This window comes from Culex pipiens, chromosome 3 (assembly GCF_016801865.2).
Source record: "Culex pipiens pallens isolate TS chromosome 3, TS_CPP_V2, whole genome shotgun sequence".
Classification (NCBI taxonomy): Eukaryota; Metazoa; Arthropoda; class Insecta; order Diptera; family Culicidae; genus Culex; species Culex pipiens.
In genome coordinates this window covers 40,080,758-40,547,335 of record NC_068939.1, presented here as the reverse complement: position 1 = coordinate 40,547,335, position 466,578 = coordinate 40,080,758, and the positions used below count along the sequence as shown (strand labels likewise).

At 37.3% G+C, this 466,578-nt stretch overlaps 41 protein-coding genes, 1 long non-coding RNA gene and 2 pseudogenes across 64 annotated transcripts; 17 read left to right on the top strand and 27 right to left on the bottom strand.

The window, feature by feature from the left end:
• The first annotated feature begins 21,433 nt into the window (after positions 1-21,433).
• Positions 21,434-23,393, top strand: LOC120424866 (cytochrome P450 4c21-like). The gene is made up of 5 exons (XM_039589121.2): positions 21,434-21,991; positions 22,047-22,317; positions 22,377-22,503; positions 22,565-22,744; positions 22,809-23,393. Exons 1-5 carry the CDS (start codon positions 21,634-21,636, stop codon positions 23,391-23,393), a joined length of 1,521 nt encoding a protein of 506 aa, XP_039445055.1. The 5' UTR covers positions 21,434-21,633.
• A 4,139-nt stretch (positions 23,394-27,532) lies between these two features.
• LOC120424836 (cytochrome P450 4c21-like) lies at positions 27,533-139,707 on the bottom strand. Its single transcript, XM_039589065.2, has 6 exons — positions 139,573-139,707; positions 28,959-29,351; positions 28,624-28,894; positions 28,435-28,561; positions 28,187-28,369; positions 27,533-28,130 (listed from the first exon to the last, which is right to left on the bottom strand). Exons 2-6 carry the CDS (start codon positions 29,314-29,316, stop codon positions 27,546-27,548), a joined length of 1,524 nt encoding a protein of 507 aa, XP_039444999.1. The 5' UTR covers positions 29,317-29,351; positions 139,573-139,707; the 3' UTR covers positions 27,533-27,545.
• On the top strand, positions 32,271-34,370 carry LOC120424837 (cytochrome P450 4c21-like). The gene is made up of 4 exons (XM_039589067.2): positions 32,271-32,881; positions 32,942-33,197; positions 33,254-33,380; positions 33,437-34,370. The coding sequence occupies exons 1-4, from the start codon at positions 32,530-32,532 to the stop codon at positions 34,262-34,264; spliced, it is 1,563 nt and encodes a 520-aa protein (XP_039445001.1). The 5' UTR covers positions 32,271-32,529; the 3' UTR covers positions 34,265-34,370.
• Positions 34,736-35,372, bottom strand: LOC120424835 (uncharacterized). Its single transcript, XM_039589064.2, has 2 exons — positions 35,217-35,372; positions 34,736-35,091 (listed from the first exon to the last, which is right to left on the bottom strand). The coding sequence occupies exons 1-2, from the start codon at positions 35,226-35,228 to the stop codon at positions 34,816-34,818; spliced, it is 288 nt and encodes a 95-aa protein (XP_039444998.1). The 5' UTR covers positions 35,229-35,372; the 3' UTR covers positions 34,736-34,815.
• LOC120424832 (uncharacterized) lies at positions 61,089-62,707 on the bottom strand. Its single transcript, XM_039589060.2, has one exon. It carries the CDS (start codon positions 62,591-62,593, stop codon positions 61,799-61,801), a length of 795 nt encoding a protein of 264 aa, XP_039444994.1. The 5' UTR covers positions 62,594-62,707; the 3' UTR covers positions 61,089-61,798.
• On the bottom strand, positions 74,867-76,175 carry LOC120424834 (translocon-associated protein subunit beta). Its single transcript, XM_039589063.2, has 3 exons — positions 76,017-76,175; positions 75,690-75,890; positions 74,867-75,606 (listed from the first exon to the last, which is right to left on the bottom strand). Exons 2-3 carry the CDS (start codon positions 75,883-75,885, stop codon positions 75,218-75,220), a joined length of 585 nt encoding a protein of 194 aa, XP_039444997.1. The 5' UTR covers positions 75,886-75,890; positions 76,017-76,175; the 3' UTR covers positions 74,867-75,217.
• On the top strand, positions 81,937-84,153 carry LOC120424830 (phosphoglucomutase). The gene is made up of 2 exons (XM_039589058.2): positions 81,937-82,186; positions 82,251-84,153. The coding sequence occupies exons 1-2, from the start codon at positions 82,109-82,111 to the stop codon at positions 83,856-83,858; spliced, it is 1,686 nt and encodes a 561-aa protein (XP_039444992.1). The 5' UTR covers positions 81,937-82,108; the 3' UTR covers positions 83,859-84,153.
• LOC120424833 (NF-kappa-B essential modulator-like) lies at positions 89,109-90,399 on the top strand. The gene is made up of 3 exons (XM_039589061.2): positions 89,109-89,495; positions 89,550-89,902; positions 89,971-90,399. The coding sequence occupies exons 1-3, from the start codon at positions 89,391-89,393 to the stop codon at positions 90,161-90,163; spliced, it is 651 nt and encodes a 216-aa protein (XP_039444995.1). The 5' UTR covers positions 89,109-89,390; the 3' UTR covers positions 90,164-90,399.
• Positions 99,260-128,053, top strand: LOC120424831 (SEC14-like protein 2). Its single transcript, XM_039589059.2, has 5 exons — positions 99,260-99,977; positions 122,050-122,119; positions 126,559-127,363; positions 127,601-127,755; positions 127,826-128,053. The coding sequence occupies exons 1-5, from the start codon at positions 99,924-99,926 to the stop codon at positions 127,975-127,977; spliced, it is 1,236 nt and encodes a 411-aa protein (XP_039444993.1). The 5' UTR covers positions 99,260-99,923; the 3' UTR covers positions 127,978-128,053.
• Positions 139,375-148,001, bottom strand: LOC120424829 (mediator of RNA polymerase II transcription subunit 14). 2 transcript variants are annotated; one of them, XM_039589057.2, is made up of 5 exons: positions 147,495-148,000; positions 140,925-144,370; positions 140,639-140,853; positions 139,836-140,573; positions 139,375-139,775 (listed from the first exon to the last, which is right to left on the bottom strand). In XM_039589057.2, exons 1-5 carry the CDS (start codon positions 147,647-147,649, stop codon positions 139,587-139,589), a joined length of 4,743 nt encoding a protein of 1,580 aa, XP_039444991.1. In that variant the 5' UTR covers positions 147,650-148,000; the 3' UTR covers positions 139,375-139,586. The 2 variants fall into 2 exon arrangements, with proteins under 2 accessions (XP_039444991.1, XP_039444990.1); XM_039589056.1 differs by having other exon boundaries at positions 139,375-140,570; positions 147,495-148,001.
• A 338-nt stretch (positions 148,002-148,339) lies between these two features.
• LOC120424845 (surfeit locus protein 6 homolog) lies at positions 148,340-149,483 on the top strand. 2 transcript variants are annotated; one of them, XM_039589087.2, is made up of 2 exons: positions 148,340-148,498; positions 148,560-149,483. In XM_039589087.2, the coding sequence occupies exon 2, from the start codon at positions 148,568-148,570 to the stop codon at positions 149,429-149,431; it is 864 nt and encodes a 287-aa protein (XP_039445021.1). In that variant the 5' UTR covers positions 148,340-148,498; positions 148,560-148,567; the 3' UTR covers positions 149,432-149,483. The 2 variants fall into 2 exon arrangements, with proteins under 2 accessions (XP_039445021.1, XP_039445022.1); XM_039589088.2 differs by having other exon boundaries at positions 148,365-148,502.
• Positions 149,484-151,659: 2,176 nt separating this feature from the next.
• On the top strand, positions 151,660-185,578 carry LOC120424863 (cold shock domain-containing protein E1). Of its 2 annotated transcripts, none has more exons than XM_052709278.1 (14): positions 151,660-151,777; positions 152,368-153,165; positions 159,891-160,052; positions 161,959-162,230; positions 178,298-178,749; positions 178,819-179,210; positions 179,274-179,481; positions 179,558-180,004; positions 180,068-180,391; positions 180,455-180,739; positions 180,803-181,225; positions 181,297-181,473; positions 181,567-181,762; positions 182,090-185,578. In XM_052709278.1, exons 4-14 carry the CDS (start codon positions 162,194-162,196, stop codon positions 182,104-182,106), a joined length of 2,958 nt encoding a protein of 985 aa, XP_052565238.1. In that variant the 5' UTR covers positions 151,660-151,777; positions 152,368-153,165; positions 159,891-160,052; positions 161,959-162,193; the 3' UTR covers positions 182,107-185,578. The 2 variants fall into 2 exon arrangements, with proteins under 2 accessions (XP_052565238.1, XP_052565237.1); XM_052709277.1 differs by having other exon boundaries at positions 179,555-180,004.
• Positions 185,579-189,505: 3,927 nt separating this feature from the next.
• Positions 189,506-195,505, bottom strand: LOC120424867 (sushi, nidogen and EGF-like domain-containing protein 1). The gene is made up of 4 exons (XM_039589122.2): positions 195,059-195,505; positions 190,260-190,402; positions 190,068-190,197; positions 189,506-190,002 (listed from the first exon to the last, which is right to left on the bottom strand). Exons 1-4 carry the CDS (start codon positions 195,108-195,110, stop codon positions 189,938-189,940), a joined length of 390 nt encoding a protein of 129 aa, XP_039445056.1. The 5' UTR covers positions 195,111-195,505; the 3' UTR covers positions 189,506-189,937.
• A 1,565-nt stretch (positions 195,506-197,070) lies between these two features.
• Positions 197,071-198,325, top strand: LOC120424825 (uncharacterized). Of its 2 annotated transcripts, none has more exons than XM_039589045.2 (2): positions 197,071-197,233; positions 197,297-198,325. In XM_039589045.2, the coding sequence occupies exon 2, from the start codon at positions 197,540-197,542 to the stop codon at positions 198,086-198,088; it is 549 nt and encodes a 182-aa protein (XP_039444979.1). In that variant the 5' UTR covers positions 197,071-197,233; positions 197,297-197,539; the 3' UTR covers positions 198,089-198,325. The 2 variants fall into 2 exon arrangements, with proteins under 2 accessions (XP_039444979.1, XP_039444978.1); XM_039589044.2 differs by having other exon boundaries at positions 197,277-198,325.
• A 185-nt stretch (positions 198,326-198,510) lies between these two features.
• LOC120424826 (40S ribosomal protein S8-like) lies at positions 198,511-199,912 on the bottom strand (annotated as a pseudogene).
• Positions 199,913-201,496: 1,584 nt separating this feature from the next.
• LOC120424848 (transcription initiation factor TFIID subunit 11) lies at positions 201,497-202,470 on the bottom strand. Its single transcript, XM_039589096.2, has 2 exons — positions 202,051-202,470; positions 201,497-201,988 (listed from the first exon to the last, which is right to left on the bottom strand). The coding sequence occupies exons 1-2, from the start codon at positions 202,395-202,397 to the stop codon at positions 201,667-201,669; spliced, it is 669 nt and encodes a 222-aa protein (XP_039445030.1). The 5' UTR covers positions 202,398-202,470; the 3' UTR covers positions 201,497-201,666.
• A 4,085-nt stretch (positions 202,471-206,555) lies between these two features.
• LOC120424827 (serine/threonine-protein kinase tricornered) lies at positions 206,556-229,338 on the top strand. The gene is made up of 6 exons (XM_039589048.2): positions 206,556-206,714; positions 207,760-208,067; positions 219,610-220,193; positions 220,257-220,894; positions 227,421-227,584; positions 227,647-229,338. The coding sequence occupies exons 3-6, from the start codon at positions 219,729-219,731 to the stop codon at positions 227,763-227,765; spliced, it is 1,386 nt and encodes a 461-aa protein (XP_039444982.1). The 5' UTR covers positions 206,556-206,714; positions 207,760-208,067; positions 219,610-219,728; the 3' UTR covers positions 227,766-229,338.
• Positions 229,339-233,306: 3,968 nt separating this feature from the next.
• On the bottom strand, positions 233,307-234,633 carry LOC120424850 (uncharacterized). The gene is made up of 3 exons (XM_039589099.2): positions 234,253-234,633; positions 233,585-234,199; positions 233,307-233,526 (listed from the first exon to the last, which is right to left on the bottom strand). Exons 1-3 carry the CDS (start codon positions 234,259-234,261, stop codon positions 233,491-233,493), a joined length of 660 nt encoding a protein of 219 aa, XP_039445033.1. The 5' UTR covers positions 234,262-234,633; the 3' UTR covers positions 233,307-233,490.
• Positions 234,634-237,326: 2,693 nt separating this feature from the next.
• On the bottom strand, positions 237,327-238,494 carry LOC120424868 (uncharacterized). The gene is made up of 2 exons (XM_039589123.2): positions 237,586-238,494; positions 237,327-237,526 (listed from the first exon to the last, which is right to left on the bottom strand). The coding sequence occupies exons 1-2, from the start codon at positions 237,913-237,915 to the stop codon at positions 237,491-237,493; spliced, it is 366 nt and encodes a 121-aa protein (XP_039445057.1). The 5' UTR covers positions 237,916-238,494; the 3' UTR covers positions 237,327-237,490.
• Positions 238,495-239,268: 774 nt separating this feature from the next.
• LOC120424857 (uncharacterized) lies at positions 239,269-240,052 on the top strand. Its single transcript, XM_039589110.1, has 2 exons — positions 239,269-239,756; positions 239,817-240,052. The coding sequence occupies exons 1-2, from the start codon at positions 239,269-239,271 to the stop codon at positions 239,944-239,946; spliced, it is 618 nt and encodes a 205-aa protein (XP_039445044.1). The 3' UTR covers positions 239,947-240,052.
• A 4,066-nt stretch (positions 240,053-244,118) lies between these two features.
• On the bottom strand, positions 244,119-244,668 carry LOC120424864 (uncharacterized). Its single transcript, XM_039589118.2, has 3 exons — positions 244,575-244,668; positions 244,338-244,514; positions 244,119-244,279 (listed from the first exon to the last, which is right to left on the bottom strand). The coding sequence occupies exons 1-3, from the start codon at positions 244,593-244,595 to the stop codon at positions 244,160-244,162; spliced, it is 318 nt and encodes a 105-aa protein (XP_039445052.1). The 5' UTR covers positions 244,596-244,668; the 3' UTR covers positions 244,119-244,159.
• A 3-nt stretch (positions 244,669-244,671) lies between these two features.
• On the bottom strand, positions 244,672-245,283 carry LOC120424858 (uncharacterized). The gene has a single exon (XM_039589111.1). It carries the CDS (start codon positions 245,281-245,283, stop codon positions 244,672-244,674), a length of 612 nt encoding a protein of 203 aa, XP_039445045.1.
• A 130-nt stretch (positions 245,284-245,413) lies between these two features.
• Positions 245,414-246,131, bottom strand: LOC120424859 (uncharacterized). The gene is made up of 2 exons (XM_039589112.1): positions 245,650-246,131; positions 245,414-245,552 (listed from the first exon to the last, which is right to left on the bottom strand). Exons 1-2 carry the CDS (start codon positions 246,129-246,131, stop codon positions 245,414-245,416), a joined length of 621 nt encoding a protein of 206 aa, XP_039445046.1.
• A 4,227-nt stretch (positions 246,132-250,358) lies between these two features.
• Positions 250,359-282,186, top strand: LOC120424828 (voltage-dependent calcium channel subunit alpha-2/delta-3). 6 transcript variants are annotated; one of them, XM_039589049.2, is made up of 23 exons: positions 250,359-250,838; positions 250,920-251,001; positions 251,170-251,274; positions 254,164-254,431; positions 254,502-255,343; positions 255,399-255,539; positions 258,707-258,790; positions 259,186-259,242; positions 260,359-260,439; positions 260,710-260,784; positions 264,673-264,777; positions 264,844-264,915; positions 264,974-265,176; positions 265,249-265,397; positions 265,980-266,021; positions 272,505-272,607; positions 272,973-273,011; positions 273,199-273,309; positions 278,866-279,421; positions 279,478-279,577; positions 279,634-279,841; positions 279,902-280,103; positions 280,163-282,186. In XM_039589049.2, exons 1-23 carry the CDS (start codon positions 250,729-250,731, stop codon positions 280,271-280,273), a joined length of 3,846 nt encoding a protein of 1,281 aa, XP_039444983.1. In that variant the 5' UTR covers positions 250,359-250,728; the 3' UTR covers positions 280,274-282,186. The 6 variants fall into 6 exon arrangements, with proteins under 6 accessions (XP_039444983.1, XP_039444986.1, XP_039444985.1 ...); XM_039589052.2 differs by lacking the exon at positions 259,186-259,242; XM_039589051.2 differs by lacking the exon at positions 265,980-266,021.
• Positions 282,187-287,757: 5,571 nt separating this feature from the next.
• On the top strand, positions 287,758-288,749 carry LOC120424849 (uncharacterized). Its single transcript, XM_039589097.2, has 3 exons — positions 287,758-287,872; positions 287,928-288,563; positions 288,616-288,749. The coding sequence occupies exons 1-3, from the start codon at positions 287,864-287,866 to the stop codon at positions 288,640-288,642; spliced, it is 672 nt and encodes a 223-aa protein (XP_039445031.1). The 5' UTR covers positions 287,758-287,863; the 3' UTR covers positions 288,643-288,749.
• Positions 288,750-291,181: 2,432 nt separating this feature from the next.
• LOC120424851 (integrator complex subunit 9) lies at positions 291,182-293,492 on the bottom strand. Its single transcript, XM_039589100.1, has 3 exons — positions 293,343-293,492; positions 293,089-293,280; positions 291,182-293,023 (listed from the first exon to the last, which is right to left on the bottom strand). The coding sequence occupies exons 1-3, from the start codon at positions 293,349-293,351 to the stop codon at positions 291,218-291,220; spliced, it is 2,007 nt and encodes a 668-aa protein (XP_039445034.1). The 5' UTR covers positions 293,352-293,492; the 3' UTR covers positions 291,182-291,217.
• Positions 293,493-293,646: 154 nt separating this feature from the next.
• On the bottom strand, positions 293,647-297,742 carry LOC120424852 (odorant receptor 63a-like). Its single transcript, XM_052710436.1, has 9 exons — positions 297,582-297,742; positions 297,447-297,522; positions 296,859-296,997; positions 296,617-296,799; positions 296,283-296,553; positions 296,118-296,223; positions 295,809-295,910; positions 295,397-295,552; positions 293,647-293,769 (listed from the first exon to the last, which is right to left on the bottom strand). Exons 1-9 carry the CDS (start codon positions 297,740-297,742, stop codon positions 293,713-293,715), a joined length of 1,251 nt encoding a protein of 416 aa, XP_052566396.1. The 3' UTR covers positions 293,647-293,712.
• A 14,569-nt stretch (positions 297,743-312,311) lies between these two features.
• Positions 312,312-314,006, top strand: LOC120424865 (uncharacterized). The gene is made up of 2 exons (XM_039589120.2): positions 312,312-312,508; positions 312,569-314,006. Exons 1-2 carry the CDS (start codon positions 312,495-312,497, stop codon positions 313,932-313,934), a joined length of 1,380 nt encoding a protein of 459 aa, XP_039445054.1. The 5' UTR covers positions 312,312-312,494; the 3' UTR covers positions 313,935-314,006.
• An 8,715-nt stretch (positions 314,007-322,721) lies between these two features.
• LOC120424847 (phospholipid scramblase 2-like) lies at positions 322,722-324,425 on the bottom strand. Its single transcript, XM_039589095.2, has 3 exons — positions 324,259-324,425; positions 323,039-323,773; positions 322,722-322,980 (listed from the first exon to the last, which is right to left on the bottom strand). Exons 1-3 carry the CDS (start codon positions 324,283-324,285, stop codon positions 322,882-322,884), a joined length of 861 nt encoding a protein of 286 aa, XP_039445029.1. The 5' UTR covers positions 324,286-324,425; the 3' UTR covers positions 322,722-322,881.
• A 1,810-nt stretch (positions 324,426-326,235) lies between these two features.
• LOC120424853 (phospholipid scramblase 2-like) lies at positions 326,236-327,544 on the bottom strand. The gene is made up of 3 exons (XM_039589102.1): positions 327,237-327,544; positions 326,439-327,179; positions 326,236-326,372 (listed from the first exon to the last, which is right to left on the bottom strand). Exons 1-3 carry the CDS (start codon positions 327,264-327,266, stop codon positions 326,256-326,258), a joined length of 888 nt encoding a protein of 295 aa, XP_039445036.1. The 5' UTR covers positions 327,267-327,544; the 3' UTR covers positions 326,236-326,255.
• An 8,890-nt stretch (positions 327,545-336,434) lies between these two features.
• LOC120424840 (phospholipid scramblase 1-like) lies at positions 336,435-370,556 on the bottom strand. Of its 9 annotated transcripts, none has more exons than XM_052710959.1 (7): positions 370,404-370,556; positions 367,363-367,696; positions 350,087-350,258; positions 337,638-338,128; positions 337,411-337,569; positions 337,305-337,350; positions 336,435-336,990 (listed from the first exon to the last, which is right to left on the bottom strand). In XM_052710959.1, exons 2-7 carry the CDS (start codon positions 367,585-367,587, stop codon positions 336,947-336,949), a joined length of 1,137 nt encoding a protein of 378 aa, XP_052566919.1. In that variant the 5' UTR covers positions 367,588-367,696; positions 370,404-370,556; the 3' UTR covers positions 336,435-336,946. The 9 variants fall into 9 exon arrangements, with proteins under 9 accessions (XP_052566919.1, XP_052566921.1, XP_039445010.1 ...); XM_052710961.1 differs by lacking the exons at positions 367,363-367,696; positions 370,404-370,556 and adding exons at positions 350,696-350,715; positions 350,882-350,899 and having other exon boundaries at positions 350,087-350,246; XM_039589076.2 differs by lacking the exon at positions 370,404-370,556 and having other exon boundaries at positions 337,263-337,350.
• On the top strand, positions 366,874-375,223 carry LOC120424841 (farnesol dehydrogenase-like). The gene is made up of 3 exons (XM_039589084.2): positions 366,874-367,274; positions 374,272-374,892; positions 374,963-375,223. Exons 2-3 carry the CDS (start codon positions 374,329-374,331, stop codon positions 375,155-375,157), a joined length of 759 nt encoding a protein of 252 aa, XP_039445018.1. The 5' UTR covers positions 366,874-367,274; positions 374,272-374,328; the 3' UTR covers positions 375,158-375,223.
• Positions 375,224-377,395: 2,172 nt separating this feature from the next.
• LOC120424842 (farnesol dehydrogenase-like) lies at positions 377,396-378,834 on the bottom strand. Its single transcript, XM_039589085.2, has 2 exons — positions 378,229-378,834; positions 377,396-378,168 (listed from the first exon to the last, which is right to left on the bottom strand). Exons 1-2 carry the CDS (start codon positions 378,799-378,801, stop codon positions 377,995-377,997), a joined length of 747 nt encoding a protein of 248 aa, XP_039445019.1. The 5' UTR covers positions 378,802-378,834; the 3' UTR covers positions 377,396-377,994.
• Positions 378,835-392,792: 13,958 nt separating this feature from the next.
• On the bottom strand, positions 392,793-396,700 carry LOC120424838 (DNA topoisomerase 1-like). Its single transcript, XM_039589068.2, has 2 exons — positions 396,197-396,700; positions 392,793-396,102 (listed from the first exon to the last, which is right to left on the bottom strand). Exon 2 carries the CDS (start codon positions 394,702-394,704, stop codon positions 392,794-392,796), a length of 1,911 nt encoding a protein of 636 aa, XP_039445002.1. The 5' UTR covers positions 394,705-396,102; positions 396,197-396,700; the 3' UTR covers position 392,793.
• A 424-nt stretch (positions 396,701-397,124) lies between these two features.
• Positions 397,125-398,104, top strand: LOC120424843 (farnesol dehydrogenase-like). The gene is made up of 2 exons (XM_039589086.2): positions 397,125-397,841; positions 397,902-398,104. Exons 1-2 carry the CDS (start codon positions 397,278-397,280, stop codon positions 398,073-398,075), a joined length of 738 nt encoding a protein of 245 aa, XP_039445020.1. The 5' UTR covers positions 397,125-397,277; the 3' UTR covers positions 398,076-398,104.
• Positions 398,105-398,411: 307 nt separating this feature from the next.
• On the bottom strand, positions 398,412-398,990 carry LOC128093579 (uncharacterized). The gene is made up of 2 exons (XR_008212608.1): positions 398,715-398,990; positions 398,412-398,647 (listed from the first exon to the last, which is right to left on the bottom strand). It is a non-coding gene; the product is annotated as an uncharacterized LOC128093579 (long non-coding RNA).
• A 3,843-nt stretch (positions 398,991-402,833) lies between these two features.
• Positions 402,834-415,533, bottom strand: LOC120424839 (RNA-binding protein 45). Of its 2 annotated transcripts, none has more exons than XM_039589069.2 (6): positions 414,951-415,533; positions 409,546-410,221; positions 409,317-409,484; positions 408,966-409,255; positions 408,700-408,902; positions 402,834-405,053 (listed from the first exon to the last, which is right to left on the bottom strand). In XM_039589069.2, exons 1-5 carry the CDS (start codon positions 415,248-415,250, stop codon positions 408,828-408,830), a joined length of 1,509 nt encoding a protein of 502 aa, XP_039445003.1. In that variant the 5' UTR covers positions 415,251-415,533; the 3' UTR covers positions 402,834-405,053; positions 408,700-408,827. The 2 variants fall into 2 exon arrangements, with proteins under 2 accessions (XP_039445003.1, XP_039445004.1); XM_039589070.2 differs by lacking the exon at positions 402,834-405,053 and adding an exon at positions 408,458-408,612.
• A 4,686-nt stretch (positions 415,534-420,219) lies between these two features.
• LOC120424862 (40S ribosomal protein S27) lies at positions 420,220-420,999 on the bottom strand. Its single transcript, XM_039589115.2, has 2 exons — positions 420,841-420,999; positions 420,220-420,742 (listed from the first exon to the last, which is right to left on the bottom strand). The coding sequence occupies exon 2, from the start codon at positions 420,735-420,737 to the stop codon at positions 420,483-420,485; it is 255 nt and encodes an 84-aa protein (XP_039445049.1). The 5' UTR covers positions 420,738-420,742; positions 420,841-420,999; the 3' UTR covers positions 420,220-420,482.
• Positions 421,000-425,132: 4,133 nt separating this feature from the next.
• LOC120424860 (malate dehydrogenase, mitochondrial-like) lies at positions 425,133-425,504 on the bottom strand (the record flags this gene model as incomplete). Its single annotated transcript, XM_039589114.2, has 1 exon — positions 425,133-425,504. A coding segment is annotated over one exon (216 nt), but the record flags the coding sequence as incomplete, so codon positions are not given.
• A 2,873-nt stretch (positions 425,505-428,377) lies between these two features.
• Positions 428,378-449,025, top strand: LOC120424846 (protein lethal(2)essential for life-like). 4 transcript variants are annotated; one of them, XM_039589094.2, is made up of 4 exons: positions 428,378-428,607; positions 428,973-429,361; positions 447,960-448,107; positions 448,425-449,025. In XM_039589094.2, the coding sequence occupies exons 2-4, from the start codon at positions 428,983-428,985 to the stop codon at positions 448,450-448,452; spliced, it is 555 nt and encodes a 184-aa protein (XP_039445028.1). In that variant the 5' UTR covers positions 428,378-428,607; positions 428,973-428,982; the 3' UTR covers positions 448,453-449,025. The 4 variants fall into 4 exon arrangements, with proteins under 4 accessions (XP_039445028.1, XP_039445027.1, XP_039445026.1 ...); XM_039589093.2 differs by having other exon boundaries at positions 428,378-428,612; XM_039589092.2 differs by having other exon boundaries at positions 428,378-428,612; positions 428,877-429,361.
• A 6,419-nt stretch (positions 449,026-455,444) lies between these two features.
• LOC120424855 (protein lethal(2)essential for life-like) lies at positions 455,445-456,122 on the bottom strand. Its single transcript, XM_039589107.2, has one exon. The coding sequence runs from the start codon at positions 455,984-455,986 to the stop codon at positions 455,462-455,464; it is 525 nt and encodes a 174-aa protein (XP_039445041.1). The 5' UTR covers positions 455,987-456,122; the 3' UTR covers positions 455,445-455,461.
• A 5,312-nt stretch (positions 456,123-461,434) lies between these two features.
• LOC120424861 (uncharacterized) lies at positions 461,435-463,613 on the bottom strand (annotated as a pseudogene).
• Positions 462,940-464,542, top strand: LOC120424856 (uncharacterized). Of its 2 annotated transcripts, none has more exons than XM_039589109.2 (3): positions 462,940-463,390; positions 463,454-464,039; positions 464,100-464,542. In XM_039589109.2, the coding sequence occupies exons 2-3, from the start codon at positions 463,915-463,917 to the stop codon at positions 464,452-464,454; spliced, it is 480 nt and encodes a 159-aa protein (XP_039445043.1). In that variant the 5' UTR covers positions 462,940-463,390; positions 463,454-463,914; the 3' UTR covers positions 464,455-464,542. The 2 variants fall into 2 exon arrangements, with proteins under 2 accessions (XP_039445043.1, XP_039445042.1); XM_039589108.2 differs by having other exon boundaries at positions 462,940-463,394.
• On the bottom strand, positions 464,163-466,019 carry LOC120424854 (uncharacterized). The gene is made up of 3 exons (XM_039589104.2): positions 465,286-466,019; positions 464,552-465,226; positions 464,163-464,292 (listed from the first exon to the last, which is right to left on the bottom strand). The coding sequence occupies exons 1-2, from the start codon at positions 465,529-465,531 to the stop codon at positions 464,900-464,902; spliced, it is 573 nt and encodes a 190-aa protein (XP_039445038.1). The 5' UTR covers positions 465,532-466,019; the 3' UTR covers positions 464,163-464,292; positions 464,552-464,899.
• Between the last annotated feature and the right edge of the window lie 559 nt (positions 466,020-466,578).

Here is a 466,578-nt window from a genome sequence, read left to right as displayed (position 1 = left end):
TCCCGGGAATTCCCGGGATTCCAAATATATTTTTCCCGTTTCCCGGGAAATTCAAAACCCGGGAAAATTGGACGCCCTAGAAGGAATCATGAAGGAATAACAAGATTTGTTATTTTGTGAGTAGAGGTGGAGCAGCATAATAACAAAAATTGTTATTGAACTGGTATGTCTCCATAACAAAAAAGTTAATGTTTTGGTTTATTTGTAATTAGCAAATAAACCTACAGTTGCCAAAACTCCTCTGTGCTAGTCAGGGCTGCAGAGTCGGGTCTCTCCAAGCGACTTTGAGTCCATACTTTGAAGACAACTCCTACTCTGGATGCATCATTTGACGTCAACGTTTAGCTCTCCAAAAATACCCGACTTAACAGATTCCGACTCCAAGTAAAAGTTGTTGAAAACTGGCTGAATTCGATGACGTCTCCGAGGTCTCACTCCAGCTCGAATTTCAACGTCAGCTCCGACTTCCTGGCTCTGTGAATATAATAACAGCTTTTGTTATTCACATTTCAAAAATTATCAATAAATAAATCAATTCCCTTAGGGAATATAACGAAATTAAAAAAAATGAACTCTCAAAAGTTAATTTTATCGAATTAATTTTAGCTTAAGGACCCCATTTCATTATCAAATAAATGACCACGATGAAATTGGTCAAAATTGACCATAGTTCTAGCCAATTTTAGCAAAGTCTCTTAGGGGGATCAACTTTCAAAATTTTAACTTTTTAGAATAATTTAAGCTTAAGGACCCTTTCATGGCCACAATAATGACCCCGACGAAATTGGTCAAAATTATCCCAAAGATCTAAACATAGAGCAATTCCAGCTCAAATCAGGAATTTTTCTGATACTTTTGTACCCGACCCTCTCCGATTCAATGAAACTTTGTAGACATGTTATCCTAGGCAGACATGCATCCGCTCTAACTCCTCTTTTAGAAGAACTTAGTTGGCTTTTCACGTAGATGATACCCAGCATGTTGTGCCAGTGATTAGAGTATGCTAATTACGCTTGTCTTTAAGCCTCCCGAAGACCCTGAGAGCTTACTTTGAAACCCAATTGAGATACAGGGTAAGAACCCTTACTTGCACTCAAAGAGCTTTTAAGAAGTTCTTCTAGAGAGCTTAAGAGAACATTTTCATGAAAATAAAGTTAAAATCAGTTTTTCCAATGAACCAATGATTTCTACACATTATTTAAGCCAAAAACAAGAGGTTTTTACCTGGCGATAAGCAAAACACATCAAAATGACATCTAGAACAAGCTGAGTGACGTTAAAAAGAGCTCTTAGTGCCGATGCATGTCTGGTCCTAGGCCTATATAAGCCATTTTTGTGCATATGGAGCAAATAGTACTCGAGAATAACATTTGAGAAGGGCGTAAGGTATTTAAATATTTTTGTATTCTGTAATATAAAAATTACTGTATCTCGAAGCCGTTGCGTCGTATCAAAAAGTGGTCAAAGACAAACTTGTAGGAAATTGGACGGGCTTTCTGAAAAAAATACACTGAAACAAAAATACACGCCACATCTATGAGATTTTTTGATTTTTAGGTCTAAAACTTAAATTTGAAGGCGATGTCACTCAAATTTTTTGAGGAAATAGCCTAAAATGTTACTAAAAGACTGACGAAAAATGCAGGATGGTATGTCTCTCCTAAAAAAAATACAAAAATCATTTAATAAAACTGTTTTTTTGAAAAGTGGTCTAAACGTCAAAATTTTTAAAAACCGGTAGTGGGAATCTATTCTCCAGACAATTTTACATAAAAGTCTCCGTATTGACCATTGTTCTATGTCCAATCCTTGGGAAGATACAGCGGTTTTAAAAATAAAAATGTTGAAAAAACGGTATTTGTGGGGGTTTTTGACAATTTCTATATGACAGACTTGGTTTTTCAGTCCCGTAAATATTTTTAACGGAAAGCTCGTCCAATTTCCCATAAATTTGCTTTTGACAGCATTTCAATTGGATGTAAGGGCTTACAGATATAAGCCTAATTACATTGCTTATAACTGAAAATAGAATATTTTTTTCAGTGTGGTAGAAACCAGGATAGTAAATTTGATAACGTAAATATAAAAACGATATAAATCAAAAAGCTGTCAAAGGCAAACTTATGGGAAATTGGACGAGTTTTCCGGTAAAAATATTTACGAGACTGAAAAACCAAGTCTGTCATATAGAAAATGCCAAAAACCACAAAAAATCCCGTTTTTTCAACATTTTTATTTTTAAAACCGCTGTATCTTCCCAAGGATTGGACATAGGACAATGGTCAATATGGAGACTTTTATGTAAAATTACTGGGAAATCGATTCCCATTACCGGTTTTTAAAACATTTTGACGTTTAGACCACTTTTCAAAAAAACAGTTTTAGTAAATGATTTTTATATTTTTTTAGGAGAGACATACCATCCTGCATTTTTCGTCAGTCTTTTGGTAACATCTTAGGCTATTTCCTCAAAAATTTTGAACGAAAAAAAATCGTGAAAACACCTTTAAATTTAAGTTTTAGACCTAAAAATCAAAAAATCTCATAGATGTGGCGTGTATTTTTGTTTCAGTGTATTTTTTTCAGAAAGCCCGTCCAATTTCCTACAAGTTTGTCTTTGACCACTTTTTGATACGACGCAACGGCTTCGAGATACAGTAATTTTTAAATTACAGAATACAAAAATATTTAAATACCTTACGTCCTTCTCAAATGTTATTCTCGAGTATTTTTGGCTCCATATACACAAAAATGACTTATATAGACCTAGGATAACATGTCTACAAATAACATGTCTACAAAGTACAAAAGTACCAGAAAAATCCTGATTTGAGCTGGATTTGCTCCATATTTAACAAATTAAAATAACAGATTGTGTTAGGAACACTAAGAAACTTTTCCATTTGTGCGATTTATAGTAATTTTATTTCTAAGTCAGAATACCAAACGAATAACAAATCTTGTTATCAGGAGAGTTTTTGAAATGTATAACATTTCCTCTTATTAGTGTGTTATTAAAAATTTTCAATATAATATCTCTTCAATACCAAATCTTGTTATTTTATCAGAAACTGTTATTATTTTTTCTTCTTGAAGTTGAAGTTCAGGATAATAGAATAACACTTTTTGTTATTTCAACAGGATTTGTTATTGAAATATTATTAATTTTGTTATAACCGTCTGCCCGGGAGGCTGTTTGCCAAGAGAGGGAAACAACGAACTGACCTCCGTGGGTTGTTTCCCGCACAGCATTCATTGATGTTTGGAGAGGCGCGGGCTTTCATTGATGACAAGTTTCAATTCATCAGACCAAATTTTAGGCAGTTAGGCAGAGGCAAACAATTTACCCAAGGTTTTGTATAAAGGCAATAAACCCTGAATTCCAGGATGCAAGCCATTATTATGTTGTTGTTTTTCATCAGTGTCAGTTAACCCTCAAATGCCCATTTTTCGGAAATTAATATTTTTCCCGTGTTCAGGGGTCATTTTGGGCAACTTTTGTTCTACGGAAACCTATTTTTTAATGTTTTTCTTGATTCCTTTTCACTATTTGTATTTTCATTTAGGTACTGTGTTGTGCTTATGTTTGTCTCTGATAGTATTTGGCTTATTCTACAACCTCTTTACAATTTGCCTTTTAAGTTTTTTTTTCATATTTTTACAGTTACTTATTTTATTTTTTGCTTGTTTTTCTACATTTTCTACTAAAAAATGATCATAATCATTTAAATTATATAAAATTCAAAGAGGCATAGTCTGCGTGAGATATTACAAAAATTACTGCATTTTTTTTACATCAAACAGATAATGTTAATGAAAATACACAGCCTTAGTTGCCCCTAGAAAATATATAAATGTATACATTTTTTTAAATACTGGCAAAATCTTATAAAACTAGTCAAACCTCCAATAGTAACATTCAGAGCTGAAAATGTCAGGGGTCCTGACGCGAAAATCGGCGACGCATACACGATTTTTTCAGATCCGCAAAACCGTGACATAAACAAACCCAACTCAGTCGTGAGTGCCCTAGCTCACTGAGCAACTGCAATGCGAGGTAGTAGTCGACCAACGCTCATTCGACGTTGCACGCACACCCATAAAGAAACAAGTTTTTACACAAAAAGTTGATATTTATGCGTGAAAATGTAATTTTGAATATAAGTTATGGTTGTTTAAAGTGTTTTGCACAGTCTAGAACCGTTCAATTGTTTAAAAATGGTCAAAATAGTGTTTAGAGAGGATTTTACGAGTCAGTCATACGACACGAATTGAGTGAGTGTAGCAATTTTTTTCACGTCTCTCATTCTCCAGCAGCCGACCGGCACGAGTCAGGCGGCAGTGGTTGAACGGACACAGTAGGCTTACAGTCACATGCTAGCAGTGAACTGACATTTTGGTTTGCTTCATGTGTACGCTGGGTTCTAAACATTTTGCAGGCCTGGTAACATTATCTTAAATTTTAAACGTATTTCTATCTGATGCATTTTAAAGATCTAAAACAATTTTTTGGCGAATTTTCAAAGTCCATCTAAAGGCAAGATTGAGCTGTAGAGTGATAATTTGGCTTGCATACAGATTCGAGAAGACATTTCCAATTAATTGGCATCCTTGGGACCTGCTGATGCAAAGAAAATTTCAAATCTCGTACAATTTGTTGCAAAAGCCAATGATTTGTTAGAAGTAAATTACAAAAACAAAAAAAAATAAAAATAAGAGAAAAAATAACTCTAATTATACATGAACGATATCTGAAATCATAAAAAATAAAACTTTTGTCAAATTTTCGGCACCAGTCTTAATTAACACTGACCTATAAAAATTGGCAATAATGACTGCGCAGGCTCAACTCGAGGGGAAGCATGAATTATGAGATCCCCAGAAACACCGCACTAATTCTCTGTACAAACTTTGGAGAAAAGCCATTCGGCTCTGACTAAATATTTTTGAAAAATTCAAAATGCACGTGTTTCTGGGGACCTCAAAGTTCATGCTTCCCTTCGAGTTGAACCTGCGCAGAAATTTTGTTGGTCGGTGTAATAATACTTACAAGCCAAACATTTCAAATTGGCAAATACAATTTCTGTAAAAAAAATCAAAAATACATTTTTTCCACATTGAACAAAAGGGTAGTTATATAACACATAGAAAACATTAATCTAGTTGGTTGTATCTTAGAAACATGAAGTTTGAACATTCACATTTTTTAATGATGTTCAAACGGATAATATGAGTACAGCAATTCGGAAAAATATGATTAGGTGGATACAGAAAAAGACAATAATAAACAAGTTAAATTTAGATCAGATAATCCGATTTTATGATGAATGTCTGAAAATGTTATTCAAAAGGTCCAGTAATTTTCATTAAAGAATTTTCATCTTTGCAATATAGCCATAAATCTACCTTTTATTCTGATAGTGTTTCCTCTGCTACTAAATTTACTCGCAGAGCTTCCGATAAAAACGTAACAAGCGTTAAATTCAATCAGTATCACGCCCCATGAATTTCACTGAAACCATAATTGTTCAACTTCTTCCAATTGTTCGCCCCGTTTTCACGGAAGAAAAACATATCACAACTCAAGTTAATCACTTTATTCTAGCAAATTTTCCTCGCCCATGGCGACGACAGAGTTCACCATTTTTCTTTGAGATGAAAGCACTTTTCTCGGCATGGTTCCTTCCATCGTCGTCTTTGACAATTCCTGGAATTCCTGGTGAAGTTGGCTTCGACGAAAGTGGCCCCGCGGCGGGCAAGGCAGACTAGTTATGGCGCGAAATTAATCCGTTACGTCGTCGGTCGTAAGAATCGCAACATCTGATATCAGATGATGAGTGTGTGATATGGTGGAAGCAGAACGCTTATAAATAGCAGCGAAATGATTATTGCTATACAGATATTGGTTGATGTACGCAGACGATGCCAATGAGAGACTCAAAAGAGAAATCAAACTAAATATGTTTTGGAGGAAAAAGGGACAACATTAATCAAACTATTTTTTTTTTTAATTAAAAAAATCATTTTAGGAAACAAATTGTTCAAAACTAAATTTGTACAAAACCCAAAAGCAAGAAAACAAATAGAACCCATCAGCTTCAACGTCCTATGTTACCCAAATCTCCCAAACCAACAAAAGTTAACCTAAGGCACCAAATGTTTCTTCGAAGGAATCGTCTCGCCAATCAAAAGTACTGCGAAAATCAGTTTTATTTCGCACTACAATCGCCAAACGAGTTCTGCGAAGGGTAAGTTGGCAAACAAAAGGCCAGAGAGAGAAAGGAAAAACGTCACCAGTTTCGTGACAGATGAACATTGTCCATGCTATTATTCTCATTCTGTTACGGGAGGGAGTGATATGTGATCCCGAAGATAAATTGGAAGATGTCTCTTGGCAAAGTATGACGTGCGACATTAATTTCGAGACTGTTCTGGCGTGACCTAATTGTGGTGATAAATGAGCAAAGTGTTGACAAATCGTTGTTTAATTTGCAACTCAAAAAATAATTCTGAAAATTTTGACTTACTTTTCATCATAAAATACGAAATCATTTGAATATCCTTATACCGTCAGTGGGGTGACTATGAGTAAAAACCTCTCGTAATTTCTTAATAAAAAACAATTTAAATTACATCGAAAATCGGAAAAAAACGGAAGAGATTTGATCGGCTAAATCTGTCCTAAAAATAAGCAATTCTCTCATGAACCAGCCAATGTTTTGCAAGTTTTTTTTTGGTAAGCAGATATTTTGCACCATAAAAATAGGAAAAAAAAACTATTTTTTCCGAGAGGTGTTGTTAATATTGTGGAAATTTTGTCTAAAGTGTAATCCTAATAATGCTCAACAATGAATGTGAAGAGTGCAAAGCGATCCGTGTTGATCCTGAAAAGTTATTAGCGATCTAAAAAAGGCGCTTTTGTATAAGAGATTTTTTTCACAAACTTCCTTAGCGACACCTGAACCTCGACTTGATCATTAAAAAGCATTGGAAAGAAGAATTCTCGGATTAGTTTTCAAAAAGCCGTAAGAGCCAATGGTAAACAAAGCCTCTTTTGCATCGGTATCCGACCTACTTACGAAAAACAAATTTCAAAAATGCTTAAGATTGTTCATCTATACGTCTCTCAAGTGCCCCAAACTAAAAATTAATGAAATTTTGTTACAATTGGGAGAAAAACGAATATTAGTGTCCGAGGTCACGGTGGCTCTTACGGCTTTTTGAAAACTCACCCAAGAACTCTTTAAATTTTAGAAAATGTATGGGTTGGAAGCTTTACTGTGACTTTGCCAATGTTTAAAAAAATGTCATATTTAAATGTGTTTTTACGTGGGTGCTGAAAAGACAGAATGCGTAACGTGATTTCCGAATGATCCCTGTCGTGATCGGGGACTTTCTTTTATAATAAAAACACAGATATTTTGCAATTAACACAAAACTGATTTGACAATCTTCATTCTCTCTTTCGCCGGCCGCGCGCATCTCGTTGTTTTCTCGTTCGTTGTTCTCTCTCGCAGCTCGCTAGCGCGCTCTCGCACTCAATCCGCAATCTGTCTGCTAACAAGGCAATATTCATGAAGGTGCGCACTTTTTGTTGCGCTCTAAACTCTTATTTATGAATTATATCAATCTTATAATAAATACTCATTTAATAATTTATTACATATTCAATCCTGCAACCCATAATCCCTACAATCCCCACTGCTCCTCACTAATACAACTGCACTACAGCTGTAAACATGAACAAGGCTACGTTCAAGCTCAAGCGTGACATATTTTTTGCTGCTGAAGTGACTTGTTTTGAAACATTTTGGATCTGTTTATTTTAAAGTTTTCGCTGAAAATTCGTATACTAAACGATGGGCGGCCAAAAGAGTCCTTCTTTGTTTTCCACGAGACGAACAATTGCGTCAGAAGTGGGTAGAATTTTATGAATCTGAAGAGCAATTGAATGGAAGTTCCGTGATTTTGTAGCATTGAAGCGCAGTGATAATATCGGAGTAAGTTTATTTAATATTATTTAGCTGGTGCCATTCATAGTTATTGATAATTCATCGCTAACATTTAAAAAAAACGTCATAAACATAGGTTTTGCGTGAGACATAGCGCTTTTTTTAATGTTAGAGACAAATTATGCCAATCTCGATTCCAACCCTCTTCATAAACTGTGTTGACTTCGAATACCTCAAAGGCTCGACGCTCTCGACTTTTTTATTCCTGACAAAATAAATCATAGATCGATTACAATACTTGCCACTTCTTGGTATCATTTTTCAAACAGTAAATTGGTTCCGCTTTGACAGTTCTAAATTGAGGCCGCTTTGCGGACCACTGTTCTGCACCCAGGTTTTTACTAACATTTCCTATATTTTAAGTAAAAAGAAGTATGCAGTATTTTTTCTTGTGTCCCAGACAATGCCTCTACGCATTTTTTACAATTTAAATGATAACGATTTCATTTTAAAGCAGAAATTGTGAAAAACAAGCAAAAAAATAAAAAAAAAGACTGTAAAAACATGCAAAAATTAGATAGGCAAAATATAATGACAGGAGGTGGAGAATAGGTCAAATACTACCGAAAACAAACATAAACTAAACAAGATAAGTACAAATTAAAATACTAAAAATAATACAAGAAAAACATAACTCAAGAGAAGTAAAGTTTTTCGTAGAACAAAAGTTGCTCAAGTTAATTTTTGTTGGAAATAAAAAATGTACAAAAAACTATAAAAATAATAGCATGACAAAATCTCAAAAAAAGTAAACTTGAACTTTTGCCTACAGCTTGCCCTAAATACAAGCATAATTAGGTCCCTCATACCAAACTTCCACCGGAAGTTGACCGTTACGGTTCATCGATTACGATGACAGCGCGCGTTGGCGTAAAGGTCAAGTGTGAGTGTTTACCTCGGACAAAACAAAAAAAAACATACCGTAAATGCGTAACTTCTCTGTCACTATCGCAAGGAACAAAAACCCGAACGCACATCCTCACGTGAAAAAGTATTTCTCTTCTCTGCACGTGACCTTTTCAATTAACCTATTATGCGCCACTTTGTCAATGCAACGGGTCACACGGTGTGAATTATTAAAAAAAAAGGTGCAGGTGGTTATGTTACACATGACCAGTATGACAAAGAACTTTGCAAGATGGTTGTTGAAATTTTCGATTACATTGTCTGGTCCAAATTTCCCAAGATTCACTAGATTCATAATTACCATAAAAATTGATACCCATTTTGCCCCTACTCTTATGGTTCGGCAAATGTCCCCCCATCGGAAAATCACCGTGGCCTCCGGCCACTTCGGATTGTGGCCACTTCTGCTGAAATGTCAAATTTCATATCTAGTATCAAAAATCATAAAGTTTGATACCCATATTGCCTCAACTCTTATGGTTCGGCAAATGTCCTCCCATCGGAACATCCCCGGGGCCTCCGGCCACTTCGGTTTGTGGCCACTGCTGCTGAAATGTCAAATTTCATATCCAGTATCAAAAATCATAAAGTTTGATACCCATATTGCCCCTACTTTTATGGTTCGGCAAATGTCCCCCCGCCCCTCGGAACATCCCCGGGCCTCCGGCCACTCCTGATTGTGGCCACTACTGCCGAAATGTCAAATTTCATATCCAGTATCAAAAACCATAAAGTTTGATACCCATATTGCCTCTACTCTTATGGTTCGGCAAATGTCCCCCCATCGGAACATCCGCGGGGCCTCCGGCCACTCCGGATTGTGGCCACTACTGCCGAAATGTCAAATTTCATATCCAGTATCAAAAACCATAAAGTTTGATACCCATATTGCCCCTACTCTTTTGGTTCGGCATATGTCCTCCCATCGGAACATCCGCGGGGCCTCCGGCCACTCCGGATTGTGGCCACTACTGCCGAAATGTCAAATTTCATGTCCAATATCAAAAACCATAAAGTTTGATACCCATATTGTCCCAACTCTTACGGTCCGGCAAATGTCCCCCCATCGGAACATCCCCGGGGCCTCCGGCCACTCCGGATTGTGGCCACTACTGCCGAAATGTCAAATTTCATGTCCAGTATCAAAAACCATAAAGTTTGATACCCATATTGCCCCAACTCTTACGGTCCGGAAAATGTCCCCCCCATCGGAACATCCCCGGGGCCTCCGGCACTCCGGATTGTGGCCACTACTGCCGAAATGTCAAATTTCATGTCCAGTATCAAAAACCATAATGTTTGATACCCATATTACCCCAACTCTTATAGTCCGCCAAATGTCCCCCCATCGGAACATCCCCGGGGCCTCCGGCCACTCCGGATTGTGACCACTACTGCCGAAATGTCAAATTTCACATTCAGTATCAAAAACCATATAGTTTGATACCCATATTGCCCCAACTCTTACGGTCTGGAAAATGTCCCCCAATCGGAACATCCGCGGGGCCTCCGGCCACTCCGGATTGTGGGCACTACTGCCGAAATGTCAAATTTCATATCCAGTATCAAAAACCATAATGTTTGATACCCATATTGCCCCTACTCTGATGGTTCGGCAAATGTCCCCCCATCGGAACATCCCCGGGGCCTCCGGCCACTCCGGTTTATGGCCACTACTGCCGAAATGGCAAATTACATATTCAGTATCAAAAACCATAAAGTTTGATACCCATATTGCCCCTACTCTTATGGTTCGGCATATGTCCTCCCATCAGAACATCCTCGGGGCCTCCGGCCACTCCAGATTGTGACCACTACTGCCGAAATGTCAAATTTCATATCCAGTATCAAAAACCATAATGTTTGACACCCATATTGCCCCAACTCTTACGGTCCGGAAAATGTCCCCCCATCGGAACATCCGAGGGGCCTCCGGCCACTCCGGATTGTGGCCACTACTGCCGAAATGTCAAATTTCATATCCAGTATCAAATACCATAATGTTTGATACCCATATTGCCCCTACTCTGATGGTTCGGCAAATGTCCCCCCATCGGAACATCCCCGGGGCCTCCGGCCACTCCGGTTTATGGCCACTACTGCCGAAATGGCAAATTACATATTCAGTATCAAAAACCATAAAGTTTGATACCCATATTGCCCCTACTCTTATGGTTCGGCATATGTCCTCCCATCAGAACATCCTCGGGGCCTCCGGCCACTCCGGATTGTGGCCACTACTGCCGAAATGTCAAATTTCATATCCAGTATCAAAAACCATAAAGTTTGATACCCATATTGCCCCTACTCTTATGGTTCGGCATATGTCCTCCCATCGGAACATCCGCGGGGCCTCCGGCCACTCCGGATTGTGGCCACTACTGCCGAAATGTCAAATTTCATGTCCAATATCAAAAACCATAAAGTTTGATACCCATATTGCCCCTACTCTTATGGTTCGGCATATGTCCTCCCATCAGAACATCCTCGGGGCCTCCGGCCACTCCAGATTGTGACCACTACTGCCGAAATGTCAAATTTCATATCCAGTATCAAAAACCATAAAGTTTGACACCCATATTGCCCCAACTCTTACGGTCCGGAAAATGTCCCCCCATCGGAACATCCGCGGGGCCTCCGGCCACTCCGGATTGTGGCCACTACTGCCGAAATGTCAAATTTCATATCCAGTATCAAATACCATAATGTTTGATACCCATATTGCCCCTACTCTTATGGTCCGGAAAATGTCCCCCCATCGGAACATCCCCGGGGCCTCCGGCCACTCCGGTTTATGGCCACTACTGCCGAAATGGCAAATTACATATTCAGTATCAAAAACCATAAAGTTTGATACCCATATTGCCCCTACTCTTATGGTTCGGCATATGTCCTCCCATCAGAACATCCTCGGGGCCTCCGGCCACTCCGGATTGTGGCCACTACTGCCGAAATGTCAAATTTCATATCCAGTATCAAAAACCATAAAGTTTGATACCCATATTGCCCCTACTCTTATGGTTCGGCATATGTCCTCCCATCGGAACATCCGCGGGGCCTCCGGCCACTCCGGATTGTGGCCACTACTGCCGAAATGTCAAATTTCATGTCCAATATCAAAAACCATAATGTTTGATACCCATATTGTCCCAACTCTTACGGTCCGGCAAATGTCCCCCCATCGGAACATCCCCGGGGCCTCCGGCCACTCCGGATTGTGGCCACTACTGCCGAAATGTCAAATTTCATGTCCAGTATCAAAAACCATAAAGTTTGATACCCATATTGCCCCAACTCTTACGGTCCGGAAAATGTCCCCCCCATCGGAACATCCCCGGGGCCTCCGGCACTCCGGATTGTGGCCACTACTGCCGAAATGTCAAATTTCATGTCCAGTATCAAAAACCATAATGTTTGATACCCATATTACCCCAACTCTTATAGTCCGCCAAATGTCCCCCCATCGGAACATCCCCGGGGCCTCCGGCCACTCCGGATTGTGACCACTACTGCCGAAATGTCAAATTTCACATTCAGTATCAAAAACCATATAGTTTGATACCCATATTGCCCCAACTCTTACGGTCTGGAAAATGTCCCCCAATCGGAACATCCGCGGGGCCTCCGGCCACTCCGGATTGTGGGCACTACTGCCGAAATGTCAAATTTCATATCCAGTATCAAAAACCATAATGTTTGATACCCATATTGCCCCTACTCTGATGGTTCGGCAAATGTCCCCCCATCGGAACATCCCCGGGGCCTCCGGCCACTCCGGTTTATGGCCACTACTGCCGAAATGGCAAATTACATATTCAGTATCAAAAACCATAAAGTTTGATACCCATATTGCCCCTACTCTTATGGTTCGGCATATGTCCTCCCATCAGAACATCCTCGGGGCCTCCGGCCACTCCAGATTGTGACCACTACTGCCGAAATGTCAAATTTCATATCCAGTATCAAAAACCATAATGTTTGACACCCATATTGCCCCAACTCTTACGGTCCGGAAAATGTCCCCCCATCGGAACATCCGAGGGGCCTCCGGCCACTCCGGATTGTGGCCACTACTGCCGAAATGTCAAATTTCATATCCAGTATCAAATACCATAATGTTTGATACCCATATTGCCCCTACTCTGATGGTTCGGCAAATGTCCCCCCATCGGAACATCCCCGGGGCCTCCGGCCACTCCGGTTTATGGCCACTACTGCCGAAATGGCAAATTTCATGTCCAGTATCAAAAACCATAAAGTTTGATACCCATATTGCCCCAACTCTTAAGGTCCGACAAATGTCCCCCCATCGGAACATCCGCGGGGCTTCCGGCCACTCCGGATTGTGGCCACTACTGCCGAAATGTCAAATTTCATGTCCAGTAGCAAAAACCATAAAGTTTGATACCCATATTGCCCCAACTCTTACGGTCTGGAAAATGTCCCCCCATCGGAACATCCCTGGGGCCTCCGGCCACTCGAGTCCAGGTGGTGGCCAGTTCCAATGATCGACTCCCGCGACTACCATGTCTTAGCTGGTCCTTGCCTCCAAGCCTTCTGCTCCCAGACCTCCAGGCCGTCGCTACCGGGCCACCAGGCCATCTGCTTCTGATGTGTTCTCGTCGACATCCAGCAATAGAATGACTTTTCAGGACCGACCGAGCCGAGTTTTGTTGGCTCGTCGACGATCCGAAAATTATGTATGTGTGAGCATTTAAACAACCAACGCGAGGTCCGCTTCGGATGAAACCTCGGTAGGCACTGAATTTGTCTGAGGCTAAGTGCTAACTTAAATAGTATCGCACGGCATGTTGCAACCATGGTGCTACATTCTCGCGTGACAGTTCCACGGAAGGAGGAGGCAAGGCAAAATTTGCTAAGTGCTAGATACTTGAATCTGATTAATGTGTTCGGGAAAGGTTGCGCTTGACCAATCAGCGTTCGCTATTCTTTAGTAGTTTTATGTTAACTTTTAAGTACTTAAATAAATAAGTACTGTAATAAACATGTTTTAAGATCATTAAGTAAGTCTTCCCCTTTCGTTTGGTGGGTAAAACGTTCAAATTGGTCGAGAGGGAAAAAAGATACAATCGTTTGAAATCTTGCACTTTTTTCGAAAATTTGCTTCTACGCGTTACATTTCGCTTCGCGAAAAATCTGGATTGCTACCCTTGTATAGAGCCCTAAGACAAAGTTCTTTGTCAAAAAATTGTATTTATTGGTAAATTTAGCAAATAATGATTCGATTTTTAAACTATTTTCCTGAATCTCAAATTTACATGTACCAAAACTTACACTAACTAACTAATTAAGATAAACATCGCCGGGAAAAACTCACCCCCTATGTCGTCGTCGTAACTTCTGCAAACGTTCTCGTGACTCCAGCTCAACCTAGATAATGCTGAACGTGAAGCAACAACATGTAAATTGTGAGGGAAAAATACTACAGCCCCTCCAACGTCATCACGTCCGTCAACAACAGAAAAACTGCGACGACACTTATTTTGCGGTCTCTCTCTCTCTCTCTCTCCTCATTTAGGGCCCCTCTTCAACGGTTGTGTGCGATGACCTCTACCCAAGTGATGTCAGCAGCGCCAGAGTTTAGGTCGCTCGTTGTTTTTGCCCATGAACCAGAGCAAACGGAGCGCTGATTTACATCTGGGTTAGATGTACTGGTTGGGGATTTTCATGGAAAGAAAAGAGTGGAAATTTTCCGGTTTCCTGTATATTACTGGGGTTTTTGCAGAATTTTTCAACATAAAAAGAGTATAAATAACTTTTCTTAATAATAGGATTCTAATTAGCATTGAAAATATAATTTCAATAAATTCAACATGTCTCATCATACTTTTTACATATCGCAGACCTTTGATTTAAAATAATAATCATGGAGTATTATATACAACAAAAAACCTTATTATTTTGTTTGTTCAGTGAATTGTTCTAAAATTGTACTGTGCATTGTTACAAAAAAAAACGATTTTATTTGCCCTTCTCCATTAATGAATACCCGCTATGCAATATTTCTAATCACTGCAAATAGCTGATTCCTCACATGAATGACGAAATCGATCGTATTATCGTCGATAATGGTCTTCGCTATCGTCGGGACGGTATGGTAAGTTTCAAAATATAAATACTAAAAAAAATCACAAAATACCGTATTTTTTAAAGTACTCAAATTTTTATAATTTGAAATATGGCTATCAAACGATTCGAAATTTTGCATGCATTTCCACTAATATAGATTATTGTTGATTGAAATACTCAAATTTTCACAAAATACCGTGTTTCTCGAAAATACTCAAATTTTTATAACTCGGGGGTATGGGGGTATGGGTATCAAACTATTCAAAATTTTGCATGTTTAATAAATGTTTTTGAGTTTTTCGAATGAAACACTAACATTTTCACAAAATACCATATTTTCTCGAAAATACTCAAATTTTTATAATTAGCAAATAATTCGAAATTTTGCATGTAGGGGTAAGTGGGGCAAGTGTAACAAAGCTAAGGAAATGCTCGTTATAACCCATTAAAAACGTAAAAAAATCTGTCGGATTTTTTTATAATCATCTTATTCCAGGTCTTGACTAAGACTTAGATAGAACAAGTTTTTAAAAAATCCTCTTTTAAATGTAAAAAAATAATTTTAAAAATATTTATTTTCCGAACGTTCTTCTCAACTTGTGGGGCAAGAGGAACAATGCATGAAACAACATGTTAATTTGCTAGCAATTGCACTGTTATCACTTAGATAGATCAGATTAGAATGTATTTGAAGCGATTCTTTAATTTTTAGATTAAATAATAATATTTTACTAAGAATTTGATCATTTTTACGAAAAAAAATTATTACTTAGATGAATAAAAGGAAATTTTCATAATATCATTGTATTTTACATGGACAATTTTTTTTAACAATTGTTTATCAGATTTTAAGTACTTTTATGTATTTTTTTCCCAATAAAATATGTTGTTGGAGCAATTCGCAGTTTTTCCATACTAAAAATCTATATGGTACACTTGCCCCACCTGAACAAGATTTTCATAATGCTCTCAACAAAAATAACTTAAAGTTAAATCATACCTAATAAGCAACAAATCCTCATACTGGAAATAATCAAAATTAAAAAAAATTCTGCCGTACCAGCGATTGTTCCTCTTGCCCCATATGGTCGTCTTGCCCCACCTTCCCCTATTTTTATTGTGTTAAAGTTTTCGGATAGAATACTAAAATTATCACAAAATACCGTATTTTCTAGAAAATACTCATTTTTTTTTAATTCGCAATATGGGTATCAAACGATTCAAAATTTTGCATGTATTTTAACTATTTCGAAAAAATACGCTATTTTGTGAAAATTTTAGTACAGTCCAGACTCGATTATCCGAAGTCCTCGGGAAAATTTCACTTCAGATAATCAAAACTTTGGAAAAACGAAAAAAAATATATGTCTAATTTGTGATTGTCAAGATTAAGTATGACCTCTAACCTACGCTAAAGTGACTTACAAATATTTAAAAAAAGATGGCAGCCAATATGGCGATGATGAAATATTGAAAAATGCATTTCATTTTTTAATATGTAGATTTTTTTTTTTTAATATATAATCAATTATTTAATTTTGACTAAAATGGGGTCGCCTGACTCGAAATTGTAGATTGATAAAAGAAAAAGAAAAATAAAACAAAAAAAATTTTTGTTCGTGATTTGATAATCCGAAGTTCCATACATGCCTTCGGATAATCGAAACTTCAGATAATCGAGTCTGAATTTTATGTCATTTAAAAAACTCTAAAACAGTTCAAATACATGAAAAATTTCAAACCGTTTGATACTCATATTGTGAATTATAAAAACTTTAGTATTTTCGAGAAAACACGGTATTTTGTGATAATTTTTGAATTTTATTCGATAAACTTTACCAACTGTTAAAATACATGCAAATTTTCGAATTGTTTGATACCCATATTGCGAGTTATAAAAATTTGAGTATTTTTGAGAAAATACGGCATTTTGTGAAAATTTGAGTTGTGGTTTGGTTGAGCGTTTAAGCAGAATGTATTCACAAAATTTGAGTATTTCATTCAAAAACTCTAAAACATTTAAAAGACATGCAAAATTTTTAATGTTTTGATACCTATATAGCGACTTATATTGAGTTTTTTCGAGAACATGCGATATTTTGTGAAAATTTCATGCAAAAAACTCTAAAACAGTTAAAATGCATGTAAAATTTCAAATCGTTTGATACCCATATTGCAAGTGATAAAAATTTGAGTATTTGAGAGAAAATACGGTAAATTTCATACAAAAAACTCTAAAACAGTTGAAAGGCATGTAAAATTTCGAATCGTTTGATACCCATTTTGCAAATTATGAAAATTTGAGTACTTTAGAAAAAAATACGGTATTTTATGATTATTTTAAGTATTTATACAGTCGACTCTCTGGCTGTCGATCTTCTCGATATCAATATTGCTCCATGTACCGATGAATTCTTCAGTCCCTTCAAACTGCATAGGGTAGAGTAGTCATCAATGAGACACGGGGAACAATGATAAAATGGCTCTCACAAGTCGTAGTTTCAACCAATCAGGCTCATATTTGGTGGAAAGGTGTGTCTACTGGATACACGTCTGCCATATAAGTGGCTTTGGTTATGGACGCTCCCTTGAAAAGTAATTCATAAATGTTTGATTCTGGGGTGTAAAAGTAAATCATGGACAAAAAATACTTTTTCGCTCGTAGGCTGCCGTTTACACCAAAACTAATATTTCTTCAAATGTCTCTCGACGTTCCATAGGGATTAAGTTGGGCTACAATGTCATTTCATTAGATTTGGCCAAAATTTAGAATACACCCAGAATCCAGGACTGTCTCATTGTTCCCCACTCATTTCAGCCCATGGGTAACAATGAGACACTTTGATTTTTCTTCAATAAACTTTTCAAAATCGATGGAAATCTTTCAAAACATGAATTAAAAGTGATTTTTGGCATATTTATAGAGTTTAAACTTCATTTAACCAAAAATACAAAGTTAATATATGGATTTAACAAAATTTAAATATAATATAATATATGGATTTAACAAAATTTAAATATAATATAATATATGGATTTAACAAAATTTAAATATAATATAATATATGGATTTAACAAAATTTAAATACTTTTTAGTGTAACTTTTGTTATTAAAAGTTTCATGTTGGCAAAATTGCTCTAAAATGTTCAAGGCATGTCACCTGCAATGGAACAATACAAAAACATGATGTTTTGCTAGAAAAATGTTGATTTTCGTAGAGTGTCTCATTGTTCCCCAGCTGTCTCATTGTTCCTGCCAAGTGTGTCTACAATGAGACAGTTGAATAACTCTGGCTGTAGATGTCGGATCGATCTCATATTTTGGTCAATGATAGAACACATTAAAAGAAAGATAATGCAATTAAAAGCTCATTAAGACATGCTGATGAAAAAAATAGAGAAATCGTTGAAAGTTGAAAACCAAAAGTGTCTCATTGATGACTACCCTACCCTACTTCGATTGTCTTTATTCCTCGATATTTTCTCTTACTTGAAGGATCTCTTCCTCGACGGTCCGATGCATTCTATTTGCTCTAAAAATCTATTCCGGTTGTCAATAATTTCATTTTCTAATGGCTTGCATAGACATTTTTCTTTGAGAAACGAAGCTTTGAAGGGTGTTTGTTTTTGTTTGCTGGACGTTGCCATGATTCTGCTGGTTGGCAAGAAACAACCAATTTCAATCGAGTCTTCATTTTGCATCGTTCTATAAACTGATGCTTCTCTTCCTCGACGGTCCCTTGGATATTGACAACCAGAGAGTCGACTGTACTTCAAACTGACCAAATTATTAAAAAATATTTACCAAGAGGAAGCATGAAAATAAAACATAATTTGGTTGGTTTTAGTCAATTTTAGAAATATATTAAATATAAGTTAAAATTACCACGGGACCGTGGTGTAGGGATAAGCGTGATGGCCTCTCACCCAGTCGACCTGGGTTCGATCCCAGACGGTCCCGGTGGCATTTTTCGAGACGAGATTTGTCTGATCACGCCTTCCGTCGGACGGGAAGTAAATGTTTGCCCCGGACTAACCTAAAGGTTAGGTCGTTAGCTCAGTCCAGTCTCCCTGAGTCCTGTCACGGAAGAGTCGCTGGTAGGCAGTTGGACTAACAATCCAAAGGTCGTCAGTTCGAATCCCGCGATGGATGGAAGCTAAGGTGTAAAAAATGGTTTGCAATTGCCTCAACAATCAAGCCTTCGATCACCTAGTTTCGAGTAGGAATCTCGTAATCGAGAATGCCAAGGCAATGCTGTAGAGCGAATAATTTGATTTGAATTTGGTAAGTTAAAATTATCGTCCATAAAATTATCGCCGGTAGAATTATCGGAATAACGATAACGATAGATTATCAATTTTTCAATATTACAACATATTTCAACATGTCCTTTTTGGCCGCCATCTTAGATTGAAAAATTCTGAACAACTTTAGCGTAGTTTAGGTGCACTACTTTAAGTGGACAATCACAAATAAAACAACGAAATTAATCTTGAAGTTACAGTAAGGCCGTTGCAAATATTTTTGAGCGAACAAATTAATTTGATTCCCTGCCTTTTCAATGCCAACCAAATAACATTTACTCCAAATGCCAACGTGCGTTTGGCAGCATCCACACAATCCTGCCGAAAAAGTGGGTCAGGCACTAGCTATCCCGAAAATCAAACCAAGGAGAAAAAAGTGGGACACGCCAGCCTGTGTTCTCTGACGTCATCGTTTTTCCTTCCCAGTGCTCTCAATGCTATCCAACGCGTCATTCATGGCAATGAACTGACTGGGTTCGGTCCAGGAGCGAGCCAAGTTTGGAAGGTCGCACCTGGGAGGGGGGGGATTAGAACAGTCTGGAGCGGGCCTAGCGAAATCAGGTCAGCGCAGCAGAAGCTTAATCTTGCCACCCAAAAACCACAATGAAAAGGTTAAATATTTATCAATCCAGGCGGGGATGAACGGTAGGAAAAGAAAATTCCCGAAAGAAAAAGATCACCCCTCAACGAGCCCGCAGGTAAATTGTTGGAAAAGTTTTAATTGAGTCGGATTCGCTATTTTTGGATTGGTAATGGTGGATCAGAGAGAAAAAATGCTTTTTGGCACGTTTGCCAAAGAAAAAGGCACAAATAGGTTTCTCTTGATATTAACTTTTTTTTTGTTTTGGTCGACCTTGGGAAAGCTGATCAAGGTGTCAGACACCTTGTCCGCCAAAACCAAATTCATTTGGGAAAATTGAGACACTCATACAACACCAACTAGGGGAAATATACCCATTTTAATCACTCTATTCCGTTCGACCAATTCTCACCACTTTTGCCGTTTTCGGCTATTAAATCAACATTTTAAGATTTATCAACACTGGAGAGTTGCTTGATCAGCTATTTATTACTTTGGAACAGTCAAAAACACTTTATGAAAGCTGTAATTAATGATCAAGGTGCTGATAGGCCGATAATAGAAATAGGCTGAAAAAGGGTACAGTTCCCCTAAAAACTAGGAAAATCAAGGATCACAATTTCTTTTTAAACTCAAAAGGAAAGAGGCTTTTGTTACTTTCTTCTGGTTCATCAATCAAAAACAAACAAAAATCTCTAAAACCTTGCCCCCATATCTCGTCCATTAGCCCCGGAAGTATGACCACAACAAAGCCAGAGAGGTCACACCACCCAAGTGTACACTCGGCGGCCACACCACAAACATTTGTATTCCATTTCCGTTTTGTTGTAGAGTAACAATTGACTCGCATGCGGTACACCAACACCACAGATCTATCAGGTTCATTGTCTAGGCTGACCCAGTGACCTACTGGAGCCACCCCCACGTCCGCACTTATCTCTGGTGCGTCCAGGAGAAGCCCTCCGACACAGCATCCGACACGCTCCGATGGGTGCATCTTGTTTCGAAGGTCGGCCCGCAGTGCCCGGTGAAGCCTTCAAGTGATGCCATCCGGAAGGCCTGACTCGTGGGTCACGGAGTTCGCAGGCAGGAGAGCAGTGGCGTTGGAAAGTTCTTTTCCGGAAGGTCACATGCACGTAGGTAAAAGCATAAAACCCCCCCTTCGGTGGCCACGAGCACACGTTTGAAGGCCGCGTGTCGTTCTCGGTGAAACGTGGGACTTCCGTCACATATGCTGAAGGGGGGAAAATTGTATGCAAAAAGGTTGATGTGTTCAAACCGCAAAAATGCAATCATGTGCCACGTTGGTTAGATTTCAGAGCGATGGATTCACATGTTTTTGGAGGCCATGAGGATTTTGTCATATTATTCATGATTATAATCTGAGCAGCAGTTTAGTCTGTCTTTGTGATATTTATTTAAAAACATGACAAATGCAACTGTCCCGAATCATCCAAGATGAAGGAAATTCTCTTTAGCATAAAGTTCCGGATCGTAAATCATCGTTTTATTCACTTCCGTATTTCATCATCATTTGAAACTGCGACTTAGAATGACCCAATCTCGCCAACTTCCAGGAAAGCCCCACAGTGATTTGCAGAACGGTGAGAAAAAAAATATTATTACCATGACACAGTGCCATTCTAGTTCTAGAACCTATAACCTGTCTGTCGAGAGAGTTCCAACTTCCAGTCTTGCACAGATCCTGGGTTCGTTTGTGTCACCGCGTCGGAAGTCACCATGCTGTTCGCAGTGCTCCTGTCGATTGTAGGGGCTTTACTGTTGGTTCAATACCTAAAGTTTACCTGGACGACTCAGTACATTGAAAAGATTCCACCATGCATGCCCAAATCGCTGTACCCACTCGTAGGTCACATTCCCATGCTCGTTGGGCTTGATTCCGAAGGCATCTTCAACATGATGGCCAGCGCATGCCGCCAGGTAGACCGGCTGGGTCGTCTAATGATCGGGCCACTTCCGGTGATTCTGATCAACCATCCGGAAACGATGGAGGCCGTGATGACCAGTGAGCATATGCTGAGCAAGCCGTTCTTCTACGACTTTATGGAGGTGTCCGATGGAATTTTCGGAATGAGAGGTAGGAAGACATGAACTGGAACTCCAAATCCCTTAATATAACGTTTTTCTCCAAGATGGCGAACGGTGGTCCCACGTGCGGAAGCTTCTGAACCGGACCTTCAACCCGGCGATACTAAAAAGCTTTCTGCCGATCATGGAGTCGAAGGCAAACACGATGGTAGAACGACTACGACCGCTGGTTTCGGGGCAGGGCAAAACCGACTCCGGAATCGACATCCTGCCGTACTTTGCCGAGTGTACCCTCGAGATGATCTTCAACACCACGATGGGCTACAACGAGGGCAATGTGCCCGGGAAGAGTGAATACCTGCACCGATTGGAAGTGTGAGTTGAACTGTGTGGGCTGACTTTGTGCAGATTTTAAAAATGCAATCTTTTTACAGTGTCATGAAAATAGTGAGCGAACGGATGGCTAATGTTCACCAATATTTGGAAGTAATCTTCCAAATGACGGAAGCGTATCGGGAGAAGCAAGCCTGCCGAAACTGGGTAGATCAGTTTGCTGAAAAGGTCTTTTAATTGATATTTTGTAAATGTTACAAATCTTATTAAACTCTGCTTCTTCCGTAAGATCGTTAAACACAGAAGACAGCAGCTAAAAGAAGCTCAAATACAGGCGCCCGAAGAAGATGAGTTCCGAACCAAGTCAATGATCTTCCTGGACCAACTGTTGACCTATCGAGAGGGAGAAAAGGCAGTCAACTTCACCGATCAGGAGATTATGGCTCATCTGCTCACGATGATGATTGCGGTGAGTACTATTTCCAGTCCTTCGAAATACAACCAAAAAAACCGACAAATTCTTCCTCCAACAGGGTTCCGACACCTCCACCTTCGTAATGTCCACCGTTTGCCTGTTTCTGGCGATGCATCCAGAAGTTCAGGACAAAGTGGTGGCCGAAATGAACGCCGTATTTTCGAGCGATTCCATCGAGATCTGTCAGGACACGCTGCAGCAGCTGCGTTACACCGAACAGGTCATCAAGGAAACGCTTCGCTTGGCGCCAGTGGGCGTACTCATGGCGCGGGAAACCAGTGCCGAAGTGACGCTGAACGGAGTCCGAATCCCACCGAATCAGACCATCATGTACAATCTGTATGCGTACCACCGCCGGAAGGACATCTGGGGCCCGGATGCGGACCAGTTTGATCCGGACCGGTTTGAGCCGGAGAGGGCAGAAAAACGGCACCGTTATGCGTTTGTTCCGTTTCTCGCGGGTCAGCGGAACTGTATAGGGCATCGATATGCCATGTATTCTATGAAAATTGTACTGCTGCGGGTGCTGCAGGAGTATCGACTGTGGACGAGCTTGAAGCTTTCGGAATTGCGGTTCGAATTTAAAGTTTCACTGCATCTGGTTGGACCGCATTTGGTATGGTTGAGTAAGAGAAATAAATAAAATTTAAATAAAGAAAATGAGCTGTTTTTTGTTATTTTTATCCTATTGAAATGCAACATCTTTTGCAATCCTTCCAACATTTGAAGTTTTAGACTTTTTTTTTAATTAAATTTCATCACATCTTTGGTTATTGAGGAGACACATGGTACCTCTAATCTAATCTAATCTTATCTAATCAAACCATGGCTCAGCTAATCTTTCGAAGGGATCCTGGAGAAAGCATTAGGTTAGATCACGCCTAGCTTTCTTCTTGTCATTTATTTTGCATTTAGGTGAAGCCGTTGATCATTTTCGAAGAAAATTGATCATCACTATAAAATATTCTGTATTAAATTCAATTTAAAGAATTTCAGCACCAAAAGGAATCAGCATGTGCCGGTTGTTGCCTTCTTGAAGCCACTGAATGAATTTTTGATTTAAATCAAATGTGCTTCAAAATTTATATAATTTTGTGGCACAGTCATTGACGTCCTAGTTGGCAATAATTAATTAATGACGGTTTCCATAACTTTACAAGGAATGGGATAATCGTTACCAAAAGGAATCAGCATGTGTAAGGCATTATTCTAAACAACTTGTTGAAGGAATTTTGTTAAAATATTCAAAGCGACGCAAAATTTATAACTTTGAACGACTAATCATGACAATGATGGAAGTCTTCACGTTAAAATCCGTTTTAACATCACAAACGTATAAGCTGCCAGGCCTACTGCGTAAAGTTTACCGCAGAGATGATTCGTTGAAGTGGGTTGAGTTTGAGCATGGAGAAACATGCCCCAATAGGGTGTAATATGGTTGTATGGAAAAAATTAAAGTTGTCTAAATTTAGTGAGCACAGCACTTTTTCAGTTCCTTTTGGGGTCCCAAACGACTCCCCAAAGTTTGGGACCGATTGGTTTAGTCCTCACTTTGCGCAAAGCGATTCAATTTTCCATATAAATTTGTATGGAAAAAAACATTTTTTTGGATTTTGATATTTATTAAATCCACGTTTCATGCTATATCAAAACCGGACTCATATTCGGATGCTCTGGAATCTGCTCTACAACTTTCCAGAAGAGAGTATGGTGCTAGCTTGCCCCTAAAAAAAGATACAGCGTGTTCAAAACTCGTCTAAAACGTGTTTTTTGCTCGAAAATCACGTTTTAGACGAGTTTTGAGGGCTCTACACCCAGAACTGGGCATCGGCATACGAGAGGATAAAGAGCACGATTCGGTAGTAAAATGGCACTGTGTGCGGACGGAGAGGATAAATCCCGAAATTACCGAGAGTACTTTACTCATGGTTCATTTTCCAAAAAAGTTCATCTATCAAAAAAAAAAGTACCGGTACCGAGACTCGAACCCAAGACCTTCGGCATATTGAACCGTGCCTTTGCCGTATGGGCCACCAAGGTTCGGTGAATAAGTGGCGGTCGTTTGTTCATATAAGCCACTCGTAGGATGAACTGTTCCAATGAACGAATGAACACGCGAGAGGACTATACTCTCGCAATATAGCACTTTCCTCACGTTTCTTTTCGTGAGGACTATCCCCTCGTTCTTTAACTTTGGGTGTATATCTTCTTTCAGGAGCAAGTTAGCACCATACTCTCTTCGGCAAAATTGTAGAGCACCTTCCAGAGCATCCGAATATGAGCCCGGTTTTGATATGGCATGAAACGTCGAATTGTTAAATATCAAAATCCTAAAAAATGGTTTTCCCCATACAAATTTATATGGAAATTTGAATCGCTTTGCGCAAAGTGAGGACTATACCAATCGGTCCCAAACTTTGGGGAGTTGTTTGGGACCCCAAAAGGAACTGAAAAAGTGCTGTGCTGGAAAATCGATTTAGATATTACACCCTAAGTAGCATTTTTAAACCAACTAGCCACCACCTAGTTTTATTAAGGTTTTATGGTAGCATCTTGATTGCTTAATAGTTTTATTTGGGCATTCACCGCAACCAATAAGCAAGAGCTAATTAATAGGTTCTAACAGGGTTTTATGCCTCGGACATAAAACCTAGTGACAATAAAAGGCTTTCAATAAGGTTTTATGAAAGTTTTAAGAGAGTCTTGAAAACCTGATGGCAACGCCATGCCAAACGGTATAAGGCTTTCTAGTCAGAAATTTACCAACACCTTCAAAGTATGTATACATGACAGCTGGACGTTTGTTCCCAAGTAACCAGAAGCACTAAATCAAAACTCTAAATCCACTCTAAATAAACTTTCACGATGCTATGACACTTTAAATAGTCTTTCCCAATGTTTCGAAACATTTGTAGCTTGAAACATTATTATCTACTGTATAATGACATATAGAACAGCCAATTAAAGTTTCAAAGCATTTAGCTCAATAATGTTTCAAAGCATTAATGGTAAGCTTTATATATCAATGTAAAGTAAGCTTTTAAAGTTACATCACACTTTGACATTTCTTCAAATGTTTCAAAACACTAACTCAACATTAGTGAGAGCAAAGAAAGTTTGGCAGTATTTGGTGGTATTTTTGTTGATGCAGGAAAAATCGTTTGGAGGAGGTCCAGGTTTTACTCGGACGAGATCGTGTTCGGAGTGGCATACGTCTACGCCAGCTTCAACGATACCTTCGTCCACGTTACGGATCTTTTGGGCAAGTAACTATCTGGCGGAGCACCGGCGGCATGAAGGTCAAGGCTGATCGTGACGAGGCTCACCCTTCGCTGCTATGTGGCCGCTTTGTACGTAGGCGGAAAGTGCAAGTCCCTCGGAATCACCTCGATGCACATGAAGCTGCGTGCCGCCGGCGGAACTTGCAGCAAGACCCCGGGACCGGGTGTGCAATCGGTGCTCCGTGCCCTAGCCCGTTCGTCGATGAATATTGTGAAGATTATCAATATCTTGTAAAGGTTTGAAGTGTATTGATTAATAAATATGTACTTTGTTTCAACCTGGCTAGTGTATTCTTTTTTCATGCAACTAACTGAAGGAAGACTCTATCGACAAAAATCATACGTGTAAACATATTTCAGGACGGGCGAGACGGTTGGCGCAGGGCATCTAGGTGAAACATCTCTGAGCATCAAATCAACACGCAGTTTAGAATCTCGAATGAAGCACAACACAGCAAAAAAACGCAAACAAACATTCAAAAACCGTCATCCCAGCGTGAAAAGCACTCTCCCAAGAGAGAGAGAGAGAGCTGCGCGCAAAGCTTTTTTTCTATTTCAAATACTGTCGGTAAGGTAGTATTTTGACGTTTTACCGCGGTATAACTCTATATCAACTCTACCAGTCGCCACTCAATTTTACCTCCATGCGTATAAAGTGAATATAAAGTTTTGAGACTCTGTATTCATACTTTATATGTTGTTATAGAGGGGATTTAAAGCTACCATATACAGTCCCACGGTTACTTGGGAATATGGCACTAAACGCGTGTTCTGATTGAATGTGATTGACCGCCATCTTGGTTGAAAAAATAGAGAACTGAGAAATTTGATTTATATTTGACGAAAAAGCTCATTTATACTAAATTTCTGATATAATTAATATAGCGATTGATGTTTATAAATAATTTGAACTTTTTTTCAAAGAATTACAATAAAATATTTTTTAACATTTAAACTATGATTACAAAATAATGATTTTTTTATGAAGCGAGTTGATTTTTTTGGCTCTATCTCCCCTACATTTATCAATAAAATTTCAACCGCAGCTGAATTTGGCAAGACAGAGGACTTATTTTTTGCCAAAATAAAACCCATTTGGCATAAGACGTTTGAAGACGTATGAAATGTCATTTTTCCTTGACTCCTGACTAGATTTTACCAAGGCTTTGAGGATGTTGTTAGGATTCAGTTGTAAAGCCTTGAACTCCTATGTAGGTTTTAGAAATAGGCCGTGTTAACCTTTTGAGGAGGTCCTTTTGGGTTTTTACAGAGGTTTATCGGGGTTCTGGGGAGGCTGTTACGACTTAGTGGTTTTAATGTTGGTTTTGGCTGATAGGTTTTATAGCGGTTGTGACAGCTTTGATAAAGCCTAAAATGTTACTTGGGTGGAACCTCTGTTTAAGAACTATCATCAGATATTTACCCCAACGCGACTTCCAAAAGGTAAAAAAATTGGAAACTGTACTTGCCAAAATGGATTGGAATTCTGAAATAAAACTCATCATAAGTTAATTTTATTTATTTCTCTTAGTCAACCAAACTCGATGTGGCCCAACCAGTCTCATAGTAACTTCAAACTTGAACCGCAACTCCGAGTATTTAAGGTCAGTCCACAGCCGATACTCTTGCAGCACGCGCAACAGCAGAATCTTCATCGAAAGCATGGCGTATCGTTGTCCAATACAGGTACGCTGTCCGGCAACAAACGGAATATACGCAAATCGGTGCCGTTTAGCTGCCCGCTCTGGCTCAAACCGGTCCGGATCGAACTGGTCCGCGTCCGCACCCCAGATATCCTTCCGGCGATGATACGTATACAGATTGTACATGATGATCTGCTTCGGTGGGATACGAACTCCATGTAGCGTTTCTTCGAACTTCGTCTCCCGTGCCATGAGTACGCCAACCGGCACCAAGCGAAGGGTCTCCTTGATGACCTGCTCGGTGTAACGCAGCTGCTGCAGCGTGTCATGAGTGATCTGGACGGAGTCCGACGAGAAAACTGCACTCATTTCGGCTACCACTTTGTCCTGAACTTCTGGATACATGGCCAGGAAGAGACAAGTTGTAGACATGGCGCCGCCTGTCGTATCCGAACCCTGTTGATTGCAGAATTTAAGCCTTGCATTTTCAAAGAATTGACGAAAACGCTTACCGCAACCAACATCGTTAAACACTGATCTATAATCTCCTGATCGGTGAAGTTGACTGCCTTATCTCCCTCCCGGATGGTCAACAATTGGTCCAGGAAGATCAACGACTTGGTTCCAAATTCATCCTCGTCGGGAGCCTGCTGCATTTGAGCCTGTTTGAGCTGCTCTTGTCGTGCATGAACTGTCTAATTAGATAAATTGAACTTTATGATAAGTATTAGGAACTTTGCATAATCTTTAACTTATTTACTTGTGCAGAATATTTATTAACAAACATTTTGTGGGCTCGCTTTTCCCGGTAGGTATCAGTCATTTGAAAAAATATGTCAAAGTATTGTTGCACATTAGCCATTCGCTCGCTCATTATTTTTAAGAGCCTAAAAATGATGAAAAAATATTTATCGTTTATATCTCAGCTGAATTCAACATTCAGGCTTACACTTCCAGCCGATGTAAGTACTCATTTTTGCCCACTTCATCATTGTCGTTGCAGCCCATCGTAGTGTTGTAGATTGTATCGAGGTTACACTTCGAAATGTAGGTATGTATGTCGAACCCAAAGTTGGGATTATCTTCCTCAGAAACCAGGTTGCGTAGCTCTTCTATCAAGGCTTTTGCATTAGAGTCCATAATAGGCAGAAAACTTTTTAGTGTGACTGGGTTAAAAGTGCGATTCAGTAGCCTCCGAATCTTAGACCACCTTTCACCATCTGGAACCAAAATTTAAAATAACTTTTTCTATTGTAAACCCGTGATAAATGCATACAAACCTACCCCTCATTCCGAAAATTCCATCAGACACCTCCATAAAGTCGTAGAAATACGGTTTGTTCAACATTCGTTCGCTGGTCAGCACGGCCTCCAACGTTTCCGGATGGTTGATCAGAATCACCGGAAGTGGTCCGATCATCATTCGACCCAGATGATCCACGTGGCGGAATGCATTTGCCATCGCACTGAAAATGCCCTCGGAGTCCAGCCCACAAAGCATGGGAATGTGTCCCACGATTGGGTACAGCGCTTTTGGCAGGCATGGAGTGATCTTCTGGATGTATCTGGTCGCCCAGAGATATTTGAGGTACTGAACCAGTAACAATGCCCCCACAATCGATAGGAGCACTTCGAACAGCATGGTTTCGAAAGCAGGTGGATGCAGGTTTTGGAATTCTAAAATAAAAACCCGATTTAATATCACCAAAGGTGAAATAGAGCCTTTCTTACAAAATGATGAAACTCCGACAAATATATTGGTGCAATTTATTTTTCAAAAACAAAATGATACCACCCAATAAGAATTTGACCTGAAGCTTCAAAAATTTTTAGGCTAAACCTCGAATACCATTTTTTTTAAATTTCAGAGGTACATTATTAGAAAAATATAAAGGGTATTCAGTCTTTAATGTAAGTCTATGATTAACTTAAAAAGATATGTATCGCTATTGCACTTTGTCGATCTATTATGAGAAGCCAAAAAGAACACTTTCACGCGCAAGCGTAAATGTGCTGGCGTTTATGCTTCGACTTGACGACTTGTCGATCTTTCGAGCGAGAACGTGCCGGGACTTCGAATTTGATGTTCAGTATATGATTCTGTATAAAACCAAAAATTTAATGGGATAAAATAGGGTAAAAATAAGACGAAAAACACTAATATGGCTACATCTCTGGAAATATATTTTAGAAAAGCTTCAAATTTTGGGCCCAAGCAGTTAATGGCGTATGTTTTCGAATGGCTTTTTGTTTGAAACTGAATTCTTTTTTTTTATTTGATAGTGTTATCTGTAAAATAGTCCAAAAAATACCTCTAAAAATGACTTTGACCACATTTATTGGTCGAAAATTGTGAATCGAAAAATAAAATGTTCGTCTCCGACCCCATGGCTACAAATCTGAATCTAATCTAATCTAACACAATCGCAGCCAGTCCGATGAAAGCATGCTGGAAAGTCTTGTGATTAGATTACGCCCCAAGCACTTTTCTTGTCAATATTAATAATTGCAATACATCCGAGATCACCCAAAAATGTAATACAAAAATTAAAGCGGCCAGCCCTACTGCGTTGTGTTTACCGCAGAGAGGATTCTGTGAACGGATCACATTCCACAGAATCTACAGGGGAGAAAGGATGCGTGGACATACCGTACCAAACGCTCCGGATCAGTTAGGTGTGGTGTGTTAGTGTAAATTTGGCAGATAATTATATTTTTATGGGGAAGTGGAATTGGGCAAAATGGGATTAAGGAATGGGAAAGTGAGGAAGGGGTAGGAGGGCTTTTGAATTTATAGTATAATAATTAGGGTGTTTCATCCAAACAAAAAAGTTCTCAGAATCAGGCAAACCGAGGTTCCCCTAGTAGAGGATACCCATAGGGACTCTCATGCCAAATATCAGCCCATTTGGTTGAGAATTGGCCTGTCCCCAGCGGTTCAAAGTTTACATGTAAATTACTATGGGATTTTTGTGCTTTTCGTTCAATCGTTCCTACAGGTCTGGGGACAACATGGATTCACTCGGAATAAAGACAGGTGTGTAGGGGATGGTCCAATAAACAAATTCCAGAAGGAATTAGGGTTGTCCATTCTGTCCCCAAGGTGCGCATTGGATCGACGTCCGGTGTCTCCAGAATCAACGATTCACCCTTCAAATGTACGTATTGTCCTTAGTATGCTATGATGGCTAGCTGAAAATTACGACGCCCCATGTCAGACGGTGAACACGTGGCAGAGCATTCACTCAAGTTTTGGCTCAGAAACATACTTTAAAGTAATAAAATTATAATTTTTGATGTTCCTGTAATAATTTGAACTATTCCAAATAACGTAACATGATGATTTTGTAATAATAATGCAATCGATGCTTCTCCACGTGTTCACCGTCTGACATGGGGCGTCGTAATTTTCAGCTAGCCGTCATAGCATACTAAGGACAATGCGTACATTTGAAGGGTGAATCGTTGATTCTGGAGACACCGGACGTCGATCCAATGCGCACCTTGGGGACAGAATGGACAACCCTAATTCCTTCTGGAATTTGTTCATTGGACCATCCCCTACACACCTGTCTTTATTCCGAGTGAATCCATGTTGTCCCCAGACCTGTAGGAACGATTGAACGAAAAGCACAAAAATCCCATAGTAATTTACATGTAAACTTTGAACCGCTGGGGACAGGCCAATTCTCAACCAAATGGGCTGATATTTGGCATGAGAGTCCCTATGGGTATCCTCTACTAGGGGAACCTTGGTTTGCCTGATTCTGAGAACTTTTTTGTTTGGATGAAACACCCTAATAATAATATCAGGGAATATAATCATTTAGCAAATAATGATGGAAAGCTCTAACCAAGAATCAGCAAATCTTAAAATCTTCGAAAGACACAGCCAGATTGTGTCCCAACCTGCAGCTCCTAAGTTCTTAGGAGCCGTCAATCCGGCCGCATCAAATCAGTCAAGATTTCCTCGTCATCTGCGCGATTGAGGCTCTATCCCAGGTCAGCGACGTCTTCCCGGACATGCAGCAACGCAACGCGAATCCCGGATATCTCCACCATCTCCACCTTGTCCACTGCCACTCACAAGTTCGTCTAGAACTAGCCGATAAGAATTTGACGGAAATCCTCAGAAGACGAAAAAACGCGGAGCGAAAAATCAAACAAACCGGACGCGACCATACGACCCCATGGCTACAAATCTGAAATATAAAAATTGTGGGTTTTACGAGCGGTTTTCCAATGATGGAAGACACAATTTTTTAAGAGTAGATACAGACATCGCTCAAGTATTTCAGAGCTCTCGAAAATCAGACTTTGAGTTCCGGGTTTCGGGCCAAAATTCAATCGAAAGAGCGCATTTAAACCTTCAATTTAGTAATAGGATTTTTTTCTGGGACGACTCCTCACCACGCTCGATTTTTTTAAGATTTCTAAGAAAAGTGTTTTTCCAAAAGTAAACCATAAACTTTCTTTTGTAAGAAAGGCAAAAAGAACAAATGTTTTAAAATATCAGTAACTTTCATGATAGTGAAAATTCAAAATATGGAAAATTCAAAAACTCTAGCAAAAATAGTTTCAAAAAACTGGTAGTTCCATGACTGAGTTAACAGTCGCGCAAAAACCTTAGTAACATGAAACCGACGTTATACGAACTTTTTTATGAAAAGTGGCAATATGAGCGCACTTGCTTCCTTCAAAAGTACGTGCATTAGTAGCAATTAAAATTAGTCCATCTCGTGGGAAAAAAAAGTTTGATACACCGAGTGCACGGTCCCTCAACCAGTTGGGTGGATGTTTCTCATTCCTCGGTCAACTTTGCTCTCGGATAGTGGTAACGGTAACAACAGTCGCCATGCTGTTTCTAGTGTTACTTTTCGTGATAGCAGCTCTGTTAACATTTCAATACACTCGATGGATCCGGATAAACAGCTACAGCAAGCGGATACCTTCCGTCGAACCAATTGTGCCTATTTTGGGACACATCCCGATGCTGTGCGGGATCAACACCCAGGAGATATTCGAATTTTTCGTCAAGAGCTTCCAGCAGGTCGACCGGATGGGCAAGATCATGCTCGGACCAGTTCCGATGGTGATGGTGAACCATCCGGATTTGATGGAACAAATCCTGACGAACGGCGATATGTACAATAAGCCATTTTTGTACGATTTTTTCGAGCTTGGAGTCGGATTGATCACGGAACGGAGTGAGTTTTGCGTAGATCTGATGAAAAGCAAGTGTTGATATGAATGTGATGAATTTTCAGACGGGGAAAAGTGGAAGCTGTCTCGAAAGGCTCTAAATCGAACATTCAACTCCCAGATACTTAGAGGTTTCCTCCCGTTGATGGATGCGCGAGTGAAAACATTGGTTCAAAAATTAGAGCCATATGCTGGGGGTGCAGAGATCGATCTTCTGGAACATATTGCCGAGTGTACCCTGGAGATGATCTTCACAACTACAATGGGGCGCTGTGAGGATAAATTACCAGGACAGACAAGGTTTCTACATCATGTAGATCTGTAAGTTCTATTTCATCTTGTGATTTGCAATCGTCATGGTATGGAAAACTTTGCAGGTTGATGAAGCTCATTGGAGAACGAATATTCAACGTGAACCAATTCTTGGACGTATTTTACCGCATGACAAAATCGTACCAAACGAGAAAGGTTTGCGAAGATGTTGTTAACGAGTTCACGGAAGCGGTCAGTACGATGGATTGGTTTCCCTAACAGAACAGAAAAACAGGTTTTCTTTGCAGATCATTCAAACCCGACGTGAGGAGCTTGAAAAGGAAAGACGACTAGCACCAGAGCAGGATGAGTTTCACTCGAAACTACTGATCTTTCTAGACCAGGTGCTTACAATACGGAAAGGTGAAGAAAACACTGGGTTTACAGATCGTGAGATTCTTGATCATCTCCTCACTATCATGGGAGCGGTAAGTATTGGCGAATCTCCAAAGGCGATCAAGTTGAAGATCATTTCAAAATTTCAGGGTCAGGACACTTCAGCCTATGCTGTAGCCTACACCTTGCTGCTTCTGGCTATGAACCCGAAAATTCAAGCAAAGGTTGTAGAAGAAATAGACTCCGTGTTCACCTCCAACTCGGTGGAAGTCACCGTAGACACCCTGCAACAACTCAAGTACACCGAACAAGTCATCAAAGAGTCGCTTCGGCTCCTTCCGGTGGCACCAATTTTGGGACGCGAAACTAGCAAGGAAATCGAGCTCGATGGTGTCCGGATTCCCCCGAACCAAATGATCATGTACAACCTGTACGCACTGCATCGGCGACCGGATGTTTGGGGACCGGACCCGGAACGGTTTGATCCGGATCGATTCGGACCGGAAGCAGTCACGAATCGGCATCCGTTTGCTTATTTGCCCTTTAGCGGTGGGCTGCGGAACTGCATCGGCTGGCGGTACGCGCTCAACTCAATGAGGATCATTCTGTTGCGGATCTTGCAGAACTATGAACTGAAAACCGATCTTAGGCAGTCGGAGATGCGTTTCAAGTTTGAGATCACGATGAAACTGATCGGTCCACATCGGGTGTGGCTGACGAAGAGACCGAAGCGAAGTTAGCGATGGCTTACATTTTTAATTGAAATATGTCATGCGATGCATACAGGGGTCACTTTTTTATTACCTGAAAATTATACAATTCATTTTGTCGACTTACTTAATTATGAATCTGCCTTTTTAGTATTGTCAAATTTTCCAAAAATAAATATTGCTCAAAAAATCAAAACTGGTGATATTAAAGCGTAATTAGAAAAATGCAAGAACTTTGAACTTTAAAATAATAAACAGCAATAGATTAGATATTGATGATCCACACCAAATAAATAATTTGATAATGCATACTGAGAGAGCATTTATAAACTTTAAAGACCTAAATTTTATCGATTTCACGTCCTCTGAGCCCTGTGATAATAACAAGTATTTAGCAATGCTTAAAAAATCGATTTTCAGGGTAAAACGTCCATTTAATTCACTTCAATTGTAAATACACTTCATTTGACTATTTTTTGAATAATCCTTTCGACACACATTCAGGCCAATAATCACAGCGTTAATTTAATTCCACACAGGTCACCCGCACAAAATGGTTCAGCTAATCCCGCATGCTCCAATTACTTCCGGAGCAGGATGGGAGCTGCGACGAGTGGGTCGTAGTAGGAGTACGAGTACGCCAACGGGGCGGTCAGAACCGGTGCCGAGTAGGCGGCCACTGGGGCCAGATTTCCATGGAACGACGTCTCGTACACGGTGGCAACCGGAACCTCTGCAGCTACCGGGGCCACTACCGCAGGTGCACTGTACGCGAACACCGTTGGCTTGGGGTCAGCTTTGGGTTCGGCCTTGGGTTCAGCCAGCACGACGGTGGCCACGATGGCAAAAACGAAGACCTGTTTGAGGAACGGGGGAGCGCAAAAACAAGGTGGTGTATTTTTACGATCGTAACTTATCTCGTTAGGAAGAAATCAAATCCGGAATAATTCGAGTGGTCACCGCCCAATAAACAGATACTTACAATCTTGAACATTTTGGATGGTTTTGTTGATTGTTTTTGTTTCACGAGTCGGAATGCGTACACTGCACTGATTGCAAGCGGCGAACGAATGATAACGAACCAGTCGAGCTGCTCAACTTTTTATACATACAGCAATTCATGCCGCTTCTTGAACGGAACTAATTGGAGTGGCATCAGGCCAGCCAAACAATGATTAATTAGGAAGGAGATTATTGTTTTGGGCGTGCACATTTATTAATCATCCTTCAATATGCTTAGCACGTACCACTTTGCGTAAAACCATTCAATAGTTGGTTGTTTTTGTTGTCGTTGGCTTAACCTTGGCCATGAATTGGGTTGCCCTTTCCGGCGAATTGTGCGGAACCGATTTTTGGAATTGTTGAGTTCACTGTTCTGTGAAAGTCATGTGATTCCACGTAAATAATTACTTTGACAACAAGGCTAAATTCAAAAACATCCCATCTATGACTACGACGGCAAAAGGTTAGAATGTTCTACAACTCTTGGTTTGTTGAAAACACGTAAACAATGAACAGTCGTACATTTTTGTACATTTCTGAAGAAGGCATTCAATATTTCACTCAAAACATCGGGAAGCAAAATAAACACCTAAAAATGTATATGAATCTAAAAATCTTACACAAAAAAATTAGAATAAATTTTCAGATTTAGGGTACGTTATCCATTAGTGGACCCCTTTCCTATAGTGGACCCAAAAATCAATAAAATCTCAATTTCAAGCGTGTTTTTGTCTGCAAATCTTTTAATTGGCATGTTCAGCATCATTTAAAACAATGTTGACTGGCATTGAATTGTCCTTTTTGCCAAAATAAGTGTTTTGAGTTCGACTTCTGAAATCAGCCATGGCCACTAGCATTTTCACAACAAAACAGCATTTCTATTTTATGATTGAATGAACTATCCAATTATTTTTTGACTGGTTATTTAACTTCAGTAGGTCGAAATAATGTAAGTTTTATTAACTTTACAAAAATAAAGCAAAGAACTGCTCATTTTCAAGCAAAAATTAGGGGGGTCCAATACAGGACAACGAAAATCTTAACTTTTCCAAAAGTGGACCGCTGTTAATTTAACCTTCAAAAATGAAGAAAACTGTGTAATTGCATTTTTTTTCAATTATGAGTATAAATATAGCTGTTTTCATGTTAAAAGTATCAAAAATGCTGAAGCCTAGTTCTAAATTCTAAAAGTTGTGATAAGCTAGACTTGGAAAAAAATATCAATAAGGAAATGTATAGTATGTCATGAACTCAACCAGCAGGAATTGGTAAAACACATAAAGTTTTTGTATACCTAAGATTTATAAACTACTTAATTACTTTTCACTACGATTAAAAACATTTTTTTTGTAGTCGTGTTTGTCATAAAAGCCAAAAAAAGATACTGTACTGTTTTACTTCAATATATGAATTTTAATAATATTTTCAGTTTATTGGAAGTCAAATACCATTAAAATATAGAAGTTGTTTGAAAAAAGGCCCCCTGATTTTTTGAGCCAAACATAAACTTTGACAAATATTTGCAGCGGCTCTTCTTGAAAATTGTGAAATTCATCAAAGTAACGTTAAGTTTTAAAATGTTTTTCAAACATTGGTTTGACATTACTTTGCATGTTATTTTTTCTCAAGCAAATTAAAAAAAAAATCTGTTACTGAAATACGGATAATGTGAAATATGACATTAACATTGGATTTAATTTCTGGAGCAACACGAGACAAGGGCGGATAAGCATTTTGACAGCTGAAACTATTTTACAAATTCCAAGCCAACATGTGACTTTTTCCCAAAAGTCTAAATGTAAAATGAAAGCTGGCTTTCTCAGCTACCTTTTAACTCTGCGGTTTTTGTAAAATAGATACCTGTTGGCTCGGAATTTGCAAAATAGTTCTGGCTGTTGAAATGCTTATCCGCCCTTTTCAAATGTTGCTCCAGATTTCTGCGTTTGAATATAAGTCCAATTTAATTTCAAAAAACTTTCTGAAACATTTGTCTCAGAAATATTTGAATTTTTTTTCGGGAAAATATCTTAGCTCTTAATAGAGAGATAATACAGGACTGTCAATTTCTGCAGATGATGTAAAAATATAAAAAAAAAAAACATATTTTTATTTTTATTGATTTCTAAATGGCTATCACATGAAAAATGTATTTTTATCAATGATAATTAAGAGCATTTTGGTTTTAAATATTAGATCCACATAAACTTCAAATTATTTTGACTGCCTATAAGAAGGAAAAGCATAAAAAAATAATCAAATCTAATGTAGTTCTTGCAAAAAAAAAAAAACATATTTTTATAATTACTTAATAAAAATGAATAGATTTTGGATTCACAAAACATTTTCCTCTGGGTAATATAACATGACGTTGCCTTTTGTTGTTATTCAGCTTCGATAAACAACATGATAAAAATAAATTTTAGGAGAGTTTTAGGAGAGAACTATGGTGAATAAGGTCTTCTACATACAGAATCAAACTTTTTTAATCTTTATGTTTCACTCTTATTTGAAATTAATAAAATTCTGTTATAATAGATTATATTTAAAAAGTAAATAAAAAATCAATTACTTTAATTATTCAAAAATTACTTTAATTACCAATTAATTACGTTATATTACCTAATTACCAGCTAAAAATCAAAGTAATTATTAATTGCCTTGCTGGAAACCCTTGATTTTCCCGACACTCCCCATATAAACTTCAACGATAAAAAGCGACCCCTTAACCTTAACCGATTGGGTCAAATATGGCACAGTTACTTATAGTTGCCTAGCCAGTGAGTATCTCTTAAGATTTTCTGAAATTTTATTTTTTTCTTGTCATCCTAATGCACAGTCACAATCCACTCTTGAAAAAATCTTGAAATGGAAATTGCCACACACTTGATAACTTGTTTAGTACAATATTCACTTTAAACTTATCATATCAAAACAAAGAACTCACAAATCAACTGCACTCAATCAACATCATGGACTCAATGAGATCAACACCATGCCAAGTTTAACTGGTAAGCTTGCAGCAGCTCACAGGATATATTTAAAAGAGTGAAAGGATTCTAGATTCGGCGTTGTCGTGCTATCTTATCGCACGTCGCTTTTTGGACGTTCCGAGAGAAACGCGCTTCAATGTTTGACCTTGAATAAACCAAAACGAAAGCACGCAATGTAAACAATAACAATCAGGTTTTGTTTGGTTGACCATTCTGTACAAATGTTTACGGCAGTCGGGCATGTACGTGTGTCAAACGCGTTCTGGCCTGAATGTCGCCCTTACAGCAATTTTCAGGGTGTTTCAAGATAGCACGACAAGATTGACAAGATTTGGTTTTTATTAAATACCTCAGGATCTGTGAAGGTCAAAAGGTGAGGCATTGTGGCAAAATGGTTTTCTCAACTCAATTTGGCCCAAAATGCATGTGCGACCAGAATGCACGACAACGACAAGTTGAGCTTAATGATCTTTGTATATAATAAACGTTAGCCCATTAACATTGGCATGTATCTGCACATTTTTTTTTCCTTCGTTCTCGCCTCAAACTTTATCTCGGATATACTTTACAAATCCAATACAATACCAGATATTACCGGGAACGGAATACTGATTTTCTGCGTTTCGCAGAAGTACGTGATTTCAATTACGAACCTAATTCTCTTTTCAAGGCCACTACCGAGCACTCCACTTTCACCTTGTTACATTTCAAATGGTAAATAAATATTCCATTTATGTTTCTTGGGCAGGTGTCGACCGATCCTTCCTGCATAGTCAGCTAATAACAGTGGTCTTCAAAAAAAAAGTTTTCATAATTTCGAGATTTAAATACATTTGAACATCTCTTCACAAAGTAAGCTCAGTTTTAAACATGTTGGCGATTAAAAAAAACAAATTTGAAGTTTTGATGATTTATTCATCGTCTAATATCTACAAAACTTGTCTTTCAACCAGTTTTATGTCCGGATCCTAATGACGCTAGAGTTAAGTGGTGATTAAACAAATAAATAAAATTGTTCTCTGTGTTCGTGGTCTCCAACCAGATTTTTCGTTTAGCAGTGTAGTTTTCGTCAATTCAAATTATCCAAGAATTTGAGCCTTCAAAAAGTTCCGAAGAAGCAAAGAGGGGGCTGCTTCATTAGCAAACAATTTGTGGTACGAGTGGAAATGGCCCAAGTAACAATTTAAGATTTATTGTAGTTTTGGAGAAGTTATGTAGAATTCCTGAGAAAATGAACGCGAGATGCCTTTTAGTCCCAAATGCCGTGTTAAATAAGTGTTAAATCAGCAATAAAGCTAAAATGGACTACTTTAGGAGGTTAGCCAGAGCAAAAATTAAAAGTATCATAAGACATTATAATTTTATTGTGTACCTAATAAATACTTTGTAAAGCTCTTCAATACTCGAATAAAACTTTCTAGTTTGGAAAAGATTTTTGTAGCAACCTGTAGGAACTCCTGAATGTTATAACAAAACATGAAGCATTTATGAATGTTCTCTCGAAGATAACCAAAAGACTGTACAAAAAGGGAACAGCATGCTGGTTTACTTGATTGAAGGCAAATATTCTTATGTGAAATGGAATTCTAAAAGGCTTATGGTAGTTGATAATTCATCTGATAATAATTGTATAAATATATTTAAGCACTTGCATTTTTCCAGTGAAATGTATCGTAACAATAGTGCCAAAAAAAAATAGCGAACATTTTTTCAAGATAGATCGAAAAAATGGAACGCGCCTTTAAAATTATCACAAAAAGACTAAACTTTTATCGAAAAAAAAACCTTTTTCGCCGGTTGTTGCTCCAAAATTCAAGATGGCTACGATTTTTAGCACCTCGATTTTTTGGCAAAATGGCGAAAATTTATAAATATTGATATTCTTTTTTAAGTCTATTTTAAATTCAATGCTTCTTCAAAAACTCTTTCCCAAAACTTGCTAGGAATAACTTGATTTAAAAAGGATTTATTAGGGTTTAAAACAGGCTCACAATGCTTTATCGTGGTCTTAACCAAGATTAAATTGCACACGCCTGGAAAGTAGCGCATGCGGGCTTCATCAACTGCAAATAGATCGACTTGGACAACGGATTTGAATTTGACAATAATTCAATAAAAGCAACACATTTTTGTTAGTTTGCATGGGATTTATTTATTACATGACAACTAAAAAAGCACAAACTCGGTCACTCAACATAGTTTAACGACCAAATTTTAACAGCGAAGGTGGGTCGCTATTTTTACCTTCTGTTGCTATACAATCTTCAACTCCACCACAATATAGACTGTACACCACAAACAATGATATTTTAAAACGATTATCACTTTCTTTTCAAATTAAACATATAAGTGAATAAAAAACCGCTGCAATCAGCATAAGCAAAACTGTAAATGACAGCGCGTAGCAATACACACAATCAAATCTTGATAGTTTTGAACAAGGTAACCCTAAGGATGAAAAGTTTTATCAACTACTTTTCGAACACCATATGTATTTAAAAAAAGTTCTAATCAAGACTGAAAGGCTTTGATAAAAGCGACAGGATGAAGAACACTAAATAGAAAACCATTTGATAAAATGCCTCGTTTAGTAACGATAAATTGCAAAATAACATGATGTATATCCTCTTTGACACGATAATGATAATGCACAGCACCAGTACATGCTAGAATTGCAAAGCAAACGAATTTCTGGTTCGGTGAAATGCTCCAATTTCTCACAATTCTATCACAATTCAAACACGATAAAAAACCACCAATTAAAACATATTTTATTATTATCAACATATAGTTATTAAGTCATTTGATATTTTGTAACTTTAACCGAAAATTCACTAGTAATTATGCCCGGAAGCGTTTTTCAAAAAATCAGCTCGCCTCTTAGTGAAAATACAAATCTAACAAGATTGATAAAATGCTTAACAGATTTAAAGCAGCATTTGTCAAGTTAATCAAGCTGCATCATGAATTCTTCAGGCGTACTTAAAGTGTAAAGGTGAAAGCTTAATTAAAACTTCTAAACAAATTTCTTTATGATATCTTGAAGAATTCTTTAAAATAAGTTTAAGTTTATGGAATGGTAAAACCTGTTGGATTTGGTGAAAGATGTAACAAAACTTTATTGCATTTGATAAAACTATTATAAAAATGCTTAAGAATCAAAGGCATTTGTCTTGCTACTTGGGGGTGTTGTATTTAATTAATCTGTAAATTCTCTATTTGATACCTTTTTTGGACGGATGCATCTCTTTAAACAATTTATTTTCAGAATAGAACATTCCAAACAGGTTTGCAAAAGGATGTTTCGCTTGAAGCTGAATCTTCTTCCAAAACAACATTTGTCATTTTTCAACAGGTCTTAATAAATTGATTCACAATCATCACAAGTCACAATCGTTGCGTAATTCAGGATTTTAAAAATAATCCTTCCTCCACCATCTCAATATAACCACGTTGCGTGCAGCGTGCTTCTGCTCCGCCAACAGTCTTCACGCATCGGCGTGCACATTCATTCATGAAATTCGATATTAGACGGTTTGTGTAACCGCACAACCGGGAAAACGTGCTCGACCAAGACAATCGTTGTCTCTTACCATGGGGATATTATTTCAGGAACACGCCCAAGTCAACGGGACCAATGTAACGCGGCGGCATCCTCCCAGCCACGGAAGATGAGCTCGAGTTGTGTGTTTCAATCTGATCTGCTGGTGCCTGTGTCTGTGAACACGTTGCCCACGGCGAGGAAGCTTCTTACGTGAAGTCCCCTCAGCAGGACGTCCTGCTGATTGAAATGGGGTTCGAAACCGAGATAAGTAGCGTCCATCAGCTGTTGACCTCGAGTTATGTGTTGAGAATGTGGAGTTTGCAATCAAGGGTCAGGGCCACACCGGACTCGCCAACAGAGTTAGAGAGAAATCATGACAACTTGAGCGTAATGAGTGGATTATCTTTGAACAATGTAGCTTGCAAATTGATTGGGGTTGAAAGAATGAATATCACAACTAAATTGTGGACATCTTTCACACACCTAAACGAGCTCTGACAAGTTTGTTGCTTAAAGGTGTTTATAGAAGAAAAGTGTTTTTTTAAATGATACATAGTCAATAATTGATTCCAATAAATAAAATATGGGAAAGTAAAATCATTCTGCAATGCTGTTTCACTTGAACCGCAGTTATCACAGTACACCAACGTACTTGAAAGAGCAACCTGACAAAAAGGAGCACATGTATCCTCACACGTGGCTTTAGTAGTGCATGCGCCTAGCACAATGCTTCCTTGTACAACACGTACAGTTTAGAGTGCAACAGAGTTTGCCACGAGGGCAGACATCGCGATTCACAGAAAAAAATATGTAAATTTACACAGCACGTAAATGTTGTTTCTTATGTAAACTCACTCAATGTAATGTTGAAATATGATGTAATGAGCAAAAAGTAATGGAAATTACTCCGATGTAAATCTAAATCTAATGTAAATCATGAATCTAATGGAAACGTTGAGCATGGAAACTCAAATCTGATGAATTTCTACCCGCGTTCGGCTTCCTGTAAATTCCTATTTAATGTAAATCATATATCCAATGTATTTCTGCCAAACGTTGACTTCAAAACTACCCGAACTAAAAATAGTTATGTTTGGTTCTCTTTCTATCGCTCTCATACTTCGCTGGCTCACTGCCTGTGCCTCGACCTGAACAAGTTGATGCTTTAGCCGCTCGTTTATAAAATGCGAAGATGGCTCAGTCGGCAGCGGGTAGCAGCAGTAACACCGAACATCCTACCCGTCGTCCGTTCGATTCCAGACCAGCATTATTCCACTTGACCGTCAGTAATGTAAATTCCAAAACTAATGTAAATTTTCAAAACTAATGTAAATTTCCAATGAATCTAATGTAAATTTCCAATGGACCTAATGGAAATATACATCATTTATCATGATACCTTTTGGTACATGATAAATAATGTAAATTTACAGAAATATTTTTTTCTGTGTTGTGAAAGCAATATGACTAATAAATTTACATTCTGTAACAAGTTTACGTAAAGATTTGTTTAAACATGAAAACGAAGATTTCAAAATTAGCCTAATTATCGAAATTTATCATACCAATTTCTCTTGCCATTGAAAACAATTGCGATTTTAACCAAAGTGTTGGAGTCACGTAGTGTAAATGAACCTACATCTTCTTCGTTGAAGGGTCAGCCTTCCATAGGGATGTAGGAGTGTCACATTCTTTGCTTCAACCACAAACGAATAACCTGGCAGACGGATACCTACCGCATGCCTGAAAATGCATGCACATTTTCATACATCGAGTAGAGACCCACATTCCGGACCTAACCGTGCTCAAAGGTGTTTCGAAGGGGAGAAAGCTCCCTCAACATAGGGTCACTCACCACCAAGCAAACTTGTTGCCATCGCAGACGACGAACAGAGGAATCCCTTGTTGACATAAAATGCTGCGGGGTTTTTCTTTTCATAAAAAAAAACACAAACAAACGAATTATACCAGCCAGCCAGCATCGCAGGAAATGTTTTGCTCGGCGGCTAAAAATAGCCCGAGTAGAATGCATAATTAACCAAAGTACAAGTGGGTGGAAAAATACGCCAAAAATTGTTTTGTTGTTTTTCCCAGAGCCTTTTGTGATAGATACTACGTAGCTTGTTTTTGATTCTTTTGCGTAGTCCTAATTGAACATGATACGCCATTTAAAAATACTCCAAACCCGGTAACAGACCTAACATTTCCATTGAACGAGGACAGTTTTTTGGTCCAAGGTGGCCCCGTCCATGTGGGTGGGTGTTGGTAACAGCCAAAGCTCTCCTATGAAGAACAATCATTAGCGTGATTGACATAATTTGGCGCAATCCTTAGAAAACGTAAACAAGATTCGCTCCACCCCCGTGACCCCAATCTAGCCACTAATCGGTACAGAATGGGTGCCCCAAAATAGTGGAGTAAATCTACTTCTAAAGGTTTACCTTCAAAGTCAAAATTTGAATACAGTTTCAAAATGAAGATGTAATAATAACAAAAATTTCAATCCAATATTTTTACGTCAAACCTTTTTACAGTGCTGCAGACTCCTTTCCGTGGAATCTTTTCTTAAGGTTTCTTAAAAATTTCGGAAAGGGTACGGCGTAGTTTCTTCTTGGTAGCGAGGCTCATTTCAAAGTGCGTTGTTATCATTTCGCCGTAATCGTGCTATCTTGACGAACGTGCATTTCGGGCCAAATTGTTAAACGAGAACGTCATTTCAATGTCTCACCGTTTGACCTGCACAGATCCAAAATTTCGAATTAATTCCTGAAATATTCAACAAAAATCGTAAAAAAAACAATTCCCGTGCAATGCTGTCACTCTTAGCAAAAGAATAATGTTAGTTCGAGGCCGTTTTGCCACTCTTGCACGACCGCAAATGATTTGAAATGGATTTTTAAATCAATTTAAGGGGTTACATACATGTAAATAGACAAAAAAAGTCAGAGGTTGGTGTCAGCATACACTCAATTTTATTTAAAATCTGTTTCCAGGGCATTACATCATCATTTCCGAGATATAGCTATTTGAAGATAGCAGTTTCAAAAACGGGTGTGTGTGTGTGTGTGTGTGTTCAACCAATCCAATATCCGTAGGCCGGCTACGAAATTATGGGAAAGTATAATTTGTATCAGTCTTGATTTATGCTGATACAGCTTATCGCAGTCCCGGACATTAGGTGGTGTTAGCCCTCGCGCTGCTTCCAATGACCCGTTTCAGAATGACAGAGCTCCTTGCGGTCCAATTCCGAGGTCATTGGGCATTGTCTGGCCCCGCCCAAACATAGACCAAGAACCAGAAGAGTCCTCGACCTATCTTTAGACTTCCAATCTCATAAGGCAAACATGAGATCAGCGCGTATTTAATGGTTAATAAGTAGGCAAAATGTCACAGTTTCAGTTTGGATAGATCTCACCAAGTTTCTGGAACTTCCGGTAGCCCCTTTTATCGGTTGCTTCAAAACATCCAAACGTTTTTCAGTCGCAGGGGTCCGGACGTCCAGCTGCGGGTCCTCAATCACGGACAACTTGATGTTCCTCATGCCGATCCGACACATATCCTGGCGAGCGTCTTGTGAAGATTTTCCTTAGCAGCCATGAACACGATCCTGCGGTTTTATCTTCAACAGGAAATCGGGATTTACGAAAACCCCCGAAAAGACCGACGAGCTCTTATGTTTGTTCACTCTTTAACACGATACAAGCTCACAAAAGTTCAAATAACTCTTTGATTAATATAATAAATTTTGACCGAAACATTTTCACAAAACAAAACTTCGCGTAAAAAAAAAACAATTCATTCCGCAACACTGTATCGAAACTGTCATAGCAGTTTCAAAAACGGGTGCCACGATATCTCAACACTGCCTTGACCAAATCGTCTCAAAATTTTGGTGAATACTCGTTAAAGTGGTCCTGTGTGCATGACGAAGGCCGATTTTCAAAAAAACTTTTTTTTAAAAAGATAATAATAAGGCTTCGTCATGCACAAATGAGATGTCTTGAGAGCCTTCATTCTGAATTTCAGCCAATTTGGTCCATCCCATCTCGAGATATCGTTGCACCCGTCAGTCAACTCGGTGTTTCGAGAAAAACGCATAGAAAGTTTGACAGTCCGCTTTGCGCACGGCAAAGTTTTGAGCTTTAATTCGTCTCTAACTCAGTTTTATCATGTACTATCTTCATGAAACTTTCAGGAGTGATTGAAAATCATCTTTTTAGTGGATTCAATAAGTTTTCTGTACACGCAGAAAAATAAGGAATATTTGAATCAACAAAACGTTTTGTTGATTTGAAAATCATTATTTTTGTTGAATCAACGCTAAATGTCAAAGCAGCTTTTTCGAAACAACAAAATACTTTTGTGGAATTGAGAAAATGAAGGTTTGTTTCAACGCAAAATCGGCGTTGATTATATTCAACAAAAATTTTGTTGATTCAAACCTCGTACGGGCTGATTCTACAAAACATTTTTCTGCGTGTAATACGAAATTTTGTGATTTTCTACATGTATGTAACGTAACCCCTTTAAAAAATACTTCGCGGCCCTTATTGACAGAAAAGTTCCTACTAGACAGCTCATTCTCAGGGGTCCATAGTTGATTTATCAAAACAAAATTGTTGTCTTGTCAATTGATTTTTTTTTTTGCATTAAAATTAAAAAAAGTATTCAGAAATGGTTTTTAGTCCTGGTTTTTTTACCGTTGTACATACAAATTTACATAAGGCTTTAGCTGGGTGATGAATAGAGAGAATGCGTTACGTTATTTTTGAATGATCCCACTTTGTTTACATCTACAAAGTAAGAGGCTGTTCAAGCACAAGCATGGCTTTTTTTCTTACTGGTAAATGAGCTGTTTTATAATCAGTAGTATGTGATTTATTTTGTCTAGCTTTGACAATTTTTGCTAGAAAATTGTCGCAATTCGATGTGTTGGAAGAGATTTTTATTTTTTACGGGCGACGAAGAAAGGACTGATTTTGGAATACTGCAGCCCTTCCTGGCAGGGATGCCACATTTGAAGATTTTCGAGCACAGGCTCAATGCTCAAACGTATTGTTTTGCCATGTTATTCGATGATTTTTAATTAAAATAATTACTCACGAAAAAGATAACTATGTTTTGCTTCTTTTGCCAAAAACAGATTTGTTAAATATTATTTTGCCATCAAGTTAAACTCATTTGCGTTTTTGTGATGTGCCCGAAAATCTTCAAAATCTGGCATGCCTGCTTCCTGGTCCAGCGAAAAAAACATAGCTAATTCTAGCGAAGCTGATCCAACAAACAGAGAAGATTTTCACTAAACCAGCTTTTCAAACAGAATCAAACAATAAAGACAGCTTCTGGATGGATACAACCACAAATTGGTTCCACTTTGACAGTTCAAAATTGAGGTCGTTTTGCGAACCACTATTTAGCACCCAGGAGGGCTTTAAGACTCTATTGGCCAAAGGGATTTCAGGTCGGAACGCGTTTGACACAGGAACGAGCTCGCCTACTGTAAACATTTCAGTTATAACTCGGGACTTCTCAGAGCCTCGGCCCGAAACTTCAAACACGAACCGAAGGACGGTTTGGAATTTTGACAGTTTCGAATGCGCAAATTACCCCATTATCGGTTTCCCGCACGAGTGAAGTAAAAATTGTTGCACATGGCTGAAGTTGGAAATTTAGCAACTTATCTTAATTTAAGCTAAATTTCATTTTTTCAAACAACAATCTACAGCAAACTGGTTTTAAAACTAAAGATAAACTAAAGGCACGATGATTTTTTTTACAAAATTTAGCTCAAAATCGTGATAAAAGCGGTTTTTGTTAAGAAATTTTAATTAAATCTATTATTTAAGATTTAAACATTACATTACGGTACAGATTTTCCGGTGCCTACTAAGATATTTTGATAAAATTTTATTGAAACATAAAAATTATAACAATTATGAAGAAATTCATGAAAATTATTCTATAGCATTCATTGCAAACTCAGTAACCAGTGCCCATCATGTGAAAGGTAATTAAATTAAGAAATTTTGGAGAAAGGCACTATTTATTTCAGGATATTGGCCATATCTCTGCTTATATTGAACCAAAACTGATACTTTTATATGGAACTTGTTTAGAAAACTGTTATCTACAATGTGGTTGATTCTAAATTTTTTTAAAATGTAACAGTGTGATGTGGCTGAGGATTGAAAAAATAATTTTCGGAACATTTTAGTTAAAAAACAGAGCTCTTATTAAATAAATAATCTATGTTTTGCATTGTTTAATGCTCAAATTTGTATCAGGGCAATGTGTTGCTGTTATTTCATGACAAATTGTACAAAGAAAAGATTTACTTTCGGTCGTATCGGTGTTTCCAGCTTGGATTTTGGGGTAATTTCAAAGGAAGCTAGAAAACAAGTAAATTTGGTTCAATTTTTTTTATTGGAGGTCAAATATTGGTCAAATATAGTTGGTTAGAGTCCCCGAGACATATTCATAAGAAATTTGAGTGATAGCAACATGAATGCATCGATTTTCTGTGATGTGTTCCCATAAAATAAAATAAAAACTTCAAAAAAACGTTGCTCTAGACCCCCTGACGAAATATTCCGATAAACCCCGCAAAATGTCGGGAAAGAGCCCTTTTTCACGGTGCCAAATATCAGACATGCCGATTTTTTTTATCTTTGAGGTCTCTAAAAAATGCACCGTGGTTGGAACGTTCTCTTCTATCCGACAACTTTTTAATCAACGTTCTAAAATGGCCACGCCCGATTAAAATTAAAGTACCTACATTAGCTCTAATTTTAGTAAGAGGATGACAAGAGAAAATTCAATATCAGGAAAGAGTCCATTTACGAGCTGCAAATGTATTCACGAGTCGCAAAAAAGGAAAATTAGAATTTGTATCTCCACAGGTTCTATTTTCATCCTCCCCGAGACGCAAAACCTTTCCGGACACTTTCTATCAGCAGGCAGACACACAGTCCGAAGTTCGGGGGGTCATTTGGAGAATCACACTCCCGAGAACCCTCGTCATAACCGTGAATCATCGCTTGACTTTTCTCACCCTGCTGATCGGAATCGGGATGGGCATATTAATTGAATTCTATCTTTAGACTCCACTCTCAGGCACTGTCTACTGTCGTAAATAAAGAACAAAATCAAAGGGGAAAAGACGCAAAACAAAAAAAAACGGCAATTTGGCTCAGGTATGGGACCAAGGGAGACTTGCTGTCTACCCTGGACGTAAACCACCCAAATCATTCCGGAAGCTGGAATGAAAGGGAATCCTAGAGTCGTGTTTGGAAAGGTTGTATTGAATAATGCACTGAATTTAAAAAAAAACCAATATCAGTTTAAAGATTCGCCCTTTTGAAACATTACCTCTATATTATATTTAAGCAAAATGAAACACAAGTTGAAAGAAAAGGAAAAGTTGAATTTTCCTTTGACGCGCAGCCATTTAAATCAATTAGAGCTTTTCGCGCTGAATAGAAGGTCCCCGTCCCAACCAACCGTCGTCTACCACAATAAATTAGGAGAGTGAGAAAAAGCGGTTATCTTTTGGTTCAGTTTAGTCTGCTGCCGAAGGCGCGGGGGAGCGGATTTCCGACACGATGTGAAACCTATTTTTAGTCGCACTTTATCAATTTTAGTTTGCGAAATCACTCGTAATATTAATTTATTGTGCGGGGGAGCGAAATCTGCGCGGGTAGGATTTTTCATTATGTCAAATATACTACGTTACATTGAGTAATGGACGAGTCTTCTGGAGCACACAGTAGCTGATAGCAGATGAGAATGTGGTGCGGTGCAGAAAGAAAGAATTTAATTATCGTCTTACGTAATCGAGTGTTACGGTACAACGAGGAGGTAGCCAAACTTTTGAGAAACTTTTGGGAAATTAGTTAGGATAGGTAGAGGCGTTTTTTTTCAGATTTATGATTAGATTAAAAAAACAATTTGAAGATTAATGGCTCAAAATGCGGTGCGATGATATTCCATAACTATGTTGACCGTAAACGAACTGAGGGTTTTAAGAAAAAAACATTGGCCTATCCTGCTGGCTTTGTCGCAAGCTTGAAAGTTAACCGATTTAAACTAAATTTAAAGTTGGTTAAAAAATTTCTGCATTTTTTTTTTCGTGTACCTATTTTTTCTTAATAGTCCTCAACAATACCTACAACTTTGCCGAAGACACCAAATTGATCAGAAAATTCACTCAAAAGTTACAGCTGTTTGAATATTTACGTACCATTTTTGTATGTACAGCAGCCAAAATTGTATGGAGACTTGTATGGGTAAATCAATGACACTAAATTCGTCAAAATGACACTAAAATCGTTGAAAGTTCATTTCTTGATGATACTTAAGTAATAGTAGAATGACCAACTTCAGTAAAATGTGCTAAAATTGAATTTGTTGGCAATTATATAAATGCCAAAATTTCTCCATCATCGTATCCGTAATATGTATGTTTAAGTATGCTGCCCATGTTCGCATAAAAGTCCCATGTAAAACAGCAAGCAAAATAAGGCTACGTGTTAAGTTTTCGTAAAAAGCTGGATTTCTTCCAAATTTCTAGTATAAAATACCGTAAACTGGGGTGACTTTGATAGCCCGGGGTGACTTTGATAGGTTTTTCAAATGCCCGTCAAATTAATATCTAAACATTTTTGAGAATTTTGAGTATGCAAGCATTAAGGGATAGCTTATTAGGGTCATTCCATCTGAAGCGGAACAGCATTTGAAAATTACCCTCTCCGATCCTGCTCAAATTTGGCAGGGCTGTTGATACTATCAAAACATGCAAGAATCCCGAATTTCATCCAAATCGGACCACCCCCTCCATTTTGGTACCTCCCCAAAAAATCGACTTTTTGGCGATTTTTGACCAAACCTCCTAGTTTCAAAAGACGATAACTCAGGAACCACAAATCTTAGAGGGTCGGTCTTAGACTCAATTTTGAAGGAAATTGGACGTAGAATCCATTTCCGTGATCAAAATGTCCATTAATTTATTTATTCTACCTGTATTGCGCAATTGAAAACTTTAAATGGCCGTATCTCAAAACACCCCAATATATTTTTTTGATTTGACCTCACCATCGTGTTCCCCGGCCAATTTTACATAAGAATCACTTATCGACAGAAATGAATATGTTTCGTTCCAGAGAAATTGAATTTTAAAGTTTTGTGTTTTCGAGATTACCTACATCAGCTTCATTCGCCGCATCTGCTAGAAGCACACAGGCGGGCCGATCAATAACTGCTACCTGGTCATTTATTGAAATAATATTTCATCATAAATAATCTTTACCAAATTGGGTAAAAAATAACTGTATAACACTGTAGGAAACTGAAGTTTAATCGCGAATAATCGCGAAATATCTGCTCAAAAAAATTAATGAAATGAATTTCTGTGCTAACCCACAGGACAGAGCAATAACGACACACATTAAAGGGCAGAATTGGATTCCGGCAAAGCGAGCAGGAAAACGCAATTAATCTTGTTAGTAACACTGAACAATAAGTGCACGATACATTATTGATTAAAAAATATGAATTAAAATGAATAAAATTTGTTGACACGTTGTACTCTAGTGAAGGACGATCACAAGGAGTAGGAAAAGGATTTCTGGAAAGTATAAAATTGAAAAATGTAAGCAAATCACAAAGTTTGATCTGCTTCAAAGCGGCTATTCCCCAAATTTAGTTGCGATGATTTCGACACCGTCCGAACAACAGTGTTTTTTTCTTCTATCACGGCTGCTGTCCTCACGTATTTTTAAACCATAAATCAGATTTGCCAAATTATGGTAAAGTGTCAATAGTACACGGAGAGACCGGCCGGGGCAAATCTAAGAAAATCTTGGTTAATTTAACTAAAAGTATGGGTTAATTTTTTACACAGCTTTCTTTCAACAATCGATTGTTGATTTTGTTAACCCGAAATTGCTGACCACCAGTTACTAAAATTAACTAAAAAAATAGTTGGAATTGCATTTTTTGTTGGTTAAATGGCCGAAAAAAATTCTAGCAGTCGACTGCTAGAATATTTTTTTCAGAAAATTAACTAAAAATTTCTTGTTTTCAGCTGAAATATTGTGGAATATTCTGTTAAAAACTGGCTGGAACATATTTTTCAACCATTTTTCAACAATTTTTTTCGTTGTATCAACCGAAATATTTTTGCATGGAGTAAATTATTAGTGGTTTGTAACAAAACATTTCTTAATTAGATATAATTTATGTAAGAGTTGATATATATTTTCTTTAATTATCTAACGATACAGGCTGGGCCGATTTTCTAGCTATATTTTAACTAATGCCTTACTTGAATACAAAAAAAATATTCGTACATGTAGTCAATAATTAGCTGTTGTTAGCAATATTCTTATTGAATTTGCAGTAAATTTATAATAATGCCTCACAAATTTATGCTGAGTTTTTTTATTTTCGCATTTATTCTGCCTAAAAATTTAACGTTTTGTACTAATTTGTTTTTTTTTTTGCATTAAGTTGTTAAATTACTGTTAAGAAGCATCAAAACGATTTTTTTTAACTGGTGTTATAAAACATGTGAAGTTTGAGTAAGGTTTAAAAAAATTACATTAAATTAATCTAAAAAAAAAATAAAAAAAAGCATATTACAAATTTCTCGTGAATTTCTTAAAAATAGAAACCGAGCAAAATTTTCACCAAATTTAAAGCTTATATTTGTATTATGTTGTATAAAATTAAGTGTTGTATTCACTTACCATGACTGTGAAATCATCCGATAAGTCATCATCATCTACAACGGTCTCAGGACACAGAATTTTCACCAAAGTGAACCTTTTGCTGCAAATAGACATTTGGAATTTATTAGTAATTTAATACAAAATTCTTAATTTCGGCTATAAACTGAAAAAAGGAACGTAAATAAATGTAATTATAATGAGGAAAGAAGAAATATCAATAATGCTACTTACCAAGCTTGCATTAATTTAACAATTACTTTTGGCAACACACTTTCACTGCATTTGATTCTATTTATACAACGTACTCCGAATCCTGAAAAAAATATTTTGAGTTTAACATACCAGTTTATTGAGCAGTCGTATTGCAACAAAACTTTCAAGATAATAATTATCTTCTTTTATATATTTTATATATTTTTATTTTTTGATATTTTACTTCATCTCTATTTTTTATGTTGTCATGTGTACGTATTTCTATGTATTTTATAATTGATGATTCTGAAAAAAAAAATAATGGTTCATTAAGATTTTATCCGTCGTAAGCGTGAAGCTTTTAAATGATTCAGTTTTCTTATAAGAATCACATTAGATAAATTATTGTGCAAAAATAAACCCATACTTACTTGGATTAACCAACATTTTGTTAAATTTGCCCGGGATGCTCCATCCGTTAAGAGTTGGCCCGCATCTCCCTTCTACTGCCCTCTCTTTCCATCAAACATTCTTATAACGTGTTTAACTCACTCCCATTAGAGGTCGTCATGGCGAAGGTTGTCCTCTTGCTCTTCATAGTTTATCACCTGCAAAGAAACCATCAACAAACCTACTCACCAATTCCACCTCCCCAGTTGCGACACTTTGATTTGCCACTTCAACATTAGCCAAATAGTGTAATTTTCACCTTTCACATCCTCTCACTTCATAATTAACAACACAAACTCAACAAATCGACCGCTCTCGTTCGAATCCTGACTTCAAATGACAGACGTAAACAAACCCAAGTTCATCTTTTAAATATTTAACCAATTGTTAATTATATTCAACAAAAAAAAATCTTGATTTTTCTAAAACCAAAACTAACAGTCGAGCACGTTCATTCGAGTTCGGGAAATCTGTTAGCTTTTTGCCTTTAGCATTTTCAACAAACAGGTTACTAAATTAATACTGAATTTTGGTTAATTTAACTGAAAATTGGCAGTGACAAGTACGTTTTTGTTAAAATTTACGAAAGTAAAATCAACAATTTTAATTGTTAAAATTTCTGGGCACAGTCTCTCCGTGTAAACTATAATAATGATAATAATAATAATAAAGCAGGTTTTGGGGTTTTTGCTGAATGGCACTATTTTGCTACCGCCCATGATAAAGGCCCTAGTCATGGCCTCGGAGGTACTCTTAAACGGTTAGCAACACGTAAAAAAACGGTGCATTCAAAATAACCCAATAAATATTCCTTAAGAAAATTTCACAATTTTTTGACAGGTGGGAGGCACGTGCAAACAATAATTACTTTAACTTAAATCAAAAGCACTGCTTAGTCGATTCAATGCCGTTTTTTGTAGAATCAACGCAATAATTTTGTTGTTAATTCATACAGTGTTTGACAAAAAACAACGAGTCGATTCAACGCAAAATTTTGAGTTGTTTCAATTGTTTTTTAGGGTTATTCCAACAAAAAATCATAAAGTTAAAACAACAAAAATATTTTTTGATTCAAGCAGGCCTGATTTTTTTGCGTGTTGTTTTGAATCATGAAATGAAATCTACATGAAACTTTCAAGAGTGTTTAGAAATCATTTTTTGAGTGGATTCAATAAATATTCTGTAATATGAAATTTCGAGATTTTCTACATTTTTGTATCCCCTCAATACGAGGTATGGAGGGTACACAAAAAGTCTTTTGTTTTTAGTCCTAACAGTTCGATTCGATATAAACTACTAAAGTTATCGACAACTTTTCAGAACGAACAAAATGCACACACAAAAATCTCACTAAATACCAAGAAACACTCACTCAACGGCAGCTCAACTTTATATCTCATCCCGCTGCTGATCGCTTTCGGCGAAACCCTAGGACCATCAAGCGTCTTCTTCGAAGGGTTGTTCGAAGAAAGCTTGCGAGTCCATTTTTCTTCAACCTGACACCTGACTCAAGACAAAACGGCATTCGAAGAAGAGAGGCGATTTATACTTCTGAAATTATTACCATGAAAAAAGAACAATCATTTTAATGTATTTTTCTGTATTGCTCGGTTGAGGATAAAAACTTTCCCGCTTTCCATTGAATCCTTTCAAATTGGATTCTATGAAATGGTTATTTAAATTAATTTTGCTGGTATCATCACAGTTCAACCACCTCAATCACGCTTAACTTTCGTGACGCACAAAAACGAGCTGAAATAAACATGCAAACAAGATGTGTTTTCGACAACTCTCGCTGGAACTATTTGCCAGACCCATCATAAACAACACCCCCCAAAAACTAATTGCACAGCTGTCCACCTCCTTAACTTCTTCCAGATGAAACCACAACAGGCAAAAGGGCAGCGACAACGGTAGAATTTTGCGGTTTTCCCGAGAGCATTTGAGAGGCTGCTGAAAAGGGGTGGGAAATCGTTTTATCAGCATTCCATGGCTCAATCGGCGTAACAATTGGCCTGTCCCACGCACTTAGCGCCGACAGGGTTTCAACGTGATGCCATAGACAATTAGATTAAGAATTTTGAACCCAGATTAATAAATTGCTAAATATCGATTGAAATTTATATAAATCATTGATTGAATTTAGCATGCATGTTTAAAATATGATAAGTTGTTAAAATGCTTGATCTATGATTCTGCAACCACTCAAGGTAAAAAAAATGACATAGCAAGGCCCCCGTTTGAGTACATTTCAGTGGAATGGAACATAATCCTGTGTGACAAAAATTCAGCAGCCTTTTCGCCGTTTGATCAGAAAATATCAAAAGCACATTCGGAAATGGCTTATGTCACCGCGGCAAGCTTAGCAGGTGGATGGTTTTGCTGGCGTTACTAAATATAGAAAATCAATTTCCATGTAAGGATTGCCAGTGATAAAGCGGTTTAGTGGTGCTATGTGGGCTCGGTATAGGATTGGTGGATTTGATTTTTAATCCAAATAGCCCTACTAATATGATACAAAAAAAAAATCTGAAAGATATCCACTCTAAACCTTTTCCATCGAGTAGTAAAGCCAATAGTCAAGTGAACAATAAATAAACAACTAACAAACAAGTTGCACAACTTTTGAAACTATTAAGATAGTTTAAATTCAACACAACTTTTTGATTTTGCAGTAAGGCCGTTGCAAATACTTTTCAAATTTTTCTGATTAATCTTTTGCAACGAAATTGTACACAACTTTAATGGCCAAAATGAGTGTGAGGATCAATTGAAGGCTTGACTGCTTGTAAAAAATCATGCAACTTTGAGAAAATATATAAACTTTCTAATTTTTAAATCATTCAAATCGTCTGAAATAAAAGAAAATATTATTAGTATTTTTGTTGAGAAGGATTTTTTAAATCAAAGTGTTTGGATAGTGAAAATCTATGCTCCACAACATAAAGTAATTTTAAATTTGTCTCAGTGCCCATAAAGTTAAAAAAAAAACAAAAAAAAAATCAACTTGTGAATAAATGAATAAGCATTGAATTCACCTTAAAAATCTAATTTCTAGCGCTTTTTAACTTGAAACATTATTTCATGAAATCACAACTCAAAGTTTTCAAATATTTGGAGCGAGTTTTTGAAATATAGATGCATTCTTTGGGTAAACTTTACATGATACGAAGTTGTATTTTAATGGTTTTTCATAGTTTTATGATATGATTTTAGTTATATGGTATTCGACCTAATAAATTAATTAGATTAAAATTTTGAGTATTTAAAAGTGGTTGTAATTCAACGATATTTTTTAATATATAACCCTTTTACGCCCTTGGTAGCTCACGTGCTTCATAAATTTATAACTTCAATCTGTAATTTCTCGAATACTTAGAAACAAATTCTTCTCACACAAACCTTTTTTAAAGATTTAATTATATCAGTTCAATTTCCATCCAACATGTTCAAGGTAAAAAAATTCAAACAAATCTCAATGTTGATCTTGGCCGGGAGATGTAAATATCTTATTTTCAAATGTTATTACAAAAAAAAACATTAAAAAAGGTTGTCAAAAATAAAATAGTTTATATTCATTCCATAACAGCGTATGTTTTGTGGTCCAACATATAAGCAAACAATATTCCTAGTGGTGAATGCTTCAGAAATAAATATTATCTGAATTAAACCTTGACATGAAATATATAGAAATAAATAAAATCAAATCAGGTTCTCCAATTACTATTTTTTGTATAATTTCAAAACATTGGTGCCAAAAAGGTAAGAAAATGTATACTTCTGCTTGTATTTCGGGAATTCCCGGGAAATTTACAAATTTCCCGGGAAACGGGAAATATTTTTTCCGGGAAATCCCGGGAATTCCCGGGAAATTTTTTCCCGGGACGGGAAATTGGACGCTCTAGTTTAGATTTTTTACGAAATTCCAATGTACAGCCCCGCAAAAAAAATATTTTTCGCAAAAAATAAAATTTTCGTCTATACTTAGATATTTTGGAAACGAATGATGACAAAACAGTTGGACAGGTGTATAATGCATTTTAAAACACTATTTTCATTAAAATGTTGAAACTATGCCTCGTAATTTCAATTTTTATACTTTACACCCAAAGGAAATATATAGCAGTGGATTTGCTACAGAAAATGTTACATTTTATTACAGTTTTTGCAGCAAGCTCATAGCTCAATTTATTTTCATAAAATATTTGCAACGGCCTAAAATTCCAAGGGTTTCCAGAAGCGTTTATTACTTGCCAGTCTGCCAATTAATTACTCAAATTACTGGTCCAAATTAATTAATTACATTAATTACTTTATTACTTTTCACTATGATGAAAAAATATATAATTTAATATTAAATAGAATTTATTTATTTATTTCAACGGTTCTAACCTTGAATATTTATCAATAGCTCATTCGATAGCTCTTTCAAAAATAAATTTAATGAAATAAAATAAAAACACTCAATATCAAGCAAAGTACAAACAGTATTGTTTTGTTCAAAGTCTTAAATTATGCTTTTTTATTTATTTATTTTTTTGTGCCAATCTGGATATTGTGATTTTTTTGTATAATTTTTATTGAAAATAGCAGAATATTTCACAATAGTTTCATGTTTACACATTGAAAATTTTCTCCCACTAGAGGGTGCTGAAACTTGGCAAGTCGAATGCCATTGAAATATTGTTGTTTAAAGTTGTTTGAAAAAAGGCCCCCAGATTTTCGAGCCAAACATAAACTTTGAAAAATATTTGCAGCGGCTCTTTATGAAAACTGTGAAATTCTTCAAAATAACGTTATGTTTTAAAATGTTTTTCGAACATTGGTTTGACATTATTTCGTTTGTTTTTTTTTTCTCAAGTATATTAAAAAAAATCCGTTACCAAAAATACGGATAATGTGTAATTTGTCATTTACATTGGATTTAATTTCGCCATCTGATTAGTCAATTCTAATTTCACTGAGTTTGATTTTTAACAATGAAACATTTGTCTCAGAAATATTTGGAAATGTTTCAAGAAAATAGTTCAGCTCTTAAAAAAGAGATATTACAGGACTGTCAACTGCTGTTGTTAGCTGAAAAATATATTAAAAAAACTTATTTTTATTTTAATTTATTTTTAAATGGCTTTCACTTGAAAACTTTGCTTTTATCAATGATAATTAAGTAAATTTTGGTTTTAAATATTTGATCCACATAAACTTCAAATAATTTTGACTGTCTATTAGAAGGAAAAGCATAAAAAAAACATACAAAAATATAAAACTAATTCTAATGTACTGCCGTTCTACGTATAATTGTCCCATGTCATTTTTGGACGATTCTGACTTTTTAACATTTTTCAGTTTAGTTTGACGTATACTTTCAGAAAAACACATAAAATCTAGTACTTTGTTCGGAAACTCATTGAAAACAACACCAAGTCTGTTTGTCCCATCGTTGTACTTCTACGCATAATTGTCCCACCAAGTATTTTCTTCCCCGGAATCAATAGTTTTACGAAGCATTATGTCGTGTTTACCTTTTGTATAGCAAGAGGATCATAAGTAAGAGTGATAAACTACTAACTGGGGCAATTAGGGACATATAGGGCGAATAGGGACCCAAGGGACAATTATGCGTAGAAACACAGAAATCGGTCGAAAAAATTCAATCGCGTTTTTCTCAGTTGCTCTTTTTTGAACATGGGACAATTATGCGTAGAACGGCAGTGTAGTTCTTGCAAAAAAAAAAATATTTCTCGACTTTTTTTATTGAGCCCAATAAACATATGAAAGACAATCCCTGCACAGTAAAAAAATTAGGTAAATTTGCAAGTTGTAATATTGGACTTTGGAATGAGGTAATATTTATTTTGTAATATTACAACAATTTAGACTGAAAAAGTGACATAACACAAGAAAAGTGGTGAAATTACACATTTTTTTCTGACATAAAAGATGTACCTCTTCCCAGATGTAATTTAACCATGATTTTTTTACTGTGTGTCTGTCATCGAAGTAGAAAATAAAACTGGGGTAAAAGTGCCAGACGCAACATTCTGCTATTTACCATTGAAGATCAGGGTTTAGGATGTGACGTTCTGTAACATGACGTTATGAAGTGGGAGATTTTTTTATTGAATATTTAATTAGATGGGTTGTGATTCTGATGTGAACCCACCTCCATCTCAATCTTAAAACCTAAGGAAATCAGCTTAAAAAAAATGGCGAGAGGAGCATTGGAATGAAAAGTTTTAATTGTTCAGTAAAAATAATAAAAAGGAAACTGTGAAAATATTACAGCTCGGGGGATTCAGAGAAGTTGCGCAGTTAAAAAAAAATAGAAATCTGACATGAACAAATTTGTTATTAAATGGAAATGGAAATGTTTAATTTTACCACTTTCCTGGTGGTAATATTCAACCTTCCAAATTTACACATTTTTTACTGTGTGCATACACCATTTATTGCAATTCTGGAGTTTTTTTAAGGTCTAATAAATATAATTTTCAGTTTTTGCTTTTTGGGTGTTTTTCAATACCGCTGACTCAAGGCGGTTTCAAAAACACCCAAAAAGCAAAAACTGAAAATTTGGTTTATAGAGTTATCTACGTGCGCATGTATTGCGTGTACGTACACGAAAAAGATTGAGGTTAAATTTTGTACCCGCCAGCAAAACAAATGGAGTGCTAGTGGGCGTGAGCTCGGGCTTAGATAACTCTATTGGACCTTTTCAAAAAAAACTCCAGAATTCCAGAAAACACCCTGCTTATCTGGTTCCGGGTTTTCCGTGGAACGTTTGATTTCCCGCTTGAATGCCGGCAAGATAAGTGTCAAACTTCTTAACAGTATTGAAAAGTAGAAGAACTTTTCGTTACAAGTACTGAAAAGTCAAACTTTTCAGCACTCAAATGGATCATCATCTTAATTTGATTTAAATATACAAATAAGAAATCATCTTTGGTCGATTTCAAAAATAACCAAAATTTAGATAAAAAAAAAAATTAAATTTCAAAACTTGATTTTCTTGACAAAAAAATCACTCCTGAAAAAATATATTTGAGGTTTGAAAAGGTCCAATAAACAAAGCTTGTACAGTAATCCCACAAATTCGGAACACTTTTATGATAATTTGTCAATAGCATGTCAAAAGTAGCTTTTCTGTCGATCTTACTATTTTTAGAACCTTCATTTGGATATTCTCTGGCTATTTCACTAGTAAAAGTAGTACTTTTTGAACAAAAAACTTCATTCCAAGACTATTTTATCCAGAGCAGCAAAACTCTGCCTCCAAATTGCCTGTTTCATAATTGTGGGATGTTATTGTGCCTCCCACAATTGTGGAACACCTGAATTTAACTGATATTTTCACCAAAAAAAAGTTATCAGACCATGTATAAAACATCACTAAGCTTGAGTTTCATTGGTTTCAGTGTGTGAAGTCATTATTTAATAATAAATATGTACTCCTGGAGAGATCCAAAGTTTGTTTACATTCGTAAGAAAAAAGTGTTCCGAAAAAACTTCATATAAAAGTTAAAATTTGTAGATGTTCGATACAGCATTCGAAAGATCGCAAGAAAAGCTTTCAAATGAAGGTAAAAGCGAGTCATTAAGTTCAATTATCGATTTGCTATGATTTTTTAACATTGGCCGATCTGGAAACCGTTCCGAATATGTGGGATGACTGTATTTCTCTTCACTGATGCTAGATTCTTACATACCAAAAAGCAAATAAAAATGGTTTATTGAACCTCTTCTAAGGAAACTCCAAGAATGTAATTTTCGGATAGTCATTTTATTTAAAAAGTCGCGCATTTCGTTTTAACAATTTAAGAAATAGTTTTTATTATAAATCGAAAATACTCTACATAAAGTACTTATTATCTACAAGAACGTACTAGGTATCATAAGTTATCCGTTGATAAGTTAGTTTTTGAGTCCATTCCTTTCTTGAATCCTACCTCTACTGATAAATGTAATAACGCAAACAAAGCAGAAAGCCTTCTCGCTAACCGAAGACCGCTAGTTTAGGAATAAAGTAACAAATGTGCTGCAGAAATACTTCAAACAACAATTCCGTTAAAACTCAGAACTTTAAATATTATTTTTTAGAATGTTTGGTGTTGCTCAGCATTTCGTTACGGTCCAAAATCAGGCTTCAAATCATAACTTGCCGCTCTTTTCCTGTATCAACTGTACATGCCCGGGTCCAATTGGTTACCAATAATTTTACTGTTTAGTTTAGGAGCGTTTAAGCATTTTTTGTTTTAGATCACTTAAGGTTTTCTTGTTCTCGAGTCTTGCGAAATAAGGGTCGGTCCGGCGGGGTTTGGGTTCGCTTAAACCACCGCCGGCTCGCTCAATCATATGGTTTTTGGTCAAATTGTTCTGCCCCAACTGGGGGGCATTTGAGAATAATTGCACTTTTTTCATAATCATCGTCTTTGCACTTGCACTTGCTTGCAATTACAAACTACTCAACACAGGTTTTATGCTATCGTCCAAAGGATGTCTCGCGCCAAAGGTACCGAATGCCAATCGTTGGTTTCCATGCTCAAGATCACACGTAACTTACTCGCACAATCAATCGCAATCGCAAATCAGTCGCTAAGTTCTAGGGTTTCTTCGCACGTTTTTTGATATGGTTTGCTGAGGATCCGGAGATGTTCCGCGCCTAGCGTCCGTAGTAGCTGCAGCTCGTCGAAGTTCTGGGCACGCGCTGCGTTGGTAGTCCGGAGATGCCCCGTAGGTACGTGTACGACACTGGCCGACGGAGAATCTTCTTTGGCGGAGGTTTGGTGGATGAACCGCTTCCGGCGGTGGCCGTTGCCGACGCACTGTTTGTGCTGAACAGCGACATCTTGGACTCGGCCTTCTGCTTCAGGATCTTGTGGTTCAGCAAGTTGACCGAGGTGCTGCTGCAGGATAGTGACCGGGACCGGTTGGTTCCACTGCTGCCGCCAGTTGCTGCAGGAGTCGTGATGGACAGATTGTCCAGAAGTTTTCGAACCGACGACCGTCGCGATTCACGTTGGGACTTGACATCTCCGCGCGAAGAATCGTCACTGGAAGCACTGGACAACTCGAGCGACAAGATCTGCTCGGCCGAAGACTTGACACACGGACTGGAGCGCCTCTTGGGGGCAATCTGAAGTCGGTCACTTAGCGAGGAACATGAATCCACCGAGGAACTACGCGAGTCCATGCGTTCTCCGCCGGATGAAGCCGAAGTCAGCTCGTCACTCGACTTCAAACTGATCTTGCGGTAGATGGTCTGGAAGAATCCGAAAGTTTTGTCCTTTCCGGGTGATGCCGACGACAGCGGAGATACACTTCGAGTCGTCGACGGCGTCGGAATGTCTATGTAAATGTTCTCGCTGCTGTTGTTGTTGTTTCCGGTTCCGCCGCTACTAATCCCAAGCAGGTTCGGCGATAGATTGTTATTATCCATTTTGGCACAGGTTAACATCCTTAACGTTCAGCACACTGAGTGAGCACTATAACCGTTAATCCACGTGTTTGGAGCAAACTTGAGCAAACTGGTAGGTGTACGTTTTGGTAATGAGTAGCATTGGGTGCTCGCGGCGAGCTTTTATAGCTTTCCGAACCAGAAACCAGAGCAAGGATGAATCTGCCGAAAGGATGCTGCGTGAGAAGGACACACTCTCAGCTAGAGGGGAAACGCTCTCTCGCGTTCAGTCTCTCTGGTCTTGTGAGTGAGTTTGTTTTGGTTTCAACGTGGAAAATACCTTCATATTTTTGTTTTTTGAAGTAGGATGAGAGATTTGCCACCGCTCAGGAGTCATATTCTATCGTTTGAAAATAAACCTTTGAGATGCTACCAAGTTCATGCATTTTAAACTCATCAACGGAAAACGAGATGGCGCTAAACGTGGCGCGCGAAATTCAAACTTATGACCACAGGTGATGAGTAATGGACATTTATTATGTAGATACGCCCACAGACTCGGCAGAACGCATCATAACTGCATTTTGTCCGTAATCAATTATTCTGTGTACTTGTAGGCTAGACCGAGCAACGGTTTTTTCGTCGAACGAGTCAGCCAATTAGTCTCATAACGAAACGCAAGTCCAACGCAATCTCATTTATATTTAGCCTCTATAACTATTCTGCGAACAAATCGCGTTTTATACTTGTCTGGGTGGACTTCCTGTTCCTATTCTGGAACGCCCTCAGATAGTAGATAGTAACATCCAAAGGATTGATATAACATTATTCGGGGAATTATTCTACTTTTATAACGATAAAGAATTGCTCTTCATAAGGCCCACTTTTTTCGCACTCAACTCAGCGTGTCCCAGTGATCAATCTCGGCATGCCGTATAATCATCGTGTCTGAACAACACACCTGATTCGCAAGAATGATAGTACTTAAGGGATAGATTATTTGCAAATATTCCTCCCAGCTGTTGCGCTGCAGTGCAAACGAGTCCTATCTTTATTCCATCACCGTATAACGCAATCATCAAAGCGTCGAGGTTCTTGCCTCCAGGGGACCTTGCTGTAACGTTGTTGGTTATGTAATGATGCAGTTCTGCCCCATGATCCGGTTCTGACAGCATCCCGTAAAGAAAGCAGTTCTGGAAGATGCGATGGCGTTCAACTGTCTTTCTTTCACCCTGGCCTCTATAAAAAGCCTCGACCTGGGCACTTCCAGCTGGTACTAGTTCAAAGACTTGCAAACTGTGAGTGCACAAACGGACGTGTTCAATAAAAATTATCAACCCTTGCTGGTGCTGTTACTGCTGGACTGAACCAAAGGAACATTTACATTAACAATGTCAAAGAACGTAAGTGCTACCGAGTTAGAATCGGGACCTTGAAATTCGAACGGGCTGTGAACCATGGCCGATGACATCGAGGGACATCTCGAAGGAAGTGCATTTCCTGTGTGTAATTAGTGCAGGGGTGGGTGCAACAATGCATATTATTTCAGTGTTTAAGTTGATAGTTGTGGCACAAACATTTTTTCTTTTCTTTTATGTTATTAAAATAAAAACATCTGAAATGCATTTTTCTGCATTGATAAGCATATTGAGCCTATTTGAAATCGTTTAAAAATATTTAGATTTTTTTTTAATGCCAGTATATAGCACCGCCAAAAAAAACCCACATAAAAAAACTCGTCAATACTTAGATATTTTGGAAATTTATTATTAGGGCTAGTGATTTTTCACGATTTCACGGAAGCCGCGTAATCCGTGAAATTTGCCCTTGGCCGTGATATGCCGCGAAATTCGAAAAATCACTTGAAAAATTGCTCCTCAGTGTTTTAAAAACTGATTTTTGAATTGAAACAAATCACAAGTAGAGCATTTCGGAAGCAGTTATTGAAATAAATTAAAAAATATTGCATGGTTAATTTAGATCTCATTTTTTAAAGATTGATTTTCACATGTAAATATACAGTAAAATAACCTTTGATTGTAACATGCTATGGTTTTTTTTTTAATTGAATATACTTTATTGAATCTTTCTCATAATAATTACATTTGATTTAGTTTGCTTTTCGTGATTTTAACACTGTTCATTTTCATAACATTAAAAGTATATGATTTATCATTTTTTCAAACTAGGCACAATGAGAAAAAAATGTAAAGAAAACATTACCTAACATAAAACTAACTTAAACTTACAATAATCTAAACCAATCTTTGAATCAAGGAACATGTCATGGACACAATGTGAAATTCACTAAAAGAAAACACCACACAGTTTGAACTATTTTATTTTTGATTCCAGTTAAATTTAGTAAAATAACGATGAATAAGTCGCATTGTATACCGTGAGTAAAAATTCATAATGATTTGAATATTTTAGATAGCATTATGTTTTTTATTCAATTTTAAAATAAATTACATGTTGATAAAAATTGCATTTTTAAAGTATTTTTGAATATTTTAATTTTCTTTGTTATTATCAATACCAAATTGGAAAAAATGAACTCATTTAAAAATTGCAATGATTATTTTGTTTTTTTTTTTAACTATTGTTAATTTTCAGTCATTTTCCTCTACAAAAAAATACTGAAATAAAATATTTTTTGCATTTTGTTCAAGCAGATTTTCGAGTACCGTGAAATTGTCGTGAAATTCCAATGTTTTGTAATTGGCATGCCGCGAAATTTCATTTTTCGAGCCGTGAAAAATCACTTGCCCTACTTATGGTTGCAAAACAACTGGACAGGTGTATTAAGCATTTTAAAACCCTTTTTCATTCAAATGTTAAAACCCTCACCTACAACAATTAAAAAAAATGTCATACAAAATTCAACTCTCAACAGCGACCTTACCCCATTTGGCCCAAAATTTGCACAGTTGCAGAAACCCCCGAGGATTTTACAAGATTTTTCAAATTTGCATGGTAAATATTCGACAATCGGTACCTCAGGAAAGAATTTTCTGCTCAACTAATTTAATCAACTTTTTCACATTCTTTTCAATTTTTATTATGTTTTACTGGACCAAAACGGCAACTTAAAATTTTTTAAAATATTAAATATTTTAAAAAGCAAAATCCAATTTGTAATCGGATATAACTCTAAATTTTATGGCAAAACATTCCGTTTCTAAGTAATTGTCATTTGATGATTAATTCTAGGTAGAAATAATGAATATTATCATTGCCTAAAATAGAATAGAGAGTAGAGCGTTCAATTCCCTAGATTTCCCAAAAAAAAATCCGTTTCCCGGGATTTTTTTGAATTTCCCGCCTATTCCCGAAATTCAACTGGAAGAAAACTTTTTTAACTTTTTTGCACTAATAAATATTTAAAAATAAACAAGAGAGAATACAATTTTATTTTATGTAATTTAATTTTAATAAAACTTAATCTACTGTTCATTTGAACCAATCACCTCGCCTGAAAATTTCATATCGAGGTTTATTTTGAATAATATTAATTTCTTAAGCTTTCACAACTGATACTAGATCTTGCCTATTTGTTTTGCAGGAGTAATTACAGTATTATAGAATGAAGATAAAACCTTTTAACATTTTTAATGAAACTTTGAATATAAAGTTTTAACCTCTTTCGGACAAGATCAAAATTGAGATTTTTTTACGTTTTTTTTTACCGTGACCAACTTGAAAATTGAATTGTTTCAATAACCGTTTCAAAGATGGTTGTGCAACAAAAAAAACAGTTATGATTTCAAGAAATTGAAGGTAGATTTTTAAGATAAATTCGACACGTTTTGGCTGATAAAAACGACACGTTTTGGCTGATAGGTCTTACATTTTAATTATTAATTCGTTGTTTTTTAGTCCAATCATCAATCGTGGCTGGATTAACAATAAGAAATGTTTAGAACAACAATTACATAACTAAAACTCCGTTGCAACGTCACGGAGTGATCGATGTAGTGAAGCATTCAAGCTTTTGATCGATCCTCAAACTCATTTTTACCATTAAAGTTGCTGTTCTAAACAATTCTGTTGCAAAATATTATTCAAATCAGTATCAGAATAATTATCGATGATTTTAAAATTTCCCGGGAAATTTATTGAAAATTTCCCGTTTCCCGGGAATTTTGTAACCCCGGGAAATTAGACGCTCTAGTAGAGAGAGCTTCTTAACACTGACTATCAAAACTTTTGGTCGATTTTCAATGTAAAAAAACAATCTCTATAAAGTATTTGAACCTCTCGAAGAAAAGTATTTCTAAAATTTCAATATTAAGCATAATTAAGGGTTGAACACATGCGTGTTGTTCGTAAAGTATGTCGATTTTTTTCTATTTGAATAGAAAGTTCGTTACAACTTTATTGAAAAAATGATTTAACAAAAATTAAAAATAATTTAAATTTTCGGCACCACAAATCGAAAAAAAGACTTGATATCTAGATTACTTTTTCAAAACAACCAATGCGCCGTGGGTTTCCTATGTACATAGAAACTTTTGAAAAAGTAAGCGAGGCGAGATATGTTGCAGACTTGTGACAGTACCACAGCTGTAATGATGTAGGCAGCATTAAATAGCTCAGTGGGTTGTGAGCAAGCAAGATTCTTTCAAAACTTCTGCAAAACAATTAGTTTAAATAGTGAAAATTTGCAAATTAGACGTTATTAGGACCGAGTCCCTAACCGGCGAAACATACGAGAGTATCTCCTGCTAATATTTTTTGAATATTAGACTTGGCATTTTTATATGAATGACAGTTTAAAATGAAGTAGCTTTTTCTAAATATTTTTTAAGTTTTTTTTGCCGTGTGAATTTATGATAAAAAGAAAGTTTGAAAAGCAAGGTGACAAAAACTTTGGAAAATAATCATTGTTTTTATTTGAAATTTCATGATTCAATAAAAACTATCCTAATAGATTTTTAACAGAAGCAAATTTACCATCATGACCATATCGTCGCCGTTGTGCTAACTTGTCGTACGTGCATTTTGAGCCAAATTGAGTTAAGAACGCCATTTTGGGCCAAATTGAGTTAAGAACGCCATTTTGTGCATCTCACAATGCCACATCTTTTGACCTTCACAGATCCCCAAAATTCGATTTCAATCCTAAGATATTCAATGAAAACCAAAAAAGCTCCGAAAATTTTTGTCACTTTTCATATAAAAGTAGTTTCAATCTTGTCGTGCTATCTTGTCACTCCCTGAAAATTGATGTAAGTGCGACAAAAGGCCAAAGGGATTTCAGGTCAGGGTGCGTTTGACGCACGTACAAGCTAGACTACCGTAAACATTTGTAATTATAACTCGGGACTCCAGCAACCAACTTCAACCAAACTTCGGGACAATGCACAGAATGGTCAGCCAAACAAAACGTGTTTGTTATTGTTTACATTGCGTGCTCTCGTTTTTGTTTATTCAAGGTCAAACATTAAAACGCGTTTTTCTCGGAACGTCAAAATGGCGGATGCGACAAGATAGCACGACGACGTCGATATGCAAGTTAGCAAAGCAGTAACAGGAAACTGTTTGTCACATCCAAAATCCTTTAGGTACACACACCATCTCCTGATAAAACAAACAAGAAACCAAATATCCCTGGGAATCCCAGCCATCCATTCTCTCCCAGCTTCATCAACATCATCGATATACTGCACAACAAATTATTTTCGCCGACGATACAACCCTTTTGTGCATCGAACAAAAGTGTGGCTATTTTTAGCCCGTTTCCAACTCCGAAAAGCTTCCTCGTACCACACTTCCGTTAATTGCTATCATCCTGGTGAATCTTTTCAGCTCTTCCTCCTCATCGTCACCTGCGCCAGTCTGCTGTGCGTCACTTCCGCCAAACCAGTCACCGTCTGGAACGAAATCCCAGCAACCGTTGACCGTTTCTACGTCGCCGAGCTGCCATCCCAGTTGGCCAGGCTCACCGAGTACCGGGCGACGGCACTGATTCCGGCAGCATCCGCAGTTGCCGTGGCGCCACCACCTGCCCTTGAGACGGCCTATTACGCGGCCTACTTTGCCTGAATCGGTTGAATCAATCTATTTCCCCTACTAGGCTTAAGACGGCGGCATCCGCGGTAGCCGTGGCGCCACCAGCTGCCCTTGGGACGGCCTATTACGCGGCCTACTTTGCCTGAATCGGTTGAATCTATCTATTTCCCCTACTAGGCTTAAGACTGACTTGCTGAATGAATGAATGAGAATGATTATGATTATCACTAACCTACGGTAAAGGTCGCAACGGCGAAACGTGAAAAGACTAATAAAGAAGCTCTGAAGTGAAGGTTTTCATGCTTTTTGGGGGTGGTTTTATTGGGACCATCACTTCTAATTATAGACCATTATCTCCGTAAAAGGGGACTAATTTGGTATGGAAGAAAATCTCTACAGGCTTTGCAGGTGTGTTTTAGTTGATTTTGCATAAAAGATGCCGATAAGTTTCAGATTTTGCCACAACCGAGACAGGGAAACAACATGTTATTCCATCGAGCACCTAATGTTGGCATATCAGCACTTTGACGTTCGAGTATAGCTTCTAGAGGGTAGTGCGCTGACCACGGGGACGCGCTGTCTTGTATTTGCATGCTCATTTTCATTTCTTTTGTGTCGCTGTTTGTGTGCTTGGGTGCGTGGTTATTATATATAGGTGAAGGGATTTTATTAAATGATCATTATATTGCATTATTATATTTAATTGATTATATAACCACACTATATTTTACACTTAACACATTATACAAAACACATATGAAACTGTAAACAGGAGCGTTTGGTACGGTATGTCCACGCATCTTTCCTCCCCTGTAGATTCTGTGAAATGTGCTCCGTTCACAGAATCTGTCTCTGCGGTTAATGCAACGCAGTAGGCCTGGCCGCTTTAATTTATGCAATACGTCTTCGGAGTTACTCAAGTGTACTGCAATAATTAATATTGACAAGAAAGAACTTGGGACGTAATCTAACCCCAAGTTCTTCCAGGATGCTTTCTTCGGACTGACTGCGCTTGTGTTCGATTAGATTAGATTAGATAAGATTATAGCTTCTAGAGGGCGTTCTCGACTCCGTAAATGTTTTGGAATAAATTTTCGCTTACTTTTTCAAAAGGTCCTTTTTACATAGGAAACCCATGGCGCATTTGTTGTTTTGAAAAAGTAATCTAGGATTTTACAATAAATTATTTCAACGCTTAAAAAGAACATGTGACTGAACCGAGCTATCTCGGCAAATGCTGCAGCAAATAAAAGGACATTTTTTATCATCAATCGCACCTACGTCAGGAACACCTGAGGTCCTTCTTTTCGAGCCACGAAGGTGTGAAATCGCACAAAGTTCACAGAATTTAGCAACAAATACTTTACCTCCACACACTAATTGCCGCTCTCGGTTCTGATGTTTGATGCCGTGTGTAGGCGCATCGCGATCACATTGCTCCCTTTCGAACGGACCACGTGAGCTGGGCAAGGATTCACGTGACGGCATAGCAAAAGAGGAAAAGTTAACGGCTCAATCTTAGCTGCAATCCAAACTATTGGCGTAATTCTTGACTCCAATTGGCATACCGTGTAGTGGAATTTGTTAAAATTACTAAAAAAAAAACATTTTATTTCTTTAAAACAGGCATCAAAAATCTTTTTTTTATAAATTTATTTTCTTGTGAAAATCTGATTTTGTACTCCCCACACCCAATCTCCCACTCCAATCGACGGTAAGTTGTTGCCTTGCTAGAACCCCCCCCCCCCCCATCCCCTTATATAAGGCTGCCGAGCAATTGAACCTGCTGGGAAAATAAACCGGTAATTTTCTCTTCGAAACTAATTTGCAACGACGCCTGGGTGGCGGTTGCATCGAGACCAAACATCATCACACCCGGAAAGTTGAATTGGTTGAAAAATTATGCGAGGCAAAAGTTCCCAATGACGTCCGCAGGAGTTGAGTAAGTTTTCCCGGTCACATGGCCGGCTCAGAGGCCAATTGAGGTGTACTCGCCGAAAAGGTCAGCACCTGCGATGCGATAGGTAATTAATAATTCATAAACAATTGGTAAAGGAGGAAATAAGGTTGGATTACGTTTTGAAGTGAAATTTTGCTGTTAGTTGTGTACATTGTACATGTATTATTATTATATTCCGGTGTTTTTCTCTTCATCAATAACCTAGCAGAACTTCTTGTTGTGAGCAAACACGACACGATGTACTATGATAGATGTAGGTAACATGGTACTCAAATTAAAATGCAGGTGATTGTTTTTTTAAATCGTCCGTTATAAATGTTCTGTTCTCGAGTCGATTAACAATCCTGCTCCTAACCCCTGAAAAAAGTTGTAATTCGCTGGTTTTCGGGCATAGCTCAACCAATCGGGACAATCATTTTTTTTTTCAATGAATTGTAAGGATGTCTAGATGATCCTAGATTTTACAGAACTCGATTTGATCACATCTGTAATTTTTGCGTTTTTTGCGAGTGTAAAAAATCGCCTATTGAAGTTTGGAGCACCGTGGAGCTCGGTATAGACCTTCATAGTTTGCATTTTTTTCGAAAATCAAATGGCGTCTCGGGCGTCGCGAGGTGCGACGCATATCTTTTTTGCCGGCGCCGATTTTTCGAAAAAATGCCAAACAATGAAGGTCTGTACCGAGATCCAGTGGTTGGAAAAGAAGAAACAAGTTTTTACTGAAATATTTCAGGACACCAAAGCGCTATCTCGTCATCCCGTCAAAATAAAAATGCTGAACCACCCTAAAATTTGGACCACCCTAATGTCCACCATATCAAAACATGCCCCTATTGACCAGGATCATTTGTCCCGAAGACACCAAAGCTCTAAATCTTAACGTGTGGCCGCTATCAATTTGGTCACGCTAGATTTCGGTTTCGGACCACTGTGCAGTGATGTTCAAAATAAACGCTTCAGTGGCCAAAATGCCTCAAAAAAAATGCCCAAGTGAAAAAATCTTTTTTATGGGTTAAATCCCATTTAAAAAAGCACCAGTTCCTGTTACGGCAAATCAAGCTCATATTTGGGATTTGGGCTCAGTGTGGGCCCACCGGAACAAACCCTTGAATGCCCGCCAAAAAGTTATTTTTGTTACACTCTAATCAAGATACACCGGCGATTATCAACCTTCTTCTAGGCTGGTTCCCTCCACCATGTATTTCATGTACCCGCGTTGAGAATCTCTGAGATACACGATGTGAGCGAATTCATAAAATCTACAGAGTTACTCTGAGTAAAATCCATGTTCAAAACCGTTTACAATTTTTTCTGATTTCTATGTAAATGTTTTCAAAATCGACTACGACGTTTATGATTTGGAGCGATGTCGTCAACATAGATTTTACCGGATTCGCTCACAAAATTGCTATAGGTGAATGGTTTCAAAATGGTGTTACAAAAACTAAACCAATGTACTTCTGCGAAAGCACCAATCAAGGTAGTGAAGAAACTGGCTTACAATTAACAAATTCCTTTCAAAAATTATCTAAAACATAGGGAGAAATTCAGCAAATGTATAAGTTTATTGGCGCCAAAAGATTTTCAAAAATAACAAAACAATGCAATTGTTTTAAAATCACAAATAATAACCCCAGCGCACCGATTTACTGTAACTTTGCAATTTTTGTAATTTTTGTAATTTTTGTAATTTCTGTAATTTTTGTAATTTTTGTAATTTTTGTAATTTTTGTAATTTTTTTAACTTTTGTAATTTTTGTATTTTTTGTAATTTTTGTATTTTTTGCAATTTTTGTAATTTTTGTAATTTTTGTATTTTTTGTAATTTTTGTAATTTTTGTAATTTTTGTAATTTTTGTAATTTTAGTAATTTTTGTAATTTTTGTAATTTTTGTAATTTTTGTAATTTTTGTAATTTTTGTAATTTTTGTAATTTTTGTAATTTTTGTAATTTTTGTAATTTTTGTAATTTTTGTAATTTTTGTAATTTTTGTAATTTTTGTAATTTTTGCAATTTTTGTAATTTTTGTAATTTTTGTAATTTTTGTAGTTTTTGTAATTTTTGTATTTTTTGTATTTTTTGTAATTTTTGTATTCACAATTCATTTAACAACATTTATTTTTTCACTTTAATGCTTTTTGCAAATTTGAATTTTTAAAACCACAAAAAACGGACAAAGAAAAGACGTACAACTTTACTAAGATTTTTTACATGAATTAATTTGAATTTCCCGATTTTTTTTGGGAGAAGCATTATGTTATGATAACTGTCACAAAAAATGGCACAACTTTTAGCAAGAATTGTGCATTATTTAAGTTTTTGAGAAATATTTTTTAACAGAAGAGTACTCGATGATTATAATTAACGTTTTAGTAATTATGCATATTCACACATTTTTCTCCCAAAATTTTTTATTATAAATTCAAGGAAACTTGCACATATTTCGGTAACTGAGCTTTGTTTAAGTGGGAGCTTTGTTTAAGTGGGCTGCTTTTCTGTGCGCACGATAACTGGGCAATAGCCCAGTTTAAAAGCAGACAAACGTCAAAAAACCAAATCAAACCGAAATGACCGATGGGTTAATGGATGCTATAATCATGTTGCTATAAACAAAAAAAACATTTTTGCAATTCCGTCGTGAAACTACTTACTTTTCCTGTCATTCATGAACGACGAAACAGCCTACTTTTCTGTACCAAAAATAACAGAATCGAATAGTAACCCTTTTCAAAACAAATGCTGAAAAGTTCTACTTTTCAGCACTGAAATGGATGCTGAAAAGTTGAACTTTTCAACACTTGTTAGGAAAAGTTATACTTTTCAACATTTTTTTGATTTGAACGATTCATTGACTCAATGCATGGACATTTGTCCTATAATTCTGTCCAAAGGGTGTTTTTCGGAATTGCAAAAAACGTTGTATGGAACTCGTTGCAAAACTTGATTTTTTCAGCACTCGTCGTATTTATCCAACTCGGTGAACCTCGTTGGATAAATGTACGACTCGTGCTGAAAAAATCCTCTTTTTGCAACTTGTTGCATAAACTACTATTTTCAAACTTTTATTTAATTTCAGGTCACAAGAAGTATGAAAAGTAACCGTTGTAAATAAATTTGATTAACTTTTATTTTTATCCCCTCGTTAGCGAGCAGCATTCGGTGACTGGGCTACGCTCTCAGCCCAGTTACCGAACAAGTACTGTATTTAATTCTCATAATTTTTGTCATTGCTCAATTCAAATAATTCAAAAAGAATGCAAAATTCAGCAAAATTGTAATTGTACAAAATTCTTCTACTTGAAAAAATGCAAAACCTCATAGTTATCATTTTATGAATAACCGATTATATTATATTGATCTTTCTTTAAAAAAAACTTTACCTAAGTTTAAAAAAAAATAAATGCTCAAAGATCCTATGAAAGGTAATTAAAGTAAAATTACAAAAAAATATGTGATTTTCATTTCTACTTAATTCATATCGGTTTGTCGATATTTGTCTGATTTGCACCCATATTTAAAGATATAGGAATAATTGGGTCCTAAAATGAAGCTTAGATTGCTGATATTATTGTTTACAGCGATAAAGCTTATTTTTCTGAGTACAATGACCCTTTGTACGACCACAAAGAGTTTAAAATGGATTTTTAAATCAATTTTCAAAAATTAACCTCGCGGTCCTTCTTGACAGAAAAGCTCCTACTTGACAGCTCGTTCCAAGGGGACCATAGTTGATCCATAGAAAAAATGTTGTCCTGTCAAAAAAAAATTTTGCATTAAAATGAAAAAAAGTGATTAGAAATGGTTTTTAATCGTGTTTTTTACCGTTGTACATAAAAATTTACATAGGGCTTTAGTACCCAATTACATCGGCCATCTAATGGTAGATTACATTTTTTTAAAAGCTTTTTAAACCAATATTAAATAATAAATACCTAGCCTAATGAGAAGTGAACAAGCACGTTTCTATCTAAACTTTTACAAAACAATGTTAGAGAGGCGAGAATTTTGAAAATTATACGGAATTCGAGTCTTTAAGAATGTCTTCAATTTACATTCTTTATTAATATCGTTTTTTTTTGCATAAACGTACAAATTTAAAAAAAAAGATAAAGAGAAACTTAAACATTTAAGCTCCACCCCTATCAGGCAATTTTGGGAATCAAACTGGTCAGAGGTTTACGAGACGTTTCCACAAACCACCAGCTAGGGCATATCGTGTAGTGATAATGGCGAAGTCAAGCCAACGTGGAGGTAAGAAAATAAGACACTTGCACGGAACCAGAGCTATACTGTCCAGATCAAGAACTCAAGTGGAAATTTCTTTCAAACATAAAAAAAATGCTTGAACGATAAAATACTCTTTTTCGATTTTTCCTACGATTTATTGGTTTGATGGTGTACGATTCAATGTAACAAAACAAAAAAAAAATAGCAGATGAGTAGTTTGCTTTTTGCTCTGCTCTCGGGAAAAATAATCAAAATGCACATTTCCAGCTCACACCCCCCTCTGATATTGTTGTTCATCATTTTCCGTTAAAGTCCAAACAGACTGGGTCCTCTTCGCGAGCGGTGACAAAATAGGAAACTGGAGCAAAAAGTCTCGGTTTGTTTTTTTCTCTTATCCATAATAAATTAGTCTTTCGTAAAGAAGATGTCCAGAGCAGTAAAAATCTGCCCCAGCCGCTGTGATTAGCTTCCCTCCAAGGTTTTACAGTGCCTTCTTGGCGGCGGGTTTCGCCAGCAGCTCGTACTTGGTCTTGGAGCTGTACCAGAGCGCGTACGGGATGGCCAGCGAGGGCAGCGTCATGATGGCGAACGCGAACCAGTCCAGGTAGTGCGACGAGAACTGCTTGTTGAACTGGGCCTCGGCCACGATGGCTCCCTCACCGGGCTCGGAACTGACGGCAAACTGCAGCACGGTGGCCTCCTCCGTGGGCTGGTAGTTGACCTCGGCGGCGGTGAAGTTAAAGTATCCGAAAGCCTTTGGCCGCACCACAGCGATATGCGTGACGTTCGTTTGCGGTGCGATGCGGTCGATGGTGGCCGTCAGCTGGCCGCCCACGACGGTGAACGCTTCCGGGTGGAAGCCGTTGTCGACTGTGGATACAAGAGACAAATAATTAGATCAAAATCACCAATCACTGCAAATTTAAAACTTTTTTAAGAAACTGAACACTTACCGAGCTGAACGTTGGTGGCCGCTCCGGTTCCCACATTGTACACGGTGTACTTGACCACAATGTCCCGGTTCTCGACGAGGTATTTGTTCAGAATCTGCTTCGAGACCAGCAACCGCGCGCTGCTGTCCTCGTTGGCCAGACCCAGGTGGCTCAGGGCGAACAGACCCAGCAAGACGGCGTACACGGCATTCCTCATTTTGTCTGCAAGAGCAAAAAAAAAGCTTCAGTGAAAGGTTGCGACGTGGATCCGGAAAGGATCCGTTTTTTCAACGAAATCATCTAAAATTCCAACTTTTTACAACGAACTTCACTTCACTCGTTACTTACGCGTATTAAATCGTAGAAAATCACCCAAAACAACCAGTAATTTTTACTTAAATCACGCCAAATTCACCGCACCAGCAGCCGAAACAGAACCACGTCCACCGAAGGAAAATGCTTGCAAGAGAAATGAAAGCTGCTGTCAACCGCAAGAGCAAAGGAAATTTCAATCCAACACCGCAAGCGAGTCAAAATACGTGTCAGCTAGCTGTCAAATGGAGTGAGAGTTTTGATTGTGTTGGCGCGGTGTCTGGCTGGAAGGCCCACCCGACGTTAGCGCCATCTGGGTTGGAAGCGTTTTTGACCCTTTCGGTCCTGATTAGATTTTTTGCCAAATTTAAAGAAAAATATTATTTTTTCATAGTATTTACAACATATTACCCGCGCACCACCAAACCGAAGTGCGCATCTCTTTTGTTGCCCGAAAAAATCTGTTGCGCCGTACAAAAATTGAGTGGATTGTCGTAAGCATGCCCAAGTAACCATCCAGCATTAAAAAAATCATAAATCAGTTGCTAAACAGCATTCACCAGCTAATCAGTCGTAAAACGGCAAAGATTAATGTAAATCAGCTCTAAAATAACTGCTCTGATAAAAGCCGTTTTGGTGCTTATTACCAACTGTCACTAGCAACACTGTTATATTATAGAGCTATCTAAGCCCGATCTCACGCACACTAGCTTACCATTTGTTTTTGCTGGCGGGTACAAATTTTAACCTAAAAATCCTTCATGTACGTACACGCAATACATGCGCACGTAGATAACTCTATTTCAACAAACCGACCGAGAAAGAAAACAAAAGGTCTATTCCCGTACTGCAGAATTCTGCAATTCTGCACAAAAACGGCAGCAGAGCGTTCCCGTACTTTTCTCACTTTTCTGGAACAAAAGTAACTTTTCTCTCAGGCAGAACTTCTGCAGTGAGAGAGGTAGAAGTTGTAGCAAAACCGTTCCCGTACTTTTCTGCAAGCTCTCTCTTCTCTTTCTTGTTGAAAAGATACTGCAATTTGGTGTGGTGGATGTTGACTACATAAAATCTGCAAGTTGGGTGAAATTTATCATTTTATTATAAGTTGTAATAATAAATGATTTTGGGGTAGTTTTGTTATGTCTGGTTTTATTGAGACCGATTTTTTTTTATGTTAACGATTTCAGGCTTAGTTCATTTATGTAAATGATATAGTGATTTTACATTTTGATCTTCGATTGTTTTCGAATATACCTCGGAATATACTAAATTTGTGTGTTAAATAACAGGTAAATATAATTGGTAAATAATTATTTATACCTTTAACGGTGCTACCAATTTGTATTCTTATATGAACAAAAAAAATAATATTTTGTCAAAATTAAAATTCTCGAATTGGGTACTAAAGTCCTATGTCAATTTTTATGTACAACGGTAAAAAACACGATTAAAAACCATTTCTGATCACTTTTTTTCATTTTAATGCAAAAAATTTTTTTGCAAGACAACATTTTTTCGATGGATCAACTATGGTCCCCTTGGAACGAGCTGTCAAGTAGGAGCTTTTCTGTCAAGAAGGACCGCGAGGTTAATTTTTGAAAATTGATTTAAAAATCCATTTTAAACTCTTTGTGCTCGTACAAAGGGTCATTGTACTCAGAAAAATAAGCTTTATCGCTGTAAACAATAATATCAGCAATCTAAGCTTTATTTTAGGACCCAATTCTTAAATTCTTAAATTCCTATTTTATTTATATTTGAGTTTTAAAAATTTTGATTTACAGAGTTTTTTTTTTAATTTTACTTGTATTTGAAATTATAATTTCTTTAAGTTTCTATCTTATTATTTTTAACTGTAGCTTTTGAATTTGTTGTGTTCTGAACTCATACATTTAAAAAAAACTTTTGTTATTATTGTTGAATTTTTTAAACCTTTTTTTTATTTTGATTTTTTTGAACTTTAATCATTTTGAAATATTCAGTTTTTAATTATTTGATTTTGTAAGTTTTGAATTTGTGATTTATTGTTTTTTTTTTTATTTTTCTGATATAATTATTTGCATTTTTAAATTTCTCAAATATCTGATTTAATTTTTTTAAAGTTTCTTGATGTGGAAATATAAGTTTTTTAAATATTTTTAATTATGGATTTCTTAATTTCCAGATTGCTTAATTTATGTGTATAATTTTTTTTAGTTTTTGATCATTTTTTTATGTGTCAATTTTTCTGCGTCACCGTTGTTCTTTCATGTGACATCCAGTCATAATTTATTTATAATATCTAATCTAATCTAATCTAATCTAATCGAACACAAGCGCAGCCAGTCCGAAGAAAGCATCCGGGAAGAACTTATGGTTAGATTACGCCTCAAGTTCCTTCTTTTCATTATTAATGATTGCAGTACTTTTGAGAACCCCCGAAGTGTATTACACTCATTAAAGCGGCCCGGCCTACTGCGTTGCATGAACCGCATGAGACAGATTCTATGAACGGATCCCACATTTCAGAGAACCATCAGGGGAAAAAGAAGAAGTCGGGGACATACCGTACCAACCGGTTCGAGTTATTTATAGATTATAATGGTGTGTGGTGTGTAGGGGAATCATTGGGGAAGGGATTGTTGTATTATATAGTAAATGACCTTGTGACATTATTTCACTACTACGGATTAATTCACCCAAAGAGTATTAATCCCTTGGTGGCCGAATGGCTAGAGCATCCGACTTCCAATCCAAAGGTGTGAGTTCGAATCCCACCTGATTCTATGCATTTTTTGTTCATATTCAATGTTCATTTACAGTCGAATAAATAATTTATTTATAATATCCTGAATAATCTTTCAAACATTCTGCTATTAAACATGTATTTATGGTCGCTTCTGTATAAAACCTTTGTTTGTCTTTTTTATCATATTTATTAAACGTATCTGCCACTCTCATTTGTAAAATTGTTTACCTAATGTAAATTTTTTAGGTTGTTTCTAATATATGATTTGTACCTAAGCATAATTGATTTCTAGTTACTTGATAAATACTACATCCTTGATTTTTTAAATAAAATGTTGTGCTGCATAAAACAATAATGTCCCAGTTCTAGAGGTAAACTTATTTCAATTACTTTTTTTGTCAACCATTTTTTTTTTTATATTTTGAAATAATTAAAAAAATTAATACACAGTTTGAGTAAATCCACTCAACTGTGTACAATGTTGCAGAAAAAGTACTGGAACGCGCTACCCAGGCAAAATTTTTGCCACTTCTCTGCTTGCAGAACTTCTGCAAAAGAGAGAGATGAAGAGAGCGAGCTGAAAAGTACGGGAACGTGCTGCAAAAAAGTGACTTATGCTGGCTGCAGAATTCTGCAGAAGCTGCAGAAATTCTGCAATTCTGCAAGTACGGGAATAGACCTAAACTCTCGCTTACTCGAATAACAACCAAATCAAAACAAACATGGCGGTGAAAATTTCGATTGGCGAAAATTGCAACTGGAGCCTGTTTTTAATCTATTTTTGTAAGTACATATAAGACAAGATTGTCACTTAAGAATTATCCTATAATGAACAAATATCTTTCAGGATGCATGGAACAAAGTATTTGCCTTCCGTGGGACTTATTCCAGAAAATAGTGGCCGTTCCGGAGACCTCCAGTATCGCAATTTGGCAGCTAAATTCCCGATTTCTAGTCTGTAAGATTGACCGGAATAGGACGCCAGGATGCAACAGACATTAAAGCCTTGCGGTGCTCCGGCTGCAGATTCAGGTTTGAAAGGACACACTCGCAAATTCGTTAAAGTGTAGTTCTAGCGCTCCAAAGTTCTGTTTAGTTCGGATTAGGTATATTGAAGAAATTTCAGTTAACAAATGATCTATGAAGTGCAATAAAATGTATTTAAGCCCAATCTAAGTGTTAGCATGTTTTTCTCTGAAATTTAAAGCTGTATCTGACTCTTGACTCCGAGGGAGGCAATTTAGAAAAAAGATTTTATTTCGAATGTTACATGAGAAAATGCAACAGTATTTGAAGATGATCAACCCCGTCAAAAAACATTTCCCAAACAGGCGTGAGGGTAAAGGCACAGGAACCACCAGTAAACATCGACGATCACTTCTTTAACAACCCAAAATTAAATCCCCAACAACGCAATATCAATAAAAAAATCGGATTCACCTTCAGTCAGCTGAGAGTCGGTAAAGTTGTATAGAATAGTGAACAAACCCGAAATAGAACGGACAGAGCGAGGAAAGGGAGAGAGAGAAAATATTTTTGCTCCTCCCATTTTTTTGACACTTACTTACAAGGTTGGATCAACAACAACAAGCTGTAAAACAGAAATATAAAGCCCAAAATCAGCTGCAAATCGGCTGTAAATGCACTTTTGGTGCAATTTTTAAAACTCCTTAGCTGTTATGCGTAACACTAAATGCGCTTTTAGTGCTGAATATTTTCCTGTTTTAGTGCTGATTGGTTACTTGGGTGTACATCAACCTGCAGCGCAACAGGCTTTGACGGCTTTGAGAGGTTGCGATGGTATTTTGATTTTTGTCTGACTTTACAATATTTAGTGATCAAAATAAATTTGCGCACAAGCCTAATTTAGTTAAAGCGCCATTTTTTCAATGGCTTATTTTGAGGTTAATCTTTTGACCTTCACAGATCCTCAACATTAAAGGGCCTCGTGGCGCGGTGGTTAGCGGCTTCGGCTGCCGATCCCTAAGTTGCTATGGGGCGCGGGTTCTTTTCCCGCCTTATCCTCCTGGCCTTCTATCGGATGGGGAAGTAACACGTCCATTTTCGTAAAAGAGGTTTTGGGTGACTCACCACACATAACCTTCGGACGCCTAGAAATGAGCAGAAACTGGCAACAGAGACCACAACCCGCATAGTGAACAATCATACAGTCACCATTTGTCGAATGATTTTTCCTAAATGATCTTGATAATACACCAAATAGGGTGCAACCGTACATTTTCCATTCCCCAAACAATCCTACAATTTATTAAATAGGTCGTTAGGTTATAAAAGACCCGGGGTCGTTAAAGTGGTTAGCTTTGCTTTTTTTTAAAAAAATATTTCTTAACAAAAATGTTACCACATAGAGTTATCTACGTGCGCATGTATTGCGTGAGCTCACACACATTGGCACACCATTTGTTTTGCTGGTCGGTACAAAATTTAACCTCAATCTTTTTCGTGTACGTACACGCAATACATGCGCACGTAGATAACTCTATAGAGTTATCTACGTGCGCATGTATTGCGTGTACGTACACGAAAAAGATTGAGGTTAAATTTTGTACCGGCCAGCAAAACAAATGTCGTGCTAGTATGCGTGAGAGCAAGCTTAGACAACTCTATAGAGCTATCTAAGGCCGATCTCACACACACTAGCAAACCATTTGTTTTGCTGGATGGTACAAAATTTAACCTCAATCTTTTTTGTGTACGTACACGCAATACATTCGCACGTAGATAACTCTATAGAGCTATCTAAGCCCGATCTCACACACACTAGCACACCATTTGTTTTGCTGGCCGGTACAAAATTTAACGTCACTTTTTTGCGTGTACGTACACGCAATACATGCGCACGTAGATAACTCTATTCTTCGTGTACCGCTACGCCCACCCAAATTTACCCGAGCATCCCGTGAGTGCGACCCTGTCTGACATTTCTCCGAACAACAAACATTGTGGGTCTTCAACAAATGATGACACAAAATAGTAATTGAGCAAATTTGTTGTATAAGGAAATTTGCATGGAACCAACATGAATTTTGATCGCACTTTGATATGTTTATTTTCATTTTATGAAACCTTGACAAATTTTAAGTGTTCCGTTCCTATTTTGCACACACAGAATAAGAAACAAACTATTGCCAAAAAATGCACGTAATCGCTAGAAGTCCCATTCCATTATCAGTCGTGAACTTTTCCGCGCGCCACCCAACAGCAACAACAAAAGCAAGCAAAAAGTGCACGACCTTCACGCGACATTCACGGCGCCCAATCGGTGTCCAACCGCGGCCATTGCAACGGCAGAATCCATTCGGAACAGAGGTGAGGTTGCTGCTATTGTGTGTTCCACTGCTAAATCGAAGCCAAAGAAAGAGTTTCGGAAGGTCCAGGGATGGCCATCACGCTTGCAACCGTCGCCACGACGCCCTACGAGGGCCAAAAGCCCGGCACCAGTGGACTTCGGAAGAAGGTGAGTTGTGTGGGAAGGTTGTTTCGAGATACATTTTTTTATTGACCTTATGCCTTTTTGTTAGGTCAAAGTTTTCACCCAGAAGAACTACACGGAGAACTTTGTCCAGTGCATTTTGGATGCGAATGGCGCGGCGCTGGCAGGTTCCACGCTGGTGGTCGGCGGTGACGGTCGGTTCTTCTGCCGGGAGGCTTGCGAGCTGATTGTACGGATTTGTGCCGCCAACGGGGTGTCGCGGATCTTGGCTGGTCAGAACGGTATTCTGTCGACGCCGGCCGTTTCGAGCCTGATTCGGCGCCACAAGGCCCTCGGAGGAATTGTGCTGACGGCGTCGCACAATCCGGGCGGTCCGGAGAATGACTTTGGAATCAAGTTCAACTGCGAGAACGGTGGACCGGCGCCGGATGCTTTCACGAACAAGATCTACGCCCTTTCGGGGGAGATTAAGGAGTACAAGATTGCGGAAGGATTGGCCATTGACGTGTCGAAGGTTGGCGTGAACAACTACGAGGTCGCTGGGAAGCCGTTTGTGGTTGAGGTGATCGATTCTGTGACGGATTATGTGCTCCTGATGAAGGAGATCTTCGACTTTGATAAGCTGAAAGATTTCGTCAGTGGAAAGTCACGCGGAGGACAACCGCTGAAGATGAGAATCGACGCCATGAATGGTGTAACGGGAAGTTATGTCCAGGAGATTTTTGTCAACTGCCTGGGAGCTTCCAAGGACGGTGTTGTTCACACGACTCCACTGCCAGACTTTGGAGGACTTCATCCGGATCCTAATCTAACCTACGCCAAAGATCTCGTTGATGCTGTTCGCTCCGGAGACTACGATATCGGAGCGGCTTTCGACGGAGACGGCGATCGTAACATGATCATTGGCCGCAACGCATTCTTCGTGACTCCAAGCGATTCCCTCGCTGTCATCGCACACTATCTGGAATGTATTCCGTATTTTAAGAAGAACGGTGTTACCGGATTGGCACGCTCCATGCCCACCGCCTCCGCAGTAGATTTAGTCGCCAAAGCCCTGAACAAAGAACTGTTTGAAGTCCCAACCGGATGGAAGTACTTTGGCAATCTGATGGACGCCGGCCGCTTGTGCCTGTGCGGCGAGGAAAGCTTCGGAACCGGCTCGGACCACATTCGTGAAAAGGACGGCATCTGGGCCGTGCTCGCCTGGTTCTCCGTCATGCAACACACCGGCAAGAGCGTCGAGGACATCTGCGTAGAACACTGGAAGCGCTACGGCCGCAACTACTTCACCCGTTACGATTACGAGGAGTGCGACCTTGCCCCGTGCAACGAAATGATGGACACTCTGGAGAAAACAATCACCAATGCCGCCTTCGTCGGCAAGGATTTCTCGGCCGGCGGTAAAACCTACAAGGTCAAACTGGGCGACAACTTCAGCTACAACGATCCGATCGACAAGAGCGTCTCCACCAAGCAGGGACTCCGCATTGTGTTCACCGACGGCAGTCGCGTCGTAATGCGTCTCAGCGGAACCGGAAGCTCCGGAGCGACCGTGCGTCTGTACATCGATTCGTACGAGCGGGAGAACGTCCTCGGCCAGGCGGCCGATATGCTCAAACCGTTGATCGACATCGCGCTGCAAATCAGCAAACTGCCACAGTACACCGGTCGGAACGCGCCAACCGTGATTACGTAAGCGCCAAACAGGCAAGTCAGAGAAAAGAAAAAAAGCAGATTCAGCGTGAGCGCACACAAAAAAGTGTCATTAATTGTTGTTGCTTCAATCTGATAGAGAAAGAGAGACAGAGATTAGAAAATTACTCGTTATCATCAACCTTTGTCGTTGCATTTTATGTTTTGTTTTTGTTTAGGCAAGATTGTGTTTTTGATTCCTGGTTAATCACGCGATAAGTTTGATTTGGTTTGCTTCGCATGCGCTGGAGCCCGCAAATAAAGTGCAATCCTGAAGCTAGAGGTCTTCGAAAATGGAACGAAGGGTGATGTCGATTGAATAGAAAAAAGTGATGACTGTCCCTGTGATAAGCTTTTCTTTTTATGTTCATTGACTGAACAAAGTGTTTTTATTCTATTTCAATCTTTATTAAATTCCGAGAAATTTAAATTTAGTAGTGGAATTGGTTAAATTGTAGATTTTGGTTTGTCCCTTGTAAATAATCATCCTAACCCAGTCACGATGTTCTAGCAGGATTCTAGCAGAGTTCTAACTGAGCTGGATATTCTTATAACGTTCTAGCAGAAATGTTCCACCGTTCAAGCAGGATTCCTGCACAACCACCTCTGTTAGAATATTTCGTGACTGGAAATAATTCGCAATTTTCAGTGTAAGAACGGGCCATGACCTATCTCTTATGCACCAGGTTCTCGATGAACACGCACTACCCCCTTACATCTCACCCTTACTCTGAGTCAGTACGAGCAACACGCTAGAACACGCTTTGAGTGTTCGTGCCAGGCATGTGCGTATCAAATTAAAAATAATTAAATAATAATAATAATTAATTTTAACTAATTAAACAGACAGAAAAGCTCCTACTTGACAGCTCGTTCCAAGGGGACCATAGTTGATCCATCCAAAAAATGTTGTCTTGTCAAAAAAAAAATTGGGTCCTAAAATGAAGCTTAGATTGCTGATATTATTGTTTACAGCGATAAAGCTTATTTTTCTGAGTACAATGACCCTTTGTACGACCACAAAGAGTTTAAAATGGATTTTTAAATCAATTTTGAAAAAATAACCTCGCGGTCCTTCTTGACAGAAAAGCTCCTACTTGACAGCTCGTTCCAAGGAGACCATAGTTGATCCAGCGAAAAAATGTTGTCTTGTCAAAAAAAATTGTTTGCATAAAAATGAAAAAAAGTGATCAGAATTGGTTTTTAATCGTTTTTTTATCGATGTACATAAAAATTTGCATAGGGCTTTAGTACCCAATTGCATTAAATTGAAAAAAAGTGATCAGAAATGGTTTTTAATCGTGTTTTACCGTTGTACATAAAAATTGACATAGGGCTTTAGTACCCAATTTTCTGAGGATTCCGAATATGTTAAAATTGAGACCAAAAAGTGCCGGTATGGAAGCCTACAAGGCAAAAACTAATTTTGTTAAATGTTTGTTAGGCCGTTGCAAATATTTTTCAAAGTTTATTTTTCAATGTTGATATCTCAGCAACTAATGGCCCGATTTACAATGTAAAAATATGAAACATTCGTAAAATTTTCCGATCTTTTCGAAAAAAATATCTTCAAATTTTTTAAACCAAGACTAACATTTGAAAAGGGCGTAATATTGAATATTTGGCCCTTTTGAAATGTTAGACTTCATTTAAAATTTTTGAAAATATTGTTTTCGAAAAGATAGTTGCTAAGATATCGACGTTAAAAAATGGTGGGTTGTTTGGGTGAGACTTGAAAATCATCAATTCAAGCAAAACAATGTAAAAGGACCGAATCCGAAGTGTAAACAAAGAATCTGTCCTGTTCACGTCAGTTGATGTTTACATTTGGAACGAGCAGGATAGACTCTTTGTTTACACTTAGGCTTCGGCCCTATTAAAATGTTTTGCTAGAATTTTCATGTTTTTAAACCTTTGCATGGCAATATCTCAGCAACTGAGGGTCGTATCAGCAAAGTTCAAAAAAATCAAAATAAAGAGAATTTTCTCAGTTTTTCAAAATATTTTTTCAAAAGTGGGCAAACATGTCACTTATTTAAAAAAAACAATTACCTTGAAAACGGTGCACTTTATCAAAATTTCACTAAAGTACTTTTTGATTGCAAATTTGATTTTACATCGAAAAATGAAGTTGAACATTTTTTGCGGCCAATATTTCGATTTGATGGAAAAATTTATAACTCGGTCAATGATTTTTTGCACAACCTGGAAATTTCTGAAAAGTTGGCATTTGATGTCCTCTAAAACATATCAAAAACTGAAAAAATAGTGTTTTTTGCAAATCAAGTTTCAGTGACAAAAAGTTGAATAAAAAAACACCAAATTCTTATTTACCCTGTGGAGATCGCAGTAATCCTTGGCCGTGATCGGTCGACCTAAATTTTCGCTCCGCGTTTTTTGGCCTCTCCTCGTTTAAAAAATTTCATCGTGGTGCTTTTCGGTTCGTTTTTTTCCGGCGGGACAGTTCCGTGGGTCAACTACCCGGTTTTAAGATACTGAGTTCTTCCCAAGTTTGAGGAATTGTGTGGTTGTGCTGAAGGAAATTTCGTTGAGTTGGGAAGAAAATTGTGTGGTTGCGGTTGCTGAAGATGAAGATTTTGCTCAATTTTGTCCACCGGCTTGTGGAATTCTTGCTATATCTGGCCTGATAAGATGTACAACCTATAGTTTTAACGAGTTTGAATGAAATTAGTGTGAAAAATGCGGATTGTTGAGCAAAGTGCCACGAAGATCTTATGTGTGTTCAACGTTTTCACTTTAATGCTTCGCATAATTTTGTTCTAGTAAACAAAAATCGACGACAGAAGGTGAAAGAAGCGAAGTGAAAATTTGTGAATATAAAAGTAGAATTACGAAACGGAAACTTGTGTGCGGAGCTGCGGAGGTGGACAACTATGGGATTATTTCGAAACATCGACAATCATACCACGCTCGGGGGCACAAGCCTTGGATGCCACTACTACAACTCCATCAGGAACCTGATAAGCGACAGCAACACCTTCAAATCCGGTGAGACCAAACCAATCAACCAAATTACCACACATGCCTTTTTGATCATTATATACACGCTGATCCCTTTTTGCCTTATGGGATTGGAAGTTTAAAGATAGATCGAGAACCCTTCTGGTTTTTGCTTCTATGTTTAGGCGGGGCCAGACAATGCCCAATGACCTCGGAATTGGACCGCAAGGAGCTCTGTCATTCTGAAACGGGTCATTGGAAGCAGCGCGAGGGCTAACACCACCTAATGTCCGGGACTGCGATAAGCTGTATCAGCATAAATCAAGTCTGATACAAATTATACTTTCCCATAATTTCGTAGCCGGCCTACGGATATTGGATTGGTTACACACACACACACACACCAAATTCTTATTTACCCTGTATCATTTTTTTCAGTGCAGTCCATTTCCATACCTACAACTATACCGTAGACACCAAATCGATCAGAAAATTCCTTCAAAAGATACAGATTTTTGCATTTTCATATTTCGTTTTTGTATGCACAGCTGAAAAATTTGTATGGAAAAACTAATGATGCAAAATGGCTTCTTTGGCCATACCGAAGGCACCAAAAATGTTTCAGTCGGATTAAAAAATACAAAAATTAAAACTCTAAAAAAAGACCGATTTCGTAGAGAATTGCTCATGTGTTTTTTTTAAAGTATTCGTAAGATTAAACTTAAAAATGACAACAACAAGAATCGATAAAAAATGACAAAAGACAATTATGGGTAGAACGGCAGTATAGTCCATGAAATTGCCTAACTTTTGACCTATGGGAAGATGGGTGTTGGAGGCTGTTGCAAAAAGATATTAGGGTTTAAAAAATCAATTTTTAACAGTAATTAATTTGCAAAAGCTATGAGAAGAAGTCAAACCAATCCTGGATGTCTATAGCATATTTTTAAGTGGTTCACAAGGCCTTTCGAATGCATCTAAGAGAGTTGGAATTGATGAAGTTTTAACGGAAATGCGAGCATTTTTAAGAATTTCTATGTTTTTGGACCTCAAATTTCAAAGACCGTTTTACCCCTCTTCCCTTTGTCGTAGAGGGCTCATATTTGGCATGAGTTCATCTCATGTATATACAAACAAACGCTGAAAGTTTCATCCAAATCGGAGCACCTCGATACGACCTCTAGAACAAACCGAACAATATTTACAAAAACTGCCTCTTAAGCAAAAACTGTTTTATTTCTAGTTTGAATTCAAAAACTAATTGCTGTTTCCTCCTGAAATCTTCCCTTACATAAACGAATTAGTGAAAAAAATGAGAATCAATAGAGCAAAATAAAAAATAGGAGATGTGTGATAATAGCTGAGAATGAAAAGAAAAGAAACCCCGTTCTGCGATGTTCAGGTACATCCACAACAGTTGACTCAACATTTTGCGAATCAAAACAATGGCGTCTACAATCACAAATTACTTCCTTTTCTCACAGGCCACCAGCGTTACACCTTCATGTCATCATGATGACTAAACCAAGCCAACGTGGAAGTAAGAAAATAGGACACTTGCAAGGAACCAGAGCCATGCTGTTTTGTCCAAATAGCACTACGAATGTAGTTGGGCCCTTCTGGGATGTTCCTCGCCTGGGCGTCAACCGAAGAGGTATCATCAGTATCATCCACTCTTGGCCTGCAAGGTCGCAGAGCTCGAATTTGATGTTAAAAGTAAGAAAAAAATACAAGATAAGATTTTTTTGAATGATTCTTTTATCCGAAATTCCATAAAATACAAGCTTTCGGATAATCGGATTTCAGTAAACTTTGAAACATCAGATAATCTACTCTGGACCGTGTTTTTAAACGAACTTAAATGCATTTTTAAATAGTTTTTGGTTGATTAGACTCCTTTTTTCCTTAAGCCTTTTTTTTTATTTGAAGAGGGGTGAAAAAAAAAACGTTGCCAGTGCCAAGATTTGTTATTTTAAAAATAATTGCAACGGTTTGTGCACAGAAAAACTAAAACCAGCTAAGAACGTGTTGTTTCAACTGTTTTTTTCTGTGACAATCTACATTATTTCCCTTTTAAATTGTGCAACGTATTAAACGTGCTCCCTGGCAACTGTAGATTCCCATTTTTGTTTTGAATAAAGTAACGATTTTACAACACGCTGGAGGGTTCTTCGAGCGAAACAAAATTATACATTCCACTGCATACAGTTAGATAAAAAAAAACTGAAGGATTGCTTTACCCTTTTGTCCTTACAATCTTAAATAGCACTTGTTAAATTTACTCAAACAATTTGGGAAATTTGAACTGCTTTATTATCAAGATTTGCCATAAATCCGGACCACCTACGTTTTGTCTCTTATCACAACCGCTTATCGCCTACCCCAAAAACAATATCTTATCTCAGGTCCATCGACCGCGGGACTTAAAACGGCATCGTCTTTCTTCGCAATGCGATTAACGCACGAACCGATGTCGATGCCTTTGTTTTGACCAAAATTTTCCCGATATCCCAGTCGACGGACTGGCACAGGGCTGATCAGGCGTTGGTTGTTCTAGGACTGCAAGTTATCAAACATGAAAATGGCCAACCAGAACCAGGGTGATCTTCGCGAGCAGGTCGAGCGCCTTCAGGAGCAGAACCGACTCCTGGAGGCCAAAGTTGCCGAGCACGAGAGACTGGTAAGATCTGAATATCCAAGATAACTCTTTGAAGACACTAATCTTTTTTCTTAGCAACAATCCTGCTCGAACAACCTGGAAAGCATGCGAACCACCCTGGATGCCCTGCAGGACCTGTTGGCCCGATGCCGGGCGGACATGGTGCTTCAACAGCAGAACCAACCAACGGCAGCGATCGGCCCGGAACAGCAGCCGCGTGGTAAGCTGCAACGTGCCAACTCGACACCGGCTGCGATGAAAAGTGAAATTGAACTGCTGAGGGCACAACTCGAGGTGTACAAGAACGATTTCGCCGGCGAACGGATTGCACGCCAGGTGTTGCAGCTGGAAAAGAACCAACTGGCCGGCGAGTTGCAGCAACTTCAGCAGCAGAACCGTACCCTGATCGTCGAAGCGTTGAACGGCAGGTTAGTAGTGCGTCGTTAAAGAGGGGTTAATTAGCAGCCAAGTGTACACCTCCTAATTGAATTTCCAGCCAAGCCGAGCAGCAGGACGTGAGGAGCTTCAGTCGGCGGAGCAGCCGGATGTCCCAGATCAGTGACGCCATCGGGGAGGACGATCAGCACGCGGACCACCTGCAGGAAGGATCGCACTGTCGGCACTGTGACCGCGCCTTTGGCGATATCCAATCGCTGGAGACCCACATCGACGAGTGCCCGGCGTATTGAGCGCTGTCTGCTTGGCTTTGGTTGGGGGGAGTTGAAGCTAATAAAGTGATTAGATTTTATGGTTTTGAACGCGCCAGAATTAGCTGGTTCTAAAGCCTGAGCGCGCGAGCGTTAGGTAATCGAAGCGAGAAGGGTACAGTACAGCAGTAATTGGTTTAAGTGAAATTGATCAGGTGTGAACAATTTCCCATTAATGAATGACAATCGACCATTTGTTTTTAAATGACGAACTTAAAAATAATTGTTGAGCAATAAATTGATACATTTTTAAATTATTTCTAATGTACAGCACCGTTAAAGGTTTTTTTTTTCAGCCGAAAAAAATGTCTCCATGTCATAGATTTTTTTTAAAGTTTACGATTGCAAACCAATACCAGTCTAACAGGTGTGTAAAGCATTTTCCAACACTTTTTTAGGTTGAAATGTTTGAATCCTGGCTTGGAATTTCAATTTTTATGCTTTTTTATTTGTATTAAATTTGTTTCTAAGAAATAAAAATGTAATTTCAAATATTACAACGTCTATAAATTTTTACCAAATTTGTCCAAATTAAAGATATGGTATTACCAAATCTATAATTTGGACAAATTTGGTAAAAATTTATAGACATTGTACGTTACCAAATTGGTAACCCTTTCTCGAGTTATGACCACTTAAGTGATATTTATGTACTTTTTTTATACCGGATCAAAACAAAACGGGTGTACCCGATTTGACATAATGGACATTTGGCATAACGGGTTTTCAGGAAGGACGTTTGGCATAATGGACATTTGGCATAATGGACGTTTGGCATAACTCGTTCAAAAACCATCAAGGACGTTTGGCATAATTATTGCTAGTTTTTTTTTTGTATTTATTTTTCATAAAGAATTTATTTTTTGTAAAGAATAATAATGTTAAGCTGTTTTTCCTATTTTCTAATTTTACTTAAAAATATGATTTTTTTTTTCAAGAAATCAAGTGTCTTTGTCGTTTTTCTCCCAATAGATGTAGATGAAAAAAAAGTTTTGAAAAAGTTACTTTTTGCGTTTCTCTTTGTTTCGTCGTCCGTGTCTGTCGCGGGTGACCATGAACGGCCATGATCGATGACGACCAACTTTTTCAAAACTTTTTTTCGTAAAATCGCGATAACTCGTGATGTTTATAAGCAAACCCCTTATGTCTATATACAGCAATTCCCCACGAAAACAGCATGGAAAAAAACAAAAGTGCTCGGATCGGGCTCAAAATTTTTCTGGGGGTTCCCTGGCCGAAATAATTAGACCCGTATTTTTTTGTTTGGCCATTAGGGAGACCTACGCCGTGTTAGGGTGGTCTGAAAAATGGCCATTTTCGTCGATTTTCGCAAAAACCACTTTTTTCGAAAAATCATAACTCCTCGCCATTTTAACCGATTTCAATTGTCTTATACGCAAATCGACGTCGTCGTGCTATCATGTCGCACCCGCCATTTTGACGTTCCGAGAAAAACGCGTTTTAATGTTTGACCTTGAATATTCAAAAACGAGAGCACGCAATGTAAACAATAACAAACACGTTTTGTTTGGCTCACCATTCTGTGCATTGTCCCAAAGTTTGGTTGAAGTTGGTTGCTGGAGTCCCGAGTTATAATTACAAATGTTTACGGTAGTCTAGCTTGTACGTGCGACAAACGCATCCTGACTTTCCTGGCGTGAAATCCCTTTGGCCTTTTGTCGCACTTACATCAATTTTCATGGAGTGACAAGATAGCACGACATGATTGAAACTACTTTCATATGTAAAGTGACAAAAATGCACGGAGTTTTTTCGGTTTTTGTTGAATATCTCAGGATTGAAATTGAATTTTGGGGATCTGTGAAGGTCAAAAGGTGAGGCATTGTGAGCTGCACAAAATGGCGTTCTTAACTCAATTTGGCCCAAAATGCACGTACGACAAGTTAGCACGATGGCGACGAAATGAAAGGTGATAAGTTGGCCTTTCAAAGAAAAATAATAAGAAGTTTCAAAAATCTAGCCTAACATATGAAAAGGGCGTATGAAACTTTAAAATGTCGTTTTGACAGTGTCTGGACCAAAGAGCCTATGTCTGGAAATATTTTTATCGGATTCTCCGGACATTTTTACATAATATACTAAAAAATGGGAGGAGTTCATTAACAGGATTCCGAGATATGATTTTTTGAAAAATAAAATCCGTGTTTTTTGACGCGCCGCGCGCAAAAACCGGAGGATGACGAAATTGGCAAAAAAACAACTTTTTCCACTAAAACAGCGATAACTTTAAAATTTCAGCGATGACCTATAGATGTCTGGGTACCAAAATTTTCGTAATTAAAAGACGCAACTTTTGGTACCCAGACATGTATAGGTCATCGCTGGAATTTTTAAGTTATCGCAGTTTTTGCGAAAAAAGTTGATTTTTTGCCAATTTCGTCATTCTCCGGTTTTTGCGCGCGGCGCGTCAGAAAACACGGATTTTATTTTCAAAAAATCATATCTCGGAATCCTGTTAATGAACTCCTCCCATTTTTTAGTATGTTATGTAAAAATGTCCGGGGAATCCGATAAAATTATTTCCAGACATAGGCTCTTTGGTCCAGACACCATCAAAACGGCATTTTAAAGTTGCATACGCCCTTTTCATATGTTAGGCTAGATTTTTGAAACTTCTTACTATTTTTCTTTGAAAGGCCAACTTATCACCTTTCATTTGCGTATAAGACAATTGAAATCGGTTGAAATGGCGAGGAGTTATGTTTTTTTGAAAAAAGTGGTTTTTGCGAAAATCGACGAAAATGGCCATTTTTCAGACCACCCTAAGACGGCGTAGGTCACCCTAATGGCCAAACAAAAAAATACTGGTCTAATTATTTCGGCCAGGGAACCCCCAGAAAAATTTTGAGCCCGATCCGAGCACTTTTGTTTTTTTCCATGCTGTTTTCGTGGGGAATTGCTGTATATCAAAATTTTTAATTGTAATTGTCTGTTCTACAACTTTGTAGAACATTGTAACACTCTAAAAAATAATCCTGCAGTTAGAAAAAAACACGCAATTTTAAAATGAAAAATTTTGTCAATGTAGATTCGAAAAGTACATTAAATTTCCCATAAAATGACATGTTCCAAAAAAATTTACAGTCGAGTAACGGAAAATGGGAGAATTTTTAAAACTTTTTTAGTGTTTTTTCGATGAAAAATACGTTTTTCGGAATTCTGAGTACGCCATCAAATCGGGCGTCTAATTTTACATAAAAGTCCCTTTGACACCAAATTTCTATCTCATCACCGCTTCAGGCTGCAAATTATTGAAAAACACCTCTTTTTTCGCATGTTCAAAAATGGAAGGGGTCGTACCGCCCCTCCGGCACGAGATATCAAAAAACGGACCTCGGATTCGTGATCAGGGACAAAAGCTACCCCCTAGAACAAAGTTTCACGCAAATCGAAGAGGGGTCGGGGCAACTGCTGTGTGAGTTGGCGGAGAATTACCCAAAATGCAATTTTTCATAAATTTATTATTTTAAGATTTTTCTCCTTTTCAAATACTTTGCTGCAATTTTTTTGTATTAAATTTTTCCTTCTTTTATTTCAAATTCAATCTTATAAAGTGATGTAAGTAATATTTTGCAAATAAGATTTTAAACTATTTTCCCTTTTCCCTAATTTTTAAATTCAACCTAAAGAATGTATGAGCATTTGCTCTTCTTTAAAGAAATGCAATAAGTTTTTTAAAGCAATTTTATCTTCTTTTATTTTAAAACTTAAAGAAGGCAAAATCATTCAAAAGCTGCGCAGTCTGTTTTTTTCCTTCAATATTTTGCAATTATTGTTTTTTATACAATTTTCTCTTCTTTAATATTCAACCTAATTGATGTACATTTTTTCTTTCTTTAAATATTTGATAAATGAATTGTTACGAAATTTTCCCTTCTTTTATTTTAATTTCAACTTTTAAGAGAAAATCTCTAAAAAATATGTTTTGATTATTTGAAAATTGAGTTTGTTTATGAAATTTTCCCTTCTTCTATATAAAATTCAACTTATAGAAGGAAAAGTCTCTTTAAAGATTAACATTGTGCCACTCCTTAAATGTTTGACAATCTCATTATTTTTATATTTTTCACCTACATCTATTCAACAAATCAATTTAATAAGCATTTTTTTTACAATTGTTCCGTCCTTAAGATTAGTTTTGAATAAATAAAAGAACTTGCATAAAAAAATTTATTGCAAAACATTAACCAACAGAGAAAAAAATTGCCGAAGTGATAGAAATGTTGAAAGAGACCATCTATAAGAGAATTTCCCTTCTTCAAGTTGAATATAAAAAAGATGGGGAAATTGCAAAAAAAAAACAAATTGCAAAATATAAAGAAAAGCAAAATTGTCTCCATTGTCGAAGATTTGAAGAGGTTTTTCTCATCTTTAAGTTGAAATTCATAAGAAAGGGAAGGAAAATTTCATAAAAAAACATTATTGCTAATTATATTGAAAGAGGAAAAATGTAAAGCTAACAAGATATATTTCCTTCTTTAAACTAAATTTTAAATAAAAACATCAAAACTTGATTAAAATGCTTTATTGTGAATTGAGCATGAGCATGGTTGACTGCCAATGAGCTGCTACTCCGTTATTGACAGATCAGCTGAAGTTAAACAATGAATCAAAAATGATCAGTGGGAGCCAACCATCCGTTCACTGTTTAACCTCTGAAGATCCCTACTTTATTAGTCAATACCGGCGCCCTCCCAAGAAGCCTGCAGTTCAACGAAAGGGAGGAATGTTAGTCCGATAGTTGAAGTTGCAGACTCATCAAGCACACAGTTTTTCGCTATATACTTGTTGATACCGCTTGAGACCGTTGATTCAACGGTCTCAAGCGGTATCAACAAGTATATAGGGAAAAACTGTGTGCTTGATGAGTCTGCATCTCCGTCAAGCATCACGTGATTATTTTTTTTTGGGTTAGTAGGATAAGGTATTGGCTTTTCGATGCCTCCCGAGCTACGACGCTATGGGGAGGACTTTCATAACAGACCCGTCGGCGAGCCTTCCGAGCAACGATGCTATGGGAAGGTCTTTTTGGTTAACACAAAAAGTCACTCACATACAATTATTTCACTCCACTATTAATTAATCCAAAATGTCAGTGCGTCTTTCGATCATTATATAGAAATGGCTTTTTCACCATAAAAAATAAAACCTTATTCAAAAAACTATACACAATTTACCCGACGCCGTGCCTTCCGATCAACGATGATATAGGAAGGGCTTTGAAAATCACAAAACAATTAATTAAGATCACCAAAAACAATCACAAAAAACACCAATTACTCAACTAAAATTACACTCAAGATACAAATAACTCAGTACGTCATGCTATTATTCGATTACCACAATCACTCACCCCATACGAACAGCGACACAAAAGCACACAAAAAAAATTAACCTGCATAATCACGACTTCGAGTCCCCCACTCGAACAGCGACACAAAAGAGACGGAAAATAACACGAAAAAACAGGACTGCGCGTCCACACAGGCACCGCACTACTCAAAACATCATTAAAATGCTTTATTGTGAATTATTCAAAAAGGAAACAATTAACTTTTGGTGAAAAAATATAGAGATTCCAAATATATATAAATAAATAATAATATAAAAATAATATAATATAAAAATGGTAAAATAAACAATACATTTACATTCGTAAAGATGAGAAATACTTAAAAAAAAACAAAAAACTAGTAATACTTATGCCAAACGTCCATTATGCCAAACGTCCCTGATGTCTTGGACAAATTATGCCAAACGTCCATTATGCAAAACGTCCTTCTTGAAAACCTGTTATGCCAAATGGGGTACACCCGGTAAACAAAGCCTTTTTTGCCTCGGTATTCGATCTAATTACGAAAAACCAATTTCAAACATTCTGAAAATTGTTCATCTCCACGTCTTCCAAGTGCCCCAAAATTAAAGTAAATTAAATTTACTTTAAAATAAAAGTAAATTAAATTTGGATAAATACGAATACTATTTAAAGCCTAACATTTCAAAAGGGCACATAATCCCTTTCACTCAAATGACAGTTTACATTAGATGTGAAAGGGACACACTCTTGTTTGAAAAAGTTATGTGCCCTAATGAAATGGCAAGCACGATTTGGAGCCTAACATTTCAAAAGGGCACATAGCTTTTGTAAACAATAGTGTATCCCATTCACTCAAATGACAGTTTAAATTAGGTGTGAAAGGGACACACTCTTGGTTAAAAAAGTTATGCCCTAATTAAATTGCAAGCACGATTTAGTGTCGGTGGTCACGGTGGCTCTTACGGCTTTTTGAAAACTCACCGGAGATATCTCCCATTGCACAGTGGTCCGAAACCGAACTCTAGCGTGACAAAATTGATAGCGGCCACACGTTAAGATTTAGAACTTTGGTGTCAGCTGTCAGTTGATCAGGGTCAATAGGGGCATCTTTAAGTATGGTGGACATTAGGGTGGTCCAAATTTTAGGGTGGCTCAGAATTTGTATTTTGGCGGGATGACGAGAAAAAGACTTTTCATATATTTTTTTTTAAAGTAGCAGCTCATTTTAATGAGCGAGCAAAAATGAGCGGCTCTGAAAAAGAAAATTTCTTTTCGTTAAATTCATTAATGCTTGATTCAGGTAAATAAGGGAGTTTTTCCGTAATATTGAATGATTGCAAATTTGATTTTGAGTAGTGCGGTGCTTGTGGGACGCGCAGTCCTGTTTTTTCGTGTTATTTTCCGTCTATTTTGTATCGCTGTTCGAGTGCAGAGTGCATAATTGGCAAAGGGAGCGCGTGGTCGTAAAAAATATGCGGAGTGAAAAGTGATTTCTTTTGTGATTTTCAAAGTCCTTCCTATATCATCGTTGATCGGAAGGTACGGCGTCGGGTGGATTGTGTTTAAATTTTTCGAATAAGGTTTAATTTTTTTGCGGTGAAAAGCCAATTCTATATAATGAACGAAAGACGCACTGACAATTTGGATCGTTGAGTTAATAGTGGAGCAACATAACTGTGTGTGAGTGATTTTGTGTGTTAACCAGAAAGACCTTCCCATAGCATCGTTGCTCGGAAGGCTCGCCGACGGGTCTGTTATGAAAGTCCTCCCCATAGCGTCGTAGCTCGGGAGGCATCGAAAAGCCAATACCTTATCCCACTAACCCAAAAAAAAATTAATTAATCACGTGCTGTGGATTCAACGGTCTCAAGCGGTATCAACAAGTATATAGCGAAAAACTATGTGCTTGATGAGTCTGCAACTTCAACTATCGGACTAACATTCCTCCCTTTCGTTGAACTGCAGGCTTCTTGGGAGGGCGCCGGTATTGACTAATAAAGTCGGGGTCTTCAGGGGTTAAACAGTGAACGGATGGCTCCCACTGATCATTTTTGATTCATTGTTTAACTTCAGCTGATCTGTCAATAACGGAGTAGCAGCTCATTGGCAGTCAACCATGCTCATGCTCATGCTCATGCTCAATATTGAATGATTGCAAATTTGATTTTACATCGAAAAGTGAAGTTGAAAAATGTTTGCGACCAATATTTTGATTGAAAAAATCAGTATTGATAAAAAAAATCATAACTCGGTCAAAGATTTTTTGCACAACCTGGAAATTTCTGAAAAGTTGGCATTTTATGTCCTCTAAACATATAAAAAATAGTGTTTTTTTGCAAATCAAGTTTTAGTGACAAAAAGTTAAATAAAAAATCACCAATTTTTTTTACCGTGTATAATTTTTTTCTGTGTAGTCCATATTCATACCTACAACTTTGCCGAAGACACCAAATCGATCAAAAAATTCCTTCAAAAGATACCGTAATCTGGGGCGAATCGGGACTACAGTCTGAATAGGGACAGCAGTTTTTAGAGCACTTAAAGCTTTGAAATATGGAAATGGATGTACACATTTTGTTGGTCTGAGTCTGTTCTAACCGAAACCAACCAGAAAAATCACACTATTGTGCTCCAACATGGTTAAAACTGCTGTCCCAATTCGCCCCATGTGTCCCGATTGACCCCAGTTTACGGTACAGATTTTTGAATTTTCATACATAATTTTTGTATGGACAGCTGCCAAATTTGTATGGAAAATTATATGGACAAACTAATGATGCAAAATGGCTTCTTTGGGCATATTGAAGGCACCAAAAAAGTTTCAGTCCAATTAAAAAATACAAAATTAAAATTAAAAAAAAGACCGATTTCATAGAGAATTGCTCAGTTATATTTTTGTTAGTTTTTTTTATTCTTAAAGGAATGGGCAGTTCTTTAAAAAAGTATTTATGAGAAAAAAACGAAGTTGACTTTATAGCTGTCGGCCACCATTGCTAGTACCAAGCACTAGTGTCTTCCTTTTAACTACAAGGACTTCGCCGCCCTGGGCTCCTAAGTGTTTGAGTACGGCACGGAGCGACGACGCCGGATACCCATATTTACACTTAGAATTTTGAGAGCGCCCGCCGCGGGATTCGAACCAGCAACCTCTGGATTGAAAGTCCAGTGCGCGGTCCGATTGATCCACACGGGCGGAGAAAAGGATGGGCTTAAAAATATTGAATAAAATTCCTCTGTCTAGATAATTCATTAGGCTCTTGCAATTATTTTTCAAAGTTTACCCTCCCTTTAATATTGGCTCAAAAAATCAGGGAACTAAAAAAATATGTTCAAAAAGCTCAAGGTTGAATAAAAAAAAGTATACAAATTTAAATAAAGAGCTATTGTTTCAACATTTCTATAAAAAAAAGGTTGTCCATTATTCGATTATCTGACGATCTTTGAATAGAAATTATGAGATTCGAAATATGAGTTTCAAATAAATAAGCAAAACATAAATTTAGCCGTCAGTCGTTCGGATTACCGAATTTGGTTTGTACTCGAAACAGACCCCAATAAACCTCAAATAGGCCCATCCACCCTTCTCATAAAAACAAAAAAAAACAATATTGGATCACCGCTCAATTCTCGAATCGCAAGCACAAAAAAAAACTCTCTCAACTCTCTCACAAACCAGCGACGCCGACGCCGCTCGACAATAACTTTGACGCAGGTCGGCACGGCCGACGCTAGTCTTGGGCTAGCGGCGGTAACGGAAGGCAGCAACAACCTGCGAGCGAGTTGAAGAACTAGAGAGGTATCCAGACCATCTGACGACGTAGTCAACCGTAACCACCCTCTTTGTGGTGCAATCTCGGAACTTGACCACCAGTTGGTACATCCGTGCTAAGCTCACCCCGAACTTCTGGAGGGGGTGGTTATCGGCGCGTTCGCGACTCGGACTTGGCGACTTACGAAAGGGTTTTTGCCTGGGATTTGGTGGTGATTTGCATATTGATCGTTAAAGGGGTTATTGATTCGCGGGTTCTTAAGTGAGTCACAACGTGACTAAGCAAAGTTCGCGCTGCTCCGGCGGGGGGTTTCAAAGTGCATCGCAAATACCGTCTTATCGTAGTCGCGAGTTCAAAGTGTCGACAAGTGGATCAACGACTTATCGCGGCGCGTTGGTTCGACTTAACCTAATGATAAATCACTTTCCAGGTTCTTCCAGATATTGTAAGGGTGACTTTTCTTGAAGTGGTTCGAGTGATTACTCTGGTGGGCGATCAACTGTCCGAAGAAGAGCCACCGCGTGGTGTTAATAGTGAAGAGTGAGAGTTATCTTGGCGGTTATTAGCGGCACTTTCGAACCAGCCAACCTCGAAGTCTGAAGTCAGGAAGGCAAAAAATAAATAAAAATCAGCGATGGCTTCGAAAACACTGGCGCTGCAGGATGATGAGCGGTTCGCGCTGATGAAGGTAAGTGCGCTCTTTATCGAATTATTATGAGCGGTCTTCTTATGTATACCTGGTACAAACTAAGCTGAGCCTGCATCTTGGCGTCTGTATTGGCGGTGATGACATGGTTGAAGTACGGCCGAACGTTGTTGGCTATACTGCTACAGCTCAACTTTTGTTGTTCAACCATGAAAGTTTTGCGTGGCACAGCAGAGCACATTTTATTGACAATAATTGTGGTTACACTTGGGGAACCGTTGACGTAACAGCAATTTTTTGGTGAAAATTTAGGGCGACGATAAAAAGTTGTAAAGCGCTTTCTTTTGGGTTTAGATTTTTAAACCAAAAAGCACAGAAACCAAGTGACAAAGTACGGAAAAACGTTAGTAATGTTTTGATTCTATTTAGAGATGGGTAACCACCATATCAATATAAATTTCCGTACAATGCTGATCGACTCCTGTCATCCTAAATTAATAAGGAGCGCATTTCCCCTAAATTGTTGCACGGTGTGTTTTTTTTTTCAATTGGACCTAAAAATTTTCGTGTTTGAAAAAACTTTTTCTATGATTCCCTATGACAAATGAAGCCATTTTAAAGCTTCAGTTTTTCTATACGAGTCTCCATATAATTTTGCGTGCTAGTCATACAAAATGGGCTTTTGAATATTCAAAAATCATTATTTTGAGAAGGGATTTTCTGATTGATTGTGGTGCCTTAGGCAAAGATTTATGTAATGATTTGTTCTTTTCAGAAAAAATGATGTGTGCATGTAAACAATGTTATACTGTTTGGCTTCACTTTTTGATCACTTCAAATTAAAATCTAAAAATACCTACACTTTGTATATATTTTTAAGGGGACTAAAAAATGCATCTTCTGCCCTTTCTAGTCCCCTTAAATATTTGCTTTATAATTTTTGAAAAATACGATTTTGAAAAAAAAATTAAAAATATGATTTTTGAAAAATATTGACCACACTGCAAAAAGATTCAATACTTTCATGACACGAAATTTAAAAAATGGCTCTAAATAGTTGACGCTACCTAGAAAAAAAAATATGGTGATTTTCATCAAGGAATGGTGACCGATTTTTTGGCAAAAAAATTGTTAATTTTACCCAAGAAAATGATGAATTTTCATCAGTTTTTGATGAAAATTCATCAGGTTTACATTTTTACACATTTTTTATTTAATATTACTCAAAAAAGATGTAATATTCAACCTACCAAATTTTCAACATTCCAAAATTCAACTTTTTTTTCTGTGTAAGAAAAATTTACACTCGTCCCCAGTGGTTGGTCACTTTTTCGTTTGTGCAGTTTGTACCCCGTTGACAAAGTCAAACTACACACAAAAAAATCTCCGAATGTTACATCATTTATGATGTAACACTTTTGCACGTCATTAAACATTTAAATTTAAATTGATGTAAATTTGCGACAATTTATTCGAAAAAAAACGTGATTTTACGTGTGATTCATCCGTTTACGTCGAATCTCAACATAACATCAAATGAGTTTGCATGTGATTCAATTTTCCCGTTACGAGTAAATTCACATTTTTTTTGTGTAAAAAGCGACGAACTGTCACTTTTTACACGAGACTCACATTTACTATCAAACCAAACGTTTGGCAGTAAGTGTGAGCTCTGTGTAAAGAGGGTTCGTTTGACAACAATTGGTGTCAAACCATCGAGGTTTCAGTGTATTTCACAAAGTTTTAAAATTCAGAGGTTATATATCTGTAACCAGCAGTCCGATCACATAATTCTATACACACAAGGCTTACTCGAAAAACTTCGTTCTGCCTTTTTTTCGTTTGTTGACGTTTTTAACTTTTCTGTTTATTCAGCCTCCTGTGATCAAAATTTGATTTTACGTAACTTTTCCCATACAATCTGCAGATTTTCCGGAAGCGGTTCTAGAGTGGCCAAAGTTGTAATTTTGTGGCGTAAGAACCTTCCCAGACGGAAAAGGGGGGCGCCTGGCGGGCGTTTTGTCTTGGGCGCTACACTTAGCTGCGCAAGACGTCTGGCAGATATCCCCCCCGACTGGCCCAAGAGTGTTGCCAGAATTCTGGCGAATATGCAACAAACCGGTCGTGCACGGTTCAACCGATTGAACCGATTGGTTTTTGTGCCAGACAGCTGTGAGTTATCCCGCCAGATTTTCGGCAGATTCGTCGGGCGTCACGCAAAACCTGGCTAAAAGAAATGTGCCAAGTGTGTCTGAACTGCACGACAAACGTCCGCCTGCGCCAGACACTCAAATTTACCAGATTTTTTTCCGACCGGGTTCCTTGGACTTATACGAACCCAACGCAACAAAGAGCACGTCGATCCAACACTCCGTGTTGAATTGATTCGCGTTCGAACAAAACCGTCGAAATTTTTTATATATATAGATAGAAGAAGATTATTACTGTACAGTCATCCCACATATTCGGAACACCCACAAATTCGGAACACTTTTGTGATAATTTGTCAATAGCATGCTTTTCTGTCCCCCTACTATTTTTAGGACCTTTATTTGGACATTCTAAAAGCAGTAATTTTTGAACAAAAAACTTCATTTCAAGATTATTTCATTCAGAGCAGCAAAACACTGGCTTCAAATTGCCTGTTCCATAATTGTGGGATACAATTGTGAAACACCTGAATTTAACTGATAATTTCACAAAAAAGTTATCAGACCATTCATAAAACATTACTAGGCATGAGTTTTACTGGTTTCAGAGTGTGAAGTCATTATTTTGTAAAAAAAAAACAAGTACTCCTGGAGAGAATAAAAGTTTGTTTACATCGTAAGAAAAAAGTGTTCCGAATTTGTGGATTTCAAGGGTCAATGTTTTTCTTTAAAAACATGATATAAAACGTAAAAATGTACAGCCGATCTATACATCAATCTAAAGATCGCAAGAAAAGCTTTCACATGAAGGTAAAAGCGAATCATGAGGGGTGACTGTACACAATTTACAAAAGTTTTCTTTTGTAGAGAAACAAATTATTCAAAATGTCTTCTTTTGGTATACGGACGAAAAAAGTTTAATCGGGTAAGGATTCTCAGGATGTTTTCATGAATCGTCAGTTTAAGTTAAACTGACGATTCATGAAAACATCCTGAGAATCCTTACCCATGACTACCAACTCTTGCTAAGCAAAAATCCACACACTTAGCTGATATGAACCGATTAACCCCACCCCAACACAAAAACTGTTAAGGAAATATTTAGATGCACTCAGAATTTTTAACATAAAAGATAAAACTGAGTTCATTTGATTGGCTCGTTTTGAAACATTTTAAAATAAACCTTATTTTTTTTGTGTTCTTCCTTATTTTTGTCTTTACGAATAATATCGCAGTGAGTGTTTTCACAAGAATACTTAATATTATCCAGATTTTCACAGTTTTCAGAAGCTTTTAATCAGCAGGGAAACCATTTCAACATATTGAATTTCAAAGAATCTCCCCTTGTTGCATCAAGTCAAATGTTGTATGTTTGTTTTGTAAAGAAAACATAAAACAAACCCGGAAAACTATCCAAAATATCCTCTAAAACTGTCAGTAAAATAAAAATGTCTGATTTGCCAAAGCCTTGGCCAAAGCAAAAGTACATTAAATTTTGAAATGTTATTATAATCATCGTTGACTGTTTATTTTACAAGTGCATTAACTCAGTTCAATATTTGAATACGTCATCAGGTTTATGCAGATTTTGAAATACTAATATAATCGAACAAACACAAAAAAAACTTTTGAAACGTTCAGAATTACTGTTCTTGACACTTGAATCAATTTCCTCAATTATCCGAGGGCCTAGGAAAAATTTCACCGCGGATAATCAAATTACGAAAAAAAAATATTTTTGCTGCCAAAATTGATCTAAAGTGAAACAAACGGGGAGGAAATCGACAATGTATGGTTTTGATCTGGGTGCTGAATAGTGGTTCGCAAAACCGTCTCAATTTTGAACTGTCAAAGTGGAACCAATTTACTGTTCGCCAAAAGTAGAGAGTATTGTTACCGATCATTAAACGTGAAGACTTCCATCATTGTCATGATTTTTCGCTCAAAGATATAAATTTTGCGTCGCTTTCAATATCTTGACAAAATTCTCTACACATACTGATTCCTTTTGGTAACGATTATCCCATTCCTTGTGAAGTTATGGAAATCGTCATTAATCACCGGCACATGCTGATTCCTTTTGGTGCTGAAATTCGTTAAATTGAATTTAATACAGAATATTTTATACTGATGATCAATTTTCTTTGAAAATGATCAACGGCTTCACCTTAAAGGCTAGTCTGCAGATCGGAAGGAAAGGGGTCAAGAAACAGCTTTACGAACGGTAGGACAAAAGAGAGGGAACGTTTTCTTGGGGCTTTTCTTCACCCTCTCTGGCTTGCTTTCGCTACCGCTGCTGCCCATTTGAATTTTTTCTTGACCGGTTTCTTCCGAAGTGCATACCTTACATAAAAGAGCTGAAGGATTTCAAAATCAGCCGGGAAATTTATCTGCGCCATCGCAGAATGACACGTTCTCCGCAGTTCTTCATCACTCGTAAAAAAATCTCTTCTATTTTCCAGCATAAAATGTCAAAAACTAGACAAAATAAAAAACATACCATTTATTATAAAACAGCTCATTTACCAGTTAGAAAAAGGTCATGCTTGTGCTTGAACAGCCTTCTACTTTGTAGATGTAAACAAAGTGGGATCATTCGAAAATCACGTAACGCATCTCTCTATTCATCACCCAGGTTTTGATTTCCTTAAATAATAAAAAAATTGTAAATAAAATATCGATTGTTTCGATGTTAACAGCTTATTTGAGACATAAAGTTTGCCATTCTTTAACATTTTAATCCAAATTTGTGCGATTCATAAGGAAAAAAAACGGGTGTCCAAAATTCGAAGCAGAAGTGTCCGGATTTCGAATGCTTTCATCAGTGTCCGGGATTCGAAGCACAACAAGTATTTCCAGCTTATTACATGATTTTTTGCCAGCTTTAACAAAAAATAAATGCTACTGTGTCCAGATTTCGAATCATGACGTAAGACTTTTTAAGAAAATTTTATTAGTTTTCAACAGTGCTGAAAATCCGACGACTATGATTATTTTTGCGATTAATCGCTGCTTGTTACACCTCTTCTTACCTTTCAATTGAAAAGCATGATTGAAATGATTAATAAGAAACTTTTTTTTGAAAATTAGGAAAAGTTTCCATGAAATTTCCATAAAATTTGATGTATGGAAATTAGGGTCCCATTTTAAAGAATTTTTTTATTGGGAGAAGTTATTTATTTATTAGATTTATTTTAAGCAACATACCGAGAAATATTTTGCCATCAACAGCTGTTAATTCTGAAAATCCCCACGCAACCCAGTCCGGTCATTTCAGTGTCAATGATCCTATAAAGCTCTCCTCAGATGGCCCGGTGTTACGTCTGATGGATAACCTTCATCATAACGCCAAACACTGGCTCACCAGATGCAGCAGCATGCCAGCAAAGTGTGGCCAATGACCATGTGGCCTGGCCTGGCCTGTCTCCAATCGCTGCTGCCTCTTCGGAAGCTGTCTTGAAGGCAACCAACTTTGCGAATGACTGCGTCATTCGACTAGGGACCTATATAGGGAAATGAAATGTTGTGGGAGAAATTTCAAACACCCAAAGTCATTCAAATTTAAGGTTGAAAAATTTGTGGTTTTACTTTGGTGCTGGCACGTTTCTTGTACCGAACAAGCACAAACATAACAAAAACTACTAGATTATTATAAACAACAGTTTTACAATGCTTGTGATTGTTAAAAATCTCGTGTTTTGGCCAAAATTATTTTAAATTCATTCCAACCTTGATCTTGTATGGCCTTGTTGCTCGATTGGAACCCCGATTTGACAGTTCGATTGGAACCCTGAGAGTGACATTTCGCCTCTCTATATAGGCTCTCTACATTCGACCAGCGCCGGTGGCGGCTCTGCGCTGCGCAACTGAACAAAAAAAAAAAAAAGAAGCCGAGTTCAAAACAAAACAATAATAACGAGACAAAACCGGAAAGAAGTGAAATGGAAATTACCGAGCGGAAGCGGAATTTTTGATCGTTGCCTATTTTGGAGGATTGATGTAGAATTATGAAATGTTACGATTAGTTGATGCGAGAACGATTTACTTCAAGTAACAATAATTGTGATTACAAAGTTTCAAGTTTTACAACGTACCGCAAAATTCACAGATCAAAGGGTCAACACGAAGCAGGTTAGACGAGCTCAACTTCCACCCGGGTCTGAGAACAAATCGCCAATGGGTTTAACCTTGGGTCTGACAGCTCCGTGGTGAGTTTACCGTCATGCAAGTAACTATGTTTAAAGTGTGTTTGCACTTTTTAGTTGGCAATTTTTCGCACATGCACATCGCCCGGCCTGCGTGGTCTCTTGGGAAATGCATTTGCAAAGCTCAAGCTAAAGGTTTTTTTTTCTAATGGTGCAACTTTTGTGTTTGGTAAACATTGCTGTTGTTTTTACTCGTATACCTACAACGCCGGACCCCGGGATGACCCTGAACTGGTTTGCGAGCTTTGTTTCCCTCTTTGAGACTTGCGTGAGAAATACCCTAATGGTCAATTGGTGTTTGTCGTTGAGATATCATTGTGTAATTTTGCAAAAACAAAAAAACAGATTTCTAAAAATGAAGTTGTTCATTTGTTGAAAAGATGACAAAAATTCAAATCATAATCTAGATATATCGATTAAAAACAACTAAAATGTATATCAATTCTGTAGCAACAGCCCAGTCACGAAATATTCTAACCGAGCTGGTTCTGTCAGAATCCTGCTAGAATGGTACAAAAACATCGAGCTCTTGTCAAATCCTGCTAGAACGTTGCACTGGGAGTGCCTTTTGGTGCCTTCGGTATGCCCAAAAAAGCCATATTGCATCAATACAAAAATTTGGCAGCTGTCCATACAAAAAATATTTATGAAAATTAAAAAAAAATTTAGGGGACATCAAATGCCAACTTTTCAGAAATTTATGTATTTATGTATTTTTGAATCAATACAAATTTTTCAAAAATATCTAAGTATTGGTCTCAAAATATGTGCAACTTATGTATTATGTATTTATGTATTTATGTATTTTTGAATCAATACAAATTTTTCAAAAATATCTAAGTATTGGTCTCAAAATATGTGCAACTTCGTTTTTCGATGTAAAATCGAATTGGCAATCAGGAAGTACTCAAGTGAAATTTTGATTAAGTGCACCGTTTTGAAGTTATAATCATTTTTAGGTAACTTTTTTTGATCATAGTCGCAGTTATTCTTTTTTTTAAATTAGTGGCCATGTTTACCAACTTTTGAAAAAAAAAACAAAACCCGTCCCCTAAAACATATCAGAAAATAAAAAAAATAAAAAAATGTGTTTTTTTGGAAACAAATTTGAGTGACAAAAAAGTGAAATTTAAAGTCGCCAATTTGTTTTACCCTATATAATTTCAGTGTAGTCCTTATCCATACCTACAACTTTACCGAAGACACTAAATCGATCAAAAAATCCTTCAAAAGACACAGATAGGGGAAATATACCCATTTTAATCACACTAAGCCGTTCGACCAATTCTCAACACTTTTGCTGTTTTCCGCTTTTAAATCAACATTTCAAGATGTATCAACAATGGAGAGTTGCTTGCTCACTTTTATTTGAGCTATTTATTACTTTAGAACAGTCAAAAACACTTTATGAAAGCTGCACTTCATGTTCAAAGTGCTGATAGGCCGATAATAGAAATAGGCTGAAAAAGGGTATAGTTCCCCTATTAGAATTTTCATATATCATTTTAATTATATGGACAAACTAATAACGCAAAATAGCTTCTTTGGTCATACCGAAGGCACCAAAAATGCTTTACCCGGATTACAAAATACAAAAAAAAAATCTGTGAATACAAAGAGACGAGTTGTTCCTTTTAATTCCGCTATATATTTTTAATATCTTGACAGATACGTATTTCGTCTACTACTTGCAGACTACATCAGTGGAGGTAGTACCTACAGTAACTACAAATATGGATACACCAGCGATGAACTTCAGTCGAGAACAGAACACTGATGAAGTCTGCAAGTAGTAGACGAAATACGTATCTGTCAAGATATTAAAAATATATAGCGGAATTAAAAGGAACAACTCGTCTCTTTGTATTCACAGTAATGCATTCTGCTAAAACGCTCAACCAAACCACAACAGAAAAATCGAATAACCGAAATCTCACAGAATTGCTCAAATTGGTTTTTTGCATAAAAAATCCTTTTAAAACAAACAGAAAATAATAGTTTTTGCAATTCCGTCGTGAAACTACTTACTTTTCCTGTCATTCTTGAACGACGAAATAGCCTACTTTTCTGTACCAAAAATAACAGAATCGAATAGCAACACTTTTCAAAATAAATGCTGAAAAGTTCTACTTTTCAGCACTCAAATGGGTGCTGAAAAGTTGAACTTTTCAGCACTTGTTTCGAAAAGTAACACTTTTCAACATTTTTTTGATTCAAACGATTTATTGACAAAAAAAATGAAAATTTGACATAAAATTTCACTCAGTGTGTGTTTTTTGGAATTGCAAAAAATGTTGTATGGAACTCGTTGCAAAACTTGATTTTTTCAGCACTCTACGTATTTATCCAACTCGGTGAACCTCGTTGGATAAATGTACGACTCGTGCTGAAAAAATCCTCTTTTTGCAACTTGTTGCATAAACTACTATTTTATCAGAAAGAAATTGATTCAACGAGGTTTACCAAGTTTGATAAATACAACGAGTGCTGAAAAAATCAAGTCAAACTTTTTTTTTTAATCACGAAAAAAACCTTTAAATAAGATTTTAAGCTAAACGTCCAAGACAATTTGCCGTTCAAATTAAGAAGATATTGTAAAGTATTACTTTACAATTCAGGTGTGAACAGAGCAATTTTGTACCAACGATTTGAGTGCCGAAAAGTAGGGTACTTTATCCATTAGTGGACCCCTTTCCTATAGTGGACCCTCTGAACGGTTTTTGATGAAAAATTCAATAAAATCATAATTTCAAGCGTGTTGTTGTCTACAAATCATTTATTTGGCATGTTCAGCATCATTTAGAACAATGTTGACTGACATTGAATTGTCCTTTTCACCAAAATAAGTGTTTTGAGTTCGACATCTGAAATCAGCCATGGCCACTAGCATTTTCACAACAAAACTGCATTTTTATTTTATGATTGAATTAACCATCCAATCATTTTTTGACTGATTATTTAACTTAAGCAAGTCGAAGTAATGTAAGTTTAAGAATCTTTGCTAAAATAAAGCGAAGATCTGCTCATTTTCAAGCAAAAATTAGGGGGGTCCAATATAGGACAACGAAAATCCAAACTTTTCCAAAAGTGGACCCCTGTTAATTAAACCTTCAAAAATGATGAAAACTGTGTATTCAAGCAAAAGTTTCTCTAAAACATACAATAAATGCTTGTTGTTATCAACCTAAACGCATATTTTTTCAATTACGAGTATAAATATAGCTGTTTTCATGTTAAAAGTATCAAAAATGCTGAAGCCGTAAGAATTTATAATTAATCAAAACTATAGTTAATTGTACTTAACTGAAGCATCCTAATTGCAGTTTGAAATGATATTTTATAATAATAAATCAATAACAAAACATTTTTTTCCAATAAACATACGTGGTTTTATCAGCAACTGTAAACAATTCTATTGTTTAGTTTCGGTCAACCATTTATGTAATTAATATGGAAAAATTTGCATCAAGATTACTTTTTTTAAATTAGTTTTATGTTAACAGTGGTTTTTGAAACGTTTTCTCTATTCTTTTTCGGAAATAAATGTGTTTAAATGTCTGTTTTTTGTTGTTTACAAAAAATATTTGTTTATGATGAAAAGTGAGCAAAATCCATCTTTTATTCATTATATCTATCATTAGACCTACACCGTGCATCAAAACATCAAATATCGGTTAAATTTGGTATAAAAATAACATTTTGCCTATAGTGGACCCGGGTCCACAATCGGATTATGGACCCGGGTCAACTATAGGAAAAGGGGGTCCATAACAGGCAAAAAAAACTTTTTTTTTCAATTGGCTATTTTCCTGCTCAAAAGCAAATAACTGATGAAACAAATAGTCGAAGTTGTTCAAAAGACTTCAGATTTCATTGTTTTATACAAAGGGTTATGAAAAAGTGCTTAAAATATTGAAAATTTGTGAAAAATGTGCTTCGGCTCTACTAGGGGGTCCACTAATGGTTAAAATACCCTAGAACCTTTAAGCCTTTTTATGAAAGAGTATTACTTTTCGATTCCTTTTTTTTTAGAAAAGTAGGCCGTTTCGTCATTCGACAATGACAGGCAAAGAATGTAGTTTTACAATGGAGTTGCTGAAATAAAGTTATTATGCAGAAGCCTGTTTCAGCAGTATGAAAACTGAACAAGTCAGAAACAGTTGGAGCATAAATAATATAAAAAATAAGGATACTAGCAAGACAAAAAAGTTTTAAAAGTGATTAATAGCCGAGATATCAAGGTAGAAGAAGCAATAAATAACAATCCATAACAAGATTCTTCAAGGTTTTTTTGTTAAAAAAACATCTTAACACAAATTGACAAAAAATTGAGTATATCTTATTACTGAATTCTTGTCAGTTTTGAAACATGATTGTTTATTTTTCTTTTTTTCTTATATTTTTCATGAATACTTTTTCCAAATATTTGAATCATTCAGTCAAAAATATTGATTGCTATTACACTAAAACCAAACGTAAGAAATATTTAGACATAGGTAAATTAAAATGATAAAAAATATGGTGGAATTCGGTGCAATTTACCTAAAATATTTTGTTTGTTGAACAGGATTAAGTTTCATTGATTGCATTCTGAGATATTTATTTAAAAAAGCACAATCTTTATCTACTGACTGGATGTATTTTTTCGGTAAATAAAAATAAATTGCAACATTTAAAAAAACTGTTTCAAGAAGGAAAACGACCCCTAAATTCCCCCTAAGCCATGCCTCAAGCCAAACTGATTCAATTACCCAGCGTGATGATCATTCCGGCAGATTTGAAAGTGCCGGCTCCAACCTTCATCAGCACAATAACAATAAATTTTCAACTGCGAACTGCTTCTGCATCCCACTGACTGTCATGTAATGAGAATATGCTAGAGTGGGCTACGGGTATAAAAAGCAATTATGCACACAGTGTACAGAGCTCGATCTACAGGCAGGCAGCCAAGACCAAACACCCTGACCTTGTGGAATGCACACAGCTGGACTTAACCCTCAACTATTCAACAGTTATTTTGGTAAATAAGTTTGGTTTTTTTCAATTTCTATGGTTTTGGAAAAAAATATCATGTTATTTTTATTTGAAAAAAAAACCAACAAATTTTCGTCTTTTCATGGTATGTCCACGCATCCTTCCTCCCCTCTAGATTATGTGAGCTGTGTACTGTTCACAGAATCATCACTGCGGTTAATGTAACGCAGTAGGCCTGGCCATTTTAATAAGGGCCAAACAATTCGAAAATTCTCGAGTGACAGGACAATAGACAGGAAAATCGTGACGTCAGAAATGAACTCAAATCAATCAAAGTTCATTTTGTGAGTGACTTTAACAGTTTGGCCTAGTTCGACAGCTACATTTTCCCCAGTTTTCTGTGGGAGTACTTTATGAAAATCATACCTGTCAAAATTCCTAGCCTCAAAATTTTGTCACGAGTTGATTTTCTCCTCTATATATTTACATTTAAAAATTACCGTCATAATTTAAACCTCTATGAAATGTGTAATTTTTGTATCTGTTTGTCTGTTTTAAACAATTAGGTACATTTTTCAACTGAATAGAATGACTAACTTCGTAGAACCTACCATCATTTACAGTATTTTAAGATTAAATCAAGTTTAATTTTCCGCCTAAACCGCATACCGGCACGGTTTCTTCGCGGTACCGGGCCCCGTTTGTCCCTGGAGGGAAGCGCGCGTGCTCAGCTCAACTGTGTGTGTTTTTTGTGCATGGTGTGTTTAGGTTATGATTAATCTTAGCCACACAAACAAAAAACCTGCTTAAGACGACGACCTCTGTATGAGAAATAATGTCCAAAATCTAGTCTGCACACGCTTGACGTGCGAAACCACGCGGTGGAACGTTCAAAGTCATGGCCAACTCGACTATAAACAACACGCAGAAAAATGTTTTGTAGAATCAGCCTGTACGAGGTTTGTTTCAACAAAATTTTTGTTGAATATAATCAACGCCGATTTTGCGTTGAAACAAACCTTGATTTTCTCAATTCCACAAAAATCATTTGTTGTTTTGAAAAAGTTGCTTTGACGTTTAGCGTTGATTCAACAAAAATCTAGATTTTCAAATCAACAAAATGTTTTGTTGATTCAAATATGCCTTATTTTTCTGCGTGAAGTTGTGTTTGAAATGAGGCAAGGGTTCTCTGGCCAAAGGGAGGTTATGTAAGTGTCCTACCAAACTGGTTTAGGCAGGGTTGTTTTGGCGGAGTTTTAGCTTCCTTTTTCCTACAGTTGAACATGACAAACTGGCGATGAGATTTTTGTAATCTCATGGCTAACTGAAATTTGTAAAATTTTGGAATAGTTCATTATTGACATTTTTTAAGTTGCTTTATGCCAATTAATTCCATGGGCTGCTTTGATTTATGACCCGGAACATAATATTGAAATTTTAAATAAAACCGTGACGTTCATCACGTTGCTCATCAGCTCAGCCTTGAAAGTTTGTTCTACATACTTATTCCTTCCCTATTTTTTCCTGTCATTTTATTATTAAACAGGTTGAAAAAATAATTAACACGCAAAAACGGAGGAAAGGCCTCCCTTCACTCCGCGGATTCCCTCGATTGTATATCGATACACATTTAATCAAATACATTTATTCATTTCCGGCACCCGTTCGAAGTTCGTGAGTAAAGCACATTCAACGACTGGTAATAAAAACAGACCCCGCATTTGATTCGATTAAGCCAGTTCGATAGTGTTTTAAAACAAGCACTAAAACAGCCCCTTTTTATTCAAGCAAATGTGCACTAAATAGAACCTTTTTTCGAGACCTTTCTGTTTTCTGAAAGTTGCCCAAGGCTACCCGATTTTGACCATGTTTGTCGTTGTCACCCTAAACGAAAACAAGTTTTTTTTGCGATTTTTAGTGGCATTGTAACAGCAACATTGCATCATCGCCGGCACGCGTGACTGTTGTTCCAAATCGAAAAATTAACATAAGGTTCGGAAAACAGGTTTAGCTAGAATGTGTACTCTCTACCCGCGGTGGTTGGTCACTTTTTCGTTTGACACTTTGGCTGGTCAAACTAAAAAATGATGAACTGTCACTTTTTACACGGTGCTTACGCGCACTATCAAAACAAACGTTTCGTAGTGTGTGTGAATTCCGTGTAAAAAGGATGTCAGACTAAAAAGTTCGTTTGACAACAGCTGGTGTCAAACCATCGGGGTATGAGTGTACTAGTAAGTATGGTTAAAGTCATTCTAGTTATAAAAAAACTACTTTTTATCAAGAAATACTAGAAATTTTATTGTTTGTTGATATCAAAAATAAACATTTTACGTCGATATTAGGTTGCTCAACCTTACCCTTCTGGTTCACTTTTTAAGTTTGTTTACGTTTTGCAAGTTAGTTGGCTCTTTCCGTTGTGCCACATTCCATACTCAAAAGAGACAACTGCTTGAGTGTTTCTCACTTCCCGGGCAGACGGTAATAACAAAATTAATAATATTTCAATAACAAATCCTGTTAAAATAACAAAAAGTGTTATTATTTTATCCTGAAGTTTAACTTCAAGAAGAAAAAATAATAACAGTTTCTGATAAAATAACAGAATTTGGTATTAAAGCGATATTATATTCAAAATATTTAATAACACGCTAATAAGTGGAAAAGTTATACATTTCAAAAACCCTCCTAATAACAAAATTTGTTATTCGTTCGGTATACTGACTTAGAAATAAAATTACAATAAATCGCACAAATGGAAAAGTTTCTAAGTGTCCATAACACAATCTGTTATTATTTTTTCTTTTGTTAAATATGTTTAGATCTTTGGGATAATTTTGTCTAATTTAATCAGGGTCATTATTTTGGCGATGAAATGGGGTCTATGGGGTCTATGGGATCTGGGAGCTAAAATTATTCTAAAAAGTTGAAATTTTGAAAGTTGATTTTTTTGATTATTTGATATACCCCCTAAAGGACTACGTTTAAAATGGTTAGAACTATGGGATAATTTTGAAAAATTTCGTCGGGGTCATTATTTTGGCCATACAATGGGGTCCTTAAGCTAAAATTATTCTAAAAAGTTGAAATTTTGAAGGTTGATATTTTAATTATTCGATATACCCCCTAAGGGATTTTACTAAAATTGGCTAGAACTATGAGATAATTTTGACCAATTTCATCGGGATCATTATTTTGGCCATGAAATGGGGTCCTTAAGCTAAAATTATTCTAAAAAGTTGAAATTTTGAAAGTTGATTTTTTAAATTATTTGATATATCCCCTAAGGGATTTTACTAAAATTGGCTAGAACTATGAAATAACTTTGACCAATTACATCGGGGTCATTTATTTCACCATGAAACGGGGTTTCAAGCTAAAATTAATCCGATAAAATTAACTTTTGAGAGTTAATTTTTTTTTAAATTTTGTTATATTCCCTAACGGAATCGATTTATTTATTGAGAATTTTTGAAGTGTGAATAACAAAAACTGTTATTATTTTCACAGAGCCAGGAAGTCGGAGCTGACGTTGAAGTTCGAGCTGGAGTGAGACCTCGGAGACTGCATCGGATTCAGCAAATTTTCAGCAACTTTTACTTGGAGTCGGAATCTGTGAAGTCGGGTATTTTTGGAGAGCTGAAGTCGTCGTTGACGTCATATCCTGCATCCAGAGTCGGAGTTGTCTTCAAAGTATGGATTCAAAGTCGCTTGGAGGTACCCGAATCTGCAGCCCTGACTACTACAGAGGAGTTATGGCAACTGCAGGTTTATTTGCAAATTACAAATAAACAAAAACAATAACTTTTTTTGTTATGGAGACATACCAGTTCAATAACATTTTTTGTTATTATGCTGCTCCACCTCTTCGCACAAAATAACAAATCTTGTTATTCCTTCATGATTCCTTCTGTGTTATTGGCTTGTTATTGCAATAACAACATAATAACAGTTTAAGTTATTCTTCGAACAAATCTTTGTTATTGATTTTTGTTATTTTAACAACTAATCCGATCATCCCAATAACATATTTCGATCTTCTCACAATATCAAAAACTGACCTTCCCAAGTTATTTCCGTCTGCTCGGGTTGAACAGTGCAATAACACATAACCGCAAAAGATGATCAATCACTTAGGTGTAGTGATTTTTCAAAAGATTTCATTTCCGCAACGCGACGAACCCTTTTTGTCCACAGTGAAAACAAATGAAGGGAGATTGTTACAAAGTTGCCCGAAGAAAGGGTATACGTTCGGTTTTGTGAAAGTGTGAATTTCATTATTGTTTGCGGGACCAATTTACGTGAATGGTCAGCGTTCCGTAGGTCCACTCGGCTCGGGTTATTAACAGACTGTAAAGTGAGAGTGTTAATGTTCAGTTTGCATTTTTTCAATTCATACCATAATAGATCTGATAAATGGTTTAATTTGTTTAGACCACAGGGGTTTATGTCTGTTTGTTGAATGATGAAGTTTTTTAGGCTCCATCCACGAATGACGTAACTTGAGAATTACTAAAATCAGTATTTCACAGAAATCATTATATAAAAATAATAAAAAAATTGTAAACATTGAAAACCTGCAACTTGATAACGAAACTCAATCTCTACCTTCTGATATTTACACCCAACGAATCGTTAACCTTTCAAACCGGAGCTTGGGTGTAATCCCAAGCCGATGTCCTCGTTCTAGAATGGCTAGGGTAAACCCACAAGTTCTAGTTTGCCGTTTAGGCACAACACTTTGGTGGTGGTTGCAATTATTCAAACAAACAACGTTCAACCTTGGTAATTGAAATTCTGCATGGAACAGCAGCGTCCAGCAGCATTCTTTGCCGGTCATGATGGCATAAATGTCCCATTTGAATTTTAAAATTGAATTGTATAATACTAAATAATTCATTTTTTTATGTTTTTTGTAAATTCGCCAAACATGCGATCATGGCCAACATACGGCTGTAAATCTCTTTTGCGACAAGAAATCGCTTGGCAAAAAACGAAACTGGTTTCTCAAATCCTTCAATGGCAAAAAATATGGTGTTCGCCGCAGTCACCACCGTTAATCAGTCAGTGGGTAAAGAGGTACTTGCCGTATTTGCATTGAAGTGCAATGCCATCGAATAGAGAGAGAGAAAGATGATAGACGGTCGTTATTTTGACAAACAAATAAAACTGCTTTTATGCTTCACGTAAATCACGCCGAAGTTACTGTCCATGACTCTTATGTACCAAAACAACCTACGATTATGTGTTGGATAGATTCAATTGAGCAGTATGGAACTACAACAAACCAGTTTTTCGAAAATGTTTACGACCACGTGGATTAGATGCACTTGAGTTCAAACCGGTATCAAGTGTGAAGATCACTTGAATCATATACTGCCAACAGTTACTGTAGCATAATGTTACCTTTGCCTTCCCGAGCAGACGGAAATAGCTTGGGAATAACATTTTTTGATATTTGAAAATACTAGGCCAATAACATTTTATGTTATTTATAACAAGATTTGTTATTCGGCGTTATGATTTTTTTTTGTTATTGGATTGTTATTGTAATAACAGACTAATAACATTTTTAGTATTTCTTCGAACAAATGTTTTTTATTGTGTTTTGTTATTTTAACAACTAATCCGATCATCCCAATAACAGTTGAAGGTATTCTTCCATAACAAAAAAAAATATTCCAAAGTTGTATCAGACCAATAACAAATTTTGTTATGATAACATAAACTGTTATTAAACTCTTATGCAAAAATGGATTTTTCAAGAAGATTCCATAACACTTTTTGTTATTTTAACAGCATTTGTTATTGAAATGGCATGAATTTTGTTTTATTACCGTCTGCCCGGGTTGTATTTTTATCATGTGAAAAGACTGTCTCATTATTCAAAAAAAAATGTTACTTTCAAAAAACTCCCCTTCGAATTAAAAAGTTGCTTGCTCAATAACCGTTTTCCTTGATTTACTTTTTTTTGCTGCTGTTATAATATCTTTCACTTGCAATCGAAAGTGTTTTGTATAACCCACTGAGAAATCGAAACAACAACAAAAAAGTTGTTCACCTTCAACCACTTGCCCATGTTTCTCCCCAATAATCGCTGGCTGGCTGACCGGCTGATCTTCCCAGGTGCACGGACGGTGTAACGGTGGACGACGACTCCAATCGGTAGTCTCTGCATGCACCTGGTGTTTCACGATTTGCAGCTTATTGCATCAGTTGGAATAATAATAACTACAGTGTATAGGAATTGTTCGTGGCATCGATTGCAGATTTTAGCGCTTCGGGTTGCATGTTTGTTCCGTAATAAGTCTGATGGATCCGGTTATATTGTATTAAATAAAAGTTTAAGCAACTCGGAGCAATTGAATTAGATTCTCATAAACTGAAAATTAACTTAAAATTAAACATTAGTTTTTTTTCCTAAATTATTATAAACCATACTTATTGATTTTTTTTTATTCTAATGTAACTTTGCTCATATACTTTCCTACATTTCAGGCTTGTGCATAGCCGGCAGTGAAATTATGGGAAAGTATAGTTTATCAGACTTTGATTGCTTTTTTAGGGTCCCGGGTATGGTGGTGTAAGCCCTCTTAGACTCGTGTCAGAATGCTGTTTTTCTTGTTCTTTTTGAAATTTAAATTGTTAATTTATAAAAATTAAATCGTGCGCTATTTAGTTTAAAAATACCTTCAAAACGATCCAAAGTAGATAACGTTGAATTTTAGGTGTTTTTGAGATAAATTTAAATGTTGGACCTATCGATCATATTTGACCCTTTCGACAGAAAGATTTCCGGATCGCATAAGTGTGGTTGATTTGACCGTCGAGGACACTTAGAAAAACTAATTTTAAAGAAAAAAATGTACTTTTGGTAGTCATATTACAGAGGGACGACTCAAATCCCATTTTCAAATTCCCCGACTTTTTACTAGAACCTCAAGTAATAGGCATTTCGTACCTTAAAAATGATTGCGAATCAAAATTAAAAAAAAAACAAAATCAATCAATTTTTTACTAAATTTTTGAAAAATACTTCAAAAAAGAAGGGACTTATTATTTCGATTCAGAGAAAAAACAATCAGTATTTAACTGAATGTGTAACTGAAAGCTTAACTTAACATTTAATTTTAATCTTCATTTTAAAATTCGACGCCAACATTTCAAAAAGCATCATGTACAAACCATGCGTTTTGAGAAAAACGCATTTGAATGTTGAGCATCCATTTTCAATTCCCATTTTAATATAATAGCAACATAAGATATTCTAATGATAACAAACGATGAAAAACGTTGCTTTTATTGATACTTGATCATCCAAATTCAATAAAACATTATTTCCGTAATTTTATTTGAGAAAAAAACAAACATAACTTCTTTTGAAATCACCAACGTCTATATCACCCTGCTGTCATTGAGGGGGACGCTTTGTTATGATTCGTGTTTCTTTGCCGAATGTACATGGCGCTTTGTTCATGTTGCTTTTATTTCGTCACGAGGTTCATGTAGTCTTTTGTTTGACAGGTTGACAGGCCTATATAAACAGGGACTGCTGATGGCAGAGATTTTGTTTATGTTACTTTATTTAAAATCATGATTTAACAGACTTTACTGAAGTAACTTTTGCTCATTTTTGGTGAAGAGGTAGCTTATTAGGAGTACTTTCAGAATATGCAATAACCCAGAAAGTGTCAAAATGTACATGATGCCTTTTGAAATGTTACCGTCGAATTGCCAAAAACCATATTGTTTCTGTAACTAAGTTTTACCTGGAAATTTTAAAGATGGGTTAAATTTTTCAATTTTATTCCTCATTTTACTATTTTTTTCATCAAAGTTAGTATTTGAGATGATTACTGGTTTTTTTTTTGGTTTTATCCGAACAGACGGTAATAACTAAATTCATGCCATTTCAATAACAGATACTGTTAAAATAACAAAAACTTTTATGGAATATTCTTACAAAATCCATTTTTGCTTAAGAGATCAATAACAGTTTATGTTATCACAACAAACTTTGTTATTGGGTTGATATTGGTTGAAAGCCAAAACAACTTAGGAATAAAGTTTTTTGTTATGGAAGAATACCGCCAACTGTTATTGGGATGATCGGATTAGTTGTTAAAATAACAAAAAATAATAACAAAGATTTGTTCGAAGAATAACTGAAAATGTTATTAGTCTGTTATTACAATAACAAACCAATAACAAAAAACCAATAACGACGAATAACAATTCTTGCTATAAATAACATAAAATGTTATTGGCCTGGTATTTTCTAATATCAAAAAATGTTATTCAAAAGTTATTTCCGTCTGCTCGGGTATAAATTTTGACTGTTATTGTTGATTTATCCAACTGTCAGAAACCCATGGGAATGGTTTAATAGACGCCATACAGTTTAATAGACACCATATTTTTAACAATTCATTTTATGCGAAATATTTCAAGGGACAATTGTTATAAAACAAATATTTGTAATAATGTTTTTATTGGCAATTTTATTACAGTCTAGACTCGATTATCCAAAAGCCTAGGAAAAAATTCACTTCGAATAGTCGAATCACGATAATTTTTATGTCGAGCTTAGGTACCTCGAAACTACTCTCAATTGATTTAGAATTTTCAGTTCCAAATTGACGTTAAAAAAGATTTTTTTTCCATTTTTTTTTTTTTTTTTTCATTCGGGACGAAAATCATATGGATTTTATCTGATATTAAAGTTTTTCCGATAAATGGAAATCAAGCTTAGTAATTTACCCACACTCACATTTCGAAAAAAAAAAATTACTGAATGAATTTAGTTTAACATTTTCATATAGGTATGTTGTTCGCTGTTTTTTTATTTAAAATTAAATGTTCCTATTTTCGATTAATCACGTGGTTTATGGATGGCCTCTTACAAGTTGTTCGAAAAACTAATTCCGAAACTTTGAAATTTTTTAGCTTTTTAAAAGTTATTTTTGTTGGGGAATGGGAATGCTTTTTTCATTATTAACCCTCTACAACCCAACCCCGCCTTTAAACGGGCTTCGATTTACAAAATCGGCAAAAAATCCATTTTTCAACCAATTTTTGATTTTTAAAAGCGTTAGAAAGAAGAACTCTTTAATTTTATGAAAATTTATAGGTTGGAAGTTTTACTTGTTTTATGTGACAATGCCACGGTTTAAATGATAATGGTGCCATTTTATAGCAAAAAATGTGAAAAACAATCAAAAAATTGAAAAAGTGACAGTGAAAACATGCAAAAACTAAACAAGATAAATGCAAACTAAAATACTAATAATGAAACAAGAAAAACATAAAACAAGAGAATTAAAGTATTTCGTAGAACAAAAGTTGCACAAAATGACCTCCTGAACACGGGAAAAATAAAAAAATCGAAAAAAAATCGTTTCTAATAGAGTTGTGGAAGTCCTTTCAGGTACGTTTTCTAGCTAGAGAAAAATAAAAAGTATTATTAAAATGCGACGAATATGTTTTCTTTATTCGAAAATTTGATTCTGAAGTGAAATGATGCGCTTTTCAGTATATCTAACGTAATTTTCAAAAGGTTCTAGGTGCATAGGAAACCCACTCTACATAAGAATTTTCCAAGTAATATATACTTTTTGATTGCTTTTTAGATTTTGCTTCGAATAATGAATCTAAAGAAAAGCTTGTTTTTCAAAAGTTCTAAATTGTTAACCTGACAATTGCAAGACAATTGTTTGAAATTTGAAATTAGTTTTTCTTTCTATTTTATTTTAAGCTGCATTTGGTCGCACCAAGTAAAAGTCGTAGAAGTATTTTTTAATTTTATATTTTTATAGTCGGCTATAAAGTATTAATAACAATGAAAAGATAATCACAATTTCACCTGATCAACGTTAAATCACGCTGAATCATTCGCACACGCAGCGACAGTTCAGCTAGATTACAACCTTTATATGAGAACTCTACCTATTCTTAGATTTGTTTAGAACTAAGATGAGGTAATCTGTATACTCCCTCGAATATACGGTTAAATGGAAATATTACTGTTGAACCCTTTTAAAGCGGTTCAAGAGCTCTTCGTCACCGCAGTCCTTAACTTTGCCATTTAGAAGCGGTTAAGCCCTATCCTGTATACTGTAAACGTCACACGACGTACCCAATGGGCTGCAAATGCGCACTGTCGAAAGACCCCCATGACATGCAATTACAAAACGACAGTAATAGAGGGCTAATCGAACATTAATTACGGGCTTGACACTAGACACTTGTAGGAGGGCGCTGTAAAACAAATTAACCCTAACCGCGAACTTGGCCGCCTCAAGGCAGCATTACCACCGGAATCAGCTCTTATCCGAAATCACTGGAGAATTGTCCCACACCCCCTTTGCGATACTAATGACCAGCGGACGCAGTGTGACGGAGATACATGGGAATGAGCGTTATACTGTATACTTAGAGAGATGATGCGCTGATTGACAGCTGCAGCGTTCTAAGCGAGATATTTGTCAAAGTTCTTCTGAGTTCTACTAAGTAACAGGCGGCAGGTGCTTAGAAGATGCGATATTTGTGCAATTAAACAAATCTCATCTCACTACACACAGGTACCTTTGCAGACTCACTTGAGAGTATGCGAATGATTTCATGGAAAAAAAAAATATTTTTGAATTGCTGTTTAATTTTAACAATTGAATACTTCCGATAAAAAAACTCCAGTGACTCTTCAATGAGAATAAAAGAACTCACGTGCAATTAATCATACTTCCCAGTAAATCAATTTTCTTCTTCCCTCTCATTTCACAATTACAGTTCCGCAGACAGGTCGCCGACGTGCTGAAGCCAGAACACGATGATTACTACTTGCTGCGGTGGCTGCGAGGTAAGAGCGATAGTCGTAAGCGATATTAGTACCCTAATCAATTTACAACGTAACAACCCCCAATGGAAGGGAGATGTTTATGAGAAAATATCCGCAAATTTCAGATATTATCTAAACCGAAATTTTGACTTCTGTTTGACAAAATAGCAATAATACCTGCTCTTAAAAACGTCAATACAACTGTTTTGCAATAAAGATTTATTTCACATTTGTTTGTTCAACTGTTGTTGTTTTCGTTGTTTTTTTTTTCTTTCAAGGTTCATTTTCTTTTGGTAAACAATTTATCAATTGCGTCAATGAAGAATGCTAAAGTAACGAATTGAAAAAAGCAGCTGATCAAATAAAGAACTGTTTTAGTTCAAGGATCAGTCAATTGTAGGGTACTGATCAGCTTTCACCTTGGCTTCACAGTTGTTTTTTTTCTACTTTGGAAAAAATAATTATACCATTCCCCAGAAATCATCATCATGAGACTAAAATGGAACGTCTATTTTCCTTGACGAACTATGTTTTGTTGAAAATACCTTTATTTGAGATCCATGTTTTAACAGCCGATGATGCTATGAGACGCGGGTTCGATTCCCGCCTTATCCACTGAGCTTCTATCGGATGGTGAAGTAAAACGTCGGTCCCGGTTTCTCCTGTCTCGTCAGAGGCGCTGGAGCAGAAATCCCACGTTAGAGGAAGGCCATGCCCCGGGGGGCGTAGTGCCAATAGTTTCGTTTTAACAGCCGTAGTCTAGACGCGATTCAAGTGCGATTTTTCCTTGAGATTTTTTCAAAAAAAAACTTGTTCAAAGTATTTTTTTGTCAATTGAATTGAATGGAAGAAAAACAAGATTATTTCAGAAAATTTGAAAAGATTCAGTAAAATTTTCTGATCTTCTACACAAGTCTTCTTGAAAAGTCTTTATATTCTTTTTGGAGCTATAAAACATAACCAGATTTTTTTTTAAGTGCGATCAACAAAAAAATTTTTTTGCTGTTTTTGTGTTTTTGAGTTTTTGGGTTTTCAAAAACAAGGAATGTTTATAAAAAGTTTTGGTCAGCTATCAATTCCAACTAACAAATGATGCAAAAGGTCTTCACACAAAAAAACTGCATAAAACAGTTCTAAACTTTGCTTCTAGAGGTCGGCAAAACCGCTCTTTTTAGGAGCCGCTCAATTTCGTGTCAAGATTTCTATTCGAACCTAAAAATCTAGGATGCTGGAAAAAGAATTGCTATCAATTTAAAAATTACGTTGCTGATATTTTATTTGGAGAAAATATTCTGTGAACTCTTTTCTACATTTTGATTTAATCGATAAAGTATATAAACGCTAAACTTTAATCGGACAAAAGGATTATTTTTTTCTAAAATCTGTTAACTATTCAGCAGATTTTTGGAAATATTTTAAAAATTATGCAATTTGAAATGCTCAAATTTGTCTTCCGGTAATTTTAATGTTGTGTACAGTGAAAAGTTTTTTTTTCATGTTGTTTAAAAAAATCATTTACTTTTGGGATTAATTTTAAAACGCATATTTGAAATTGCTTTTTCAACTCTCAAAAACAAATTTAATACTACTTTTTTTTTTAAACTCAATAAATAATATTTATAACAAAAATCATGCCATCTTGAAACGGTTCTTTACGACCGGTTCTTTTTTGTGAGCCACGGTTCTTTCGCTCGTTTCAGTGAACCGGCTCTTTGAACGGCTTGCTCTCTTTTTGCCCACCTCTACTTATGACATAATTACAGACAGCTTAGAGATCATTCAATGTTTAAACAATTGTGGAAGAACCAGAATTGAACTCTATTATTGGCATTTTAATTTATTTATTTATTTGGAAGCTTTTCACGCGATCTTTCGATTGCTTGAACAACAGCAAATGTTAACGTTTTATTTATGTTTATGTTGACCCTGAAAATTTGTAGGAACTTTTACTGCAGTGTTTCTCAACCTTATGCGTTCCATTCCCCCCTTGACTGATTTGCAAGAACTTCATTCCCCCCCTTATTTTTGACTTACTGGTATCAATGCACAAACATAATTATTTTTTTTAGGTTTGCAACAAGATTACAATTTTCATGACAAATTTAATTTACACTTAAACGTTAGTAGATATTTGAAAACGTTTTATTTTAATTTAAAATAAAAACTTACAGACAACGCAGGTTTGATTTTGATTGATTGTTTGTTTATTTGATCAATTTTCCTTGAACAAAAAAAAGCCACTATTCTAGGCTCCTTTTCGTGGTAATAACATAAAAAAATACAATTATAAAATATGTACAAATATTAAATAAAATTTATAATGATCTGCGGCATAAGACAGATTATTCTAAAAAATGTGAAGAATTCAAACAATCTTAAAAAATATTTAAAAGAAAAATTTTCAATTTCCAATTATTTTTCAAAAAAAAATCTTGTTAAAAAGTGTACAAAAATCTCACACAACCAGCAAAAAAATCTGCTTGTGTCAAAAAAAAAAAAACAAATAACTGAGAAATATAAAACAAAACATTTTATTGTTTCAAGAGCAATTCCAGCCCAAAACAGGAACTTTTTAGGTACTTTTTTCTCGACCCTCTCCAATCTCAATGATACTTTGTAGACATGTTATCCTAGGCCTATAAAAGCCATTTTTGTGTATATGGAGCCAGTTACACTCGATAATGACATTTGAGAAGGGCGTAAGTGTTTTAAATATTTTTGTGTTTCGTTTTTGCCAAAAACCATCAAAAAACTTATTTTTTCAACATTTTTATTTTTAGAACCGCTGTAACTTTACAAGGATTGGACTTAGGACAATGGTGAATATGGAGACTTTTATGAAAAATTATCTGGAAAATCGACTCTCGTGTTCGGTTTTTGAAAATTTTGACGTTTAGAGCACTTTTGAAAAAAACAGTTTCAGTAAATGATTTTTGTATTTTTTTTAGGTGAGTTGCTCCATCCTGCATTTTTCGTGAGTCTTTTTGTAACATCTTAGGCTATTTTCACAAAAATTTTGAACGAAAAAAAATCGTGGGCTCACCTTCAAATTTGACTTTTAAACTTAAAAATAAAAAATCTCATAAAAGTGCAGTGCTTTTTTCTTTCAGTGTATTTTTTTCGGAAAGCCCGTCAAATTTCCTACAAGTTTGTCTTTGACCACTTTTTGATACGATGCAACGGCTTCGAGATACAGCAATATTTAAATTACGAAACACAAAAATATTTAAAACACTTACGCCCTTCTCAAATGTCATTATCGAGTGTAACTGGCTCCATATACACAAAAATGGCTTTTATAGGCCTAGGATAACATGTCTACAAAGTTTCATTGAAATCGGAGAGGGTCGGGTACAAACGATTCCCTATTTGACATGGAATTGCTCTCAAGACATGTCAAAATTCACAGAAATTGAAACTGTTTTACTGTGACCAAAGAAGACATTTTTGTCGGTTCGTCCATACAGTTCTCCAGACAAACTTGACAGCTGTTCATACAAAAATTGCCAGTAAATATTCAAAAATCTGTATCTCGCGAAGAAATTTTTTGATTGATTTGGTGTCTTCAGTAAAGTTGTATGTTATACAAAATCATTGTGAAAAAAAATAGAAATTAACTTTTTGTCACTTTAAAGTTAATTATCCAGAAAAAACTATGTTTTTAATATGTTTTAGGAAACATAAAATCCCATCTTTTAAGGTGAAGCTTAGCAAGGGCAAACATTATTTGACCGAGTTATTATTTGCAATTTATTTGAAAATTTGCAATCGAAAAAATCTTCTGACATTCTTTGAAAAAGTGCACCGTTTTTGAGTTCAACCAAAGCAGTAATGTTAAACGCTGCTATCAATTTACACGAAATCACTTGCAAAGTGATTATTCTATTCATTGTTGGAATTCGAGCGAGAAGAAGGAAAGCATTTCTCGCTCGCGAACGAGGGAGAGAACTTGTAGTACATTTCTCTTCTCGCTCGCGCTCGCATTTTCGTTCGCGTTCTCGCTCTCGCCGCGAGCGCTCGCGAGCGCCTCGTGCTAGCCGTTTGCCCCAAGCTAGCAATTTGTTTATCAGGCTTATGAATACGAACCAGGCGATGGTATAGAGGTGTAACTTCAATCGCTGTGTTGTTTTTTTGTTCGTTTCTAAAACGTTCAACTTCTCGCGAACGGGCAATTCTGGCTCGCGAGAAAGCCCGTTCGCGAGCGGAGGAGAGCACGGGCAATTGGTGAGTTTCTCTCGGCAGCTCGAGACTCGCGGCGAGAACTCGAGAGAGAGAAAATTTTCTCGCGAGAGCTCGATAATACCAACACTGATTCTATTGTGCCACTGGGGAAAAATGTTCTCATTCACACCACTCCAATTAGTCACACCGGCTTGGCAGCCCTTGGCCCGTTGCGTGCACACTCGAATCACTTAACTAATGATCTGTCTATCTTTTCCCACACCCATCTTCAACAACAGCCCGCTCGTGGAACCCGGAGGCCGCCGAGAAGATGCTGCGCGACTCGATGAAGTTCCGCGAGCGCTGGAACGCCGACGAAATCGACCAGTGGCCAACGCCCCAGGTGCTGAAGGACCTGACGCCGCACGGGACGCCCGGATTCGACCGGGACGGTTCGCCGATCATCATCATTCCGTTCGCCGGGTTCGACATCTGGGGCCTGCTGCACACGGTTTCACGGGCGGACATTGTCCGCATGACGATGCAGGCCCTCGAGCGTTACATGAAGCTGGCCTTCGAGCAGAGCCAGAAGACGGGTAATCCGGCCTGTCGACAGGTCGTGGTGATCTTCGACATGGAGAACTTTAACCTGAAGCAGTACGTGTGGCGACCGGCTTCCGAGGTGGTCATTTCGCTGATCAAGATGTACGAAGCGAATTATCCGGAGATTCTCAAGTGCTGCTACATCATAAATGCGCCAAAGGTGTTTGCGTTTGCGTACAACATGGTTAAAAATTTCCTCGGCGAGTACACCATCACCAAGATCAAGATCTACAAATCGGACCAGTCCAAGTGGCTTCCGCCGATTCTGGAACGGTGCGACCCGTCGCAGCTGCCGGCCCACTTTGGTGGCACCCAAACCGATGACGACGGAAATCCCAAATGTGAAACGAAGGTCAAATACGGCGGAAAGGTCCCGAAAGAGCTGTACACCTCGAAGGAGGACAGCTTCAACAACAACGTGCCGTTCAACGAAACCGAGATCAAGAAGGGTGGGAAGTTGAAGTTGGCTTTCGATTGCGAGGATGCGGGATGTTTCTTGAAGTAAGTTTGTGTGGTGAGGTGTGGGGCTAATGGCGCCATAAATCAATCAGAGCTTATGAGACAAGACTGACTCGGTGTGCTGGGAAAGTCAAGGTTCAGGGTTTGACTAAATGCTAACAACCGCCGGTCACAGATTAATCATCAAGTGCAGCGGTGGGTGGGAAACAATCACTTGAGGCTACTTTTGAACGTTTAGAAAGCTATCTGTTTTACCTAATAGTCTCTATCTACTTCCAGGTGGGAATTCCGCACGTTCGAGCACGACATTCGGTTCGGCATCAAGTGCACCAACAAAAAGACCATGGAAAGCAACGAGGAGGTCCCCCTGCGGCGAGTAGCATCCCACCAGATTGACGAGTCCGGATTTATCCCCTGCCAGCCGGGATGCCACTGTGAGTTGCTTGCGTTTGAATTTGATAACCGTTTCATTCAAATCACTAACTTTTTTTTATTCTTTCGCAGATTCCGTCCTGTTCGACAACTCGTACAGTTACTTCAAAACCAAGAAGATCCGGTATTCGGTCGTGATGACGACTCCGCTGGCCGAGATTGAGCAAGCGGCCTGCGAAAACATTGCCCCACTCGCAACGGAGGATGCCGTAGAAGCGCTGTAACGACCGTAAAGCGTCACGAATGATAATCATTCTTCCTCCTGTACATAAATCTTTAAAGATACTAGCAAAAACAAAATTTATATAAAGAAGCATAAGAGTACTGAACGTAAAATGCATTAAACAAATTTGGGTGGAAGAATGGACAGTGTATTCTTAATAGATTTTGAATAATTAAATATTTTTTATCGTGCTATAAAACCTATCAAACAGAGAAGAAAAAAAAACTTTGAGGTTACACAAATAGATATCTTAGTTTCGACCAAAGATTCCGGCATCGTGATGAACTTACTAACAACACTACCTAACTCGCAACACATACTGCTGCAAGGTATCTCAAAGATTGAAGCCAGACTGGAATTGCTATAGCATTAAAAAAACGATTTCGGAGTCAGTTGAGGATCGAACGATGGAGGTAGCTATTTTCAGCGAATGATAAAAAAAAGTGTGATAATTTTAAATTAAACATTCAATATGCTGTTAAACACGATTTTATGTTTAGTTAAAGAAAGAAACTACGCCCAAATGCCTTAATATCATTGCTTGTGTGCTATCTTGTGACACGTGCTCTGTAAAAGGATAGGATGCATGCCAAAAGAAACCCCTTTTCGAATGTGTTATGTAAATTCACCGTTAAACAAATAAAAGAACAGGGTTGTTACGGAAAAGTCGAGAAAAAATCCGCGCCAGATCCGCGCCGACCCTAAAACCCAATCCGCGCCATATAAAAAACCGCGAAAAACTTAGAAGAGAGTAACATAATGAATGAAATTTTAAACGAAAAAAGAATAATACAGAAGGCATTTGGATCAGTACCGTTGATCTGTTATGGATTCACTGGACCTGTACCAAATGGAACCTTTTTTGCCATTTCTGAAACAATATGAGCTTTTTTGCAACTTTTTAAATATCATTGCTTTAAAAACAAAATCAGGAAAAATATTTAAATTCAAAAATAAAAAAAAATTAAAACCATAAAATAAATCACCAAATTATAAAATCTAGGGATTTTGTACTTGATAATTCTAGCCAAAATTTTACTCTGGAAAATCGAAACACGAAATTTCTATTATTTCTTCTCTAAATTTCTCTAAACTAGAATATGACTCCGAAAATGATTCAAACTAAGAAAATGGCAAAACAAAAAAAATAATTTAATAATTTAATAATTTAATAATTTAATACTTTAATAATTTAATAATTTAATAATTTAATAATTTAATAATTAAATAATTTAATAATTTAATAATTTAATAATTTAATAATTTAATAATTTAATAATTTTATAATTTTATAATTTAATAATTTAATAATTTAATAATTTAATAATTTAATAATTTAATAATTTAATAATTTAATAATTTAATAATTTAATAATTTAATAATTTAATAATTTAATAATTTAATAATTTAATAATTTAATAATTTAATAATTTAATAATTTAATAATTTAATAATTTAATAATTTAATAATTTAATAATTTAATAATTTAATAATTTAATAATTTAATAATTTAATAATTTAATAATTTAATAATTTAATAATTTAATAATTTAATAATTTAATAATTTAATAATTTAATAATTTAATAATTTAATAATTTAATAATTTAATAATTTAATAATTTAATAATTTAATAATTTAATAATTTAATAATTTAATAATTTAATAATTTAATAATTTAATAATTTAATAATTTAATAATTTAATAATTTAATAATTTAATAATTTAATAATTTAATAATTTATTAATTTAATAATTTAATAATTTAATAATTTAATAATTTAATAATTTAATAATTTAATAATTTAATAATTTAATAATTTAATAATTTAATAATTTAATAATTTAATAATTTAATAATTTAATAATTTAATAATTTAATAATTTAATTATTTAATAATTTAATAATTTAATAATTTAATAATTTAATAATTTAATAATTTAATAATTTAATAATTTAATAATTTAATAATTTAATAATTTAATAATTTAATAATTTAATAATTTAATAATTTAATATTTTAATAATTTAATAATTTAATAATTTAATAATTTAATAATTTAATAATTTAATAATTTAATAATTTAATAATTTAATAATTTAATAATTTAATAATTTAATAATTTAATAATTTAATAATTTAAAAATTTAATAATTTAATAATTTAATAATTTAATAATTTAATAATTTAATAATTTAATAATTTAATAATTTAATAATTTAATAATTTAATAATTTAATAATTTAATAATTTAATAATTTAATAATTTAATAATTTAATAATTTAATAATTTAATAATTTAATAATTTAATAATTTAATAATTTAATAATTTAATAATTTAATAATTTAATAATTTAATAATTTAATAATTTAATAATTTAATAATTTAATAATTTAATAATTTAATAATTTAATAATTTAATAATTTAATAATTTAATAATTTAATAATTTAATAATTTAATAATTTAATAATTTAATAATTTAATAATTTAATAATTTGATAACTTAAGAACTTTCTTAAAAAATTAAAAATTAACGAAAAAATCAATTATAATATTTTCGTGATTTTTCAATTTCATAATTCGTACTTTTTTACGTTTTTTGAGTCTGTAAGTTTTGACAATTTCAAATTATGAATTCTATTTTTTTTTATTATTTGAATATGTAAATTCTGAAATTTCAAATTGTTGAATTCCAGATTTCTATTTTTTTTAATTTTAACATTACATTTCGCTTTTAGACGGAGATTTTAGCAGATTTCTAAGTGGATTTCGTCATGTTGCGGTATTCGGGAGTAGAATCAATTCTACTTGAATCAGAGTGGCAACAGAATTTTTATTATTTTCAATAAACCAAAAATTTTGAAATTTAGATTTTTATATTGAAAAAACATAGAAAATCTAAAAAGTTTCATAGCTTCAAATTTTTAATATTCTGTAATTTTTCGAATTTTGTTATTTTGATTTTAATAAAATTGGTATTTATTTGAATTGTTAAGCAGATGTTTTAAAAATAATGAGTTGTAATGTTATGTTAAATTTATATAACAAATTTCAATACATTAAAAAAATCGCTCCTTGAAGAATATTTCAATGTTTCGTATTACGAAAAAAACAATCAATAATTTTTAGAAAATAATATTCTTTATTAACAACTTCTTAGAAATAGATGTTTTCGCACTCAACGAAAAAGATTGAATTTATTTAATTCCTAATAATATTTTCATTTGTAATTTGAGAGAAATTCTATCGTTCTCAATTATTTTGTTTATCAAAATTGCTATCCGCGTGAAATCCGCGCCTGAGCAAAATTAGCCAGCAAATCCGCGCCAGATCCGCGCGATACGCGCCATCCGCGCGATCCGCGCCGTCCGTAACAACCCTGTAAGAATGACTTTTCAGCATTGGTATTGAAAGGTATTAATTTTCCATTCTGTTATTTTTGGTAAAGAAAAGTAGGCCATTTCATCGTTCGAGAATGACAGGAAAAGTAAGTTGTTTCACGACGGATTCGCATAAAACTCCGAACAAACACGTTGAGTATGCTTTTTCAGTTAAATTGTCGTACTTGTGTCCCAGAAAAGTTTGTGATTATTGGAATAATTACCTGTAACAATTTTTCAAGACGCTTGACAACGTTGTTGAGCAATTCCAGCTCAAATCAGGAATTTTTCTGGTACTTTTGTACCCGACATGTTATCCTACGCCATTTTTGTGTATATGGAGCCAATTCTACCCGAAAAGAACATTTGAGAAGGGCGTAAGTTATTTAAATATTTTTGTATTTTGTAATTTGAAAATAAAATTACTGTAACTCAAAGCCTTTGCATCGCATCAAAAAGTGGTCAAAGACAAAAAATCAGTAACAACTTTTCAAAAGGGCGAAACCCTCAGATGTAAACAAACTGGATTTTCGTCAGAATCATGTAGCGAACAAAACTGATTCTGAAACACCCTCCAACATCTCAAAATTCCGAAAATAAGTAGTTTTACAAGCAAAAAACCAAAAGGGCTAATCAACAACATCAATCAAAACAAACCAAATTAAGTTTCCGCCCTTGTATTTTCCCCAATCACGAGGGGCGAATGTAGTGTTTTCTGCAAGTTCCGACGTATATTTAGAAACACTAAATTTTCGTTACAATTTAGTGAATTTTAACCTGACAATCCTCAAAATGGATCAAAATGTATGTTTCTGATGTCTCTGACCACAATTCCACAACAAAAACACATATTTGTATGATCCCAAATACATAACTTTTTTAATTTCAATTATTGTAGTATCGGATCTGGTCTGGTTTCACAATCTAGACATGAAGGTCGGTTCTTGGGACATCCGGGAATACCGTACAAAATCATCGCCTCCGTAACCATTGAAGCTATGCAAAGATTGAGAAGGCAGGATGGTGTCGCGGGGTGGCCTAGTCGTCAGCTGCCATGTCTCCCACTTCCGGCGGGGACACCCCAAGGAACGTCACTTCAATATAGACCACATCCTCAAACCAACTTGCTACTTACTGTGTATCATAGCCGTGATCCTTGCTCAACGATTCTTGGGCTGAATCGGACTCCTTCTGAAGGCTTTCTAGACCCATTTTTTGAGGTTGCAAATATCACTGTACTATCACTGACTGTAACGTTTCACAATGATAAAATAGTTGTTTAACCACTTTTTTCCTTAAAAACCCGAAAAATTAAAAAAAAAACACAAAAGGGCGAATCGGTTGTTTACTTCTGCTTTTTGGCGTAACCTGACGGGCGATACCGTTGTTTTGGTTGGGTGGGTGGCGAATACGGTGGGGCGAAAATGTAGGCACGCTCTTCAAAAAGGCGTAATTTCTTTTTCTCAATTTTTAATAGCAAAAACACCTTAATTAATTTCAAATTGCTCTCTATGATGAAATTATTGCTATTTTCTATTACGTTTTGACAAAATTGATGGTTTTCATGCTTTTTTGTGGAAATAGGAATTGATCGAAATTGCAAAATTTTGAATGTTGGTTTTCCCGAAACGGCAGGATTGTGGGTTTCACCCTTTTGAAATGTTGTTACTGAAATGTAGGATGGTATGTCTCTCCTAAAAAAATACAAAAATCATTTACTAAAATTGTTTTTTTTTTTTTTGAAAAGTTGTCTAAACATCAAAACTTTTAAAAACCGATAGTGGGAATTGATTCGCCAGACAATTTTACATAAAAGTCTCCATATTGACCATTGTCCTATGTCCAATCCTTGGAAAGATATAGCGGTTTAAAGAAATAAAATGTCGAATAAATAGGTTTTCGGTGGTTTTTGGCAATTTCGATACGACAGACTTGATTTTTCAGTCACGTAAATATTTTTACCGAAAAGCTCGTCCAATTTCCCATAAGCTTGCCATATTTAAATAACTTACACCCTTCTCAAATGTTATTTTCGAGTACAATTGGCTCCATATACACAAAAATGGCTTAAATAGGCCTAGGATAACATGTCTACAAAGTTTCATTGAAATCGGAAAGGGTCGGGTACAAAAGTACCGAAAAAATTCCTGATTTGAGCTGGAATTGCGCTATTAAAAATTAAACTTTTGGCATTTTCCAGACTTTTCCCCGACTTATCCAGAACCTTAAATAGACCTTAAATACCTTAAATACCTTACGCCCTTCTCAAATGTTATCCTCGAGTACTATTGGCTCCATATACACAAAAATGACTTATATAGGCCTAGGATAACATGTCTACAAAATTTCATTGAAATCGGAGAGGGTCGGGTACAAAAGTACCAGAAAAAATCCTGATTTGAGCTGGAATTGCTCTAGAACTATTAATAAAAAAAATCAATTCAACCATCGAACAAAATTTCAAAAAAAAAAATAAAAACAAATCATTGAACATTTTAGAAAAAGTGAGAAAATAAATTCCTGAAAAAAATTGAAAATGGAACCAATAATAATAATTTTATCTATAGTTAATAACTCTTAGTTTTTTTACAAAACTCACAAAAAAGTTTGAGAAAATTGAACATATGGAAAAATTATTTAAAATTGCCGACTTTTTTAGCATGAGCATGAGCATGAGAGACCACCCATGATTGTCCTTCTCCGTTGCTGAACATTACCGTAATAACCTATCAGCACAACCGATCATAAGTCCCAACATGATGTTTCTCTTATCTTGAGTTTTTTTTTTTTTTTTAAAGGTCCAATAAACCAAATTTCCAGTTTTTGCTTTTTGGGTGTTTTTGAAACCGCCTTAAGTCAGGGGTATTAAAAAACACCCAAAAAGCAAAAAACAGAAAATTTGGTGTATTGGACCTTAAAAAAAACTCCAGTTATCAACAACATGCATGAATGCAATGAAAAGATAAAACATCAAGATCATCAAAACTAGAACTGCTGCAGATAGGTAACAGTCGTTGGCCACCAACGGCGCCCACCATGTCAGTTTGTAGATCTCGAAGGGATGGGACGGGAATGTTAGTTAGCACAGGCTGCTACCAAGGGTGGGTTCTATACGATATCCACACCGCCGCGTGTGCCGAAAAACTACTTCTACTTGGATTTTTTTAGCAGGGAATGGTAATGGCCAGGATTCATCATAGAAGATGATGATGTGACCCAAATTATCGATAAGTTTTGTTTAATAGGGTGATGTCTTATTCACAAGGCAAGCAATCGGATGCTGCTGTTGAGACTATTCCCGTTTATTTGTGATTTATTTACGATTAGATTGATTATCTTAGACGGTCGGCTATGGAAAGATAAAACCACAAAGATTTTATTTATTATTTAAAATGGCCGACTTTTTCCCGAATTTCCCGATTTCCCGACTTGGTGGTCGTAAAAAATATTCGAAGTGAAAAGTGATTTTTTTTTGTGTGTGCCTTTCGTTTCGCATTTTTTGTCGTGTATTGTGCGCTGCGAGGAGACGAATGCCCTCTGAAAATGCAGCGTCATCAGGCATAATTGAACAAAGGAAGCGCGTGGTCGTAAAAAATATTCGGAGTGAAAAGTGATTTTTTTTTGTGTGTGCCTTTTGTTTCACATTTTTGTCGTGTATTTTTTGCTGCGAGGAGAAGATTGCCCTCTGAAAATGCAGCGTCATCAGGCATAATTGAACAAAGGAAGCGCGTGGTCGTAAAAAAATATTCGGAGTGAAAAGTGATTTTTTTTTGTGTGTGCCTTTCGTTTCGCATTTTTTGTCGTGTATTGTGCGCTGCGAGGAGAAGATTGTCCACTGAAAATGCAGCGTCATCAGGCATAATTGAACAAAGGAAGCGCGTGGTCGTAAAAAAAATATTCGGAGTGAAAAGTGATTTTTTTTGTGTGCCTTTTGTTTCGCATTTTTTGTCGTGTATTGTGCGCTGCGAGGAGACGAATGCCCTCTGAAAATGCAGCGTCATCAGGCATAATTGAACAAAGGAAGCGCGTGGTCGTAAAAAATATTCGGAGTGAAAAGTGATTTTTTTTTTGTGTGTGCCTTTTGTTTCACATTTTTGTCGTGTATTTTTTGCTGCGAGGAGAAGATTGCCCTCTGAAAATGCAGCGTCATCAGGCATAATTGAACAAAGGAAGCGCGTGGTCGTAAAAAAATATTCGGAGTGAAAAGTGATTTTTTTTTGTGTGTGCCTTTCGTTTCGCATTTTTTGTCGTGTATTGTGCGCTGCGAGGAGAAGATTGTCCACTGAAAATGCAGCGTCATCAGGCATAATTGAACAAAGGAAGCGCGTGGTCGTAAAAAATATTCGGAGTGAAAAGTGATTTTTTTTTGTGTGTGCCTTTTGTTTCACATTTTTGTCGTGTATTTTTTGCTGCGAGGAGAAGATTGCCCTCTGAAAATGCAGCGTCATCAGGCATAATTGAACAAAGGAAGCGCGTGGTCGTAAAAAAATATTCGGAGTGAAAAGTGATTTTTTTTTGTGTGTGCCTTTCGTTTCGCATTTTTTGTCGTGTATTGTGCGCTGCGAGGAGAAGATTGTCCACTGAAAATGCAGCGTCATCAGGCATAATTGAACAAAGGAAGCGCGTGGTCGTAAAAAATATTCGGAGTGAAAAGTGATTTTTTTTTGTGTGTGCCTTTTGTTTCACATTTTTGTCGTGTATTTTTTGCTGCGAGGAGAAGATTGCCCTCTGAAAATGCAGCGTCATCAGGCATAATTGAACAAAGGAAGCGCGTGGTCGTAAAAAAATATTCGGAGTGAAAAGTGATTTTTTTTTGTGTGTGCCTTTTGTTTCGCATTTTTTGTCGTGTATTGTGCGCTGCGAGGAGAAGATTGCCCTCTGAAAATGCAGCGTCATCAGGCATAATTGAACAAAGGAAGCGCGTGGTCGTAAAAAATATTCGAAGTGAAAAGTGATTTTTTTTTGTGTGTGCCTTTCGTTTCGCATTTTTTGTCGTGTATTGTGCGCTGCGAGGAGACGAATGCCCTCTGAAAATGCAGCGTCATCAGGCATAATTGAACAAAGGAAGCGCGTGGTCGTAAAAAATATTCGGAGTGAAAAGTGATTTTTTTTTGTGTGTGCCTTTTGTTTCACATTTTTGTCGTGTATTTTTTGCTGCGAGGAGAAGATTGCCCTCTGAAAATGCAGCGTCATCAGGCATAATTGAACAAAGGAAGCGCGTGGTCGTAAAAAAATATTCGGAGTGAAAAGTGATTTTTTTTTGTGTGTGCCTTTCGTTTCGCATTTTTTGTCGTGTATTGTGCGCTGCGAGGAGAAGATTGTCCACTGAAAATGCAGCGTCATCAGGCATAATTGAACAAAGGAAGCGCGTGGTCGTAAAAAAATATTCGGAGTGAAAAGTGATTTTTTTTGTGTGCCTTTTGTTTCGCATTTTTTGTCGTGTATTGTGCGCTGCGAGGAGACGAATGCCCTCTGAAAATGCAGCGTCATCAGGCATAATTGAACAAAGGAAGCGCGTGGTCGTAAAAAATATTCGGAGTGAAAAGTGATTTTTTTTGTGTGTGCCTTTTGTTTCGCATTTTTTGTCGTGTATTGTGCGCTGCGAGGAGACGAATGCCCTCTGAAAATGCAGCGTCATCAGGCATAATTGAACAAAGGAAGCGCGTGGTCGTAAAAAATATTCGGAGTGAAAAGTGATTTTTTTTGTGTGTGCCTTTTGTTTCGCATTTTTTTGTCGTGTATTGTGCGCTGCGAGGAGATGATTGCCCTCTGAAAATGCAGCGTCATCAGGCATAATTGAACAAAGGAAGCGCGTGGTCGTAAAAAATATTCGAAGTGAAAAGTGATTTCTGTTGTGATTTTCAAAGCCCTTCCTATATCATCGTTGATCGGAAGGCACGGCGTCGGGTGGATTGTGTTTAAATTTTTCGAATAAGGTTTTATTTTTTTGCGGTGAAAAAGCCATTTCTATATAATGATCGAAAGACGCACTGACAATTTGGATCGTTGAGTTAATAGTGGAGCAAAATAACTGTGTGTGAGTGATTTTGTGTGTTAACCAGAAAGACCTTCCCATAGCATCGTTGCTCGGAAGGCTCGCCGACGGGTCTGTTTGAAAGTCCTCCCCATAGCGTCGTAGCTCGGGAGGCATCGAAAAGCCAATACCTTATCCTACTAACCCAAAAAAAAAATTAATCACGTGATGCTTGAAGGAGATGCTGTGGATTCAACGGTCTCAAGCGGTATCAACAAGTATATAGCGAAAAACTATGTGCTTGATGAGTCTGCAACTTCAACTATCGGACTAACATTCCTCCCTTTCGTTGAACTGCAGGCTTCTTGGGAGGGCGCCGGTATTGACTAATAAAGTAGAGATCTTCAGAGGTTAAACAGTGAACGGATGGTTGGCTCCCACTGATCATTTTTGATTCATTGTTTAACTTCAGCTGATCTGTCGATAACGGAGTAGCAGCTCATTGGCAGTCAACCATGCTCATGCTCATGCTCATGCTCAATTTCCCGATTTCCCGACTTGAGTAACCATGCTCATGCTCATGCTCAATTTCCCGATTTCCCGACTTGAGTGGCCACTCAGGCATTTTTGATGCTTGTCAGCGTTTTGTTTATGTTTAAGTAAAGTAAATCTTTCCCAGTTCCTGAGGGGAACACCCTTGAAGAGTATCGGGGCCGGCATTTACAAAGCGGATTCAGTGGCAGTTTCTTTCTCAACTTAATGTTAACATGGTAAGGTTAATGTTAACATTCCATAGGTCGCCTCCCTAAGGTGTCGTGATAAGGTCCAGTTTGTGACGATACACTACCTTCCCTTTACTAAGCAATCGAATCCAGAAGGGAAAAAGATCACCAGTTGTGTTGGTCCGAGCCGGGATTTGATCCCCGATCTACCGCTTACGAGGCGGAAGCGTTACCACTAGGCTACGTGGCTCGGTAGGTTTGGTTTTGTTTATGTTTGCTTGACCTTTTTTTTATTATTTTTTTTTTTTGCTTGACTTTTTTTTGTAATGAAGACATGGCATCTCTGGGTTATTGCAGAGGTTTTAAACCCGTTTTTGTAATTTGTTTGGCCAAAAATATGTTATTTTGAAATGATACGCAAACAAATCGTGCGTTCAATTTTACAAGAAAGTTCATTTGACAACAATTTTCCAAATCATCACCATTTTAGGCTGTCTTTTTTCCAGTGTGTGTGTGTGCAACCGACCAAACGGGACCACGCGGTCGCTTCTTACAAATTGAGTTGTTTCCATGTATTTTTGGATCTACATTCTATACATGCAAATAACTCGCATAGGCAATTTGGAAGGTGTTAGCTCTGCCGAGCTTCGGTGACCCATTTCTACGCTGGCTAGCCGAGCGCGAGGTACTTCAGCTTTATCGACAAGCCCCGCCCTGAAGAACGTTTGGACCAATCGGATTCAAACGTTATTTAGAACTTCCGAACCCTTGTCAAATGGACAAGGACCCAGCGCGTATATAGTTGATAGTAACAGTATTCCTAATTCCAGTCATAGCTCACCAAGTCGCGAAGGCATAGTGGTTAGCATTTTTGCTTACCAATCCAAAGGACGGGGGATCGAACCCCGACTCGAGCGACTTTGATTTTTCGTTCATGTTCAGAGTTTTCAAGATTTATATTTCCTATACTTTCTCATTGGGAGCAGATGGGAATCGAACCCAGGACCATTCGCTTACAAAGCGAACACAGTGACCAGTAAGCCACGGCCGCTCCTTATTTAGGCTGTCTTTTTTCCAGTGTTCCAAAATTAAAGTGGTCGTACCGTCGTAAATTCGTAATTAGGGTCTTTAAGACAAAGTTTCACGCAAATCGGACAGGGATCGGGGCAACCTTTTCCAATTTCGTGTGAGTTGGCAGATAATGACCCAAATGTATCTCTTAAAAATGTTGTTGAACAATGCAAAGCAAATATTATCAAATCATAAAGGAAGGATTTCTCATTATTTTCACTTACAAAAATAAATCCTCTATATCAAGAAATTTGCTCTTCTTTAATGGTTTCTCACATTTTGATTATTCATGTTTAGTTTACTTAATTAAACTTGACCTTCTCGATCCGCTCAAACATCTCGGATTCTCGGAAGCAAAAAATAACCCCCTCGCAGGGACACAGAAACCAAGATCTTCAGCACAATCTGCACCCTCCATCATCAAAATAAATAACACTTACCCTGCCCCGCCCTCCTAATTCGGTCCTCCGGCTCCACCCTGGCCCGGTCCTCCCGGCCCAGCACCGGCCATTCCCGCGTATTGCTGCCCACCGGCTCCGCCCATCTGCATCGGCGAGTGCATCATCGGATTCGGGCTGGAACCGACGGGCGAGGGCGCTATCTGTCCGGGACCTCCCGGCGGCATCGCACCCATCGGGCCAATCTGAGGGAGATCAATTGAGTTAGTTTTTGCTGCACAAAAGTGGGTTGGCGTCCATCTTACCTGGTTGGGCATCTGCCCGGGCGGAGGTTGCTCGTTCGGCAGGGTCAGGTTCATGAGCAGGTCACGCACGGCCGGAAAGAGGGAACATTCGCCCGGTGGCAGAACGGTGCACTCGGCGAATCGTCGCAGGTGCGCACTCACGGCGCTCGTCAGCTGGGGGACGTTCTGTTCGCGTCGTTCCGCGAGCTGGGTGTGGTTGACGGTCATGTCGTACACCATCGGAAGCAGCATCGTAACGCAGTCCTTCCACTCCATGTTGGGCAGGTACGGGACGCGCGTGATTTGGATGAAGAAGAGGATCTTTTGGCGATGCGATAGGATGGTGGTGGTTCCGACGGGGACGATCGGAGTGGCGGACGGTGGCATCCGTAGGATGAATTGCACGTTCCACTTGTTGCCCTGGCCCATCTCCGGCATCAGGTCGAGCCGCATGATTTGCATCATGTCCTTCATGACCTGCGCCGACAGGTTCAACATGCGGGTAAAACTGGTCACGACGGCAGGGCGGTACGGAGGGGCGGCCACTCGCTGGTCGAAGAACTGCTCCAGAACCTGCAGGTCTTCCGGAGACCACTGGTACGGTGGCTTTCCGTCCATCGTCGGCGCCATCTGCGGCGCCTGGCTGACCTTCATGTGCAGCGACTGCATGTGGTTCGGGTTCAGGAACACCTGGTACTGCAGATTGTCCGCCTTGAACAGCACCACACCGGGCTCGTTCGACGTGATGGCCTGGAGCTGCTGAAGAAACAAAAACATCAAATTGAAAAATCACATTCTACCCCCATCACCCTCGGCAAACTCACATTCTCCTCCTGGTGGATGATCCGCTGCAGCTGGCGCCGCATAAACACCGACCCGAGGAACCGCTCCAGCGGGCTCAACTCCGGCCCCGGGATCTCCTTCTGGGGGTGGGCCGTTGCGCGGCACAACGTATCGAGAGCCTCGTGCGTCAGCAGCGTCGGGATGGCACCGGCCCAGGAGCGAGCCGGCAGAACGCGCGAAGTGTTGTGGTGTGGAGCTGGAAGAAGAAGAAGTTACGACCGTCACATCAATCTCTAATGAATAAAAAAAGCACTTGAGAATACTCACTCTGCGCCTTGTGGTCCGGGCTTTGGCCTGGTCGTGGCGATGGCCGCGGCATTCCCGGTGATCCGGGCCAGTTGGAAGCGGCTGGCGAGTGTGCCGCCGTGAAGGGGCTTCCGTCGGTGTGCGATTGGCCGCCCATGTACGGCATGTTGGACGGTCCGGGGGAGTGAGCCATCGGGCTGGGTTGGGGATTCAGCGGGGATGACGGCATCAGGCCACCACTCGGCGAGGGGTGTGGCATGTGCGGAGCGGGGGGTGAGGTCATGTTGAAGTTCGGGTGGTTCTGGGAGCCACCTCCGCCCATACCTTGCGGGTGAGGTGAGGCTGGAGTGTGCGGATTTGAACCGGAAGGTGGTGTGAGTGGGGCGGCAAAGCGAAGACCTGGATCGCGAGGACTTTGCGGACCTCGCATGTTTCCGCCACCGAGGAAGGTCGATCCGACCGAGGCTGGGCCACCGTGTGGATCTTCCATGGTGATGGGAGACGGTGGATTGTCGTCCTCGGATTGGGACCGTCTCCGGTAGACGGCCGTTTCGTCCACATATTTCGAGAGAAACCCTTTGAGACCTTGGGTGGGCGTGAATTCTTCCACGACGTGACTTCTATCGAAGCGACTGTAGGCACCGTCCCGGATCGAGCAGAGACCGGATCCTCGCAAACGGATCTCCAAGCAGTAAACGCCTTGGAAGGAAATGCGGAGCAGGGTCGGCGACTGGGGAATGATGCAGAACGAGAGCACGGGGATTTTCGGAGACTGCAGAATCGCCAGGTGTGGGATGATCGGGAGCTTTGCGATTGAGCTCAACGGTTGGTAGGTTTCGTGCAGCAGATGAACAATCTGGGCAAGATCGTAGTTGTGGTTCAGGTGCGCCTGGAGTTGATCTCGCATCATGGAGTGCGCGTTGATGGCGTTGTTTCCTCCGGTGAAGACCATTTTGAACTCCTTAGCTTCAATGTCCCAGTAGATGTTCACGTTGACCTCCTTGTTTGGACCGTAAGCCAGCAGCAGACTGGTGTAGCTGTACGACTTGATGGTCACGATGTTCTGCAGATTATACTTGTCGATCTGCTCGCGGAAGTCGTGCACCAACGTGTACAAATACACGATCTTGGACCAATCGTTGAGAATCATATCGACGATGCGATCAACCGCATCCACCGGAGACATGTCATACTGCAGGTAAACTGCCCGTCGCATGCCCTGCTCCTTGTGATGTGCACTTGTCAACGGACTGCCGTAAAATACCAACTCCGTGGTCCACAACCTCGTCTGATTACCCTTGTTGACCTGAGCCCGCACCGAAACCGATAGCAACCGCCGAAGCAACGCATTCCACACATCCTTCTCGATCCGCGGAACACTAACCAGCTTCGGTTCCGGCGGTTTCTGATCCGGGCCACCCTGTTGCCCTGCAGCAGCAGCCGCCGAAACCGGCATCAGCGGCGCCTTCGGCTGCGGCAACGTCAACAGCTTCAGCACCAACGAAGTGGCGTTCGCTTCCACCTGCAGACCACCGTGAGGAATCCGACGGCGCGTTAGTTCCTTCGCCAACGCCACAAACGGCAGCTTCTCGTCGCACATGGCCACGACGTGGGCCAACTCGGGGATGAAGTAAGCCGGATAAATGACCTTCTGCTGCTTCGAGGGACCTTCGCCGAGGGCGCTCAGTTTGCGCTTCGATCCGGCCAGCTCGTCCACGTACGTTCCGGGACCGTGCGTGGCCACGAACGTGTCAAACTCGATCAGCGATTGCACCTTGAGGTACATTTTGGGCATGCCGTCGTTTTCGGTGGCGCTTGACGAGGTCGAAGGATGTGCGGCGGACGAGGACAGTCCTGGAACGCTGGGTGGTCCTCCCGGGGGAACGGAGCCCGGTCCGGATTGACTGACCGAGGTCGTGGGTTCAGCGTCCTGTGATTGGCTGTCCTCGACGGAGGACGGCTTGACCAGCACCAGGTAGAACGTGTACGTCATCTCGTTCGGGCTGGAGTCCTTCTCCTTGAGTTCAACTATCAGGATAACATTCGAGTGCCGGTACAGCTGGATGTAAACCTTGTGCGGTCCAACCTTTTCGATTGCGTGCCCCGGCGGAAATACCAGCGGCAATCGTTCCTGCGTCGTGGCCGGCAAATGCTGCAGCGTCTTCTCGCACCTTCGTTGAGTGATCCAGTAGCGTAGTTCGGAAAAGAGATGCTGCAGTCGCGAGCGATCGTTGTTGAGCGCGTGCTGCATTTCGGCCATGATGGGACAATCCAGATGTTTGGGCACGTGACAACGTAGCATTCCAGTGTGCGTGTCCACGGTGATGTAGATTTGCTCGGCGCGCAGGCAAGGGTTCAGAATGGGAACCATTAGCATGGCTGGAGTGCCGAGGATGCTATAATCGACGTCTGGCAGGAAGAGCTGCAGTTCGGACTTGAGATCGGCTAGACGAGAGAGGGACCGCACGTAGACTGTGTGCACGAGCAGGCGCTCCATCGAGAGAAGGTCCGAGCGGACGGCACGGTCAGCGATGTCCACCTCTTTGTTGCCGATCGATGGGATGTGCAGAATTGCCAGCTGTTTGGCGGAATCGTTTTGATCGGTCTGAATCATGAGCCGATAGCCGAGTTCCGATTTGGGATCTTTGTTGGTGAGTTCGCGCCAGTAAGACACGGTCAGTTTCGTACCCGGGATGTACTCGTCTACGTGGATGTGATCGTCGAGGCGATCTCGCATCAATCGCAGCGTTTGAGTGTAAAGCACCTCCATTTGAAGCGATTGCGAAAAATAGTGCAAACAGTTGTACACCTCAGCCAACGCGTCCGGACTGTCCACGATGCGACCCTGAATCAGCTGATGGATGTAATTGACCTGCAGCGTGTGCACCAGAGCTTTCCCGTCCCCAGTTTCCTTATCCTCCACCAGTATGTCAATGTCCAGCAATCTCCACGGAATGTTCGGCCCGTCGCCCATCACCGTCAGCGACACCTCGAACTCGTGGTCCACCTTGAACGTAACGCGCCCATTCTCAATCTTAAACTTGCGCAACTGCGGCATCAGATTCCCCGTCACAAGCCGGTGCTGAATGACCTGATTGAGTCGCTGCAGCGTTTGGCGCTTCTCCGACGGCGTAATCGGATCCGGCGGAACAATTCGCTCGCGTATAATCGACGGCAACCGGGAGTACGTGCCCGACGTGAGGATCTCGACGGCGGCCGGAATGTGAAAGTTCGGCAGCCGGGCGTTGACCAGCGTTTCGCGGGCCATCCGCGACAGCATGTCGGCCGTGTCGATGAACAGCAGCGATTGCTTGTCCAGGAAGGCCATTATCTTGGCCGATTTGTCCACCTTGGAGGCCGAGTTGGCCCACTTGACGAGGGCCAGCAGCCGGATGAAGAGCTGCCGCGTGCTGGCGGAAAAGTTGTAGATCTCGATCTTGCGCTCCATGTCCGTCTTGCGCGGCAGGCTGCGGGGGGAAAATTTTGGATTTTTTATTTATTTATTTTTTTTTATTTTATTGAGGAAGGATAATGTTGCCCAACAATTGAAAGACATTAGTTCGAAAGGACAAAATGTCGATGATGGCAGTGATTTATTTTATAAATATTAACTTTTTCGTGCGTGAAACATCCTCTCAAGATGTGTGTAAGAAAAAGGTGAGAATCAAACATATTTGAATGAATTTTGAATGCAAAATGCATTCTTAAAAAAAACATAGGAGAAGGAGGGGCAAGACGACCATATGGGGCAAGAGGAACAATCGCTCGTACGGTCGTATTTTTTTACAATTTTGATTATTTCCAGTATGAGGATTTGTTGCTAGCAATGCAATTAGCTGATTCTACTAGCACATAACCGCCAAAACGACGTAAACGCCACGGGGCATAAGATTTAATGATGTTTTTTTCAAAACCTTTGTTTTCTTATAATATTTGGAAAGTACAAAATAAGGCCTAGGGTTCGTTTTAAGGCTCATTTTATCAAAATGCTATTTTCCTAGATCAGTAGTGTCCCTACCAATGACTTGCACCTATTACAAAGTATGATTTAACTTTTGGTTATTTTTGTTGAGAGCTTTTAAAAAATCTTGTTCAGGTGGGGCAAGTGTACCATATGGATTTTTAGTATGGAAAAAAAATACGAATTGCTGCAACAACATATTTTATTGAGAAATAAATACATAAAAGTACTTAAAAACTGATAAACAATTGTTTAAAAAAATTGTCCATACAAAATATAGTGATATTATGAAAATTTAGTATTTATCATCTAGGCAATAATTTTTTTCGTAAAAACGATCAACTTTTTAGTAATATATTATTATTTAATCTAAAAATTAAAGAAACGTTTCAAATACATTCTAATCTGATATATCTAAGTGATAACAGTTCAATTGTTAGCGAATTAACATGTTGTTTCATGCATTGTTCCTCTTGCCCCAACGGGTTGTTCGCCTTGACTCACTAGTTGAGTAGAACGTACAGAAAATCAAAAAAAATAAAATCAATTTTTACTTTAAAAAACAGGATTTTTTAAAAAACTTGTTCTATCAAAGTCTTAGTCAAGACCTGGAATAAGATGATTATACCAAAATCCGACAGATTTTTTTACGTTTCGAGCATTTCCTTAGCTTGTTACACTTGCCCCTTCTATATTCAAAATATATTGAAGTATTTTGTAATTTTCTAATTTTTTTAATAATTTAACTAGAAAAAGTCTTATTATTTATATTTGATCAAATTTTATGTTCTTTGAAAAATGCATTCATATTACAGAACTGTTTTGGTAAGTTTTGCAATTCCTTCAACCATGAACCATTGTTTAAATAGTTTTCTACCAAAAAGTAAAAAAATAAAAATTTTATTAATTTTACTTGTTTTGTAAATATATGTTTGCTTCTGTAATATTTTTGCTTAAAAGATATAGTTTAACTTTCAACATATTTAAATAAAATTGAAATTGTTCCAAAAATACATTTTTGTTTCGCTACTATCAGCGTTGTAAAAATATCAAACATTCACGCGACTTCAACAATCATTCCCGAAATGTCATCTCCCAGCTTTCATTGTCCTTATTTCCGTCGCGAGATTCTCAGCACCTAGACTTTGGCGATCTCTGCCGCTTATTATCACAATCCCTTTTGACATTCTTTTCGTCTCTCTCATTCCCACATTCACAACAATATTTTCCATATTTCCAAAAAAGTCTCCACGTGGTTTATGGATGGTTCCTTGGTAAGTTTAATTAGTTGATTTTTTTTGCAATATTTTTTACTTGTTTTCAAAACAAAAATAACTTTTTTCGATTTTTTCTTTCAGAACGAACAACGATTGGATTTTATTCGATATTTAAAATCAAGCTAAACTAAAATCAAGCTTTGTCTATAGTAATTTAGTTAATTTACCCATAATCACAGAAAGTTCAAGGGATACATTTGTAAAAAAAAATAAATATTGGAGAGTACTTAATGAATTCAGTTAAACAATTTAAAATATTTACCACAAAAAAAAACAAACTCCGAACTTTTCTTTAACTTTGTTGTTGTTTTAAGATAGATGTTACCTCTTGTTTGATATACAAAAATTATAAAAATCTTTCGTTGCATAAAAAATGTCATGAAAGTCTGTGTCAAATGCATCCAATATTTGTTAGGAATTTTAATGTCTTACATAATCGCTTCATTCTCAAATAGATTGAAATAGTGAAAGGAACCTTAAATTTAATTAAAGTTGTTAAGGTAGAATTGCGTGAATTTAAATTGAAAATTTTAAAAATATTTTGAAAAAGAGAAATTTCCGACTTTCCCGATTTCCCGACTTGAGTGAACACCCTGAAGATTTTTGTATCACTCATTTAAAAAGCATGATATTTTTTTGAATAATTTTACGAAAAAAAAAATTAACTAAAAGTAATTCAATAATGCTCTATACATAGAACATTATTACATTTCAAACATATCTATTCTTAGTAAAAAAAAAATCAGGGTTTGAAAGTTTTTAAAAATACTCTTTTTTTATTTTTTTTTTCCAATTCCATATGAAAGTCGAAATTTTAAAAATTATCCAAAATTGGTCAGGAGACAAGCCCACATTTTTGCACATTAGGGTAGTCCTTAAGGGGGTTCTAAAAATATAAATTCTAGAAAACGTAAACAAATATTTATTTCAAAAATCATAACTCTTTAAACTGATTTTATGTTTTTTGGACGCAAATCTAAGGTTTAGAAATTTCGAATAGATTTTATTTAAATTTTCAGTGAAAAAACTTAAATTTTATCGTGAAAGTATTAGGGTTTTTTTAATCAAAATCGCGCAAAATGATTTCCATAGAAAACAGGGAAATTTTTCCGCAGAGATTTTGAAAAGCCTGAAATTAATTATAGATTCTAATATCTTTTATTCCATTAAAAAACAACTAAAAAACAGGAAACATTTTCTGCAAGGATTAGAAAATTCTGAAATCTTTGCAAAAATATTAAAATTTATAATTTGCTTAAATTTTAATATCTTTTTCAAGAAATTTTCATTTATGGGGATTGATTATAATCTACAAGGTTGCAAAAGACACCACATTAATCGGAAAATACTTACAGTTCCGCCAGTACCGTTAGCTCGTGGTACGTCCTCTGGATGATAAAATCGATCAACCTGCCCAGCGGAATCAGATTCTGCCGCGGGGCCATCTCCTGGCCGGTCGGGATGAACGCCGTCACGGCGCCACCCTGCTCCAGCGGCTGCGGTGTCATTCTGCCACCGATTTCACTTTCACAACCGTCTGTCTAAATCTGGACCGTGTCCCCCGCACGACGAAGAAAAAAAATCACAAGAGAACCCTCCTCCTCCTCCTCCTCCCTCACTGCTTCCACACGACGACCCAAAAGGGAGTAAAAATTCCACTTGCAAAAACGTTCCAATTCCGTGCTGAAAAACACTTCCGCGGCGAAACTCTTTCGCGCACCCACTCAAGGGCACATGGCCGCACACTTTGCGGCACGATTCGGTCGGTTCGGAGCGAAAACTCTACGCGAAAATCCGGAAAAACGCGACGCACCAAACGAGGGCCATTAAGCCAGTGGCAGCACAGAAGACGGTTTGACAGGCCAACGGAGAGAGGTGGCTTCTTTTTCTTCGTTCCCTTTTGTTGTTGTCGTTCGCGAACGGCCGCGGGGGATCGCCCGCTTGCTTGTTTTGAGGCGGCTTCCTTTTGGGCTGACAGTTCGCGAGCGTTAGCGTGCGTGTGAAATTGAGCGTTAGTGGGTTTTATTTGTTTTTTTATTTGTTGAAATTTGCACTTTTACAAGTTTACACTTAATTTAATAAAGTGATAAAAAATATTTGTTTCATAAATAAAATTCAAATCAAGAAAAAAAAGTTTTTTTCTGCAGCAAAACGAATTTAAACGTTATAACGACAAATGCAGGCTCACCTCTCTTTCATTACATCATCTTGGCTGCTAGCAAAACAAACCGACAGAAACGTCACTTTGCACTCGCAACAAAAACACATGCGGAGAGCACGCGTGTTGAAGAAAAGTTAAAGTTTTGTTTAAAATTAAGAGATTTGCTTTAAAATTAAAGTTAATCGTGAATTTCCAAGTAGGTTTGGTGCCAGGTCATCCATTGAATCAATCTAATAATTTAAACAATTGAATTTCAGCCACCGCCATGAAGAAACAGCAGCAAACGGAACTGCTGGCCAGGCTGCAGCAAACCAGCAGCAAGTTTATGTACCTGCTGGAGGCCTTCCAGATTCCGAGCAAAGCCGACGACACCGCGATCGTCAGCGAGTACCTGCTGGACGATGTCACCGGAGTCAAGCGGCCCCTCCCAAAAGCACTCCCCGCCGACGAAGAGGAACGCCAGGCTCGGCTCGAGGTGATGCAGAACAAAATTACGGCCAAACATTTGAGCCGTCAGCGGCGGGTTCCGGCCGAGGGAAAAACCGCCCGGAAGCGGGAGCTGCTCAAGCGAAACCTGAAAAAATCGCTGCGCAAAGCAAACATGATCGAACACAAAACGCAACAGGTCAAACAGGAGGAAGCGGATTCCAAGGGCAAAATCGACAAACTGGACACGACAAAAACGTTCAACGCGGAAGGAAAGATCGTCTTTTCCAAGTTCCAACTCGATGAGCACGACGTCAAGAAAAAGGGCGTGGACACCGACGCGAAGAAGCTGCTGCGGAAGCACATCAACGACGAGAAAGAGCTGCGCGCGCTGAAGGAATCGGGCGAAACGGAAAAGTACGCTTCGATCAAGAACAAACGCGCCTGGGAACGGGCCACGGCCAAAACCGAGGGCCACAAGCTGCGCGACGATCCGGCCGCGTTGGCCAAGCGCATCAAGAAGCGCAAGACGCAGGTGAAAAAGTCCAAACAGGAGTGGGCCGATCGGAAGCAAAAGCTGGAGCACAAGAAGGGTCAGGCCCAGAAGAAGCGCGCGGAGAACATCAAGGGGCGGGTGGACCAGAAGAAGACCAAGAAGATGCAGAAGCTGGCCAAGAAGGGACGGATTATACCGGGTTTCTAGGGTTTAAGGGGGTTTCGGAGGCGGTAAGATTATGTGTAATAAAAGATTATTTGATTTAGAATAATACTATTCGCTGACCAAAATATCACATTTTCAAAAGTTTCATGATGTAGAAACGTCAACTTACCGTCGATTTTGAAATCTTCAAAATTTTACGTTAAGTTTGAAATTTACTTTGGGGGAAATATACAATTTCTCAGCCTATTTCTATTGGCCTATCAGCACTTTGATCATGAATTACAGCTTTCATGAAGTGTTTTTGACTGAACAAGCAACTCCCCATTGTTGATGTGATGTATCTGAAAATGATGATTTAAAAGCGGAAAACTGCTACGATAAGTAAAATAAGAATTAAAAAAAATAAAAGAACGGATTTTGTTTTTGCTCAGAAAAAAGTAAAACCAGAGGGAATAGCCAAAACAATAATCATGTAATTTTCCGGCTTATTTTTCGACACATAAAAAGAATTCAGAAACTCCGAAATATAAATAATGTAAAATTCGTTAATAAGAAATATAAAAAAAATACAAAAAGTATAAAAAAACTCAGAATATTTAAAAATCATGAAATTTAAAAATTCAAAACAGAAAAAAATCAAAATTCAAGGATTTGAAAAATTGAAATACCGTTCGTTTTCGATTATCCGAAGTCCTAGCCAAAAATTACACTCCGGAAATCGAACCAGATTTTCTGTAATTTTAGATCCAAAATGAAGTTTTTTTTATCAGGGCCAATACGCACCTCCCAAGAAAAGAAGTCAAGAAATGGCTTTACAAACGGCAGAACAAAGGAGAGGAAATGATTTCTGGGGGCTTTTCTTGACCCTCTCTGGCTTGCTTTCGCTGCCGCCGCTGCCCATTTGAAATTTTTCTTGACCGGTGCCTTCCGAAGTGCATATACCGCTTTAAGCTGGCCTTTTAAAGATGAAAATTTCAGCCAAAATCGTGCATAAATCTAACGGCATCCCGAGCTAAAAAATATTATACAGTCCAGACGGTCCAGACCAAGGTCCAACCTCGATTATCCGATGTTTCGATTATCCGAAGGTTTGTATGGGACTTCGAATAATCGAATCAAGAATTTAAAAAAAGAAATTCGTCTTTTTCTTTTAATTACTTTAAACATCAAATTCGAGTTCTATGACCCTATTTTAGTCAAATTTTAATTGATTGCATATATAAAATATGCATTTTATTATTTAATATATTAAATAATAAAATGCATTTTTTTTCAATATTTCGTCTCCGCTATCTTGGATTAACATTTTTTAAATCATTTTAGCGTAGTTTAGGGATCATACTTAAGCTCGGCAATCAAAAATTTGACAGCGAATTTTTGTTTTTCGTGATTCGATTATCTGAAGTTTTTATTATCCGAAGTGATTTTTTCCCGAGGCCTTCGGATAATCGAATCTGGACTGTATGACAATATCTGGAATTCCATTTCCGCGAATGAACGTTTCCCTGAATGGACTTTACAACTTTGCAATTTATCAAAGGTAATTTTTTTTTTTCAAATAGGGTGATTTTCGCCGATAGAATATTTTGATTTATACAGATTATGATGATTCAGACCGGTAAAACACAACTTTTTATGTTAAATCTCCGATGGGGTATTTATCTCGGTTTCTAATATTTTGCTCCAGCCAAGCCGTCCAAATTAATTTAAATGAAAACAAATATATAACAAACCTAGTAACAAATTCAAATTTGAGTAAAATTTATTCAATAATTGTTACCACAGTGAGCTAAATACTAGACTAAAATGATTAAATTTAGATCTTAATTAACTAAACATTTTACAAATACGAATGCATTCAAATCTTATTATGTTCAATTTTAAAATAATCAAGCGCAAATAAATCTTAAATAAATAATTAAATATTTACACCTTCTTAAATTTTAAAACCTTGGATGTTGGATATTCTCCACCATCTTGAATCAACCGTCGCAGCCGCAGCCAATCTGTCATTTGTTTGGCTGCGTCTGAATGTCGACTGGTGCAGTATTGTCAGTTTTATATTTTATGTTGCAGCATACTTTCGCAGACTTTTGTTAAAAGTGGAAACAATTTTTCTTCTACTAAGAGCCTTGCTGCTCGTTTATAAAATATGCTAAATCAATAAAAAATTGTCTATTTCCTCAAAACTGGTTTGATTTTTCAATCCCTCTTAATCATCTCACGCAAAGCTTAAATTTGACAAACGTTTGCAGACCTTTCACAACGCCCTGCTCTGCAAACTTTTTTCCTCGGCATCCCTGGTCGCTCCGTCGCTGTCAGTCGACATTCGCGGCCGACATATTAATGACATGGCTCAGTGTCGTAAATCGTGTGTGAGTGGTCTTGGTGAGTTTAAAAATCGAAAATTTTCGCTGAAATTGTGTTCCGTCCGGGCTGAAAAGAGGTCCCAGGTGTAGCCGGCCTCACGGTGCACCGATTTCGCGTAAAAGTTCCGCCGGGGCGCGTCGGTTGGGGCGCTTTTCAGCGCGGTGAAAAGAGACCAGATTTTTTTCTTCACTCCAATTTTCCATCCCGAAATCCGATGGCTCTTCCTTGTGCCGTTTGCCGTCCCCGGCCCGCTCCCCTTCTACCTGTTCCTCCTGCTTGCCTGCCTGCCCCTGGCGGCACTGATGGCAGTGGTTGCTTCGCTTTGTGATTCTGGTGCTGGGCAAAAGGAGGAGGAATGCAACGCCAACCACGATTTGACACGGGCTGGCGAAAAATAAAAAAAACGAAACGAAATAGGGGGATGCGCCAAGGGGAGCCAAAATGGAGAAATAATCGAAGCAACCGAGACACACCAACTAGTCTTTGTTATTTTTTTAGTTTTTTTTCTTTCGTGCAGCTCACTACTGTTATCTCGATCAATATTTTCCTCCGTGCCGTCTGTCACTAAATACTAAAATATGGTTTTCTTTTCTCCTTTCTTTCCACAGCTTGTGTAACTAAAAAACCGCTATTTTAGACTAAAAAAGCAGTATAATCGAATCTACACCTACAAAAAGCAACCAAAACAGAAAATCAAACCACAACTCATCCATATTGTTTCTTTAAAAAAAAATAAAAATCCACAATTTAAAAACGGAAATCAACACCGGGAAGTTAATACTCAAAAAATCTTAAAGATCATTCATCAAATAGTGTTATCGAAAAAAGCCTTAAAAAAGTAAAACAAAAAGAAAAATAATTCGTAATGCAATTGTGATCTCCAAGTTTATTTTTTCGCACTCTTTCTTTTTTTGTTTGTTTGAGAACCAACAGTTTAAACCCCCAAGAACATTATTGTGTTAACTCACACACCAGCCAGCAGCAAAAAGGAAAAATTAGAAAAGAAAAAAAAAACAAGTATTGAACGCGGTACGCGCAGTGACCCGGAAGTTATAACAAAACAACTCAGCACGCATTTACGACATTAATCGAGAGCGAAATTAACAAACAAACTAAAACAACAGTAACAAGTAAAAAAATAAATAAGATCAAGAAACAACCAAAAAACCACGAAAACCACCAGACACAAAACAGCCTGCCTGAACTAAAAAAAAACAACGTCAAACATCAACCAACATCAGCAACAAATTAAAAAACAAAAGTAAATACAAAAATTAGTAGTGAATCAAAAGTTAGCGCAACAAAACGGCCAATCGGGCAAAAACGCGCGCGTCGGTCGTCGTTCGGGGATCTCGGAAAGCCGGAGCAGCTGGCCAGCGGCCGCCGCGGAGCGGACCTGGGACAAGGTGAGTCAAATAAAAAAAAAACATGTGAGTTGGAAGTCAATGATTCGGGACCATCCATCCACCACGTGAATACTTATTTGGAAAAATCTTGAGTTCCCATCAATGTTGTATGCTTGGCTCATAAAAAAAAATTAAAACAATTTTTGATGCACTTAAAAAACGTGTTTTTTCGATTACTTTTCCAGGGTGCAGGGCAGAATAGACCACCTTAGAAATCAAGCCATTCAGTCTAATACAACGTTTAAGTGTGATAAGAAATGACTTAAGGGACCTTTCTAACATAGTTTCCATGAAGTTAGACCACTTTTATAAAAATAGTCACTTACTAAAACAAACATTTTCGAAAATAGTGTTAAAATGTTGAAATAAGACACTATTTTTACAAAAAAAAAGCATCAAAACAACAACAAAATCAATTTATGTTGCGTTAAACGTGATTTGTGAAGCTAGCAGGAGTGAAATAATCCATATAATTTAAATTTCATAACTTTTGAATGTTTTTATAAGGCGAGAAAAGGGTGGTCCATTCTGCCCCCAAGTGGATTTTTATTTAACACTTCCACCACCACCCTTCTAAATGATTTGAAAGTTCCGTTGTTGTTTGTTTATATCTTGAAAATGGCTTCTGGTAACATTCTGATCACTGTTCAAACTTTTTCAACCTATCTAACTTTCCAGAAAGCTTAATTAAGAATCTAAAAAAAAACAGGATTTGTGTGGTTATGTAAAAAAAATACATTTTTGCTCATAATTCGAAAAATTCATTGAATTCAAACGTTTTTTTCCGGTACGATGATGTTATTTGACAACTTTTATAAGATCCTTGCCTTATAGCTGGTCTAAATCCATTCTAAGGCCCAAAACCAAGGTTGGCTTATTTTGCCCCAATGGTCTATTCTGCCTTTATTAGAGTTTTTTTTTTGAAAATACAAAAAAGCACAAAAAACGTATTTTTGGAAAAAAAAACAGTTAAATTTTCAAAATTTGCGATCTGGATACAGTCATCCCACGTATTCGGAACACCCACAAATTCGGAACACTTTTGTGGTAATTTTTCAATAACATGCCAAATGCAGCTTTTCTGTCGACCCTACTATTTTTAGGACCTTCATTTGGACATTCTCTTGCTATTTCACTGGTAAAAGTAGTACTTTTTGAACAAAAAACCTCTTTTCAAGACTATTTTTTTCCAGAGCAGCAAAACACTGCCTCCAAATTGCCTTTTCCATAATTGTGGGATAGTATTGTGCCTCCCACAATTGTGGAACACCTGAATTTAACTGATATTCTTACAAAAAAAGTTATCAGACCATTCATAAAACATAACTATGCATGAGTTTCGTTGGTGTCAGTGCCTGAAGTCATTATTTTATAAAAAATATGTAATCATGGAGAGAACCAAAGTTTGTTTACATCCGTAAGAAAAAAGTGTTTCGAATTTGTGGATTTCAAGGGTCAAAGTTTTTCTTCAAAAACTTGATATAAAAGTTAAAATTTGCAGTTGTTCGATACATTGCAAAGAATCGAAAGATTGCAAGAAAAGCTTTCAAATGAAGGTAAAAGCGAATCATTAAGTTCAATAATTAATTTTCTATGATTTTTTGAACATTGGCCGATCTGTAAACTGTTCCGAATATGAGGGTGTGTTCTCATAACTCCTGAATTCACGTCGTTGAATTTACGTTACCGGTTCATCTCTAGACGTAAATAGTTTTTCACCAATTCACGCATATTTTTCATGCAAAATCTTTGTCAACATGCTTGCTTACTCAGAAAAAGATATTTGAAGCTGTTTTTGTAAAGATTTTCCCGGAAAATCTTGGAATTTTCCATCTCAAACTTTCCAGGTGGAAGAACCGGTTCGGGTCTAAACACGTCTTTCACTTGAATTGACGTCATGACGTGAATGATTTAACGTCGGACGTAAATTGCATGCAAGTCTCCATTATGGAAGTCGCAAATAGAGTTTGCCATAAAAAAAATACAAAAAAAAACGAGTTTAACGAAGTTTTAAGTAGGTGAGAATTGTGATTTGCATATAAAAACCACACTAGCAGGGGTGCCCAACCTTTGGCCCTGCGTTCGCATAGCAAAAATGCTTTTTATAAAAAAAAAACTTATTGATATTTGAAAATAAATAAAGATTTTCTGAATTTAGCTTCTTGATAAATTTCCTAAGGTCGTCGTGGACCGAACAAACCCGCTTGACCTGTGTTGGGCAACCCTGATCTAGGACTAATGATTTTGGAATGTATCAACCAAAACAAAGGGCCAAAGTGGATTTGTAAACAAACAGTCTATCTTGCTCATTCTTAATTTAAACATTTACTGACGTGAGCAGGATAGACTGTGTGTTAAAAATTTCCATTGGCCCATTTACATTGTTTTGCTTGATATATGTTATTTAATATCAAACAGAGAATCAAATGGGAATGATGAGAAGTATTTCGCTTTCAGTTAAATTATGATTTCAGCAATGTTTGAGCGGTGAAGTATTTAGGAAGTTCAACTTTCTGTATTGGATAGAGAAAAAATAAAAATTAGGTGGTGTTGGACATAAGAGTGAACCCAGATGTTGATCATTCGCATTATGTTGGAGTTCCCAAATGTTGCACCTTGAGTTAGAGTACTGTGAAGAAGATTTTGCAGTTACTTGGTTACTTTTTCCAACATTATGTTGAGCTGTAGATTGTTAACCTCAATGTTTGACACCAATATGTTAAATAGTTCCTTGATACTCACTAGCATCAGCTTGGCATAAACCACCCTTGCTCAAAATCAATCAAAACTTACACTAGAATTTTAAATCGTCGTTAGTCGATGATGCCTTGTCAGATAGAGCCATTCATGGTTATGTACAATCTAAACTTAAATTAAGCTGTCGTCGGAATAAAATCCTAAACACTCGGACCAGTGAAATTGTCAATTTTTATTTTTGGCTTTAAAAATATAAGTCATTTTCAAAATTTATTCCAGAGTTTCGCCGTTTTCAAAAGTTAAGCATTTACAGAAAATATGCTATCACTGCCATCTGGTGGAGTTTTCCGCTGTAAAAATGTTAGCGGTTTACTTTTTCCCAAGACACAAACCAATCGGTTCGACGTTAATTCAAAGACGTCTTTTGCGAATTAACGTCAATTCTGGAGTTATGAGAACACACCCTGAGAGATGACTGTATCAGACTAAAAACGAAGTTGACTTTATAGCTGTTGGCCACCATTGCTAGTACCAACCACTAGTGTCTTCCTTTTTATCTACAAGGACTTCGCCGCCATGGGCTCCTAAGTGTATGAAAGTATGGCACGGAGCGACGGCGCCGAATACCCATATTTACACAAAGAATTTTAGAGCGCCCGCCGCGGGATTCGAACCGGCGACCTCTGGATTGTGAGTCCAGTGCGCGGTCCAATTGATCCACACGGGCGGGACGACTAAGGGATTTTTTTTATCATTTTCACACTATTAAAGTTTTTTTTTATAATACTAAAACTTTCACAAAACACCTTATTTTTTGAAAGTACCATTTTTCCCAAATTTGCAATATTTGTATCCAACGAAGCGAAATTTTGTATGCTTTTTTCACTTTATTGGAGTTTTTGTGGAAAACACTAAAAAAAATCGAAAATTTTCAAAATATGCTATATATCAAATGATGCGAAATTTGCATGCTTCGAACATACAGTAAAATTTTGTATGCCTCACATAGAATTTTGCTTTTTTATACCCAAATTGCTAATTATGGAAATTAAAGTATTTCCAAACAAATACGATATCTTGTGAAAATTTTAGTGTTTCGACAAAAAAAAAAAACAAGGTCAAAATGCATTCAAAATATCGCTTCCTTTGCGAATTTGGAAAATTTTGGTCTTTTCGAAAAAACAGTATTTTGATGATTTGAGTATTTTCAGAAAAATACAGTATATTATGAATTTTGAAAATATGAATATTAACAAAAAATACGTTATTTTGTGAAAATGTTGTTTTTTTTTCAACAAAATAACAATTATATTTAAATTCAAGGCTTAATACAATTTTGCGGAATAATGGGCGTCTGAATATTCGAATCTGTATATGCGTCTCAATCCTGCACAAAAAAGTCTAAAATTTACACAAGAATCCGAGAATCATTTACACAAAAACAACTTTTTATCTCAATGTTTTTCTTTTAGTTCAAAGGATATTGAATTTTGATGGTCAGAATTTGATAATTGGATAAATGGAAATAAAATTCTCGAGTTTTTAAAAATCTTAAAATTCTTAAATTCGTAAATTCTTAAATTTTTAAATTCTTTAATTCTTAAATTCTTAAATTCTTAAATTCTTAAATTCTTAAATTCTTAAATTCTTAAATTCTTAAATTCTTAAATTCTTAAATTCTTAAATTCTTAAATTCTTAAATTCTTAAATTCTTAAATTCTTAAATTCTTAAATTCTTAAATTCTTAAATTCTTAAATTCTTAAATTCTTAAATTCTTAAATTCTTAAATTCTTAAATTCTTAAATTCTTAAATTCTTAAATTCTTAAATTCTTAAATTCTTAAATTCTTAAATTCTTAAATTCTTAAATTCTTAAATTCTTAAATTCTTAAATTCTTAAATTCTTAAATTCTTAAATTCTTAAATTCTTAAATTCTTAAATTCTTAAATTCTTAAATTCTTAAATTCTTAAATTCTTAAATTCTTAAATTCTTAAATTCTTAAATTCTTAAATTCTTAAATTCTTAAATTCTTAAATTTTTAAATTCTTAAATTCTTAAATTCTTAAATTCTTAAATTCTTAAATTCTTAAATTCTTAAATTCTTAAATTCTAAAATTCTTAAATTTTTAAATGTCACAATTTTGTAAGTCTTATTTTAGGATAGAGATTTTGAAATTATGAGAAGAAAATATTTTAAATATCGTAAATTAAATTTCTTTCGGAGTGAAATTTTAATACATTTTGGAACACAAACCGTATTTAAATTCATAAATTTTGAAATTTTTATTTTAATTATTTATTAAAATTTCAAATTTTGGATTATATGAGCTTATATTTTTGGAGTTAAATTTTTTTATTAGATTTGTAAAAAATATTTTTTTATGACCCTTTCCTTGATCGTCTCTTGAGCTATTTTTTTAAAACGATTTTTTGCTTTCCTTCCTTTGTAGCCTTTAAACATAAAACGAGTTTGTTTTTTATCAATTTCTTTCTTTATTAGTTTTTCTGCTTTAAAAAATAAAATTTCTTGAATGTTGGTGGCGATTTTTTGTATATGGTGCGGATTTCGCACTGATTTTTTTCCTACTTTCACGTATCAACCTAGACAGAGGTACTCCTAACAAAATTGTTGAAAATTACAAGTTATAATTGGATAATTGGATAAATGGAAATAAAATTCTCGAGTTTTTAAAAATCTTAAACTCTTAATTTCTTAATTTATTAAATTCTTAAATTCTTAAATTCTTAAATTCTTAAATTCTTAAATTCTTAAATTCTTAAATTCTTAAATTCTTAAATTCTTAAATTCTTAAATTCTTAAATTCTTAAATTCTTAAATTCTTAAATTCTTAAATTCTTAAATTCTTAAATTCTTAAATTCTTAAATTCTTAAATTCTTAAATTCTTAAATTCTTAAATTCTTGAATTCTTAAATTCTTAAATTCTTAAATTCTTAAATTCTTAAATTCTTAAATTCTTAAATTCTTAAATTCTTAAATTCTTAAATTCTTAAATTCTTAAATTCTTAAATTCTTAAATTCTTAAATTCTTAAATTCTTAAATTCTTAAATTCTTAAATTCTTAAATTCTTAAATTCTTAAATTCTTAAATTCTTAAATTCTTAAATTCTTAAATTCTTAAATTCTTAAATTCTTAAATTCTTAAGTTCTTAAATTCTTAAATTCTTAAATTCTTAAATTCTTAAATTCTTAAATTCTTAAATTCTTAAATTCTTAAATTCTTAAATTCTTAAATTCTTAAATTCTTAAATTCTTAAATTCTTAAATTCTTAAATTCTTAAATTCTTAAATTCTTAAATTCTTAAATTCTTAAATTCTTAAATTCTTAAATTCTTAAATTTTTAAATTCTTAAATTCTTAAATTCTTAAATTTTAAAATTCTTAAGATCTTAAATTTTTAAATGTCATAATTTTTTAAGTCATATTTAAGGTTAGAGATTTTGAAATTTTGAGAAGAAAATATTTTAAATATCGGAAGTGAAATTTCTTTCGGAGTGAAATTTTAATACATTTTGGAACACAAACCGTATTTAAATTCATAAATTTTGAAATTTTTAATTTAATTATTTCCTAAAATTTCAAATTTTGGATTATATGAGCTTATATTTTTGAAATTAAATTTTATTTTTTAGATTTTTAAAAATATTTTTTTATGACCCTTTCCTTGATCGTCTCTTGAGCTATTTTTTTAAAACGATTTTTTTGCTTTCCTTCCTTTGTAGCCTTTAAACATAAAACGAGTTTGTTTTTTTTTTATCAATTTCTTTCTGCATTAGTTTTTCTGCATTAAAAAATAAAATTTCTTGAATGTTGGTGGCGATTTTTTTTATATGGTGCGGATTTCGCACGGATTATTTTTTCTACTTTCACGTAACAACCTAGACAGAGGTACTCCTAACAAAATTGTTGAAAATTACAAGTTATGCTCAGTACGCTAGTGATCTCTTCAAAATCTTAACCTAATCCATATCTTTTCAATCTCGCCCCTTTCTCTATCTGCCACTAGGACCTGGTAATCACCGGAACAAGCCACTAGTCTCAGTGTTTGTGCGCGCGTGTGTGTGATTGTGTGTTTCCGTTCGACGCCCGTTGCTAGATTGTGGCTAGTAGCTAGAAGAAGCGGAAGAAGAACAAACAAACAAACAAAAAAACTAGAAAGACTCCAACAGTAAGTAGGGCGGGATTTAAAAGTGAATAAAAAACACCAAAACAACCTTTTTGAAAGCAAGCGAAAGAGCGACAGAGAGCGAGAAAGTGAAGAGCAAGTGTGTGAACAACGCGCGCGACTGTGTAAACACCGTAAAACTAAAGCCAAATAACGCAAAGCTACAAGTATTGTTCTAGATTGATTTTCGTCGAAGTCATTACTGCACTAAATATCAAACGCATATATGTAGGGTAGTGTGTGGTACTACAATTATTACTATTGCTACTACTCTCGCACGTTAGTTTCTTGCGTTTGTTCTGATTGAAAATAATAAAAATAAAATCTGGAAATCTGGACAGCAAACCAAACGGACACGATTGTTTAGTTTCGTTTCGGAAAATAGAAGAAAAAAGTTTCAACCATCGCCATCATAAAAAAAGAAAACTGAAGAAAAAGTGTCATCATCTTAACACAAGTCTGACGAACAGTTTTGACAACAACAGCAACAACAAAAACTACGAACCGGAAATCAACTCTAGTGGACAATAGTGATAACAAAAACAAACAGCAAAAATAATATCTCCCGAGAAAATAGAAGAAAAACTACAACCAAGTACAAAGTATCACATGAAACAAGAAAACCTTTCAAGGGAAAAGAAAACAACACATTTCGTTAAGTTAATTTATTAATTTTGTTTGTGACTAAAAAAAAAAACTATTAGTGCGCGTCTAAGTAAGAGGAAAAAAACTTCGACGAAAAAAAAAAACGGGAGTGGTTTAAGAAGAGGAAACAAAAAGACAACTGGAAGTTATTTTGGGAGCGTCGAAAGTGCGAAGAAAAGTGGCGAACCGTTTTATAGTAGCAAAACAAAAAAAAAAAACATCAACAACAAGGTGGACGAACATTATAGGAAATATTTAACAAATCTAAAAGTCTAAAGCGGAAAACAAAAGAGAAATTTAAAATTCTGAAGTAAAAAAAGAATACAAATAAAACCATTCTGTGATAAAATTTAAAAAATAAACAAGTAAACAAAAGTAAGCGTACCGTTTATTGAAGCAAAACTAAGTTTAAGAGCTAAGAAAGTAAGTGAAAAACCCCCGCGCCCTGCAAAGGGTGCACAACAAACAAACACACACACAGACGAAGAAGGAACGCAGAAGAAAGCAACAAACGAAACAAAAGAACACTTCCTACCGCAACCGGGTGTGAATTTGGAAACGCTAAAAGACTAAGCAACTTGCAAAGTGAACAACAATTAAACTGTGAACGCGCAGACAGTGATTCCTTGTTTTGCGAAACTCGTTTAGAAATTAGTTGCCGAAAACAACCCACACACACTTTGTGTTGTAGCTTTTATTTATCGAATTTCCTCTTGTTTTTACACCGCAAACGACGATAACTAGCTGTCTAAGTTGAGTTTTTAAGTTTATTTTCTTCGTGCAAGAAGAGGAAGAGCAAAAGTAAGGTAAACGAAGCTGTTTTATTCTTTAAAATAAAGTGAAAAAAATCGGGAGAGACGAACGTTCTTCAAAGAAGAAGTTAAACACATTTGATTATATTATTGAAATTATTAATAATCGGGACGGTAGTAAAACCATCAATAGAAAAAAATCCATCTAGTTAAGTGCGGAATCGAGCAAACGGAAAAAAATAAAATCAACTTTGGTGTGCTTTTTGTGGTAATCATTAAAATCGTTCTAAGAAAAATAGAGGAAAAAGTTCACGTCGAAACGAACTAGAACACTGCAAGTTTCATTTGACGGCGAAGAAGAAAACAAGTAAAGTATCCGATAAGGCTGATTTGTGAATATAGAAACCAAATTCAAATATTATTAATTAGTGAAAGAAAGGAAGCAAGTTAAGCAAAAAACAACAACAACAAACAAAAACTCATCAACTCTTTTTTTTCTGTTCGCGTAAAAGGCGATAAGCAATCGCTGAAGCTGAAAAACTCAAAAAATAACAAAACCAGTACCGGTAGTGTGAACACTTGAGGAAAAGCGCGAAAAAAGGAATACGACGAGACGACGAGATTCGTCAATTTGTTACCACACCAGCAACCGTGGACATCCTGTCGCGCTCCGCAAGACTTCCGGCTCGTGTAGTAGTTCCGGCACCGGAGACGCCTACGACGACGACGTCGCACTTTGCGCTAACCATGGGCAGCCAGACGAAGCCATTCCGCTCCGCTGACGGTGAGTTTTGTGCGGGTTTTCTTACGTTGTTGCGTTATTTTTAATGGCCGATTAATTCGGAGCTGTTGACCGGAGGAATCGGCTGGACCATGTGTTTTTTTTTTTTGGCATGGTATGATCGTTGAAAACAAGATATAAACTGCGTTGAGATGGTCCAAAAATTCCATGTAAAATATAGAGTGGCTTACCCTATTCTGGACCTTGTTTTGTTCTACATATCGTCGCTGTCGTGCTAACTTGTCGTACTTACATTTTAGGCCAAATTGAGTTAGAAACGCCATTTTTGTCGCATTTCTGTTACTTCATTTTGAAGAAGTTTCAATCTTGTCGTGCTATCTTGACACACCCTGAAAGTTGATGTAAATGCGACAATTGGCCAAAGGGATTTTAGGTCAGGACGCGTTTGACACAAGTAAGAGCCCGACTACCGTAAACATTTTTTTATAACTCGGGCTTCCAGCAACTAAATTAAACCAAACTTCAGGACAATGCACATAATGGTCAACCAAACAAAGTGTGTTTGTTATAGTTTACAATGCGTGCTCTCGTTTTTGTGTATTCAAGGTCAAACATTAACACGCGTTTTCCTCGGAACGTCAAAAAGTGACGTGCGACAGCTCTGTGAGGAAATTACGTCATTTATGGACACCCCCAGACCAAAATTAGAATAAATTTCTGAGGATGGCGGGGCAGATGCTTGACGGAATTGTAAAAAAATATATTTATTTTTTGAGAATCTTTTTCTATTCCCAATTATCAATTCATAGGCAGATTGGCGCATAAACATAATTAAATCCAGTATGCAACTTGCTTAAATCGTCTCCAAGCAAAGCGAATTTTAAGATTTAAGAGCGAGTTTTTCACCAATGTGTAACAGGTCGTATCGAGGTGCTCCGATTTGGATGAAACTTTCAGCGTTTGTTTGTCTATACATGAGATGAACTCATGCCAAATATGAGCCCTCTACGACAAAGGGAAGTGGGGTAAAACGGGCATTGAAGTTTGAGGTCCAAAAAACATGAAAAATCTTAAAATTGCTCGCATTTCCGTAAAACTTCATCAATTCCAACTCTCTTAGATGCATTCGAAAGGTCTTTTGAAGCACTTTAAAATGTGAGGATTGGTTCGACTTTTTCTCTTAACTTTTGCAAATTACTGTCAAAAATGGATTTTTTTAAAACCTTAATATCTTTTTGCAACAGCCTCCTACACCCATACTCCCATAGGTCAAAAAAAAGGTAATTACATGGAATATAAGCCTACGGTGTTAGCTTTTTGGCCATTCGTAGTTTTTCTCATAGTTTTTAGATTTTTCTATAACAAACATTTTACAACGTTAGTTTTTGCCCTGTAGGCCGCCATAGCGGCAAATTTTGGTCTCAATTTTGTCATATTCGGAATCCTCGGACAATTTCACGTAAGTAAGAAGTATTGGAGTTGTAAATTTGATTGGAAAAATTGCCATTTAGAATTAATTAAAATATTGTTTAACAATTTGTTGGATTAGGGGTAAAACAGGTTTTCGCCTACTTGATACAGCATTTGACGTATTGATCACAGGGTAAATAAGATCTATTTCTTTTTTCAAATATGTTTTATTTAATAATTTTTTAAATCAAATTTACAACTCAAATACTTCTTACTTACGTGAAATTGTCCGAGGATTCCGAATATGACAAAATTGAGATCGATAAGTGCCGTCTTCTTGGCCTACAGGGCAAAAACTAACGTTGTAAAATGTTTGTTCTAGAAAAATCGAAAAACTATGAGAAAAACTGCGATTGGCCAAAAAGTTAACACCGTAGGCTTATAGTCCATGTTATTACCTATCTTTTGACCTATGGGAGTATGGGTGTTGGAGGCTGTTGCAAAAAGATATTAAGGTTTTAAAAAAATCCATTTTTGACAGTAATTTGCAAAAGCTAAGAGAAAAAGTCGAACCAATCCTGGATGTCTATGGCTCATTTTGGAGTACTTTAAAAGACCTTTCGAATGCATCTAAGAGAGTTGGAATTGATGAAGTTTTACGGAAATGCGAGCGATTTTAAGATTTTTCATGTTTTTTGGACCTCAAACTTCAATGCCCGTTTTACCCCACTTCCCTTTGTCGTAGAGGGCTCATATTTGGCATGAGTTCATCTCATGTATAGACAAACAAACGCTGAAAGTTTCATCCAAATCGAAGCACCTCGATACGACCTCTAGAGCAAACCGAGCAATATTTACAAATACTGCCTCTTAAACATCCTGTCGATACAAAAATGTTTTTTGAAAATTTATATAGAATGTTAGCTTATAATCATTAAAATTTCATCCAATTTGGTCGATCCAGTTACGAATAATGGTAAAAAGGACCGGTTCATTGAAAAAAGCGAACGAACCACGGCTCACAAAAAAAGAGCCGCGGTTCTTTTTGAACCTCCAGTCTTTTGAAAGAATCAAGATGGAATGATTTTTTAACTTGAGTCTTTTTTTAAGTTTCTAAATATAATTCTTTAAATTTCTAACAAATTGTATAGAAATTGATTTATGAATGTTGAAAATTTAATTTCAAATATTTCAATAAAACGAAGTTGACTTTATAGCTGTCGGCCACCATTGCTAAGTACCAACCACTAGTGTCTTCCTTTTTATCTACAAGTACTTCGCCGCCCTGGGCTTCTAAGTGTATGAAAGTATGGCACGGAGCGACGGCGCCGAATACCCATGTTTACACAAAGAATTTTAGAGCGCCCGCCGCGGGATTCGAACCGGCGACCTCTGGATTGTGAGCCCAGTGCGCGGTCCGATTGAACCACACGGGCGGGTCGCGGGTCAAATATTTCAATGCTTATGAATTAATGCCAAATTTATAAAATTTGTCCCATGGTTTACTTTTTCAAGTGCTTTAAAAAAAGGCAGGTTAAAAAGGGCTATTTCCCGACTTTTTGATAGCTGGATAGACATTTTTCGATGGATTTCTATTGGAATATCGCATCAATATTCATAATATTTTGATCAATATTCATTGAAATACTTCTAATAGCATTTATGTCAATATTTGAACACCACTTAAAAGTTTTCAAACCCATATTTGGAGCCTAACATTTCAAAAGGGCACATAACTTTTGTAAACAATTGCGTATCCCTTTCACTCAAATGACAGTTTACATAAGGTGTGAAAGGGACACACTCTAGCCTAAAAAAGTTATGTGCCCTAATGAAATGGCAAGCACGATTTTCAGTAACCTAGTTTCCTGGTAATTACTTAAGCAAAACTGAATGATTAAAAAAACTTTCAAAATGAAAAAAAAACATTGCACAACTGACCGTAAATTTCAAAATGCTTAACTTGGAAAATCTTACTTAAAAACTATTAAAAAAAAACCCATAAGGTTTAAAAAATTCCTGTTGCCCGATTAAACTTTGGCATTTATTAACTTTAACGATTAAGTCAGAATGTGAAAAATAGTTCACAGAATACTTATTCAAAACATTTTTTTTTTGGTCCTATAAACATATGAAAGACAATAGTTTATTGGTCCTTTTCGAAAAAAAACTATGGATATATGCATTTGTTTAACTTTGGCCATTTCATAAAATTAAATGCTATTTTCTAAAAAATCCTAGATTTCAGTTTGTGTGCTCTCCCCATCCCATTATTCGAAATTTTATGTTCGAGTAGAAATTTTTTCACAGAGACCGCAAAGATCACATGATTTGCAAGCGAAACTTCTGATTTTCTTTAATTATATTTTAAAAGTCCAATGAAAAAAACATAAAAATCAAATCATTCTTTAAAATAGCCTTTTAATCGAAATTTTGAAAAACGAGCCGTTCAAAAGCTAGAGAAAAAGAGCGGCTCCTAAAAAAGAGTTTGTTTGCCCACCTCTAACAAGATTTTAGCACTCCACTCTCACTCTCAACGCAATAGTTAAATTTAATTAGTTTTACTGAGCAAAATTCAAAACGTGTTTTCATTTTTCCTGTCACTTTAATAATTCTGAATTGGCTCCAAATCAGAGGCATAAGTAACCCAACTGCTTTGCCATCTTGAGTGCCGCCTTTTGTCTCACTCGCACGACTGTTCAGAATGCAACTATCCAACTTACCTTCCACTAGCAAAAGGTTCCGCATAATAAAACTCATCGCTATATTTAGAATAGTAGCTAAACTAGTGATTTTAAAAGTTTAAAAAATATTAAACCCAACAATGTACCTTGCTTTTGGAGACCGCCTTTGGTCACCGCCTGGGTGCAGAAAAGACAGAATGCGTTACGTGATTTTCGAATGCTCCCAACTGCTCCTCACTACTACAACTACCCTGCAGATGTAAACATAAACAAAGTAGAAGCTTTTGTTCAAGCTCAAGCGTGGCATATTTTTTGCGACTGAAGTGACTTGTTTTGAAACATTTTGGTTTTGTTGATGTTAATGTTTTCGCTGAAAAATTAGGTGCTTCGCGCCTATTTTGTTCGTAGATAAACGATGGGCGGCCAAAAGAGACCTTTTTCATTTTCCACGTGACAAAAATTGAGTCAGAAGTTGATGGAATTTTGTGAATCAGAAGAACAACCGAATGGAAGTTCCAAGATTATGTACCTATATTTGAAGCGCATTGATAATATCGGAGTAAGATTATTCAATATTATTTGGCAGGTGTCAAATGCCAAATCTCGATTTTAACCCTCTTCTTACAATTTGTTGACTTCGAATACCTCAAAAGCTCGACTCATTTTTTTAATCCTGACAAAATAAATTATAGATCGATTACAATACCTGCCACTTCTTGGTATCATTTTGCAAACAGTTAATTGGTTCCGCTTTGACAGTTCTAAATTGAGGCCGTTTTGCGAACCACTATTCTGCACCCAGGTCACCGCCTACGATTTGGAAGTATTGCGGACGTTTGAACAAAAGCCTACATTTTTACAAAGGACTAAAAATCTGTGTTTTCTATGACTTGATTTTTTCATGTAGACTAAATTTTTTTCTCTAAATTAATTTCTAAATGAATAAACATGTTGTAACATTTATTTGTAATCGGAATCAAAGTTATCATTAAGGGGGTAGGCGTGGCTGAATGGTTACGCTGTTCGCTTTGTTAGCGCAAGGATCTGGGTTCGATTCCCATCTGCTCATATCGAGAAATTATGGAAAGAAAGAATTCTGAACACTTTGAATATGAACTCAAAATTCATTAGCTCGCGGCGGGGTTCAATCCCCCGTCCTTTGGGTCAGTAGACAAAAATGCTAAACACCAGACCGTCAGGGCAGAGTTGGTTAGAAGAATTAAGAAAGCTTTAAGAATCCAAGAAGCTTGATTGGAATCTGTAAATCTAAAGAACAGGACAATGCAATGTTGAATGCAGAGGCGTCGCGTCCACCTGTTCAACCTGTTCATAGGACAGGTGATCATTTTGATTTCTTTCTGAAGAAAGAATTAAAATATGTTCATCAAAATAATTGAACGAACACGCCAACTCTTCTTGGAATCATGAAACAGCCAAGCGCATTCGTATCATAGAGCGTCAATGAAAATCTAACGCGCACTGAAAATTCTCCCAAGCAGCCGCCAACCTGTTCGGATTTCTCCATGCACGAGTTCCCATACAACGCATCCAAAAATACACAGAAAGCCCCCCCTATTTGTACACGCTGGACGGTATGAATGTGGTAGTTCAGGGTGTGCATGAAAGCTTTTGGACAGTCGACATAAAAGCGCGCGAGCCGAGACACGAGCAGGGAGAGAGCAAAATATGGAGCTTTCTCTCTCTCTTTGAACTTTGCTCTCTCCCTGCTCGTGTCTCGGCTCGCGCGCTTTTATGTCGACTGTCCAAAAGCTTTCATGCACACCCTGAACTACCACATTCATACCGTCCAGCGTGTACAAATAGGGGGGGCTTTCTGTGTATTTTTGGATGCGTTGTATGGGAACTCGTGCATGGAGAAATCCGAACAGGTTGGCGGCTGCTTGGGAGAATTTTCAGTGCGCGTTAGATTTTCATTGACGCTCTATGATACGAATGCGCTTGGCTGTTTCATGATTCCAAGAAAAGTTGGCGTGTTCGTTCAAATATTTTTGTAAAACTTTTTTAATTGTTATAAATAATAAAACGGCATGTTGCTTCCAAAAAGCGTTTTTAACTGAAATAAAGTAATAAATAGCTCTGTTAAAAGTTAGCAAGCAAGTTCATCGACAGATTTGCAAAATAATTTGGAAGAAAATAGAACAAAATCTTTAACCTACCAAGCATACAATAATTTCCTTTACATGTTATTTGTACAAAAACAAAAATCAAAATAAAGCTTAAATAAGCTGTTCTTGAGTTTTGATCGTTTAATTTTTTCGGAAAATTTTATAAAGTGATGTTTTTTATTTTATTTTATGGATTTATATTGAGATATGAGATGCAGTAAAATAACAAAAAATCTCAGATTTTTTATACTTAACTATGGCAATTATTTTTTATTTGTGGCTATCAATTCAAAATTTGTTATATGCTTAAAAAGCCCATTTTGAAAATCAATGCAAAAATAAACGTTAAACGTCCAATCGATTGCACGAGTTTTTGTTAAATGAAAAATTTAATTTTCATCGATATTTTTTTTTTGAATTTTGAAGAGAAACGTAAAATACAATTTTTTATGGCCTAATTGTTTTGGTCAGGAAACTAGAGCACGTGATTTCAGGATTAGAATGGTCAACATCCGGAATGTTTGCTTAGTGAGATTTGAAAATAATGAATAATTTTTGCTCTAATCTAATCCAATGGAACATAAGAGAAGTCATTCTAAAGAAAACTCCAGGGAAAAACTTGTGGTTGGATTACGCCTAAACTTTTGATTTAGTATTTTTTTATTTACAAAACAAGCTAATTATAGAAAACTACAATGTAAAAAGCATTTCAATTTTACACTTCTTAAAGAATGATCATTGCTGTAATTTGAAAAAGTTACTATTTCAATAAAAATCATGTGATCAACAATTCTCACAACAATATTGCTAACATCATCTAATTTCTCTTTATTATGTATAAAAGATATTTTTTAAATATAATTGAGCTAAAAAACTTGAAAATTACTGAAAAGATTGTTTGAACAGGTAAACATTTTGGCCACGCGTCGCCTCCGGTTGAATGCAAGTTGAATTCAAGAACTTACTGGTTGCATACTTGTTAGGTGAATATTGAACTTTCAACACGACCAGAATTCACCACAAAAAGCTTGGTGAACCGAATGGGAAAGCTTTCAAGATGAGTACAAGAACATACGTACAATCACGGACTATAAATAACTTTGACCGGCCACATCACTTAACACGGTGAATCCTGGCTTCACACTCATCTTACTAACACCCTCAAACCTCACGTGATACTTTGTCAAAGACGCAGCCGATTTAGCGGCCCGTGATCTTACCACTGGTCGTTGCCGGCGCTGTGATTGACTAGCATTGAAAGTTGCAAAATGGTGATGATCGGTTCCTACTCTTCATCTGTGGTCCACGGAGCCATTCTTGGAGGTCCTGGTCAATAACAGAGTAGCAACAACGGGTAGACACCAATATTTATTTTTATTTATATTTAATCGCAATCATAGTTATCAATTATTCCCTCGTTTCGTTTCACAGTGTAAATTCTATGCTAACAAGCGAGCAGTGCAAACAGTCCTCCCATGCAACGGAAATAATGTGTCATCATTGCCAAAATCATACCCCGTGGAAAATATTTTTACACGGTTATGCACGAAGTGGTGGGAATAGGTATAAGTGAGCCCAGAAATGGTTTTGCGAAATGCTCTTTCCGATTTCATTATTGTGTGTAATTATTAGTTTTAACGTTCAATTACTACTGTTTTATGCTTGTTTGATGCATATAAATTCCAGCTGAAAATACAAAATGGAATATTAATTGTGGCTGTTAGTTATTTCTATGAATGTAAAACAATATTCAATTATATTTTAAATTTTTATATTATGGCTAAAGTAAATTAAAAATACACTCTGAAATTTAACTAAAAAAGAAATATTATAAAATGCCAAAGAGTGGATTCCGTAATTTCACACGCTTTGTTAAAAAAATATTCAGTTTTTTTTTAATTTAAAACTAAAGGCAGTAGGTCTTTATAGTTCGAGGGTTAGACAACGAATGAATAGTTTTATTGCTGCACTCCAAGTCATAGCCTATTCTAATTAATAATTAATTCAACGGTTGCTTCGCCAACATCCCCCCTCAACCGTGAATTCCGAGAGCCTTCCGTGCTTCAACAAATTTCGAAACAGCTACCGGCTTCGTGAACACGTCCGCCTTCTGCGCCTCCGTTGCGACGTGCTTCAGCTTGATCAGCTTCTCCTCGACGTTCTCGCGCACAAAGTGGTGCCGAATATCGATGTGCTTGCTTCGGGGCGAGTAGCCGATCTCCTTCTCCGCCAGGTGCACCGCGCTCATGTTGTCACAGTGGATCGTGACCGGTTGAGCGACACCAAACAGCTCCCTTAGCAGTCCGCGCCACCATAGTGCCTCTTGAGTAGCAGCTGAGACGGCCATGTACTCCGCTTCCATCGTCGACAGCGCCACCGTGGTTTGCTTCCTGCAGCTCCATGAGATCGAACCACCAGCCTCCATGTAGACGTAGCCAGTGATCGATCGACATCAGGTAACGGACGGTAGCGTACCGGACTACAGGTGAAAACGTCTCACTGTAGTCGACGCCCTTGATCTGCGAATAGCCCTTGATCACCAAGCGGGCTTTGTAGCGCTCAACAGATCCATCCGAGTTCGTCTTCAATTTGTAGACCCACTTGCAGCGTAGAGCTTTCCTCCCCTTCGGCAGATCGGTTAGTTCCCACGTCCGATTCTCCACCAGCGCTCCGAACTCCACATTGATCTTGGCCGACACACTCGATGGGTCCTGCAGGATCGCTTCATTCCGGCACATGTGGGTTGTCGCTCCGGAATCGATGATCCAGTCACCACCGGCTCCTGCCGGTGACTCCACCGCGTTGAACGCAGCAAAGAACGAAGTCGCGTTCCTTTTGTGGTTGCCAGACTTCTCCTTGCTCTTCGCGCTCGCCCCGTTCGTGCACTCCGACGCGTAGTGTCCCAACTTCTTGCAACGGAAACACTTGACGTCAGACTTCTCGACGGGTTTCTTGAACTTCTGCTGCCGCTGCTTGCTGTAGAAAGCGCCCTCGCTCTCGCTCGAGCCCGATCCAGCCTCGACCTTCACCTCCTGCATGATCGTGGCCTTCACCTTCTCCGCCGTCAGCTTGACCCCGGACGACTCCAGTCCGAGAATCATCGGCGCGTACTTCTTGGGCAGGCCTTTCAGCAGCAAACTTGACACCCAACCATCGTCGACCTTAAAGCCGACTTCCGCCAGCTGGTTGCAGGTCACCATGACCTCGCTCACATACTCCTGGCGACTGGCAGATGATCTCCTCCACCTTCTCAGCTCCCACCAACCGAATTCCGGTCAGTTTTCTCAGGAGACCGATCCTCCGGGTGGAACCGCTGTCCTCGAACGTGTTGCGTAAGATGTCCCAAGCTTCCCTCGCTGTTGCCGCATTCTGGACCATGCCGCGTAGGCCCCGGTCCATGCTGAGGCAGATAGTCGCCAGTGCTTGCTCCGAGGTATCCGCGTCCACTTCCGGTTCTCCTTCTACAGGATCCCGTAGGACGCGCCAGGTTCGTTCCTTGATCAGGACCATCTTCGTAGCAAACGCCCAGGAATTGTAGTTCTCCGAACCACGCAGCACCTCTTTCACCGGCAGCGAAACGGAACTTCCGGGTAGCCTTTGACCACCAGGTTGAACCGCCGCCACGCCTCGTCCAGCGCCAGGAACTCGGACTTCATCTTCAGCCATCGTTTCAGGACAAACTTCTTCCAAATTCTTCAGTTAACTTCTTGAGTGAAAATTTTCTTGACTTGTTACTTTCTCCAAACAGCCGTTGCTACGGAACTGTCTGGGCCCATAACCTAAAGGCAGTAGGTCTTTATAGTTCGAGGGTTAGACAACGAATGAATAGTTTTATTGCTGCACTCCAAGTCATAGCCTATTCTAATTAATAATTAATTCAACGGTTGCTTCGCCAACAAAAACCTTTTCAAATTTTATTCTAAAATTTGTCGCATTTAAGTCTGAATTGCTATTTTGGAACTGAAATACACACAGGCACTCACGAATAATCTAATCGATACCCCTGAGTGGGTACTAATGTGGGTGGTTGTTGTGAGGATGCCCTCTCCAACAAATTGATGGCAAAATAGAAGCTCTGCCCGGGATGTGGACATGGTGTCATAATCGAGAATGGGGCATTCGCGCGGGGGTTTCGTTTGGCAATTATGCCTAAATGATGTTAATGTGTTATGTCCCCTCATTTTCCACGGATAGGAAGGACAGTTTGATAATGGTATCGGGCTACTGGTAATCGGGGGAATTGTAAATGTTTTCTAACTTGATAAGCGAAATACCTGGTCGTATTATGTGGTTATGTCTAATTTTTATCGGATGATTAGTTTATGGTAATAACCCTAGCATATTTAATAACCGCAGCGCTCAATATGTTATACTTGGATTTTATTTGGTATAGCATAAACTATAAAGAAATGTAATTGTTGTAAAGTTAGGCAGTATTTCAATGTCGACTTTTAGTCGTAGATTGATTCACTAGAAAAGTACAAATTAATGTTTTGAATCAAAATGGCAAAATTCAATCAGATAAATTAAAATTAAATTAAACGTAGAGTTGAGCAGCTGCACTCCCGCCTGAATCTCAAACTGTGCAATCGAAAATGGTTGATTGATTGCAAATTAGAGAGCAATGGGTGAGTGACAGGCAGTATGCATAGGGGATGGATGAAAAGGTTTTATGTTTTGTGGTTTGTGAATGGAAAATATGGAAAACCATCGTTGTCGTTGCCGCAGTTATCGATTTTGCTAAGCGGTTTCGATTGGTGCTCAATTTTTCCAACTGATTGGACAGATCTAGGAGATTGAAGATATGCTGCTGTTTGATGCTTATTATAGCCAAGAATCGGAAAAAATGACAGTTGGATCAAATTAGTTTGGATGAGATGTCGGACGGAATTGATTAAATAATGCTGACTATAATCAAATTATTTTCATGAACCATTGTAAATGTTTGGTATTTTCCATCAATAATAACATTGAAATTCAAAGATTGCAATTTATCATGATTCCATTACAGTTGGTTTAGAATGTTTAAAATGCCATTCCCAGAATTGAGTATGTATAATTAAAATTTCATCCATAGATTAACCCGATAGAGCCAGAGTAACGCATGCTGATATGCTTATCTCATCATCGCCAATGTTTTGGCTTGCACGCTGCTTCCGCAGCATTTTGGTGGTTTTGAGGAGTACCGCCAGTCGCGGTGAGTGGGTTGATGTGACGACCAACTCTGGACAAACATTTGAATATGTTTAATAAGGTTTTTTTTTTATTCCACTAGAATGTTTTGCATTGCATTCCTGTAAAATAATACTCTATTCGCCACCCTTTATAGAATCGTATTGAAAAGTGGGTTGTGGGTGTCACGGTCTCTAATGCGTAGGAAGCATAAACACACGAGTGAGCATGATATGGTGTGTGTCATGGGATGATACCCGATCGCATCCATTCACCGCAACCCGGAGCTCGGAATTGTTGGAATTGTTAATTACCGCCCGGAAAAATCAATGGATTCAATCTGCCACCGCCCCCGCAGCACGGTGGCACAATTTTTTACCGATTTGTTCTACCCCTTTTAATTGTGTTATAATAATACTATGGGGGTGGACATTTGCAGGTGGAAAGGGTCAATTATGTCATTAATTCGAACTCCAGTGATTTAAAACTGAAATTATTTCGCCACTTAAATTAAAAACATAACTTGAACAGGTTGAAAATTCGAAAACTGAGAGACATCGTTAGGGCTATAAGTTTTTCACGGTAAAAAAAAAGTTTCATAGCAATTTCATTGTACTTCTAAATTTGCTTAAAATAAAGGCAAAAATTGGTTGTGCATGAATAGTTTTGAACATGAAAATTACTGAAAAAGTTAGCATCAGTTCAAGATGCAACCCTTTGATAAAAATTATACACTGCAAAAAGAAAAACTAGTTCGTTAGTTCCGAAAAAAAACGTTAGTTCCACCTATCTTTATTTTCCTGAGATCAAAAATAAAAAAAATGCTAAAATATGCAAAAGTCATAGTTCTGAGCAAAAGGTAAAGTTGAGTATTTAAAAAAAAAATAATGCGCCAAATAAGATTAACAAAATGAATGTAAAACCACAATATTTTAAGTGAATTTTAAAGCTTCGGCTAATTTGCATTTTAAATAACGTTCTTTTTCATTATTTTAAAAATTTTCATGTTCATGTTACCTAATACTAAATACTACTAAATACATGTTCGATCAAAGCTATTTTTATTGGAAATCTTTAATCAGCCATCTGCATTTCGTATTGGTATGAACAATATCTTCAAAAATGAGTTCTTAATTTGCCGTGATATTTTCTTACAACTGTTTGAAAAATGCCAGTTTGTTAATAATCTAGTGGAATGTTTCAAATACAAAAAAAAACCTAAACAGTAAAAAAAATCATGATAATATTACATCTGGAAAGGAGTACATCTTTTTTGTCAGAAAAAATCTTTAATATTACCTCTGAAAATGTGTAAATTTACCTCTGGCATATGCAATGCAAAAAAACTTGCGATTCCAAAAATAACATCAAACTGGGTATATTCATATTGAGCTTACTTAGGCTGGTACAAATATTTTTAAAAGTTTTTGTCACCCCCCCCTTCAAAATTGGCCCGAAAAATCAGGGGGCAAAAAAAATATTTTTACAATAAACTTCAAAATTTCAATGAAAATTCAAGCGCAACCAACTGAAATCAAATTAAAAAACATTCTCCTGCGTTTAAAATCATTTTAAGCATGTTTGGGTTTATTAAAAAATCTTAAGATTTTTTGAAAATTTTCGATGCAAAATCTTTTTTTTCGATACAATTTTTGTTTTTGTCAGATCTTAGATTTTTTGAAAACTAATGATTGCAAAACAACTGAACTAGTGTTAAATGCATTTTAAAACACTTTTTTCATTTAAATGTGAAGACTATGGCTTGTTATTTAGATTTTTATATATTTTTTTTTTTTTTGCCCCCCCCCCTTGACCTCGGCCAGGGCCGAGGGACAAAAACTTTTTTAAATATTTGCATCGACCTTATAAATAGCTAAAATTCGATTATTTATACATTTTTACCCAAAATGCTCAAACTTCAATAGCTTGTAACTTTTGAACCCCGGGGTTTAGAGAGTTGGGCCGGAAGACTTTTTTTTCATAACTCGGCGAGATCTTTAAAAAAATGTCGGTTCTGTTCGTGTACACCCTTGGACCAGCTCCCATACAAATTTGCCCATTCTCCTTTAATGAAGATCTTAGTTCCGAGAATTGAAAAGAGTTGGATGATTACTGCGCCTTCCAAGGGAATATTTCTATTTGAATTAGCTGCATTCTATTTGAATTAGTTGCCGTTACTTTTTGACGATTTTTTCCAAACAAACTTCACGGGCTTAGAGGAAGGGGTTCCCGTGGTCAGAATTTGCTCAAATTTGGAATTTAGCCTAGTGATGGGTCAATTTTTGATTTCAAGGGGTAGCCCCGAGTAAGCCCGGATTTGGACCACCCTAGTGTTCATTAACCTTCGGGAAGTCGCGTGTTTTGGCATTTCATACAAGTGCTATGACAAAGTGTGTACAAAGTACACGTATGCGACTCCCGGTCGTTTTCGATATATATCTCAATTTTTGAATCTTCAAAAAATATGTGTTTTCAATAATTTGCAAAAAAAAAATGCAAAAATAGTTTTTAAAAATCTATGGAGCAACTCTCTACGAAATCGGCCGATTTTGACCATTTTTATTTTTTGTATTTTTTGATTTGGCTCAAACTTTGGGGCATTCCCTATGACCAAAGAAGCTATTTTGTGTCATTGGTTCACCCATACAAGTCTCCATACAATTGTGGCTGCTGTCCATACAAAAATGGTACGTAAATATTCAAACAGCTGTCGTGGAATTTTGCGATCCTTTCGAAAAAATATTTTGAAATTTTTTAGGTCAAGACTAGCATTTTAAATGGGCGAAATATTTAATGTTTGGCCCTTTAAAAATGTTAGTTTTGATTTAAAAAATTTCAAAATATTTTTTCGAAAGGATCGCAAAATTCCACGACAGCTGTTTGAATATTTACGTACCATTTTTGTATGGACAGCAGCCACAATTGTATGGAGACTTGTATGGGTGAACCAATGACACAAAATAGCTTCTTTGGTCATAGGGAAGGCCCCCACAAAGTTTGAGCCAAATCAAAAAATACAAAAAATAAAAATGGTCAAAATCGGCCGATTTCGTAGAGAGTTGCTCCATAGATTTTTAAAAACTATTTTTGCATTTTTTTTGCTAATTATTGAAAACACATATTTTTTGAAGATTCATAAATTGAGATATATATCGAAAACGACCGGGAGTCGCATACGTGTACTTTGTACACACTTTGTCATGGCACTTGTATGAAATGCCAAAACACGCGACTTCCCGAAGGTTAATGAACACTAGGGTGGTCCAAATCCGGGCTTACTCGGGGCTACCCCTTGAAATCAAAAATTGACCCATCACTAGGCTAAATTCCAAATTTGAGCAAATTCTGACCACGGGAACCCCTTCCTCTAAGCCCGTGAAGTTTGTTTGGAAAAAATCGTCAAAAAGTAACGGCAACTAATTCAAATAGAATGCAGCTAATTCAAATAGAAATATTCCCTTGGAAGGCGCAGTAATCATCCAACTCTTTTTCTTTAAGCCGCTGTATCTCAGCAACCAGAGGTCCGTCCAGTCTTCAATGTCTCTTAGACAATTTCATAACAAATTTTCTGAACCACTCAAAAAAAAAAAAAAATAGAAACGGTCACTCATGGTCACTATTTAAAAAAAAAAAAAAAACGCAAAAAACTGCAAATATTTCGCTAAAATTAATCTTTCGATTGCTTTATCATGAAAACAGGGGCCTTTATCAAAAAATTAGTAAAGTTCTTTTCGATTGGAAATTAAATTTTACATTTAAAAAATACGTCAAATTTGTTTTGGCATGAAATTTCGATTTTTTCCAAAAATCACTTTTTTTTCAAAAATTCATGACTAGGCGGCAGATTTTTTGACCATTTTTCTCTATGGCTCAAAAGTTGCGGGTTTTTGTCCTCAAAACATATCAAAAAATTTCGAAAATCAAAAAAAATATTTATTTTGGGAAATTAAGTTTTTGTGAAAAAAATGTTGATTTTTCCGTGTACAACTTAGCCCAAGACACCAAAGTGATCAAAAAAATCACTTTGTATGAATATTTACGTACCATTTTGTATGGACAGCAGCCAAAATTGTATGGAGACTTGTATGGGTGAACCAATGACATAATAAAGCTTCTTTGGTCATAGAGAAGGCCCCCACAAAGTTTGGGCCAAATCAAAAAATACAAATAAAATCCATTTCCGGTTTTGGTAGATAATTTCTCTATGGCATTTTTCGTTACGAAGCTGGATTATCGAAAGTCTCTACAGAAATCTTGGGATAATCTAATTTTAGATAATCAATTCTTTGGAAAATCGGGGTATTGCAAAATCGCGTACAAAGAAAAAAAAAAGTTGAATTTTGGAAGGGGATCATCCATTAACCACGTGGACACATAAGAGGGGGTTGGGGGGTATGGCGATTGTCCACGCTCCATACAAAAAAGGTTTTTTTTTGTATGGACAATTGTCCACGAAAGGGGGGGGGGGGGGGGGGGGGGTTAAAAATTTGGTTGGCTTCATATTACCTCTTTTTGAGTAATATTATTACATAAAAAATGTGTAAAAATGTGAACCTAATGAAAATTCACCAAAAATTTATGAAAATTCATCAGTTTCTGATGCAAAATTAAACTTTTTTTGACACAAAATCTGTCATCATTCACTGATGAATAATTCCATCATACTTATTTTAAACCGCTACAATGTGATACTATTCTGTATTCTACCTATTAACAGCTCCTTTCCTGGACTACGCCGAGTACGGCCAGCGCGATATGTTCTTCAACGGTGGCGGCCAGCAGCAGCAGCAGGGCAACCCGCCGTCGGTGTCGCGTCCGCCAATGTCCGCCCCGTCGAACTCGTTCCCGCCGATCGGGACGTTTACGCTGGAATCGACCACGGGTGGCTCCGGCCAGCAGGGAGGTGCTGGCGGCGCCGGCAACAACGTCTTTGGCGGCGGCGGTGACTCGATGGGGAGTGGCCCGATCGGTGTGTTTAACGCCAGCTCGATGGGCATGGGCGGCGGAATGGGTGGGAATAGCGGAGGGAACGGGCCGAATGGTGGGGGCAGTTCGGGGAACTCGTACGGGAACAATAGCAGCAGCAGCGGTGGTGGCGGTCAGTCGAATAGCAACGGGGATGCTAATAACCAGGGCACTCGCGAGACCGGAATCATCGAGAAGCTGTTGGTAAGGGTTTGATGTTTGGGGGGGTTGGTTGGGGTTGTGGCTGATTGGTTATTTTTTTCTTTGTTGTAGCATTCGTACGGGTTTATCCAGTGCTGCGAGCGCCAGGCCCGGCTGTTTTTCCACTTTTCCCAGTTTGGGGGCACCATCGAGCATCTGAAGATTGGCGACCCGGTTGAGTTCGAGATGACGTACGATCGTCGCACCGGGAAGCCCATCGCTAGCCAGGTGACGAAGATTGCGCCGGAGGTGGTCCTGTCGGAGGAGCGCGTCACCGGGACGGTTACCACCGAGCTGAAGACGGAGCTGTCGTTGGCGAGTTCGAGCGACACCACGACCGGCCGGATAAGCTACGAGAATCGGGGCGAGTGCTTCTTCCTTCCTTATACCAAAGACGACGTCGAGGGGAACGTCACGCTGAGGGCTGGCGACAAGGTCAGCTTTCAGATTGCCACCAATCAACGGTAAGCGCGGGATGGGTTGGATGTGGAGAGTTGAGATTTACACGGGATTTTTTTTTCTTGTAGGGGCAACTTGGGAGCCTGCCATATCCGGCTGGAGAATCCTGCCCATCCGGTGAAGTACCGCGGAGTGGTCTGCTCGATGAAGGACACGTTCGGGTTTATTGAGCGTGCCGATGTGGTGAAGGAGATCTTCTTCCACTTTTCCGAGACGGACAACACCATCGAGTTGCGCCCGGGTGACGACGTGGAGTTCATCATCCAGACGAGAAATGTAAGCATTGCTAGCAAAAGTGAGAGGTTGAGCAAAAAAGGTTAATGGGGTTGGTTGTGTTTGTTTATTTAAGCAGGGCAAAGAGGTCGCATGCAACATTGCCCGCCTGCCGCCGGGCTCAGTCATCTTCGAGGACGTCGACTCGACGATCTACAAGGGCCAGGTGCTCAAGTCGCTCGACCGGAACAACCAGCTGCGCCAACAGAACAACGATCCGTTACCGGGACGAATTAGATATAGGGCTGCCGACCATTCGGAGGTAGAAGTGCCATTCGGCGACAAGGACCAGAAGGGTGACTTTACCCTGCGCCACGGCGACTGGGTGCAGTTCCTGCTGGCGACCGATCGCCGCGACCAGCTGCAGCGGGCCACCTCGATCTCGCTGCTGGACGAGACGTTCCAGGTGTCGGGCGAGAAGCGCGAACAGGGCGTCGTCGCGTCGCTCAAGGAGGGCTTCGGCTTTCTGCGCTGCGTCGAGCGTAACATAAGACTGTTTTTCCACTTTACGGAGGTGTTGGACACGGTGAGTTGGGCTGGCTAAGCTAAGCGAGTTGCAAACACTAAACGAGTCTTCCTTTTTCGACAGAGCCGTGAGATCTGCGTCGACGACGAGGTCGAGTTCACCGTCATCCAGGATCCGGGATCGAGCTTCGCCAACACGCGCCAGAGTGCGATCCGCATCAAGCACCTGCCGGCGGACACGGTCAAGTTCGAGACGCTGATCGAGTCGAACGTCGAGGGCGTCGTGTCGCGTGAGGCCCCCAAATCGCCGATCAAGAGCCAGGAGCGCACCGAGGGTGGCGTCATCTCGTACGGGCCAGGTCCAACCAAAAAGACTATTATGTATTTCTTGAAAGATTGTGATAAAGCACCGCGCGTGGGTGATAAAGTTAGATTCAATATCTGTCAGGTGGGTTTTCATGACCCTTTCCATATTACGGGTTGAACTAATTTCGTCGCTTCATCCTTCCAGGTTAAACGTAACAAGGAGCTGATTGCCACCAACATCCAAGAGATCACCAACAATCCCCATCAGCTGCAGCAGCAAACTTCGTTGAACGCCGGCGAGTCTCCGCAGCAGCAACAGCAGCTTCTCCAGCAGCAGGTTTCGCTGCAGAACATGCAAGCGCCGCACTCGCCAAGCATGAACAACGGCAACCGCACCATCGGCGCCAGCAGCGCCATGAAGGCCAACTACGCCAACGGCAACATCGGCAAGGCCGCCAAGATCCACCACGGTTTCATCGCGGTTCTGAAGGTTTGTCGACGATTGCTGGCGAAAACGTGTGAGTTCTAAGCGTTATTTTGTTAATTCCCCCAGGAAAACTTTGGCTTCATCGAAACCATCGAGCACGACCAGGAGGTGTTCTTCCACTTTAGCAACTTTATCGGCAACACGTCCGCGCTGGAGCTGGGCCACGAGGTCGAGTACTCGCTGTCGACGCGCAGTGCCGTCAACGCGGGCAACTGCATCCCGGCCGAGAACGTCAAGATCATCCCGAAGGGCAGCATCCCGCAGCCGAAGGTGCTGCCGGCCGTGTACAGCGGCGTTGTGCTGCGCCCGCTGCGTTGCATCAACCCGGACCAGCTCGAGTACTGCGGGCTGGTGCAGGTGCGCAACGAAGCCGGGGACGGGCTGTCGACGCACGAGTTTGGCATCACCAGCCTGAAGAACAAGCGCGACCTGCTGCAGAAGGACGACGTCGTCACGTTCAAGGTCGACGATCAGAACCGTGCGGTGGAGGTAGGTTTCTCGCCGGTTGATTTTAGATTGTTCAAAATCTTACCTTTTTTTCTTATTTGAAACTTCCGCAGGTCACATCGATCCGTACTAAGAAGCAAGCCAAGGTCGACTCCGTCAAGGGTCTGTTCGGCTTTCTGGACTTTGAGGTCGAGGAGGGAAAGAAGCTCTTCTTCCACATGTCCGAGGTGCAGGGCGGGGGCAGTCTCTACCCGGGCGACTCGGTCGAGTTCTCGATCGTCACAAACCAGGCAAGTGTAGCGTGATCGATAACAGATAACAGCGCCCCTAGGCGTAGTGTCCGATCCAACTAACCTTTCTGTTTATTTCTGTCTTGTCAACAGCGCAACGGCAAGACGTCGGCCTGCAACATGATCAAGGTGCCGGACGTGAACGGAATGCGCGCCGAGCGGCTGCTGTCGCGCATCAAGCTCAACTCGGTCGACGACAGCGGGCCGCGCCTGACGGTGATTCGGGCCCCGAAGGGACCGGACGGTACAAAAGGCTTCCAATTTTCAGTCAGAGCTCCACGTTTAGTTGGTGAGTACTCCGCTTTAGCTTGCTGAAATCGTGTCCTTCTAAAATTCTTGAGAAGTTCAACTTCAAACCTCTTTCGACGAATTATCTCTGCGGTAAACGCTATGTATGGTGGCCTGGCCATCAACTAATCTGCTATTACAAAAAGATGTTTTGCAAATTATGTGATCTCTCTCACTTTCTAAAAAAAAGTTTTGGATATTACGAGGGGATGTACACAATTTTAAACAATTTTAAAGCAAAAATTTATATTTTAAATTTGAAGTTTTGATAAAAATATTTTGAATAGCAAGCAATGTTCAATATTCTTTTCTCTCTTCACTTTCACAGGAATTTGCTTGGAATAAACACTACACTATTATTAATGAATAATAATGCTATTTTTTGTTTTATTTTTGTAATGATTTATTATTTAAATTATTTAAACCAATCTTTTTTATCGCAACTATATATTATTGTGAAACTGTAAACGCTAAGTGATTATTATTTATAAACAAAAGTAAAACAAAGCTAAGCAACACATAAACTAAAACAAACAAATAAGAAATGAAACAATATGCCGCATATATACAAAGAAACAAACAAAAAAAACTAGGCAAAAACAATAATGAAATGGAAAGCAACACAATAAAGATAACACATAAACAAACCACAAGCAAGAAAGCAAAGAAGAGAAAAAAGTTAGGAAAACTGTAAGCATCGCTAGCAAAGAAAGAGAGCATGAAGCTGTTTGAACGAGGAAAATCGCGAAAACGCGCGCGCGCGCGTCTTCTTTTTAGTAACAAAAGAATCACAAAAGTAATAGTTTACTCTCTCTCTACACCAAGCAGAAGAAGAAGAAGAAGAATGTATAATCAAAAGTCGAACGAAACATAAATCGCGCTTGTTTTGTTACGCCTCTACACACTTACAACACACTCACAAACAGATGCAATGAAACGATTTGTTTTTTTTTTTACTATAACTATTTGTTTTGTTTACATTTTTTCGGTTCTCAATTGTGAAACAAGTGAGAGAAGGCAAAATTATACACACACAACGCGCGTAGGAGGAACGAGAAAATGAAGTAACAAAAAAACATTTACATTAAACGTAACGAAACAAAGAAGAAAAACACACACACATTACTCACTGTTTACCTATTGTAACAAGATTGTGCCGTTGTAACCTGTAACTGTATCAGACAAAAGCAAAACACGAAAGAAGGAAACTGATTTGTTATGGATATTGTTTCTAAAACAGACGCGCTCCGGTTCGTCAAACCTAAATTCATGAAAAGCGCTCGCGCGCGTGCCAAGAATATCCTTTTTACGAATATTCTTTAAGGAAAGCAGTGTTTGTGCGTATATTATTTTTACAAAACAAAACAAAAAAAAAACAAACCCACTCGTGTTGGTCTTTTTAAAATATATATACATATATACAATGAATTGTATTTCGTTTCGTCAGCTGTATCAGTTAGAGAAAGGTTGATTTCTTTCGTTTGCGCGCGCGATTGGTTCACTAGAATTGAAACAAACAAAACAAAACGAGATGAAAGCAAGAAACATTCGCGGAAAACAAAAAAGAAACATGCAAACACGGTGAAATTAAAACTTAGTAAAAGCAAGCAAACAAAACAAATATTAGAGTTATATTATTAACGCAACCATTAAGACATGAATCTAATTCATCGCTCTTCGCTAATTATTGTCACACACACAGAAAGAAAAGGAAGAAGAAGAAAAAAAAAAACAAGTAAGAAAATACCAAACCCTATTTTTCCTTCGAAATCGGAACTCTTCAGACTGTTATTATTGTCCCACTTTTTTAATGTTTTTCTGTCTTTAGATTTCTGCCCCCTCCCCGAACCCCACTTTCGTACAAACACGCGCGCACACATCCAAAGGTTTATGTGTGCACCAGCATCCTTCTCAGTAGTTTACACACTGACACAAATTATGCGTGTGAATTTTGGGTGTTGAAACATTCGGCATAATTGATGCAAGGACTTGTCTGGTTTTCAATAGAATCGAAAAGCATGAAATGTGATTTTTTTTCATAATTTAAAAGTCAGAAAAGTTCTTAAAATTTATCAAGTCTTGTTCTGTTTAAATTTGAATCGAATGTCCTTCACTTTAAACGAATTCATTCTAATGTAATCAATCATGCCATTTGTCGTACACCCAAACAAATAGCCACTATTATTTGATAGACGTTTTGTTGTGATCGCGCACTTGTGATCGACCAAACACATCTCATCGAAAATGATTTGGCGCGCTTAGGTTAGCCCTTGTTTTAACCTTAAATAATAAAAAGGATACACCCTCAAAGCATATGGCCTCCAAAACCGTTGTTTTAGGCAATGTGTCGAAAACCGGCAACAAAAACGACACTTTTGGAGGCCTTATCCCAAAGGAACCTCGCCTAATGAGAAATAATCATGTGCAGTGGCGCTGAAAAGAGTAGACAAAATGAAACACGAACACATACAAAAACATACATGCGTGAACGGAAAAAGAGGGGAAAGCAGAAACAACAAGAAAATGAATAAAGTTATTGCTTGAACTGTAAACGTACTATTTATAAGTGTGATTAAAGTGAAACTAATTTAGGGATTCTATTGACAACAAAGAAAGAATAAAACATGAAGGAAAGAGAACCAAGCTGGAATAATAAGCAACTAAAACGTGGGAGGAAAAGGAAATGAAAGAAACTAAGGTAAACAAGCAAACCAACAAACACTAACCCGAATGAGTTCCACCAAACAGAAGGGAACGTCACAAATGAAGGGAGGCTATCGAGTAACAGAATAACATCCTGATAACTCCCCGATTTTTTTTTAAATTAATCATCAACTTGATCTAGTCTTCGTAACAAAAGCAAGCAAACGAAAGAAGAAGAAGAAGAAATAACAAAAAGTAAACAAGCAACAAACAAGAATCGCTGAAAGAAAGAAAAAATAACAAGCATTACATACAACTAGACCCTTCACAGCTACTACTACTGAGCAAAGCAACAAAACATTCACACCAAGAACACACACACACACAATTCCCAACTTCATCCCCAGAATTTTCTCCCGTGCAAAATCAATATGAAACAAAAAAAAAATCACTCAATCATCATTCACGAAACAAACAACCAACACTCACGTCACACAAAACAAACACTGAAATAAAAACAACAAAATCATGGAATAAAACGAAAGATTAAAAAAAAATAACTTCAAGAGACTACGGGATCAAAAATTGCATGTGAAAGCCATTGAGTGTTAACTTTTTCACCGATCAAAAGAAAGAAAAAAAAAACAACAAAAAAAACATAAACATGAAAGCAAAGAAATCCTTTTAAATAAGTAACGAAACGCTTCTGATTTTTGTCCCGTATATTCAGACATATGTGAAGAATAGAAACAAAATAATGAAACAGAGAAAAAAAACTCCTGCTGCAACAAATACACACACCTACAGTGGAAGCAGCCAGAGAAAAAAAACGATACATAAAACAAACAAAAAAAAAACTAGAAAAAATGAAACAAAAAAACGACGAAAAAAAATCAAATCAGTAAACACTGTAATTTAAACGAAAAAAAAAAATCTCTAATGTAACCAAGTAAAAGATAAATGAAACATTGTAAGGCTAATTATGGAAACAAAAGAAGAAGAAAAAAAACACGTGAAACGCAAAGCAAGTAATGGAGGACACAAGTAGACACAACAACGGCAAACAAAAAGAAGGAAGAAACAATTCAACACAACATTGTGAATGCATGCAAGGAAACACGAAAAAATGCAGAAAAAAAGAGATATCTAAAGTCAAGTAACTAAGCAAACAACATTTGTCGTGGGGTTTTGTATTACTTTTCTAGGGCGATCCGAAATCTTTCCTTTAAAATTGCTGTACAGATTTTCTTGGATTTACACATCTTTGTGCATATGTTATTCTCATGTTCAAAGAATAATGATCGCTACGCTTGGGTAGGACGTTTCCTAGACGTGAACAATTCTCTATGAAATCGGCCGATTTCGAACATTTTTTTTATTTGTAATTTTTTATTTGGCTCTAACTCTTTGTGGGAGCCTTCCCAAAGAAGCCATTTTGTGTCATTGGTTCACCGATACAAGTCTCCATACAATTTTGACAGCTTTCGAAACAAAAATGGTTCGAAAATATTCGAAAAATTTTAACCTTTGAAGGAATTTTATGTTCAATTTTATGTCTTCGGGAAAGTTGTAGGTATTGATGAGAATTGTTCAGAAAAAATAGGTGCAAGAAAAAAACTTGGCGATTTTTCGATTATTTTTTTCACAATAACTCAATTTTCTGAAAACCGTATTTTTAGATTTTTGCTTTTTTTTAAATATTTTTTAAGGGCTAAAACCCGCAACTTTTGAGCCATAAAGGAGTTTGATCAAAAATTTTGCCGAAGATTTTTGAAAAAATAATGAACAGTCAAAATTAAATACATAAACAAATTTTGAACTGATTTTTTTATGTAAACTTGAATTTGCAGATTTTTTGATAAAGTGTCTCATTTTAAAAATAATATAGTCACCGAAAATTTTATATCAGTGAAATATTTGCAGTTTTTCGATTTTAAAAAATAGTGACCATGAAAATATTTTGTTTGAGAAGTTCAGAAAATTTGCTATAAAATAGTTTAAGAGACAGAGATTGTAGGGATGCCACATTTTTTTAAAATGTCTGTTAAAAAGTCTTTGTCTGTGCACCTTTCTAAAATCCAAATTTATCAATTTAGAGTCATCGAATTCCATCAGAAATTGCGTTGAGCATGTTAAGTCTAACGAAATAAGTTTCGGTAGATATGTTTTTCAAAATATTAATTTATTGATGTTTTTTTAAATCTATTCACTTAAAAAATGAGAAAATTGAAGTTTTCTAAGTTAAGAAAATTTAAGTTTCTAAGTTTAACAAAATGGCTTCTTTGGTCATATAAAAGGCCCCCACAAAGTTTGGGCCAAAACAAAAAAATAAAAGTAAAAGTCATTTCAGTGAAACTGCTTGCGAGATTTACATTGGTAGACAATTAAAATAATGAAGCATCAGTACATGCCGACTTATTTTATTGTTTTCTCATTCCTTAACCGAGGTTTTTCATTTAGAAAACAATAAAGATTTTTTTTATAAAATTAAAAAGGGGTTTTTATGGGACACTCTAAGGGACCATCAATAAATCTCGTGGACACTTTTTTGGAAATCTCATAACAATTTTTTCAAATCATAATTTTGAAAAATGTTGAAATTTATTCAAAATTGAAGGGCCATATTGCACCGATCTTTCTACAATTTGCGTGACACTAAAATTGGACTCACGATTTAATAGCTCACGCAGAATTCCGAAAAAAAATCGAAAAAAATTGAAAAAATTCTACCGCTTTTCGTTATTTAAGTGTACATTTGTTAGAGACCTGCTATTTTATGGCAATTTCAATGTACTTTTTAAATCTTCATAAAACAACAAAGGTAAATAATTTTTGATTATTTTTTTATTTTTTTGTCGTTCTTTTCATACATGATTAGATTTTTTTTTTTTTTCGGGCAAAAACGGGTGAAAAAACGGATCTTTTAAATAAAAACACATAAATAAGGGTTAAATGGGGCAAAATGGGCCCTTGCCGTCATTTGCCATCAATGAGAGTGTCACCAATCGATTTCTCGTGATTTTTTACATAAAATATTATACTTTAAAAGTGAAAAAACAACGGCAATTAAAGATATTGACAAAAAACACATAAAATGGGATAAATGGGGCAAAATGGACCCTTGCTGTCATTTGCCGCCAATGAAAATGTCACAAATCGATTCCTCGCGATTTTCTACGTAACAAAACATACTTTAAAACTGTAGGAAACTACAGAAATTCAAGATATTAAAGAAAAACAAATACAAAAGAGGTAAATGGGGCAAAATAGGCCATTGCCGTCATTTGCCGCTATTGAGAATGTCAATCGATTTCTCGTGATTTTTTACTTAAAATAAGATACTTTAGAAGTGCGGCAAACTACGGCAGTTGAAGATATTCGAGAAAAACACCCTAAAAAAGCCAAAATGGGGTAAAATGGACCACTTCCCGTCATTTGCCGCTATTGAGAGTACCACCATTCGATTCCTCGTAATTTTTTACATTAAAAATGATACTTTCGATAGGCAGAAACTGACGGCATCAAAAGATCCGTTTTTTCACCCGTTTTTGCCCACTGTGCAGCCCTTTCACATTGAATTTGATTTTTTGAACGATCCAACTCCCACTTTTTTTACAAGTGCAATAAAGTTGGAACGATGTTTTTGATCGACAAAATATACAGGTTTGATCAAATCAAGTTCTACAAAGTTTTAGGATCACCATCTTTAAAAATCACTGGAAAAAAGAATCGTCCCGATTGGTTGAGTTATGCCCGAGAACAAGCGAGTTGAATTTACCGTTACAACTTTTTGGGGTTAATACACTAGTTATAGCACCCAATTTTACATGTTTGAGTAATTAGTGAACTTAACCCTTTTTTAACATTACGACAACCAAGCCCCAACTCGCTGGATCTCGGCCATAACCTAACCAATCGAGACGATTATTTTTTTCTAGGATTTTTAAGGATGTTCAGATGATTCTAGAATTTCACAGAGCTCAATTTGATCAAATCTGTCATTTCTGCGAAAAAAATCTGTTTTCTGTGCTAAAAAATTGCTCCAAATTCCGCGGAGGCAATCGCTACAAAAAAAAAAACGTTACTTAATCCACCTTTAGGTGGTTGGTGCCTTCCTCTCATTTATAGAGTGATTCCAACCCCCCTAAAGTGTCCACAATGTGGACTCCACATGGTTTATGGATTTTCCCTAACGTGATCGCAGCACCTAAGAGGTCCTAATAAAAATAAGTGATGAGTAAAAAAAAACAGACTACCTACAGACTTTTTGTCAAGACTATACAGACACCGCCTTTGAGGAAAATGGCATCCTTCTAAACGGCTTTTTCTTGGCGATCAGACCCGACCATTTGAGGTTATGTAAATTCAGACCATTTTTTAAACTGCTTGTAACTTTAGATAGGTAGGTCAGATCATGAAAATTCTTAATCCACAAGAAAGGTCATTTCTAGCAAAACAATGCCAAAGGGCCGTTGTGGGTTTATAAACAAAGAGTGTATCCCTTTCATGCCAGATGTAAACATTCTCCAGCGTGAGCAGGACACACTCTTTGTTTACAAACCCACAACGGCCCTTTGGCATTGTTTTGCTTGATTTCAGAATCTTTCTAAAAATATATAATATGGCAGGTTTTCGTGGAAAAACCACCCTTTTTTTTGCAAATTGTGAAATTTATGTGCAGCAGTTTTTTAAGCATAACTTTTGATGTGCTTTACCAAATCATATAAATTTTAATAGGGACTTATGGGACCCCAAGACGAATCGAATGAGGCCAAAACGGTCCAAATCAGTTTAGCCTGTGATATTCCAGTGACATTGATTCGGAGTCATGTCATGTCTAAAAAAAAGCAAAACACACAGACATTTGCTCAGCTGGTGATTCTGAGTCGATATGTATAAATGACGCTAGGTCTAGGAGGTCTAATTAAAAAGTTCATTTTCCGAGTGGTTTTAGAGCCTTTCCTCAGTAAGGTGAGGAAGGCAAAAAGAATGATGTTGTCGGTCGCAGACATTACAGATTTGATCAAATCGAGTTCTGCAATTTTCTGGAAAAAAGAATCGCATCGATTGTTTCTCAAATATCTTTCCAAGATCACAATGCTTTACGACACAGGTCCTTTATTTACATGCTTTCAAAATCATTACAAATTATATAATTCTCTAATCTAAACGGCACTAGGTTAGGTTCTTGCAACTGTTTTAATCAGAATCTCAGACAGAGAGACGTTACTATTGTAACCTTATCAGTATTTTATAATAACTATGGCATATACCGGGAAGCAAATGCTCCGACGACAAAACGGGGGATAGCTTGAAATGTTATGTTGCAGTAACCTTTCACCAGGGAATGGTCTTATCAGCTCTACCAAGTCTGGCTGCTACAGCTGTGTGTGCGGGGGCGGTTCGCGGTCTCTCTGTAAGACTTCCACCAAAAGGGGGAAAGAAGCCAGATCTGCGTGCGTGGTGCTATTTGTGATCGACGGGTTAAGTTGAATACAGATTAGAACGTGACGAGTGGGATTAATCTGGTCTCTTAGATGATGACACATTCCGGCGGGTACTGCGTGCCGGCGGTCACCTGTTCCGGTTTTGGGCACACTGGAAAAACACATAATGGAATTCAGTCAGACTTTCTAAAATTAATTCGTCGACTTTATCCTTACATCGTTGGCACCGTTGTCCCCAATATCCGGTACCCTCGCAGCGGCATTTGTACTGTTGCACGGTACTAACTTGACTGCAGTGGCCCCCGTTCATGCAGGGTTGCCTGCTGCATACGTCATTCGAACGGCCCTGAAAATTGTTTAAAAATCACGTTAATTTGTTTTATTTGGTCTGGCAGCACTGTTCTCTACCTTTAGAGCATCCTGGCATTCCTTCCGCGTAGCGTACCGGAACTCCGATTTGCAGCCGAAGGCGCACGTGCACTGGCCGTTGTCTATCCGGCAGCCGTGCTGGGTTTGGTCTAGTTCGCAGGCATGGGTGATGTAGGCGAGTCCTGGTAAAGAGAATTGTTAGTTTTATTTTACAAATATTTCGAATTTATTTAATCTAGGAAACAAACTATTTTCTAGATAGGAATCGCAGCAAGCTTAGTACAAAAGAGCACACCGGCATCGAAAAATGGAACGTTGTGGAAATTGGTATGCATGAAAAACTTTTTATTCAAATTCACTAACGTGAGCGAGATAAACTTTTTATTTACCAGCTACATTGTTTTGCTTGAATAATATTTTATTTTTCCAATCGTATTGACATGCTACAACAGGGGTGCTCAAAGTTTTTTAATGGCGGGCCTAATTTAAAGCTTGCGGGCCAAATGTGAATAAATCGGCCAAGATTTTTTTTTTCAAAATTTCAAGTTCTTTTTTTAGTATTTGCAACAAGAAAACTGAATTTTTTCCAACAGTTTCGCTGAAAAAAGCTTCTTATCAATTGAATCAAATTAATGAAAATCAACAAAACTTTAAAAAAAGAATATTTTTATATTGCTGCCGCTGCTAAAATTTTTAAAAGAAATCTATATTTCACAGCCTATTTTGTGGGTAATTGCTGAAGACGAGCGAAATTTCACAAACATTACGAAAATTATGTTTTTTATTTAATTGAATGCACTTATATTTTCTTAGAAATTTAAACACAAACTGTGAAAATTACGTAATTTTATTTTTAAATAAGGTTATTCTTGTACAATAAACAGTTACACAAGGATTTTCAACAATTATTCCACCCTCGATTCCACCAGTTTTAAAAGAAATTAAATAAATTATGGTCTGTCAGAACCAGATGTTGGTCACTTAGATAAGTAACCCAAATGTCATGAGTTCGAACCCCGACGCTGAAGGTTTTTAAGTGCAAATTAAGTTTGAGGCGCAGCCCATAAAAATAAATAATATGGAAAACCTATATTTTTCCTATCTCAACAGTTTTCTACTTAAGTCAGATTTAAATGTTTTGTAACTCATTTCTAAAAATGTTTGAATGGAAATTTTGACGAAATTACTATTTTCAGTCACATTTAAGCTTTCAGTATGATAAACTTTTCAACAAAATGTTTATTTCAAACAATTGGGATCAGAGTTTGAATAAAATATTCGTATTATTTTATCAAAAATAAAAAAGGTTTACAAATATGCTTTAACTAAACTTCAATCAGTCAGAATTACAAAAGCACTTTACAGATGGTTCAAAGGGCCATTTAACATGACCATTCAAAACGGGTCCGCGGGCCACACAAAATCAACTCGTGGGCCATACTTTGGTCACCCCTGTGCTACAATGTTTGATGTAGAGATTTTCAAAGGTTTAGGTACTTTTCAAGCTATGCCAACAAAAATAATAAAAAGTTGATTTTTCGAGAGGTAATTTATGGCCAAAAACGTACCTCAATTTTAGACAGCTGCCAAAACCCCTACTGACGGTATGTTAACATGTGATTTGTTTGGAAATGATTTGTTTACAAAAACCCTGCTATTAGCACTTAAGCGAAAATTATGTATCATTTCAGGGTGGTTTTTCTATAAAAACGTTACTTAATCCACCCTTAGGTGGTTGGCGCCTTCCTCACATTTAAAGGGTGTTATCCAAAATGAAAAAAGTGCGTAAATAACACTTAAGTGCTTATAACTTTTGATAGGGTTGTCAAATCTCCAATGTTTTGGACGCGTTAGAAAGGTCTTTTGAATACCCATCCTACGATAGGTCGCATGAGAGATCCGGACAGCATTTTCATCAAAATATCTGAGATCCGGCCTCGAAAAAGTGCGTAAATAACACTTAAGTGCTTATAACTTTTGAAAGGGTTGTCAGATTTTCAATGTTTTGGACGCGTTGGAAAGGTCTTTTGAATACCTATCCAACGATAGGTCACATGAGAGATCCGGACAACGTTTTCATCAACATATCTGAGATCCGGCCTCCAAAAAGCGTATAAATAACACTTAAGTGCTTATAACTTTTGATAGGATAGTCAGATCTTCAATGTCTTGAACGCGTTGGAAAGGTCTTTTAAATACCTTTCTGAAAATGTATAGCATGACGGGTTTTCTTACAAAAACCACCCTTTTTACAATCTTCCGGACTTTAGTCAAAATCGTTTTTTTTAGCATAACTTTTGAAGTACTTTACTAAACTTCATAATTTTCAATAGGGACTTATGGGACCCCAAGACGAATCGAACGAGACCAAAACGGTCCAAATCGGTTAAGCCAGTGCTGAGATAATCGAGTGCATATTTTTTGGTGCACAGACCCACATCCCTACACACACACACACACACACACACAGACATTTGCTCAGAATTCGATTCTGAGTCGATAGGTATACATGAAGGTGGGTCTAGGAGGTCTAATTGAGAAGTTCAGTTTTCGAGTGATTTTATAGCCTTTCCTCAGTAAGGTGAGGAAGGCAAAAAGAGAAACGTTTTAAGGTTCTTATGTTGATTTTTTTTTTAAATGATTGTTTTTTTATCACGTTAAATTCATTTGCGTTTTGCGAAAATCTTCAAAATCTGGCGTGCCTTCAAACAAACTTTTTGACAGTTTGGCAGTTTGCTTGCTCTGTTTGTTTACCTGCAGTTGTTTGCAGAAACGTCAAGGTGCTTTTAGACTATGGCAAACAAACAAACTCGCACTTTCTTGTATTTGACAGTTTGCCAAACTTGCAATCTTGTTTGCGGCAAACTCCCAAACAAAGCCAAATGTATGCAGGCTAGCGTGGTTCACGGATATATGAAAAAGACAAAAGTGTTCAATTTTGTTTGCATCAACCGGAATTTTGAAGTACTATGACCCAAAAAGCTAGCCTGAAAATTTTAGCTTATTTGGTTATGGTTTAGTTGCTCCAGTTTTGATATGAAGTTAGAATGGAATTTCAATAAATTTAATTGATTTATTTTTCACTTTTTAACTCTTCTTCTAGAAAGTTTTCCTCAACCCGATAAAACTTTATCATGTAAGAGTTTTCTTATAGGTTTTGATTCGGGGAACAACTTTGTAGAACATCGCACAGCGCTAGGAAATGATCCCGAAAAGATACAGATTAATTTTTTTAGCATATTTTGAAATTTTGCCGAAAAAAGTAAACTCTAAAAAACATCCTGTATCTTTCCAGGATCAATTCTTAGCACTTTGCGATGTTCTACAAAGTTGTTCCCCGGATCAAAACCTATGAGAAACCTATGAATAGGAAAATTTGATAGGGTTTTGGGAAATTTTCTATAAGAACATGTAAAAAGTTACAATTCTCCATATTAAATTGAATCAAGTTCCATACTAACTTCAGATCAAAACTGGAGCAACAAAACCTTAACCAAATGAGCTCAAATTTTCAGGCTAGCTTCTGGGGTCATAGAACTTTGAAATTCCGGTTGATGCAAACGAAATAGAACACTTTTGTCTTTTTCATATATCCATGAACCACCCTAATGCAGGCTGACGTTTCTGTAAACAATTTGGCTTTGATTGCGAATTTGGCAAACTGTCATACACAAAAAAAGTGCCAATTTGTTTGTTTGTTTGCCATAGACTAATAGCTCCTTTACTTTTCGATACAAGTGCTAAAATGTATAACTTTTTAGCACCCATTTCAATGCTGAAAAGTAGAAATTTTCCGCCCATGTATAGAAAAGAATATCTCTCGATTCTGTTATTTTTGGTAGAGAAAAGTAGGACAGGAATACTTTTGCCTTCCTCTCTGAAGAGAGGCTATTAAGGGAAATATACCCATTTTAATCACTCTAAGCTGTTCGACCAATTCTCATCACTTTTGCCATTTTCCGCTATAAAATCAACATTTTCAGATGTATCAACAATGGAGAGTTGCTAATTGCTCACTTTTATTTGAGCTATTTATTACTTTGGAACAATCAAAAACACTTTATGAAAGCTTTAATTAATGATCAAGGTGCTGATAGGCCGATAATAGAAATAGGCTGAGAAAGGGCATAGTTCCTCTAAATCACTTAATTTTTTTTTAATTTGACCTCCTAGAACCACCATTATTTGTACTTCTCGGCTCAGAATAATAGTCTGAGCAAATGTCTGTCGTTAAGTTTCTTGTCCCACATTTTGGTATTTAACATTGTAAAGTTTCATTTAGTTGTTCAAAAGTTATGATAAAAAAGAACTATTTAGACGACTACAAAAAGTGTGATTTTTAACATAACCTCAAATGATCGAGTCTAATTGCCAAAGTGTAATAGTAATTTTCGATTTTTTTTTAAGATTTGAGCTCAGTACGCCAACCAGAACCAGCCTTTGAATGCCCGCCAAAAAGTAATTTTTGTTACATTCTAATATTCAATAGAAAATGCACAGTACCATGCTTATGAAATAACATGATTTGATATGTTGATATCGAATTATGCTCGACCAGCTTAACTTAGCTTGATTTCAACATATGTGGATCAATCGGACCGCACACTTGTCTAACAATCTAGAAGTCGCTGGTTCAAATCTAGTGGCGTATGAAGGTCTTGGTACGAACAAAAGTGGCCAAACAAGGGACATGACCACAGATCGCGAGGATTGTAGCGTCCCGAATGGCTATATCATAATTTCGCAGCTAGATTTTAATCATTTTCGTTGTCTGCTAATGATATTAATGTGTCACATTTAAAAGGCCATTTTCTATCATGAAGTGAACAGTTCTTTACCAGCGATAGTGAAGATGAAAAATGCACCAAAAATAATCCTTCTCTGCTGCATCTTTGTGCTCTTTGGCACTACTCGATCCGTCAGCTCAGCGTGTGGTAACGATTTCTATTCCAAAGAACTATAAAAAAAAGTCGTATCTTCCTAGCACCTCTTTCGTTATCTCATTTAACACACTTCCACTTGCACTTGCACTTTCTTCTGGGTCAGAACTTAAAACGTAGAAAACGGGATGAATTGGACTCAAACTCAAGTTTAATCACTGTCCTGTTAACCTGCTCAATGGAATTAACCACAAGGAAGTAACTTTCAGCTGATAGCAGTTATAAATGATCGTTTTAAATATAGAACTCAACGATTTCTTCGAACCACGCTCAGAACGTCCAGGAAGTGTGTGTTGACTCGCGCGCGGTTGACGAAAGACTGACTCTGCGCTGGTTCTGAACTTTCTTATGCTTTCTTCTGTTTTGTGCTGCTGAGATTGTCGTTCTTATTGGGACAGATTTCCTCGTACCGCGATCGTTGCCTTTTCTACAGAATTAAAATGAAAACATATGCATTTGGTTAGGTGGTGCATCATAAGTTGATTTAATTAGGTTAATCTAATAATTAATTGCAGCTTGAAACTATTTCAAGCGCATGATTTCTACAAATTGAAGAAAAAAAAATCGCACATGTTCTAAGACGATGAAACCGTACAGACCTCCTCCATTTTGAGCCTGGCTTGGCACTGTAACGAGATAAGGCACAGATAACGCACTTACACAGCGAGCAGTCCATTGCCCTTGTGAGCTGCACTTCTGTCGTTTCAAGTTTTCTCGATTTTTTATGCTGTAGGCTTAGATTGCTGGTGACATTTTGTTTGAAAAGTTTTATAATTTGAATAATCAGTCTATCACTATAGGTCTAACATTTATTTTAAGGGGTTACATACATGTTGAAAATCACAAAATTTCATAATACAGAAAATTCACTAAATTTACTAAAAAGATGATTTTCAATCACTCCTGAAAGTTTCACGAAGATATTTAATGACTGAACTGGTTAAGAGACGATTTAAGTTGACAATTTTGCCATGCGCAAAGCGAACTGTCAAACTTTGTGAGCTTTTTTCTAAACACCGGGTGCCACGATATCTCGAGATGGGATGGACCCTAGGATGGACCAAATCGGGTCCTAAAATTAAACTTAAATTTGTGATATTATTGTTCACAACGATAAAGATTATTTTTCTGAGTACAATGACCCTTTGAACGGCCGCAAAGGGTTTAAAATGGATTTTTAATTAAATTTTGAAAAATTAACTTCACGGCCCTTCTTGACAGAAAAGGTCCTACTTGACAGCTCGTTCCAAGGGGACCATAGTTGATCGATCGAAAAAATGTTGTCTTGTCATTTTTTTTGCTTTGAAATGAAAAGAAAAGTGATCAGAAATGGTTTTTAATCGTGTTTTAACCGTTGTACATAAAAAATTACATAGGGCTTTAGGACTCAATTGGCTGAAATTTGGGGTGAAAACTCCCTAGACATATCCCGTGTGCATGACGAAGCCCGATTTTGAAGCTTTGCTTTTTAAAAAATACAAAAATCAAAAACTGACGTTTTTTTTATATGAAAAACATAAAAATATGTTTATCTTTTTTTTAAATAAAGTTTTTGAAAATCGGCCTTCGTCATACACACAGGACCGGTTTAACGAGTCTTCACCAAAATTTTGAGCCGATTTGGTCAAAGCAGTGTTTAGATATCGTGGCGCCCGTTTTGCCTTCCTCACTTAGGTAAGGCTATAATCGACGACACGACAAGACACTCGGTGGAAAATCCCAATCAAAAAGTGGTCCCTCCGTGAATACCGTGAAATACCCGTGATTCAGCAAAGTCACGGTAACTTTGAGGGACCCCTCGGTTTTCGTCGAAATAAATGTTTCTTGCAGCACTTCGTGTTGATAAATATTTACAATCGATCAAACAGCTGTTTTGTGTTTTGATTGTTTTTTTTTTCGTTTGTGTTCCGGGTTTTTTTCCTTTGGGGGGTAAGGCACAGTAACTGGTCCAACTCGCCTGCGTTCCGGATTCCGGCACGTAAAAAAACCAATCTGGTGCAAGCTGACTTACCACGTCCATCCATCTCAAGCTGGAAAAAAGTTGGTGAGGATCCTCCCGGGATCTCATCTACCGTAATCTTCTGGCCGAGCAAATAATGGCTTACCAATAATGCAGTTCCTTTTTTCCGTTGATAGCTCAAGCACCTAAAAAGTTCGGCCGAAAAGAATGAGAAGAGCCGCTGCTGCTTCCGGCTGCGATGAAATAAAAGGCCGCTCTGGAGAAGAGGCAGCGCACTCCAGATTTCCTTCAAGTCACGATTCTGCTTCTTAGCGGTTAAGCTTTTCAGCTTCCAAATTTTCCTTGTGCTTGTTCAACTGCTGCTGCATCTATTCGGCTTGGCGGCTATCCGTTCCATAGACACCAGTACGACGGAAAAGATGGCCGCAATGCCAGGGGCACGACCGGTTACGAGGGCGAGGCGGTCCATCAAGCGCATCGCAGCAGTCACCGAAGAAGCGTCTCCAGGTCAGTCCGGCCAAGTACCAGCCGCTGGGTCTGCCAAGGTAGAGTTCGGTGCCGCCAACAGCGCCGGGAATGTGGACTGCGGACAGGACAGCCCGACTAGGACGGCGAGGAGATCCAGATGCCGGTACCAGCTGGTCTACACGGAGGAAAGCCTGGCCAGTACGGACAAGAATAAAATGCTGTACATTACGCACCATATGGAGGTGAAACGGATACGGTACTTGCCGGTACAGTCTGGACGAGGAGTCGAAACGTTCAGCCAGGGAAACAACGGTTGTCGACGGGAGAACTTCAGGTTACGACGATTTTTCACTAGAGCGCCGAGAGCCTCTTTCACCAGGCTGCGGTGCGGCACATGCCGCAAAGTGGCCAGGACAATGAAACATCCCCAAGGCGGTTCCGAACCTGGACAGCCACCTGTTGGTACGGGCGAAGGAGAATGTGGCGGAGTTTTCTATTAGTGCCTGTTGTGTACCCGGGGGAGCGAACCAAACGAGCGACTACAAAGTCGCAAGAATAAACTAGATTAAGCCCAGAGTCCCGGGGTGTAGCGATCCGGTGCTCTTCGGTCTCGTTCAGAACGGCGCGGGAAAGGTCGTGTGTCTCCAGGTAGAACAGGTGAATCTCCGCTCGGCAGTGGCTGCGTCTCGATCTCGAGGTTGTCCAGCGGAAGTGTGCCAGGTTGAGATTCCGCCGTTGTTGCGTTGTGGAGAAAGTTCAACATAAAATATAGAACAAAGTCAGATTTGGTGCAAACCACCGGAGAACCGAGATTAACCACCGGTAGGAACTTTGGTCAAGTGAAACTCTTACGTCAAGCAGTGATTTCGTGGCCTGTCCATCATGGACCCGTCCGAGGTGTTTTTAAAACCGGAGCATTCAAAAGCACACAAAAAGCAAAAATTCAAAATTTGTTCTAATAAATTTCTAGAGTTGTTTTAATGAGGTTTTATTTGCATTATTAATTCATGTACACCCTCCAGCAGTCAACCACCGACACGGCCACTCTGTCCAGGTCGGAAAACGAAAACGACCAGCGTTGAACTGCACCTCCAGGTCGGGATACATCTTGGCAGTCTTCTGGCGCTTGGCGTACTAACTGCAGATCTAACTGCCCTTCTTGGCCAACACATCCTCCTCGCTTGCCTTCAGGAAGCAGGTAGTGGCACTCGTACCACCGGCGGAACGGGCCACATCGATCACGATTATGGCGTTTTTAAACAGTTTGGTGCGCACGAGCTCGTTGTTCGACGCGTTGTACAGGTTATACGTGATATGTGGATGATACGTGCCTTGCGGGAGCATCTTTCCAAAGCCTAGGCAAAGCTGCCGACGTCCAGATGGAGCGCACGGAACTTTATGTTTTCACCTCGGTTTCTACGGCTGGTACTAATCTTGATGTTGGCGGCCGGGCGTCCTAACTCATTCTTCCTCTTCTTGCGGGTAGCGGCCTGCTTGTCACCGGTGCCCCGCATCTTGTGATAGCTATCACGGCCGGTACCCATCTTGATGTGTTGATCGAGATAGAAAGGTGAAGGATTTTGTGGAGATGTCAACATCGATCGCTTTACTGCAGGTTCTTGCTTGGAACACGATCGCCACTTTTCCTGGATGCGCGACGGTTTTCTACTCACTCAGTTTGTTGTACTCCGGATGAGGGATCTTCTCATGCAGTTGCACATCCAACGGTGAATCATCACAAATCTTCTCGCCGTCCTGCTCGATGGTCTCGGTCGTAGTGTGTACTTGCCCAACCGGACGCTGATTCCACCAGTGGAAAGAAATTGCATTTTAATAAAAATTCTATCGATTTCTCCCCGACCAGTTGATCAGAAAACTTTATAGCTAAACTTATGCGCACCTCGGAAATTCTCATACTCTAGCATGGCCAACCATCGAATCCCGTCAATATCGGCGTCCTCTTCGCCGTAGATCCTCAACCCGATTGCTTATCCCACACTCGTTCCGCCTAGGTTCGGAAATAAATCCGCCCACTGCCACACAGCGCGGCGTCGTATCAACAGCGGCGTCCGTCGTCAAGATGACCGGAGGTGGGTACGATATCGTAGGTTGACCCTGCCCTGCTGCGGATGGAAAGCCGCCGGAAGTCACGCTCCTCCCAGATCAGCAACCGGTCGCCGAATAAGGCTGTTGTTTGTTTTGCCAAAATGACATTTCTCGCCGTCACCAAGCCAGTGCAGCCAAATTTAAGATTTTTTTTTTAATTTTGTTTGACGTTTCCAGTTTGACATTTCCAGTTCCCGTGGAACCGGAGGGGTAAGCCGATTTGGTACCCACTTTTTGGAGCCGAGTGGCTTGTCGTGTCGTCGCTATAATCCTGCTCTAAAATCAAACTTTTTATTTAAAGCTCGAAAACCCACCTTGATGTATACATATCGACTCAGAATCGAAAACTGAACAAATGTCTGTGTGTGTGTATGTGACCAATAATGTCACTCAGTTTTCTCAGCACTGGCTGAACCGATTTTGACCAAACCAGTCGCATTCCACTTAGTTCAGGGTCGCATACGGTGCTATTGAATTGTTTGAAGTTTCAATAAGTAGTTCAAAAGTTATGTATAAAAATGTGTTTTCGCATATTTTTGGAAGTTGAATAAATGGCAGTAAACTTAACCAAACATCATCATGTTATACATCGTTAGTTAGGTAATTGAAAGAGTCCAAACCGTTGATAACTGGCAACCCTGTCTCGAGTTATAACCACTTAAGTGATATTTATGTGCTTTTTTGTAGCCGGATCTCACTTAAATGTATTTAAACAATGTCCGGATCCATCATCCGACCCATCGTTGGCAAGGTAATCGAAGGACCTTTCCAACGAGTTTAAAAAATTGAAGATCTGGCAACATTGTCTCAAGCTATCTTCCTTATGAGCCCTTGAGTGATATGTGTGATTTTTGTATTCCGGAACTTAACGAAATAAGACGAAATTTGTGTCCAAACTCATCATATCACATATCACCCATTGTTGGAAAAGAGTGAGGAAGGCACCAACCACATTGGTGGATTAAGTTAGTTTTTTGAAATAATTTCCGTTTTTTGCAACACGACTCAAAACAACAAATTAAACTTTTTTGTAATTTTTAAGGTCAACTAAGGTAAAAAAAACAACTGGACCTTCAAATCATTTAGAGGTTTGGTGGTGGAAGCGTTAAATCAAAATCCGCTTTTTCTGCCTTATAAAAACAATCAAAAGTTACGAAATTTGAGCTAAATGGATCATTTATTTCCTGGTAGCTTCACAAATCACGTTAATTGCAACATTAGTTTTTTTCTTAGTTGTTAAGCTAAGAACAAGATTGTCCGTTCGACGCAGTGGTGAACGCAGAACGCTGTGCCAGTTCGATTTTCCCATCAACTGTCAGTCGAACAATCTGCAGGGGTTGCTTTGTTCAATGGTCGATGACTGGCAGGCTATGATGACAGGCGCAAAATTTTGCGTTTGCGTTCAGGCCTGACGGACAATCTTGTTCTTACCTTTAGGATGCTTATTTGTAAAAATAAAATAGCAGTCGAAAAACCGTTTTTTTTTCAAGTGGCTCAAAAATAGTTTTAAGCTAAAAATTGTCATCAACCAAGTATACAACATTGAAGGGAACATCCTAAAGCATAAGCCTACTACACTGAATTCATAATTTTTTATGTTTTTCTATGGTTTTACTTAGGCGGGCCATTCTGCCCCTATATAATTTTGCTTCGATATTTATTAATTTAAAATTTCCCGGGAGCCTCGACCAAATTTCCCGGAAATCGAGAAGTCCAAAAATGGTCGATTTCCCGGGAATTCCCGCTCATCAACCTCTATCACAACAAAAATATTGCAAAAATAAAACGAATTTAACTTGCAGTATTAAAATATTTATATTTATTATCTTATTAAATCATCTTAACCTAAAGCACATGAGTGCTGCACACGATTCAAATAAGGGCAGTATAAAGTTGAAAGAACTCGTCATCGAGTGGCATCAGCGTCTACTCCTGCAATCAATTATACAGCCATCAGATACAACGTTCTATCTCAGTTCATCTTGAAGAATTGTTTGTGGCCCCGCCCGTTCGGTATCTGGCCCCGTTGGCGAGCCCTCCGCACCGCCTCCCGCAAATACTTGGGCTGGATGGCGCCAGTTTCACCCGTTCGTTCCATCACATCGAGCGCCTCCTCGACCACCTCGCCTACGAAAACCTTCGCTATTCCGGACATTGCGATGACCACGTTCTGGGACACAGAACAACCGGTGATTGTTTGCATCAGTCGTTTTACGGCCGCCTTTGGGAATGCCGCTCGTCGATACATCTCGTACCGGTCCAGCTGCTCCTCGGTAAAGTTGGACACCAGAACCCTGGAAGAAGACAAAAAATAATTAGGTGTAAAAATACAAATGATTCGTTTCTTCCTACTTACTGCATCTTCTCGAGTTCCTCCTCTTCCATGACCTTTTTGCTTTTGGCCTCTTTCCGCTTGGCCCGTTCCAGCTCTTTCTGGTCCTTGATGATGCTGCTCATGGGTGGCAGCGTAGCCGGTACCGACGTCTCGCGGCCAATTTCCGGAAAGATTATGTCCTCGAACTCTTCCGCCTTGATGGAATACGACGAAGAGCGATGGTCCTGGAGCTGTGTGGGTTCAATTTTGATCGACGACGACGGCGCTGGACCATCGAACAGATCGTCCTCCGAGGACAGCGCCAGATCCTTCTTGGCGTCCGGTGGCATGTTGTCGTCGGAACTGCTTGGCTCGAGGATGTTTTCCATGATGCTTATTTTAAATTAAATCTTTTTGAATTAGGCTGAAGCACTTTACGAAATTTGATTTGTTTTGTTTTGTTCCTCTTCATCCGATTTTAGTCAAGAGATGTGAGCAGTTCTGTCAGCGAAAAGGCTTTTTGATTTGAAGAAGAAAATGGTTCATCTTCTGTTAGGGCAAACCTCATTTTGATTGGCAAGCGGTAAAGGGAAATCGGGGAAAAAATGTAACGTTAAGGTATAGACTCAATGAGATTGCATTTAATGTTTCATTTGAAAATCAACCATAAAATCCTTGTTTGCGTTTTGAATTCTTAAATTATTAAATTCTTAAACTCTTAAATTCTCAATATTTAAAGTTCTTAATTTTTTTGAAAAGAAGAGTTTTTGAATGTTAGAATATCAGGTTTTTCGTAAATTTGTAATTTCAAATTTCTTAAATTTTAAAATTTAAATTTTGTTAAATTATTTATTCTTCAATGAAGCACCAGATTTGAGTGGTAGAAACGACAGTTCTTCCATAGGGCCGGTATGCTCTTCAAAAGAAAGGGGGTCAAGAAACAGCTTTACGAGAGGGAACGTTTTCTTGAGGCTTTTCTTCACCCTCTCTGGCTTGCTTTCGCTGCCGCTGCTCCCCGTTTGAATTTTTTCTTGACCGGTTTCTTCTGAAGTGCATATACCTTACACTCAAAGTAAAAAGTATCCTTTTTTCAAGTTCACTCGTCGTCACCCTTTAAAAGGGTATCGTAAATGTACTGAATTTGACATATCCTTTTAAAAGGGTGACGCCGGGTGAACTTTAAAAAAGGATAGAAAGTATCCTTTTTGAGGATTGAAAGTACCCTTTTGAGGGATAATTCTGACTTTGAGTGTACAATAAAGAATACATTGTAAAAAAAAAGCAAAAACTGCTCGAATGGAAATGCTCCATTCGAAAATTTTGAAATTCTTATTTTTTTTATTCTAAAACATTTGAGTTAGAATTTCGCATTTTTCGTTACTTTGTGTTTTCAATTTCAATTCAGTTTTTATTCAGTAGATAATCAATTCACAATGTGTTTAACTATTAAGCATAATAGAGTTTTGGAGGTCCTTTCAGCTATGTGTTGATATAATTTGTCTAGTGACACAATTGTTCATTACTAAAGGGCTAATCAAAGGTAGGAAAAAGTTCTTAAAAAAACCTACACAATTACTAAAGAGACGGGATAGTTAGAGGAAAACTTAAAGCTAGATCACAGAATGATTTTGTCTTTTGACGTCGAAGAACAGCGCTGCACAAGGCAGCTTATCCATTGTACACGAATTTAATCATGAGCTCTCCCAGAGCCATGAACTGTTCTGCCTTGTTACGGCAGGCACGAAAACGGGTTAACATTTCCTCCGCGAGAGCGAAAAACTCTGGCAGGGTAAAGAGGTCATCTCCGGACACCGCTGCTTGTTCCGGAACCGTACCACCGCTCGCCGCGGTCACGCTTGCGTAAGAACCTCCCCAGCCGGGAGGAATCGCTGGAATATTCCGGTCAGCCGCGCCTTGTCCAGCTGCAGGAACGGTTGATCTTGATCTCGGAGGTGGCCGGGTCGCTGGAAGCTTCTTTTTCCTCTTAGCCTGCTCCTCGAGGTAGGCCTTTCTCGCGGCACAGCCACGGAAGTTTGCTGTATGGTTTCCATCGCAGTTCGCGCACTTGACACGAGACCGTTGCTGCTGAGCGTCGCTTTCACTCAGCCTTGCTTTCTGGGGAAGTTTGCACTTCTCCGTGAAATGCATTTCACCGCACTTAACGCAGCGCGGTTGAAGGTTGCAGTTTCTTGAGCCGTGGCCGAATTGTTGGCAACGGTGGCATTGGGCTGCGTCCGTCGAGTTCTTAGAAAAGTACCTCCAAGTCACCCAGAAGCCATCCAACGTTTTTATCCGCCGGAGGTCCTGAAGCTTGACGGTACCACGGTCGAAGTAGAGAAGGTACAGCACGTGGGTACCCGTCACCGTGGTCGATCTTGAGAGCACCTTGATGTCCCGAGGGTGAACTTTTGCGTCGGCAAGGTGCCCAGCCAGTTCGTCCACTGGCCGGTCCATGTACCCTTGCAGGACTATTTTAACCGGCACTGTTTCAGCCGGGTCGAATGTGAAGTATTTCACGTTGTTCGATTTAAGAACGACAAGAACTTTATCAAACCCAGATTTATCAAACGTGATTACTTGGACATTCTTCTTCCCGATCTTCAAACAGTAACTAAGACCCATCATTAGCTCGTCCACGGTATCTGCTAATGTGTCGACGACAAATATCGGCGGAGGTCTTCTTCCCTTCGCCGCAGTTTTGCTGGTTTCTGCTTTCTTCGACCCGCGTGCAGGGTCGTCGTCGTCGTCACTACTGCTGGTGCTGCAGTCGTCTTCATTGTCCTCATCATCACCACTCAGCGGCTCGAACTCGTTGCGTGTGGGGACGCCGGAGGCCTGCCGGCCTGCCTTAGCTGTCTTCACACGTAGCTGGTACGGGCTGCGATAGTGTGGATGCAGCTTTGTTTTGTCAATGTCTTCCAACGCTGTCGCCGCGGTGGAAGGCTTGATTTGACTATTGGCCGGATTGTTTTTAGTAATCCGTCCAGGAGACGGGTTCCGCGAGGTCCCCGGTGTTGCACTCGAGTTGCCATGCCTAGCGCCACGCTTGGGCATCTCCGGGCGGCAAGTTCGCGAAGAAACACTTCACCCGCGGCGTGAAAATTTCGAAAATTATACGGAGCACTAAAACTTTGTTATGGCTGGCTCCAACGTAGGTAGCCCGATGACTTTGTGTTTTCAAATTTCTATCTTTCAGATTTTGTTTAATTTTAAATTTTTGAGCTATTGAATCTACGAATACGGTGTCATCCACAAAGTACGTACGCTCTTAGAGGGGGTTACCGTAGGTGTGACGAGTTGTGACGAAGTGGGGAGGGGGGTTTTCGAGATTCGAAATGTGCACAATTTTATGTGAAGCACTTTTCTACAACATTTTGCTTACGATTGATTATATAGACACAATTTTATTTTTCATTCAGCTTGAACTTCAAATTTCAATTCAATTCTAGCTCGATACAAACAAATACTTTGAAAGCAGGGTATTCATAAGAAAACTGCTACACATTGTTTGAACTTATAAGATACAAAGCTGTTGAAAACAGTTTCAAAATTTTTTAATACTTGAATGTAATGCCAGGTCTTCTAATTTTTATAAGATACAAATCTGTTTTTTTTTTTATATCGCAATGTTAATTATTTAAAAATTGAGTGTATTTTATTCGACAACCTTTTATTTTGTCATATTAAAATTATTATGCAATTAATTTTTTTTATCATTTGAAGGCTTGTAGAAGGCTGTCTAGTCAAAAATTTACCAACATATTCAAAGTATGTTTACGTGACAGCTGGAGGCTTATTTGCATCAGGTTTCCTATCTCTTTCTAGCAGAAGTTTTTTGTCAGGCGACTTCTAGCTAATTTTTTACTGACTGTCCGATATGTCAGCCAACGTTGCACATATTTCGCAGGGCTGTGACAGCTCGAGCTCAATCATTGCTTGCATCAGGACACTGTGAAGTTCGTCATTTTCGGATTATTAGTGAATTATAAATTTTCAGATTATTATTGAATTTTTTAGTAGTAAATTGAATATTTTTATGATTATTGTTTAGTTTATTTTCACTCTGGTTTACTCACTTTGGTTCCGCCAGTGTGGATCAATCGGACAGCGCTGTTGACTCACAATCCAGAGGTTGCTGGACAGCTATAAAGACAACTTCTTTTTTATCTTATCGACTAAAAAACTAAATCTGTCCTTTTAATTTCGAAATTCTGTATTTTGAGATACGGTGGTGATTTTCAATATTAGAGTATCGAATACAAAATTATTAAAATGCTTGTAATTGGCGTTTTTTACATGGAGTTTTGTGGTACTTCCGATCAGCGTATCAGCCTTTTATCATCAAATTCGTTTTGCGATCCTATATTAGTTAAATTTGAAATGCTGTTTTCCAATATTTCATATTGTCCTGAAGACTTTTATTTTCCGTGTTTCTCTGCGAAAAGGCCTTTTCCCCGAAACTGCCCTCCTTCCTCGCCAGATGTCGCCGCGACAGACGACACTGTAAACGTCACTGGCCGTGTAGTTGTAAACGTCAGGCATGCAACTCTCGCTACAGCCAGCCAGCCAAAAAGAAAGGAAAAAAGTTGATTCCTAGGAAAAATTGAAATCGAACGTCGTCCCGTCTCCGCGGTGTGATTGCGTCCGTGATTTCAGTTTCGAGTGTGGGTGATTGGGGCCGCGCCGTCGTTGTGTCCCGCAAAGAGGTTTGTCCGCTAGGTTCCCGACCGCGGGGTGGAAATCCGGAATCCCGTTATAAGTTGGATTTGGGTCGCGCGCAGAAGAAAGAAGGCGCAGAGTGGAAAAAAGAGCAGATTTTCTAGTGCTCGGTGGTGGTGCTTGCGAAAGTGGCCTCCTCCTCCTCCGTCAAGGTGGTGGACTCCCAGACGAGGAAGTGAAAACGGCAGCTTTTTTGGGCAGAAAAACTCGAAATTGGAGCACCAATAACGCTGGTTCCGGGTGTGATTTTGTGCAATTTGACCAGTTTGTTCAATGTAGAGCAAAATTTTGATTACATAAAGAGTGCCAGGAATCGACGGAAAGAAGACGGAAAACATTGGCGTTTGTGGGGTGGGGAAGGTGGTGGACACTAGCAGAAGGATGGACATTTTTTTTGTTGTTGACACATTTTGTGATTGCAAAACTCTGCCAGCATAGAGCACTTTTCGCTGATGCAGTTGCGCCACTTTGTTGTGGCCACCACTTCTTTGTCGTGCTTTGTGGTTTGCTGCAAAAGAATATGTCCAGGATTTGCTGACGGATTGTGCAATAGCGATGGAAATTACGCGTAGAATGTGCCGTGACGAAAGTTCAAGAGATTGGTTTCGAGTTCATGATAGTTTTTTGAGATGATGAACTTTTCGTATGAATCGTTTTTAAAAGTCATTTGAAATACTTTTATGTTCAATAATACAAATTTATTACTTACATAAAATTGCATGTCTTTACCAGCTCTAGCTTTTGAGTCGTGGAAATTGTCGATAGTTTTGTCATTTCAGTCAATTGTATTCCACAACCAACTGTTCAAAAACATTATAAATTTGGAACAAAATTAAATTCTGCAAGTGCGACCAAGTAAAGTCGCCTCGATTCACAGTTATCTCTAGCTTTGTTTATTTTCACTTGCTTCACGTTTTCCTTCTGCTCTCCCCTACCTTAACCAACACCTCCCCCTCCCCGCTCGCGCCGATCAAACGTGAAGAAAAGATCACGTCATTATTTCTGAATAATTTCACGCGGAATAAATCGCAGTTTGGAAGCATCAACAGCAGGAGCAGAAATGCGTTGAAAATAGCACACGTCGATCAATCGTTGATAGTGGCAGCAGCATCGTTCCATTTTGTTGCGAGTGCGGCGAGTGGTGTGCAATATTGAGGAAGAAAAAAATAACGCGAACCTATCGAGAACTGTGTGTGACCAGCAGGGTGGCAGAGTGCAGCGAAGAAAGATTGAGAGATCGTGTGAGGCAATCTTGGCGGGTTTCATCATCCGGCTGGCGCTAGGAAGTGGATTGAAGGCAGCAAGGAACGAGAAAGAAGTTTTCCGAGGGTGAGAAAAAGGTGAGTATAGTCGATAGTTTTAAAGCTAAACATTGGTAAAACAACATCAATCAAGTTTTGTATTTGAGTTTTGAAAAAAAAAATCTGAAGATTCGGAATTTTCCCTGAAATTGTTTAAAACTTGTTTTAATTGTAAAAAAACGAATTATTTTGCATTTTAAACTGAATACGAAGCCGTTTTCACATTTTGTGTGATATTTGTTACACTGAAAATGCCTATAAATTTGAAGATTTGTTCTAATTGTGTCCCAAAAACACATAAAATTTATCATTACTCACAAACTAGTGGGAAATAACCCAAAGAATCCGAAGGAGCGCGTTTTGTTTTGCGATTCAAACACATACTCAAACTCAATATTCACACTTTGTGAATATTAAAATATTAATAAAAAATTCTGCTTATCAACATTTTCTTAATTAACTAACATTTTGTGTTAACTAACATTTTATGAAAGCTTCTTCTTGAAGTACTTCTCTACCACGGTCAGTATGATTCCATACCATTCCTTACGTTTTTATTATGTACTCTTCATTATGCGGAAGAATCTCAAACCTATTAAAGTCACTCCGGTTTACGTAACAGACAATCAACCACTAAAAATTAAAAATTGAAGTTACAAGCCTTAGTCTCAAAATTTTAATGAAAATAGTGTTTTAAAATGCGTTTTACACTAGTTCAGTTGTTTTGCAATCGTTAGATTAAAAAAAAAGAGTTGATGAAAACAAAAATTTTAGCGAAAACGATTTTTTTTGCGGTATTGTACACCGAAAATTTCCAAAAAAGCATGAGATTTTGGAATTAATCTAAACATGCTGAAAATGATTCTAAACGCAGGGGAATGCATTTTAAATTGATTTCAGCTGATTGCATTATAATTTTCATAGAAATTTTGAAGTTTTATATTTTGTTTTATTTTTTTTTGAAAAACATGTTTTGCCCCGATTTTCGGGTAAAAAAGTTTAAAAAATTAAACTACAGGCCACGGTGTTAACATTTGAATAAAAAAGTGTTTAAAATGCACTATACACCTGTCCATTTGTTTTGCAATCATTAATTTCCAAAAATTCTTTCTTTGACGAACCCAAACATGCTAAATATAATTATACAATGCAGAAAAATGCATTTTAAATTGTTCTCAGTTGATTAGACTTCTATTTCCATTAAAATTGAGATGTTTTGTTAACATTTTTTTTTTGTCCCCTGATTTAAACTTCGAAAAATATTTGTAACGACCCTAACAAGAAAAAAAGATATTACATACTTTTCGATTGCAAATTCTACTTAACATTTTAAAAAAAATGATGTTTAAAAATTTTAGTGCAAGATTTATTTTTTACAAAAATCACTATTTAAAAAAAATCATAACCCGTCGGCAAAAGTTTGGTGCATTGATACTTAAGAATGGCTTAAAAGATGCGGGGTTTCGTGCCATAAAACGAATAATAATAATAATAAAAAAAAAAAACAGGAAATACGGATTTGGAGAAATTTCTTTTTTTGGAAAAAAAAGTTAATTTAAAGATTTTTATTTTTTGTATTTTTTGATTTGGCTCAAACTTTGTGGTGGCCTTCCCTTTAACCAAAGAAGCCATTTTGTGTCATTGGTTCACCCATACAAGTCTCCATACAATTTTGGCAGCCATCCATACAAAAATGGTACGTAACTATTCGAAAATCTGTAACTTTTGAGTGAATTTTCTGATCAATTTGGTGTCTTCGGCAAAGTTGTAGGTATTGTTGAGGACTATTGAGAAAAAATAGGTACACGGAAAAAATGCTGATTTTTTTATTAACATTTTTTTCACAAAAACTCAATTTCCCAAAACACGTAGTTTTTTGATTTTCGAGATTTTTTTATATGTTTTTAGGGACAAAACCCGCAACATTTGAGCCAAAGAGAAACATGGTCAAAAAATCTGTCGCCGAGTTATAATTTTTTGAAAAAAAAGTGATTTTTGGAAAAAATCAAAATTTTATGCAAAAACAAATTTGACATATTTTTTTTTAATGTAAAATTGAATTTGCAATCGAAAAGTACTTTACAGATTTTTTGATAAAGGGCTCCGTTTTCAAGATAAAGCAACCAAAAGTTTGATTTTAGCGAAATATTTGCAGTTTTTTTCGAATTTAAAAAATAGTGAACATTTTCTAAAAAATATTTTTTTGAAAAGTTCAAAAATTTGCTATAAAATTGTCTAAAAGACAATGAAGATTGAACCTCTGGTTGCTGACATACAGCCGCTTTAAGAAAAAGAAACACGAAATTGAAGTTTTCTAAGTCTCACCCAAACAGCCCACCATTTTCTAATGTCGAAACATGAAACATCCGTGAAATTTTCCGATCTTTTCGAAAAAAAAATATTTAGAAAAAAAATTAATCAATACTAGTATTTTAAATGGGCGTAATATTCAATGTTTGGCCCTTTTGAAATGTTAGTCTTGATTCAAAAAAATTCAAAATATTTTTTTCGAAAAGATCGGAAATTTTACGAATGTTTCATAATTTAACATTGAAAATCGGACCATTAGTTGCTGCAGGCCAAGTGCGAATGATTCTGATGATACCTCTTCAGTTGACGCTCAGGCGAGGAACATCCTGGAAGGAGCGTCACTGACTACGTCCGTAGTCCTGTTAGATCATTCTTGATCAGAACAGTATAGCTCTGGTTCCTTGCAAGTGTCCTATTTTCTTACCTCCACGTTGGCTTGGTTTTCATGATGACCTAGCTGGTGGCCTGTGGAAACGGATCGTAAACCTTTGACCACCGCGGGTCAGAGTCGAGACGGCTAAAAGAAAGGGGCGCGACAATGTGGGAAAGGGAAGTAATTTGTGATTGTAGACGGTATTGTTTTGATTCGCAGTATGTTGAGTCAACTGCTGTGGATGTACCTGAAACATCGCACAACGGGGTTTCTCTTCTTTTTCGAGAGCCTGGAGCTTATTAGAGAACGGACATCTCAGGCCTGAGGTGCCAATCGAGGTACCGGAGCTGTCAAACGAAGGTGCCTATCGAGCAAAATCCTTTGTGACGGTTCTCGTGCTTCGATTGGTGTTTTTGATTTGAGATGTCCGTTCTCTAACGGGCTCCAGCTTCTCTATCTACCATCTATATTCTGTTTATTCTGTTTCACTGATTCTCTAACACGCTTTCTGTTTATTATCGTCCTTTTTATTTTCGATTTTACTTTCATGATTCTCTTGATTCTCTCAATTCTCAACGCTTTTCCACTCTATTTACTAATTGATGCTGCTGTAACAAACTGTCTGTTTTCCCTTAATTTGGCAGCGATGTCAATTTTGTTTATTTTTATTTATCTATTTGAATAATTGTTCATCTGCTCTATAAATTGCCCTTCTACAATCTTAGCTTGTTTGTTGCCTCTATTTATTAACTATTGTTAATTTCTTTATCTACTTCATAAATTACTATCTTTTTTTTACTATTGATTCTTCAAATAGTCTATTTCTTTCACTGTCCATTGTTTTCAATCTTCACCCTTTTTTAAAACAAGTGAGGTTCGAGCCCTTACTCAATTTTTGGAACGATCAAAGAATTAACACAAATATTACTATTGTACTTTTGGTAAACTTTTGAATAACATGCTTAGGTCCAAAACATTGTAACAAAACATCGCGACAGAAGAAATAGCAACAGATTAACACGATTCAACATTAGGCAAGATTTCAGAAGAAAATAAAACACAGTAAATAACAATTAGTTTTTAAATTCAAACTAAAAATAAAACAGTTTTTGCTTTAATGAAAATTGATAGGCACACTATAAATGGTTAGGCGCTTATACTCACATCAAACCCTACTTAATGTACCACCCCCGGCCGAGTTAAAATGCGTAACCGGAAAAGAAGGTGTGCATGCCTGGCACGAACACTCAAAGCGTGTTCTAGCGTGCTGCTCGTACTGACTCAGAGCAAGGGTGAGATGTAGGTGTAAGGGCAGTGCGTGTTCGTCGGGAACCTAGTGCATAAGATCGCTCAAGGCCCGTTCTTACACTGAAAATTGCGAATTGCGAATTGCGAAAATCGGACCATTAGTTGCTGAGATATTGACATTAGAAAATGGTGGGTTGTTTGGGTGCGACTAAGAAAACTTCAATTTTCATTTTTCTTTTTCTTAAAGCGGCTGTATGTCAGCAGCCAGAGGTCCAATCTGCAAATATTTTGTTAAAATCAAAATTTCGGTGGCTATATCTTGAACACGGAGCACTTAATCCAAAAATCTGTAAAGTACTCTTCGATTACAAATTTAATTTTACATAAAAATTGAGGTCAAATTTTGTTTTGGTATAAAATTTCTATTTTTTTCAAAAATCACTTTTTTTCAAAAATGCACAACTCGGCAGCAGATTTTTTGACCATACTTCTCTATGGCTCAAAAGTTGCGCGTTTTGTCCCCCAAAACATATAAAAATCCTGAAAATAAAAAAATAGGTAGGGTACGTATTTTGGGTACGTATTTTGGGTAATTGAGTAGTCCTCAACAATACCTACAACTTTGACGAAGACACCAAATTGATCAGAAAATTCACTCAAAAGTTACAGCTGTTTGAATATTTACGTACCATTTTTGTATGGACAGCTTCCAAAATTGTATGGAGACATGTATGGTTGAACTAATGACACAAATCAAAAATTTTAAGTAAAATCCATTTCCGGGTTTGGTGGAGAATTGCTCATAAGTGAAGAATGTTGCCGCCTGAGGCTGGGGCAGGAGTATAGCGTACCTAGATCTCTCTATTTGTCTACGATGACGACGATGACGTCAAGTAGAGTAATATGTTGGCCTTTGTTTTCTTTCGTCTTTGATTGCTAGTCAATAACAATAACAGCAGCAGCAGCAGTAGTGAACATACCAGTTATTGGACACTGAGTTTGTGGAGGTAGGGTAAGGGGAGGAGAAGCATGGTGTCTGTGCAGTAATGTAATCCAAGTTGTAAACAAAAAGTTTTATAATTAGTAAAGGATTTTTATGAAAAATTGTACTTACAAACTATAACAATTTGCTTCTTAAAAAAATAGTTGTTCAATCAATATTATTGACCAATAAGCCATTTTCAAACCATAAACTAGCTTTTACCAACACTAAACTTCTCACATGTACACGAAAGAAAGAGAGTCGCGTCGCAGAGACGCTTTGCAGAGTGAGAGAAAGACATCGACAGTAATAACAACAATACAGTAGTGCCACACAGGGGCCTTATCGATTTCGGGGTTTGGTTGTTCCGGGTATTGCGGCGGGGGAAACTCTGTCTGTGTTTTTGGTCAAGTTGGAAAGGCCAATTGAAAGTAATTTGACTGAGCGTGTGCGGACGGTCTCGTCGGCTGACCTTCGTCAAGAAGTGTCGCGAAGAGGAATGTCATGCCGGAGTGGTAGTTTACCTTTCGACATAGATAAACAGATGTGAATCTCGTTTGAAATTAATCATTTACGAACTTAATGTCAAAGCAGTTTTGATAAATAAAATTACTGAGAAGGATAGATTTAATTAAAGTAATTTCCATTTTTTGTTTACTGCAAAAACTTGGATTTTGAACAAGTTACTGAAAAACGAAATTCAATTTTCTCCCGAAAGTGTTTGATTTCGTGTAATCTTCTAGAAAAAAATTGTTTTGAATGTATTCTTGGGATTCACTTTGTATTATAATTTCTTCTGATTCAGAAAGGACTAAAATAATCTTGAAGTCATGGGTATGATTGCAAATAATTTCTAGAACAGGAAATTTATCTCTTTTTGCCAACATTTTCACGAAAAGAATTTGGTATGCTTCAATGGATCATGTAATGTCCACCGATCTTGATAATCGTTTTTGACGGGAGGACGAGAGCAAAAAAAAAAAAAGGAAATCTAAACTTCAATTTTCCAGCTAAGAATTAAACATTTTTGAGCAAAAAAGTATCACAAAATAATTAGTATATTATTAGAGTTGTGCTACTATCTAAAATTTACAAAAAATGTGGAATTTTTTGCCTTCCTCACCTTACTGAGGAAAGGCTATAAAATCACTCGTAAAATGAACTCAATTAGACATCCTAGACCCACCTTCATGTATACATATCGACTCAGAATCATGTTATGAGCAAATTTAGAACTTTGTTCTAGAAAACCGGAGAAAATCCACTTTTTCGTGAAATTTTTACACGTAGCCTTATGGGTGGGACAAATTTGACATGCATTTTTCTCGGCTTGCTGTTTTTACATATGGGACGGACTCGATTAGAGCGGCAGTGTAGGTGAGTGGACAAAAAATGTCACTCGATTATCTCCGGATTGACTTTACGGACTTTGACCGTTTTGGTCTCTTTTGATTCGTCTTGGGGTCCTATAAGTCTCTTTTTAAAATCAGTAAGTTTAGTTAGGCACTTCAAAAAAAAAAAAAAAACGAAGTTGACTTTAGAGCTGTCGGCCAACATTGAGCAATTCTCTACGAAATCGGTATTTTTTTTAAATATTTTTGTATTTTTTTAATCCGACTGAAACTTTTTTGGTACCTGAGCAACTCTCTACGAAATCGGCCGATTTCGACCATTTTTTTTTGTATTTTTTTATTTGACTTAAACTTTGTGGGGGCCTTCCATATGACCAAATAAGCTATTTTGCATCATTGGTTCACCCATACAAGTCTCCATACAATTTTGGCTGCGGTCCGTACAAAAATTGTATATGTGAATATTCAAACAACTGTAACTTTTGAGTGAATTTTCTGATCAATTTGGTGTCTTCGGCAAAGTTGTAGGTATTGAGGACTTTTGAGAAAAAATAGGTACACGGCAAAAAATTGCACAAAAATCCGCAACTTTTGAGTTATAAATTTTTGAAAAAATAGTGATTTTTGGAAAAAATCGAAGTTTCATTCATTGACATTTTTTTTAATGCAAAATTAAATTTGCAATCGAAAAGTTTTTCGATTTTTACAAATAGTGACCATGAGTGACCATTTCTAAAAATATTTTTTTTGAAAAGTTCAGAAAATTTGTTAGAAAATTGTCTAAGAGACATTGAAGATTCCAAATTGAAGATTGGAATCTTCAATGTCTCTTAGACAATTTTCTAACAAATTTTCTGAACCTTTCAAAAAAAAAAAAATTAGAAGTGGTCACTCATGGTCACTATTTTTAAAAATCGAAAAACTGCAAATATTTCGCTAAAATCAAACTTTCGGTGGCTATATCTTGAAAACGGAGCCCTTTATCAAAAAATCTGTTAAGTACTTTTCGATTGAAAATGCAATTTTGCATTAAAAATAATGACAAACTTGTTTTTGCATGAAACTTTGATTTTTTCCAAAAATCACTATTTTTTTCAAAAATTCATAACTCGGCGGCAGATTTTTTGACCATGTTTCTCTATGGCTCAAAAGTTGCGGATTTTTGTCCCCTAAAAGATATCAAAAAATCTCGAAAATCAAAAAATACGTATTTTGGGGTATTGAGTTTTATTGAAAAAAACGTTTCTTAATCCACCATTAGGTGGTTGGTGCCTTCCTCACATTAACAATTTAATTCAATTCCGAAGTTTGCATTGTTTCCAAATCAAGTTCCAGCACCGAAAAAGACTTGATGAAAATAAGTTTATGAGTAAAAAAAAATCTTATACAGACTTTTCCAGAAAACATGCAGACTATCATTTGAAGCAATGTGGCAACCGGGCGTTTCACATCTGGCGCGACTCTCGCACGTAAACAAAAAGACCCGGCCTTTTGAGGTTATGCAAAAATCACCCTTTTTTGTATCTACAAAAAAACTTTTTCATGGCATAACTTTAAAAGTACTTCACTAAACAGAATAAAATTTAATAGGGTCTTAGGGGACCCCAAAACGAACAGAATAAGGCGGATCCGGCCAAAATCGGTTCAGCCAGTTCTGAGAAAATCGTGTGGAAAAAAAATCATGTCTACACACATCCCCACAGACATTTGTTCAGAATTTGATTCTGAGTCGATAGGTATACGTGAAGGTATATCTAGGAGGTGTATTTAAGAAGTTCATTTTTCGAGTGATTTTATAGCCTTTCCTCAGTGAGGAAGGCAAAAAGTTGATTAAGAAATCTGCAAAAAAAAAATCCGTGTACCTATTTTTTTCTCAAAGTCCTCAACAATACCTACAACTTTGCCGAAGACACCAAATTGATCAGAAAATTCACTCAAAAGTTACAGCTGATTGAATATTTACATAGCATTTTTGTATGGACCGCAGCCAAAATTGTATGGTGACTTGTATGGGTGAACCAATGACGCAAAATAGCTTATTTGGTCATATGGAAGGCCCCCACAAAGTTTGAGCCAAATCAAAAAATACAAATAAAATCCATTTCCGGTTTTGGTAGAGAATTGCTCACCTTCGGTATGCACAAAGAAGCCATTTTGCATAATTAGTTTGTCCATATTATTTTACAAATACAAATTTGGCAGCTGTCCATACAAAAACGATGTATGAAAATTCAAAAATCTGTATCTTTTGAAGGAGTTTTTGATCAATTTAGTGTCTTCGGCGAAGTTGCAGGTATGGATAAGGACTACACTGAAAAAAATGATACACGGTAATTTTTTTTTTTGATTTTTAATTTTACTTTTTGTTACTAAAACTTGATTTGCAAAAAAACACTATTTTGTTTTTTTTTTTATATATATGTTTTAGGGGACATCAAAAGCCAACTTTTCAGAAATTTCCAGGTTGTGCAAAAAATCGTTGACCGAGTTATGATTGTTTAATCGATACTGATTTAAAAAATTCGAAATAATGGTCGCAACATTTTTTCAACTTAATTTTCCGATGTAAAATCAACTTTGCAATCAAAAAGTACTTTATTGAAATTTTGATGAAGTGCACCGTTTTCAAGTTAAAGCCATTTATAGGTTTATTTTTTGATAATAGTCGAAGTTTTTTTTTTAAAATTAGTGCACATGTTTGCCAACTTTTGAAAAAAAGTTTTTGAAAAGTTGAGAAAATTTCCTATTGTTTGCTTGTTTGAACTTTGTTGATACGACCCTTAGTTGCTGAGATATTGTCATGCAAAGGTTTAAAAACAGGAAAATTGATGTTTTCTAAATCTCACCCAAACAACCCACCATTTTCTAATGTCGATATCTCAGCAACTATGGGTCCGATTTACAATGTTAGAATATAAACATTCGTGAAATGTTCCGATCTTTTCGATAACAATATTTTATTTTTTTAAAATTAAAACTAACATTTCAAAAGGGCCGAACATAGAATATTACGCCCTTTTGAAATGTTAGTCTTGGCCTCTGGATTGTGTGATCTTACAACCAAATCAAACGTTATAAGCACTTATGGGACCATCCATAACCCACGTGGATACTTTTTTTTACACCCCCTTTAAAATTATTTGCTCTACAGCATTGCCTTGGCGTTCTCGATTGCGAGTCCTCCTCGAAACTAGTTGTGCGAAGGCTTGATTGTTGAGGCAATTGCAAACCTCTTTTTACACCTAAGGTTCCATCCACCCCGGGATTCGAACTGACGGCCTTTGGATTGTTAGTCCAACTACCTACCAGCGACTCCACCGAGGCAGGACCCAGGGAGACGACTCCTACACCTGGACTGAGCTAACGACCTAACCCTCTAGTTAAGAGAGGGGCAAACATCTACCTCCCTGTCCGACGGATGGCGTGATCAGACAAATCTTGTCTCGAAAAATGCCACCGGCCACCTTCTGGGATCGAAGCCAGGCCGACTGGGTGAGAAGCAACCACGCTTACCCCTAAACCACGGGTCCTTTTACATTATGATTCATAAATTACTGCAACGGTTTTCTATTCCTTATCTTCGAACAGTTACTGCCATAAAAAAATTATGAGAATTTTGAGAAAAAAAAATTGTAAAAAATAAAGGTATTTTTTTCTTAATTTGACCAACATTAATTTCTACACAATCTGAATAGAGAAAAGAACTTCGATGAATAACCTCTTAAACATTTTGAAAAACAAAACGATTTGAATAGTGATTTGGCCTCAAGGTTCTCTGTGATTCTGACGTGCGCCATCACCATATTTCAGGTCTGATAAAAATATACTTTTCCATAATTTGTGAAAACTAAGCAATTAGCAATTTGTCTTCAAATTCTCGACTCTTCCTGCAGGCCAAGTGCGAATGATGCTGATGATACCTCTTCAGTTGACGCTCAGGCGAGGAACATCCTGGAAGGAGCGTCACTGACTACGTCCGTAGTCCTGTTAGATCTAATTGATCAAGACAGTATAGCTCTGGTTCCTTGCAAGTGTCCTATTTTCTTACCTCCACGTTGGCTTGGTTTTCATGATGACCTAGCTGGTGGCCTGTGGAAACGGATCGTAAACCTTTGACCAAAGTCAAAGTCGAGACGGCTAAAAGAAAGGGGCGCGACAATGTGGGAAAGGGAAGTAATTTGTGATTGTAGACGGTATTGTTTTGATTCACAGTATGTTGAGTCAACTGCTGTGGATGTACCTGAAACGTCGCAGAACGGGGTTTCTCTTCTCTTCATTCTCAGCTACCACCTATCTTCTGTTTATTTTGTTTCACTGATTTTCTAACGCGGCTTCTATTTACTATCCTTCATTTGATTTCGATTTTACTCATTTGATTCTCTTATTTCTCAACGCTTTTTCACTCTATTTTACCAATTGATGCTGCTGTAACATACTTTCTGCTTTCCCTTAATTTGGCAGCGATGTCAATTTTGTTATCATCTGCCTTTTCTTTATTTATCTATTTGAATAATTTTTCATTTGCCCTATAAATTGCCCTCAATACAATCTAAGCTTGTTTGTTACCTCTATTTATTAATTATTGTTAATTTATTTATCTACTTCATAAATTACTATCTTTCTTTTACTATTGATTCTTCAAATAGTATATTTCTTTCACTGTCCATTGTTTTCAATCTTCACCCTTTTCTTCAAACAAATGAGGTTCGAGCCCTTACTCAATTTTTGGAGTGATCAAAGAATTAACACAAATATTACTATTGTACTTTTGAAAAACTTTTATAAAATGCTTAGGACCAAAGTTGTAACAAAACACCGCGACAAAAGAAATAGCAACATAAAAACACGACTCAACACTAGGAAAGATTTCAGGAGAAAACAAAACACAGTAAAATAACAACTAGTTTTTGAATTCAAACTAAAAATAAAACAGTTTTTGCTTTAATGAAAGTTGATAGGCACACTATAAATGGTTAGGCGCTTATACTTACATCAAACCCTACGTAATGTACCACCCCCGGCCGAGTTAAAATGCGTAACCGGAAAAGAAGGTGTGCATGCCTGGCACGAACACTCAAAGCGTGTTCTAGCGTGCTGCTCGTACTGACTCAGAGCAAGGGTGAGATGTAGGTGTAAGGGCAGTGCGTGTTCGTCGGGAACCTAGTGCATAAGATCGGTCAAGGCCCGTTCTTACACTGAAAATTGCGAATTGCGAAAAATTCTCGACTCTTCCTCGATCAACCCCAAAAGCCTCACTTCCGCGTAACGAAATAGAGACAATAAAATGTTTTTTTTTCATCTCTTCTCCATTTCCAGCAACGAGCAAACTTTCACCGACAAACGCGCGCTTGCCAGCGTAACCGCAACTGAGTCACAGCAGCAGCAGCAGCAGCCCAGCGGCCCGGAACTGACCGGCACAACAACCAGCGCGCAAGATGACCGCAACGGACAACACGATCCGCTTCAGTGACCACACGCTGGACAAGGCGACAAAGGCGAAGGTGACACTGGAGAACTACTACAGCAATCTGATCACGCAGCATGGCGAACGGAAGCAGCGCCAGGCCAAGCTGGAGGCATCGCTCAAGGACGAGGCGCTGTCCGAGTCCCAGCGGCAGGAAAAACGTCAACAGCACGCCCAAAAGGAGACCGAGTTTCTGCGGTTGAAGCGGTCCCGGCTCGGGGTGGAGGATTTCGAAGCGTTGAAGGTGATAGGACGGGGTGCGTTCGGCGAGGTTCGACTGGTGCAGAAAAAGGACACGGGGCATGTGTACGCGATGAAGGTTCTGAGGAAAGCGGACATGTTGGAGAAGGAACAGGTGGCGCATGTGCGAGCCGAGAGGGACGTGCTGGTCGAGGCGGATCATCAGTGGGTGGTTAAGATGTACTATAGCTTTCAGGTGGGTTCTTGGTTTAAGTAATGAAGGAGGACAAAGCTAATCGACAATCTCTTCATTTCACAGGATTCGATAAATCTCTATCTGATAATGGAGTTCTTGCCGGGCGGCGACATGATGACGCTGCTCATGAAGAAGGACACCCTGTCGGAGGAATGCACGCAGTTTTACATCGCCGAAACGGCGCTGGCCATCGATTCGATCCACCGGCTTGGCTTCATCCATCGGGACATCAAACCGGACAACCTGCTGCTGGACGCGCGCGGTCACCTCAAGCTGTCAGACTTTGGCCTGTGCACGGGGCTTAAAAAATCGCACCGCACCGACTTTTACCGCGATCTGTCCCAGGCCAAACCGTCCGACTTTATCGGAACCTGTGCCAGCCCGATGGACTCGAAGCGCCGGGCGGAAAGCTGGAAGCGGAATCGGCGAGCCCTGGCGTACAGTACGGTGGGAACGCCCGATTACATCGCGCCGGAAGTGTTTCTGCAAACGGGGTACGGGCCGGCCTGCGACTGGTGGTCGCTCGGCGTCATCATGTACGAGATGTTGATGGGATATCCGCCGTTCTGCTCGGACAACCCCCAGGACACGTACCGGAAGGTGATGAACTGGCGCGAAACGTTGATCTTCCCGCCGGAGACGCCGATCTCGGAGGAGGCGCGCGATACCATCGTCAAGTTTTGCTGTGAGGCGGAGAGGAGGTGAGTGCTGGGGTGAAAAGGGGTTTTGGTTCAGCACTTGTTTGGTATCTAGGGTGCCCAGAATATGGGATTTTTTTTCCCCTTGAGCAGTTGTAGTACTTTGAGCCAAATATGAGCAAATTCGGTCAAATTTCGGTGATTTTTTTGCGGTTTTGTCTCCAGGGAGCACTATTTCCATTCAAATATTCCCAAACGTGAGATTCTCATTGGATATTTAATGCTCTAAAACTTTGTAGAACATACCAAAACTATAAAACTCGATTCTGAAAAGTTAACAGCGATTTAAAATAGTAGTTTATGCAACAAGTTGCAAAAAGAGGATTTTTTCAGCACGAGTCGTACATTTATTTAACGAGGTTCACCGAGTTGGATAAATACGAAGAGTGCTGAAAAAAACAAGTTTTGCAACGAGTTCCATGCAAAAATTTTTGTTATTCCAAAAACACACACTGAGTGAAATTTTATGTCAAATTTTCATGTATTTTGTCAATAAATCGTTTAAATGATCAGTAGTGCGGTGCCTGTGTGGACGCGCAGTCCTGTTTTTTCGTGTTATTTTCCGTCTCTTTTGTGTCGCTGTTCGAGTGCATGGGGTGATTGGCTATTATAATTAAATAATGGCATCAGTATTGTGGTGCTTTTCGGAACGCGCAGTTCTGTTTTTTTACCTTCTTTTTTTTCATTGTTTTTTTTCCACTCGCGTTCGTTGGCCGATGAGTTTTTTTGTGTTGTTCTCTATTTATAGTTTTGAATAAAAACGTACCTATTTTTTGAGACTAGCAAGTCGTATTGCTGGATTAAGCCCTTTCTATATCATTTCAATAATCATATCAATAAATGAAGCCCTTCCTACATCACCGTTGATCGGAAGGCACGCCGACGGAGAATTTCTGGAGAATCGCGGTCGAATTAATACTATATTTAAATCCCTAGATAGCTATCTTTCCGCAGCCGACTGCCTAAGATTTTTAAAATTTCAACCGATAAACAAATTGCTTATGGTCGCATCACCTACCACAGTGAATCCTGACCTCATACCCATCTTACTAACCCCTCAAAACTCATGTGATACTTTGTCGGAGACGCAGTCGATTTGGCGGTCCCATCACTCAAGTATCGGACTAACATTCCCATCCACTTCCCCGTGTCTTACCTCTGGTCGTGGCCGGCGTCGGTATTGATCAGCATGATAAGGACCTTTGAAAATTGCAAAGGGGTGATGATTGGTTCCTACTTTTCATCTGTGGTCCACGGAGCAATGTTTGGGGGTCCTGGTCAATAACGAAGTAGCAGCTACGGGTAGACATCAATGCTATGCTATGCTATGCTATTTTGTCAATAAATCGTTTAAATCAAAAAAATGTTGAAAAGTGTTACTTTTCAAAACAAGTGCAGAAAAGTTCAACTTTTCACCCATTTGAGTGCTGAAAAGTAGAACTTTTCAGCATTTATTTTGAAAAGTGTTGCTATTCGATTCTGTTATTTTTGGTACAGAAAAGTAGGCTATTTCGTCATTCAAGAATGACAGGAAAAGTAAGTAGTTTCACGACGGAATTACAAAAAGACAGTTTTGTATGAAAAACTCCGTTTTACCAGCTTTTTGGCTCAGGTTTTAATGGCGTTTTTTTTCAATTCATTTAGTGTTTAAATAGAATTTAACAGTTGTGCTCCAGGATGTGACATTTACAATACTTCCTTTACTGGGAGCTTACATATTTCTATGTTTAGATTTTGCTAGCTGTGTGCTCTCTGAGGGTAAATTTTTAATGGGTTTTTCTTAACCAATTTTGCTTTTGCTTCCACTTTTTGTCACTAAAACTTGATTTGCCAAAAGCACTACTTTTAATTATTTTCATTTTTTGATATGTTTTAGGAAAACATAAAATGCCAACTTTTCAGAAATTTCCAGATCGGGCAAAAATCCTTAACCGAGTTTTGAATTTTTAAATCAATACTAATTTAAAAAAAAATGAAAAAAAAGCGCAAAAAAATAACATAATTTTTCGATGTAAAATCGAATTTGTAATAAAAAATACTTCTGTTTTCAAGTTATAGCAATTTTTAGGTAACCTTTTTTGAAAAAAAGTCGCAGTTATTCATTTTTTAAAATTAGTGCCCTTTTTTGTCCACTCCTGAAAAAAAATATTTTTGAAAAGCTGGGAAAATTCTCTTTATTTTGCATTTTTGAACTTTGTTGATACGAACCTTAGTTGCTGAGATATTGCCATGCAAAGGTTTAAAAACAGGAAAATTGATGTTTTCTAAGTCAACAACCGATATCTCAGCAACTAATTTTCCGATTTTCAATATATAATAATAATATTTGGCTCTTTTTGAAATGTTAGTCTTGATTTGAAAACACCGAAAATATCGTTTTCAAAATTTCAAGAATGTTTCATAATTTAACACTGCAAGACGGACAGTTAGTTGCTGAGATATTAGACTTTGAAAACATCAATTTTAATGTTTTTAAACCTTTGCATGGCAATATCACAACAATTAAGGGTCGTATTTTCTCAGCTTTTCAAAAATATTTTTTTCAAGGGTGGGCAAACATGGGCACTAATTTAAAAAATAGAATAACTGCAACTATTTTCAAAAAAGTTACCTAAAAATTGCTATAACTTGAAAACGGTGCACTTTATTAAAATTTTACTAGAGTACTTTTTGATTCCAAATTCAATTTTAATTCAAAAAAAATGAAGTTGAAAAATGTTTGCGACCAATATTTTGATTTAAAAAAAACAAACAGTATTGATTCAAGAATTCATAAGGCCGATGCAAATATTTTTCAAAGTTTTTGTCCCTCGGCTCTGGCCGGAGTCGAGGGGCCAAAAAATATAAAAATTGAAATAACAAGCCGTAGTCTCAACATTTGTATGCAAAAAGTGTTTTAAAATGCATTTTGCACTAGTTCAGTAGTTTTGGAAACATTAGTTTTCCAAAAATGTAAGTTTCGACGAAAACAAAAAAAACACGAAAAAACATTTTTTCGCGACAGTGAACATCGAAATTTTTTAAAAATTCAGGTGAATTTGAATTAGACCCAAACATGCTAAAAATGATACTAAATAAAGGGGAATGCAATTTAAACTGATTTCAGCTGATTCCATTGAAATTTTGAAGTCTTTTGAAAAAATATTTTTTTTTGCCCCCTGATTTTTTGGGGCAATTTTGAAGTAGGGGGGGGGGGGGGGGGAGTTAGCACTTTATGTCCCCGAAAACATATCAAAAAATGATAAAAAATGAAAATGGTGTTTTTTTGCAAATCAACTGACAAAAAGTGAAATTAAAAATCAATCAAAAAATTTCCGCGTATCATTTTTTTTAATGTAGTCCTTATCCACACTTACACTGAAAAAAACCCAACACTTCTTATTCAAGTGCCCAAACACATGAAAGATTGAATAAAGCCACATCATAGATCTAATTGGTTTGTGTTTCAACATCAATCCAAATCACAATCAAATGTAATTGTTTGAATCTATGACATTTCCCCGAAACCCATATTACCGAAGGAACATTTCCCCGAATGCCACTTCCCCGAAAAGACACTTCCCCTAATAGTAATTTCCCCGAATTCCATTTACCCGAATTTCCCATTTCCCCTAATCGTCCACATCCCCGAATGCCATTTTCCCGAATGGGCCACAATCCCGAATGCCACTTACCCGATTAGTCATATCCCTGAATAGTCATTTCCCTGAATGCTATTTCCCCGAACGCGGTCAAGCGGAAATGGCATTTTAAAAGAAAAAAAATGATGACAATTTTTATCACATCAAACAACATATTTAAAGGTTCGTATTGGCCTTGAATGATCAACTTTCTTTTTGGCTTCATTCAGAACAGACGTAGCATTTTAGGGGGGATTCAATACAAATTCAAATACAATGAATATTGTTACAGACCTTTTTTTATACATATATTCTCAAAACAAATACTTTTTTCTTATAGACATGATAATAATAATGCAATAGAAGTTTTGTTATTTTTTATGATTCAAAAAACATACCCTGCGATTTTCGTAGTACAGAACCCCGTACACACTGATCATTTTATTCACATTGCTGGTTTGGGATTTGGCGAAAAGTATAATCAACAAAAACTTTAAATAAAATTTGAACCAGCCTTATGTACCTATTTGTCCGATTTTTGGGTTCTTTGACAAAATTCGAAAAAAGACAAATTTCCTTGCAAATTTCTCAAAAACAACATCTAATTATGCGGTTGAATACAAATGTTAATTGAACAAAAAAAAATCTAGTACAGTCCAGACTTGATTATCCGAAGGCTTCGGAAAAATTTCACTTCGGATAATCGAAACTTCGGATAATCGAAACTTCGGATAATCGAATCACGGAAAAAAAATGTTATGCCTATTTTTTATTGTCGAGCGTATGTTCCTACAATAGACCTATAATCAGGTTTCAGTGGTAGATTACTCAGACAGAAAAAAAATGTCCCCTAAACTACGTTAAAGTGATTTAGAACTTTTAAATCCAAGGCCAATATGGCGGTGTTGAAATATTGAAAAAAAGCATTTTATTATTTAATAGGCAATCAACTATTCAAATTTGACTAAAATGGGGTTGCAGAACTCAAATTTGATATTTAAAACAAGAAAAAGAAGAAAAAAAAAACGAAAACAAAATTTTGTTTTTGATTCGATTATTCGAAGTCCCATACAAACCTTCGGATAATCAAACTTCGGATAATCGAAACTTCGGATATTCGAGTCTGGACTGTAATTGTGTCCTAAAATTAAGCTTAAATTTGTTGTGGTTTGGTTGAGCGTTTTAGCAGAATGCATTACTATGAATACAAAGAGACGAGTTGTTCCTTTTAATTCCGCTGCCAAATTTTTATGGAAAATTATATGGACAAACTAATTATGCAAAATGGCTCCTTTGAGCATACCGAAGGCACCAAAAAAGATTCAGCCTGATTAAAAATACAAAAAAAAAATCGAATGAACGAACTCTCAGAAAATTGCTAATATTAAAAATAGCCCAAAATCACAATATTCAAGGAATTCTGCTTTCGTCACTGAGGATGTGTGCAGACATGATTTTTGTCCACACGTATTTCTCGGCACTGGCTGAACGGATTTTGTCCCGGTTTGTTGCGTAAGGTTGGGTTTTGGGGTCCCATAAGTAACCATTGAAAATTATAAATTTAAATTAAGTCCTTCAGATTAAGAGATATACATTAAGTGTCTACAGCTAGCACTACAATACTGCCCGAAGAAAGTATGTCTCTATCTTTTCAGAATTTGACACTGAACAAAAGTACCTTTGGCAGGGTGGTTCATTTTGCCCCGAATGCATCAAAAATATTTTTTTTCCTCAACCAAGTACATTACATGGGACACATTCCAAACCATAAGCCTATCTCATTGAATGCAAAGTTTTGTAAGTTTTTTTAAGGTTTTCAGATCTGCTCCTAAACGTAAAAATATTTCCACAAAATACGTATTTTGTATTTAAAAAATGCTAAAAATATATTGTTCTCCGTTAAAAAAATCTGTTAAAATTCTGGAGCAACATTTGAAAGGGGCGGTACGACATTGCACTTACGGCCTTTCATTACACGCGTTTAAATCGCTACGTCACGACTGTCATCCACATAAAAAGCGAGTGAAGTCAAAATCGAACCAAGTTTTTGGCGCGTGACGTTTGAAAAGGTCGTATGCTGCGCATCGCTTATAACAAATTGAAACTTTTTTCAGTTTATTTTTTCTTCAAAAAGATTTATATTTCTAAAGTAAATTTTCAAAACAACTTATGAGTCAAGGGTTTCCTATGCAGACCTTTTAAAATTTAATCGAGATTTTAATTTCGGATTTAAACTAGGAAAACAGCATTTGATTCCATCGAGCACCTAATGCTGGCATATCAACACTTTGATGTATTTAAAGCTAGTTTAAAACATTTTTGACACAAATTGAATGAGTATTCTAAGCGTGAACCAAGGAATAATCAAACGTAATTTATTTTATTTCAAGGAAATTAAATCTATTTTATTTTTAGTTAGGTGTATTGCGTTGTATGTATTGATTGTATGGTCAAGTAGAATTTTGTAATATTTTGATCTCAAATTCTAATAAATGTAAATGAGGACAAATTTACCTAATACTTCTAATAATCTTAAATATAGAAGCCAAAGGTAGTGAAAACATAAAAAAAATATTTAGGAAAAATAATTATGCATGTATTTCATACGACCTTTTAAAAAACCACATGTAAACAATATTGACAGCGCCTCTGGCGGTGACTTCAGGAAACTGCATGCGCGTCAGATCCTTGGTTTAAATGGGACGAAAGGCCGTAAGAGCAATGTCGTACCGCCCCTTTCAAATGTTGCTCCAGAATTATGAAGTTTCAAATCAAATTCGTCGTGGTGTGACACATAGCCGATAAGGCCTATCCATATCATCGAAGCTCGGAAGGCACGGGAGATGAACATGGGGTTTATGTCTTTATTTTCTAATAATATGTAAACGTTCCTATTGCCTCCTTTCCAGGCTCGGTTCCCAGCGCGGCATCGAGGACCTGAAGCTGGTGTCGTTCTTCCGGGGCGTCGACTGGGAGCACATCCGCGAGCGGCCGGCGGCCATCCCCGTCGAGGTGCGCTCCATCGACGACACGTCCAACTTTGACGAGTTCCCGGACGTGGCGCTGGAAATTCGTAAGTGGAACTTGTGACGTTGATTGATCATTTTGAAAATTAATTTTGTTTCATTTTCGCAGCACTTGCCGCCGCCCATCCGACGCCCGAGGGTGAGGTCCTCAAGGATTGGGTCTTTATCAACTACACGTTCCGTCGGTTCGAGAGTCTCACGCAGCGCGGTACGCCGACGAAAAAGTAAGGAGGAGGTTTTGATGATGGTGATGAGGACGAAGAAGCTGGCTGGACTCGACTTCCGGTAGTATATCTCTTGCTAATATTCTAATCTCCAGACAAAACACACACACGTACGTACACACACACAGAAGAAGAGGAGGAGAAAAAAGTAAACACACACATACAATTTTACTAGAACTATTCGCTGGAAAGAAATTATATATTTAACGACGCGAACGCAGGAAGATTAAGAATGACTCAATGGTGAAGCAAACAAAACAAAAATCGTAAATTAGTATCCTCTATGAAAGTACAGAAAAAATATCTTTAAACACACACTCACACACATAGTCACGCAATACGCGTGAAAACAAATCAAAGAATAATGATAACGCTACGCTAAGGTTAGCAAAACTTTTGCCCCCACTCCCTTCCTCTCCACAAACTTCTTTAAGGTACACCCTTCTCTTAGTCGCTAGGAGTAGTGTGCAATATATATTCCATTTCAAACTTGAGTTCAACAACACACAGTTCACAGTGTTAGTGTGTAGCAGCCTTTCCCTAAATTTCCAGCTTTCACAGCCAAGTAGACTTACAAATCACATTTACAACACTTACGTTATAGGAGCGAACCGAGATCGTGTGCGTGCGCGCTTGCTTAAAAAATAATTGTGCAAAACAGAACAGAACACACAGACAAACAGATAGCTAATGTAACCGAGAAAAAGAAAACAAAAAAAGGTACATGTTAAGTTAGTCCCTCCTGCAGTTCTCCATGATTTAGCGAAAAGAAAGGGAGTAAGCATTTCTAGCGTGATGCTTAGAGAGCAAGCTATATATAGTATTAGTAGAAATTATTATTTTTAAAAAACCATTATCCTAATTTTAAGTTTAAATGTTTTGTTTTATAGAGCAAGCGAACACTGTAATTTTTGCATCTTCTCGCGCTCACCTTGCTGCAAAGTTGAGTGTCGTGTTTCTTTTTGTGTCGTTTTTGTTTGAGTTGTGTAAATATTCACAAGAGAGAAAAAAAAGCAAAACGCGCCACACGTTAAATTTGAGCAGCACGCCCTCCCTTAAATTGTTCCCCCTCACAACACACAAAAAAAACTTTGGTTTAATTTTGCTAGAAGCAAACAATCACACACACCTAAAAAAAAGTTTATTTTACTTTATGTTTCGGTTTTGGACCACCTTAAAAAAAGATAGAAAGAAAAAAAGAGAGTTTTTATTTATCCAAGTGCTTTGTGAAAGTCGACGGCAGGCAGGCAGGCGTTTATTCCGTGTTTCCTGTTTTATTATTTTTAGGGTTCTAAGTTCGATTGTGAGTGGAAAAAAGAACAGAAAAAAACAGATAAAAATATATATTATAAAACAGTAAAAAAAAATCAACACACACATGAAATCCTTAGTGCTAAGAGAAATGTGAGCGTTTTTAGTGTAATGTCGACTAATGGAGCAAGAGCAAAGTGAAAATAAGTAAAAAGTACATTAGATAATTTTGGGTTCTTCAGTTGTTGTGGGTTATTTCTACTTTCGGTCGGTCAATCTCGAGTTTTTATTTTTATTTCGGTCAAAAGTAAGATCCTTTTCCCAGATTATATTTTCTCTATGGAAATTATCTATATTCACACTCACTGATGATGATGATGATACACACAAACACACACACGCAACCCTTATACTGAAGAATAAAGTGATACAGAAACTAACTTGGAAATGAGAGAAAAAAAGTTGTTTTATTCATCTGGCGAAAATTTCCTCATTACTTGTTAATCTTCTTCTATCAAATGCGTTTCAAGTAAGTAAAAAGTAAAAAAAAGTAAATCTTTCCCAGTTCCTGAGGGGAACACCCTTGAAGAGTATCGGGGCCGGCATTTACAAAGCGGATTCAGTGGCAATTTCATTCTCAACTTAATGTTAACATGTTAAGGTTAATGTTAACATTCCATAGGTCGCCTCCCTAAGGTGTCGTGATAAGGTCCAGTTTGTGACGATACACTACCTTCCCTTTACTAAGCAATCGATTCCAGAAGGGAAAAGATCACCAGTTGTGTTGGTCCGAGCCGGGATTTGAACCCCGATCTACCGCTTACGAGGCGGAAGCGTTACCACTGGGCTACGTGGCTCGGTCAAGTAAGTACCCACAAAAAAATGTGATCTCCGAGCGATGAACTTTTCGCCCAATCTTGTCGCCAGAATCTTTCACTGCAAGAATGTATACTGCAATTTTCTCTTGAAGAAGTTCTACATGATAGCAATAAAAATTAATGTCTTGGCCCACTCTATTAAAAAAAAATTCTTTTATACTGAAAACGAAACGTTTGAATTCGTTGTATTTTTCGAATAATGTGCAAAAATGTAAATTTATTGACAAAACCGCGCAAATGTTGTTTATTTCGAGGTTCTTAAATAAGTTTTCTGAAAAGTTAGATTCTTTGGAAAAGTTTGGTATTACCAAGGTAAATAAACAACAACGGAACCTTCAAATCATTTAGAAGCTTTGTGGCGGAAGTGTTAAAAAATAAAATCCACTTGGGGGCAGAATGTGCCACCCTTTTCCTGCCTTATAAAAACAATCAAAAGTTATGAAATTTGAATTAAATGGATTATTTCAATCCTGGTAGCATCACAATGCAACTTAAGTTATTGATTTTTTTATTGTTTTGATGCTTATATGTAAAAATAGGGTCTTTTTTTCGACATATTTACACTATTTTTAAAAATCTTTGTTTTTTTAAGTGACTATTTTCATAAAAGTGGTCTAACTTCATGGAAACTATGTTAGAAAGGTCCCTTAAGTCATTTATTATCTCCCTTCAACGTTTTATTAGACAAAATGGCTTGTTTTCTAAGGTGGCCCATTCTGCCCCGCACCCTGCAAAAGTAGTCGAAAAAACTTTTTTTTTTAAATTGCACCAAAAGTAGTTTTAAGCTAAAAATTTTCATCAACCCAGTATACAACATTGAAGGGAACATCCCAAAGCATAAGCCTACTACACTGAATTCATAAATTTGTATGTTTTTCTATGGTTTTTTGCGCATTTTACTTAGGCGGGCCATTCTGCCCCCCCCCCCTGCCTCTGCAAAAGCCGACTCGGTCCGAACCAGGTCCCAGTACCAAAAAGGACCTAATAAAAATAATTTTATGAAAAAAAATCCCACATATTCGGAACAGTTTACAGAAAAAAATCGATCGAACATAATGATTTCCCCTACGCATAATTGTCCCATGTTCAAAAAGTGCAACTGAGAAAAATGCGATTGAAATTTTTCAACCAATTTCTGTGTTTCTACGCATAATTGTCCCGGGGGTCCCTATTCGCCCCAAATGTCCTTAATCGCCCCAGTTAGCAGTTCATAAGCTTTATTTGTAATTCTCTTGCTAAACAACTGGTAAACATGACACATATTTTTTTTCATAATTTTTTTTTATTAGGTCCTTTTCGGTGCTGGGACCTGGTTAGGACCGAGTCGGCTTATGTAATTACATTTGACTTAAAGCTAAGAGTAATTACAGAGGATGTTGTGTGTAAATGTGAGTGGGAGGGGAGCCGATTACCCACGGCTTACTCGGGGTTAGTAGGAAAGGGATTGATGTTAAAAGGTAAACATGACCTAATTATGCGTAAAATTATTGATTCCATGATAGAAAAAAACTTGGTGGGACAATTATGCGTAGAAATGCAACGATGGGACAAACAGACTTGGTGTTGTTTTTGAAGAGTTTCCGAACAAAGTACTCTCAACCCCCGGTGCACAGTGGGAAAAAAGGACCCAAAAATTACCGCAACATGATTTCGCGCAAACCATCGATTGCTATACACCAAAAGCTTCGTATTTGCACCAGGAACAATAATCTGATGAAAAATCGCACTGCACGGACCGGTGGCCGGAGTACAGGCCACTGGAAGATCCGGATTTTCCGGAACCACGTTAGGAAACAGCGTAAACTAGTCATGCGACGTATCAAACTTCTTGATTTTGGATGGAGAGTATCCTTAAAATTCCTGAAACCACTCTTGTGACATATCAAACTTCATGTTTTTTTAAAAGAGGAGTGTATAACTCATGTCCCCATCCAAAATCAAGAAGTTTGATACGTCGCATGACTAGTTTACGCTGTTTCCTAATGCGGTTCCGGATGTGGCCACCGGAGATCGGTGGAACTGGTTCCGATGGGTCCTATGGTATTTAATATTATTCTAGGATTGTTTTGCATGACTATTCATGGTAGAAAAAAGCTTATCAGTTCACATTTGGAAAAATCTGACACTTTTTCCAAAAATCCGGATCTTCCGGTGGCCTGTACTCCGGCCACCGGTTCGTGCAGTGCGATTTTTCTTCGGAATATTGTTCCTGATGCAAAAACGAAGCTCTTGGTGTATAGCAATCGATGGTTTGCGCGAAATCATGTTGCGGTAATTTTTTGGGCCCTTTTTTCCCACTGTGCGGTGGTTGGTCACTTTTTCGTTTGACACTTTTTTAGTTTGTACCCCGTTGGTTGGTCAAAGTCAAACTGAAAAGTGACGAACTGTCACTTTTTACACGGCGCTCACGCAAACTATCAAAACAAACGTTTGGTAGTGTGTGTGAACTCCGTGTAAAAGGGGTGTCAAACTAAAAAGTGACCCCGTTCGTTTGACAACAGTTGGTGTCAAACCATCGGGGTTTGAGTGTATCAAATTTTATGTGTTTTTCTGAAAGTGTACGTCAAACTAAATTCAAAAATGACAAAAAGTCAAAATCGTCCAAAAATGGCATGGGACAATTATGCGTATTAGAACGGCAGTTCATGTGAAAGCTTTTCTTGTGATCTTTCGATGGACGTATGACCTGCTATATATTTTTTACGTTTTATATCAAGTTTTCAAAGAAAAACATTGACCCGTGAATTGGGTACTAAAGCCCTATTTAAATTTTTATGTACAACAGTAAAAAACACGATTAAAAACAATTTCTGATCACTTTTTTTCATTTTAATGCAAAAATTTTTTTTGACAAGACAACATTTTTTCGATTAATCATCTATGGTCCCCTTGAAAAGAGCCGTCATGTAGGAGCTTTTCTGTCAAGAAGGACCTCGAGGTTAATTTTTCAAAATTGATTTAAAAATCCATTTTAAACTCTTTGTGGTCGTACAAAGGGTCATTGTACTCAGAAAATTAAGCTTTATCGCTGTAAACAATAATATCAGCAATCTAAGCTTCATTTTAGGACCCAATTCCACAAATTCGGAACACTTTTTTCTTGCCAGAAGTACATATTTTTTACAAAATTAAACTTATGCTTAGTAATGTTTTATGAATGGTTGGATAACTTTTTTGTGAAAATATCAGTTAAATTCAGAAGGCACAATAACATCCCACAATCATGGAACAGGCAATTTTGAGGCAGTGTTTTGTTGCTCTGGATAAAATAGTCTTGGAATGCAGTTTTTTTTTTTTAAATTACAACTTTTACTAGTGAAATAGCAAGACAATGTCCAAATAAAGGTCCTAAACATAGTAGGATCGACAGAAATTACCACAAAAGTGTTCCGAATTTGTGGGTGTTCCGAATATGTGGGATAACTGTATCAGAACTTTGACCATGAATTACAGTTTTTATAATGTGTTTTTGATGATTTCAAAGTAATAAATAGCTCAAATAAAAATTAAAGATAATAAATAATTTGGTTTGATACAAAAGTAAGTTATATTTGTAGAAAAAATCTCGTAATTTTTTGTCTTATGTTCTTCCATTAATTTTTATTCTGACGAAGGTGCACCTTTCATTTTCATAACCTGAAAGAAAAAGTTAATCATCAGTATCGTTCACAAGAATGAGTCCAAAAAATCATACTATAAACTTAATAACTGCCAGTAGCGTCGCCTTCGCACCCAAATGTAGTCCATCCGGAAAGTCTAGTTTGTAGCTGCAACATCTTGATCCTTCCCTCACAATCCTCCCAATCACCTCCCCATTGAGAGCAGAAATCAGAAAAGTCTGCGCCCCTCGTGAATCACTTCTTTGCTGATTCGCGATTCTCATAATCTCACTTCCTTTCGGATCGAGCACGTGAAAGATCCCCCGCCAGGACTGCGGATGCTTAACGGTTCCGAACAGTTCCCCACCGGAATCGGTAACGGCAATGCTTTTGCACGGCGCAAAACAGCACCCGTCCCAGTGGCGTTTCCGCTGGAAGTGTAAAACATTGGTTCCGTGCCGATCGGTGGCCACCGCAGCTTCCTGGCTCATGAAGCACCCGTCGAGTTCGTTTATTTCGTACAGCAGTTGATCGTGGTCGTTGAGTATTTCGTAGACTGGCCAGGCGCAGCAGTTGCAGGAAACTCGCTCCTGGTAGCGGATCGTTCTGGAGTGCAGAAGTGGTTCCAGCGCTGGATGGAATAGCTGAGGTGTTGGTTCGTTGGTACGGTGAACATCGAGTACAGCTGAACGTGGTTGGGATGTTTCAACCTACGAAAAATAGTTTGTGGCTAAACATTGAAAAAAAAAATTATTGTGCTTACCTGAGACATTTTTGAATACTTTATTAATTGCTATTGAACACTTTATTTGAACATTAAGTTAAAAACTCTCAACAAAGATTCTATCAATTTTAAGCAGTGATTTGGAATTATATGTTTTACACAAAAGCCAAAAAGAATGTAGATTCATTCTATTTTATACATATTTTAATTTTACATATTGATTGATTGATAACATATTGATACAAACAATCAAACACCCCAAACCAGCACAACGCACTCAACTTTCGCCTACATTATCACCTCTAGTCGATTTTGAAACTGTAAATGGAATCGCAGCCGTCGCGCGTTTTCGACGCTGAAGCAATGATCCTCAGCTGGACCCGTCTCTGCCGGTTGACCATTCACTGAGGGTGTTTTTATTTTTAAACCTTGGTCCGAAGCAATGAGTTGCCTTTCTTACCTGAGGTTGGAAGAGGACTTGAAAGAAAGGGTCGGATTTTGTCTATGGACTATTCAGAGAGAAGTTGATGTCAGACCATACAGTTTCATTATAATTTATTTAATTTAATAAACTTTCAAATAGGATACTGTCACCTTCTTTAGGGAGATTACTCATTATTTTCTTCCACTTCCAGATCTTTGAATCAGTCACCGTAAAATGGGGCTTTCATCCCTAGTAACATTTTTAAACTTACAGGTTTTATGATGGTTCTGAAAACCCTCTTACGGCCTAAATAGGCTTTTATGGTCTACTTAAAACCTAAAATGTTACTATGATTTGCTCAAATTTTTTACATGGGTATTGAACCTTCAAATGTTAACAATTATTTTAACTAGCTAGCAAAGTGACTTCGAGAAACGGTAGCAGCTCAAAAGCAAACATAAAAAGCAATAAAAATCCTACTCAGCCGGTTCATCATCATCATCAGACACACAAATACATAGTGTGACCGATGAATTTCTTTGTACAATACATACCATCATCTTCCATCGTTCTACGTCACGCTTCGGATTAAAATGCATAAGGAAGCAATATGGTTTTGTATTCCGTGCTATGCTACAGCAAATATCTGTTGAAGACACATTCTTGCTTTTACGCCACAATTTTTTTGGAGATTTTTTTCATTCATTTTTGGACATCTTTTTGTTTTATATGACTATTTGTTTATCTAAAATATCTAATTGTACTCCTTGTAAAGATGTGTACCGTAAACTGGGGTCAATCGGGACACATGGGGCGAATTGGGACAGCAGTTTTAACCATGTTGGAGCACAATATTTTGATTTTTCTGGTTGGTTTCGGTTAGAACAGACTCAGGCCAACAAAATGTGTACATCCATTTCCAAATTTAAAAGATTTAAGTGCTCTAAAAACTGCTGTCCCTATTCAGACTGTAGTCCCGATTCACCCCAGATTACGGTAAGTCAGAGTTCAGGATGCTGCACAACCTGGTACTGTTTTTTTTCAACTTCTGATTTTTTATTTGACAATTAAAAAAAATCATCCACAATTTTTGAATCAATTTTTGATGCAGCTTCAAACCTACATACAGTACTTGCTTGGTAACTAGGCGTTGCTTAACTGGGCTGCTGTTTTAACTGTGCGCTCTAAAAAAATCGGACAAACAAAACAAACCGAAATGACCGTGGGGTCAATGAACGCAAAAATCATGTTCAATAAATAAAACAACTTAAAAAAAAAATATGTCACAATTCAAGAAATATGCAAAAGTAAGCATTGTAAATAAATTTGAGTAACTTTTATGTTTATATACACAGATATACAAGTGTTTCAACAATAATTATGTACCTAACATTCGGAAATATTTTTTTATGTTTATCATCAGTAAATTCGTAATTTTTCGTTCAGCGAGCAGCATTTGGTGACTGGGTAACGTTCTCAGCCCAGTTACCGAGCAAGTACTTAATATTACAGTCCAGACTCGATTATCCGAAGCCTCGATTATCCGAAGTTTCGATTATCCGAAGGTTTGTATGGGACTTCGGATAATCAAATCAAGAACAAAACATTTTTTTCGTTTTTTTTTCTTTTTCTTGTTTTAAACATCAAATTCGAGTTCTGCAACCCCATTTTAGTCAAATTTGAATAGTTGATTGCCTATTAAATAATAAAATGCATTTTTTCAATATTTCAACACCGCCATATTGGCCGCCATCTTGGATTTAAAAGTTTTAAATCACTTTAACGTAGTTTAGGGGTCATACTTAAGCTCGACAATAAAAAATTAGGCATCGAATTTTTTTTTTTCGTGATTCGATTATCCGAAGTTTTGATTATCCGAAGTGAATTTTTTTCGAGGCCTTCGGATAATCGAGTCTGCACTGTATTATGTTTTAAGTCATAGGTATTTTTTTGTCATTTAGCGGTAAATTTTATTCGATTAAAAATATGTTATGAGGTGAAAGTCCCATGCATAAAATATTTTTGAATAGCAACCAACCAGTTCAACATAGTCTCAAAAGAAAATTGCATAATTTGTTTTCAAACCGAACAATTTCGAAAAAAATACAAAGAGATACCTAAAACGGTGCACTTTATGAAAACATAAGCAAAGTAGTTTTTGAAAACAAATTGTGTTTGCAGGTAAGCTTAACAATATTTTCTATGACCAATTTTTTTTCAGAGATCATCAATAATTTATAACTCCGTTACCAGATTTGGCACCATCCTAAACGAAAAATATTACCTTTTTAGTCTCCTAAAAATATAAAAAATCTCGAAATAATTAAAAATACGTTGGGAATTTTTTTCATGAGAAAAAATGAAATAAAAAATCGGATTATTTCCGTGAACGCAATTTTTATAAATAGTGCAGAAAATAATCTAAGATTTGCCAAAGGCACCACATCGATCAGTATATCCACAGACAAATAGACGTAAATTGTTGTCTGTGGTATAAATATCTATTCACAAGATTAAGATTGACCTACACGTTTTACTTCCTCATCCGATGGAAGGGACAGTGACAACATTACTTCAATTCAGACTGAAAAAGTGGCATAACAACGAAAAAGTGGTAAGTTTGCAAATTTTTAGAAGTAAATTTACACATTTTTTCTGATATAAAAGGTGTTCTTATTCCCAGATGTAATGATTGTTTTTATTGTGTAGGACATCAATCCAAAGTGTGATTGAATAAACGGAATAAATATGAAAATGCAACACTTTGTAGATGATTTAACAATAAAATGTAAAGGATATGAATGAAAAAGTTGAAGAACATATTCGCTTTAAAATACTTCTTAAAGCAAGAAGTTAATGGGATGAACGAGCAGCTTTAAGTTGATAAATCTAGAAAATAAATGTTGATATGAAAAGTACAATATCAAGCGAAAACACGATAAACTTACAATAAATTTCGTGGCAGCAATCAGCGTAACTCTCGCGGTCAAATCCAATCCTTGAAAATACTCAATTTTGTAGCAAAATCCCATTCCTTCCTGCAAAATCCTTCCCGCCATCTTTCTCTCCCGATCGTGCACGTAAAACGTTTGAGCCCCGCAAAATTTCGTCCTGTTCGTAATCTTAAACAGCAATCGTCCGTCCGAATCGAGCACATCGAACCGATTCTTCAGCGACCAAAACTGCATTTCCACCGATCCCAACAGCTGACCCGTGGCATCGGACACGGAAATGCCCTTGTATGGCGCCAGAAAGCACCCGTCGCAGTATTGATCCATACGAAAGTGCAGCACCTTCGAGCCGTATGCGTTCGTCGCCAGTGCGATATTCGGACCGCAACAGCAAAAACCGTCCAGTTCACGGATTTCGTACAGTACTTGGTCCTGCTCGTCGATGATCTCGTAGGTTGGTGAGGTGCAGCAGGAGCACTCGCGTCGTTCCCGGTACAGGATGGCTCTGGATCGGAGGAGTGGTTCTAGGCCAGACTGGCACGCTGATTTGTCACATGTTGGAGAAGTTGAGTGCTGGGACGACCGTGGTTGGCTTGTTTCAACAGTTTCAACCAGGAACACCTGAGGAATCTTTAGGGAGGTAGGTTAAAATTGAACTTATTAATGAGGACTACGCACAGTTTTATACCTTGCTCGGTTCCTCTGGTGCGACTTTGTTTCTCATGGTGTTAGGACATTGCAGGTCGAGCTGAATCTCTACTCATAGCGGGTATACATTTCATCGAATTTGTTTAAAATAATCGATTGTTTGACAACCTTGGTGCAAATTTAAAATGAGATTTTAGATAACAAATTGAACACAGCTAAAAATTACTGAATTAACGGGTATTGATTTGATAAATAACAGGCAAATGAAGAAACTAATGTGAAATCCATAATTGGTTAAGTCTACTAAATGATATCTAAATATTTAGCACATTTTATACTGTGCAATTGCGTGCAGCACACAACTAATAATCGCCTGATAGACAGCATTTTTTTTTTGTTCATTCGTATAAAGCATTTAATGTAGCTTAGAACTCTAATAAAAATAAATAACTTTATTCACCAATAAATTGTATTGATTTTGTCTATTTATCCAAAAATGTTTGATGCCAAATCATAAACATTTACTTATCAAAGATCTGTAAAATCCTTTCCCTATAATTTCAAAATCGGTGAATCTGGAAGTGTTTTTCATCCAAATTTTAAACATCCGACCTTGAAAAGTTTAATGAATTCCAAGTTATCAAATAAATTTTGGCAGTTCTGCCAGTTTATCAAAATGTATGACTCATCTGGGATGATACAGAATCGAAAATGTTGAAATTGAAAAAAAACTTTACGTATGGTTTTGTGAATCCCTGAGCCAAATCTTGAATCAAATTAGAAAAAAAACATTAAACTGGTGTTATATTCATACTTACAAGTTACCGTACCGAAATAAAACAAAATATAAAAAGGTTTAAACTCGTTTTCAACGAAAATAAAAAAAAGCAATTGATCCAAAAGAGAAAACTAACAAAGATTTATCTCTCGATTAATGCCGCATAAAATACTAATCGATTTTTAAATACTATTTGCCATTGTTAAAGAAGCATAAAATACATTTTTAAGTTCAACGGTACCCATTCCTCCACCATGATTCAAACTCAACACTTCGCATCGATTGTACTTCTACTCGTTCAAATCATTCCCACCTGGTGCCAGCAGTTTTACGGAATCTCCCTAGCCGGCCAACAGCAGATTGGCAGGAAAAAGCTGCTAATCCACCACATTGGCCAGTGTTCCGACCACAAAGATCTTCCCATATTCGTGCCGGACATGCGGATAGCTGCGCTCAATTCCACCACCAGTGCCGTCAGCGGAACTGTCCACTTCCGGGAGGACTTTCCCACCGGTTGGGACGTGGTGGTGTCGATTCGGAAGTGCGACAACTTCCGACCGGACGCCGATTGTCGTCCCTTTATGAACCACCTGGTCAGCATGAACCAGTGCACGATGAGTCGACTGTTTGGTGACGTGGCGTACATGAAGTACTTGAAGAACTTGCAACCGAGGGCGGAGTGTCCGTTCCGGAAGGGGAACTATACGTTTGGGGAAACTGCGGTGGACGATGAGTTGGTCAGGTATGGTTGAATTCGGGTACTGAACAAATCGTGAAATAATTGATAATATAATTTTCGAAGGTTTCTACCAGGAGTTGGTGCAACATATTGGACAATTGATATGATTGGAACGATTGATCAACGAGTGGTGCTCTGTGTATCGGTGCAGATGAATGTAAAGCCGAAGAAAAATGTGAAGAAAGTATCCTAAATTTTAGTTGAAATTTGAAGGCACTACAATATATGTAATACTTTACACAGAATGAAATCCGATGGTAAAATCGCATGCACAAGCATGCACATCACCTTCGTCAAAATAAACACTTAATATTACACACTGCATGTACATTTTTTGCAAATACAAATAAAAGTTGCAACCGACTGGATTCAAACCCAGCACTAACAGTAAGGACTGGCGCCTTAGCCCACTCGGTCATCAGACCGATGAAAAGCTGTAAGGATAAACGCATATATGAGCTTGACATTACGGTCAAGTAGGTTTCCCATACTGATGGACTACATATTTCAGGGTGTAAAATCACATAAAATTGCATAAAATAATGCAATATTTATTTTACAGGCCTTTTACACGCAGCTGGATTACTACTTTTTTAGCTGTGTAGGTATGTTTGTCTTCCTCATTGTGGAAAATCTCTGAAATCTCTCTTCATAGGTGCAGTTTGTCCAATGCCTTCGGATAATCGAGTCTGGACTGTATAAGTCAATATTAGGGTGGTTTAATATGTAGAACAACTATTTTGTGGTCACAATCAAGCCTCAAAACAACCTAGTAAAATTTTGGAGTGATCTAAGCAGACCCAGCTTTCCGCAAGCATTTCAATTCTGAATGGGAATTTGCATGAAAAAGCAAGTTTTTCGTTATTTGATTTTTGAGTTTTCATTTTTTTATTTGTCCATTCTATGTCAAAAGAAGCAATTTTGCGTCATTCGTTTTTCCAGCTGGTCATACAAAATGGGTATGTAAATGTATAAAATTCTGTAGGAAAGTGATTTTCTGATCAATTTGGTGTCTGCGGCAAAGTTGTACACACCAATTTTTTTCGCTGAAATTAAGAAATTATTTACTGAATTTTTCATCTACTGAAATTTCAGTAAACGATTCAGTAATTTAGATTTTATCGAATTCTCAGTTAACAAACATTTATCACTCTCTCAACTTATTGTCAAAAAAACTGAAATTTCAGCAAAAGAAACGTAAAATTATTTTGCTGAAAATTCAGTAATTTTCTTGTGTAAGTTTGACAGATCATTTGCTGAAGATCCAGCAACCGTTGCTGGTATTTCAGTTATCAAAATTTAATTTTGCTTGTCATTTAAAATGTTTCCAGTACTGTTATTTTTACATTTTCTTCATCAATCCTCCAAACCTAAAAAACAGGTTGTTAGCATCGAGGCAATTGTTATTGACATTTTTCTTACCTTTGTTTCTAAAGATCACAATACAAAATTAAAAAAAAAAGTCAAAGTAGTTATGTCACAGACATAACCGGAATGGCGTAGACTACGTAAAGTTTTGATATGTGGACACAGAGTTTTCCATTTCTTAATTTTGATGAATTAGCTAGACACTTGAAATACATTAACGGAATAAGATCGTGAATGCGAGATGGACCCCCCGACACCTAGAAAATTCAATCGAACCGTGTATGTACCGGTTGTTGAAACGGAATTTATATACGATTCGAATTGAATTCCGATAGAGTTGACTTTTACTAGAAAGAGATGGCAAATCTAATGCGAACAAAACCGCAGCTACCATGTAAACATACTTTGAATGTGTTGATAAATCTTTGACTAGACAACATCGAATGGAGGAAGGAAAGAGAAGAACGAAAAACGATTTTTTCGCGAACCGAATAAATGTTTGGTAGCAGAATGAGGGGGAGGGAGAGGGGTTGAGGGCGAGAGCAGCCTCAGAAAGCTGTGCAGTCCGTCGCCCCCGAAAACCAAAATTTGTTCCTGAAATTTAAACTGTAATTATTCATTGCGCTGCCTCGCCCCGGGTGGGACGAGGGACGGGGAGTGAGGCAACTCCGAAGAGTTGGGAAGTTTAACAACTAGAATTTGGAAGTTTCACAACCACGGCTTGACCCACGAGAGGTAACCTCATCTTGTTGATGCCTCGTCCCGGGTGGGATGATCCAAACGGTCCGGCCATCGAGAGGAAACTGGCTGACGGTGACGACGAGAAGGCGATGCGCACTTCTTTTGCAGTTCTGGTCCCTCTCTCTCCTGCTGCTGCTGCTCTGGTCTCTCTCCTGCTGCTGCTGCTCTGGGCTGAGCTTTCCTGCTGCTGCTGCCGGTCCGACGTCTGAGACGTGAATGATAGAATGGGCTCTGGCGCGCGTTCTTATATATGACTTCCCCTCCTTTTTCGCGACCGACACTCGGTCGGTACTTGACATTCCCGTCCGTGAGTGGGAAGCGCTCATTTTGCTTGCAAAATCTCTGCATTTTGAAAACATTTTAAAACATTGAATTGTTTCAATAGTAAAACTATTTTGCCAACAATGAAAGTTTAATAGCAAATTGCTAAATAATTTTCGAATCGAATGGAACATAATTCGTGTCGATTCGATTAGAGGGAAGGAAGATATAAGCGTTTGACGGATGACGCAGTATTCCAGGGCCATCGGCCCGGGTTTTTTGGAATGGCACCCCAGTACCTTCGACAAAGACGTAGTCTACGTCAAAACACAACCCATTTGAAAGGGGATTTCCTCTCGGTATAGCATCGAAACAATAAGTCATAGTGACATTTCAGTTTGACAGATATGCAGTTACTGATTTTTCAGCAATGTTTTTGTTCATAGGGACGTGGCGTTACATCGTGCTGCCATCTGGTTTTTTTAAGTGCAAGAGTGGAAAAGTGCTGAGTCATCGTCTAAAAATAGACGGCGTCCTATCTCGCCCAGCAAAATGAAGTCGATAAAGTAGTCGGTTTCGATGAGAAAAAGTGGAAAACGTGGTCTAAAAATAGCGACGCCATCCCCCTATTGCCCAATTTCTGCAAAAGTGATGATTACTGAATCGCATTGAGTTATTTATTTGATTGAAATGGCAATCCCAAATTTGACGTGTAGATTATAACCGTGGTGTTGGGGTAAGCGTGGTTGCCTCTTACCTAGTCGGCCTGGGTTCGATCCCAGAAGGTCCCGGTGTCATTTTTCGAGACGAGAATTGTCTGATCACGCCTTCCGTCGGATGGAGAAATAAATGTTGGCCCCGGTCTAACCTAGGAGGTGTTAGGTCGATAGCTCAGTCCAGGTATAGGAGTCGTCTCCCTGGGTCCTGTCTCTGTGGAGTCGCTGGTAGACAGTGGGACTAACAATCCAAAGGTCTTTAGTTCGAATCCCGGGGTGGATGGAAGCTAAGGTGTAAAAAGAGGTTTGCAATTGCCTCAACAATGAAGCCTTCGGACACCTAGTTTCGAGTAGGAATCTCGCAATCGAGAACGCCAAGGCAATGGTGTAGAGCAGCGATTCTCAACGGGGGTACCGGGCCTACTTGATTTACATGGCAGGGGGTACCAGCCTAAAAGGAGGTTGAGAATCGTTGGTGTAGAGCGAATAATTTGATTAGATTTTTGTTATGATTGGTACACAAAAAAAAAACCCCAATTTATTTAAGCTAACTTTTAATCACTAAAAGTGGAATTCCCAAAATACGCTTTTTTATATTTTCGTAATTTTTTTTACATATTTTAGGAGACTATAAAAACATCTTTTGGGCCATATTGAGGGAAGGTATTTGCCGATGGGCATCCGAAAAGCTTTTTAAACTTATTGACTTCCAGTCATTTTTTAGACGTTGTTTGCGCTCTAGTGTCAACAGCATTCAGTTTAGAACAAAACAATGTTCTACAAAGTTTTTCATTTGTACAAAATCTACAATTGCTCCATACATAATTACAGTGAATTCAGAGAGAAGTGGTACTCTTTGGTGAAATCTGTACTAAATAAATCAAACGATCAAACCATTTACAATTTCTGGCCATAGTGCGTGATGGTGCAAAATCTGGTTTAGAGAATATCGATAAACTAGACAAAAACATCTTTAAAAATAATGTTTTGAAGCAAAATCAAGTTTGCAATCAAGAAGTGCTTTGGGCATTTTTTTTAAAGTTTAAGTTCCTTCCTCTGAGAAAGCTTTTGTGGGTTGTTTTGTGGTTTGTGGCTTAATTAAGATCAGAAAATAGCTGTTCTAATTGAATTGGAAATTTTTTGAAGATTTTCCTTGAGATTTTCCATACAAACGTCAAGCCACCGTATAGTCAATATCCATCGAAGTAAGCGATATACAATCAATGTTTACACCCTACACAGTTTTTCAATATTTTTTAAACAAGCCAAATCACACTCAGACAGAAACCAGACAGTATTTTTTATTGTTGTAACTTGTAATTATTCATAATCCAAAAGATTGGCAATTATTCCAAAACGATTACCAATTTTAGAAAAGAACTCAGTTCCATGCTTCACCAGTTTGGGCAGCACTGTGGAGTAGTGCTCGTTAAACACGACCTAAAAAGTTAAATTCATGTTACCTTCTAAGACAAAATTGTGTAACGAAACTTCTCACCATAAACACAAACATGACCACCACCGGAAAGATCAGCTTCACCACGGTGCCCACGACCCACGCAATCACGTACCAAAACGCAATGGCCGAAACGACGAAGATCATACAGCAAAACAGATCATCAAGGGTTTGGAAGTGCCGCATCGCGAGTTTTCCAAGGGTAGCCCTTATAGTGGTCTGAGGATGGAGTTTATAATCAGGATTGTTTAATGATTACGGTTGGAGCTAGCAACTTACAGCCATTGTTTCTCCTTCCATTTTATTTGAATTTGGATAAGTTACAATTTTTAACAAACATGTAAAATTTAGAACGTCTGTCAAACGGTTACCCAACTCACGGCCCACTAGATTCCTTGGCCTTCTTGGGTCGTGAGTTGAGCTGTATTATGAAACACAACACCATGCGGTCTCCAACCTTCCCAGTTGACTTGACCTCCCAGTAGGTGTTTCCGGAACCCGGCAAGAGCCGCGTCGTGTCGTCCTCCACTATCTGGTCCTTAACCACGTAGGTTCCCTTCCGGAACGGGCACTGCGCCTTCGGTGAGATGTTGCTCATGTACCGGCCATAGATGGCGTCGGTGGCGGCCAGCATGCTGCAAACGTCCGTGTTGGCGATGTTGCTCAGGAAGGGCCGGCAGTTGGCCGAGGCACTGAAGCTGTCGCACTTTTTGACGGTGGCCGAAGCTGTCCACCCGTTTGGAAAGTCCTCGTGGAAGATAACTTCACCGTTGACGGCATAATGGGTGCGGTTATACGGCGCTATCTGGAAGTCGGGCATGTAGATCGATAGATTCTTGTGGCCAAGGCACTGGCCAATCCGGTGCACCACGAGGCGCTTCTTGACGCCCATGCCGAAGCCGTCGCCTTTGAGCACATCCATGAAGTCAGCGGCGAGGATCGACTGGATCGAGATCAGTAGGAGAACTGTGATCAGTGTACGGTTCATGGCTTCAAACTGGAGCATTAATGCTGGTCACTCGACTTAAAACATTGGTTAGGCGTGATTCAAAATGATCATATTTATCTAAACACCGTGAATAATTGTAATTACTTCAATTAAACCAATAAGCGTTTAACTACAAATATTGCGTTTTCTTGATCATTTCCTCCCAGTTAAAAACACTGAGGTCAACTGCTATGCAAAATATTATGTGGTTGTTATGAGAGGCTTGCAGCACGATTTTCCAATCGTTTGATACATGTGGAGATAAATACCTGAAAATATATTGTGCAATCATTATCACTTTCAGTTAATTGAACCTGACCCTTATTTGTCCCCAAATAAAAGCTAGCAAACCAGAAATGACCTCACCGAAACACTTCATTGTCCATAACGACATCGTTGAATCGGTACACTCCCTTCCGGAACGGACACTTGAACACCGGACTCGACCGGTTCAGGAACGTATTAAACACATCGTCCATGGAGTTCAACACTTGGCAAACATCCCCGAAAGCGACCTTCGAAGTAAACGGTTGACACTTCCCCAACTCACTGCACTGTTCGATCCAAACTAGTCCCGAGATCCCGAAACCTTCCGGGTAAGCCTCGTGAAACCGAATGATTCCGCTGACCACGTAGTGGGTCGTGTTCAGCTGGACGATTTTCGCATCCGGAACGAAGATCGGCAGCTTTTCCAACCCTTTGCATTGGCCAATTCGGTTCAGAAAGAGGGCACTCCGGTGACTGTCGTCGTCGGCGCCCAATCCGGTTCGGATTCCGTGCAAATGAGCGCCGTGGGTTTGGTGAGGTTGGAAAATGATCAGAACTAGCGTTGGGAGCGACGCGATCATCGTTGTTATGGTTTGTTCTGGTTAGTGCAGATGAGGTTGCGAATGGTGATCAACATTTTTTCGACGTTGAGTCATTTATGTGTAATTGTTGAGGCTAATGAGTTTTTAAATACAGGTCAGATCGATTTTCGGAAGATCTTTTTTGAGTTTTTGGAACAATTAAATTGTAACAAATTTTGCGTAATAAAACCCAAACAAAATTATATTTAACAGGTAGTTATTTCTCTTAATCTAAAATCCTTTTTTTATACTCATAAGTCATAAATCATAAGAGAATCTCTCTGAGATTTCGGTTATTCGATTTTTTTTTTGTAATTTTTTAATCTGGCTGAAAGTTTGTTGGTGCCTTCGGTATGCCCAAAGAAGCCATTTTGCATCATTAGTTTGTCCATATAATTTTCCATACAAATTTGGAAGCTGTCCATACAAAAATGATACAAGAAAATTCAATCTGTATCTTTTGAAGGAATTTTGATCGATTTGGTGTCTTCGGCAAAGTTGTTGGATAGGGACTACACTGAAAAAAAATGATACACGGTAACAAAAATGTGATTTTTAAATTAAGTTTTTGTCACTCAAACTTGGTCAATCAAAATTCCTTTAAAAGATACAGATTTTTGAATTATTTTATATCATTTTTGTATGGACAGCTGTAAAATTTGTATGGAAAATTATATGGACAAACTAATGATTCAAAATGGCTTCTTTGGGCATACCGAAGGCATCAAAAAAGTTTCAGCCGGATTAAAAAATACAAAAATTAAAATTAATAAAAAAAGACCGATTTCGTAGAGAATTGCTCATAAGTCATGAGTCATAAATCATCAGCCATAAGTCATAAGCCATAATTCATAAGTCATAAGTTTTTGTTTTTGTTTTTTTTTCTTTTGTTTTTGAGAGGCCATTGAAAATACGTACATTTTAAAGAGAATTATAAAATTAAAATTATAAAAAATAAAATTAAATTTATGAAATTTACTGAGTTTTTTTTACTGGGTATTGTTTACGCCCACTTCATAGAGATTGACCTTCTTTTCAAAAGATTTAAAGATTTTTTAAAAGAAAGAAAATTCATAGAGATTCTCTTCTTTTTAAGACTGATGTTTTGAATATATCAAAATTTAATGATTTGAAGATCTAATAAACCAAAATGTAAAGAAAATCTCTGAGTTTTACTAGAAAATCTCATAAAAATTAACATTTAAAAAACGACAGCAGCAAATATTGCATGTATGACAAAAGGTCGAAAGACATAAGGTCGAATAAACAAACGGTCGAATGCCAAAAGGTCGAATGGACAAATAGTTGAATGTACATAAGGTCGAAAATGGACACAACGTCGAAAGGACAAAAGGTCGAATTAAAAAAACATTTGATAAAACAAAACTTTTGATGTGAGCCTAAATACACAAATATTGAAAAGCAGCCATCGAAAGGTATTTTGAACGTTTTTCTTTAATTTCACTTCTATATTCATAAAAATGTAGAGGTCTTCTGGTTGTTTTTAAAAATAAAATAAAAAAATACCCAAAAATATGTTAGGAGTCGGACTTTTTTTTTGCAGAACTGCTCATGTTTGAAAGAATAGAAAAACTCACAAAAATATTTTGACAAACAAGACAAGGTTGTTTTCAAAAATAAAAATAGAGGAAGGTGGGGCAAGACGACCATATGGGGTAAGAGGAACAATCGCTCGTACGGTCGTAATTTTTACAATTTTGATTATTTCCAGTATGAGGAATTTTAGTATGGAAAAAATTACGAATTCCTGCAACAACATATTTTGTTGGGAAATAAATACATAAAAGTACTTAAAAACTGATGAACAATTGTCAAAAAAATTGTCCAAACAAAATATAGTGATATTATGAAATTTTACTATTTATCATCTAAGTAATATTTTCGTAAAAATGACCAAATTATTAATAAAATATTATTATTTAATTTAAAAATGACAGAAACGTTTCAAATACATTTAAATCTGATATATCTAAGGCTGGTACAAATATTTTTAAAAGTTTTTGTCACCCCCCCCTTCAAAATTGGCCCGAAAAATCAGGGGGCAAAAAAAATATTTTTACAATAAACTTCAAAATTTCAATGAAAATTCAAGTGCAACCAGCTGAAATCAAATTAAAATACATTCCCCTGCGTTTAAAATCATTTTTAGCATGTTTGGGTTTGTTAAAAAATATTAAGATTTTTTGAAAATTTTCGATGCAAAATCTTTTTTTTCGATACAATTTTTGTTTTTGTCAGATCTTAGATTTTTTGAAAACTAATGATTGCAAAACAACTGAACTAGTGTAAAATGCATTTTAAAACACTTTTTTCATTGAAATGTGAAGACTATGGCTTGTTATTCAAACTTTTATATTTTTTATTTTTTTGCCCCCCCCCCCCTCCCTTGACCTTGGCCAGGGCCGAGGGACAAAACTTTTTTAAATATTTGCATCGGCCTAAGTGATAACAGTTCAATTGTTAGCATATTAACTTGTTGTTTCATTCATTGTTCCTCTTGCCCCAACGGGTTGTTCGTCTTGCCCCACTAGTTGAATAGAACGAACGTAAAATGAAAATTTTTAAAATCAATTTTTTACATTGAAAAACTGGATTTTTTAAAAACTTGTTCTATCAAAGTTTTAGTCAAGACCTGGAATAAGATGAACTTTTTTTTAAAAAAAAAAGGAACTGCTCAAGTTTAAAATAATGGAAAAACTCACCAAAATATTATGACAATCAATAAAAGGTTGTTTTTAAAAATAAACCAAAAACTTGAAAAAATATTTTCGAAGTCGAACTTTTTTTTGTTGGAAGAACTGCTCATGTTTGAAAGAATGGAAATCTTCTCAAAAAAATGGGTTGGAAGTTATTCTGTTTATTTGAAAAAAAAAAAAGATCATTAAAAGGATGGATAAATCAAGGATAACCTCACAAAAAAATCAGATTTTTGTGAGAAAAAATTTTATTCAGGATTTTTTTAGAAGTTTATAATTATAATTATTTGTTTCATTTTTTCACATTCGAATGTTTTTCGACCTTTTGGCATTCGACCTTTTGTCCATTTGACATTATGTCTTTCGACCTTTTGTCGCACATTCCCAAATATTGTACAGTAATGAAGCTAATAACAGCTGTACTAATTCATCCATGTGCCCCAATTTGCCCCAGATGACGGTACTTTGGCATTATATAATTCTGAAAAGGGGTAATGATGAGAAAATGGTTTTTAGAATCATATTACAATTATAGGCTTGTTTTATTAGTTTTGATTTTTTTCGAGTAAAACCTTGAAATATTACGAATCATTGGAAAGGCAATAAAACAAGTTTTCTTTTTGTCCAAAAAATCAAACCATGGACTCAGAAAAAAATGTTTTTGGAAGGTTGCTGAACACGACACATTGAGGGTTTCTGTTGTCATCGATCTTTATGAATTTTTTTCTGAGGTTTTGAAGAATTTGATCAGTTTTTTGAGTAAAGTTTCTAAAAGACGCGGTTCCGTAATTTAGACAGATATTTCAAACTCGTGCTAAACATCGAATAAATGATTTTTAATATAATTCTCAACTATAAAATTTTCAAAAATAAATGTGTGTTTCATAAGTTTATAGGATCTTTTTCTTCTCTAGAAATGATCAGTATGAATTTAATAAATTTAAAACTCTTCGCGGATCTTTGAATAACTCGGAGCGTTTGGTATGTCCACGACTCCTTCCTCCCCTGATGATTCTATGAAATATGGTACCGAATCTTTGAAAAATACAACCAAACCGGTATTTATTAAAACATTTTTTTAAATGTACCCCTCTCCTCATGTTGCCAACAATCCCACAAATTCGAACCGATGAGAAATCCCTCACAAAGCAACAGGTTTTCCACGAGAGTCCCCAAAGTGTTTACAAACAACCAGCCGTCCGAAAATGGCGCTTGTTTATGGATAGTGCACCCCCTTATCCCTCCCAACCTGGGGCGCATGCCCCAACTTCCGGCCCCCTCACTCGCCACCGGACTGCTTGTAAACAAACCGCGTTCTGCATGGAGCCCGCGCACGTGGCTCCAAAGACGCACGTGCTCGGCACGGCACATGTGTTGCATTTGTTTACATGCCGTGGACATGCTCTGGCACGGCGGGCTCCGGTGCGCAGGACTGACCGAAAATGGCAAATTCCTTTATCTGACAGGTTCCTGGGACTGTCACAGGCTCTGGAACTTCTTTTTTTTTTGGGGAAGAAAAGCGCTGGCAAGTTGAGTGAAAAAATGGACGCCATTGTTGAGGCTGGCGACGAGTTGTGAGTGAAAATTGGTCAAAATGGCGAAATTCTGGCGTGGCGGTTGTTAAAAGTAACGGGAAACGGAAGTTACGCACGCTGGACGGTAGGCGGTGGCCAATTTGACAGGAGCTGGGGGATTTTGGGCGAATTTTCGGCTAGTTGCTCCCCAGAGGGGTTGTGGTCGAGATTTTTCCACTTGCCAGGGACGAGCGAGGACGGAAGTTGATTTTCGCTGGATGACGTCCGGCACTGTCCGGAACCAGCAGCAGATTAGGACAGGACCGAAGAAAAAGGTCGTGAAAGACGACGACGGTGGCCACAACCATGTACATACGGAATAGTTCGGGTTTCATCGCTTTTTCCGTTCTGTTAATTTTTGCAATCTCGCTTACCCGTAGTGCAGATGAGCCAACAACAACAATCAAGTATAGCATGTAAGTCTGTGTGTCACCTTCTTCTTGTTTTTCTTCGCCTTGTTCCCCAATGACCTAATTACGGAATTTCCCGTTTTGCAGTGTCCAGGGCTGGGCGGAAAAGCTGGGTGCGGAACTAGCATCCCTAGGAGATTTTATAACTAGAAGAAAGGACGTAGAAGATGTGAGTTTAAACCCCTCCGAAAAACCTCGTCCTTGACGGGGGTTCTCCAGCAAGAATGACACATCACATTATCGATTTTTCTTCCTCTTTCATGGCATAATGGCGTAACCCCACAAACACAAATCATCCCAAAATCCAATGCGGACCCGAAATTTCCCCCAAAAACAGAGTTTTAAACAAGCACAAGTAGTTAGCAAAAATGGACAGAAAATTGTGGAAGAAATGGCCAAGGACCTCAAGTACATGATGGATGCCAAAGTGAGCGCCGTCAAGGTAAGTGCGGACTAGAAAGGGGGGAAATCACTTTCACTTTTTTGGAGGATTATCGATTATTTTTGCTCGCGGTTGGTTTCTTTTTGTTCGCGTGGTAGCACTACTTGAGAAAAAAAAGCAACGAACCTCTATGCGACGACATGTACAGGAACCGTTTTGCTTAAAGTTTGCGAAATTATGCATGCCGTGTGGCGCAACATTAGGTAGAATAAGGGAGGCATTTTGTGTGGAGACGTGTGACCCGATTTGAAGAGGTGTGTTTCTAGATAATGCAGTGGGTTTAAGGGCGAATTGTGACTAAAGCCAAAGCGAACGTGATCGGAATAATTCTTGGGAAATGTTTAGCCAGATTCGCATTTTTTTTTAAATACTTGACCGAATAACTCGAAAATAAAAAAAAAATGAGACTCGGCAATCCGTTATTAGTTAAATCTGATAAAAAAACAAAAAAAAAACTTTCATATATTTAGTACATTGAAGCAAATAACCATTCATTGGAGCAGGTAATACAGTCATGCCCCGGTTTTGTACGCCTCGGTTTTGCACTGCCCCGGTTTTGATTCCTACAGCTGCCTCGGTTAAGCACGGCCCAGTGCTTAACTGAAGCACAGAGCTTATGGGATTTTTGCTATATGGGAGACATTGGCTTTAAACGTATGAAAATAATGTAAACATCAATTTTTTTAGTGTTTTGGAATTGGGATGATGTCAGCTATCCGTTAAAATTATAATTTCATGTAAATTTTCACAAAAATACGTATTTTTCCTGTATTTTGAAAATGCAATGTTTCTCGAAAAAATACTCAAAATTATTGTTATTGCAATATGGGTATCAAATGATTGGAATTTTTCATACATTTCGAATGTAAAACCATTTTTTTTAAACACTCAAAATTTTCACAAAACTACGTATTTTCGAAAAAAAATACTAAAAATTTAAGTTTTTACAATATGGGTATCAAATGATCGGGATTTTTTCATACATTTCGAATGTAATAATTTTTTTTGAAAATACTTGAAATTTTCACAAAGCTACGTATTTTCGAAAAAAAAATACTCAAAATTTCCGTTTTTACGATATGGTTATCAAACGATCGGGATTTTTGCATACATTTCGAATGTAATAATAACGTTTTTTAAAAATCCTCAAAATTTTCACTAAACTACGAATTTTCGAAAAAATACTTAAAATTTCAGTTTTTACAATATCAGGATTTTTTCATACATTTCGAATGGAATTGTTTTCAAAAATACGTAATTTTGTGAAAATGTTGAGTATTTTCAAAAAATGTTGCTATTACATTCGAAATGTATGAAAAAATCCTAATCGTTTGATACCCATATTGTAAAAACTGAAATTTCGAGTATTTTTTTTCCGAAAATGAGTAGTTTTGTAAAAATTTTGAGTGTTTAAAAAAAATGTTTTTATTGCATTCGAAATGTATGAAAAAATCCCGATCGTATGTTGTAAAAACGGAAATTTTGAGTAATTTTTCGAAAATACGTAGCTTTGTGAAAATTTTAAGTATTTTAAAAAAAAAAATGTATTACATTCAAAATGTATGAAAATATCCTGATCGTTTGAAAACCACATTGTAAAAACTTAAATTTTGAGTATTTTTTTCGAAAAACGTAGTTTTGTGAAAATTTTGATTATTTTCAAAAAAATGTTATTACATTCGAAATGTATGAAAAATCCCGATCATTTGATACCAATATTGCAAAACAATATATTTTTGGTTTCTTTAGAGAAAAAAATGCATTTTCAAACTACAGGAAAAATACGTATTTTTGTGAAAATTTTCATGAAATTATAATTTTAATGGATAGCTGACATCATCCAGATTCCCAAACACTATGATATTTTTATGTTTGCATGATTTTTCATACGATTATAGCCAATGTCTCCCATATAGCCAGAATCCCATAAGCTCTGTGCCTCGGTTATGCAAGCCCCGGTTTTGCATCCCCCATATGCGGTGCTAAACCGAGGCATGTATGTAACTTGATGTTGAATCACTCGTTAAAATTAGTGGGTCACCATGCGCCTCCATGAAATAGTCAACAATCAAACTTTTCAGTGAAGACGCATGGTAGATTATTATTTGAGTAACATTATATAGGCGATCAAACGTCAAAATTACCCACCACGCTGAAACTTGGGGTGATGTTTACATTATATCCTAAAGAGAGCAAATCGGTTTGAAATTTGAAATTGATTTATTTTATCGTCAAAACGAAATTTGTTAAACATTATACCATTTTAAGGTAAGAAATAAAGAGCTTAATTGATACAAACAAAAATATTTTTGTGATGGCCGATTTTACCTGTGCATTATTTGATTCAAAATTAGAAAATTTTAAAATCCACCAAAACATAATTAATTAGTTGAGAAAGTAAGTTATTTAAGTGGACTAATGTTTTTTTTAAGTCACTTTTACCATAAAAGCAAAACTCTGTCTCAAAAATTTAAATTGGATTGATTTTCAAAATTATCAATCTAACCTCAGTCTCGCGTTTTCAATCCGGATCTCACAATTTTCAATGAAAATGGTTACTTAGCAAAAAATTCAAAAAGTCAATCGATAATACTTTTTATTTCTTACCTCCTGTTTACTTTTTTTAATCCAAAACAGTTTTCATAAAAAAAATCATAAAAAAATAGTTTTAACTCCCCTTTGCACTTATCGCGCAAAAACGCAAACGTAACCTTCCAACAAAGTTCTCCTACGTTTGTTTTGGGGGCCTATTGTTTCTAATGAAATTTGTCGCCTAGCATAAATAAATCATAAACGCATTTTTTTAAGCATGGATTATACCAAATTAAAAGAAAATACAGTTGTTTAGATTTTGTAACATAATTTAATGCCGATTCCTTCCCCTGCCAGCGCATCATGGACACCGCCGAGAACACGGCCATCTCGTACGACGAGGAACCGGTGAACCAAAGCTTCCAGTACTACAACGCGAAGGAGATGATCGAACCGGGCGAGATCATCACCACGCCGATCCCGATGATCGACGAGGACCCGGCGGACATTACGACCCCGATCCCGCCCAAGGAGATCGTGCTGACCAAGAAGAAGCACTTCTTCAACGAGGCGGTCAACACGTCGGTCAGCTCGGTGCACGTGCCCACCAATGTGTACGATCGAGGTGGGTATTCTGCGTTTGTGCTTTTTGGGAGGTGGAATGGTTTTGACTGATTTTTTGATGATCCTTCCAGCGACCGAGGTGATCAGGGCGATCAAGTGGTCCGAAGCGTTGGATTCGATCTTCTACAACAACTACATCGGCGATCCGACGCTCACGTGGCAGTACTTTGGCAGCTCGACCGGCTTTTTGCGGCAGTTTCCCGCGACCAAGTGGGAAGAGGATCCAGTCGATCTGTACGACTGTCGGCTGCGCTCGTGGTACATCGAGGCGGCCAACAGTCCGAAAGATGTTATTATCCTAGTAGACAGCTCCGGTTCCATGACCGGCCAGCGGAAAGACATAGCCAAGCACGTCGTGTCCAACATCTTGGACACTCTCGGACCGAACGATTACGTGAATATATTTTCGTTTTCCGAAGAAGTGACCGAAGTTGTTGAATGCTTCAGTGAGACGCTGGTGCAAGCAAACATGGGTAATATCCGAGAGCTGAAGCTGGGAATGGATCACATCAAGACGACTGAGATCGCGAACGTGTCGGCCGCGTTGACCAAAGCGTTCGAGCTGCTGGAAACGTTCCGGGAGAGTCGCAACGGAGCACGCTGCAACCAGGCGATCATGCTGGTCTCGGACGGCGTTCCGTACAGCTTCGACGAGATCTTCTCCGAGTACAACTGGAAGGAGCTCCCGTTTATCCCGGTGCGCGTGTTCACCTACCTGATCGGTCGCGAAGTGGCCGACGTGAAAGAGATCAAGGAAATGGCCTGCAAGAACCAGGGCTACTACGTACACCTGAGCACCCTGGCGGAGGTGCGCGAAGAAGTCCTCAACTACATACCGGTCATAGCGAGACCGTTGGTGCTGAACAAACGTGAACATCCGGTGGTGTGGTCCGAGGTTTACGCGGATGTTGAGGTAGGCACTTGCTTTCTTCATCTTCCATGGTGATGTTAATGTTAGTTTTTTTAAGGATCCCAAAATGACGGACTGGCTGTGGGAGATCAAGGAGCGGGCCGAGCAAAAGGAGCGCTTCATTGACTATCGGAAGAATCGGGTAATTTTCTTCTCGCCGGAGGAACAGCACCGCCGCATGATCATGAAGCAGCGTATGGTGAGTAGATGTTATATCTAGACATTTTTAAAATTGGTGTCAGTAAACGCTTAAGTTACGTCGAAGTATGTTGATTTAGGATCCCTGAACATGCTCCAATCGACGAATAAACCGTCTTCTCTACTACTGTTTTGAGCAACTTCTGGCCTATTCTACCACCTCCTATCATTGCATTTAGCCTATCTAATTTTTTCATATTTTTACAGTCCCTTTTTTCAATTTTGTGCTCGTTTTCACAATTTCTGCTATACTGCCCATAATTGAAAATTCGGCTATTATGCCAAATCAAGTATTCCGAGAAAAACGCGTTTTTGTGTTTGTGACAAAGTCTCCGTCAAGGCAATTTCCCATAAGAGTGGCATATTAGTAGTTTGGCAGCCAAGTCTAAACATTATTTCAGTAAAATTCAAGGTCCAGAAGATGCGTTGGAACGTCCTCTACCAGCTGGTGCTAATATCTCGTTTTTCCTAAAAGTGGATATTAGCCGTTTTTTCAATGGTGGGCAGTATAGAACACAAAAGAAAAAAGTTGAATTTTGGAATGTTGAAAATTTGGTAGGTTGAATATTACCTCTTTTTTGAGTAATATTAATTGCTGAATGTTGAAAATTGTGAACCTGATCAATATTCATCAAAAACTGATGAAAATTCATCATTTTCTGGGGTAAAATTAATCAATTTTTTGACACAAAATCTGTCACCATTTCCTGATGAATATTACCATCATTTTTTTTCTGTGAATGGAACCATTAATATTTAAATTGTAAAAATCATGCTTAAATCACCTTAAAGTGATTGGTGCCTTCCTCAGTACCTAAGATCCGGCCTCTGAAAAGTGTATAAATAACACTTAAGTGCTTGTAACTTTTGATACACAGCAAAAAATCCGATGGAAAATCGCATGCAAAACATGCACATCACCTTCGTCAAAAAAGACACTGAATATTACACGCTGCATGTACAATTTTTGTATACACAAAAAAAAGTTGCAACCGACGGGACTCAAACCCAGCACCTACAGTAAGGACTGGCGTCTTAGCCCGCTCGGCCATCAGACCGATGAAAAATGGAAAGGATAAACGTATATGTGAGCTTTACATTTTGGTCAAGTAGGTTTCCCATACTGATGGGCTACATATTTTAGGGTGTAATATTACACAGAATTTCATAAAATAATGCAAAAAATTATTTTACACCCAGGCCTTTTACACGCAGCTGGATAACTACTTTATTTGCTGTGTAGGGTTGTCAGATCTTCAATGTCTTGGACTCGTTAGAAAGGCCTTTTCAATACACAGCAAAAAAATGATGGTAATATTCATAAGGAAATGGTGACAGATTTTGTGTCGAAAAAAATGTGTAATATTACATCAGGAATTCATTAGTTTTTGATGAATATTCATCAGGTTCACATTTTTACACATTTTTTTATGTAATGTTACTCAAAAAACAAGGGATATTCAACCTACCAAATTTCCAACCTTCCAAAATCAAACTTTTTTGCTGTGTATCTTTCTAAAAATAAAATATAACATTACAGGTTTTCTTAAAAAAAACACCCTTTTTACAATCTTGTAAAAAAAATTTAAAATCGTTTTTAAGCATAACTTTTGAAGTTCTTATCTAAGCATAATGGTATGGAAAATGACCTAAAGGACCTGAAGACGAATCTAAAAACACAGATCCGGACAAAATCGGTCAAGCCAGTTCCGAGAAAAGTGAGTGAGGAAAAAAACTATACGTTCATCCACACGCACAGACATTTGCTCAGAATTTGATTCTGAGTCGATATGTATACATGAAGGTGGGTCTAGGAGGTTAAATTTGGAAGTTCATTTTTCAAATGATTTTATAGCCTTTCCTCAGTAATGTGAAGAAGGCAAAAATGCGTAGAGGCATAGTCTGGGACACTACAAAAATTACTGCATACTTCTTTTTACCTAAGATATAGGAAATGTTAGTAAAAAATACAGCCATAGTTGACCCCTTAAAAAATTACATTTTTAAAACATTGTCACATAGGGGACATAGGGAGCGTTCTTTTATTACGTAACGCGAAAAATCGGACTTTTAGACCCCCTCCCCCCCCCCTCGTAACAAAATTTCCATACAAATTTTAAAAATTTTGTATGGAGCGTAACACGGCCTCCGACCCCCTCTCCCCCCCTACTGCGTTACGTAATAAAAGAACGCTCCCATAGACCCATTTTAAACCTAATAAGCGGTCGTGTTATTCTTTTTCTGTTACACGCAGAAAAATGTTTTGTAGAATCAGCCTGTACGAGGTTTGTTTCAACAAAAAATTTGTTGAATAATATCAACGCCGATTTTGCTTTGAAACAAACCTTGATTTTCTCAATTCCACAAAAATCTATTGTTGTTTTGAAAAAGTTGCTTTGACGTTTAGCGTTGATTCAACAAAAATCTTGATTTTCAAATCAACAAAATGTTTTGTTGATTCAAATATGCCTTATTTTTCTGCGTGTACAAGCATTTAAAAAAATATTTCCCAAATGTATTCTCATCAGACGAGAATGCATTGGGCCACGCCCATTTTCTATTTTCAGCTTAGTTTTTTTTTACTTCCAGCGCTCTTTTGGGTCTGCTTAGTGCTGCTAATTGTAATGAAATTTTAAGCGAACACTCACGAAAAGTGAGTTACTTCAACAGGTGCTGCTGGCGGTGTTGGTGGCCATCCTTTGTTCTTTATTTGCCTACGCTTTTCGCTCGGTTTTTTTAGCCTCTGATTGGAATGGGTCGGCAAAAGTCAAACGTCAAAAGACTTGGCGCGTTTGATTTTTTTATGGCGCTTGCTAATTATTTACATATTTCGGGATTATTTTTCAAGTGAGTGACTAACCAATGTTTGAAATCGTTAGCGCAAGTGAAAAGATATTGATGGTGACTTTCGTTAAACAGTTAAGCTCTCATCTTGCGTGTGGATGTGTGTGCCAACAAAATGATGAGAAATGGTCTCACAAAATAGTAATTATGATCAAAAGTGCATTCAATTTGATCTTTTTGGCCAGTGAATAGCATAAATTTGCGTGCGGGGTTAGGTTGTATAGGGGTAAATTTGATGATTGTTACGAAAAAGTCGAAAAAATCCGCTCTCTTTTTTTTATTTAGCCGCACCATCTTACACTTGATTTTTTTTTCTAATTACAGAACCAGGACCCATACTCCAACACCCAAAAATACAACTTTATGACGACAGTTTCGATGCCCGTGTTTGACCGTCGAGAAAATGCTGTAAGTATGCTTCTGTCGACCCGATTTCCTTACTCTCTTTGCAGGATCCCCGCGAGCCAAACCGAGGTAATCTCATGTTTCCAAAATGCAACTCAACAATCTTTCTCACCATGAACCAGTCGAAGACAACGCTACTATCCTTTCTCTTAAGCAACAACGAATATCAAACTTAACTCTCATCAAACCTTTGATTTCATGCTTGTTTCTCTTTTTCTCAACATTTTTTTTTGTTTCGTTCGTTGTACTGAAACTTCTTCAACAACAAAACCACAAATCTTCCTGTACAAAAAAACAAACTACTACTCTCGACCAACCAACTATGCCTGTACCTCTTGTCTCTGTACACCAAATCAAACCAAAACCCAACAAATATCAATCAATCTCAAAACACTAAGAACATCACCGAAGACATCCTTATCAATGAGGCGTACTGGGTTAGGATCACACGTGAGGTACTTAAAATAAGCCAAAAAACAACTGAGGATTTGTAGCCAAGTATATATCTTTTTTGATTCAGAAGCCAGTGTTTTAGGGCGCCAGTTTTTTTTTCTGATTAACATATTAAAAATATTTAACCACCTAGCGAAACGGTTTCACTTAGACATTTGGAATCCAGTCAGATGATTTGAAAAAAAGTCAAAATTTCAAAAATAAAACCCTAAAACCACTTGTTCGTAGACAAGAAATTTCGGTTTCGAGTTTTACGTCGGTACTGATTAGCAGATCGCCCCAGATTATTACACGTTGAATTTGATTGGTAGTGTTTGACTCGTGCGTGTGCTAGTGTTCAACAGTTCATAGAAAAAGGTTAAACTACATTTTGGTTCTGTAGGGAAAGTGCGCCACAGTTTTGCTAGTATCTCGTTTATTGCCAGAGAGTGCGTTTCATATTACAACTATATAATCCATTTTCGAAAAGGGTGATTGATAAGTACCCGAAATTAGGGTTGAACTAAGCCTTGGGCGTCTTTGGCGTAATTCATGTTACTTATCAATCGACCTACGTTTCAATCGGTAGAGTATTATAATCAATAGGTTTACCCTCCAAAAGCGTAAAACCCTCACCCAAAACCAGTTTTCAACTTAGTTTCAACTTAGTCCATAAAATTCTACGTACAAAGAATAGAGTTTTAGATCAGTCCAAGTAAAGAGTATTTTTTCAACCCCATTTCTCCGCAAGTAGATAGAAACGAAACTATTCGTTTGAAATTCCCAAAGTTTATGTTCAACTAAACTCCAAAACGTCACACCGTCGAGAAGGAACCTACAAAACAAAACAGTGTTTGAAACTGTGACAAAACATCGTACATCAATTTAACCATTTTTCTCCACATTTTAGTTTGCCTGCCGTAGTTCATACTTTTATTAGCAAATTTTCACCTAGCCCTTCAACCTTTTGCATTAGTTTGGGATGGATTTTGTTTCGATTCGAGTTTTAGCATTTTCATTTTCCGTAGCCACCGTTTCTCACCATATAACCAAACTGCTAGCCATTGATTAGACTCATTTTGAAAGACAAAACAATTACACTTTTGATTAGACTAACATTGTTGCCTTGTGCTCCACAGACCAGGGTGGCGAACATTCTCGGCGTGGCTGGTGCCGACGTGCCCATCTCGGAGATCAAAAAGTATCTCAAGCCTCATTTGGTAAGTTATTTTTCGTTTTATATTTTGTAGTGGGAACGCATGGTTATTCGTTAGAACCACCACACGGAAAAAAGTCAATTCTCGAAATCGTGAGTTGTGTTCATGAATTTGAGATCTACGAAGGAATATATTCAAGTTTATAGTGCAAATGCACCATACTCATCAATAATTTCCCTCGTATTTCTCAAATTCATGAACACAAATCACGCTTACGGGAACTACTTGAATTCTGAAAACAATTACCAACTAATTTCGAAATTTTTGTTTTAGCTCGGTGTCAACGGATACGCCTTCATCGTTACGAATAATGGCTACATTCTAACGCACCCCGATTTCCGTCCAGTTGTAAGTATTTCCGTTAAAAAAGTGAATATAACAATCCAATCAACAGAATTGAATTGGAAACTTGCTATACCATGCGCACCCCCTTATTTCGCTACCCCCACAATAACGCATCGTTGCTTAAGAAAGATGATTCCGAAATTTACAATTAAAAAAAACTCCTTCATTTGGAAGGTAGCTAATCCAACCATATTCAGAAATGTGGCTTAAAAGGTGCTTTTATCCAGATTTTTAACAACCAGGATATTTTTTTAAATTCCAATGAAGTCTCATCAGCTTATTAGATCGTTGCAAGATCATCAAACTGCATGGGTCGATGATTTTACTTATTTTAATAAATATTTTTTTCCACAGTTTTCAAAAAAAAAAAAAAATTGCAAAATTGGTAACTTTGTCAATAGAATTTTGGACAACTTGTATCATTGTTCAAAAGATGGAATTTTTGTTTTTTTAGCAATACTTACAATTTTACTCTGCCCATTTTATTGCAATAAGATCGTTTCTTCTTAGATATTTTGAAAATCAATGACTGCAAAACATCTGGACTACTAAAAATTGCGTTTTCAAAACACTTTTATCATTTAAATGTTGAAACAGCCGCTTGTGTAGACACCCCCTCCCCCCCACATCAATCCCTCTCCCCTCCCCCCTTCACTTTGGCCAGAGTCGAGGGACATAAACTTCAAAAAATATTTGCAGCGGCCTAAATTGGCCTTTAATGGCATTTGCAGTGAATGTGGTTAATTTTACACGATATCTTGAACGTTCTTGAACAGATGAAAATAGCATTTTAAACTTCCTTTCATTTTAAAGAGCAATTTACAGAAGAAAAAAAGTAACGATTCTAGAGCTTTTTCTTTTGAGAAGGTCCAATAAATAAAATTTTGATTCTTTGCTTTTAAGTGTTTTTGAATACTCAAAACAAAAACAAAATTTTGTTTATTGAACCTTAACAAAAAAACTCCATATTTCAACTTTTTGCTACAGTCTTTTTAACTATGCACAATAGATTCCCCAAAAAAAATTATGTGAAAAGCTTACTGTTGGCGCATTTTTGTTCAAACCCTTTTTGCGTGGCAGGCCTAATTTGTGTTTTGTAACCTTTTCGGTCTAAAATAGAAGCTAGCAATGGGCCGCCATGTCTTCCAACCATGTCAAAATTTCTTGAAATATGTGAGCAATTCTCTGAGATTTCGGTCATTCGATTTTTTTTTTGTATTTTTTAATCCGGCTGAAACTTTTTTGGTGCCTTCGGTATGCCCAAAGAAGCCATTTTGCATCATTAGTTTGTCCATATAATTTTCCATACAAATTTGGCAGCTGTCCATACAAAAATGATATATGAAAATTCAAAAATCTGTATCTTTTGAAGGGATTTTTTGATCGATTTGGTGTCTTGGGTAAAGTTGTAGGTATGGATATGGAATACCTTTAAAAAAATGATACACGGTAAAAAAAATGGTGATTTATTATTTAACTTTTTGTCTCTTAAAATTGATTTACAAAAAAATACTATTTTTAATTTTTTTCATTTTTTTATATGTTTTAGAGGACATCAAATGCCAACTTTTCAGAAATTCCAGGTTGTGCAAAAAATCTTTCACCGAGTTATTAATTTTTTAATCAATACTGAATTTTCAAAAAATTAAAATACTGGTCGCAAAAATTTTTCAACTTCATTTTTGATGTTAAACCAAATTTGCAATCAAAAAGTACTTTAGTGAAATTTTGATTAAGTACACCGTTTTCAAGTAAAGGCCATTTGTAGGTAGCTTTTTTTCAAAATAGTCGCAGTTTTTCATTTTTTCAAAAAAGGGCACATGTTTGCCCAATTTTGAATTTTTTTTTTTTTGAGAAACTGAGAAAATTCTTTTTATTTTGCTTTTTGAACTTTAGAATTAAATAATTTAAGAATTTAAGAATTTAAGAATTTAAGAATTTTAGAATTTTAGAATTTAAGAATTTAAGAATTTAAGAATTTAAGAATTTAAGAATTTAAGAATTTAAGAATTTAAGAATTTAAGAATTTAAGAATTTAAGAATTTAAGAATTTAAGAATTTAAGAATTTAAGAATTTAAGAATTTAAGAATTTAAGAATTTAAGAATTTAAGAATTTAAGAATTTAAGAATTTAAGAATTTAAGAATTTAAGTATTTAAGAATTTAAGAATTTAAGAATTTAAGAATTTAAGAATTTAAGAATTTAAGAATTTAAGAATTTAAGAATTTAAGAATTTAAGAATTTAAGAATTTAAGAATTTAAGAATTTAAGAATTTAAGAATTTAAGAATTTAGGAATTTAAGAATTTAAGAATTTAAGAATTTAAGAATTTAAGAATTTAAGAATTTAAGAATTTAAGAATTTAAGAATTTAAGAATTTAAGAATTTAAGAATTTAAGAATTTAAGAATTTAAGAATTTAAGAATTTAAGAATTTAAGAATTTAAGAATTTAAGAATTTAAGAATTTAAGAATTTAAGAATTTAAGAATTTAAGAATTTAAGAATTTAAGAATTTAAGAATTTAAGAATTTAAGAATTTAAGAATTTAAGAATTTAAGAATTTAAGAATTTAAGAATTTAAGAATTTAAGAATTTAAGAATTTAAGAATTTAAGAATTTAAGAATTTAAGAATTTAAGAATTTAAGAATTTAAGAATTTAAGAATTTAAGAATTTAAGAATTTAAGAATTTAAGAATTTTAGAATTTTAGAATTTTAGAATTATAGAATTTTAGAATTTTAGAGTTTTAGAATTTTAGAATTTTAGAATTTTAGAATTTTAGAATTTTAGAATCTCAAAATTTTAGAATTTTAGAGTTTTAGATTTTTAGAGTTTCAGAATTTTAGAATTTTAGAATTTTAGAATTTTAGAATTTTAGAATTTTAGAATTTTAGAATTTTAGAATTTTAGAATTTTAGAATTTTAGAATTTTAGAATTTTAGAATTTTAGAATTTTAGAATTTTAGAATTTTAGAATTTTAGAATTTTAGAATTTTAGAATTTTAGAATTTTAGAATTTTAGAATTTTAGAATTTTAGAATTTTAGAATTTTAGAATTTTAGAATTTTAGAATTTTAGAATTTTAGAATTTTAGAATTTTAGAATTTTAGAATTTTAGAATTTTAGAATTTTAGAATTTCAGAATTTTAGAATTTTAGAGTTTTAGAATTTTAGAATTTTAGAATTTTAGAATTTTAGAATTTTAGAATTTTAGAATTTTAGAATTTTAGAATTTTATAATTTTAGAATTTTAGAATTTTAGAATTTTAGAATTTTAGAATTTCAGAATTTTAGAATTATAGAATTTTAGAATTTTAGAATTTAAAAATTTAAGAATTTAAGAATATAAGAATTTAACAATTTAAGAATTTATGAATTTAGGATTTCAGAATTTTAGAATTTATAAGCTTAAGGATACTAAAATCATTTTAGATTTGAGAATTTTTTTCAAATTTTTCACTCAAAAAAATTGGAATAATGACCGCATTTCATGGCCAAAATAATGTCCATGACATAAAAATAATTTTAAGGAAAAAAAAAATAATGTCCATGACCAAAATGGTCAACATTTTCCCATAGTTCTGGTCATATTTAGCAAAATAATTATGTAACTGTAGTGATATTTATATTTTAGTATATTTTTTCGAATGGTCTGCAAGAATTGGGCTCTCTGAAGCCGTTCTAATCGTCAATGCTAAATTAAGTTCAATTCCGGATAAAAAGCTCAAATTTCAAGAACTAAAGCTAAGGAATCATTATGAGATACCAAGCGCCTCCATGGAAGCTTCTTCTCTTAGAGTCAATTGATGGAGGCGCTTGGTTCCTTAGAATGGCTCCATACCATATCAGCCGTGTTAGTAATACTTTTTGTTTGCTTCCAACGATCCAGTTCCAAGACATTTTGAAACCAGCCTACAATACGGTCGATATGATAGAGGTTGAGCTGACCGACGACGACCGTGGACCACGCGACTTCAATCCTGCCTTATTGCATGTAAGTTTTATCTTACTTTGAGCTCTCAACAGAACTAATTGTTTGAAATTTTTGTGTTTCTAACAGATACGAGAATCTATAATAAATCAGTCCACCGGAGCAAAGTGGGTGCACGTGAAGTATCATTTCGACGAAATGGTGAGTAATTTTGTAAATGTTATAATGATTTAAAAAAATGAAACTGTATTTTCCACAGAAACGCGTCTCGCGCACCAGGCGCCAGTACTACTGGACGCCAATCAAGAACACCCCGTTCACTCTGGTGGTGACCTATCCGGAAACGTACGGCGTTAACCGGTTGCAGATCCGCACGGAGGACGAAATCCACCGGATCCACGCCAAGTCCGGCAACGTGGCGAGTTTCTTCACCGGTATTAACTGGCGGATTCATCCGGATTGGTGCGTGTCTTTGGCTGCATACCTTCGGGCGTTTCGGCGTTACTGAACTGGTTCTGTTATGTTTCTTTGTAGGGTCTACTGCAAATACTTGAACGAACACGCAAACGAAACGTTTGCCACTCCCGAGCTGGAGTTGAAGCACTTTTTGGAGCGCATGAAGCAGGGCGGCTGGAGATGGCCTGCCCTGCGGACTCCACCTCCGCCGGAGCACGCCATGTTCTGTAAGTGTCAACCGGCCACCCTTTTGGCAGGTTCTCTCTCGTTTCTCTCTGTTTCAGACAAGTGTTTCTTGTGTGTGTGTCGTATTGCGAAGAAATCAAAACAAATTAAGTTCCATTCAGTCGTCGCGGAAGTTCAAACATTGCTCATTGATCATTAAAACCGCGACAAAATCTCCCACCATCAAATCCGCCATTTTGATGTCGTTTGCTCCATTTCATGAAAAAGACTCGATCATTTTGATGTCATCGTCCTACCCATCATCAGAATTAAAAAAAAGAACTCAAATTTTCGCTGCGTCCATCACTGTCGAAAACGTTTTCAGTAGACATTCTGTTTGAAAATAACCGTCTTTTCCCTTTTCTCTTCCTTTTCGATTAATTTCGATGTGTCTGACAAATGAAAACTCAAACAAAACAACCCTCAACCAAATTGTCGAAATTAATTGCTCTTCTCTTCTGTCGACATTCATCAATTTCCGTGCGTGCGTTTGTGTGTGGGCGCGATTTTCGTACCAAAACAAAATGGCGCCAAACAAACCCAACAAAAAAAATCGCAAAAATCTGAAAATTGCAAATCCGCAGCTAACATTTCGACCAGAATGCCTGAAAAGGACTACTATTACTGTGAGTAAGATTTTTCTTGAAGGTTCAACCAAAAAATCGCCAAACCTAAACCTGAATCAGTTTAGTTTACTTTGCAACCAATTTGTATAACCAGAGTCTGTTTCGTTTAATATAAATTTATTTTCACACACGTTTGTTTAGCGACTCCAAGTATCTAACTTCCCGTATTTATATATATTCGATAAATGCACTCACCGAAACCAAAGCCAAGAAATTATCAAATATCTCTCACTCAAGCAATATATTCAGATGCACAAAAGTTGCGTTCGGATCGAACTCGATGAAATTGTGTAAAGTTGTTGAACAAATTAAAAAAATGATTACAATTTCATCGATTCCGTCCGGGCAACAAAAAACTGCACGGTTTTATCGCACAATTTTTTGTTTCAATTGTCAAAATATTAGTTTTAAAGCCATTTGAGTTCTTGAACCAAAATAGCAAAGTTTACCCTTAGTTTGTGTGACAACGCTAGTTATTTTCACCTTAGTTTCCTAGTTTCCATTAGTTTCAACAGAGGTCGTTTGTTCAGTTTAGAAAAAATACCGAAGCGAAATTGTATAAGAAGTTTGTTTCATTTAAAAACTTCCTGTTTTTTAGCAGCTAATAATGTATACAATTATCCTCTCCTGTAAACGCATTTTCAACATATTTGTACAATTTCTCAAAGTATTTCCTCACTTGCACAAAGTTTATTGAAATACCTCGTTCATTTGTTAGCTGAGGAGTTGCATTACGCAGGAATGAGTACACCTTATTCGCCACCCAACAGAGCAACTACACTGACAGAACATCAGTACAGAAAACAATAACACAATCACAACACAATCTGTAATAAAGTCCTACACACAATTTAAACTGATGGTAAATAAAACTGGTTGAGAAATTAATTATGATTAAATTAAATTCATTTAAAAAAATGTTCTTACTTTTTTCTCAGCAAGAAAAAAATTGATGATTCAACTTGAAAACTATTTTATTTTCTATTTGTGCTGATTTGCAAATGTTTTTTTTTATTATTGGAAACAGCCTGATGGCAAGATTGTCAAATTGTTTGTGTGGCCCCACTTTTTGGTCGCTTTACCCCTCTGACGCTAAATATAGGGTAAAAGTGACAGCAAATGTTGAATATTGAAAACAAGTTTTTTTTTGCGTAAAATTATTTTAAAATTTTTTTTTAGATGAATAATTTTTTTTTCTTAACTTATTTTTATTAGGTCCTTTTAGGTGCTGTGACCAGGTTGGAAGATGAATAATTTTGAATATGTTTTTTCCAGAAAAGAAACACTCAGCCAAAATATTGTTTGAAATTCATATGGCAAACCATATATACGTCGAAAACATTCTCATTTTTACATTTCATATGCTTAACATATGGCTTATGATAGATTTAATTTAATTTATAAGGTTCACTTATGACATTCATTAATGCTGTTTATGTGAAAAAGTCATATGGTAAACCATATAAACAGTAAATCTCGGATTAGTTTTCAAAAAGCCGTAAGAGCCAATGGTAAACAAAGCCTTTTTTGCCTCGGTATTCGACCTACTTACGGAAAACCAATTTCAAAAATGCTTAAGATTGTTCATCTACACGTCTTTCAAGTGCCCCAAACTAGAAATAAATGAAATATTGTTGCAATTTGGAGAAATATGAATATTAGTGTCGGAGGTCACGGTGGCTCTTACGGCTTTTTGAAAACTCAACCGAGAAATGTACTATGGCGGAGCACATCAAACAATTGGCAAAGCAGGCTCCAGCATATCTCAGGTTTGTTGAACAGTTTTTATGTTCTTCGTCTGATTTTAATTTTCAATTCGGTTTGTTTTCAAGTTTTCGGAAAAGAACACCTCGCCTGGAAATGGACCGGTTGAAAGTTCGTCGGGGAAAATCTTCTGTGAAAAAATCTTTCGCCGTTGTTCCCGGGCCGGCGGTCAAGTGGTGTCCGAAATCGAACGCCTTCCACTGAAGGAAGGTTTTAGTCCGGCGCGGAAGGCACCACTTGACCAAGCCTTACAAGGAAGTTCAGTCCGTCGCGGAGGTTGTTCGATGATCGTCGTGCCTAAGGTCGTGCCTCACCGGAAGTATTCGTTACACTTCAGACGGCTCAACCCATGACCAACCGGAACAGTATGCAAATGCGCAGTCAAATCTGGTGGTGTCAGTGCGTCCACGGCCGCCGGTACCGGTGTCACCCGAGATGAGCTTCAAGTTTGGGGGAAGAAAGATCAACAGCAGCAGAGTGCGGAAAAGTAGATCGTCAAATCGGTAAGTTCGATCAAATTAGCTTAGAACTTTTAAATTACCGTCTTTTTTCATTTCTTTGCAGTCATCGGAAGCATCTCAAGCCCCTAAACCTACTGAGATCACCTCTTCAGAAACCTGTCTCACGGGGCTGCAGACAGGCAGTCGATGAAAACGCCGGAAACAGCACCGCTGACATTGACCGCTCGATGCCCAACAGCGTGACTACAAAGCCGATGAAGGTTGAAGGACTGCGAAGGCGGCCCTCCGGTGCGGAACGCATCACCCGCTAAGAAGGCAACTTTGGCCACAAAGTTCAGTCTTCAGGGCTTTCCTGAAGAAAGCTGTTAAGACGACGAATAATATAATATAATTTAATTGAAATAAATTTTCAATCTCTGGCTAATTAAATTTTGTAGCATTAAAAAGGCAGAAAAATCTCGGGAAAAATCATAAGTTTGCCATATATTTACCAATACATTTACCAAAAACCATAGGTTTCTCATATTTAAATTATATACGGTTTGCTTATGAAAGCAACAATTTATCATATATTACGTCTATAAGGTTATCTTATGGAAAAAAATCCATTGATTGATCCTATAAAATCTATATGGTTTGTGTATGGAAAAAATCTATAAGGTATCCTTATGGCTGGTATGGATTGTTTTGGCTGAGTGAACGGTAACCAGTTGCGTTGGCCCGCACATAGTTCTGAGCATCCGTTTACGAGGCAAAAGCGTTACCGCATGACTCGGTCTTAACAAAAAAAAAACTAGACAATAAATTACAGTTTCAAATTACAAAATCTAAATTTTGAATAAATTTATTTTCAAATTAACTCACAAATGGCCTGTATACCCTATTTTGTGCAACCACTTTATGGAACGTTCACTCTATATGGACTGTCAAAAGCAAGGTTCACTTTTTGACAAGCTTGCCACCAGTCTGATTGGAAATAAATTATTGTCATCAGTATACTGCCGTTCTACGCATAATTGTCCCATGTCAGTTTTTGACGATTTTGACTTTATGCTATTTTTGAGATTAGTCTGATGTGTACTTTAAGAAAAACACATAAAATCTGGTACTTTGTTCGGAAACTCATCAAAAACAACACCAAGTCTGTTTGTCCCATCGTTGAACTTCTACGCATAATTGTCCCACCAAGTATTTTCTTACACGGAATCATTAGTTTTACTAAGCATGTTGCCTTGTTTACCTGTTGTATAGCAAGAGGATCACAATTAAGGGTGATAAACTGCTAACTGGGGCGATTAGGGACACATAGGGCGAATAGGAACCCACGGGACAATTATGCGTAGAAACACAGAAATCGGTCGAAAAATTTCAATCGCGTTTTGCTCAGTTACACTTTTTTGAACATGGGACAATTATGCGTAGAACGGCAGTATACCACCTAAAAAATCAGATAATTTTTCTTGAAAAAAAAAACGCCAATGGCGTCATTCACAAAGAACGTACGCTCCAGGGGGCAAGGGGGGGGGGGGGGGTAGTCGTGAGACTGTGACGTCTGAATACGTTTGAATACTGAAAATTCAATCTTAAAATATAGCTAAAAAAAAAAATATTTGAAAATTTTACTCATAAATCAAACACGATTCAAGGTTATAAGAAACAGAATTTCTGATAATACATTTTATATGCCAAAATCACCAGATTTAAAAAAAAAGAAGATTTCTGTCATTACAACATTGCAAAGTTTCCTGATCAAACTCCGAATTTTAAATTATTTTTTTTTGATAAATCATGCTAAAACTGTACAAATAACAAGATGGTGGGAGGGGGGGGTCCAGCAAAACGTGACGTATTCGGGTCCATGACCAGCATAACAAAGTGTGACATGGGGGGAGGAGTTTAATTTTGGCCGATTTTAGCGTGACATACACAGTAATAAATTTTTGGCGACATTACAACAGAAAAGATACATTAATAGATGTAGCCTTTCCCAGATGTAATATAACTATGATTTTTTTTCTGTGTATTTTATGGATGAGGCCAATTAAAAAAAAAACAAAGCAACATCCAATAAAATCAATGTTAAATAATAAGGAAGAATAATTAGACAGTAAAAAAATGTAAATTTGAAAGCAGTCATTTCGGAAGGTTGAATATTACCTCTTTTATGATGTAATTTTACCTCAATTTTGACTGAAAAAGTGACATTACTTCAGAAAAGTTGTATAATTACATATTTTCAGAGGTAAAATTGCACATTTTTTCTGTACAGTCCAGACTAGATTATACAAAGCCTCGATTATCCCAAGGTTTATATGGGACACAGAAAAAAATCATGGTAATACTACATCTGCACAGAAAAAAAAATCATGGTAATACTACATCTGGAAAGGGGTACATCTTTTATGTCAGAAAAAAGGTGTAATTTTACCTCTGGAAATGTGTAGTTTTACCACTTTTTTGATGTAATGTCACTTTTTCAGTCTAAATTGAGGTAAAATTACATCATAAAAGAGGTCATATTCAACCTTCCAAAATTACAGCTTCCAAATTTACATTATTTTGTACAGTGTGGGAAAGGGTACGTCTTTTATGTCTGAAAAAAAAAAATGTATAATTTTACCATTTCTCTGTTGTAATGTCGGCTTTTCAGTCTAAATTGAGGTGAAATTACATTATAAGAGAGGTAATGTTGACTTACTTAAGGTCGACAATCAAAAACAAGCCGACGAAAAAAAGTGTCGGAAGCCTTCGGAAAATCGAGTTTGGACTGCATCAAATAGAATCAGATCCATTTGTCTTGGATACGACGAAACATGAATCATAAAAAATACATACACAGAAAAAAATATGTGAATTTACTCGACACGGAAAAAAATAATAACATGTAAAATAAGTTGATGTAAAATTTAAATTCGACGTAATGTTTAATGACGTGCAAAAGTATTACATCATAAATGATGTAACATTCGGAAAAAATTGTGCGTAGGTGGTGCGTAAATACAGTGTAAAGCAACTGTCAAACGCGTGTTACTTAGCTGTGGTGAATTGTCGTGAGAGTCCAACCATTCGAATTTACCGTCAGCTTTTGATTAGGCCATTGCCCCCCCCACCTCTTTCAAAATTGGTTCGAAAAATCAGGGGCAAATTTGTTTTTTCGTAAAAATGGAAAATTTTAATGGAAATAGCATTTGAATCAACTTAAAATAATCCAAAACGCCTTTTTCTGTATTGATAATTATATTAAGCTTATTTGGGCTTGTTTTAAAATATTATGAAATTTCATGATTGCAAAACAACTGGACAGGTGTTTAATATATTTAAAGAAAACATTTTGCATTCAAGAGTTGTTGTTTTTTTTTTACTTTGGTCAGAGTCGAGGGACATAAACATCAAAAAATATTGGGAACGGCCTTATTGGATTTAAAAAAGCAATAAATTTGGTTGTCTGAAACAGTATGTTTTAACATGCCATAGAAAGTTGAAAACATAATAAGTAAAAGAAAACATAAATATTTTCCAATAAAATACAAAACCAACAATACTACGATCCACTACAGAACACAAACAAGCTTACTCACTGCAGTGTGTGAACTCTTTTTCTCGATGTTCTGCTAGCCACTTCCACCACCACAGAAATAACACACACCCATACATTCAACAGAAATCAGTCGTTTCTCGATGTAAATTCAGCCAACAACTGCATTCCGCATGCACCTACAGAATTTAACCCGAACGCACTTGATGTTATTCTCTATATCTATCTCTCTCACTCCTCCTAAAATTTATACTACCCATAGGTCAAATAATTTTGGTTCGTCAACCCAGTGTTCATCGTCGATCAGATTCACCTCACCTCAAGCTCACTCCAACTCCATGTTAATGCACATCCAACCCATCCCCCACACCTCACCCCTTGAAAAATGTTTCTCACACCGTTTGTGTTTATTTCTGTTTTTGATGTGTGACCCCTTCGCCATTGTTTGAAAATAATAAAAAATCACCCACTTAGTGAAAGCACCCAACGAACCAACTAACCACAGCCAAATTAGTGTACACCAGAGCGGAAAAATAGAGAAAAACATGAAACAAACCATTAGCGCCATCTGTTGCTAAAAAAAAGCTTAGTGAACATTAAAATATTGTTCCAGTGTTTTTCTCTATTTTTTTCTGGGTGGTTTAAATTTTGTTTAATTTCTAATCGGACTAACTTTTCAAATTTCCGTTTCTTTTTTTTATTGGCTACTCTCAAACCAACCAGGTGACCGAAATCTTATGCAAGCCCTGGTGTACGACGCCAAAGTAACGGAATGGTTCTCGCGTAACACCAGCGGTGGCAGTGGCAACAAGGACGAAAAGCAAGGGTAAGTGTCACGTGGGGCAACATATCACACGATATGCACCAACCCCACTCGCCCCTACTAATTAAACGCATATAGTAATTTATTTCTAAACACTCATGAGGCTACTAGCGAACGCGCGCAACTGATTTGTTGGCTAATTGTTATATGATTGAATTTTCTTGTTTTCTCCCCACCACCTAAAATCTTCCCCATTTAACGCACTGGTAACTGATTTCGGTAAAATGCCATATGCTCACTAATCGCTCAACCCCCAAAACGCACTCGACACACGTGGAATTTCCTCTTCTTTTTGTCTACTTTGTTTCTTCTCTCGCACTTGTTTGAATACTTGTTTACTCCCGAAACACAAAATCTAAACGGAATAGTCCTAGCCCAATAGCCGTTTTGATGGGTTTGTTGCCAAGGTAATTAGTTCCATTCACCAGACTGTAGTACGAGCTCCCAAAAGCATTTCACTCAGCGTTTTGTACAGAATTCTGGCAACACTGAAAGCAGGGTCTTCAAAGAGTCTCCCGTGTTGCGATACAATACTAACGCATTTGCGCATTTTTTTGCTGGTTTTTCTTTTGCTGCAAATTCAATGCTAACCAGGAACGAGTTTAAGCAACGATTCGGCATCACCGTGTCCTTCCTGGCGACGCACAGCGGACTGACCCGGTGGCAGGACCACATGAACTTTGGGGACGAGTCCAAACAGGCAGAGTAAGTAGATTTAATGTAATGTATTCATTATTTCAGAAATGATTTTTTCATTTTATTCTTAACAATTCTGGTTTTCAAAACGATCAAATAATTTTTCTTGATTTTCACTGCCCTTTTCCAGAATGCTCAAAAAATACGCATTTCTTATCTAAAGAATGATTTCAAACAAAAAACTTTCTGTAAGAATCAATATTAACCAATTAGTCTTTGAAAAAAATATCAAAAGTTCAACAATACTTTTAACATCCATGTTATTTTTTGAATTGGTAAAAGTATAGTTTTTGATACTTCGTTTCATCTGGAAATGACAAAAAGTCAAAGATAACTGAACTTAAAATTTCGTTCCTATTTTTTTTAATCTTCATCATCATTTTAAATCGAAGAATGATTAAAACATAATTGCTGATATTATTCATTCAAAGGATTTTGAAAAATGTCAAGGAATTTTTAAAAAAAAAATGCCCTTTTTAATTTTTGATATTGTTTTTTTAATCAATGTTAATTTATGTAGTGGTCAGTATTTAACTGTTTTTTTTCAATTTTTATGTTTTACCACTTATTTTGAGCAAAATTTTTGAAGATACAATTTTTTTCAACAGTTTTGCAATAACTCTAAACTTTTTGGATTTTTTTTTTGCAATTTCAAAATTTTCTTTATGTTTTCAAAACGTAAAAAATGTTTTTCAATTTTGGATTTTATTTGATATTTAAGTTTTCCGAAAACTGAAAATCAAGCTTTATGTATAAAAGGTAATTTACCCATACTCTTGAAAAAAGTTTAAAAATATCGTCCGGATCTATCATACGAACTATCAGTAGATAAGTTATCAAGATACCTTGCCGATGAAATAGAAAGGTTGAAGATTTAAAACCCGATCAAAATACATGAGTAATGAGGCTTAATTTAAGAGGAAATTATGCTATTTTGACTGAATGTGTTCAATATTTGATTGTGAGGAAGGCATTATCCATTAAAAGGTGGATTATTTATCGTTTGTTGTAAATTAAATTAGTCCGATGCAAATGTTTTACTAAGTTAATGCGCCATATTCAAAACTGGCTTGAGAGCAGTTCTCTACGAAATCGATCTTTTTTTTTGAATTTTAATTTTTGTATTTTTAATCCGGCTGAAACTTTTTTGGTGCCTTCGGTATGCCAAAAAAAGCCATTTTGCATCATATAATATTCCATACAAATTTGGCAGCTGGCCATACAAAAATGATATCTGTATCTTTTGAAGGATTTTTTTGATCGATTTGGTGTCTTCGGAAAAGTTGTAGGTATGGATATGGACTACACTGATAACAAATGATACACGGTAAAAAAATTGATGATTTTTAATTTCACTTTTTGTCACTAAAACTTGATTTGCAAAAAAAAAAAACACTATTTTTTATATGTTTTAGAGGACATTAAATGCCAACTTTTCAGAAATTTCAAGAATGGGCAAAAAATCTTTGAGCGAGTTATAATTTTTTGAAACAATACAGATTTAAAAAAAATAGAAATATTGGTCGCAAAAAATTTTTAACTTCATTTTTCGATGTAAAATCAAATTTGCAATCAAAAAGTACTTGAGTGAATTTTTTATAAAGTGCACCGTTTTCAAGTTATAGCCATTTTTAGGTAACTTTTTTGAAAATAGTCGCAGTTTTTCATTTTTTTAAATTAGTGTCCATGTTTGCCTACATTTGATTTTTTTTTGAAAAGCTGAGAAAATTCTCTATATTTTGCTTTTTTGAACTTTGTTGATACGACCCTTAGTTGCTGAGATATTGCAATCCAAAGGTTTAAAACAGGAAAATTGATGTTTTCTAAGTCTAACCTAACCAACCCACCATTTTCTCATGTTGATATCTCAGCAGCTAATGGTCCGATTTGCAATGTTAAAATATGAATTTTCCGATCTTTTCGAAAAAAATATTTGCAAACAAATTAAATCAATACTAACATTTCAAAAGGGCGTAATATTGAATGTTTGACCTGTGTTATATATACACTTTTTTTAGGCCGGATCTCAGACATTTTGATGAAAACGTTGTCCGGATCTATCAAGCAACTTATCATTGGATGGGTAATCAAAAGTATAATTTTCAAGGGAAAACCTTATGAGACCACCCTAAAAAATTTCGAAAATTGTCCAAATATATGTTTTTCCATGTAATTTTGACCGCTGAATTTGAATCTGTCCTCAGAATTGACCCAAATTGTCGAAAAATTCGTTTTTGGTCATATTTTGGGTTTAAATGATAATTTTACACACTTTTCTCTAAAACTTAACCCTGAATTGCCACGTTCAAAAAACTGATTTTTGAAGGTTTGCTCAGTTGCTTTCTATAAATATGGTCGTAGAAGGCGTAGATTACGAGATAAAATTTTGGTGTCTTCGGCAAATTTGCTTGGATTGGCAAGCCCAACAACTTTCTACAAGACAAAAAATTCCCAAAAATATTCCTGAAAAGTTAGATTTTCAAAATCACCCTAATAGTGAACCACCCTAATATCCAACCAAACCAAAAGTTGCCCCTTTCCATATGCAACAACTGTTCTGAAGACACCAAAGCTCCAAAACTTCATCATTTTACGGAAAATCCATTTCCACCTAATTTTGCGATCTGGACCACTGGGCATTGAAGATTGGAGCTCTGGTTAAAAAATAATGGTTACTGAGATACAGCGGCTTGAAGAAAAAGAAACAGAAAAATTGAAGTTTTCTAAGTCTCACCTAAGCAACCCACCATTTTCTAATGTCGATGTCTCAACATTTCAATGACAAGACTAACATCTTAAAAGGGCCAAACATGCAATATTAAAAACTTTTGAAATGTTATTCCAGATGAAAAAAAAAATCAAAAAGATCTGAAAATTTCGATTTTCCGAAGTAAATTTTTTCTAGTCTAGATACAGGTTCTAGAATAGCAGCCATATAGGGGAGATGGGGGTAAGACGGCCACCCTAAGGGAGAAGTCTAATAAAATTTACACAACAGATTATTTTGATCTCAAATTACGTACATATTGTTCTACTACTAGTCCATTATAGAAATGACATAAATTAGTTAGTCTAAAAACCAATTTTCAATACTTTTCAGGAATTTTAAAAAAATAATTGAAATCGTATATATATGAAATACGCGGGGTAAGACGGCCACCCATGTGGGGTAAGACGGCCAGTGCTATAAATTAACTTAATAACTTTGCTAAATCCACCCAAATTCCTACAAGGTTGGTTGAACAGACTTCTCTGAACATCATAACTATTTTGGTTGAAAAAATCAGGTTTCAAATGTGAAGAAAAATGCTGTTTAAAAATTTTCATATTTTGGCTCAGTGAATTTCATATTATTGCGACCACATTTTATGAAAAACTGTGAATTTTTACTACAAAACAAACACAATTTGATGCAAAATAATTAGTTTGTGTATTTTGATTAGAATAAGTAAATCAAAATTATGTAAACAATATTAAATTAGCGATTTTTATGAAAAGTTTGATAGGATTTCATACTATTCAATGAGTTTTGCTATATCACAGTAAAGAATGTTGTCGAAACGGTAGTTAACAGCATTTTGATTAAAAATGGATAGTTTTTAAAACCAAAAATTGACCATTGCATTTTCTACGTACCCACACTTGTCAAAATAGAGCCACACCGCGTCCCCATATAAACCCTAAACACCCACCCCCTCCACTCACCAAATATCCCCCTTGGTGGCCGCATACCTCGTCCCCGGCGTGAGTAGTCCGTCAATGCCCTGCCTACAACCCAACAAAAAAATCCCCCCTATAATACCCCTACGCGGCTCCATTCGCCTATACATTATTCCTACATCCCAGTAAAACCTCGGGCCCCACCATCACTGGGCCCTCAACCCAATCCCCTCCCCCCCACTATGCAGGCCCGGCGCACCCTCTAAGAACTTCGGAAAGCCCCCCACGCCCCACCTAATAACATCATGCCCATAAACCAACCCGTTACCCCCTAACCCCCCAACATATAGAAACAAAATGCCTCACAAAGAAACACCCATCAAAACCCCCCCACTAAATATGAGGCCCCTTATCCACCCTCCCAGCCAACATATCCGCCACGTCCCCTCAAAGTGCACACCCCCATTACTACCACAACCATATACAACAACAGTCACCCAGAGGTTAGGTTGCTCTTCTTAAAATCCCCCCCCCCCCTCCTGCCTTCAACCCCCCCCCCCCCCTTCACCCCATCAACAAATATCAATCAATTACCAAAAACCCCCCTCCCGAAAAAAAACTGCCAATCCTTCTACCACAAGAACCCATACGCCCCCCTAAAATATCTACCCCATAAATAAAACTCACCAAACCCAAAAAAATACAATACCCCCCCCCTAAACAACAAAATACCCTGCCTGCGGGACCGGATGGACTAGTCTATGACAATGAGAACTTGGGATTCCACACACCCCAAAACTGTCCCCCCAAAACCCCCAACTAAACTACCACCCAAACATCCATCCTCACCCCAGATCATGCCCAACCCTCCCCCATCCAGAGTCCACATTCCACCAAAGTCTCCCATACATAACCCATAGCCAATATCGCCCTCCCCCACCCCGCCTCCCCGACTGTCCACCAAAGCCTTCACGTTACCCGCCCCTAAAGCTACTAAGCAGACGATAAGACTTATTCTCCATGCGCCCGAAAGAACATCATCACCCCAACCCACACCCCGTCCCCCCCCCACCCACCCTAAATGCACAGAATCACTCACAGCGCCCCCACGCGACAAACAGCGCAATTAGCTCCTAAATAGGCCCATGCACCAAACAGATCACCACCGCCAACGACCCTAACCCCCACACCCACAACTCCACCACCATGTGAATGTGAATGTGTGTGATTGTAAAATTTGCACCATAACAGTTTTTTTCTTATTTGGAGGTTCAGAATACAGCTATATAGTATCCTGATCACCATGAATGATAATTCTATGGTTCAAAAAGTAATTAAAAGTATTTTTTTATAGGCGATGCTAGTCCACGTGGTAGCTGTTTGACATGTGGCGTCGCGGTGTTCATCAAGCATTCATAGCATGCTAAGGAAAATTTGATGCTTTTTTGGGGAAAACCGTTGGTTCCGAAAACCCCGGATGTATTGCCGTTGAGCTCGATGGGGGTTGAACGAATCGACCTGGTCTCTTAGGGAAAGCTGTTCTCCAGACGATTCCGCTCATTTCTGGCCATCCTAGAAGTTTCTACATGTTTTCCCCAGGCCTGTAGGAGCGAATGAACGAAAATTCAAAATTTCTCATAGTAATTTCCATGTAAACTTGAACCCGCTTGAGACAAGCCAGTTTTCAACCAAATGAGCTGAAATTTGGCGTGAGAGTCCCTTTGGGTATGCCCTACAAGGGGAACCACACCAGAACTTGATCTGAGAACTTTTCAAAATCCGTACCCACCGTGTATGGACGAACAACTGATGCAAAATTGCTATTGAATAAATTTGTAAATTTGTTTTTATGGTCCCATGAATGGTTTAAACAATTTTTTAAATATCAACTCTTCCATCCACTAGACCCGACTTCAGCGAGACGAACAACCGCGCCACCGATGAGATCTGGTACAAGCGGGCCGTCGAGCTGTACTACAACATCAAGAACCGAAAGGGAGCGGACGGCAGCGGCAAGGACGACGGGGACAAGAACAGCTACGTGTACTCGGTACCGTTCGATGCCGGAAATCGAAACGACACGCTGGTCACCGCCAGCAACGCCATCTTCCACGCGGACGGTGGCAAGGAGACGCCGGTGGCCGTCGTAGGCTTTCAGTTTCACCACTCGGCCATGTACACCCTGTTCCGGAACATTACGAGCCAGTGCCTGCACAGTGATCCGCAGTGCGAGAAGACGTGCTTCACTGGGGACTATCAGTGCTACGTCATTGACAACAACGGGTTCGTGGTGATCAGCGAGCAGTTGCAGGAAACGGGTTCCTTCTTCGGGGAGGTCAAGCCGGCGTTTATGCAGCGGCTGATTGACGACGGGATCTTCAAGAACGTTACCATCTACGACTACCAGGCGGTGTGCTTTGCGGGCAAGGGCACCGTCAGCCTGGGCAACGTTATTCAGACGGTTTGTGGAGATATTTTATGTTTGAAGATTTTAGATTAATTCATGAATTCTTGTAGCCTCTAAGAATAATCTGGTGGTTCCTGACGAACGCGATCTCCTACGTCCTGTGGGTGGTGGTTCAGATATTCATCACAATCGTCCAAGCGTACGATGAAGGTAAGGGAGATATGAACAGCAATGAGCTCTTGCTAGCTAAAAGTTCAATTTTGCAGTCATGTACGATAGCAGCGCGTACGACGCCGTGGCCGAAATGGGCGACCTGGAAGATCCCACGGCCGGTCGTTACAAGGAGCCCGAGTTCAACAAGGTGCTGATCAACCGGACGCGGCCGGAACCGTGCGACCACGTGATCACCCTGTACGAGCTCAACAACGACCTGGAGCCGAGCATGTACAAAAAGGACGCCCACCAGTGTGAGAGGTATGGCGACTACAGAGATATTACAGAGAGTTTATTAAAACGTCATCTATCAAATTTCAGACCGTACGTGGTCCTGCCGGTGCCGTCGAGCAACATGATCCTGCTGGTGCTGGACACGCTCTGTCCGCTGCCCAGCTCGGTGCCCACGCTGACGACGTGGCCCGTCCAGCACGACTACAACGCCTCGTTGGCCTGCCACAAGGTCCACAACGTGGAGCTGCCCCGGCGGAGGCCGCTGACCTGCATCAACAAGCACGCCAATGTGAGCTTTGCAAAACTTGATTCCTCAAACAAACTCATCACATCTTGTTGTCTCCACAGGAAAGTATAATAGAACTTTGCGGCCGGGGGACATCGCTCGGTCCACAATTGGCCCTCATGTTCGCACTGAGTGCGATCCTGCTCGGAATGTGGCACTTCCGGCGCCATTAAGCTCAGTCGTCTCTTCGTTGATCACGAACGGCACGTGAAAGTCACTTTAACTATTTTCTAAGGACCAGCCAATTTTTTCACTTTTTCTCTCGTTGACAAACATAAAGTCTGTAAGCTATCAAAAACGACCAGCTTGACAAAAACATTCGAATAGATTTTTCAAAACTTTCTCAAATGACAAGATAATCTTGTTGGACTAAATACTGAGAGCTTTCAACTTGAAAAGAGAAATTTTGAGTTTTGAATTTCGTTTCAATTGGGAATTTACGCAGTTGGATTTATTTTACCGAATTCGGTAAGGTTTACCGTTTTTCAACTGCTGAACAGTTCGGTAAATTGAAAACTACGGAATTTTGTCAAAACTTACCGAAATTTTGTAATACACTTCATTATTGTTCATCATACCTACAATAGATTTCCGGTAAAAAAATGTTCATTTTGACAGATGGTGTAAGCATCAAAACGTAACCGATTACACAACTACTGATTTCGGTAAAAAAGTACACATTTAGATGTTTTTACCGAATTCAGTAAAATTATACTGGTTTTCAACTGCTGAGGTCGGTAAACTAAAAACTACCGATTCCGGTAAAATTTGGTTTACCGTTTTAAATTTTACTGATTTTGATAATACCGAATTCGGTAAAAAATGTGTATGGAATATAAATTTTAAAAACCACGTTCGCTTGCCTGTTTTTCTAAATTGACAAAATACATTGTTTTCTTTAAAATACAACCCCAATCTGAAGTTGTTTTTTTACAATAGAAGTTGTTAACAAATTAAAGTAAAACAATGACAAATAGCTTCAAATCCAAGTTATTATCATTTTTTATATGAATAAATCATAGACAAGCACAGATAAACAGACGTGACACTCATAACAAAAATAAACAAAAACGGAAGCCACGCGTTTCAAGTGCGGTTCGTTATCAAACTTTGTTTGTTTGTATATCAAATCGTTAGTTAGTTTTGCTGTACCCGTTTCATTTGGTAATGGCACCAAACAAATTTTCACATCTGCAAAAATGTGAGAAAAACCTTATAAACCGATAGTGAAACAAATTTTTACATTCCTTACAATAACCAGCAGTTTAGATCATTCTATCAAATCTAGCAGAATTTCGTTACAACATTCCAAAAGATTTTATTACAAAGACAGTCTCTAACTAGTATAAATCGCTTTAACAAATAAATAAATTTTGTTATCGATCAAACCGCTACCAAACAAACTCAAAAATCTCTTTACAAATTCAAATACGCATCTGTACAAAGTAAACGCAAAAAATAGTTAATACACCCCTCAGAACGAACGAATGTGCTAATACTGATTAAAAATCGATTGAAACTATAATGAATTAAATCAATTTATTCTCGTTACATTTTGTTGTTACTCACTAGCCGATGGTTGAAATTTTCTTGCGATGAAAGCCGAAACAAAGTTTGTCTATAGTTTGTTCAGTTTCCTGCGTTAAACTCTCCAAAGTGTTGATGTTATTGCTTTTGTGGCTTAGTAGAATTATATATAGTCAAAGAAACACAACGCTAATCGAGACAAACAGAGATATTCCCCATTTGAGGAGCATACAAATGTGAACAACTTGTAAAAAGACTCGTCAATCACTAGGTAAACAAAAAAAAAACACTGGGTAAAAGAAGAGGAACGAATGAAATTTTTCTACACAATTGTAAATCTTAGCAACATAAAACTAGGTTTAACAAAAACCAACGCAAGTGAGATTATTAGCAAAATAATTTCCAAGTTTACGATAAAGCGATTTCTTTCCGCCAAACTAAGAAAAATAAAACGCATTTTCCTCCCCGCCAGGTTCCAACAATTTTGCGCAAAAGAACCAAACTAAAAGGAAAACTTATCTTACTTAAAAATAAAACCATTAAACGCATTAAAAAAAAAGTTTAACTGTAACCAGGCGCGAACCGAAAATTAAGAGAGAGAGAAAAAAACAAAACACAAGCGAACGGAAGGCATCATCTTCTGGCCCGAAAATTGCAGCGATAATAACACGTAAGGCAAAAAGGAAACAAGATTTTTTCATTGAATTTTTTGGTAATAAAAATCTGTGATAAAATAAGCGAGTAATATTTGTGTGTGTTTTTCAATTCATTGGATCCGAAATTATTGTTATGAACCCATTACTGCCTAATTTAATATTTTCCTAGGTTTAAGAGCTATTTTTTTTCTTCAATTCTAATAGTTTCTTCAAATATAAATTTAAGTTAAGAGCAATTCTCTACGTTTTTACCAATCGACATTTTATTTTTTTATTGTATGAAGCTTTGTCCAACGATTCATTATGTTCAAGCCGTTGAGCCTTTTCCATAATTAATTTCTAATGGAAATTATGAAAAACAAGTATTTGTTACCCGATGTTACCCGATCAGATTTTTTATCATTCGGTGAATTTGTGCTCTGTTCAAATGGAGCTGAGCCGTATTGTTAAACTGATATGCTGGTGAATTTTGTGTAAACATTTAATCGGTAAGTTTTCGCTTGACGCCAACATTTCAAAAAGCATCATGTACAAACCGTGCGTGTTGAGAAAAAAAAAAACGCATTTGAATGTTGAGCATCATTTTTCATTTTTAATATAAAAGGACTCCCTTGTGGACCACCGATCAGTGAGGTACTCCTGGATATTAGCTCCTGAAAAGTGCTTTAAAAGTGCAAAAAATGCCTCACGGCAAGAAAAAGAGGCGGTCCTCACCAGCAGGATCGGCAGATTTGAAGAAGCTAAAGAATGCCGAAGCGCTACCTGCAAAGCCAGGCAGTTTGAGCAAGGACGCTCAAAAATTGTCTGGAAACCAGTTCGCTACCCTCCCTGTGGACGTGAGCGAGAAGGAAGAATTTGAACGACGGGAAAAGTTGCCACCCATTTTTGTGAAAACATCGTCATCGGATTCGGTGCGAAAGTGGCTGACCGGGTTTATCAAATCTGGTGCTTTACGAGCTTCCATTCGCTTGTGTGCTGATGGACTCAAAATTCTACTACCTACCAGAAAGGATTACAACTACGTTCGGGATTTCCTGAACAACACAAAGATTGAATACTACAGCCATGACGATCCAGGTAAACGGCCCATGAAACAGGTCCTCCGAGGCCTGTACGACATGGATGTGAGTATGCTGAAAGAAGAGCTCAAAACTCTTAAGTTGAACGTGATCGAAGTCTTCAAGATGACGAGACACAACAAGGACATCAAGTACCGTGATCAACTGTACCTGGTTCATCTCGAGAAAGGATCGACAACGCCGTCTGAGCTGAAAGCAGTTCGGGCAATTTTCAACATCATCGTGACTTGGGAACGTTATCGTCCAGTGCACCGTGACGTGACGCAATGTTCGAACTGCTTGCAGTTTGGACATGGTGGAAGGAACTGTTTCATCAAGAGTCGTTGTGCAACCTGCGGAGGTGAGCACAAAACTCAAGCATGCGAAACAATCAACGAGAACATCGAAGCGAAATGCTTCAATTGCGGCGGCGACCATTCTACCAAGAATCGAAGCTGCCCAAAACGTGCTGAGTTTGTAAAAATTCGGCAGCAAGCGACGACGAGGCACCAACCAAATCGTCGCAAAACACCACCAGCATACACGGACGTGGATTTTCCTGCTTTGGCGTCGCCAGTAGCAGGATCTGTTCGAGTGGTTCCAAATCTGCAGCCATTGCCGTTGAATCAGCGGCAAAGAGTTGCAGAGAATACAACACCTCCAGGCTTCAGTCAGCAACCGAGGGAAAACCAACCAACATCAACGGGTGAAGGCAGTAGTGACCTGTTTTCACCACAAGAACTTCTGAACATTTTCATCGAGATGACAACAACACTGCGTGGTTGCAAAACTCGCCAGGAACAAGTAAGAACGCTTGGAGCATTCATCTTAAAATACAGTTCGTAGTTTACTCGTTCTAATGATTTTGAATATTTCAATGAATTTATTTTTTTAGTTTTAAGTTAGGATTAGTTGTTAAAGTGATTTTTTTTTCTTTTTTACCCAAATGTATTCGATTCAATGCAATAATGTAAAACAATTTGAAGTAAATAAAATAAATGTGATCAGTTAATAATAAAACGAAAAATACAACAAAGATGAAGAGCATTAGGCCATACCACTTAGCATGTAAAAGAAATGTAATTATTATAAGAAAGTTCAATAAAGACATATTTAATTTCAAAAAAAAAATTTAATATAAAAGCAAAAGAAGATGTTTTAATGATAACAAACGATGAAAAACGTTGCTTTTATTGATACTTGATCATCCATATCCAATCAAACATTATTTCCGTCATTATAATTCAGCAATTCCCCACGAAAAAAGCATGAAAAAACAAAAGTGGTCGGATCGGGATCAAAATTTTTCTGGGGTTCCCTGGCCGAAATAAATAGACCCGTATTTTATGTTTGGCCATTAAGGTGACCTACGCCGTGTTAGGGTGGTCTGAAAAATGACCATTTTCGTCGATTTTCACAACAACCACGCAAAAGAAAGGTGATAAGTTGGCCTTTCAAAGAAAAATAGTAAGAAGTTTAAAAAATCTAGCCTTACATATGAAAAGGGCGTATGAAACTTTAAAATGCCGTTTTGACGGTGTTTGGACCAAAGAGAATATTTCTGGAAATATTTTTATCGGATTCCCCGGACATTTTTACGTAACATACTTAAAAATGGGAGGAGTTCATTAACAGAATTTCGAGATACGATTTTATCGAAATAAAATTCTTGTTTTTCGACGCGCCGCGCGCAAAAACCGGAAAATGACGAAATTGGCAAAAAACAACTCTTTTCACTAAAACTGCGATAGTTTTAAAATTTCAGCGAAAACCATACATGTTCGTAATTGAAAGACGCAACTTTTGGTAGTATTCTCAGAGAGAAATGGTAGGAAAAATGACTCATCTATTCAAAAATATGTTTTTCAGGGGCAGCTTTCTTTCATGATTTTTTTTTCAAAATTGGAAAAATGTTAAAATGTCCGAATATTATAACCTAAAAGTGATTAATACTTCAAAACGGTGCACTTTATCATAAAATCGGTGAAGCTCTTTTCGATTGCAAATTTAATTTAGCCGAGCAATTCTCTGAGATTTCGGTCATTCGATTTTTTTTTGTATTTTTTAATCAAGCTGAAACTTTTTTGGTGCCTTCGGTATGCCCAAAGAAGCCATTTTGCATCATTAGTTTGTCCATATAATTTTCCATGCAAATTTGGCAGCTGTCCATACAAAAATGATATGTGAAAATTCAAAAATCTGTATCTTTTGAAGAAATTTTTTGATCGATTTGGTGTCTTCGGCAAAGTTGTAGGTATGGATATGGACTACACTGAAAAAAAAATGATACACGGTAAAAAAAATTTGGTGATTTTTAATTTAATTTTTTGTCACTAAAACTTGATTTGCAAAAAAACACTATTTTTAATTTTTTTTATTTTTTGATATGTTTTAGAGGACATAAAATGCCAACTTTTCAGAAATTTCCAGAATGGGCAAAAAATCTTTGACCGAGTTATGATTTTTTGAATCAATACAGATTTTTTCAAAAAATCGAAATATTGGTCGCAAAAATTTTTCTACTTCATTTTTCGATGTAAAATCGAATTTGCAAATCAAAAACTACTTTATTGAATTTTTGATAAAGTGCACCGTTTTCAAGTTATAATCATTTTTAGGTAACTTTTTTGAAAATAGTCGCAGTTTTCATTTTTTTAAATTAGTGCCCATGTTTGCCCACTTTTGAAAAAAATATTTTTGAAAAGCTGAGAAAATTCTCTATATTTTGCTTTACTGAACTTTGTTGATACGACCCATAGTTGCTGAGATATTGCCATGCAAAGGTTAAAAAACAGGAAAATTGATGATTTCTAAGTCTCACCCAAACAACCCAACATTTTCTAATGTCGATATCTCAGCAACTATAGGTCCGATTTACAATGTTAAAACCTGAAACATTCGTGAAATTTTCCGATCTTTTCGAAAAAAAATATTTTCAAAAATTTAAAATCAAGACTAACATTTCAAACGGGCCAAACATTCAATATAACGCCCTTTTGAAATGTTAATCTTGATTTAAAATTTTTGAAAATATTTTTTTTCGAAAAGATCGGAAAATTTTACGAATGTTTCATATTTTAACATTGTAAATCGGACCTATAGTTGCTGAGATATCGACATTAGAAAATGGTGGGTTGTTTGGGTGAGACTTAGAAAACATCAATTTTCCTGTTTTTTAACCTTTGCATGGCAATATCTCAGCAACTATGGATCGTATCAACAAAGTTCAGTAAAGCAAAATATAGAGAATTTTCTCAGCTTTTCAAAAATATTTTTTTCAAAAGTGGGCAAACATGGGCACTAATTTAAAAAAATGAAAAACTGCGACTATTTTCAAAAAAGTTACCTAAAAATGATTATAACTTGAAAACGGTGCACTTTATCAAAAATTCAATAAAGTAGTTTTTGATTTGCAAATTCGATTTTACATCGAAAAATGAAGTAGAAAAATTTTTGCGACCAATATTTCGATTTTTTGAAAAAATCTGTATTGATTCAAAAAATCATAACTCGGTCAAAGATTTTTTGCCCATTCTGGAAATTTCTGAAAAGTTGGCATTTTATGTCCTCTAAAACATATCACAAAATAAAAAAAAATAAAAAGAGTGTTTTTTTTGCAAATCAAGTTTTAGTGACAAAAAATTAAATTAAAAATCACCAAATTTTTTTTTACCGTGTATCATTTTTTTTCAGTGTAGTCCATATCCATACCTACAACTTTTCCGAAGACACCAAATCGATCAAAAAATTCCTTCAAAAGATACAGATTTTTGAATTTTCACATATCATTTTTGTATGGACAGCTGCCAAATTTGTATGGAAAATTATATGGACAAACTAATGATGCAAAATGGCTTCTTTGGGCATACCGAAGGCACCAAAAAAGTTTCAGCTTGATTAAAAAATACAAAAATTAAAATTAAAGAAAAAAGACCGATTCCGTAGAGAACTGCTCAGCCTTCAAACATAATATTTAGTATTTTTTTACCACATTTTCGATGTTTTTTAAAAATCACATTTTTTTTTTTAAAATCTTATCGCGAGAATCAGATTTTGCGCCATTATGCACTATGGCTTAAAAGATGTCTTTGGATCTTAAAAAAAACTCCGCCCTAGCCAGACGGAAAATCCAAACAAACCTGTTATAATGAATACTAAGGTGCAAGCAAACGGTTACTCACCACCAGTGCACTATTCTGCAAGTGCCACAGGCTTACACGCACCAGGTACAAAGGTAGCATTTCCATAGTTGATTTTTGTTTTCAATCGTATTTTGTTAAAAATAGACTGTAATCTTAAAATTCATGTAGATAAATAAACATTAACAAAATTAAGAATATTTTGGCAGATTGCGTATAAAACCCTATATCTACACTCTACCCTAATTACTCACTGCTAGCATTTGCTTAGTACATACTACGGCGTAGTTGACTCACTATCGTATACTAAAACAGCAGTGCGGTAAAATTTCCCGTTTGTATCTGTTTGTATCAAAACTTGCAGTGAGTTTTATCCAGCAGTTATGGCTCAGGTAACCAAAGATTTCTTTTTGAAAATGTATATCCACGATGCGTTTTAAACTTCAGCCTTTCCTGCCAATAACGTATCAACCGAGTACGGTCCGTCTGCCGGAGGAAACCCCCAACGGCTATCAACTTCCCCAGTATGGGTTGGACCTGCTGCAACCGACCCGTACCATCGTCTACCGGGAGCGTCCTTCGTACGGATGCTTTACCCTACCAATCACCGAGATCCTGAACGACTCCGGCCACATACTGTACCAGGTGAAGCTGGAGAACTGGACCTGTTGTGAATCCCCCAGGACAACGGTCATGACCGACCTACGGAGTGATTCCGAGGTGGCCCGGTTTGAGTTGGAGCAGAAATGTGGCTGTATGTGTAGTTGCTTTCGAGCTCCGGAACTCATCGTCACCGTTAGGGCGGTGGCCACTGGGGAAATTCTCGGCGTGGTACAGTTGGACCGGGTTAGTTGCTGGAGGTACGACTTTACGGTGTCGGATGGAGCGGGCCGGATGGTGGTGAGGGTTGTGAACAAAACCGAATGGTGCACTCGTGAGACGTTTCACATTGTGAATGGTGAGGGGGTTGTGATTGGGAGGATCGCGGCGGAAGGGTATCACTATTACTGCTACCGGATGGAGTTTCCGGAAGGGTTGGAGGTGGCGACGAAGACCACGCTGCTTGCGTTTTTGAATCTCTTGGTAAGGGTATTATTTTTGAAGATAATAGCAATATTAATAACGAATTTTTCAGGTTTTAATGAAAAGATCATCCAAATGAAAAATAGATGATAAGAAAATATGTAAATAAGAGTTTGCTATACACTGAAAGTTTCATTAATGTTGAAGCAATAAAATAAAAATAACTTGCAATAATTTTAGAATAAATCTTAAGTTGGTAGAATAATTATATGGCAATCAAATGGCACAAAAATAAATGGGCAGATTTGTTTTGCTTCAGAATTGTGAAAAATGAAAACTTTAACGGTTAAGGTTAACAAGGTTATTGGCTAGACTAAACACTAGTTAAAAGGTTTCATGAATCTAAAGTATTGTTTTCTTTTTTCTTTAAATGTTAAATTCTTAATTTATTTAATTCTCAGATTCCAAAATATAATTTAAAAAAATCTAAATTCTAAAATTTAAAAATGTAAAAAAATAAATGCCGCAATTTTTTCCGCTATCTTATATTACAAAAAACATAACCTTTGGAGAATTTTTGAAGTAATACCTTAGGTTACCCAAATTATCAGAAACATAAAAAAATTGTGATTCGATTATTTATCCGGAGTAAAATTTTTGCGAGGACTCTAGATAACCCAGTAGGGGCAGGGGGCAGAATGGCCCGCCTAAGTAAAATGCACCAAAAGTCATAGAAAACAAAAAAAAAATTGATTCAGTGTAGTAGGCTTATGCTTTGGGATGTTCCATTCAATGTATACTTGGTTGATGAAAATTTTTAGCTTAAAACTATTTTTGATTCCAATTTAAAAAAAAATGTTTTTGGGCTTCTTAAAATTTTAGAATCTGATCTTTTCTTGCATTTTTGAATTCATATTTTTTCATATACCTAGTTTAATTTGTTTGAAATTTTCACATTTATTTTTTTTTAATTTTGAATTTGTTATTTATTTTTTTGTCGCATTTTTAATTTTATTGGATTTTTAAATTTGATTTCTTGTATTTATAAATATTAAATTTTTTAACATTCGAACGTTTGTTTGTTCTATTTCTTTTTAATTTCAAGGTTTACAATTTTTTTTTAGATTTTTATCCAATGCTCCAAGTAATTTGTTGACATTTTTCGTCACCCTTTTCAAACGTCAAACCTTACAAATTTGTTTCCAGATCTTTTCCGGAAGAGATGCGGAAAAAGATCCAGCAACAACTTTGTGCTGGTTTGACGTTTGTGGAGGGTTCCAAAAAAGTTTGGTTAGTCACTGCTTGCAAAAAACAATTAACCCTCTACTGCCCAAATTTTTTTTGGATGATTTTTATTTTTCCCGTGTTCTGGAGGTCATTTTGAGCAACTTTTGTTCTACGAAAAACTTTACTTCTCCTGTTTTATGTTTTTCTTGTTTCATTTTTAGTATTTTAAGGCCGTTGCAAATATTTTTCAAAGTTTATGTCGCCCCCCCCCCCTTTCAAAGTTGGCCTGAAAAATCAGGGGGCAAAACAAATTTTGTTTTCGAAAAACTTCAAAATTTTTATGAAAATTAAAGTTTAACCAACTGAAAACCAGTTAAAATGCATTTTCCCGCGTTTATAATCATATTTAGCATGTTTGAACTCCTTTGAAAACATTTTAAATTTTCATAAAATACCAATGTACAGTCCCACAAAAAAAAATTTTTTTTTTGGGGAAAAAAAAATTCCGTCAGTACCTCGATATTTCCAAATCTAATGATTGGAAAGCAACTGTACGCCTGTAAAAGCATTTTAAAACACTTTTTTCATCCAAATGTTGAAACCTAGGCTTGTAATTTCAATTTTTATATTTTTTTGCTCCCCCCTCGACTTTGGTCAGAGCCGAGGGACATAAACTTTGAAAAATATTTGCAACGGCCTACTTTGCATTTATCTTGTTTAGTTTATGTTTGTTTTTAGTAGTATTTGGCCTATTCTACCACCTCCTATCATAACATTTTGCCTATCTAATTTTTCCATGTTTCTATAGTCACATTTTCAATTTTTTGCTTGTTTTCATATTTTTCATTTAAATTGTAAAAAAATGCGTAGAGGCATAGTCTGGGACACTTAAAAAATTACTGCATACTTCTTTTTACTTAAAATATAGGAAATGTTAGTACAAAACACAGTCCCCTAAAAACCCCTAAAAAAATGACATTTTTAAAAACATTGGCAAAGTCACAAAAAACAAGTAAAACTTTCAACCCATAAATTTTCTAAAATTTTAAGAGGTTTTCTTTCCAATGCTTTTTAAAGATCAAAAATTGGTTGAAAAATGTTTTTTTGGCGATTTTTTTAAATCGAAGCCCGTCTAAAGGCGGGGTTGGGTTGTAAAGGGTTAAATTCAAATTTTCGAGTTTGGGGTGGTGCAACATGAATTTTGAGAAATAATTGCTACGGCCTGACGTAAACCAAGTGAACAAAAAAGTTGATTTTCTCCTTTATAATTTTCTGCTTTTTGACCCTTCCCGCCGATCCTAATTCTGCCGATTGACGTTTTCTGCCATTTAATATTCGACCATCTAGTTTTCTGCCATTTGGCATTCTGCCGATTGTTTTTCTGCCGATTAACCCAACCCCGTCGAGCAGGTACATTCAAGGCTGTGATACAAATAATTTCACCACTTACATACCTCAACTTTTCGCCGCTTTATTGCTCACCCTGTTCAAAAATTCTGCACGCACTGCAGCAGCAGATCGCGCAACTTCAACCGCAAGCTCTGCTTCCCACCGCACACGATGCTCGTCGCCTTTTCACTTACCTTGATGACGGTGTCCTCGCTGGCCAGGTGCAGCGTCAGCTCGTCCGCTCCGCCGCCACTCTGCTCCACCTTGATGTCGGTGATGCCGTCCTGGGCAAGTTTTTTCAGAAACAGATTCACGTCCAGCGTGCCCCACTCGTACTTGATGTTGCGCAGGCGGTTCTGGCCCGGCGGTTGGAGATGGGGCTTTTTGGACAGTTTTTGCTGCTCTTCGGCGAGTTCCTCTGGGGTGGGTTCGAGCGGGTGGAGATCGTGGATGTTGTCTTTGACGTGGAGCACGCCGGTTAGGGTTGAAATGGTTACGCCGGGTTGGATTTCGTGCGGGACGAGGCTGCGGGCCATTTGCGGATCCAGGTAGATTCGGGATCGTTTGCGTTTGAGCGGGAGTTTGATCACTTCGCCGCGCTTGAATTTGATGATCATTTTGTCTGGGAGTTGATCGATCACGAGGTCCAGTTTGTGGGGTGCTATTGGTGGTGGTTGAGTGTAGTTTTCCGGGATGACGAGGACGCCGGGTTTTAGTTCCTTGATGAGTTTGTTGGCTTGCTGGAAGTTGAGCGAAGTTTCGATGGGACAGTAGACTGTTTTTATGGCCAGGGGCTGGTACGGAGCTAGGGCTTGCAGGTACGGGAAGTCTGGTTCGGTAAAGATGATCGTATGTTGAGGGTTTGAGCCCCAAAGTTCTACAAAGTGAACAGCATCTCCGAAGCGTAGACTAGGATGACCGCAGAAGACGACGCACGGCTGCCGGAACTCCGTGCTGAATCCTTCCGAATAGATGTGCTTAAAGTGCTTTAGTTTGGCATTCTTCACCAGGTTGGCGTGTGGGAATGGTTCATCCGGAATGTAGACTTTGTTCTGCTTGGACGTCGAGAGCCACTCCGCAAGAATGTTGGAATAAGCTAGTGAACTATCCGCTACTGGAGAAATAAAGAACATCGGAATCTGTGAGAAGCCCTGGTTGTCCAAACTTGACGAGAGACACTCAAACAGATCATACACCACTCCAGACGGGTAACATGGAATCAAGACCGATCCTCCGTTGCGCAAAGTCATCACCACGTTCATGCACAACTCTCCCAACATTCCGTCCGGATTCACGTGAGGAGCCTGCGTCAACCCCGCCATGATAATCACATCGGAGTACTTCAACGCTGCCTGATTAATCGGCCTCGGATGTGTCGTCAACGTCGACGAACCACTAATGTATGAGATCTTCTCCTGCCCGGAAACAATAATCCAATTGCTTGACCCCAAGCAAAACCCAGAACTAACCGGCGTTACCTGCAGTGCACCAAAAATGTCCAACTTCTGATCGTAGCCCGTCATCTGAACCCGAGCCAAACTCTTGTTAACCGCGTCCAAGCTGAACAAGTGGCGCCAGTTCTTCGGTTTGAACACGTCGTTCAACGGCTGCGGCAGCAAATGCTGGATATCCTTCCACATCCGGGCCGTATTTTCCTTCGGCGATGCCTCAATATACTCCACAAGCTCCTCCAAAAAGAACCGCCCAATCTGCAACGTCGGTTCCGTCGCGTAAACCGTCCCACTAAACCCAGTTCCCTCCGTAATAAACGGAAGTGCCATCATATTGGTGTAATTTGATATCAAAATTACATCGATCTCGGAAAAGTTTATGATCTTATCCAACGGCGGAACAAACTCCGGTGCTGAGTTGATAAAGGCACAGCCACAACACTCCTTAATTTCCTGCAAGCGAATCAAAATAATTCAAATTACTCCACTAAACAAACATCACCCCCCAAAAGCCTCACCCCATCGTCGAGCTGGATGTCCGGGTCGCGGCAGTTCCAGTTGGGCAGCGAGTGGAACCGGGCACTCTGCACGAGCGGCAGCGGAAGGAAGTTTAGCACCGAGTTCACCGACAGGCCACAGTCGAGCATTATCAGCAGATCCTTGAAGCTGACGACGTAACACGGCTTGGCCGGGTCACCGCTGAGGGCGTACTGAAATGGGGTGCATATCTGTTATACAAAATACATGATGAATTCATGACAGGTTAACTTACCAGTTTCATGGTTGAGTTTCAGTTGAGAGGATTGAAATAAAACTAATTTACTGGTGAAAATATCTGAAGAACTACGAATCGGCCGGCAGATCCAGATTTCAGAACGTAAATAAACAAATGTTTGACATGTCTCGAACGTTTTCTAACAGCGGCACCTTGAGTACAGTTTTTTTTTGCAGCGGTGATATGTGTACCGCTGGTAGTAAGTTGAACACAGATGTGAACAGACTTGATGCTTGATTGCGAATATTTCTAAAGTTAAAACTTCGTTTGAAAATTGTGCTGGTAACGAGGCAAATATGTGCACAAATTTAAAAGGGTTTTTGTTGATCGTGATGTATTGTGCAAATTTGTTGGGCAATGTATTCCTTTATTCTTCTGTCAAAGTTTGAAGTGCCGTAAAATACGATACAGCGGTTTTGACGATCTGTAAAAAAAGAAATATTTATAATTATTATTTAAATAAATAAAAAATAGAGTTAATTCAAAATAAGGCAAGTTTCAATAAAAACAACAATTTTGTCATTCAATGAATAAGATAAAATAATCATATTAACGAAAAGCTTTTGTTTAATCTAGGAAAATCATAATTTGATTCTAAACTTTTATTTTAAATATTAATATTAACAAAAATGTTTCGATTAACCAAACCTCGCACAGGTGGGTCGGAAACAACCCAGTCATGATGTTCTAGCAGGATTCTAGCAGACCCAGTCACGACGTTAGCAGGATTCTAACAGAGTTCTTACAGAGCTGGATATTCTTACAGCATTCTAGCAGAAATGTGCCACCGTTCTAGCAGGATTCTGGCAGAACCAGCTCTGCTGGAATATTTCGGGACTGGGAATAAATTAATAACCAAAAAACAGATGAATACCGAGTTTTAAACTAGATGGCCAAATAAGCCATTCAGCTTCACCACACTTCGCCGTTTCGGCCAAGTATGTTTTCACACAATTTTGGAAGCTGTCTACTTCAAAGTGCTTTGCAAATTTTCGAATATAAAATCTAGATTAAATTTTCAAAGGTCCTATCTGCATAGGAAACCCATGACTAATAAGTGGTTTTAGACTTTCATTAGATGAAAAAAAATGGATTTGACCACTGTGGTCACCAGGAAATCGCTCAAACCGAAAGGATCAATTTTCAAAATGGGCGAATGAATCCCAGTGCTGTTGGAAGATTAATGTAACTTTACCAATATTTGAAATGTGATTTTGATGGGCGTAAACATTACCTGTTGTTTTCGATTTACTTACTCCTAAAAATTATAAAAAAGTTTGCAGTGATGTTTGTTTTGCTTGTTATAATCAGACTATGTTGAAAAAACAGATGATTAAATCTTATAAAATAATATTTTACAGTACAAAATTTAAAAAAACAAGAATAAAAAAAAAATATAGATGAAAAATATCACAGACCCGAAACTGGGAAAAGATCAAATCATATCAATTGAAGAATGTAGAAAAGGTAATACTAGGTAAATGCCTAAAAAGTTAAACAAAGAAAACAAAGATAAAACTGAAAAAGCCAAGGAGAATTCATAATAAACTTCTGTATACGGGAAACATCAAAGAGTTAAAAAATTAATGATATTACAGGGCTTAATATACTGCCGTTCTACGCATAATTGTCCCATGTTCAAAAAAGTGCAACTGAGAAAAACGCGATTGAAATTTTTCGACCGATTTCTGTGTTTCTACGCATAATTGTCCCGTGGGTTCCTATTCGCCCCAGTTAGCAGATTATCATCGTTATTTGTGATTCTCTTGCTCAACAGGTAAACAAGACATAATTCTTAGTAAAACTAATGATTCCGTGTAAAAAAATACTTGGTGGGACAAGTATGCGTAGAAGTTCAACGATGGGACAAACAGACTTGGTGTTGTTTTTAATGAGTTTCCGAACAAAGTACCAGATTTAATGTGTTTTTCTTAAAGTACAAATCAGACTAAACTTAAAAATGTCATAAGGTTAAAATCGTCCAAAACTGACATGGGACAATTATGCGTAGAACGGCAGTATAGTCACTATAAGTCCATCTACAAACTTACGGACAAATATGTTTCTAGTGACATCACAAACATGTTGTATGCACTTATGTCCACCGTTTTCTGCACGTCCAATAGCAGAATGTGCAGCGTGGTTTTGAACTTTTTTGAGCACTTGTACCAATCGCACTCGTACACCGAGTTGGGTAATTGCAAGCTCTAGATGCATTATTCCCATCATCATCACACCGTTTGGCATTGAATAATTTCCCGATTCAGAGGGAGAAGTAGCATGGGAAAAAAGAAAGAAAAGAAAGAAGCGATATCAGTAAATTATGCAGTTGTTATTGGGACCTCATTTCTGGACATGTGCTTGTGCCCAATAATTCCCGCGAATGACGTGATTTAATTGCACGCTGGGCACAAGGACTCCCTCGCCCGTTTGTTATGTGGTTTGTTGATGAGAGCTGTTTACCTCGTTCTGGACTCTTTGTCCGTACCAGCAGAACTGGAGCAATTGATAGAACGCCGCGATCAAATACAGAATCATTACCAAGGTTTGGGAATCGCGCTCACTCTGGAAGGGAGGAAGTTTCAGTGAATTTTTACTATTAAATTAATACCTGATTTATAAACGAAGTCACTGTACGAGTTGCAAATCCATGGGGAATCAATAATTTTGAAACTATTTTTTTTTACTGTCACATTTTGACACCAACATTTCTGGTATTTTACAATGGAACGTATTTTATGACTTTCCCGAATAAACAAATTTGTGACTTACAGCATTAGCACTGGTGTGAAATGCTATCACACAAATGATCGATGTACTTGTGAACACTTGAGCCACCAGGACTGGTGAGAAAATCTGGTTGATTCCGCCTAAAAACCTGTTTAAACAAAACAAAAGTCAACAGAGGTTCATGCGTCTCCACCAGCCTTAACAAACTTCAATGCCCTGGTATGATGCTTGATACATTCGTGCAGAAAGAATTGCTTTTCGACGTCATTGAAGTCAACGTTGGAGGCCTCTTTGATAATTAAATTCAACGAGCTAAACATCGTGACCAAATGCATCGTCAGCAGTACGTAGAGCCCATCGAAGGAGACGACTCCGGCCCAGGTGGTGAAGCCGGACAGAGACTCCGAGCAGAAAAGTAGCTCGTGTAGTGGACTCTGGTACTTGGCCTCCTCCAGATATCGATAGTAAGTTTTGTAGACTGTAATGATTCAAATAGTGACTAAAACTTTAAACTCGCTCCAAAAAATACTAAGGACCTCACCAAATCGCTTGGGAATGTCATTCCCTTGAAACAGATTGACCAGATTGATTACAGCCGGCACTATTGAGTATGTTATGGCCACAACACCAACCGACATGCAGTAAAGGCGGAGATTGAGATTAACCTCTCTCCATTTGGCTTTCATGATTTTATCAATTTTGGTAAATATTTCTTTGTTGTTGGCTGTGAAAAGAACGTTCTTTGTACGAGGACTGCACATATTTTGCAGAAATAAACTTTACCTTTCTTCAAGAAGTTGATGCTTTTCAAAAATTCGTGCCCTTTCATCTGTTGTAGCATCATGTAAATTTCATCTGAAAAACTATGCAATCGCATTATCTTGATTCCAGTGACTGTTATGCTGCAGAAGGAGCACAGGCCCTGGAAGAAAATATAGGGTTGAATTTCCTCAAATTAATTCCGAGACAACAGGTTACTACCTATATAACAAAACCCGTAGTGTTGGAAGGTAGCTCGAGGGAGAGGTCTACTACTGTTTAACACTTCGAGTTTTGTGAAAAAGTTAAAATTAGCCTGGCAATTCGCAAAACAGTTCAAACTGTCAAAATGCTTATCCACCATTTTCTCGTGTTGCTCCAGAAATAATTCGTTTCATACAAAAAAGTAATTATAATCCAAAAAATATTTTGTTTTTTTCTCATACTGTATTTTGAAAGAAATTAGATTTTTTCGCAATTTTTATAATCAATATGAATTTTAATTCAACAATGACACCAAAATTTAGAATTTCATAAAAATATTCAATTAATCTAATAAATGATCATTACTACAAAACTAAATAAAACAACTGAAAAATAACTTCATCTTACCTCCGTAATAGTTTTCAGCTCTCCCATATTGGCACAGAAAAATTCCACCTGCAGATAGGTGTTGTACCAATGCATACTGTTGATGATGATTACATTTTTATTACATTATTACATTACATTATTATCATTACATACATGATCATGAAGTAGTACAATCGATTCCACCAGCTTTTATTCTCGCCCACCATCTTTTCCGGCCAAATTCCTAGTGAGGTGGACATTGTCCGCAGCCAGAAAATATTTTTATCATTTTGTTCGGACGATCCAGGCTCTGGTCGGTAGCGATCCAACTCCATCGTTTTGATTTTAAGAACTTCTGGCAAGTCATTTGTGCCATTTTATACTGAAAATTTAAATGAATTTTTCAAACTATCAACTCTCACTATCTGCACCAATTTCATGACCATTATGTGATTATCACCTCTATTATCGTTATCTTTTATCCATGGATTTTGTATGAGTGAAGCGCGTCGTTAAGTGACCACGTGCCAATGATAAATTCATCAAACACCCTTTGAAGTCGTGATCTATTTTGTGGCCTGCCAGACAGAAATGATTCACCTTGCTCGTCGGCACCAAGCACGTGGAATGGATCCTGCTGACTCAATGTCGACCAATCTTGGTCTCGCTAATCTTTGTTTTGGCGCGAAAATTTGAGACACTATTGTGTTTGATATCTTGTTAATTAAGGCAGAATTAATCCCAACGATACATTGCTACGAAGTTATCACAATGACACATCCAGCCGCTTGGGATTATTTCTCGAATTTAGTAAGAATTAGCACCTTTATCGTCACAGTTTATCGTCGATTCTCAAGAAGGAGAAAACTGACAGTAGAGTGAAGCTTATGCTCTGCCGAAATTGGATGGGTCATCCGGCGGCGCTAAGTAGTTTGTGTACTGGTCCAATTGACGCGTGCAGCGTAATTCGGTCGACAAATTGGACGTACGACCGAGTCTTTCGAAAGTATGCAGGACAAAGCAGACTCTTGAGTTTGTACTTTGAACTCTGTTTGAAAATTTAAAGATCCTACGGAAAGTACAGTTCCTAAAGTTAAACATTTGTGTGTATGCATAATTAGTTTAAAAATAATAAAAATAATTATTACTGTTGAATTTTGTTTATAATAAAAAGTTTAAGCAAAAGGCAACAAAAAACTTGAATGAGCCACGTAGCCTAGTGGTAACCCATATTTACACTATATACACATATAATCTTGAGCACCGGCTGCGGGACCTCTGGACTATAAGTCTACTGCGCCGTCCGATTGATTCACACGAGCCAGACAGATATTCCAGAATAAATTTATTTAAATCAGTGACATCAGTGTAATATCTCTTTGGTCATGTGATTTATCAAATGATAAGAAATTTGAATACTGAGGTAATACTGCACTGCCCATGTTCACATAAATGTCCCATATGCAAAAACAGCAAGCTGAGAAAAACGCTTTTGAAGTTTGTCCCATACACCTACGTGTTATGTTTTCGCGAAAAAACTGGTTTTCCTCCTGATTTCTAGAACAAAGTACTGGATGTTATAGGCTCTTTTGAAAGAGCACACAATTTTGAACCAAACTACATCAATAACTCGAAATCGATGAAAATGCATATGGGACATTTATGGGATCAGGGTCAGTGCATGCACACGATTTCCACACGACACTAACGTTTTTATTTTAATCTGATATCAACCGTTTGGTTACAATTCGCAAATGGTTTCTTCATATCTAATCATTTCTTGTTCCCACGAGTTTGATTTTGTTTATCAGCCAAACCACTTGATGCATGGTTTTGGCTGTTCCATCTATGCATACCGTGGTCTTGGGACTTTCCAAGAAAGTCGACCATCAACAACAAGTGATACGTTTGTTGTTAGGTAAGCTATCTTTGTTTCAAATTTGTTCTGGTTCAAACCTGCGTCAGGAGCTGAACCGTTTCCGGCGATGAGCAACTGTTTATGGGAGCCAGAACAAGCTAGCAATTGTTTCTGAACATCATGTTTTGGTAATCAAAGGCCCATTGAATGATTACATTTTAATTATTTGGAATTCGAAATATTTCCCTTCAGCTAAGCCGTCACCAGACAGAGCGTTATCGTCTCCCGTGCAGAGCACGCGATATATTTGAATGGATTTGTTGATTGTATGGATTGTTCAAGCGGACAATTGAATTCTAATGACAGATTACGTGTCTGGAAAGTGATCAACGTGAAACGAAAGTTATATTAATAGGCAAATTGATAGTGTAAATTGAATCGGCTGTCACATTCGTTATAATTATATCAATATTGATTCTTCAAACATTTCAATTGGCACAAGAAGCGTTAATTTAATTAGTTTCATCAGAAAATATGACAGGTTGTGAATATAAGTTTGCACGGGTAAATCACACGGCAGAAAAAAAAAACTCGACGAATCGACAAAACCACACGCTCGACAGTTCGAAAAGATTTACCATTCACTCTATTATATATCAGGGTAAGAGAAAAGAGGTATACTCTCATCCAAAGTGCTTCGGTTTGAATCTCGGTGTAGGCAAACGGTTTTTTTTGTGAGCATATACTCACATTTTTATGAGTTTAAATGATAATTACTGCAAATTTGGTGGGACCGATTTATCGTATGTAGGAGCGTCGTTCACTGACTGGAACATCAAATCTATTTTTTAGAGAACATGACTACTAGGGTGGTCCAAATCCGGGCTTTCTCGGGGCTACCCCCTGAAATCAAAGATTGGCCCATCACCAGGCTGAATTCCAAATTTGAGCTCATTCTGACCACGGGAACCCCTCCCTCTAATCGCTTGATGTTTGTATGGGAAAAATCGTCAAAATTTATGGAGAAAAGCAACTGTTCATGTTTTTTACCTGTGTAGGGCGCAAAAGTCGTCCAATCTTTATCAATTCTTAGATGTAGAAAATTCATTAAATTTTGAACAACTTTCCCGAAGACACCATATTTTTAGGATTTTTTGCTGAAAAGTTATTAGCTTCCGAAAAGGACCCTTTTTGCGCAGACGGCTCTAAGGGGCTACCTAGAAACAATTATTTTTAAATGCACGTGCGTGCCCGCTTGCCTGTCTGCCTGCCTGGCAGAACGCTTGTTATGTTGCCCCTTTGAGTCGAATGCGCGGAAATGGTCATTTTCGGAAGCTAAAATATGGTGTCTTCGGGAAAGTTGTTCAAAATTTAATGAATTTTCTACATCTGAGAATTGATAAAGATTGGACGACTTTTGCGTCCTCCACAGGTAAAAAGCTGAAACAGTTGCTTTTCTCCATACATTTCGACGATTTTTCCCATACAAACTTCAAGCGATTAGAGGGAGGAGTTCCCGTGGTCAGTATGAGCTCAAATTTGGAATTTGGGTATCCGTGGTCAGAATGAGCTCAAATTTGGAATTTAGCCTAGTGATGGGTCAATCTTTGATTTCAGAGGGTAGCCCAGAAAAAGCCTGGATTTGGACCACCCTAAATACTAATGACCAGCTTAATTAAATTGCTCCGCAAAAAAAGAGTTTTAAAATAAATTACAAATATAGTCCGGACTCGTTATACGTAGTGCTAGGAAAAATTTCACTTCGGCTAATAGAATCACGGAAAAAGTAATCTTATTTTTGATTGTCGAGCTTAAGTATGACCCCTAACCTAATCTAAAGTGATTTAGAATTTTTAAATCCATGTTGACGACCAATGTGACGGGTAAAAAATGCATTTTGTTATTTAATAGGCAATCAACTATTGAAATTTAGCTAAAATGGGGTCGCAGAATTCGAAATTGATGATAAAAACGAGAAAATGAAAAAAGAACAAAAAAAAATGTTCCAGATTCGATTATCCGAAGTTCCATACAAACTTTCGGATAATCGAGGCTTAGAATAATCGAATTTGGACTCTACTCGCAATCGATTAAAATTAATAAGATTAACACGACGCGGCTGGAGCAAAAACTATGCCCCTAGATCAGGGGTGCTCAAAGTTTTTGGATGCCGGGCCAAATTTCAAACTCAAATGAGCTTGCGGGCCAAATTAAAAAAAAAATACGCAGCAAAAAAAGTTGAATTTTGGAATTAAAAATTTTGTAGGTTGAATATTATCTCTTTTTTGTGTCATATTACCTAAAAAATTGTGTAAAAATGTGAACCTGATGAATCAGGAAATGTGAAACTGATGAATATTCACCAATTCCTGATGTAAAATTAATCATTTTTTTGACACAAAATCAGTCACCATTTCCTGATGAGTAAAAAAAGTAAATCTTTCCCAGTTCCTGAGGGGAACACCCTTGAAGAGTATCGGGGCCGGCATTTACAAAGCGGATTCAGTGGCAATTTCATTCTCAACTTAATGTTAACATGTTAAGGTTAATGTTAACATTCCATAGGTCGCCTCCCTAAGGTGTCGTGATAAGGTCCAGTTTGTGACGATACACTACCTTCCCTTTACTAAGCAATCGAATCCAGAAGAGAAAAGATCACCAGTTGTGTTGGTCCGAGCCGGGATTTGAACCCCGATCTACCGCTTACTAGGCGGAAGCGTTACCACTAGGCTACGTGGCTCGGTTCATCCATCGGTCCATGAGTATTACCATCATTTTTTTTTCTTTGTAATGAAAAACTAAATTGCTTTATTTTCATGTAAAAGACTAAAAAATATACCTATTACTTGAAGTTTTTAGAAATTTCTGTTATTTTTGAACATTTTCGTTATTTAAAAATTCAAAAAAAAAAAAAATAGAAAATGAAAGTTTTCCATCAGATTTGTTAATTTAATTTTTTTAAGCTATTTGAAAAAAAGATTTTTATTAAATGTACATGTGTTCTCATTGAAATTTAAAAGTTTTTTTTTTCAAATTTGAAAATGGCGACATGAAATCTGTGGAACTGTTCATCGAAAATTCACTAAAATCCAAATTATTTTTGAATAAACCCGAACATGCTCAACATGATTTTAAACGCAGAGAAATGCATTTCAAATGATTTCAGCTGACTGCACTTAATTTTCAATTGAAATTTGTAAAATTTGTCTGTCTGAATGAGATGGTAGTCAATCAGATTCGTTATCCAACTGTCATGAGATCGAATCCCGAGGGGGAAGATTTTTTAGTGCAAAGTAAGTTTGAACACAGTTCATGAAAAGGGTCATTATGACTTTTAAATTAATATGTAATGCTTAAATTTTTGGTTTTATTACAGTTTTCTAACTAAGTTAAATTTGAAAGTTTCATAAACATTTCCATAAATATTTGATATTTACTTATTTAATCGAAACTGTTAAAATTAGAAAGATTTTTGAACAATAATTCATGTCGTCAAATGGGAATCAAAATATGGATAAATCATCAGTTTTATATTAACACAGAATGAAAGAAGAACATATAACAGTTTGAAATAAACCTTTATTTTAAGAAGTATTAAATCACTTTACATTTGATCAACGGGCCATTTTACATGATTATTCAAAACGGGTCCGCGGGCCACAAAAAATCACCTTGCGGGCCACGTTTGGCCCGCGAGCCATACTTTGGTCACCCCTGCCCTAGATTTATACGTACAAAGTGATAGGAATCTGTATAAGACACATTCTCCGGCAATGTACACCTTAGGATGAAATTTTGAAAAGCGTGTATGAGCTATTTTGATATTTTTCCTCGATTCTAGACTACTTGAAGCTTCAAAAACCATGGTTTTCATTAATTGATCATTTGACTATCATTATGTACAAGTTGGTTAAGTTATGCATCAATTCGTGATAAAATCATCGTTTTAAAAAATTTTTCTAAAATCAACTGGTTTTCAGTGAAATAAAATCCAAAAATTATTCTTTTGATTGCATTTTGTAGGTTTTTAAATGTTCTAAACGGAAATGTCATGGATTTGCAGTTTATCTTAAGTTAAGTATTTTTTCAAACTAGTGTAAGTTTACCATTTTATTGCGTTGCAACGTCACGAAAAAGGGACAGTTGTTTATGCCAACACAAAACTAAACATTCAATCATTTTGATATTTTGGAAGCTCTTTTAACTTGGAAAGAGCTTTCAAATGCAACCTAGAGCGACTAAATTGGTTGTCTAGATCCAAAGTTACAACAGGTTTAAGTTTGCGTTGCAACGTCACGAAATTTTAAATCATGTTGGTCACATGGCAAAAAAGGTGTATGCGTAGCTGGTTGTTGAAGATAAAAGGATACTAAATATTATATATTTTTTATATAATTGTAAAAACGTGTGGAGACGTTTTTATTTTGCGGAACTTACGCTCTGGCTGCCGACGACTCCAAGTAGAACTGCTGGTGCTGATCCCGGGTGACTGCTGGAGACAAATTTTCGAAGCCGCGAACTTTATCTGATTTTCTTTTTGTTTTGTTTATTGCACTTTTAAAAAATATAACTCTGAGTATTATCGGGTTTTTATAAAATTCTATATAGGAAAACCTGGACCTTTAAACCAGTTCGTGTTGTTACGTTCTTCTCTGTTGTTGTTCACATAACGCCATTGCGTTCTTTGAATGATTTTTTCTTGATTATTTGCTGTTTGAAAATGATCTAAATCTATCTGCTTTTTAGTTTTAGTTTTAAATATCTCATTGTTGTTTATTTTTCCAGAGTAATTCTGCCATTGTAATATTCGTTTTGAATCGGACCAAAACGTGACTTGATTAGTTCCGAATGTATGTATTTGAAAGTTTTGTTTTGAACATATAATCATGTATCTCTGATCGCGGTGTTGATATGTTTACTTCTGTTTCTATATTTGATTTTACCAATCTGGTTGTGGTCTTGATAATGTTTTTATCACAAAAGGACTGAACTCTTATGAAAGCTTTGTGGTTATTTCCAAAATACACATTAATTTGTCTTTTAATTATATTATTTTCATTAGGTTCAAGATTGCTTAAATTCTTGAATGATGATAGTTGGGCTATCCATACTTGCCATTTGTACATAACTTCTGCAGGCACACAGTCGTCCCAATGAGCACCGCTGTACCAAATGTCTTTTAAAACAATATTTGCATGTTTTTTAATGTGTAAGATAAGCCCGTGTGGATCATACAAACTACCCACATAGGCCAAATAATTTCTTTTAGTGTATTTCGTTGAATTTAAAACATTTGAACTCGCTGAGTTTATCATTGTTGTTTGTGTGGTTGTGTTTGATGCTTTATTAAATTCTTTTTTCTTAAAAAAGTTTGTACCTATAATTTCAGAATTTATATTCAAACTATTCTGAACTAATACATTATTTTCTGGAATTACTATGTCAATATTTTTAAACCGAGATTTTTCATTGAAATTTAAATCTGTATCATTTGCAGGAAAAATTACATTTTTCAATTCACACCGATCCGAATTTACTTTCGGTTGTAATTTTGTTTCTTTATCAATTGAAAATATGGAATCATTTTCGTTCCACATCGTACAACGTCTGTTGTTATCGTCATGTTTTTGACCATAAATATTTATTTCCTTTATTGGAAAATTCATTACAATGGGCAAATATTGTTTAATCAATTTTATGTCGAATTTCAAACATGTCATTTTAAAGTTTAATTTAATAGGTATATCACATGTATATAAGACACATTTCGTTTCTGTTTTCAAATCATCTAAATTTTCCTTATGCTGATCATTCAAGATATGAACCTCTTTTATATTTTCTCCGTTTGTCAGTTTTTGTACGCAAGTAATTGGGCTGATTGCTCCTACAGTTATTGCTTGATTTTGCAAAGCTTCTGATTCTTCATCCTTTTTATCTTGATAAAATTCTCTTTCAGAGATTTGACCAAATTGTTCTTTTGCACATTGAGAATAATTTTCATGCGCATCTTCTTTAGATACCAAATTCTTTTTTACTTCTTGAATCGTAAACAAATGATTCTTTTTGATTTTTCCAAAATTACTTCTTCCAAACAGGACCCACCCTAATTTGGTCATTCTGCCAATTGGTTCATTGAATTTTCCTGATAATTCCTTAATGCTTTTAAATAGGTATGCATGAGGCAAACCTAGCAGTAATGTAGGCATGGCGTTATTATACGATGCCAGCTTACTACCCTGTAGATGGGGAAATTGTTTTTTAAGGCGATTTGTGTCCAGAGATTGCGTTGGCAATTTCAGATCATTAACTGTACGTAAATCTTTCAAATTAAACTTTCTTCCGTTTAATGCTTGAATATTTATCTGAACAGACATACTATTTAAATCTTCTTGAGTTTCACCATTTGTCCATGCTAACGTCATAGATCTCTTAGCCCCTTTGGCTTGGAGCTCAACCGCTGTTTTTGCGTTTATAAGACTGACGGATGAGCCAGAATCAAAGAATGCAAATGTTTCCTTTTTATTGCTTCCATTAATTAACGTCACAGGAACGATTTGATAGAATACATTGTTATATTTCTTGACGTGACAATGCACTGAATGCTCATTTCCCGAGTCTTCAATTTCTGAATCAGTATTTTCCGTCCGCTTCACATGAAGTAGACGATTGTGTTTGCTTTTGCAACCTTCAATGTTACAATCTTTTGCAAATCGACATTGTTTTGCCAAATGATTTGCACCTAAACAAGAGAAGCATAACCTTTCTTCCATTACAAATGTTTGCTTTTCTTCTGGAGTCAAATTTTTGAACTCATAACATTGAATCAATTTGTGATTATTTAAATTACACTTGATACAGCTAATTTGGCTTGTATCCTGTGTGTAAAGAATTCGTTCTGATTTAGTTCTTGAATTTGAACTATCAGAGTCGACTAATTTTGCAATAGCCAACTTTTCCTTTGGCTTTAGAAAAGTGTAAAAATCTTTTATTGTTGGAGCTTTATAAGGATTGATAGGCGATGATAGCGTTTTTTCTTCGTTAATATTATCTAACCATTGGTTCTGAAGACCAGATGGAAGTTTTTTCATTAGATCCCGAACTAGTCGAGGATCGTTTAAATATTCTTCATGATGAAGACTCTCCATATTAATAACCAAATCTCCGATGGCTGATATAAAATCAACCATGGATTTTGGGTTATCATAACTCAGATTACGAACTTTTATAATATCGTTCATTAATCCGTTGTAAATTTGTTCAATACTCCCAAATCGCTCTTCTAGAACGTTCATAATTTTGCTGACGTTACTAGAATCCGATAAGAGGGAGTTGACTCTAAGTAGAGCTTCTCCTTTTAAACATTTTTCAAGCCGGTTTAAGTTCTCTATGTCAGAGAAATTACCAAGCTTGGTGGTTTCAAAGAAAGTTTGTTTAAATTTTGGCCAATCTTTAAAAGAGCCGTTGAATTTTGGCAAGTCTATTAAAGTTTGCCTAAATAAAAATGAATCTGCAGTTCTTGGTTGAACTGACAGTCCCTCTAATTTATTGACTATACCTTGTAAAAACTGGCAAGTCAATGTATCTTTATTTTCTGTTGGTGGTTTAGTTGAAATATCCTCAATACTTTTTTCTAATTGTTTAACTTTTTGGTCAAAATTTAGTAAAGTCTTGGCAACTGCATCACACTTGATGCAGTGCCAGTTTTCATTCCTATTTGGCATACGGCCAAGTCCTACACATTGCAGGTGGAAGAACCGATCACAATGACTGCACATTAGCATGTGCTGATCATCAAGATTGGTGCAACTCCTGCACCTACCATTTGGATTCACTATGAATTTGTGATCCATATTTCTAAATACCTTATGCTTGTTGTTCGATGATGCTTCGTCGATTCTTGATGCTCGATGTTGCTTGATGTAGCTTCGATGTTCCCGCTGTTCGACGTTGCTTGTGGTACTTCTCGAACCACCTTAGACTTCGTTGATGTAGCTTCGATGTTCCCGTTGTTCGACGTTGCTTCTTCCTTTATATTTTCATCTGGATTTTGAGTTCCAGGATTTCACTGATTTTTGTTAAATGATCAATTCCCGCGTCGGGTTAAGTCCATATTTGTTTTTTCACTTCCAACAACCAACAAAGGGTTCTTCAGAATTTCTTCTTTTTTTTCTTCTTCTGGGTTCTTTCCCAGGATTTCACGGTTTTTCTTCTTCTGAGTTCTTGCCCAGGATTTCACGGTGTTCTTCTTCTGAGTTCTTGCTCAGGATTTTACGGTGTTCTTCTTCTGAGTTCTTGCTCAGGATTTTACGGTGTTCTTCTGGACTATTGTCCAGGATTATTCACTATTATTGACGATAATTCGTCTGCACTATCTGAGCCTAACACTGCTCACACTTGGTCACTTGACCGCTCTAGAGCGTCGGACACGCTTTTACTTACGATTACGATCAGATTTCGACTGACCGGAAGCTCGAAGTCCTCAGTGCTTGATTTCGACAAGCACTTCTCCTAATCCTCTCTGCAGAGCCACCATGTAAAAACGTGTGGGGACGTTTTTATTTTGCGGAACTTACGCTCTGGCTGCCGACGACTCCAAGTAGAACTGCTGGTGCTGATCCCGGGTGACTGCTGGAGACTGCTGGCTGCTGGAGACTGCTCGTTCCAATACGAGGATGAGGAGTTCTCAATTGACTGAAGTAAAACAGTTGTTTTTGGGAGTGATCTCCGAACTTGGTTTATTTGGAATTTAATGTACAATATAAACTTAAAGCTACGTGTTGCATTATTGATGTATATGATTTAAAACTAATCCTTGATGTTAGGCAGAACGAGATAGGTAGGCAAATCTAGTTGTATCTCTCTTTCACATACTACCTGGACCTGCACAGTCATCCTTCATACACATGGGTGATACGGATACTCATAATTCTTTCGCATATGTTTGCTTCTACGAAGACTCACTGTAGCTACCCGTGATTCTTATAAGTCCCATTAAACTATGAGAAATTTACCTGTCCTAATTCTAACGTTATGATTCTCAAGTAAGAGCACAAAACATTTGTATGCAAATAAGTGAGCATTTTCTGTTATTTTCCTATCTGATTTGCTACCATTCTTTGAAAGGTGAAAAGTAAAACATCTATCTGTTCGCGTGGTAACAATAATGTTTCCGAGCATATTTACAGAAGAATTGTACATGGGTCATTCACAAATTCCGTCACTGAAGTTTGTATGCAACTCGAAAAAGTAGGTATTTTATGAAACTTGTTGAACAAATCAAAATAGACCGATGTTAACAAGGGGGATAAATTCTAAAACTTTCAAAAAAGTAATCACGTGATTACTGGATGGCCCCTTTATGATAAACTGATTTACGGGAGGGTTCATTCTAATACAACGCAACGATTTTTTTTTATCCCACACCCTTATGTAGGCCAAATTACAGTGAAATTCACTAAACAATAAAAATCACGTGATTCGATTGTTTTTTTTTTTACAAACTGTTGTCATTTTGTTGTTGAACGAACTGTTTCCTAAATAAGTTGTATGCAACGTTTAGTTGTTCGCAATTGAAAATGTTATGTTGCTCAGGTAATCAGTTTTATCATTTCCTAAAATTTAATTTAAAAAGCACAAAAGTCAACAAAATAAGTTACGTTGTTTACAGATCACCCCTCAGCCATCAACAAACGATATGGGCACTTCATTTATAAATTTCAGCCCTCCTGAAAACTTGAAGCTCCTTGCCTCCCTTCTAAAACTTTCACGTGTTTTGTAAATTGTCCAAAACCATTAAAATATTAAGGGAGCGTTCTTGCATTACGTAACAAAACATTTATATTTTTAGACCCCCTCCACCCCCTAATATATTTAATATATTTCCGATACATTTTTTTTTTGTATAAATCCTCGAACCCCCCCTCTACCTTGATATTACGCCGTTACGTAATGCATGGACGTCCCATTACATAGATAGAGGAGGGGAGATTGGGGGGTGTCCTGCGTGATAATGGAATTATACAAAAAAAAAAAATGAAAACGCTTTGGAAAACTTCGTAAATTGTACTGCTACTGTGAAAGCGGTATAGGGGGAGGGGGGGGGGGGAGTCTAACATGGGCGGGCCAATCAATTCACATGTCCTTGTACTGTTTATTAATGTCTTATAATAAAATCTTAACCTACAGTTGTTCAAACTAACAAAAACTTTGATTTATTTTCAAACTAAAATTTCGTGACGTTGCAACGCAACGAAAAACCATGTTTTCAAAAACAGAGCGTTGCAACGTCACGAAATGTAAGTGGTCTTTAAAAATCGAGGTTTGATTTTTTCGAAAAACTGATGATTGCATTCGATTTGTTGGCCAATTTTACACTAAAAATGGAAGAAGAACTCCAAATTTGCCGATTAACAGAGCAGAGTTAATGGCGAAACATGAATTGGGTCAGGATTGAGAAAAAGTCACGCGTTGCAAAGTCACGCTACATATTCCCCTCTCAAAAATAGAATATTCGCTTAAAATAATGTTTCAACATTGTTTCTTATAGGAAATTTAATGTACTTTCCTAATCTGTAATAACATATGTACCTTTTCAATGTATTTTTTTTAGTTACAGCCGAAATACTGGAAAAAGAAAAGTCAAAGCGTTGCAACGTCACGGCGGAATGTGTCATAATCAAAAATATTCTCTCGGTAAATCATCCGTTATTGAAAACGAAATAGCTTTTGGATTTTTTGTTTGGATTTTTAACTAACTTTGCCGTATAGCTAGGATATTTGTAATAACAGGTTTGTATAGAAAATTCTTACCTTAAAAAAACCTTTTGTTGGGGAGAGTGGGGAGACTTGATTCCATTTTTTTTTGTATCGCACATAACTCTGTCAATTTCTCATAAAACTATGAACTTTTTGCATGAATTGAAAGCTTAAACATTCAACTATGTTTGTCTGATAATGGTATTTCATCAGATAAACTCTTCACATCATGCCAAGCGTTTTAAAAAAAATATTTGCAACCGGCATTTTCATTATTACCGGCATTAGGGGTAACTTGATCCCCCTTTCAATATTTTGAAGAAACCTTAAGCAAAATGTTTCTTATTCATCCAAACTTTAAATTTTCTATAAGTAACAGCAATTTCATATAAAACCTATACCTTTATGTTCAAAATGTAACAAGTTTAGTAATTAAAATGTTTAAAAACTTAAAATATTCTCTTTTAGACCAAAATTGAGCATGTTTATAAAAGCTGGTAATTTTTGTTTACAAAACTTTTGAAAAATTGTTCAAACTGCAGTAAGTTATGTACATCTATACTAAAGGAAACTATGTACGAAAACCCAGCCCAATTAATTAATCTTGAGGCTGATTCCAGTGACTGTAAAAATGCAGGGATCAAGTCTCCCTAAACGCACTTTTTTAAATAATTGATTGTAAAAATAGTATGACAATAAATTTAACGTTAAATGCGTAAGGGCTTCCTAGTTGATAAGTTTATCAAACAATTCATGCATAATAAAAATTTAATAATTTTTGAGTGTTTTCTATACATATCAAAATAAAGAAAAAAGATCTCTTGGAGGTTTTTTGCTGCACTTTTTAGAAAAATGTGTGTAACTCAATCTAAACATTTTTTAATTTTTTTCTCTGTTTTCTACAATGAGTTTAAGTCAATTTCGCACAACTTTCTTGAACCAAGCTAATTGTTTTACCCACATGATGACGAGATACAGGCTTGGGATCAAGTGTCCCTGGGGATCAAGTCTCCCCACTCTCCGCTATAGTTTGTAAATCCGTTTTGACTGTCAAAATATATTGAAATTGTAACACAACCATTTCAAGGCTGATTTTTGAGTAACAAACATGGTTCCAGAGAATTAAGAATTACTCGAAGTTCGCATAAAAAATGTCTTCAAAGTGGAATATCTTTTGACAATCGAAACGGATTAACAAACTCCAGAAAGGGTTTTAGAGGTAACATTTTCACAAGAAATCACAAGAAAACATAGCTTCAGAATGTTGACGGATAGTGGCGCACAAATTTGTTTAAATGTGAGATGTTTTTTTAGAAATAGGTAAGCTACAACCATGTCCAAGGGTACAAAACGATCCGTGTAGATCTTGATTGGTGGTGATTTTTTTTCAGCAAAAAGTATTTTCTTATATATTACCTTTATTTTTTTTGAGGCGATAAGGGTAGTCCTATAGCCGAGATAAGGTGGCTCAAAAAATTGCGTTTTTTCACATTTTTCGAAAAAACCTTATTTTTTTCTAGTCATTACTCCGGAACGGTGTAACCATTTCAAGATCGCCATATTGCAAAAAAAAATTGATAAGTTAGGCTTCTAATGAAAAATACTTACTAAGACATTTTAAAAACATAGTTGTTTACACTTACAGATCAAATAAACTTTGTTTGCTGATTTGAAGGTCTCGGGACCAAAGAGTTTAAAGCTGAAAAATTGATCCATGATTTAAAAAAAATAAATGGAAAAAATAATTTTCAATTATGTTCCAGTCAATCAAATCCCCTCTAGTACGTAAACATAAGCCAAGTCTGTTACTAAGCAATTCATGTCACACTCGGTCATCTCGATTAAATTTATCATTATTTCTCACTGCCAATGTGATCGAGCCCGCTACGTAGCAGCACCACCTGCTGTTCATCTCCGTAGCAGATGACTGACCTGCAATTATACTTACTTCGCGGGAATACCAATATTTTGATTGACTAGTCCGTCCGTCCAACAATACCTGTCTACACATAGCTAACCACGCTGCCGGTACTGTTACATTTCACACCCCCACGCGTCAACGACAACGACGGTGATGGCTCGTGACAGCCAATCACAACATGCGGTACCCGAAAAGCGCCGGTTTATCAACGGGGGTCCCACCCTCACAACCCTTATCTGAAGAACTCACGAGAAGCTCCTGCGGACAAGGAGAGTGAGAGAGTTCGTGTCCTGCTAATCGATCGTATTGCGCGCCTCGAGTTCGGCTTTCGAGCTGAGTGATAACGATTCTATAAAAACCAATCGACCAGCCTCTCGGACCGTCAGTCATTGGGAGTGCGAATCTTCAGCTGGTCTGAAGGAAGTTCGAAAGGAACGAAAGGGGATAGTTTAAGTTGGGGTATCACTCGGATGACGCGTGTGCCATGTGCGGATACTAACTGTTTGGACTGATTGTTTTGATTGTGATAAAAAGTGGATAAAGTGTAACCAAAATGAACCGAAATTTGTAAGTTTTGAAATTGTTTAAGCAGGTGAATTTGAACTAACGAGTTTTGTGTGGTTGCAGTTTCATTTACTGGACGTTTGTTTTGTGCCTGGTAGTCGAAGGATACGCGGTGAACTACACGTGTACGGCCAATCCCGACGGGTTCTGCATCTTCCAGGGAGTTCGGATTACGAGTGTTGAGGAAGCTAATGATGTGGACTTGCGGGCTCTCAGCTATGACCTGACGAGGATTAAGTTCCGCGAGTCGGAGATGTTTGTGTTGCCCAGCAGGATATACTCGACCTTTCCGCAGATGTTGGAGTTGCGCGTCTGGTGGCAGTCTTTGCACAGTATTCACATACCATCGAATCTGCTGCATCTGGATGCCGAACGAAATCGGATTAACACTATCAGCTATGACACCAGTACGGTGCCGATGCTGAAGAAACTCGAACTGGGTCACAACAGGCTCAAATCCATCGAGAACATATCTTACTTTGAAAATCTGGAATTTTTGGACCTCTCTCACAACGATATACGATCCATAGATTTGGTTCTGTTTCAACGGTTGAAACACCTTCGTGTGCTTGATTTGGCGGCCAACAACATGGCCATTGTGAAAAACTCTATGGAGCACAAACTGGAATCACTAGCAGTATTACACCTAAACGATAACCGGCTGTCCTACCTAGATATCAACGTACTTCGACAGTTCCCAAACTTGGAAAAACTTGACCTGTTCAACAATCAGCTTATGTACATGGAGTTTGAAAACATGCGCTCGATGTTTCCAAAGCTTTCAATTGCAAACATCTACGGCAACGACTGGAACTGTGAAAACCTCGCTGAAATGATTATTTACTTCAAGAAGATCAACATCCTGGAGTACAAACTGTACAGCGTGCTCAAGTGCAGGGAACGCGCCGTTGACGGAATTTGTTGTTCGGAGGGAAAGGCACTAACGATCCTGAAGAAATCCAACCAGTACTTCTCTAACTATGTGAATGAGCTAAATCTACACAGTCAGCACATAATGCAAGAGATGAAGCAGTCCAAGCAAGAAATTCGCAAACTGATCGAACACGAGAACATGACCCAGGCATCACTGAAAGCATTCAGCGACGACATGAGCGCAATTCGAAACCGAATCGAAAGTATCGCAGCTATAACCGATGGTAATAACGGTAGCAGCACCGCTATTCCTCGACAGACCAAAAAACATGAAAAGGTTGACAAGCTGGTACAGGAGATCCTTAAGATTAAACAAGATCATCAAAGTCTTGCTCGTGAAAACCAGGTGTTTAAGCAGCAGATCGAGGGCTACGAAGAGATGAAATCCATCATTCAGGAGCTGAAACAGGAGAACAACAATCTACGGACCAAACTGGCCAAACTGCTCGACGATTTTCACGAGATTAAGAGCGTCAAAAGTGTGCCGACGGCGTGACTAATGGAGCACCGTCTTCACGGCGATTGGGACACTTTCTTGTAGCATCGGCAGAAAAAGAAACGGCAGCGGCTCACATAAATAAGCCGCTCTGTGACACATCAAATTGATTGATTTTAGCACGCTGGTTCATGCCGAACCCGGATGAGGTCGTGGGAGCGTTCGAGCCTTTATTAACTCCCTTTTCTAGAGTTAGATGCGGAATTTGCTGGACAAACGTAGAACACGGAGCGGAAGAGTCGATCTCTATCCGGACGTAGTTTAGATTTAGGAAAATCGTCTGGGACGAGCATAGATCTAAGAAAAGCTATCCCACACACAGTTACCACAAGCAAAATTGCCGGACATTTGAATGGTAACTGATAATGGGGCCGGTTTGATTTCGGTATCTGACTGTCACGGCTCGGGATGACACGCTGGTATGCGCGTGCTCAAAAGTTGGGAAAGGCCCACCGCGGACAACTCACTGATTGGACACACAGTGACAGCAAGGGAAATTAATTTATTTACTTAATCAAATCAGCAGCTAGATGCAATTCCAAAGAAGCTTTAAGGCATTTCACCAAGTGTTCAAGTAATGAAATAAATAATACATTTCAAAATGTACAACAAATCCTGTTTGAAATACATATCACACACATGTCATCACAGGGAAGGTTGGAAGAGCCCTATGACGTATTGAAATGATGAAGGGAGCAACATTGGCTTCTCACTTGGAGGCGCGTGATGATCGCGTGATCATTGATAAGGTATATGTAATCGTGCATTACCAATATCAGAGAAAGGTTTCTGTTTTGCATTTGTAAACAATTAAGGGGTTACATACATGTAGAAAATAACAAAATTTTATATTACAGAATATTTGATAAATCCACTCAAAAGGTGATTATTAATCACTCCTGAAAGTTTCATGAAAATATTTCATGATTTAACTGAGTAAGAGACGATTTAAGTTCAAAATTTTGCCATACGCAAAGCGGGCTGTCAAACTTTGTTGGCGTTTTCTCTAAACCCCGAGTTGATTTACGGGTGCCACGATATCTCGAGATGGGATGGACCAAATTGGCTGAAAATTGAGGTGAAGACTCTCAAGAAGCTTTTTAAAAAAATACAAAAATCAAAAACTAACGGTTTTTTTTATATGAAAAACACAAACATATTTTTATCTTTTTAAAAAATAAACTTTTTGAAAATCGGGTTTCGTCATGCACACTGAATCGGTTTAACGAGTCTTCACCAAAATTTTGAGCTGATTTGGTCAAGAAAATGATGAGATATCGTGGCACCCGTTTTTTTAACTGCTAACTTGAAATTGCTATATCTCGGCAACGATACAACAAAATATCTTCAAATTTGTTTTGAAAGTATGTGAAAATGTAAAGAATTAAAAAAATGTGTGTGCTCATACTAACCTCTGACTTTTTTGCCGATATACATGTATGTAACCCCCTAAATAGATAATAAGATAATAGGTAATCCAATTAAAAATACATTCCTCTGCGTTTAGAATCATTTTTAGCATGTTTAGTAGGATGTAACAAAAATGACTTTTTGGCGGGCATTCAAGAGTTTGTTCCGGTGGGCATACTAAGCCCAAATCCTAAATATGAGCTTGATTGGACGTAACAGGAGCTGGCGCTCCGCCCTTCAATTTTAAATGGGATTTAACCCGTGAAAAGAGATTTTTTCAAAAATGTCTATTTTTGAGGCACTTTGGCCACCAATGCGTTTACCAAAACCATCACTGGCGTGTAGGTCAGATCCTTGCGCATCTTTTGGTATATATAACATTGAAGTTTGGAGCACCCTGGAGCTCGTTACAGACCTTCAAAGTTTCGAAAAATCGGCCCTGGCAAAAAAGATTTGCGTCGCACCTCGCGACGCCCGAGACGCCATGGTTGGTGCTCCAACCCGCATAATCAAATACCAAAGGTGAAACTGTCGAAATCATAAGAAAATTATTTCTGGTATGGTTACCATTTGTGATATTGTTGATATAATGTCACGACCATATAAAAAAATTAAAATGGTACTATTTCCCGAATGGTTACACTTTTCTTGACATATTCGAATGGTTGATTTTTTTTCCTGCAATTTAATGAACGGTATCTATTCGTCATACGATTCGGATGGTTCGAAACAGCTATTGTTAGAACATAATAGTACTGGTAGCTGGTATGATAAAAGTTATGATACTCGGTATGATTTAGTCAAAGAAACCTAAGCGGAAAATTTCCTAAATTTCCTAAGTCCTAATAATTGAAACAATTGCACAACAATTAATGGGTACGATATAATTATTCCTCATATGTTTGGTATTATTTGAAACAGTTTATGTATGATTGAGCCAAAAATGAATTTTGGCGAAAATTTTCTTAAGTCCCAATGATTCAAACAATAGTTCAACAATTCATGGAGAAATATAACTTTTCGCCATATGGTAAGGATTTTTCGGAACAGCTATTGTTAAAACATAAGGGTACCATAGCCGACGTAGTATTTCCAACTTGAAGTTCAGCGAAAAACTCTTAAGTCCCAATAATCCAAACAAATGTACAACAATTCATGAAACGATATAACTGTTCGCCAAATGGTAAGGATTATTTGAAACAGGTATCGTATGATTGAGCCAAATGAACTACAGCAAAAAAAATCTTAAGTCCGAATAATTCAGATAATATTTCAACAATTCATGGAACGATATACCTGAATTATGGCGAAAATTTTCCTAAGTCCTAACAATTCAAACCATTGTTCAACAATTCATGGAACGATACACCTGAATTATGGCGAAAATTTTCCTAAGTCCCAACAATTCAAACCATTGTTCAACAATTCATGGAACGATACACCTGAATTATGGCGAAAATTTTCCTAAGTCCCAACAATTCAAACCATTGTTCAACAATTCATGGAACGATACACCTGAATTATGGCGAAAATTTTCCTAAGTCCCAACAATTCAAACCATTGTTCAACAATTCATGGAACGATACACCTGAATTATGGCGAAAATTTTCCTAAGTCCCAACAATTCAAACCATTGTTCAACAATTCATGGAACGATATACCTGTTTGCCATATAGTTTGTATGTAAAGCTAATTTATTTTCGTGATAATTTTTATAAGTCCAAATAATTTAAACAAATGATTGACCATTATCAGAACAATAACTGTTCACCATATGTGATTTGTCTATAATTTATTTTGTATGGTTCTACCATACATGTTACGATATATTTACGATAAATTTTGAGGCCACATTTCATAATAAAATGCATTTTAAACCGCCAAACGTAATGTAACTGAGATAGCTCAATTAGATAAGGCGGCAGCACCACGGAAGAATCAACAGGAGACATCATCATCAAGCGGTAACAAATCCCGGACATTACAAAAAAAAACGCTAACCATTAATAATCATATACTTTCCATTCCCGTTAAATCTACAGTTCCGAGAACATTTGTAAAGTTTATTTTTTGGCTCCTCCCTTTTCAAATGGTGTCGGTAAACGTCGGTAAAGCAGTTCACCATTTAAAATCATATTTTATTAATTTGTGGTACGGTTCACATAAAATGAGAATTGAACAGTTTGGGGTAGGGTACGACTATGATCCACGAAAAAAATCCCTTGTAAAAATGTATTGTAACATAACCTAACGACCTATTTAATAAATTGTAGGATTGTTTGGGGAATGGAAAATGTACGGTTGCACCCTATTTGGTGTACTATCAAGATCATTTAGGAAAAATCATTCCACAAATGGTGACTGTATGGTTGTTGACTATGCGGGAAACTTCAATGTTATATATACCAAAAGATGCGCAAGGATCTGGCCTACACGCCAATGATGTTGAAAATAAACGCTTCAGTGGCCGAAACGCCTCAAAAAGTGTCATTTTTGAAAAAAATCTTTTTTTACGGGTTAAATCCCATTTAAAATTGAATTGCGGAGCGCTAGCTCCTGTTACGTCCAATCAAGCTCATATTTTGGATTTGGGCTTAGTATGCCCACCGGAACAAACCCTTGAATGCCCACCAAAAAGTCATTTTTGTTACACCCTAAAGTTCAGCTTTTGAGTTTTTGGAAATGTTCGATGTTTAGTATCGCAAAAGTTTGTTTTTTTTTGCTAAAATTTTAGTTTTCGTCAAATCTTAAATTTTTTGAAAACTAATGATTGCAAAACAACTGAACTAGTCAAGGAACTAGTGTAAAATGCAATTAAAACACTTTCAGCATTCAAATGTTCAGACTATGGCTTGCTATTTACATTTTTTTTATTTTTTTAAACTTAAAAGAAAAAAAGGCAAAAATGGTTATTTTTTTTAGTAATAGTGAGAAAAAAGCGTTGCAAATAAATTTAAATCATCTTGTAATCGTAATTGTAATGCAATGTAAATTATATTTTGATATTGGTCTGTGCGGTCACCGTACCAAGATCCTCAAACTAAAATCACGTACTTTGCTCGCAATCAGCGTGGGTGTCACACGACTTGATCCATATTTATCACAGTGCATCGTCATTTACAAGACATTGTCCACAGATAGCGGTCAGATGATTGAAATTTTCGATAACGAAAAGGAGATTCCCAGATTTCATACTGCGTCACTCCGGAGCTACCGGTTAGTAGCAGTTTCTTCGAAAAAGAAATGCACGTTGAAATAAAGTAAAACGCATATGTTTAATTTTGTGACTTTGTTTTCCAACGAGAAAAGGTTTAGGTCAAAACACTTGTATTGGTAGAAATCTGACTTGTTTACTCCACAATTTGTCTGTATCGACCCCTGGGAACATTCGCCGATTCCAATCGAAAATAACAGCCATGTTTCCACCCTCAATACGGGGACCTGTGAAGCTATGCCGCTCAACACTATAGGATGCGCTGATAAGGACGAAATTGTACATTAGCGCCTTCCAGGGCGTAATTTCATCACCCTTAAGTTCCGATGACGACGACGTTATTAAACCGACCGAACGGGTGGCAATAACGATGTAAACAAACTAATCGATTACGGATTTGTTTTACAGATCATCCACCGCATTAGTAGGTAAAAATGCTTAAGCTAGTGCTAAACAACTTGAAGAATTCAGCCTGCAAGCTCGTGTGTGCTCCCGTATTACTCGTGCTAGAGAGTTTACGCTTTTTCTGGAATCTAAAAATGTTCTAGAGAGCTATTTATAGAATAAGATTTTTTACTGAAGTTGTTAAAAAAAAAATCCAAACCCAAGATCGATCATAAAAATACTAGACCTACTAAGAACATCAAACACACTAGAATCATTCAAACCAAATATTAAAAAAAAACTCGAACACGTGACACTCACGAGGGAGCGAGGATCGCATTCCTTAGAAAGTGAACTTTGAACGACGTTTTACGATGCATCGGCAAGTAAATTCATAGCACCCCAGGCAGCAGTAGTTGGCAGGGGGAAGAGAAGGCATTGAAGCAGGTCAGGTCTTGAGAGATGGAAAGGTGCAGGATGTTCCTATAGCGCATTACAGTGAGCGATAAGAACCGGCCCGAAGATTGATGTAAAGTTCACGAACGCGGTCGGCGGGAATTACTTACATCGTGAGAAAATAAGTTAAACGTGGATTTTTTTTTAATTTTGACTGTTTAACATTTCTATGGTTAGTTGCAATACGTCTTAAGCTATCCCGAAATAAATCGATTTTTTCATCGTTTTTTTTTTTGTATTTAGAAACGTGCAGATGAACCATTTAAACCATTTAAGTAATTGATAATTTGTAAATTGTAAAAGAATCGATCCAAATACGACCTGCTTTATAAATGGCGCTTAGGAGCTTTTGAAAACTAACTCGAGATATAATTACCATCTCTGAACGTTACAAAACTCGACATTTATTATGTTGATGTCAGTAAACGCTTATGTTTTGTCAAGGTATGGTAGATGTGGGTTCCCTGAACACGCTCCAATCTACAGAATTGAATTTTAGCAAATTACCTGCCAATAGATAAAATTTCAAATTTAGAGTAGATTTAGAGTAGAGTAGCGATGGAGTCTTATTAACCCTTTACAACCCATCTACGCCTCGAGGTGGGCTTTGATCTGAAAATTACCCAAAATCTATTTTTTTAACAATTTCTAATCTTTAAAAAAATTGGGGTTGAAAGTTTGACTTGTTTTTTGTGACTTTTGCAATGTTTAAAAAATGTATTTAGTTAGCTTTGGCTGTGTTACACTAACATTTTTATATTTGATGTGAAAATAAGTCTATTTTTTTAATGTCCAGACTATGTTTCGTTGCATTTTTTACATTACAGAAATACGCAAATAAAAATACTAAAAGTAAAAAAACAAAAAAAAACAACCTTCAAAAAAATATTAGAGGTGTTACGGGACCATTCATAAACCACGTAGATACTTTTTGGGAAATCTCTTTTTTGTTCGAATAAAGTACTAGATGTACTAGATTGTGTGTTTTCATCAAAATAAACTTCACAAATACATGGTACATTAATGTGAAGAACGGCAGTATAGGGAAGACCCCAACAACTGTTCAGCCTTGTTGGCTAATAGCTTATTTTTTTAGGAAATTGATCGTTTTCGCAGAGAATTGCTGATCATTTTACGTAATTGGAAGCTTATCAGCGCTTTTTCCGTTTGCACTCGGTCACATATATTCAGGCAGAATGTTGTGTGGGAGACTTCTTTGTGTACTTTTTTAAGTAATGCAGTTTAGAATTTTAATTTGTTTAGAAAATGTGTTACTGGGGAGATCTGATTTCAAGTTATGCATTACTTAACAAAAGAACTTTCTTTAAATAACTATTTTCTATTCATAAAACTTTAACACATAACACCAGCAATCTATAAAAGACTCGATTGCATTCAATTCACCAGTTCACCAGTCGAAAGGGGAAGACTTAAGCTATCGTTTTATTACATAATAACTGTTGGAGCCAACTGAAACAGTGGATGGTCGCGCCTTTTCCACACGTCACTGGACTCGCGGTTGACAGCCAAGCCTGCCAAGCCGCGATTGTCGTGACAGTGCGTTGAGAAAGATTGACAGTTGTCACCAAGAGGAAATAAAATCATTACAGTTTAGATAGAGAACAAACAACACGAGTTTTTATTATTTGGACATGTCTCGTCCTTTTAATTGTTAATTTACTTATCTTTGTGCCCGCGTACCACCTCGGCCACCGTGGGTACGTTTGGGGCTACAAAAATAACTTTGACTAAACATAGTCAAAGCGCTTAAAAATGCAATCAAAATGAGTCATTTTTCAGTTCAAATCGGGCAGATGACCAATCAGAGCGAGCGTATGCATTCGAGGCCGCGCCCCTTTTGTGCCGTTCTCCGGCTGTGCCGCTATATAAGCAGAAAATTTCGCAAATGCAAATCACTGCAGCCAATAGAAGAAGAGGACCAGCAACCAGAAGGAAGAACCCCAGCAGCAGAAGGAGGAAATTCTTACAAAGGCGCACCATGCGGACCGGTGGAAGTCACCATGATGTGGCGGTTCTCATGAAACAAGGCCATTTCGACAGCGGTGGCCACAACCTGGAGTGGCCGGTGCCCTCAAAGAAGGTTCCCCGGGGTCTGGGGGGACATTTCCAGAACCATACGAGTTGTGGCAATATGGGTATCAAAATTCATGGTTTTTGATACTGGACATGAAAATGGCAATTTCGACAGCGGTGGCCAAAACCTGGAGTGGCCGGTGCTCTCAAAGCAGGTTTCCCTGGTGCCCGGGGGGACTTTTAAAGAACCATACGAGTTGTGGCAATATGGGTATCAAAATTCGAGGTTTCTGATACTGAACATGAAAATGGCCATTTCGACAGTGGTGTCCAAAAACTGGAGTGGCCGGTGCCCTCGAAGCAGGTTCCCCCGGGGCCCGGGGGGATTTTTAAAGAACCATACGAGTTGTGGCAATGAAAATGACCATTTCGACAGTGGTGTCCAAAAACTGGAGTGGCCGGTGCCCTCGAAGCAGGTTCCCCAGGGGCCCGGAGGGCCTTTTACATAACCATACGTGTTTTGGCAATATGGGTATCAAAATTCGTGGTTTTTGATACTGAACATGAAAATGGCAATTTCGACAGTAGTGGCCACAACCTGGAGTAGCCGGTGCCCTCATGGAAGGTTCACCTTGGGGAACATTTATGACAATTTTGCCGACAAATCTATGAAACAAAATAAAATAATCTTTTTCTAAATTTCACTAGCAATCCAAAAACATCAACAATCTCATTAAAATTGTTTGGTCCTATGTCTTTCGGTTAAGTCTCTGACATACCATCTTGAACTTTTTTTGTTATCCTTATGAGAATACAAATTGATTTAATAAATGCTATTGCGTAAAGATTCCAAAAAATATGAAAAAATGTCCTTCTTTTTCAAAACAATACAGATGTACAGCCAATCATGTTTAGTGTACACAGAAAAAAAAATGATGGTAATATTCATCAGGAAATGTTGACAGATTTTGTGACAAAAAAATGATTAATTTTACCCCAGAAAATGATGAATTTTCATCAGTTTTTGATGAATATTCATCAGGTTCACATTTTTACACATTTTTTGTGTAATATTACTCAAAAAAAGAGGTAATATTCAACCTACCAAATTTTCAACATTCCAAAATTCAACTTTTTTTTCTGTGTATAATTTAAAAAGAAAAAAAAAGAAAGATAGGTATTTAAATAAATTACTTTCAAAATTTCTCTAGCGCAAATGTTAATGTTTTTATTAAGGATGATTCTAGAATTGTCTGGCGTGGTAAATGTAAACATTTGATTGGTTTAACTCATTGCCATTATTTTATTTGATTTTATTTTTATTTTTCAGTAGCTGTGCATACACTCAGAATTAAATGTAGGGGTGTTTTCGTTGGTTTCGGTCATAAAAACAATTTTGTTCAATGTGATTTAAGTGATTTTTTAGCTTGCGTTCACACAAACTATAATTTAGTGACGTGCTGTAGTTGCTCCCACGCAACCCATATAAGCACCAGCTCCAGCAGCAAGAAAAAGTCGGCGGAAAGCGCCCTCGAAAAAGAGGAAATTCTGCAATTGGAAAAGTTGTGTTATTGTAGGGGAATGCATCGAGGAACTTCTAACTTACGATCAGATGAGCAGCTCCTACCAAGCAAGCTTTCAAAGTAACATCCAAGTCCTGTGGGAAGTTTATGGTAAACTCATCAAAATCGGTACAAAGTTCTCCAACCAGTCCACCGTAATGCTTGGTGATCGAACCCAACTTGTATCCATTGGGTGCCAACATTTGAAACTCAATATCTCCACCGCAGGTGAAGTTACCCTTGCCAGGACCTTCAATTTTGGCCATGACCTCGCCGGTACCATTCAACACGCTGAACTTCGATGTCCACATGGACCAGTCGTGCCGGATTGTTCCCAGGACGGATCCACCGCCGGCGATGCTTACCACGGACAATTGTTCCTTGCTGAAGGGCAACGCACAGCAACAGCACGGTAGACAGCAGTTTAGCACGCATCGGGACTCACGCTGGAATCGCAGCACCGGAGCATTTATCATGTTGCTCAAGATCGATTCCGTGCGCATCCCTTGGGGTACACAGTTCCGGATGCAGCACCCGTTATGTTCCTCCGACTGGTAGATGATCTGGTTCCGCTCGTTGATCAGTTCAAAGTTCATGGGCATGTCACAGCCGCAGTAAATCTTCACCATTTGGATACGCTGGCGAAGGCGGATTCGCGTGGTATCCAGCAAAAGTTCTAGCCCGATTAGCGGACCTTGCAGCATTTGCGGCAACGCACGCTGGGAGCTTCCATTTGACACCGGCTGGCTGTTGATGATGTCATCCTTCAGCAGTGTTTGCTGGGGAGTAAGGGAGGTGGCACGCGTTATTTTAAATATTTGATCAGATGTCGATTACTGGGTGTGTAAAAGCTAAATCTAAATACATATAACCATTGAAACTAATTTAAAAGAATTTAATAATCTCAATTTAATGCTGATGTTACATGAATTTGAAGGAGACGCATGGTATTTACCATCAGAGAAACTTTTCATTAGTTTATACAAAGATCATCTGAGTTTTCAGTGTAATTAATATATTGATTACGGCACATGGCTCTAATGATGCACCGGCCATAAGCAACCGTAGTCCACTGGGAAAGATTTTATCAAGGCACGCCATAATTTCTGACATTTCAAGCTGCCTTTTCCAACAAATTTCACAACTTTTGTAAATAACAAGCATACAAGTAAGGCAAGTGGTATTAAATATTGCACCAGGAAAATTGAAAAAGGAAAATAATTTTATATATTAAAAAAAATCTCTTCCAAACACTTTCACTCACCTGCGACACGTACACCCCGGCATCCATGGTGAAAATGACCGGTCGTGTTTTTCTAAGCTGGAATATGCAATTAGCGTTCAGATATTTGAAGCAATTTTAAAGATTGCGATGACTACACCCGCAATTCACAACTTCCACGTTAGACTTCCTGCAATTGACTGAAACTGTTGGTCATGAAATCGGCCAATATGACACCACCGAAGGGTGAGGACACCTGTTTGGGATTTTGAATATTTGAGATATAATTTGGACATGGTGATCAGAATATGAGGTTTCGTTTCGTTGCGATACGTCAACAATTTGGGTAAAACCGCAAGGTACAAGTACTTTGGCAAATATACCGGCGTGCCTGCCGATGTTGAATGTTCAAGTTCAAACAAGAAAGACCGGAAACCGGTTCATGAGAGCATTGCTTTTGAAAAGATTTTTTTTTCAATAGACTCAAATTCATTGGTCATAAAAATATATTTTTTTCTTGATCAATTAGTTTATACTCATTATAGTTTTTATCATTTTTTGTAGTGTATCCTTAGAAAATGCATTCGATCGATAATTTTCTGCTTGCACTGGTCACCGTAAATTTCATGGAGTGCGAGTACATTATTGTCCATACCTCCGAAGACTGAAGCAAATAAAAATACACCAAGATTCTCAGATTTTAAACTAGAACGCCATGTTTTACAGGCTGAAATGAGATCAAAATACAAAAAAAAAATCTTTCGGTAATCATAGAAAATTCATTCATTAGCATACTCATTATTATCCAATTGCCTGGACCCGTGGTGTAGGGGTATAAATGATTGCCTCTCATCCAGTCGTCCTGGGTTCGATCCCAGAAGATCCCGGGGGCATTTTTCGAGACGAGAATTGTCTAGGCCCGGTCTAACCTAGAGGTTAGGTCGTTAGCTCAGTCCAGGTGTAGGAGTCGTCTCCCTGGGTCCTGTCTCGGTGGCATCGCTGGTACTTACAATCCAAAGGTCGTCAGTTCGAATCCCGGGGTGGATGGAAGCTTAGGTGTAAAAAGAGGTTTGCAATTGTCACATCAATCAAGCCTTCGGACACCTAGTTTCTAGTAGGAATCTCGCAATCGAGAACGCCAAGGCAATGCTGCAGAGCGAACAATTTGATTTGATTTTTGACTCGATTTTTGATTTGATTTTTAACGTCGTACGGTACACCATCGAAACAAACTTGAGTTTCAAAACAGATATTTAGCAAAAAAAGCGACAACCGATGGCGCAATGTCTACGACTTATGATATTGGAGCCGTTTTAATCAGTTGTACCCGACCCTCTCCAATTTTAGTGAAACTTTGTATCTTAGGCTTATTTAAGCCGTTTTTGTATATATGAAGCCAGTTGCAATCGAGACTGTTGATTTTATGGCTTGTTATTTTAATTTGTTGTTGTCTTCTTATTCCATAATTGTTGAACTTACGGACCCAATACTGAAATAATGTTATTCTAAAAATTGACAAATGTTGTTGTAAATCTTTATGCAAATAGTAGCTTTAATTAATAGTTTATGCAACAAGTTGCAAAAAGAGGATTTTTTCAGCACGAGTCGTACGTTTATCTAACGAGGTTCACATGTTTTTCCATACAAATTTTCATGTATTTTGTCAATAAATCGTTTAAATCAAAAAAATGTTGCAAAGTGTTACTTTTCGAAACAAGTGATAAAAAGTTCAACTTTTCAGCACCCATTTCAGTTTCAACACCCATTTGTTTTGAAAAGTGTTGCTATTCGATTCTGTTATTTTTGGTACAGAAAAGTAGGCTTTTTCGTCGTTCAAGAATGACAGGAAAAGTAAGTAGTTTCACGACGGAATTGCAAAAAAATGTTATCGATAGTTCCCGTAGTTTTGAAGATACTAAAATGTCTGTAACAAAAATCTGGGTTCAAAAGTTCTGGTTGATGTGCACCAGTTATAATATTATTTTTTAAGGTATACATAAAGTAGGAATGAAAACTATTGTTCAAACAAACAATTACTATTATTCCACCAATGAAAACAAAAATAAACTTCCGGGATCATTGCACTTGCAGCATGCCGCCAAACAAGCAACTCGAGCCGGCATCGTTCTAAGTGCTCCTTCAAAAAACAAAAAGTTCTGTAAAAAAAATGCATAAATTAGATCAACTTAGTGAAATATTATGTATCTAATTTTCAAACTTACAATATGATAAACCGCAGCAATAAGCAAAGCTTTACACGCCACGTCCATGTCTCTGGGAAAGCTCAGTACAAAACTATCGTAATCGGTGCACATCTCGTGAACCAGTCCGGAGTACTTCTTCGTAATGCTCCCAACAAACTGTCCCGTAACGTTCTGCACCGTGTACACCAGATCGTCACAACATCCCACGTTAAACGGGGGTCCTTCGATCTTTAACATCACCGTTCCCATCGAGTTGAGCACGCTGAGCCGGGATCGCCAAACGGACCAATCGTGACGGATCATACCGAGCGTGGCTCCGTTGGCACCGGAAACCGTCAACCGCTCGTTGCTGAACGGAAGTGGAATGCAGCAGAACGGTAAACAACAGTTGAGCACGCAACGTGGCTCGCGTTTGAATTTAATAACGTTTAAGCCGTTTGGCTTGCTGACCAACGTGTCCGTCCGGAGTCCCTGTGGGGCACAGTTCCTCATAGGACAATTGTCCAGTTCTTTGGTGATCAGGAGTACGTGATCGTTCTGGTCAACCAGCTCGAAACTGATGGGCATCGAGCAACGGCAAAAGATCTCCACCATGTCGGGGTCTTGCCGGAAGCGGATAACTTCCGTATCGTTAAGAAAATCCAGATCCAACGGGAGAGCTGTAGTGAGTCGCTCAACTGGAACAAGGACGTTGATCCGAAGTGGTTGGACGACGATGGGTTCGGCTCTCGGCATGGTGTACGGTGGTGGATTGTGAGCCTGGAACATTGATATTTGAATAGAGTCTGAATTTTAATCCACTTTCTTGATATTCACCGTTTCGTGGAGATTGATGTAGGTTGTCATTTTATGGCACTTCCGGCTTCCTTTGTCTTCAGTATCTGAATAATAAATGTAACACTCGAGGTAATTAGCCAACTAAAGTGGCAGATGGCTTGCTTCCGACTAGAGTTGCTACTATTTATTCCAATGTTTAGATATGACCGTTTGGATGATAAGCTTGATAATTGGGCGACACATTTGCATGTATATTTATGTGCAAAACTGCCGAGGAAGTAACATTGCCCAAAAACAAGTTGTGATTTTGTCAGAAATTGTTGGAATATACGCTTATCGCTAGCGTTGGTTTACTTGAGGCAACTTATGGTTTATCAACGATTATGATTATTCTTTTTCACGTTTTTTTATGTTATGTTTTGTGTCTTACTAAATTAATGATTTAAATATTTTTAAGAATTCACTTCATTCAAAATCTTCCTAAGAATCCCGACATTTTTTTATTGTTGTTGTTGTTAATTCATTTATTTCTGGCAGCTTTAACCTTCTTGGTCATTCGCTGCCCTATTTTTTAATTAGTTAAAACTGTAACCAAACAAACCAGCTTGCATCATTGGATCCTTAAATATCCGTTTCCAAGGGCCTCTGGACGGGCTTCGATTTAAAAAATCGCCAAAAATCCATTTTTCAACCAATTTTAGATCTTTAAACAGCATTGGAAAGACGAACTCTTAAAATTAAAAAAAATATAGTTGGAAGTTTTACTTGTTTTATGTAACTTTGCCATTTTTTTAAGGGTCTACTTTGGCTGTGTGTTCTTTCATCATTTTCTGTATTTTAAGTAAGAAGAAGTATGCAGTAATTTTTTTAGTGTCCCAAACTATGCCTCTTCGCATTTTTACATTTTAATTGATAATGGTGCCATTTTATAGCAGTAAATGTGAAAAACAAGAAAAAAAATTAAAATGTAACTGTAAAGTATGTATGTATGTATGTATGATCCTCATACCCGCAGGCAACTTGGTCCCGAAACACATGTGAGCGCTAAATGAACAATTCGATCATCTTTTACTCCTTAATCTGTACATCTTTTAGTTTTTTTGCACGAATTTTAATGCTACAGATACCGGCGCATAAAATAAAATGGTGTCCCTCTTCCCTCCCCAAGCGCCGGAAATTTGTACACGCAGAAAAATGTTTTGTAGAATCAGCCTGTACGAGGTTTGTTTCAACAAAAATTTTTTTGAATATAATCAACGCCGATTTTGCGTTGAAACAAACCTTGATTTTTTCAATTCCACAAAAATCTTTTGTTGTTTTGAAAAAGTTGCTTTGACGTTTATCGTTGATTCGACAAAAATCTTGATTTTCAAATCAACAAAACGTTTTGTTGATTCAAATATGCCTTATTTTTCTGCGTGTAGCTATAAAAAAAATGAAAAAATAGATAGGCAAAATGTAATGATAGGAGATGATAGAATAGGTCAAATACTATTAAAAACAAACTTAACGTTAAACTAAACAAGCTAAAAGCAAATTGAAATACTAAAAATTAAACAAGAAAAAAGTAAAACAAGGGAAGTAAAGTTTTTCATAGAACAACTGTTGCTCAAAATGACCTCCTAAACACGGGAAAAATAAAAAATTTCGAATAAAAATTTGGGCAGTAGAGGGTTAAATTGTCTGATGATTATTTTTGATTAATTATAAAATTTCACAAATCGCCTTGATCGTGCTATTTTGTCGTATGTGTTGCTTTTTATAGTTTGAATAAACAAAAACTAGAGCATGCGAACACGTTTTTTGTTTTGTCCCGAGATTAAGTTCCAAATAGATTCAGCTGCCTATGCAAAAAACCCATTCTTATGAGAAATGGCTTTGACGAAGATTTGATACGAACACTATGGTCACAAGAGATGCAGTATCGACCCTATGTAAATTTACATGTACCGTAAACTGGGGTGACTTTGATAGCCCGGGGTGACATTGATAGAAATTTGATTTGGCCACTAATTTTGATACATCCAATGTAACAGTTACATTTTTGCATATATGTTCGATAATAAGCTATCCCTTGATACTTACACACTCAAAATTCTCAAAAATGTTTAGATATCAATTTGACGGGCATTTGAAAAACCTATTAAAGTCACCCCGGGCTATCAAAGTCACCCCAGTTTACGGTACAACGGTAAAAAACACAATTAAAAATCATTTCTGACCATTTTTAATGCAAAAAAATTGATAAGACAACATTTAACGATGGATAAACGAATATGGTCTCCTTGGAAAGAACTGTCAAGTAGAACCTTTTCTATCAAGAATGACCGCGAAGGTAATTTTAGGACCCAATTGTTCCTCTGGCCTCACTTTCCCCTACGCACTTAGCAAGGAACAGAACACCCTAAAAATATCAAATGATCAGCCGCGAGAACGAAAGAATCCAGAGAGGGTGAAGAAAAGCCCCAAGAAATCGTTTTCTGCCTTTTGTTCTACATGCCGTTCGTGAAGCTGTTCCTTGACCCCATTCTTTCGAGGAGCACACTGGCCCTAAACATTGAAAGTTGAATAATTATGGTCTAAGAAATCAACACTTCGATGCCCGTGAGCTCTTATTAAGCTTGCCTACTTGGATTCCTATCGATATAGTGCTGGAGTTTTTTTTTTAAAAAAGGTCCTATAAGCTATTGTGTTTCATATGTTTATAGGACCTATTCAACAAAAAAAACTCTAGACTTGAAAACTATATGCTGTTTGGACTGCGCTCAAAAAAAAAACTGATTCTTTATCTCTTAAGCTAAGAACAAGATTATCCGTCTGACGCAGCCGATGTCATTTTGAATTTTCAAATCTAAGATAGCGGCCAAAATGGCGGTGCATACTGAGAAAATTTATCTGGTAGTTTAATAGGCACTCCATTATTGCATATTTTTAACAAAATGAAGGCTTCATTCAAATTATAAAACCAACAAACTCAATCTATGTTTTATTTTGTGCAATGTGTGATAATATTGTTGCACTAGTGAATTATCTAGATAATGGCAAAAAAAACCCTGAAATGTTGCTTTATGCTTAATATTAATAAATAACCACCAAAGGTTACCGAATTGTCGAGTGGTCCGAATATTTGCGGAATTTGTAGTTCTTTAATATAAGAACTTGAACAAATTTGGACGAGACGTGCGCCACCTGCCGGCAAAATTCTGATGCGATGTTTTCCCCAAACGTTCTTGCTATTTTAAACAAATACATACAGACGCCGGGAACCGTGGTGTACACTCAAAAAACTTTTCACCACAAGGCCGCATGAAAATATATGTGATTATTTTCCATACAGTTAATCATGCAACATTGACGTGAATTTCCGGTGGAAGCAAAATCTGGAGCGAGCCGAGCATTGATGACTATTCACTATCGTATCAAGTGGATTTAGCATGAATTTCACGTGAGATGTGCATGACCTTTCATGCACTATTGACATGATCATCGCGTGAAGGCTGCATGAATTTTATTGCGGCTTATGTTCCTTTCTTACTTTTTGTTTTCTTATTCTTATACTTCTTATTAAATAATACGCACTGCAAAGTTTTTATAACTTTTATTTTCAATACATTCAAAATGTCTAATACAACTTTTCACTTACAAATCACTTCCGTTACACTTACACATAGCAACTAAAATAACACTTGCGGAAGCAGGAAACCGCAGCAGCTTCTCGGGAAGGCGACGTGTCGCTCTCATCACCGCAGTCAACAAGTCCAGCTACCGGAAGAAGATCGATACATGAAACTTAGAGGTGCTGAACTTCTGGCTCTTTTTGGTGGGTTTGTCCGTTGCTGCTCCAGCAGGCGACGGGGGAGACTTTAGTCGTGCTTTTCCTGATCGCTTGGTTCCACCTTTTGATGCTCGTTCCGATGTCCAACGTAGGCCGGCATGTTTTAAAATTGTGATGTCTTGTCGCCTGAAAAAAACATAAACGCACAAGTTAGCGTTGAATTATTTTTTTAGAAATAGAAAATACATACCCTCCGTTACAAAATATTTAATTGTGTGCATTTCCGAACTAATTTACGCTCTTAGAAAAAAAAAATCTAAGCTGAACAGAACGCGCTTCATGCCAGGTCAAGTGCCGAGAAGAAACTGATGATCGGAATCCTCCAGCAAGCGAGCCGAAATTTTCAGACATGAAAATCATGCAACCTTCCCTCACTCACTCACACTAACAATTTTTCACCACAATGTTGCATGAAAAGGCACATGGATTTTTTCCATACCAGTTCCCATGCGGATGTGGCATGATTATCATGCAAACTCCCCATCAGCTGACTGCAAGCCACGCCTCCAAATTTTCAGGCATGAATTTCACGTGACATTTATTTGTGTGAGTGTAAGCAACGTGAAAATCAATCAGAATTGACATGAATGCATGGCGGAAGTTGCATGACTCATGTAAAACGTTGTTCCGGACCAAAAACTGGCTGCCACCGGAATTTTCATGCAACTTTGTGGTGAAAGGTTTTTTGAGTGTAGGGGTAAGCGTGATTGCTTCTCACCCAGTCGGCCTGGGTTCGATCCCAGACGGTCCCGGTGGCATTTTTCGAGACGAGAATTGTCTGATCACGCCTTCCGTCGGACGGGAAGTAAATGTTGGCCCCGAACTAACCTAAAAGGTTAGGTCGTTAGCTTAGTCCAGGTGGGTCCTGTCTCGGTGGAGTCGCTGGTACTTACAATCCAAAGGTCGTCAGTTCTAATCCCGGGGTGGATGGAAGCTAAGGTGTAAAAAGAGGTTTGCAATTGCCTCAACAATCAAGCCTTCGAACACCTAGTTTCGAGTAGGAATCTCGCAATCGAGAACGCCAAGGCAATGCTGTAGAGCAAATAATTTGATTTTTTTGACATACAGACTTCAACGTTTAACAACGTTAAATCATAACCGACTTGTCTCAAAGTTGGCCTAGATACTTATTTTTACCTAAGGAATCGAGCCAGGAGGTATCCCTAATGTCCGTTTTTTAAATTTCACCCTATTATACAGAGCGGATTCGTTAATTCGAATTTCGCTACTTGGAATGTCCGCTAATTCGAAATTATTCGAATTAAAAAGCATTCAAACGTCAAAACCAGTTGACATTCCAACCTCACTGTTTGAAGATTTCCGAGCACGTGGTTTCCACGTGTCTAAAAATAGTTAGAAAACATACATTTTTGATCTGAAAGCGTTTTACGGTCCAGTTTGGCAAGCTTAACAATAAAACCGAAAAATCCGATTAAATTTTCCGGGAAAATGGTCAAATTTTCACTGTCCTGAAAATCTCCAGATAAAATCCGGGTTTTGTTCTAACTATTTTTTGACAGCTCAAAACCCCGCCTTTCCTTTTGACAGCTGTCAGTTGTTCCAATTTACGAATTCGGATTCGCTCTTTAGGGTGCAGTTCATTTCAAATTCTCGAATCTACTCTGTAGGGGCAGGGGGGGCAGAATGGCCCGCCTAAGTAAAATGCGCCAAAAACCATAGAAAAACATGAAAACTTATGAATTCAGTGTAGTAGGCTTATGCTTTGGGATGTTCCCTTTAATGTTGTATACTTGGTTGATTAAATTTTTTAGCTTAAAACTATTTTTGAGCCACTTTAAAAAAAAAGTTTTTTCTACTAACTTTCCAGGGTGCGGGGCAGAATGGGTCACCCTGTGGGGCAGAATGGGCCACCCTGTGGGGCAGAATGGGCCACCTTAGAAAACAAGCCATTTCGTCTAATACAACGTTGAAGGGAGATAAGAAATGACTCAAGGTACCTTTCTAACATAGTTTCCATGAAGTTAGACCACTTTAATAAAAATAGTCACTCACCAAAACAAACATTTTTGAAAATAGTGTTAATATGTTGAAAAAGGACACTATTTTTACAAATAATCATCAAAACAACAAAAAAATCAACTAATGTTGCATTGAACGTGATTTGTGAAGCTACCAGGAGTGAAATAATCCATTTAATCCAAATTTCATAACTTTTGATTGTTTTTATAAGGCAGAAAAAGGGTGGTCCATTCTGCCCCCAAGTGGATTTTAATATAACACTTCCACCACCAAGCCTCTAAATGATTTGAAGGTTCCGTTGTTGTTTGTATACCTTGGTAGTAGCATCTAGTAACGTTATAAGCATTGAGCAAACTTTTTCAAACAATCCAACTTTTCAGAAAGCTTATTTAAGAACCTCGAAATAAACAACATTTGCGCGGTTTTGTCAATAAATTTACATTTTTGCTCATAAATCGCAGGCCAAGGATTGATACCTAAGAGCATGCAATGGCACTGCCCTTGTTGCGTGCTCTTCGGTTGACGTCCACGTAAGGAACATCCTGGAAGGAGCGCAACTAACTACATCCGTAGTTCTGTTTGATCATCCGAACTATCTTGATCAGAACAGTATAGCTCTGGTTCCTTGCGAGTGTCCTATTTTCTTACCTCCACGTTGGCTTGGTTTTCATGATGACCTAGCTGGTGGCCTGTGGAAACGGATCGTAAACCTTTGACTACCGCGGGTCAGAGTCGAGACGGCTAAAAGAAAGGGGCGCGACAATGTGGGAAAGGGAAGTAATTTGTGATTGTAGACGGTATTGTTTTGATTCGCAGTATGTTGAGTCAACTGCTGTGGATGTACCTGAAACATCGCACAATGGGGTTTCTCTTCTCTTCATTCTCAGCTACCGTAAAACTGGGTGACTTTGATAGCCGGGGTGACTTTGATAGGTTTGCGATTTTTCCGCAAAATAAAGAGTACAATTAAAATACGTACGGAATTGTTTAGAATCATACTGACCGTGGTAAAGAAGTGTTCAAAGTACCTCAAGAAGAACTTTTCATAAAATTTTGACAAGTTTAAAAAGTTAGTTAACTATAGTTAAGAAAATGTTGATGAAAGTCATTATTTTAAACTTCTCAAAGTGTCATGATTTTCTCAATGAACATGATTTTTAATCGGAAAACGGAATGCATTTTCGGATTCTTTGGACAATTTTCCACTAGGAGAAGGTTAAAAAAGTTTGTAAATAATAAATAATATGTGTTTTTGAAGCACAATTTAAAAAAAATCTCCAAATTTATAGGCAAGTTCAGTTGAACAAATTTCATGTAAAATGTGAAAACTTGTGATTCGTGCTTTGAATTCAGTATAAAATGCAATATAAATTTTATAAACAAAACGAGTTTTAACAAATTTCAGGCCAAATTCCGACTTTTTAACAATTTTACCTAAAATTTATATGTATTTTGTTAAAAAGTATATAAACTTAGTTAACTAAATATAAACATTGATTTTTTTCCCTAAAAACGTTATCAACTACTTTAGTGATGATATATTTAACGTACAAATAAAATTTGAACATCTTAAAAATGATTTTAACAAGAAAAACCCCGGAATTTAAACTAATAATTTTAAACGTATCTAATTTTCTAAACACTATTGAAAAAACTTTTTTTTCCAAAATAGTGCATGGGCTTTGTGTGGCCTACCCCGGTACATGTTTTAAAAATAATAATCTTTATAAAAACCTTACCTGTTGGAAAATATTCCAAAATCAAATTGAAATCCTATCAAAGTCACCCCGGTTTACGGTACCACCTATCTCCTATTTTTATTTTGCTCTACTGATTCTCAATTCTTCACAGATTCTTCTATTTAATATCTATCATTTGATTTTGATTTCACTAACTTTTGATTCTCTTATCTATCAAAGCTTTTCCACTCTTTTTTACCAATTAATACTGCTGTAACAAACTTTGTTTTGTTTTTTTTTTCCTTAAAAATATACTTTTTCTTAATGTACTAGTAATATCAAGTCTATTTATCATTTGCCTAATCTAATTTTTTTTTGTTTTTTTTTTTTTTGATTTTATTGCGAATTTATTTATTTGAATAATTCTTTATCTGTCCTATAAATTATTATTACTATAATCTAAGCTTGTTTTGTATCTCTATTTATTAACTAATGTCTAATTTTACATCTAATACATCTAGCTTCTCATTTTTATGCTTTAAAATACGCTCATCATTCTCTTACTTTTGATTCTTGATTTTTATAAAAAAAATCTCTATTACTGTCTATTGTTTTCAATCTTCCCCTTTTTCAAACAAGTGAGGTTTGAGCCCTTACTCAATTTATGGAATGATTAAAGGATTAACACAAATACTACTATTGTACTTTTGGTAAACTTTTGAATAACATGCTTAGGACCAAAATATTGTAACAAAACACCGCGACAAAAGAAATAGCAACAGATAAACATAACTCAACAATAGGGAAGATTTCAGGAGAAAACAATATACAGTAAATAACAATTAGTTTCTGAATTCAAACTAAAAATAAAACAGTTTTTGCTTTAATGAAAGTTGATAGGCACACTATAAATGGTTAGGCGCTTATACTTACATCAAACCCTACGTAATGTACCACCCCCGGCCGAGTTAAAATGCGTAACCGGAAAAGAAGGTGTGCATGCCTGGCACGAACACTCAAAGCGTGTTCTAGCGTGCTGCTCGTACTGACTCAGAGCAAGGGTGAGATGTAGGTGTAAGGGCAGTGCGTGTTCGTCGGGAACCTGGTGCATAAGATCGGTCAAGGCCCGTTCTTACACTGAAAATTGCGAATTGCGAATTTTTGCTCATAAATCGAAAAATACAATGAATTCAAACGTCGTTTTCGGTATGGTGAAGTTATTTGACGTCCTTTATAAGACCCTTGCCTTACAATTTGTCTAAATCCATTCTAAAGCCCAAAACCAAGGGTGGCCCATTCTGCCCCCCTGGTCCATTCTGCCCCCCTGCCCCTACATGCAGTGACAGTGACCAAGCCTCCGGAACAGTTGCTTTGCTAAATTCAACTCGCTCGCATTTGGCTCCATCTCAACCAATCTTGATAGTTCTAGAAGCATTCGAGCCGATAGGATTTCAAAAACGAACTTGATCCGACTAACTTGCTAGTAACACCGACTAAATTCTTCAAAGCAACTCATTTTAGGCGCTCGTATCAGGGAACACACAATGGCCCAGATCAACAAGTAAATTTAACTAATTTGGGTTCGCTGAACACTTAGAATATTCCAAAGTATTCCGAGATCAAGAAATCCAAGATGGCGGCCAGTATGGCGCCTTGGATGGAGGAGCGTTAAAACAAATCCCTAGAGTCCCTTTGTTTTTTTTCTGAGATTTATTGCCCTTGAGCTTTGAAATAAAACCGATCTTGTATGCTTTGTGGTACAGATTTATTGATTCCATTTATACTTTTATGATTTTTTCATGAACAACAAGGGTAGAGATTAGAGTGTGAAAAATATTTTAGCTACGAGTAAATGGAAGTTAAGAGTAGTGTGTAGCAAAACTCGTACAATAAGGGTAAACATTTGCGCATCCGAAATCGATTGCATTCTCGCACCAAGCTGATTTTATAACATATTTATAAGGTTATTATATAAATTGTAAATTGTAGTGTTTTATGCAATTACAACACACTGGTAATTCACGTTGTGCATGTTTCGGTAACAGCCGTTTGCATGTTGTGGAGTAGTGTATTTGAGATTGAATTTTGTGCTACACTTCGATGCCACTTGTTGATGAATACGATTTTCATTACGTAAAATATATACGTCGCGAACTGTTTGCTTTTTTTCTTCTTTCTTTTAAATATACTTTTTTAAGCCGCTTCATTCAGGTCCTTTCGCTTTGCGTTTCTGGCACTCGTTGGTTTCTTTCCTTCTATTTCAATGCATTCAAGCAACATAACAAACAACAAAGCTCTGCTAAAAGTAACGAACGAATTAAAATAAAACTTTCAAAAAATGCGTTGGTTTGCCAACAGTCAAAAGTAGTTTGAGTCAAATTTGAATTGTGCTCTCAGTTTATCAAAAAAAAACCTAATTACTAGGTTCAGTTGGATGACGACTTCGTGATGCACTACTTAAATGCATTTACCTTTAGAGAATACAGATATCGATTTTAGAACCGAAGCTAATAACCAATTAAAAAATTATCGATTTGAAAATCATCATCCATCTGTTCGAGGTATTTTCACCGGAAATGTTTTCGGTCAATGTTGTAATTTATAACATTCCTGGTCGATCTTGTTCAGCGTTGCCCTTCTTTTCGAAGAACATGTAGTCCTAGAATGAGTTAAAGAGAATTAGTCGTAATTCAAACTCATCTGATCAAAGTCAACTTACGATGAGGAACAATGCTCCCAGCAGTGTGGCCTTCACCCTTACGTCCAAGTCCATTGGGAAGTTAATGCCAAAGTGGTCTGCGTCGGTAAACATCTCCCGCGCAATGCCAGACCATTGCTTGGAGATTTTGCCCACCTGATCGCCGTTGGTGGTGACGACCTGCAAGAATCGGTACAGCTAAAGTTGCAAACAAGCTCTTTTTCAAGCGCGCAGTGCCAAGAACCCACCTTGAACTCCACGTCACCACAGATGCTGAACGTACAGAACGGTCCCTCGATCCGGAGCACCGTGTTTCCGCTGGTGTCCTTGATGCTGAACTGGGGCGTAAAAATGGACCAGTTCTGCTCGACCGTACCGATGACGTTTCCGGGCGGGGCCGAAACCTCCAGCTCCTGCAGACAGCACGGGAAGCAGCACGACTGGCAACGCAACGGACGGTTAAAGTGCAGCACCTCGTTCTGGTAAAAGTCCAGCACCTTCATGTCGAACGGCCGAGCCGGGCCGCAGCAGTTCCGGGTGCAACAGTCCGTGTCCTCGACCGCCCAGTACACCTTCTGGCCGAGGGTGTTCTTCACGGTGTACTTGTTTGCGGTCTCGAACCCGGTGAACGCCTCCAGCAGCTCGACCTTCTGATGCACCAGCAGCTGGTCAATGGACGTAAGGTACTCCAAGCCGGGCGGACAGTTCGGTATTCCTTGCGGAATAGTCATCCAGCCACCTGTGGAATGACCAGAAGATTTTTGAAATGTTTGGATTTATTTTTGTCATTTATGATTTAATTATTTAGTTCTTTATAAATAATCTCAATAAAAATTATGTAATAAACTCTTGTTGATGTTCTGTTTTCAACGCAATTCCGAATAATGATTTTTCAAAGAATCTTCATCGGATTTTGGTAAATCATTCGAACTTAAGGCACCATGCTTCTCAATAGAAACAAATACGCAATACATTTAGCTGCAGACGCTTGGGCTTGCTACTTTAAGTTCGATTGATATATCACCCCAACTGTACACAAAAATGTACAAATTCGAAATCGACCTTTTCAGATCATACTTAAATTTGGTGGAGCTGTTTATACTGTCGCAAAATGCAAGAATCCCGAATTCAGCCAAATGAGACACCCCCTCCTTTTTTTGGCAATTTATTTTTTATTTTTTCACAAACCTGCTTTTTCAAATGGCCATAACAAAAAAATGATAGAACAAAACTCGAATGATATTTTAAAATTTAATTGGACGTGAAATTGAATGGCGTTATCAGATTTTCGAATGGAATAAAACATTGGTGCATCTTGCGCAATTAAAATCTTTACATGCAATTTTCTCAACATACATACGATTTAATTTTAAATATAACATAAACATGGTGTTCTCCAGATGATTTTAAATAAAAATCATCCATTTCATTGTTGTGCTAGTTGATATCTCTTGAGATAACGAAGTTTTAAGCTTGCGGTTGAGTTTGACTTGATCTATATGTGTATTAGGGGAGCAAGAAAAATTTAAAATTTTGGAAAATCTCAAGAGATACCCCAAGTTCGATTCTTTAGGTAAAAATAAGAAACTATGCCAATTTTGAGCCAAATCGGTTAAGGGACCATCCATAAACCACGTGGACACTTTTTTGAGAATCTCCCCCCCCCCCTTCGTAGACAATTGTCCATACAAAAATAACTTTCTTGTATGGATCGTGGATAATCGCCATAACCCTCCCCCCCTTAAAGTGTCCACGTGGTTTATGGATGTTCCCTAAGGTTTTTAAAGGTCGCTATTGGTCGTTGAACTTTGTATGGGAAAATTGGCAAAAAAATATATAAGAAAAAGCAAAAAAAATAAAAATTCCACCAAAAGGTGGCGTTAAATGTGTCGGATCATTGTCAAGTGTGAGATTCAAATGAAATTTTTTATGATAAAAAAAACTTTGTCGAAGAACGGAAAACGATCCGAGTTAACCCAGACGAGTTATAAGCGATTTAAAAAAAGACGTTTTTGTATAAAAGATGTTTTTGCACCAAATTTACCGATCCATAGCGACCCTTAAACCTTAACCGATTTCGCAAAAAAAAAAAATTAAAGTTACTTGTTTTTGCCTAAGGAACCAAATCAGGCGGTATCCCTGAGGTTGATTTTTTTTATTGTCACCCTGAGGTATATTTATTAGGGAGTTCATAATATGGGACTTTTTTCAAAACCTCGCTTTCCTAGCTAATTATTGTCCGTGGAGCTATTTTAGGACTCTGGGCCAAATATGAGCAAAATCGGTCAACATTTCTCTGTTGTTGATACTCAAAGGTATAGTATTGTATGGTGAAGTTTGCATGGGAAAAATCAGATTAATGTAGGAAAAACACAATTTCCTTGTGAATATTCACAAAAGTGATATTCTCATTGGAAGCACTTTGTAGAACATACCAAAGCTTTGAAACTCTCATCCGGAAAAGTAATTAGCTATTTAAAAAAGTCATTTTTGAATGAAAAATATTATTCCAAAAATTTAGGCTCAACCAATTTTGCTTAAAATAACCCAACACAAAGTTTTCCACTTGGGGAGGAGGATGTCACTTTTTCTGGGAATCCATTCTTTTATGTTTTTAAAACGTTTTCGTAGATTTCCTTTGTTTAACCCCTTCCCGCACAGAGCAAAATCGAGATTTTTTACGTTTTTCACCATTACTCGTAACTGGATCGACCGAATTGGATGAAATTTTAATGGTTATAAGTTAACATTCTATATAAACTAATGCAGGTTGAACCAGGTTGAAAAAATGGGAGCAATTCTCTACGAAATCGGTATTTTTTCTTAAATTTTAATTTTTGTATTTTTTAATCCGACTGAAACTTTTTTGGTGCCTTCGGTATGCTCAAAGAAGCCATTTTGCATCATTAGTTTGTCCATATAATTTTCCATACAAATTTGGCAGCTGTCCATACAAAAATGATATGTGAAAATTCAAAAATCTGTATCTTTTGAAAGAATTTTTTGATCGATTTGGTGTCTTCGGCAAAGTTGTAGGTATGGATACGGACTACACTGGAAAAAAAATGATACACGGTAAAAAAAAATTGGTGATTTTTTTATTTAACTTTTTTTCACTAAAAGTTGATTTGCAAAAAACACTATTTTTATTTTTTTATGTGTTTTAGAGGACATAAAATGCCAACTTTTCAGAAATTTCTAGGTTGTGCAAAAAATCATTGACCGAGTTATGAATTTTTTAATCAATACTGATTTTTCAAAAAATCGAAATTTTGGTCGCAAAAATTTTTTAACTTCATTTTTCGATGTAAAATCAAATTTGCAATCAAAAGTACTTTAGTGAAATTTTGATAAAGTGCACCGTTTTCAAGTTATAGCCATTTTTATGTAACTGTTTTTCAAAATAGTCGCAGTTTTTCATTTTTTAAAATTAGTGTTGCACATGTTTGCCCACTTTTGAAAAAAATATTTTTGACAAGCTGAGAAAATTCTCTATATTTTGCTTCTTCGGACTTTGTTGATACGACCTTTCGTTGCTTAGATATTGCAATGCAAAGGTTTAAAAACAGGAAAATTAATGTTTTCTAAGTCTCACCCAAACAACCCACCATTTTTCAATGTCGATATCTCAGCAACTAATGGTCCGATTTTCAATGTAAAATCATGAAACATTTATGAAATTTTCCGATCTTTTCAAAAACAATATTTTCAAAATTTTTAAATCAAGACTAACATTTTAAAAGGGCGTAATATTGAATGTTTGGCCTTTTTGAAATGTTAGTCTTGATTTGAAAATTTTGAAAATATTGTTTTCGAAAAGATCGGAAAATTTCACAAATGTTTCATATTTTAACATTGAAAATCGGACCATTAGTTGCTGAGATATCGACATTGAAAAATGGTGGGCTGTTTGGGTGAGACTTTAAAAACATCTATTTTCCTGTTTTTAAACCTTTGCATTGCAATATCTCAGCAACTAAAGGTCGTATCAAAAAAGTCCGAAGAAGCAAAATATAGAGAATTTTCTCAGCTTTTCAAAAATATTTTTTTCAAAATTGGGCAAACATGTGCACTAATTTAAAAAAAATAAAAACTGCGACTATTTTGAAAAAAGTTACATAAAAATGGCTATAACTTGAAAACGGTGCAATTTATGCAAATTTGGTTTTACATCGAAAAATGAAGTTAAAAAAATTTTGCGACCAAAATTTCGATTTTTTGAAAAAATCAGTATTGATTAAAAAATTCATAACTCGGTCAATGATTTTTTGCACAACCTGGAAATTTCTGAAAAGTTGGCATTTTATGTCCTCTAAAACATATCAAAAAATAAAAAAAAATAAAAATAGTGTTTTTTTGCAAATCAACTTTAAGTGAAAAAAGTTAAATAAAAAAATCACCAAATTTTTTTTACCGTGTATCATTTTTTTTCCAGTGTAGTCCGTATTCATACCTACAACTTTGCCGAAGACACCAAATCCATCAAAAAATTCTTTCAAAAGATACAGATTTTTGAATTTTCACATATCATTTTTGTATGGACAGCTGCCAAATTTGTATGGAAAATTATATGGACAAACTAATGATGCAAATTGGCTTCTTTGGGTATACCGAAGGCACCAAAAAAGTTTCAGTTGGATTAAAAAATACAAAAAAAATCGAATGACCGAAATCCTAGAGAACTGCTCATGGTTGGTCGCAGAGAAATTTAGTTTTGAAGACAAAAATTAGTGGTGCTCTGGAGTCAGGGTTGCCAGGTTGCCAGATAAATCTGGGAATGCCAGATTTTTCAAGTGTCTGCCAGAATAAAGATTTGCCCTTCTCTGTGACAGATATTGACAGATTTTGCCAGATTTTTCACTTTATGCCAATTTTGTACAACTTTTTGATTAAAATGAACGAATTAAAATGTAAATAAAATAAAATTGATTGTGTTTTCCATAAAGATAATGCAAATTATCATTTTTGTAGCCATACAACCAGTAAAACCATCTTAATTCTACAACCTTTTTGGAATGATTTATATCCTCCCTCCCCTTCACCACTCTGAATTGTTTGATTTCTGTCTGCCAGATTTTGCCAGTTTTTTATTCGATTCTTTGCCAGATTTTTCAAATTTTGACCTGGTAACCCTGTCTGGAGTAACCATGGGCGTTAGAGGGTTAAGGCAGGAAAGGAAGTCAGAAGCTATTCCTGATGTCGATTATTTTTATTGACACCCTAGTGCGGCATTCATTTGGCTTGAATGACACAAGCCATAATAAAAATTTCCATTGAAAGTTAAAAGGTGAGTTTGGAGCTCCTTTGTAGTGCAAATAACAAACTTACGACCAAAAAAGGTTGACCCCAGAATGGTAGAACCATATTCTGCCTTAAACATTTTTTTATGTCCTCTTCACTATATATCACCAGAAATATCACAGACTTTTCCACTACATCTCACACTACTGTCGTGCAAAACTGGATTGTTTCCTTTGCACTTTACAGCCTGCGCTGCAAAGATAACGCGCTAGAAGGGCATCCTCGTCGTCGTCACACGGACTTTAAGTGCAACCTTCACTCATTACATTGCTCTCAGCCAGCGTGCGAATCGCGAACAATAAGTCTTCCCAAGTTCTTAACTATACAGTCCACCCTCACTTCTCCCCTGACGATCGCATACCTTCGCTCCTCGTCCGTTATCAGGTGATCGTATCCTTTGGCTTTCGAAGACTTTCGCATGCCCGGGACGAACCTCAGGAGACCCTTCAGGGTGCATCGATGACCCGCCTTAACTTGCCGGACTTGGCGACCAAGCTCCACCATTTTGTCCTCCAGGAAGGTGTTCAGCAGCTGGCTTAACCGCTTGTAGGAACGACTTTTCGAGGAGCTCCTGGTGGCCGATCCTTCCGGTGAAGAATCACTGTCTTCCCGATACAACGATATCGTTGAGACGTATCGATCCATCGAAGGTTTCATGATTCTGGAAATCTCTCTCAACTCAACGCTACAAATCCGCCCTTAACCACGCTCAAATCACAACTACTGTTCGCAGTCAGGTTGGGGTTCGTCAATTGACGATGATCTCGGAACCGCGCGCCGGGCAGTAATCTGTACCACTTAAGCAATCTCCATCAGAGTCCGCTTGCAGCAGCAGCGACAGCTCGACGAGGTCCACCGGAACGAGATAATTGGACAAACATCTCTTCACTCTACCCCGGCCAACTATATGTAGATAGACACTAACTATTTGAACACGGAGACGGGGCTTGATAAAGGGCGCGCGGAGCACAATTGCTCTTGATAACGGGCAACTTTCTTTGCATTTCCCTGGCGCAGGGGCCAGGTTGCAACGGATCACCGCGGAACGAACCACACAATCTAATCAGCTTTCAAAGGGCGGTCATTGGACGCCACTAGAAGTTAGCCGCCCAGGCGTTCAAACTGAACTGGATTCCACGGCAAGAAACCATCTCACGCAAACCATTGGGATAGATAAGTGTTATCGTTCGGAGGCGTACAGACAATAAAAACTGAGCTCTAAAATCCTAAAACAATTTGTTATCGCGCGAAAATTTTGGGCAGAGTCATTTCCCTTGGTTGATAGCGCGAAAACGGCTGGTGTAAGATGATATGCGAAATTGACGATTGACTTAAAGAAATTATAAACCCTTGAGGTTGAACTTGAAACAGCGAATGAGCCCAGCTCTAATCACAGACTTATCCAATATATCGAGTTGGGTGTAAGGATTAGCTGTAAAGCACAAATCAAAACACAACTGAGTCAATATTAGTCAGTATTAAATTGGTAAATAGACGCACAGATTTGGGGGACATTCTATTTTCGACGCATCTGTTGTACGCGTTAGCTTCACTTATTACGTTTCAACAAAAAGACTTAAATCGCAAAATGGATTCGTTTACAAATGGCGCTTAGGATTTTTGAACACTAACTCGAGATTTGTAACGGACAAGCCCTCCTCCCCTTAAAAATTACCTAAAAATATGTAAGGGAGCAAAGAACAAACAGAACAAAACAAATCAAAATGGATTTAAAAACTTGTACACGTTTTAGCTTAAAATATAATTTGGGAACTGCAGATCGGAAAAGACGTAAAACTTTAATTTCTCGCATATTTAGCATGTTGTCTTCGACAAAGTTGCTTGAATTGGTAAGCCCAACAATTTTGTAGAAGACAAAAAAAAATCCCAATAACATTCCTTAAAAGTTGAAAACCACCCTAATTTTCAACCAAACCAAAAGTTGCCCCTTTCCATTTGCAACAACTCTTCTCAAGACACCAAAGCTCTACAGGATCCCGTCGAAAGATTGGCTGCACTAGGGTCTGATTAGATTAGATTAAATTAGACAGTCTAGACTAGATTATCCGAACGGCTCGGAAAAATTTCACTTCGGATAATCGAATCTCGATTTTTTTTTTGTTTTCGTTGTCTTATTTTTGTTTGCTCTGCTAAAACTTCTCTAATGTGATTTTTTTTAATCCAAAATGGCGGCTAAAATGGCGGTGACTCAATATTTAAAAAAATGCATTTACTATTTTTGCCTTCCTCACCTCACTGAGGCAAGGCTATAAAATCACTCAAAAAATGAACTTCTTAAATACACCTCCTAGATATACCTTCACGTATACCTATCTAGACACGATTTTTTTCCACACGATTATCTCAGAACTGGCTGAACCGATTTTGGCCGGATCCGCCTTATTCTGTTCGTTTTGGGGTCCCCTAAGACCCTATTAAATTTTATATTGTTTAGTAAAGTATTTAAAAAGTTATGCCAAGAAAAAGATTTTTGTAGATACAAAAAAGGGTGATTTTTTGCATACCCTCAAATGGCCGGGTCTTTTTGTTTACGTGCGAGAGTCGCGCCCGATGCGAAACGCCCGGTTGCCACATTGCTTCAAATGAGAGCCTGCATGTTTTCTGGAAAAGTCTGTATCAGGTATATATTTTTTTCATAACTTTATTTTCATTATTACTTTGTAAATGTGAGGAAGGCACCACCCACCTAATGGTGGATTAAGAAATGTTTTTAAGGTTATCATCAATTTAAATTTGCATAAAATAAGGTCGCAGAGTTCGAATTTGATGTTAAAATAAGGAAATAAAATAATTCGAAAATACCAATTTTATTATTTGAAGTCTCATACAAACCTCGGATAGTCCAAAGTTCGGATTATCAGGTCTGGACTGTATTTCCGTAGCCGTTTCATTGCCCGGTGCATGTTTACAATTGGTTTTGATGGAAAAACAAAAAAAAATCGATAAACTGAAGATCCAATAAACAAAAATTTTTTTTCCTTTTGTGCAATACCACTGGTTAAAGGCGGTTTTAAAAACACTCAATAAGAAAAAAAAAATAAAAATTAAAAAAAATGTTTTATACGTTTAAAACATCAACCATAAAATTATTGAAAAATGCTGCAAAAAACTACATAAAAAACCGGTAGGTAGGGGAACTATACCCTTTCTCAGCCTATTTCTATTATCGGCCTATCAGCACTTTGATCATGAATTACAGCTTATAAAAAGTGTTTTTGACTGTTCCAAAGTAATAAATAGCTCAAATAAAAGTGAGCAAGCAACTCTCCATTGTTGAAACATCTGAAAATATTGATTTAATAGCAGAAACGGCAAAAGTGATGAGAATTGGTCGAACGGCTTAGTGTGATTAAAATGGGTATATTTCCCCTATGATATTTCGTGCCTCTGTGCTCCCTTATGCTAACTAGATAAGAAAACCAGCAAGCTTAGTACAATACAGTGTACAGTACAGCAACGAGGCATCGATTTACGTAGATTACATAGATAGATTAGCTAGATAGATTTCTAGCTTTTTTTTGAATAATCTTAAAATCAAAGCGATAAGATAGGGATATATCTACTAAAAAAAGTGTCTGAAGGAGCTATTACACTACGGCAAACAAACAAACTCGCACTTTTTGACATTTTGCCAGTTCGCCTGCTTTGTTTGTTTACCTGAATTTGTTTGTACAAACGTCACAAGTTTGCTAGTTTGGCAAACTGTCAAACACGAAACAGTGCGAGTGTATTTCGACGCCAACATTTCAAAAAGCATCATGTACAAACCATGCGTTTTGAGAAAAACGCATTAGAATGTTGAGCATCCATTTTCAATTCCCATTTTAATATAAAAGCAAAATAAGATGTTCTAATGAAAACAAACGATGGAAAACGTTGCTTTTATTGATACTTGATCATCCAAATTCAATAAACCATTAGTTCCGTAATTTTATTTGAGAAAAACAAACATAACTTCTTTTGAAATCACCAACGTCTATATCACCCTGCTGTCATTGAGGGGAGCGGTTTGTTATGATTCGTTTTTCTTCGCCGAATGTACATGGCGCTTTGTTCATGTTGCTTTTTTTTCGTCACTAGGTTCATGTAGTCTTTTGTTTGACAGATTGACAGGGCTATATAAACAGGCACTGCTGATGGCAGAGATTTTGTTTATGTTACTTTATTTAAAATCATGATTTAACAGACTTTACTGAAGTAACTTTTGCTCATTTTTGGTGAAGAGGTAGCTTATTAGGAGTACTTTCAGAATATGCAATAACCCAGAAAGTGTCAAAATGAACATGATGCCTTTTGAAATGTTACCGTCGATTTGTTTGTTTGCGGTAATAGCTCCTTGAGTTAAAAAAAAACGAAAATGGAAGGGGTGATCAGGGACCAAAACTACCGTAAACCGGGGTGACTTTGATAGGATTTCAATTTGTTTTTAGAATATTTTCCAACAGGTAAGGTTTTTCTCAAGATTATTATTTTTAAAACATGTACTGGGGTAGGCCACACAAAGCCCATGCACTATTTCGGAAAAAAAGTTTTTTCAATAGTGTTTAGAAAAATAGTTACGTTAAAAATTCTTAGTTTAAATTCCGGGGTGACTTTGATAGTCATAGTTTTTCTTGTTTAAATCATATTTAAGATGTTCAAACTTTATTTGTACGTTAAATGTACCATCACTAAAGTAGCTGATATAGTTTTTAAGAAAAAAATCAATGTTTATATTTAGTTAACTAAGTTTATAAGCTTTTTATCAAATTACTAATAAATTTTACATAGAATTGTTGAAAAGTAGGAATTTTGCCTGAAATTTGTTAAAACTAGTTTTGTTTATAAAATTATCGATTTATATTGCTTTTTAAACTGAATACAAAGCACGAATCACAAGTTTTCACATTTTACATGAAATTTGTTCAACTGAAACTGCCTATAAATTTGGATATTTTTTTAAATTGTGTTTCAAGGACACATAATTTTTATTATTTACAAACTTATTTAACATTCTCCTAGTGGAAAATTGTCCAAAGAACCCGAAAATGCATTCCGTTTTCCGATTCAAAATCATGTTCATTGAGAAAATCATGACACTTTGAGAAGTTTTAAATAATGACTTTCATCAACATTTTCTTAATTATAGTTAACTAACTTTTTAAACAGTTCAAAATTTTATGCAAAGTTCTTCTTGAGGTACTTTGTACACTTCTCTACCACGGTCAGTATGATTCTGAACCATTCCGTACGTATTTTAATTGTACTCTTCATTTTGCAGAAAAATCGCAAACCTATCAAAGTCACCCCGGCTATCAAAGTCACCCCGTTTTACGGTACCCCTTAAACAAAAGCCTATTTTTTTCATTGTTTAATTGTTCATTGTAAAATATTAGATCTTTTCAAAACAAATGGAAAACTTCCGAGCAGAACTTTATAATACAAAAATTGACACATTGATGATTTTTACAGTTATCCCTCATATTCATTCGGAACAGTTCAAGATCGGCCAATGTTCAAAAAATCATAGCAAATCGATAATTGAACATAATGATCTGCTTATACCTTCATGTGAAATCTTTTCTTGTGATCTTTCGTTTGATGTATTGACCGATTATAATTTTTTATAGGTTTTATATCAAGTTTTTAAAGAAAAACATAGACCCTTGAAATCCACAAATTTGGAACACTTTTTTCTTACGGATGTAAACAAACTTTGGTTCTCTCCATGAGTACATATTTTTTTTACAAAATAATGACTTCACACACTGAAACCAATGAAACACAAGCTTGGTAATGTTTTATGAATGGTTTGATAACATTTTTTTGTGAAAATATCAGTTAAATTCAGCTGTTCCACAATTGTGGGAGGCACAATAACATCCCACAATTATGAAACAGGCAGTGTTTTGCTGCTCAGGATAAAATAGTCTTGAAATGCTGTTTTTTAAGTGATATAGCAAGAGAATATACAAATAAATGTCCTAAAATAGCAGGGTCACCAGAAATGATGTATTTGGCATGCTATTGACAAATTATCACAAAAGTGTTCCGAACTATGTGGGATGACTGTACCGTAAACCGGGGTGACTTTGATAGGGTTTCAATTTATTTTTGGAATAATTCCCAACTGGAAAGGTTTTTCTCAAGATTATTATTTTTAAAACATGTACTGGGGTAAGCCACACAAAGTTCATACACTATATCTGGAAAAAGTATTTTTTTATAATGCTCAGAAAAATATTTACGTTAAAAATTCTCATTTTAAATTCCGGGGTGACTTTGATAGTCATAGTTTTTCTTGTTAAAATCAGGTTATAGGAGTTCAAACTTTATTTTTATGTTAAATGAACCATCACTAAGGTTGATGATATAGTTTTCAAGAAAAAAAATCAATGTTTATATTAAGTTAACTAAGTTTTTAGGCTTTTTAACAAAATACATAAAAGTATTATATAAAGTTTTTAAAAAGTCGGAATTTGGCCTGAAATTCGTTAAATCTAGTATTGTTAATAAAATTATCGATTTATATTACATTTTAAACTGAATTCGAAGCACGAATCACAAGTTTTCATATTTCATATGAAATTTGTTCAACTGAAATTGCGTATACATTTGGAGATTTTTTTGAATTATGTTTCAAAAACACATTTTATTTAATATTTACAAATTTTGTTTACTTTCTCCTAGTGGAAAATTGTTCAAAGAATCCGAAAATGTATACCATTTTCCGATTCAAAATCATGTTCATTGAGAAAATCATGACACTTTGAGAAGTTTGAAATAATGCCTTTCATCAACATTTTCTTAATGCTAGTTAACTAACTTATTAAATCTTTAAAAATGTTATGAAAAGTTCTTCTTGAGGTACTTTGAGTTCTTCTCTACCATGGTCAGTATGGTTCCAAACCATTCCGTACGTTTTTAATTTGTACTCTTCATTTTGCGGAAAAATCTCAAACCTATCAAAGTCACCCCGGCTATCAAAGTCACCCCGTTTTACGGTACGTCAAATGACAGAATGTAACCGAAAATTGTCTGAATTTATACTGATGTAAATGTAAATGCAATGTTAGAGTTTTAAAATGATGCTAAAAAAATAAATTTTACAGCGGGTTTACAGCAATTTTCCACAATGACAGGAAAAATACGGTATTTTGAAAACGGATTTGATTTTCTTAATTTTAAATGTGTTTCGATAGGGGTAACCACATTCCTTCGCAGATTGTATCCATAACTTCCTTATCTTATCAACAAGATACTTCATCAAAATTAGGTATCGCCACGCGAATAACTTCCTCAAACAGTTCGATAAGGTGTGTGATTTCCGCGTACGCCACTTGGCCCAAGAAAGGGCACACTTCAAATTGATAACTTAATCATCGCACAAACTCACCTCCTTGCTGCTGTTGCTGCTGGGGCTGACCCGGGGCCATTCCCGGAGCACCCGGCTGCACCATAACCGGTGGCGGATAGGCTCCGTAGGGTTGAGCCGGAGCATACTGTCCCGGTGGGGACATCATCATTCCGGGGCCAGCCGGAGGGTACGGCGATGACTGAAAGTAGTACTTTGGGGGTCAATAGTGTTTTGGGGGGTGAGATTTGGGGGCGTTTGATATACATGTTGTGTTTTTGCATGTGGGTCGTGGAGATATAAAAATGTTGGAGAGAAAGAGAGAGAAAGAGAACATGGTACAACAGTTAAAGCATTTATATACAAATGTAATAATTTATTCACCAATATGTGTGAGTTGTCATATACAGTTAGAGTCACACACGAAGTTAACAGTTTGAGTAAGTTTGCGTTTAGTCACTAGCCGTTGATGATAAACTAAAGGTAGTGCAAGAGTGTAATCGAAGTAATTACTAATTGATTTACTATTTATAGAAGCATTTTAAAATGTTTATGAAAGTACACCATTGTTTTTAATTGGTTAGAGCGGACTTAAATATTGATGTATTTTTAATAAAATATCTGTTTATAAATATAGAGATAAAACCTTACTTCCTTACTTGGCTCCATTTCTTAGTGTATTTATTCCAATGAAAAATGATTACTGTGTAACTTCTTTGGTTTAAGGTCTCAAAATTCCACAAATCAAATTGTACAGGGAAGTAAGAAATTTTAAATTAATTCAAATTAATATAGGAAATACCAACAATTTTATCACGAAAGTTTGGGACCTGATACCAAAAAAGCTATCACTAATGAACACTGCACTATTAACGACGACTCCCGACGACGGTACTGAAATGTGCTACTATTCTACTGAACTAGTGACAAAACTTTTCGATTCGATCCTTATCAAAACCAATTCCTAGTAAGCGCACTTCATGAGGAGGCTTACTTGCGTGCATATCCCAAGTAACCGCGAAGCACTTAATAGCGGCATTAAATCAGCATTATATTGGCATTTAATACCAGCAAATAATGCTTCAAAACATTTAATCAGCACTTTTCCCTTGAGAAATATTTCAAGTGGCGCACAGTGATGCCGGTTTAATGCTTTGCCGAAAGCTCGAACAAAAACAAACTGCTTTATCGACGTCAAGGCTGGGGAAAAAAAAACAGCTGCTCCACTCACACTTGGTGGTGGGCCTCCTTTGTTTTTTTTTCCTGTTCCATTTCATGTGTGAGTGAGACACTTTGATGTTATTCTTGCATTTTTCTCGTCGATCTCCAGGATGCGCGCCAGCCAACTGATGTATTCTGAAATGGGTGTTTGTTTTGAAAGTTTTAATCGATGTGGTTGATGCATCGAACATTAATTAAGACTTTCTTTCTGCTGTTTCGAGTTTCCGTTGTCATTTCGTTGGACGGAAATTATCGATTATCACTCAGCAAATTGCGGCCATCCAGTCAAGTGCAGTCAAATTAATTACGGGTTAAAAGGGACAAGCACTGGCTAACGGCTAACGGGAACTGCTTTTCCGAGGAGTGCTAGGTCCACGGTTGGCAAAATTTCACAAAGTGTATCAGACTTCCGGAAAGCAGCTTTTTGCTTGTGAGAAAAGTCATTCAATTTATCAGAGAACTTTTGATAATGTCCTTTGTGCTATGGGATTTTGAAAAATTTGGCTTCATTACAGGCTGCAGTTTCCCACAACAACAAAAAAAAAACAAACAAAAAAACACTTCAATCAGCGGGAATTGAACCCAGTCCATGCAAAAATAAAACTGATGCACACTTGGGGAACTGCGCCTTAGACCGCACGCTTATTGGAACGGTATGACGGGAGAAGGATTAAAGTCAATAAGAGCGTGCCTGGTTGAAATGTTTCCCGTATCGATGGGTTACTTTGTTTTTTTTTTTTTTTTTTTTTCATAAAATTATTTTTATTAGGTCCTTTTCGGTACTGGGACCTGGTTAGGACCGAGTCGGCTTTTGTAATTACATTTGACTTAATAATTACAGAGGATCTTGTGTGTAAATGTTAGTGGGAGGGGAGCCGATTACCCGCGGCCTACTCGGGGTTAGTAGGGAAGGGATTGATGTTAAAGACAAGGCGTGGGAAGGGAAGGGGGATTGTGTAGGGGTCTTGGTTGGCTCTGCTGGCCTTTGCGTTTTGTCCTCAGCCGCAACTCGGTGTCCAGCTGCTGGGGCGATCTTGCTTTGCTTCCGGTGCAACCAGAAACGACGGCTTTGTGGGAAGGCGAGTTATACTAACTGAAGGAAAACTAGCTGAAGGAAAACTAACTGGAAGAAAAACTAAATAGATATATTGGAATCTAAGAGGAACTGATAGATCGGATAGAGAACATATGGGTTACTTTGTTGATAAACATCAAATGCTTTGAAGCACATTTTCAAGGTCGTAAATGGTGATTTAATACCAGTTGTAATGCTCCAAAGTTTTGGTACTTTGAAGCATTCGCAAAGCTTATTTACTACTTCAAAACATTCCAGTGCTGATTTAGTACTGAATTAATACTTCAATTTAGTGCTTGTCCCAAGTAACCGCGAAGCACTTAATAGCGGCATTAAATCAGCATTATATTGGCATTTAATACCAGCAAATAATGCTTCAAAACATTTAATCAGCACTTTTCCCTTGAGAAATATTTCAAGTGGCGCACAGTGATGCCGGTTTAATGCTTCGCCGAAAGCTCGAACAAAAACAAACTGCTTTATCGACGTCAAGGCTGGGGAAAAAAAACAGCTGCTCCACTCACACTTGGTGGTGGGCCTCCTTTGTTTTTTTTTCCTGTTCCATTTCATGTGTGAGTGAGACACTTTGATGTTTTTTTTTTTTTTTTTTTTCATAAAATTATTTTTTTATTAGGTCCTTTTCGGTACTGGGACCTGGTTAGGACCGAGTCGGCTTTTGTAATTACATTTGACTTAATAATTACAGAGGATCTTGTGTGTAAATGTTAGTGGGAGGGAAGCCGATTACCCGCGGCCTACTCGGGGTTAGTAGGGAAGGGATTGATGTTAAAGACAAGGCGTGGGAAGGGAAGGGGGATTGTGTAGGGGTCTTGGTTGGCTCTGCTGGCCTTTGCGTTTTGTCCTCAGCCGCAACTCGGTGTCCAGCTGCTGGGGCGATCTTGCTTTGCTTCCGGTGCAACCAGAAACGACGGCTTTGTGTGAAGGCGAGTTATACTAACTAGAGGAAAACTAACTGAAGGGAAACTAACTGGAAGAAAACTAAATAGATATTTTGGAATCTGAGAGGAACTGATAGATAGGATAGAGAACATCAAGGTCTAGTTGAGATAGCGCGTCTCGCATCGGGATTTCTGGTGGTCTTCCTCGGGCCCTGAGGGTATCTTTCAACTTAATTCTGTGAACATGGTGATCTGGACACGCCCATACGAGATGGTCGATGTCCTGATAACCCTGCCCACAGTCACAAAGGTTCGTATCACTCATGTTGATACGGTACAGATGAGCCTTGGACGAGTAATGGTTCGACATAAGGCGGGACATCGTTCTGATGAATCCACGCGTCAAGTCCATTCCCTTGAACCAGGCTTTTCTTTGCACCTTAGGTCGTATGGAATACATCCAACGTCCTTTGGTGTCGTCGTCCCATTGATTTTGCCAATCCAGAAGCGCACGCTGCCTCGGAAAACCGTAGCATTCTTGTAGGCTAATTGGCCTTTCATAAATGTCTCCACTCTCAGCACCCTTCTTGGCGAGCAAGTCCGCTTTCTCATTACCCGGAATCGAGCAATGAGCGCGGACCCATACCACCGTGATGCTGAAGGACTGAGCCGCCAGGTTGTTTAAAGTCTTGCGTATTTCCGTGAGGAAAAACGTAGACTCCCTGGTCGGCTTCAGAGTCCGGATAGCCTCAACAGAGCTAAAGCTATCGGTGAAGATGAAGTAGTGGTCAGGTGGCATGGTCTCGATGATTCGCAGTGCGCAGTAAACCGCGGCTAACTCTGCGACGTAAACCGAACTCGGGTCCTTCAGCTTAAAGAACAGCTGATAAGATTCATGATAAACACCGAAGCCCGTACAGCCGTCGAGCTTGGAGCCATCGGTGAAGAATCTGTTGTTTGGAGGAACATACTTGTACTTTGATGCGAAGATCGACGGTACAACTCCCCGCAGAAGATGGTTTGGGATACCGCGAGTATCGGCTTTCATGGACGTGTCGAAGCCAATCAGGGTGCTGCTGGTTAACGGAGGCGTGCGCTGTACCGTTGTGCTCGGGCTCCGCTCCCACGATGACATAAAGTCATAATATAGAAGCATGCGCCGAGACTCAACGTGAAGGTTTAGCAACGTTTCAAAATTGTCAATTACCAGTTTATTCCTGTAATCACACCGGATCAGGAACCGGTAAGACAGTTCGTAGTAACGGGTTCGCAGAGGCAATACTCCCGCCAAGACCTCGAGGGTCATGTTGTGAGTTGAGTGCATGCATCCCAAGACAATGCGAAGACTACGGTACTGTATCCGCTGGAGAACCAACAAGCGTGATTTCGCAGCTGACTGGAAGCAGAAACTGCCATATTCCAGCACCGAGAGTATCGTTGTCTTGTACAGTCGAAGCAGGTCAGAAGGATGAGCACCCCACCGGTTGCCAGAGACGCTGCGCAGAAAATGAGTTCTTTGCAGGCACTTTTGCTTCAGGTAGTTGATGTGCTTCCCCCATGTTCCCTTTTGATCGAAGATGGTACCCATGTACATGAAGTGGTCCGACTGCTCGATAGTCTTTCCCGACAGAGAAAGATTGAGCTGCGGCGGTTCATGCTTCCCCGTAAAAACGACCAGTTCCGTCTTCTCCGGAGAGAATTCAATACCCTTTCCAACTGCCCAATGGGCCAAGTTGTTCAGGGTATCTTGCAAGGGGTCTAGCAGATCGACTTCCTTCTTGGCAGCGATTGAAACCACTGCGTCATCTGCGTACTGTATAAGGGTGCAGTCTCCGGTCAAGCAATCATCGATATCGCTGACGTAGAAGTTATACATGGATGGACTAAGGCGTGAGCCTTGTGCCAAACCCATGTAACTTATCCGGGTGATTGCCAGATCACCTTGCACAAAGTGCATGTGTTTTTCTGACAACAGGTTGATGAGGAAGTTGCACATCGTCGGATTGAGACCGCTCCGTCGCAGCTTTACTCCCAACACCTCGATGGAGACTGAATCGAATGCACCCTTGATGTCTAGGAAGACAGAAGCCATTTGCTGTTTTTTACCACGGGCTATGTCGATTCCTGTGGCCAGCAAGGCTAGACAGTCGCTTGTTCCCTTGCCTCTCCGGAAGCCATACTGCGTGTCTGACAGCAAGTGCTCTCGTTCCATCCATGGTTCGAGGCGGTCGAGGATCATCTTCTCCAGCAACTTGCGTAGACACGACAGCAAGCTGATTGGACGATACGAGTTGTGGTCGGACGCCGGCTTACCGGGCTTTTGAATGGCAACCACCCGGACCTGTCGCCATTCGTGTGGAATTATGTTCTGCTCCACCAACGTGTTGAACAGATTCAACAGACGCTGCTTGGCGACGTCCGGAAGATTCTTCAGCAAGCTGAACTTGATCTTGTCCGGACCAGGAGCAGTGTTGTTGCCCGTCAATAGTGCTATGGAGAGCTCTACCATCGAGAAGGGAGGATTAGAATCGCTCCCATCAACAACGTCGAATGATGGTTGTGTCGGCACCGAGTCCGGGCACACCTTCTTGGCGAAATCCAATATCCACTTGTCCGATTTTTCCACACTCTCGTTCGGAACGGAACCTCTACGCATGGCCCTCGCAACGCGCCACAGAGTGCTCATGGACGTATCTGCTGGTAGTCCTTCAACGAACTCCCGCCAGTACATTCGCTTCTTCCGCTTCAGAGTATTACTGTACCTGCGATCAAGAGCTCTGTACTTTTGGAAGTTCGCTCGGATTCCACACTTGCAGAAGTCCACATAAGCTTCAGACCTGGCCGCCGAGAGATCCGTACACTCCTTGTCCCACCAGGGAAGTGGCGGGCGCGTTCGGATGTACGGTCCCGGGACGGGTTTCGTCTGAGCTTGTATAGCACTGTCATAGATCAAGTTAGCCAAAAACGCATATTCTTCAAGCGGTGCCAACCCTGCTCGCAACTCAACTCCAATGGAGACTGCCTCCGCGTACTGTTTCCAGTCGATATTTCGCGTCAGATCGTAAGGCATCTCCACCGTTGTCGATTGCTGTGGGCCATGGCTAACCAGAATAGCGATCGGCAAATGATCACTGCCACGAGGATCTTGGAGCACGTTCCAGTCACAGAGAACTGCCAGACTGTTGGAACAGAGCGACAAGTCGATGGCACTCGCCTTCGTACCGGACGTGGTTGACGTTGGTGGTGTTGCAATGCGCGTAACTTGCTTGTCCCTGTTTAGGAGGGTCATCTGGAAGTCGTCGCACAGTTCATGAATCAGATATGCTTGAGGGTCTGTCTTGTGACTTCCCCACTCGGTGCTGTGAAGATTAAAGTCACCCAGAACCAATCGCGGTGCCTGCAACAGCTCAAGCATACCCCACAACTTTTGTCGAGTTAACGACACCTGTGGAGGAACGTAGACGGACACAATGCAAATGTCCAGTCCTCTGATCCTGGCCTGTACTGCGACTGCTTCGATTCCTCCTAGCTTCGGGAGCGTGACCTTTCTAAAAGTGTGGCATTTCCTGACCCCAATCAGTACGCCTCCACCTCTATTTGGTCCTGCCCTGCTCTCTGTGATGATGTTGTACCCCCGGAAAGCTGGCGTCTCATCTCCGATAAGAAACGTTTCGCTCAGCGCAAACACATCACAGTCCCGTTCGAATGCGAATTGTTGAAAATCGTTTAACTTGGGGGTTAAACTTCTACAATTCCATTGTAGAAAGGAGATGCCGTTTTTCGTTTTTGGTGTATTACCCATCAAAGGAAATGAACGACAAGAGGGGCATCGTGGTAGCAAGCTGTTTCCCGATGTGTCTAGCGAGAGGCTCAAACCGCTTTATGATTAAACGTGTCGGTTCACTCACAAAAGAGCACAGCCATTCCACGATTGTGGAAAAAGGAAGGACTCCTTTGAAGGCATCGGTGATCGGATTCGGTTGAGGAACCGGTTTCAGGGGGATCTTTGGCAGCTTGGGAACGGGCTTCAGCGGCTTGGGAACGGGCTTCGGTGCCGGCTTCGGAGCGGGCTTACCCGACGGACCGAAAGGAAAATCCTCCTCGAAGTTCAACGAGTCACTTTCCTTACCCTTGCCGCCAGCGGCTTTCCTGGACTTGGAAGCCTTGTTGCGCTTCGGGTTTGGCCCGGAAGAGTCACTTTCCTCGTCTCTCTGGAAGAGGACCTCCACATCGGAATCTTCGTCCCCCGAATCTTCGTCCGCCAAAGGAGCGAAGCGATTGGGGTGGGTCACCTGACTAAGGATTTCCGCGAAGGACTTCTTGGAGCGTTCCCTCAAGGATCGCTTCATCTTGTCCTCGCGCTCCTTGTACTTTGGGCACTGTCGAGTTTTGTGCGGTTCCCCGCCACAAAGCAGGCATTTTTCAGCCTGCTTTTGGCAATCCACGTCCTTGTGGGGGCCGGCGCACTTTGAGCACTTGCTCTTGTTGCTGCAGTAGGTCTTGGTGTGTCCCAACTGCTGGCAGTTTTCGCAGCACATCACTCGCGGAACGTACAATCGAACTGGAAGCCGAAGCTTGTACAGCTCAATGTAGTCCGGCAGAGCTGACCCTGCAAATGTCACCCGGAACGAGGCAGAAGGAATGAACTTCTTCTGGCCACCCTCGGTGGTGACGTTGCCCAGTTGCCGGCACTCGAGTACCTCCACAGCTGGAAGTTTAGGGTTCTTGAAGCGTCCCACCGCCCTTGAGAGGTCGACAAGCGACAGACTGTCATCGGTCACCACGCCGTCGATCTCGACTTTGTGGGCCGGAATCCAAACACGGTACTCAATGCTGAACCGCAGATCAGTTACGATCTGATTAGCTTGCACCGCGGAGTTCACGATCACGCGGAGCTTGCTCTTGTTCAGCTTGGTACATTCGACCACCCCAGGATAGTGCTTCTGCAAATCCTTGGTGATCTGTACAAAGTTTAACGGCTTCTGTTTGGGCCGGAAGAAGACCACCCATTCCGTTTGCGATCCCTCTTGATACTGACGAGGACGAGGAATCGGTTTTTGGGAATGAGGATTCAGGAGCGGGGGGGGATTTGGATCCGGATTCGGCACCGGTGTTTTAGGAGGAATTGGATCTGGATTGGGAGAAGGAATTGGGTTTGGAGTCAAGGGAGGAATCGGTGGTTGAGGGGGAACCGGATTCGGATCTGATTTAGGACGCTTTCGCTTCGTCCTCTTAGACCCGTCCGTGGATCCCCCTTTACCGTCAGCATCCTTATCCTTCAGGAAGTGGTCCCTGTTGGTGGTGTTTGAAGGAACTCCCGAGACAGAGTCCTCCATTTCCACGTCCTCGTCACCATCAATGGTTGAATCGAAATCAGATTCCTCGTGTTCCGACTCGGTCGGATCCATGATTGAGGAAAAAAAACGGAAGAAAACTAATCAAAACCAAAAATAAGACTAAAATAACGCAGAAGAAATGAGAAAAAAAATCTAACAGGAAAAAAAACTATGAGAAAAAAAAAAAAAAAAAAACTAAAAGCAAACAAAAAACTCGCCTTTCGCACTCACCGCCGAACTGGCCACACTGGCTGCCGCCCGCAGCGGGATGCGCGGGAAGCTCGTTTGCGCGCGCTTGTTGTTGTTGTTGTGCTGCCTGCTGCCAGCCACGTAAACAACGGGGTTGTCTCCGACCTGGCCTGGCCGAAAACTGGTCCGCCGACCGCAGTCGACTCTCCGGGGCCGATTCCACCGACCAACGACCGTCTCTCGCCTCAGCTGCCTCCGCGGCCGCTGCTGCTCACTCCTCCTGCTGCTGCTGCTCGGATGCAGGAACTCGTTCCTCTTCCGCTGCTGCACCGCCGCCGTGTCCACGACGACCAGATTGTGGCCTCTCTGACCACCGGAACGGGCTTGTCCGCTAGCACACGCCTCGGAATCGCCGTGAAAAACGCGCCAAACACACCGCGAAAAAACACGACTAACCGCTGAGACTTCTGCCGGAGCAATGACACTTTGATGTTATTCTTGCATTTTTCTCGTCGATCTCCAGGATGCGCGCCAGCCAGCTGATGTATTCTGAAATGGGTGTTTGTTTTGAAAGTTTTAATCGATGTGGTTGATGCATCGAACATTAATTAAGACTTTCTTTCTGCTGTTTCGAGTTTCCGTTGTCATTTCGTTGGACGGAAATTATCGATTATCACTCAGCAAATTGCGGCCATCCAGTCAAGTGCAGTCAAATTAATTACGGGTTAAAAGGGACAAGCACTGGCTAACGGCTAACGGGAACTGCTTTTCCGAGGAGTGCTAGGTCCACGGTTGGCAAAATTTCACAAAGTGTATCAGACTTCCGGAAAGCAGCTTTTTGCTTGTGAGAAAAGTCATTCAATTTATCAGAGAACTTTTGATAATGTCCTTTGTGCTATGGGATTTTGAAAAATTTGGCTTCATTACAGGCTGCAGTTTCCCACAACAACAAAAAAAAAACAAACAAAAAAACACTTCAATCAGCGGGAATTGAACCCAGTCCATGCAAAAATAAAACTGATGCACACTTGGGGAACTGCGCCTTAGACCGCACGCTTATTGGAACGGTATGACGGGAGAAGGATTAAAGTCAATAAGAGCGTGCCTGGTTGAAATGTTTCCCGTATCGATGGGTTACTTTGTTGATAAACATCAAATGCTTTGAAGCACATTTTCAAGGTCGTAAATGGTGATTTAATACCAGTTGTAATGCTCCAAAGTTTTGGTACTTTGAAGCATTCGCAAAGCTTATTTACTACTTCAAAACATTCCAGTGCTGATTTAGTACTGAATTAATACTTCAATTTAGTGCTTGTGGTTACTTGGGGTGGTTACTTGGGATGTCGTCACATAGATAAACTAACTAAGACTGTAATTCCATTCCATGTGCGCCACCAAATATGGCGCTTTGACTGGCCACAGTTGTGTAAACATCGTTTGATGTGTCATAACTGTGCGGCATATTTTTTGTCTCATTGTCTAGGGTCCACCTGTTTGCAATGTAATTCACACTGAGTGGCACCGACCTGGCGCAACACGACAATCTTCCTGAAACAGTTTTGTTTGGTGTCAAAGTGGACCTAAAAATCAATAAAATACGAAAACATTTGGAAAAAGTAAGAAATTTAACGAAACAGTGGAAATTTGCCAAACCCGACAAATTTAAAGTAACATTAGGAGTATTCTGAATGAAATGCAATACATTTACCAAGGTTGTTGAAAATAAAATGATCGATCTAGTGTTATCGTCGGAACGATAACGATCTAATCTAACGATAATCTAACGTTATTGTTATTTCGATAATTTTATCGGCGATAATGTTATCTTATCTTATCGCCAATAATGAGCGATAATTCATTTTTTTAAATGTTAATTTAAATGTTTCATGTTAAATTTTCAATGCTATCACTAAGAATATAATTTTTGAAAATCTGGTATGTTTCAAATTAGATATAATATATGCTCAAAATTGTTCACAAAATACCAGACGAAGTGAAATTTTGTATGCTTTTTCACCTAACATAAGCTTTTTTTTAGTAAAATATAAACATTTTCACAAATTTTCAAAATTTGCAGTATGAGTTTGAAACGAAGCGTTTTTTTTTGCTTTCCACTTTATAAGAGTTTTTTTTTTTAACAAAAAAAAATATCTCAAATAACCGTATTTTTTCGAAAACACTCAAGTTTTTTAAATTTGCAATATGAATGAGACCCAAAATTTTGTTTGATGCATACACAATTTGAACACATTTATGAAGCATGAAAAATTTCGCTTCGTTTGATACCCATATTGCATATTTTGAAAACTGACTACCGTCAATGGGGGTGACATTTGGTCTAGGGGGGTGAGATTGGGTCAAAGTTATTTTTTATGGATTTTTCCATTTATCAGGTTCTTCTCAATGAAACTAAATTCTGTTAAAAGGGTTGTGTAGGGGACATCTTAAAATGACTTCGCTGAAAAAATCTCGTTCCTAGTTCCTATCTTGTTCCTGTTATTTTGGCAGCTGTCTAAAGTTGAGGTACGTTTTTGGCCAAAAATGACTCTCGAAAAAATAAAAAAATTCAATTCATTTGATTGCAAATTTTGAAAAAAAATCCCTTCGTCTGATATTTTGAAATTTTTAGTATTTTCGAAAAAATACGGTATTTTATGAAAATTTTAGTATTTTAAAGTGAAAAAAAAAACAAACAAAATATCGCTTCGTTTGATACACATATTGCTAATTATAAAAAATTTGAGCATTCTCGAAAAAATATGATACTTTCTGAACAATTTTGAGTACATATTTATACATTGAAACTTACTACATTTAAAAAAATATATTCTTAGTGAAAGCATTGAAAATTTAATTAAAATGGTTGAATTGATCGATGTTAGAAAGATTTAAAAAATTATTCTTTGTCCATTATCGGCGATAAGGCAAATTGTCCTAAAATCAAAAAATTTAACATGTTACCTTAAACTAGTGAGGCTGAGTCACATCGTGGACATTGGACAATACATACGTTGAGAACCCTCTGAATCAAATCTTGGTGTTGGAATTTCTTCCCACGTTCACTGATAAGGATGTATGATTTTTTTAGCAAAGCTGAATCAGCATATTTTAACTGCGAACAAGCTCAATTTGAATTATCAGTATACGAAAAATAACAAATTATTTGGGGTGGTTACAATTTGAAAAGTGATTTGAATAATTGCAGGCCTCCGTGTACTCAATTACGAATTGCAATTCTTAATTACTTTTAAAAGATTTTCCATCAACTACATAGTTGAACGCCATTCGAACACCATATTCGCTTAAAAACCTGGATATACCAAATCTTGCGAAAATAAGCAGTTCAAAACATATTCTTAAAACACTATCCAGTTTGAATGGTGAACATCCCAAATGTCAAAATCGCGCAGTAGCACCAACATTATAAAATAAAATGTGGCACACTTTTTTCGTAATGTCTGATTTTGACATTTCGGGCGTTCATCATTCGAACGCCATTTATCAGGGTGACCACTCAAATCCCATTTTCAAATTCCCGACTTTTTCCAGACTTTTCCAGAATGCTCAAATAATACGCATTTCTTATCTAAAGAATTATTTCAAACAAATAACTTTCTATAAGAAAAGTCTATATTAACCACCGAAAAAAAATTAAATGAATTTAAAAATAATCCAAATATTGGCATTTTTTGTAGATACAGAAACTAAACAACAATTGAAAAAAACTTCACAAACTTCATTATTATGATTCAGAGTAGAAACATAAACAATTAGTCTTTGAAAAAATTATCGAAAGTTCAACAATACTTATAACATTCATGTTATTTTTTAAATTGGCAAAAGTATAGTTTTTGATACTTCGTTTCAACTGGAAATGACAAAAAGTTAAAGATAACTGAACTTAAAATTTCGTTCCTATTTTTTTTAAACTTCATCATCATTTTAAATCAAAGAATGATTAAAACATAATTGCAGAAATTATTCATTCAAAGGATTTAGAAAAATGTCAAGAAATTAAAAATAAAATGCCTGGTTCCCTTTTTAATTTTGTAATTTTTGATATTGTTATTTTTTTAAATCAGTGTTAATTTATCTAGTGGTCAGTATTTAACTGTATTTTTTTTTCAATGAACATTCAGTTAGATATGATTTTATTTTTTACCACTTTTTTTTTAAACAGTTTTGCAATAACTCTAAATTTCTTGGATTATTTTTTTTGCAATTTAAAAATTTTCTTTATGTTTTCAAAACGTAAAAAAGTTTTTAAATTTTGGATTTTATTCGATATTTAAGTTTTCCGAAAACTGAAAATCAAGCTTTATGTATAGTAGTAATTTAACCACACTCACAAAAAAAGTTTAACGGCAACATAAAAAAAACATATTTTAATTACTTAAAGAATTTAGTTAAACAATTAAAAATATTTACCAAAAAACCATTGCCAAACTCAAGTTGGAATCTGTTTGAAAATATTCAATCTATGTGATAAAATAAAATAGAATCATAACTCTAAGCTGGCCATTAGGCTCTATTTTTATATTAGTTTTTCATTAACTTTACCTCTTGTATGATAAACAAAAATTTATAGAGATCATATGATTCATGAAAAACATTATGAAGATCTGTGTCAAAGACTCCAATATTAATTAAGATTTTGAATGTCTTAAACAGCTTTTCCATACTCAAATATATTAAAATAGTGAAAAGAACCTTAAATTTAAAGTAAGTTATTAAAGCAGAATTGAGTGAATTCAATTTGAGAATTGTACAAAATATTACAAAATTATTCAAGAGTTGAAAAATTAATTTTCATTCAAGCATGCTTTAATTCCCGACTTTTCCCGACTTTTCCCGACTTTTAGACAAAAAATCATAAATTCCCGACTTTTTCCCGATTTTTGGCGGATTTTGGCGAATTCCCGACTTTTTCCCGACTTTCCCGATTTCCCGACTTGAGTGGCCATTTTCGTTTAAAAATCTGGATACTTCAACAAAAATTTATATGTTTTTTTTTTTATTTACAGTCATCCTACATATTCGGAATACCCACACTTCGGAACACAACACAGTGATTTGTCAATAGGATGCAAAATGCAACTATTCTGTCGACCCTACTATTTTTAGGACCTTTTTTTGGACATTCTCTTGCTATTTCACTAGTAAAAGTAGTACTTTTTGAACAAAAAATTTCATTTCAAGACTATTTTATCCTGAGCAGCAAAACACTGCCTCCAAATTGCCTGTTCCATAATTGTGGGATGTTATTGTGCCTCCCACAATTGTGGAACACCTGAATTTAACTAACATTTTCACAAAAAAAATCAGACCATTCATAAAACATTACTAAGCATGAGTTTTATTGGTTTCAGAGTGTGAAGTCATTATTTTGTAAACAATATGTAATCCTGGAGAAAAAAAAAGTTTGTTTACATTGTAAGAAAAAACTGTTCGGAATTTGTGGATTTCAAGGGCCAATGTTTTTCTTTAAAAACTTGATATAAAACGCAAAAATGAACAGCCGGTCTAAACATCAATCGAAAGATTGCAAGAAAAGCTTTCACATGAAGGAAATAGCAAATAATTATGTTCAATTATATCGATTTTCTATGATTTGTTGAACATTGACAGATCTGTAAACTGTTCCGAATATGACTGTACCATAAGGGTAGTCCTCTACCAATTCACACGAAATCGGGAAAAGTTGCCCCGACCCCTCTTCGATTTGCGTGAAACTTTGTCCTATGGGGTAACTTTTGTCCCTGATCACGAATCCGAGGTCCGTTTTTTGATATCTTGTGACGGAGAAGCGGTACGACCCCTTCCATTTTTGAACATGCGAAAAAGAGGTGTTTTTCAATAATTTGCAGCCTGAAACGGTGATGAGATAGAAATTTGGTGTTAAAAAGACTTTTATGTTAAATTGGAAGCCTGATTTGATGGCGTACTCAGAATTCCGAAAAAACGTACTTTTCAACGAAAAAACACTATATCTTTTTTTGAAAACTCTTCCATTTTCCGTTACTCAACTGTAAAAAACCTTGGAACATGTCATTTTAGTAGAAATTTAATGTACATACTTTTCAAATCTACATTACCCAAGAATGGTCATTTTTTCATTTAGAACCAAATTTTTCGTTTTAAAATTTCGTATGTGTTCTGTTTGCAGGGTTATTTTTTAAGAGTGTAACAATATTTTACAAAGTTGTAGAGCAGACATTTACAAAAATGGCGATATACAAACATAAGGGGTTTGGTCAAATACATCATGAGTTATCGTGATTTTGAAGTTTGAAGGTATCACAGCTATGTATTATTCATTTTAAATACTACATTTTATAGCTTGTGGTTACTCGGAATTCACAAAGTCTAAAGTATCAAAGTTGATCAAAGAATAAATTCGCAATTCGCAATTTTCAGTGTAAGAACGGGCCTTGACCGATCTTATGCACTAGGTTCCCGACGAACACGCACTGCCCTTACACCAACATCTCACCCTTGCTCTGAGTCAGTACGAGCAGCACGCTAGAACACGCTTTGAGTGTTCGTGCCAGGCATGCACACCTTCTTTTCCGGTTACGCATTTTAACTCGGCCGGGGGTGGTACATTACGTAGGGTTTGATGTAAGTATAAGCGCCTAACCATTTAAAGTGTGCCTATCAACTTTCATTAAAGCAAAAACTGTTTTATTTTTAGTTTGAATTCAAAAACTAATTGTTATTTACTGTGTTTTGTTTTCTCCTGAAATCATTCCTAGTGTTGAGTCGTGTTTATATGTTGCTATTTCTTTTGTCGCGGTGTTTTGTTACAATTTTTGGTCCTAAGCATTTTATAAAAGTTTTTCAAAAGTACAATAGTAATATTTCTGTTGATTCTTTGATCATTCCAAAAATTGAGTAAGGGCTCAAACCTCACTTGTTTTAAAGAAAAGGGTGAAGATTGAAAACAATGGACAGTGAAAGAAATATATTATTGAAGAATCAATAGTAAAAGAAAGATAGTAATTAATGAAGTAGATAAAAAAAAAAAAAAATTAACAATAGTTAATAAATAGAGGCAACAAACAAGCTTAGATTGTATAAGGGCAATTTATAGGGCAGATGAAAAATTATTCACATAGATAAATAAAGATAAACAAAATTGACATCGCTACCAAATTAAGGGAAAACAGACAGTTTGTTACAGCAGCATCAATTAGTAAATAAAGTGGAAAAGCGTTGAGAAATAAGAGAATCAAGAAAATAAAATCGAAAACAAATGGACGATAATCAACAGAAGGCGTGTTAGAGAATCAGTGAAACAAAATAAACTATTAGAGGACGGACACCTCAAACTAAAAGCACCAATCGAAGCACGAGAACTTTCAAACGGAGGTACCAATCGAGCAAAAGACAAAGGATTTTGCTCGATAGGCACCTCCGCTTGACAGCTTCCGCGCCTCGATTGGCACTTCAGGCCTGAGACGTCCGTTCTCTAACAAGCTCCAGGCTCTCTAATGGTAGATAAAAACGGAAAGAAGAGAAACCCCGTTGTGCGATGTTTCAGGTACATCCACAGCAGTTGACTCAACATACTGCGAATCAAAACAATACCGTCTACAATCACAAATTACTTCCCTTTCCTACATTGTTGCGCCCCTTTCTTTTAGCCGTCTCGACTCTGACCCGCGGTGGTCAAAGGTTTACGATCCGTTTCCACAGGCCACCAGCTAGGTCATCATGAAAACCAAGCCAACGTGGAGGTAAGAAAATAGGACACTCGCAAGGAACCAGAGCTATACTGTTCTGATCAAGATAATTCGGATGATCTAACAGAACTACGGATGTAGTTAGTTACGCTCCTTCCAGGATGTTCCTTACGTGGACGTCAACCGAAGAGCACGCAACAAGGTCAGTGCCATTGCATGCTCTTAGGTATCAATCCTTGGCCTGCTCAAAGTTGATCAAAGAATAAATATAAAAAAATCAAAAAATCTTAGAATTGTTCTTCTGCAAGTCCATCGTGCTCTTTACTGAAAAAAACAGTGAAAATTTGGTTTCAGAACAAAAATAATAAAGATGTATCTGAGATCGTATAGCAAACTAACCAGAGATGTGATGATCATACAATAATATGTTGTTTCCTCCTATCAGCATGGCACATGATACTAGTAGGTACCGGAAAAATTCCTCATCCCACCAACATGTGTTCCGTAGTATACAATTATCAACCAGCTGCTGCTGCTGCTGGTGGGCTCATCGAAATCAGAAACGTGGCTTTTTACGTTAGGTTGAGAACATGAGAATCATACGATCGTATGATTCTACAATCGATGACCCCAAACCTAACCCGTCTCGCGGATGGGATTAAATTTTTGGCGATTGTATATAAATGAGGAGATTCTTTCAGTTCGCTAAAAGAGTTCCACGGTGATGGTTCGGTGGTGAAGGTTTTGGCACATTGTGATCTCTTTGTTTGACTGTGATTAATTTAGGGAAAAAAAAACTGTAGCAGAATTTCCAGCAAATATTAAGTGAGTAAATAAACGAAAGTGTTATGAAAACCATGCAAAAACACAATTCAAAAAAAGTCAGTGCGAAGTTCATGCAATTCCTACTCACGGTTGGCGGTGGGTACGCCCCCATCGGTGGTCCCGGTGGATAACCGGGGGCCTGCCCGGGTGGTGGATAGCCCATGGGCGGGCCTCCTTCCTGCGGAATCGGTGGATACGGCGAGTAGGCCGGCTGTTGGCCACCTTTATCGTCAACGATCGGGCCCGGCGGGTACGGCGCGTACGGAGCGTATCCTCCCGGTTGTCCTCCCGGGGCACTAGGTGGATAGCTCATCGTTGTCGAGTTGTGCGGAAGAACTTGTTGCGCGCTAGAAGAGTTGTGCTTGGGAACTGTTGAGTTACACTGTGGTAGATTTGTACTAGCAGCGACGGGACCTCGTGAGCTGAAATTGTGCAGATAAATATGACTGATTAGAGTGCGGGGGTTCATTTTGCTGGTGATAAGACGAGTGTGTCACAAGGAGATTCCCCACTCGACTGGGCTTATCGAGTGATACCGTAAACAATAATTTGGGTAATAATTTCGAAAGACATTGGCAAAAAATACAGTTCTAAATATTGAACCCCATTAACATTTCGCAACAAGCTTATAATCAACTTATTCGATGATACGATAAGATATTGCAAAAATTACAATCAAAAATCACTGGGTACGGTGGTGTAGTGGCAATCGTGGTCGTTCGCTCGAATCCCAGGGTGAAAAAAGGTTTGGATTGCCTCACACCGTCTCAAGCCTTCGGACACCTAGTTACAAGTAAGAATCTCGCAATAGAGAAGGCTAAGGCGATGCTGTAGAGCGAACAATTTCACGGCGTGTTTTCTGGGGAACTTTAACGAGAAAAAATAGTCATCACTACTTTCAAAAGTGTCTTATAGGAAATTTTCTCAGCTTTCCAATGCTTCTAAGAGCGAAATGTTTCATCGGGAAATTTCTGAAATATCTCTATTTTAAGTTTTTTCTTTTAAAATCCTTGATCATGTATTGGAAACTTTTAAATAACAGTCCAGGAATTTTGTCAAATGATGTGTTTCATGTGTATTTTACTGACCAAAATGTGCAAAATAAGACAAGAAACAACTTTGTAGAAGGTTGCAAACCGCTAAACATATTGAAAATTATATTTTAACCTAATTTTTGAATATGTGGTATTTATTCAAAAAATAAAATAATAAAACCGTATTGAAATAATATTTTTACAAGAACAAAAAGATTATTACATAATGGTTGTGTACAAATAACACCGGTCTGCTCTGATTCAGCTTGGAATTAGCTGATACAACCGAAATTTCTACAGGTTTGAGATTTATAGGGTATTACAAGATTTTTATGAATAAATATCATATTTCCTTAATAAAACACTAACTAGTTGCATGGATACAAAACATGTTTTATACTCGAAATTATACTGCAAATTACTGTTGCTAGCTTTAGGAGAAATACTTTTCATTAGTATGAAATGATTGTTTCAGTTTTTTGTATTAAATGATCAAGGAATTAGCAATATTTTAGAAGTTTATAAGAATCTCATCTTCAATCTCATCTTTAAAAAAATATATGTCTTGATTTTTGTTTAAATAGTTTGGAAAGAAAGTTTCTGTTAGATTTTTTTTGTTGAAATACTATTTAATTTTTGTTCAAACAAAAATAAATGTTTGTGACGGTGTTTTCAGAATTCTGAATTGGAAGACTCGAGTTTTATTGCTACTTTTAAGTGCATTTTCTACAGAAAACATTTTATAAAATTTTATCTTTATTTTATACTCATGAAAATATGACTTTTGAAGCTTGCTACAGTAATATGTAGTACATTTTCGATTTCAATTCATATTTGTATTTATGTTCCTGGTTAATGTTTGCCTAAGAAAATATCAAATTTATTCAATAAAATTAAATAATACCATTAACAATCACAAACCTACCAAAGTTTCGGTTGAACAAGCTAAATCAGAGTAGACACGTGATATTTGTACACAAAAAATATGTAATTATCAAATAATTCTTGTAAAAAATACATTTTTACACTGTTTTATGATTTTAATTTCTGAATAAATCCCATTTATTCAAAAACTTAGACAAAACATAATTTTCAAAAAGTTTAGCGGTTTACAACCTTCTACAAAGTTGTTTCTTGTCTTACTCAACAAAATGTGCAAACATTTTGATGAGTAAATGACTCATGAAACACATCATTTGATAAGTTTTCTGAACTGTTAGTATAAAGTTTCCAATAAATAATAAAGGAATTTTAAACCAAAAAACTTAAAATAAAGATATCTCAGAAATTTCCCGATGAAACATTTCGCTTTTAGAAGCATTGGAAAGCTGAGAAAATTTCCTATAAGACACATTTAAAAGTGGCGATGACTATTTTTTCCTGATAAGGTTGTTCTAGAAAACACGCCGTGATTTCTTTGTTAACTAAATCAAAGAATTCCGGAAAAAAAAATGAAAATATATTTTTCCTAAATATTATTTGCATATTTTAATTATCAACAACTACAACTCTAGCGATTTGAATCATTTTTTGAATAAAGATATTTATTAGTAAATGAATCTTTATGCATTGTTCAAGAATAAGCCTAACATAAACCGTCAATTCCGTAATACATGTTGTTAAAATTCATTAGTTTATTTAAATTTCTTAAATTGTACCCCGTCCAGAAGAAATTTGCATCAGCCCCATTGAGCAATTCAACACTCATTCCATTGAACCGGATGAATGGGCTTATGCTAAACGATTGTATGCAAAATGGGCGACTTCCACTGACAAATCAACACGAAAGTAATTGGGCGAGGTCAAACGGCTAAAAATAGCCCCAAGAAGATTTGGTTCTAGCTCAATGCAAATTATTTCATCAGGACTTTACTACTTCAGAACTACTTTCATTCATAACCTTCACTTGTGGTAGCACGGCTGAGTGGAGGCGCAACACCTATGTGGCAAAATGATTCATGTTATGTTATGTCTTGAGCGAAATTGCAAAAATATGTATCAGGTGCATGCCGACATGGCTTGAATGTCATTTAACTATCTAAATTTTCAAGTTGTTGTACTCAACATAGCTTTAACTTTGACAAATCGTACTTACGATTAATCCCCTTCTGAGATGGTTCTTCACTTCAGTTAACTTCTGGTAACATTAGAAAATGAGTGTATTACTCATCACTTGACTAAGTTTGTTTTGGGCTTTTTGCTAATTCTCTGCCTAACGTCACACGCACTTCAAGCACTTTCACTTCGTAGCATTGACTGCACTGCTGTTGTTCGCATAGGTGTCTTATGTGCAATTCCATCACTTTTAATTGATTGATGCAACTTGGTTCTTAAACTTGTGAACCTTGCAACAGTTTGCTAGTTGTTCCGATAACCGAGGACAGACCCCTATTATTTTTTTTATTTTAGCTCATCTTTATCGGTAGAAAAAAATTTGGCTGCCTTTTAATTTAGATATGTTGTTTTTGCTTATAGGACCCTAATTCAAACATAGTTAGTAAAGGAGAAAAAGAAAATGAGCTTGCATGCAAGATTGCTCACAGCTTGCGTGCAAGCCAGTGTTCCCATGTTAATAGTATTTTTCAGGAAAAATAAATTTCAAAGAATTGTTTATCAACGTTAATATTTTTTCAAATTGGTTATTTATAACTTGTATCTAGTATCGTTGACAGTTCGGATGAAAATCGTATACTTTTTTCAGAAATACCAACAATATCCAATAGGGTAGAGTAGTCATCATGAGACATGGGGAACATGCTAAAATGGCTCTCACAAGTCGTAGTTTCAACCAATCAGTCTAATATTAGGGGGATTGATGTGTCTACGGGATAGACGTCTGCCATAATAGTGGCGGCGTTTGGTATGGACGCTCCCTTGCAAAGTTATTTATAAATGTTTGATTCTGGGGTGTAAAAGTAAATTATGGAAAAATTTACTTTTTCGCTCGTAGGCTGTCATTTGCACCAAAACTAATATTTCTTCAGATTTTTTTCGACGTTTCATAAGGAACGAGTTTGGCTACAATTTCCCTTCATTAGATTTTACCAAAATTAAGAATATGAGCAATTCTCTACCAAAACCGGAAATGGATTTTATTTGTATTTTTTATTTGGCTCAAACTTTGTGGGGGCCTTCCCTATGACCAAATAAACTATTTTGTGTGATTGGTTCATCCATACAAGTCTCCATACAATTTTGGCTGCTGTCCATACAAAAATGGTACAGTCATCCCACATATTCGGAACACCCACAAATTCGGAACACTTTTGTGATAATTTGTCAATAGCATGCCAAATGCAGCGTTTCTCTCGACCCTACCATTTTTAGGACCTTTATTTGGGCATTTTCTTGCTATTTCACTAGTAAAAGTAGTACTTTTAGAACAAAAAACTTCATTTCAAGACTATTTTATCCTGAGCAGCAAAACACTGCCTCCAAATTGCCTGTTTCATGATTGTGGGATGTTATTGTGCCTCCCACAATTGTGGAACACCTGAATTTAACTGATATTTTCACAAAAAAAGTTATCAGACCATTCATAAATCATTACTAACCATGTGTTTATTGGTTTCAGAAAGTGTAGTCATTATTTTGTAAAAAATAAGTACTCCTGGAGAGATCCAAAGTTTGTTTACATCCGTAAGAAAAAAGTGTTCCGAATTTGTGGATTTCAAGGGTCAAAGTTTTTCTTCAAAAACTTGATATACAAGTTAAAATTTGCAGTTGCTCGATACATCATTCGAAAGATCGCAAGAAAAGCTTTCAAATGAAGGTAAAAGCGAATCATCAAGTTCAATTATCGATTTGCTATGATTTTTTGAACATTGGCCAATCTGTAAACTGTTCCGAATATGAGGGATGACTGTATGTAAATATTCAAACAGCTGTAACTTTTGAGTGAATTTTCTGATCAATTTGGTGTCTTCGGCAAAGTTGTAGGTATTGTTGAGGACTTTTGAGAAAAAAAATAGGTACACGGAAAAAAATTTGCAGATTTTTTAATAAACTTTTTTCTTCACTAAAACTCAATTACCCAAAATACGTATTTTATGATTTTCGAGATTTTTTAGGGGACAAAAATCCGCAACTTTTGAGTCATAGAGAAACATGATCAAAAAATCTGCCGCCGAGTTATGAATTTTTGAAAAAACAGTGGTTTTTGGAAAAAATCGAAGTTTCTTGCAAAAACAAGTTTGACATCATTTTTTAATGCAAAATTGAATTTGCAATCGAAAAGTACTTTACATTTTTTTTTTTGATAAAGAGCTCCGTTTTCGAGATATAGCCACCGAAAGTTCGATTTTAGCGAAATATTTGCAGTTTTTCAATTTTTAAAAATAGTGACCATGAGTGACCATTTCTAAAAATATATATTTTTTTAATTCAGAAAATTTGCTATAAAATTGTCTAAGAGACATTGAAGATTGGACCTCGGGTTGCTGAGATAGAGCCGCTTTAAGAAAAAGAAACACGAAAATTGAAGTTTTCTAAATCTCATCAAACAACCCACCTTTTTCTAATGACGATATCTCAGCAATTAATGGTCCGATTTTCAATGTTAATATATGAAACATTTGTAAAATTTTCCTATATTTTTGAAAAAAATATTTTAATTTTTTTTAAATCAAGACTAACATTTTAAAAAGGCCAAACATTGAATATTACGCCCATTTAAAATGCTAGTCTTGTTTTTCATAAATTCAAAATATTTTTTTCTCTATGGCTCAAAAGTTGCGGATTTTTGTCCCCTAAAACATATCAAAAGATCTCGAAAATCAAAAAATACGTATTTTGGGAAACTGAGTTTTAGTGAAAAAAAAAGTTGATTACAAAATCTGCAATTTTTTTACCGTGTACCTATTTTTTCTCAAAAGCCCTCAACAATACCTACAACTTTGCCGAAGACACTAAATTGATCAGAAAATTCACTCAAAAGTTACAGCTGTTTGAATATTTACATACCATTTTTGTATGGACAGCAGCCAAAACTGTATGGAGACTTGTATGGGTGAACCAATGACGCAAAATAGCTTATTTGGTCATAGGGAAGGCCCCCACAAAGTTTGAGCCAAATAAAAAAAATACAAATAAAATCCATTTTCGGTTTTTGCTCTATGTTTTTATTTATTTGTCTTGTTTGGGGTTGCTGAACTTTACAAATTTTGACTTTAAAAGTATTAAAATAATACATTATAAAAGGTGCAGTGTTGTTAATTCTACAAGAATAATCCTTATGACAAAGAACTTCAGATACCGTCATTTGAGGCGAATCGGGACTACAGTCTGAAAAGGGACAGCAGTTTTCAGAGCACTTAAAGCTTTTAAATTTGGAAGCGGATGCACACATTTTGTTGGTCTGATTCTGTTCTAACCAAAACCAAAAAGAAAAATCAAAATATTGTGCTCAAACAAGGTTAAAACTGCTGTCCCAATTCGCCCCATGCGTCCCGATTCACCCTAGTTGACGGTACTTGAAGAATTTCACACTCCGAGATGGGAAAGGAAAAGGGTGTTTCATCTTCAGGCGTTTCATTTCGAGATTGCTTTCCCGTATAGAGCCCTAAGACGAAGTTCTTCTTTGAAATCCTTTAGGCTTATTCAGTTCTCACAAGTTCGTGGTTTTTGAGCGGTTCATACATTTCATACATGTGGGTCTCGTGGCGCAGGGGTAGCGGCTTCGGCTGCCGATCCCGATGATGCTATGAGACGCGGGTTCGATTCCCGCCTTATCCACTGAGCTTCTATCGGATGGTGAAGTAAAACGTCGGTCCCGGTTTCTCCTGTCTCGTCAGAGGCGCTGGAGCAGAAATCCCACGTTAGAGGAAGGCCATGCCCCGGGGGGCGTAGTGCCAATAGTTTCGTTTTTTTTTTTAAGTTCGTGGTTTTTGAGCGGTTCATACATTTTTTTTTGTCAAATCATAACTCAATTGTGTCCAATTTAAACCCATCCGTTTCTCTCGCAGACGCTGAACTTCAAAACCAACACGCAGTTCCAATTCGTTCACCGAACAGAGAGCAGCATGGATCGCTGGCAGGGAAAGGTAGCTATCGTGACCGGTGCCAGTTCCGGCATGGGTGCCGCCACAGCCGTAAAACTAGCTTCGGCCGGCATGATCACCGTTGGACTGGCCAGACGTGTCGAACGGGTGGAGGCGTTGCGAGACAACTTGCCGGCGGAGATCGCTGCACGGTTGTACCCGTTCCGATGTGACGTGTCCTGCGAGGAGGACATCCTGAAGGCATTTGCCTTTGTTGAAGACAATTTTGGCGGGGTGGACGTTCTGATCAGCAACGCTGGAACGTACAAGTGTGTGGACTTGCTGGCCGAGGATAATTCCGATGTGCTGAGGGAATCGCTGGCCGTGAACGTGTTGGCCGCGGCCTTTTGTAGCCGTGAAGCTGTGAAATCGATGAAGCGTCGTTCAGTTGCAGGACACATCATCCTAATCAACAGTATCGAGGGCCACAAGGTGCCAGTTTACCCCGGGGCCAATCTGTATCCGGCCGGCAAGCACGCCATCACGGCCATCACGGAAACCATACGGAACGAGCTCCGGACGGCGGGAACCAAAATCAAGGTCACGGTAAGGCGAAAAATGTCATACCCAATTGACACGATTGAATTAAATTGGTTAAATTTATGTTTCGTTCTAGAGCGTCAGCCCCGGACTGGTGAAGACTGAAATGATAGACGTGTGCGGTACGATCGCCTACGGCGGAGAAGATATTACGAGTTTGCCCATGCTGCAGCCGGACGATATTGCCGACGGGATTCTGTACGTTTTGGGAACACCTCCGCACGTTCAGGTGCACGAGTTGACCATCAAGCCCGTCGGGGAACCGGTGTAAAGTGATGTGATTTTTTTTTGTTCAGAGATAAATTTGTAAATAATAAAAATCATTCACTATTTACGATATCAATGTTTCATTTTTCTCGTGCATTTTGGATCAATTTTTGTCAATAACGCCATATTGTTATGCTAATGCTTCACATCTTGGCCAACAAATCTGGAGTTTTTTTTTAAAAGGTCCAATAAACCAAATTTTCAGTTTTTGCTTTTTTGGGTGTTTTTAAAACCGCCTTAAGTCAGGGGTGTTAAAAACACTTAAAAAGCAAAAACTGATAATTTGGTTTATTGGACCTTTTCAAAAAAAAAAAAAAAACTCCAGAAATATCTAAAGGAATGGTCAAAAATTGTTACATAAAAAACTAATATCTAGAGTCTTTTTGAATAGGTTCTATCTGTCCCTGATCGCATAAATGTCCCATATGCATTTTTATCACTTTTGAGTTAATGATGCAGTTTGGTTCACAATCGTGTGCTCTTTCAGAAAAGCCGATAACATCCAGTATGTACTTTGTTCTAAAAATCAGGAGGAAATCCAGTATTTTCGCGAAAACATTACACGTAGCCTTATGTATGGGACAAACTTCAAATGCATTTTTCTCAGTTTACTGTTTTTACATATGGGACATTTATGCGAACATGGCAGGTTTAAAAGATCTTTTTTTTTAAAAAAAGTCCATATATGTATGGAATCGACGTAACACCTTATTATGTGGCCCTCTTAAACCTTGCGGTTTCGTCAACGGATCCACAGGCGTGTATCGTTCTTTTTGCGACAAGACTCCGCCTCCCGGGTCTCCTAAGTGTGAAGGTATGGGCACGGGGAGAGGGCACCGAATACCTATATTTACACTTAGAATTTTTATATGTATGATGATGCATTTTATTTTAAAAAAAATAAATACCTGCTAACTTTTCAATGTCAAATCCGATTTAACATTTGAAAGCTGATGTCATTTTTCTAGGGAAGATTTATTTTCAGTCTTTTTTTTAAAAAAGACTGCAACTATTGTAAAACTAGGCAATGGCTAACTCAGCTTAAGGCATGAGGCATTTTAGGGTTAATCTTAGGGTCGGCTGCGCTACGGTCGTCAAACAGAGGAGATCGCGGACAAGGGCTTAAACGTTCTTTTTCTTTACAGGTCGAGGTTCAATAATTTAATAACAGTTACTTATTAGTTTTAAGGGTATTTATTGTCAGTGTAATGTGTGTGTGTGTGAGAGGGGGGGGGGGGGTGTTCAGACTCTGCCAGTACGTACCGCTGCTACCTCGACGACGACGACTTCTGGGCCGAATCCTTTCGGCCGGCGAGCGCTCGCGTACAGGTGGACACCGGTTCTCCGGAACAGTGTCGATGGTGGTGGTGGTGGTGTAGAGCACGGTTGGAATCTCAGGCCTTCCCTCTTTGGCGCAATCGGGCGACCTGGGACCTGCCCAATCTGGCCAACCCGAGAGGGGAATAACGCTCCTTGGAAATTAGGACCAGTTCCGGTCCGAGCGTGCTCCTTGGTGATGATGGCCACCCTGGCCAGAGCGAAACGACGATCCTTGACGGGTTAGACGTAGCAGCTGGCACCTCCGCTCTTACTGCTTCTAGGCAGAGAATGTGCGATCGGGGTGTTGGACTAGTTTCCTGCTGACCGACAAAATGGCCGTTAAACGGCAACACAAAAGGTCCTGTGGACGGGGAGTAGTGAGTGGATTTTTAGCTGTACTCTTTAGTGTAAGTCAGCTAGTCACATCGTCCTTGCTGCAGAGCCGTACTGCAGGGCGTAAACGTACCTGGCGATGTAGGGTGCTTCGCGCACGATTTCCACCTTGCACCAACCTTGCACTCACTACTAATTTTAGCTCTACGAATTAACGTCTTGATCGCACACTTGCCTGAGGGGAATAGACCGATGACGGCCTTCCCCAGATTCCTTCAAGCCTCCGAAGCCAGTGACACGGCATGACGTCACAGAGGGAGGTCACACCACCCTCTGGAGTCGTTCCATTTTCCACCCACCGGAGATGGATTCTGTAGTTTGTTATTCTTGTTGATATTGGTCCCACCTTGTTGTTGTGTTGTATCAGTGTGTTAACAAATTGTGTTTTTCAATCGTTTTGTACCAAATCCCTACTAGCTGGTTTATAATTCCATTTGTTTCCCTTTTCCCTACTAACCATAACCTTAAAGATCGTGAACGTTCGCATTTAAATATTTATAAGTTAAGGAAACCTGTAACAACGGTTACTAGACTCGACGGAATCGATTTGTTTGTCATAGGGTTAATTAAACAATCATCCACATTTTTTTGAACATGAAATTTTTTCCTACATAGTCCTCATCAATACCTACAACTTTGCTCAAGACACAAAATCGATCAAAAAAACTCTTCTATAATAGAAATAAATGCTCGGATGATAAGGTATCATTTTCATATGGACAGCTGCCAACATTCTATGGATAATTGTATGGGTGAACCAATGACACCATGGCTTTTATGGACATAGCAAAGTGTGAGCTAAATAAAAAAAAATATTTAGGTTGACCTAGTCCATATAAATTTTAGTTCAAAGTTTTGGTGCTCAGGAAAAACTATCGAAAGGAGAGGGTTGAAAACAATTTTTTTTTGTGTGAAAAAAAGCTTTCTGTAAAATAGACACAAACAACATGCTTAAAATTATTTTTTATCAACGCAGGAAAATGTTATTTGAATAGTTTTCAGTTGATTGCACTTCTCTTGTAATTTTTGCTTTGAAGTTATTTGTAAAACGTTTTATATTTTCAATGACGACCTAAATATACTATCACCATTTTCTACAAAATTTAAATGTAAACTTCGCCAAATATCTTAGAAATCTTCTCCTACTGGTTTGATGGTAAGCTCGTGTACCTGCACGTGGGCTGGTGTTCCCAGCACGTACAAAACAGCATCAGCTATATCCTTTGGCTCCAGCATGGGAAAATCCTTGTGGTTATCCATTGCATCTATTATTTCGGTTTTTACCACCCCAGGACTGATACTCTGCAAAAATATATGCTAATAAGTCCATTTTATCACACTCAGTATTGAAAGGTCACTCACCGTAACCTTGACCTTCGACTTCATCTCCCTGAGCTCGTTGCGCATCGTTTCGGTCAGGGCCGTCACTGCAAATTTGCTGGCCGAGTACATGTTCATGTGGGGAAAGTTGAGCACTCTGTGGCCGGCGATACTGTTGATGTGGATGATGTGTCCATCGACGGATCGATCCCGCATCGAACTGCAAGCCTTTCGACTGCACAGCGTCAACCCAAGCACGTTCGTGTCCAAGATGTCCCTCAACGGTTGAGTTCCTTGCGAATCTTCGCTCAGCAGTCGCATCGAATCTCGCACAATGCCCGCATTGTTGATCAGCACATCGATTCCACCAAACATGTCCACAATCTCCTGAAACACCCGGCCGATGTCCTCTTCCTTCGAAACATCACACTTGATTGCGTGCAAATTCGCTGAAAATTGCTTCGGAATCTGATCGCGCAGTGCATCTACGCGTTCCACACGCCTGGCCAATCCCACGGTGACCAGACCGGCTTGCGCCAATTCCTTGGCAATGGCCGCTCCAATGCCCGAACTGGCACCGGTTACCACAGCTACCCGACCGTTCCAACGTTCCATTTTGCTAATATTAGACTGATTTGGGATGCGCACAGCTTTATACTGATTAAACCCTCTTAGAACAAACACTTGAGCAAGCTGTATCACTGTAAAAAATATCAGAATTAATTTAAGACTAGCAGAACATTAAATCAAGACAAAAGTCCAATAAGTTCAACCTGTTTACGTCTCACGATACCACATAGTGTTTATATTTATTACTGTGTAAAATTTTGTCAGAGTTGAAATGATAATGTTATCGCGAATGCAAACTTGTTGATAATTGACCCAAGATGGATGGGAACGAATGATTTGCAAAAGTCGGTCTTTTTCTTGAACTTTCGGTTCATCAGGGTTCTAATGTGATGCAATGAAATATGATCTAAATATTCCAAATAGTAACAAAAACAACAACACAAAATGTTGCGATTTATTTGGCACTTCTACTTTTCAGCACTGAAATGGATGCTGAAAAGTTGAACTTTTCAGCACTTGTATCGAAAAGTAATACTTTGCAGATACAAGAAAATTTGACTTATAGTTCCACTTAAAGGATGTTTTTTCGGAATTGCAAAAAAAAATGGAGCTTGATTTTTTCAGCACTCGTCGTATTTATCCAACTCGGATGGAGTTTCTTTGGACGGCGAAATAAAACAATCATTTTCGTATAAAACCGGATAAGATTTTTATTTATATTGTAAAATCTGTATCTTTTGAAGAAATTTACTGATCGCTTTGGTGTCTTCGGCAAAGTTTTAGATATTGATAAGGATCGGACATCTTTTGGCGATTTATGTATTAACTTTGTTTCCCAAGAATTAAATTTCCTAAGATCCGTTTTTTTTGTTCTTGAATTTTTTTGTTTAGTTTTAGGGAACTTCTGAATCTTCTGAGCTATAGAAAAATATGGTAAAATGTGCCGCAAAGTTTAAATTTTGCAAAAAATATGTCATTTGGAAAATTTTAATTTTATTCGATCAATTTAAATTTGCAATCATACAGTACTTTACATATTTGTTGATATAACGGAATCGACGTAACACCTTATAATGTGGCCCTCTTAAACCTTGCGGTTTCGTCAACGGATCCACAGGCGTGTATCGTTCTTTTTGCGACAAGACTCCGCCTCCCGGGTCTGCTAAGTGTGAAGGTATGGGCACGGGGAGAGGGCACCGAATACCTATATTTACACTTAGCATTTTTGCGTCCGCCTCGGGATTCGAACCGGCGACCTCTGGATTGTGAGTCCAGTGCGCGGTCCGATTGATCCACACAGGCAGACACAGTGCACCGTTTTCAAGATGTAGCCAGATAAAGTTTAATTTTAGCTGAAAAATTTCAGATCTTTTTTTTAAGTTGTTCGTTTCGAAAAGTTGAGATAATTTCCAATAAAATTGCCTAAAAATATCGAAAATGTGACCTCTGATTGCTGAATTACAGCGAATAAGAGAAAAAGAAACGAGAAAATTTGAGCATTTGAAGTTTCATCCAAGTAACCCCCATTTTCTAATGCCGTTATAATATCTCAGCAACTAGTTGTGCAATTTTTACTCTTAAAATGAAACATTTGAGAAATTATTTTATGATGTTTAAAAAAAGGCATTAAATAGAATAGTTGACCATCTTTTATCCCCCAAAAAATCAAAAAGATTCAAAAATTCAAAAAAATAAAGAATTTTGGAAAAAAAAAATTTTCAAAAAAAAATATTAAAAAAAACGACATAATTAGTTTTTTTCGGGTATACATTTTTTGAATAGTCCTCATCAATACTTTCAAAAATGTTTCCAACCCAGCGTACACATGAAGCAAACCAAAATGTCAGTTCATTGCTAGCATGTGACTGTAAGCCTACTGTGTCCATTCAACCACTGCCGCCTGACTCGTGCCGGTCGGCTGCTGGAGAATGAGAGACGTGAAAAAATGAGCTACACTCACTCAATTCGTGTCGTATGACTGACTCGTAAAATCCTCTCTAAACACTATTTTGACTATTTTGCCTTCCTCACCTTACTGAGGAAAGGCTATAAAATCACTCGAAAAATGAACTTCTTGATTTGACCTCCTAGACCCACCTTCACGTATACGTACACGTATATCTCCGGACTGGATGAACGGATTTTGACCGTATTAGTCTCATTCGATCCGTCTTGGGGTCCCATAGGTCTCTATTTAAAATCAGCAAGTTTAGTTAAGTACTTCAAAAGTTATGCTAAAAAAACGATCTTGACTACGTTTCCGAAGATTGTAAAAAGGGTGGTTTTTGTAAGAAAACCCGTCATGCTATACATTTTTAGAAAGGTATTTAAAAGACCTTTCCAACGAGCCCAAAACATTGAAGATCTGGCAACTCTATCAAAAGTTATAAGCACTTAAGTGTTATTTATCCACTTTTTTTAGGCCGGATCTCACTTATTTTGATAAAAACGTTGTCCGGATCTATTATGCGACCCATTGTTAGATGGGTAATCAAAAGACCTTTCCAACGAGCTCAAAACATTGAAGATCTGACAACCCTATCAAAAGTTATAAGCACTTAAGTGTTATTTATCCACTTTTTTTAGGCCGGATCTCATTTATTTTGATAAAAACATTGTCCGGATCTATTATGCGACCCATTGCTAGATGGGAAATCAAAAGACCTTTCCAACGAGCTCAAAACATCGAAGATCTGACAACCCTATCAAAAGTTATAAGCACTTAAGTGTTATTTATCCACTTTTTTTTAGGCCGGATCTCATTTATTTTGATGAAAACGTTGTCCGGATCTGTCATGCGACCCATTGTTAGATGGGTAATCAAAAGACCTTTCCAACGAGCTCAAAACATTGAAGATCTGACAACCCTATAAAAAGTTATATGCACTTAAGTGTTATTTATCCACTTTTTGAGGCCGGATCTCATTTATTTTGATAAAAACGTTGTCCGGATCTATTATGCGACCCATTGCTAGATGGGAAATCAAAAGACCTTTCCAACGAGCTCAAAACATTGAAGATCTGACAACCCTATAAAAAGTTATATGCACTTAAGTGTTATTTATCCACTTTTTTGAGGATCTATCATGTGACCCGTCATTAGATGGGTAATCAAAAGACCTTTCTAGGAAACCCAAAACATTGAAGATCTGACAAACCTATCGAAAATTATAAGCACTTCAGTGTAATTTACACGCATTTTTTGAGGCCTGATTCCAGATATTTCGATGAAAAAGATGACCGGGTCTATTATGCGATTCGTCGTTAGTTAGATAATCTAAATAGCTTTCCAATGAATCAAAAACATCTAAGATCTGAAAACTCTATCCAAAGTTATTTGCACTTCAGTTTTAATAATATTTTTTAAACGATGGCCGAATCCATCATGCGAGCAATCGTTAGTTGAATAATCAAAAGGCCTTTTAATGATCCTATAGCAATAAAGATCTGTTAACTCTATTAAAAGTTAAGAGCAGTTAGCTTTTATTCGTGCACTTTTTGAGAACTGATCTCAGATTTTACACCTCTGCAACATTGCAGAATCGATTGAAATCCAACGTTTTTTCAAATATTCTCAGAATTTAGATGGAGTGAACAAAATCTGAAGTTTTTGCTAGTATAAAGGCACTTTAAAAAAAAGAGACTCAACATATTTTTCTTTATTTTTATTAACAATGTATGCACCCCGCCGCCTCAATATCTCCATACCGGTGGAAAACAAACGTCCCTTTGCTGAGCTGGTCCGGCAGCGGTCCGTTACGGCGTTGACGGGGAGAGGTTCCGGCGTGTTCCGGATTCCAACATTTGGCCAATACTCGTAGTACTGCTTGCTCATTCTGGCTCAAGCACTGACCATTTACCCGGACGTGCCAGACATGATCAGCAAATGATTGACGTGGAACCGATGCCTAGAATCGAAAATTACACCACGACCACTTCCTTCAATCCTGACTCCGTGGACGAGTTTGGCTGCATTCCGTGACGGTCTTAAGTCTATTTCTTCCATAAACATGGCCGGGTGATCCGTCGTGCGGAGCGTGTAGGAGGTGCTGACGTGGACTTCAAGCAGGAAAATTAATTTCGCAGCTGCAGTAGTGCACCACGTTGAACATCCTGAAAAATTTGAATTGCTTAAGTTACTCTTCAGATTCAACTGCATAAACGGTAAAACTTACGTAAGAATCACTTTTTTTTAAATTTGCTGCCTAATCTTCAAACTGGACCTTGTTCTGTGAGAAAATTACTTTCGGTCCTCCTCGTCCTCCTTTGAATCGTAAACAATCAGATCAGACAGATTTTGACATTTCAAAATGCAGTGGTTCCAGCGGTTCCAGCTTGGCAGACAATCGACGGAAACGCGCACGCATCCTGGTGGAGAGTAGCACTACCGCAACGATGTTCGGTTTGTTAGCGCGCTTGGGGAGCGTTTTTTATCCCGTAACGAATAATTTGGGATTTTTTCACCGCCATCTCGGGTTTAAAAATTCTAAATCACTTAAAAGCAGTCAAACTTTAAGCAAAACAATGTAAATGGGCCAATGTGAATTTGTAAACAAGCAGGCTGTCCTGCTCATGTCAAATGTAAACAACCACTGACATGAGCAGGACAGACTGCTTGTTTACAAATTCACATTGTCCCATTTACATTGTTTTGCTTGACTTAATTTTAACAATAAAAAAAATAGGACAGCGAAAAAAAATAATGTTTTTGTGATTCGACTATCCGAAGTGAAATTTTGCCAAAGCCTTCGGATAATCGAGTCTAGAATGTACTTTTTTTGAAATCGGGTCTCAGATTTTGCGATAAAAATATTGTATGCATTGTTGGCAAGGTTATCAAAATTTTGATAAAAACTTGATTAAGACCTTGCCGATAAGATTGAAGATCTGAAAACCCTATCAATAGAAATGAGTAATGAAGTTTAATTTTGTTGAAATTATGACATATATGAATGTGAGGAAGGCACCAACCACCTAAAGGTGGATTAAGTAACGTTTTTAAACAATTGAATGGTTCTAGACTGTGCAAAACACTTAAAACAACCATAACTTATTGCCGTTCAAGAGCCAAACGACATGCGACACCTAGTGTTGAGTAGCAAAACAGAGCGAAGAATGTCGATTGAAATTTCCGCCCTTTGAGGTTATGTATGCGAATTCTGTTTTGTTAAATTCCAGCGTTCAAAACAACTTATGAGCAAAAATTCGAGCTGATACTTTGTTAACTTTTGATGCTCTATCATTTTAAACAATATTATTTTTTCAAAAAAAAAATTTTTCAATTTTTTTTTCAATTTTTTTTTATTGCGTTAATTTATAAGGGCAAAAAGCTTACACTCCTACTACTTGAATTTTTTCTCAGTTGTTCTAAGAGCTGTAAATTCAATGTTTAGTTTGCATTCCTATGTAACCGAACAGCGAAAATTTGAATCGTCATTCTTCGATGCTTTGCGCCATCTGCAGGAATTATGGAGCTTTTGATCGCGAATATTCAAAATTAAATTTCTACGCATAAATACCTACTTTTTGTTTTAAAACTTGTTTCTTTATGTGTGTGCGTGCAACGTCGAATGAGCGTTGGTCGACTACTGCCTCGTATTGCAGCTGCTCAGTGTGCTAGGTGCTAGGGCACTCACGACTGAGTCGGGTTTGTTTATGTCACGGTTTTGCGGTTCAGTGAATGGATCTGAAAAACGATACTTAATCCACCCTTAGGTGGTTGGCGCCTTCCTCACATTTAAAGGGTGCTATCCAAAATGCAAAAAGTGCGTAAATAACACTTAAGTGCTTATAACTTCTGATAGGGTTGTCAGATCTTCAATGTTTTGGACGCGTTAGAAAGGTCTTTTGAATACCTATCCAACGATAGGTCGCATGAGAGATCCGGACAATGTTTTCATCAACGTATCTGAGATCCGGCCTCCAAAAAGCGTATAAATAACACTTAAGTGCTTATAACTTTTGATAGATTTGTCAGATCTTCAATGTCTTAGACGCGTTGGAAAGGTCTTTTAAATACCTTTCTGAAAATGTATAGCATGACGGGTTTTCTTACAAAAACCACCCTTTTTACAATCTTCCGGACTTTTGTTAAAATCGTTTTTTTAGCATAACTTTTGAAGTACTTAACTTAACTGCATAATATTTAATAGCGACTTATGGGACCCCAAGACAGATCGAATGAGGCCAAAACGGACAAAATCGGTTCAGCCAATGTCGAGATAATCGAGTGACAATTTTTTGATCAACATCCCACCACACACACAGACATTTGCTCAGAATTTGATTCTGAGTCGATAGGTATACATGAAGGTGGGTCTAGGACGTCAAATTAAGAAGTTTAATTTCCGAGTGATTTTATAGCCTTTCCTCAGTAAGGTGAGGAAGGCAAAAATCGTGTATGCGTCGCCGATTTTCGCGTCAGGACCCCTGACATTTTCAGCTCTGCTTTCAACTTAGCCAAGGACACCAAACCGATCAATAACTATACTTCCCTTTTTGTATGAACAACTGTCAAAATTGTAATGGGCAATTACACAAAATGGCTTCTTTGGTCATGGTAAGTTTTAGTTGCAGATCAAACTTTAAATGTTTTTGCCTTCCTGACCTCAATGAGCTATAAGTCGGCTATAAAATCACTCGAAAAATGAAATTCTTAATTTGACCTAGTAGACCCACCTTCACGCATACATATCGACTCAGAATCAAATTCTAAGCAAATGTCTGTGTGTGTGGTGGGATGTTGATAAAAAAGCACTGGATTATCTCGGCACTGGCTCAACCGTTTTTGTCTGTTTTGGTCTCATTCGATCCGTCCTTGGGTTCCATAAGTCGCTATTCAAAATTATAAAGATTAGTTAAGTACTTCAAAAGCTATGCTAAAAAACGATTTTAACAAAAGTCCGGAAGGTTGTAAAAAGGGTGCACAGTGGGCGAAATGGAACCCAAAATCGGACTTTATTGAACGCGGCTGGTTCCCTGGTATGAATAATACTGTTTCTAATGTAAAAAAAATCCGGGGAATCGATTGGAGATGGTTTCATCCACCGCACGAAACGGCAAAGGGTCCATTTTGTCCCAATTTCCCATTTTTTTAACATTTTTTCTTGAAAATCGGTCTGTATTTAGAGCGGAGGCTTTATGCGGCCTTCCAAAATGCACTTAACTTATGTGAAAATGTCCCAGAAATCCAGTAAAAATAACCACTTGCTCCGCAAAAATCATATATGGTCCATTTAACCCCAATTTCGCTATAAAAGCATTTTAGGCCGTTTTCAAATGTTAAGTCAGATTTTAAAATCTGAAAATATTTTTATCGTTAAGATCAGACAACAATCACTTTTGGGCCAATTTTCCCAAACGCAGAATCAACTGCCTTTCACATACATTTTATTTTTATCAACATAAATGTGTCAAACTTTCAAGTGCAAATCGTCATTCTTATGTAAAATTGTCTGATCTTTACGATAAAAATATTTTCAGATTTTTAAAATCTGACCTAACATTTGAAAATGGCCAAAAATGCTTTTATAGCGGAATTGGGGTTAAATGGACCCTAGATGATTTTTGCGGTGCAAGGGGTTATTTTTACTGGATTCCTGGGACATTTTCACATAAGTTAAGTGCATTTTGGAAGGCCGCATAAAGCCTCCGCTCTAAATACAGACCGATTTTCAAGAAAAAATGTTAAAAAATGGGGAATTGGGGCAAAATGGACCCTTTGCCGTTTCGTGCGGTGGATGAAACCATCTCCAATCGATTCTATAACTACTATGCTTTATGTCAATACAAAAACAGCTATACGGGAGATTGGACACTTATGGGGTTGTCCAGCTTCTCAGTTTGGAGGCCAAGACTCCGGGAAAATCCCAAGGGTCGGCGTACTACTAGGCTCGGGGTGATGGCGCAACAACGACAACGACAAATCGTACCAGAACTTTTGGGCTATGAGAAATTGTGTCACTGTTCTAACCAGACAAGAAAAACTATTTTAATTATGTAAGAAAACCAAGATTTTATTGAAGGAAAACTAAACAACTAAGGGGGGGGGGGGGGGAATCTTTATTAAAACTACGTGTTAAGTGTGTGTGTGTGTGGGGGTTTATTGGGTAACGTACCGGTACGATTTCTGCTGCTGCTGCTGCTGCTGGGCGACTTCTTCTTCTGCTGCGGATGGGAGGTTTTGGCGAGCGCTCGCCACTGCTACAACGGCCTGGAACTCGAGATCCTGGCCGGCTTCGCCGACACAGTGGCCGCACACGTGGCCTCGCACTTCCGGTGTGCGAGCTTGGGTGGACCGACAGGGTCCGGATTGTCGGATTGGGGTTTCGGGGTGGCGTGGAGTTGATGTTGGGGTTATTCAGGCGTCCTCCCTCATTGGCGCGATCCCCACTGTCCAGGCAAGGCCGGAGTGACAGCAGGGAGAGGGGTCTCTCCTTGGGAATTAGGGCAGTTCTTGCCCGAGAGATCGCTCCTTAACGATGATGGCCCGCAGGCCAGAGCGCGGTAGGTCTTTTACGGTAAGACGCAACCGGAAAGCTTCACGGCATTCACACCGGCTGGGCCGACTCGTGTGCCCGTTCCGATCGACCGCGTCGGTCGGAACTCAAAATGGCGGTTCCAAAGGCACGGATACCAACCACTCGCGTACAAATTGTACGTCTTTTACAAGGTCCTGGGAGGAAATCAGGGAATTAGTCCAGCCGTACTAACCATTTCTAGTCAGTAGGTTAAGTTAGCGTAAGATACCACCCCGACGATGGTCTCACCTGATTGACCTGGATCTAACACACAGGTTCTGGATCCACTTCTCACACTGGACTTTAAACTCCACTTTAACTTTTTGGTGTTGGGCACACGAACGCCTGGGACTAAGTGACCGGTGGCGGTCTTCAACATGTCCTCGAACCCTCCTTTTGGCTTTAGGTGCCACCCCCATACCCTTTCCACTTCTCCTTCTCATCACCAAGCGGGGCGAGAGATGTTGAAGATGCGTTCTGTGCTGTAACCCTTAACGGTATTGTTGTTGTTCTCGAAGACAAGTTGTACCCACTGTGTGTAACCCCGTTGTGTTGTTCAGTGTGTTAACAATTAGTAATCTGCCCATGATCGCATAAATGTCCCATATGCATTTTCATCACTTTTGAGTTAATGATGCAGTTTGGTTCAAAATCGTGTGCTCTTCCTAAAGAGCCTATAACATCCAGTACTTTGTTCTAGAAATCGGGAGGAAATCCAGTTTTTTTCTTAAAACTTTACACGTAGCCATATGTGTGGGACAAACTTGCCTTGCGATTTTCTCAGCTTGCTGTTTTTGCATTTGGGACATTTATGCGATCATGGGCAGTAATCTCCTGCATGACTCTACCCTACTAATCTACTTTTAACAATATTTATTTATTTATTTATTTATTTATTAAATTGATGTATATTGCATTCAAAAGCTAAACCCTACTAACATGTAACACAAATGACCATAGAAAATACTGGTACAAATAACATTTACACATTAAAAAGAAGAAAACCTGAGGAAATTGTAACAGTTGGTTACACTATCCCCCCTCTCGACAAAATAAATGATTAAGCTCGCTTTATCATTTATGCAAGCATGTAATAAGTTTAGCAAGAGGTACGCGTAGCAGTTAAAAAAAACAAATAAGTTAAGACACCACATAACACTTAAAAATCTTGAGCAACTAAAAGCGAAAATTTATTTAAAAACTTGCCATAATCGAACATGTGATTTTGGTCGGCGTATATGCATATCTGTTAGCACTTGTAGTGGGATTTTGCTACTTATGGTCACTCACGGTTCATTCGCCGTTGAGTTACTCCACAGGTTGTTCGGGTATATGAAGACGAAGACGATTTAGTCTACCACTTCGACCGCGCGCGTACCGAGTGTAGTTTTAATTTGTCGAAGAGAAATGTACTTGCTTGGTTTTACTGATGAAAATTAAGTTTGAAGTGAAAAAAAAACAACTAATTAATTGAAGAAAATAATGAGATTAAGTGAAATTTACGAACATGGGTTGAAAAGCCGGGCTATTGATACTAATTAAACTGTTTAGATAAGTGAATTTGATTTTACGTATCCCAACTTAGTTGGGCTGATGGAATTAACTTTTTCAGATCCTTACAACCAGTTGGCCACCTGGTTGTCCGAATTTCGATAACTGAGGCTAATACAACTTCCACTCGACGAATATTTTCTAACCGGTAAGTTACGATGGCGAAAATGGTAGAAAAATGTTTCTTGTTACTGACCCTATTCCTAGTTTCATCCTCAACGACTCTACCGCGTAGTTTTACAAATCTTTAAAGTTGTCTTTGCCAGTGCGCACTTGACAAAAGACGAAGTACATATTGTACAGTCTGGACCGATTTTTACTTCTTTTATTTCTTCTTCCTATCTGCGACGTCACGACACAATCATTAAATACGTATATCTTTACAGGCACACACGTTCAACACACGCGATCACCTAAACTGACGAAAATCACGCTACAGAATCCATCTCCTAACGAAACACCAACTGAAACTCTCGCGAGATACAAAATCTACTCTCACCAGCGGGATGGCGTTTTCAAGGGAATTGAAAACTGATCACCAGCGACGATACCGACTATCGGCTGAAACGAAGATCTTCTACTACTACATCTAATCGTTGACATCAACTCCTGTTTGGCTCAACTCGGAAAACTCTACACCTGCCTTGCTGATGAGGATAACCACGCAACTTCGCGGGTTCATACAGCTGCTGGAGGCTCTCGTGAGTTCTGTCCGATGATGACCGATGAACTAGTTGAGACTACAACACTCGTACAGTATTATAGCACACTAACTTGTATGCAATCTAAACTTTGTTTTGGTTTTAGACTTACACTGGAAATGTTTACCGAGGACCATCTGAACCGGGGCGAAGATCACTGGCAGAAAACACTCCAAGATTCTTGCCCTGCTCGTCCATTAGCTCATATGAACTACTTCCACGCTTCGCAACGATGACGCAAGGAGTGTATACCGGTCCATACTTCGCGTTATAATGCTCCGCTGCTGAGGATTGCCGGAAGTTACGCTTGAAGACCTTATCACCGACTTGGTAAGTGGGCGCGAACTTTTTGTGTCGCAAGTTGTACACCTTCCGACACTTTTCGTCGCTTTTCTGCAAATTCTTTTTGACTACGTCAAAGATATTACCACCCACATCTTTACGGTGTTGGTCTCGCTCCTCCATCGACAATTCTCCTTTCTCGCGTTCAAGACGATGCTCTTGTCCCTTCACAACCTTCTCATGCCCGTAGAGAATACGGTACGGCGTGTACCCTGTCGAGGAATGGACGGTGGTGTTAACCATCTCCTCAACCTCGGCGATCCGGGTGTCCCACAGTCGTTGATCCTCTCGCATGTAGGTTCTCAGGCATGCATTTATCGTCCTGTTGACACGCTCTACTGGATTTGCCTGGCTGTGATGCCTCGCATTTGCCCAGTGCTTGATCCCTCTACGCTGCAACATCTGTTGGAACTCCTTTCCGGTGAACGTCGTAGCATTGTCGCTAATGATAACCTCCGGCGTTCCGTATCTCCGCATCCACTCGTTTTCCACGATCCTGCAAACAGATTTAGCCTCGATCTTCCTCACCGGCACAAGAATCGACCACTTAGAAAAGATGTCCATCAGAACCAATAAGTGGCAGTTCCCGTTTCGGCTTCTCGGCAGATTTTGGATAAAATCAAGCGCAACGATCTGGAACGGCTTGTCAGTCAACCGTTGCTTCCCCATTTCCGGTGCTGAAGGCCTGGTTGACGGTTTGCACTGTTTGCACACGATGCAGGCTTGCACGTGGCGCTTGATGTGCACGGCCATCTTCGGCCAGTAGTAACGGGTCTTAACCCGCTGCAAAGTCTTCTCGTATCCCGGATGAAGGCAGTTGTCGTGTTCTTCTTCCAAGATCGACTTCCTCAATCCCTCTGGAACACAAAGTTTCCATTCGAACCGGTAGTCGAGCACATCTGACGCTACCGAGACGAACTTGTACAGTTTGTTGTCTTCAATCTTGAAATCAGCGTAGCTGTCCGGCTTCTCTTGTACGTTCCGGAACAGTCGCGCGTACCAGTCGTTGCCCGTTGCTATTTCCTCGACCTCAACGGCTCGCGAGAGTGCATCGGCTACGACGTTTTCCGACCCCTTCCGGTGGAAAACTCGCATGTCGTATTGTTGTAACAACATGCTCCAACGACTAAGCTTTGACGAAGGTTTCCATTTGGTGTTCATTATGAACGATAACGCCGAAGAGTCAGTGATTAGATGAAACCTTGTACCCTCTACGTACGGACGAAACTTCTCGATCGACTCCAGCGCGGCTAAGCCCTCCTTTTCGGCCGCCTTCCACGACCTCTCTGGGGTTGAGAGTTTTCGGCTGTAGTACGCGATCACATGTTCGCCGTCGTCACTTTCCTGAGTGAGAATTCCGGCGATCGCGATGTCACTGGCATCAGTTTGGATCCTGAACGGGCGATTGAAGTTCGGCAGTGCGAGAATTGGCGCTGAAACAAGCTTCTCCTTCAACGCATTGAAGGCCGCTTCCGCTGCGTCATTCCACACTACCACTTTCGGCTTCCCCTTCAAGAGATCCGTCAACGGAGCCGTCATCTCGCTGAACCCATCAATGAATCGACGATAATAATTTATCATCCCAAGGAACCGCCGAAGTGATCTCACTGAGGAGGGTCGTTCGAAGTTCACGATGGACTCAACCTTCTCGGGATTAGGGCGTACTCCACCTTCCGATAGGATAAACCCCAAATACGGGAGTTCCGACACACAGAATTTAGATTTCTCCATGTTGACGGAAAGATTCGCATCGTGTAGGCGTCTCGCTACATCTTGCAAGCGCCGGAGGTGCTCCTCAAACGTGTTGCTCGCGATGACGATATCATCAAGATAAACAAATACGTTAGGTTCCAGTTCACCATACCCAAGGACCTGGTCCATCAGTCGAGACAGCGTCGCTGGACTGTTGACCAGTCCGAACGGTAATCTGGTGAACTGAAACAACCCTCTGCCGAACACTCGGAATGCGGTGTACTTTCGAGATTCGGGACTTAGCGGAATCTGCCAGAAAGCCTTAGACAGGTCAATCGTGGTCAGAAACTTCGAAGGCCCTAGTCTCCCCAGAATCCGATCTTGGTGTGGCAGAGGGTAGGCATCCCTCCGGGTGCGCTCGTTGAGCTTCCTAGCGTCCAGGCACATTCGAACCTTGAAATCCTCCGGATCTGCACCATCCTTCTTTTTAATGACCGGAACGATCAGCATCGCCCAGTCACTGGTGGAACGTTCTACGACCCCTGACTCAATCCATTTGTCCAACTCAGCATCTACGTGTCGTTGCACCTCCGGCGACCACGGGTATGGATTCAACCGCACGGGGGCAGCATTCTTGTAATCTTCCGTGAACTCAATGGAGTGCTCAATCAGGGGTGTCGTATCCAAAATATCTCCTTCAATAAACACCTTGAATTGGCTTTTTACCTCGTCCAGCTTTCTCTGCTGTTCTGTAGTTAAACAAAGTTCATTTTCCTGATCAACGGCCTCTACCTCGACAACATCTCCAATCTCTTCCAGCTGACTGTGAATCGTCGGCTGAATGTTGAACATTCGCCAAAAATTCATTCCAAGAATCAGTCTTCTCTTCATCGAAGGGGCCACCAGCGTGATGACAATTTTTGTTACGCCATTCAACGTTACTGGCAGGTGTACGTAACCACTCACTTCCAGCCGATCTCCTCCCGCCGTGAATACTTTCGTCTCCGACGGAAACACCTTCAATTTCAACTTCCGTAACAGGTTCTTACTACCTGCACCTAGGATCGAAACTTGTGCACCGCTATCCAGCAAGCCGATTAATCGGACCCCTAGAACGTTCACCCCGGCGTAGGGACGGTTATCTCCTTCAACGCTCACCTGCAACTCATTAATGTCTGACCTGTATGGAACAAACAACGTTGGAGGCTTTTTATAGGTTTTTCGGTGACCTCCTACACCGAAGTTCGCCCGTTTTTTAGGCAAAATGGACACTTTTCCTTGGGGTAGTCATGGAACCCACAAACCGTGCAGAATACCTCCTTTGGCATCATGCAGACTTCAAAGTGGTGGTTCCTTCCCCTACAGTTGAAACAGACCATCTTATCTGGGACGCGATAGTTCTGTACTCGTTTCTCTAATGTACTGGCACTAGAACCTTGATTTTCGTTCCGTTCCTGAGTTGGAGGCCTGAATGCCGGTGGCTTACTCGATCCTTGGGTTCCCTTCCAGTTTGGTTTAGTTCCAGAATCGGCCGCTTTCCACGGTCTCGTTTCCGGTTTGTTGTATTTCTGGGACGGATCACGAGACACTTCGTGAACATGTGCTGACTTTGGCGCCGGTTCTGAATCTTTAGTCCGGTACATCCAACTGTTAGCCGAATCCAGAATCTTTCCCCAGCGTTTCAACGCCTTCAACGTTCGGACTCTCCTGACAGCTAGTACGTTTTTGTAATCCGAACGGAGGTTCCTGAAAATTATTTCAAATTTCCTTTGTTCGCTCGGTGGTACTGCCATAAAACGGAAAATCTCCATCTCCGCGTTGTAGAAGTCCTGGAATTTTTCCGAACGTTTTTGTCTACGCTGAGCTGCTTGCTGCTCGTAGTTGTAATCCATATCTGGAGGTTGAAATTCAAGCTTCAGCTCAGTAACAAGCTCGCTCCATTTCCGGAAATCACCATTGTTCTTCCCTTCCATGTACCACGTTCGTGCGTCTCCGGTGAAGAGATGGATGGCTTCGTTGAACAAATCGCGTCGTGAAATTTGCTCGGCTTCCGCCATAAATTCCACTTCAGCGATGAACCTGTTCAACTTCTTTCCTTCGTCCTTTCCATCATATTTTACCTTCCAGTCCGCCACGGAACGTGGCCGTCTTCGTAGAGTACGTGCCACATCTTCATCACTGCTTTCCGTGACTTCCGAGTCCTCGCTACTGTCATCCGTTGGCTTTCGCTTGTTTTTCTTCTTCTCCGGTTTTGTTCTTTGTTTCTTATCTGGTTTAGAACGTTTTTCCTTGACCGGGTTCGCCGTGTGTTTAACCGACTTAGAATTCTTTCCCAAATCCAAGCGGCTCAACTTCTGCTCTATCATAGATTCCATGTGCTTCATCAACATTTTGACCGTTCTAACCGAAAGGACCTCTACTTTCTTTTTATTCCTCTTGGGCTTCTTCTTGACTTGCTTCAATGTACCAGTGTTCCTGTTGGCGCGTACGGTATCATCACTGGACTCCTTCTCATTTTCGGAATCATCCTCGTCGGAATCTCTCTCGTCGGAATCTTTCTCGTCGGAATCTTTCTCGTCGGAATCTTTCTCGTCGGAATCTTTCTCGTCGGAATCTTCCTCGTCGGAGTCATCCGAAGATTCTGAGTTTCCAGTGAAAACCTTATCGCCCTTCTTCTTCAGTTTTTCCAACGCCTTACGAGTAGCTTTCTTTTCTCGCTTGCTCGTATTCGGGTTGGAAGAAAACATAGAAAAATTTTCATTTAGCATTTTTAGTGCTGAACTTTCTAATCCATCTGTATCTATATATTCTTTTAGCCTCATCACCCTGAAATACAGGTGAATGAGTCTGGTTTTAAACGCGGGTAATTCTACTTTCTTGGGATTCTGATTTTCTAGTCGATCGCGAATCAAAGCTAATTTCCTATCCACTGCATCTGCCTCCGAGGCACACTGTACCGGATCTGTAATCAAAACAACCTTGACACTTTCATCTTTAATCGCTCTCCTTAACTTCCGTTTCTTAGCATCCCGCTTATCATCACTACCGCAAGTTATCAACCGGATGTTCAACTCATGTTCAATTTCGTCATCCTGTAGGTGATCAACGTTCATTGAACGATATTGCATTTCAAATGCTTCCATGGTGATAGTAATTAAAAACAATATAATGGCAAGAATATAATAAATAAAGTAAAATACTAACAACAGGTTATCTGTCGTAATAACAAATTAAAATAATAATAATGCAAACAAGTACCACTAACAGACGTGCATATATTTAATAAATAGAAATAAGTACAAACAAATGTGAATAATAAATATTTATGTGTTTTTGTGTTTGTGTTTATGGTTTTATTGATCAATCAGGACCTTGATAATATCACAACTCTCTTCTAAAAACTCCACTCAAGATACAATCCAAATTTGAAATCTTAACTGCTCTTGTCTAAAGCTGCATTTAATATGAATTAAATTCAAATATTTATTTTGTCTAGAAGAAGAACAGTACGGTTCCTACACAAACATAAGAAATATGATTGTGTACTCACCTCCCGTCTGAATTGAAAATCCTTAGATTTTATTCAAATCAAACCACCGAATACCGTTCGTTTCGTATAGTTGGGCGCCAAGTATAACTACTATGTTTTAAGTCAATACAAAAACAGCTATACGGGAGATTGGACACTTATGGGGTTGTCCAGCTTCTCAGTTTGGAGGCCAAGACTCCGGGAAAATCCCAAGGGTCGGCGTACTACTAGGCTCGGGGTGATGGCGCAACAACGACAACGACAAATCGTACCAGAACTTTTGGGCTATGAGAAATTGTGTCACTGTTCTAACCAGACAAGAAAAACTATTTTAATTATGTAAGAAAACCAAGATTTTATTGAAGGAAAACTAAACAACTAAGGGGGGGGGGGGAATCTTTATTAAAACTACGTGTTAAGTGTGTGTGTGTGTGGGGGTTTATTGGGTAACGTACCGGTACGATTTCTGCTGCTGCTGCTGCTGCTGGGCGACTTCTTCTTCTGCTGCGGATGGGAGGTTTTGGCGAGCGCTCGCCACTGCTACAACGGCCTGGAACTCGAGATCCTGGCCGGCTTCGCCGACACAGTGGCCGCACACGTGGCCTCGCACTTCCGGTGTGCGAGCTTGGGTGGACCGACAGGGTCCGGATTGTCGGATTGGGGTTTCGGGGTGGCGTGGAGTTGATGTTGGGGTTATTCAGGCGTCCTCCCTCATTGGCGCGATCCCCACTGTCCAGGCAAGGCCGGAGTGACAGCAGGGAGAGGGGTCTCTCCTTGGGAATTAGGGCAGTTCTTGCCCGAGAGATCGCTCCTTAACGATGATGGCCCGCAGGCCAGAGCGCGGTAGGTCTTTTACGGTAAGACGCAACCGGAAAGCTTCACGGCATTCACACCGGCTGGGCCGACTCGTGTGCCCGTTCCGATCGACCGCGTCGGTCGGAACTCAAAATGGCGGTTCCAAAGGCACGGATACCAACCACTCGCGTACAAATTGTACGTCTTTTACAAGGTCCTGGGAGGAAATCAGGGAATTAGTCCAGCCGTACTAACCATTTCTAGTCAGTAGGTTAAGTTAGCGTAAGATACCACCCCGACGATGGTCTCACCTGATTGACCTGGATCTAACACACAGGTTCTGGATCCACTTCTCACACTGGACTTTAAACTCCACTTTAACTTTTTGGTGTTGGGCACACGAACGCCTGGGACTAAGTGACCGGTGGCGGTCTTCAACATGTCCTCGAACCCTCCTTTTGGCTTTAGGTGCCACCCCCATACCCTTTCCACTTCTCCTTCTCATCACCAAGCGGGGCGAGAGATGTTGAAGATGCGTTCTGTGCTGTAACCCTTAACGGTATTGTTGTTGTTCTCGAAGACAAGTTGTACCCACTGTGTGTAACCCCGTTGTGTTGTTCAGTGTGTTAACAATTAGTAATCTCCTGCATGACTCTACCCTACTAATCTACTTTTAACAATATTTATTTATTTATTTATTTATTTATTAAATTGATGTATATTGCATTCAAAAGCTAAACCCTACTAACATGTAACACAAATGACCATAGAAAATACTGGTACAAATAACATTTACACATTAAAAAGAAGAAAACCTGAGGAAATTGTAACAGTTGGTTACAATTCCCCGGATTTTTTTACATTAGAAACAGTATTATTCATACCAGGGAACCAGCCGCGTTCCATTAAGTCCGATTTTGGGTTCCATTTCGCCCACTGTGGTGTGGTTTTAAAAGAAACCTTACTATTTTATACATTTTTAAAAAGGTATTCAAAAGACCAATTTAACGAGCTCATAAGATCGAAAATCTGGCAATTCTATCAAAAGTTGTAAGCACATAAGTGCCCTGGATTATGAAGATCTGACTACCCAATGTGATGACATGAAAAATGAGTCAAATTGATAGAACACTGAAAAATCCACCTAAGGGTGGATTAAGTAACGTTTTGATAAGAAAATTAAATTTTGAATTATTCTGGTAAAATGAACAAATCGATGCAATTTTGTACAGTAAAAAAAAATTAGTGCAATGAAAATCAAAGTACAGATAAATTCTAAAGAGTAGTGGGAACAACTGTTGGTTGAGAGTGCATATATAACTACAGGTGGTGCAATTGCAACCCACCTTAGTTGCAATTTATCCAACGATCAGTCAGTATAAACCCCAAGCCATGGACCGCTGGACGGGGAAAGTCGCAGTTGTAACCGGTGCTAGCTCGGGCATTGGGGCTGCCATCGTACAAGAGTTAGCCCGTGCAGGCCTCACAACGGTTGGTTTAGCACGTCGCGTTGATCGTGTTGAAGCGTTGAAGGGGTCTCTACCAGCCGAAGCTGCCGCCAGGTTGCATTCCCTCAAGTGTGATGTAACGAACGAGGAAGACATTTCGCGAGCTTTTTCGTACGTTTGTGCAAAGTTTGGTGGCGTGGATGTTCTCGTTAATAATGCGGGCATCTCAAGGGATTGCACGGCACTGATGACGGGAAACGGCCAGGACGTCCGGGAGATCTTTGAAACGAACGTGCTGGGACTGATCACGTGCAGCCGGGAAGCGTTTCAGTCGATGAAGCACCGAGGATCGGATGGACACATCATCCACATCAACAGCGTGGCCGGTCATCAGGTGCTGGACCTTCCCCGCCAATCGGTGTACAGTCCGAGCAAGTTTGCCGTGACGGCACTCACGGAATCGATGAGAACCGAGCTGAGGAATCAGGGCACGAAGATCAAAGTTACGGTAAGAGTGTATTTTAAATCGTTAAAATTTCTTTAAATAATGTTCAATTAAATTCTACAGAGTATCAGTCCCGGAATTGTGAAGACCGAGATATTGGACGGCATTCCAAACGTAGAGCAGCTCCCCATGCTGCTTCCGGAGGATATTGCCGGCGCCGTGATTTATGTACTGAGTACCCCACCAAGGGTTCAAATTCACGAACTCACAATCCGTCCTGTAGGGGAGCCATTTTGAGGCTTTGGTGTTTTTTTTAATTCTATTTAAAAAAAACTTTTACACACCATTGCGAAATAATGATTATTGCATAACAAAATCTGTTCAAATATTATTATTTATCACGGCACCAAATGCACTCCAATTTGTAAAAGACATCTGCGCTTAGAAAAAAAACAGTTTGCACTGATTCAAACAAAAAAAAAATCCGCGCATGTTGTTATTGTTTATTTTATTAACGTGACTTTAACCTAGGTTTTTTTGTGATTCGATTATCCGAAGTGAAAATTTGCCTAAACCTTCGGATAATCGAGTCTGGATTGTATTATTTTTTTTTAAACTTAACAACAAAATCAATGCAGTAAATAAACATTACTTTATTTAGAAACCATATAACTTGATTGAACTTTTTTGAAATCGTTTACAAAAAAATGCATTAACAACTTGCTGAATATACAGGTACCTTGGGTGGAATCGGAAGTAGAGCCGACGCAGAGCAGGAACGTGGTTTGCCATTAATTTTGAGATTTACCTGAAATCCGTAACGGAATCCTGATACCACCTGCCGCGTTGCCGAGACAATCTGTATGTTGCTGAAATGTTTGATGGTGTAGTGACTTGAAGCGTTTTTCACGCTGCTAAATCGCAAGATTTAAATACCTGTAATTCTTAATTCTGCTTGCATCTAATGCTGCTTTAACCATGTTAATATTTTCGGCAGTAGTCAGTTCGGCTTGGCCCAATGATCTTACACCTCCAACTATAGGAATGTTAAGATTTGGAGAAGATAAACCTTTGGATGAAATCAAATCTTTCCAGCTGGCTCCCGTCGTCAAGGCCAATCCCATCAACACGACCAGTGCACATGGCACTAACTTTGCGGTTGCACCCAACATTGCTTCCAAAAAAAATTCGCCAGGCTGTTGGCGTCCACGAGATCGCTAGCCGAGTGATGCTGCCATGTGGATAATGCGGGGTTTTTATATGGATTTCTATTACGGGAGACCCACACAAAATCATGTGATACAGTCAGTACTCGATTATCCGAAACCTCGATTATAATCCTTAAATCTCGATAATTAACCAAAGATTTGATAGATTTTACATTGCTGCAATTATTAATATTGACAAGAAGAGAGCTTTGGACATAATCTGACCCTTGGAATTTTCAGCATGCTTTTATTTAAGAAAAAAAGAAACCACCGAAGCATTTTAAATGGGCGTAATATTCAATGTTTGGCCCTTTTAAAATGTAAGTCTTGATTTAAAATATTCAAAAAAAATTATTCGAGAAGATCGGAAAATTTCACGAATGTTTCATGTGTTAACATTGATAATCGGACCATTAGTTGCTGAGATATCGTCATTAGAAAATGGTGGGTTATTTTGGTGAGATTAAGAAAACTTCAATTTTCGTGTTGCTTTTTCTTAAAGCGGCTCTATCTCAGCAACCCGAGGTCCAATCTTCAATGTCTTTTAGACAATTTTATTGCAAATTTTCTGAACTTCTCAAAAAAAAAAAATATAAATGGTCACTCATGGTAATTATTTTAAAAAATAGAAAAACTGCAAATATTTCGCTAAAATCAAACTTTCGGTGTTTATATCTTGAAAATGGAACCCTTTATCAAAAAAATAAAAGTACTTTTCGATTGCAAATTCAATTTTGCATTAAAAAATAATGTCAAACTTGTTTTTGCATGAAACTTCGATTTTTTCCAAAAACCACTGTTTTTTCTAAAATTCATAACTCGGCGGCAAATTTTATGACCATGTTTCTCTATGGCTCAAAAGTTGCGGATTTTTGTCCCCTAAATCATATCGAAAAATCTCGAAAATCAAAAAAATGCGTATTTTGGGAAATTGAGTATTAGTAAAAAAAAGTTGATTAAAAAATCGGCAATTTTTTTTCCGTGTACCTATTTTTTTCTCAAAAGACCTCAACAATACCTACAACTTTGCCGAAGACACCAAATTGATCAGAAAATTCACTCAAAAGTTACAGCTGTTTGAATATTTGCATACCATTTTTTTATGGACAGCAGCCAAAATTGTATGGAGACTTGTATGGGTGAACCAATGACGCAAAATAGCTTATTTGGTCATAAGGAAGGCCCCCACAAAGTTTAAGTCAAATTAAAAAATACAAAAAATAAAAATGGTCCAAATCGGCCGATTTCAGCGAATCGGCGTAAACAAAAACGTCTACTCTAAATTGCTAATTACTCATCGGGGTAAACTCGGATCGTTTTGAAGTCTACGACAAAGTTATTCGTCATATTAATAAATCTGATTTATGTTGTAAAAGTCTCTATTGAACAAGTTTCAACAATATTTGTTCAAAAAAACATTGATTACATCTTTTTTTTACATTTTTCGACCAAAAATACTATTTCGGAACAAATACGTTAAACTATCCGGATTGTTCCGGAACCGGTTTAGTGTTTAATGGTGGTCAGATAGAGGACAAAAAACCCACCTTTTGCAATTTGAAGCATCTAAATTCGTCCACTACAGCCCGATTACGAGTCCCTAGTCTGATATTTGAAAGTCTGAAATTGGGGTTCGGACAAATATTTAACTCACTGTATATTCTTAATCAAAGTTACTCTCTTAATTTCGTAGACGATGGCTGTATTTACAGCCATTTCTACACTTCTACAAACTATGGCAGTGTGTGCGCGCCTTTCACATCCCAAAGTCCTTACTCTCGTCGTATGGGACATAATTGGCTGCGCAACAAATATTTAATTATCTTTAAAGCTCATAAATTAATGAAATCAATTTTGCTCATGCAACTTATGCACATACTTTTACTGTTACTAGTCAAATCAATCATTTGAATGTTGATTTGTGGCTTGTAACAGCACAACGATTTAGCCTGTTTGGTGACCGTACTTTTTGGAGCTGAACTGTACGAGCTGGGGCTGAACCGTACGTCAAAAAAAAAAAAAATCGCCGCGTGCTTCAGAATTTCAACCAATCAGAAGGTGGGTCGAAAATAGGTACATTGAAGCAGACATGCATCGGCACTACCCAGTCACGAAATATTCTAGCAGAGCTGGTTTTGCCAGAATCCTGCTAGAACGGTAGAACAATTCTGCTAGAATTCTTTAAGAATATCCAGCTCTGTAAGAACTCTGCTAGATGCGTGTTGCCAGTTTAAAACGTCTTGTTTTTTTTTTTTTGCATGAACAAGATGTAGAAAACATTGGTTCATTGGAAAAACCGACTTCAGGTATATATTCATGTAACTGTTCTCATAAGCTCTCAAGAAGAACTTCTAAAAAGCTCTTTGAGTGCATTTAACGGTTCTTACACAGATTAAGACAAAGTTAAAACTGCAAGTTGATTTTTGGTACAGGTATACACTGCCGTTCTACGCATAATTGTCCCATGTTCAAAAAAGTGCAACTGAGAAAAACGCGATTGAAATTTTTCGACCGATTTCTGTGTTTCTACGCATAATTGTCCCGTGGGTTCCTATTCGCCCTATGTGTCCCTAATCGCCCCAGTTAGCAGTTTATCACCCTTATTTGTGATTATCTTGCTATACAACAGGTAAACAAGGCTTAATGATTAGTAAAACTAATGATTCCGTGTAAGAAAATACTTGGTGGGACAATTATGCGTAGAAGTTCAACGATGGGACAAACAGACTTGGTGTTGTTTTTGATGAGTTTCCGAACAAAGTACCAGATGTTATGTGTTTTTCTTAAAGTACACATCAGACTAAACTTAAAAATGACATAAAGTCAAAATCGTCAAAAACTGACATGGGACAATTATGCGTAGAACGGCAGTACAGTGATGTCAACCATCGCGACGCTCATTTTTGGTTCGCGGCACATTTTTTGTTTGTAGTGCTTTTCAGTTACGGAATTTGACAAAGTTGTGTATGAAGGACTTGTAGAACACACCAAATTGTACAACTTTGCTGAACATAGTATTTATTTTTGATGAATACAAAAACTGTTACAACCAAAAATGCGTTAGGCAAACGAAAGTATCGCGAACCATTGGTCCTGAGGTCTGGAATCTTCTTATAACTTTTTGCGTATGAATTTTACAGCTATACAATGTTCTGAAGAAATGTTGCTGTTGGTGAGTTCTACAAGTGCTTTCAACACCATTTTGTCGAATTCCGTAACTGAAAAGCACTACAAACGAAAAATGTGCCGCGGACCAAAAATGAGCGTCGCGATGGTTGACATCACTGCAGGTATATCGCATTTATGGAGCATCATTTTAAAAGGGCACATAAGCATTTTGACAGCTAGAACTATTTTGCAAATTACGAGACAACAGTTAACTATTTAACAAAACCCGCAGCGTTAGAAGGTAGCTGGGAAGGCCAGCTATTGTTTTACACATCGAGTTTTGTGAAAAAGTTAACTGTTGGCTCGGAATTTGCGAAATAGTCAAAATGCTTATCCGCCCTTTACTCGTGTTGCTCCAGATTTCTGGTATTGACTTAAAGCAGAGATCTTCAGTGAGGATGATTAGCTCCCACTACTCATCTGTTGGTTCATTGTGTAACTTCAGCTGATCCGTCAATAACGGAGTAGCAGCTCATTGGCAGTCAACCATGCTCATGCTCATGCTCACACTTCGGATAATCGAATACGGACTGTACTTAGTTGACGTTTTCGGATTGTCTGTGACGCAGGCAAAATTATTGAAATGCACAACAAACCTGTTCAAATATTCGGACCGATGATTGCTCTGTATCAACAGAAAAGGAATTAAATTTCTCAAAAATAAATAAACAACACTTGGTTCTACTAAAAACTGTTGGCAATTCTTTATTTACTCGGATGTCTTCAATACACTCTTACGCATATATACTAAATATATATATTTTATCCATGTGTTGTATATATAATAGCTATAGATCATAATACACTGTCGCACAAATGATCGCATTTATGCTTGCTTGTTTTTTTTTATGGTTTGTCCAATGTTTCTTCAATCAAACAAATACGAAAAAAATACCATTCAATGGAACGAACCCGATCACTGTCTCAAGAAACACATTCCTTCGCCACCCCGTCGCACACAAAAGTTCCAAATCTTCTTCCACATTCCTCAATATTCACACGCGAAATGTTATTTATTTGTGAAAATTCTCAAAGGGAGTCAAAATGATTACGGTTAAACCACACACGATCAATCTTCTCCTCATTTTGTTCGGACCTTCCACACTCACTGTTCTTTTTTTCTTATTTTTGATGAATCGCGAGCAAAACAAATGATTTTTAGTGCTTGTTTGTTAGTAAACTTTACTAAGCGTTTTTTTTTGTTCGATACCAAATGACGGATGAAAAGAGAGTATTACAATTTTGAGATAAACGACGCAATAGAAAAAAAACAAAACAAGTATAGAAACGGGACTTACACCACTAACGATTGTTCGCGTGCTGATTGGGATGTTAGCTTGGCAAAATTGGAGCTAAGGTTAATGTTTGTTGATATTCACTTATGGTTAAAATATATGTCTATTTATGTTGTTAAATGAATGATGTAGTTTAATTAATGTTTTAAAAAGGGGTAGTAAAAATAACACAAAAGAAATCTTTGTCGTTGCAATTCTAACGTAAAATTCTTGTCCTTTTCTCACCTTAGCGCGTAAATATAAACAAAAAAGACTAATTTTCGCTTCAACGAGCGATTCAAATGTACTTTCTGATGCGTTTTTTCTTTTTGTAGTTTGCGTCCACAGTAACGTTACCATTCTAGTAATTTGTATGTATGTGTATGATGAATATTTTGGTAGTAGATGTGAATGTACTTTCGTTTCAGTGTGGGTACGTTAAACGGATGAAGTCGTTTATAGGATAAGTTTGCGTGCTGCGCAGTAAATATAAAATCTTTATTTATAATTTTCACTGCCCTCTCCTCATTCTTCCCTTTTTATCCCTACCATCAAGTCATTCGAATGTGTCCTTAATACAATTTAGTGCACGCAGCAGCAGCACTCTGTGCAAACTAGTAATCTCATGAGCTTTTTGACAGCAAGTTTGCTGTGGCGCTAGTCCTAAACTTGAAGTATGTAAAGTTTCGAATAAAAGTATGGTCAATACCGTTTAAAAATTGTACACTAGCTTAATATTCGAATTCGATTGTATCGGTGTTGTTTGTGTGTGTGTTTGTTACAATGAGTTAAGGGGTAAAAATTGGGTTTCAAGTCCAACGTAGCAACAGTAAGAAGTAGTAGCAGAAGTAATTGTACTAGTTTTGAGTAGGTAAATAGAAGCGGTAGGTTTTCAAGCATGACAAAAATACGTTCTTAACGTCTAGTTAGTCGTAAATATGGTGAATTTTTGTAGGTATTTTCTGTTTGCTGCTGCCCGCCCTTCCACTCGCTAGTTTTGTTTGAAAACATAAAAATAATCTTAGTTCCTAAAAACGGATTTGTATGGGTATGTGTGTGTAAGTTGCGTAACTTAGTTCCTCAGTAAAACGTACTTGTACAGTTGTTGCCAGCCACAAATCCTACCCAGTTTTGTGTGTACGTGTGTGCAGTTTTGTGAAAATATTGTTCATCTCAGTCCCAGTTTACGTGCGCACTCATCACATGCACTCTTCCGTTTCGCAAACCCCACAACACTCGCTTGCTTCTTCTTCCAGGTCTAGTGTGTCTGGCTAGGTCTGCGGGTTCGGGATGTTGGTTGGTCCAGTTGGTCCAGGTTTCATGACGTTCAAGCGTTTCTTATTTCGTACACACACATACGACCGATGGGAAATCATGAAGCATGAAGTCGTTACGTTTTGCGTTGCGTTCTGCGTTTTTTTCTGCGTTCTTGTGATGGTTGGTTTTTTTCAGTTGTTGTTGCAGTCCAAGCGGTCGTCTTTCTGGTAGGTGATCTGGGGCTAGGTACTTGTTTTTTTTTCAATAGTATTTTCATCTTATTTTGTTGTAGTTGTTGTTGTTGGGAGTACTGTACTGTAGTAGGGTTTGTTCGTACGTCTCTAGCGTAAGGGTAGGTATAAATAGTTCTGCAAAAATAAAGTTGTTATTTTGGGGTGGGTTCGAAAACATTACAGAGAGCGTAACTAAAGCTTATGAATAAGAGGGGAAATGAAGTGGTTTTCGCAATGATTGTGTGTTTGACAATTTTTTTGCAAGCAAATATCAATTTAAACTACAAAACATAAACACTCTTTCGGAACAGCTTCAAATGCAGCGTTTTTCTTTCTCTAATTCAAAAGGTCAAAAAATTAGTAAAAAAAGAATTGCAGACAACCCAAACAATATCTGATTAGAAACAATCATCAAATTTAGATTGTTTTTACAATTTCTGGACCCTGAATTCAGAATAATCATTGCCAGTAACTGCCCTACAAGTGAAAGACACGATCTACCTTAAATTTTAAAATTCTTGATTCCTTAATTTCTTGATTGTTAAAATTCTTAGATTCTAAAATTCTAAAATTCTAAAATTCTAAAATTCTAAAATTCTAAGATTCTAAAATTCTAAAATTCTAAAATTCTTAAATTGTAAAATTCTAAAATTCTAAAAATTCTAAAATTTTAATATCCTAAAATTCTAAAATTTTAAGATCCTTTAAAATTCTAAAATTCTAGAACTTTAAAATTCTAAAATTCTAGAGTTCTAAAGTTCTAAAGTTCTAAAATTCTAAAATTCTAAAACTCTACAATTCTAAAATTCTAATATTGTAAAATTCTAAAATTCTAAAATTCTTAATTCTAAAATTCTAAAATTCTAGAATTTTAAAATTCTGAAATTCTAAAATTCTAAAATTCTTAAATTGTAAAATTCTAAAATTCTAAAACTTCTAAAATTTTAATATCCTAAAATTCTAAAATTTTAAAATCCTTTAAAATTCAAAAATTCTAAAATTTTTAAACTCTAAAATTCTAGAACTTTAAAATTCTAAAATTCTAGAGTTCTAAAGTTCTAAAATTCTAAAATTCTAAAACTCTAAAATTCTTAATTCTAAAATTCTAGAATTCTAAAATTCTAAAATTCTAAAATTCTAAAATTCTAAAATTCTAAAATTCTAAAATTCTAAAATTCTAAAATTCTAAAATTCTAAAATTCTAAAATTCTAAAATTCTAAAATTCTAAAATTCTAAAATGCTAAAATTCTAAAATTCTAAAATTCTAAAATTCTAAAATTCTAAAATTCTAAAATTCTAAAATTCTAAAATTCTAAAATTCTAAAATTCTAAAATTCTAAAATTCTAAAATTCTAAAATGTTAAAATTCTAAAATTCTAAAATTCTAAAATTCTAAAATTCTAAAATTCTAAAATTCTAAAATTCTAAAATTCTAAAATTCTAAAATTCTAAAATTCTAAAATGCTAAAATTCTAAAATTCTAAAATTCTAAAATTCTAAAATTCTAAAATTCTAAAATTCTAAAATTCTTAAATTCTTAAATTCTTAAATTCTAAAATTCTTAAATTCTTAAATTCTTAAATTCTTAAATTCTAAATTTCTTAAATTCTTAAGTTCTAAAATTCTAAAATTTTAAAAGTCTAAAATTCTTAAATTCTGGAGTTTTTTTGAAAAGGTCCAATAAACCAATTTTCAGTTTTTGCTTTTTGGGTGTTTTTCATTACCCCTGACTCAAGGCGGTTTCAAAAACACCCAAAAAGCAAAAACTGGAAATTTGGTTTATTGGACCTTTTCCAAAAAAGAATCCAGAATTCTTAAATTCTGGAAGTCTTAAATTTTTAAATTCTTAAATTTTTAGCTTTTTAAATTCTCAAATTCTTAAATTCTTAAATTTTTAAATTCTTAAATTTTTAAATTATCAAATTCTTAAATTCTCAAATTCTTATGTTCTCTAATTCTGAAATTCTTAAATTCTTAAATTCTTAAATTCTTAAATTTTTAAATTCTTAAATTTTTTAATTCTTAAATTCTTAAATCCTTAAATTCTTATTTTTCAATATTAAATTCTTTCTGAAAATCTAAAATTCTAAATTCTTAAGAGCGAGTCCACGAGCAAAGCATACCCATCTCGCATCGACCTCACCAATCTGCATGAAATTTTCAGGGGTTGTTTGTACATATAAAACTAGCATCTGGCCAAAATATGAGCACTCTAGGTCAACGGGAAGTGGGGCAAATCGGGACACAAAGTTTGAAGGTTCAAAAACGTCAAAAATCTTAAAAAGGCTGTAACTTGGGCAAAATTCAATTCAATTTAAAAATTCAAAATGCATCTGAAAGGGCTTAAAAAATGCAACAAAATGCAGGATAGAGCACCCCAATTGGTTAAATCTAAAGGGAGTTATTGACATTTTAGTGAAAAAATAGCATAATTTTCAAACTTAAATAAAAAAGTGTTCCATCCACATATCAACTCGGTTCGACCTGCATCTTGTAGGGGACATCTGGGACTACCATCTGAGACTGAGAACGCTTTGGGTAAGGTTGTTTAACATATTAAATAGACACTTTTACTTTTAGTGAATTTTTTGGTTGTAAATTTTTGCTCGGGGGACCCCTTAGATCCCATTTTCTGATGATAATTTTATCATATTCGTGTTCCTGAGACAATTTCACAATAGAAACATGCATAAAAATGTTTATTTTCATCCATTTTAACCCTTTAAAAAATGAAAGTTAAAAAAAATCTTCGATTCACATTTATTGAAATTCAAGTTCGTTTCCAAGGATACTAGATGACACCAGAAAAAAAGCAGCATCTAATTTTTTTTTAACTTTCATTTTTCAAAGGGTTAAAATGGATGAAAATAAACATTTTTATGCATGTTTCTATTGTGAAATTGTCTCAGGAACACGAATATGATAAAAAAATTATCATCAGAAAATGGGATCTAAGGGGTCCCCCGAGCAAAAATTTACAATAAAAAAATTCACTAAAAGTAAAAGTGTCTATTTAATATGTTAAACAACCTTACCCAAAGCGTTCTCAGTCTCAGATGGTAGTCCCAGATGTCCCCTACAAGATGCAGGTCGAACCGAGTTGATATGTGGATGGAACACTTTTTTATTTAAGTTTGAAAATTATGCTATTTTTTCACTAAAATGTCAATAACTCCCTTTAGATTTAACCAATTGGGGTGCTCTATCCTGCATTTTGTTGCATTTTTTAAGGCCTTTCAGATGCATTTTGAATTTTTAAACTGAATTGAATTTTGCCCAAGTTACAGCCTTTTTAAGATTTTTGACGTTTTTGAACCTTCAAACTTTGTGTCCCGATTTGCCCCACTTCCCGTTGACCTAGAGTGCTCATATTTTGGCCAGATGCTAGTTTTATATGTACAAACAACCCCTGAAAATTTCATGCAGATTGGTGAGGTCCAAACGACGTCCCATACAAAGGGGTATGCCCTGTTCGTGGACTCGCTCTTAAGTTCATAAATTAATAAATTATCAAATTCAAAAATTTTAAAATTCATAAATTGTTCAATTCTTAACTTGAAAACTTCTCCAAAAACTTCCGAGAATTTAACAAGAATACTCTCCCACGCAATTATATTTTTCCACTACTCTACAAGACCGCTGCCCGGTGAAGTCTCTGTGGACTCTGCGTGAAATCCACCCACGCCGCGGCACCTAGAGAAAGAGAGAGCACAAAGAACGGGGACGAAAAACAAACCTACGCAACGGTTACGACATGTGGTCTCCCTCTTTTGCATTTACCTTGTAGTTGGGAAATCCTTTCAGGGCGTGGTTCTCGCGGCATTCCCCATGCGACGATGCCCCTGCTTGATTGCGCCCACGCCTGGAGAACCTGTTACACTCTGCATGCAGTGACACAGCTTCTCCGCTTACTCGTTGTCCATGCGCTCCTCGTGCCGCATGCGCTTCCTCCGGTCGTTGCTGGGCTCCTCGGCTTCCAGGACCTGCGCGGGGAAAGCGTTGCTTTAATATTTGATATCTTGGGAATTACCGACGTTCGATCTCACCTTTAGCCGGACGTTCAGAATTTCGGCACCGTGCAGCGTCTCCATCGCCTTTTTGGCGCTCTTTTCGCTGGCAAATTTGGCGTAACCGCAGTTCTTGTTCGGCAGCAGATACACGTCGATCAGGTCGCCAAACCGGCAGAACGTCTGCTTGAGCACGCTCGTGGGCAGCGCCTTCGGAATGCACACGATGAAGCAACGCTGGGCGACGTCCGCGTTCGGGTTGGCCATCGGCAGGGGCGCCGGCAGCGGCACGCTGCAGAACGAGGCGTCGCGGTCTGCAAATTTACCAGCTATTGAACAGTAGTTGGGTTATTATTTGGATGTTTTTTGGTGGGCGACTTGTTTACTCACCACCTCCGTTGAACGGGTCGTTGGTGGTCATTACGCCGACCGTTTCGTGACCCAGTCGGATGATCAGACGTTCCCCGGGCGGATACTCCAGACCGTGGATCTTGTCGCGAGCGTACATTGCCGACTGGGCGTTGTTGTAAACTACCGTAGCGGTAACGTTGCGATTGTCTGAAAGAATTAAACAAAGGTTGGCCATATTTCTACAGCGAAGAATAAATCAAAAACTCACTAAAATCATTGTTGATCTGACAGTAGTCCAGCCCCGGAATGATGTCAAACAGACGCCACAGCTGGTCCTGGTTCAGCGACGGACTGCACAGCACCGTCAGCGTGGTCTCCGTCGGATTACCGACCTGTCCCTGACCACCGCTCGAGTATCCGCTACTGTTGAACCCAAAGTTGGCCGACCGGTCGTTGCTGATGCCCGGACCTCGTCGATCTCCCGATCCCATCGACCCAAAGCTCATCATCGGTCCACCGGAGCTTCCCATTCCGCCGGATCCACCCCGACCGCCACCACCGCCGCCTCGTTCGTCGTTGAACCCGTTTGATCCACTTCCACTACCACCCCCAAACCCGCCAAAGTTGTCACTCGACGACACCGAAGCATTCCGCGGCGGCTTCGGCTCGGCAAACACCGCCTTGTACTTGGCGTCGCAATCCTCGAAAGCCCTGGCCGCGTGCGTGAACCGGCTAAACTTGACGTACGCGAATCCCTTGCCTTCCTTCGTCACCTTATCGCGGATGATGGTGACGTTGTCGATCGTGCCGTACTGGCCAAACTCCTCACGCAGGGACTCCTCCGACATCTCCTTCGGAATGAGCACAAACAGCCGCAGATACTTTTCCTCCTCGTTGTCCGTCTGCTTGCGCGAGCCCTGCTGCCGGTTGGCCGCCACGAGGACCTGGTGGATGGGAGGAGTTTGTGTTACAAAGGTACTCTAACATTCTATTGCCTTTCTTACTAAAGAAAGGTATAGGTTTTAGTATTGTCCGAGTGTGGTAAAATTTCGCTAAATTTTGTGTCGCAAAGTCCTCGGCTCCCCTATTTTCGATTTTGATTATTCTAAATGCATTTGAAAGCTGGTGTGCTGAACCCGAACCTTTTTGAGGTCGAATTTAGAAATATCAATCTGTTTTCGGATGTGGCAAGATTTTTCAACAAATTACACAGTTTTTAAAAGAAAATTTGGTCAAATTGTTTCATTTTCAAATCTTTTATTTGTTTCAAAAATTGCATTTTTTGAGCTCTACAACCTCTCAAATTTCATCAAGATTCATAATATAGCTCTGGAGGTAGAGCCGTTTGATTAACCTACCATAAGATAAAAAAAATCCCTAAAAAAGGTAAAAGCCCACCTGGTGACCTTCGCCAACATTTTTCGTTTCTAATTTTATCCGAAATTTCTTTCTACATCCATAGTATAGACCATGAGTGAGCATCTGAAACAAATTTGACATCTTTCGGCAATACCCATCAATTTTAGAAGCCTTTCTTACTAAAGATAGGTATTGGTTTTACTTTATGGCTAAACATCATTTCCATCTTCGTAAATATTACAATTCAGCATGACTTTTCAACACTAAAAATCACACTGCATCGTTTTTGGACGCTTCGTCGCCATGTCGACAAGTGTCTAGTTTAGCTTCGAATACTGGTGCGAGAATGCTGGCGCATATATTTTGTGGCTCGAGATATACTCGTTTTGTAGTAGCTTGTCTACCGATATTTCCTACAGCATATAAGATGTCGTAGCATTTTGGTTTCTTTTATCTTGTCCATGTGTTTATGCAAAAACTTTTGTGACATAGGACATTCATCCGGCTACAATCAATTTGTTTCCCATGTGCTTCTAAAATCGCTTGAAAGTAGGCTTCATGTTTTCGTGACTTTGCAAGTTTATTTTGCAGAGTACATTGGATTCCAATAGGATTCTAGAACTTTCTAAGCTTTTTATCGTTTACATCGTTTTTAAGATTTTCAATGCTCGCGACGCCAATGGCTATCTACCTAAGGTACTCGCGATTGAGTGTGTAGCGGTGCGGTTGTAAATAAAAATAGCTATCTCGGACTCTGTCACTTTCGTAGAAGCTGAATGGCACTCTATCTCACTCCAGGAGGGATTAAATCGGGTTTTACAGGTTATAATGAAAGAAATATTGTAAGTATTTACAATACATTGTATGGAATGGATAACACATTAGTTCAACGCATAATTGTCCCATTACTTTACGTTTTTACAAGTCGACTTCAATTTGTATTATTGATTTCAATGAAACTTTGTGCAGGCGTTCTCTATTTCGGTATTTAAATACAGTACTTTTTCGGTAACTGATCGTTGTTAAACTGGGCCGCAGTGAAAAAAAAAACAAAGCAAACCGAAACTGCGAGGGGCTAATGGATGCAAAATCATGTTGAATGAATAAATAAAAATATTTTTTAACTTTTTATTAATATCAAGTCACAATTAAAGAAATATGAAAAGTAAACATTGTGAATACCGAGGTGAATAAATTTAAGTAACTTTTATTTTTATATTTCATCGGGAACATATTATGCATCGGTAGACCCCTCGTAATTTTTCGTTCAGCTCAATCGAGAAATTAAAAGTGTGTGCGTGCAACATGGAGTTAAACTTTTTGAAAAGCCTTGGTAAGCTTCACAGCAACTGCACAGAAAGTTTAACTCCATGTTGCGATTTGACAGCTCGATAGAGATCTCCACGGTTTCTTTCACGCACACCATCATTCTGTGTTAGTATTTGTATTTGAAGTATTGTTTTGGTTTTGAACGATTATGATTGGCTGAATTTCAAGCAGCTGATTTTGTTTACACTATTTTTACGCAGACATAGGCAAATCGAGTAGATCAATCGTCTGTAAAAACCAGCTGTTAACCACGTGCTCGTGGTATAACAAAGGATACAGCTGATTTTGACAGACGAATCTTTCTACTCGATTTGCCTATGTCTGCGTGTAAATTTTGTTATAAACTAACACACTCTCGCGCGTGGATATCTCTATCAGCGAGCAGCATTCGCTTATTTCATGCAAAATGATTGAAGAGACAAATCCTCCGAACCTATTTGTAATAAATTAAACCAACATGTCATGAATTCAATTTTTTTCAATACCTTGCATACTTTCAACAAGTTTTTCATTTGTATACAGTACAGAATCGATTATCCGAAGGCCTTGGAAAAATTTCACTTCGGATAATCAAAACTGCGGATAATCGAATCACGAAAAAAAAAGTTTTTCGTTGTCTTATTTTTGAATGTCGAGCTTAAGTATGACCCCTAAACTACGCTAAAGTGATTTAAATTTTTTTAAATCCAAGATGGCGGCCAATATGGCGGTGACGAAATGCATTTGATTATTTAGTAAGCAATCAGCTATTCAAATTTGACTAAAATTGGGTCGCAGAACTCAAATTTGATGTTTAGAACAAGAAAAAGAAAAAAAACGAAAAAAATATTTTTTGTTCGTGATTCGATTATCCGAAGTCCCATACAAACCTTCGGATAATTGAACTTCGGATAATCGAGTCTGGACTGTACTAAGATCGAAAAAATATGGATTTCATTCGTTTTTTAAGCTTTCCGATAACTGAACACTAGAGTACTTATATGGTTGTATGGAAAAAAATAAAGTTGTCAAAATTTAGTGAGCAGTTTTTTTTGGGTCCTAAAATACACCCCAAAGTTTGGAAACGATTGGTTTAGCTAACACTTTGCGCAAAGCGATTCACTTTTCCATATAAATTTGTATGAGGAAAACCATTTTTTTGGATTTTGATATTTATCAAATCCACGTATCATGCTATATCAAAACCGGACTCATATTCGGATGCTCTGAAATGTGCTCTACAACATTCCATTTCAGAGCATCCGAATATGAGTCCGGTTTTAATATAGCATGAAACGTGGATTTGATAAATATCAAAATCCAAAAAAAGGGTTTCCCCATACAAATTTATATGGAAAATATAATCGCTTTGCGCAAAGTGAGGACTAAACCAATCGGTTCCAAACCTTGGGGAGTCGTTTAGAGCCCTAAAAGGAACTGAAAAAGTGCTGTGCTGGAAAGTCGATTTTGATATTATACCCTACTGAACACCTTAATCTATAAGGATGTAACAAAAATGACTTTTTGGCGGACATTCAGGGGTTTGTTCCGGTGGGCATACTAATCCAAACATTCAATATTACGTCCTTTTGAAATGTTAGTCTTGATTCAAAAACATTGAAAATATTATTTTCGGAAAGATTGTAAAATTTCACGAATGTTTTATATTTTAACATTGAAAATCAGACCATTAGTTGCTGAGATATCGACTTCGGAAAATGGTGGGTTGTTTGGGTGAGACTCAAAAAAAAAAAACAATTTTCCTGTTGATAAATCTTTGCATGGCAACATCTCAGCAACTAAGGGTCGTATCAACAAAGTTCAAAAAAGCAAAATATACCTAGAGAGTTTTCTCAGCTTTTCAAAAATATTTTTTCAAAAGTGGGCAAATATGAGCACTAATTTAAAAAAGTAAAAAACTGCGACTATTTTTAAAAAAGGTACCTTAAAATGGCTATACATAACTTTAAAACTGTGCACATTATCAAAATTTCACTGAAGTACTTTTTGATTGTAAATTCAATTTTACATATAAAAATAAAGTTGAAAAATTTTTACAACCAATATTTCGATTTTTGAAAAAAAAATAGTTTTGATTCAAAATTCATAACTCGGTCGATTTTTTTCACATTCTATAAATTTCTGAAAAGTTGGCCTAAAACATATAAAAAAATAAAAATAGTGTTTTTTGCAAATCGAATTTTAGTGACAAAAAGTGAAATTAAAAATCTCAATTTTTTTACCGTGTATTATTTTTTTCAGTGTAGTCCTTATCCATACCTACAACTTTGCCGAAGATACCAAATCGACCAAAAAATTCCTTTGAAGTACAGATTTTTGAATTTTCATGTATAATTTTCGTATGGACAGCTGCCAAATTTGTATGGAAAATTATATGGACAAACTAATGATGCAAAATGGTTTCTTTGCGCATACCAAAGGCACCAAAAAAGGTTCAGCCGGATTAAAAAATCAAAAAATCAAAATTAAAACAATAAGATCGATTTCGATTTCGAATTTTAAACGATTTTTTGAGGATTTTGGCAAATTTCCCACTTTTTCCGATTTCCCAACTTGAGTGACAGCCCTGAAGCTTTTACAATGAACCAACTTTTGGTAAAGACTATTCTAAAACATCCATAAAACAAAAAAATGATTCATTAGATTCTATAGCTCTAGCTCATGTTCTCATGCTGATTTTAACTTCACAGTAAATTTTTGTTTAAGCCTACTTTGCTGAAGTCTTTCATTCTCAAGAAAAACTTGTTTGAATAACAATCCGCCTTCTTCTGACTGCTACAGAGTCACGATTTGGTCCTTTTTTAGGTAGCAACACACAAATAGGGACAACATTTTTTGTGGATTTGTTGCCACTAGAAAGCACATAATTCAAGGCAAAAATTATAAACATTTAGCTAGATAAAGCATTCAGGATGCACTTTTTTCCATTATTGTTATTCTTATTCTCTATTGATAAAAGTCTGAATTGTCAACCTCTGTCCTTACCTTAATGGGCCTCGAATTATCCCCGATGGTTTTGCCGTTCATTTCTTCCAGCGCCTTCGCCGCTTCCGACGTTTTCGAAAATTTGATGTAAGCCACCCCCTTGGCGTCCCCCGATTGCCGATCCTTCACAATCCAAACCTCCTCAATTTCCCCAAACTTGGAAAAGTGCTCGCGCAAATTTTCCTCCGTGACCGACTTGGAGCAGATGATGAAGAGCCGCGACATGGGCGGAATGTCCGCCGGACTTTTCTCATCGCTGAAATTGTTACGGCTCGATCCGCCAGATCTTCGGTCAGCCATGTTGTATTTTGTGTAGTGGCCTGCTGCTACTGTTTTTCAACGCGCTTGCTTTTCCACCACCCCACTCACAAGAGAGTTCGATTCGTTCGCAGGAGGCCTTGTCCTAGAAAAACCAACACAAATCCGCTAGGCCGTGAACTAATTTAGCCGGGTGTGACGCGGGACGAGCACAAAGGACAGCACGGACCTCCGGACCAGGGACAAACACGCACGACGGAAATGCGACGGAACAACGCGACAGGTAAAACTTGGACAGCAGAAGAAAAAAGTTTGCGACCCTTCCAGATCAGTGACACGCGAATGAATGAATGGAAAATTCGCGTCACAGCCAGAGGTACAAGAAAAGATGAATGACGGCGAACGTCAGTTGAAGGAGATTCACAATGACAGCAGTCATGTCGGATTTACAGAAAAATGTATGTTTTACAGATTTTTAGCGACAGTAATCTGTGATCACATTTTTTTGAAAATTAGATTTTTCTGTATTTTTCAATTTAGGTAGTTAAAGAATGTTGTTTCCAAGCGTCCGGAAGACCAAAAATCTACACAGCAAAGTTTTTTCGCTACCTACAGACGGTGAAATCTATTTGATACATATTCAGTACAGAGTTTTTCCGGTGATGTACAGGAAGAAATGTGGTAACCCTGGAGGTACATGAGAAGATGGATTCTGTACTTATCTTCAGGCAAATAAAAAAAAATAAAATAAGGCATTTATACTAACAAAAATTATAATTTAAAAAATGTTTTGCCTTCCTCACCTTACTGAGGAAAGGCTATAAAATCACTCGAAAAATGAACTTATTAATTTGACCTCGTTAGTTAGATAATCGAAATACCTTTCAAATGAGCTTAAAACATCGAAGATCTGACAACCCTATCAAAAGTTATTAGCACTTAAGTGTTATTTATAGACTTTTTGGAGGCCGGATTTCAGATATTGTGATAGAAATATTTTCTGAATTTTCCATGCGAACTCTCGTTGAATAGGTTTTTTATCAGACCTTGCCGATGAGCCAGAAATATGAAAGTCTGTGAACAGGCTTGCCACAAATACAGATTTTTCAGCACAAGTCCGAAACACAAACGATTTTTTTTACAGTTAAAATAAATTCGAGCAGTTTTTGTTAAATTGGCCAAAAAGATAAACATTGCATCTTTTGGTATGTTCAGTTTTTGGTAAAAATATTATTCTTTAAAGTTATATTCGATTGAGTGTTTGGTATGTGCCAAAAAAATCTGTATTTGTGGCAAGCCTGTCTGTGAACCCTATCAAAAGAAATGAGTAATAAAGTTGATTTGTCAAACATGTTAAGGGGGAATGTTGCTATTTTTACTGATTGTATTGACTTTATGAATGTGAGGAAGGCACCAACCACCTAAAGGTGGATTAAGTAACGTTTTTGGATATTTTTTCTTGAACCGAATCATCAAATAAATTTTACCATGTCGAGGAGCGCACGGTAGGGGAGCTGGGGGTAAGACAGCCAGGCGGGGTAAGACGGCCACAACACTGTTTTAATAAGTATACTTATGAATATTACTAAAATGTTTAGCAATACTGTTCCTCATGCTAAATAATGCCTATAGTCACCTTTGCCAAAAATATTGTTTGAAATAGTATAAAAATAGCTCAAATTAAAAAATAATAATTTTTGAACTTGAAACTGGATGTAATTTTCATGTATTATAACTTACGCATTTTTGTTAGATAACAATATGTTTTCCTGTCTTCAAATATTTTTTTCATGTTAAATTGAAGTTTTCCCTAGATTATGTTATGTGTGAAAAGTTTAAAAAATGCGATGAGCTGTTTGCAAAAAATGTTTAAAAAAATAATTTATTTGGGGGCAAGACGGCCACCCTCTCCGGGGGTAAGAGGCCACCCATAATTTATAAATTTTATTTGATATAGGTAATATTTTTGACGGTTTTTTGACTATTAAGACATATTTGTAGATAAGGAAAAGCATTTTTGATAAAACTATCAATTTTTAATTAAAAATGCTGCTAACTACCGTTTCGACAACATTCTTTACTGTGATATAGCAAAACTCATTGAATAATATGAAATCCCATGAAACATTTCATAAAAATCGCTAAATTAATATTGTTTACATAATTTTGATTTACTTATTTACAAAAAAAAAATATATTTCGCATCAAATTGTGTTTGTTTTGTAGTAAAAACTCACAGTTTTTCATAAAATGTGGTCGCAATAATATGAAATCCACTGAGCCAAAATATGAAATTTTTTAATCAGCATTTTTCTTCACATTTGAAACTTGATTTCTTTCAACCAGTTATGAAGTTCAACCAAACATTTGGGTGGATTTAGCAAAGTTTTTAAGTTAATTTATATCAGAGCAATTCTCTGAGATTTCGGTCATTCGCTTTTTTCTGTATTTTTAAATCCATCTGAAACTTTTTTGGTGCCTTTGGTATGCCCAAAGAAGTCATTTTGCATCATTAGTTTGTCCATATAATTTTCCATACAAATTTGGCAGCTGTCCATACAAAAATGATGGATGAAAATTCAAAAATCTGTATCTTTTGAAGGTATTTTTTGATCGATTTGGTGTCTTCGGCAAAGTTGTAGGTATGGATATGGACTACACTGAAAAAAATGATACACAGTAACAAAATTTTTAATTTTTCACTAAAACTTGATTTGCAAAAAAAAAAAACACTATTTTTTTCATTTTTTGATTTGTTTTAGAGGACATCAAATGCCAACTTTTCAGAAATTTCCAGGTTGTGCAAAAACTCTTTGACAGAGTTATGAATTTTTGCATCAATACTGATTTTTTCAAAAATCGAAATATTGGTCGCAAAAATTTGTTCAACTTCATTTTTCGATGTAAAATTAAATTTGCAATCAAAAAGTACTTAAGTGAAATTTTGATAATGTGCACCGTTTTCAAGTTAGGGCCAGTTTTAGGAAAGTTTTTTGAAAATAGTCGCACTTTTTCATTTTTTTTAATGAATTAGTGCACATGTTTGCCCACTTTTGAAAAAAATATTTTTGAAAAGCCGAGAAAATTTTCTATATTTTGCTTTTTTGAACTTTGTTGATACGACCCTTAGTTGCTGAGATATTGCCATGCAAATGTTTAAAAACTTGAAAATTGTTGTTTTTCAAGTCACATCCAAACAACCCACCATTTTCTAACGTCGATATCTCAGCATCAAATGGTCCGATCAAGGGTCCGATTTACAATGTTAAAATATAAAACATTCGTAAAATTTTCCGATCTTTTTGAAAAAAATATTTCCAAAATTTTTGAATCAAGACTAACATTTCAAATGGGCCAAATATTCAATATAACCCCCTTTTAAAATGTTAGTCTTGGTTTAAAAATTTTGAAGATATTTTTTTCGAAAAGGTCGGAAAATTTCACGAATGTTTCATATTTTATCATTGTAAATCGGACCATTAGTTGCTGAGATATCAACATTAGAAAATGGTGGGTTGTTTGGGTGAGACTTAGAAAACATCAATTTTCATGTTTTTAAACCTTTGCATGGCAATATCTCAGCAACTAAGGGTCGTATCAACAAAGTTCAAAAAAGCAAAATATAGAGAATTTTCTCAGCTTTTCAAATTTTTTTTTTCAAAAGTGGGCAAACATGTGCACTTATTTAAAAAAAATGAAAAACTGCGACTATTTTCAAAAAAGTTCCCTCAAAATGGATTTAACTTGAAAACGGTGCATTTTATGGAAATTTCACTGATATACTTTTTGATTGCAAATTTAATTTTACATCGAAAAATGAAGTTGAAAAATTTTTGCGACCAATATTTCGATTTTTGAAAAAATCAGTATTGATGCAAAAATTCATAACTCTGTCAAAGAGTTTTTGCACAACCTGGAAATTTCTGAAAAGTTGGCATTTGATGTCCTCTAAAACAAATCAAAAAATGAAAAAAAAGTGTTTTTTTGCAAATCAAGTTTTAGTGAAAAATTAAAAATTTTGTTACTGTGTATCATTTTTTTCAGTGTAGTCCGTATCCATACCAACAACTTTGCCGAAGACACCAAATCGATCAAAAAAATTCCTTTAAAAGATACAGATTTTTGAATTTTCATGCATCATTATTGTATGGACAGCTGCCAAATTTGTATGGAAAATTATATGGACAAACTAATGATGCGAAATGGCTTCTTTGGGCAAACCGAAGGCACCAAACAAGTTTCAGTCAGATTAAAAAATACAAAAAATCGAATGACCGAAATCTTAGAGAACTGCTCATAAATGAAAGCTAACATTTTCGACTTGGAATTCTTTTGCTTGAAAGTCCAAAACTATATTAATTTGAATAAAAACTAATTTGAAATTTGTTTATTGTTATTGTTTATACTTTTAATGTTAAAAATATTATCAATCCGCGATACTAATTTTTTTTTCATATTCTTTGAAAATGCTTTTTAATCTGATTATAATTTGTTTATTAACAAGCCCTTAACACAAATAAACAATGAAAATATCTAATGATGAGTGGATAAAAATACGCAGGTGGCAAATTAATTGGTACTATTTATCGCTAGAAACAGCAACAAAAATGTTTCAATTATAGGATTGCACAAATAATTTAAAATTACAATTATTGTGCAATAGTCCACTTGTTGCAGGTTTGTTTTTTTTTTTATCAGAATCCAAGGTTTCACGTCATTCGCTATCCAACATGAATTTTCCTGTTGTTCCAAACAATCAACATTATGAAATGCACCCTGCGCACCAGTCATCGCCTTGCACTGGAACAACAACATTGCGAAATGCAACCTTCCACCCGCAACATAAACAAACCCATTTCCGGCATCCTTTCTCGCCAAATTAAAAACCCCGCCGTTTGTTTTCAATCCGGCTAGCTGGATTCTGCACCACCGTTGTACCTCTGCAAAGGGGGAGATGGATTGTGATACGACATAACCTCAAAACCCTAGCGACACACACTCAAAACGCAAATTTCACATTATTTAGTAGGTAAATCTTCCTTTATTCCTGCAATTTCTGGGCACTTCCGGCGTCGCGCGCACGTCACACTTCCGGCCGATGCCGCCGGATCGAGCACTTTTCAACTGCGATCACAAACACACAACATTTTGAGGGTGGTGGGGGGCATCTTTTTGAGTCCCCGTAGAAAAAAAAATGTACAGAAACTGACGGAATGAAGGGGCAGATTTTCCCGGGTTGGGAATTCCGGAGAGCTCCTTACCCGCGGCCAACGTTTAGTAGGGCTTCTTGCGGAACGAGCAACCCTCGGTCAGTCGGGCCTTTCCGCCCGTGGGCTGGCACAGGATCGTGGAGCAACCGGTGCACACGACGACGCTCTGGGCATGGCTGAAGACGGTCGTAATTTTGTAGCATCCGGGGCACTTGACGTCCATGAAGTACGAGTTCGGGTGCGGGACCAGGCGCTTCAGCTTGTGGCGGCGCTTCTCCTCGGCCGGCAGCGGATGCAGAAAGTCCTTGGCGAGCGGCATATTTCCTGCGAATTTGTGAAAAACACGTGTTTTGTTGTTAGTTGCTGCTTGCGACTTTGACAGCTAGCATTCAGGAAAGGAAAAAAGTTTCACACGCACGCACCAACTTCTTTTTCTTCGGAATGGAATACACGAGCTGTAGCAGTAAAGTGTGCACTGTACGAGGCGTAATCCGGGACTAAGACCGAGTCGAGGGTTGATTTTTCGTACGTCACGAATACATGCGCAATCCGGGATGCCAGGTTGGGTTTTGCAAAGTCTGGATGAACATCCGCGAAAAGCTCTGTACAGTTTTTTGCACAGACTCTGAGCATAAATTTGGTGAACGTTCACCTTGCATGACCGTCTCGAGCAAGAATAATGAATGAAGAGTAAAGTTATAATCTTTTACAAAATCATCTTGTCCTAAAATCGATATTTAACTTAAATATCTGAAAACTGCGAAAATACCGAAATATCTGTGTCTCTCAAAACATCTGTGATGTATTTTCGAATGTCTGTGGAACACAGGCACATCTGTGCATTTGGCATCCCCGTGTGCAATGACAGCGCAATGACAGAACAAAGCACACGAGGGGCTTGTATTTGCGGGCAAAGCACGAAAAACAAAAATTGCGTAAAATTAAAATTGTGCTACCGATTTTTAGTTCTTTGGGTTTTTTTTCTTGAAAATTTAATAGAGCCCCGCATAGTCATGAACTATATAACTACTTTATGACAAATAGTTACTCAACTATTTATCAAATGGTCTCTACTATTCATTAAATTGTAACCCAACTATATATGTACGATATATCAAACCATTAATTCTCTTCCCCAAATAGTTTTGGTTGATTTTACTATTTGGGACACTAGTTGTTAGGCAGAAAACTATATGAGGTCTCATACATTTTTATAAACTAGGATTGTACGTCAAATAGTCATTCCCCAAAAAATTGACTATTCCCTATATAGTTTCTGAAAAACTACTTTACCGACACTAACTTGCCGACACTTTAAAAAAGACCACAACAATGAACCCTACAATTGTTGTGATAACTACTTCGGATATAATCAAATTTGATTTTTAAGTTCTATCGATAGTTGGTGAATGTTTACCGCCATTATATGTGATGTTATTTACGTTGCTGCCGAACTGCTGCCGCCTTATCCGATTGATCTATATCTGTTGGTGGTTTTTCAGTGGTTTTGGTGACATGTTGTGTTAGAAGGGAGCAAGCTCGGGGGCAAGTATTTTTCGATAAGTCCAAGTAGTCCAAACAATTGACTCATTTTATAGTGAACAGTAATAGTCCACCATGTAGTACACATATTTTTGGTGTATGGTAAGAACAGCATGCCTACTTTTTCTGGAATAGTGAAAGTCAATTTCATGAGCCCTCGTAACATTTTTCTTCTTTTGGGGAGTTTTCTGATAATCTGAGGAGAAGTGGGGGTGTTGAAGGTTCTCTATCATCCAGAGGAATCGACTGTGATCAATTTACTTGATAAAAGTTGAAATTTTTGTACCAATCGTTTAACATATAGTTGGATTATATAACAAACTGTAATTGTACTCCATACTGTTGAAATATTGTTTGAACTATTTGGACTTATAGAAATTTTTAATTCAAAATAGTATGGTGTATAGTAATTTTACTTCATGTAAGTTGACAAATTATTTGGATTATACAAACTTATCGAAAAAAATGTGGCCGCCATCAATTGTGTTCTACTATAGAATCTATAAAATCTAAAATCTGTGGAATTTTGCTATATTGTTCTCAATAAAGTTGATAAATTGTTTGAACTATTTGGACTTGTACATTTTTTCGTTGAGTCACGTTGTCTAAACAATCCGAACTGTTTAGTGTAAGGTTATTGTACCCCAAATAGTTCAAAAATAGTTAGAATCATTAGATTTACTTCAATAAAAACGTCATCATTTGACGATCAGTTTCGTTATGGTTTTGTATAGTGCCGTAACTATATGATAATGGTTAAGTATGTGGTAACTACATCTCTTTTAGTAGTAATATAGTTTGGACTATTCGCCCGATGGTTTTTGATTATGCGGGGCAGCTATAGCTGCAGCTACATGTACGTACCTCGCGGGCCGTTTCGGCCATTTCCCGTACACTGAAAAAAAATAAAAGTACCAAATTCCTAAATTCTAGGAATTTTGGCTCCTTTCCTTATTAAGTAATCCAAAAAACCCGATTACTAAATAAGGAAAAGAGGCTAAATTCCTAGAATAAAGGAATTGGGTACTATTTTTTTATTTCAGTGTAGTTACGTGGGTCAGCATGAACCCGAGCATGAACCACAAGTACAACTTACTGGAACATGTAACATTTTGTAACGGACCATACAAGAAATATATGTGTCGATGGAAGCTTTTTGCTTTTAATATACTTTAGTTTATAAACCTCATACTGGGCTGAATTGAAGCATTGACCCAGTGCCTGCAGATTCCACCGTTGGCGTTCATGGCCACCTGGTTGAAGTACGAATAGGCCCTGTGCTGTCAGGATGGAAGCAACATCCAACAGTCCTAGCACAATTTTAGTCGACTATTTTGGTTCAGCTGAGCTGGTCCAACGGGGATGTTTTGTAGCTGGTCCAACGGGGATTCATTGTAAACATCAGCGTTATGAGGAGGATTAAATGACCCCTTGGGCGTACGGCTCTGATTAAAAGGTTCATCACGAAGATCCCAAAAACTTCACTTGAGGGCGTTGTCTTTTAACAGTTGCTAGAAGCTTACAGCTCTCCAGGTTAAATGTTCTAAAGAAACATTGACAATTTTAAAATCCATGTCATTCCATACTCAGCACTTGTCAAAACAAACAAATCGAAAAAAAAACCTGAGTTTACTATGATGAAAATACAGAGAAACCTCTTTTTACGCGGAGGCGTTACGCTTTTTGTTTCGTAGATTTCTCTTAAACCATGCAATATTTTTGCAAGCTTCAAAAAGCTTTTTGTAGAACTGAACAAAACCTACAAATTGCTTTTAAAAGATTGCAAAAATGTTGCGTCGTTCCAGAGAAATCGACAAATTAGTAAAACGTAACGCACCGCGTAAAAAGAGGTTTCACTGTATTCATCAGGAAACGCATAACGCAGCTACGATACCAAAGGGTAAGCTTGTAACGCAGCCACAAAATTCGATGACTTTTGTTCGGACTGCGTCCTCTGGATTACTCTGTGTCAGTGCCATTGCATGCTCTTAGGTATCATTCCTTGGCCTGCTATTAAACATCCGGTTTGATGGCGTACTCAAAATTCCGGAAAACTTTTCATTCATCAAAAATAGAAAGAAATGGTTTTAAAACCTCTCAATTTTTCGTTACTTTTTCGTTATTTCGTTTGTTGTATACACAACAGTACTTTTTTTTAATCATGTCAAACAACGACAAACTTCGTCTTGATTTTTTTTCGATTCTTGACGTTTTCACACGGTTTTTAGCTTATTTGCTTATTCTGCCTCCTGTGATCAAAATTTGATTTTACGCAACTTGTCCCATACAATCTGCAGGTTTTCTGGAATCGGTTCCAGAGTTTTAGGATCCAATTACAAAAATTATGATGTATAAAAATAAGGGATTTTTTTTCACGAGTTGTCACAATATTACGAACCATAGACTAATAAAAGACTACACAGTAGGCTCTGAACCATGACTCAACCTTTTTATGACCCCTCGGCACGGCCGGTTCACTGTCAAAAATGACAGATCGAAATGTCATCAACTGGCAGCTCTGACGTTGACATGACATTTCACGCAATGTTATTGTTTATGTTTTGTTTTGAATTAAACGGAAAATGTTCCAGATGCGGACGGTAATTACTAGAGTGAACCATCGTTCGGGGGGGGATCCTGAGGGTGGTCGAATTTCTAGCGATTCCGTGTGTCTGCTGAAAGATAGACACGCCTACGCCTAAAGGTCATTCCGGGATTCGAACGGCAACATGGGCCTCACCATCGAGGGCAAGAAGTGGCTCCCGATCGAGATCATTTCGGGCTGTCAATCGTCATCCTCCCAGAAAACGACCACGTGAACACCGTCGAGTTTACCAAGCCCGCCTCCGGTTGATACTGCCGGGGCAAGACTGACCTTCTTCAAGCCGGGATCTTCATCCAGAAAGGCAAGAAAGTCCTTGCAGACGCCATCTGGGCCTCGACGTACTGAATCTACTTCAAAAACCTCAACAGGCCCAAGATCTTTGCCCCGAACTGCCATTCCGAACCCGGGGGCATGAGCTCGAACCAGCAACTTGGAACTGGCAACGAGGAAGACGAACAACGCAGCTTGTCAGCAAGCAGGTGCAGGGCATGCGCATCCTTAAAGTTACTAGCGGAGGTCAGCACAGTTTGTTCCATGTAGAGGGAGACTTAGAGGAAGCCACCCGTCACGGAACCGAAACCCGCCGCCGCCGCTAAGTCCAAGAATGTAGAATGAGAATAAATTTTACTACAAAGAAAACAAATACGCGGATACTTTTTATCATGTACTTCAAATTTTATTTTCAATTGTTGGTTACAAATATTTTCAACTTGATCTAAAAATTCACTTCTTCTTGACCAACTCCTCGCCCTTCTGGATGTTTTTCTTCAGCTCCTGAATGGCCTTCTTGAGCAGCTCCTTCTCGTTGGCGTTCACCTTGGGCAGACCAAGGTTCTTCTCGAGACCGTTCTTGCCCAGCAGCAGCGGCGTGGAGAAGTAAGTGGCCTTGGTAATATCCGAGCGGAAAAGACCGGAATGTTGACCTCTTGTGGGTCGACTCCGGCACGGTCAATGTCCAGCATGGAAATGGCCAACACGCGCTTTGGGTCCAAAACTGCAGCCTTGGGCAGAGTGTCGCAGGCAATCGGGACCGTTGAGTTAACCGGATTCGAGATGGGGGCACGCATTGGCACATCCGGCGGCGAGGCCGCGGGCGATCAAGGTGTTCGTGTTGAACAGATTTGGCTCGCTAAACAATAATCCCTGCACTGCTGATTAACTTATTGCAAAGCAAAACAACACAAACAAGATGCGCGCGTAAATCAGCACAAAACGAAATCGAAAAAGCCAGCGCTGCCAGGTCGATCTGTCATACGAGGGGCGAGCAGATATGGGGTTCAACGTTGTACCCGCGGTTCACAGCTTATGAGTCATACTTTTTGGAAAATTTTGTTCGGAGTGAGTAGTCTTTAATTAGTCTATGTTACGAACTAAGTCTAGAGTTTTTTTTAGAGTTCCCTATAAGCTATTGTGTTTTATATGTTTATTGAACCTCGGAATTTTGAGTACACTATGAAATCGGGCATCCAATTCCACTTAAAAGCCCTGTTGACACCAAATCTCAAATCATGACCATTTCAAGCTACAAATTATTGAAAAACTCGTCGTTTTTGACTGTTCAAAAATGTGAAAAATAGACCTCGGATTTGTTGACAGGTACCATTTTTTAAAATGTTTTGTTAAAAAATATGACGTATTTTTTTTACATTGCATTGTTCAAAAGCCATCTCTGATTATTTATAACTAATTTTAGACCCACACTATGTATTGTACGATCAGTACCTTGCTGGACTCGGTCGTTGGAAACGACCGACCAAATAGGCGGCGGCCCAGATGCGGGCATAAAAATGTCAAAACCTCTCCCCCTCTTACTTCGTCTCACCATCCAGCTGCAGCTTTGTTGGCAAACAAACGGAGCACGCGGTCGCATGATGGCGGCATCGAGCCAAAATTAGAGGTGATCATATGGTTAAAAATGAAACTTTTTTCAAGAAAAATAATATTTTTCCAACAGAATAAAAAATTTGCGAGCATGTTCAAACAATTATTCCTGATGTTGGAGAGGTGATTAAAAATCAAAATTATAATCCATATTTTTTCTACAACTTCTGGAGTTTTTTTTTGAAAAGGACCAATAAACCAAATTTCCAGTTTTTGCTTTTTGGGTGTTTTTAGAACCGCCTTGAGTCAGGGGTATTGAAAAACACCCAAAAAGCAAAAACTGAAAATTTGGTTTATTGGTCCTTTTCAAAAAAAACTCCAGACTTGAACTTTTTCACTCGAATTGAGAACCCCTAGGTCTATCCACGACCGTTTCCAATGACCGTGAGAAGATGCCAGAAAATCCAGCTACCAACTGAATCTACAATATTTAAACAGCAAATGTCGGTTAAATTTGATATAAAAATAATACTTTTTCTCGCATAACGAAAACAAAAAATTTACTAGTTTGTTTATATCTCAGCATAAAATAAAAAAAACTTGATGAAATAAGTCTAACTGTTAGGCCAGCTATTGTTGTAAACTTCGAGTTGTGTGTGTGTGTATTAAATTGAAATTGAGTAAATGGTTCCTGTTGCAGTACTTATTCTAGTAAACCGACATTATAAATCAAGATTTGGCAAAAAAAAAGTTATTTTGCGACTAGTTTTGCAAGCATTACAAGAGTGCTGATTCGTTTACAGCGGTTTAAGATCCAATTATAAACGTGTAATTTCATTGCCCACGAGTACCTTCTAGCCAGATCAACCTATGAAGCTGTGAATCATCGGTGGGGCTCTCGTCGCCTCCCGCCGTTCGCCAGAATTGGGAACGATGCCAGCGGAAGAACGGCGTAAACAAACGGCGGCTGCGGTGATCGTCGCTGCTAACCAGTGCTACTTATGGCATAAATAAATTACCTGTAGGGTTAGAGGAGATACTTTTGAAAAGTTGCTTAGATGAAATAAATGTCAATAAAGTTATTTAATTTCAAACGAATAATATAAATCATGCATTCTGTCTCTTAGAAGGAAAATCGACCTTTTCCCTTAGATTGGGCATCACCCGTTTGATCCAGAGGATCACCCCAACAAAATGCATGAGGGAGCGCGCGCGCGCGCGGAACCGATCATCCGTGAAGATCACTTTGGTCTCGTGAACCATCGAGGCAAATTTTTGAATGGGATGATTAATGCGATTACAATTGACGTTATGTGATTGAGCTCGGTATTTTTTCTATTTATTCTATTTCGATCGCGCTGTAGAATATTGATTATGTAAAATTGGATTGGCTGCTTAGCAAAGCATTAAGGTGGTTTGATTTGATGTAACAGCGAGGTAAGCTTTTTTTTATGCTCTACGCTAGTAACAATCGCTATGAACAAATTTGAAGTACCAGCAATGCTTGATCGCGATCAACCTTTTTGGAGGCTTTCCGCAAAATTTTCTTCCAATGCATAAGCTGTTGCTTCTATGTTTAGGCGGGGCCAGATAAGGTCCAACGATCTTTGGACCGAGATAATCTATGTCAGAATCTTCCTGATCTAACATGAACTGTACTTCCTCATAATTTCTTAACAAGTCTGACGTTATTTGATTTGTAACACACACACACACATATCCATCATTTGTAGCCGTCAAATGAAAAAAAAAAAAATGTTAACATCTATTGTATCCAGCTGAAATCAATGGGGGTTGACAATCTAATTAAATTTATCTATTCAAACTTGTACCGCTGTAACAAAATTGCGCGCGCTATTGCTCGCTTTCGTGCCGCACCACGTGGCGTGCACGGTGTAGCGGGGCCACGCGTTCTCCCAGCAATCCCAACCGCGCCCTTCTCCGTTTTCAAGTTCATCAAAATCAAAACACAAAATTCCACTGCTGGTTCCACAGTCGTTCCGACGCTCTCGACCGTAACAGTCGCCTACTTCCTCCGGTTCTAGCAAACAAACGGCGCGAATTCTCGAAAGCGAGCCGGCGCAAAGTCCATCAGAACCGTTCCGACCGTCAGCTGATTCGGAAGTGTTTATTCCCCCGTCCCAGGTCTAGTCGCGCGCGCGTTCCCTGCTAGGGCCACTTGCCAAGTTTCTTCCCCTTTTTTGTTATTTGTCTTGAAGAGGTGAGGTAAGAGTGAAAGTGCAGTCGGTGGCGGCAGTTTGAAAGTGAAACCCGCCGGAGCCGGTTCCGCGAGTGAATTTGGGGGAAAATTGGCTAGAAGTTTTCTTTTTCGTATACTTTTGCAAATTACGACGCAATTGAGGAGGAATCGGAATCGGCTCTCGAACATCTGCTATTAATAATCCATCCTCATAATCTCTATATCTATACCGTTTTCTGTTAGATCGATAATTACACGATATCATAACCATCATCATCTTCATCGTTCAGGCGAAATAGTTTTATAAAGCAGAGATTCTTCCCCCGTCTTGCCGACCCGACCCCGAACTCTACCCCGAATCTTCGAATGGCCCCGTTGGTCCGCAGCACCAGCAGCATGTCTCTGGTTCCGATGCAGTACCGTAGCTGGTGGGACGACTGGGATCTGCCCTTGTACGGCCGCATGCTGGAAAAGTCCGTCACCCAGGAGGTCCTCGAGGATCATCCGTACTTCTGGCGTAACGCACCGCTTCCGCCACTGCGTTGGTCCAGCCTGTGGCGTCCGTGGCGCTACTTTAGTCTGCGGGACGTCGGTTCGCGCGTCGATTCGGACCGGGAGAAGTTTTTGATTGAGGTGGATGTGCACCAATTTGCACCTCATGAAGTGACCGTTCGTAAAACGGATAAGTACGTGACCATCGAGGGCAAGCACGAGGAAAAACGAGACGAGCTGGGATACGTGGCGAGGCAGTTCTCGAGGCGTTACATGATCCCGAGTGAGTATTTTTTGGGGATGGTGGAAAATAGAGGCTTAAGTAATTTAATTTAAAGGGATTCAATTCCGTTATTTGGGATGGGATTATATTATATTACATTCTGTTATAAATTTATAATCTGAATTTAGATATTTAGCAACCATTGAGTTTATTTTACAGTCTGGCATGGGCATGGTTCCTGGTTTTAGCAAATTATTGAATCTAAATGAAACAACACCAAACAAATCTTTTCGATTTGTCGTGGAAAAAACTACCTATGGGGTCACCGAACACGTGTATTTTTTTTTTTGGAAAGGTGAATGAGTTTTTCCAAAGCTTGCAGAATTAATGTGAAATTAGGATAGTGTTTATTTTTCAATATTTAATCAATAAAATAATTTAAAATAAGTCAAGCTAATCAGACCTAATTTTTAGCTCGGCCATTAGAAATATGATCAATATCGTCTGTTGTGTGCTATCTTGTGACAATGATATTTAGTTCTTTTCGAGAAAATCGATTTTTCATAGTTTGATGGTAAATTTTTTTTTAAACTGTGAAAAAATGATGGAGTCAAACTAAACAAACGCTCCAAGTTTCAACTAATTTGGTTACACCATTTAAAGAAACAGAGCAATTCTCTGAGATTTCGGTCATTCGATTTTTTTTTGTATTTTTTAATCCGGCTGAAACTTTTTTGGTGCCTTCGGTGTACCCAAAGAAGCCATTTTGCATTATTAGTTTATTCATGTAATTTTCCATACACATTTGGCAGCTGTCCATACAAAAATGATGTATGAAAATTCAAAAATCTGTATCTTTTGAAGGAATTTTTTGATCTATTTGGTGTCTTCGGGAAAGTTGTAAGTATGGATAAGGACTACACTGAAAAAAATGATACACGGTAAAAAAAATTATTATTTTTTATTAAACTTTTTGTCACTAAAACTTGATTTGCAAAAAAACACTATTTTATTTTTTTTTAATTTTTGATATGTTTTAGGGGACATAAAAAATCTTTGACCGAGTTATGAATTTTCGAATCAAAACAATTTTTTTTCAAAAAATCGAAATATTGATCGCAAAAATTTTTCAACTTCATTTTTCGATGTAAAATCAAATTTGCAAACAAAAAGTACTTTAGTGAAATTTTCATAAAGAGTTTTCCATTTTTTTTTTAATTAGTGCACATGTTTGCCCACCTTTGAAAAAAATATTTTTAAAAAGTTGAGAAAATTCTCTATATTTTGCTTTTTTGAACTTTGTTGATACGACCTTTAGTTGCTGAGATATCGCCATGCAAAGGTTTAAAAAGCAGGACAATTTATGTTTTCTAAGTCTCACTCAAACAACCCACCATTCAAGGGTCCTGATTTTCGGTTCAATGAACAGAAACCACTCACTCATCGCCTATCCATTCGTCGCCTATTCTAACCCGCTAGCATTCATGAGCGAATGATACTCACAAACAGCCAGCGAGTGGCCCGAACTGTTCACTCAGCGAACAAATACATCGTAAAATTTTTTGCCTACTCCTTCGCTCGACGACACTCACACACTATCATGATCAGCGAAGAGCCATTCTCACAAAACGCCAGCGTGGCAGTCTTTTTGTTTTCCCGCCCTCAGTTTACCGTCAATTTGATTTTTTCTTGGTAGATGTTTCTTTGAATGGTGTCTATAATGTTATGAAATCAAAATAAATGCACAATTTAATTGATAACATTGATTTTAGGCAACCCAAATCAATGAGTATAACGCAGCGCATCAGAGAAAAAATGTTTTCAGTTCAGAGTGATCGGCGACGTTCGGCCTGCCTGAGCCGTTCGGAGACTGAGCCGATCAGAGAGAGAAGGAGAGTAGAAAAGAGAGTGTTCGGGAGCGAATGGTTTCAAAGTGACAAACAGTAGGAATTCATCAGGGCAGTATCGCGTCGCCTGCTATTTGTGCTCGCGAATGGAGTGGTTGATTTTGACCAATCAGGACCCTTGCCACCATTTTCTAACGTTGATAATATCTCAGCAACTAATTGTCCGATTTTCAATGTTAAAATATGAAACATTCGTGAAATTTTCCGATCTTTCCGAAAAAAATATTTTCATTTTTTTAAATAAAGATTAACATTTTAAAAAGGCGTAATATTGAATGTTTGGCCCCTTTGAAATGTTAGTCTTGATTTGAAAATTTTAAAAGTATTGTTTTCGGAAAGATCGGAAAATTTCACTATTAAAAATAGTGTTTTTTTGCAAATCAAGTTTTAGTGAAAAAAAGTTAAATTAAAAATCACCAATTTTTTTTACCGTAGGAGCGGCCGTGGCTGACTGGTTACGGTGTTCACTTTGTAAGCGAATGGTTCTGGGTTCGATTCCCATCTGCTCCCAACGAGAAAGTTAAGTACACAGAATTTGAAATGATGAATATGAGCGAAAAATCAAAGTCGCTCGGGGCGGGGTTCGATCCCCCGTCCTTTGGGTTGGTAAGCAAAAATGCTAACCACTAAGCCATGACGACTTGGTGAGCGTGGACTGGAATTAGGAATACTGTTACAGAGAGCGAGTTGTGGCGCTATAACCACGGTAAATAGTGTCCAGGGCATTCGTGGAAATACAATGTCCCATCCCAGAGGGTCCTGGAGTACCAAACCTTCTTAGCATGGTGCTCCCAACGAATACAACCAAATCTCGAAGCGTATGGTGGTGTGTCCCCACGCTTCTTCCTCCCCTGTCGATTCAGAATTGTGTTGTTGTTCGAACACTCAGTGCTCAAACTCAACCCAATTACGAGTCATCTCTGCGATACGGCTTTACGCAGTAGGCCTGGCCGCTTTAACGCTTGTGATGTTTCAATGCATTCCGATGCAATGGCGCACTACAAATGTTAATAAATGACAAGAAGAGTGCTAGGCGTCATCTAACCTAAGGCACTCTCCAGGATCCCTTCGAAAGATTGGCTGCGCTAGGGTCTGATTAGATTAGATTAGAAATCACCAAATTTTTTTACCATGTATCATTTTTTTTATTCCTTCAAAACATACAGATTTTTGATTTTGATATCATTTTTGTATGGACAGCTGCCAAATTTGTATGGAATATTATATGGACAAACTAATGATGCAAAATGGCTTCTTTGGGCATACCGAAGGCACCAAAAAAGTTTCAGCCGGATTAAAAAATACAAAAATTAAAATAAAAAAAAAGATAGATTTCGTAGAAAACTGCTCAACAGTAAATAATGTAAACTAAAATAACCTCAAATCAATTTAAACGACTCAGTATTTTTTCAAAAAACAAAAGATGAAAATGCTTTTAAGAAATATGTAAAAACTGGAAACTTTTTCCACATTTTCCGACAACATGAATGACATGCCACATTATAAGGTGTTACGTCGATTCCGTCTATCACGTGTCACAAGTGTGCCCGATCATTTTGATGATTATGAATTCTGAAAATCGTTAAAGCATCTTGTAGTGTATCACGCAGTGAAATAAGGCTTGTTTGAATCAACAAAACATTTTGTTTGGAATACTAATTGGGTCCTAAAACTAAGCGGTATAATTTTTCTCAACAATAAAACATATTTTTCTGATTAAAATGACCCTTTGTCCCTTCTTGACAGAAAAGGTGCTACTTGACAGCTCGTTTCAAGGAGACAATAGTTGATTCATCGAAAGAATGTTGTCTTGTAATTTTTTTTTTGCTTTAACATGAAACAAAAAGATCAGAAATTTGTTAGGATCGTGTTTTTAACCGAAGTACATAAAAATGTACATGAGACTTTATTGCCCTATTGTCTCCATACAATTTTGACAGCTGTCCATACAAATAGTGCGTCCATCCCGGGAATTCTCGGGACAAAAATCCCGGGATTTTTTGAAATCCGGTAATACCCGAATTCTGGGATTTTTTATATTTTGTCCAGGGAATTCCCGAAATTGAAAAAAAATAAACAAATTATGGTCTGGAAATTCAGATTTGGTTGTGGAAATAAACATTAGACTAAAAAGCTGAACAGTTGAATACATAGTTATCGATAAGATTGTTAAAGCATTTTTACGTTAAAAAACATCATATTTAATTATTTTTCATCGAACACCGGCATCTAGGGCAAATAAGGACAAATGTAACGAAATAAAGTAGTTGTTTAAGCCAAATTTTTAGCATAATGTTTATATTTTTCTAATGATTTCGTTTAAAACAGAATCACAACAAAGAAAAAAGTACACCGATTTTCAAATTTATTGCTCTACAATCTCCTGTACCTTTTTCAGACTGTAGTCCCGATTATCCCCAATTGGTGGTAGTTACCTGACACCTAAATTGTCAAGCTCTAGAAAAGGAGGGAATTTACAAAAGGATTCCCCTTTTTCTCAAGCTTGGAAGTTTTGGTGTTAAAGATAATTTGTAAAATTAATGATTAAAAAATTTTACATTGACTGGTATCATTTATTTTTTGACGTTTTTTTATTTTTAGGACTTTTGATTTTTATAGCTTTTCTACTGCCCCTGATCGCATAAATGCTCCATATGCATTTTCATAGTTTTTGAGCTATTGATGCAGTTTGGACCAAAATCGTGTGCTCTTTCAGAAAAGCCTATAACGTCCACTACTTTGTTCTAGAAATCTGGAAGAAATCCAGTTTTTCTCGCGAAAACTTAACACGTCCCAAGCAACACACTTTGTCAGATAAACGTATTTCCTAACTGGTTGTATAACCGATTGGCCACGTTACCACAACTTGTTCTACAACTCCTGTGCATTGGAAAAAGCGCACTTTTTTCTGTTGTATAACATGCCAGAATAAGATGCAAGTTATCAGAGTAAGTTGTACAAATGTATTTGACAACACATGTGCTAGCTAACAAGAGATTCAACGAAAAAAGGGGGCGTGGTTAACGGCTGTGCTGTCAAATCAAAGCGCACACTGAAAAGGAAAGATAGATTGAAAACAGTTGTCTAACCGTTACCCAACTTACATGCACGGAAAGAAGGTTTATCGTGAATCTTACTAAATTTCGGTTAAAAATCCTAAAAAAATTGGTTGTTTTTTCAACCACCAATTTTTTTAGCTGGAAATCCTAAAAATAAATCCTGGATTTGACAGCTGGATCCAGGTCCTAAAAATGATAAATCCAGCTAAATTTTTAGTAAATTTTACTAATTTGCAAGCTGGAAAAATGCTGTCAGTCTCAAAAGCTGTATGTTTTGAGAAGGTTTGTTAGCTATTTTAGCTAGATTTTATGGTAGTCTAGGAAGTTTTATAGTCAGCCCAGCAAGTTTTTAGGCTGTTTCAACTAGTTTTTTTTGGAATCATTCTCAAAATTTTCCATTGATGGCTGCGAAGCCAGGTATTTTCACACATCTTTTTAGCTAGTTTAGCTAACTTTGCCACTATTCTTGGTAGGTGTTTTGGTTGGAATAGCTAATTTTTCCACTATTTCTACAAGTTTTCTTTCAAAAGCCTCCGTTGCTGCCTGTAAAGCACGCATTATTCACCCAGCCTTTTGGCTGATTTAGATCGTTTCTTTTTTGTTCTTGCTTCGTTTTTCGGTAAGTCCAGCTAATTTTTCGACTGTTTTGACTGGTAATTTCGAAATCATTTTAAAAATCCCTTGCTGCCTGTGAAGTTGTTTTTTATTTTAATTTTTTTTTGCTGGTGTAGCATGATTTTCCGCTATTCTTGGTACGTTTTTTGGTAGTCCAGCAAGTTTTTCGGATGTTTCAATAGTTTCCAGGCTTTTTAAACTATGTTATAGTTGATCATTCTTATAGTACGGCTTTGTTATTCTATTGACAAATTAAAAATAAATAAATACAGTAATACAAAAATACAAGAATAAAAAAAAAATACAAAAAATACAAAAATACAAAAATACAAAAATACAAAAATACAAAAATACAAAAATACAAAAATACAAAAATACAAAAATACAAAAATACAAAAATACAAAAATACAAAAATACAAAAATACAAAAATACAAAAATACAAAAATACAAAAATACAAAAATACAAAAATACAAAAATACAAAAATACAAAAATACAAAAATACAAAAATACAAAAATACAAAAATACAAAAATACAAAAATACAAAAATACAAAAATACAAAAATACAAAAATACAAAAATACAAAAATACAAAAATACAAAAATACAAAAATACAAAAATACAAAAATACAAAAATACAAAAATACAAAAATACAAAAATACAAAAATACAAAAATACAAAAATACAAAAATACAAAAATACAAAAATACAAAAATACAAAAATACAAAAATACAAAAATACAAAAATACAAAAATACAAAAATACAAAAATACAAAAATACAAAAATACAAAAATACAAAAATACAAAAATACAAAAATACAAAAATACAAAAATACAAAAATACAAAAATACAAAAATACAAAAATACAAAAATACAAAAATACAAAAATACAAAAATACAAAAATACAAAAATACAAAAATACAAAAATACAAAAATACAAAAATACAAAAATACAAAAATACAAAAATACAAAAATACAAAAATACAAAAATACAAAAATACAAAAATACAAAAATACAAAAATACAAAAATACAAAAATACAAAAATACAAAAATACAAAAATACAAAAATACAAAAATACAAAAATACAAAAATACAAAAATACAAAAATACAAAAATACAAAAATACAAAAATACAAAAATACAAAAATACAAAAATACAAAAATACAAAAATACAAAAATACAAAAATACAAAAATACAAAAATACAAAAATACAAAAATACAAAAATACAAAAATACAAAAATACAAAAATACAAAAATACAAAAATACAAAAATACAAAAATACAAAAATACAAAAATACAAAAATACAAAAATACAAAAATACAAAAATACAAAAATACAAAAATACAAAAATACAAAAATACAAAAATACAAAAATACAAAAATACAAAAATACAAAAATACAAAAATTCAAAAATACAAAAATACAAAAATTCAAAAATACAAAAATACAAAAATACAAATTAAAATTAACATAATTTAACTTAATTTAACTTAATTCAACTTAATTCAACTTAATTCAACTTAATTCAACTTAATTCAACTTAATTCAACTTAATTCAACTTAATTCAACTTAATTCAACTTAATTCAACTTAATTCAACTTAATTCAACTTAATTCAACTTAATTCAACTTAATTCAACTTAATTCAACTTAATTCAACTTAATTCAACTTAATTCAACTTAATTCAACTTAATTCAACTTGATTAAACTGAATTCAACTTAATTCAACCTAGTTCAACTTAATTCAACTTAATTCAACTTAATTCAACTTAATTTAACTTAATTCAACTTAATTCAACTTAATTCAACTTAATTCAACTTAATTCAACTTAATTCAACTTAATTCAACTTAATTCAACTTAATTCAACTTAGTTCAACTTAATTCAACTTAATTCAACTTGATTAAACTGAATTCAACTTAATTCAACCTAGTTCAACTTAATTCAACTTAATTCAACTTAATTCAACTTAATTCAACTTAATTCAACTTAATTCAACTTAATTCAACTTAATTCAACTTAATTCAACTTAATTCAACTTAATTTTACTTAATTTAACTTAATTTAACTTAATTTAACTTAATTCAACTTAATTTAACTTAATTTAACTTAATTTAACTTAATTTAACTTAATTTAACTTAATTTAACTTAATTTAACTTAATTTAACTTAATTTAACTTAATTTAACTTAATTTAACTTACTTTAACTTAAGTAAACTTAATTTAACTTAATTTAACTTAAGTAAACTTAATTTAACTTAATTTAACTTAATTGACTTTAATTTAACTTAATTTAACTTAAGTAAACTTAATTTAACTTAATTTAACTTAATTGACTCGTTTCGCAGGGGTAGCGGCTTCGGCTGCCGATCCCGATGATGCTATGATACGCGGGTTCGATTCCCGCCTTATCCACTGAGCTTCTATCGGATGGTGAAGTAAAACGTCGGTCCCGGTTTCTCCTGTCTCGTCAGAGGCGCTGGAGCAGAAATCCCACGTTAGAGGAAGGCCATGCCCCGGGGGGCGTAGTGCCAATAGTTTCGTTTTTTGACTTTAATTTAACTTAATTTAACTGAATTTAACTTAATTTGATTTAATTTAACTTATTTTAACTTAATTTTACTTAATTTAACTTAATTTAACTGAATTTATTTTAATTTAACTGAATTTAACGATATTTAACTTAATTTAACTTAATTTAACTCAATTTAACTGAATTTAACTGAATTCAACTGAATTTAACTTAATTTAAATTAATTTAACTTAATTTAACTGAATATAACTGAATTTTACTGAATTTAACTGAATTCAACTGAATTTAACTTAATTTAACTTAATGCAACTTAATTTAACTGAATTTAACTGAATTTAACTTAATTTAACTTAATTTAACTTAATTTTACTTAATTTAACTTATTTAAACTTAATTTAACTTAATTTAACTTAATTAAACTTAATTTAACTTAATTTAACTTAATTTAACTTAATTTAACTTAATTGACTTTAATTTAACTTAATTTAACTGAATTTAACTTAATTTAACTTAATTTGACTTAATTTAACTTATTTTAACTTAATTTTACTTAATTTAACTTAATTTAACTGAATTTATTTGAATTTAACTGAATTTAACTGAATTTAACTTAATTTAACTTAATTTAACTCAATTTAACTGAATTTAACTGAATTCAACTGAATTTAACTTAATTTAAATTAATTTTACTTAATTTAACTTAATTTAACTTAATTTAACTGAATTTAACTGAATTCAACTGAATTTAACTTAATTTAACTTAATTCAACTTAATTTAACTTAATTTAACTTAATTTAACTTAATTTTACCAAACAACTTTTAACAACAATTGAACTAAATTCTACCAAATGTAACGAAATTTCAAAAAATGTATCTTAGTTTAATTAAATTTAACAAAAATTTCTAGATATAACCACACTTGACTAAATTAATTTCTTTTTTACTATGTTCAGTTTAATTATACTGAACTTAACTTTACTTAATTAAACTTGATTTTTAATTAATCATGATTTAACTAAATTTAATTACATTTATCTAAATTTTACTGATTTTAACAAAATTTAATCAATTTAACTGAATTCTACTTTTTTCTAAATTCAACCAAATGTTATTCAAATTAACTTTCACTTAATTTAAAGTAATTTAACATTATTTAACTCCCCCACGTAGACAGATGTCCATACAAAAAAAGTGGAGTGTGGACAAACGCCAGCCTCCACCTCCCCCGCCAAAGGGTTCACGACAAAAGGATGCCACCAATCGTCCAAACAAAAATTAGAGGCTCAACTTCTAACCTCTTTCCCTCAACACAAAAAAACTTCTCACCTAATCAACTGAAGATCTCAGCCCGCAGAAAGTCTTCCTGGCTTTCAATCCATTCACTCACGCACCATCTCCACCTTTTGCACTTGCACTTTCGACTTTCAAACGCAGAATCGTCACAAAACTCCGCGAACTGAGCGGCTTAAACAGGATCAAACACGATACGAGACGTTCTCTTGCTTTGTGTTGGTCTCGAACTGATGATCTGTCAAAAAATCCATGCTGCCGGTTCCAGCTAGTTTTTCGGTAAAAAGTAGGCAAAATTGTGCTGAAACACCATTATTTTTGGTGAAATCTCTCCTGTCATTTTGATTTGGGCTGTCAGTTTTGGATAGCAAATCAGCAATCAGGGTTAGCTGTTTCACCAATCCCAAGTTGGTAAATTTACCTGTAATTTTAGCTAATTTAACAAAAAAAAATCACTGTTCCACATATTTGAAGCCAGCTAATTTGAATTGTTAAATTTAAGATGGAACTCCTTTCCGTGTGTAAACAAACAGTTCTTATTAGAATTTTAATCAACGACGAAGCCAATAAGAATAGTATCCCTGACTATTTTGGTACGCTTGTTTCTGCCCAATTTATTTAGAAAAAATAGAAATTGAATGAAAAAAAAAAACAATCCTTTCGCGCTCTCTAACTGTGATTCTTGTGAAACCCTCATCATGGCGAACTTTTAGATTTTCCTTTTTTGATGAATATCGTCTTTCCCAAGATTCGATCCGATGACTTCGACGATTTGTTGCTATCTCCATGGCAGGTCCAGGCGCGCTTCCACATCTCTCCACGAGGCTTCATAGTAAACAAGCTGGCCTAAACGTCAATAAGAAGGCTGCTGTCAGCTTTGTTATACAGCAGTGAGCTATACAACTTAACTCCAGAAAAGGCTGTCATTGGAAATTAAGTTATATACGTTTGTTTCAAGTCAGTTTTTATAACTCCAATATACAACTTAGTTATAACAAACCGTTTCAACTGTCATTTCTATTACCGTACCACGGAGCAACATTGAAATCGGTGTGATTTTAATTTGTTATTTTCTCTATCATGAACTCCATAAGCTGACATTTTTGTAGCGTTTACCGGCAATAAGGTTTCAAACTAATCGGTCAACAATTAAAATTATTGCAATCTTCGATAAATAAACATTATTGAAACTCTAAATACCTCACGTACAAATTTACACCACCTAACAACACGCAATGTCAAGTTGAATATGTTTGTTGATTATCAGTTATATAACCTATTCTCCAATAACATTTTTGTAACAAAGCGAGAAAACCTAAGGTTATTTATAGAATGGTTGGCCACGCCCATTTTTCAGAAGATGCCGTCACACGACAATGTTAGATAAGCAGTGAAACAAACAGTGCAATAATATTCTTATTCAACAAACTGTTTTCGAGGAAAACATTGCAGATGACGGAACAGCATCTTGGCATATCAGCATTTTGACGTTTAATTACAGCTCATAAAAAGCGTTTTTGACTGAAATCAAGTGATAAATACCTCAAACGGAAGTGAGCAAGCAAGTTTCTATCGAAGGTGTTCCAAAATAAGTTGTTTAAACAGTGTAAATCAGCAAATTGGATGGAGTTAGGAGCGAGTGCTAAACCTCCCAAATAGGTGAGAATTTTCTTCATGTTGTGTTTTAAAATTGAAAAAGAGTTAAGTTGACTGTGTTTTAAAACTTTTGTGACACAAAACACGATAGTTACATAAGTCAGTTATACAAGCAGTGAAACAAACTGTTATTTAAGTTATGTTCAGATTTTGTCTCGTATGTTTATCAAAAACAATTGTCTAACTATTATTCAACAGTCGACAAGTTATGAGTGCTACTTGGGGTTTAATTACAGCTCATAAAAAGCGTTTTTGACTGAAATCAAGTGATAAATACCTCAAACGGAAGTGAGCAAGCAAGTTTCTATCGAAGGTGTTCCAAAATAAGTTGTTTAAACAGTGTAAATCAGCAAATTGGATGGAGTTAGGAGCGAGTGCTAAACCTCCCAAATAGGTGAGAATTTTCTTCATGTTGTGTTTTAAAGTTGAAAAAGAGTTAAGTTGACTGTGTTTTAAAACTTTTGTGACACAAAACACGATAGTTACATAAGTCAGTTATACAAGCAGTGAAACAAACTGTTATTTAAGTTATGTTCAGATTTTGTCTCGTATGTTTATCAAAAACAATTGTCTAACTATTATTCAACAGTCGACAAGTTATGAGTGCTACTTGGGACGTAGTCTTATGTGTGGGGCAAACCTCAAATGCGTTTTTCTCAGCTTGCTGATTTTGCATATGGGACATTTATGCGAACATGGGCAGTCTAGGCATGTCACAAAAAAGAAAACTTGAAGGGTAGATTATAACCAATCAATTGAATTGATCTAATTTTATGACTTTAAGCTTGAACATTATAACAAATATAATGAAAACATGGGTTTTATGACTGTGTTGAAAAAAATCCTGGATCCCGGCAATTCCCGGGATTTAAAAAATATGTTTTTACTGTTTCCCAGGAAATTCAAATCCCGGGAAAATTTGACGCCCTATCGAGAAATTAAAAGTGAGAGTGTGTGCAACATGGAGTTAAACTTTCTGTGAAGTTGCTGTGAAGATTACCATGACACTTTGAAAAGTTTAAATCCATGTTGCACGCACACACTCTCACTTTTAATTTCTCGATACAAAAATGGTGCGTCAATATTTTAAAATCTGTAACTTTTGAAGGAATTGTTCGATTCTTCGGCAAAGTTGTAGGTATTGATGAGGTATTGCCGAGTTTTTTTTGAAAATATTGTGATTTTTGGAAAAATCGGTATTTTATCCATAACAAATTTTTGACCCCATTTTTTTGGTGTAAAATTGAATTTGCAATTTAAAAGTACTTTAAAGATTTATTGTTAAAGTGTCAAGATATAGCTACCGTCATCTGGGGCGAATTGGGACTACTGTCTGAACAGGGACAGCACGTTTTAGAGCAGTTAAAAGCTTCTAATTTGAAAACACATTTTGTTGCTCTGAATCTGGTCTACCCGAAACCACTCAATGATATCAAAATATTAAACTGCAACATTGCTAAAACAGCTGTCCCAATTCGCCCCATGTGTCCCGATTCGCCCCAGATGACGGTACCGAAAGTATGATTTCAGCGAAATATTTACAGTTTTTCAGTTTTATGATTTTTCGATTAGTGACTATTGGTGACCGTGTTCCGAAATGTTCAAAAAAGTTGCTATAAAATTGCCTAAGATGCATTGAAAATTGGATCTCTGGTTGCTGAGTAAAGGATAAAGAAAAAGAAACAGTAAAATTGAAGTTTTTTAAGTCTCATCCAAATATTCACACAGCAGCTAATGGCCAATTTCCAATGTTGAAAAATGATGATGCTTTATTTGCTGTCCTAATAATTTTTAATTTCCAACGCATGCAAATATGGATAAATCCTTGACCTTAGCTTAAAAATTGCAAAGAAATTCTAACTTGGAAGCACAGCTCTTTAACAATTTGTCCGATGTTACCCTCTCCCTCAGAAAAATTCTCGAGAGGAAACTATCGGCTGGGCAAGAGCAACGAAGTGGATAAGTTTTCGCAGTCACGCAACACTTGGTTTCGCTCCATCGTTTAGTTTGGGCTGTAATACTGAATGCAAAATTCCCATATCTGTGTATCTGTGCATAAAGCTCAGCGCAGACAAATAACATCCAAACGGGGTAAGAATTCGCCAAGATTCACCCACACGGACTGTTATAAATATGGTTTTGTTTTGTGACTGGCATTTGGATAGACATCTACGGAGAGAGATACATGTACCACGTGGGTGTATTTTTTTGCTTCGTTTTTGGTATCGGATTGTGAGATACAGCGATTTTCTGGCTGGGTTGAATGTTTGTTGTTGGAAAATTCCTTGCTATTTGCGGGCAAAATATAAAGATTAATGCAATTTTCCTTTTTGAGCGAGTATTTAAACTAAAGTCATTTTTGCCACACTTGTGGAATTTGAGACATATTACTTAATAGCAATAAATTGAAGGTATTTTTTCAGAAAAGCTTTATTTTTAAATTTCAGGGTTAGAATATTGATAGAAAAAATAAATAAATAAACCAATAAATAAATAAATATAAACTATCAAAACTATTCGTCAGGCTAAAATTAAAAACTATTGATTTATTTTCCAAACTTAAAAGTCAATCAATTTCAAAATATTAGAGATAACTTTATGCTGTGTATGTTAAAAATGTATTATGTTTTATGTGAAAATATTTGAAAAGTTTAAATATTCAAAGTTTGACCAAAAATGAACTTGTTTACAAAAGCTGATACACTAAAACCCCGATGGTTTGACACCAACTGTTGTCAAACGAACAGGGCCACTTTTAAGTTTTACACCCTCTTTACACAGAGCTCACACTTACTACCACATGTTTTGTTTGATAGCATGTGTGAGTCCCGTGTAAAAAGTGACAGTTCGCCACTTTTTAGTTTGACTTTGTCAAACCAACTTAAAACTAAATAAGTTTCAAACGAAAAAGTAATCAACCACCGGGGGTTGAGCGTAATTATTGTTTTAAAAACATTTGAAAAATAGATCAAACAGTAGTTAATCAACTATATGAAAGGAATTTATGTACGAAAAACTATACCTATCCATCATTGAGAAAGGACTTGAGGCGTAATCTAACCGCAAGTTCTTCCAGGATGCTTTCTTTGGACTGGCTGCGCTTGTGTTCGATTAGATTAGATTAGATTAGAAAAACTAAACCTATCCATCATCAAAGGCTGTTTCAGTGACTGTGAATATGTGAAATCTCGTCTTCCTAAAGGAACTTTTATAAACAATACATTATAAAAATTGAAGGATGATAAATTTAACATAAATAAACGTAAGTTGATAAGTTTATCAAACAGAACTTTTTAGAAGAGAAACGTGTGTTACTTAATCCCCTTGGGCATGAGTAAGGACCTCGACGCCGTTAGCAATGTTGGCTTTAAAATAAAATTTCGTGATAATATCACTTCCCCCCAGCCAACATTTTTGCCATGCGAAGCGGGCCTCGACGCTGTGTCTAGGTTTAATTCCTAGCTAGGAGCCATCAGTGTCTTAAGAGGTGGTCCCAAGGCCGAGTAGGAGTTCATGAAGCAAATTAGTCGTCTCCCACCCCTTTTAAATTGAAAAATGAACTCTGAAACCAGCGCTTACTCACAACAGAAACAGAGGCCTCTTCTAGGCATTGTAGGATAGAATAGATTTTGAAATTTATTTAAAAAAATTATTATTACGTAGCATTTTGATATGTCAAAATTTCCATAGAGTCTCGGTCAATCAATAGTGCGATGATATCGGACAAAATTCGTTAATCTGTTGAACTAACGGTTTTCGGATTATGGTTGTATCGACCATCCAGTAGACCCTCGACTGGAGCCTTGACGATCAAATGGAGCCTAACATTTCAAAAGGGCGCATGGGTTTTGTGAACAGGAGTGTGTCTCCTTCACTCAAATGACACTTTACATAAGGTATAATAGAGATGCACTCTTGTTTGCAAAGCTCTATGCCCTAATGAAATGAAAGGCATGAATTTGAATTACTAGTGTTCAACTGATGAACTATTCATTTATGTTTATTGGTTTTTGGAAGCGGCAAGACTGGTTTAAAAACAAGATCCTTTACCTTGTTTGGCGTTATAATAAAACATTCGGAGATTTGAGATTAAATTTACTTTCAGACAGTTTAGTTTAGGTTGTTGATAGTTTTCCGTAGATGAATAATTGGACTTAAATGATTAGTTGATTTGAACGAAGTGTAACATTTCATTGGCAGATCTGTTTCTAGTTGTAATGTACGACAAGACTATTGACGGACGTGACAGGTTGGCAGTTAGTTTTCATCTTTTTTTCTCTAGTATTTTTTATTTCCTTTAAATTTGGAATACATCATAGGTTTCTTTTGTATAGATCTCCGATTAGTTACATTTTCTTATTTAATTAACTAATAATTTAATTTATTCCGGGCCTTCTTACTTTGAATCACAATTTTAGATTTTCTTTATTCAGTGTTAAACTTAGATTACCGGAACTGCTCAAATCATCCAAGTTCTTACTACTCACATCAACACTAATTTTCTTTCACCTCCCCCCTCCCGATCCCCTATATCTTCCGGTGGTGTTCATTTGGTATGCAATACTAGTTCGGCCACTACCCTTTTTTCCACAAGAAACCGGACTTGGACTGACTTGAGGCCGCGTCCCCCACCTTGCTCCGTAAAACGAAAACGAAAACGAAACGAAGAAACGTGTGTTACTTAATCCGCACATTTATCTAATTTTCTTTTGTATATTCTACATTGAGTTTGAGTTTTTTGTTTAGTTTCGCATATTTTTTTCAAACATAGTATATTTTTTACCTATGCGCTGACAAGCTCCAGCTGTGGGACTGAAACAATTGAAAAATATATATTTTTATGCAATTCATAATTCAAATAAATAAAAAGAAACTAACTTTCTATCTTTATTTCTTAAAACCAAATAACATTTTTTTTTTATATTTGAAACATATTTTTTTGAGGTTTCAATCAATCACGTTTAATTTCAAAATCTAATTTTCGTAATCAATTCTATAATAATTATTATTTAAATGTTTCGATATTCTGGTTTATGGGGGGTTGAGGAGATAATATTTAAATAGTGTTCTAAATATCAAGATCATTTTATCGGTAGAAATCGTAAAACTTCTGAAAGTTCTGGGGGTGGGGAGACTTGATCCCCGGGGAGACTTGATCCCAAGCCTGTATCTCGTCAGCATGTGGGTAAAACAATTAGCTTTGTTCTAGAAAGTTGTGCGAAATTGACTAAAACTCATTGTAGAAAACAAAGAAAAAAAAATAAAAAATGTTTAGATTGAGTTACACACATTTTTCTAAGAAGTGCTGCAAAAAACTTCCAAGAGATCTTTTTTCTTTGTTTTGATAAGTATAGAAAACACTCAAAAATTATTCAAAAAAATATTTTTTATAAGGAATTGTTTGATAAACATATCAACTCCAAAACCCTTACGCATTTAACTTTAAATTTATCGTCATACTATTTTTACAATCAATTGTTTAAAAAAGTGCATTTAGGGAGACTTGATCCTTGCATTTTTACAGTCACTGGAATCAGCCTCAAGATTAAATAATTGGGCTGGGTTTTCGTAGGGGAGAGTGGGGAGACTTGATCCCCGGGGACACTTGATCCCAAGCCTGTATCTCATCAGCATGTGGGTAAAACAATTAGCTTTGTTCTAGATCGTTGTGCGAAATTGACTAAAACTCATTGTAAAAAATAAAGAAAAAAATTAAAAAATGTTTAGATTGAGTTACACACATATTTCTAAAAAGTGCTGCAAAAAACTTCCAAGAGATCTTTTTTCTTTGTTTTGATAAGTATAGAAAACACTCAAAAATTATTTAAAAAATATTTTTTAAACATGAATTGTTTGATAAACATATCAACTCCAAAACCCTTATGCATTTGACGTTAAATTTATCGTCATACTATTTTTACAATCAAATGTTTAAAAAAGTGCGTTTAGGGAGACTGGATCCCTGCATTTTTACAGTCACTGGAATCAGCCTCAAGATTAAATAATTGGGCTGGGTTTTCGTACATAGTTTCCTTCAGTATAGTTGTACATAACTAACTGCAGTTTGAACCATTTTTCACAAGTTTTGTAAACAAAAATAACCAGCTTTTGTAAACATGCTCAATTTTGGTCTAAAAAAGAAAATGTTATGTTTTTAAATATTTTGCATGCTAAACTTGTTATATTTTGAACACAAACGTACAGGTTTAATGTGAAATTGCTGTAACTTATAGAAAATTAAAAGTTTGGATGAATAAGAAACATTTTGCTTAAGATTTCTTCAAAATGTTGAAAGGGGGATCAAGTTACCCCCAACATTTTGAAAATGCCGGTTTAAAATATTTTTTTAAAACGCTTGGCATGATTCGAAGAGTTTATCTGATGAAATACCCTTATCAGCCAAACATAGTTGAATGTTTAAGCTTTCAATTCATGCAAAAAGATCATAGTTTTGTGAGAAATTGACAGAGTTATGTGCGATACAAAAAAGGGGATCAAGTCTCCCCACTCTCCCCTATTTTGTAAATTTTTGATAGTATCATAACTGAAAAAATTTATAACGTATTTGGTTTCACAATTTGATTTTTGATTTTTTTTTTCATTGCTGCCGGGAGCCTACGGACCGCTAGCGTGCCCAAATCCTCGAGGGCAACAATATGAGGTTATGAAAAATTCGTCGTTTATGGACACCCACTGACCAATTTTAGAACAAATTTAACTATTTGTACTGAATTAATCAAACCGAGATGTGATTTTTCAACAGCTGTTTAATTCAAAACAGAAGGCACTGTAATTATTGTGACCGTAAAACGGGGTGACTTTGATAGCCGGGGTGACTTTGATAGGTTTGAGATTTTTCCGCAAACTAAAGAGTACAAATTAAATACTTACGGAATGGTATAGAATCATACTGACCGTGGTAGAGAAGTGTTCAAAGTAACTCAAGTTCTTCATAAAATTTTGAAAGTTTAAAAAGTTAGTCAACAATAATTAAGAAAGCATTATTTTAATCTTCTCAAAGTGTCATGATTTTCTCAATGAACAAGATTTTGAATCGGAAAACGGTACGCATTTTCGAATTTTTTGGACAATTTTCCGCTAGCAGAAAGTAAAACAAGTTTGTAAATGATATATATTATGTGTTTTTGAAACATTATACAATAAAAATCTCCAAATTTATAGTCATTTTCAGTAGAACTGATTCTATTTAAAATGAGAAAACTTTTGATTCGTGCTTCGAATTCAGTTTAAATGACTATCAAAGTCACCCCAGAATTCAAACTAAGAATTTTTAACTTAACATCAAAACACTATTCAAATTTTTTTTTTTTTCAAAAAAAGTGCATGGACTTTGTGTGGCTTACTCCAGTACATGTTTTTCACTTCACCAGTTGGAAAATAATCCAAAAATAAATCGAAATGCTAACAATGCTAACGGTACTAACGAGAACAAATAGTCCTAGTAAGAATATTAAAATAAAATGAGATACATAATTAGCATTAATGAATGATTTAAAATAATCAATTGATTTTGTTTTTGTATTTAATCAATTTATTTCTCAATCGTACTTTTACAGTTGGCTACGACGCGAATCTGATCGTGTCCTCGCTGTCCTCGGACGGTGTCCTGACCGTCACTGCCCCCCGGATCGGCCTGCCAGCGCCCAAGGTGGAAAAGTTTGTGCCGATCTGGCACACCGGAAAGCCCGCCATCGAGGACAAGAAGTAATGTCATTTCAAAAGATGATCGATCGTCGTATCAAAATTAAATTACAGAAAAAAACCCAATGTTATTCTGCCACAGCTGTTTGTGTTTTAATGTATTGAAAAACCTACGAAAAAAAAAATCAGTGTAAATCGGTCCGCGCTAAAATTCGACAAAAAATTTCAACCATTTTCACAGCCACTACAGCAACAGCAATATCATGGCCGACGAAAAGCTCGCCAAGTCCGTGAAGCGAACCACGAACGGTTCACAGAGTGAGCAAAAAAGAATCCGTTGTTGATTATTTTGTGTTTTTTTGTTTTTCGTTTTGTTATAGATTTAGAATTGGATTCTATTTGAACTAGAATTTGGCACCTTCGACGGCAAGCACGACACTCACCTTGAAAAGCGCGCGCGATAGTCACAACCACAGCCCCGTGTACCACGTGGTTGTTTGCCGTAGCTGCAGAAGGCACCACGAGGACACTACCAAAAAAAATATTAGCATTGCAAACAAGCAAAAGTCAGGACCACACAGAAACGAACCGAACCACACTTTGTGATACACTTTTTTTTCTCCTTCGAATAGAATCACCTGATCACACGAACAAACTAACCACCAAAACATTAAATCTTTGAAATTCGATAAAAAGTTTGACATGCCGAATAGCTAATAAAATAATATAAGTAAAAAAATAATAGAATTAACTAACACGAACATGCAAATTGGCGAAAGCAGCAGCAGCAACAAAATGTGATTCAACCGCAACCACCACTACTTTCTGTTCTTGTCCTCTTACCTAACCTTACCTTACCTTCTATGTGTTAGGAAAATTTCGTTGTTACCTTGTTAGATGTTTGTGATTGGATGAATCAAACCCGACCCCTTTCCCTCGTGTGTTATATAATAAACGTCACGTTTTCCCGAAAATTGTCAATCAAGCCCGTGTTCTTATTTCCGTTTGCGGTCTATCACAACCTGTCAAAAATGAACAAAAAAATAATGCTTGAATTTGGTTTGAAATTGCTTCACCGAGGCAGTTGAGTCTTTACCGTAATTTTTACTTTATCAGATAGGTGCAGTGACTACTTTAAAACTAAGAAATTTTTTTCGGCTATAAATTTATTTAAGGCCAAAAATGATCAGAAAAAGGTTAAATATTTTATGTTTATTTACGCATATAGTGATAAGAGGCATACCAGAGGACAGCTGCTGATTACTTTTTTTCATGTAAAATATCGAGACATAAATAATCATCTGTGATTCGGTCCATAGAAGAAACTGTCAAACATTTTCAAAATTAATTTAGAAAACAGATTTTTTGTTAACGTACACAAAACGTCTGTATAAATGATTGGTTTGGATCTAAACTAAAAACTCGCGTTTTGTATCTAATATAATAAAAGATAAAAAAAACCTACATTTATAACCTTTTGCAAATCAGTCTTCGTCATGCACACGAGACCCAACTGACGAGTTTTTATCCCAAGTCTGAGCCAATTTGGTCCATACAGTAGGGTATTTTAACCATAAGTGGACACCCTAATAGAGCCGATGAGTATTTATCATAACTTTGCAATGTTTTAAGCACTGCACAGACTGTTTTATAACACTTTGTACAGAATCATCTGAAGTCTTTTGAACATTCTGACCATTTTTCATCCAATTCTCAAAATTTCCGAGTAGGGGTGAAGTTTAAGTGTTAAAATGTCTTGTATATCACGATTTTTTTTCTAATTTGTATGCACGATTCTTGCTGAAAAAAACTTGCATAAATCAAATAAATTTATAAAAAATCTTTCTAAAGTTGTACGTTTTTATCCGTTTCTGTGGTCAAAATCAAATTTGCAACAAGCATTAAAGCACACAAAAAAACGTTTTTTAAAATCCACCATTTAGTGGGTGGTGCCTTCCTCACATTTACAAAGTAATAATGAAAATAAGTTTAGTTTAACGGTACACATCAACCAGAGCTTTTGCACCCAGATTTTTGTTACAGACATTTTAGTATCTTCAAAACTATGGGTTCTATCGAAATATTTTTTTATTCGTCCTCTAAAGTACTGTCCACGACGTAATTTACAACAAAGTTTGACTATTTTTACAATCACATTGTTGCAGGATTGGGTCCGTAAGTTTGACAATTTTGGAATAAGAAGACAACAACTTCCTTCGTTGCTGTGCACCCTTAAAGTAATAATGAAAATAAGTTATGAAAAAAATACTTTTCCAGAAAACATGCTGACTCTCATTTGAAGCAATGTGGCAACCGGGCCACCGGGCGTTTCGCATCTGGCGCGACTCTCGCACGTAAACAAAAAGACCCGGCCTTTTGAGGTTATGCAAAAAATCACCCTTTTTGTATCTACAAAAATCTTTTTCTTGGCATAACTTTTTAAATACTTAACTAAACAGAATGAAATTTAATAGGGTCTTAGGGGACCCCAAAACAAACAGAATGAGACGGATCCGGACAAAATCGGTTCAGCCAGTTCTGAGATAATCGCGTGGAAAAAAAATCATGTCTACACACATCCCCACAGACATTTGTTCAGAATTTAATTCTGAGTCGATAGGTATACGTGAAGGTATATCTAGGAGGTGTATTTAAGAAGTTCATTTTTCGAGTGATTTTATAGCCTTGCCTCAGTGAGGTGAGGAAGGCAAAACATTGTAAAATGAATTCTCAAAAGTTACAAGAAAAGAAATTTAAAAAATTACAAAAATTACAAAAATTACAAAAATTACAAAAATTACAAAAATTACAAAAATTACAAAAATTACAAAAATTACAAAAATTACAAAAATTACAAAAATTACAAAAATTACAAAAATTACAAAAATTACAAAAATTACAAAAATTACAAAAATTACAAAAATTACAAAAATTACAAAAATTACAAAAATTACAAAAATTACAAAAAATACAAAAATTACAAAAATTACAAAAATTACAAAAATTACAAAAATTACAAAAATTACAAAAATTACAAAAATTACAAAAATTACAAAAATTACAATAATTACAAAAATTACAAAAATTACAAAAATTACAAAAATTACAAAAATTACAAAAATTACAAAAATTACAAAAATTACAAAAATTACAAAAATTACAAAAATTACAAAAATAACAAAAATTACAAAAATTACAAAAATGACAAAAATTACAAAAATTACAAAAATTACAAAAATTACAAAAATTACAAAAATTACAAAAATTACAAAAATTACAAAAATTACAAAAATTACAAAAATTACAAAAATTACAAAAATTACAAAAATTACAAAAATTACAAAAATTACAAAAATTACAAAAATTACAAAAATTACAAAAATTACAAAAATTACAAAAATTACAAAAATTACAAAAATTACAAAAATTACAAAAATTACAAAAATTACAAAAATTACAAAAATTTCAAAAATTACAAAAATTACAAAAATTACAAAAATTACGAAAATTACAAAAATTACAAAAATTACAAAAATTACAAAAATTACAAAAATTACAAAAATTACAAAAATTACAAAAATTACAAAAATTACAAAAATTAAAAAATTACAAAAATTACAAAAATTACAAAAATTACAAAAATTACAAAAATTACAAAAATTACAAAAATTACAAAAATTACAAAAATTACAAAAATTACAAAAATTACAAAAATTACAAAAATTACAAAAATTACAAAAATTACAAAAATTACAAAAATTACAAAAATTACAAAAATTACAAAAATTACAAAAATTACAAAAATTACAAAAATTACAAAAATTACAAAAATTACAAAAATTACAAAAATTACAAAAATTACAAAAATTACAAAAATTACAAAAATTACAAAAATTACAAAAATTACAAAAATTACAAAAATTACAAAAATTACAAAAATTACAAAAATTACAAAAATTACAAAAATTACAAAAAATACAAAAATTACAAAAATTACAAAAATTATAAAAATTACAAAAATTACAAAAATTACAAAAATTACAAAAATTAAAATTTCAATTTTTTCCAAAAATCACATTTTTTTAAAAAATTCGTAACTTGGCGGCAGGTTTTTTGACCATGTTTTTCTATGGCTTAAAAGTTGCGGGTTTTTGTCTCCCAAAACATATATAAAAATCCCGAAAATCGAAAAATACATATTTTGGGAAATTGAGTTTTTGTGAAAAAAAGTTGATTAAAAAATCTGCATTTTTTTCCGTGTACCTATTTTTTCTCAATAGTCCTCAACAAAACCTACAACTTTGCCGAAGACACCAAATTGATCAGAAAATTCGCTCAAAAGTTATGTAGTTGTATGGACAGCTGCCAAAATTGTATAGAGACTTGTATGGGTGAACCAATGACACAAAATAGCTTCTTTGGTCATAGGGAAGGCCCCCACAAAGTTTGAGCCAAATAAAAAATCAAATAAAATCAATTTCCGGTTTTGGTAGAGAATTGCTCACATGCAAAAAAGAAATGCGCACAAAAAATTGAGAATTTATTGATTTTATTTATCAAAGCACTTTCAGATGCTCCACCAATCGACAACATTCCCCTTAAAAAATATCTTAGCATCCGTTTTTTAAATCTCCAATATGAGAAAAGGGCTTCAGGTATCGTCACCTGGGGTGAATCTGGACAAATGGGGTGAATTGTGTTCATAAACTGCTATTGAACAAAATTGATTAATAGCATAAGTTGATTGGAATTCCAGCAGAACGGTCGAAATCGAAACAATCGTCCAACATCGGAAAAATACGTATCAATGCAATGAGCAGTCAAATGAGGGTGTGGCCGATGCTTCTACCTCAGCGCGGTACAAACCCCGACCCGACCCGTAATTTGCTATCGATTATGTATCAATAAATTCGCCTGCCACTCAAATTGGCGCGGAAACACCTTGCGCCAGGTTGGAGCTGCTTAATTCCAACGAATAATATTAAAAAAAAGAACCTCACCCTTTTCCCCTTAACCCCGTGGATTGGCGATTGGAAACCCCATTCCATTGTTGTTCCACAGCGGTTGGGTAACCTTCAAAAATGCGAAAATTGTACTAGAACTTTAAAATAGTTCCGGGGCCTCGTGGCAGAACTATGCGGCCTGTCCCATTCATGGGCACCCAGCGAACGCGCGATACTGTTCAGTGCTGATTGTTGTTTAAGTTTTTGTTTTTTTTTCCTTGGTGGGGAGCATTCCAGCAGAGGTGCATATAATATTCTGTGCTTTTAGCGGGAGTGAGGTGGGATTCGTGCTGGGGTAGATTGCTGGGAGGAGCAGCGATGTTGGACTGTCAAGCTAGAGCATAACTTTTATCGTGGGAAAACCGATAAAATGGAACATCATAAATTGTTGTGTGCACTCTAAGAATAAAAAAAAATTGATATATATATATATATAAATATATATTGTCGCAAAAAAAACTTTTTTTTCTCCAAAAAGTTCAAAAATTATTAACAAAACATTCAAAGCGTTATAAATTAAAATTACAACATATTTGTTAGTGTGCAAGGATGAGCATTGGCCTGGGTTTTCCCGCACGCGCCTTCAACTCTTCAACTGAGCCGTTCGTGATAATTTGTCCAAACTATGAAAAGAGAGGAACCTCTACACAGCACTCTCATCCACAATCACCCTCCCGCGTGCACAACCGTATCACAAGGTAATCATTTTGTTTTTTACGACCACTATTTATTGTTATGATTTGCTGAACTACCACGTCGGGCTTATACACTTGTCAGTTTTGCAATGCAGCACATAGTTTGGTTCGTGGTTTAAACTCGGGTGATTTTCCCTGAATTTTCCCACAAGTTTTTGATGCTTTCCTATTGCAGGAAGAAAATTGCCTTGGACCAGTCAATCAGTTGGGTTGCTTTCCTTATTTTGCAGAGAGGCCGGAGTGGTAAACTATGCTGCCATTTCTCTGGGGTGAATTCACTATATAGACGTATCAAGGCGGTTTGTCACTTCCTTTCGGTTCGCGCCAAAGTACGACGCGTTCACCAAACGAGTTATTGAACTGTTATACATGTTTGAAATAATGCAGTATGAACATTACGAAAAGTGTAATTCAGATTTTTTCGCTGTCAATCATATCGGAATCGTTTATGTTGGTGAAGCGACATGTGTCGGAAGTGAAATTGGGTCAATTTTTATGGAAGAATTGACGTTGCACGTTGATTTGAATTTGAATTTTGACGCAAATTGCTGGTCATACTTTTAGCGTTATGGCGCTAGTTAAATTAATAAAACTTTTTGCTCAATCAGTTTGAAGGAGTTCATGCTTGATATTATGCTATTTTCTATTCAGAAAGTGATGAAATAAAATAATTCACAAAGAGTTAAGCTGATAAGATTATACTCAAAAAATATCAGTGATTTTAAATTTATATAGCACAACAAAATAGTTCTTAGCTTAGGTGTAAAAAGAAGTTTGCAATTGAGCCTTTGGACACCTTGTTTCGAGTAGGTATCTCTCAATCGAGAACGCCAAGAAAATGATGTAGAGCGAACATTTTTTTTAATTTATCAAACTAAATTATCTAAAAGATGCTATATTAATGATTAGAGCAAGCGGTCAAAAAAAAAAAATCAAATCAAATTATTCGCTCTACAGCATTGCCTTGGCGTTCTCGAAACTAAGTGTCCGAAGGCTTGATTGTTGAGGCAATTGCAAACCCCTTTACTCCTTAGCTTCCATCCACCCCGGGATTCAAACTGACGACCGTTGGATTGTTGGTCCAACTGCCTACCAGCGACTCCACCAGGACAGGACCCAGGGAGACAACTCCTACACCTGGACTGAGCTAACGACCTAACCTTTTTTTAGGTTAGTCCGGGGCCAACATTTACTTCCTGTCCTGGGTCTCGTGGCGCAGGGGTAGCGGCTTCGGCTGCCGATCCCGATGATGCTATGAGACGCGGGTTCGATTCCCGCCTTATCCACTGAGCTTCTATCGGATGGTGAAGTAAAACGTCGGTCCCGGTTTCTCCTGTCTCGTCAGAGGCGCTGGAGCAGAAATCCCACGTTAGAGGAAGGCCATGCCCCGGGGGGCGTAGTGCCAATAGTTTCGTTTCGTTTTTTCGACGGAAGGCGTGATCAGACAAATCTCGTCGCAAAATTTGCCACCGGGACCTTCTGGGATCGAACCCAGGCCGACTGGGTGAGAGGCAATCACGCTTACCACTACACCATGGTCCCAGCTAGCAAGTGGTCCATGAAACAATAAATTATTTATTAATAAAGTGTTCTGAAGTCTCTAAATTGTTTAAATTTGTTGGTTTTTTTAGTCTTTTTGTGATACTCAATTCTCTAAATAAACAAAATTTATACAGTGTAATGAAGCATAAACATAAAGAAATACACTAAAGAAACATTTTATTCATTAACATTCGATTTATCACTAACAGTCTTCTCGGCTCGTAAAACTGGAATTGTCCTGTCCATTGCTGGTGCTTCAAGTAATGCCAATCTGGGAGCCCTAATGGTCAGCACTCCATCGGATGAGAGTGACGATGCAACCTTCTCCAGATCGTGTCCCTCCGGAAGTCGGTACTTCCGAACAAAATGCCTCGACACAAATCCGTGCTCGTCCTGCTTTTCCTCGTGCTTTCCCTCGACTGTAATGTAATTGTCCACCATTTTGACGGAGATTTCCTCTGGTTTGAAGTTCTGGACATTGATGCTGACTTCGAAGTCTTCTTTGATTTTCTTCTGAACGGTCTTATTTTCCTCTGGGTTACATGCGCAGCGTCGTTTATTTCCTCGACGAGTTGGAATGCCGTTGAATGCCACAAGAAATTCGGACGGAAATTCATCATCGAAAACTGCCTTGTCCAAAATGCTTGGGCGCAGCAAGTCGTCCATGAAACTGTCCCGGAACAGGATGGGGATTAGCGACATGACGATTTCACTTGTTTTCACTTTTCCAATTGAATTAAATAAAATAATTATTCGACTTGAAGTGTTTGGTACTATTCGTGTTCGATGTGTTCACTTGTTTGCGTTGCCTCGAACTGATGTCGAGCAGTGAGTTCTGCTGGCAATTTATACATCAAACACGGCATTTCTAGTACTTTCGAGGGAGATGATTCGAGAAGAATCTCGTGGGTTCTGCTTGAATCACGATTCAAGAATGAACTGGAGGGTTCACTTTGGATCGAATTCGAGAACTCACTAGAAACACTCATCACACGAACAATTCATGTGGTGAGTGCTTCATATTCATTAGAGAAGGTTCTCTAACATTCATGTGTAACGAACTTTGAGTTACATTTGGAAACATTTTGTTGACCATTCTCCAAATTCACGCAGCTGTGTTATTTTTGATAAAAAAAACCTGGACGGAAATGTTATGCCCTATCCGATGGTGCATAAAAGAATATATGAGACCGGTTCGATGCCGACGGATTTTCCGACGACGTAATTCTGGATTGGTACGAATGTTCAACGGAAAAACCATTCTAACGATTCAAAGGCTACTACAAACTTCGCAATAGAGCATCCGCAGTCGAGCAGTTTTTGACAGTTCGCTCCATAAGAAATACATTGTAGAAAAAAGCAAAAACTGCTCGAATGGAAGTGCTCCATTGTTGACATTTAGTTGAAAATGTTGTTAAATTATGATAAGTTTTATATAGAACATTCAAAGTCATATAAACTACTTTTTTTATACTAAGCAATAAGTTAACTCTATAATCAATCTTAATTCTTTTTCTGGAAAGTTGGGGTTTGGAAGTTCGAGTAACGGTGATTTATCAACAAATAACTTCATATTTGTTAATATTGCGAAAGAAGTAGGTACAAAGTTTTCTTTTAATTTTTTTTTTGTTATGGAACTCAAAAGGAACTTTTTAGAAAAAAATGACACATTCCGCCGTGACGTTGCAACGCTTTGATTTTTCTTTTTTCAGTATTTCGGCTGTAACTCAAAAATTACATTGAAAAGGTACATATGTTATTACAGATACGGAAAGTACATTAAATTTCCTATAAGAAACAATATTGAAACATTATTTTAAGCGAATATTCTATTTTTGAGAGGGGAATATGTAGCGTGACGTTGCAACGCGTGACTTTTTCTCAATCCGGACCCAATTCATGTTTCGCCACTAACTCTGCTTTGTTAAACGGCAAATTTGAAGTTCTTCTTCCATTTTTAGTGTAAAATTGGCCAACAAATCGAATGCAATCATTAGTTTTTCGAAAAAATTAAACCTCGATTTTTAATGACCACTTAAATTTCGTGACGTTGCAACGCTCTGTTTTTGAAAACAGGGTTTTTCGTTGCGTCACGAAATTTTAGTTTCAAAATAAATCATAGTTTTTGTTACTTTGAACAACTGGAGGTTAAGATTTTATTATAAGACATTAATAGACAGTACATAGACATGTGAATTGCTTGGCCCGCCCTAATACCGCTTTCCCCCCCCCCCCCCCTCCCCCTATACCGCTTTCACAGTAGCAGTAGGATTTACGAAGTTTTCCAAAGGGTTTTCATTTTTTCCCCCCTCTCCCCTCCTCTATCTATGTAATGGGACGTCCATGCATTACGTAACGGCGTAATATCAAGGGGGGGGGGGCGAGAATTTATACAAAAAAAAAATATCGGAAATATATTACCAGGGGCTGGAGGGGGCCTAAGAATATAAACGTATTGTTACGTAATGCAAGAACGCTCCCTTAACATTGTAATGGTTTTGGGCAATTAACAAAACACGTGGAAGTTTAAAAAGGGAGGTAAGAAGCATCAAGTTTTCAGGAGGGCTGAAATTTATAAATAAAGGGCCCATAACGTTTGTTGATGGCCCCTAAGGGGTGATCTGCAAACAACGTAACTTATTTTGTTGACTTTTGTGCTTTTTGATTTAAATTTGAGGAAATAATAAAACTGTTTACCTGTGCAATATAACATTTTTAATTGCGAACAACTAAACGTTGCATACAACTTATTTAGGCAAGGGTTCGTCCAACAACAAAGTGACAAAAGTTTGTAAAAAAAAAACAATCGAATCACGTGATTTTCATTGTTAAGTGAATTTCACTGTAATTTGGCCTACTTAAGGGTGTGGGATAAAAAAAATCGTTGCGTTGTATTAGAATGAACCCTCACGTAAATCAGTTAATCATAAAGGGGCCATTCAGTAACCACGTGATTACTTTTTTGAAAGTTTTAGATTTTTTCCCCCTTGTGAACATCGGTATATTTTGATTTGTTCAACAAGTTTCATAAAATAGCTACTTTTTTCGAGTTGCATACAAACTTAAGTGACGTAATTTGTGAATGACCCATGTACAATTCTTTTGTAAATATACTCGGAAACATTATATAAAACATATATAATATTTAGTATCCTTTAATCTTCAACAACCAACTACGCATACACCTTTTTTGCCATGTGACCAATATGATTTAAAATTTCGTGACGTTGCAACGCAAACTTAAACCTGTTGTAACTTTGGATCTAGACAACCAATTTAGTCGCTCTAGGTTGCATTTGAAAGCTCTTTCCAAGTACAAAGAGCATCCGAAATATCAAAATGATTGAATGTTTAGTTTTCTGTTGGCATAAACAACTGTCCCTTTTTCGTGACGTTGCAACGCAATATAATGGTAAACTTACACTAGTTTGAAAAAATACTTTACTTAAGATAAACTGCAAATCCATGACATTTCCGTTTAGTACATTTAAAAACCTACAAAATGCAATCAAAAGAATAATTTTTGGATTTTATTTCGCTGAAAACCAGGAGTTTTAAGAAAAATGTTTTAAAACGGTGATTTTATCACGAATTGATGCATAACTTAAACAACCTGTACATAATGATGTTCAAATGATAAATTAATGAAAACCATGATTTTTGAAGCTTCAAGTAGTCTAGAATCGAGGAAAAATATCCAAATAGCTCATACACGCTTTTCAAAATTTCATCCTAAGGTGTACATTGCCGGAGAATGTGTCAAATATATTTTCATAAGCTTTCTGTGGCCAAATGTTCGGCATGAGTTTCTTAACAAAATGTTCCACAAATTTCATCAAAAAAGTATATAGCGATTAAGGGGTGTACACACTTTTTCACATAAATACTCTGATTTAAAAGGAATCCTTATTGTTCGAGTACGAGGATCCGGACTATCGGAGGGATCGCTGTCGATGGGTTCCAGACCTGTCGACGGAGAACATCGCAGCGATCCCACCGTACTACTACGACCTCATCATGCGCGCGGGATCGTCGGGAGCAGCGAAGAGCGATCGGCAAGACTCGCTCTATTGCCCACTTGCTGCGGTGGTGAACGGGTCACGGGAAACCCCTACTCAATTTTATATTTTATTGACCATTTTGTGTTAACTGTAAGAATAAATATGTAACTTAGAGAATAAATGTTTGGATTTAATGTAACCCGCATAATCAAAAACCATCGGGGGAATAGTCCAAACTATATTACTACTAAAAGAGATGTAGTTACCACATACTTAACCATTATCATATAGTTACGGCACTATACAAAACCATAACGAAACTGATCGTCAAATGATGACGTTTTTATTGAAGTAAATCTAATGATTCTAACTATTTTTGAACTATTTGGGGTACAATAACCTTACACTAAACGGTTCGGATTGTTTAGACAACGTGACTCAACGAAAAAATGTACAAGTCCAAATAGTTCAAACAATTTATCAACTTTATTGAGAACAATATAGCAAAATTCCACAGATTTTAGATTTTTATAGTCAGAACCTGTAAGAACTAAAAACCTACTATAAATGCTATAGTAGAACACAATTGATGGCGGCCACATTTTTTTCGATAAGTTTGTATAATCCAAATAATTTGTCAACTTACATGAAGTAAAATTACTATACACCATACTATTTTGAATTAAAAATTTCTATAAGTCCAAATAGTTCAAACAATATTTCAACAGTATGGAGTACAATTACAGTTTGTTATATAATCCAACTATATGTTAAACGATTGGTACAAAAATTTCAACTTTTATCAAGTAAATTGATCACAGTCGATTCCTCTGGATGATAGAGAACCTTCAACACCCCCACTTCTCCTCAGATTATCAGAAAACTCCCCAAAAGAAGAAAAATGTTACGAGGGCTCATGAAATTGACTTTCACTATTCCAGAAAAAGTAGGCATGCTGTTCTTACCATACACCAAAAATATGTGTACTACATGGTGGACTATTACTGTTCACTATAAAATGAGTCAATTGTTTGGACTACTTGGACTTATCGAAAAATACTTGCCCCCGAGCTTGCTCCCTTCTAACACAACATCCCGCATAAACGAGAACCTTAAAAAAACTTTGTGTTAAATGGTTTTCTCACCATTTCAGAGATCGTAACCACTATTTGAAAAATGGTAGGAAAACCTTAAAAATACCATATCGGAAATGGTACCCTACCATTTTTCATAAAGTTCGACCATCTGAATTGAGGGTGGTTAGCAACGGTAACCTTAAAAATTCCCGAACAACGTTTCGTCAAATTACCATTTGTGTAATGGTAAAAATAAAGTAAATTTTCGCTAAAAAGCGACCTTTTTCTCTCGGTTATTAATGTTTGAGAAATGGTTTTGAAATAGTATTTTAAGGTTTTTCTTATAATTTTTAACCTTGCGTCTACTTTTTTAGAAAAGGTTTGTAAATGGTTTTTTAGGGTTTTTCTTCCTATTTTTACCTAGCGCTACTATTTTGTAAATAGTTTTCATATGGTTATTTAAGGTTAATCCTACATTTTTTTCCCGTTTCACTATTTGAGAAATAGTTTTCAAATGATGAATTAAAGTTTATCATACAAATTTACTACTTTTTGAGAAATAGTTTTGAGATGGTTTTTAAAAGTTTTTCTTACATTTTTTACCTACCTATTTTTTTACAGAATTGTTCACTTTTTGACGGATGGTTCACAACAATAATATTTGAACTTTAGCGGCGATATTGATTCTGTTTAGTTGATCATACTGCCAAAATCGTACAAACCTGAAAAAGTAAGAAGAAAAAAATCACAAAGTATCAAGTTGAATATAATATTCAAATATCATAAGTACTTATCTGATTATTCAGATTGATTGATGCCAATCGTTTGTTCGTTTGGTCGCATCCTCGGCGGAACAATATTGTCGGCCGGCTGAGGGCAAAATCTCTTTTGATTACCGATCGATTTCTCCAGCACCAGCTGTTCCGTTTTTATCAAGTTCTCCACGGCGCTGAAATGATCAACAAGAAAAATATAAACAAAGTATTTGGTAAATCAAATGATTTGTTTGAAAATTATACCTGCGCACAAAACGTAAACAACAACCAGCCGCACAAACGTTTCACATCAGACTGTTTTTGCCTGCGCAGTGCGCTTGCCTGCGAAAGAGCAGGTAACGGAGCGTAGCGAGAGAAGAGAAAAGAGAGAGCGCGCAAGGCAAATTTAATTTTGCGTTGAATCCAAAATGTTGTTAACTACTAAATTGATTTAGAAGTACAAATATTGCCTAAAGAATTGAAATTAATAAACAATAATTTAAGACATGAGATTCTGCAATCTGCATTCAAAGGAAGGCAAGCCCTTGCGTTTGTAAAAATTGCGCTTCCTTTGATGGTTGGCGTAAATTATGCGAAACCAAGAATAACGGAGGTTCTGAAACTCAATTTCGTAGGGGTAAACGCCCTATTTGTATAAAATATCACACTACACCTCCACATCATCGATTCCGTTGATGCTAGAGAACCGAACCGTAATTCCGCTGGTCAATCTAACCGATCTGACACTGTGCAATCAGCAGCTCTAAGAAGGGGTGCCTTTGCGAATATCGTCTTTCGATGGCAGAGACTAACTTCCGCTCATCACACTCGGAACATTCCGTCATTTGGGGCGAATCGGGACTAGAGTCAGGACCCAGCGCTGCCATAGTGATACAATCACTTGCGAAAACACCGCTGTTATTCGACCAACGCGAGTCCAAGGCGAAACAGCTGAAACACTTACCGCCGGATCCTGCGACTTAATCTCGCCGGCTTCTTTTCATCCACCTCGTTCTCTTCACTACGGCGACAGGAAGTCCTTCTGGAACATTCAAATCGTCATCATCCTTACCTTTGTAGTCTTCCACTTGGATGATCTCGTACAGATCGAGGCAGAAAAAGTCCTCATGTCGGTGATCTGCAGCAGAACAAGACGCGAAACGTCCAGATTGAACATCAGTCCACCTTGGTACTCGTCAGCGGCGCTCACATAACCCAGTCAGATTTCCAGCCAGTTCTGCGGAATGAGCTTCGGCGCGGACGGATCAAAGTTCTTCCGCCCCATCTCTATAATCTTTAACACTAGCTTCAAAACCTTCATAATCCGCTGGAAAAAAATGTTGTAGAACTGGATGTGTTCAGACTTCTGCTAGTTCCGTTCGTACATGAATTGGATAGTGAACTTGTGTACGTCATTGTCGCGGTCAACTCGTCCGACGCTCGCTGCGCACCGCCATAATCCTTCTTGTTGAACTTGTCAATATTCTGCTCCTTCAAGTTCATTATGTTCAACCGAAGCGAGGAAATCTCCATCTGCAGACTCTTGTACGTGTTCTTTTCCAAGTACTTATCCACCAACGGTCGCGACGTCCGCAACGTCCGCCCGCGAGGGTCCCAAAATTGCGTTGATCAAATCCACACAGAATCGAAACCGCTCCTCGACGTCACCCACCAACCGCTCAAAGATGGCCATAATCGTCTTCACGTTGCCCTCGCCAAGATCGACGCAAGCCAACATTTCCGCCAGCACTTTCTTCAAGTTCTCCCGACCAACCTCGTCACCCAGATCGTACGACGCCACAATCTCCAGCAGCACCTGTATCATCGACTAGAAGTACATCTTCTGCAGCTTGTCCGTCGTCACGGATCGTACGCCAGCTGCCGGATGCAGTTGCACAGCGTCGGCGTGTCCGCAAAGCTGCAACAGAGCAACGTTATTGTAACAGTTTAGATAGATTCCCTGAAAAACTCACGTCTTGATGGAACATTTCTGCTAGAAAGCTATAAGAATATCCAGCTCTGTAAGAACTCTGCTAGAGTCCTGCTAGAACGTCATGACTGGGCAAAACTTCGAGACACTTTGATTTTGAGGCAAAATTGAAATAACTTTTTTTGAGCGTGTGTTGTGTTTGACGTCTAGATCTGTCACACACGGGGCATCGCATGTTTAGGTCCCAAAGGGATCAAAACAAAGCAAATACCTTCTCGAAGGTACGGCCAACGTTGATCGTTCCGGCCGGAATACCGTTCGGAATAGCCCCGCCACTGATGCCCGTAAGTAAGCTTCAACAGTTTTGTTGTTGATGTGCCACTAAATTTGTTTTTTTTATTTTGCAGTCGTTGATCTCCGCCGGAATGCCATCGATGCATCAGCCTCCGCAGGGGTGACTTCCGGGGATCTAAGCCGACGCTTATTTCACGGCCATATAATAATTATCACCGCCACCATAATAACCGACGCCGGGAAGACCACCGGGAGTGGGCCGAGGTGCATCATTACCGTATTTATCGGGAACATCAGCAATAAGGCGCTCGATCCGATGACCTAGGAGATCTTGGCGTCTTGAAGGACCTTGATCAACCGGAAGCACGTGTCCAAGTTCAAGAACGCCAAGAACAAGACGCTGCATGACGACCATAAATGATCGGACAGGAAACGCAATGTTCGGTGACGACAAAGCGTTGGACTTGATTGCGCGAATTCTAGATGAGTATCGGAACGACCTGATGGGTAGCGGCGACGATCTCGACGGCGTTGGAAGCAGTGGCAAATCTGGAAAAACGCAATCCCCGCCGGAATGCCACCAATGAATCAGCTTTCTTCCGGGGGAATTGAGGGCCGGGATTCCTTCCGGGGATCTGGATCGGCGGTCGGTTCGCGGCCACTGATCTACAACAACAACAACAAAATCACCGCCACCGAGTAAGTTTTGAAGAATATTCAGAGAATTTAGAGTAATTGTAACGAAGATTCTCCCTTCAGTGGTGCCGGTGCTGTCCGGCTGCTGCACGACAAGGAAATCGACGGCAAGAAGCTGGTCGCGAAGGTGGATGCCAAGACGAGGTCCTGCTCGATGACCACAAGGAGGAGGATCAATTGGTGCCTCGGACGGACCGGAAACGAAATGTTCGGTGACGACGAAGTGTTGGACTTGATTTCGCGCATTCTAGACGACCTGCGGGTGGCGGCGACGATCTTGGTGAAAGCGGCGACGGCGGCAGTGGCAGAGGACGTGGTAAATCCTGAAAAACGAAACGGAACCTACAGACACAGGAGGAAGCACAAAAGTTTCGAGACGCACGCGCTCCTGCAAGGTGTTGCCCAAGGCGAATTCTAAGATCATTCTCCACCCCCACCCCCATCGTAGTCATCTTTTATTATAGAATTGTAAAAAACATAAGTCATACAAAAAAATAAAGAAAAAACTTCGATACCTGATTTCTGTCGGAGGTTAGCTTCAACTCGATTGCGACGCACTTTAGCAAGTCCGTATTCTAGTTCAGCACGTTTCGCGCAATTGCTGGGATTTCGCGCAATTGCTGGGGATGTTAAGGACGCCTGGCTGCAGCAGGTTCGTCAACCGGAGTTCCATGTTAAGCTCGAACCCGAGCAGAAAGTGTGCCAAGTTTGGAGTCGCTTGCTGTGTCAGGGAATCCACCAGCAACGCCACAATCGCCTCCTTGATCCCCAACTCCACACTCCATCGCCACCAAGCTCCAGCTTAGCACTACACGAATTCCTGTCGGATCTAGTTCGTAATCCGCTCTGCCTGCGTAAACAGTTCATAGATCTGTTGGTTCACTTTTGGCTGTCGCATGATCGCGACCAGCGCGTTCTCCAGCAGCCACGCGTTCAGTTGAGCATTTGGTCGGCCTTGCCGGAGCGTGATTCAGCCTAAGCAGCAGCTTGTTGGCGCCGGCAACCAGGATCGAGCGGTTGAAAGTGAAGTGCACGTTGTAGAAGTCTTCCGTTTCGAGTATTTGCAGTGCGTACGGGGAAGTGGCCTCCAGGTTCTTCCGGCCTGGGAAGGGCGTGTAGCTGTCGAACGGGGTAGACGACTCGTCGATGATGTGCAGGAGGAGACGTAGAACGTCGGACTTGGTGTTGACCTGGAGTAGAATGTGGAATCAGTTCCGGACGAAGGCGTATATGTAGCTGTTGAAAAAACCTTTCGGCGATTTTCCACTTCTCGGCGGGGTTTTGTAGCTGCGATTGTAGAAGAGCAGGAAGACGGAGTTGCTGCTGAAGGTTGCGTACGGGTGGAGGCCGGGTTTGCGTGGACCGACGCCGATGCCCTTCGAGATGACCGTTTCTCACAGTGTGTAGAGCAGGTCCCACATGCCGAGAACCAGCGGGTACCGTTTTGTAGCGGCTTTCGATCCCTTAAGCGGCAAACGTTTGGACGAGTCGGCATTCAGGATGATCGGGACGTGGAGTGATGGCAAGTTCGGGTGTTCGCAGAGGGCAACACGTGCCACTTCGTTTTAGGTGGCCACGGCAAGGATCACCGGTAGAACCGCTTGCAAACTTGCAATCTCCTGCGGGTTGATGTTCCTGCTCAATCACAAACGGCCAACCAGAAAAAAGGTCTTTGTTTTGATGTTGTTGGCTGACAGCTGCTGAGCGGTGCACGCTAAACCGAGTCGAACAAGGTGGGTACACGCAGAAAAATAAAGCATATTTGAATCAACAAAACGTTTTGTTGATTTGAAAATCAAGATTTTTGTTGAATCAACGCTAAACGTCAAAGCAGCTTTTTCAAAACAACAAAAGACTTTTGTGAAATTGAGAAAATCAAGGTTTGTTTCAGCCTAGGTTTCAACGCATTTTTTTGTTGATTATATTCAACAAAAATTTTGTTGATTCAAACCTCGTACAGGCTGATTCTTCAAAACATTTTTCTGCTTTTATAAAAAGATATACAAGTTCCAGATCGATTAAAGACCATTTCTGATCACTTTTTATCATATTCAAATGCAAAAAAAAAATGACAAGACAACATTTTTTCGATGGATCAACCATGGTCCCCTTGGAAAAAAAGAATTCGTTGAAAACAATCATTATAAAAAAAGTAAAATATTCAAATTTGCTCTTTGTTTTGTAAAAAAAAAACTTTACAAATCGTAACTATTTTTTAAATAATTATTATATGTTTCTATATGGTACTTGCGTATCGAGATGAACCATTTGAACTTTAAAATAATCTTATGATATACGATAACCATTTCAGAAAACATATTTAAATAGTTTTACAAAGTCGTCTAGGAAAAAAATCACCATTTCAAACTTTAAAATAACTCTATTACTAATGGTAACCATTTGATAAATAGTCATGATGGTCCGCCAGTTGAACCATTTGAACATTAAAATTACCTTATGATTTAGGGTAACCATTTGAGAAAACACCTGCAAATAGTTTTTTAAAGTTATCAAGAAAATTGTTTCCCGGATGAACGAGGAT

Excerpts from the sequence above, each read along its gene's own strand:
- LOC120424839 (XM_039589069.2), bottom strand. The coding sequence starts at position 415,250 with ATGGCTGACCGAAGATCTGGCGGATCGAGCCGTAACAATTTCAGCGAT. Across the intron at positions 409,485-409,545 it reads TCAGATCAACAATGATTTTA|ACAATCGCAACGTTACCGCT; the intron begins GTGAGTTTTTGA and ends TAATTCTTTCAG. Across the intron at positions 408,903-408,965 it reads TTCTGAACGTCCGGCTAAAG|GTCCTGGAAGCCGAGGAGCC; the intron begins GTGAGATCGAAC and ends TTCCCCGCGCAG.
- LOC120424854 (XM_039589104.2), bottom strand. The coding sequence starts at position 465,531 with ATGCCGACTCGTCCAAACGTTTGCCGCTTAAGGGATCGAAAGCCGCTA. Across the intron at positions 465,227-465,285 it reads AAGTGGAAAATCGCCGAAAG|GTCAACACCAAGTCCGACGT; the intron begins GTTTTTTCAACA and ends ATTCTACTCCAG.
- LOC120424827 (XM_039589048.2), top strand. The coding sequence starts at position 219,729 with ATGACCGCAACGGACAACACGATCCGCTTCAGTGACCACACGCTGGAC. Across the intron at positions 220,895-227,420 it reads TGCTGTGAGGCGGAGAGGAG|GCTCGGTTCCCAGCGCGGCA; the intron begins GTGAGTGCTGGG and ends CCTCCTTTCCAG. Across the intron at positions 227,585-227,646 it reads GGACGTGGCGCTGGAAATTC|CACTTGCCGCCGCCCATCCG; the intron begins GTAAGTGGAACT and ends TCATTTTCGCAG.
- LOC120424857 (XM_039589110.1), top strand. The coding sequence starts at position 239,269 with ATGATTCAAACTCAACACTTCGCATCGATTGTACTTCTACTCGTTCAA. Across the intron at positions 239,757-239,816 it reads GTGGACGATGAGTTGGTCAG|GTTTCTACCAGGAGTTGGTG; the intron begins GTATGGTTGAAT and ends TAATTTTCGAAG.
- LOC120424867 (XM_039589122.2), bottom strand. The coding sequence starts at position 195,110 with ATGCAGCAGAGAAGGATTATTTTTGGTGCATTTTTCATCTTCACTATC. Across the intron at positions 190,403-195,058 it reads TTTCATCTTCACTATCGCTG|GACTCGCCTACATCACCCAT; the intron begins GTAAAGAACTGT and ends TCTCTTTACCAG. Across the intron at positions 190,198-190,259 it reads AATGCCAGGATGCTCTAAAG|GGCCGTTCGAATGACGTATG; the intron begins GTAGAGAACAGT and ends AACAATTTTCAG.
- LOC120424858 (XM_039589111.1), bottom strand. The coding sequence starts at position 245,283 with ATGAACCGTACACTGATCACAGTTCTCCTACTGATCTCGATCCAGTCG.
- LOC120424833 (XM_039589061.2), top strand. The coding sequence starts at position 89,391 with ATGAAAATGGCCAACCAGAACCAGGGTGATCTTCGCGAGCAGGTCGAG. Across the intron at positions 89,496-89,549 it reads TTGCCGAGCACGAGAGACTG|CAACAATCCTGCTCGAACAA; the intron begins GTAAGATCTGAA and ends CTTTTTTCTTAG. Across the intron at positions 89,903-89,970 it reads GTCGAAGCGTTGAACGGCAG|CCAAGCCGAGCAGCAGGACG; the intron begins GTTAGTAGTGCG and ends TTGAATTTCCAG.
- LOC120424841 (XM_039589084.2), top strand. The coding sequence starts at position 374,329 with ATGGATCGCTGGCAGGGAAAGGTAGCTATCGTGACCGGTGCCAGTTCC. Across the intron at positions 374,893-374,962 it reads GAACCAAAATCAAGGTCACG|AGCGTCAGCCCCGGACTGGT; the intron begins GTAAGGCGAAAA and ends GTTTCGTTCTAG.
- LOC120424845 (XM_039589087.2), top strand. The coding sequence starts at position 148,568 with ATGAAGAAACAGCAGCAAACGGAACTGCTGGCCAGGCTGCAGCAAACC.
- LOC120424830 (XM_039589058.2), top strand. The coding sequence starts at position 82,109 with ATGGCCATCACGCTTGCAACCGTCGCCACGACGCCCTACGAGGGCCAA. Across the intron at positions 82,187-82,250 it reads CCAGTGGACTTCGGAAGAAG|GTCAAAGTTTTCACCCAGAA; the intron begins GTGAGTTGTGTG and ends CCTTTTTGTTAG.
- LOC120424837 (XM_039589067.2), top strand. The coding sequence starts at position 32,530 with ATGCTGTTTCTAGTGTTACTTTTCGTGATAGCAGCTCTGTTAACATTT. Across the intron at positions 32,882-32,941 it reads CGGATTGATCACGGAACGGA|ACGGGGAAAAGTGGAAGCTG; the intron begins GTGAGTTTTGCG and ends ATGAATTTTCAG. Across the intron at positions 33,198-33,253 it reads TTTCTACATCATGTAGATCT|GTTGATGAAGCTCATTGGAG; the intron begins GTAAGTTCTATT and ends AAAACTTTGCAG.
- LOC120424836 (XM_039589065.2), bottom strand. The coding sequence starts at position 29,316 with ATGCTGTTCGAAGTGCTCCTATCGATTGTGGGGGCATTGTTACTGGTT. Across the intron at positions 28,895-28,958 it reads TGGAATTTTCGGAATGAGGG|ATGGTGAAAGGTGGTCTAAG; the intron begins GTAGGTTTGTAT and ends TTTTGGTTCCAG. Across the intron at positions 28,562-28,623 it reads TACTTACATCGGCTGGAAGT|GCTCTTAAAAATAATGAGCG; the intron begins GTAAGCCTGAAT and ends CATCATTTTTAG.
- LOC120424846 (XM_039589092.2), top strand. The coding sequence starts at position 428,953 with ATGGCCCCGTTGGTCCGCAGCACCAGCAGCATGTCTCTGGTTCCGATG. Across the intron at positions 429,362-447,959 it reads GAGGCGTTACATGATCCCGA|TTGGCTACGACGCGAATCTG; the intron begins GTGAGTATTTTT and ends GTACTTTTACAG. Across the intron at positions 448,108-448,424 it reads CCCGCCATCGAGGACAAGAA|ATTTAGAATTGGATTCTATT; the intron begins GTAATGTCATTT and ends GTTTTGTTATAG.
- LOC120424855 (XM_039589107.2), bottom strand. The coding sequence starts at position 455,986 with ATGTCGCTAATCCCCATCCTGTTCCGGGACAGTTTCATGGACGACTTG.
- LOC120424847 (XM_039589095.2), bottom strand. The coding sequence starts at position 324,285 with ATGGATGCCGGGGTGTACGTGTCGCAG. Across the intron at positions 323,774-324,258 it reads CCGGGGTGTACGTGTCGCAG|CAAACACTGCTGAAGGATGA; the intron begins GTGAGTGAAAGT and ends CTTACTCCCCAG. Across the intron at positions 322,981-323,038 it reads TAGGAGCTGCTCATCTGATC|AATTTCCTCTTTTTCGAGGG; the intron begins GTAAGTTAGAAG and ends TTCCAATTGCAG.
- LOC120424825 (XM_039589045.2), top strand. The coding sequence starts at position 197,540 with ATGGCCGCAATGCCAGGGGCACGACCGGTTACGAGGGCGAGGCGGTCC.
- LOC120424862 (XM_039589115.2), bottom strand. The coding sequence starts at position 420,737 with ATGCCGCTCGCCAAGGACTTTCTGCATCCGCTGCCGGCCGAGGAGAAG.
- LOC120424829 (XM_039589056.1), bottom strand. The coding sequence starts at position 147,649 with ATGACACCGCAGCCGCTGGAGCAGGGTGGCGCCGTGACGGCGTTCATC. Across the intron at positions 140,854-140,924 it reads CCCGGACCACAAGGCGCAGA|CTCCACACCACAACACTTCG; the intron begins GTGAGTATTCTC and ends TTCTTCTTCCAG. Across the intron at positions 140,571-140,638 it reads TCATCCACCAGGAGGAGAAT|CTCCAGGCCATCACGTCGAA; the intron begins GTGAGTTTGCCG and ends TTTCTTCAGCAG.
- LOC120424848 (XM_039589096.2), bottom strand. The coding sequence starts at position 202,397 with ATGGAAAACATCCTCGAGCCAAGCAGTTCCGACGACAACATGCCACCG. Across the intron at positions 201,989-202,050 it reads GAGGAACTCGAGAAGATGCA|GGTTCTGGTGTCCAACTTTA; the intron begins GTAAGTAGGAAG and ends GTCTTCTTCCAG.
- LOC120424850 (XM_039589099.2), bottom strand. Across the intron at positions 233,527-233,584 it reads TGGCAGTTATTAAGTTTATA|GTTATGAAAATGAAAGGTGC; the intron begins GTATGATTTTTT and ends TTTTTCTTTCAG.
- LOC120424843 (XM_039589086.2), top strand. The coding sequence starts at position 397,278 with ATGGACCGCTGGACGGGGAAAGTCGCAGTTGTAACCGGTGCTAGCTCG. Across the intron at positions 397,842-397,901 it reads GCACGAAGATCAAAGTTACG|AGTATCAGTCCCGGAATTGT; the intron begins GTAAGAGTGTAT and ends TAAATTCTACAG.
- LOC120424849 (XM_039589097.2), top strand. Across the intron at positions 288,564-288,615 it reads TTGCGTTTTTGAATCTCTTG|GTTTTAATGAAAAGATCATC; the intron begins GTAAGGGTATTA and ends CGAATTTTTCAG.
- LOC120424851 (XM_039589100.1), bottom strand. Across the intron at positions 293,024-293,088 it reads ACATCCAGCTCGACGATGGG|GAAATTAAGGAGTGTTGTGG; the intron begins GTGAGGCTTTTG and ends ATTCGCTTGCAG.
- LOC120424834 (XM_039589063.2), bottom strand. The coding sequence starts at position 75,885 with ATGAGGAATGCCGTGTACGCCGTCTTGCTGGGTCTGTTCGCCCTGAGC. Across the intron at positions 75,607-75,689 it reads GGCCACCAACGTTCAGCTCG|TCGACAACGGCTTCCACCCG; the intron begins GTAAGTGTTCAG and ends TTGTATCCACAG.
- LOC120424832 (XM_039589060.2), bottom strand. The coding sequence starts at position 62,593 with ATGTTAACCTGTGCCAAAATGGATAATAACAATCTATCGCCGAACCTG.
- LOC120424852 (XM_052710436.1), bottom strand. The coding sequence starts at position 297,742 with ATGGAGTTGGATCGCTACCGACCAGAGCCTGGATCGTCCGAACAAAAT. Across the intron at positions 296,554-296,616 it reads TGACATTCCCAAGCGATTTG|TCTACAAAACTTACTATCGA; the intron begins GTGAGGTCCTTA and ends GAATCATTACAG. Across the intron at positions 295,911-296,117 it reads TTCACACCAGTGCTAATGCT|AGTGAGCGCGATTCCCAAAC; the intron begins GTAAGTCACAAA and ends CCTCCCTTCCAG.
- LOC120424831 (XM_039589059.2), top strand. The coding sequence starts at position 99,924 with ATGGCTTCGAAAACACTGGCGCTGCAGGATGATGAGCGGTTCGCGCTG. Across the intron at positions 122,120-126,558 it reads CTTGCTGCGGTGGCTGCGAG|CCCGCTCGTGGAACCCGGAG; the intron begins GTAAGAGCGATA and ends CTTCAACAACAG. Across the intron at positions 127,364-127,600 it reads GATGCGGGATGTTTCTTGAA|GTGGGAATTCCGCACGTTCG; the intron begins GTAAGTTTGTGT and ends ATCTACTTCCAG.
- LOC120424856 (XM_039589109.2), top strand. The coding sequence starts at position 463,915 with ATGCCACCAATGAATCAGCTTTCTTCCGGGGGAATTGAGGGCCGGGAT. Across the intron at positions 464,040-464,099 it reads AACAAAATCACCGCCACCGA|TGGTGCCGGTGCTGTCCGGC; the intron begins GTAAGTTTTGAA and ends TTCTCCCTTCAG.
- LOC120424868 (XM_039589123.2), bottom strand. The coding sequence starts at position 237,915 with ATGGATCAATACTGCGACGGGTGCTTTCTGGCGCCATACAAGGGCATT. Across the intron at positions 237,527-237,585 it reads TTGCTGCCACGAAATTTATT|ATTTATCAACTTAAAGCTGC; the intron begins GTAAGTTTATCG and ends TTTATTTTCTAG.
- LOC120424842 (XM_039589085.2), bottom strand. The coding sequence starts at position 378,801 with ATGGAACGTTGGAACGGTCGGGTAGCTGTGGTAACCGGTGCCAGTTCG. Across the intron at positions 378,169-378,228 it reads AGTCGAAGGTCAAGGTTACG|AGTATCAGTCCTGGGGTGGT; the intron begins GTGAGTGACCTT and ends ATATTTTTGCAG.
- LOC120424864 (XM_039589118.2), bottom strand. The coding sequence starts at position 244,595 with ATGGAAGGAGAAACAATGGCT. Across the intron at positions 244,515-244,574 it reads TGGAAGGAGAAACAATGGCT|ACCACTATAAGGGCTACCCT; the intron begins GTAAGTTGCTAG and ends CTCCATCCTCAG. Across the intron at positions 244,280-244,337 it reads TGGTCATGTTTGTGTTTATG|GTCGTGTTTAACGAGCACTA; the intron begins GTGAGAAGTTTC and ends TTAACTTTTTAG.
- LOC120424838 (XM_039589068.2), bottom strand. The coding sequence starts at position 394,704 with ATGGAAGCATTTGAAATGCAATATCGTTCAATGAACGTTGATCACCTA.
- LOC120424863 (XM_052709277.1), top strand. The coding sequence starts at position 162,194 with ATGGGCAGCCAGACGAAGCCATTCCGCTCCGCTGACG. Across the intron at positions 180,005-180,067 it reads TTACGGAGGTGTTGGACACG|AGCCGTGAGATCTGCGTCGA; the intron begins GTGAGTTGGGCT and ends CTTTTTCGACAG. Across the intron at positions 181,474-181,566 it reads TCTCGATCGTCACAAACCAG|CGCAACGGCAAGACGTCGGC; the intron begins GCAAGTGTAGCG and ends TCTTGTCAACAG.
- LOC120424859 (XM_039589112.1), bottom strand. The coding sequence starts at position 246,131 with ATGATCGCGTCGCTCCCAACGCTAGTTCTGATCATTTTCCAACCTCAC. Across the intron at positions 245,553-245,649 it reads ATGGACAATGAAGTGTTTCG|GTATTTATCTCCACATGTAT; the intron begins GTGAGGTCATTT and ends ATATATTTTCAG.
- LOC120424840 (XM_052710959.1), bottom strand. The coding sequence starts at position 367,587 with ATGAGCTATCCACCTAGTGCCCCGGGAGGACAACCGGGAGGATACGCT. Across the intron at positions 338,129-350,086 it reads GCAGCAACAGCAGCAAGGAG|GTGGCTGGATGACTATTCCG; the intron begins GTGAGTTTGTGC and ends GTCATTCCACAG. Across the intron at positions 337,570-337,637 it reads GTGGTGACGTGGAGTTCAAG|GTCGTCACCACCAACGGCGA; the intron begins GTGGGTTCTTGG and ends CGATTCTTGCAG.
- LOC120424866 (XM_039589121.2), top strand. The coding sequence starts at position 21,634 with ATGCTGTTCGCAGTGCTCCTGTCGATTGTAGGGGCTTTACTGTTGGTT. Across the intron at positions 22,504-22,564 it reads TAGATCAGTTTGCTGAAAAG|ATCGTTAAACACAGAAGACA; the intron begins GTCTTTTAATTG and ends TTCTTCCGTAAG. Across the intron at positions 22,745-22,808 it reads TGCTCACGATGATGATTGCG|GGTTCCGACACCTCCACCTT; the intron begins GTGAGTACTATT and ends TTCCTCCAACAG.
- LOC120424828 (XM_039589049.2), top strand. The coding sequence starts at position 250,729 with ATGTACATACGGAATAGTTCGGGTTTCATCGCTTTTTCCGTTCTGTTA. Across the intron at positions 265,398-265,979 it reads GCCGGAGCACGCCATGTTCT|CTAACATTTCGACCAGAATG; the intron begins GTAAGTGTCAAC and ends GCAAATCCGCAG. Across the intron at positions 273,012-273,198 it reads TTGATGGGTTTGTTGCCAAG|GAACGAGTTTAAGCAACGAT; the intron begins GTAATTAGTTCC and ends AATGCTAACCAG.
- LOC120424853 (XM_039589102.1), bottom strand. The coding sequence starts at position 327,266 with ATGACAACCTACATCAATCTCCACGAAACG. Across the intron at positions 327,180-327,236 it reads ACATCAATCTCCACGAAACG|GCTCACAATCCACCACCGTA; the intron begins GTGAATATCAAG and ends TCAATGTTCCAG. Across the intron at positions 326,373-326,438 it reads TTGCTGCGGTTTATCATATT|AACTTTTTGTTTTTTGAAGG; the intron begins GTAAGTTTGAAA and ends TTTTTTTTACAG.